This window comes from Trachemys scripta, chromosome 8 (genome assembly GCF_013100865.1).
Source record: "Trachemys scripta elegans isolate TJP31775 chromosome 8, CAS_Tse_1.0, whole genome shotgun sequence".
NCBI lineage: Eukaryota > Metazoa > Chordata > Testudines > Emydidae > Trachemys > Trachemys scripta.
The window spans coordinates 66,330,106-66,896,962 of record NC_048305.1 but is presented as its reverse complement, the minus strand read 5'-3'; the positions used below and the strand labels follow the sequence as shown (position 1 = coordinate 66,896,962).

The following is a 566,857-nucleotide window of genomic DNA, read 5'->3' as shown; positions in this document are numbered from 1 at the left end:
AAAAAAAAAAAAAGTTAAGTCTCCATTTTTAGTTTTAAGGAAGTTGCACTCAGTCTTGTTTTGTGATATGGAACGGTACTTAGTAATGTCACTATAACTCTGGCTGTCTAAATGTTTAGAGTTATTGCAAGCTATTGATTGTTTTAGTCATTTTAAAAGTATGCCTTGTTTTTTTATTACTTGTTTTTTCAGTCTCAGGATGCAGCTATACTAGATGTTTGTACTGTTGCAACCATACAATTACTATGGGAAAGCTGCAACATTGCACAGCATCCACACATTTTGTTTCACGTGCATGCAGTGAAGAGTGGTCCAGAAGAAAGGCATCCCTCTTCATGGCCTAACTAATTTCCCCATCTCCCTTCCTCTACCTATTGCAGTAGGGGCTACAGGGGCTAGTGAAACAGACCACACTGTGGGTGACAATACTATGCAGAAAGACATGGCTTTACTTGAGAGGATGGAGTAAGAAGAGGATGGCCTTGATGCTTACATGTTTAAAATCCACCCTGCTCTACTTTCTCTTTTTCAGAGCTCAGGAGAGTGGGAGATGCTAGTGACGCAGTGAATGGACACGTGGCAACCCTTAGTGAAGAAAGTATCAGAGGGGTAGCCGTGTTAGTCTGGATCTGTAAAAGCAGCAAAGAGTCCTGTGGCACCTTATAGACTAACAGAAGTATTGGAGCATGAGCTTTCATGGGTGAATACCCACTTCTTCGGATGCAAGTGGGTATTCACCCATGAAAGCTCATGCTCCAATACGTCTGTTAGTCTATAAGGTGCCACAGGACTCTTTGCTGCTTTTACAGATCCAGACTAACACGGCTACCCCTTTGATACTTTCTTCACTAAGGGTTGCCACGTGTCCATTCACTGCGTCACTAGCATCTCCCACTCTCCTGAGCTCTGAAAAAGAGAAAGTAGAGCAGGGTGGATTTTAAACATGTAAGCATCAAGGCCATCCTCTTCTTACTCCATCCTCTCAAGTAAAGCCATGTCTTTCTGCATAGTATTGTCACCCACAGTGTGGTCTGTTTCACTAGCCCCTGTAGCCCCTACTGCAATAGGTAGAGGAAGGGAGATGGGGAAATTAGTTAGGCCATGAAGAGGGATGCCTTTCTTCTGGACCACTCTTCACTGCATGCACGTGAAACAAAATGTGTGGATGCTGTGCAATGTTGCAGCTTTCCCATAGTAATTGTATGGTTGCAACAGTACAAACATCTAGTATAGCTGCATCCTGAGACTGAAAAAACAAGTAATAAAAAAACAAGGCATACTTTTAAAATGACTAAAACAATCAATAGCTTGCAATAACTCTAAACATTTAGACAGCCAGAGTTATAGTGACATTACTAAGTACCGTTCCATATCACAAAACAAGACTGAGTGCAACTTCCTTAAAACTAAAAATGGAGACTTAACTTTTTTTTTTTTTTTAATGGGGGTGGGGAGAGCAGAGGGCAGAAATTCTATTTAATCATGATGGTTCTTAAATAATGGTGAGATTACTCTGTGCCTAAGGATGGTTGTGGCAGTTATTCTAAAAGGTAGTGGTGGTGAGGTAATAGCTACACCTTTTTAATTTCCAAGGAACCTAGTATAAAGAAAAAATGCATAAGTAAGATATTGATTCAGATATTGAACTGATCTGAGGCTTTTATTTAAATGGATGTAGTTTAAAGAGTTTAGTTCTCGAGTCAGTTGATTGTAGAGTGTAGAATTTCAAGGTAACCCCCCCCCCATAACTTTATGTTCAGCTCATGACCTATTATTTTCTGTCAGTATTTGTATATGCAGAAGGTAATTTCTTGTCCTTTTGTCTCTTGAGCAGAATTCCCTTTCCGAAGAGATTCCTATAGCAAGGGTTCTCAAACAATTTGAATGGCAGGGTCCACGTTTTAGTACAGAGATACGATTGTGGATCTGTTTTTAATTGTGTGGGTCATCCCTCTTCTCACTCTATAGTCAGACAATATCCCTGTGGCAGCTACATCAATTTGCCTACATGGAAAAACATTAAATGTGTTTTGGGTTGTCTTCTATTGCTATTCACTGTCTGGAAATAAGGAAGATGCCAACACCAGTGACTGGCCAGCTTTCCAGAGACCACCAGCAAATGCTCCATGGAGCAACTACTGGCAAACTACCTCCACCCCAGAACACTAAATTAGTGCACCAAACATCCCACAACTAAGGGGTTATCTTGAGTAGTTTTTTTTTTTTTAACTTCATGTAAGCATGTTGTAAAGTTCTAGTATAAACAAGGCAAGCTGTACTAGGTCAGGGGTGGCCAAACTGTGGCTCATGAGCCGCATGTGGCTCTTTTACAGTTAAAGTGTGGCACACAGAACTCCCCATACCTACCGACTCTTCACCTATCAGACTGGGAGGGTGCTTGGGACTTCTGCCTGGCAGTGGGGTGGTGGGATAGGGCCTTCAACCACGCAGGGTGCGCCTGCCAGGGCTTGGGGTTTCAGCAGGAGCGAGTCTGAACCCCCGAGCCTTGGCAGGCACCTCCTGTTGGGGCTGAAGCTCCAAGCCCCAGCAGGTGCACCCTGGCTCTCGAACTTCTGAAGATTGTCGTATGCACCTCAGAGCGTCAGTAAGCTTGGCCACCCCTGTACTAGGTGGTCAAGTTGAAACTGATACTCCAATCAGGCTTCAACTCAGCCAGCTAGCATGTGCAAAGGTTTGCGTTGTTAAACAGTTTGCATTGTTAAAACTACAGTTTTACAACATGCTAGCTAACACATGAATTGCTGGGAGGGACTAGTCTAGTAAAGGGATGTGTGTGGAAAGGAAGGTTGAGGGACAGAGTTAAGGTGGTGTGTGGTCTGTGTTGTATAACACGTTCCTTACATTTTAAATTTCTTTGCATCTGTGGTTTTGTGTCAGATGTTCTGTGTAGCAGTCTTAACAGTTTCACAACAAACTTGTGTGTGTATTTAGTAGTAGTAAAAATCTGATCAGGAGTCTTCAGAAATCCCATTCACAGGAATGAACAAGTTGAGTTTTGATTGATTAGTATTTCTGGACGATAGTATTTCTGGTCTTGTTTTGTTCTTCTAATTTCTGTTTCCTCATAACAGTTTTCTGCAGCTTCACTGTTTGCAGACTGCAGCTAAAGTAAAGGAGATTCCAAACAGTGGAGAAAAAACGTTTTTTATTTTATTAGGGAAAATTCAAAAGAGAAGGTAAAAAAGGTCAAAGAAGATTTTAAAAACGAGTCAGATGAAATGAATTACTTTGAGTGACAAATGAGTGTGAGGTAGTTTTACAAATGAGAATTTATACAGAACAAAAATCTTTAGCAGAAAAGCAGGACCAGGGGAATAAGCAGAATAACAAAATGAAGCACTTGTGTGACTATTTCCACAAAAACGTCTTAAAGAGCATTATCCTGTTTAGCTGGAACAGAATGCCCTAGAATTACACAAATGAATGAAGCTTGTTCTCTCTTGGTCTCTACTGTTTCAATGCATCGTTTGTTATGCACTTGGTTAGTGAATAATGAAGTAATTCAAGTCAGACAATATAACAGACAGGAAGAATATGAAATTACTTGCTTGTAACTATTTAATTACTTCCTAAAAAATTGATAACCCAACCTCATTTTGTCTGCCTGCTTGCAATTTATCCATGTTAGCAGCAGCAATTTAAACCTGCTTTGAGAGCATTCCAAAAAAGGGGGATTTTTTTGAAACTGAGAATAGTGTGTGTTCAGTAGCTCAGGCTGTTCCTGTAACTAACTTTGAAGGTTATGTGTAATTCCTTTTTTAATTAGCAGCTTTTAGACCCAGAGCAGAAGTCTGTAAACAGCCTGCTTGTCCAAAACTACATTGGCAAAATCTGAGAGTTGGGTAACAGTCTATAATATGGTATGACTAAAAATATTGAAAAATTGGTCAGTGCAGGCATCTGCAATTAGTCTGTGACAGATATTTCCTTCTCTTCCTTCCTTTCGCACAATTAAGCTAGACTCCAAACTTGAAAGAAGTCAGTAAGAGAGTGATCCAAATGGAAAGTAGTTCTTAGATTTTTGGCATCCTCTGGTTCCTAAAAACAGGTTTTATAAATCAATAGACTCTTTATATAAGACTAATTCAGACTGGAAATAAGGTGCACATTTTTAACAGGGAGGGTAATTAACTATTGGAACAGTTTACCAAGAGTTGTGGTGGATTCTCTGTCACTGGTAATTTTTAAACCAAGATTGGAAGTTTTTTCTAAGAAGATATGCTCTACTTCTACCAGGAATTAATTCAGGGAAATCCTATCGCCTGCATTGTACAGGAGGTCAGACTCTATCTCAGTGACCCCTTCTGGCCTTATAATATATGAATCAATATAGCTGTGCTTGTGGTAGTATTTTTTTTAAAATCTTTACTTTCCTGTGGTTTTTCCCCTTTAATTGAAACTATTATTGTTCCCTATTCTCACTTACCATAACTAGGGCCTTACCAAATTCACCGCTATGAAAAACGCGTCACTGACCATGAAATCTGGTCTCCCTCTATGAAATCTGGTCTTTTGTGTGCTTTTACCCTATACTATACCTATTTCACGGGGGAGACCAGCGTTTCTCAAATTGGGGGGTCCTGATCCAAAAGGGAGTTGCAGGCTCTGAAGGCAATGCCCCGCTATTAGCAGCTCAGAAGTAAGGGTGGCAACGCCATACCATGCCACCCTTACTTGTGCGCTGCTGCCTTCAAAACTGGGCGGCCGGAGAGTGGTGGCTGCTGACTGAGGGCCCAGCTGTCCAGACAGCAGTGCAGAAATAAGGATGGCAATACCATACTGCTGCTGGCAGCGGCTTGGCCTTCAGAGCTGAGCTCCTGGCCAGCAGCCGCCACTCTCCAGCTGCCCAGCTCTGATGGTAGCGCGGCCGCCTGCAGCTGCGCAGACGTAAGGGTAGCAGTACCACAACCCCCCGTACAATAATCTTGCAACTTCCCCACAACTCCTTTTTGGGTCAGGACCCCTAAAATTACAACACTGTGAAATTTTACATTTAAATAGCTGAAATAATGAAATTTACCATTTTAAAAATCCTGTGACCATGAAATTGACCAAAATGGACTGTTAATTTGGTAAGATCCTAACCAAAACGGACAGAGCTGAACTGAAATCTTACACTAAAAATAATCTAGAATTTTTGTATTTCAGTAAGCTATTCAGTGCTCTTGAGTTTTGATGACCTTTAACCAAAGAGAAAACTTAAATATATGCCTCTACCCCGATATAACATGACCCAATATAACGCAAGTTCGGATATAAAGTGGTAAAGCAGTGCGCGGGGCTGCGCACTCCGGCAGATCAAAGCAAGTTCGATATAACGCGGTTTCACCTATAACACAGTAAGATTTTTTTGGCTCCTGAGGACAGCGTTATATCGGGGTAGAGGTATACTTCAGCATTTCTTATCTTTTGAATGGTAAGAATAATTCTTCGAGTGATTGCACATGTCCATTCCACTGTAGATGTGCGCATGCCCCGAGCAGTCGCCAGAAAATTTTCCCTTAGTGGTACCCTTTGGCTCAGCTCTGGCGCCCCATGGTGCTGTGTGCTCATAGTGACGGTATAAAGGGCCTGACCAACCCTGTGCCCCTCAGTTTCTTTCTTACCACCCATGACAGTTGCTGGAACTGCTCTCCTTGCTTCATCAAGCTGTTCTCAGTGGTCTTAGTGTTTTCTTCATATTGTGTATATATAGTTAACGTGTAAATAGTTCTTTGAGTGCTTGCACATGTCCATTCTATTGTAGGTGTTTGCACGCCCTGTGCACAGCTGCTGGAAATTTTTCCCCAGTGGTATCCATTGGGTTGGCTCCGGCACCCCCTGGTGCTGCACATGTGTAGTGCTGTGATAAGGGGTGGGACCATGCTGAGCCCACACTCCTCAGTTTCTTCTTACCGCCCACGATGGCTGTTAGAACTTCCCTCCTTGCTTCAGCAAGACTCTCTAGTAGTTGCTCTCTCTACCTAGTTGTATATAGTTAGTATTTATAAGTATAGAAATAGTTGTTTGTAGTTTTAATAGTTGTTAGATTGGTTTGGGGGATACCTCTCCATTGCTTTAGAGGCTACCCGGTACTGGGGCATGCCTTGGTCGCTAGGGTTTAAACTCTGCTCCTCCTGTGGTAAACCAGTGCCAACAAGTGACCCACACTTAAGATGTCCCAAGTGTTTGGGGGAAACCCACAAGAAGGACTGCTGTCAGATCTGCAGGGAGTTCAAACCTCACACTCAAACAGACGGCACAGTGAGATTGAAAGTCCTGATGGAGGCAGCATTCAGACCAGCCTTGGAGCCAGGATCTGAATCAACACCAAGTACATCTGCATTGGTGCGCAGCGCACCTCCAGCAGGTGGGGGGCTCAGTACCTCTCCACCGGTGCCCAAGGGGAGATGGGCAGAGACAAAAGGATGGATCGAGACCCGTGTTGGATCGCTCTCCCTCCCCAGCACCGCCTCAGTCAGCGGCCTCATCGGACCCATATACTCCACCTAGGGATGCGTCGCAGCCATCCGCTAGACAGCGCATGGAGAGCTTTGCAGTGCCATCCACACCAGAAGCTTATGCGGCGGCAAGAGATTAAATGATGCTTCTGGTACGAAGGTCTCTAGGGGATCAGAAGGTAGCACAGCCAGCAGACAAAGAGGTCCCTCTACAGTCAGACCAGCACTGAGGCCGGTTTCTAGGGGGAAACCCCCATTGGGCGCACCTTGCCTAGAGCTTCTCCATGACACCGCTCTCCAGCACCAGGTGGCTCGGCACCGCTATGATTGCCCCGTTCCTCTTCCACCTCCTCTTCGGAGTCAGAGGCGGAGTCCTGCTACTCTTGTCGTCGGAGCTGCTGAGAATGCCGGCACTGCTCTCCGCACCCACCCAGCTAACTGGAACAGCTACTGCCATGGTACCAGGGAGCCTGGTTGGTGGCACCATGGGGCGTTCTTCAGCCTGTGGGGATTCCCATCGGGACAAGGCTTTGGCTTGAGGTATTCATATTCTGTGGCCTTGGAGAGCTGAGCCCCTCAAGTACACAGGGCAGTCCTTGGGCATATGCAGAATACGCAGCTGCATAGGGCACCACGAAATTTGGGGCACCAAATTGCCCCAAATTTCATGGTGCCCTATGCAGCTGTGTGCTTCGTATGCGGCAGCGCTGGCGGCCAGCCCCATTCCCCAACTGGCCCCCCTGTGGGGTGCGCCCACTGCAAGGAGCAGGGACGTTCCTAGGAGGATGCGGGACCTGGGACAACTCCCTCCACCCCCATTTTCCACTCCTTCTCCCAAGCCCCCTCCCCCAGCAACGGACGCAACCCAGGGGATTAGCGGGCGGGGCTGGCACTGGCAGCAGGGGTCAAGCCTATCCCCGCACTCACCAGTAGTGGCAGGAAATAAAGCAACCCAGCCCAACCTGCTCCTCTTCACTGGCTCCCCGCTGTGTTGGTGAATGCAGGGGGAGGGGGGCGGACCCCTTCCATCAAGCCCCCTGCCCCGAGCGACATGGCTGGGGCGAGGGGAGCGAAGTGGACTGGGGCCGGGTCGTTTCACTTCCTGCTGCTGCTGCCAGGCCCCCCGCAAATCCCCAAAGCGCCCCCCACACAGCTCCTGCCACCACGGCCCCGCAGGCCTTGAGTGCAGCCCAGACCCTCTGCGGGGGGCTGGGGGGGGGGAGGGGGCGGGGAGCAGGTGCTTGGGCTGCATAGGGCACCATAATTGGTAGGGACGGGGCTGCAAGTACAGCATCGAGATACACTGGAACCCGGTACTGACTACATGGAGAAGCCCACTGGACAGCAAGAGTAGAGCCCTCTGGCAGAGGGAGGGGCGGACATTACGCCGGCACCGCGTGTTTCCTCCTCACCTGATGAAGCGCTGTTGGCGAAGGAGTTGTTCCCAGTATGGGATGATTATATGGCCCACCAGGACTTATTAAAGCAGGTGGCGTCCAACCTAAACATCCATGTGGAGGAAGTAAGGGAATCTACTGAAGGCTTCCTGAACATCTAAGGGATGGCAGGTCCCTCTAGGATGGCCCTTCCCGTACGTGATGTGATTATGAAGCCCATAAAATCTTTGTGGCTCCCTCCCTCTCATTGCCGAGTGGACTGAGCTAAAATATTTTGTACCAGCCAAGGGCTTTCTGTGAGTTCTTATTTTCTCACCCTACCACAGGGTGCCTCGTAGTGGTGGCTGCCAGAGGGAGAGACCGTCAAGACCAGGTAGGACCGACTCCTAAGCCAAAAGACCCTAAAAAATTAGATCTCCTGGGGAGAAAGGCCTATTCTATAGGAGGATTGTAGTTCCGAATAGTGAACGAGCAAGCCCTGTTGTCTTGCTACGATTTTAATATGTGGGGGGTTAATGGACAAATTCCCCCAGGACAATAGGGGTTCTTGGCCCTCGTGGAGGAGGGAAAGACAGTGGCGAGGACTTCATTGCAGGCCACCCTGGATTCTGCAGCCAGGTAAATGGCCACGGCTGTCACTATATGTTAGCTTTGTGGTTGCAACGGTCAGGTTTTCCTCAGGACGTGCAACAGACAATCCAAGACCTGGCCTCTGAGGGATTGTCTCTCTTTTCTGAACTAAAGGATGTGAGGCTACATGGCCTTAAAGATTTTAGGGCGCCACTGAAATTGCTGGGTCTGCATATGCCTGCCCAGTCAAGAAGGTCCTATAGACCTCAGCAGTATGGATGTTATTACTCCCAGCCACACAGGCAGGATCAGAGGAGGAGGAGAAATGGGGGGTTGGGCGCAGACCCCCTCTGCCCTCATCTTCTATGGGACCTTCTCAGGTTGCTCCGAGCCAATCCTGCACCTTGAGATACTTGTTTTGATGAGGCACTTGAAGACGGACTACTAACCCCCCTCCTACAGGATCCAGTCAACCCTATCTTTTCTAACTGCCTTTCCCGTTTCCTCCAAGCCTGGGAACACATCACTTTGGACCGCTGGGTCCTAAGCACTGTGGAATCTAGATACAGTAACTCCTCATTTAATGTTGTCCCACTTAATGTTGTTTCAGTGTTACGTCCCTGCTCAATTAGGGAACATGCTTGTTTAAAGTTGTGCAATGCTTCCTTATAACGTCGTTTGGCTGTCTGCTTGTAAGATTCTGTAGAAGAGCAGCGACTTTACAAGGGAGTATTGCACAAATTCCGCATCTCTGCCTCCTCCCCCTCCCTCCCAGCGCTTCCCCCATCACCAAACAGCTGTTTGGCGGCACTTAGGACTTTCTGGGAGAGAGGGGGAGGAGCGGAGACGCAGGGCTTCCCCGCTCCTGCCCCTCCCTCCCAGAAAGTTCTAAGTGCGAAGTGCTGGGAGGGAGGGGCAGGAGCGGGGAAGCGCCGTGTCTCTGATCCTCCCCCTCCCTCCCAGAAAGTCCTAAGTACCGCCAAACAGCTGTGGAGTGAAGCGGGGACAGGAAGAGGCGGGCCTGGAGTATTCCTGGCAAAATCCGAGCCTGTTCTCCGGGGAAGCTGCCACTGCTGCTGCAAAGGTGCTTCCTAGCATTCTTGCCTGGAGCGGGCTGTGCCTGTGTAGGGTAAGCCAGGGGCACTTTCCAACCACAGTAGAGTACTGTACAGTATAATGCCTTTTGTCTGCCCCCCAAAAATTTCCTTGGAACCTAACCCCCCCCGCATTTACATTAAATCTTATGGGACAACTGGAATGGTTTAACATTGTTTCACTTAAAGTTGCATTTTTCAGGAACATAACTACAACATTAAGTGAGGAGTTACTATACCCTCCAGTTTGTTTCTACCCCATTCCCCCCCCCCCTTCCCTATCCCTCTTCAGGGACTCTTCTCACGAGCTTTTTCTGTAACAAGAGGTTCAATCCCTCCTTCGGATGGGAGCTGTGGAAGAACTAAGGGGAAGAGGGTACTATCCCGATATTTTCTTATACCCAAGGCCAAGGCAGGGCTCAGGACCTTCCTAGACCTGCACGGTCTCAACCATTATCACAAGAAGTAGAACTTTCGCATGGTCTCCTTGGCCTCAATCATCCCGTCACTGGATCCAGGGATTGGTATGCTGCCCTCAACTTGAAAGATGCCTATTTCCATAAATTGATATTCCAGGGCCAAAGGAGGTACCTAAGGTTTGTGGTGAACCAGGCCTATTACCAGTTTGTGTCCCTGCCTTTTGGACTGTCCGTGGCCCCAAGAGTATTCATTAAATGAATGGCAGTGGTAGTGGTTTTCTGAGAAAGAAAGGGGTCCAAGTCTTCCTGTAACTTGACGACTGGCTGATCAAAGGTCAGTCCCAAGTGCAGGTGGAGCAGGACATTGCTCCGATACAAATAACCTTTCAGTCCTTGAGTCTACTAATAAACATCCAGAAGTCGACCCTCATACTGGTGCAATTTATAGGAGCAGTTCTCGACTCTCTACAAGCAAAAGCTCTTCTATCCAAGGACCACTTCTGAGAGATTTCGTCCAAAATAAGCTCCCTGCAGTCACAGCTGATTACGACAGTTCAAGTTTGTTTAAGCCTCCTCGGACACATGGCATCGTGCACCTATGTGGTTTGACATGCAAGTCTGAGACTTAGATCACCTCTCCAAGCTTGGTTAGCCACTCTCTATTCCCCCTCCAGGCACCACTTGGACAGGGTTCTCACGATACCTCCGCAAGTTTTGGACTCGGTGACGTGGTGGTTAGACCGCAGTATGGTCAGCATGGGGGTACTTTTCGCGAGGCACTGACCATCCGCACATCTGATCACTGATATCTCAGTGCTAGGATGTGGTCTGTGGTCTCGAGAGGAGTTCTTGCTCCATATCAATATCAGGAAACCGGGGCTGTCCGCCTGGCTTGCCAGGCATTCTTGCCTCACATCACAAACACAATTATCTCTGTTTTTACGGGAAATACCTTGGCCATGTTCTATATCAACAGACAGAGGTACTCTGTCAAGAGGTAGTCTGTCTCTGGGAATTCTGCATAGCAAATTCGATAGGCCTCGAAGTGTCTTGCATTCCAGGGGTGAAAAAGTCTTCTTGCAGATCGCCTGAGCAGGTCCTTCTCTGCTCACCATGAGTGCTATCTCCGCCTGGATGTCACCAGTGACATTTTCCGTAGGTGGGGAGTTCCCCACATAAACCTGTTTGCCATCCATATCAACAGGAAGTGTCAGCAATTCTGCTCCCTGAGGGTCTCTCATCAGCACTTTTCTCCTGTTATGGTCGAATCACCTACTGTACGCTTTTCCGCCCATCCTGTTGATTCACAAGGTTCTGATGAAGATCAAGCAGTACTGAGCTTGGGTCATCCTAATAGCTCCACCGGCGCCCAGGGAACATTGGTACTCCCCACTACTATGGCTGTCCGTGGAGCCTCTGAACAGTCTCTCGTTATTCCAATCCTGATCATGCAGGACTACGGGCCACTATAGGCGGCGAGTTGTATGGATCTGTGGTGCCCATGCTCCACCAATTTTCAGGAACGTGGGCCCGGCTCCACCGATGTTTGGGCTTGTAGTTTCAGAGCTGTCCCATCCATAGGACAGACCAGGGCAACCACCCTTGCCCCGTGCTTTTGGGGGGCACCGTGCTTCAGCGGGACGCGGGGTCCAGGGCAGCCTGGAGGGTTAGCAGGGGGCTCGGCCTTCCTGCCCCTGCTCCACCCCACCCCCACTCTATCCCTTCCCCCAAGCCCTCACCCCCGCTTCCTCCTCTTTCCCGCTTCCGCCTCCTCCCCAGAATGATGCCAGCGGAGCGGGGTGGGCTGGGGCCAGGTTGCTCGCTGCTGCCGGCGCCAGGCCCCCCCCCACTAGCTCCCCAGGCTGCCCTGGACCCCACGTCCCCCTGAAGCGCGGGGCCCTCCAAAGCATGGGGCCTGAGGCGGTTATCCCGGTCCGTCCTATCGACGGGATGGCTCTGCTTGGACCCGTTCTGGGCACCACCAAAAATTATACAAACCTGGCACCCATGTGGGCCACAGCTTCATTCAAACTTCAGCGCATTGCATCTGAAGGCCTGAAATCTTTATGACTAAACCCTGAGGAACTAACTTGCTCCGAGCAGGGGCATAAAGTTCTGCTGGGCAGCAGGAAGCCCTCCATGAGGGCAACTTACTGGGGAAAAATGGAAGCGATTTTCTGTGCAGTCATCACAGCAAGGAGTTCCACCGGAGTGCACATCCCTGCAAATTGTTTTGGATGACCTTTTATCCTTAAAACACCAAGGCCTTGCCCTTTCTTCAATCGAGATTCATCTGACGGCCATCTCCGTGTTCCATCCCAAAGTTGACAGTAAGTCCCTCTCTTCTCATGAGAAGGTAAGCTGTTTTCTGAAAGGCCTGGAGAAGGCATTTCCCCAAGTAAGGGCCCCAGTTTCTCCCTTGGATTTGAACTTTGTCATCTCAAAGCTGATAGACTCGCCCTTTGAGCCACTAGCAACATGCTCATTATTACACCTCTTTTGGGAGGTTGCCTTTCTGGTGGTCATTGTATTGGCCAGGAGAGTATCAGAGATTCGGGCCCTCACCGCAGAGCTTTCATACACAATTTTCTTTAAAAAGTAAGGTCAAGCTACAGCCACATCCAAAATTTCTTCCGAAAGTAGTGTCCCAGTTCCACTGTAACCAGCCAATCTTTCTCCCAGTCTTTTACCCCACAACGCATGTGAACAGAGAAGAGCGTGCCTGCATTCTTTGGACGTGAAGTAGGCTTTGGCATTCTACATTGAAAGGACTAAGCTATTCTGTAGATTGCCTCAACTCTTCATAGCAGTAGCCGAAAGGATGAAAGGCCTCCCTGAATCTGCACAGAGGATTTTGTCTTGGATCACATCATGATCCCAGAGTGTTATGACCTGTCGGGAACTTCCCCTCCACCAAACCTGACTGCTCATTACACAAGGTCTCAGGCCTGTTCCACAGCTTTTCTGGCCCAAGTTCCGATTCAAGACATCTGTAGAGCCACCCACCTGGTCTATGGTACACATGTTCTCGACACATTATGCCATCACTCAGCAGGCCAGAGATGATTCACACTTTGGCTGCGCAGTACTACAGTTGGCTTGTCCTTGATCGCCAAGCCCACCTCCAACGCAACTGCTTGTGAGTCACCTACAATGAAATGGACATGTGCAAACACTCCAACAAGAAAAAAACGGTTAACTAACATTTCCATAACTGTTCTTTGAGATGTGTTGCACATGTCCATTCCAAGACCCACCCGCTAGCCCTACTCTTGGAGTGGTCGGTAAGAAGAAAATGAGGAGTGCAGGGTCAGCATAGCCCCTTATGCTGGCGCTATGAACATGTGGCACCAGCGGGCTCCAGAGCCAACCCGACGGATACCACTGGGGGAAAAATTTCCGGCAGCTGTGCATGGGGTGCGCACACACCTACAACAGAATGAACATGTGCAACACATCTCGAAGAACAACACTTATGGAAAGGTTAGTAACAGTTTTTTAGTTTAGATACTGTAGTTGGCATTGCTCCATCAGTTAATGGAATTTCGTCGGTTCCTGGTGCCGAGGCATGCCTCGGTAACCAGGCTTCAAGCCCTGTGCCCCTTGCAACAAGGCTATGCCTTTGAGTGATCTGCGCTCTAGCTGTTTAAAGTGTTTTGGTGAGGCTCACATCAGGGATTGCTGTCAGATCTGCAGCAAGTTTAAATCTCATATGAAGAGAGACTGGGAGGCCAGGTTAAAGTTTTTATTGATGAAAACGGTGCTCAGACCTTCTTCTGAGCCAAGCTGGTTGGACTCAGCACCGAGCACATTAGCTTTGATGTAGAGCCCTCCTCCCGCTGTACAGGAGTCCCAGCACCATTCACCATCCTCAATGCCGAGAAAGAGATATAAGGAGCAGCTGACCGAGATGGGTCATTCTCCAACACTGAAGAAGTCCAAGCACGGGGAGCAGAGTGCAGTGCAACCTAAGTCAGGCCACGCCTCTGCCTCGGCATTGCAGGTGGCACCATTGACTCCAACCCCTATGCAGCCAGTGCTGAATCTGGTCCCGGATGAACCGTCTGCATCGCAGGGATAGTGTGACATCAGCAATGTCGTGGTTCCATCCACTCCAGAGGCATTCACTGTGGCCAGAGACCTGGTGGCCCTCTTGGTACTGCCATCGCTGGTGCTGGGGCCTGCGGGCAGGAGGGATCACGTAGCGCCCAGATGCCATCTGGTACTGGGTCGCATGGTACCGTCGAGAGCTGGCCCTGCTGCATGCCTCCCGCCCCAGGAGTAATCTCCAGCACCAGTGGGAGCCTCACTTCCATGGTCCCTGGAAGAAGGCTCGTTTTCAGAGTCGGAAATTGGGTTGTATTCTTCTCATCCGAGGAATAGATTCTGCCACTCCTCCACGCATCCCTACCCCGCCGTGGTCCCTGGCACAGGAGTACCATTGAGCACTTGGCCTAGTGGTCACTTTCCTATGCCAATGTAGTGGCCCTTTTGAAACCTGTGGAGATTCCCCCTGATGCCAAGACCCCATTCAAGATGCTCTTAGTCGGTGATGTCCAAGAGTAGGGTGCCAGAGCTGACTTAATGGTACCGCTGAGGGAAAAATTTCCAGCAACTGTACTCAGGGCACACATACATCTACAGTGGAATGGATATGTGCAAAACATCTCAAAGAACAATTGTTATGGAAAGGTTAATAACCGTTTTATCTTTCACTTGGTACATACTAAAAAAAGGTCAAAAGTTTGTATTTTGTTCCTTGATGAACTGATGTTTCATCAAACAATATTTTATTTGCTAAGGAACCTGTGTAGTGTAAAATTATTTGGATGCATGACAGCAGAGAAAAAATATTTTAAATGGTTTATTTCTGATTTATATCACTCTTTCTTAAATTATGTCCCTTGTATGCCTCAGGCCTCCTTGTGCCTTTTTCTGTGGTTTTAATGCATAGTTGCCAAGTATGTCATAATATCCAAGCGAAATGTTCATTTACTATGAAGGTAGTGATAGCTAGATTTCAGTTTATAGAATTGAAGTCAAGCAGTACACATAGCTTATTTCTCAAGAATATGAAACTCCAGTACAAAGACCATTGCAAACATTATAAGCTAAAAATCTAAAGAAACTTAGGTGATTGTGTGACATTCTAAGTCTTAGCATTGAGGAGCACCATATTTTCTACACGTCGAGTTAATTGGATGTGTCAGTTAACATGAGGTGCCCGGAGAGAACCTCTTGGGATAGGATTAGTTAAGATTACCCAATGAAGTGTGTTAAATCTTAAATCTTTTGTTGCTGATGGTATGACATACTGTACATAATCATTTCTGGCTTTTCCCAAACAACGTTGAACACATACACTGTGCAATAAAATGAAAGAAGATGGCTCTGTGTCGGAACAAATAGCAGTTCTTCAACTTCTCAAAACATAAAAGTACAGCATGTGTTATGGATATCCAGTCTGGAAAGTTGGGCCTGGGGAGAACTCCATGGTTGACACATCTTTTTTCTTCAGCATTTTTACTGGCTACCAGGCATACATTGTATTTAATTACAAAAGCTAAGTATGTCTATTATGTCACTCTGCTTAAGTTGTGGAATGTCAAAGACTACCAGGTACAGTACAATTTTGTTAACTCATTTTACTTATGGCCTACACTACTCTGGTTCTCCTGAAAAGCAATCCAGTGGAGCTTTCAAAAATACTTTGTTCCTGTTCAGGTTTTATAAAATGTTTTGTTACCTACTAACTCCTTAATCAATATTTCATAATATAAAAGTTACATAAAGTGTTCTTCAGCTCAGTGTTTTGCCTAGATATCTATCTGCACTTTAGTATTGCCAATGAAATAGCTGTTGGTGTTGGGGGATATTATTTTTAATTGCCAATGTTAGTGATTTTGCTTTTCAAGGAAAATATTGTTTTGACATTGTATTAATTCTCATTGTACTAGAGATTTGCTTGGCTGTTAAATGTTTTCTAAGTCACTAGGGTATGAGCATATAATAAACTGTACTAGCTGCTCTATGCAATTTCTATGCTTAAATTCTTCCACCCAACTTAGGCAAAATGTTATCTAATGTTTTTGAGCTTTTATGGTACTGTGTACTAATTTTCTCAGATCTAGTTTTGACGTTTAATTAGGTCAGTGTCCTACACAATAAAAACTTTCAATAATTCAGAGGCCAAAGAGTTTTCTGTTTAGCTTAGAAATGCATGATGTTGCTGTTGTGCAGAATAATATTAATAAAAAATAGATAACATCAGATGAAGAGTTACAACTAGTTGTCTTAGTGGTGGAAAGGAACACTAATCATGGAAAATGTTTTAATTGCATTTAAAATGTTATGCTGAGAATAAGCAGTTATTAGATTCTGAAAGATAGTTTTGGGGATGAAAGGCAGTTTGGTATTGAGTAGCTGTTGTATCTACTTTGTAAACCAAGTTAAAGAACAATTTTTAGAAGTTATGGGTATATTTTAGTGAGTGGTTTTCCAGAATAAGACTTCAGTTTCAGATTTTTTTTCCAAAGTATGGAATTCTATTTTATTTTTGGAATTTATTAGTATGCTATCTTTTTTAATGCTTATATAAATGTCTATACTTTTGAAAATAACGTGGTTATACTACTTTAGCTTGAGAATCCTGAACTTCTTGTTTAGTTATGGGTCTGTTGAGGAACACTAGAAAATGTTCATGTGTAATTACTAACAGTTCAACCGTATTACCTGTTTATAAGATTGAATGCACCTTTAACATAATAATAATGATAACTTAAATGCACAAGGAGGGCATTCTTGATTACTGCAGCTCTCCTAACAAAGCTGCTTTGTGCGTGGCCTAGGTTCAAAATGTACTTTAGTTGCAACTTTGCTTTGTAATTCTTTATAAATTGATAGCAATGTTATATTGTAAACAGTGCAGAAAATAGCTGTAACTATTCACATTCTTGGCTCACATTAGTGAAACATCTTCCAAGTATCTGATTGCTTCTTCTGAGTAAAACAACCTGAATTGAAATACATACTGTGGTTGTTGTCGTCTCAGTTTGTCGGGTAGTTGGTTCACTTCGTTCTTTACAGTGCCATTTAGTTTCCATAGAGGTGCATTCACATTACGAGGCCATCTAATGGCAAGTACCATTGACGTGAGTACAAAAATATTGTACCTAAAACTTTAGTAAAAGTAGCTAATGTATTTGTTCAATAGTTAATTTAAATGTTTCTCTGTTAGCTGTTTTTTAAAAAAAAATCATGACATTTTGCAGGCAATTATGGTATCTAACTTTAAAATTAAAAAATCATCTTTTTGGGAGGGAACCTCAGCTGGGGAAGTCAATGTAGTTCCACTGACTAACTACTAGCATACATCAGATGAGCACATATTAAACTGGATCCTTTTTCATTTCTTAGCTACTGTAAACCATAAATCTATTAAAATTGAAACCATCAGTTTATATTTTGTCCAAACCAAATGTCAGCTATTAATTTTGACAGTAGAATTTTTTAGCTCAACTAAATATTGAACCTTTATAACCTTTGTAAAGCATTTTAGAGTCCTTAAGGTTTTATATAAGGCCAAAATATCATAAATCTCTGGAAAATCAGTCTGTATAAAAAAAAGCCAACACTTCTTTAGTTCTTAACAGCACATTCTGCATGGTAGCAATATTGACGTGGATTTAAGTTTCAGTATAATCAGGATATTTTAAAAATCCTAATTCCATGTTGAACAAATCCATTTCTTCTCTTAACTTCAAATTGTTACATTTTCTAAGCAAACTTAGACTTCCGAGCTCTAAAGGGGGGCTTGTTTGTTTGTTTTTGTTTGTTTGTGCTATAGTAGTGGCAGGAGGCATAAATGAGAAGAGTGACTTTAAAGAAAAACACCCTGCTTCATCTATCGTATTCTTCTGAGAGAAATAGGACGTTTCATAGGAAAGATTTCAGTTTTGTTCTTGAATGCTGCATGGTTTCCTTGCTGGAATGACAATGAGACACGAAGAACAAGAATAGTGTTGAGAGAGAGTGCTCTTGAATGGGCTGAATTCTGATCTCCTTTGTTTTTTCTCAGTTGTTACTAAGGCAAAATCCCATTTGACCTTAATGAAAACTTTGCCTGGGTAAGACCTCAAGGTTTGATCCTGCAAATTTCAAAATTGTAGTAGTTGCTCAGACTACACTGTAGTGTTTTGGGAGTTTTGGTTTGGTTTATCTGCCAAAATCTGACACAATTTTTCCCAGTAATTGGCTGCAGGGCCATCCTTAGGCATACACAGCTGCGTAGGGCACCTGAAAATTTGGGGCACCACTGAGTCTTAGGCTATGGCTACACTGGCGCTTTATAGCGCTGCAACTTTCTCACTCGGGTGTGAAAAAACACACCCCTGAGCTCAGCAAGTTATAGCGCTGTAAAGCGCCAGTGTAAACAGTGCCCCAGCACTGGGAGGTGCACTCCCAGTGCTGTAAGCTAATCACCTTGTGGAGGTGGAGTACCTGCAGCGCTGGGAGACCAGACTCGCACTTCAAAGCACTGTCGCGGGAGCGCTCCCGTGGCAGCGCTTTGAAGTTTTGAGTGTAGCCACAGCCATAGCGTCCATCCTCCCAGCTCTTCCTTTCCCTGTTCTGACACTTCCTGCAGGCTCCCACAGCAGCCTGGTGACTTTGGGTAGGTCTATACTTACCTCTGGGTCCGGCAGTAAGCAATCGATCTTCTGGGATCGATTTATCGCGTCTAGACAAGACAAATCGATCCCGGAAGTGCTCGCTGTCGACGCCAGTATTCCTGCTTGGCGAGAGGAGTACGCGGCATCGACAGGGGAGCCTGCCTGCCGCGTCTGGACCCACGGTAAGTTCGAACTAAGGTACTTCAACTTCAGCTACGTTATTGACGTTGCTGAAGTTGCGTATCTTAGTTTGAAGTGGGGGGTTAGTGTGGACCAGGCCTCTTATTCTGGAGGGGATCTAGTAACTTAAAAGTAAAAAAGCCTTCCAGACCTATTAGCACAACACTTTGGTTTCAGAGTTACAGCCGTGTTAGTCTGTATCCGCAAAAAGAAGAACAGGAGTACTTGTGGCACCTTAGAGACTAACAAATTTATTAGAGCATAAGCTTTCGTGGACTACAGCCCACTTCTTCGGATGCATATAGCTATATATATATATATATATATATATATAGCTGTAGTCCACGAAAGCTTATGCTCTAATAAATTTGTTAGTCTCTAAGGTGCCACAAGTACTCCTGTTCTTCTTTTTGCGGATACAGACTAACACGGCTGTTACTCTGAAACTTGTCATTATGCAAGGCACTGCATTTAGCCGTATGGAATGGAACTCAATATATGTTCCATTCTATATGCATCCGAAGAAGTGGGCTGTAGTCCACGAAAGCTTATGCTCTAATAAATTTGTTAGTCTCTAAGGTGCCACAAGTACTCCTGTTCTTCTTTTAGCACAACACTGAAACTGTTAAAGAGCCACTCAAGTGGTAATGAAGCCATTTAACAGGCATTTGCCAACCCCCAGATATATACTGTCAGTTTCTGAATTTACTGACAAAAACAGTTGTGCATTATTATAATATTTATTCAGAACATGTTAGTCTACAGGACCTTAGTTAAAAATTTGCTTTAAAAATATTTCATTAGTGAATTGGTGAAGATTATAAAATCACATCTCTAAAAAATCCTTGCATAGATTTTTTTTGATGCACAATCATCTTTAGCCTTAAATGCTTGGCTCTTCAGACATGCAGTTTTTTAAATATGTCCTTCAAAAGACCACCCTTATCTAAAATACACATTTTAATTTTAATTACTATAGTAAAAAAAAACTTGCTTCCAAAGTCTTCCTGTCCTTTCTGTCCATCCTTTTCTCCCATTGAAGAGAGCCCTTAAAGGGACAACACCCCTTTCCTTCCAAATAGCTGGACAAAGAGTTTCCCTTTCTTTATTTCTGACTACGTGATGAACTAGTTTTAAGATAATCCTCCTGAAAAATCAGTACCTAGTAAGCTATAAAATCCTCTGTTATGCCTAAAATCTTTGAAAACATATTTTTTAAAGTTGGTGAAATTTCATAAACATGTCTCTTGTTATGGCGATCACACAAAGTAAATTAGTGTTCTCTTTTTCTAAAAGCAATGAACGTTGTTATGAACACATTACCTCTCTGACTGATTAATTTAAAATAATGTCTTTGTTTCAGTGAGTTAAATATGTAGTAATCTGGAATGATTTATGAAGGCTTAAGAATACATTTAAAATATAAAATCAGCTTAGAAATACTGATTAAGAAAATGTAAAATAGAAAAGAGCTGCATCATGTATTCCATAATATTTAATGTCGTATTCAGCAAGACAGCTGACTCGTCCTTACTACAAAGTTTTTGCAAATAAATCTCTGACAAACTTCAGGGCATATCAAAAAAACCTGTGACTGACATTTTTTATTCCCAAGTTTAGTGCTTGTAATGAGGTACCTTCTGCATGTCCAGTCTTCACCATCTGGTATGCAGTGGAAAACATGCTTCATTTTCTTTAGAAAGAAAGAAATTGTAGAAGTATTGTTTTTCAAATGTCATTTGCTTCATTTGGGTTCAGGAATTTGGCTGGAAGGGGGTGAGCAAGGTGGGGAAGGGAAGAGAGGAGGGAGACAGTGGGGAGAGGGCGGAGCCTGGGTGGAGTGGGGTGGGGTCTGGGACAGAGCAGGAGTGGAGTATGGGTGGGGCCACAGGCAGAAGAGGTGGGCTGGGGAGGTAGCATCCCCAAGTGGGAGCTTCACCCACGGCCCATGACAGCAGGTAAGAGCGGGTGGGTTCCTGCACACCTAGTGTGCACTGCAGCCTCCTTAGGCAGGGGCCGTATTCACAGAGCCGAATGCACCAGCGCCGCACATTCTGCGGGAGGGAGAGGGTACGGGGGTCTCGGCGGAGAACTGTGACTCTCCGCTGCCATGAGGCAGGCCGGGTATCTTGGTATCCTTTGCTGCCTTGTCCACCCTCCACCCTGGGTTGCAAGCCCGGGCTACCATTGGGCATAGGGGCACCAATTTAATAATACTGCGTAGGCACCCATAAATCCTAAGGACGGCCCTGATTGGCTGAGACATAGCCCAATATCCAAATTTTTGGTTTTAGATATTGAGAGAGGATTTTTTTCTTCTGACTTTGTGTAGAACATTCTATGTTCATTACCAGCACCAGTTTCTATAATGTAATAGTAGTAAACTTAATGCTTGCTTTGTGATAAGGTAACCTTGTTACAAACCAACGAGTTTTTAATGTGTATTTGTAGGTTTCTGGTATTCAGAGAAACTTCCTATGCATAAATGTGTTCAGAATTCAGGCTCTTATGGAAAGAACTATATTTAGACTGAATGTTATCTTTTTTTCCCCTCAAATTGTGCAGAATGGAAGCTTCCTGTCTGGAGCTGGCCTTGGAAGGCGAGCGATTGTGTAAAGCAGGAGATTGTCGAGCTGGCGTGTCTTTCTTTGAAGCTGCAGTTCAGGTTGGAACAGAAGATCTAAAAACACTTAGTGCTATTTACAGTCAGCTAGGCAATGCTTATTTCTACCTGCATGAATATGCAAAAGCCCTGGAATACCATCACCATGATTTAACGCTAGCAAGGTAATTTTGTATTCTTTTAGGTACATCCTCAATCTCAGTTCTGTTCTTGTGAAGATGAGCAATGGTTTGTTCAGTGAAACATTCATCGTTAATGCTTGTTAGAGACATTGATGTGCTAGTGATGGGAGATTGGGTGGTTTTTAGTATTCTGGCAAATAATTTGGCTATCCCTTTACTGGGGAGATCTAGGGTTGCCAGATTTGTGGATACATAGATAGCTTCCTCTTTAAATCTATCAGTTCTTCACCCTTTCCTGTTTCTAAAGCTAATGCTCCCTGGCTCCCCAAAAATTAAGCTGCCATTAATGTTTACTAGACATAACTCACTAGTATATTTCTCTTTAAAACTAATAATGTGATGTTGTGATTAAAATATACAAAGTATGTGCATTTCATGTGGTGTTTCTACAGCTATCTTTTAAAGATTTAAGGTTTTCATTACATACATTTGATTCTTTTTTCCAAGCCCTTCTAGTTTTCAGACTTTCATGTTTAAATTTTAAGTTTTCAGCAGTGTAATCTAAAGAAGCTATTCCTATACAACAATGAGAAAAAAATTATACCTCAAGTGCAGGAGGTCTGGATAATTATGTTTGACTGTTTAATTGGAAATTTTTCCTCTCTCATGAAGACAAATGTTCTAGTAGAGCTTAATTTAGGTTCTGGGGAAGGTGTGAACATAGTGCTATTGCACTTACTATTCATTGCCAACTTTGCATAATAACGGTATCTAGAATTGACACATTAATTTGTATTGATTTCATCCTTGTCCCCCCCCCAAGACAAATTACAGCAGTCAACAGTTGTAGATTCAAGCCAGAGATTTCAGATTTCCAGAAGAAAAATAGCTTCTTGCATTGACTTTTTTTCTCTTCCTTTGGAGTACTATCACAATTAGCTTCCAGGGGCTGGGTTTTTTGGTGTAACATACCATTAAGTAAGCTGCCATATGCAACTGGTTCCCCCCAGGGTGCCAACAGGAACCAGGGTACCACTGTGCCGCCCTGGCCCACAAGCCTGGGCTCCCTTTTACACTGTACTGCTGTGATAAGCTGCAAAGCCCTCTCTAGCCTGCACTTTCACCAGCATACATACACGAAGGAGCACATCCAGCTGCAGTTACATGCAGGCAGGCTCTCTGACCATCCCCTGCATGGGGAGGCTCCAGCTAGGGTACCTACCAGCTCCTCAGGCAGACACCTCCTCTGGAGTGTAAACCCAAAATTATTCTGTTTTGCGCTGCACAGGGAGCTGTACAGCGTAAGCTCATAAAATTCACCGCCTCCCACAGTGTGGAGAGGAATATGCAACAGCCTTTCTCCCCGAGTTATGATTCTCACACCCTGGATTAAATAAAGTAAAAACAAATTTATAACTACAGAAGAGAGATTTTAAGTGATTATAAGGGATAGTAAATAGATGAAAACAGAATACCTAGCAAATAAACAAAATACGCAAAATAAGCTTAATATACTAAATAGATGGGATATGAATAGCAGATTCTTACCCTAGGTGATGATACAAGCAGGCTGCAGATTCTTAAGAGGCAAGCTGCACTTTCTTACAGCTTGGAATCCCTAGGTGTTCCATTCACAGGCTAAAAATCTCTTTAGCCTAGGTCCAGCATTTCTGCAAGTTCAGTCTTTGTTTCTCAGGTGTTTCCAGGAGTCGTCTTGGGTGGGGAGTCAGTGAAGAACCTCCATGATGTCACTCCCCTGCCTTATATAGGTTTTAGATATGGTGGGAGCCCTTTATTTCAACGCTTTGTTCCCATGCCAAGATGGAGTCCAGCACCAGGTGATCCGATCACATGTTCCTGTAGAGTCCCAGCAGCCATCCCCCACTGTCTGTTTAGAGGGTTCACAGGACGGCTCACCAGGTGGGAGATAAGCTTCTCCTAAATCCTATTGTTTCTTCCTAATGGCTCATTAACCTGAATGGGCCTTTCCCAGCCAGCCATCTAGACTGAGCGCATTTTGCCTAGTGGGCGTTGTCCAGGAATTGCTACATATGAAATAGATACATAGTCAATATTCATAACTTTGGATACAAAAATGATACATGCATACAAATAGGATAATGATATTCAGCAAACCATAACCTTTCTTTCCAATGATACCACACATGCCTTATCTTGCATAAAATACATCATAATTATGCTATAATTATATCCTATTAATATCACTATGAAGAATATGGGGTGCAGTGTCACACCATATACAAAGGTAGTCAATAGCAGTTCTAATAACATTAAAATAAATGTCCCCCACAGTTTCTGCTAAGCTGAATTCTACAATTGAACTCTGTGTATGTGCATATAATTTATTTATAAAAGTAAAATAAACCTATAACCTCATAAATTGTGAACGAAATGTGCACTTTATACTAGTGTAGATCTTATGAAGAGACATATCTTCCATATAATTCTGTTTACAGTTCATTGAACATATTCCTATTGCAAATGTACAGGATTTACTGGATTGTTGTCTTCTTTTAATTTCAGGACCATTGGAGACCAACTAGGTGAAGCTAAAGCTAGTGGTAATTTGGGAAACACCTTAAAGGTACTTGGGAATTTTGAAGATGCTATTGTTTGCTGTCAAAGGCACCTAGATATTTCCAGAGAGCTTAATGACAAGGTAAGAATGGTGAACATTCAGTTACTGTCAATCTGGCTGTAATTTTATAGAACAATAATTATAGAAGTACTAACACATACTGATGAGCCTTTGTATAGTGGTCTTGAGTGGCTTGTCACATAACCACTTACATTATGAAGATACCTGCAAGTTTGAGTGTTCCTACTTACGAAATATTACAGGTGGAAGCACCAGAGGCACAGGCACAATTGCTTTGTTGGGATGCTCTGGGGGTGTAACTCTCCAAAATGATCACAGCTCCCCATTAATAGTCAAGAAACTTGCTTTCTCTGGCTGATGGTTCTAACAACACTGCTCTACAGCCAAAATGCTTTTGAAATAAATGTAGTCAAACTTTACTAATTCTGGGTCACTGAGAATGAAAATGATGCTTAAAATTGTTGATTGGCTCTAGTTTTCAAGATATGCTATTGGGTCAGTATATACGACCCTTGGCTTGGGAATGGCGGAGGATAAGTGAGTTATAAAGGGAAGGGATCTCAATTTAAACCAGAAATGACTAAAATACATCTTTGACTGGATCTATGAATAAATCTATGACTGGGTTTGGACAGTACTTGCTTTTTAGGCAAAACAAGGAATGATGCAATCTGAAGCTGGTATTGTGTCATACATGATATGAATTGCATCATGTTATTCCTAGAAGTCATGGATGATGCAATCATAACGAAGCTTACATCACTCTGCTGAACAAACTGCCCTAGATCAGCTCTAGAAATCATATAGTGTTGTGCTCTCTTATTTGTCAGTGTTTGATTTTTGCAAAGGGACACATTTCTGTTTGGCCAAAGTGAGCAGAGCCTCATACTTGTGTGAACAGTGCAGATAACTTCTGCTATGTTTGTGGTGAAGTGACTTTTGCATCACAAAAGCGCAGTATAACCACTATGGTTAAGAAAGCCTATCACCTTTATTTTGGCTGCAAAATTGGAGATCAGGACAAGAGGTGGGCTCCACACATATGCTGCAACACTTGTGCAACAAATCTTGGCCAGTGGTTGAACAGGAAAAGGAAATCTATGCCTTTTGCAGTGCCAATGATTTGGAGAGAGCCAACAATTACCAGCAATTGTTACTTCTGCATGGTGCCTCCAGTTGGGAAAGTTGTGTCAAAGAAGAAAAAGTGGACTGTGCATTATCCAAACATTCCACCAGCTATACGCCTAGTACCCCACGGAGAAGGACTGCCGGTTCCTGATGCACCAGAATCATTCTCACTTGAGTCAGACGAGGAAGAGGATGAAACTTCTGGTCCTGAACCATCAATGTCACAGGACCCACATTTTCTCCCATCCTCCTCCTCTGAACCACACCTCATAACACAAGGTGAACTGAATGAGCTTGTCAGGGATTTGGAACTACCCAAGAGTAAAGCAGAGCTGTTGGGCTCCAGACTACAGCAGTGGAATCTCCTGGCAGGTGATGTTAGGGTTTCCATGTTCTGTGACTGTCAAAAGGATCTTGTCCCATTCTTCTTCATGGAAGGTGATCTTGTAGCCTGCAACAACATCGATGGTGTGATGGCAGCCCTCAACATTGTTCACGATCCAGATGAGTGGAGACTGATTCATCGAAGTCGAGTCTTAAAGCTGTTTTACTGCATAATGGCAATGTTTTGCCATCAATTCCAGTTGGTCATGCAGTCCATATGAAGGAAACCTATGACAACATGAAACAACTTTTGAGGTGCATAAACTATGACCAACATCAGTGGCAGCTTTGTGGCGATTTGAAGGTTGTTGCTCTCTTGCTTGGTCTGCAGACTGGATACACAAAGTACTGCTGTTTTCTCTGCGAATGGGATAGTCGTGCAAGAGATTCCCACTACATCAAGAAAGATTGGCTACTCCAACAGTCATTGGAGCCTGGGAGGAAAAGTGTTCAGCGTCCACCACTTGTTGAATCAAGGAAGATTTTGTTACCACTCTTACACATCAAGCTGGGTCTGATGAAGAACTTTGTCAAGGCCATTGACAAAACACAAGCAGCTTTCAAGTACCTCCGTGGAAAATTTCCAACGTTAAGTGAAGCTAAGATAAAGGAAGGTGTCTTTGTTGGTCCTCAGATTCGTGAACTTCTTTGAGATGATGCATTTGACCATGCACTGAGTGGCAAGGAAAAGACAGCATGGAAAGCCTTCCAGTTAGTAGCAGTAAATTTTCTTGGAAACAACAAGGCAGACAACTACAGGTTGTTGGTGGAAAACCTCCTCAAGGCATACAAAAGCCTTGGTTGCAACATGTCACTAAAGATACATTTTTTGCACTCTCATCTAGATTTTTTTCCACCGAACTGCGGAGCAGTGAGCGACGAGCACGGCGAGCGATTTCACCAGGACATTGCAACAATGGAGAAACGTTATCAGGGCAAATGGAGCCCATCAATGCTTGCAGACTATTGCTGGACAGTGACAAGAGATGCTCCATTTAATGAATACAAGAGACAAACCAAGAAGCGCCGAGTAGACACTGAATAGGACTAAACTATGTACATAATAGTTTTTTGCCTTTTGTTTCATAATAAATTTTATTTATATAACCCTTTTGCTGATTTTTAAAGTGTTACATAAACAGGACAGGTGAAATATTATCATGTAAAGCAACCATAAACACATGAAAAGACCTAGGTTTACAATTTATGATTAAAACTCTACTATCTACACAATATACATAGACATAAAATGTAAAAACTTAAATATCTTAGAAACAGTAGCCAATCAGTTGTTTTAATTGTCATATTTGAATTCAGCACATCAAAATACATAATAAATAGCACATTTTATCTCTGAAGCAGACGACTTCTCAAAAATTGTAGACCAGTGTAATTGGTGCTGCACAGGATTTCGAAATCTTTCCAACAGATTGATATTGTGTTCTAGGTTGGAGAAGCAAGAGCACTTTATAATCTTGGAAATGTGTATCACTCCAAAGGAAAAAATGTAGCCTGTGCTGGGACTCATGATCCAGGGGAACTTCCAGATGAAGTAAAGGCTGCATTACAAAAAGCTGCAGATTATTATGAGTAAGTAACGATTTCAAAAGGCTGTGACTGAAAAGAGAAAAATCATTAGCTCAAGCAGCATATAAATAGTTTAAAATATTAAGAGACCTTTAGTGTTGTGAATTAAAGTATAGAGTAGCACCAGTTAATGGTACCAGCAGCAATATGTTGGCATTTGGGATAAGTTAATAAAGCATGAAAGGAGTAAAGAGTCATACCTGGGGATTTTTTTTAGGGTAGCTTTGATTTCATTCCTGCTATATGCTTCTCTGTAATACCACACAACTCTTATTTATCTCTATTTGTTATAAATTTCAGAGGGATAGCCGTGTTAGTCTGTATCAGTAAAAACAATGAGGAGTCCTTGTGGCACCTTACCAAGTGCCCCCTCTTGTCAACTTTTGGGAATGGGCTACATCCACCCTAATTGAATTGGCCTTGTTAGCACTGACCCCTCACTTGGTAGGGCAACTCCCATCTTTTCACGTGCTGTATATTTATACCTGCTTACTGTATTTTCCACTCCATGCATCTGATGAAGTGGGTTATATCCCACGAAAGCTTATGCCCAAATAAATTTGTTAGTCTCTAAGGCGCCACAACGATTCCTTGTTGTTTTTACCTGTTATAAGTCATTCCAACATCTTGGGACCCTGCCATCTGCTCAGGAACCAGAATAAGAGATGAAAAGTTAAGACCTGTGCACCAGCAGATCTGAGTTGACATTTGGTCTTTTTCCTTAAGTAACCTCTACCCACTTCGTGCTGGAAACACCACAACTGTCACAGGAGAATGGATGTATTTTGAGATGTACTTTGAGACTGGCTAGCAGGTTCTGAGCAGATGATCTTCCCCTGTTCCAAGAGCTGAGTACTCCAGCCTGCGGAGGATAAAACAGAGGCCTGGTCCCCACTAAGTCCCCACTTCGGACTAAGGTACGCAAATTAAGCTACGTTAATAACGTAGCTGAATTCGAAGTACCTTAGTCCGAACTTACCGCGGTCCAGACGCGGCAGGAAGGCTCCCCCGTCGATGCCGCATACTCCTCTCGGCGAGCTGGAGTACCGGCGCCGACTGCAAGCACTTCCGGGATTGATTTATCGCGTCTTAACCAGATGCGATAAATCGATCCCAGAACATCGATTGCGTGCCGCCGGACCCTCCGGTAAGTGAAGACAAGGCCAGAGTCTAGTATCTGCTGGTATCAGACTGGGTAATGCTTAGTGCTACCTCAAGGCCACTAAGTCAGGCAGTAAAGGGAAAATAATCTCTTCCTTTGTAGTAATGGGAAGACCAATTATTTTCTGGCTTGTAGTTTCCTATGGACAACCTATTAGGTCTCTTTTTTTGTTTTGTTTTTTTTCTTTCCCCCTCATCAGGGAAAACTTGACAATAGTGACAGAGTTGGGTGATAGAGCAGCCCAGGGACGTGCGTATGGAAATCTGGGGAATACACATTACCTTCTAGGCAACTTCAGGAATGCTGTTATAGCCCATGAACAGGTACAAGACTGTACTTCTATGGAATTTTGTTCATTTTAGCAGAACACTTTTCAGCTGCTGATTGATCCTCTGTATGCATGTATTGTCTCTGTAGGCTTTTTAAATGCTAACTTACCATACTTCACTGATACTTAATAGTACAGATTCAAGCGCTTATACAATCTTTTCAAGAGTTGTTTGCTTGAAGAGCAATCAAATGTTGATATGAAGTGGTAAAGCCCTATAAATGTTTTCTTGGAGATAAATTTGTGAAGTGCAATGACTGAGTACATCAGTAAAATTCTGTGTTTTTAAGCGTCTCCTAATTGCAAAAGAATTTGGTGATAGAGCTGCTGAAAGAAGAGCATACAGCAATCTTGGAAATGCCTACATATTCCTGGGCGAATTTGAAACAGCTTCTGAATACTACAAGTTAGTTAATTTATTTCTTATATATAAACATAGTACCAATTCTCTTTTACATAATCAAAGCAGGCAAGTTTTTACCTCTGTTAGTAATAATAATGCGTAGCATTTGATATATTGCTTTATAATCATCCTTACAACACAGATTGGGAGAGAATTAATTATGCAGTGCTTAACGGAATTTTTAAATTAATTTTCTAGTCATTTGACTGTTCAGCCTTTCCTAAAGTCTGGATTTTTGTATTATGTCTTCTCTACCTTTTCTAGTAAGAAGGAATATTTAAAGAGGCACTTCTTCATAGTACAGGTTATTGCTTTCTGTTAACATGCTTTTAGTAGCTTTCTCCTGTGTCCTAAGCATGTTGCCTTGATACCCACCAAATTCTAGGATGATGATCCACAGACTTTAAGTACTTGTATTGAGATTGGTAGTGCATTAAGAAATAACTGAAACATGCCAAAGGCAGTCTTGCATAGTGGGCTATATACTCATACTTTATTCACAAACATCCCTTCTTTATCTCCTAATCTTCTGCACAGCAAGGCAAATATAGTTGCTGCGCAGAGTTCAGTAAAATTAAATGTTAGGTACATGGGCTACATAGGAGTTCAGATTTCAGCTGTGAAGCCCAGGACTCCTCATGTTTTCAAAAGGGAGAAGAACTGACCTGAACATTTGTCAAACATCAGAGGGGTAGCCGTGTTAGTGTGGATCTGTAAAAAGTGACTGTGTGGCCTGTGGCACCTTATAGACTAGCAGACGTATTGGAGCATAAGCTTTCGTGTGACGAAAGTGGGTATTGACCCACGAAAGCTTATGCTCCAATACGTCTGTTAGTCTATAAGGTGCCACAGGACTCTGTCGCTTTTTATTGGTCAAACAGTTAACTAAGTCAGCAATCAAGTCTGCCTTGATAGCTACAGAAGTATCCTAACACTACCTACTCCTATTGATTTAAACATTTGCTGTGTCTGTTATTTTCTAAAGTTGGCATCATACTTTGTGTAAACTGCACTCTGGATTTTTTTATACAGTGAAGAAAATCAGCATAAATAATGCAGTAATGAAGCAGCTGGCTAAAGTTAGAATATGCAGTTTAAGGGCCCAGTCCTCCTCCCATTGAAAACAATTGGACTTTTTTTTTTCCATTTTAAGGTTAGAGTTAAATAGGAAGGGGAAAAACTGTAATTATTCTCTTGTGGGATGATTATTTGCAAAACAAGGTTGAATTTTACCATTTTATCCAGGCAACTGTATTGATTTTAGTGGGGTTGCACAGGTATAGATTGAGAACAGAATTTTTCCCGTAGTGATTTTTTGAGGCTAATAATCCATTCTCTTAGGAAGACACTACAACTGGCTCGACAGCTTAAAGACAGAGCTGTGGAAGCACAGGCTTGTTACAGTCTTGGAAATACATACACTTTGCTCCAAGACTATGAAAAAGCAATTGACTATCATCTGAAGCACCTTACAATCGCTCAGGAACTGAATGATAGGTAAGTCCTTTGGAGCCAATATTGTATATTTAACCTAGAGGGATAATAGGATTGACCCTTCGTCTCCTGTAATTGTTCTGTATATGGAACTTGCTTTGAAATCAATATGAGTTCCCGGCATGGATTGGCTCTAGGATTATACCCTTCATAGGAAAAAGTGGTAGTCTTAAAGATATCACATTAATGAATCGTGAGATGAAAGGTAGACTTTGTGCAGTTGTATTGAGATGAAGAGTATCCTGTGACTTATGGAATCACTGATACTGTTAGACTGACTTCCACCTGTCAGCTTTTTGGTTAATTGTTAAGGGAAGAGACAGCAGCTCTCAATCTTTACTTCGAAACAAATGATTGCTGTAATTTTGTAGCCTTCTCATACCAATAGATGCGGTTTTGTGCCTTCACTGGGGAGGAATGACGTGGAGAGAAAAGGACAAGTCCACTAAAATGATATAGTTTTTAAATGCAGATAATTTTTAAGCCCTGTATTTTAATATGCAGGGCAACTAAAATTGCTTTATAATTTTTAAATGTTATGCTTATTGATTTGTAGAGAAAGACTTGTTAAGAATGGGCCAGAGAATGCAATTCAAGCAAAAAATGCTTATGAACTGGATTACAAAATGTGGTCCCTATGCATTTTTAAACTCTTGGGTCCTTTGTATCATTATCAGCATCTTGTCATTTGAATCATAATGTTCACAAGACTGAAGGAGTGATTTGTCTGTTCTGTAAAGTAAAAATCAAAGATCTTACCTTCACAAAATTCCTAATTTAAGTAGCAAGTGTTTTAAATGAATGCTGAATAGATTGTTTAAATACTTGGTTAAATGTCTTTCATTACTGCCTATAATGTACTTAATATTTTGGTGCTTGAAATGGGAGTTTTCCTACGCTTACTGGGCCCAGCAACAGATTCTGTCCCAGAAGCTACAGCATGAAATTCTGACCACCTGGGATTACAACTGAATATTTGCTTCAATTGTGTTACAGAATTGGTGAAGGAAGAGCGTGCTGGAGTTTAGGAAATGCGTACACAGCATTAGGAAATCATGACCAAGCTATGCACTTTGCAGAAAAACATTTAGAAATTTCAAGAGAGGTATGACTTGCGCATTCTTCTGTTTTGGCTGTTGGCTTTTCCTCTTGAAGATCTTTCTAATGTCACACATCCAGACTGCATGACACATTGTGTTTGGAGGAAGAAAATAAAAAATCTGTCTCAACTTAGTGTCATCTGAGCTGGGTTAGTTTACAGTGGCCCCAGTAAATGTGTGTGAAGAGGAAAAATAGTTGGAATGAAAAGTTGTGGCTTTGCACCTAATGCATTAGTAAAAGGATTCAAGAAGAGTCTTTCTGTATGGAAATGTCACCACTGTAATGGTGTCAAGGCCATAGCCACAAAGTAATCGTGTAATATTCTTGGAAAGCAAAAGGTACAGCATTCGTAGATTTTTCTTAAATATCAACAAAAATTGGCAAAAATAGCAACATAAGTTGTCAGCAGACTAATTATTCACTTTCTATTTTCTGTCACCTTGTGAAATGCTGTTCACTTTCTCTGGTGCATCAGTCAACTTTGCCTAAATGCACACCAAATTTTAAGATGTTGAAATGAAACTTTAAATCCATAAGCAGCATGCTCTCATTCTGCAATTGTGGGCTGAGATGGATATATCTACCTCAGGCCACAATTGCAAAATGAGAGCACACACATGCGCAGATATGTGTTTGCTTGCTGTGTTTGATTTTGATTCATGGGATAGGTGCTCAGAGCATCTGACTGATACCAATAGTTACATTTTTAGAAATTTGAGGAAATAAATAATAACTGAATAAACATATTCAAATGTACTTGGTTGCAGGTAGGGGATAGAAGTGGAGAATTAACAGCTAGACTTAACCTCTCAGATCTTCAAATGGTGCTTGGTCTAAGCTACAGCACAAACAACTCCATGATGTCAGAAATCCATGCTGTAGATAATAGTTTGAATGGTAAGTGCTTCTTTCCAGCATATTTTTTTAGCTGAAGTTGAGAGGAAAAAATGATTGCTCCTTTTATTGTGTTCAGAGGCTTTTGCATTTGTGTTTCTCACTCTCCTATCTCCCTCCCTCCCCGCCCCCCAAATATCTGCTTGTTCCATTTGGAATATTGGGCCTTCTTTTTGATAAAGGGATCTTTTTATGTTTGGAAGACTTGCATCATGGAATCAGACAGACCTGCAACACAGGCTGTCCCGCTCCACAAGTTGAATGGTCTAAATCTGAATGTTCCCCAACCACTTCATTTAAGGGGAGAAGAGAGGCTGATGTTGCTATGCAGATCCTCCAAAAAAATGTCAGTCCTCTAATAAAGAGGGAAGTTGGAGGACCTGACTTTTTTCCAAATTAGAGGAAAGAATGCTTAAAACAATCCCATTTAAAAAAAAATAAAAAATTAAAGCCGCATCTTAATAGAGCTGGAAAGAATGCAAACAAAGTTCAATTTTTGCTTTATAGTCCATTGTTTACATTTTGTCTGTGGGTAATTTTTTTTTTTAAATGAGAGCAAATATGTAACAGCTTTTTTTTTTTTTTTTTTAGAAAAAATCTGAGATAAGACTGATTTTATGCACCAGATTACAGGTTTTGCCTTGCCTCCTTTCTCCATAGCATTCTTACTGGCATTGGGGAGCTTACAACAAAAATCGTGGGCTCATATGATGTCCCTCTTCCTCTGTCTAAACTTCCTAATCAAACCTTTCTCTCCCTGCTCCCCATCCACAGTTGTGTAGCCTCTTCAAAACTCGGTTGATCTTCTGTGACTTTGTAGTGTAATGCCGATTATTTTTAGAAAGTGCGTGGTATTTTGATGCAAGAGCATAGCATTCCTGGATCAAAGAATCTTATTGCAAGGAGACAGTCTATATTTGTGTTTTAAGGTAATTAGCCTTAAACTCTGAAGTGCAAAACCAAGTGTTTTCAACCTGGGTACTCTACAGATGTTTACTCCATGCTAATATTTTTTTACTACATCATTTTGGAACTTAAAATTACCACGTCTTAAACCTTAGATGGTATATACCACAACATAGCTTTGAAATGTAGAAAATGCATCTTTCCCCTTCATAGGCAACCAACTTATTTAGTCTTATTTCATCTCTTCCCAAAGGTGCAAGATCCAGAGTAGGACGCCGTCACAGTATGGAAAACATGGAACTTATGAAATTAACACCTGAAAAGGTTGGCACTTCCTTTCTTTTCTTTCTGTTCTGAGTAGTAGAATTGCAGTAATGTTTCATAGCTTTCAGTGCACCAGTGCTATGAAATGCCTAACGTGAATCATTCCATATAAATTCTTCATTCAAATGATAGGAGCATGGGTTTTAAGGCAAGATGATCAGAAATTGTATATACTAACAACTTTAGAAGTGGCTAGTAAAATCTTGATCAATGAAATGAAGTGTCAAGCAGATACAAATCTAGAGAAGTCAGAGACATGTTCAATAACTAGTTGTGGCAAAGAGTATTCATGATCAAAAGCACAATGGTAGCAAAGTCAGTCCTATGTAATGGTTTACTGGAGGATGTTCTCTCAGAAATGTAGAATTTATTTTCTGCAGTACACATCAGAAGTGTGTAGGGAGTGTGTATTTCCCCTAAGAGCTTCAGTTTATCTGGGTAGTCACGTGATTCAGAATAAAATGAAAGGGAAGCTGTCCATAGAACTTGGAGCAATCATTCCTCAGCTATGAAACAATTTCATATTTTTATTTATATATCAAATTTTTATAGTGTTTTGTTTGAGGTTCTCAGAACATTTTGCAAACAATTAAGCCTTTCAACATCCACGTTAAGTAGATATATTTTAGAAATGTAAAAGCTGAGGCACTGTAAGGTCACACAGGAAGTCTGTCAGAGCTGGGAATAGAACAGAGGTCTCCTGACTAGTAGTGATGTACCTTAACCTCAAGGCAAGAGTTATCTAAAATGAACCTGTTTGCCTCATGAGCCAAGTTGACAATTTTGTATAAATCCATGTTTCCCAAAGGATTTTAATGGGAGGTTGGAACTTCTACTTCAACCTCCATCCTGGGACACTATTCATCCCCATCTCCTCCAATAGTACAAACCTGTTCACTAGTTTTGCAGATAAGAGAGTTAAATCTCTTCCAGAACTGACATGTTGGGCAGCTGATGGTGCTGAAGTTTGTCACTTCTTGCACTCTGACCCCCTGCTGGGACTGATATACAAGATCCTAAGTTTGGCCTCCAACCTGCATCTCCCACAATGTACTGCTGAACATTCAGCTAGTTCCAGCTGAAGTTTTTTATCCTATACTGCTCTGATCACTTAAACTTTTGCTTAGGTGATACCTTTTAAAAATATGAGTCCTGTATGTGACAGTATAGGCTGGGGTACTGTGTAATGAGAGTTTTGCAAGATGCCTCTATAAGAACCCAAAACTAAATATAGCATCGCTGTAACAAAGGACTTCCTTTGAAATACTGCTCTTCTAAACTCAAGAGAAGGAGTTTAATTGAGGGTTGAGGTTCCAAAGACATAATGGGGGGAAAAGTCCAGCTTAGGAGCCTGATTTTAGGAGTTTAGATAAGGCCAAAAGCAGAGGCTCCGAAAGACCTTAAGATATGTCTAGAATATCCAACACTAAGAGACTGTACAAATAAGAAGGCGTTAGTGCCAGCCAATGAATGGTTTTGTCAGAACCAGAATATTTGTTTAGTCTTTATCAGCTTCTAATGCAGCTATACCTAATTATGTCAAGAGGGCAAAAAATACTGGTACAGTAATCTCTGAGTAGGAATCTGCCTTATAGCATTAACCAAGCTTAGGTCCCTGATATCCTTCTGTTTTGGCAGCCACCTCTGCTTTCAGAGCCATGCTGCTACTGTTGTCTGGCATCTGTGTAACAAGGGAGAAGTCTGATTTTAAAATTCAACTGCACAGTTTCCCTATGAAAAAGCTCTAAAAGGCTCCTATGTCATCACAATGTACAGTCAACCTGTGGAACTCTGCCAGGATGTTGTGAAGGCCAAGACTATAATAGGGTTAAACAAAGAACTAAATAATTTCATGGAGGATAGATCCATCAATGGCTATTAGCCAGGATGGGCAGGGATGCAAAACCATGTGCTGAAGTGTCCCCTAGCCTCTGTTTGCCAGAAGCAGGGAATGGGCAACACAGGGTGAATCACTTAATGATTACCTTTTCTATTTATTCCATCTGAAGCACCTGGCATTGGCCATGTTGGAAGGCAGGATACAGGGCTAGATGGACCATTGGTCTGACCCAGTATGTCCGTTATGTTTGTTATGTTAAGGGGTTTGACTTTCTGAGGAAAAGACAAGTTTACTTAAAAAATGCTCTAGCATTTTAATTTACAGCTTAAGTTACAGTTCTAAATTTCACTGACAATATTGAAAGATTTTAATTCTATTACTCTCTCTGAATGGAATGTTCTTTCTTTGATTCACTGACATTGAGCTCATTTCCTATTGTATGTTAGAGATAATAGAAGACTCCATAGTCACAGGTCAGGTGATGTAACCTAACAGTTAAATTTTGTTCATCCATCTACTGAAAAGGAAACACACACAATCTAGAGATTCGTCACTGATGGGGAGTGAAGCTAGTTAGATGATAGGCAGCAGCATATGTAAAGAAGGCTTGTTTCATCTGACTCTTGTTTTCTTAGATTCAGAACTGGAACAGTGACATTCTTGCTAAACAGAAACCCCTGGTTGCCAAACCTTCAGCAAAGCTGCACTTTGTAAATCGACTAAAAGGCAAAAAGTACAAAAATGGCAAATCCTCCAAAGTTCTGCAGGATGCTAGTAATTCTATTGATCATCGACTTCCAAGTTCTCAGAGGGTATGTTTGGAGAACTAAAGCCTAAACAGGTTTAATTGTTTGCTTGGTAAAAATTTCTAAGTTACAAATGAGTGCTCATTTCTGGAGTTGTGTTAATTTCAGTTCTTATTGTTCACTTGATCAGAAAAAAGTGATTTAAAGTATAGTAACTCCACGCTTAACGTTGTAGTTATGTTCCTGAAAAATGCTACTTTAAGCAAAAGGATGTTAAGCGAATCCAATTTCCCCATAAAAAACCAGGGAATTTTTTTTGCCAGACAAGACTCCTCTCTCTCTCTCTCTCACTCACTCACACACACTCTCACACTCACACACACACACACACACACAGTTTTAAACAAACAGTTTAATACTGTACACAGCAATGATGATTGTGAAGCTTGGTTGAGGTGCTGGGAAGAGGGTGGGATATTTCCCAGGGGATGCCTTACTGCAAAATGACGAACTAGCACTTGGCTGAGCCCTCAAGGGTTAACACGTTGTTAATGTAGCCTCATACTCTACAAGGCAGCATGAATGGAGGGAGGAGACACAGCATGAAGAGAAGAACAGGAGTACTTGTGGCACCTTAGAGACTAACAAATTTTGTTAAATTTGTTAGTCTCTAAGGTGCCACAAGTACTCCTGTTCTTCTTTTTGCGGATACAGACTAACACGGCTGCTACTCTGAAGCATGAAGAGAGAGACAGAGACTCACATTGTGTGTGTGACGCTCATTGCCCCTTTAAGTACGCTGAGCCCACTGTAAGTACACTGCCTTTTTAAATAGATCAGCAAGTTGAGACAGCAGCTGCCAGCAAGCTCTCTCCATGTCCGTCTGTCCCCCCGCTCTGAGGAGATGAGGTACAGGAGAGGAGGGAGACACCCTGACATAGCACCCCTCTTCTCCCTCCCCCGCCCTGCACAGCAAGCAGGCGGCTCCTGGGAGCAGCTCCAAGGCAGAGGGCAGGAGCAGCAACGAAACAACTTTAAGCGGGATGATGTTGAGTGAGGAGTTACTGTACAGAACTAGCTTTGTCACAAGATTAATAAATGTTCAATTTCATGTTAAATTTGAAAGAAGTGAAGTAATAAAAATTAAGTTAACTTGATCCAAGGTCAGAGGAGAGAATCTATTTGTGATAATGAGAACTAAAGCAGCAACTGGAAACATGTCTCTGGCTTATACCTGGCAGCTTTATTTTCCTTTTGACTACTAACTCTGCCATATAATGCTCACATTTCAATTGTTTTAAAAGATCTTCCACGAGTGGGCTTGTTTTGTTGACTTGATCACTTTCCATTGTAACATCGTGTTTAAACAATATCCAAATATCAAACATGACCGGATTAAACTGCCATAACTTCTGCATTACAGTTCAATAGGGGACAATCGTAACCCAAAGTTTCCCTGACACTCTTGCCTATCTTTTCAGAAAAACAGTCCTGATATGACTGGAGATGAAGGGTTCTTTGACTTGCTGAGCCGGTTTCAAAGCAACAGGATGGATGATCAGAGATGCTGTTTCCAGGAGAAGAGCAGAATGACAGCTGCAACATCATCCTCCACCCCACCTAAAACAATGAGAAAATGTACATTTTTTTGATTGATTGTTTGAAAAAAATCTACCCAAATCATGTGCCTCTGTCTTGGCTTGATGTCAGTCTTTTAAACTATTCTAACACTCAAGATTTACTGTTCCAAGGCACATTTCCAGACTAACTTGTTTGCTTTCTCCTTCCATCTTCAGCCTTTTCTACTTCCATGGTCTCACCGCACACTGATGAATTTTTAGATCTACTTGCAAGCTCACAGAGCCGCCGCCTAGATGATCAACGAGCCAGCTTTAGCAATTTACCTGGGCTTCGTCTCAATCAGCACAACAGTCAGTCAGTCCTTGGCCACCTAATGGCTAGCAACAACAGAGAATCAGATGATGACTTCTTTGATATCTTAATAAAATGTCAAGTAAGTCAATAAGAACGGTATGTGGACAAAACTGCTGCTCAGTTACATGGGATGGGGCTATTACATTACATTGAGGGTCAAAAGAACTGGGTGTTCATGTAATTTGCCCCCACGAGGTCTTATTTACCTCATCTCAAAAATGGGGATAATGACTATATCTGTAAGCACTTTGAAATTGATATATGAAAAGCATTCTAAAAGTGCTAGGTGCTATAATATGTGCAGAGTTGGAGAGAAAATTCAGTGAGGTTTTTTCTATGTTTTTAACTTATGTCACTGCAATCTTTACACTCAACATCAGTAAGACTCTTGATACTAGAAATATTAGGCTCTAAATTCAATCTGTGAATGACGCTTCCTATTGAATCTTTCAGAATATATTGAAATGAGGAGTACATTGAGGTTCTTTGACAGCTTGCTCATGTCAATTCCATGGTAGGTGTGCGCGCGCGCAACATGCACAGTTGCTGGATGTTTTTTCCTTAGTGGTAGCTGTAGGGGCTGGCCCTGTCGCCCCCGGGAGCCTGTGCTTATGCGATGCCAGTATAAGGGGCGCTGCTAGGCCCCCCCCCGTTCCTTCTTACCGCACAGGACGGTTGCTGGAGTGTTTCTTGCCTTGCAAGCTTTCCAGTGGGTTTTGGACTTTGTTGTTCTGTATATAGTTAAAAGTTTAGTTGATAGCTGTAGTTAGTTAAGGTAGATAGCAGTCCCGTATCGGGACGTTGTCATAAGAATGGGGCATGCCCTGGTCCCCGGGTTTCAAATAGTCTGTTGCCGGCGTTAAGTCCATGCCAGTGAAAGACCCCAATTCAAGCTGCTTAAAGTACCTTGGGGAAGCCCACATTAAGGACGGGTGCAAAATCTGCAGGGCTTCAGGATATGTGCACAAAAGGACAGGGACATTTGTTTGAAGACCCTGTTAATGGAAGCAGCACTTAGACTGACCTTGGAGTTGTGCCGCTCTGATTTTGCACTGAGCAATCAGCCTGGGTACGGAGCACTCCCCTCGCACCATTCACTGTTTTCGGTGCCAAGGAAGAGGCACAAGAAACTGGGCGCCAAAAGAGGGCACTCCCCAGTGCCAAAGAGGGATAGGTGGGGAGTGATTGATAAGGTGATACCCATGCCGGGCCTCTTGTCCTCCCCAGAGGTGCAGTCTGTGGTGGTGACTCCACCGAGGGCAACAAGCCCAGTCCAGGACTCAACACTGACTCCTGGGAGCCCCATCGACACCTGAAGCATTGCAGGCAGCAAGGGACCTAATGTCCCCCCAGTGCTGCCCATGCCCTGAGATCCCCAGTTGGCTTCCTCAGTCGTTGAAGGTGACCACCACCAGAGAAAGACCCTCCATGGGCCCACCACTGGTCTCCAGCTTCACAGCACTGATCCCCACTTCGTGACACATATCCACGATCCCATGTCAATGGTCACTGGCTCCACAGCACCAGTCTCCAGCTCCCCTGTCATCGCCGACAGGCGGACATGGCAATGGCTCCACCATGGTCTCCATGGGAGGAATTCACGTCGGAGGCCGGGGATGAATCCATTCTGAGGAGACACCAGCATCAGCCTTTGGCGCCACACCTTCTGCAGATGCTTGGCCACTGGGGCAGTGGTTGGTACAATGGCAACATTGGAACCTGTGGGGGTTCCCTCTGATGCCAGGTTCCTACTCCCAGCTGTCATCCTTGGTTGTATTCAAGAGACGAACCACTGTGCCGCCCCAGCTAGTGCTGGACTCAGACTGCAACCCAGTATCAGGACCCCGGTAGTGGTCCCCGTGGAGGCAACCCCAGGCAACCGTGGAGAAGGAACCAGCCCCTCCTATGGTTGTAGCCTCTTCCTCATCGTCCCTAGATGTGGAGGTCGCAGGTCCTGCCAACCCACTGCCACCATACGACTTCAGGGTTTATCAAGAGCTCCTTAAACAAGTCGCCACAAGCTGGAGGTGGAGGAGCGCAAGGAGCCCATGGACAGCCTGTTCGACATTTTAGCTGCAGCGGCCCCCTCCAAAGTGGCCCTACCAGTCCATGAAGGGGTGTTGAAGCTGGTGAGGGCGCTGTGGCAGATCCCATCTTCCCTGCCTCTGACCTTGAAAAGGACAGAGAAAAAATATGTCCTGGCTAAAGGGTTTGAATATATGTACTTGCACCCTCCCGTTTCCAGTTTTTATAGCAGTCTTTAACTTGATAAAGTAGGAACCTGCTTCTACATTACTGCATCCAGTTTAGTACAAAATTAGCGATTTTTAAAAGGAATGACTGAAGCATTTCACCCTGGACATCTCCAGACAGATTTAAACTTCTAGTTTCATTACATGTGCAAATGAGAGAGAAAATTAAAGCAATAACTAAAACAATCAAGAGTGCCAGTAATGCAAGATGGCTGATTGAAGCTGAAACAACATAATAGTAGCTGCAAGCCTCCATACAAGAAAAATATTCCCACTTAATGCACAATATATAGCTGAAAAGAAACGAGTTGGTTTCTAAGCAGCAGAAGATGCTGTTCAAGAACAAAGTATTACAAGGTCTCTGCCACTTGCTTAGATAGCAAATAATAAATGCAAACTTCTCTCCTGTAATCCTCCTTAACTTGGGATGTATGGTTGGGTGCATTATGCTATCTAAACCTAGATAAGAGGTAAAGTCCAGTACAGTCTCAAGGCACTCTGTGAAAGATGAAAAATTCTTCCACTGCTACCATCAGCCTTAAGCTTAATTGGTTAGGTGGCTGACTGAAAAAGAAGATTGATATCCCAGCTTCCCTGTAATATTCATTGGAACTCTGAGGAAGACTGCTTCTAGCTATCATAAGTTTGTGCTTAGTACAAGTAGGACTTTGATTAAAATATGGTATGTATTACTTGAAATTCTACAAACAACGACTAAATTTACAAAACCATTGAAGGAGGTGTTGAAGGATTTTAATGGATTACAGCTGTCAGTCTCAGTGGAAATCTGTCTTGATCTAGTAAACAAAACTGGAACCTCATAAGGACAAAACTTTTTAATGCAGAGAAGCTATGAAATATTTCTACTACTTCGTTAACATGAGTGATCCGAAATAAAGGTCAGGCTGGGTCCAGAACAGAAAGAGGATTAAATGGAATGTAAAAGTTAGTTCCTTTTCTTAACACTGAAGAGCTTGAATTCTACCCTAAATCTGTTGCAGTAGCCAGAGAAGTGCCACACTTTGCATCAGACTGATGGCAATTTGTGGAAATAAAGTTAGAGGATATTGTGTAGACTTCTATTCAGTTTTAAAAATAACTGCACACTTCTGTGCAGTCAGTACAGCATTAATAGTGTGTACTTCAGCACATTGCTGTAGTTAAACCATTGCAATAGGCTAGATGCTTTAAAATAAGTCGGTAAAAATGTGCCTGTATCCAAAGGAAGGAAGTAGTATAATAGGTAGAAAGTATCCTTGTGACTCCTACTGATGTTGTGTGTTTTGTAGAATCACCTGCTTTCCATTCTGTATAATGTGTACTTTCATGTTGGAATGGCAGATATATTTAGGGTGGTGCAGGTGTTTTTCTTATTAAGCCTTTGTGGAGTCTTACACTTAAGGAAAATGATTTGGGTTTTTCCAGTGTGAGGAAAATATTTACACCCCCTATTGGAGATAATAGGGGTTGCAGAGGATGAAGTCCACAGCAGAATTTAGCGCTAGGAAAATTACTATTTAGTCCAGCACTACTTGGACACATTTTAAATGTGTTGTTACTGCCAGAGAAGGAGGGATGTAAAAGAGTCTCCTCAGAAGCATAGAACCATAACGTTAGAAGGGATGGCAAGGGTCATATAGATGCAGGATTTGTTGCATTTAATCCATCCAAGACAGATGGCTATCTAGCCTCCTTTTGAAAATCTACAGTAACGGAGCTTCTACAGTAACAGAAAATCTACAGTAACGGACTCCCTAGGCAGTCTGTGGTAGAATGTGAAATCTGTTACGATGAGAAGATTGCTGCCATGCACTTTAGTAATTTCTTACAGCAGACAATACAGATATACTTACAGAAACTACTGTGAAGCCAGATAAGCTTTACCTCTTCAGTTTGCTCAATATGTTTTACTGGGCTTTTAAGTGAAAATAGCAAAACAAGAGAATCTGTAGCTAAAAAAAATTTAAACTAGAGGATTCCACCCACCTGTCCATTGCTAGCAGTGGAGTTGGATCAGAGCCAGAATTAACTGCTTCTTCATTTTTTATGTAAGATGCAACTGTACATAAATTAATCCTAGTTAAGGATTCTGCTACAGGTTGGTCTGTGGCATTTAATTTAATAATTTAAAATAAATGTCTTCTTCCATTCCCCTCCTGTTTGATTTTCCATTTTATTCCTGAGTTAAACACATAGCTGAAGCCTTTTGCAATTGTATTCTTCTTTATTAACTATAGGAGTGATGTCAGATACAGAAAATCAAATTGGGAATGGAAATTAACTCTTACATGCCCTCATGTAAGGGATGAATGGCACTAATAAGGTTGAGGGAGAGTCTAGTTTCCATATAGATAGAAAATAGGAATACAAAACCAAAATATTCCCCTGCAAAAATGTTATTCTTTTAATACTACTTAGAGAATTTTTCACTTGACCACAGCTCAAAGAGCCTACTCACACCTCAATGGACTCACCAGAAACTAAACTAAATCACATTGTTAACTTAGGCCTGGTCTACACTAACCCCCCAATTCGAACTAAGGTACGCAACTTCAGCTACGTGAAGTCGACATACCTTAGTTCGAACTTACTGTGGTCCAGACGCGGCAGGCAGGCTCCCCTGTCGACTCCGTGTACTCCTCTCGCCGAGCAGGATTACCGGAGTCGATGGCGAGCACTTCCGGGTTCGATTTATCACGTCCAGACAAGATGCGATAAATTGAACCCAGAAGTTCGATTGCCTGCCGCCGAACTAGCGCGTAAGTATAGACGTACCCTTAGTACACAAATCTAATACAGGATGTTTTTGATGAGACATCTTCAATGGGTATGTTAGAGTATTTCCCATCCAACTGCTAGAGGGGAGGGAGGAATTTGAGCTGCCCGCACACTGGGTAAGGCTATATACTCTCAGTATTAACTATGCCAGTATTCTAGATGCAATATTACTATAATTTTATTAAAATCCTGTTTTACTAATAAGACATCCTGATTGCTTTTAATGAATCTGTTCCTGTGCATAAAAATAAACGTTCTGCAGTGAGAAAATACAGAATATTAACAATGAAATAGTAAGTGTATCATTGTATGAGCTTCTGAAAGGCATTGGTTAAATTTCTCTTGTTAAATCTTTAGGGTTCCAGATTAGATGATCAAAGATGTGCTCCACCATCAACTGCTACAAAAGGACCAACTGTACCTGATGAAGATTTCTTCAGCCTTATTTTGAGATCACAGGCCAAGAGAATGGATGAACAGAGAGTCCCTTTACCTTCCAGTATAAAGAGACTAAATCCTAACGAAGACTTTTAGAAAGTGAAGCCTTGTTGGAATTTCAACTACAGCACAAAGATTAGGGGGTCGGCTTGTACTGTATTTTTTTAACAAAGAATCTGTCACTTTCCTTTGTTTGCAGGGAAAATGATAATATGCCTTTAAAGGAAAAGGGTTTTTTGTAGCCCTAATAATGTTTGGATATCCAGTTAAAAGTGTATTGTGTAAATAGTTTTACTTTTCAAAAATAGTGCTAGTAAATTGACAGTTGTACCTTCCTGTGATGAGTATTCTGCAAAAGGTATGGTCTACAGTTGCTACTACTGCTAGAGATTAACTGTATGTCAAAGCTTAAATGAGTCACTGAGTACTTTCTTTTAACTATCTAAAGTGGATAGCATTGTGATCAGTAAGATGTAGTGTTTAAGGTACTCTGCTTCATTGATTAAAACGCTACAAGTTTATGGCAGTTTAACAGTAATACAAATTTCATAGTTCTATATGTCCTTTTTAAAAAACTTTTTTTCCCAATTTGTATGTTTACCTTTCCTGGAACGAACATTTAGTCCCTGGACTTTTTTATACCAGTTTTTTTTTTTTTTTTTTTTAAACCCACAAACTGAGGAATAAATTACCTCTGACTGGTGTGTGTGTGCGCCTTCAAGCTACTGAAAACCTAATTGGGATTGGAAAAGTTGTTCTCTGCAGAACTCAGCTCATCATAACAAGACTTTTACTGACTCATCTTGATATCTGAAGTCAGAAAAAACAATTTCCAATTTGGCTTAGGACACAGTTTCTACTCTAAGTTATCTCCTAAAAACCACGATTGCTGGCTTCTCATAGCTTAAATTGAACATATCACATGCTGGCCACTTTTCTTAAAAAGTTACTTTATTTAAACGCAAAAATAAGCTCTTGCTTTACACGCAGGCTTGGTTTACTTTGAAATACATACATTTACCAGTTCTCCATCACAAGACTTTTATAAACATAGGGAGAGTGTTGATCCATAAGGAGCAAAAATCTGAAGGATGAGAATTTGCTAGGAATCCAGTCTTCTTCATTAAGGGGCAAGCCATAGCTAGTGTCTCACTTGCCAACTGGCATTGAAAGTGCAGCAATTAAAGAAATTTATCATCTACAGTGGGGTTCCACTGGATCAGGAAGATAAAATCAGGGAACTAAGGGGTTCCTGGAAGATCTTCAATAGTAGGCTGCTGACTTTGTTCCTGCAATGAGAAGGTTTAAATGTTTAATAAACTGCAGAATCCACTTGCTGTTTAACACATTCAACTCTCCTCCCCAAAATGATGTAATTATTCCAGTGAAGTGACCACCATCTCCACACAGGGCTCAAAAATGCATTATCCATGGGTCCCATGTTAGAAGGTGCATTTTATTTAAGTTTTGCAAAATAGAAATTGATGTACTGGGTTAGATCAGAGGCTCATCTCTCTAACAGCAGCCACTGCCAGATGCTTCACAAGGTGCAAAACAATCAACCCCCACTCAGACAGCTCAAGAATAACCTGCTCATCGCACAGTAGCTGGAATTATGCTCTGAAACAGTTTTTAAACATGTTGAATAACTGCTGGTGTCAATCTATAAAATCCTCTTGCTTCCTAATATCTGCAATTCACTGGCACTAGATTTGGTACAAAACCCATTCCCTGTTTATCACTGCAGTTAGTTTCATTGTGTCCCTTTAATATTACAGTAAAGGCCACAGTTATAGCTCCTGGCCCCCAAGAGCTAACTTTTGTATTGTAAGAGAGCAAACCACACATTTTTAGAAAGGGGGCATGGCAACACTCAGTCTCCCTTTCTAGTTGATTGTCTATAACAGTTTTAATCTTTAGACAATCTGGCCCCCATCTAATTCTGCTCTCTATTTCTAGATGAAGTGACCACACATGTATACAGTATTCTAAAGGATGTACCACTGGTTTTTAATATGTCATTGTATTGTTTCTTGAACATTATTTTTTTTTAAACGGAACTGCAAAACAGGCTAATTACACGCAACTCTTCTTGATAGCCGTGTATGAGGAGTTCAAATGATGCCTTTTAATGTGATAGATAAAACTGACAAATGTAAACTATTGTGCTACTACCCCTTTCCCTGAGTTTGTTAGGCAAACCCAGATGCCTCTGGAACCTAAATATTTTGTGGTATCTGCAGATTTTCTCTACTTAGTTACCCCCTTTTTCCATATGTTAAATACAAAGAGTAGTCGAGAAGCTTGCTGCACCCCATATAGGCTAATTTTCAGCATTGTTATCTTCCCATGACAAAGTTGCCGTAGTAACTTCCTGTAAAGGATTTTATCAAATGTTCTCTGAAAGTCAAAAAAAAAATCTCAAAGGTGGACAAGTTTAATCTAACCAATTTTGATCTTGTTTTGCACATGTAGTTTTAGTTATTTCCTATAGCTGGAGGTAGGCAAACTTTTTTTGCCTGAGGGCCACATCTGTGTATGGAAATTGTATGGCAGACCATGAATGCTGATGAAAATGGGGGTTGGGCTGTGGGAGGGGAAGCAGATGCGGGGGTGGAGCCAGAAATTAAGAGATCAGGGTGCGAAAGGGAGCTCTGGGGGACTAAGGGGGTTTGCAGGCTGGGGCGGGGAAGGAGGTCGGGGTGCAGGTTCCAGGCAGCGCTCACCTCAAGCAGCATGCAAAGGTGCGACCAGGCAGTTCTGCGCGCAGCCCGTCCGCAGGCACAACTCCCGCAGCTCCCAGTGATGAGGAACTGCAGAGCTGGGGCCACATGTGGAGCCCACTGGCTGTCCCTATGTGTAGGAGCCAGAGGGGAGACATGCCCACCGTGCCACTGCTGCTGGGAGCAATGTGGAGCTACAGCATGCGCGGAGTTGGGCAAGCCCCCCAACTCCGCTTCCCAGAAGGTGCTTAAGGGCCAGATTAAAAGGTTTTACACCCCTGCTGTAGATCCGCTTTAATCTACGTACTGCCTTTTCATATAGGAATTTGTCTCTGAACAGCAGGAGGGGGACAAAACAACACTGGTTTTTCAGATTAGAGCGAGCACTTAGGCCTGGTCTACACTAACCCCCCAATTCGACGCAACTTCAGCTACATGAATAACGTAGCTGAAGTCGACGTACCTTAGTTCGAACTTACCGCGGTCCAGACGCAGCAGGCAGGCTCCCCCGTCGACTCCGCGTACTCCTCCCGCCGAGCAGGATTACCGGAGTCGATGGAGAGCACTTCTGGGTTCGATTTATCGCGTCCAGACAAGATACAATAAATCGAACCCAGAAGTTCGATTGCCTGCCACCGAACCAGCGCATAAGTATAAACAAGCCCTTAGTTAAAGTGCACCACCTTTTTAACCATTAAATTTATAAAAACAAATCTGTACTGTTAAGTTAAATAAATAGTGAAAATTGTTCTAGGCTTAGCTCGAATAGCTATTAAAATGCACAATCATTAATATACACTGGAGGCTACCTTGTGATGCTCTTCTCTTTGTGCATCTGGTACATCACTGGCCGGCAGAACTTCAGGACTTCTGTAGCCATTTTGAAGTCGCATGTGATCATCGCTCTCTCTCAGAGCATCTCCTCTGTCATAAGGTCCTCCACTGAGGGGACCAACATTCCCTCTGTAATTGGCATCTGAATCACCTGCACTATAATTTATTTGTTGCCAGTGCTGTCTGTCACTTGGAAGAAATGAAGGAGATGGTTCCTGCTCAGGACTTTTAAAATCTCTTAATGTAGCAACCGATTTTCCTGCACCATAGCACAAACCCTAAAGAAAAGACACTGTCTCCTTAAGTATTAAGCGTTCACTTTTGCAGCTTGTAGTTCTTCTCTCTCTCTCGCTACAGAGATACATTTACATCTCTGCATTTCCACACAATAGTGTGTAAAGGGGAAATTTCAGTATATGATTTACCATTTTCTCAAGAGCATTCCTACTTCAGAAAATTACTCAAGTTGACGAAGTGGTTTTTAAAAAGTACACAATTTCATTACTTTGGAACAGAGTTTAGGAACAAACTTAAATTAATGTGTCTGAACAAATTTACCTATTTTTGTTACAACCCCTAAGATTACTGTAACAAAGATTATTGAAAAAAATATTTTCAGGTTTTTACTGTCCCATTTTTTTCAGTCAATGGGATTTCACAGTGTCCTGCTCTCCACTAGTCAGTTAGTATGGGTATGAGCTGGTCAGAGGATAGGTATGTTTTTTGGTGCAAGCCTCCACAACACTCCCTGCTAATTCTAGCTCAGTCCTCTCAAGTACAAAGTGCCACTTTCTGCAGAGCTCCAACCAGAGCTGGTGTGAAACTAAATCCATTTTCATTGTATTTTTAGTTATTTTCCTGAAGATTGATTTGCAATTACACTGACTCTCTAGTAAAACATGTTGATTTGCAACTAAATATAGCCTTTTGCAAGACAAGGCGTTAGTGTATCTATACACACAGTTAAGAACTATATAGCTGAAAGAAGAAATTACCTTGTGCAGTAACGATGGCTCTTCAAGATGTGTCCCCCGGTGGGTGCTCCATTCTAGGTGTTGGTGGTTCCCTGCGCCGGAGATTTCTCGCAGCAGTACTCGGTCAGGGGAAGGGCGCGCACAGGAGTCGTCTCATGCAGCCATTGGCACCTCCTGTAGCGCACGCTCCCCCAATCATCCCCTCCATTCCTTCTCTACCGCCAAGCATGGCAGTGTGAACTTCAAAGTAGAGTGGAGGAGGGTGGGTAGGGGAGCACCCACAGAGGGACACATCTCGAAGAACCATCGTTATTGCACAAGGTGAGTAACAACAACAACAACTTCGAGTGGTGTCCCTGTGGGTGCTTCACTCTAGGTGCTTGTAGAGCAGTACCCCACCAGGGGTGGTAGGGGTTCGGAGACAAGGCCTTGGGTTATAGCGTAATGCTTTGCAAAAGTGTGCTCTGATGTCCAGGTTGCAGCTCTACAAATATCTATTAAGGGGACATTGTTCAGGAATGCAATTGATGTCGCCATGGCTTACGTTGAGCGGGATCTGATGCCCACAGAGGGTTCTTTGTGATTCAGGTGGTAGCAACTTTGAATACAGGTAGACACCCATTTGGAGAGTCTGCTGTAGAGACAAATAGTCTTGGTGACTTGCGAAATGGTCTAGTTCTGTCCAAGTAGAAGGCTAAAGCCCGTCTGACAACTAGCATGTATAACGTTGCTTCTTGAGAGTCGTTATGTGGCTTGGGATAGAAGGCAGGTAAGCGTATGGTTTGGTTAATATGAAAATTTGTAGCCACTTTTGGGCAAGAATTTTGGGTGAGGACATAACATGGTTTTGTCTGTGGTAAATACAGTGTACGGGTGGTTCAGCCATCAATGCTCCTATTTCTCTGACACGTCTGGCAGACATGATTGCCACTAGGAACGCAACCTTTATTAACATATGAAGGAGTGAGCGGGTTGCGAGAGGTTCGAAGGGTGGTCTTGTGACCATCCTTAGATAAATGTCCATCAGGGATGGTCTAGACAGTATTTGGTCCTGCCATGCGGGCAGGGGACTGGACTCGATGACCTCTCGAAGTCCCTTCCAATTCTAGAATCTATGAATTTGCACACAAGATTGAAATCCCATGGTGGTATAGGTTGGCATACTGCTGGGTACATGTTCTGTATACCTGCGAGAAAGTGCCATGTAATCGGGCAAGGGAATATTGAAGCCCCTTCTGTTCATGGAGGACCGTAATGGCAGCAAGGTGTTCTTTAATAGAGCTTATGGCTAACCCTGTTTCCTTCAGTTCTAGTAGGTAGTCTAGGATCATAGATAGAGGTGCCTTGGTCGCATCCAGTTATTTTTGCTGACACCAAAGGGAGAATCTTCTCCACTTGTGGCGGTAAGTATTTCTAGTGGTAAGGTGACGGCTATTTAGTAATACCTGTTTTACTTTCTCCGAACAGTTCAATTCCCCCATGTTGGAACCAGAGAGGAGCCATGCTTTGAGATGGAGTTTCGTTGGGTCTGGATGGAGCATCAGGCCCTCGTTCTGGGACAGGAGGTCCATCCGTAAAGGCAGCGGTTGTGGGGCACAGACTGCTAGACATGAGCGGTACGGAAACCAAGTCTGTCTGGGCCATGTGGGGACAATGAGACTGATTAAGCTCTGTCGAGTCATATCTTGCAGATGACCCATGGGATCAGGGGTATCGGCAGGAAGGTGTACATAAGTGACGCGTTCCATGGGATGAGGAAGGTATCCCCTATCAATCCCGGTGCCAGGCCTGCCCTGGAGCAAAATAGTGGACATTTGTGATTTGTCGCTGAGGCGAAAAGGTCGATTACTGAGTGACCCCATTTTGGAATAGTGGGTCAAGAACATGGTTGTGGATTTCCCACTTGTGTTCCTGTGAGAAGTGTATGCTGAGGTTGTCGGCTATAGTGTTTTGGCACCCTGGTAGGTATGATGCTGTGATGTTTATATTGTTGCAGATGCAGAAGTTCCATAAATTCATGGCTTCTACGCATAGTGAGTGAGACCTCGCTCCTCCTTGGTGATTGATGTAAAACATGCATGCCACACTATCAGTGAGAATAGAGATTGAGGTTTCTCGTACGAGTGGTAAGAAGTGTCGGCATGCATTGTGTACCACGGGGAGTTCCAAAAGATTGATATGTAGTTGGATTTCCATCGCCGACCACTTGCCTTGTACATTTGGTGACCCAAGTGGGCACCTCAACCTATCAGGGAGGCATCTGTTGTAATAGTCACTGATGGGGGGTCTTGTTGAAAGAGAATCCCGGAGCATACATTCCCTGGCTGTGTCCACCACTGTAGGGAGAGAATAACCCATGGTGGTAATGTCACACATCTGTTGAGAGAGTGTTTGCTGGGTGCATAGACCGTGCTCAACCAGTGCTGCAGACAGCGCATATGGAGTCTGGCATACTTTACTACGAAAGTCGTCACTGCCATAAGTCCCAGATTCTGAAGGCATGTCCTCACTGAAGTTTGTGGGCTGATGGTCACCGTGGAAATAAGATTGGTCAATGTAGTGAATCTGTGGTTTGTCAATATTGCCTTGGCTTGTATGGAGTCTAGGTTGGCTCTGATAAACTCCAATCGCTTGGTTCATTCCAGGGTGGTTTTCTTTTCGTTTATCTGTAGACCTCGCTGGTGAAACAGGTCCATTGTGGTTTTCAGCATGCCTGCCATTTCTTGTCAGTTGGCACCCTTAAGAAGGCAATTGTCCAAATAGGGGAAGATTATGACTCCTTTCCATCGTAAATGTGCTGCTACTACCGTGAGTGTTTTTGAAAATACGTGGGGAGCAGTTGACAGTCCAAAGGGAAGGACTCTGTATGGGTGGTGGTTGGATCCTACTGTAAACCTCAGGAACTGTCTGAGGGCAGGATGTATTGTAATATGGAAGTAAGCATCTTGGAGGTTGAGGGCTGAAAACCAGTCCCCCCCCAGTCTAGCGCTATTGTGGCCAGAGTGACCATTTTGAACCTGTGGTTGAGTTTTCGGACATCTAAGATTGGTCTCCATCCCCTCCTTTCTTCTCTGTCAGGAAATATTTGGAATAAAAACCCCTCCCTTGGTATAAGTGTGGTACTAGTTCTACAACACCCAGCAGTAGGAGGTGGTCTACTTCCTGTTGTAGAAGGTGCTCGTGAGAGGGGTCCCTGAAGAGGGACAGGGAGGGGGAGGAGGGTAGAGGGGATGGCTGTGAAAGGAATGGTGTAGCCAGATTGTATGATCTCCAAAACCCATTGATCTGTGGTTATCACAGCCCAGGCATGGTAAAATAATTTGGGCATAGGCGGTGACCAAAATTGTGGGATGGGTTATCTGTTGGCGCTAGAGGTGTGAGGAGGTCATGCATACCCTCGACCATGACTTCAAAATTGTGGCTTAGATGTAGATGGACAAGGCCTGGTTCTGTGGAGCTCGTTGTCTCTGAGCCCATTGTTTGGGTCTGTTCTGAGTGAAGTATTGTGGTTGTTGACAGTTAGACGAGGTATCTTGTGACCTCTGGTATGGTGTAAAGCGAGAGTGTTTGTCAGGCGGTGGGTGTATGCCTAATGTACGCAGCGTCGCTTGGGAGGCCTTCATGGTATGGAGGACATCGATAGGGATAAATTATTCTCGTCTCAAACGAAGGGGAGATCCTCCACTTTTAGCTGTAGTTCTTTTGGAATTCCCAAAGCCTGCACCATGATACTCTTCTCATAACCACAGCTGTTGCGGTTGTTCGGACACCTGAGTCTACTACATCCATTGAGTCTTGCAGCGCTGTGTGGGCTATTAACTGACCCTCGTTGATAATGGCGTTGAGTTGAGGATGTTTATGCTCAGGGAGGTCTTCCACAAGCTCTTGTATTTTACTATAGTTAGAATAGTCGTAATTTGCTAGTAGAGCAGAATAGTTGGCACCTCTAAGCAGAAGGGTGGCTGATGAGTAAACTTTCTGCTCAAAGAGGTCCAGTCTCTTGTGTTCTTTATCTTGCAGTGAGGAGCGGAAATGAGGCTGTTTACTGTGCTGATTAGCAACCTCTACCACTAGAGAACAGGCTTGAGGGTGTGAAAACAAAAATTCCATGCCTTTGGCTGGAACGAAGTATTTTCTGTTGGCCCGTTTGTTAGTGGGTGGTGCCGATGCCGGTGTTTGCTATATTACCTCTGCAGGCTCCATTATAGCCTCATCCATGGGGAGAGCAATCTTGGTCGATGATGCTGGTTGTAAGATTTTTAACAACTTACCTTGTTTCTCCTGCACCTCATGTAAAGCAATTTTTTTGGGCTGTTTGCTACTCTTTTGAAGAGTTCTTGGAACTGTTTCAGGTAATCTGATGTCATAGGGGTAGATGGCGTCACCACTTCGTCTGGTGCAGAAGATAAGTGTGGGGCAGGTGGTGAATCATCCAGGTCTGCCTGAGATAGTATCTCTTCCTCTTCTATCTCTGTGTCAGGGGGGTCAGAGGTTTCTCTGTTTGGTAATGATGGGTGTGCTCTGGAACCGCTTGTTGCTGCAGAAGAGGGACCATAATAGGGGTTCTGGTATGTGGGCCAAGGACTCCATTGTGGCCATTGCACGGGGTAAGGTGGTAATGGGTAAGGCCAGTGCTGTGCATACCAGGGCTGTGAATGCTCGGAGGGACGAGGCTTAGGCTTCACAGGATTCCATGTGGTCTCATCTGTGATGGGGATGAATGTTGAGAGGAGAAGTGGATGTTCTGCATGTCCCCTTCCTCGTGACTATGCATGGAGAGTGGTGCAGGAGATGAAGGATGGTACCATGCTATGTAGCTCGGGAAGTGTTCGGTTCCGAGCAGTGGTGACTGCGGTGCCGAAGAAACTGCTATGTCAGCAGGACGCAGGAGTTGCGCTGGTCCCACCTTGGTGTTGCGGTCGACCACTGAAGCGCTGACCGGTGCTGCATTCGGCTTGTTAGGTGGCAGCAAGTCTTGGGTCGGTGCCGGCAGCATTGATCGCGGTGTAGTCGGTGCCGTGGAGGAGACTTGATGTCTCAACTCCAATGCCGCGTGTTGGGGCTCACTGAGGGACGGTGCCGGAGGAGCCCGGTGCTTTATAAGTGCTCACTCTGGATGAGTGGAGCACTGAGGGTAAAGACCTCACTGGAAAGCTCTTGTTTTCTGAGAGACCCTTGCTGGAGAGGTTTAGGCTCGCTTCCCGACAATTTTGGGAGTTGGAGCCTTATCAGAGCTCAGGGATCTCGGTTTATGAGACTCCCTGGAGGACGTCTCTTGCGGAGGTTGGAGGGATTTCTCCAGCAGAAGCATTTTCAAGCGGAGTTCCCTGTCACGTCTTGCCCTTGTTAAGTTAGTGCAATGTATGCATTTCTGGGAGATGTGAGTTTCTCCCAGACAGCGAATGCAGGCCATCAGAGACCTGCATCGGTTCATGGCAGGAGTCACACTTTTTAAATCCTGTTGAGTCCGGCATGACTGCAGGTAAGCCTCTCCCGCCTCTCGAGAGAGAAGGGTGGGAGTTAATTGTAATGGTAAACTGTAGAAACTGTTCCCAAACAGGGAGTTAAGGAGAGAAAAAGTCTTCTCTTTCTTCTTTTTTCTTTTTGAAGAAAAACCTCGAAGAGGAACTAGCGAAACTATGTATAGACTAAAAAGAAGTTCCTATGTAACTTGTAACTTACTTTCTGGAAGAAAAAAAAAAAGTATCAAAGAGAGCACTGCCGCAGAGCTCTGTCTGCAGCCGAGGACGGTTGAGAAGGAACTGAGGGGACAGTCGTGGGAGCACGCACTACAGGAGGTGCCAACGGCTGCACGAGACAACTCCTGTGCGCACCCTTCCCCCGACCGAGTACTGTTGCAAGAAATTTCCGGTGCAGGAATGCACCGACACCTAGAGTGTAGCACCCACAGGGACACCACTCGAAGAATTACATTTATTCAGAATCTTAATGTTTATATTTTATTATGTTAAATTTATTAATTTTTTTTTTACTTTATAGTAAGCTCTATTTGGATGGGGATTCAAATGCAATTAAATGCAGAAAAGCAGCATTTAAAAATTGTTTTAAATAGAACTACCTTAAATGTGCTAGCCTCCAATCTAGGTTACTGAAGCTCACTGTGGTAAACACATCCCTCAAATTATGCTATAGAATAAGTTAGATTTGAGCCTAAATCAAATCTGTGATACCAGCACAAAGTGGACCATTATCTCCTCCAGGTGGCCCTGAAGGGCTGGGTCACACATACAGCATTTCAGTGCTACCCTGGACAGGTTATGAGAGAACCACGTTTTATTTTGAAATTCTAGTTGAAACATTCTGGAACTTTAATTTTCAGGTTACGTATTTAATCTCTAGCTTCAGAACAAAAGTTAGCTTAAATTTGAGAGGGAGGGGGGCCAAAAGAGCATGAACTGCAAGCTAAATTTCACCTGTGTAAAAAATGTGCATAGTTTGTATTAATTCAGATCAAGTTCTTGGCCGTTTAAAAGACAGCATTAGGATTATTATCCTTATTTAACAGATGCAGAAACTTGGAGCACCTCCGAATCTGTAATGGTAACAGGTTCCACTATAAAAACAGCTCTGAGAAGAACACCTTGTCAGTACGCCCGGATATTATCAAATGGATTCTAAAAGCACGGGGGCCTCTGTCTAACAAAGTAGTATTTGGCTCAAAATGAGCTCACATCAACCATCTAGTTTGGTTTAGGAGGATTAGATTTATCGTCAGTAAATGTCAAACATCAATTTCACTACAAACGGATGAAAAAGTATTTCCATCAATAATTTAAATTTACACATAGGCAAAAGAAGAAAAATGCTGCTTGAGAACCTACACAAGGCTATTTATCTTGCATATTTTGACATAACTGTTTTAATGGTTATAAAACTAACTTTTTAAATCTCAAGGTCTGTCAATCAATAATTGTCTGACACGCCCATAACTTCCCACAACTGTGAAAATTTAAATTGATAATGAAAAAAGTTTAAAAATAATCAAATTCTGCCAAGACTACATCTAGTTCAGTGATTGTTTGTAACTAAAAATATGAACACAAAGGAAAAGCAAAAGCAAACACACATGAATCAAAGTTTAGACAAAACTTACAGTAGAGTTCAAAGATTCTTTAGTTTCCTCTGTGCCTTCCATTAATCGAGGTAAACTGCCCTTCTCCGTCTTTTCCTGATCTCCTGTTTTATCAATTGAGTTTTGCTTATTTGTTTTCTCCTTTTTTAAGCTACAACTTGCTTGAGGTTCACAATTCTTTTCAGACTCTTGTTCAACTCCAAGTGTGCACAGTTTCTGCTCTTCAGGTGCAATCTCTCTATCACGGTTTTCATCTACATTGGTTTTCACTCTAAAAATTGTTTGATCTTGAGACACAGGGTGCAATCTACACTGTAAAATAGATAATCTGTGTTATTCGGACAATTAATTGGGAATATTAAGTGATTTAACCTGAGCAGGCAGCCTAAGACCTGCTGGTATTTTATCCAGTGGTCTAAATTATCAGACTGAGAAGCATGGCTCCCCAAACCTAAGAAGAATATCATAATTTGCATTTTTTGAAGAGTGTAAATAAATCTCTAATTTCAGGAAACATTCATGAACTGAACTAGTTTCATGTACAATACATATTAAATATGACCTACAACTTAGACCAATCTGTAAATTCTTTTTTTCCAGTTCCTTTCATTGGCAATCATCATTCATAGGCTGACTTGGGAGTGAACTCAGAAACCACACATGAAGAGTTATTTAGATCTAGAGATACTCAAAACTTGCTAAGGTTTCAACATTTAAAAACTTTGAAGCCACTTCAGCTCACTATCATTAAATGAAGCTAACACTCCATGAATGCTATATATTACCAGAAATATTAATCCACATACCATCCTTTCATATAGGAATTTATTCTCTCTGAACATCTGTAGGGGAATGGAATTAAACTGGTTTTTCAGATCACCAGGTAACTGCTCTAGAGAGAGCACTTAGTTAAACTACACCACCTTTTTAAACATGAAAATTATAAAAAAAAATCTGTACAGTTAAATAGCAAAAACTAAATTATTCTAGGCTTAGCTTGAATAGCTATTAAAATGCTTAATTGTTAATGTACACTAGATGGTACCTTGTGATGCTCTTCTCTTCGTGCATTTGGTGTACCACCTGGCAGCAGAACTTCAGAGCTTCTGTTGCCATTTTGAAGTCTCATGTGATCATCTCCTCTGTCATGAGGTCCTCCACTGAGGGCACCAACATTCCTTCTGTAATTGGCATCTGAATCACCTGCACTATAATTTATTTGTTCCCAGTGTGGCCTGTCACTTGGAGGAAGTGAAGGAGGTGGTTTCCGCTCAGGACCTGTTAAATGTATTAGTGTAGCAACTGATCTTCCTGCACCATAGCAGAAACCCTAAAGAAAAGATACTGTCTCCTTCAGTATAACAGACATTCACTTTCGCAACTTGTACAGTTTTCTTCTTCTTTTTTTCTACAGAGATACTTTTACATCTCTACATTTCCACACAATAGTATTTGAAGGGAAAATTTCAGTATATGATTTACCATTTTCTCAAGAGCTTTCCTACTTCAGAAAATTACTCTTAAGTTGACAAAGTGTTTTTTAAAAAGTACACAATTTCATTACTTTGGAACAGAGTTTAGGAACAAACTTAAATTAATGTGTCTGAACAAATTTACCTACTTTTGTTACAACTCCTAAGACTACTGTAACTGAAAGATTATTGAAAAAAATATTCTCAGGTTTTTACTGTCTCATTTTTTAAAGTCAATGGGATTTCACAGTGTCCTGCTCTCCACTAGTCGGTCAGTATGGGTATGAGCTGGTCAGAGGATAGGTATGTTTTTTGGTGCAAGCCTCCACAACACTCCCTGCTAATTCTAGCTCAGTCCTCTCAAGTACAAAGTGCCACTTTCTGCAGAGGTTCTGTTATGTGGTCCAACCAGAGCTGGTGTGAAACTAAACCCATTTTCATTTATCATGCAGCCTGGGATTTTGAACTATTTTAATTCAAATAATTTTTGTGCTTATACCAGTTGAGAAATAATCTTTAAAAATATAACAACTCCCCCCCCCCCACTTTTATAGTTCACATATCTTGAATATGGAGAAAAATTCACATTGCTATGTTTTAAGTCAGGAGATCAACAAGTAAATCACAGAAAAAATAAAATATATCCAAGAAATAACTTTAAAATTTTAGCTTCAATGTTACCAAACTGTTATTCAGATCTATATACACTAATGCTTCTAAAATTTTAGATCAGTGGGTTTTTTTGTTTTTGTTTTTAGTAGTTTTGTCTGTCATGGATACTTGAACTATTCATTTTGTTTTAGGTCTCACTAATGTGATCAAGAACATACACTTACCAGAACAGCCACAGCTAGGATGATTAACACTGGAATCTGTAGCATCATTGGTATCTCCTTCATAAGGGCTTTAATAAATTCACCAATTCCTTGCCCTATATGTTTCAATGGTTCTGTTACAAAACTGGTAAATGTAACCGCCAATACCTAAAATAAGAAATAGTAACAAGATGTGAGGATTCTTCTTCTTCAGTTTCCAAATACAAAATAGAAGGGTGAATGGTTTCTTTAGGAACAGCATATACCTTTGTTGGGGGGACTAGCCAAATGGGATTTACTAGTATCGTTTCATAGTACTTCTGACAAGGATCATCCTGGAATGTCCATGAACTTCTAAACCATTCTACAGTTAAAAGAAAGCAAAAGTAAGACAAATATATACAAAAGTGGCAAATGTATTTTATAATGATGTAATTAAGCATTTACATTTTATATCCAATAGTCAGTTAATTTTAAGCCTTCCCCTTAGAAAAATTAACTGAAATTTTACATGCCTCATTTCAGCTCAGAAGTTAATTATATTTTTTAAAAAGTCATCAATCTGGTTGGAAATTAAAGTTATCCAAGCACAGAAGAGGGCTGGGGGAAGGAAAACTTTTCTTAACATTAAATCCTTCCTAGCACTCTCTTAGACTTCAACACTTGGCACTAAATAGTGCTGAATGAGGAAATGAGGTCTGCAATTTTTGCATTGTCTAAAGAGATGATGAAATATCTGGCACATGTTGCACACTGTCACTGGAGTTTGGGGCATTTTCAACGTTATTTCTTGCATATCTGTGATGAACTGGTATTTGTGAAGGGTGCTTTAAAATGTGGTTTGTACTTTTGTAATTATTAGAAGGTTTGCTGTGTCTTCAGACAGCTACTGGCTAAGGGTAATAGTGGAGGATCATAAGTGTACAGAAGGCAGTATTTGCCTAGTTCAGTACCTTAAAGCAGTGGTTCCCAAAGTTGGGTCCCTGTAGTCCTGTCAGTCCACCTTGGGTTCTGCAGAGGTCTGTCCCCCGAGTCAAAGCTGAAACTTGCTGGAATGGTGTTCCAGAACTTTTGCCACACAGAGGATGCCATTTTGTCCTCTGCTCACTGTGACCTCACACACACCATGCATAAGAGGTCATGCTGGACGGGGGAGTTCCCATGCTGGTGCAGGTGTTTCTGTAGTACCTAGTTCGCCTTTGTAGTCCTTTTTCAAACAGGACTGCACTTTAACACAAACTAGGCATCTTTTAGTTTGTGCCAGCAGTATCCACGCAGGGCAGTTAGCGCATAACTCTTTGATACGCTCTAAATTCTGACCCTTATAGTCTGTACTGTAGCACAGTATAGAATAGCCCTAGTCTCCGTATTAGTTTACTACATGTTTTCAGGTGCAATTCCAGGGCTTGATCATTATCTTTTAAACTTTAAATTATCAGCAACCCAATTTTCACCCTCACTCCACAATAACAATTCAGATCTCTTAGAGGCTCTTGATGTTAGTTACTGAACTCCCCAGGACCAGTGGCAAGGCTCTGGAGTGCATTTCCCTCCCCATCACTGCCATGCCTAGCAAGCTTCAGAGCTGAATGGACACAGTTTTATTCCTAACAAAAAGACATGGTTGCTAACATTTCTGTAGGCAGCAAAAGTAATTCTTTCATGCTATCCATCATGGATGGTTTTATAAAAGTGTATGCAGTATTTTAAACTTGGAAGGTTTCTAGCTGCTCTGGCAAGACGTGTGCTATATAAATAAGCTCAGCCATTTACTACGTAAAGTAACTGGATGCGTGCTGCAAAAATATCTAGTTACAGTTTGAAATAAAGAGAATATTTTTGTTTGAGTTTATTTGTGTTGGTGAATTACTGCAGCCCATGTATTCAAATAGAGTGAAATAACTGGAGGATAGAAAAGTGGAATTCAAGCCAAGAGGATTTTCCTTTCCTTAGTTTAAGATACTGTGTACTGAACTGTACAAGACAGCTGGGGAATATTCATGGGATAGAGAGAGATATTTCAGATACAGATTCTACTAGTCAGTGCAAGGAGAAGTTTAAGCCCAGGAGAAGGTGACATACCATAATATATCTTATGATAAGCCTGTATCTAATAATTTTAGAGACCAAATACAATAGCATGCTAAAGAACGGTTACTTACCTTCTGTAACTGTTGTTCTTCGAGTTGTGTTGTTCCCGTCCATTACACATTAGGTGTACGCGCGCCGCGTGCACGGACGTCGGAAACTTTTTCCCTTAGCGGCTCCCGTCGGGCCGGCAGGGCCCCCTCCTTCCCGCCAGAGCGGCGCCCCGCTCCAGGGTATATATATCCCTGCCGACCCCACCCCTCCGGTTCCTTCTTGCCGGAGACTCCGACAGAGGGGAAGGAGGGTGGGAAGTGTAATGGACCTGAACAACACATCTCGAAGAACAACAGTTACAGAAGGTAAGTAACCGTTCTTTCTTCTTCGAATGATTGTTCACGTCCATTACACATTAGGTGATTCCCAAGCTTACCATTGGAGGTGGGTAGGAGTCAAGGTACAACTGACTGTAGCACAGCCCGACCGACCATCGCGTCCTCTCTGGTCTGATGATGGATCGCGTAGTGGGCTGTGAACGTATGTACGGACGACCAGGTGGCTGCCTTACAGATCTCCTGGATAGGGACCTGTGCCAAGAAGGCCGTTGAGGACGCTTGAGCTCTAGTCGAGTGGGCCCGGATCTCCGGGGCCGGAACATTGGCGAGCTCATAACAAGTGCGTATACAATGCACAATCCATGCCGACAAGCGCTGTGTCGAGATAGGCAAGCCTTTCATACGTTCCGCAATAACAATGAACAGCTGGGGTGTTCTGCGGAACGACCTGGTCCGTTCCAGGTAAAATGCCAACGCCCTTCGGACATCCAGGGTATGTAGGCTGCGGTGGTGAGGGTCCGTATGGGGTTTAGGAAAAAAACACTGGTAGGCAAATATCCTGCCCCATGTGAAACTGTGATACCACCTTTGGGAGGAATTTGGGGTGCGGCCTCAGTTGCACCTTATCCTTATGGAACACTGTATAGGGTGGTTCCGAAGAGAGGGTCCTCAATTCCGATACCCTTCTGGCCGACGTGATGGCCACGAGAAACGCCACCTTCCACGAGAGGTGCGTGAGGGAGCAAGTGGCTAGGGGCTCAAAGGGAGGACTCATGAGTCTTGTTAGGACTAGGTTCAGACTCCACGCCGGAACAGGCGGGCGCGAGTAGGGAAACACCCTTTCCAGCCCCTTGAGGAATCAGGCCACTGTGGGGTTGGAGAACACTGACACTCCCAACTCTCCCGGATGGAAAGCCGAAATAGCGGCTAAGTGAACCCTAATTGAGGCGGGCGCAAGCCCTTGATTCTTGAGGTGCAGTAGGTAGTCCAAGATCAACGGAACTGAGGCTTGTAAAGGCTGTATGCGTTGAGGCTCACATCAGTGGGAGAACCTTTTCCATTTTGCCAGGTAGGTTGCTCTTGTAGAGGGCTTCCTACTATTAAGGAGGATTGCTGAACTTGGTGAGAGCACCTGTGTTCTGCATCATTCAGCCAGAGAGATACCACCCCGTGAGATGTAGCGAAGACAGGTTCGGATGGAGTAGGCGACCTTTGTCTTGCGTGACTAGGTCGCGATGGAGGGGGAGGGTGATTGGATCGGCTATGGACAGTTCCAGCAGGGACGTGAACCAATGTTGGCGTGGCCAGGCCGGGGCGATAAGTATGATCGTCGCCCTGTCCCTGCGGGTCTTGAGGAGAACCTTGTGTATGAGTGGGAACGGAGGGAAGGCATATCTTAGGCTCCCTCCCCATGGGATCATGAAAGCATCTGCTAATGATCCCCGGCTGAGGTTCTGGAACGAGCAGAACTGAGGGCATTGGCTGTTGTCCCTGGTGGCGAATAGATCCACCCGGGGAAAGCCCCACTTCCGGAAGATCGAATGCAGGACGTCTCGCCTCAACGTCCATTCGTGCATTCGGTAGGATCGGCTGAGGCGGTCTGCTAAGCCATTTTGAATCCCCGGAAGATACGTTGCGATGAGGTGTATCGCATGGGCTATACAGAAGTTCCATAATTGGAGTGCCTTGTGACAGAGGGGAGAAGACCGGGACCCGCCCTGCTTGTTTATATAGAACATGGCGGTAGTGTTGTCCGTCAGGACTGCCACGCTGTGACCTTTTATGGTGGCGCGGAAGGTCTGACAGGCGAGGCGAACCGCTCTTAGCTCCTTCAGATTGATGTGAAGCAGCTTGTCTTCTCTGGACCACAGCCCTTGGGTCCGTAGTTCCCCCAGGTGCGCCCCCCTAACCCAGGTCCGATGCATCTGTTACCAACGTCAGAGTGGGCTGTGGGGCAGCGAAGGGGATCCCTTCGCATACCTGTTGGCGATCGAGCCACCAGCGTAGCGAGCTGAGCACCTGGTTTGGGATCGTGACTACTTGATCCAATGGGTCTCTGTTGGGGCGATGCGTGTGGGCGAACCACAACTGTAAAGGCCGGAGCCTCAGGCGTGTATGTCTGACCACGTGTGTGCAAGCTGCCATATGCCCCAGAAGCTGCATGCAACACCTTGCCGTTGTCGTGGGGAATTTTTGGACCGAGCTTACGGCTCTGTGAATTGACATGAACTGTGCCTCTGGTAGGCTCGCTTGCGCGGTTACCGAGTCCAGGGTTGCACCTATGAAGTCCAGCCTCTGTGTGGGGACTAACGTGGATTTGGGCACATTGACCCGGGGGCCGAGCTTGTCGAACGTCTGCAAGGCCAGCGTCACGTGAGATCGGACCTCGGCCTCCGACCTGCCCGCGAGTAGCCAATCGTCCAGGTACGGGAACACACGCATCCTTCTTTTTCGAAGGAAGGCTGCTACCACGGACATGCACTTCGTAAATACCCGTGGTGCTGACGCCAGGCCGAAGGGCAGGACCGTAAATTGGAAATGGCGCTGGTCGACAACGAAGCGCAGAAACCGTCTGTGGGCCGGATTGATTGCGATGTGAAAATAGGCATCTTTCATATCGAGGGCAGCATACCAAACCCCCGGATCCAGGGATGGGATAATAGTTCCAAGGGAGACCATACGGAAGCGCGCTTTGATCAGAAACTTGTTTAGATCGCGCAGGTCCAAAATAGGACGGAGGCCCCCTTTCGCCTTGGGGATCAGGAAGTATCTGGAATAGAATCCTTTTCCCCTTAGGTCTAGAGGGACCTCTTCTACTGCTCCTGCAGTGAGAAGGGTCTGTACCTCCTGTATGAGGAGTTGCTCGTGAGAAGGGTCCCTGAAGAGGGACGGGGAAGGGGGATGGCAGGGAGGGGGCGAGGAAAACTGGAGGGTATAGCCCGCCTTCACTGTGCGCAGGACCCAGCGGTCCGATGTTATGCGCAACCAGGCCCGGTAGAAATGGGACAGACGGTCCTTGAAACCCAGAGGAGGATCCGGTATATGAAGTGGTACGCTGTCCTCGGGCGTAGCTTCAAAAGCCTGGTTTATTTCCCGGCTGCGGCTTGCCCTGGCCATGACTCTGGCCTTGATTAGGCGTATTGTTACGTCTCCACCTGTTATCCCTGCCTCGACGGCGGTAAGGCTCGTGCCGGGGGCGAGGGTGGTATTGCCTCTGTGGTGGCTGGGGCTTAAAGGGTTTACGCTGCGTTACCGGCGTGTGCATACCCAATGACTTAAGGGTCGCACGCGAGTCCTTAAGGCTATGCAGCCTGGCGTCCGTTTGGTCGGAGAACAAGCCCGAACCTTCAAACGGGAGGTCCTGCAGTGTGGTTTGCACCTCTGGCGGGAGACCTGAAGCCTGCAACCACGCCGAACGCCTCATCACGACTCCCGACGCAATTGTTCTAGCCGCAGCGTCGGCTGAGTCTAGTGCGGCCTTGTAATGAGGTCTTGGCCACTGCCATTCCCTCATCCACCAGGGCCGTAAACTCCTGATGCGCGTCAGGTGGGAGGGAGTCCTTAAACTTGGCAACTGATGTCCAGGAGTTAAAATTGTGCCTGTTTAGAATCGCCTGCTGATTGGCGATCCTCAGCTGAAGGCCCCCAGATGAATAGACTTTCCTCCCAAATAAGTCCAATCTCTTAGCCTCCTTGCCCTTGGGGGCAGGAGCTTGCTGGCCATGTAGCTCTTTTTCGTTGACCGCCGAGACCACCAGCGAACAGGGGGACGGGTGTAGAAAGAGGAAGTCAAACCCTCCAGATGGGGCGAAGTATTTCCTCTCCACGCCTTTTGCAGTTGGCGCACTGGAGGCCGGTGTTTGCCACACCGTCTTATAGTTGGACTGTACTGTCCGTATAATCGGGAGAGCGACTCTGGAGGGGCCCTCTGGGCTCAGGATATCGACCATGGGGTCGTCCTGCTCTACAGTCTCCTCCGCTTGCAAGCCCAGATTGAGGGCTACCCGGCGAAGCAGGTCTTGGTGTGCCCGATGGTCAATCGGGGGAGGGCCGGACACCAGTGTGCCCGCTACCGCCTCGTCTGGCGAGGAGGAAGAGGTCAGGGCCTTCTGCCCATCCTCATTGTCCTGCAATCCGGCATCAGCCAGTTGTTCCTCTGCGGCCTGACCCGCAGCGTGGGATTGGGACGGCACCGTACTCGGTGCCGAGTCCACTCCTTCCCGCTCCGGTGGTCTAGAGACCGTTGCCTCCCTATACGATGGCGGCCGGTGCCGCGGGGAGCGGGATCGGTACCCGGATGGCCCGGATCTCGAGGCCCTCGATGGGGGCCCTTGCTGGTGGTAGGCCCAGGGTGTCCAGAATGGCCATTGGCTCGGTTGGCCCCATTGGGACTGACCGTAGTCCCTGCTGGCCTGTGACCTATGGGCATACCCGCCGTACCGGTCTGAGTCAGTTCCCGAGACCACGGACGGTGACCTGGAAGGCCACGGCGGAGCCGTAGGATGGTGCCGGTCCAGTTTTGGGAAGTAGCGCCTCCGCAACCAGGACCTGGAATAGCGCCTCGCCGACCTGGAACGGTACCGGTGATCGCAGGACCGGGAACGGCTACGGCTGGTCGGCCTCGGGTAACGAACCGCCGACGTTTTGCGGTGCCGACTCGTGCTCGGTTGCTGAGTCGGTGCCGACCACTTGTTGAAGCCCGACTGCTGCGGTGCTTCCTGCGCCGAGGGCAACCGGGAGTCCACCGAGGCGGAGCTCGACCGGGACCGGTTCCTGGAGCGGTGCCGAGACGGCGACCATGATGGGCGCACCATCGCCGGCTTGCCTCTGTGCGGCAGCATCGGCGGAGCGCCCTCAGCGCGTGCCGGGGCCTCGACGGACAAAGCAATGAGGTCCTTAGCTGCCTCAAACGTGTCCGGAGTGGAGGGCTATTCCACGAGCTCCTCCAGCCCTTCATCCTCACTCGACGCGCCCATCCCGGGGCTCGACGGGACTTTCGGCGCCGGAGCCACTACCGGGGTCCGTGTTGGGGCCGTATTGGCCTTAGGGGCACTCAAGGTCTTTACCGGTGCCGCCCTCTTGTGCGGGGAGCATCCTCGGGCCTTAGGCTGGCCCTTCGCTTTCGCCGGCGAAGACGATCGGCATCGTGTTTTTCCCCGCTGGGTTGGTGCCGCGGGCTTCGGGTGACCCGCCGGCGCCGGTTCCCGCACCGATGCCGGGGCGCTCCGCACGGAGGCAGACGGTGCCGTCGAAGTGGAGGGCTGTAACGCCGTCTCCATGAGCAGCTGCTTAAGGCGAAAGTCCCTCTCTTTTTTAGTTCTGGGCTTAAAGGCCTTGCAGGTCTTGCAGCGCTCTTTCTGGTGAGCCTCCCCCAGGCAACGGAGACACGAGGCGTGGGGGTCGCTCAATGGCATAGGCCTGTGGCACGTGGCACAAGCCTTGAAGCCTTGGGCGTGTGGCATACCCCGCCGCCCAGGGCCGGTGCCGGGGCTGAACAAACAACCACGGCAGGAACTTTAAGTATCCTAATGAGCTGTTAACTACTGGCTCAACACTACTACAAACTAACTGATAACTGCTAGATAACACTAATGACTATTGCTAAGGGACACTCTCAGACGAGAGACAGAGTTGTTCCAACGCCGCCACGGACGGTAAGAAGGAACTGGAGGGGTCGGGTCGGCAGGGATATATATACCCTGGAGCGGGGCGCTGCTCTGGCAGGAAGGAGGGGGCCCTGCCGGCCCGACAGGAGCTGCTAAGGAAAAAAGTTTCCGACGTCCGTGCACGCGGCGCGCGTACACCTAATGTGTAATGGACGTGAACAATCACTCGAAGAAGAATTATGTGTTAGATAAATTAGTAGTTGGCTTACCCAGTTATATGATTAGAGAATTTTAAATGCAAGATTAGAAAAAAAAAATTAAATAAAATCAAAAAGCTACTTCTTGGGTGATGCCAGCATTGACTTGTGTCTCATTTTATCGTGGTTTGCCAGTTTTTCTTTACATAAAAAGTATTAGAAAGAACATAACTACAAATACCTCACCAAAAAGACTCTCACTCCAGTCTATCTTCTTATCACATACTGTGTCATAATTTCCCATTTTGGCCACTTCAGCTTGATGCTGTGCAAAGGCTATCTGCAACAGAACCAGAATTAACCTTGGTAAAAGTGGTTTACACTGAATAAAAAAAACCCATTATTTTCACTTTCTGCCATCAACCAAAAAGTGGTCTAAAATGTATTAAAAATAAAAGAATCTGCAAAAGCAAAACACCACAGCAAATCAAATTCAGCCAAAACCTATGATCCCTGAATAGGGAGAATAATAATTATTTTTAGCTAGTCAAAAGGCACTGACTGCTTCCTTCACAATAAGGAAGTGTTAGTTAAATATAACACAATTTCTGGAATTGGGCCAAACCCTCACCACCCACACAAGTATTACTGAATTAAAAGGCAGGTACATAAAGAACTGAAAAACCAAGAACTTCTTACCATTTTCAGAAACAAAACCAGGCACATTTCTATTGTTTCCTGATCAGTTTTTAAAATTATTTTCAAATTTTAGATGTTAACACTGTTCAGATAATTATAGTTAGTTACAGTAAATGAACTGTAACTCTGAAAGAAATCCCTCACAAGCTACTGCATAAAGCAATGGGTTACCATACTGAGATTGCAACACCAAGGTTGGTGAAACTGCATTTTGGGGTTTCTGGAGCGTTTTGCAGAATGTACGCGTCCATTAAAAAAGTTTCTAGCTACTCTGGCTGCAAAAAATCCTTCTGAGTGGAAATAACTTTATTCTGGATGAAAGATACAGACACTGAATGCAAACTCCTATTTGTGATAATATGAATGAATTTTACAAAAACATTAATTTTGTACTACAACATTGGGGGGTTGGTTAAGATAGCACAAAGGATTCTGAGACAACAGTATCACAGAAAGAAGGTTGCAGAAGAAAAAAAGGTTAAGAACCCATGTTCTACTACATCTGGCTACACATGAGAAAACAAGTTATAAAATAGCTTAAGCTCCCAATTGTATCCAACATGAAATACTGTTCTAGCAGAAAGATTTGTCAATGCATGTAGCATTCAGTTGGCTCAGTTCAAAATAAGCGGAATCCTAACTGAGGCAGCTATTTGACAAATCTTCAAAAAGACATCACCCCAACAATATTTCTGGACGAAAGTGTACTAATCACACTCATGCTTATTTTCATCTCAGTTTTAATCTGCAACAATCCATACAATTTTTCAATAAACACAGTCAATTTTGACATCTACCCTTTGCTGCTACATGTGATCAAATACAAGATTTTCAAAGTGTTATACTTGAAATAATGGATACAGTGCATAATTTCTTTTAAGAGAGATCAACGAAAGATTATTGAACATTGGTAGGAAGTGGACTGTGTTTTTCACTATAGAAATAAACTAGTAATAAATAATAATTGTAGTACCCACTAAGTACTGGGCACTATTAGGGAATAAAAAAATATATTTTCTCTTTACTTCCACTCTCCTTTGGATCTGTGGAAGGCCCCTCTACTGGTCAATTATCTGCAGCATAGATTATACAGAAAATGTGGAGACCTGTAACACACATGAAAGAGCCACTGAAACATTTCTTTGGAGAGGAGTCTGTAGCAAGCAGTTAACCTATTCATTTAATGTGCTTTTCAAAGTATCCTTATAGCAAATTTGTTCCTTTAACAGGTCAACTTAAATGGACAAGTAGTTTATTTTCTTAACTGTCTTCAGTTCAAAGAGCTTCATTACATTATTTTTTAACTCTAGATTGGCGTAAAGAATTTTATTAGACATATTCATTTAAAGGGATAGTTTAAAAGAAAGTGAAAAAACAGTCTCAACTGCCCTGACTACCCCTGCCAATTTTTGTGGTCTTACAACCATATTTTCCAATTTTAAAAATGTTTTTCTTCCCCTGTTGATGTGTAAAAGAAGACCTCATAAAATCCCAGAGAAATTGACTATATAGGGAAACAGCAAAACTGACTAGGCATAAAATGAACAAACTGGACAATGGGAGAATTTCCCTCTCCCTAAAATCTCTATTATAATAAATGTAGACTTAATTTGTAACAACAGTAGGTAAAAATCTTTTGAATAAAGTGTAATTTTTAAATTGATGGGGTCCCTGTAAAATGCACATCTGCGTGAGACTCTTCTTGACCAAAGATGCCAAAGCACATCAGAGATCTATTTTGTTTTAAATTGACCTAGCGATAAACTAAACTCTCAATTTCAAATTAAGGACCAAAGCCTCATACCTGGGCAAAGCAAATGTGCTTTGTGCAGGGATTTTTAGGTAGGAGCTGAAGAAATAGAATCCTTACCCTAACAACCCAAGGTACAATCAGCTGCTCTGTGATCATTACTGAAGCTCTGGGTTTTAGTAGCAGCTGCTGTATAGTATACACCCACTATATAGGGTTTTAGCCAGTGAATCAATGTAGTACACAGATCAATTATCCACTTCCTAAATCACTCCCACCATGGTGCTTTGGAGAGTCACATACAGTCTTCAAACCCTCTGTAGTGGAATTATGATGGCTCCACTGCCTTTTGAACTCTGTGCTCCACTGCAGCGAGGAGAAGCAGGGATTTTAATCTAAATTAATAATTTGTGCAATCTGAAGTCTCCATTACAGTATTCACTTTGGCAATCAATAACTGTATTTTATAATGTAACAAAAATAATCCCCAAACTCTCTGGATTATCATGGTTTAAAAATTTACTATTAAAAAACAGAGCCAGGATTTCTGATTAATTTACCTTATATAAGTAGATCCAGTTCCATCCACAACTGATGAGAAAACTGATGAATAAAATGCGTTTTACTTGAGTACACCAACCAATGTGTGTCCATAGCTCAGTAGCTACAGTTACTGTAATGCACACCAAACACAAGAGTACCTGAAAAGGAAATGAGGGAGGAAAGTCATGAACCAGATTTGGAGTTTTTCAAGCCTATTGCTAGTAAAATGAGAGAATTACAAACAACTCTTTTTCAGCTTCATTTACCCAACTAGCTTCAAGACTGAGCTCGATGTGTGTATGGAGGGGATGGTATGATGAGATTGCCTACAATGGCATGTAGCTAATTTGCATCTGCTAGCAGCAAATATCTCCAACGGCCAGTGATGGGACACTAGATGGGGAGGGCTCTGAGTTACTATAGAGCATTCTTTCCCAGGTATCTGGCTGGTGGGTCTTGCCCACATGCTCAGTGTACAACTGATCACCATATTTGGGACCAGGAAGGAATTTTCCCCCTGGTCAGATTGGCAGAGACCATGGGGATTTTTTGCAGGTTTTAAATAGTGTGAATAGCAGATTCTCTGTAACCCAAAGTCTTTAAATTATGATTTGAGGACATCAGTAATTTAGCCAGATGTTAAGGGTCTATTACAGGAGTGGGTGGGTTAGATTCTGTGGCCTGCAATGTGCAGGAGGTCAGACTAGATGATGAGATGGTCTCTTTTGACTTTAAAGTCTACGTGTTTATGAGTTTAAAAACAAACAAACAAAAAAAGATGAGCAGAACAGCATTTTGAAAAGCCAGATCTCACAGGAGAGGATACGAGCTTTCAGAGACCGATATGGAATTTGCTAAAATGAAACTGCTGGATCTGGATGCTGCAGTCAATTTATATTGTAAAGGGAAAAGTAATGAGATGACGACGACAGGAATGAATGAGGAAAAGAAAAATGTACAGATGCCTTATGGGACTGAACAAAAAGGTAGGACCATCAGAAGGAACAGAAACAGTGAGAAATAAGGAAACAGATTCAATTAATCCAAATACATTCAGGTTATGAGATTGTGGGAAAAGGAAATTTTTTCCTGACTTTAATTGTTATTCCATCATATCTTCACAAGATCTTCTATACTGGCACAAAATCTCTCACTATTTTCAATTACATCTAAAACATTTTCAGTGTGATGGAATTGTTACAATGGCAAAGTACAAGAGTTAAAAACAAAATGCCTGGCGATTATTAACAGAATCACCATTCCAGCATCTGCAGCAGGGCAGTGAGGCAAACCTATTCTTGTCAGTGGTTTAAGCAGAATAAGAAAGCAGCAGCAAGACTCCTCTGTGGGACCTTGGGGGGGGCGGGAGGGGAGGGGAGGGGGAGAAAAGAGAGGCAGCACAGGAAAAGACCATTGAAGAGGGAGGTTAAAGCACCACCGGGACATGAGTGGGATAAAGAATAATTAACGATCCAATACATGGATTTTTATTTTGAATCAAATACACAGGCACATTTTGAATTATAAAGAGCTTTAAACTTATGATTTATGAATTCACCACAGACCTTCAGTGGAATTATACCTCTCTATTCATGAGAAACTCAAAAACTACATTTTAACATTTCATATATTATTAAATCTAAAGACACAGAACTATTAAAAGCTGCAACATTTAAACTAATCTTTCTCCTCTCTCACCAGAAGCAAGTACATTATACAGATCAATCCCAAGTGCTGCATCAACAGAGTCCAAACTACTGCCCCTAAGGGTGTCTCTGAAACCCTATACCTTAAGATCCAATATCTGGACCTGAATATCTAGGACTAAGAAAGATGCACAACTCAATGGGCCACTCCACACTGAGATCCAAAAGGTGGAGAAGAAAGAGAAATAACTGTGAGGCCAGGTGATAATTTCAAGCAGAAAAAAGTTATAAGAAAAAGGTAGGAGGAAAAACAAAGTTAAAATGCCTAATTTGGGCAAATAGGTCATCTTCACCTGCTGGGATGGAAGAAGTGAGGAATTCTCAGCCAGCAATTTATGAGGGGAAGAGCATCAAAAGTTTTATTTATTTTGATCCCCATCTACTGGTAGAAGGATATACTCAGTGACTGGGCTGGCCTATTAAAGAACACTGGAGAATACAAAAGTACAGAGAATCTCTTCTTTCTTACCATAAGCAAATTATATGGATCAACTCCAAAAGTGTCCTCAAACCTCCATTTCCAAGCTTCATAATCATGATGTTTAAAATTAATCAGAATATCACTAACTGCCTCATCCAAAGCGCCTGATTTCCAGTCCTCCTCATTGAGAAATCTGTTGATCTCCAAAAGAGCCTGACTTGTAAGGATGATCTCGGCATCATAATGCACATCACCAATGTTTTCATCAGGCTAATTGAAAGTAATACAAAACAATGGTTAAACATTTTACATGCAATAGGAAATCAGAAAGACAAATAAAAGTATGAAGAATTACCTGAACTTTCCTCAAACCTGCAGTATATCTCATCTATGCAAAGAGACCCATATTACCATATGGAGTCCTAAGGATGAGTCGTAATTATGCATGGTCATAAGTATCTTTCTGTATGGGTCAATCTGCAAGATCAGAGTCACATTTGGTATCTGGGGTTTCTATAGACTTTTTATTCACTCTTCTGTACCAATGAAACTGCTAATTCACAGACCTGTGAAGTTCATGTGTCATAACTTTATTAAAATATTTATGGAAAAAGAAGTAGAACCTCATGTTAAATGTTTTATTAGGATTTCAAAACACCTCTTCACTTGCAGATATTAACAGCTAATCTATTCTCAAACAGACTGGAATATCCAATTTGTAGCTGGAAGGATTGAGAGAGAAAAATGGCATTGTTCATTGGTGAATACTTTACTACAAAAAGGAAGAAGGGCTCCTTAAAAGAAATGTTATCATGTGCTTCTTTCTTGTAATGCTGTTAACTGATTGTTTTGCTTATATTTAAGAAAAAATTCTCCCTCTGCCTCAGGATAGGGAAAAAGTTACATCCAAAGACATCAAAATGAAATCAGTAATTGAGTGATCTTGCTTTATGCAAGCTCCTGTAAACAAGTGAATTAATGACCTGGAATTGTCAAACGACAAAAAGACTGAACAGAACTTGTCTCTTAAAGTGCAGGTAGCATGCGCATTGTCTCAGAAGTGGCTGCATCATAAGAGTGGACTAATACATAAGTATTCTGAACGTCAATTATCTCCTTTTGAATACTTTATAAATTATGTCAGCTATATTCTCTTCTCTATATGGCAAATCTTGCTCACATCTCCATAGATGTAGAGGGCTCTCTGGAAGCAGAACTGGAGCCTTCCAATGAACAAACAGGAGGGCAGCACTTAGGAAGGCTGCATGGGGAGTGCACACCTTCATGCAGAGTGCAGCCCAGCTTCATGTGGGCTCCCTCTGCAGCTGTGGACACACTAGGCACAAGAGGGCTAGGGTTGCAGGTGCATTATTTTACTGTATGTATTTAAATTATGCTGCATTAAATTCAATCTGTAAAATGTCTTTTCACTATGATTCCTTTTATCTTGTGTGTCTTAGTTTGGAGTAACTGGAATACTTAAATCACTATGTTGTTTTGATTTGTAATAACGAAAAATATATAAAGTAGCAGTTAAAATTGTACCATATTTTCATTAACATTTGAATACTCACAAGGCCAAGTCTTCCAGCTTCAATTAAAATCTTATTCAAGTATCTCCTAAAAACATAAATGCTATGGCTTTCACTTAACTTGGTCTTCTCTTTCTTCTCATACTCTTCAATCTGGAGCAATAAAGCAAATTCTAAGTTACAATCTTACACTAATGACACATTAATTAAGCAAAGGATGAATAAAGTTTCCAGTGAATGAAACAAGTTCCTATACCCTAATATAAACGTATTGCAGCTAATGTATCACATAAAATCATAGTAATGTACTTAAGAACAACAGTTGGCACACTATTTTCCATGGTACTTGTTTCAAAGTCATAAATGTTGTGGACTTTTAACCCTCTGATGATGTGGCTGACTCTTAACCTCAGTATATCCCTTGGACTAGAAAAACTAAAGATTTGTTCATCTCTCAATAGTTTGAAGTTTAGATCAGAAGAAAATCTTCAGTTTAATTATAAAAATCAGTTATGTATTAAGTGAGATCTAAAAGGGCACAGCACAGAACTCTCAACCTGATGGGTCAGGGAAGCATCCACATGGTCAAGGTGGCTTTAAGCCATATTTGCAATCCCTGATCCTGGGCTACTCTGGGGGATGGAAAGGCTCCCCGCATAATTCAGACAGCCCTGCGAGCTAGTCTAAGTTACAGCAGTATTTTAGGGCTGCAACGTTGCCTAGAATCTCCGCAAGCCTACGTGTTGTGGCCCTGCTCCTGACAAACCACTCACACCACTAGCCCTCCCCCCATTCTTCATATTACACACACACACACACACACACACACACAGTGAAAGAGAAGTAGGTCAATTTTCCTTGTTTCTAGTCAGTTTAACTTTTTAGTGCCCATGACTAACACAATGCTCCAACAGTTTAGTTGCCTGCACTGAAGGGAAGAAGATTTAATTCCAACCAAAAATCTATTCTTCCATTGAAGTGTAAAATTGTCAAAGTGTGTGCATATTCTGGGGTTTGTTTTGTTTTTTTAAAAACAAAGCATACATTTTGAGTGTTGCCTTCCTGTCAATACCTTTCTAAAATAAGCCAAAAATACGACAGTACATAGATATCCGCAGACTTGGCATATTAATCACATTAAAAGGCTGAAATATCAAGTACTACAAAAAATAAATTGCATGGCTTTAATCAGCAGCACGACCCCCCCCCCCCAAAAACTGACCGATCCTCTAGTAATTCACCTGTTCCAAGCCAACATTTCTGATGATTATAGAAAAATATGTAAATGATGTAAAAAGATGGAAAATACTTTAGATTTCCTGATAGTGTTCTGAATGAATATAAAGCTATAAGCAAACCTTCTGAATTAAGGATTCTAATTTCCTATGGCACTCTGATACTGCTGCAGGGTTTGGCAAGTTCACAACGGCATCTGGTGCCTCCCTATTCTCAGAGTCATCATAATTTACCTGCCGATAGAGTAAAGAAAAAATTACTCATATTATAGTTTTAGGCAAGATTTTGGTTAATGCAGGCGAATGTTATCTTTTAATCAATCAATCAATCAGGTCATCTTATCCAATACAACAAAATGTGAAAAGAAAAGAAGCCTAACTGAAGAGCTGAAACCAACTGAATTTTAGTCCACACAGCCTCCCTACAAATCCCCTCAAACAAGAGCAGCAGAGACATGCTGAAAAAAGAGCAGATGGATGTGGGTCTCAGGATAATCCTCTTTGATGTGTTCTGGCTCCCATTGAAGTCAATAGCAAAACTGCCACTGACTTTAATACAAGTAGGAGCTCAGATTCTCCAATGCTTGACACACTTGCCAATATTACTTTCATGAAAAGGAATTTCACTCTAAACATTTAAAGGCAAAGTGGCAAATATCCCCAAGATGTATATTCAGAACTAATAGCATCTTTGATTAAATACCAGTATTAGCTTACTAACAGCAGTTTGTATAAATATTTTCCAAAGTATTCTGATTACATTATACACTTTATAACATGAAGCTTCCCCAAACATAATTTTTCATGCCCAAAGGAATCTCTCATTTCTCAGTGTAAAGTAGCAGCAAAACATATTGCTGTTTAGTGTAAATCCAATTTCCTTGTTTGGAAACAGACTTGCCCCCTCCAGTGGAAAAACATGGAGATCAGGAGGAGGAAAACTTTGCGGAGACTTGCTGAGATTATTCTATCATAAGTAACAGAGATGAAACAGACAAGGCTGTTTGGCCCCACCAAAACCCAGAGATCCCACTCCTCACTGGCCCCCTCCAACTCTTCTGTTCCTTCCTATAAACTTGGTTCCAATGAAGTGTCTTCCTCAGACTGAGTTTTTTGGGAAATTTCAACTAAAACAGTTGCCCCATTTCTGGGAATGAGGCTAGGGAAAAATATGTTGTTTTACCCATGTTAAATCCTGACATCCTGTTCTTTGAGATCCTCTAGTGGCCCCATGCTCTGGAGCAGGGATTTGAAATTTGGCAGGGAGTGGTCCTTTGTGTCTGGGAAGTGCCTTTTGTTGTCCCCATGAAAATCCACCCCAATTTAGCCAAGTTATAAGATGTTGAAAAATTACAGTTAGCACATACTCAGCAGACTTGCTAGAGGTTGGCAGCTAAATCCCCCAAAGATTCCTTTCTCAGTGGGCATGCTCCAGCCAAGGCATTTGCAACAGTCAGCTGTTGCAGGCTGGGCTGGGTAACAGAACTGAGAATAACAGTCCTGTGGAAAAAACAGTATGTAATCATGAGCATAATGCATACTCATAAGGGTGCTGAATTAATCATGTTCTTTTGACATAAGAATATATGTGTAATATACAGAGACACAGACACTTTTTTTAACCTTGCCAGGTCTTCTCATTGTTCCTGAAGCTGCATCATAATTGAGCATATCTGTGGGGTCAATCCATTCATCACCTTGAATTTCACCACTTCCTATCATGAGAGTTGCACACAGTACCAAGGGAACCAGCATCCTGAGTACAACAGAATCCACAAATATAATTAAAACTGTGGTTAGAAGTCTCATAACATTATACAACATCAACCTTTTCCCAACTTGTTTCCTATAAAACAGATTTGTCTAAATAACTGTTTTGGCCAAAAGAAAATTACGAATACTGAGGACTCAACAGTGTTAGCTCACCACACTGTTCTAACAGGCAAGAATTACTGGCTAAGAACACAGAGATTAGCATATGTAAAAGTCCAAATTTGACAGATACAAGCAAGTAGTGTTTAAAAAAAAATCAACACAGTTTACTTAATTTACGGACTACAAAACTCCCTTTGATTTCAATGGGAGCAGGATTCGGACCATTATCAGTAAGCAAATATATGGATGAAGCCACAATAACTGACAAAGGACTAAGATTCTACTAGAGTCAAGCTCAAAATACCTGAGTTTAAATCCAGGTGTCTCCTTATTTGTTAAAACATGGATTCAGCTCTATCACTAAGTTTTGTCTGATCCTGCAAACTCCAACTTCACTCACTCAAGAAGCCTTGTTTTCAACAAGCCTATTGCTATTGAATCCCAATTTTGCCTAGTTTTTCCCTTAATTATATGGCTTTCAATGATTATGACCTGAAGAATATTTTCACCTCACCAACTACATGGATTTAACAAGATTTTTGGTTTTAAAGTAAAAGTGTTTCATTCAAGTGAATGAAAAAGATCCAACTTTCATCATTTCCTTTTGTAAATATTAGTATTTCTAATAATCTAAAATCTTAATAAATTGCACCTTATACAGTATGTATAACATTGTAAATTTTGCATTAAACATGCATAAAAAGGTAACAGGATATCTTACATAACCTCCTACATAAGAAAGCACTCTGAAGATTAAATAGATGTAAGTCCATAAATGCTGATTTATGGTCAGATCTTTATTTACTGAACAATGGCACAATATAGATCCTGGAGACCTGAAAGTGGATCCATAGGGCTCCATATGCTTGGATAAAATTGCAGGATTGGAACAACTATTTTTTAAAGTAAATTATCAAAAGGATTAAAGTATTACAAATCATATTGAACAGAATAATACTAGAAAGTTTCATAACTACTCATTTTGAACAGTATCCATATTATATTTTCCTTTTCCAAATTCCAACCATGATAAGCATATCAAAGTGAGAAGTCAAGTAGTGAGAGTGGGACTTTTATAAATATACATGTGTAAAATAACTGGTTATGGATAAATATTGGTTGTTATCCATATAGTGTCTTTGTGTGCCAATTTCTATCTACATTTGCTACCAGTAATTAAGAAAACCTATTACTGAACAACAGACAAAGAACAAAACAGGAATGACACTTATAACTGTTAAAATTTGGAAGGCAATAAAGCCTCCCCCATTAGTGTTTTGATGAATCCAGCCACATTCTGCAATCAAGCTAAAGCCTGGGACTTGAGTTGTGCTACGTCCAGCTACCCTCTCATGCACGCTACAAACTGTAACTGTGTTGTAACACAGCCACCACCACCTCACTAACCTAGTGGGTTAGTTTCCTGCACTGCCACGGCCTTCAGGGAATCCACCACAACCCCTCCACTCAGAGAGCGGCCTCCAAATCCCACAACCCCCAAGCAGGGAGCCGCCCTCCACAACCCCCGGCCAGAGCACCATCCCCCTGACTCCGAGTCTCACTAGCCAGAGACCCGCCCCAGCAAACCCGCCCCAACATAGGAGCCGCCCCCCAAATCCCGGAACCCCCGCGAGGGAGCCGCAACCGCCCTCCACAACCCCAGGAGCCAGGCCCCTGCCAGGGAGCCAGGGCCCCCGACTCCCGCCCCCCAGCGTGGGAACCGCTCTCCGAATCCCACAACCCCCCGCGAGGGAGCCCCCCCCCATACGCCCCAACCCCCTAAAATCCTCCCCAAATCCGGCGGCGCAGAAGCCGCCAGCCCGCCCAGCGAGCGCCCCAGCACACCTGCCCGCTCCCCCGGCCCCGCTCCGGCAGCCTCGAGCCAGGCCCAGCTCCGCTCAGAGCCTTCCCTCCCCAGCCCCTCTGCCAGCGCAGAGTGAAGCGGGCGGGTCAGTGTATCCGCACAGAGAAGACGGGATCCCAATCCATGCGCTCGGCGCTCCTCTCCATCCGGGACAGAAGCGAGGCCGGCGGCGACGGAAAACAAGCTATACAGATCGTGTGTTGATAAGGAGCAGTCCGTTCAAAACGGCGCACCGCGGGCGGGCAATGTAGGACACGTCTCAACGCTGACCTGAAAATGCCATTTGCTTCCCTGCTGAAGCTAAGAGCAATGCCATTACAGTGGGTTGCAGCATAGCTACTGTTAGCTGGACTGAGAGCAGACAAATTTTACAAAGACCCCAGAACAAACAGCTGAATGTTTCTACTAATCTCAGGTGGATTTTAAAATCAGTAAAGGTGAAAGGTTGTGTAACTAGTCCTGGAGTGATCTAATTCTCTTCCTCCACACCTTCCCGCCTACTGTGACATGTTATGCTGCGGGTTTTTGTATGGTTTATCTTGTATCTAAATAACTGATTAGAATGTTTTACCTTTTTTAATAATTTGGCAAGTACTTTATGGCAGATGGTGTTAAAACTTGTCTATTTTCTCTCATATTACATTGTGCTTTATGCATGCTCTGACCATTAAACAGGTCCTGGTAAAATAAACAAATCTCTTTTTGTCATATAAAGTTTTTCTTTCAAATAATAAAGTACCATATAAAGTCATACATTTGTATGATACAACAATGCAAGAGACAAAGTTGAGCTGAGTCTAGAATGAAGTACGCAGGTGAAAGATCTTCATCTCAAATAAAAGTTACTACATTTGGATGTTGGACTCTTGCTGACCGGTGAGAAACAGCACTAAACTCTTGAAGTAGTAAGAATAAAGCTGATCAGAAGAGTCAAAGCAAAACAAATAATATCAAGTTACATTTTCCAAATGATAATGGAGCTGTGAATAAGGCCTCACCAAACAGCAACACACAGTCATCATATCAAAGGGAGCAATAGCACACCTACAGGATAGATGGTGCTATGGCAATTTACCAGCTGAGGTTTCAGAGTAACAGCCGTGTTAGTCTGTATCCGCAAAAAGAAGAACAGGAGTACTTGTGGCACCTTAGAGACTAACTTAGAGAAAAACTTCAAAAACAGACTCCAAAGAGAGACTGCAGAGCTAGAATTGATATGCAAACTAGACACAATCAACTCCGGTTTGAATAAGGACTGGGAATGGCTGAGCCATTACAGACATTGACTATCTCCCCTTGTAAGTACTCTCACACCTATTATCAAACTGTCTGTACTGGCCTAGCTTGATTATCACTTCAAAAGTTTTTTTCTCTTAATTAATTGGCCTCTCAGAGTTGGTAAGACAACTCCCACCTGTTTATGCTCTCTGTATGTGTGTATATATATATATCTCATCAATATATGTTCCATTCTATATGCATCCGAAGAAGTGGGCTGTAGTCCACGAAAGCTTATGCTCTAATAAATTTGTTAGTCTCTAAGGTGCCACAAGTACTCCTGTTCTTCTTTTTACCAGCTGAGGATCTCCTCACATTTTCTACCTCTTTGATGGGTGTATTCCAAATTATTTTCCTCACACTCAGTGCTTTAAAGGTGCTGTGTGAACCTGCGGACAAGACACCATTTTTGGGGAAAATTTCCCCTATATGTTGTTTGGGTATTCTCAGATGCATGGTTAGGTGGTCTGAAGAGCACAAAGAGGATAACCTTGGAATCTCTCAAGTGTTAAAAATCAGAATTTGTATAGCTGCATGTTAACACAAATCACAACAGGGAAGCAGTGATTAGGACACAGAAATGAAAAATGGAAGAGAAACCGAAGTTTTGTGGTAGTCAGGAATTCAGTTGAAATAAGGCTCAAATTTTGAATAAGATCTAGCAATTTCCCTGCAATAGAATTAACATGCAATCAGTGTGTAACAATATTGTGTGTCTGAGACCATAGATCAACCAGCTATATGTATGGAAACAAGACAGGACAGAAGAACTAAAACTCAGACTTAACTTCAAAATTGCACTGGGGGTCTATATGTAGAACAAGAACAGGCTTCTATAATACCGTAGCTCTGCTAAATCAGCTACTAAAGAGGATATGGACGGTATAAAGTCTTCATCATCTTTTAATAACATGTAAACCTAGAGTTGAAACGTGGAGATTTATAAAAGTAGTATAAAAGAGACAGACTAAGAGATCGTGAAATAAGTAGTAGTTGTGCTTTCAGGTGTCAGAGGTCTTTATTGAGATTATAGCAGAGATACACTTCCATAATAATCTTTTCACTTTTATACAATTAGTTAAAAAATGCTTGCTACAGTGAACCGATAATTTAATTATTAAAACCAAATAACTGCATTTCAAATAAATAAATAACCTAAAATTTAAAGTTTTAATTTAAAAGGAACTGTACAATATGAAAATATAACAATACTTAAACATTAGAATCTAAAGTTTCATAGAAATAAAACTGCAATTCTGCATTACATAAACAGTGCAAGAAAGAAAAATCCAAAAATGCTTCTAGACTGGGAAGTTAAATGATTTAATTTTTTAAATTATCATGCAGACAGCATTTTAAGCCATGCTGTTGTCTATAAGTGTTAATGGTACCATTTTTCTTTGAGAGAACAGCTACCCATTTAGCTCACTGTGATAACTGCTGCCAATCCACACTCTTTTCTACAGTACATTATACACAGAGGTATTATGTTGCATTCAGAATGAAACATTACATGGTTTCTGGAGCAAACCCAACATTTTACTTTTTGTTTTCAACATCAGCCTGTTGAAAACAATATCATGTAGTAAAAACAGCAACATTTCCCCCGGTTTAGGTGAAAAGCAAAACACGCTATATAGTGGACTATCATCAAGAAGCAGTTACTGCCTAGTCACCTTTAAAATTTTACAATTATACGTACTAAAAAAAAAAAAAAAATGTTGAAAGTGTGGAAAGGGAAAAAAAAGTCTGACCTCTGGTTGACAAGTGATGCATACAACAGAAGTGTGAAACAGCAGAAGTACATTTTTATCTTCTACATTTATGTGGAACTAGTTACTGAGTTGTTTAAAAGTGTAATTCGGTTTAAGTTTCTATATAAAATTGTCATTGAGGCAAAGACCAAGGAATGCAATTAATACTAAACTGTAAACACATCATTAATCTTACTTTGAGTGCACATTGACAACATAAGAGCTCTTCCAACAGACTTTGGCAACAAGACTACAATAGGTCACAGCAGCAAGAGTTCACATGGAAGACTGAAAGCACTGCGAAATAATACTAACACACCAAGACCTCCTAGCAATCAGAAAAATCTGTGACAAGTGCCTCTTCTTGCTAAGACACTTTCCTGGTCAGATGCTGCTCTTTGAATCCCTAAATTATTATTTTTACAGTCCAGTAGTCTTATTTCTCTGTGCTTTATCTGCATACGTTGCCTTAGTTGCACTCTAACCATTGTAGGTCCAAAGTGTTACAGTTCTGTCTGCAGAAGATGACAAGAAGGATAGATCTTGCGTATGCCACCTACACTGAATCACTTTGTCCTTATGTTCCCCTACCACCATAATAGGAAGTTGCTTAGTAAGGTCCCCTAGGAGAGAGGAATAGAAATAATTACTTGTTTTGTGAACACTTAAAATAATTTTCTTGAATAAACTCTACATATCTATTTCACTTGCTAAATAACAAATTACTTCATTAGATGATAACTTAAAGGTACCTAAAGAATATTGTTACAGGAAGAATGCACACAAACCCTTTCATTCACATTAAAGGGGAAAAAGTCTATTTTGGAAGGCCCATGACAGTCTTCCTTTCAAATTCTATAAGGAATGTAATTGACTGCTATAAAGAATTATTTAACATTTATACTGTAGCAGTGCCTAGAGGCCAACCAGGTTGGGACTCCATTGTGTTAGGTACCATACAACTGTTTGCAACACTGGTATTCATAAACTAAAGTTTAAATACAAATTAACGGTCCATAAAAATCAGGTTGATTGGAGGACTTGTTCAATTTCTTCCTTTTGACTAATCCCTCCCTCCCCCAGAAAAGGTAAGCCAAGCATACATTTTTCTTTGTGGGTTTGAGTTTTCTGCACACCACCTCAAAGCAGAAGTCCAGTCATTAAACAGCTGCAAGTTGTTTCCCATACTGCAATTATATTCCTTAATCATATTTATATGTCAGACTAGAGTCTTGACTATAATAAGAGCAATCTATTGTGAGCTGACAAGAACCATAGTCATGTGTATTCTAAGCCTTTTAAATTTCACTTTATAGCCTTAATAGATTTCAGATTTCTACATTTTCAGAAATGAATCTCTTTTGATCCAAACTTTCTTACAACCTCTGATATTAACAAAACACACTTCACTGCTCAGTTTTGCTTAATACACTTCACATCAGATGAATTACCTTGCAAGTCTGTCACCTTTATTTTCATATCATAAGATCCTGTGAGCAAGTAGTGAGCCCCAGGAGAAAAGCGAACAGAACGAACATCACTGGAATGAGGATGATAGCTCTGTACCATTCGTCCGCCTCGAATATCATACAACATGCAACTGGAGTCTTCTTGCCCTGTAGCTAGTAGGCGACCACTAGGATCAACTGCAACAGATGCCACAGCACTACCTATAAGAAGAAAATGCCGTCCATAAACTAATATAGACTTATAGATAAGTTCTGCATTCTTTTGAATATAGAAAGGTTTGAGAGATGTTTGTAGAACCGTTAATATTAAAAAGGTAAAGAACATATCTAGCCAAGTTAAATGTACTTCAACTCATTTTGTCTATATTAAAAGACAAGTCTTATGTCATATTGCCCCCATTTTATAATTTGCCTTGTAGCATATGCTGATTTCTAATCATGGAGTGGTAGCAAAGTCACAGTTAAACTGCATCAGAGAATTGTGTTTAACAGTGGAAAGAGATTAGGAGTATCTGTTCAATGTTTCATCACAGAAAAAGGGAATATCCAAGAGTGTTGGCGGGCTTTTAATTTTCTGCATAGTTAGAATTCATAGCAGAATAATGGATTTATAAATATATTGGCAATAAAGAGATTGTTTTGAAAACAAGTTCTGTACCTGACTCACTTTTTTCAAAATACTTCTTGTGTAGAATACTATACATCTGTAGTTTAGACAAACACCATCCTTTGTGCATTTGCATTTTGGAGTTTGAGAAAACATGTTTTTATTTTCTGACTTGAGCTGCATCAGTTTGGAAGGGTTTCATTAACTATATGAGGACATCACTTGCTAGGTAGTGTCCTATGTCGTTTACACAACAGCTTTGCCAAATTCCAACAGACATATTTAACTCCAAGGTTGATGTTTTTAACAGCCTAATATTCCTTATAGCCACCATGTTTACATTTGTTATCAATAAAAAAAAAAATCACTGTTACAAAGAGTGTCATTCTTTATAAGGCAGTTTGTCAGTCTAAAGTGTTGATTTTTTTGGGTAAGGTTGTACATTCTCTGTTTTAGAGCATCATGTACGCTTATGGTGCTATATAAATAGCTATTAACATCAAAAGGTCACAAAGCAAAGAACTAACTAGCTTTTGAATGGATATACCAAATTTTTGTTATTTTTTTAAAATGAGCAACTGGGGATTGTTTTGAACAAGCCAGAAGTCTTCATTTTACAATGCAAGATCCCTGTTCTCAACAAACCAATGACAAGAACAATCTTTAAAATATGTAATTGTGCAAGAAGTTTTTTATTCGGTGCGAAAAGAGCAATAGTGTTACCAGTTCCATGAAATGTTGTTCCAACTACACGAACACAACTCGGTACTCTAAGATCCCAGAATCTTACAGTCTTGTCTTGGGAACCAGATGCAATCATCCACCCACTCCATGTATAAAGTGCTAAAATATGACCTGTAGATAAGAACATGTTTTACTTTACTAGTATTACTCATTCTTTAAAGATCACTACTGAATTCTCTGCATATTATTGTTCTGAATATGCACTTACACATTAAGTAGGATCATCATCAGCATACAATTAGTAGATTAAATGTTATATTTTGGTTTGAAGAAAGTAGTCTTGGATAGATCAGAGGGTTGGAGGTAATCAACTTGCTCTCTTCAGAGAGCCTTTGTTAGCCGATTTCTGTAGGTCTCAATTTATTATCTGTTATTCCACATATACGCATCTCTTGGGAAAGGTTGCAATGTGGCATGGACTGAAGAAGTGCCACCAGTACAATGGCAACACCCTGCTCTACATCTTCCCTGGCATTTGCAGGGAGACAAAGGGCTTAAAATATGTAATGGGCTAGATTAATGAAATAAAATCTCTCCTGAGCTCACTGTTGATAGGACAGAGGTGCTGTCCATAAGAAGAGCATGATTTGGTCACTGTTGTTACCAGTGCATAGAACAGATTGTTACTGTTGCATTTTTATAAACATACCAGTATGGCCACTCAGAGCATGCAGGCCTTGACCTCGCTGGCAGTCTGTTGTATAAATATTACAGTCTCCTGCTCCAGCGCTAATTAAAATAGCGCCACCACTTTCTGGGCCTTCCATAAAAGCAAGATCTCTAATTGTCCCATCATGCATACTGAACTCCAAGTCTGGTCCTGAAAAAATGTAAAATAAACCAAGAACAAAGTGAGATATACTTTGTTTAGTATAAATTAATTATGTAATCATTTAAGCAGTAATTGTAACAGTGCATTAGTATTAATTAAAAAGCTTGAGTTTGATACATGTAACAATTTCAAGGTGGAGAATATAACTTCATAAACATAGGATAAAATTTCACACTTAACGGGCAAACTGACAGATTTCTGTGTATCAGAGTATATTAACTTTCTGTTTCTTCAGTATTAGTTAATCCCTCTGTGAGAGGTTCACATCTTAACTGAAATAAAATACCATGAGCAAACATATTGAAGTCTAGCTCTAGAATTGAGACTCAACTATTGGTTGAACATCAAGGGTATGTCTACACAGCAAAGAAAAACCCGTGCCTGGCCTGTGCCAGCTGACTTGGGCTCGCAGGTCGGCTGCAGGGCTATCTCCATTGCTGTGTAGACTTCTGGGCTTGGGCTGTAGTCCGAGTTCTGGGACCCTCCCACCTCGCAGGGTCCTAGGGCTCGAGCCTGGAAGTCTACAGAGCAATGCAATAGCCCTGCAGCCCGAGCCCCTTGAATCAGAGTCAGCTGGCACAGGCCATCGGTTTTTCTTTGCTGTGTAGACATACCCTTGATGTTCAACCAATAGTTGATTCTCAATTCTAGAGTTAGATTTCAATATGTTTGTTCATGGTATTTTATTTCAGTTAACAAAAAAATCCCACAGTTATCTAACTGAAATAATATTGTCAATATTAAACCAGTGATATCAAAATAAGAAGCATATTTATGCATGTGCTGAAAGACCAAGTCCCATAAGATTATCTGTACTTCTGTGACTGGATTACCCTGGAATATATTTATCAAAGTTAAAAATAGGCTAATTATCTTGAAATTCCTGACCAAAACCTTCTGTCAGATTCTGCTTATTTATTAATATTTTTCTTAAAGAAACCAAAAAAGTATGCCAGGCACCTCAGAATAAACTCTTTTTGATCTCATCTGCATATTAGTCATTAATCTGTTGCTGCGGAGTATCTTCTAGCATTTCAAACTTCCAAGCAGGATTTCCCTTCCCCCCAAAACATGAGTAAGTGCAAATCAGGTACTCAAAGTTTCTGATCTGGAGCCCAGGTTTGGCAGCATTGTAACCCAGTGGTCTCCAAACTTTTTTGATCGTGCACCACTATCAGAAAATTTTTTTTGAGTATGCACCCCCTGCCGTGCCTGAGCAAAAAAAAAAAAAAAAAAAAAGCGCTCCTCCTGCCGCGCACCCCCAAGGATCCTCTTATGCACCCCCTGGGGAGCGCGCACCCCATTTTGGAGATCACTGTTCTAACCTACCATTGGTTCAGGACTAAGTGTGATAATCTAAGGGTATGTCTATACTGACCATGTTACAATGTGGCAGTGCTGTGACATGGGCTGTGTAGACATGCTTTATCGCTGGGGTGAGAGCTCTCCCGGCGATGATAAAAAAAAAACCCTCCCCAAAAAACACCCTGAACGAGGGATGGTAGCTTTATTGCCGGGAGCGCTGTCTATACTGGTGCTTTTCAGCGCTAAAACTTTTGTCACTCAGGGGTGTGTTTTTTCACACCCCTGAATGACTAAAGTTTTAGTGCTGAAAGCGGTAGTGTAGACACAGCCGAATACACTTCGTTGCCATAATATGACAGATATAACTCAAGTTGCTTTGCCATTTGTCACTAACATGACCATCCCAAATAAATGATAACATGTTATAGCAGTATATAGATACACCCTACCTGTTGCATTACAAGTTTCTGCATTAAAAGGTAGTACTTTAACATATTTATCATTAGAACCAGTAGCCAACAACTGTCCACAAGGACTCCATGCCACACAGTAGATTGACCCTTTGTGATGTTTGTTCCTTTTGAAACGAATATCTGGTTGTTTAGGAGTGTTATAAGCACTGGAAGAAAAAAAAAAAAAGAGATAACTATTTCTTTTATATGTAATCTAAAATGTAAGTCAATTGTATTATTTACTGTAATAAAAAATCCAAAGTAGGCAAGCAAGTTAATTTCTACTTATTTTGTTTTCTCATGGTAGGCAATAAAAGTTAAACTAAATGTGAAAGTATAGTGTTTTGCTGCCACACAGGAACTATATTCCCCAAGCAAATTTTAGCTTCCATGCATTATGAAAACATCTTTCATACCACACTTATCGTGGTCTGATTCCTTGCAAGCATAAGCAAGTGCTCTTAAGGGCAATGAAAATGGACACGTGTGGGTGGCAATTTAAACTTTTGCTTTAAAAAAAAGTGTTAGTTTTAATGCTGGAAGGCAACTAGGGTAGAATATTAGGATAACAGAACCACAAAGAAAGCTCCTCCTTGTTCTCCAATATTTCACTACAGAAACATTCCAAGTGTGACCTGAAACAGATTTCTACAACACACAGTAAATTATGCGTGTTCTTGATGGGGGGAAAAAACCCAGCAATCTTGAAACAAAATTCAGAAATGTCTGCCAGAGGTACTTGGTTTGACACAGATAACACTTAGCTATTATTAAAAAGGCATTGTCTTTAAAAAAAAAAAAAAAAAAAAAAAACTAACAACTAAACAAAAAAACCCCAAATACCTTATTTTCAGAGTCCAAAACAAGTGAAAACCAGAGAGAAATTTTTTTTTTTGTATCCAACACTTGATGCATGTGCTTGACTTCAATGGACTACTTTCGTACTTAAAGTTAAGCATTTATGTAAGTGTTTGCAGAGGCCTAGGAAGGAAGTAAGCCTTGGTTTTCTTAGGTCACCTCAAAGCCCTACTCAGACCAACATACCACTCTACCTCCATGTATTGGACATTAAAAGTAAGGAAGAGGAGCAATATGACACTAAGAACATTTCACCAATTAACAAGAAAGGAGACTGAATGAGGCAGTCTGTGGAAAAAGCACAGCTAGTTTTGCTCCTCTCTAATGCACTCTCTCAAAACTCATTCAATTATACATTATAGTCATAACCTTCCTGGCATTATTTCTTAACATCCTAAACCAGCCTTTACTTACATCTGGCTATGGGGAAATTCCTAATTCCCTTTCTCCGATTTCTATGGGTTATTTAGACATGAGTAAATAAAACGCTTGTAGGAAATTAGTGGGAAGCTACAAAGTATTTAAGATGCAATTCAGCATCGAGAATAAAAGCTCATTCTAATAAAGGCAAGAAGCTAACAGGGCAACAGAAACTAAGTATCTTTGACTGCTAATAGGCCATTTAAAAAATTTGCCACAGAAACTGGAAAATGAGGATGACTGAAGAATGATAAGAGGGAAAAAAGCACAAAAAATGACAAGATCTCAAAGGATTTTAAATAGATATGCAACAGGGAAAGCAAATAATCTGGCCACTTTAAAGTTATAGAAGACAGCTCATAAAAGGAAATAAAGTTACTAGTTACTCTGTTGCCATCTTTACAGAGGAAGAAAGTGAAGATCTGCCTAGGTCAGGTATCAGTTTTCGAGGGACGACAGACGAGGAACTGCATAACATAAACAAACAATTACCAAAAGGCTAAATGCACTTAAACTAGACAGAGTACTAGGTGTACTAGGGCTTTTTAAAAGTGAGAAAGCAAATCTTAACTTTTAATGGGCCATTTTAGAATTTCATTAGATGCAATAGATATTTCTCAAGATTAAGAATATGAACAATCTTTCACCATGTTTACAGCCTGACAAGACAGTGGGTAAGGAGATGTACAGACAGACCTCAGGAAGAGGTGTGGAAAGCTCAGAACATTCCCTTTAGTTTCTTGCTGTGCTGTAATTTTCTATCTTATCAAGTCAATAGTCACATCAAGTTCACCAAATCAAACTACACACACTAACTAGGGTGTTAAAAGCTAGAGGGATAATCTGTTTATAAATAAAAAACAACAACAGATTTTTCTAATTTCCAGCATAACAAGCCAAACCAATAAATGAGCCAGGGGTGGGGGGAGTGGGAGAGGAGGACCCAGAACACACTCCACATCTCCCCAAACCATGTTCTTTCTGCTTCATACATCAACATCAAACATTTTGGAATAAGAACTTCACTGGCTCCTTTGTTTATTACCTTTGAGGGAAAACAGAATGCATACCACTCTTATTAGGCAAGGATATTAGAGGCTAACGCATGCTTTTTAGCCAAACCGGGACGATGTCCCAGACTCATCAGGAGCAGATACACACAATAAGAATGCCATTTTAGAGTAATTTTTCTGAAAACTCTCCAACTTTTAAAAAAGTAATGGAATTGAAGCAATGACTAGAAAGTGAGTTTGAGACCAAGATTTATTTCTAAAGAAAGAAGGAAATAATGGATATGAAAATTCAGGAAGGTGGAATTAAGACAAAAGTAGAATAGGTCAGAAGTATTCTGCCATAACGTCTTTTTCTGTTCCTGAAATGTATATTTTAAACAAAAGTTTCTTTTACAATGCCATTGCGTCCAAGACTCTAGGGGAAGATTACTACCAAAAGGAAAAGTTGTAGTACTGATGTCAAAACAGCTTGGCAGTAGGGGAAAAAAACTAGTCAAACTAGTCACAAACACAAAAATACTGCAACTGGTCTTTTTATTCTGTCTTGGTAGTTACTATGTTCTCAAAGCAATATTGTAACAGTGCATTGTTGACAGGTTTCAACTAACAAAATGAAAGGGGTCAAAGACAAGAACAGACTAGAAATATCTACAGACAGCTTTGGATATCCAGTGATAGGTAGTGGAACAGAAATGATTATGGTAGGACTGTATGTTCATTTATTTTCCTTCTTACCTTGGGTTAATTACTTCTGGATAGGCACACACCCTCAAAGTTTTAGAATTTGAGCCAACAGCATACAAACTCCCACTCGGATGAAAAGCCACAGCTCTGACAGCTTGTGTATCTTCTAGAGTATTAATACAAATGAATTGCTTTTTTGATTTATCATCCTGTTGTGTAAAAGTGTGACAGTCACAATAGGTTCACAAACATAACTACATTTTTAATCGCTTACACACATGTTCAAGACTGAGAGAAGTTAAAATCTATCCCCATTAAAAAAAATAATGTATTCAAATGTAAAGCTTACAGGGGAAAGACTGGGAGGACCAGCCCTTCACTGTTTGTGATACGGAGAGTAAAGATATCATAACATCTTGATCTTAATAAAATCATGTAAGGAAGAGTTTTTCAAAGGTTCTTCTAAAAGACCTACAAGAATGCTTACACAAAACCAAATTAAAACAAAGATGGCATGACCTCACATTTTTCTGAGCAAAGAACTTGAAAAACTTTTAATATTTTAACAACTAAAATATTAAAAGTTTTTCAAGTGGTGTTCTTTGCAAGAGCTTGTTCCTATTTCTTCTACTTCCAAATTAGGGAACCAATAAAATGCTTCTCTTTCCTTCCTCAAAGCCATCCAATTATTGTAGTTTTTTAAAATTCAGCTTAATATTTTACATACAGCTGTTAAATAACCAATTAAGATGGAAGACTCGTGGGTTAAGGGAAAGCCACATAATACTGAACAGGTGAAGTGATATTTCACAACCTCTGGTGCTATTTGTACTAGACTAAGAAGAAACTAAAATACACAGTAAAATATATTACAGTATAATGTTACATGTTACAAGCATACAATATTTTCACCAGAATACTTTAAATTGTACCAATTTATTTTCTGATTTAAATATATAGGAAAATGAGAACTAAACAGAAAGACTTCAAGACTCTTGAGTAGCAGATGGATAAAACTTTTAAGTTATAAATTATGCAGTATTTGGTAGCATATACAAGCTGCAAATAGTTTACTTTTTGTATTTTTATTTCTTTATGAAAATTAAAAATTAATCACAAAAAATTACAAGTTACATTTTGAAGAGTCCTGTAACTCAACCTGCTTTCACAACTTACTTTAAATTAAAAATAAAATCAAAAACCAAATCCCCAAACACCTTCTCCAAAATAACCTTCCAACCAAAACCCCTCTTTGCAATGACATTAAGTACAAAAATTTTCAGACAAAAGATAGTTTATGGTGAAAGTTAGAAGGGATTCAAAATTGTGCTTATAACGGAACCAGGTCAAGCGTCTCCTATAATCCATAATATGGGGCTGTACCTCTTAAGTCACTGGTAAATGTGAGCACCTTTAAGATTAATTTTTCCATCAAAGACCAAGTTTGGCCATTAAAATTAGTGGACACTGGAAAATTTGGACCTTAATGTTTATAATGGTAATGACTTCCATTATATATCCTCCCATATGCTATCAGGAATCTCCAACACCATTTCTCTACTGTTTTGAATATGTGTGGTAAAGCAGATGTTTTTGAAAAAACGGTTACTCACCTTCTCGTAACTGTTGTTCTCCAGATGTGTTGTTCATGTCCATTCCAATCAGGTGTGGGCGTACACGCGTGCACGGCAGCTGGAAGATTTTTCCCCTAGCAGCATCCGTCAGGTTGGTCTGGGCACCCCCTGGAGTGGCGCCTTCATGGCACTCACTATAGAGCCCTAACGACCCACCACCCCCTCAGTTCCTTCTTGCCAGCTGCTCCGACAGGGGGGTAGTTGGGTGGGTATTGGAATGGGCATGAACACCACATCTTGAAGAACAACAGTTACGAGAAGGTGAGTAACCATTTTTTCTTCTTCGAGTGCTTGTTCATGTCAATTCCAATCAGGTGATTCCCATACCTAAGCTCCAGAGGTGGGGTTGGAGTTCAGATGTCCACTGACTGGAGCACTGCTTCACCAAAGGCCGCGTCGTCTCTAGCCTGCTAGGTGCTAGCATAATGTGATGTGAAAGTATGTATTGAGGACCACGTCGCCGCTCTGCATATTTCCTGGGTGGGAACATGTGCCTGGAAGGCTGTTGAAGAAGCCTGCGCCCTGGTGGAGTGCACTGTGAGCAAGGGTGGGATGTGGACCAGACACCTCTGCCAGGTTATAGCAATCATGGATGCAGGACGTGATGTGATCCATGACAAAATTTGTTGAGAGGAGACTGGAAGACCTTTCATCCTGTCTGCCACAGCCACAAACAGTTGAATGGACTTCCAGAATGAGGTTTCGTTCTTCCAATGTAAAAGGCTAGCGCTCTGCAGATGTCCATCGAGTGAAGCTTCTGCTCTCTGCCGCTTGCGTGGAGCTTAGGATAGAACACTGGGAGGAAGATGTCCTGGTTGATGTGAAATTGGGAGACAACCTTCGGGAGGAAAGCTGGATGTGGCCTGAACTGAACTTTGTCCTTATAGAACACGGTGTAAGGGGGCTTGTTGTTAGGGCCTTGAGTTCAAACACCCTCTTGGCTGAGGTTATCACTACCAGAAATGCCACCTTGTACTAGAGGTAGAGCAGGGAACAAGTCACCAGCAGTTCGAAGGGTGGACCCATCAATTTGGAAAGGATCAGATTGAGGTCTCAGGTCGGGACTGGTTGTCAGACGTGCAGATATAGCTTGTCAAGACCTCTCAGGAAATGGCTGACCATAGGGTTGGCAAAGACCGACCGGCCCTCTGCGCCTCGATGGAAGGCAGAGATGGCAGCCAACCCTTATTGATGACATGGACAGTCCCTGCTGCTTAAGCTGGAGAAAATACCCCTTATACTGGACTATAGACACAAGCATCGGAGATGGACAGCGTTGCACCGACCAGATCGAAAACCTCTTCCATTTGGCTAGGTAGGTAGCCCTGGTGGAGGGTTTCCTACTGCCAAAGAGGACTTTTTTGACCAGGTCAGAACAGGAGAGCTTCCATGCTGTGAGATGCAACGACTTGAGGTTCGGGTGCTGGAGATGGACGTGATCCGGAGTTAAGTCTGGGAAGAGCGGCAAGGTGACTGGGGTTTCCACGGACATTTCCAGGAGTGATGTGTATCAATATTGGTGGGGCCAGGCTGGAGCTATCACTGAAGCTTGTTCCCTCCGAATCTTGAGGAGCACCTTGTGAATAAGAGGGATAGGTGGAAGAGTGTATAGGAGATGGCCTCCCCATGCGAGGAGGAACGCATCTGCAATGGAGCCCAGGCTGTGATTCAGGAAGAAGCAAAACCGCTGCCACTTCCTGTTGCATTGCATAGCAAAGAGGTCTATTTGAGGAAAATCCCACCATTGGAAGATGTAGTTTGTGACATCCGGGCATAGGGAGCACTCATGGCCATGGAAGGACCCTGCTGAGATAGTTCGCCAACTTGTTCTGCACTCCAGGGAGGTACGATGCTTGTAGGTGTATTGAATGTTCTACACAAAAAGGTCCCACAGCCTGAGGGCTTCCTGAAACAGGGGAGAGGAGGATGCACCCCCATTTGTTGATATAAAACATCACCGTGGTGTTGTCTGTAATAACTGATACACTTCTCCTGGTCAAGTGGGCTCAGAAGTCTTGCATGCAAGGAAGGGATGATGGATGCGAAGGAGATCATGCAGAACTTGAGTTTCTTCATGAACTTGTTGAGCTCTTGCAGGTCTAGGATGGGCCTGAGCCTGTCTTTGGCTTTCGGTATTAGGAAATACCGGGAATAGAAGCCCTTGCTCTTCAGCTCCTGAGGAGCCTCTTCCACTGCTCCCATCGGTAGGAGTTGATCATGAGAAGGGTCCCTGAAGAGGGACTGGGAAGGGGGTTAGAAAGGTGGGAGGGCCAAAAATTGGAGGGAGTATTCCCTTTCTACCATGTGGCGCACCCAACAGTCCAATGTGAAACAGGACCAACCAGGGTAGAAAGGGGATAGTTGGGACGAGAATGTAAGGCGTTTTGGATCCAGTTCGTTCATTGGTGCACCATCCTCATGCACACCTTCAAAAGGCGTGTTTCTGGCCCGAAGGTGGCTTGGATTGGCCAGAGCCCTGGCTTGAGGATGGATGTGGTCTCTTTCTGCCGCTCCTATTCCTCCTCGGGAATCATCTTGACGGTTCTGTTGAAAAAAAACAGAGGAGGTTGCGGCCTGAAGTGCTTCCGCTGCGTGGTATGAGTGTGGACTTGAGGGTGGCTCTCAAGTCCTTTAGGTTATGTAGCCTTTTATACGTCTTTTCAGAGAAGAGAGCCAAACCCTCAAAGGGGAGGTCCTGAAGAGTTTGCTGGACTTCGTACGGCAGGCCCAAGACCTGTAGCCAGGAACCCCTTCTCATGGCTATCCCTGTAGCCATAACCCGAATAGCCACATCAGCTCTGTCCAGTGTGGCCCACAGTGGAGCTCGGGAAATGAGCTTGCCCTCCTCCACCAGGGCCGAAAACTCAGTGTGGGAGTCCTCCGGCAGCAGCTCTGCAAATTTCGCTATTTCCCTGCACGTATTATAGCAGTACCTGCTGACAATGGCCTGCTGATTAGAAATGCCGAGCTGCAAGCCGCTAGTGCAGCAGACTTTTCTCCTGAAAAGGTCGAGTCATTTTGCCTCCCAATTCTTTGAGGAGGGGCCTTGGTAGCTGAGGTACCGATGAGGAGGTATTCGGTGCAGGGTCCACCGACCCAGGGTCGGAGTGTCACTTCCATTAGTAGGATCTTCAGGCACTCATCCCTACCTTTTAATGACCTGGGGCAAACCCCCCTGCAGATCCTACAGCGATCCTTTTGAAGGCTCTCCCACAAATACTTCACACACAAAGTCTAAGGATCGCTTCTGGGCATACACTTGCCACAGACTTCACAGGCTTTGAAGCCTGGAGACCACAGCATGCCCCAGCGCCTGGATAGCGCTGGAGGGAAACACCCCCCCCCCAAAGGAAGCTTAAGAACTAACTTTAAGTACCAACTAACTACTTAACACTAACTACAAAAACTAATGAATAACTATATACAGACTGCCAAATGCACTTGTCACGACAAGAGCAAGGGGAAGTTCCAGCTAACTGTCACTGACGGTAAGAAGGAACTGAGGGGGTGGTGGGTCAGTAGGGCCCTATATTGAGCGCCATGAAGATGCCACTCCAGGGGGGTGCCCGGACCAACCTGACGGATACTGCTATGGGAAAAATCTTTTGGCTGCCATGTGCATGCACACGTCTCCCCCGCCCCCGATTGGAACTGACATGAACAACCACCTGCAAAAATATGTCACTCAGTGTGGCAACAGCAGCTCCTTTCATGGGTGTATTTGCCTCAGTACTGTATGATGTGGTCAGTGCTCTACTCCCTCTGATTGTTCTTGGGCCAACAAGCATTTTGGAGCCACCTGGCATTCTCCCTTCCCTTTCTCCTACAATCCAGAAAAGAGGCAGAAACCTTGAAGATCCCTACTACTATACAAGAGATTTTTTGGACTGTAAGTGAGTGGATGGGAGTGTGGTGAGAAACGGGCTACTCCACAAAGCCCTCTTATAACAGAGAAAGAAAATGGTCTAGTTCCCTTCTTAGAATCAGAATATGCAAAGAATTAATATCTGGTCATTTGATACATTTATCATCATGGTATGTGTCCCCCACATTATACCAAACCCTCCATTTTGTAAGGAAGATAGTTATGTGCTGCCTGACTCCATTCAGAATACTCCAAATATTACTTTATGAAGGTAATAGACAAAGTCCCATAAGCAGTATTTTGGGGGCCAGCATAGGAGAGCACTGATGGTAAGGACTTAAAAGAGCAAGTTGCAGTCTGAGACGATTTTCATGGAGTAGGAATTGTTTTGGGGTCGATATGAGGGGAGCCTGAAATTTTGCTGCACCCAGCCCCCTCGTACCCCCATTTAGTCTTAACCCTCATCTACATTTTCTTCATTTTGAAACTTGCCATGTATTAGAAAATCATTACAAATACTGTTGCTCTTAACATCTAATATTATTAAGATATTATATAGTCAGATTCAAAAGCTGTGTCCTGTAAGGATAATATAAATACCCTTTAAAAAAGTCTCACCTCATCACCTCTTGTCCTAGTTAGATTCCCTGAAGAATCTTCAAGTTGTGGCTGAATGATAGTGTGTTCTGGCATACTGTTTGGTTTTTAAAAATAAAAAAAAAATTCAATGCAATACACAAGATAAGCAGATCTTTCTCATTTCTAATTTGTCTGTTCGATGAATATATTCTGACTAGAACAACAATATCCAACCAGGCACTCAGAATTAACTCATTAATTTATAGGAGCAACAGTAGCACTTATGTCTGACACATTAACAATAAGCCATCATTTTACAGAATTTTTTAAAATATTTTTGCAAAGTAAAATAAAATGTTAAATATATAACTAAAAAGCGACATTGTCATCTTGAAAATTAACTTGTCTGGGAGTGTTGTATTTACTATTACTACAAGCAACATCTAAAAAAAGGAAAGAGTAAGTCTCCCTCTTCCTGTCCCATTACTTTCTGCATTATACAGAAGGTGTATAGTCAGTTTTATGGTTTCCCTGTGTAGGCAGTCACTCAGTAAAATGGAAAATAACTGGCAAGACTTATACAAATAGGGGGCAAAAAAAAAACAACAAAAAAACAGGATATATTGTTTACAGGGTGATCTATCAAAACCAGAAATCTAAAGTGAACTGAAAAAAACCTGAGTTTACATTGACCATTTAGCAAGAACTGTGTATCACTGAAGGTCTGCTAGCGCCTGATTTTTTCAACCCAAGCCCACCAGACCTGACCTTGTGAGAGTTCAGTCATTTTATGGCCCAGCCCGGCCCCTTCTCCTCAAACCTGATACTGCCTGCTGCTGCTGGAGTGGGCTCCCCTCCTCCCGCTCATGGTGTCATGGTGGCAGCCCCATGTGGTGGTGGCTGTGTGCGCTACTCCTGTCATTCACCACCCCAAGCTGCACTGTATGTGCTATAGGCTTGGTCTACACTACGAGTTTAGGTTGACTTTAGCAGCGTTAAATCGAATTAAGCCTGGACATGTTCACACGACGAAGCCCTTTCTTTCGACTTAAAGGGCCCTTTAAACCGGTTTCTTTACTCAACATCCAACGAGGGGATTAGTGATAAAATCGGCCTTAGCGGGTCGGAATTGGGGTAGTGTGGACGGAATTCGACGTTATTGGCCTCCGGGAGCTATCCCACAGTGCTTCATTGTGACCGCTCTGGACAGCGCTCTCAACTCAGATGCACTGACCAGGTAGACAGGAAAAGCCCCGCGAATGTTTGAATTTCATTTCCTGTTTGCCCAGCGTGGAGAGCACAGGTGACCACGCAGAGCTCATCAGCACAGGTAACCGTGACGGAGTCCCAGGATCGCAAAAGAGCTCCATCATGGACCAAATGGGAGGTACAGGATCTGCTCGCCATATGGGGAGATGAATCAGTGCTAGCTGAACTCCGTAGCAGTAAACGAAATGGCAAAATATTAGAAAAGGTCTCCAAGGCCATGAAGGACAGAGGCCATAACAGGGACGCACAGCAGTGCCGCGTGAAAATTAAGGAGCTAAGGCAAACCTACCACAAAGCCAGAGAGGCAAACGGAAGTTCCGTGACAGAGCCACAAACATGCCGCTTCTACACGGAGCTGCATGCCATGCTAGGGGGTGCAGCCACCACTACCCCAACCGTGTGCTATGACTCCGTCACTGGAGAAACACACAGGGAAGCGGGTTCGGGGTATGAGGAAGATGAGGATGAAGATAATGTAGATAGCTCACAGCAGCAAGGAAGCGGAGAAACCAGTTTCCCCAACAGCCAGGATATGTTTATCACCCTGGACCTGGAGCCAGTAACCCCCAAACTCACCCAAGGCGTGCTCCCAGACCCTGAGGGCACACAGGGGACCTCTGGTGAGTGTACCTTTGTAAACATTACACATGGTTTAAAAGCAAGCGTGTTTAATGATTAATTTGCCCTGGCAATCGCGGCCAGTACAGCTACTGGAAAAGTCTGTTAACGTGTATGGGGATGGAGTGGAAATCCTCCAGAAAGCTCTCCTTCATGTACTCCCAAAGCCTGCAAAAGGTTTCTGGGGAGGGCTGCCTTATCCCATCCGCCATGGTAGGACACTTTACCACGCTAGGCCAGTAGCGCGTAGTCTGGAATCATTGCATAACAAAGCATGGCAGCGTATGGTCCCGGTGTTTGCTGGCATGCAGACAACATCCATTCCTTATCGCTCTTTGTTATCCTCAGGAGAGTGATATCATTCATGGTCACCTGGTTGAAATGGGGTGATTTTATTAAGGGGACATTCAGAGGTGCCCCTTCCTGCTCTGCTGAACAGAAATGTTCCCCGCTGTTAGCCACGCGGTGGGGGGAGGGGTGAAGTGATCATCCCCGATAATTGTGGGGGGGGAGAAGGGGGGTTAGTTGGGTTTGTGCTGCATGTTAACCCGGAAACCGCAGCCCCTCCTTTTATTTTGCAAACCCATTTTAAATGGCTAACCCAACGGGTGCTTGGTATGGGAAATGAGGGCACTACAGTTTGAAACCATTCCCACATGTTAAGAAGGTTAAAAAAGCCAAAAGACTGTGGCTTACCATGGCTGCCTGCAAGGCGAAATCTAGTTGCCTGGCACTGTGTGAGTGATCTCTCACACCAAACCGGCAGGCCCCCAATATAAGAGGAAAAATGCGACCTTGTAACGAAAGCACATGTGCTGTGTAATGTGAAGAGCAAAATTTAATGTGAAAGAGTGTACCCATTGTTCTCTAAAATGTGTCTTTTTTAACCACCTCTCCCTTCTCCTCCACCAGCTGCAAATGTTTCTCCTTCACAGAGGCTAGTGAAGATTAGAAGGAGAAAACGGCAGACTCGGGATGACATGTTCACGGAGCTCCAGATGTCCTCCCACGCTGAAAGAGCACAGCAGAATGCGTGGAGGCAGTCAATGTCAGACTACAGAAAAGCACAATATGAACAAGAGGAGAGGTGGCAGGCTGAATCGCGGGATGAACAGAGCAAGTGACTGGCTGAAGATGATAGGTGGCGTCGGCTTGCAGACAGAAGGCAAGAGTTGATGCTCCGGCTGCTGGAGCATCAAACTGATATGCTCCTGCCTATGGTTGAGCTGCAGGAAAGGCAGCAGGAGCAGAGACCGCCGCTACAGCCCCTGTGTAACCAACAGCCCTCCTCCCCAAGTTCCATAGCCTCCTCACCCAGACGCCCAAGAACACGGTGGGGGGGCCTCCGGCCACCCAGTCACTCCACCCCAGATGATTGCCTGAGCATCAGAAGGCTGGCCTTCAATAAGAGTTAAAGTTTTAAACTGCAGTGTGTCCTTTTCCTTCCCTCCTCCCCCACCCATCCTGGGCTACCTTGGCAATTATCCCCCTACTTGTGTGAGGAATTAATAAAGAATGCATGAATGTGAAGTAACAATGACTTTATTGCCTCTGCAAGCGGTGCTCAAAGAGGGGAGGGGAGGCTGGGGTGGTTAGCTTACAGGGAAGTAGAGTGAACCGGGTGGGGGGTGTTCATCAAGGAGAAACAAAACACAAGTTTCACACTGTAGCCTGGCCAGTCACAAAACTAGTTTTCAAAGCTTCTCTGATGGGCACCGCACCCTGCTGTGCTCTTCTAACCGCCCTGGTGTCTGGCTGTGCGTAATCAGCCGCCAGGCGATTTGCCTCAACCTGCCACCCCGCCATAAATGTCTCCCCCTTACTCTCACAGATATCGTGGAGCGCACAGCAAGCAGCAATAACAATGGGGATATTCTTTTTGCTGAGGTCTGAGCGAGTCAGTAAGCTGCGCCAGCGCGCTTTTAAACGTCCAAATGCACATTCCACCACCATTCGGCACTTGCTCAGCCTGTAGTTGAATAGGTCCTGACTACTGTCCAGGCTGCCTGTGTATGGCTTCATGAGCCATGGCATTAAGGGGTAGGCTGGGTCCCCAAGGATCACGATAGGCATTTCAACATCCCCAACGGTTATTTTCTGGTCCGGGAAGAAAGTTCCTTCCTCCAGCTTTCGAAACAGACCAGAGTGCCTGAAGACACGAGCATCACGTACCTTTCCCGGGCATCCCACGTTGATGTTGGTGAAACTTCCCTTGTGATCCACCAGGGCTTGCAGCAGCATTGAAAAGTACCCCTTGTGGTTTATGTACTCGGTGGTTTGGTGCTCCGGTGCCAAGATAGGGATATGGGTTCCGTCTATCGCCCCACCACAGTTTGGGAATCCCATTGCAGCAAAGCCATCCACTATGGCCTGCACGTTTCCCAGAGTCACTACCCTTGATATCACCAGGTCTTTGATTGCCCTGGCAACTTGGATCACAGCAGCCCCCACAGTAGATTTGCCCACACCAAATTGATTCCCGACTGACTGGTAGCTGTCTGGCGTTGCAAGCTTCCGCAGGGCTATCACCACTCGCTTCTCAACTGTGAGGGCTGCTCTCATCCTGGTATTCTGGCGCTTCAGGGCAGGGGAAAGCAAGTCACAAAGTTCCACGAAAGTGCCCTTACGCATGCGAAAGTTTCGCAGCCACTGGGAATCGTCCCACACCTGCAGTACGATGCGGTCCCACCAGTCTGTTCTTGTTTCCCAGGCCCAGAATCGGCGTTCCACGGCATGAACCTGCCCCAGTAACACCATGATTTGCACATTGCTGGGACCTGTGCCTTGTGAGAGGTCTATGTCCATGTCAATTTCCTCATCACTCTTGTCGCCGTGCTGCAATCGCCTCCTCGGCTGGTCCTGATTTTGCTTTGGCATGTCCTGGGTCTGCATATACTCCAGGACAATGCGCGTGGTGTTCATAGTGCTCATAATTGCCGCGGTGATCTGAGCAGGCTCCATGATCCCAGAGCTATGGCGTCTGGTCTGAAAAAAGGCGCGAAACTAGTATCTGATGGACAGAGGGAGGGGTGAGTGACGACATGGCGTACAAGTACAGGGAATTAAAATCAAGAAAGGTGGCTGTGCATCAGGGAGAAACACAAACAACTGTCGCACAGAATGCCCCCCCCCCAAAGATTGAACTCAAAACCCTGGGTTTAGCAGGCCGTTGATTTCACGGAGGGAGGGGGAAGCAAATGAATACAGAACAAATCTATTTTTTACATCTTAAGCTGGCAGACGACGGTGCAGCATGACTGATAGCCCTCGGCATCTTCTGGATGCTTGGCAGAAAATACTAGGCGCTTGGCAGAAAATAGCATACTACGACTGATAGCCATCATCGTCGAGACTGTTCGATAGGACTGAGCATGTCTGCCCAGGTGCCCATGATTGACAGCCACTGCAGTACAACGATGACGGATATCAGTCGTAATATACCATCTTCTACCAAAAGGCAAGGGGCTGCTGCTGTGTGCAATGCAGCCCCACGTCTGCCAGCACCCAGATCGCCGATGAAGGCTACCAATCATACTGCACCGTCTACTGCCAAAAGGCAATTAGCTGCTGCTGTGTAGCAATGCAGTACCACGTCTGCCAGCACCCAGATGACATATGGTGACGGTGAGCTGAGCTGAGCGGGCTCCATGCTTGGCGTGGTATGTTGTCTGCACAGGTAACCCAGGTAAAAAGGCGCGAATCGATTGTCTGCCGTTGCTCTGACGGAGGGGGAGGTACCTGACGACATGTACCCAGAACCCCCCGCGACACTGTTTTGCATCATTCAGGCATTGGGATCTCAACCCAGAATTCCAATGGGCAGCGGAGACTGCGGGAACTGTGGAATAGCTACCCGCAGTGCAACGCTCCGGAAGTCGACGCTAGCCTTGGTACTGTGGACGCGGTCCGCCAACTTAATGCACTTAGAGCATTTTATGTGGGGACACACACAATCGGCTGTATACAACCAATTTCTATAAAACCGGCTTCTATAAATTTGACCTAATTTCGTAGTGTAGACATACCCATAGAGTGAGGCCTTGTCTAAACTACCAGGGTAAGTCGACCTAAGTTATGCTACGCCAGATACGTGAATAAAATAGCTCAAGTTGATGTAGCTTAGGTCAACTTACCGCGGTGTCTACACCACGCTGCATTGATGGGACACACTCTCCCGTCGACTTACCTTACTCCTTTTGTTCTGGTGGAGTACCGGAGTCGACCAGAGAGCCCTCTGCTGTCGATTTAGTGGACCCCAGCTGCTGCATCGATCGCAGCAGCATTGATCCCCAGGAAGCATAGACATGGCCTGAGAGGGCTACAACTCCTCGGCACATTCACTTTGTAGCATGCACAGTGCAGCAAGGGTGGCAGAAGACAACAGGAGCGGGGCACACTGCCTCCACTTCAATGACTCCACAGCAGGAGAAGAGTCAACCTAACCCACCTGTTTTCCCACCTGATCTGGACCCAACACTTTTAGTCAGGTCCCATCGGATTCAGGTCGGGTCATAGGGTTCCATACATCACCACAAATAAATGAATTTTCTAGTTTTCAAAATACAGTACCCATGCTAATCTTCAGTTAATACTATGAATAACATTTCCAGCTCTGAACAATCTCTAGTGCTTACGTTTTACTCCCATGGACTGGCGATTCTTCAAGAAAGGGTATCTGATTTGTTGATCCACGCTTTTGAGGAGTGCTCGTATTAACAATTTGGTTATCAGTACCTATTCTCTGACTAACATCTGGAGGTGGTGATACAAAGCTAGTTGCTGGTGTGTTAGATGCATGCCCTTTGCTCCCATTACATTGCTGGCTGAGCGTCTGCACATCATTTTCAAGAGTGTCTATACCTATGTTTAGCTCTCCCAACTTTTGAATAGACCTGCAGAGGGTTGATGAAAACAGACAATAAAAGTTAAAGAAACAGTTTATAATATGGGAACTTGAAAAGTGAAGTTGTACCCATGTTGCCCAGTAGCATGATAGGTATAATAATTCATCTATGAAAAGATTATATTTAATTACAGTGGTGTTTAACCCAAAGATTTTTAGCAGCCCATTTACTTAAAGAGTGATAATATTTTTGACATGCTTTAACCCCACCCTGCCAAAATGAAAGGAAGAGTATTTTCATATGAACAAACTGACAAGATGTCAAAGTAAAAAATAAGTTTTCCTTTACATTTAATATCTATTTCTCCCATCATAAAATAATCATAAAAATACTTCTTTACACTTTGTCACCAAAGTGACAACCTAATATCACACTCATAAGAGAACCATAGAAAGTAATGAAGATAACTAGAATCAAACATTGAGCACCTTATTTTAGGTTATGTATTTACTACATAACTGAAATAATTACATTTTGGGGATTTCAAGCTCATGAGGTTTCTAGAGTGAATCTATTATGTGACAAAGTCAGACCAGACAACTGTAAGAGAGTGGTCTTGTTGAGGTCCAGGAAGTGGGCTGGCAGGAGCCCACCCATGGCAAAAGGCCCCTCCCCCAGCCTAAGGGGAGGAGCCACTGATCACAGGACTCAAATACAGGGGACAACAGAAGAAAAAACAAGGACAGGTGTGAGGGCAAAGGGTCAAAAGCAGGGAACCTGAAGGGAACACTGAGCAGAGAACCCCAGACAGTGCCCACTGCTCCTCAAAGCTGTCAAGGGAGCCAGCGGACACAGCCCAAAGGAACTCTGCTCATATACGTGACCAGAGAGAGGAACGGAAATAGGCCCCACAGTCGCAGAGCTGCCTCTCGGCCAACATCCTCTCCCTGGTGTTATAGATGACCACTTTGGCCATTGCTAGGAGGCAGCTGATGAGGAGCTCTCGCTCAGCCCTGCAATGTTAAAGGTCCTCCCCCATGAACTGAAAAGAGGTTACCTCAGGCCAATGAGGGAGACTTGAGTTCAATTAAGGGCTGCCTGTGACCTTTAAAAAACCCTCCCTCTCTCTCTCACCAGAAAAGGAGATAAGCTGCAGCAGGGCTAGTGACCACAGGGAAAAAGGCTTCTCCTGAGTGGAGGGCTGCACTCCTCCCTATACGGAAAGTAACTATGCAAATGGACTGTTTGGGGAAGTACTGGCACCCAGAGGTGAGCATAATGAGGCAACACTGCAGAGATGGGGAAGAGAAAAAAGTATTCCCTCTTTTATGTTATTACCTTGTTTCTTTTTTGTTTGGCTAAAAGGTACTCCTGCTTAGGCCTACCCTGAGGTCCACACTGGGACTGATTAATTCCAGGTCCCCACTGCCAGAGGGGGAAACGCTGCGCCCAGAAAGATAAAGGAGGTGCCTTGCCACAATTGTTTTATGACAGAATTGTGTGTTTGATAACAGTTCATACATGGGGCAGGTTATTTAGCACAGACCTAACAAACATTAAGAGTTTTTGGTTTTTTTAAGGGCTAAATTCTGTCCATTTGAATTTTCATGGGTTTCTGAATATTGGGCTATACACTAGACACGTACAAAGGATTTCCATTAATATCAACAGGAATCCTTCATAAAAAGACAAAAACACTTGGCCCAAAATACTAGAACTAGGTAATAATACTTAATAGACTTAGTTGATGAATTTTGCCTCTGAACTGAATTTCCTCTCTTTGCTACCAGAGTTCATATAGTATTCACACATTCCTTCAAATAAGTTTTGGTCTTATGAACTAACAAAAATAAAAATATTCCAATTACACAAGTGTGATATTCCCTATTATGACATGAATTTAAAAAAGAAAAGTTTATTTTACGTGGCCAGAAAACAAATCTATAAAAATTTCACTCTTCTCCAGGAGGGCTAAAATTTAGATATGAGACAGTTTAACATGAAGAGCCTGATTTAGTAATACTTCCCATATGAAAAGCACAGCCAATTAATATAAATATTTCAAGGATATATGTAGAATATTTTATTTGCCTGATGGCCATATTCCAGTCTAGTTTAAAATTCCCAAATGCTAAGTTATCAGTAGTTTAAATTACTAGGGTCTATAATTTTATTCCTTAAATTGAATAATCCTTGAGCTTGGTCAAATCATTTAGAGCAAAGCAAGGTGGGTTTATGCAACAGAACTGTGTACACAGCAGACTTGGTCAAAATATATCACAAGAAGTTAAACATTTTCCCCCGCTAAAGAATTCATTATAAAAATGGCTGTACAGTAAGTTTCCTTAAAACTTTCCTCAAATATATCCAGTTTTTCAGGTTCTAGAAAAACAGAGGCCCTGGTCCAAAGTACAGCACCTAGACCCATGCTTAAACTTTACATTCTTGAATTTAGGTGTGCTCAAGTGCCATGCTGGAAAAAGTCAGATTATAATCAGTAGTCAGCAGACATCAAAAAGTTAGTAAAACCCTTTTTGAGTGGAGGTGTGGGGGGAGGGGAGGAAAAAGGGAGGGGGGGAGTGCCAAGCTTTTCTTTGCAAAACTTATGTCTATTTATTCAAATTTTGACCATTAGAGGATACTGTATTTGAAGAGGGATTTGTAGCTTTAGAATACCAACACAATGACAACTGTCATTATTTTTAGACCAAAATACCCAAAGCCAGCTTTTCAGTTGCTGCTTGGTTTGAATTAAGTTCATTATATTATAAAACCGAGGAAAAATAAAAAGTGAGTCAGTTGCCTATTTGAACTTCCAAAGAATATGACTAATTAAAGCAGATTTGTTCTTGTTAGAAGTTAGTTGGCTTTCCTCATGATTTTCATATCAATACCCCAAATCTTAGTAATGAATTGTCTAAATATAAGCCAATATGGAGAAAAGCTCTCCCAATTACAGGGTTATCTTAGTATAAAACATTTAAAGAGAGACCACAAACAACTTCAAATATCTGTATACAAAGTTCATTGTTATTTCACTAAATTGTTTAGTGAGTTATTTTTCATTCTTGTTCATCACAGAGGAGTTTATACTTCAGATAAATTTATTGGCAAACATAATTTTAGCCCAGAAAGTTATTTTTGGGTACATCTGCAAAAAGAGTAATTCCATATTTGGCATTCTGAATATCTAAGCAGATTAGGATCTAGGGGGCAATTTAGTACTAAAGAGCATAAAATGACATATCAGTGGAACAGTCAACTAAAGCCAACCTGTTAAGAAACTGTTCAGTAAGATTCTGTTGCTGGTCTGTGCCATCTTCCTGGTTTACTCCTCCTTCAAGCAACATTTGCTGATACAGTTGTCGTTGTTGCTCTTTCTGTTCTAAATGCTGTTGGTAACGTAATCTTTGTCTATAATATTCTTGAAACTGCTCTGTTGAATCACGAAGCTTAACGAAATAAGGATTATTTGGGTTAGACACAATTAGGCTTAAAAAAGTTAGAATTTTAATAGTAAATGTTGGTAAAGGTCCATTTCATTGTACACACACAAATCAACCATTTTTTTTAATCAATAACAATCAAAATGTAAAAATAGACAAAGTAAGAAAATGCTCCTTGAGAACAGTTTGATTTAAGGATGTTTGTCAACAGCACATGTCAAAATATACAAAGCAGTTTGTGCTTTAATGGTTATAAAGCTTTAATTTTTTGAATCTGGCTTTGCAGGACTGAAGAATGAAAGTGGTTTTGTCACTATAGTAAGCAAGTAAAACTGAATACACATAAGAAATTTATCTACTGCTTAAAGATGCCATTTCTGCTATCAGTTTTTAGAGCAGATTTTTACTTTAGTAATACAAGCAAAAAGCTATAGCAATCCTTCAGGACAAAATTTAAACACTGGAATACCACAATTTAAGGTAAAAAAAATTACTCAGCAGCAGAAAAAAAGATTATTTCATTCTCTTTTTTTCAGAAGCATTAAAAGTAGGACTTCTTTTGTCAACTAATATGTACACTTACATGAAACCCAAGGCAAAACACCCTCATAACCCTTGAAACTGTAGATTAGAAGGAGCTGTTTCAGGACAACTAGACAAGCTGGTGGATCTTCTATTGATACAGTAGGAACAGAAATCAGTACCTTGTACAATTAGTGTCAAGGAACACAGAATCATACTGCAAAGTCTAAACCTTGTTTTCTTTTTAAAAAAAGTTTCTAATAGTTGTGAGTAAAACACTGTTGTATGCAACAATGCAAGGGTGTCATCACAAAACTACAGACAGCTTAAAATAAAAGCTTTGAAAGATGTGAACTATCCCCACTCACCTCATCAAGAGGTTAACTGTGATGTATGAGTTAAGTACAAATGGAAACAATGTTGTCTATCACCACCTGACCCAATCACCCTTTCTAGACAGATCCCAGTCAACTGTGATTTTGATTCAACGGCTGAATCCCATGTGCTTCTAAGCCCCCTGGGTGTGGGCAATAACTGATCACTGTTCCTAGTTTTGGGTCTCTCAGGCACATTTACAGATGCAGATCCCATCTCTGGCATCCTTCTTGAGCACTGGTACCCTGCAATCTGTCTGCCTAGACCCAGAACCAGTGTTATAGCCCTCTTGAGCCCCCATTTGGTAAGGGATTTCTCCCGAATCCACCGAGTTGTGGGAACTGTGATTTCTAGATTAACCACTTCAGGGAAACTGAGCAGTAAAGTTAGGAACACAGGCTTAGCAAAGGAATTCCTTGTGTTTTTTTTTTTTAAACCAAAAAAAAAAAAAAACCCGCAACCATTTTACTTTTTTAAAAAAAGCTGAATAAGTTTTCCATAAATCTGTAACAGTCCTCAACGCAACCTTCCCTTCTGATCTCATCTTGCCTGCAAGTCCTGGTTTTGGTTAGCATCGTTACGTGAGGCAGAGTTTCTTCTGCCTGTTTTGCTTACACAATGAGGAAGAAGTGGCCCTTTGCTGAGAAAAGAGCCTCCTTTTAAAGTCTCTGTCCATATGCCCAGCTCCAACCCCTCCACTACATCATTCTAGTAGGGAAGAGTCATTCAATGCTGATGGCTCCTGATAGCTTAGCCTTCTTTAAGGTGTCCCACACCCTAGCATGTGCACATAATGTCTCAAGTAGATTAACCTTGTCAAGATTAGACTGGTTTTCAACACTACCTGATTATATTTTCATCCAACTTGAAGGTTACAATACAGAGTTACGGTCAAAGTGAAAGTTACAATCACCAAGTGGTGTTCTCAGAACAAAATGGGGTTCACAATTTGACCCAGATATGTCCCCGATCTGTCACTATTTCAGTACCAATAATTGTAACACAAATATCCAGCAAACACTGCAATCCATTGTTGTTGAATAAAGAGGTCGATATTTGGGTGGTGGAAAGTGAAGGCAACTCTGTTCAGTGGAAAGCACTAAAGCCAACAACTCTCATTTCACTTCACTCTGCTGCTGCTGCTTGGAGAAGCCTTGGTGAAAAGCCCATGAACCTCCCTTCTGATCCTGCTTAACACTTCCAGGTTCTGACTGCTAGGTTTAGTTCCCTGGCCATCTGATAAGTTTTTCAAGCCCTACAGTACCTTCCCGAAAGCTTACTGAAACAAAAAAGTTGGGCAACTTAAATCTGATTTACTTTCTAACAAATACAATTAACAAGGCTTCCGTTATTCATCATGAGTATATCTTTATATTCTAAATTGAATAGTCCACTCAATAGGGTGTACATAATTTTAATTTCTTAGTTGTCACAGGCAGGACATATACAAAATGTTAACACTACATCCCACAAAACAACTAGCGGCAGGTAAGTTCTATATTGGATTCCTTATTTACCAAACAGAAAAGTAAATTACAAAAATGGTTCATTCTTAGATCAGAATATTCTAACCATTATGCTAACTTCATATACTGCACAATACTTTAAAATATACAGTAGTTTTTGTTACATTTGAGTTAAGAGCACAATCACCTGCTGCATCATCCAGTTGTATGACAGCAAAAGTTTGTCTAATGGAAAGACAATTAGATATATTATATCTTATGTTGCAAGTATATTACTTAGAGCAAAACAAGATTCAAAAGCATCTGTATTATATACGTGGATGAAGTTCCCATCATAGCAGGCAAATTGTTATGCAATTTATCAGAGCAGGAAGCTCAAAAGGCCTTTTTATATGGAAATAATCAAATGTTACCTCATTTTTTTCTGGTTTGGCTGGTCCTTGATTCTGCGCTCCATTTACTGGCTCATTTTCTGGAACTGAACTCTGGCAAATGGTCTCACTGCCAATGGAATGCTGTGGCTCCACAGGAGTATCACTTCTTTCAGTGATATGAAAAACAGAAGAAAAGGTTTATTTGTGAAATCTGACTAATAGAAAATCCTCTAATAAGTAAAGAAAAATATATTTATAGAATAAATCTGAAATAATTATGTACAAAGCACCCCATTATATGAAGCCCAAAGATATTACTGGCAGAGCAGACAAAAATATCCCATTTTAACCTGTTACACTAACAGTTGCTAGCCCTAAAAATAGACGTAATGTACTTTGTTCTCAGATTTTTCCAAAAGCCTTATATTTTGGAAGTCCCATTATGCTTCTATTTTCTATTTTTATGCCTTCCATGAAAGGCTGTCCATTCCTTCAACAATCTAAAACACCATCAACAAATTACTCAAGCTCTTTGTTAAATTTTTAGATCTCTCCCACTTTTGAGGAACACTAATTACATCTGTTGGCTTCTCCCACTGTTCCCTAAAATTCTGGGAGGGGAAGAAGCCTACATTAATCACAAGCCACCTCCGCAACTGCCTCCCATTCTGTACAGGATAATATTTCTTTAAACTACATTTAAATGACATTCAACATTGGGAAGCTAGAAAATTCTGGTATTAGCTATATAGGAAAAAGAGTGCAACTAAAATCTGTTCTCACTTAAGGTGCTTTATAGGGACTTACAAAATTAGGGTAAGAAGTATTTCCACATGGAATTATTTTAGAAAACAGTTCAATAGCCAGTAAATATGCAGAATACATTAGAAAATGTTGGACTCTTTAAAGAGTACTCTAACCTGACAAAATTGCAAATACTTAATGGTTTGGAGCAGCGATTTGTTGAAATTATTTTTGAGTTACTGGTGTATGTGTGCATTAGCAAAAACAATTTAATCTGATTAATAGACATTTAAGGATCTCCCTTATTTCTTCTTGTGTTCAGTAGACAAATCTCCTTTACAGGTTAGGAGAGAGAAGTAAAATAAGGGGTGCTGAGCTCTTGTGAAAAATGCCAAGAGCTCCCACTCTTGAAAATCTGGTCAGTTAATTTAGGTACCTAAATGGAAGCTGAACTCTTTTGAAAAATCTAACCTCAATTGGGGGTTGTGAGCATTTTTGAAAGTCTGGTCCTCAGCCTACTTCCAGCTTTCATGAGATATGAGAACTATATTTAATAAAAAATACAAGGTTTTCATATTAGTTATCTGTTACATTTTACATCAAATCAAAAGCCTGATCCTGTAAATCCCTGTACAAAGCGTTTGCAAAATAGTGTAAAGATTGCAATAATTAGCATGAGCTATCTATTGCCTTGAAGTATATAATTCACGTAATACATTCATTATGTATAGAACCAATGACAGCAGCATATTAAAATAGAAAAATAAAAAGTTATTCAAGTATGAAATCCTTAGTAAAATATTTCACATTCTAGAACCAGTTTTAAAACATAGGGATATGGCAGATACCCAAATGCAAAGCTTTGGGTATATAGGTGACCATATTCGGAAAAGTATTCAAATTTTGCTAAGGTTACTTCTACACTACACACTGCTGGTGGTGGCAGGTAGGCTATATGTACACATCAGTGGCAGTGGAGAGGCAGTGGGGAGACGTTTCAGCAGCTCCCTGATGGCAAGCATTTCACTGAGTCCAGGAAAAGCTCTGGCAGGGATTGGCAGCGGTGAAAGGTTCAGCCTTTCCCCACTGCCGGAGCCTTTCCCTATCGCAGGGGAAGGCTCCAGCAGTGGGGAGGGAGCAGAGCCTTCCCCTGCTCTACTCGCCTAAGCCATACCTCACCATCTACACTGCTATTTATCCCCATGCTAGAGGAGCGATCAGAGTATGTACTCTGCATGCTGATGAAAGAAGTGTGCAGTGTAGACATACTCTAAACATCTTAAACAGGTCTACTGTGCAAGTTTTAAGAGCACTATGGATATAAATTTAGAGTTCATAAGCCATAAAGCCCTGATTTTAATAAGGATTAGAAAGGAAAAAGTTTCATATCATGAAGGTATGGGGGGAGCAAGTTTCCATAAGAATTTTAATTCTTAAAATGAGAAAAATCAGTTTTGCATACTACTGTGTACTAACACAAAGTATTAACTAATTCCTATAGCCATCATAACCTGATTAGCTGGAATTTAAATAGAAATATAGGGAAGCAAATCCGAAAGTCTTGCTGAGATTATGTTTGAAGATCAATTAGGTACAATATATCTAAGTGCAACTGTGGTTATAGTTGCACAAGTCTCCAATATTGGTGAATTTTTTTAAGGCTCTGCTCCTGCAGATTTACATATGGGCACAGTTCTGCTGACTAAATATGAAGTTTAACATTTACTTAATTCTTTGCAGGATCAGGACCTAAATTTGCAATGATAGTTGGTGTGGCATACTGCCATCCTGTGGACATTCCATTTATCTACAAGGAAGTGTGGAGACAGGGATATTACATAGGTGAGAGAAAAGAAAGAAACAGAGTTTAGGAATTCTCTAAGACAGACACTGCATCTAGTTTCATTTGCTACATTGCTGATGTAATAATTTAAAAAAATTCACAGAAACCTCAGAATTTCTGCTTTTTCAAGAATACAAAGAGTTGGAATGCTGTTATTTACAGTTCAATAAATGGCATTCAGAATATTTTAAATCAACCATTGAAATATTTTACACTTCCAATGCATGCTACTATATACCTACATACATAGTAAGTTCCAATAAGAACTTCAGTAACTAGAATCTAGTATCAAGTATCAGAGGGGTAGCCGTGTTAGTCTGAATCTGTAAAAAGCAACAGAGGGTCCTGTGGCACCTTTAAGACTAACAGAAGTATTGGAGCATAAGCTTTCGTGGGTGAATGCCCACTTCATCAGATGGCATTCACCCACAAAAGCTAATGCTCCAATACTTCTGTTAGTCTTAAAGATGCCACAGGACCCTCTGTTGCTTTTTATAGAATCTAGCGTATATCCGGTCTTAGTTTTAAGCCAGAACTTCATCTTTCTGCTATATTTTGGGTAAACTATAGATGGGCTTGAATAAAAGCTTCAGATTTGAACATCCCTGAACTTTGGGGAAGACTGAATTAAAATCTTGTCAGGCTCATACCCATTTTTAATTTAAAAGTCAAATTTCTTAGGGGCTTAAGGAGAGAAAAAAGAAACAGTTTGAACTGCAATAGGATTTACACATCCAACTTTAATTACCATTAATGGTAAGTCACAAGTGCACCTGGATGAACATAACCTTACATGTTTAACATGGTCAGTTACACTTCAGTATTAATAACTCTCTCTTTTAAAAAAAAATGTGGAGTTAAATGAAACTTACCGCTCAGGTGACTCTTCATAAATGCTATGGCAATCTGTATTTTCAAGCATGAGACTTCTGCTAAGATTCTGCACTCCTGGGTAATGGAAATTGGCAAAGGAGTGTGACATTGGAGAGGTTTTATTTCCAAGGTCTGTGACTCGCTTATCATGATTCGTTAATCCACATGACAGCCCATCTAAGGCAGGGTTTAAGGAACGAGTCATGTAAGCATCAGCTGACTGAGGCCGTCTCATTGGGGATGATGGGTAAGGAGAAAGTTTGCTGATAAGAGGTGTCAAAAGATCAGCATATGCAGCTTTTGTGGGCTTCAAGAGTTTATCAACATGAATATTAAGCATCTTTTGTTCAAAAGCACAAGAGAAAACAGAAGCTGGCAGATTCTGAAGCCATGACAATAAGCTCAGGTCCAAGTCATCACACCCATTACCACACAAAAGATCAATGCCAAGCAATACTTCACTCTCTGTAATTTCTTCTCCTGTTGCTTTACTCTGACAGAATTCCACACAACATTCATAAAGCAATCCCTTCATTACGAGCTGAAATAAACGATTATTACTTGCTTTGAAACCAGCCTCACTCAGTTTCCTGTCGGCAGGAATAAACTCTGCAACCATGATGCAAGCTTCTTCGAAGCAGTGAACTCGTGCAGTACTAGGGTTCCAGTCTTTGAATTCTGCATGGTTGGTCAGACGGGGCAATGTAAGTAACAAACACAGTTTACTATAGTCTTCTTTAGAAGGACAATATTCTTCCAGGGCATGTAGGCACTGTACAGCTTCTTGCATTGTAAACTCCAGCTATAGAAGAAATATTAAATACCAACAGGACACGGTTGACTTTAAAGTTACCAATTTATTCTTCTACTACAAGGACAGTTAGCTGCAGAAGGATAACATGCATTAGGATTTCCCTCATTTTTCCTTTGCTGTTACTATAGTTTTCATTTTAATTAAGTTAGCGTATATGGAGTCTGCAACAGATTTCACGTCAGCAGTTTTAAGACCAAATTCTTCTTAAGGGACTCCAATTTTCAAATCACTTGATCAATAAAATGAAGGTCATGCTGATGTGGCTGTTTTCCTAGAAGCCACTATATGTTTTAAGCTCTCAGAATTTTAATATCTGTAGTTAAACAAATTTGCTACAACTGTAGGTTGAGAAGGCATTTCCAGTTTAGGAGTTGAATTCTCTTTTCAGAGCCATAAAGAGGAGAAACTCCATTTAAGTTAGAATATCAAACTGGTGTAAGAGAATCAAGTCCTAAGTTTCTGTAATTTTCAGTCACTGGAAACTCTGAGAAAGTTACTTTTTGTGTTGAAGTTTTTCATGCTTATTCTCAGACTATACGTAATCTGTGTGTGTAAAAACAAGCGATGAAAATCTCCACAGCTCTTTGCAGATCACATATTCAAATACACACAGATGTGTTTGATTAATTTTTAACAAATTCTAAAACAGAAGGCAAGCTTAAATGCAACACTAAAACTGAAATGTTAGCTGCAGAAAATGGAACTTTTAGCTAAACAAATGACTACCATAAGCCTTCAGGAACAACAATATGGTACTATAGACTTCCATAGTGTCTAATCAATAAGAGGATCTTAAAGCATTTCATTAATGTAACCAAGTATAAAAACTTACGTGCTGAGGCTCATCTTCTGCTGACATTGCATTGTTCACACATAAGGCTTCTAAAAATTTCTGTTTCAGTATAATATAGCGAAACCTGCACATAGGAAGTGAAGTATAAGACACTAAAGATCTTAAAGCAGTAACTAAGTAGTACATTCCACAGATAACTGCAGCTGCAAAGCTTTTGCTCTCAAAATGTAACAAGCCAAGCAATAAAAGAATTGGTTCTTTGCAGAAAAGATGTCTTTTTCCAATGATTTACTTCCAGAAATATTACATGTTAAAATAATTGCTGGTTCATAAGAGAAAGATCCACAGCCAGTCTCCTCCTTTCTTGAATACCTGAGTTACTTTGATGTGATCTCAAAGAAAATACATTTTTTTTAAATTGAGCACAATTCTTAAAGTATAAAGCATTTTAACCAGGCCAAGACATGTTATAGAATACTTTAAAGTCTGCAGTAAGTTTTAACACACTTTCAAATAATTTTATACTGGATGTATAGATTGAAAAAAATCTATAAAGCCATACAACTGAAATTGTAAACTATTGTTCTCAAATTCAGTAGTTACAGTTTATTTTTCTAAAGACTTGGAAAAGTCTTATTCCAGAGATTTTCCACCTCACCATATGACTTACGATGCTACTACCTCAGAGTTCATAATTTTACCTTTTCTTGTCAAATTTTTCCATACACTCAAGAGGCTGAATGAACTGAAGAACCTCATCCCACTGTCCATCAAGGATCAACTGTCTATACAAAAAGAAAGTCACTCATTTAATTTAGCTGGACATTTTTTACTTAACATTTTTACAAATGTAATTTACATACAGCTTGATGTACAGCTGACCAGCAAGCTTTGTAAAGTTAATGCTTTGCAAAGCAGATAAGATCAGATTTAAACAGAGATAAACGTATAACCTAAATCTTTTCTCAATACTGCCTTTGTAGCTACATACTCTAACACCAAGAGGACAAATGGTAGATATTTATGTATTTGTAAAGAGGTACAAGAGTATCTCTTCAGGTATCTGCTGCTTTTTATGTTTTTAGGGATTTCTTCCAAGATGCTTCATTCTTTCTCCACAAGTGAGATTTTAAAAAGTCACAATACAAAACATGACTGAAGACATCCTGAAAAATACTGGAAATAAGCCTAAGAGTATTAACTGCCTAGAGCGGTTGTGTGTAAACAGAGCAGTTGTGCAGCAGGGCTCCGCATCTGTTTACATTATTTATAGTATAGCACAACCAACTGTTCTATTGGCCCTGTACAAACACAAAGTGGACACAATCCCTATGCTAGGGAGCATTGTGTAAGGAGAGCATTTGTGGATCCAGGGGCTCAAAACTCCCAGGCAAGCAGAAAAGCCACTTCCAGTAAGCTGGAATAGCAGGCAGGGCTGCATTTCAGCCTCATCCCCCGTTGGGTGGGTAAATACCATTTCTTCATGCCCTCACAGTGTTTTCCTCAGAAAGCCTATTAACTTTGGTAGGGAGAGGAAAACTTCACCTTAGATGAATACTCCTGCTATCACTAAGAATACAGCCAAATTAAGGATGAAGAAACTCAACCCAGAATTTATCAATGTACGTACCTATTTTTCATTATGCTTACTCAGTTTTAGCAGTATGTGCCAAAAACCCACAAGAGCATCGTAATTGGGGCTAGGCAGGAAATGTTGTTAAGGAGATTTTACAGATCATGTTTAATGTTATTTAAACATAGATGTATAAATACTTTCCTATGCTTCCGGTAAGCTGTAAAATCCCTTAGCATGTATATTATAAACCTCATTTGTGCTTAATGGTTTCATCATGCAAATACCTATTTAATAAATGTGAGATATTAAAAGTCTATTTATTGTGCCTCTACAGTAGTCACTTTTCCAACTGGAGGGTAATACTATGGGAATGGTGACAGCCTTAAAAGTAGTCCTAGAAGTATAACCACAATACTGGTGAGGGCTGGTCTACACTAGGAAGTTTTACCAGAAAAACTTGCCTTTTTGTCAGCACAGCAAAAATCCCAACTTAATCATCACAAATGTTAGGTCCATATTAAAACTGGTAGTCAGCCCTATGTTAAGTTTTAGCCTGAGGGAAACTGCTCAAGAACAAAGCTGGAATATCTGTTCAGCTACAGATGAACAAAAGAGCCTTGTTGGTCCAAGTCCAAGCTACCAACATCCCCAACCTCACCCTCTCCTTCCCCCTCACCAACCAAAACAAACAGAAACTCCTCCCTGTATGAACTTATTCCTACATTTGTGGTAAGGTTTAGTAAGCTATCTTCATACTTGTAGTCACCCAGGTCCTTTCAGTAAACATTTTGCTGTACAACATATGCCATGAACCCTGTTTTGATAAGTAGGGTCCACTTCCACAGTTTGATGTTAGAGAAAATCTGAGCATCTTTTTGAAAGGCAGATTACATCTTCTGGAAAACATTTGATTTAGAGAGCATGTCAATCACACAATTAGAAGGGACCTCAAAGGTCATCTGGTCTAACTCCCTGCTAAGATGCAGGATTTGTTGCGTCTAAACCATCCAAGATAGATGGCTCATCAGACATAGTTACCAGAATATTTTATCAAAATATTTTGTTGACATTTTTCATGAGTGTCTCAGGATGTTTTAAAAGCCCATGGACATCCTAAGTGCTTAAATGCTACACATAGGACAATTTACAATGGAGAAGCAATACTTGAGGAGAGAAAATATTTATGGCAAAAATGACTCAATGCTTTTCATGGCAGTCAGCAGTCAATTAGTTTGGCTAGTGAACATATGGCCAGCAGATATTAAGTTAGTTTCTATTGTACTAATTTATATAATAATTTCTACCTCAGAAAAAGCATGTCATCTGAGAACAGGCCATTAATGACTCCACTTTCTTTCTCAAGAGCCAGCATACTGATATGAAGTTTCTTCGAGTTCAGGAAATCTAAGATTAGTTTTATTATTTCAACTTCTTTTACATTCACTGTTTCTTCAGCAGTCATGATGGTAGCCTAGAGAGGAAAAAAACAAAGTAATACGGTCCATATTTTGTCTTATGCCTTGTCATCAAATGCTGTTGACCAGAAATCGCAAATAAATGTTTGTTTTGACAGTACTGAATATTGTAGTATTCCAAAATTGGTTAGTGGGATTTAGGAAATCAATCTCATGCATTTGAGCATGCAGCCATAACTCTGACTTGATCCTGAAGCTGTGACCACCCAGTTGTACCCTGAGTTCATTAAATGGCCCACTGAAATGAACTGATCAAGAAGTTTTCAACTATATTTTTACCCTGGAATAACATTTCCATTTGCAAGACTGCAGTCCCTTTCTCTCAGAAAAGGAAATGCAAGATAACAGAATAGTATTTGAGTATTTAAGGTATGCAGAGATACTTGTAAGATTTTATAATTATACAGAAGATACACGAAGAACAGTTTTATGATATATAAAAAGCATTATCTTGATTTTTTTTGCCATTCTGAAACAGTACATGGTAAGTAAGCCAGGACTTCCCATCCTTACTTTGTAAGGAGGCCTATTTCCATTGCAATGTTTTATGGGGAATCTAAATGTCAACATATTTTATTGGGTTTTCCTCCAATGTCAAGACCTCTCCACAGAAGTATGGGCAAGCAATGACATACATCTCTATTTGGAAATCTGTGATAACCTTCTAGTTCACTGGCTAATTCCTGCAAGATGTTAAATGCCTCAGCTCTCTTTGATATCAGTTAGGGGTGAGGGTGCTCAACATCTTGGAAACTACTCTAGAACGCTGGCTCCCACACGATGTCCCACTGGACACTTGCTGGTGGTCTGTAGAAAGCTTGCAGATCACACAGTACCATCTTTTCAGGAGCTCTTCATTACAAAGAGGAGCCTGGAGCGAGCTGTAAGGGTATATCTACATTGCAGTGGCAACGAGCCCTTCCAGCCTGTGGGGCTCGAGCTAGAGCACTAAAAATAGCAATGTCCACATTGCACCTCAGGCACACAAGCCCACATGACCCCCTGGATCTCTGTCGAGTCTCTGCAAAAGCCTCAAAATCCAGACTACTATTTTCAGTGTGCCAGCTTAAGTCCCACTAGCACAACTCTATCTAATCAGGCTTGGAGGCTCACTCCCAAGTGCAGTATAGACCAGGAGTTCTCAATGGGGTTGCCAAGGCTGGTGTTAGGCTTGCTGGGGCCCAGGGCAGAAGCCCAAGCCCCAGTGCCCGGGGCTGAAGCTGAAACCTGAGCCCCACCACCCAGAGGTAAGATTACATGCCACCTGCTCAGGACAGAAGCCCTTGGGCTTCAGCTTTGGCCCCTCCGGGCGGGGTGGTGGAGCTCAGGCGGCAGGGCTTGGTCTTTGGTCCCCCATCCTGGGGTTGTGTAGTAATTTTTGTTGTCAGAAGGGGGTCACGATGCAATGAAGTTTCAGAACCACTGGTATAGACATACCCTAAAAGCAGCTGGCAACAAGAGAGGAAAGTGAAGCTACTCTCAAGGACTGGAGCCATCAGTAGGAAAGAATGTCCAGGAAAACGGGACAAGAGAGCCAGGTGGCTAGTCTGCAGAGGACAAGGGGGTGATGAAGAGGAACAGAAATATGAGTAAGGAAAAGAAACAATCACAGAGCAAGATGAAAAGTGTTGTCTGAAGTAGGGTCTGAAAAGTCTACTTTTTTCTCATCATTTCAAGAATGACAAAAAATTAATTAGACATATCTAAAGTATATACTTTTCTAATATTACTTTTCTACATAAGTAAGTAATTGCAACAGGATGTTAAATGACTGCTAACAGGAAAGGATGTGGTTCCCAAGTCAAATTCAAGATGTGGTGTATACTCTAGAGCAGTGGTCTCCAAAGTGGGGTGCGCGTAGGAGGATCCTTGGGGGTGCACGGCAGGAGGAGCGGTTTTTTTTTTTTTGCTTCGTCAGTTTGGGCGGGAGTCCGAGTGGCTTTTTTTTTTTTTTTTTTTTTTTTGCTTCAGCAAAAATGGTAGAGCCGGCACAGCAGTGGGTGTGTGCTCAAAATTTTTTTACTGATAGGGGTGCGCGATCAAAAAAGTTTGGAGACCACTGCTCTAGAGGTCCTCCATTTAGGAGCAGGTAATTACTAATCTACTTCCAATTTGGAAAGTACTGAAAATAGTAATCAAAAAGCAAAAGATAGAAATAAAAAGAAGTTTGCCATATCAAAGTTTAAATAATCAGTTTAGCTTGATTTTCCAAGTAAAATGTGTTACGAGGGATTAGTGAACAGATGAACTGTTTACCAGGCACAGTCAAGAGGAAAAATGAAAGAATAAATACCTGAATCTGAAAGTTCTCATTGCTCACAGTAACCTTATGCTGCTGAATTCTAACAGATATGAGAACTCAGACTTTTTTTTAAATATATCAGTTAAATCATAGCATTTTCCATATTCCTCCTTTAGCTGTTTGCCAGTTTTCTTTGTTTTTTCCCCCCCAGAACACTTGACTGGAAAATTATTTAGTTAGAGCAGCCTCGTTTATTTTGGAGCAGTGTACATTTGGCTGTGCCAGCTAGAATAGCCTGCCTTCTGTTAATATGACTAGTTTTAATTCATGTTTTAGTCACAGAAGGCTCTAGTCATCATTAAATATTCTAGTGGCTCCAATGGCAGGCACAACCATTATTTGGGCCTATGCTCTCAGCTAGCAATTTTTTCTTCTATTTAAGAGTCAGCTGGCTCATAGAACATTATATGTAAATAATTACTCCTGGGAGAATTCTGCATCACTGTACGTGCACAGAATTCATGTCCCCCACATATTTCTTTGCTTCCCCGCAGAAAAATGACTTCTGATGGGGGAGCAAAGGAAAACCACACAGGCACACTCCCCTCCCTGGCAGCACAGGCAGGTTGGTTTGGGAACCCGGAGAAGCCAATAGAGACATAAATAACCACTGCGGGTGTGTGAAGGGGTGGGCAGTCATGCGTGAGAGAGAGAGAGAGACAGACAGACAGACTCCGTCCCTCTCGCTCACTATTCCCGGCATGCTCAGCATGGAGGGGAAGGGCTTCAGGGTGTGTCTGAGGAGGTAGGCATGGCATAGGCTGTCCCCTCAGGCAGAGCAAATCATAGCAGCCTGCCCGCTTAGTGAATTGTTCCCATTGTCTTTGTGAATTCCCCCAGAAGTATAAAACAGATGTAAAATTTTCAAGGCTCCTTTACATGGCAAAAGTGGTGTAAAGGACAGTATGGCCTTATAAATGCTTATAGTGCTTTAGTGATTAGAACTGGTCTGAATTTTTGGACTGAAAAAATTTCTTGTCAAAATTTGCTCCATGAACTGTTTGTTACTGAGCTTTCTGGCAAGGGTCAGTACCCAATATAAATTATGAGTTTGGTTCCCCAGCCCTCACTTGCTCCTCAGTTGCCTATGATGTAACACTGAGCATATGGCTGCGTATATCTGTTGACTAATAACTACATTACTACCAGGCAAGGCGGTTTGGGGATTTCCTCCAATGCTCCTCACTCCCATTCTCTATCCATTGTATTGTAGTTTAAATTACCTAATTAATTGAAACCACAATGATTATATTGTGTTATTTTGACATAAAATATGCAGAATCTTAAAATATTGTGTGCATAATTTTTATATTTTTGGCACAGCATTTCCCCAGGAGTAGAATAATGAAAAGAAACAGAGTTACATAGTTTTGTGTTTGCTTCAAAAAGCTATTGGATGGTGAGATGTCATTCCCTCCCTAATGCCAACAGATGCTCTTCTTTCATCATTTTTCTAATTCTCTTTCTACAACTGGGGAAGGGTTTTTTTGATCCTAGAAGATAATCCAGTCATATCTTTTAGAGGGAAGGAGAAAACTAACAACCGTATCAGAACATATACTGTAATATTGAAGTGTCAACACCTTAATCCCCAACCTCATCTTCTGAAGTAGGTCTCTAGACTTCAGATTTGCCTTTTATTATGTTTTATGATATTATGGTTTTTATTGAACCTCAAATAATTTCCTAGCAGACAGGTAAAACTACTACTCCACCTTAAAATGAGTCTCTTCAGTAGGATATTACTAGTACAGTTCATGCAGAATAAGACCTCCAATTGAGCAATGGAACATTTAGTTTGGACTTTTGTTTGGATTGGATGGCACCACAGATAAAAGCTAAATAGAAGTACAGGCTCTACATGCCTTCCACGATAGCATTAAAGTTAAATATTTACACACCTTACTGATGCAGAAACCAATGTGATATACAATACCATTCTTGGAAGTACAATTACATTAAGTGAAAGATCTAACAGCTGTGACATAAAAGAAATTATCAGCACAAAAAACAACCACCACGTCTGTAAACCAGGAACAGTCCTGCTTCCGCAAAGTTATTCTAGGAGAATTCTATGGCACTGCAACATGTAAAAGCACCACTCATCTTCCACACAGATAACTTGGATCTTTGAATGCAGATGTAAAGTTCTACAGCTATACAATTTTTTTAGATCAGTACTACAGAAGAGTATTCATCCTGTATACCAGTGGTTCAAACTTTTTTACTGGTGACCCCTTTCACATAGCAAGCCTCTGAGTGCAATCCCCCTTATAAATTAAAAAAAAAAAAAAAAAAAAAACTTTTCTATATCTTTAACACCATTATAAATGCTGAAGGCAAAGCGGGGTGGGGATGGAGGCTGACAGCTCACGACCCCCTCATGTAGTAACTTTTCAACCCCCTGAGGGGTCCCAACCTCCAGTTTGAGAACCCCTGCTGTATACCTTTAGAGATAAGAGAACTAACAATTTCAGTGGACCAACAACAGGTGAGCCCCATTTTGCAAACAAAATTGTCACTGACAACAAAAACAAAAAAGCCACCACATCATAATAAACTAAGCTACTGCATGAGAAATTTACATCTTACTACAAAAGAGAAAATCTGAGGTTTCATATAATCCTAGTCAGTACTTTAAAGTGTCAATGGTTTGGTAAGCATTTGACACCAAAATGCTTTTATAACTAAAATAAATCAGTCGTATCTGGAACTAAAATGAGAAGCTCAGAGGGTCTTCCTTTTGATCTAGATTCCATTGAAACCAAGACAAATTTTGCCAGTGACTTCAGTAGAAGCAGGATTAGGCCCAAAACTGTCCAGTCCTGCAAGATGACAAGTATCATCTGTTTCCAGATTCCATGGTACTTTCTGCAAGAGTCGGTCTGTGCTCATTTAGAGTTCTTGCCAAATTCCAACACGGATAATTACATTTTGACTACTTACATTCTGCTTGCAATTGAAATAAAGGGCTCAATACAATCCAGGAGATCATGTACATCTTGCAGGAGACCTAAAGATTGTTTATTGATTCATTATCAGTTATGGCAACATTTTTTGGGCCCCATTTAAAAAAAAATGGTGGTAGGACATTGAATTTCTGAGGAAAAGATGCAACATACTGAGAATTCATTAACATGACTCTGAAGGGACTGACTGAAAATGCAGATGAGAGGGATACTTCACAATTGCTAGTCTAATGGCAATGAGCCAGAAATAAATCGGCGGTCTACTACAGAAAATTTTTCATTTAATTGAAGGTTTTTAAGGGTAACAAGAAAAAAACCTCAGATTTAATACACTTATATGCATTACACAGTCAAGTTAACCTAAGATGCACTGGAATAATGAGCTGTAAAGTATGCAATGTGAAAAATCTAGAAGTTTGCACACAGGATCTTGTGAAATGTGTGTTTATATATCAATTTTTTAAAAACATTATAGGTATTAAACACCGAGCAGCAGAAAAACTGATGGTTAGAGCTCAAGCTGCATCTTCAAACCATCCCACTGTGACTCCGTATTGTCAGCACATATGGCACATAACGTCACCAATGATCTGATCAAGCACTAATACTCAAGAATGACTGAGCGGCAGTGTTAAAGGTTTAAAATTCCTTTCTTTGCATTTATATCCTAAGCTTTCAGATTTCTGTGCTAGTTTTCCTTTAAAAAATGTAAAACCAAAAACCAAAACCAGAGTATTATAAGTATTGGAAGGTCAACAGAATCAGGAAACATCTATTCTTGGGGGCATAATTTAAGCTTAACATCCTACACAGGGTGTTTGCCGATAAATGGAATGGTAACTCCAATTGTGCAAACTTGTATCTATGGCTTTTTAGTAGAAGTTACATAAAGAACTTTGTAAGGGAGTTTAAAAAAAACCCAGTTTTGTTCATATTTTAGATAGCAATGCATTTCTAAAATAAAATGTTAGTGCCCTTAGATAATGATCAATGACTGAGGGGCAGTCATACTGGGAATTCATTTAGACTTTTGAAAGTCTAAACTAATGGATGTTTGTACTAGTTCTAAAAAAAACAGTTATTAAGGGATGAAATAGACAATTAAAGAGAACATATTCTTAATTTTTTTTTAAAGACACAATATTCACCCCTTAATTTCTGCAAGAAGTTTTAATTTCTGGCATCAAAAGATCTCCAATATACTCCTTTTATATTTTTTCATCATATTACAAATATTCCCAGAGTCATAAGAACATAAGAATGGCCATACTGGGTCAGACCAAAGGTCCGTTCAGCCCAGTATCCTGTCTACCGATAATGACCAATGCCAGGTGTCCCAGAGGGAGTGAACCTAACAGGTAATGATCAAGTGATCTCTCTCCTGTCATCCATCTCCACCCTCTGACAAACAGAGGCTAGGGAAAATGGCTAATAGCCATTAATGGACTTAACCGCCATGAATTTATCTAGCTCTCTTTTAAACCTTGTTATAGTCCTAGCCTTCACAACCTCCTCAGGCAAGGAGTTCCAAAGATTGACTGTGTGAGGAAGAACTTCATTTTATTTGTTTTAAACCTGCTGTCCATTAATTTCATTTGGTGGCCCCTAGTTCTTATATTATGTGAACAAGTAAATAAACTTTTCCTTATTCACTTTCTCCACACCACTCATGATTTTATATACCTCTATCATATCCCCCCTTAGTCTCCTCTTTTCCAAGCTGAAAAGTCCTAGCCTCTTTAATCTCTCCTTATATGGGACCCATTCCAAACCCCTAATCATTTTAGTTGCCCTTCTCTGAACCTTTTCTAATGCCAGTATATTTTTTTGAGATTAGGAGACCACATCTGTACGCAGTATTCAAGATGTGGGTGTACCATAGATTTATATAAGGGCAATAAGATATTGTCCATCTTATTCTCTATCCCTTTTTGAATGATTCCTAACATCCTGTTTGCTTTTTTGACTGCAGCTGCACACCGCGTGGATGTCTGCAGAGAACTATCCACGATGACTCCAAGATCTCTTCCCTGATTAGTTGTAGCTAAATTAGCCCCCATCATACTGTATGTATAGCTGGGGTTATTTTTTCCAATGTGCATTACTTTACATTTATCCACATTAAATGTCATTTGCCATTTTGTTGCCCAATCACTTAGTTTTGTGAGATCTTTTTGAAGTTCTTCACAGTCTGCTTTGGTCTTAACTATCTTGAGCAATTTAGTATCATCTGCAAACTTTGCCACCTCACTGTTTACCCCTTTCTCCAGATCATTTATGAACAAGTTGAATAGGATTGGTCCTAGGACTGACCCTTGGGGATCACCACTAGTTAGCCCTTTCCATTCTGAAAATTTACCATTTATTCCTACCCTCTGTTCCCTATCTTTTAACCAGTTCTCAATCCATGAAAGGACCTTCCCTCTTATCCCATGACAACTTAATTTACGTAAGAGCCTTTGGTGAGGGACCTTGTCAAAGGCTTTCTGGAAATCTAAGTACACTATGTCCACTGGATCCCCCTTGTCCACATGCTTGTTGTCCCCATCAAAGAACTCTAATAGATTAGTAAGACATGATTTCCCTTTACAGAAACTATGTTGACTTTTGCCCAACAATTTATGTTCTTCTATGTGTCTGACAATTTTATTCTTTACTATTGTTTCAACTAATTTGCCCGGTACTGATGTTAGACTTACCGGTCTGTAATTGCCAGGATCACCTCTAGAGCCCTTTTTAAATATTGGTATTACATTAGTTATCTTCCAGTCATTGGGTACAGAAACTGATTTAAAGGACAGGTTACAAACCAGTTAATAGTTCAGCAATTTCACAGTTGAGTGCTTTCAGAACTCTTGGGTGAATGCCACCTGGTCCCGGTGACTTGTTACTGTGAAGTTTATCAATTAATTCCAAAACCTCCTCTAACGACACTTCAATCTGTGACAATTCCTCAGATTTGTCATCTACAAAGGACAGCTCAGGTTTGGGAATCTCCCTAACACCCTGAGCCGTGAAGACTGAAGCAAAGAATTCATTTAGTTTTTCCGCAATGACTTTATTGTCTTTAAGTGCTCCTTTTGTATCTCGATCGTCCAGGGGCCCCACTGGTTGTTTAGCAGGCTTCCTGCTTCTGATGTACTTAAAAAACATCTCTACAGCTATCATTGTACACAGAAGAGCAAAATGCATTCAAAAGTCTAGTTTTCCTAACAGGTGTAAATAACAAGCTGTAAACCATAAGCCTTTTAAAATGCAGACACTTCTGAAGAGACTCTCTCACAATAATAACCGTTGCAGCAAAAACAACTTCACAGAAAAGAGCTCCGTAAGTAGTATTAAGGGAAAAAAGAAAAAAACATTTAAAATAAAAAATTATAATTAAAATGTTCACTTCTTGGTGTGAAATATTAGACACATTTTTATTCATTCATTTTAGCATAACCTAGCCCCTGATTCTGCAATGATATCTCCATGTGAGCACAGGAGTCTGTCCATGCAGAGAGTTCATTGCAGGATCTGGGCCCAAGTCATTAACTTGCGGCTCCATTTTCACTCTGTCCTCAATAATTCTCAGATGCCCTAAATAAAAGAGGAAATATTTAAAAATTACATTCTATGGGCCAAGTTTTTATCTGAATTAATTCCCATGAAATAGGGATATATAGGGTGGAAATCACTGGAGATCACTTAGCCCTTAGGAACAAGGTAATATAAAAATTCATATAAACTACATTACAATACAGGTACTCTGATTTTAATTAAAAAGACAAACCTGTGTATAAGGACGAATTATACAATGCATTTTCCCATGCCTGGCCCCCAAATGAACAGCGTTAACTCAATGGCTCAACTTTTTTCCATTCCACTGATCAGTTGTCAAAATAAAGATTCTATCATGCACCACCCTCTCTCTCCACACCTCCACTACTTAGCATCCAAGTGTTTCATATTGGAGCACCTCCTTGTGGTCTGCAAGGCCCAGTTTAGAGAGAGACAATATTACATACTTCATTAAGGTTTGACCTACTATATTTGATAACTGACTGGCAAATTTCCTTGCTTTTATCAGTTTCTTTTACAACCTGAATGCTCTTTGTCTAGATTATAAATGCACATCATGCAGAGAAGTGTATGATGGACGCCGAAAAAAAAAAAAAAAGAAAAAAAAAAAAGAAAGGTGAAATTAAGAATACTTGTATGTTGTGATAAAGAGGAAAAAGGAAACAACTTTTACTAAAAATTTTTTTTGACAATCTAGCAACTAGCTAATGTGTTTTGACTAAGTAGTCGCTGGTACGCCACTTTTGTATTGGCATACTTCATTCGTTTTATCTCATGTGTATTTAAGAGTATTTTCTCCTTTTTGCTACTCAAAACCCTGAAACAATAACATACTTAATGATATCCAGTATCAGGGGGTAGCCGTGTTAGTCTGTATCTACAAAAACAACAAGGAGTCTGGTGGCACCTTAAAGACTAACAGATTTATTTGGCCATGAGCTTGCGTGAGTAAAAACCTCACTTCTTCGGATGCATCCGAAGAAGTGAGGTTTTTACTCACGAAAGCTTATACTTAATGATACAGTATCAAGATACAGAAAATATTTCCAGAATGTTTACTCAAAAGAACTAAGAACATGTAGGACTTCAGTGAGATTACTGTACTTAAATATTAAGGTTTAATGCATCATATTTATACATCCCATTTGTCAGCAATAAAGGCAAAAAGGAAACCGCATCTTGTTCACGCAAACACAAGCATGCTAAGAGTCGACGCATTTTTATGTCCAAGACACCTAATTATAGAGGACTTGCCCTGTAAACGCTACAACAAAGGGAAATCAGTACTTAGATGCCGGGATCACAACAGAGGAATCAGGCTAGAACCACACTGTCCCCTTGCTCTTCACGGGGGGAATGAACCGGGGCTGCAGGCCACAGAACAGGAACACGCACCACATTTAGACTGGAGGATACCGGGGTCTGGGGCGGGGTAGGAGAGAATGCCAAGATGAATGGGTTTTCGCCAAACCAGCACCAAAGCAGCCAGGCTGTTGTCTCGCCTGGTCCCTTCAGCACCACCCTCCGCTCCACTGTCTGGCAGGCGACCTCCTCCCCATGACAGGGGACCCTGCCATCCCCTAGGACTTCCCCCCTTCAGAGCTCCCGCTGTCACCCCACCCGCCCGAGACTCTCTTCTACCCCCACTTCCCTGACAGGCCCGCCGCCTCCCCACCCCCAGCTCCTGCTCCCACTCCCCCCCTCCGGTTTGCTCCCTCCCAGACACTCCCCCCCCCATTGCCTTCTATCACCCTCTCTCGGGAGGTGCCAGCCTGGCCCCCGCAGACAGGGGTCCCCAGCAGGCCGGGACTCTCCCCAGGCAGCCCGAGCCCGGGGCTGCTCCCCACGACGATGACGACGCGGACCTACCTGAGGGGAGTCCGGGGGGCCCGGACGCACAGATACACACGGAGCGGATGGGAGGAACGCAAAATGGCGGCGGGTCCCTGGCCCAGGAATAAGGGGGTCCAGTTCGGCGTCTGCCCCGACCCTACGGCTCCGCTTCTGGCTGCTCCGGCTCCCTGACTGCGGTTGTCAAGCGGCTCCGCCAATCGCGGCCCGGCAGCGCCGCTCCTCAGGCCCCTCCCCGCGCCGGGGCGGGGTGACCGCGCAGCCGCCGGAATGGAAACGGGAGACGGGGAGGGGCAGGGGCGGCTGCTCTGTGGGCAGCCGGGTGTGTTGGTTGCCCCCTGCCCTAGGGAGCTCTGAGGCGGGGTTGTGGCGGCTGGGCGTCCGCCTGGGGCCGTGACAGGAGCGTTGGGCGGGCCCCGGGACCTCCTGGCACCCGCTGCTGGTCCGGACAGAACCGATGGGCAAGGCGAAAAGAAGCGAGAAGGAGGCGAAGCGGGCCCCGTTGCAGGCGGCTGCGCTGGGGAAGAGGCGTTATCTGCACCCGCCAGCCCCCAGGAGTACGGACGTTGCGGGTGGAAACATAAGCTCGCCTTGAAGGCAGCTGCGAAAACGGTTTACGTTTTAGGACAACGCAGAAGGGAAAGTTCTCCTCAAGTGGCCACTCGGCTTGGAACGGGGAGAGATCTGAGAGCTGTGCAGCCACAGAAACTAACCCTGGCTAGCAGGGACTTATACATGTTAATGAAGGAAACTCTGCCGGGTAAATTACTTAATGTGTCTGCCTACGCTTCACCATCTAGTCAAAGATGGTTCATGTTCCGAAATGGTTTGTGCCACCTTGGCTCTGCCTGGATTCTGCGCTGCTGCACAGTTCACCTGCCCCTGGCACAAGTCAGAGCATCTCCGTAGCACTGATTATCACCTTGAACATTTCCCATCCCTTACATTAGTCTGTGTGCACCTACCGAGCAGGTTTAGTTGAGCCCAAACTTGTAGGTAAGATTCCAAGACTTTAGTGTATCAGAAGGAGAGGCAGGTCTGCAGAGAAGGTTTTGTGGCAAAGGTACTGGACAAGGACTTAAGAAGTCTGGATTTTGGTTTCAACTCTGCTATAGCTAGTAAGGTGTAGCTTTGGGCAAGTCAATCTGTCTGTGCCTCACTTTCCCATCTGTAAAATGGTGATTTAAAAGAGTTTCCTGCCTCAGTGGGTGTTGTATGGATATCTTCATTCATGTTTACGAGGTGCTCAGGTATGTGGTGAGTCTCATGGAAAAGTATATAAATAACCTAGCAGCCAAGAACAAAAGATTCCTCCCATGTCATACCCACTGCAATCAGCAAAGGGCAGGCAGACCACAAATAATGAGATAGCTTGCTCATAATTACAAGTTGCTGGTACATGCATTTGTTATGATAGTCTTTGTAAAGTTTCTTGTTATAAGACAAAGACCCGGAAAGTGTCAAAAGGAGGGTATGATCAAAGTACAAGGCCTCTTAGCTAACTGTCCTTACATATTCAATGAGTTGCCCACCAGTCAGTCTGTGGGTGTAAATTGTTAGCAAAGCAGAGCAATTTCTATGTAGAATACTTTGTTTTTTTTAATGTGTTGGCCTGGAGGCAGTGAACATCGGTAAAAATGAGGGCAGGGCCCATGGCATAAGCAAACTGCAATAAGGGTTTGACAAGGAAGCTAGAACAGGAAACCTCAACATTATTAGACTATTTTATTTATTTCTGTGCTGCATATCACCAAAGTATTCTTTTTCACTGTCCATATATATAGAATAAATCTATATACATCGATAGCATGTGTATGCCTCCAAATACACAATATGAAAATCTAGTCTTTACTAGTTTTGAATGTATTTGTGTTGGGGATGAGTAAAATATTGCCAGCTGCATGGTGAGTTCCTGGACCTCCCTGCCATCACAGTAAGAGGTGGGGAATCACTTGGCTTTTCCAGAAAAGAACAGTGCTGCCAACTAAAATATGCATATGTAGGGTTGGGAACCCTAGCTGGCAGACCACATGCCTTTAAAGCTGTGGGGCACTGGTGGACAGGTTATCCATTTCACCGCCTTTGCACTTGCTGTTGTATAAGAAGAAGAAGAATGGCTGCATGCGTGTGCAGGGGATGTGGGAATTAAGATGCACTCTGTGTGCCCTCTTTTTTTCCACACACACCCAGATAATAGCTCCATAAAAATGTGCCGTGAGACCTTTGTTTTATTAGTATATAGCTCCTTAATCTTTTTGTGGTTTGGCTATATTACTATAACACTGTTTGAGAGCTATTTAAGCAAGTATTCTACAAACTACTGAAAAATCACCTACAATTAATATAGAACAGGTGCACTTGTTTCCTTTGGGATAACGCATTATAAACACTGTGATGGGTGTTCTTACAACCATATTTCCCTTGCTAATGCAGTGGAGACTTATGGGTTGTTGGCAATATATTTAATTACTAGATGTGAGCCTCCAGGTTAGCCTTGGAATTTTGTTCTACTGTCTTCTCACATTTTCCTGTGTGCTACAGCAAATCTGTTTTGCCTTATTTAATTATGGTAACTATGCTTTAAAATGTTGAACTGAGGTAGACCACTTCATTCTTGAGACCGTTTTAATTGGATGAAATAAATATGTCCATTTATTAGATATTTTCATTTTTCAGTGCCTGTGTGTGTGTGTGTGTGTGTGTGTGTGTGTGTATATATATATATATATATATATATATATATATAAAATAAGGCAAAACAGATTTGCTGTAGCACACAGGAAAATGTGAGAAGACAGTAGAACAAAATTCCACATATATATTTATATATGTGTGTATAATATATATATGTATGTATGTATATATATATAAAATAAATTTCTTAGTATTAAATGAATCAGTCACATGAGATGGGGTGCAGAAGGGAGTGCTTTAGAATATTCAGTGCAGCATTTGAAAAACCAAAAACACAAAATGTACGAACGCCACATTGACAGTAATAGATATTTCTCACTTCTAACCTTTACACAACAGACATGTATATAAACTCTGTGGTGAAGAGAGTAGAAGAATGGAAAAATATGACCATCTAAGAGTTCCATTGGAGTATTGAAAGGATTACCATGGGTTTCAGTATAGTAGGATTGGGAACTTCCTAGGGCCCTGATTCTATGAGGTATTCAATTCTGCACAGAGTTGCACCCCGAAGAAACAAGTTATTTCTGTTTTATCTTGAAACAGCCAAAATGTGCAAGAAAAAATATTAAGTCTTTCAACCCTCTTATCCTGTTCTCTTTTTCTAGAAAGGAATATGTAAAAGGATGCCAAACTCTTTATCCTGTGAAGAGTGATGCAGACAAAGTGCCAGCTATTCAGCAGTGACTCTGCAATTAAAGGGCTATGAATACACGACTTTCAGGTCCTGGAAAGAAGCCCTTCTGCATGATTACAGTTCTGATATCACATTGCATGTAACTTGACTCTCAGGTAAGACAATGAATGCCCCCATTTACCTGTAAAAATATCACTCAGGTTCAGAGCTCTCTCATTGGAGTGAATGGGCAGTGTAGGTGTTTATTAATGTAATGATTTTTAAAAGAATTAAATGCACCATTTAAAAGAAATGTACATATTCTGCAATACATCAGCAACCTGATGGTGCATAAGGAAATGAAAGTGACTATAAACAAATGGGAACTGGACCTGTTTAGTTTCACTGGCCAAGCTGAGAAAAATGCAAAAAGCGACCTATCGGCATAAATTTTGAAAAGTACATTAGATTTTAAATGTTATTTCAGTTTTAATCAGTCAAAGCATTAGCAGAAACACATATATAAATTAAAAGAAAAGTCTATCATGTTGTTTTATTGTGGCTAATCCATTAATATGTTGTTGGAGTATATGGAGGCACAGGTCCTTAGTGCAGATGATTTGTCTCTAGTGGAACACCTGAGACTCAGTGTTTTGTATTGGGAGTAAGCCTCCCCACCCCCCAACACACAGACAGGATGATGAAAAAGAAGAAGAAATTCTGAGTTCAAAGTGTTTACGCTTCCATGTGTGAGAATTACCTCTATGTAGGGAACACAGGGTTCTTAGTGAGGATAGACAAATCCCTGCAGACATCTGTCCTCAGAGAAGGTGCAGTTAGCTCCCTTTTGAGAGTTCCGCCTGGGAGAACAACAGAGCCTGTATTTGCAGTGTTGTTGTAGCTGCATTGGTCCCAGGATATTAGAGAGACAAGGTGGGTGAGGTGATTGGACCCACAGAAGTTGGTCCAATAAAAGACATTATCATTTATCTTGTCTAAGATTTCCACAAAGGAGCTAGAATTGCTTATAGAGCCTTCACTGAAACTAGACAACCTTTAGTTCATCTTTGCATTAACAATTCCAGTTTCGAGGTAGATCAAACAACAAAAAATATTGAGCCAACAAAAGATAATCTGCATCCAGATCATTTTAATAAGTGTTGACTTGTGTGCTCTTGTCAGGTCTTGTTTTACCAGGAGTTAGGTCTGTGATGTTGTGGGAAGGATGAGGCAAACGCTGTTTAATGCAAAGCTCAGTACTTTATTAGCTCTTAATCTTTATGAAAGACTCCATTAGCAGATTAGCACTGACATAAAAACATAGGTAACTATTACTTCTTATGTTTGCCAGACTATGTATACATAAAGCTCATGTACCATAGACATAGTACTTTGTGATGCATCTTATGTGGGTCACAGAAATTCCTTTCAGGATATTTACTTGGATCTGCAAAAAGGCAGCAATGACAATTTAAGGCTTGTCTACATGGGAAGTCATTCCAGAATAGCTATTCCTGGTCAACTCTATGGCCTGGTCTACGCTACGAGTTTGTCGAATTTAGCAGCGTTAAATCGAATTAACCATGCACCCATCCACACAACGAAGCCATTTACTTAGACATAAAGGGCTCTTAAAATCGATTTCTGTACTTCTCCCCGACAAGGGGATTAGCGCTGAAATCGATATCGCCAGTTCGAATTAGGGTTAGTGTGGACGCAATTTGATGGTATTGGCGTCCGGGAGCTATCCCACAGTGCACCATTGTGACCGCTCTGGACAGCACTTTCAACTCAGATGCACTGGCCAGGTGTACAGGAAAAGCCCCGTGAACTTTTCAATGTCATTTCCTGTTTGGCCAGTCGAGCTCATCAGCACAGGTGACCATGCAGAGCTCATAAGCACAGGTAACCATGCAGTCCGAGAATCGAAAAAGAACTCTAGCCTGGACCGTACGGGAGGTACTGGATCTGATCGCTGTATGGGGAGACGATTCCGTGCTATCAGATCTATGTTCCAAAAGACGAAATGCCAATACATTTGAAAAAATCTCCAAGGGCATGATGGAGAGAGGCCACAACAGGGACTCAACACAGTGCCGCGTGAAAGTTAAGGAGCTCAGACAAGCATATCAGAAAACCAAAGAATCAAACGGATGCTCTGGGGCAGAGCCGCAGACATGCCGCTTCTATGCTGAGCTGCATGCAATTCTAGGGGGGGCGCCACCATTACTGCACCCCTGACCGTGGATTCCGAGGAGGGGGTACTCTCAGCCATGCCTGAGGATTTTGCGGACGGGGAAGATGAGGAGGAGGATGAGCTTGAGGAGAGCACACAGCACACCGTTCTCCCCAACAGCCAGGATCTTTTTCTCACCATGACTGAAATACCCTCCCGGACCATGAAGCTGTAGAAGGGACCTCTGGTGAGTGTACCTTTGTTATATAAAACATGGTTTAAAAGCAAGCGTTTTTTAATGATTAATTTGCCCTGAGGACTTGGGATGCATTCGCGGCCAGTACAGCTACTGGAAAAGTCTGTTAACGTGTCTGGGGATGGAGCGGAAATCCTCCAGGGACATCTCCGTGAAGCTCTCCTGGAGGTATTCCAAAAGCCTTCGCAGAAGGTTTCTGGGGAGAGCAGCCTTATTCCGTTCTCCATGGTAGGACACTTTACCACGCCATGCTAGTAGCAAGTAATCTGGTATCATTGCATGACAAAGCCTGGCAGCATATGGTCCCGGTGTTTGCTGGCAGTCAGGCAACATCCGTTCTTTATTTCTGTGTTATCCTCAGGAGAGTGATATCGTTCATGGTAACCTGGTTGAAATACGGGAATTTTAATTAAGGGGACATTCAGAGGTGGCCGTTCCTACTGGGCTGTTTGCCTGTGGCTGAAAAGAAATCCTTCTCGTAGTTAGCAAAGCAGTGGCGGGTGGGAGGGTGCATTGGCGCTGAGCTGTTCGCATTTGGCTAGCAGGGATCTTCCCTGATACCAGCCACGCGGTGGGGGGAGGGGTAAAGCGATCATCCCAGAGAATTGGATGGGGGAGGGGAGGGTTCGTTTTGGTTTCTGCTGTTGCACGTTAACACGAAAACCTCAGCACTCAATGGGTTTTGCTTGGTATGGGAAAGGAGGGCACTGCTTTTATGAAGGTTGCAGAAACCGAAAGACTATGGCTTACCATGGCTGCCTGCAAGCCGAATTCTGTTGCCCAGCCCTGCGTCTGTGATCTCTAACACCAAAGCGCAGGCACTCAATATAAGATGCAAAATGTGACCTTGTACTGAAATCACATGTGCTATGTAATGTGAATAGTGTTGTTCACTGTGAAAGAGTATACATTTTACAGAATAATGGGTATCTTTTTAAATACTTTTTTCCCTCCCGCAGCTGCACATTTTTCAAGCCTCCCTCCTCCGTCCTGAAGGCTATCTCAGATAAGGCGGTGAAAAAAACGCACGCGTGATGAAATGTTTTCTGAGATCACGCTGTCGACCTGCAATGAAAGAGCTCATCTGAATGTGTGGAAGGACGCAGTATCACAGTACAGGAAAGCGGCCAATGAACGTGAGGACAGGAGGGATGATAGAGATGAGAGGTGGCGGCAGGAAGATCAGAGGAGGCAGGATGCAACGCTGGGGCTACTGCGGGATCAAACGGACATGCACCGGCGTCTGGTGGAGCTTCAGGAATGGCAGCAGAATCACAGAGTGCTGCTGCAGCTCCTGTTTAACTGCTCTCCCCAAGTTCCATAGCCTCCTCACCCAGACGCTCAAGAAAGTGTGGGGGGAGGCTCCGGGCACCCAACCACTCCACCCCAGTGGACAGCCCAAACAACAGAAGGCTGTCATTCAACAAGTTTTGAAGTGGCCTTTTCCTTCCCTCTTCCTCTCCTCCCACACCCCACCCGGGCTACCTTGTCAGTTATCTCCCTATTTTTATAATCAATTAATAAAAAATACATGGTTTTTAAATGATAGTGACTTTATTTCCTTTGCAAGCAAGCTGTGATTGATGGGGGGAGGGTGGGTGGCTTACAGGAAATGAATCAACCAAGGGGGTGGGTTTTCGTCAAGGAGAAACAAACAGAACTGTCACACCGTAGCCTGGCCAGTCATTAAACTGGTTTTCAAAGCTTCTGTGATGCGCAGCGCTTCCTGGTGTGCTCTTCTAATTGCCCTGGTGTCTGGCTGCACGTAATCAGTGGCCAGGCGATTTGCCTCAACCTCCTACCCCGCCATAAACGTCTCCCACTTACTCTCACAGAGATTGTGGAGCACACAGCAAGCAGCAATAACAATGGGAATATTGGTTTCGCTGAGGTCTGAGCGAGTCAGTAAAGTGTGCCAGCGACCCTTTAAACGTCCAAATGCACATTCTACCACCATTCTGCACATGCTCAGCCTATAGTTGAACAGCTCCTGACTACTGTCCAGGCTGCCTGTGTATGGCTTCATGAGCCATGGCATTAAGGGGTAGGCTGGGTCTCCAAGGATAACTATAGGCATTTCGACATCCCCAACAGTTATTTTCTGGTCCGGGAAGTAAATCCCTTGCTGCAGCCATTTAAACAGACTAGTGTTCCTGAAGATGCTAGCGTCATGAACCCTTCCCGGCCATCCCACGTTGATGTTGGTGAAACGTCTCTTGTGATCCGCCAGTGCTTGCAGCACCATTGAAAAGTACCCCTTGCGGTTTATGGACTGGCTGCCCTGGTGCTCCGGTGCCAAGATAGGGATATGGGTTCCATTTATCGCCCCACCACAGTTAGGGAATCCCATTGCAGCAAAGCCATATACTATGACCTGCACATTTCTTAGTCACTACCTTTGGTAGCAGCAGCTCAGTGATTGCTTTGGCTACTTGCATCACAGCAGCCCCCACAGTAGATTTGCCCACTCCAAATTGATTCCCGACCAAACGGTAGCTATCTGGCGTTGCAAGCTTCCACAGGGCTATTGCCACTCGCTTCTCAACTGTGAGGGCTGCTCTCATCTTGGTATTCTTGCGCTTCAGGGCAGGGGAAAGCAAGTCACAAAGTTCCATGAAAGTGCCCTTATGCATGCGAAAGTTTCGCAGCCACTGGGAATCATCCCACACCTGCAACACTGTGCAGTCCCACCGGTCTGTGCTTGTTTCCCAGAATCGGCGTTCCACGGCATGAACCTGCCCCATTAACACCATGATCTCCAAAGTGCCAGGGCCTGCGCTTTGAGAGAATTCTGTGTCGCCGTCGCCTCCTCCTCACCTGGTTTTTCAAGTTCTGATTCTGCATAAACTGCAAGATAATGCATGAGGTGTTTACAATGTTCATGACTGCTGCGTTGAGATGAGCGGACTCCATGCTTGCCGTGGTATGGCGTCTGCACTGAAAAAAGGCGCGAAACAATTGTCTTCCATTGCTCTGACGGAGGGAGGGGCAATTGACGACATTGCTTACAGGGAATTAAAATCAACAAAGGGGGTGGCTTTGCATCAAGGAGAAACACAAACAACTGTCACACAGAATGGCCCCCTCAAGGATTGAACTCAAAACCCTGGGTTTAGCAGGCCATTGATTTCACAGAGGGGGGGGGGAGCAACTGAATACAAAACAAATCTGGTCTATTTCTTGTTTTAATCCACTCCATCTATCTTATACATCTTAGGCTGGCAGCAGACAGTGCAGTTCGATTGCTAGCCATCGTCATCTCCTGGTTGCTCAGCAGAAGATGCTGCATTATGACTGCTAGCCACCGTCCTCTCCTGGCTGCTCGCTAGAAGATGGGCATGACCTGGCTGAGTCACTTCCATGTCTGCCCAGGTGCCCCTGATCGACCTCACCGAGGTTGGCTAAAAGAGCATCCAGGAGTATGACGATGATGGCTACCAGGTGTAATGCACCGTCTGCTACCAAAAGGCAATGAGCTGCTGCTGTGTAGCAATGCAGTCCCATGTCTGCCAGCACCCAGGAGATATACGGTGATGGTCAGCTGAGCGGGCTCCATGCTTGCCGTGGTATGGCGTCTGCACAGGTAACCCACGAAAAAAGGCGTGAAACTATTGTCTGCCATTGCTTTCATGGAGGGAGGGAGGGAGAGGGGGGGCCTGACGACATGTACCCAGAACCACCCGCGACAATGTTTTTTGCCTCATCAGACACTGGGAATCTCAACCCAGAATTCCAGTGGGCGGAGGAGACTGTGGGTACCATGGGATAGCTACCCACAGTGCATGCTCCGGAAGTCGACGCTGGCCTCGGTACTATGGACGCACACCGCTGAATTAATGTGCTTAGTGTGGACGCATGCACTCGACTTTATACAATCTGTTGCCAAAAATCAAATTCTGTAAAATCGGAGTAATTTCATAGTGTAGACATACCCTATTCGTGGATGCTCTTATTCTAGAATAAGGTGTGTTATTCTGAATTAGCTTAATCCACAGTAGATAAAGCACTCTTATTCCAGAATAAGAATGTCTACGGTTGGAGTTAATCAGGAATAGCTGATGTACTTTAAATTCACACCCTAACTTATTCCAGATTAATTTTCATGTGTGGATGATATATTTCATGTATAAATATATACCGCATCCACACGTTTAGTGAGTTTTGGGAAGAGCTTGGAGGGACTTATTTTTGTAAAATTTTGTAGAACTGTTAATTCTATTTTCCACTTTTCTGCCCTCTATCTCAAAGTCCCATAGCTTGAGCAGTCTTTCTGGCCAATGGGACAGCTCCCTCCAGGGATCCTAGAAATCCATTTGCCACAGAAGAATGCAGAATTTGTGTCTTTACAGAGAAACTTTAGTTTTTACATTTTGTGAAAAAATAAAAACATATATTAACTAAATTTTACTGAAAGTACCAATGTCTGTTATTGAATGCACGCAACCTCCCTCTCTTGTGGTTGATTTTTGAATGTGCTTTAAATTTACATAGCTAAACATATGCCAATAAACTGCTTCTGGTATATACAGCTTAGTGTTTTAATGCATCTCAAATTTCACTTCAGCTGCTACATGTAAGTTAATTAAAGTTATGAAAAGATGCTGAAAACTATAAAAATTATCCCTAAAGACAGTGTCATTGAGTTTGGCAAGGGCAAATTTCACGTTGCTGTTAATGTGCTGTTCTGTACCGTATGCAGCAGTGCTGTAAATTACGTTAGAAAGCAAACAGTTGTGGAACACATGGAAAGTGCTAAACAAACTGAATGAAAAGAAATGAAAACAAGAGGCTGAAACAGCAGGGCTATTGACAATGGTAAAGAAATAATACACTGTGACTAGAATACACTCCAGCATTTAAAAAAAATAATTTTCTGAAAATGGAGAACAGACATAGAAGTATTTGTTATATGTAAGATATACACATTGCAATTCTATTAATTTTATTATAATGATTGATGGCACTGATAGGCTTTGAACTTGCTTGAAAATTGTAAATATAGCAATAAGACATTGTGTTCAACTGATATATAGGTATGTATGTTGTGGCTAGGGAAACTAAAGTTCAGTGTTTAATTTTAATCATGCAAAAACACAGATTTTTATGTTGTTTTTTTTAATCAGAGAATTTTGGTTTCTATATCATGGAACACTAGGATCCCTGAATATTGCTCTTCAGTTAGCCATGGGAGTCACTAAAGAGTAAGGTCTGAAGAACTCCCTCTCCTAAAAAACAATCAAGAGTTGAATGCTTTGGATCCAGTGTTCCTAAATCTTGCTGATCAGTTAGGACTGACCTAGAATCTCAAGGCCAAATTGAAGGTGAGTCGTCTTCTGGCCCTTTCATTGTTTTTGTATGGCTTCCTTGGCTTACTTAGCTCTCTTAGATTCACACTTATTGTCAACATGTAACTTACACAGCCCAATGAGACTGACTGTGAGGGAATCTTAGCTGGTGTAACTTATAAGAAGATAAGAATGTAGTTGCTTTTCTTTCTAGCAGGAAGGTGTAAGTTTAAAGCAGCCCCATCACTAATTGTAACTTACCCCTTCTTCTGGCTCCTCTACATGTAAGATGCACTCTGTAGACTCCCTTTTACATCAGTAAGTGTAGGTGAGCAGGTCTCAGAGTCTACATGTACCTCACTTTAGACATCAGCTTTGATTCCACAATAATAATGTGTTGATCTTTTCCTAGACTTGCTGTGTTGGCTATAGAAAAATTAAATTGTGATTTCTTTATAAGAAAAGAGAGAGAAGCTGTGGAGGTATAGAATGTTTTCTTTTAAATTGTTGGACTTCTATCAAGTCCAAATTTAGAATAAGATAATTTGAAGTCTTGTTTAAAATGGAGGATACTTGAATGTCACCATTTGAAAAGATTAGCTAACTAAACGTAAGTTGACAGTACACTTGGAAGGGGTTACGGATCTCCAGGTCACACTTTGGCCACACTTCTTTAAGGACTGCTTGCTCAGCTCTCGAAAACACCAGAAGGTGGCAAATAAATGCTGTTTTAGTATCAGAGATTACACAACTAGATAGCTCTGCAAGGGCTAAGGTTTTAGCATCTTTATTAAAAATAATAGAGGAACTGGAAAAAGATATCTGCAGATAGCTAGGGCTAGATCCTCATCTACAGGCAAGATAGGCTCTGCACAGCTGTGGGTGGGGAAATAAAGGTAGTTCTAAATCACCATTGTGTTTTTCTTGATCCCAGGGCTGATCCTCTCCCTATTATAACTTAGAACTGAGCCACAGTGGTGCTCTAAGTTACACTTAGCTGCCTATCGACCAAAAGGGTCATTCTGTCTGCTGAGGATCACTGAGGTGTAGAAATATTCTGCCCCTTTCTCGCAGGAATGCCCCCTGCTCCAGGAAATGGTGTTAGCGAGTGGCATAACCTCTGTGAAGCTGGTGCGTATGACAGCCGCCCTTCATACAGGATAAATGCAAGAAGCAGTTAAGCTCCTTTTTGGAGTAGGATAGCTGAAAAAATAAGAGCCATCCCCAAGACACATGCCTCATGCAAGACTGGTCAGAAACTGAACTATGGGAGCAGAAGGGTTTTGCTGAGCATTGTTTGATGAAAGTGTTTCTGGGAACAGGATTGCATCAAAGTAGTATCGGTTGTATTCATCAATTTCTCCTCCTAACAGAAACAACCCCTAAGATCCTGAATATTGGGAACTGTTGGCTAACTGCTCAGGCCACAAGAGGCAACATCCCCTACCTAAAGGGACTATTTAGGAAGCCAGATAAGATGGCTTCCTGGCTACTTAGTGTTACTTGAGTGGAGCTAAGAATCAGGCTCATAGAATCTCTCTGTATTTAACCAAATTGTGAGGAGAGTAAGAAATTTTAACAGTGTAAGTGCACTCTGAGAGCTACCAAGCATCCCATTTGCCCTTTGTAGCCAATGAGATTTTCAGCTGCTCAACATCTATGAAATTCAGGTCTTTATAGTAGTTCTGCCAAATTAAAGGAAAAAAATTGACTTCAAAATTTTTGGAACAGTGATGTTCTTATTAAAATAACTTTATAGTGTTTGTCTTCATTTTTTATATTCTCAGATTTAGAGAACTATCCAAATTGTATTAATAGAGTTTCATGGTGGAATTAGAATTCCTATGAAACATGTTGAAATACATGAATGCTTTAAATAGCTTAAATAAAAATGTGAGTATTTTAGAATTCATGTTTTTATGTGGGAATATTCTCCGAATTCTAAATTACAAAATTTTCAGTCACGAGAAATAAAAATTGTTTTTCAATTCCTTTGAAAGTCATTGACAGATTTTGTCTGCTGGTAGTTAGCTAACAATTTGTTCCCCAAATTTGCAGATATGGTGGAGAACAAAAATATCTCAGGACCCATTTGTCTCTTCTACAGATTATTCCTTTGTATAAGAGGAAATTCTTGGGTTTGCACTCAGTAGGCTTTTTTTCCTCACTGTTGTGTTTAGAGAGTGGAGTATGCTATCTTGCAGAATGAGTAGAAACCTCAGGCCAAGGAACCAGAATATTTCCTGTTTTTCCAGGATCATCATGCAGAGGTGATTTTGCTCTTTTTTGTAAAGATAATGGTTCTTGAAGAAAGGTTTTTATAGTGCATATTTATAGAAACAACTTCCGACAGACCAAAGATTAAATATACATTTCAATTTAGAATGTAAAAGGTCTATCATGGGCTGTGTGATTAAAATTGTAATTGTGTTGGAAAGGAAGTTTCTGATTCTTTGGTTACATGGTCAGTCATGCTGACAATTATTGTATGCAGTATGTCAGTATAGATATAAATTTACTACTATCTCAGGTGAAATAATGTGATTTTTACCTTACTTTCATCTGCTGTAGTGAGAAGAAAATTATAAATGAAGAAAATGATACAAGCACTGTAAACAAAAGAATCCCTAAACCAAATTCTAAAAGAAGTGCATTTAAATATTCTGGAGATGATTTGGCCATCGTTGTCATCATGTTAGGGTTTAATGAGCCTGGACAAGGAATCTACTGGGCAATAGGTTTAACAGTTGTCTTTCTGATTCAATAGCTGTGACATTACTTCCCATGGAATTGAACTTGAATATTCTAGAATATAATAAGCACTTCTGCTTATTTTAAAGTCTTGTTTGAATGAGGCCAAGCATCACCTTTTAACTTTGTGTGGTGGGCCTCAGATCTGGAAAAAGGGGATGTGTTTGTGTCCCTTTATTCCAGTTCCTTATCTTCTTGCAGAATTCACTCTTTAGTCCATTAGATTGGTAAAAAGATGCTGTCCTATGGTGGTGAACCAGCAGGCTCTTTCTGCCATGACCAGATTATCTGGCATATTTTGTTGGAATGTCTCTGGTGTCTATTTCTCCAAGAATAAGATTAGATCATATTTGTTTTTGTCTGCAATGCAAGTATTTGAATGTAATCCTGCACCTGGTTTTCAAGTTGTAATCAGTTGTAATTGTAATCAAAGTTAAGTAATTTATTTCATTTACTGTTTTAACATACTTTTCTTCTGTTTATAGCTTTGTCATCTTGAAGCACTGCCTGATCAAGGTGGTTTAGGTACCCTTCTTACAACATTCATGCAGGAGCTTCAGCCCTGATTCAGTGATGGACAAGTACATTTTTAAGTGCTTTTCTGAACCAGTGCCTTATTTTCCAATGTCTTATCTAGTATTGTAACAGACATTAGATTTCCTGGCTCCTCATATTTTTAGCAGCTCCATAAGCAAAGTTTCCTCTTGCTTTTTATTAACAGGTGACCTAAGGTATGATATCTTGGTCAACAGGAGAGAGTTGAAACCTCAGTTAAGTCTCTAAACCTGGCTGGAAAAATCCATCAGTGAGTTTTAAATTTTATATATTTGGCAGCCACTGGAATTACAGAAAAGTATGCAGAACAAAGACCATAAAGCTAAAAAACAAATGCAAAAGTCCATCAAATGGGCATAGGTTAGCTCAAAATATTTAAATTGCTAATTTACATATATGGAAAAAGATAACTTAACTTAATTTTTGGAAACTTCTTCTGACCAAGATATACACGACAGTTGGGAAGTACAAGTGATTTCACAAAAAGCTGACAACTAAGAAGCCTTAGTTCATTCAAAAGGCAGCAGCCCTTCTGTGTTCCAACACAGGATAACCGGGAACACTTCACCTCATGTTCTGCCTTTTGTACCATTTCCCCTTTAAACAGCACTCAAGTACAAGGCTTCATTTTATATTGAAAAACCCTCCACAGGCTGAACCAAAGCTATTGACATGAACACATTATGCTGAATGATAACCTCCTAAAATCAAACCAATCCTTTGAAACAGTGAAAGTTAACCATAAGATTGGGACTAGTGTGCGTGGGAGACAAAATTTTCTTGGCAACTGGCCTGCAACTGTGAACCTTTTTTGGAAGAGATTAGGATTACATTTCATTCTTGAAGGCAAAGAGTTGTTAAATCCAATTCTTCAACAGCTTTCTTGTGATAATAGAACACTGAGTTACATGTTAAATAAAATAAACATAAAATAGGGGATGAGGAGAAAATAGAAATCTGTATGCATTTTTTTCTAAAATTTGTAAGGTGTTCAGCTACCAGGATGAGCATGCTTTGAACAGATAGGTAAATTGATTAATCACACTTTGTTTATATTTAAACATAATACGAGAGCGCGTGAGAAAATGTATGATTTTTGGTGCCATGCTTTTATTTAACTGAAAGGAAAAACTACACTGTACCACATAAGTAGCAATATGACAATATTTTACATCACACTATTTGAAAAAATATGGAAGCAATGATCCACAGAAGTGGACAAGTAAGCACACAATACACTGTACATTTCTCAACAGTGCCCATTAAATCATAATTAAATAGCTGTTTTTGGCTTTAAACAGCCAAACAGTAAAAACGAACAGTCATACTAAAATTTAAAAAATGGTTTCAGTAGCAATTATGACTGTTAAAATTTGAAGTTTTGCTCTGAAAATTAAGATGAGTGTTTGGCAAATTCAGTCATAGCAACAATAATAATAATACCCCTGATGAAAGCACCAGTGTGTTCTGAAAAGATCAGTGATAAATGCTGGCCTTATGAAAAGCTTTTTTCCTTTTTTATTTTTTTAAACATGACCCCAACCAAAGATACAGTGTAATTAGAAAATTTTGCAGGCTTAAAAAAGAAAAAGCGTCCGTCTTCACTTTTCCTGTATTAAGAAAAATTTAGACTGAGCAATGAACTTTTCAACTGCATTATTCACATTCTACCTTTAGACACTGCACATTTTTTTAACCTGTAGACAAATATGAACATAATACATTCAGTCATATTTTAAATGAGTCAAAGAATCCCTGTGGCATGTATTTTAACTCACTTTGTTTAGATGGACGTGCATGTACTAGTGAGTATTGCAAGTGTTCAGTCAAATCCTAGGTCAGTTTTAGAAAGAAAAAGGCGTCCCATGATAAACCTTTATAAACATATTCATCATATCCACATCTATTAATTCCATCTACCCGCACCCTCCTCCAGCACTGACTTTTCTTGAACTAATTTTTACTATACAAAGTTCATCTAACAGTAGTTGTAAGAGCTAACAGGCAGAATGTGCAAACCCTCTTTCACCTCTATATTTTTATATAATATATACATAATATGTATACACTTGAAATATAAGAGTTACATATCCTGATCATATACATGCAAACAGTAGGAATCAGCTAGCCACAAGTAGTTTTGAGCCACATACATCTTAAATATGTATTTTAAAGTGTTTTTTCTTTTTTTTACAGTTTTAACAAATATACATAAATATAAGAACATAAATTATAGTAAAATATTGACAGCATTTGAGAAAATGTTGATAAACAACCCAATGCATTTATGCCTAAGGCCTTATAATAATTAAAAAAGTACTGTTCTAAACTCTTTAAGGACATCTCATTTCTGAGAATCTTTTATATAAGTAAAAGAGTACATCATAGTAATGAGGCATTATTTCTCCCTAAGCAGTTCAATGAGAGAAATGTACATAATTTTAGTCTCTACTCCCCATGAAACAGAATGAACTACATAGTTATAGCATAATACTGTCTTTATATTTACACAGTTGTCACAACACAAACAAAACAGGATCATAAATCATTCAAATCTTTTCCTGAGAATGAGTTCGCCCCCCTCCCACCAACTAATCGTCTGGTACACGTTGCCAAAAAAACCACAGATTTGGGGGAGGTTTCAAGTTTGTAGTTTTTTCAGAACAGTGCTACAGTGAAAATAATTATACAAAAGAAAAACACTAAGCACAATAGTGACTTGTGCAAAATAATGAAACAGTTATGAAATCAAAATGCAGCCCTTTGTAAATAATACTGAAATATGTTCCAATGGCTATTTTCAAAAATGTTTATATTTGTTATAAAGATTGAAATATCAACCAGGTTCTTTGCCATACTTATTTTAAATGGATAAGAGATTCTCAAAATGTCATTTGTCAGAGTATGTAAAAAAAGTGATTTACTTTTTCAAAAGCTGGACAGACGGAAACCCATATCAGATGTCTATCCACAGTAACATTTGTTTAAGGCTGAATTGGGTAGAACTGAGGTGAAAAAAGCAGAGCTAGTTAGTGAATACTGTGACTCTCCTGAATACTGTGACTCTCCTGAATACTGTGACTCTCCTGAATATTTTAGTTGCTAAATTAATTTAATCTGAAGGAAACCTCCCTTTAAGCAGCTCAAAGAATTTCCTTAATATTTAATTTAAAAAAAAATAGACAAACCAGTATTACAATGTTGAAATGGAACTGGAAATACTCAGTGCGATGGGTCTTTCAGTAATGATTAGAACATACAATGAGGGTCTTTCAGAACAAGACCAGGATGTCTTAGAATAACTATAGAGTGTTCTGTACCTCATAACAGACCACGTTTTTGTTTGTGTTTCATGATGGGATTCATTAGGTAAAATTCAGTGACACTGAAAATAATAAGAAAAGTGAAGGAAAAAACAGCAAGAAAATTAAATTTCAAGACAAGCACAAACACAAAAGCATAAGGCAAGAAATGTAAAAAATGTAATTGCAGTCACTGCAGATGAACAACATTCAGTGCTTACGTATCTAATCAAAATATAGAGTAAATGTACCCTATAGTCTCTATTAGCACATACACATCTCCACACATGAATCAGACATTTCCATTATCACTTGTAGTTGTATCACCTAAGTGACAATCTTCTGTACTCCTAAATACTGTGTTTACATTCCAGTTGTGGATGATAAAAGAGCTTGTCCAATTTCAAGTTCTGTAAGTCTTGTTGGCAACTAGAAGCCTATTTTCTATAGGCAGTAAAGATGAAGTGCAAGTTTACCACAATGTCTGAAGCAAATATTTTCCCCACTATGCCTTGGTAGGTAAGAGTTTTTTAGGAGTTACTGGTCTCTTGCTTTGCCACAAATGGCTGTGAATGGTAATTGCATCAACACTGGCAGACATAGTTTTAGCAGGTATGTGGCTAAATTGCTTCCTGTCAGAGTTGTATTTATATAGCCCCTCTATCATTTTCTTTGTGATTGATTTGGGGCCTATCCCAGTCAGCTTATTTATTTCTTCAGTGTCAGGGCAGTATGTATACAAAGATCTGAACTGGCAGCCAGAATCCCGGAATAGGATTAAGAAGTTATTGGCATCAGATTTCTCCATTTCCTTTAAAAGAAAAAGAAAAAACGTGTTTACAATGTGAAATTTATATTACATGTAGGAAACCCTCAACTCTAAGTTGTAGGGGGTTTTATTTTAAACACATTATAGGCTGAACTATAGTTCAAGTTGTAGAATACTTTCCATAAGACCCTGTTTTCAGTTGATTAAAGTTTTCCCAAGCTGAATTTTTGCATGCTGGATGTCTGCCTCAGGAAGAATTTTCATTTTTTATTAAAAAAAAAAAAAAGCTATAACTGTGCAGTTGTTCCTAAGATGGAGGTAAGGAGAAAATTATTTTTTTTGCCCAGGTTAAAAATTATTACAACTGTTTAACTGAGCTCTAGCACCTCCATACTTGGGAGCAGGGGTTTGCATTTACAAGGGAGGTTGCCCTAGTACTAAAGATATGCTTGTTGCTATTCCCTAAAAATCCACCCCAATTTGGCCAATCTATAAGTTTCTGAAAAATTGCAGTTAGCACATGGCCAGTAGAGGCTTGTTAGAGGCTGTAAGCCTTATGGTCTAAAGATCCCAGTTGCACGGATCATGATCCATCTGAAACAGCTCCTACTTGCTGACTAGACTGAGCCTGCTCAATTCTAGGGCTGCAGGAGTGGAGCATGACCTTCTCTGCAATTGCTCCTTTATACTGCTGGGAGCTGTTATGGTGCCAGGCACCAACACTGCCAGCAGAGAGACGGTTTTTCCTGTGCTCGTGCTCCCCCTCTGCTTTCACCCAGATAGTATAGAGGAGAAGGAAGCATTCTGACATGAATACAGAGGGGTGAGGAGTAGAGGGAGGGGATGGGACAGAAGGTCTTATCTACTAGAGCACACATCCCTTCAGAATCTGGAATTGAACCCAGGACTCTTAAATCTTGACATTGCTCTGCTCTCAGCAAATAGCTATAAACCCACTGGCAAAGTGTGTGTCTCATACCACTCTGGTGGCTAGTGTACATTGAGGATAACAGTACTGTTACTACCAGTTACTCCATTAGGTTAAATAGTAGAGATCTGTGTTATGGATCTAAAGATCCCAATTCTGCTGATGACCCATATAGGTTTCACAAAATGGAATGGCTTTTTTTCAGTTTGCTTTAAAAAAAAAAAAAAAAACATAGAAAATCATTTTTAAAAAATCCCCAAACCTGTTTTTAAAAAAAAAAAAAAAAAAAGTTAGGTTGCTAAATCAAGCATTTAAAAGTTGCAAATGCCAGAATTAAGATTGCCTGTGCATATAAGTAATTCAGTCTCCTTCAGCATAAGCATTATGATACTCTTTAATTACATGATCCTATAGAATTGTTTCCATAATTCCGCTTGCTCTTTTGGTCCTTTACTCACAGAGGGGACAGGCTCGGGATCACTGAGACTACTCTAGCCATCCACAAAGCATTTACACAGCCTTGGGAGGAAGATTCCTTTCCACTCTTCCCTCCGCCCTGGTATGTCTCCCTAATGTCCAAAGGTGGCTGGATTTAATCCTTTTTTTAATCATCAGAAGGAAAATCTCCTTACCTCCAATATTTTTTTCTTCTGACCTTCATTTACTTTTCCAGCCAAGCAACAATGAGCCAGAGCATTCTGAATAATATGCTTATTGGATTTTGCACTGGGTTCTTTGTAGAGCTTTGGTCCTATGAAACAGAATTGACAAATCAGCTAAGTGATTCAGTAAGCTATACAGAAAGCAGTCTTGAGCACCATGAGACACTTTTTCCATGTATCATTTGTGTATGTAACAATATAATCCTAGCACCCACAAAAGAAATAAGTAGAGATCAGACCTGTTACACACATGCATTGATTGACTGCTATTCTTCTGTTACTGTATCACAGTATATATGAATATAATGTGGTACAACTGTCAAAACTGAAAAAAGATGTTTTTTTTAAAAAATATTACTAGATTCACTCAATGATATGTCCTTCAGCATTAGATCATGATAGGGGCATTTTAGGGAACTATCTTGAATATGCCTCATAAAAACTGTTCACATGATAATCTACTAATGATCAAATACTTTGTATTTAAAAAAAAAAATCCTTCAACCAACTAGGAGGAGTAGTAGTTTCATTTCTTCCTCTGCCCCTAGTTTTGAAGCATGAAACAGATAACAGTGAGTTGCTGCAGTGTTTAGAGTTACTGGTCTCCTGCCTTCTGGGATTTGAGTCTTGTGGAACCCCAACTGTGACTTGCCCATAATGAAGGCGGAAGGTCTTGGTGCTGATTCTGACAGGTCATTCAAGGCAGCCTGAAGGGCTTGTTCCATCTGGAATGACTAGAAACTGTCTCTGCTTTGGTTTCTGACAGGTGTGCAGTGTAGGGTTGTGAGCTGTAGAGAGGTTGATAGTATCCCCCTTTTGCTGACTTTAATTGGTGACCCAGTCCTATGGAAAAGCCATAAATTGGAAGAAAATTTTACTGCAAAAAGTTTAAGCACAAACCAGTTCCCCCAGATGAAAACTGTATCAAGTATATTTTTGTATAAACTGTTCTTTGGGGTGGGGATGTAACCTATTGGCATCAAAGCAACATGTGAAGCCTAAGAACCAGAGGCCCTCTAGAAGATGTTTGGCTCTTCACCCTAACAATAATTTTGAGGGATTGGTCAATGGAGAATAGATTCAGCAATTTATCTTCCTATTTGAGTCAAGACACTTTGAAAGGAGGCATAGTTATGAAGACAAAAAGCAACATAATCTTAAAGGCCACCAATGATTTAAAATCAATATTAACTTTCACTGTCTCAGACTAACTAACTGACTGTTTGGAGGGAAGAACAGAATCAATGGGAAAAGATGTAAGAAATCCGATTTATAAACCACAGAGTATTCAGAATTATGTGGCAAAAGACCCTGATTGAGTTTCTTAAAAAAATCATGCTGCATTTAAAAACAAAGTCTGAAAAGTTAAAAAAACAAAACAAAAACAAAAACCCAACCTTTAGGCAATGGGTCTTAATTGAGAGAACTAAAGGAGACAACCTAAGTCCAGTGTTAGTACCTGTATTAGACTTAATCCTGAGGAGATGCGAGGAAGCGATTAAATTGGTTGAAAGTGCTCTCAAAGATTGGTAGATAAGTACTGTGCAGTATCCAGATTGTAAATTTGGCCTCTTCTGTAGTTATTGCAGTAGTGTTGAAGAGGAAAATAGTTTATTTTCAGAACATACAAATTTCTCAGCATAGCTAGAGCTGCACAGCCTCATAGATCAAAATTAACCTCCTTAAAAGCTTGTTTATCTAGAATACCTGTTGATACTTCAGAGTTATTCTTTGCCAGACTGAGTGATATTACATGGACAAAAACACAGATTTTATTATTATAACAATACAAGACATTTTGTAATATCACATGCTACACACACGGAAAAAGAGGATGACGATGATGTCACTACTGTTAGACTCATAGGGCACTGAAATATTAGAAGCAAGGCAGTAGAAAGTTTGTAATATGTCTTAGTTTTTAAAGAGGGGTCTGTTTTGAAACAAGATGTAAACTATGGTGTATGGTTGGCTTTCAAACAATTCTTCAGTTCTTTTATATTTAAATTTATATTACTGAATAGATTTTTTCTCCTATGGTAATTATATTTTTCTCTTTGAAGCTTTTGGTTACAACTGATCTCATATTTTCTACACTTTCCTCCCCTTGCTATAGAAACAATTTTAATAGGACCTGCATAAAGTTACTTAGGTGAGTGTTTGCAGGATTTGTCCTAAATTTGTAGTTTAGTCTGTTTATTTAATACACCACATTTCCTATTGTATCAATATTTTTTATTTTATATATTAAATTACGCCATTTTTAGACAGTCTAGACATTTGCTTCTTTATTATAGAAGATTAATTTCAAGAATTTAAGGAAGAGTCACGTTGTAGGAATGGCAAATAAAGGAGAACCAAAACTCCCCATACACAGACCCTTCTTTATACCCAAACATTTCCCTAAGAACATTACCAACACTGACCTGTGTATTCTGTAGCAGAGGCCACTGAAGAAGTTGTAGATGCATTTTCCCAATCTTTTTCCCCATTGCGATTACCACAACGACTTGGAGATAAGAATCCTTCCACAGACTCAGACCTAAAAATGTACAAAAATATGTTTTCCTTTCAGAACTGAGTAGAACATATCTATGAAAAAGTCTCCTTATTTTCAGCAGAATGGCCTTTTAAGATCAAAAGAAAACTTAGAATCAGATGTACCAACCCCGGAGGGGGGGGGGGGGGGCGGAAATAGGGTTGGTTTTTTTTTTTTAATTGGCTTCGGAGTTGTTTTTTGGTTGGTTTTTGGCTTGTAAACTGGTCGGGAACCGGGGGGGCAAGCAGGGGGAGGGTCAGGGTCACACAGCAGGCCCACGACAGTCCCAGACTGCATGCTGGGGGGATCTAGTCACATAGAGTGTTGTGGTTCTTAGGGATTGGCTTGTTTTGAAATGGGATTAGCTTGATTTTTGGCTTGCTGTGAAAGTTGGGGTGCTTATTTACCATGTGAAAGTTGGCAACTGTGCTTAGAATATATTACTATGATAGAAGACAGCAGGATATGAAATGTAGACTAAAAGCCAAAAGCCGTAATGCTACCAGAAGAATTAGAGGAGCAACTCTGTATGTTTACCTTCTGTCACATGTATTATTTAAGGTGTTCCAAAAAAGTATTACTAAGAGTAATAGTAGTATGAAATTGTAGACTATACATCAAGGAAAGAGTTCTAACAAAATCTATTAGACTGTAGAACAGTCGTACTGAATTTTGCTTGACTCATTTAAAACTACACTGAGCAAAACATTTGAGAATTTTCCATAGGGAAAAAGCCTGCTCTTGACAGGATGATTAATTAGAAGTACAAGGTTTGTTTTCCCATTTCTACTGATGATGACATTATTATAGCAGCTGCCAGTAAGGACTGCTATAGTTAAGGCTGCAAAACAGTTTCCATTATAACCTTTTGTTTAACACTAACCATTGGGGATGAAATAATCAATGCTTTGTCCTTAAATCAGGGGAGTCATTTGCTATGGGGCAAGGAAGGGAGTTCTCCCCCTTGACCTTTATTTGCTCCCCCTGACTTTTCATAAGCTTATAAGTCTTCCACTTTTTGCCCTCCCCCAGACTTTGCAGGATATAATGTAATTACATATAATGTTCTATATGCTGACACCACCTTATCCTCCCCTTCAGCCTCCCCTGAATTTTTATGAAATGACACTCCGCTCCAAATGTGAATATTTGTATGTGTGGAAAGTGTGAGCAAAATCCCTTCATTTTTTTTCAGTTAAATTCTAAATTTCTTTGAATGGGACTACTACAAAAATTGGTCAAGTTTGAAACTTGGCAGGGATGTGGTCCTGAACAAGAGAAAGGCCTTGCTTGAAGAAATTAAGAAAAAAAAGTGATTTTTAAAAACATTTTCTGACCACATTCAATTGACATCTGGTAGAATCTTAGCAGCTAATTATGCTTCATTTCACTTGTAATATCACTGTACTTTCACTCTACTCAGCCTGTGCATGAGGGAGACTGCAAAATGTCTTTATGAAATTCACACAGTACAATCCTCAAAAAAAAAAAAAAACAAAAAACCTTTAACTCTCTGACATGAGGAAAAAGGAGAAAATTATGGCAATTCCCCCCCCTTCCCTACCCCAACCAAAAATAAAATAAAATCAATTATCCTGAAAATTCCATGCCTCTCATCAATTTTTACTGGATTCTACAACATTCTGAAACTCAAGCTCTGAATCACATCTGAAGCCACAGTAAGATGCATGGGTACCAGTCATTGTTACTTCAGTGCAGCAGATCTGCACTAAGGTTTTGCACAAGTACAGGTAAATCCATGTGGCTAACCTGGTGTAAATAAACCCATTGTAGACAAGCCTTTATTTTTTTCTGTAGAATAGCTAAATATAGTTACAGTACACCTCCTCTCAAATAAAACCAATAGTTTCAAGAGATGTCAAATACACAATACATTTAATTAAAAGAATTTATGCACTACTGTGACAAGCAATGAGCCAGTGCTCAAAGCATGAAGAAAAGTGAGGCAGCAGCTCATTAAAGCTACAGGGCTGGTCACAGTTGAGAAGTAAAGCACGGTGGCAGTAAATAGAGGATAGAGTTGGGTTAAGTCTTATCTGAGCCTCGGAATAACTACCTTTCCTTTTTTTTCTTCTCCTCTCTTCTTGAATGTAATTGTATGAACTTCTGTTTATTTAATTCAATCTTTCATTATATCATTTTCAAGTGAAAACACCACACTGGCTTTTAACTCACAATAAATTCTGGTATTCAGCCTAGGCTGGTGAAAAAAATATCAGTTAAATTCTGGTGAGCTCCTGACTACAAAGGACAAGAAAACAAAGAACACAACTCTATCAAATCAGCAAAAAAGTACTATGGCATATAAACTGACAACATGTGAACAAAGAATCTATAGGTTGAGTCCAAATCTCAAGGAGGTGAATTAAAGAGATAGCACTGATAGCACATCCACTGGATTTTACTTTTGCACTCATTCACAGCTGCACAATCAGCAGCACTTGTGAAAATTAACACACATAACTCAGTTCTTCATCAGCCGACAGCGTGAAGGATCAGTGTTTCAGATCAAGAAAGAGTATCAGTTGTCAGAATATAAAATATGCAACTTGGGTACTTTAAGCATTTTAGTATGTATGCCAGTTTTCTGAAGATAAACACCAATTTATATTAAATAAAGGTGTTATTGCAGCTTTACCTTGGTGTTCTCTTGCCTGACTGCACGCTGTCATTGTCTCCTGTGTTCAGTGATGCCAATGAGAGGCTAGATACTGAAAAAACACGATAAAGTTGTGAACCTGGATAAAAACAAAGTTAAAATTCATGAAAAAGCAGGCAAATAGTAAAGAGTCTGTTCATTAGACACAACACCAGCAGAGGGAAATTGATAAGTGTTCTTATTTCTATATACAGTATGCCTGCATGCATATGTCGCACAGTTAATCCATGTATTTACAGACACAATACCAATGGAACTTATTTGAATCTGGAGTTTTCTGAGGCTAAGCATAAATGTGAAATATAGAGCTGAAATATGGGATTAAAGTTGCAAAATCAGCAAAGCAGGTCTAGTTACAATGGAATTAATTTCCCATTATAAACTAGAAATTTGAATGGATTGTTATGGAGCGTTTTGAATTGCACTGAAATAAGGTGGAGGGTAACAACCAGCCAGGACACAGACACATGGGATGACAGCGAAGGATATGGAAACCTTACTGCTAAAAACACAAATGAGGACATTGCACTTTCCTCTATCTGTAAATTGTTAATATTTTCTTTGAAATCATTATTCTAAATTATTAAATAATTAATGACATGCTACACTTTTCCATAGGACTGTTCTCACAGGGATCACAACTACACATGCACTAAGTCAGGCAAGTAGGTGAAGTAGTCATAATAAAAACACACCAGAACATAAAGGTAACTTTTCAGATGTACTTTAGTTTCTGTCTATGATGAAGCAGCAGTTTAAGGACTCTTACCTTATAGTCACCATTTTATTTATTAATCTCACATCTCCCAAATGTTCTACTCGTTTTTAGCTCTACAGGTGCAAGGAAGAGGTTAGTGGCTGGAAAGAATACATGAGCGTGCACAAAATCATGCCAGACATTAGTGCTTTTGCTGGTGTTCATCTAGCAAACCTTTGTGTTTTCTTCTTATATGCATGCATGCATAATATATCAGCAACATTTGTCATCATTAGCTTCCATCTGTAAATTCTACTTTTTCCAATTCAGTCACATGCAGCTTCAAAAATTGTACATCAGTTTAGCATGAGGCTAATCTATGCATATTTTAGTTAGTACCACAATTCAAGCTGGTGTTTTAGCATGAACAGACTCTTTTTCTACACCGATATTTGTTACCTGGTGGACCTTTAACTGGAGTTTTGGGTGATTCAATATGATCTCTATGAATAGATTTTGGACGTGGCTTTTTTTGTTTGGATGAGTGTGGGCGTGGCTTTATTACAGTATCCATTTCTTCCATGAGCTTCAGCTGTTTCCGTCTCATATATTCTTGCTTAATAAATTCTCTACGTGCTCTTTCATCTTCTTTCTTTTGACGTTCTTCCTCTGACTTGCGCCTAAGAAATCATGAAATAAAGTTTTAGTAGAAAACTTTCCCTTGTAAAAAGACTAGCAGTTGTAACCACCATAATACTAGTGACAGGGAAAAAAATGGCTATTCCAGAATCTTTGAGTTCTCGTATACAAGTAAGATGAACTGGTCTATTCTCAGTTTTCAAACAGTTTAAAAACTTAACACACTTGAATGTTGTTATTGGAAAAATTAAGGCCATACTTCAGATTGTGGAATTTTTGGATTTAATTGTTTTAAAAAAAGTTTTCCATTATAAATAAATAAAGATATTCCATTTCCTAGAACTGGAAGGGACCTTGAAAGGTCATTGAGTCCAGCCCCCTGCCTTCACTAGCAGGACCAAGTACTGATTTTGCCCCAGATCCCCAAGTGGCTCCCTCAAGGATTGAACTCACAACCCTGGATTTAGCAGGCCAATGCTCAAACCACTGAGCTATCCCTCCCCACATTTATTTATTGAGATCTTGTCTTTCTTTTCACCATAGATTTTGGACGTGTTTTAAATTGTATCAGGGAAATCAGAAGATTTGAGTCCAGATCTTCAGCTGATATAAATTTGCCAGTTTACATCAACAGAGGATCAACTTCTCATCCCCACTGTAGATGTAAATAACGGGATGAAAAAGGTTATCTACTTGTATAGTATGGTTCAAACCCTACCCTCAAATACATATGAAAAATTATTCTTTCATTCAAGTGGAATTGTGAATAGATAAGACAGAATATCCTCTTAGTCTTTAACTCAGTTTGCCAGTACCAGAACTCCCTGAAATCAATTGGTTTAAATAAAGTATTGGGCTCACAATGGAAAAAGGATTTGTTGTGGAAAACAAAGAAGGGAGACCTCATTGCATTATGATTACAATTTTTGCCATAGCAAAGATTCTCATGTATATTATTATTGCTTATGTTGCAATTAGAATATGCAATTAGCTTTACCTTGTCTCTTCCTTCTTATGTTCTAGCTCTGCTTCTAGCTGCTGCTTTCGAAGTAGAGTCTCTCTTTCCCTTCTCAACCGTTTCTCCAGTAATGCTGCCCGTTTCACTGCCATATCATTTTCTGCCTTTTGATCATCCTAGTAGCAACAATATTTAGGAAGAAATAGATTAGGAGATTTTAAGATAATTTGATTCTGCATATGGTATACTTCAGGTCTACATTTTTTAGATTGTGTTGATATAATCTATTAAATATCCTTATTGAAAAATCTTCCAATATCTTTCCCCTACCCTATGGAAAACCAAACCAAACCTCCAAAACCAACCCCCAAACCCGTACCAGTACACACTTGGAGATTATTTAGTTATGTCAAAGAAGTATTTATACTTCACTTATATCAACAATGGAGATAATGACTAAAGTGATGAAACCTATACAGATCTAACTATCAAACCATAGCAGGAGGAAACGTCCACTTGAGGAGTAGCACATGGAGACACGAACAGCTGCCTCCAACTTAAGTCACTGGGACCTGTTTATGAGGGCACCCCCCAGCTAGATCAGCAGCACATCTCTCTGCCCTTGAAGACAAAAAAGCTTCAGATCTCATTCCATTCCAAAACAAAAGGGGAAAAGAGCAACCAGGGGTTGATTGGGGGGGCATTATGAAGTTTATCCCAACATTAATTCAAAAAATGTGTTACCGCCATTTATATCACATATCCTTACTAGAAAGCTAGTTAAGAAATGTTATTAATGTTTATATAATGCATTGAACTTGTCAAGTGCTGCACAGCTAAAGTTACAGTCTTGGTTATTTTTATGATGTATTGGTGCTTTAGGAACTTCTTTCATCATATTTCAGATGTCCCAGATTTTCAGTTCATCTATGTGAAAGGGGCTGTCTACTCAAAATTCACTGAAAGCTGCTCTGAGGTTTTGAATGTAAGCAAAGATGGTCAACAGGCAGAATGCAGGTGAGGATGACTAAAGCATAAAATAAGGCACCAATCCTGAAAACGTGCTTATCTTAAGTTTATGCACTGAGTAGTCATACTAAACTCAGGAGTCTGGATCCAAAGCCCTTTGAAGTCAATGGGAGTATTTTCATTAATTTCAATGGGTTGTAAATCAGGTCCTCAGTGCCTGTTTGCAGAATTGAGGCCCAACTGATTTATTTCTATAATAACAAAAATCTAAACATTTGCAGAAGAATACCACAAAAAGGAAATAAGAAATAACTCAGTATTTACTTTTTCTGACATACTACAGGGGGTTTATATTTGTTAAATTAAATTAAAGGCCATCTCACATTATCTCCTGCAGTTACATAATCCTATTCAGATCCAACGGCACAAACACTTGCAGAGTCCCATTAGCTTCAATGAGATTCCACATGAGTGGAGGTGTCCATATTAGTGGACCTTAGTGCAGGACTGGGGTCTTACATTGCACTCTACACACTCACAAACTCTTAAAAAAAAAAACACAACCACCAAAAACAGAACAGAATTTGTAATGGGAAAGATCTTGAAGAATGTGCACAAATTGCTGCTCATCAGATGAATACAAATAATTCTAATTTCTTTCCAAATGGTGAATTCAGGGCATATTAAAACAGGAGATACTAAGGTTTGCCATTATTACTCTAAGTTAGCTTGTATAGTTGTACTATAACAGGAACCAAGGCACTATCGTATGAAACTCAAGGGGTGCAGGAATGAACACAGGAGTTTCACTTTCAGTTAACTGTAGGCTGTGCATGTGGAGACGATGACAGTTTTCCAGGAGGAGCATATGACTATGCAATACATAAAGCAATCTCTGCTGGCCAATTCAGTATCTTTTGTTAGCACCATGGATTGGTTTGCAGAGGGAGCTAGGGCATGCATATTGTGGATGGAGCAGTTTCAGTGATGAATGGAAAAGGGAATAAAATATGCTAAAACTGTGCTCCTGGGCCATGAGAGGGCAGTCTCAATTCGGTATTACTTTAAATATATGATATTCAAACAGTGCAATGCAAGATTTTGTGCAATGCAAGAAAAATTTTGAAGCCTACATTCAAAACAGTAGTGGCTTTCGGCATCCAAACTGCCTTTTTAAAATGCACATTTTGATTAAAAGATTCTGCCTACACATAAGTATTTTAGTATACAACATGTTCATTTTTTTAACTACACATATAAAATGTGACACTTTTAAAATACACAGAGTACTCTAAGGAGAAGAAATTTCCAAAATCTTATAGAACTGTTTGTCAGGAGATAAAGGACATGAAAGAAATTTGTTTATGTGTGGACACTAAAGCTTGTGTTAAAAGAAAAAAAGTGTGCCTATATTCAATATGCTCCCCTCCTCCGAAAATCCCCAAATATCTTTTAAACTTTATGAATTGAAAGAGGTGGTGAAAATTGCTGGCAGATTTTGACAGTCCCTGTGATCCCAAATCAATCAGGAGTCACAAAGGCTGAGACACACTTTTAATCACTACATGCAGTTGGCCTCAGTGGAAAGTAGTTATTGAAAAGTCATCTATGAAATAAAAGACTCCCTTTGAAAAAATAAAGTGTTTCCAATAGATAGGGTTACCATATTTCAACAATCAAAAAAGAGGACGGTGGGAGCCCCGCCCCCTGACTGCCCCCCTCAGAACTCCTAACCCCCCTGCTCCTTGTCCCCTGACTGCCCCCTCCTGGGACCCCTGCCCCTAACTGCCCCCCAGGACCCCACCCCCTACCTAAGCCTCCCTGCTCCTTGTCCCCTGACTGCCCCCTCCTGAGACCCCCCCATCCTAACTGCCCCTAGGACCCTATCCCCTACCTGTCCCCTGACTGCCCAAAACCTTATCCACACCCCCACCCCGACAGACCCCCGGGACTCCCACACCCCATCCAACCACTCCCCTCCCTCTGACAGACCCCTTCCCCAGCACTCCCGACCCATCTAAACCCCCCTGCTCCCTGACCGCTCTGATCCCTCTACCCACCCCTTCCCCCCTGATAGCCCCCCCCAGAACTCCCAACCCCCCTGCTCCTTGTCCCCTGACTGCCCCCTCCTGAGACTCCCCATCCTAACTGCCCCCTTAGGACCGTACCCACTACCTGACCCCTGACTTCCCAAAACCTTATTCACACCCCCACTCCCTGACAGCCCCACCCCCAGAACTCCTGACCCATCCAACCCTCTCCCTGTCTCTTGACTGCCCTCTCCAGAACCCCCCTGCCCCTTCTCCGACCCCCTGACCCCCTTACTGTGCCGCTCAGAACAGCGTGTCGGGCTCCACGCAGAGCCTGCCGCACTCCCCCACAGAGCGCATGGCCGGGTTCCTGCCCTTGCAGAGTGCTGCTGAGCGGCACGCTGGGCAGCAGGGGAGGGGAGCAGGGGGAGGAGCTCCAGACTGCTAAAGACCCGATGTGAACGGCCAGCGATCTGCGAATGCGGGGGGGGCGGGGGGGGAAGAGAGAGAGAGAGGAGGGGAGTGATCTGAAGCTGCAGGGGAAAGGAGGGGGAAGCGGAGGAAGGGCTCTGGCTGCCGGAACCCCGTGCTAGTGGCTTGATCCGGCTGGCTGCCCTGTCAGCCGTGCCGCGCTCTGCATGGGGGGGTGGGGGGGAAATCCGGACATTTACAAATTCCCCCCAGATGCTATTTTTAAACTCAAAAAGCCGGACATGTCCGGGAGAATCCGGACAAATGGTAACCCTACAATAGACTCATGCATTGTTCTAGTTCACCTACCTTAAAAAAGAATCCACAACACACTTTTTGGTCATCCTCGAATTGTTCTCTATCACTCTCACCTTCATATTTCTCAACAGATACTTCAGCCTTTTCAGGTGGTTTCAAATCTGAGAGGGAAACTTCAATTAGGTTAGCTGTTTTAGGAATTGGTGTTGGCAAAACAGGTTGGCTTAGCTGATCTTCATTTGGGGTGAGGCAGACAGTTTCTGTGATGGGCTGAGATAATACTTCAGAAACCTTAGATTCAAAAGGCTTAATCTCCTTTTCCTTCACTTTTTGTTCACATTCTTCCAAAGTACCTTTTTGTTGTTGTTGTTCTTTTGCTCCATCCTCTGTAGTTTTGACTTCTTTCAAAAGATTTCTTTTTAATTGAGGTTCAGAGATACGTTCTCCATCATCTCCAAAACATACAAATGATCTAGTCTGAATGGGAACCTGACTTGGAGAAAATCTTCTCAAACGAGGAAGACTATCCACAGACCGTGGAGCAGTTAAGGTGCGATTAAAAGGTATTATTTTCAGTTCATTTGGCCTAGGAGTCCTTTGCATTTTAACGGGGAGAGAGGCATTCTTCCTATTAGAAGACTGTGGTGATTGATAAGTAGGGCGAGGAGGTTCCAAAGCAAATGGTGCAATAGAAGATGACAGTCCTGTTTGCCTCATTGAAGACTTAAGCTCTCGGATTTGTTTCTGAGGTGAAGGCTGAGGAGGTGAAATAACCCAGGCCTGCTGCTCCCTCATTTGCATCAACATCTCTTGCTGAAGGGATAGGCGTTGCATTTCCTGCTGTAGGACATGTAGAGAAGCATTTAGCTTTTCAATAGATTTTGTATATTCTAAAATATCCCCTTCATTTAAGGTTTCTTCTGCGGGGCTCACTAAGTTCCATTGCTTTTCAGCATCCATAGGTGTATTAGGGGACTTTAACCACTTGGCCTGAGAATTTTCAGCACTTTCCTTTATTACCTCTGCAGTCTTATTAATTTGTTCAACTGGTTTTTGTGTGTCTTTTTCATTCAATCTATTACTATCAGTGAATACTTTTTCATCTTCGGCTCCAGCTGCTTCTTCTCGAAGAGGTGATATTCCATCACCTTTCTTTTTCACTACATTAAGAAATGCTGTCCTTCCCATTTTCTGTCTCTGCTTAGTAAAAGCAGCTTCTACTTTCTTCTTCTGTGCTTCTATGGCTCGCCTCTTTTCCTCCAGCTTCATCCTAAGATGGACCATTTCTGAAGCAAGCAACTGTGTAGTGTCTCTTCCTTGAGGGACAGGTGTTTCCTCAGGTATATGAGTCCAAGCAACAATATGAGGAATATTCAACTCAGAGCCTTCTGGGGTAGTTTTCTGAGAACTGCTTCCACTACTTCTGCTATCTGTGTGATTCAGTTTCCTGAATTTCTGCTCTGCAAAGCTGGTCATTTTGACTCCCGAGCTTGAAGAAGCACTGCTGCCAGCTTGCGATTTGGTACTTATTGAGCTTGGACAGGGACTTAATAGCTCTCTGTGGTTGCTAGCTCGTATATCATAATCCTGAAGACATTTAGGTGGGTCTTCCATGTCAGAATCCATGCTTACAGTATAATCTCTCAAAGAAGAATCCTCATCCATAGTTTCTGGAATATCTTCTGAAGGAACATGTATTCCAGTATCCACTTCAGTATTGTCAGTCACAGGACTTAGGGCAACTTTTGTGTCTGTAATGATATCAGGATTAGGCTGATTTAGTTTAATATTTGAATTTAAGATGCTAATTTCCTGGTTATGAAGAAAGAACCCATTTGTAATTTGGTCTGGCTGGATAACAATGGGGGATTTTTCAGTATCATGAATTATCTGCAAAGCCTCTTCAATGCTTGGAGTCTCAATCTGATTGCCAAAATCATCCATAACTACCCTGTTTTGCGGAGCTCCATTTGGAAGCTTGTATTGGCTGTTTTCATTGGCATTCCTTTCATTTGTGTTAAGAGATGCTGCATTTGGGTCGATATGAGATACTATGTCCTTTTCTTCTTCAATATCTTGAGTTTCCTCTTCTCCATTTACTGGCTTGAAGGACAGATTTTTCCTAATATGTTTGGGCATGCGGTTGATATTTAGCATAAGGCCTTCATTACTAACAGATCTAGTAATTCCTCTGTTTGGAGTAGATGTCTGAATACTGTTTTCGTTATCAAAAGAAATGTCAAATGAAACTCCATGCATCGAAGATCTAAATGGGATTAAAATAAAGAAAGCTGTTAAACAACTCATATTTAATACAATGAACAAACATATATTAATGTGAAAAAAACAATCTAAAATTGTAGGGCTACGTGTACTAATGAGATATGATTAGCTTCATTTGCTAGCATTATGAAAATACAAAATTAAATTGAATATAACATTTTATTCAGGCTCATGCTTTTATTGTTTGTTCTAATTGCTTGTATTAAATTATAACCACATGTATGCTTTGTGACAAAGTTCCTCCTCTGTCTTGGTGGGTCCTGCGCTTATAGGCGGATTTTCTTGCCTCAGAGATTCACCATGTGGGTTGGGGAACAGCCCAGAGACCTTCCCCTCTGGGAGAACCCACAGTCGAGGTCAATTGGGAGGTTTGGGGGGAACCCAGGCCCGCCCTCTACTCCGGGTTCCAGCCCAGGGCCCTATGGACTGCAGCTGTCTATAGTGGCTCCTGTAACAGCTGCATGACAGCTACAACTCCCTGGGCTACTTCCCCATGGCCTCATCCAAACAGCTTTCTTATTCTCACCACAGGACCTTCCTCCGGGTGTCTGATAACGCTTGTGCTCCTCAGGCTACATCTACACTACGGGGTTGGGGGGTCGATTTAAGATACGCAAATTCAGCTACGCGAATAGCGTAGCTGAATTCGACGTATCGCAGCCGACTTACCACGCTGTAGGGACGGCGGCAAAATCAACCTCTGCGGCTTCCCATCAACGGCGCTTACTCCCACCTCCGCTGGTGGAGTAAGAGTGTCGATTCGGGGATCGATTGTCGCATCCCGATGGGACGCGATAAATCGATCCCCGAGAGGTCGATTTCTACCCGCCGATTCAGGCGGGTAGTGTAGACCCAGCCTCAGTCCTCCAGCAGCACACCCTCTCACTCTCAGCTCCTTGCGCCTCTCACTCTCAGCTCCCCACACTTGCACCACAAACTGAAGTGAGCTCCTTTTTAAAACCCAGGGGCCCTGATTAGCCTGCCTTAATTGATTCTAGCAGCTTCTTCTTAATTGGCTCCAGGTGTCCTAATTAGCCTGCCTGCCTTAACTGGTTCTAGCAGGTTCCTGATTACTCTAGTGCAGCCCCTGCTCTGATCACTCAGGGAACAGAAAAATACTCATCCAGTGACCAGTATATTTGCCCTCTACCAGACTCCTGTACCCCACTGGTCTGGGTCTGTCACAACTTGTATTTTCATATGAAAAATATGCTTATTCATTTTGGGTAACTTCAGAGGGAAAATAATAATATTCCTGCCAATCTTGTAATACAATTAAGGAATTTTAGGAATACAGGAACTGGTCATACTGAATCACATTAGTGGTCCATGTAATCCAGCATCCTTCCTTTCTCACAACAGCCAGTACCAGATACATCAAAGGAAAGTACAAGAAGCCATACAGTGATGGTTTATACCTACAACGTAAGAGTTTATATCGTCTCTATTTTGTTCTAAAATCCTCTCTCATCAGCCTATTCTCATTATCCATAGAAAAGTACCTTTAAAAAAAAAATCCTACTCAGCTCCTGATCTCAGTGACTTCTATTGGCACTTCAAGTATATTGTGTGCAGACAAATATATTTAACATATATTTAACATCACCAGTTATAATATGAAATATTGGAGCACCCCAATGTTAACCTTTCACCAGGTTGAAAAATTGACCAATTATTCCTATGTTTTCTTTTCTATTAGCTAGTTTCTACTCAATGATATTGCTTTACCTCTTACTCTGTGATGACTTGGGTTTACTTAAAAGCCTCCTGTCAAAGGCTTTCTGAAAGTCCAAATTATGTTAAATATAGTTCAGTATTGTTTAGTGGCTGATCCATAGTTACTTCTTAAACCAGCTTCTACGTAATGACGACTTACCTTTTCTCTTTGGGCCAAGTCCCTACATATCCATCCACATAAGACATAGATGTGGATCTTCTAATGACTCCTAATTGGAATTAAAATAGAATATAATGTAACTAAGTTACAACTTATGGAAATACTTGGAAAATCATTTTAAAATAAACAAGTTAGTTCAGCAAATCAGTTGCTTTCATTGTTTTGAATATTTCAATGGTAAATTATCAAATTTTTGGAGGTTTTTTGTTTTTATGTAAAATGATCTTTATTTTCATGTAAACAAGAGTATGGCAATCATATACATGAATTATATCATATGCACACAGTACCCATCACTCAGTAAAGAGATAAAGGTAAATTTATTATTGAATACAATATTAATTATGTTATAAATAACTTGAAAGCCATAATCCACTTAGAGTGGAAACCAAACTTCATAAAACGTATACAGCCAGTAAGTCTTTACAAAAAACACTGTCTTGAGTTATAGACCCAACCTTGTAAGCTATCCATGTGTAGATCTCCCACGGAAGTCAGTGGGAGTTCTGCAACAAGATATCCGTCAAGAGTATCAACAAAACAAGATAGATAATATTTTATCCAAAAAACCCAGTGCTATGCTGTTACCTGGAGCAGCTGAATAAGGCTGATGGTGTGTATGCCTAACAGGCACAAGTTGATGAGATGGTGTAAAAGTTGGACCCTCCACACTGTAAAGCAAAACAAAGTAATAGACAGAGGCCACATTAGAAGAATACAGCCAAACTTTGTATATTAAGACAGTACAAGAAGTAATTTATTTTTTGTGTGAAGGAATACAGCTGAATGTAAATTTGCTTTTGAAATATTATTAATTTATTAAAAAAAAAGTACAAGCATATTAATTACCACCACTAGAGCCAAAAGAAACCTGCACAGAATTTAAAATAGAAAGCTTTTCTGTAGTTTTCAGAAATGTCTACTGAAAATGTTTGTTTTACCAACAAACATCTGTCTTTTCACTTATTCCATGCTAATGTTCTTCACATGAAGGTCACTTCTTTAGGTTTGATCTTGGCAACACACACTACAGCACATAATGTAAAGATAGAGGTTTCCTGATGTCCACAGCATACAGTGGCCTGGTCTACACTACAAACTTAGGCAAACGTAAACTGCATTAAGTTGATCTAGTAATCATAGAATCATAGAATATCAGGGTTGGAAGGGACCTCAGGAGGTCATCTAGTCCAACCCCCTGCTCAAAGCAGGACCTAATCCCAACTAAATTATCACAGCCAGGGCTTTGTCAAGCCTGACCTTAAAAACCTCTAAGGAAGGAGATTCCACCACCTCCTAGGTAACCCATTCCAATGTATGTGTCTACACTACCGAGTCCCTTCTGCCAACCTAAGTGGCCTATAAAGTCGACTTCTGTACTCCACCTCCGCAAGAGATGTAGCACTTGATTTCACATCCACAGGTTGACATGGGGATAGTGTAGACATTGCATTGTGTAATTTGAATGAATTGGCCTCCAGGAGGTGTCCCACAGTGCTCTGCTCTGAGCATTCTGGAGAGCACTTTCAATTTCACTGCACATCAGCCAGTTACACAGGAAAGAGCTGCTCCCCTGTTAAAGCCCCTGGAACGTTTGAATTTTCATTTCCTATTTGATCAGCATGGAGAGCTTGCCAGAACTGCTGAACATGGAGACTCAAGGCTGCAAACGCGCTCCAGTATGGAGTACATAGGGGGTGGTGGATCTAATTGCTGTGTGGGGAGAAGAGTCTGTGCAGGCAGAGCTCTGATTCAGCAGAAGAAATGCTGATATCTATGCCAAGACTGTGGAGGGCATGGGGGAGAAAGGCTACACTAGGGACACACAGCAGTGCTGCATGAAAATAAAGGAGCTTTGGCAAGCGGACCAGAAGACAAGGGAGGCCCCACAGACATGCCGCTTGTATGAGGAGCTGCATGTAATTCTCGGTGGTGACCCTGCCACTACCCCAAAACGCTCTGTGGATACTTCCCAGGCGCCCTGGGTGGCATGTCTGTGGAGCAACAATGAGGAGGACATTGTTGAGGAGGAGGAGAAGAATGTTAAGCAGGCAAGCGGAGGATCCATCTCCCCGACAGCCAAGAACTGTTTTTAACTCTGGAGCCCATCCTCTTACAGGACCAGTTGATGGTGGAGTGTGATGCCGGGGAAGCACCTCTGGTGAGTACACATTCCCAATCAAACTGTAAGGGTTACATGCTACTATTTTTTGTGTTTAATCTGAACAAAAAAGCATACTTCAAAACATTTTTTTATTGTGTTGTGTCAGTTCAATAGAGCTGACATGTAATCTAATTTATTTATATAATGCCTTATTTCAGCCTCCTACATACTATAGTGATAAGCTCTTTACAAATACCTCAATAGATTTTTGCAACTTGCTTTTTTAATGTAATGCGATACAACAAAAGTTACAACCACTTTTTCATTATTTAATTAAAAAAACACATGACTAGCAGTAAGACAAAGACAACCCAGCACCACAGGCACAATCTGCAGCTCTCATGTGATTTTTGCCTAATGTGTAGTGTATACTGGCATCTAAATAACCTTCATGAGAAGGACATTACTGTGAGATAATGGAAAATATGGATGAATAAATAAAGCATTTTCCATGGGTACATAAGAAAATTGAATAAAAATTCCTATTGATTATTTCTGCAGATTTCTCTAAGCAGTGGATAACTGGCATAGAGGTTTTTACCCTTATTTTAGATTTCAGTTAAAAAATGCCTATTCCATACTCCAGTGCCTGTATATTATTTAAAAAAAAATTCATTGGGAAAAGATCTGTAAAACATTCTGTCCATCAGAAAGAAAATCCATCTGCTTAAATCCCAATCACATCATCCACTCAGGAAAAGCCTGATGTTGGCACGCGCTATTAATTTTCTAGCATTATAAGCCTAACTCCTTGGGGAGAGGCCATCTATTTATTTACTATGAAGTGCTGTGCACTATTATCATACCAAAGTACTGCATTTGATGATAAAAACAAGAGACCCTACAATTAGATAATCAATTAGGCTTGGTCTACACTACCCCCCTAATTCGAACTAAGGTACGCAATTTCAGCTACGTGAATAACGTAGCTGAAGTTCGAAGTACCTTAGTTCGAATTAGTTCGAACTTACCTTGGTCCACACGCGGCAGGCAGGCTCCCCCGTCGACTCCGCGGTACTCCTCTCGGCGAGCTGGAGTACCGCAGTCGACGGCGAGCACTTCCGGGTTCGACTTATCGCGTCCAGACTAGACGCGATAAGTCGAACCCAGAAGTTCGATTTCCAGCCGTCGAACTAGCGGGTAAGTGTAGCCAAGGCCTTAGTGGGCTCATAATATTCCAACACAAAAACTATACTTGATCTTTACAGAGACAATAAAACTATTGTTGCAATGATGAACTAGAACAATATGCTACCCCATTATATACAATGTTGATGATGGTTTGTACTACAGCTCTGAACAGGTCTCAAGAAACAGATCCTACTACAAGTTCAGCATGTGTGTCAAGGCACCTATCTGGGGCAGCTTACAGGCAATACTTAACTCTGAAGTCCTAATGATAGTAATAAAAGTAAAGCCCTTTAAGATCTGAGATCTCTAGGGGCCTTCTACAAATGGAATTCAAATGTCTATCTTAGAGATTCCAATCTATCCTCTTCACTCTGGAAGCCAAAATCATCTACACAGACAGATTCTCTTCTTATCCAATGTGGGGAATTCTGTTTGGTGTAACAAAGGTGCTTATGTCATCGAAGAACTCTGTCAGAGTGGAGATAAATCCCTTATGAAGGGCTTCAACTCTTGTTTTTTTATAACTGCAAGCTATATACTTCCTTCTCTTTGCTATTGATTCAGTTTTAAGCTAACATTTTCTTTAAAATATAATGTAAATAAAGTTGCCTCCATATTACTATACAGTAGCACAAAGCTCAATATTTTAAGTATAAGTGAAGCCATTTGCTGTCTTTTATGGAATTTATAAAGGACATCCCTGACCAGGGCTCCAATTCTTATCTCACTTATACTGGATATACACTGGTGTAGCCCCATTGTCTTTAGGGGAATAGCTCCTGATTTACATCAGTGTAAGTGAGAGGAGAATCAGGCCCTACCACCTAATGGGTAGTAGGAATATCATTCCTTGCTTGACAGGTTTCTCTATTCTATCTCTCAGAAGAGACTGAACATGATTAACCAGGTTAGCTAAATAAAAAGAATATACCAAAGAGCCAATTAAAATGCTCATTTTATCCTCCTTCTGTGCTCCAAAGTCATAATCAATAAACCCATATTGAAATGTGACTGTCATACAACACATATTCCACTTCTGTTCAACTGAAGGTCTTCTCTGGCTCTATCAAACGAAAGATTAAGCAGGGATAAGGTAAACTTCTCCACAATATCTATTGTACTGTAGCAAGAGAACAAAATGAAAAGAAGACATACACTGATTCCACAAATGTAACTCAACTTAACTGGGAGACTAAAGTCAAAATAAATTTAAAGTTTTTAATTAGGGCTGTCAAACGATTAAAAAAATTTATTGCGATTAATCGCACTGTTAAACAACAATGGAATACCATTTATTTTATATATTTTTGGATGTTTACTACATTTTCAAATATATTAATTTCAATTACAACACAGAATACAAAGTGTATAGTGCTCACTTTATATTTATTTTTGATTACAAAATTTGCACTGTAAAAAACAAAAAAAATTTATTTTTCAATTCACCTCATACAAGTATTGTAGTGCAATCTCTTTATCATGAAAGTTGAACTTACAAATGTAGAATTTTGTAAAAAAAAAAACTGCATTCAAAAATAAAACAATGTAAAATTTTAGAGCCTACAAGTCCATGCAGTTCTACTTCTTGGTCAGCCAGTCACTCAGACAAACAAGTTTGGTTACAATTTGCAGGAGATAATGCTGTTTGCTTCTTGTTTACAATGTCACCTGAAAGTGAGAACAGGTGTTCATATGGCACTGTTGTAGCTGGCGTTGCAAGATATTTATGTGCCAGATGCGCTAAAGATTCATATGTCCCTTCATGCTTCAACCACCATTCCAGAGGACATGCTTCCATGCTGATGATAGGTTCTGCTTGATAACGATCCAAAGCAGTGTGGACTGATGCATGTTCATTTTCATCATCTGAGTTAGATGCCACCAGCAGAATGTTCATTTTCTTTTTTGGTGGTTTGGGTTCTGTAGTTTCCACATCAGAGTGTTGCTCTTTTAAGACTGCTGAAAGCATGTTCCAACATCGTCCCTCTCAGATTTTGGACAGCACTTCAGATTCTTAAACCTTGGGTCGAGTGCTTTTGTAGCTATTTTTAGAAATCTCACATCGGTACCTTCTTTGCATTTTGTCGAATCTGCTGTCAAAAATGTTCTTAAAACGAACATGTGCTGGGTCTTCAGCCAAGACTGCATAACATGAAATATATGTAGAATGCGGGTAAAACAGAACAGGAGACATACAGTTCTCCCCCCAAGGAGTACAGTCACAAATTTAATTGACACATTTTTTTTTTAACGAGCATCATCAGCATGGAAGCATGTCCTCTGGAATGGTGGCCAAAGCATGGAAGGGGCATACGAATGCTTAGTATATCTGGCATGTAAATACCTTGCAACGCTGGCTACAAAAGTGCCATATGAACGCCTGTTCTCACTTTCAGGTGACATTGTAAATAAGAAGCAGGCAGCTGTATCTCCCATCAATGTAAACAAACTTGTTTGTCTTAGCGATTGGCAGAATAAATCGTAGGACTGAGTGGACTTGTAGGCTCTAAAGTTTTACACTGTTTTGTTTTTGAGTGCAGTTATGTAACCAAAAAAAAAAATCTGCATTTGTAAGTTACACTTACACGATAGAGATTGCACTTCAGTACTTGTAAGGGGTTAATTAAAAAAATACTATTGATTTTGTTTATCATTTTTACAGTGCATATATTTGTAATAAAAAATAATAATATAAAGTGAGCACTGTGCACTTTGTATTCTGTGTTGTAATTTAAATCAATATTGAAAATGTAGAAAAACATCCAAAAATATTTAATAAATTTCAATTGGTATTCTATTGTTATAAGTGCAATTAATAGCGATTAATTTTTTAATCATGACTCATTTTTTTTAGTTAATCGTGTGAGTTAACTGAAATTGACAGCCCTATTTTTAATATAAACAAAACCAAAACATATTTAAGTGTATTCGCTACTCTGGACTCCCACTGGTTTCCCACAGGATTTCCTCATAATAAACTATGCCACATTTTGATTTTTCCCTCAGTTAAGATTTCATGACTCTAAGAGCTAGTATAAAGATGTGCCACTGAGAGATCAGCATTTGGTCTTTTCTGTATTTTTCCTTTCACTTCACTTTCTTTATAAACTTTAGAAATAGTCACTCTGGATTTCAGGAAAACAAGCTCTTTTCTTGGCCTCACATATGCTGAACAAAGTTTAACATAGTTCAACAATGGCTGCCAGCCAGAAAAAGTCATGCCTGGGATTTTCTCCCAATTTCTTCAGTCATCGTAATTTCTGTGTGTGATATTAAGAGTCTAAATCCCCTTCTGCTATAATTAATCTACCTAACACCAGAGGAAGCATTATAAATGGTTTTTTAAAGGCACCCATCACCACAATATCTAGGTGCACTACCAGTATGATAAAGAAAAGATTTTATTCTTTTTCCATCTCCAAGAATGTGATCTCTAGTACTTCAAGAGGCTCTTCCATCGAGGCATTCATTCCTCTGCTTTGAATAGCTAGTTCTAAGTAACTATTTTAAGTGCAGATATTGCAAGAATACTAAAAAGCAACAAAACAAATAACTGATTATTTTACATAGCAGCTTAAATAGGATTACTGGGACAGGCTGTGAAGCCTGATAACACAGATTCAAGTTTTGGGGCTGCTGGAGGTGAAAACACTGACTGGTTTGAATGTTGAATCTCCAGATTCAAGGGTTTCTTGTGGTGCAGTATGTTAGTGCACTGGTGACAGAATTCAAATCCTCTATATTGTAGATCACAAGCAAATCAGAGTTTATTATTTCCATTCTAGTCTCCACTGTACAGATGGTGATAAATTGCAATCTCTCTGAATGGGTCAATCCTGTGAGGTGCTAAGTAGATTCAGTTCTCTCTGACTTAAATGAGAGTTGAGTGCCTTCATGACTTGCAGGACTGAGAGATTGTGAGAAAGTGAAGCCCAGAACTGGAAATGCAGATAATGAATCCCATTGCTAAGGCACATTGTCAGAGCTATGTGGGGCAGGCTTCCATATTACAAGCAATTCTGGTTCTAGCCAGAACTATCAGTCTTGCACTTTCATAACTAAATTTATTTTCAGAATTTAACAAGGTTTCTCAATCTTTTCATATGTATTCTTATACAGAATGAAAAGGAATCAATGGGACCAGGTTCAGAAAATTCTATAATAGTTGTTAGCAGTCTCTTGCTTTATGTTTATGGAATCATGTATGAGAAATATGGCTTCCCCTATTATTTGGTAGTACACCCTCTGGACATTTCTAGAAAGGGCATCAGAAAATATACAAATATTTGTGCTTGATTTGAGTGGAATGGGGGAGAAATGTAAAACGGTACTAAAGAGACTGATATTACCTGGCTATAAAGTCAGAACCACATGAACTATCCATATAATTTCTTCTATTAGCATTCAAAATAGGAACAGAAGATGCATCTTTCACAGGTTCAGCTGCAATAGAAAACAAAACCTCCACATTAGTTTAGTTTATCATGCAGTTCAAAACCTTATCAACAAAGCTGGTTGAAATATTTTGAAGTAATTTTTATTCCATAAGCTTACACAACCAATATTTTTTTAAATTTTTCAATGGAAAGTGTTCATTATTTTCTTATCCCCTCTTCTGTCCCCTTTTCCCCATTTTGCCACTGAACAGAGGGAAAGGAAGAATAAGAGGAACAAAGAAAGGCTGATAAATCAAAAAAAAAAATAAAAAATGAAAAAGCCACCAAGTATTTTGTTTTCTGAGGAAAATTTCAAGAGGAAAAAATGATTTTTGCAAGTTTCTCATTTTGAAATATTTCGGCTACATCTTAACTTATTTAGCACCATTTTAAATTATTTTTTTTTCTAGATGTTTTATTATACAATATGTGCATGAAAAAATCTTAAGGCAGTAAAAGCCTACACAACAGAACTGTGATCCCAGGTGTCAGTGCTGAGACCATGGTACTATAGCACATAATTCTTGCCCTGCCTCCACAGCCTCTAAAAGGTCTGCCTGAGAGGCAGATTTATCAATCTGAAAAATTGCTGAAGAAAGATTGTGCCTGAAATTAGGGTTACCATACGTCCGGATTTTCCCGGACATGTCCGGCTTTTTGGGCTCCAAATCCCCGTCCGGGGGGGAAATCCCAAAAAGCCGGACATGTCCAGGAAAATCGGGACATGCGGGGCCGGCGGTGCTGGGCCAGGGCTGGGGCCGGGCCGTCGGTCGGCAGTGCCGAGCCAGGGGCCGGTGGTGCCGAGCCGGCGGTGCCAAGCCAGGGACCGGGACGGCGGTGCCGAGCCAGAGACCGGCGGTGCCGAGCCGGGGGCCGGGCCGGCGGTGCGGTGCCAAGCCGGGGGTCGGGCCGGCAGTGCTGAGCCGGGGGCCAGAGGTGCTGAGCTGGGGGCCGGGCCGGGGACCGGCAGTGCTGGGCGGGCTGGGGGTCCAGGCCAGGGACCGGCAGTGCTGGGTGGGCCGGAGGTGCTCGGCCGGGGGCCCAGGGGCCGGGCCAGGGACCGGCAGTGCTGGGCGGGCCAGGGGTGCTCGGCCGGGGGCCGGGCCCGGGCCCGGCACTCCAGGGCCCAAGCCGACCCAGGCTGGAGACGCCGGGGAGGCCAGACTGGGCCGCGCCTCCTCCCCCCACCCCAACCTTACCTGCTTCAGGCTTACCGCGAATCAAATGTTCGCGGGAAGCAGGGGAGAGGGCGGAGTTGGGGCGGGGACTTTGGGAAAGGGGTGGAGTTGGGGCCTCCTTTTGGACACTCAAAATATGGTAACCCTACTGAAATTATTTTTGCTATGCAGGTGCACAGTTTTGTCATCCTTCCCTGTAGTTGTTTGGTCTGTTCACCATCCTGCCTTGAGTTCTTTCACTTTTGTGTCTCATTCTCACCAATAAAATTTTATATTGGTCAAAATTCTGCCCTCAGGTATGACTACAAAAATCCCACTGCCTTTACAGGGTTTTCACAGATATAAGTGAGTGGAATTTAAGGCTTATCTAGATTATACCAATGTAGTTACAGCTAGGCAAATCTTCCTAGTCTAGAAAAGACTTTAATCAACATGTCTGCTGATGATGTATGAGAAGGAAGAGGAATCTGCCTCTCAGCTTTGTTGATTCCTGAAAAATGCATTCAAATTTCATACAAGGAAGGTTTCCTGTTTACATGGTCACTTTCCAGCTCTTTAAGGGGCTGGTCTGTAGCCAAGCTCTGTGAATTGAATTGTAGATTAAATCTGTTTACACTATAGAAACCTGAACTCTATGGGACTTGTACAGCACTAGTTAACATGAAATCAAAAACAAAGACTTTGTTACCTTGGGGATTAATGACAACACGAGGCTGTACAAATGATGGCTTCACCACTTCAAACCACCAGAAAAGTTCTGCCATGAACACCAAATAATTACTCTACAAGAAATCAAGGAAATTTAGGTAAAGATAAAACCATACAAATCTTAACCCTAAATAAAATAATCATATAACATTCAGAAGAGGTATCCATATTTTGTCCAGTCTTCATTTCCAAATCTGTTAAACTACTTAGATGGTCAGATTAGCAGTGTGTATATATATATGTATCATAGGCTGGCAGCACAACCTATTATTAAGGTTGCCTGACACTTCCCATTATAAGACTCTACTTATAACTTTACCAGACTCGGTTTCGATTGAATTTTTCCATGCTGTGTGTTTGCCTCAGGCTGAATTTTACTGGAAAGTTTCAGCCAAAACAGTTCTCAGCCATTTCTGAGAATGAGACTATTGAAAAATATTTTGTTTTGCCCATGTTAAAAAATTCTGGTGACCTTTTATTTGGACCTCTCTAGTGCCTTCGTTCCTGAAGCAAGGACTTGAAAATTGGCAGGTGGTGGTCTTTGTGTCAGGGATGTGCCTTTTGGTTTCTCCATGAAATTCCACTCAATTTTGGCCAAGTTACAGGCTTTTTGAAAAATCACAGTTAGCACATGCTGATTAGAGACTTGCTAGAGTTTTGCAGCTAAAAACTCTGAAGATTCCATGTACACTGGGGAATGCTGAAGTTTAGGGATGAGCAGAATATTCCCTGCAACTGCAGATTGGGCCTGCTGCAAGCATGTACTTGGACTGGGCACTGGAACATTGAGCAGAGAGCTTGTCAATTTTGTGCTTTCAATGACACCCCTCTCCCCCGCCCCCCGTTGCTGGAGCATAGAAGAGGATATTGTCTGAATCGAATATGGAGGGGACAAGAGCCACCCTGGAGAGAGCAGTGGAGGAGTTAGATTGGGACAAGGAAGGACACATGGCTGGTGTGGTGGAGAGACTGGGACTGGCTAGGGAAGGAGACTGGGCTTGGGAGATGGAGGGGCAGAAAATTAATAGATTTCAAGGCCAGAAGTCACCGTTAAATAATCTAGTCTGATCTCAGAGGAGACTGGGAACCCAGGAGGGAAATGGAGGTGGAGGTTCTGGGAGCCAGAGATGAGTGGGTGAGATTGAGATTGGATGAGTAGCTGGTGGGAAAGGCTGGGAACCAGTGGGGCAAAAGGAAGGAAGCAGAAAGGGAGAGGGACAACTGAGTCTGAGATTGGGACAAAGAGCTGGGGGAAAGAAGATTGGATGAGGAGCCCAGGGTGGGAGACTGGGAGCCAGTTCGGACAGGGAATGTACCTGGCAGGCAGGCGAAGAGAAACAGATTGGACAAGGAACTGGGATGGGGGCAAACTAGGACTGATAGACAAGGAGACTGGGGACAAAGAGCTGGGGAGAGGAGAAATGAAACTGGGAATAGCTAGACAAAAAGCTCAAGAGTTGGAATTGCGGGTGGAGGGCAGTCAAGCTTGGCAAGGGGAGAGGGAACAAGCAGAAGAGTCTCCTCCAGAGTCTGGAATGGAATCCATGATTTCTGAGTCTGACCATTCCTCTGCTACCAGCGAAACATGAAACACACTGGCAAAGTATCTCATCTTACCCTCCCCCAATGCTGCTCTACGCAGATAATGACAACCTACTATTGCTGTAAGTCACTCCATTAGTGGCAGATGTCTGCGCAGTGAATCTAAAGGTTTCAACCTGATGACCCACCTGGGTGTCAACATGATGGCACCTGCTGGAATCTGTTTTCAGTTTGCTTTGTTAAAAAGCTAGGAAATCACACAGACACAGCTCTATGTTAAAAGAAATTAAGGTTGTGAAGTCAAGCACTCAAAAGTCAGGAAATGCCAGAACTAAGATTATAGAGAAAATAATTTTAAAATAGTTAAAATTTCCATATTTTCCTTTTAATTGGAGTGGTAGGATTGTTAATTATAATTTTACAAATGAAATTAAAAAGCACCAGGACCACTCACTGTATGAAATAATAAAAGTGCGACATCTATTAATGAGTTCAACATTTTACCATAAACATAATGCCACTTCACACACACACCACATAAATGTAATAAGTTTTCAGAGCTTAAAAGGATGCTTTGGGTGTAAATCAGTAAAATCATTTTTTTGAAAATTCTCTTTTGTAAACATTTACATTGTTTTATCTACAGGCAACTTTCAGATAGTTTGTACAAATAAATTTATAGAGCATACTTTGCAAAAAGACTTAGCAAATGTCAATTCATGCATTGCTTTTCTTTTTTCACCATCAATTAATCCATCCATCATACATACATATATATCTGTCATCATATAAACAGACCACAAAAGGTCAGTGTAGGGGAAAAGTGAAGCCATCTTAGTATTTGGGTGCTATGTGAATCTGTAATTTAGGATGATTATTCTTATGTTCTTTTGGTATTAATTTCTGAGAAGCATCATAGCGCACTGGTTACAACCCTGTTAGCATGTCACATGATAGTGTACCTAATTTCTTCTTTGGGTTTTTTTTGCGGGGTTTTTGGTTAATACCTACTGCAGAGTGAAGATAAAGAGGAGCGCTACTTTCTTGGTTGATAACTTTCAGATACGACGCTGGATTATTATTTTTAACTATTATAGCTAAAAGGAATTGTGTGCCCAAATGTTCAATCCAGCACCACTGGAGTCAATGGGAGTTCACTGCCAGGAGTATTTTAATTTATTATTATTAACAGCACCAAGTTCTCCCTTTTTTGGGTCTCAAATCCTCAATTCTCTAGAACACTTTTCAATCTAGTTTCATCCTTTCATTTTTGCTACCGCTCCAACTTTTTGAGTCAGGCACATAACCCTAGTCTGCTGATTCCCAAGCCCTTGACAGAAACATTTTACAGATCACAGTGCGAGTTCCACTACAATAAATTGTACTTTGGGGAATATAATTGTAGCATCAGACACTATGAGTAACTATTTCTACCATGTCTTTTGTAGAACTACCACATTCCACAGACAGTACTTTTACCATGGCTGGCTGTTTGTATGTAAGTAAACCAAAGGTTAAGATAGGTTCAAGAGCAAGATTTTCTTTACAGGTAACGTCTAGCCTATAAATCCTGGGTAAAATTTTCAAAAGTGCCTAAGAGAATATCTTAGACATGAGAATATCGTAAAGAAAACAATTCAAATACAAAAGCATCTAACAGCATATGGGACAGCCTATCTCACCACCTGGCAGTTGAATTTAAAAGGACTGGTAGCTTGATTTTTCAATTTTGAATACCCTTGGCTTCATGGTTTTGGGGATCAATGTGAAAATCTCATGCGGTGACCCCATGGCTTCTTTAACTTGGGTTGTGGTAAAGTGAACGAGAAGGAGAACATCACGAGTGATCTGGTGTGGCATATAGAAGAATGCACATATTGATATTTGAGATCCTTCTCTGAGAGTTCCAGGTATTAAGACAGCCTGACAACAAATCAAGCTTAATAAACAGTCCATTTTTTGTACAGTATATTAACAAAACTGAAGGTAGTCTGTTAGTATAGAACTACATCAGGAAAATATGAAATTATAGCTGCTGCCTTAGCTTCCAGCACCTGGGACAAAATATGACTTCTGATGCTTATTAACATAAAAATAAGCAGCATCCTCATACTCTCCCAGATACAGTTTAATAGCTGCAGTTGAAAGTTGACACATCATTCAAACCATATGGAGAAAGACATGTTAACTTAATAGTACATTCAAACTGTTTAAAGTTGTTTCAGGATATATTTTTACTGCAGAATTAACGTGGGTTCTTATTTGGGTGTTGTCCCTAACTTTGCTCCCACCCACACATAAAAACCTCTGTCCTGAGTTTGGGCGTGATTTTAATCCAGACTAACCATCTTATCTGGGGCTATAGGCTAAAGCCCAAGTGCTGCTTTCACTCGAACTAGTAACCTGCACACTTTGCAGCGAGGATGCAGGCTAAATCACTTGAATGTTGACAGTCCTCCGATGCATCCTACAATTCCCCCCATGAATGCAGAAGGACAGACAAGTTATCCCACTATTTATCAGAAATAAATTATACAGTGACGCACCTTACTAAAAACCACTGGATATATCCAGCAGTCCTAGCAACAAACACAAGTAAGTGCATCTATTAATAGTAAGGACAGAGTAACTAGTGGCTGCTCACAACCCGGGGTAGGAAAACCCAATGCTCAGATTTGGGAGCTGATCACATGTGCTTAAACTGAAAGCTGTTCATACACCTCACAGAATAAAAAGGTTTAGTGGCCAACAGCTGATCCAGATGCTGTCATAGTTATGGAATACAAACTACAAATATTATTAGAAAAAAAGCCCTGCCTTTCCATTCAGCATGATAATTAAATGAGGGAAAAATTATCCATTGAAGAAAAGTGTTCTATTCAGCAATTCTGGTTTAGTATAGGGTATCTTTTGGACTATAACACATACTAGAGGAAAAAATCAGACCTAAGTTTCAAAATAAATATGATTTTCTTACTGGGATAATTTCTATACCAGGGATAAAACCCCAACTCCTATCTTGCAGATACACATTTTTACTATAAACTAAAATGTCAGTTACTCTACTAGTGATAGTTTTGCCCTCATTTGGAAGAGCCCTATAAGTTAAGTACTTTTCATTTTTATATACTGAAATATTGTATGAACATATTGTGACGAACTCAAATGTTATAAGTCTGTAAATATTTTCTACCTCATCCTTGGCTGATAAAATATGGTGTTTTTCAAAAGTGCTGGGCAACCAGCAGCTCTCATTGACATAAATAGGGAAAATGAATATAGATGACATAGCATAAGAAGTTATAGAACAATCTAAGTACCAAACATTATTAAAAGAGCTGACCAAAATTTTTTGATGGAACAGTTTTCTGTCAGAAAATGCTGTTTCATTGAAATCAAAACGTTTCATGTGAACATGTGATTTTGATTGAAATTTTTCTATTGAAAATTTAAAGTGATTTGAAATAAACATGGAATATTTTGTTTTGATTTTCTCATTTTGTGTCATCTTGATTTTTATATTATATTATATTTAATATTTTATGTATATTTTATATTACATCATTATGTTTCAATATGGTCATTTCAATGTTCCCAAATCAATTTTTTTTCAGAATTTCCATTCTGCAAAAATTCTACTTTTCCTCCCAATTTAGGAGGAAATCAAATTTCAAAATATTGGAATTTCCTACAGTGGAAATTCCATTTTCGGATCAGCTCTAGTTATTAAATAATGTATCAGTAACTGATCCACTAGTATTTATACTCACATAAAAATTAATTTGTATTCTTAGGAAAAAACATACAAACACCACAGCAGCTATTTCTCACATTCCAAATGAATATAAAAAGACTTGTTTTGAAAAACTCGATGTTGCAGGTCCACAATTATGTGCCTTAGTAGGTACCATTGCACCTTTTTATGGATGCTAATGCTGTCTTTGGGGGCAAATCCTGAACCCCTTTGTGGTACAGCAGAAATGGTACAGTTCTGCTGCACCAGGATGTTAAGCCATGGAACCCAGTTCTATGGGAGTCCCTCTGCCTCTTTTAAGGTCATGGCAGAATTGTGTTGGGGAGTTGGGGGGGCTGCAGGGATGACTGCAGCTTCAGAACTACAGCAACAGGTATTGAGTGGCTGGGCTCGGCTCCACACTTTGGGGAAAGAGGGAGCATTCCTTTCTTGTAGCCCATGTGGAACTCCTGCATACAGCTAGGTGAAGTTTTTCAAACCATCGGTTTATTTGCTGAAAAATGCAGTTTCAATCAACCCAAAACTATTTGTAAATTTGACCCAATTAGTGTCTTATGGGAAAAAGTTTTTCAGGGCCAGCTGCAGGACAGCAGCAATATGTGCTAGAGACAGTGAGACCTTTAGGCCAGTGATTAGGACACTTACCTGGGATGTGGGAAACCCACATTTAAATCCCCCCTCTGGAGCAGGGGTTTAGACTCAGATCTCCTCCCTCCTAGGTGAGTATCCTAACCAAGAGGCTACCGGCTATTATGGGGTGGGTTGCTCTCCATCTCTCCTGTTGAAGCTGTTCCACTCAGTATAAATACTTAAATATTCATTGGATCAGAGACTTGAGACTCAGGGTATATCTACACTAGGAAATTAGGTCAAATTTATAGAAGTCGATTTTTTAGAAATCGATTTTATACAGTCGATTGTATGTCCCCCCACTTAAGACCATTAACCCAGCGGCGTGCGTGCACAGTGCCAAGGCTAGAGTTGACTTCAGGAGCGTAGCACTGTGGGTAGCTATCCCACAGTTCCCGCAGTCTCCGCCGCCCATTGGAATTCTGGGTTGAGATCCCAATGCCCGATGGGGCAAAAACATTGTCGCGGGTGGTTCTGGGTAAGTCGTCAGGCCCCCCCTCTCTCCCTCCCTCCATGAAAGCAACGGCAGACAATCATTTCAAGCCTTTTTTCCCTGGGTTACCTGTGCAGATGCCATACCACGGCAAGCATGGAGCTCGCTCAGCTCACCAGACGTCTCCTGGGTGCTGGCAGACGTGAGACTGCATTGCTACACAGCAGCAGCTCATTGCCTTCTGGTAGCAGACGGTGCATTACACCTGGTAGCCATCGTCGTCGTACTCCTGGGTGCTCTTTTAGCCGACCTCGGTGAGGTCTGTCAGGGTTGCCTGGACATAAATGGGAGTGACTCCAGGTCATTCTCTTTTTAAGTTTTGTCTCATAGAGATTCAGTCCTGCCTGCAGTCATACTGCACCGTCTTCTGGAGAGCACCCAGGAGACGACGATGGCTAGCAGTCATACCGCACCGGCTGCTGCCAGCCTAAGATGTATAAGAGAAATGGAGTGGATCAAAACAAGAAAGAGACCAGATTTGTTTTGTATTCATTTGCTCCCCCCACCCTCCCTCTGTAAATAGTGGGGGGAGAGATAGCTCAGTGGTTTGAGCATTGGCCTGCTAAACCCAGGGTTTTGAGTTCAATTCTTGAGAGGGCCATTGTGTGTACTTCTCCTTGATGCAAACCCACCCCCTTTGTTGATTTTAATTCCCTGTAAGCCATGTTGTCAGTCACCCCTCCCTCCGTCAGAGCAATGGCAGACAATCGTTTCGTGCCTTTTTTCAGCGCAGACGCCATAGCACGGCAAGCATGGAGCCCGCTCAAATCACCGCGGCAATTATGAGCACTGTAAACACCACGCGCAGTATATGCAGAACCAGAACCAGGCGAGGAGGCGACGGCAGCACAGTGACAAGAGTGATGAGGACATGGACACAGACTTCTCCCAAAGTACAGCGCCCTACAATGTGGATATCATGGTGTTAATGGGGCAGGTTCATGCCATGGAACGCCAATTTTGGGCCCAGGAAACAAGCACAGACTGGTGGGACCGCATACTGTTGCATGTCTGAGACAATTCCCAGTGGCTGCGAAACTTTCGCATGCGTAAGGGCACTTTCATGGAACTTTGTGACTTGCTTTCCCCTGCCCTGAAGCGCAAGAATACCAAGATTAGAGCAGCCCTCACAGTTGAGAAGCGAGTGGCGAAAGCCCTGTGGAGGCTTGCAACGCCAACAGCTACCGGTCAGTCGGGCATCAATTTGGAGTGGGCAAATCTACTGTGGGGGCTGCTGTGATCCAAATAGCCAACGCAATCAAAGAGCTGCTGCTATCAAGGGTAGTGACCCTGAGAAATGTGCAGGTCATCGTGGATGGCTTTGCTGCAATGGGATTCCCTAACTGTGGTGGGGCGATAGACAGAACCCATATCCCTATCTTGGCACCGGAACACCGAGTACATAAACCGAAAGGGGTAATTTACAATGGTGCTGCAAGCACTGGTGGATCACAAGGGACGTTTCACCAACATCAGTGTGGGATGGCTGGGAAAGGTACATGACACTTTCATCTTCAGGACTCTGGTCTGTTTCAAAAGCTGCAGCAAGGGACTTTCTTCCCAGACCAGAAAATAACTGTTCTTCTTCGAGTGCTTGCTCATATCCATTCCATTAGGTGTGTGCGCGCCGCGTGCACGATCGTCGGAAGATTTTCTACCCTAGCAACACCGGCGGGTCGGCTGTGGAGCCCCCTAGAGTGGCGCCTTCATGGCGCTGAATATATACCCCAGCCGACCCGGCGCCCCCTCAGTTCCTTCTTACCGCCCCTGACGGTCGTTGGAACTGTGGAGCGCGGCATAGCTGATCTCCACTCTCCCTAGCTTCATTTGTTATAGCAGTTAGATAGTTTTAGTGTTTATAGTTAAATAGTTAATAGTTAAATAGTTAATAGTTGTAAAGTTGTTATATTAGTTCAGGGGATTAAGGGGGTCTCTCCCCCCTTTTTCTCCCCCGGCACCGGGACCGGGCTCATGCCCAACGCTCCCGGCTTCAAGCAGTGCGCCTCCTGCGCAAAGCCTATGCCCACGAGTGACCCGCACGACTCCTGTCTGAAGTGCCTGGGAGAGTCCCATCAAACAGATAAGTGTAAGATCTGTAAGGCCTTCAGACCTAGGACCAAGAAGGAGCGGGACTTTCGGCTCCGGCAACTCTTAATGGAGGCGGCACTGAGTCCATCCACTACTCAGGCCCCGGCACCTAGCGCCTCGGTGCGCAGTGCCCCGGCGGCGCCGGCAGCGACGACCACGCGAGAGGCGTCGGACAAGCCTCCCCGGCACCGGACCTCGTCGGCACCGCAGGTACAGCAAGTGCCTCGGCGCCGTTCGTTATCCCCAGGGCATAAAAAAGCCCATAAAACGGGGACCACCGTGCCGAAGACGCCGGCTCCCCCAGTGCCGGGGGTAGAGCCGCGTCCGCCGGTGGAGCACCGGAAACAGGTGCCTCCAGCACCGTCGACTCCGGCGCCGAAGCCGTTGAGTCCGGTACGGACAACGTCTCCACCGAGACCGGCGGTGATTCAGTGCCTCCCGTCGACTCCTGAGGCCTTCGAGGCGGCGAGAGACTTGATAGCTCTCACGGAGCCGGCACCGCCCCAACCACCGGCACCGACGGCACCGACGGCACCGTTGACCTGCCCGATCCAGTCGAGGGGGAAACCTGCCTTGTTGCGCCCTCCATCGCAAGGGCTGGAACCTCGGCACCGATCCAGGTCCCGAAGCAGGTCCCCACGCCGCTCGCAGTCCCGGCGCCGAATATCACCTCGGCACCGGTCGTACTCGCGGCCAAGATCATCTTCGCGGCACCGCTCGACGTCTCGGCACCGGTATGATCGTCGGCACCGATCAACGTCGAGACGCAGTTCTCGGCACCGCTACGGTCGACGTTCGACGTCGAGAGGCCGCTCCCGGCACCGGGCATACTCCAGGTCCTCGTCGAGGTCCAGATCCGACTCCCGGCACCGACGAGGTCATCGGCACCGGTCACGGTCCCGGCACCGGTCGCCGGCACCGCGTGGAGATAGAAGATCTCCGGACCGGCACCGTGCGGCACCGCAGCCCACGGGATTGGTCCCGACTCTCTCGGCACCGCCATGGCCATCGAGATCGGTGTCTCGCTCATCAGAGGACCTGTCGAGATCGGCATACCCTCCTCAGGGGCAAGCCGAGGAACAGGACTTGGGCCATTGGCAGGGGATGCCGGAGGACCATTCCCATGGCCCATCTCACTGGTCGTTTTGGACCCCGTGGGCGTACCACCAGGAGCAAGGGGCTCCAATTCCCTCGACCTCTCGCTCGGGTCACTCCGTGAGAAGGGCCCCGGAGTCCACCATCTCTCGGCCTCCGCCAGGGGACACGGAGGCTTCCGTGTCCGTCGCACCTGACGCCCTGGACCCAGACGCGGGTGATGCTCCAGCCCGGGAACAGGGAGACCAGGACCGGCCCTTGGATCCGGTTCCACCGGAGGCATCTTCCTCTTCTTCGCCAGACGAGGCAGTGGCGGGCACATCCTGCACAGGCCCTCCTCCGATAGATCTTCGGGCTCACCAGGATCTTCTGCGCAGGATGGCCCGTAATATGGACCTGCAAGCGGAGGAGGTAGTGGAGGTACACGACCCGATCGTGAACATCCTTGGAGCGGATGCCCCATCGAGGGTAGCGTTACCCCTGATCCGCACGATACAATCAAATGCGGATACGATATGGCAAACCCCTGCCTCTATTCCACCCACAGCGAGAGGGGTGGAAAGAAAGTACTTTGTCCCGTCAAAGGACTACGGGTACTTGTACACCCACCCACAACCGTGTTCACTGGTGGTAGCATCGGTGAACGCACGGGAGCGCCACGGACAGCAGGCGGCAGCGCCTAAATCAAAAGAGGCCAAGCGCCTTGATTTGTTTGGCCGTAAGATTTACTCAGCCGGTGGGCTGCAACTCAGAGCGGCAAATCAACAGGCGCTCCTGAGCCGTTACAATTTTAACTCCTGGAACTCTATGGGGAAGTTCAAGGAGTTGATTCCCCAAGAGTCCAGGGAAGAGTTTGGGGCCATGGTAGAGGAGGGTAAGAAGGTGGCTCGGACCTCCCTACAGGCCTCCTTGGACATAGCGGACTCGGCTGCGAGGACCATGGCCTCGGGTATCGCTATGCGGAGGATCTCCTGGCTTCAGGTTTCGGGTTTGCCTCCGGAGCTGCAGCAAACCCTACAGGATCTCCCCTTCGAAGGGCATGGATTGTTCTCGGACAAGACGGACTCTCGCCTACAGAGCCTCAAGGACTCGAGAACAATCATGCGCTCCCTCGGGATGCATGTTGTGGGCCCTCAGCGCAGGCCATTTAGGCCGCAGCCTCAGCGCTTCTACCCCCCCCCGCCTCGACAGAGACAAGACTCGGCCCGGAGGCGAGGACGAGGTGGTAGGAGAAGGTGGACCGGCCCTCAACCTGGTCAGAACCAAGGGCCACCAAGACCACCTTCAGGTCCTAGACAGAACTTTTGAAGGTGCGGTCGAGGACGGCGCCCCAGTCATTCCCCAGGATCCAACCCCCTCCTTTCGGGATCGTCTCTCCCACTTCCACCGTGCTTGGTCCCTTATAACTTCGGACCGTTGGGTCCTCCGCACGGTGGGGAGGGGATACGCTATCCAGTTTTCTTCTATCCCCCCCTCCTCCCCCCCTTCCCCGTCCCTCTTCAGGGACCCTTCTCACGAGCAACTTCTTATACAGGAGGTTTCTACGCTCCTGGCCATGGGGGCCATAGAGGAGGTTCCGATAGAGTTAAGGGGCAGGGGATTTTATTCCCGTTACTTCCTGATCCCCAAGTCCAAAGGAGGTCTGCGACCCATCTTGGACTTGCGCGGACTCAACAAATTCGTAGTAAAGTTGAAGTTCCGCATGGTCTCTTTGGGGGCCATTATCCCTTCCCTCGATCCTGGAGACTGGTTCGCCGCCCTCGACATGAAAGACGCATACTTTCACGTTGCAATCTACCCGCCTCACAGACGCTTCCTGCGATTCGTGGTAAACACGGTGCACTACCAATTTGCAGTCCTTCCCTTCGGCCTATCCTCGGCCCCAAGGGTGTTCACGAAATGTATGGCGGTCGTGGCAGCGTACCTTCGTCGGCAAGGGATACAGGTGTTCCCGTACCTAGACGACTGGCTGGTGCGCGGTCGCACCAAGGAGCAAGTTCAAGCTCACGTCCACAGAATAGTGCACACATTCCACGAGTTGGGCATCCTACTCAACAAGGACAAATCCACTCTAGAACCTACCCAGAGAATAGAATTCATCGGCGCAGTTCTAGACTCCAGACGTGCACAAGCCATCCTGCCAGACAACCGCTTTGGCACCATCACGAACCTCATTCAAGGGCTCAAGGCCTTCCCAACTACCACGGTGAGGTCGTGCCTTACCCTGCTGGGTCACATGGCTTCCTGCACGTACGTAACCAGGCATGCCAGACTTCGGCTTCGCCCACTTCAAACCTGGGTGTCATCAATATACCGTCCACATCGGGACAGCCTGAACATGGTAGTCACGGTCCCGAACTCGGTCCTGGCCTCCCTCACCTGGTGGCTAGATCACAATGTGGTCTGCGAGGGGATGCCATTTCACGCCCCACAACCCTCTCTGCACCTGGTCACAGACGCGTCATCTCTGGGTTGGGGCGCCCATCTCAACGAACACCATACCCAGGGGCTGTGGAGTACACCCCAGCTAGCCCTGCATATCAATGTTCGGGAACTGATGGCGGTACGCCTGGCGTGCCAGGCATTCCTCAATCTCCTACGTGGCCGCTGTGTGCTGGTTCTCATCGACAACACCACGGCCATGTTTTACATCAACAAGCAAGGAGGAGCACGTTCGTCAATTCTATGCCAAGAGGCCATTCGCCTGTGGGACTTCTGCATCGCCCACTCGATCCATCTCACGGCATCGTTCCTCCCTGGAGTCCAGAACACTCTAGCGGACCGACTCAGCAGGTCCTTCCAAACGCACGAGTGGTCTATCCGTCCGGACATCATACATTCCATCTTCCAGAGGTGGGGGTTTCCCCAGATAGACCTGTTTGCATCCCGAGACAACAGGAAGTGCCACATGTTCTGCTCCCTACAAGGTCGAGCTCCGGGCTCCCTCTCGGATGCGTTTCTCCTTCCCTGGAAAGATCACCTGTTTTATGCCTTCCCTCCGTTTCCTCTGGTCCACAAGGTACTGCTCAAATTACGCAGAGACCAGGCACAGGTAATTCTGATCGCTCCAGCGTGGCCGAGACAACATTGGTACACCACACTGTTGGAGCTCTCGGTTCAGACACCGATCACACTTCCATTATGTCCGGATCTCATATCTCAGGACCACGGTCGGCTGCGTCACCCCGACCTGCAATCACTCCACCTCACGGCGTGGCTGCTCCATGGTTCACCCAGGCAGAGCAGCAATGCTCACACTCTGTCCAACAGATCCTGCTGAGCAGTAGGAAACCCTCAACACGGACCACGTACCTGGCCAAGTGGAAACGGTTCTCCTGTTGGTGCGAACAACGAGCCACGTCCCCGTTGCAGGCACCCATTCCTCTCATATTGGAATATCTCCTCTCCCTAAAACAACAAGGGTTGGCGATATCTTCAATTAGAGTTCACCTGGCCGCTATATCGGCCTTTCACCCAGGGGAACTCGCGTCCTCGGTATTCTCTAACCCGATGGTTGTTAGATTCCTCAAGGGCTTAGACCGGACGTACCCGCAACAGCGTCATCCCGTCCCGACGTGGGATCTCAATCTGGTTCTCTCCAAACTCACAGGTCCTCCATTCGAACCACTAGCCACCTGCTCACTTTTGTACCTATCCTGGAAGACAGCCTTCCTCGTAGCCATCACCTCAGCAAGGCGCGTTTCTGAGCTCAGGGCGCTTACATCTGAGCCCCCTTACACAGTCTTCCATAAGGATAAAGTGCAGCTTCGCCCACATCCTGCCTTTCTCCCTAAGGTGGTTTCTACATTTCATATTAACCAGGACATCTTTCTCCCGGTCTTTTACCCCAAACCACATGCCACTCGCCAGGATCAACGTTTGCATTCCCTGGACGTACGAAGGGCCCTGGCCTTCTATATTGACCGCACAAAGCACTTTAGAAAGACGACGCAACTCTTCGTTGCAGTAGCCGACCGAATGAAAGGCTCACCGGTCTCCTCACAACGCCTATCCTCCTGGATTACGTCTTGCATCCGGACTTGCTATGACCTGGCAGGTGTCTCAGCACCGCACCTCACCGCTCACTCCACGAGGGCCCAAGCTTCCTCGACTGCTTTCCTGGCACATGTTCCGATACAGGACATCTGTAGAGCGGCGGTTTGGTCATCAGTCCACACGTTTACAGCTCACTATGCACTAGTGCAGCAGTCCAGGGACGATGCTGCATTCGGGTCAGCGGTTTTGCACACAGCAATGTCTCACTCCGACCCCACCACCTAAGTTGGGCTTGGGAGTCACCTAATGGAATGGATATGAGCAAGCACTCGAAGAAGAAAAGACGGTTACTCACCGTTGTAACTGTTGTTCTTCGAGATGTGTTGCTCATATCCATTCCAAACCCGCCCCCCGTCCCCACTGTCGGAGTAGCCGGCAAGAAGGAACTGAGGGGGCGCCGGGTCGGCTGGGGTATATATTCAGCGCCATGAAGGCGCCACTCTAGGGGGCTCCACAGCCGACCCGCCGGTGTTGCTAGGGTAGAAAATCTTCCGACGATCGTGCACGCGGCGCGCACACACCTAATGGAATGGATATGAGCAACACATCTCGAAGAACAACAGTTACAACGGTGAGTAACCGTCTTTTGAGGATGTTGACATGCCTATAGTTATCTTTGGGGACCCAGCCTACCCCTTAATGCCATGGCTCCTGAAGCCGGACACAGGCAGCCTGGATAGTAGTCAGGAGCTGTTCAACTATAGGCTGAGTAAGTGCAGAATGGTGGTAGAATGTGCATTTTGACGTTTAAAAGCTCGCTGGCGCAGTTTACTGACTCGGATAGACTTCAGAGAAACCAATATTTCCATTGTTATTACTGCTTGCTGTGCGCTCCATAATATCTGTGAGAGTAAGGGGGAGATGTTTATGGCAGGGTGGGAGGTTGAGGCAAATTGCCTGGCCACTGATTACGCGCAGCCAGACACCTGGGCGATTAGCAGAGTACAGGAGGGTGCGGTACGAATCAGAGAAGCTTTGAAAACCAGTTTCATGACTGGCCAGGCTACGGTGTGAAAGTTCTCTTTGTTTCTCCTTGATGAACCCCCACCCCTTGGTTCACTCTACTTCCCTGTAAGCTAACCACCCTTCCATCCCCCTCTTCAATCACCACTTGCAGAGGCAATAAAGTCGTTGTTGATTCACATTCATGCATTCTTTATTAATTCATCACACAAATAGGGGGATAACTGCCAAGGTAGTCTGGGAGGGGTGGGGGAGGAGGGAAGCACCGGGTGGGGTGGGGGACGAGGGAAGGATAAGGCCACAATGCACTTTAAAACTTATTGAATGCCAACTTTCTTTTGCTTGGGCAGTCCTCTGGGGTGGATTGGTTGGGAGCCCGGAGGCCCCCCCCACCGCGTTCTTGGGCATCTGGGTGAGGAGGCTATGGAACTTGGGGAGGAGGGCGGTTGGTTACACAGGGGCTGTAGCGGTGGTCTGTGCTCATTCTGCCTTTCCTGAACCTCAACCATACGCTGGAGCATATCAGTTTGTTCCTCCAGTAGCCTCACCATTGCCTCTTGCCTTCTGTCAGCAAGCTGATGCCACCTATCATCTTCAGCCCGCCACTTATTATCTTCAGCCCGCCACCTGTCCTTGCATTCATATTGTGCTTTCCTGGACTCTGACACTGTCGCCTCCATGCATTCTGCTGTGCTCTTTCAGTGTGGGAAGACTGCATGAGCTCAGAGAACATTTCATTGCGAGTGCGTTTTTTTCGCCTCCTAATCTTCGCTAGCCTCTGGGAAGGAGAAGATTGTGTGGGCGTTGAAACATTTGCAGCTGGTGGAGGAAAAAAAAAGGGAGAGTGGTAGTCAAAAAGACACATTTTAGAGAACAATGGGTAGATTCTTTCACGATAAACCTTGCTGTTAACATTACATAGCACTTGTGCTTTTGGTACAAAGTCGCATTTTGCCTCTTATTGAGGGTATGTTGGTTTGGTGTGAGAGATCACTCACGCAGGGCCGGGCAACAGAATTCGGCTTGCAGGCAGCCACGGTAAGACACAATCTTTTGGCTTCTTTAACCTTCATAACATGTGGGAATGGTTTCAAACAGCAGCGCACTCATTTCCCATACCAAGCAGCCATTGGGTTGGCCATTTAAAATGGGATGGCAATTTAAAAGAAGGGGCTGCGGTTTTCGGGTTAATGTGCAGCACAAACCCAACTAACCCCACCCCCCCAATTCTCTGGGATGATCGCTTCACCCCTCCCCCCACCACGTGGCTAACAGTGGGGAACATTTCTGTTCAGCCACAGGCAAACAGCCCAGCAGGAACGGGCACCTCTGAATGTCCCCTTAATAAAATCAACCTATTTCAACCAGGTGACCATGAATGATATCACTCTCCTGAGGATAACACAGAGAGATAAAGAACGGATGTTGTTTGAATGCCAGCAAACACCGGGACCATACGCTGTGTTATGCAATGATTCCAGACTACGTGCTACTGGCCTGGTGTGGTAAAGTGTCCTACCATGGCGGACGGGATAAGGCAGCCCTCCCCAGAAACCTTTTGCAAAGGCTTTGGGAGTACATCCAGGAGAGCTTTATGGAGATGTCCCTGAAGGATTTCCGCTCCATCCCCAGACACGTTAATAGACTTTTCCAGTAGCTGTACTGGCCGCAAATGCCAGGGCAAATTAATCATTAAACATGCTTGCTTTTAAACCATGTATACTATTTACAAAGGTACACTCACCAGAGGTCCCTTCTCCGCCTGGCAGGGTCCGGGAGGCAGCCTTAGGGTGGGTTCGGGGGGTACTGGCTCCAGGTCCAGGGTGAGAAATAGTTCCTGGCTGTCAGGGAAAACAGTTTCTCCGCTTGCTTGCGGTGAGCTATCTTCAACCTCCTCATCATCATCTTCCTCGTCCTCAAAACCCGCATCCCTGTTGCATGCTACTCCATTCGACGGAGTCAAAGCCGAGGGTTGGGGTAGTGGTGGCTGCACCTCCTAGAATGGCATGCAGCTCATCATAGAAGCGGCATGTCTGGGGCTCTGACCTGGAGTGGCTGTTTGCCTCTCTGTTTTTTTGGTAGGCTTGCCTCAGCTCCTTAAGTTTCACGCGGCACTGCTGCCGGTCCCTGTTATAGCCTCTGTCCTTCATGGCCTTGGAGATTTTTTCAAATGTTTGGGCATTTCATCTTTTGGAACGGAGTTCTGGTAGCACGGATTCGTCTCCCCATACAGTGATCAGATCCCGTACCTCCCGTTCAGTCCATGCTGGAGATCTTTTGCGATTCTGGGACTCCATCGTGGTCACCTCTGCTGATGAGATCTGCACTCACCTGCAGATTGCCATGCTGGCCAAACAGGAAATGAGATTCAAAAGTTCACAGGCCTTTTCCTGTCTACCTGGCCAGTGCATCTGAGTTGAGAGCGCTGTCCAGAGCGGTCACAATAGAGCACTCTGGGATAACTCCCACAGGCCAATACTGTCGAATTGTGACCACACTACCCCAAATTTGACCCGGCAAGGTTGATTTCAGCGATTTCGTTGGGGGAGGATACAGAAATCGATTTTAAGAGCCCTTTAAGTCGAAAAAATGGCTTCATTGTGTGGACGGGTGCAGGGTTAAATCGATGTAACACTGCTAAATTCGACCTAAACTCGTAGTGTAGACCAGGGCTCAGATATCCCTCGTGCCAGGTCAGCATCCTAATCACCTGGTTATAGGCTAGTCTTTCAGTCTCTCCTGTTAAATCTGTTCTACTTTGTATAAATACATACTTTGTATAAATTGAGCCAGGGAGAGAGAATGACGTCAACTGGTGATTAAGGCACTCACCTGGAGGTAGGATACATGGATTAAAATCCCTTCTCTAATTCAGGCAGAGAAAGTCCCTTCTCTAGAGGAGAGTCAAACCTAGATCTCCCACATCCCAAGCAAGTGCTGTAACCACTGCCTACAAGTTATAAGGGGCAGACAAATGCACACACAGTCATATGACTGAAAACACTTCTCTGATTTCCTGACAAATTCTGAACATTTTCAGAATCTAACTGAATATTTTTTCTAATTTTTCAGTTTGCTGGCTGAACTGATAATCAGTTATTCATCGAGCTCTACTCCTGTACCAAACGCTTCTATCCAAGCTTAGAGGACAGGAGTTATCCCTTTGAACATTTTGCCTTGATTATCCCAGTGACACTGGCAGAACAGGCACCAGATCATGCCAGGGTCCACATGTCTTAGCTGGACAGTGACAGATACATGGCAGGACTCTGTCTGGCTCACTTGTGGGTTAACATTGATAAAATAAGTATTAGAATTATCAGAAAGTGTTTAGTCTCTATTGAATGCTTGTGAGTTGCTGCATGCAGTAATCTTACTTGTAATATTGGTGTTCCATAGTGTAATATTATGTTTGAGTGGTTGTATTGTGACCCCCTGTGACTGTAATGTCCAATACAGAAGAGGGCCATTAATTAGCGTGAAGAGCTGCTCTTCTACAGAAATTGTTACATTTCTGTAGAAGAGGAGACCCATCTATAACAGGCAGTCTTGGGGTAGGGCCCTACCAAATTCATGATCCATTTTGGTCAATTTCATGGTCATAGGATTTTAAAAATAATACATTTCATTATTTCAGCTATTTAAATGTGAAATTTCAGTGTTGTAATCATAGGGGTCCTGACCCAAAAAGGAGTTGTGTGTGGTGGGGAGGAGAGGTCACAAGGTTATTGTTGGGGGGGGGTTTGCAGTACTGCTACCCTTACTTCTGCACTGCTGTGGGTGGCGGCACTGCCTTCAGAGCTGGGCAGCTGGAGAGCAGCAGCTGCTGGCCAGCAGCCCAGTTCTAAACGCAGAGCCACCGCCAGCAGAAGCGAGAATGGCATGGTATGGTATTGCCACCCTTACTTCTGTGCTGCTGCTGGTGGGGTGCCGCCTTCAGAGCTGGGTTCCCGGCCACCAGCCGCTGCTCTCCAGCTGCCCAGATCTTTAGGCAGTGCAGAAGTAAGGGTGGCAATACCGCGGCCCCCCTAAAATAACCTTGTGATCCCCCCTCTGCAATTCTCTTTTGGGTCAGGATCCCCAATTTGAGAAATACTAGTCTCCCCCGTGAAATCTGTATAGTATAAGGTAAAAGCACACAAAAGGCCGGATTTCACAGGGGGAGACCAGATTTCACGGTCCATGATGTATTTTTCATGGCCGTGAATTTGGTAGGGCCTTAGCTATGGGTGAATCTTACAACTGGGAAATCCAGACATCTGCATTGAGGAATCATCAACAAAAGGACTCAAGACTCTTAGTGTTGTTCTGCTTTCTACTCCATGAAGATGAGTCATGCAAATGGATTCCTCCCATCAGCTGAGTTTGCAGCTCAGAGCACATGGCAGGAGGGGGATAAAAACCTCAACCAAAACATAGGTATCTCTATGTTGCTTGGACTCTCGGGGGGGAAGGGACGTGGAGGAGGGGGCCAAGGTTTTCTTAGGCAGAAGCAAGATATCCTCAGCTGCTAAGCCTGTGTTAACCCTAAAGGCCAAATAGAGTTTGCTGATTTATAGAAGCCTATATTACCTTTTGAAACCCAAGACTAAAGCCTGGTCTACACTATATGGTTAGATGACCGAACTGTGGAAGCGTCTTCCCTTAAATTTGGCTCCCACCAACGTAAGTGCCTCTCTATGCTGATTTAGTAACACCATCTCCTTGAGCAGCATAAAGTCACAGTCGACATAATTAGGTCGACAGAGTGTCAGTGTGGACACTAGGGTTGCCAACCTTCCCAGATTGGCATCGATCTCCCGGTAGCTCCTGAAACCAATACGGGAGATTTTAATAGGCCGCTAAAAGTAGGCTCCCTACCTGCCCTGGTTCTGCGCAGTTCCCAGAAGCAACCAGCATGTCCAGCTCCTAGGTGCAGGGGCAGCCAGGGGGTCTCTGCGCGCTGCCCCTGCCCCGTGTGCCGACTTCGCAGCTCCCACTGGCTGGGAACCACGGCCAATGAAAGCTGCGTGGGTGGTGCCTGCAGGCAGGGGCAGCGCACAGAGCCTGCACCCCTCACCCCCTCCCACATCCCAACCCCCTGCCCCAGTCTCCTCCCTCACCCAAACTCCCTCCCAGAGCCCACACCCCCTCCTGGACCCCAACCCCAGCTCCAGGCTCAGCCCAGAGTCCCTTCCCTCACTCCGAACCCCTCAGCCCCACCCCCCAGCCCAAAGCCCGCATTCCCACCCCCCACCACAGCCCTGTGAAAATGAGCGAGTGAGTGAGGGTGGGAGAGAGTGAGCGACAGAGGGAGGGGGGATGGAGGGAGCAGGTCCTCAGGGAAGGGACAGGACAAGAATGTTTGGGTTTCTGCGATTAGACAGCTGGCAACCCTAGTGGACACTGCATTGCTTACATCGACTGTTACTAGCCTCCAGGAACAATCCCCCAATCCTCCACACTGACAATACGAATCGATACAAGCGCTCCTGGTGAGAACGTGCACCACCGACACAAGGAGCCAAATGTGCACACACGAACACTTTAATAACTATGGTGACTGTATGCAATGTAAGTTAGGTCAACATAATTTAGTAGAGTAGACATGGCCTAACTCATTTGTTTGTCTGTCTGCTTGCTTTAACCTTGTAAATAACTCTCTATTAATAAGTCTTCATATAGTTTACTGGATTGGCTACAAGCAGTGGCTTTGGTGTGAGACCTAAAGTGCAATTGACCTGGGGTAAGTGACTGTCCTTTGGGATCAGGAATAACCTGAATATTGGTGTGATTCTTGGTGTAAGGGACCATCTATCAAAGAGATAAGCTCATGTGGGTGGCAACACTCACCCGAGTACCCAAGGGGCTGTCTTTGACTCTGTGTGAAGGCTGTTATAGTGCCTGAGGAGTTTGCATTTGGTGCAGTTGGTGGACAAAATCTAAGTTTAGAACTCACAACCAATTAGGGATTTGTACCCTGGTTTCTAACAGTCTGCCCTGAGGTTGTCACTCATGCTCTTGCGTCACTGCTGGGAGCATTACTCTCCCAACCAAGCTTTTGGCTGGTTTTTGATATATCATCTGCATACTAATCTACAGTTAGTGCAGAAGCATGACATCATCTTAATGATGATAATTCATAACTGTGCTCTGAACACATTTTAGACTGGTTCAAAAATTACTCAACACTAGATGGCAGACTTGCAGCTGTAAACATTCGGGTTTATAGCTCTACTCTCTCATTTTCTAAACGATTCTGACCTTAGTTACGTCTTTCCCCTTCTTGACATTTCATGCCTACCTAAAAGCTATTAATTAACTTGATAGAAAAATTAGTTTACTCATGACTTTTAATGGAGTACAATGAAATAATCCTACTGTTCAGATATAGTTGTCAGAGTAAATGAATACAAGTTTCTATACAAAAATGTACTAATTGCATTTCTTGTTTCTGTATAAAAGGCAAACAATGTAAGGGTGGTTTTTATGGTTCAGCAAAATTTACATAAATGATCTTTTAAGTTTTCTTCAGAATCTCTTTATTTCCCCACACACAGTTTTAGAATTAAGATTAATTTGAAAGAATCCATATACTTAAGGCATTACATGTCAGAAAATTTCACAGATCGTCCAGAAATAGTTAATCTTAATGTTTATAGAGCATTTTTGCTGTCTTAATATTTATTAATTTTGGAATTGCAGATTTAAAAATTAAAGCTTAATTAATAGCATAACATAATTAAAAAATCCACAATTCTTTTATAACCAAACTTCAATCAACTTGTGTTCCGGAGGGGAAGTAGCCGGATGCAAACATAATCAGTCTTTCAAAAACTATTCATGTAAAAATACATATTAATGAGCTGCCTCAAATTTGAGTCGATAGTTAATATAAATATTCAACAGAGAGATCAGAAGACAGAGTGAAAGGCCAGAGAGTTGAGATGTTTCAAACATTCTGTGGAGAAGGCCAAATTACATTTTTAAATTATGGACTGTGGGCTTGGACTACAATGTTAGGCCCAGTATATCACCTAGATCAACAGTAGTTCTCCCACTGACATCAGAAGGAGATAAAACGTGGCCCTTATGTAGCAACACAACCATTAGGATTCATCTATACTGCAAACTTCTAAAGTATGAACATGATTTTGAGCCACTGCGGGCATGTCCACATGGAAACGTAGCGCATGGCAAACCAGAGCATGACTCTACAAGGCATTAGCTTGCTGCACGGTATGTCACAGCAGGGTCCTCACGGCGATTTAGCATGCAGCAAGCTAGTGCGTGATAGATTTACATTCATGTGCCACATACTATGTCTCTGTATGGACAAGCCCTGAGTTAGATGACATGATGCTGAACATGTTTTTTTTTACTGGTTAGCAAATCAGTCAGCATTATGTCAGCAAACTGCTGTTCAAAACTGTATTCAAATACAAATGAGCCCTTAGATACTGTTACTGTTGCATTTAACATTGCTTAGTGGGAAAAACTGATTCCACCACCGCTATTTCTGCCCTTCGCTTATCTGGCCTTTTGTGCACGCAATTACACACTTTGCATGCTTAATTTAGTAATTACATACAGAAATAAGGCATCCATTTCATGTGTGCGACTTCACAACTAAATTATTTGAAGATCTGGTCCATATTAGATTTCAGACTTAACACCCTGCTTAGATGACTGTGGGGAGTTCAGACCTTCCATAACTGTTTCAGACAAAAACAATGTTAAATCCGATCACATACAGAAGTTTGACTTCATAACATAAAGCTTCCATTCTGTTGGATCTGAACAAGTCAAGCAGGTCAGATACATTTAAGATTCCTGACTTAAGAAAAATATTCTCTAAGGCCTGGTCTACACTAGGAAATTAGGTTAATATAACTAAATTGCTCAAGGGTGTGAAAAATCCACACTCCTGAACGACCCAGTTAAACTGACCTAATCTCTAGTGTAGACAGCACTATGTAGACAAGTGAATTCTCCCATCGCCCTAGCTACTGCCTCTTGGGGAGGTGGATTACTGGCGCTGACAGGAAAAGCCCTCCTGTTGGTATGGGTAGTGTCTTCACTGAAGTGCTACAGCGGTGCAGCTGCATCACTGCAGTGCTTTAAGTGTAGACAAGCCCTAAAACACTACTAGAAGGAACAATAGTAGTAAGGGAAATAGGCTACATATAATGCCAAAAACGAGACTAGCTGACCCAAAATGTCTTTTGCACTCATACTATGTACATATATGATTCTTTTAGCAATGATGGGCGATCACTCATTACCGAGTATGATCATCTTCCATGGGAGTTATGGGTCCTCAGGTGGCTAATAAGGCCAATCCTTGAACCACAAGTTCTATTACAATGAGGGCAGATGTTTTCAGGCTCAGCAGGAAGCTGTTGACCATGACTGGAGAACAGTCTCTCCTTCCTCCTGTACCTCTTGTCCTCTTTGGCTTGTCGGAGAGCAAGTTCAAAATGCAGGGGACCATCATGTAGGACTTCACTCCATTTTAAGCGATGCTGGGCAAGGGTCTCCCAGGTATTAATGTCAATATTACATTTTTTTAGGTTGTCCTTCAGCAAGTCCTTATAACGCTTCCGTTGTCCACCCACATTACGGTTCCCGTCTTTCAGCTGAGAGAACAGGACCCGTTTTGGGAGGCGATGGTCTGGCATCCATGACCAGTCCAGCGGAATTGCTGATGGATGATCACTGCCTCGATACTGGTGGACTTTGCCTCTTCCAGAACACTAATATTGGTGCACCTGTCTTCCCATTTGATCTTCAGAATCTTACAAAGGCAACGTTGATGGTGCCTCTCAAGGGCTTTCAAGTGGTGTCTATAGGTTGTCCAAGTTTCAGACCAATACAACAGTGTTGGGAGAATAACGGCTTGATAAACAAGAAGCTTGGTGTCTGTTCGAATGTCGTAATCTTCAAAGACCCTGTGCCATAAATGAAAAAAAGCTACACTGGCACAGCTCAGACGATGTTGAATTTCTGCATGAATATCTGCCTTGGATGAAAGATGACTTCCAAGGTAGAGGAAATGATCGACATTCTCCAGTGCCACTCCATTGATTTTGATAGATGGGGCATGTAATACCTCATTTGGAGAGGGCTGATAGAGCACTTTAGGCTTCTTGATATTAAGAGTGAGACCAAGACATGCGTAGGCATCAGCAAACACATTCAAGATAGTTTGAAGATCTCTCTCAGAGTGGGCAAAGATTGTGTTGTCATCAGCATACTGAAGTTCCACAATAGATGTTGTTACTCTTACTCTTGGCTTTCAGCCTGCTAAGCCTGAAAAGCTTTCCATCCATTCTGTAAGTGATTTCAATGCCAGCTGTAAACTTCCCAGCAATTAGGTAAAGAATGACAGCAATAAAAAACGCAAATATGGTTGGAGCAATACCTTTAACATGTCTCACCTGTCAGATGGAGCATGTGATCTTTCATAAGCGATCAAACATGTCTCCTCTGATACACTCTTAGTGTTAATTAGGCTAGGAAGTGCAAATTCTAGGATGCCTTAAACTCAAATTGACAACAATACATGGCAAGTAAAGAGATTTTTCTGTGACAGTTTAAGCTTTACCTGTAAAGATTTTCTGCAAATTTTCACACCTGCATGGACTCATTCTTCCACCAGGTGGAACATGTGTCTGTGAGAAGACATAATGAGAGCTCCCCCTTGTTGCCTCTTTTCCAGATCAAAGTGATTTCCCAGATACGTGTAAAGAAAAATATGAGAAAACCATCACAGGAGAAAACAGCTTGTAGGAGGTGGGGGGGAAGAGAAAGGGCAAAGGGAAAAAAGGGCAACCTGACACAACCAAACTTTGCTAAGAATAAAAGAGACCCAAACTTCTATTCTTTTTTGTTTCTTGTTTGATGGAAGGGTTGATCCTGACTAGGATAGGAATTTTTAGAAAAGAAATTTCTGTAATACTTATTCCACTATCTGATTATTTTTTATTCCTCACCATTTCATCAGATTTTACCTATTATCTTTGTGTCTCAAAGTAAATAAGCCAATACCTACTAATCCACTGTGTAGTGCCTCAAACATCCATGGAACATATTCAGATATCTTCTGCAACATCACTAGCCGTTACCTTAGGGAGTATGCTGTGATGATCTTTTGGAATGGGGAGGGAAAAGGGTGTCTTTTTTCTTGGCTTCATATGCTTCTTAATTAATCCATCTGGAAATGGTGTCTTTAGAAGCCAACGTGCCTTTTATACTGTAAGTAAGCTAAACAAATAACTATCTGTTGAATCACTTGAAAGGCAGTACAATATGTACACACCATAAAACACTTTGGATGATTAATGACTGAAGCCTATTTGTTTGACTTAGTTTCTATGATTGTTGATATCGGACAGAAACAGTCATTACCTTCTTGGTTAAGTCAAACTCAGAATTCTTATTTCACACATATTCATGAACTACCTTGTCTTTGTGTAACTGGAGGATGCAATGAGCACATTAATGTAACCCAAAATACACAGTTTTGACCTGACATGCTTCAAGAGAAATAGGGCATAATCTACTCCCTGTGCTCCTTTATTTATTTTAAATCAGAGACCATTTTCTATTGTTCTCAGCCAACCAGCTAGAGGAACTGAAGTCTTCTGGGACAGGAACTTGATGACGGTGACTCTGATGCCCCTTAGGTCAGCAGTGAATTATCTGAGAACTGTTTGGGCAGACTGTAAGTCTGGCATGTGTTAGAAGTGGGTGGTGGGAATCTCTGAAATCATTTAACTCTCAGGATATGTCTACACTGCAGTATAAGTCCAGGGTTAGTAGGACTTTAGTCAGCTGACCTGTGTTAGAGAACCCTGGACTTGAGCATCTACATTGTATTTTAACCCTATGTTAAGACTCTTCTAATCCTTGCTTGAACTTAGGGCTCTAGTGTCCACACTGCAATGAGCAGACCAAGCCAAACTAATCTTATCCCAGAATCCCTAGCGCTCACCCCCAACCCCAAAATGTGGCCACTCTAGCCTAAGACCGTGGTGCACTGTGGGAAAACTTTACTGCCTGTCCTGTACCTTGCCAAGAAGCAGCTCGCTTTGCAAAAGGCTTGATCAATTTGCTCTCCGTTGCAAATCCAGGAGGCTGTCTGATAGTGTGCTTGCAGATCTTTGATCAGAAGAGAATGGGTTAACGCTGATCTGAGCTGCTGCCATTTGCCAAGAGGAGGGGGAATGGCTTCTGTTTTCATTAGAGTGGACTGAAGATTGTTGAGATAGTGAGAACTAAGGAAGTTGTCCCAGGGAATTGTGGAATACTCCCAAGTGACTCGCGGGACCTCAGGCAAGCGGGCCTGCATCTCTTCTGCAAAGCAATAGGGCTTGAATCCTGACTCTTGGATTAACTCGAGCTCGGATGCTCCAGCCCTGCAGGGCCCTGGGACCCTGGATTGGCGCAATTGCAGTGTAGACACAAGGGGAGTTAGGCTTGAGCCCAGGCTCAAGCATAGGCTCACACTGCAGTGTAGACATATCTTCAATGACTGAACATGACACACTTCTGAGTCCTCAGGCTTCATGGGGTATCGCAGAAAAAGTCAGACACGAGGGAGAACTGTTCTGGCGTCCAAAATGTAAATTGAGCACAAGGCTATTCTACTTAGTTCTTCTCCAGATTTAGGCCAGATCTACACTAAAAAGTTAGGTCAAGCCAGCTACATTGCCCAGGAGTATGCAAAATCCACACACCTGAGCAACATAGTGAAGATGATCTAAGCTCTGGGGTAGATAGTGCTAGATCATGCAAGAATTTTTGCATCAACCTTGCTACTGCCTCTTGGGGAGGTGGATTAACTACAGCAACAGAATAACCCCTCCGTCGCTGTAGTGCAGTGCTCCCCAACCTTTTCGCGGCCCCCAACCTCTTTGTGGCCAGTAGAACATTCATGTTTTCAGAAGAGTGTGGCGGGCGCCAACAATTTTTCAAGGCTTATTTTGTATTTGTACATTAAATAATACGAAAAACATCATATTTAATATTACATAATATATGAATCCAGAAAGAAGCCGGAGAGAAGCCATGAGGACAGAGAACACCGGCGCCTGCAGCCCCGGAGTACTCTGTCCCCAGCAGGCGCGGGGCCCCGGCTTCTCTCCCCTGCTGGGCACTAGGCGGGCCCCGCGCTTGCCTGGGACTGAGAACACCAGGGCCCGCAGCCTGCAGCCCCGGAGTTCTCTGTCCCCGTTAGGCGCGGGGCCGCGGCTTCTCTCCCCTGGTGGGCATTAGGCGGGTGCACATAAATGCCCCGGCGGGCGCCACTGCTGTAGTGAGTGTCTACATGGAAGTGCTACAGGGGCGCAGCACTGTGTTTTAAGTGTGGATATAGCCTTACGGACTGGAATCTTGTTGATCAGACCTGGCAACATCCTATACGCATGCTATATTTTTAAAGTATATGTCCTAGCTTTAAAGGGAGGTAGCCTTTGTAGGACACTGAAGCAATATTCCCTGAATCTCCTGTTTAACTGTGAAGCCTCAGACCATAACAAGATGGTTTGGAAAGATGGATATATTTAATCACAACAGAACACAGGAAGTCAGAGTAGAGTACCTTGCTTCCTTTCAAGGGCTGCACTAGAAACTCCATGTCCATCCTGGAGGCTCAACTGTGATTTGTGCCACTGCTTTCCCCTAAAATGCACTTTCTGCTGGCAGTTTGCTTCTTTTTGTTACTTATGGCAACAATATCAGAGATTAACTGATTTTTTATAAGATAATATCACTACCTACTGTGCAGTCTTATTCACTTGACAAGTTGCAACAGCTAGGCCATACACATTGAGGCCAGGAAATGTACTGAAACTTCTGCCCAACCTTCTGCCCTTTCACAAAGAAAGGTGTAAGCATGTTAGAAATCCTAATTTACTGTATTAATGATTGTTACTAAGCCCAAGGAGTGAAGTTCAACAAGTACAAGGAAATTGTTTGCTGCTTCTGCAACTGGTGGAAGATGAAATTGGGAGGAAGCAGACTGCTGGATTGCATTAAGTCTTCTGAAGATATGTACATTACATATATTTATGTTATACTTCATCTGTTAGCAAATTTTAAAATAACTATTCTAAAATGTATTATATTGAAGCATTTAATCCTGCCCTTAACATATATAATTTGTTTTTAAATCACTTTGCTTCTTATACAGAAAAGGGATCAAAACTACGAGCTAAAAGATAATCAATTTATGATAGTTTCCCTGAGGTACAAAGGAATCACACTGCATTTTATAAGCTGGAGACAGAAATATGTCAGCCTGGTGATCTGCAGGCTATGTATACTGCAGAAATGATGCAAACCATCCCCCTGCTGGCAAGTGGCAGTGCATTACTCAAAGGAAACAGCATATTCCATTATACTCTTCTAGTCAAAGAGATTCAATAAGGAAAACAAGCTGTATGAGCAGGACAGGGGCTAGGATACATTGATAAAATCAGAGCAAAAAGCTGCAAAAGCAGGCTATTGTTTTAAACTTATACAATAATATATACTATCATGTGGCAGTTAAATTTAAAAACTACTTTTTTCCATGAAAATTCTCTTTGGAAGAATCAGCATATAGAAAATAATTTTATAGATTTGCATCACACACTGATATCATTCCTAGTCAGTTTCTAGAATGAGAAAACAATTTGCTGTACTATACAGCATTTTAATATGTTGTGCGATATTTAAGGTTTCTGCTCACAACACGAGCTTTTTCAAAGGGATTCGTCAAGGGAGCATATATTCTTATTAGAAGTTACTCCCAATGGATATCCTGGGAAACTTGGAAAGCCCTCGTCTTAACTGTGAATTTATTTTTAAATCAGATGTCTTTTCCACACATGCAGAACAGAGCTTACAGCACCAGCTAGTGTTTCCCTGCCAAGACCTAGGAGGAAAACTTGGCAGCTTTTCTGTGTACCATTCTGTGTACCATTTACATCTAAATAGGTATCCGTACCACAAGAAACTTGTGAAAGCATGGCCACAATGAGCTTTTTCAATTTACAAATGTCCTAAATCTATGAAAGACCTAAATCCACTCTAAAGAAATTATTCAGATGCAGGAAAATTACTTAGTCTGTAGCATTTTTAAAGTGTATAATATAAGAAATTAATTTATAAAGAAAATATTTATATTCAAATATTTGTTCTCAAAGCTTTATATTGGATACTTATTTGAATCATTATACACTATGCACCTCCTGTACAAAAATAGCATTACTCATTGTCATGGATTAGCTTAACACAGCAGTAAGGAGTCATGGATTCCATATATTCCAGATAGCCAGGGCTGGGGGAAAGAGATCAAAATGCATGGAAGAAGTTCAACTCAAGATGGGATGAGCAGAAATTTGACATAGTGGGCAAGCCTGTTGTCCACTTTCTTTTGTCTGCTCCCACAATACAAGCAAATAGATATTCTAAGCAATAAGAGATAACAGTAGAACAAGCATGTCGATAGAGAGCAGTCTGTGATGTGGAAATTTGAAAATGCCAAAAGCTGACTCAAGTAGATGAAACTGGCTGCCTCTAGTAGCAACTAATGAAGTTTCAATATGTGAAGTAACAGAATAATCAGCAAGAGATGACCATACTTATACATTAGGGGACTGATTCTGCAGCTCTTACTGTGACAGGCAGTCCCATTAAAGTCAGTGTGACTACCCATATGAGTAGGGTTCCAGCAGAACAATATGCAGGCTTCCAGCCTTTCGACTCAGCTTGAGAAACTGCTGGAGATCATAAGAGCAGCAGTGAAGATGACTCAGTTATGCAGAAAACTGATTACATCCCATCTGCAATGGCTATGCTGATGTCACAAAAAGAATGTTTAATTCTTTGAAGACATTCAAAGAAGAATCTTAAGCAAAAAAGGGAAATATTTTAAATAGAGTCTTTAAAAAAAGAACAAAACACAAAAAGGAGAGTTACTTTTAGGGAAGAAACCATTTCAGCAGTTGTCTCCAATTCTCTAAACTGACCTTAAAGAAGATACCTGACTAGCAAAATGAGGCACATTTTTTTCTTACTCTCTTCTTTCGAGAAGAGGAGAGTTCATTATAAGAAAGCAGAGGTACCAAAAGAGTACCCAAAGCTCTGCTCAGTCTCTGTGAGATACCTCAGTATGTTCAAAGGATAAGCCTGAAAATATCTATTATAGAATCATACTGGTCACACTATCGTTACAGTCACGACAGAATTTCCATTGTAAGTCTCTGTTTTAAGCATATAACTTTCTGAAAAAAGACATGTTTTGCCCTGATATGCGTTTTCATTTTATAACTTGAAGAAAATCTATTCAGCTATTTTAATCACCCAAGCACAGAGAAAATGTTTTACAATCCCAGAAAATATTGCTGAGATACTTTTTGGCACTTGTAAACTAAAGAACAGTTTCATATTAAAAATTCAAACTTGGCATCTATGTAGTCCTGAAAGAATTAGAGTTTTGCCAAGTTAAGAGGAAGCTGTTAAGAAATAAATCTATAAAATGAATAAAAACAGTACTGTGTATGCACATATCTATTTTCCTTAGTGCAATGGTTTAGCTAAATCAGTTTAGTTAGGCCAGTGCAATCCCCTATATTGATATTCTAAGGGCAGAGAGAGGTAGTAGCTATGTAGCTCTCCCGTCAACAAAGCGCTGTCTACGGGGGGGGGGGGGGGGCTAAGGTTGGTATAACTACGTTGCTCCGGGGTGTGGATTTCTCACACCCCTGAGCAACGCAGTTATACCAAACTAAGAGTGTAGTGGAGACCTGGCCTAAGGCAACTATGTCATGCTGGCATAAAACTGTAGAGTACACCTCTACCCCAATATAACGCGGTCCTCGGGAGCCAAAAATCCCGTTATAGATGAAACCCCGTTATATTGGGGTAGCGGTGGCAGGGCTCCAGTGGTGATTTAAAAAGCCCGGGGCTCCCCACAGTGGCCAGAGCTCTGAGCCCTTTAAAGCGCTGCCAGAACCCCACTGCCAGAGCCCCGGGGTAGTGGCAGCAGGGCTCCAGCGGTGATTTATAGGGCCTGGGGCTCCCCGCAGCAGCCAGAGCCCCGGGCCCTTTAAAGCGCCACCCGAGCCCCGCTGCCAGAGCCCCGGGGTTACAGCACTATATATGAGCCCGCGTTATATCGGGCTGTGTTATATCGGGGTAGAGGTGTAGATGCAGCCTACCTGACAGAAGGTGTGTTTCTGTTGGCGTATGAAGACCATCCTCCTAAGCAAAGTTAGCTATGTCGACAGAAGCACATTTCCATCGACACAACTGGGTACACTGGGGATTAGGTCAGGATAGCTATGTAGGTCAGGGTGTTGTTTTTTTCACATCTCTGACTAACACGGCTATGTCAACCTAACTTTTAAGTGTAGACCAAGTCTTATTTTGATTTAAGAGTAGTTTATTTCAATTTAGCTTAAATCTGTTTTTAATTAAGTTAAACCGAAATAACCCTGGGTTTAAACCAAAATAAGAGTGTCCACACAGCGTTTTGAACTGGCTTAACTGAAAAGGTTTAAAATCACACCTTAAGTTAAACTGGTATAATGCTGCATGTAAACAAGCCCTTAGTGACTAAGGCGTGGTCCAGTCACAGATTTTGTGGTAATATGTCAACTAGGGATGTGATGTTTTAGCATTACAGTTATATCAGTATGACCCCTATTGTGAACACAGCTATATTGGTACAAAGGTGCCCTATAGCTGTATAGTTTATTCCCCTTCCCCAATGGAACAAGCTATACCTATTAAAAGCACATTTATGCCAATATCAGTGCATCCACAATCGGGGGCATGGGGAAGGCACTGCCTCATGTTAACTACAATGTGTGTATGCAGATGAGGGCTGAAGTACACAGCAACAGCTCAAATCTGGAAGATGCTAAGTGCTCCTGTGAACTGCTAAACACCTTCATCTGGGTGAAGTTAGTGGCAGCTGAAGGTGCTCTGCACTTAGCAGAAATGAGCCCTAAATGCAGTTATTCAGATAACACCACACACATTAATTACAATTATATGTAGAATTCTGTATACCTATGAAAAGACTCAAACACTTACTTGAATCTCATACCATACTTTATAATGAACATACATGCTGTGAAATTCAATACAGTTTTCTGTTTTAAGGTAAGGAAATGAAATATACACAACTACAAATGATGTGCATAAGTGTTAGATTTTTAAATTAAATTAATTCAGGAAATTCAAAGTTATGGTCTGCAGAGCAACCATAGCCTATCAAATAAAGATAGCACATACACATGTAAAACACAGAACTTAACACTGTACACCTCTACCCTGATATAACACGAATTCGGATATAACGCGGTAAAGCAGTGCTCCGGGGGGGGGGGGGGGCTGCGCACTCCAGTGGATCAAAGCAAGTTCAATATAACGCCCATAACGCGGTAAGATTTTTTGGCTCCCGAGGACAGCATTCTATCAAGGCGGAGGTGTATATGTATTTTATATTTCTGTACAGATGGACAAAGGGAGATGAGTTAGTTATTTTAGAAACTATAACTTTAAATTTTCCTAAGTTTTTCAAACTATAGTGTGTCACAGCCATCATAACTCTCAATTACATGTTTAAAGAAATATTGCAGATTGTGTGTTTTTAATTAAGAGAGAACAAAGTTATGACAGTCTGCCCAAAATTAAAGTTTTACCTGTTCTCCTTTTAAAGATATATTTACATTTCAAGGTCAATAATAACCATCAAAAATAAGGTGATATGTGCAGCTCAAACATGCATTTATATGCACATTATAATGTAATCACCATGTCCCAACAAATGCAGTATCCTTTTTCGCTGAACCACATAGCAATAGACCTAAAAGCAGTTAAAATAACATTACTAAAGCAGATCAGAAGAAATCTCATGTTCAAAAAAAAAAAATTTTTTTTTTTTACCTTTACTGAAGCAGCAGCATAGAGCATATCTTCAAGAGTGAAATGGCAACACTGGTTCAAATATTCCTGACAAAATTCTTGTATGAGCTGTAGATTATATAAGCTATCAGCCAATGACATGGTCTCCTTCAAACAAACATCTAAAATGAAAGCAGAAACAGAAAAAGTTAAGCATAGCTACAGATCTGAAAATAAAAGCCTTACATATAATAAGTGCTACGCATTTTGGAGGTAGATTCAAAAATGAAAAATATTTGTCAAAAGGAATTTTTGAAAAATCAAGTTTTGAATTAGATTTTAATTTCAGAATCTTGAGTTATGTCATCTTACATTTTATTCCATTGCATTTTTATAGGTTTGTTTTTATGCTATCGAAGTAGATTAACATCTTGAATACTTTCTAAAACACGCTATGATTGGTTTTTTTGGGGAAATTATAATTATAAATTATGATTTTTAATGACCCTTGCTGAAAATAAGTTATGATCTAACTCAACCCATTTATTATTTTGAGACCATCACAAACATAACTGTATAATTTAAATATATTGTACTGATTACAGTATCCCTCTTGCATAGGTTTTAAATGCTCAGATACTAGTAGTAAGGTAAATGGAATTACACATCTGTTACTGGAGTTCTCCAAGCATATTTATTTCTTATCACTGAACAGCCACTCTTGAGAGAATGTGCCTCAACATCACAAACTCTGGCTTCACCTATAAAAGCAATATCAGTTTGGGCACCATATACTCTCTTTTTTGGAGCCAATTGTTCAAAATGAGTTTAATACAAGGAATTGCAGGCCCTGATGCCCTCATTTCCTTTTACTATTCAAAATACCATTTATAGTCACAGAAGTGGTAATGGGTAGATCAGTGTGGTTCTGACACTGCAATATACTCTACATACCATGTACAGCTGAGTAACTTTCCTTTCTCCTTCAATAATTGTCTTTTAAGAGATAGACTAACAGTAATAACTCCCTAGAGAAGTTCTTAAAGAATGAGGTCCTGAAGGAAATAAAAAGGAAAGAATATAAGCATCAGACTTTATTACTAAATTGAGGGAGTATAGCTAAGTGAAGATGTGAACCAAGTTTTATGTGGTAATGTGATGGGGTGGACTAGGTCCTGATGTCCCCTGCTGGAGGCCTCGTGGCCCTGCCACACCCCGCCCCAGAAAAGGGCAGGAGAGGGTCCTCTGAGCTGCCTAGAGCGGCTGTGTGGGAAGCAGCCAATCAGGGCCCAGCAGGTCAGTATAGGAAGAGCTGCAGGACCAGAGTGAGTTCAGTTCCTTGCTACAGCTGGAGGAGAGTAGATGGTGGTCCAGGCTGGCTGCTGGGACTCCACAAGGACAAGACCCTGAGATAAGGGTGAAGAATATGCAGGAGCCATGGGGAAGGGGCCAGGGAATTATAGCAGCAACACAGTTTATTTAAAAGGACATCGTGGACAGCTGCTATCTACAGGGTCCCTGGACTGGGACCCGGAGTAAAAGGCAGACCCAGCTCCCCTCTACCAGCCACTGGAAAAGGGGCCTGGACTTTGATACACCCAGAAGGGGAACTAAACTCTTTTAATGGCCCACGTGAAGAGCTGGGGTCAGAAAGGCCCTGAGAGGGCAAAGACATTGCCTCCAGGGAAGGAGCCCTGGGGCACTAAGAGAGGCCCCTGGTGGACTCGTACTCTGAAAGGGGTTTGTGGTGCTTTTATCTCACAGACAGATTGTATATGACTTGGCTGGAGGGCCGAGTCACCAAAGACCAACCACCAACAGAGAGAGAAAGAGAGAGAGAGTGAGTGTAGGCACACGCACTCAGTCAGGGGGTGCTCGCGAGAGGTGAGTGACCCTGTTACAGGCAGCTTTACAAATTTCAGGGTGGAGACATTTCTCCAGCATTCCGTGGAAGCTGTCTTACAACTATTAGGATGGGCTACCTGGTAGAGGGACTTATGTTGTTCATAGATAGACATTAATCATTTAGATAAATCTTTCAACTGATCTTTCAACTGAAACTGATACCAACTTGAATATGGCCGCAAATGCAAAAAAATCTTGAAACCAACAAAAAAAATTCTTTCTTCATCAGGCAACAAATCACTTTTAAACTGAAAATATTCAGGTTTAATTTCTTCTGTTACATTTGGTTTGGGATAAAGACCACAAGGGACCAACTAACTAAGATGGAATTTAGGATGTGGAGATAGCATCTACTTGACCTTACAGAACAAGATGAAAGGAGGATCTGGCATAAGCAGCCTCACTCAGCCTGTTTGTTGATCTAATAGCTACTGAGAATGCAGCTTTCAGCGACAGGGGAATAAAAGTGGTCTTGTCAGGACTGAGTTCTAATCTCAGGAAGGTAAAGCCTCACACTAGAAGATATACAAAAATAATGCCCTATTGATAGTCAGATGAAGAAAAACTATTGTTCCCTGGAGTGGAATCATAGAATCATAGAATATCAGAGTTGGAAGGGACCTCAAGAGGTCATCTAGTCCAACCCCCTGCTCAAAGCAGGACCAATTCCCAGCTAAATCATCCCAGCCAGGGCTTTGTCAAGCCGGGCCTTAAAAACCTCCAAGGAAGGAGACTCCACCACCTCCCTAGGTAACGCATTCCAGTGTTTCACCACCCTCCTAATGAAATAGTTTTTCCTGATATCCAACCTGGACCTCCCCCACTGCAACTTGAGACCATTGCTCCTTGTTCTGTCATCTGCCACCACTGAGAACAGCCGAGCTCCATCCTCTTTGGAACCCCCCTTCAGGTAGTTGAAGGCTGCTATCAAATCCCCCCTCATTCTTCTCTTCTGGAGACTAAACAATCCCAGTTCCCTCAGCCTCTCCTCATAAGTCATGTGCTCCAGACCCCTAATCATTTTTGTTGCCCTCCGCTGGACTCTTTCCAATGTTTCCACATCCTTCTTGTAGTGTGGGGACCAAAACTGGACACAGTATTCCAGATGAGGCCTCACCAATGTCGAATAAAGGGGAACGATCACGTTCCTCGATCTGCTGGCAATGCCCCTACTTATACAGCCCAAAATGCCGTTAGCCTTCTTGGCAACAAGAGCACACTGTTGACTCATATCCAGCTTCTCGTCCACTGTGACCCCTAGGTCCTTTTCTGCAGAACTGCTACCTAGCCATTCGGTCCCTAGTCTGTAGCAGTGCATGGGATTCTTCCGTCCTAAGTGCAGGACTCTGCACTTGTCCTTGTTGAACCTCATCAGGTTTTTTTCGGCCCAATCCTCTAATTTGTCTAGGTCCCTCTGTATCCAATCCCTACCCTCTAGTGTATCTACCACGCCTCCTAGTTTAGTGTCATCTGCAAACTTGCTGAGAGTGCAGTCCACACCATCCTCCAGATCATTAATAAAGATATTAAACAAAACCGGCCCCAGGACCGACCCTTGGGGCACTCCGCTTGAAACCGGCTGCCAACTAGACATGGAGCCATTGATCACTACCCGTTGAGCCCGACGATTTAGCCAGCTTTCTATCCACCTTACAGTCCATTCATCCAGCCCATACTTCTTTAACTTGGCGGCAAGAATACTGTGGGAGACCGTATCAAAAGCTTTGCTAAAGTCAAGGAATAACGCATCCACTGCTTTCCCCTCATCCACAGAGCCAGTTATCTCATCATAGAAGGCAATTAGGCTAGTCAGGCACGACTTCCCCTTCGTGAATCCATGCTGACTGTTCCTGATCACTTTCCTCTCCTCTAAATGTTTCATAATTGATTCCTTGAGGACCTGCTCCATGATTTTTCCAGGGACTGAGGTGAGGCTGACTGGCCTGTAGTTCCCCGGATCCTCCTTCTTCCCTTTTTTAAAGATGGGCACTACATTAGCCTTTTTCCAGTCATCTGGGACCTCCCCCGATCGCCATGAGTTTTCAAAAATAATGGCTAATGGCTCTGCAATCTCACCCGCCAACTCCTTTAGCACCCTCGGATGCAGCGCATCCGGCCCCATGGACTTGTGCAAGATTATGATAAATTGCTAAAAGCAGCCAGGTACGTTTTTTTTTTTTTTTTTAATTAAAAGAAAGCAAGTAGTCCAGAATACAACAAATGAGAAGACATTGGGTCTATGTTTCTGCTTTTTCCCTATTTATTAAAGCTTCTCCATTTTAGTGCATACCCTTCTGGTAGCTGGTATCCTTAATTCCAAAATGGTGCTTCCCATGTGAACATTCAAATCTAATAAGTGTCAAGAATAATAGAGTTAGATAGAGTATGCCTCAATAAAAACTTTATATTTTTAATGTTTTCTATGGTTCTCACAGTAGGACCTGATCACCTCTGACTTTATTTTCGAGACAAAAGGGGAGACTTCACATGCATATTTTAAAAGGGTAAATGGAATATTATGGCTAGGAGATCCAAACAATAAAACTGGTGATATTAAGCTAGGGATTTGAGGATGACATGAGCCCTGTCTTGCTTCACTGTTCTGAAAAACAGAGAGTTGAGGAATCTGTGGGAAGGCATACATGAGATTCCAACTCCAGGCCTAAAAAATGCATCAGTCAGAAATTCTGAATCTCTACCTGTTTTCAAACAGTAAGTGGGCAAGGTGTTAGCACTGGAAGCAAAGACCCAAAGAGTTAGCATCCATGGCAGTTCTGGTTTCAACCCTTCTCTGGTCAGACACACTAGACAATAACCGCACGTGCCTGGATTTGACACTTACATAACTTGAAAGCCAACTTTTTCCATCTCATAAACCAAGAGCGACTGGAATTTTTCTTTCTTAATCTGGAGGCCTGTAGTACTGAAGGCATTCTTTGGAATGGTTTTGCATAGGGATTTCACACTTCAGATCTGAGCAAACCTGAGATCCATGTGCATGATCCCAACAAGGCTGAAGCTTTCATGGGGAGAACAGAAGGTTAGAGAATGACCAAGGAGGACTGGATGCCAAGACACTTTAGGCACCGAAGGATGTGCTCTCAAGAGTGAGGAATCTGCCAAAACAGTTCCTTACGGAATTATCTTTACAAACTTATATTTGCTTGGTGATTTATAGATAGTAATGGTAAACATAATATTGGGAGATACCACGGTAAGTAGTGCTTTCTCTTTAAAAACTGAAATTTTATGCACGAGTCAGAGCTTTTAAGAAACTCTCAAATTTTACCTCTTCTGTATCTATGCTATTCAATGCCACCATTCTAATGTATACTGAAGAAAAAGCCATTTTAACTTGCATCACCATCTTTTTAATGGCAGAGAATCATCTAACATACACACTCACCCTCCAGTTTGACAATATCAGGACAGTAGAAGTGGATCAGAGCAGCTAAAGCACAACCATCTGTACCATCCTTCAGCAGATTTTCTACCAATGGAATGCAAGGCAGCTGCTTAAGCAGTGTTTGCTCCTTCCTGTAACGAGCCTACCATGTAGAAAGAGGAGATTAAAATAGACATATGCTCAGAAACATATGTGAAAACAGATTTGTACTGTAGATTCTGTGTTCCATTAGTGAAAAGGCATTAAGTAATATCAAGTGAGTCACCATTTTGTCAGTGGTTACTTTCTGTAGATTAATATTTATGCTAAACAAATAGGCAAAATGTAGATAGATTTAAAAGGAAATAAGCCCATATGATAATATTGCAACTTTCATTCAAAACTACTGTGCTACCAAGGTTTGATCAAATACATACAATATTCTAATTCACTCTGAAATCAGATAATTCATTTATCACTATTAGGAGAATAACCTACAAATAGTGGAATTCAATTTCATAAGCATTCAAAAATTACTTATTTGTCTAACATAACGGGCCAAATCCTCAGCTGGTGTAACTCTGCATTGCTCCTTGAAAGTGAACTGAGCTATGCAATATGCACCACATGAGGATCTGGGCCAATACGTGCTTCAGTTATAACAGACCTGCTGCCAAGTTCAAAAGTAGAGAAATCTGGATTTGATCAGCTCCATTTTAATTTTACTCTGTGTCATACAGACAACAGTGCATTTAGGAAAGGATTTATGGTCAAGATTACTAGGGTAAAAGAACATTACAAAAGGAAAACATTTAGAAAAGAAACTTTTTTTTTGCTCTAATTTCATATTGGTCATTCTTAGTGTGTCTTCTCACATCCTCTGGGGTGGCAGATTAAAAAAAAAAAAGAACGTATAAGATGATGTATTTACTAACTTGTTGATATGACTTACTGAGTAACTGACCTTTTAATTTTCAGATACTACAGAAAGTTTACAATCTGTCCTCATACCTAAGTGCTTATTATGATGCTAATTATGATGTCAAGAATATCTCTGAGCTAACTAATTTTATGTTTAAGTTATGTATATATTTAGATGGAATCCAAGGGCTCTCTTTTGAGGTTCTGAGAATTCACTCACTCTAACCCTGAAAATTATTCTTTTGGTGAGAACTGGATGGGATTCCATTCGGTGCATTTCCGTGTCTCTCTTAAATTGGCCAAAATGGGGGATTATTGAGCGATGTAGAATTCCCAAACTGTATTACCTTGTGGAGAGATACCAGTACTCTGAACTGAAGACAAGTCTTTATTATAGCACACCAGAATGGCCCAGATAACTTTTAACCAGTTAGTATTTTAATATTTAAAGAGTAAGTTTTAAAGCTTTACTTCAAGCTTGAAATGTGGTGACACTATTGCATGAAGTATGTTGTATGAAGATACAAATGGCAGAAGACAGTTTCCCCTTGCTATGGCAGACTTCTGAAAATGCTAAACAAAATGTGTTTATCTTTCATGTATTATAAATATGCATATGTTAGTAACACTTTAAATTACCTATATTTAAGCAAGACATTTTTCTTACTGTCAGAGCTTTTTCCTCCCCCTCCAACTTGCAATTCTTCACTCATGACAATCTAATCCACTGTCATGGAAATCACTATAATGTCACAAATATAGAATTATGCTTTTCCTCCATGGAAATGGTTTAGAAATGAAGTGTAAGGAGAAATGTTTTACATAGATTTGATTTTATTATTAGACAACAATAGCAAAGAAGATACAGTAACAAAAAATATACAGACTGGCTCAAAAAATATACAGACTGGCTCAAAAATCATAATTAAAAATTTCTCCCAAGAATTTAATATATTGTTTTAAAAACAAAGTCTCTCAATTTTGTTTAAAGAACATTTTAAAGTTGTTTTAAATATAGAGTACAATGCCTGGTTTAGCAGCATATCACGATATGCCACCACACAATGACTTTCTGGGAGAAAGCTTCCTGTCACTTAAATGATGATTCAGGTTGCCTTAGAAACATTGTCTATAGACTTCTCTTGGAAACTATGTCAAACCTTTAAGGTAGACCTGGAAGAAGATGGTTGTTTGAGAGAGTAGAAATACCCAACTTCAGGAAAAATAAGTTAAAATATAGTCAAATCTACTACATTGCTCAAGGTATATTTTGTATCATGTTTTAATAGGAATTTATTCAGCATTTGATAAAGAAGGCAACAGATGTTATGCTACTTCAAGTTACTGTGTAGCCACCAGTGACTGTTTTTTTACTTTTAATTTGGAAGAAAATCTCTTTTAATCATTTAGAAAGCGTGATGATAAACATGGTCATAACAAAATATAACACCTCAACATGCTAGTACCATATTTATCAAAAGATGGGTACAGGACTGCTTTTAATAACTGCACGGCAAATATATATGATGTTTCTAATATACTGCTGGGGAACTATCGGTAAACTAATACCTTATGCAAAAACAGCAATAACAAAAGGTTTATTCTGAAACAGCTCTTCACTAGCATTCTGGTTTAATGGAAATATTGTATGTCAGATTATGATGTGAGATGTAGTTTATTTTCTAGGTCTGTAATGACCATACAGAGCCCACTTGTGGCTTTACTCCTCTATGTTAGTTATGTTGTTGTCCTTTCATTCCTGAAATAAGAACATTTAAATGGTATTATGTAGTCCAAAACTGAATATTCTCTTTAAATATATGTAGATAGCAATGCAGAGCGGAAAAAAGACAACACTTCAGAGGAATTACTTTTATACTACAGACTCTTATGAATTTGGGTTCAATCAGCTAGAAATAGAACAGCTGTAGTCACTATTACAAACTGTTTTTTAATGCTGTTCTTTAGGCAATGGCCAAACTTTATTTACAGTAAGCAGTTGCCTAAGCACATTTTTCTCTCTTTGCAATATATAAACCATCTCTTATTAGTTAAAACAAAACTATCTGAGGGCCTGCCCAAGTGCTACATGTGTGATTTGATTGAAAGATCAAAAGTACATTTTTGGACAACAGAACAAAATGCAGTACAGCATTTACTTGAACATCTACAGACTAACTAAATCTCAAAGCAGCTCCATACCTATAGTATGGATTTATTGATGACAGAGAAAAGAGCATATTATCCTTATTGTTGAAGTGTAGCAAGGGGATATGTTAATTAAACTGCATACAATTTTAGTGCAAATTACAATACGATAAAGGAAAATGATCATCCCCAGAAGAGAGAGTATCAAGGAAATACATTTAGTTTGTTATTAATGAAGCACAGACTTACATTATTATGCTTTTATAATTTTAACAATAGGGGGACAACCAATGTTTTGCTCCCCTAAATACACATCACTAATTGAAAAGAGAGAAACTAGGATAAATGGTGTGTGTGATACACACTTTTAATAAGTGTCTAAAAACTTCAAATGCCACAAAGGTTGGCTTCTGTGGATCAACTTTCTTAATAAAGTACACAAGCAGCTCTGATTCACACTGAATAGGAGTTTGCATATGAACCAAGCAAAGAACCTTACTAGAGAGAGTACAGAGAGGGTATTTTATATTCTGAGGTGAGGTAAGAGAAGGAAACACACTGCACTATAAAAAGTAAAATATCATAACCACTACAGATGCATGTCAACTGTTCTTAAAGCAACTTGTGATCCAATATCATACCTTAAATTTTAATTTTCCCCAGATTATCTTGAAAGACTGGATTCTAAATTAGGTGAACCCTATGGACAGCAATCTACTATACTATAATCTAATCTATCTGAGATAAATGAAATGAATGAGTACACCAGCATGACATGGACAAACCCATTCTCATATAAAGCTATTAGATCAAAGGTGAAGCAGTTAGGCAAACTTACAGGAACCAGTTTCCAAAACCATTTGGTAGGAGACTTCAGAGGAAGCAGTAGAAAAAAGAAAAAACAAAAAGCAAAAGGAATTTTTTTTATCAGATTTTATAGTTTAACCTTACATAGCAATTTTGCTATAAACTCTCAGTTTCGTACAATGGTGTATTATAATTTCATAATAAATGCTATTGGCACTGTAACCTTCATACATGATGAAATGAAATTCTTTAATAGTAAAACTAATAATGGAATGATAGTTTTCAGTCTCTGTCAACAGAATAATTTTCCCACACTAAAAAGACACAGATTTTTAAATCATTATTATTTTATTTGATGTCCTCACACATCTAATTGCACTCAGGATATGCAATCAATTTTACCAAATGAGGAATTCATCTGAGACTATGATCAAAATGAAGTGACTCAGAACATAGAATATGCAAGCAAGCAAAAAAGGTAACGCAATGTATAGTAACGGGTCTAAACATGCTTGTATAGCAACATTACAAATGCCAGTGAGGTTTTTAACCATTAATTCCAATGCCAACAAGTAACATTTCATACAAGTTTAAAAATATTTTGTAAATATAGTCGTATGACAATGAGGGGTGCGGGCAATCATGTATTTGCAATTACAAGTCACATTAGCATCAGCTACATGATGGGCAATGACCTGAATGTACAACCTAGTTTTCAGGTGTGTAGTTTTCTTTCAGCTACTTCTAGGGAAGGTGGGGGGGGGAGGGATCAGAACTGGTGGATTTAATCATAATCAAATAGTCTATAAAATATATATGATAAAAGAGAGACCAAGTGACTAGATTTGCAAAGAATCAAAGTAAACTCACTCTAAATGCTTAATCCCAAACCCATTGAAAAAAAACAGTGGAAATTATTTCATTAATTTCAAAGGGTTTTAGATTAGTCCCTAATTGTGCTTATAGGTTTCAGAAAAATATTTATTACAAAAAAAAACAGTTACCTACCCGTACTGTAACTGTTGATTTTTTGAGATGTGGGTGCAGATGTGTATTCCACTCAGGTGCGCGAGCACCCAATGCATCAACACTGGAAACTTTTCCTAGCAGTACCAGTAGGGATGACGCTCATGCCCTCTGGCCCTTAATCCCTTCCCTGGCTATTTAATGGAAGTGCCACCCCAACCCCTCTCAGTTCCTTTGCTCCAAATGTCAAGACAAGACACTCCGATGCAGAGGGGCTGGAGGTTGGGTTGTGTCTCCACTCACATCTAGAAGAACAACAGTTATAGTACAAGTAACCATTTTTCCTTTGAGTGGTTGTAGATGTGTATTCCATTCAGTTGACTCACAAGCCATACTTTCAGGTGGTGGGACATGGAGTCTACTTCAACAACAACTGAAAAACTGCCTTTCCAAAGTTTGCATCTGACCTAGATGCAGAGCTAACAGTATAGTGCTTGATAAAAGTATATACCGAAGACTGGGCGGCAGCCTTGCCAATGTCCAGTATCAAAACAGCACTTAGGAACACTATCGATGTTGGTTGGGCCCTTATCAAATAAGTCCATAATCTCTGAGGAAGCATGGTTTGAGGAACAGCTACTTTATATGCTATTGTAATGCAGGAAGTTATCCACCTGGAAATCTGCCTAGAGTCTGCCTGACCCTTCCTTTGATCTGCATAGGAGACAAAAAATGAGGTGATGAATGAAAAAGCGTAGTCCTCTCTAGGTAAAACGCCAAGCATCATCTCATATCCAATGAATGAAGTTGCTGTTCATATGTATTTGAGTGTGGTTTAGAAAAGAATAGCAAAAATATTACTTGGTTAAGATGAAATTGGGAAACCACTTCCAACAAAAATTTTGGATGTGGCCATAGGGCCACTTTGTCTTTGAAAAACTGCATAAACTGCATATGTCATTATGGCCTGCAGTTCACTTACTCTCCTTGCAGTTTTTATAGCAAGAAGAAAGGCTGTCTTCTGGCACAGGAGGGACAGAGAACAGGTTGCCAGGGGCTCAAGTGAAGGCTCGATAACAGCAGTTAACATAGTATTAAGGTCTCACAAGGGAACCGGCTCTTTCACTGCCAGGTGGAGACTAATGACTTCTCCTAGAAATCTTGCTACCATGGTATTAGAGAAAATTGACTTCACTTGGATCAGAGGATGAAACGCCAAGATCACCTGTTACTGGACCTTCAAGGAGCTGAGAGACAGATCAGAAGACTGAAGGTGTAGCAGATACTTCAAAATGTCCCAAATGCAGGCTAGCCTTTGTCGAATCCCCGGGCTAGCGATCACATCAAAAGCCACTTCCACTTGGTCGAATAGGTAGCTCTTGTGGACGGTTTTCTATTACTGAATAGCACTAGCTTAACAGCTTCCAAACAGCATTCCTCCTCCTCCTCATCTAACCATGCAGCATCCATACCATGAGGTGTAGACTTCTGAACACTGGATGAAAAACTCAACTGTGGTGCTGAGTCATTAGATTATGATAAAGAGGAAGAGCGATGGGAGATCAAACCAACAGATTGAGTAGGTCAGAGAATCAACATTGCCTTGGCCAACCTGATGCAATAAGAATTAGTTTGGCATGATCCAACTTCAGATTAAGAATAATGAGGAATGAGTGGTACCGGGGAAAGGCATACATCAGTGTTGATCCCCAATTCAGATGGAAGGCATCTGTTAAGGAGCCTGGACTGAGACCTACTTGAGAGCAAAAAACTGATGGCACTTCTAGTTGTCTCTTGTTGCAAACTGGTCTATAATCAGGATGTCCCTTGTAAGAAGATGGAGCTCAGCACATCACTTGTGATTCTGGGAGAAATTCCTGCTGAGATGATTGGAGTAGTGATTCTGGACCCCAGTTAAATGAGCAGCTGCGGGAATTATACTTTCCTTGATGCAGAACTGCCAACATTTTATTGTATCCTAAGCTCATAATACATTGTGGTATTGTTGTTGGTGAGTATATGAACTGCTGCACCCCAATGTGATTCTGAAAGGCTGAGTAGGCATTTGTAAATGACTTGAAGCTCCAGGATGTTGATATGAAAGGAAGCCTCCTTTTCGACCACAAGCCCTGAATTTTCAGTGTTTCTAGATGAACTCCCCAACCTATTGAGGAGGCATTGGTGACTATAATCCTGGTTGTTGGAAAACAACTGAAGGGAATTCCCTGGCACATATTGCTCCCAACTATCCATCACTGTAAGAAGTCCAGGATCACTGGAGGCACTTGGACAAGCTTGTCCAACAACTGAAAACTCGGGCAATAAATCAACTTCATCCACGTTTGAAGAGGATGAAGGCACAATCTCACAGGCTGGACTACGTAAGTGCATGCAGCCATATGGTGTAGAACTTCAGGCATATATGGACTGTAGTTGAAGGTTAGGATTGAAGTGCCAGACACAGGTGACAAATTGCTTGAAACTGTTTGGCAGAATCACTCTCAACTTTATTAGTCTAGTAGGGACCTAATTCATCAGTTTGTTCAGTTAGCATTAATGTCAACATTCCTTTGTTCAAAATCAGACCCAGATGATCAAAGAGACAGTGTGAATTGATATTACAGAGGACTTGTTTTTTGGACTTGCCTCTCACTAACCAATTGTCCAGGTTTGGGCAGACAAGAATTCCTCTTTTTCTGAGATATGCTGCTACCAGAGTGAATCATTTGGTAAATACCCATGCCGTGGAGAAAAAGCCAAAGGGAAGCACAGTGTACTGATAAGGCTGACCTCCACTACAAATCTCATAAACCTCCTGTGACTTGGGAAGATCACCATATGGAAGTAAGCATCCTGAAGATTGAGGGCTGCAAACCGGCTGTTGTGATTCAAAGCGGGAGAATAGTCCCTAGGGTATCCATGCACAGTCTCATGTATTCAATGTACTTGTTGAACCCACAGAGACTGAGGCTAGGTCTCATCCCTCACTTGGACTTGGGGATCAGGAAGTACTACGAGTAGAAACCCTTTCCCTGATTTTGAAGTGGAAACTCCTCTATGGCCCCCAAAACCTGGAGAGTCTGCACATGTTGAAGGAGAAGAAATTAGTGAGAGGGGTCCCTGAAAAGGGAAAGCGTAGTTGACTGGGAAGGGTGAACAGACTGGAACTGAACGGCATAACCCAGTCCCAATGCTTAGTGCCCACTCGTCCATAGTTATTGACTCCCAAACCCTGTAGAAAAGGGATAGCCTATTTCCAAACGAAAGGGAAATGGCATGAAGCTTGAGAACTGGAATGCCAACCTTGGGGAGAGTGTTGAGTAGGCTGCTTTCCCAAAACAGATAAAGAACAGGCTGATGGGTTAAAATTGGGACCAGAAGACCTACTTCTATGAGACTTCTGCCCCTTTCTGGAGAAGTTCTGCTGTCTAGCAGGATAATTTGAACTAAAAAACTGCTGAGGGTTATATTGCTGCTATTGTTGTTGTTCTGGGAAGTGACGCATCTTTACCACTGAGGTAAAAACCCCCAACAAACACAACATAACGTGAGTCTTTAAGGGAATGGAATGTTTCATCAGTTTTCTCTGAAAATAAAAATTGACTTCAAAGGGTAGGTTCTCAATTGTTTGTTGGACCTCAGGAGTGATACCAGAGTTCTGCAACCAGGAAGTCCTTCTCATTGTTACAGCAGAGGCCATAACTCTAGAAGAAGCAACAGCGATATCTCAAACTAACCATAGTGATGTTTTTTCCACTCGATGGTCTTCTGCAATGAAAGCCTTAATCTCTTCGCTACAGGATTCTGGGCAACTTACCTGTTAATTTTGCCATTGCTTCCCAATTTACAAAAGTCATACTTTGATAAAAGTGCCTGCTGATTGGCAACATGCATTTGTAAGGAAGAGGTAGAATACATTTTCCTCCCAAACACATCCAATCTTTTAAAATCCTTGTTCTTTGGGTGTTAATTTATATCTCCCCGTCTTAACCTCTCATTAGCTGCCATTACAGGAAGAAATTTAAGTACTGGATGCAAATAGATGCACTCAAAACCATGCATAGGCATGTTACATCTTTTATCTGTACGCTTCATTGTGGGTGGTAAGGAAGCTGGAGTGTTTCATAGAGTTCTTGCTGGTTCCAAGATCACTTCATTTATGGGGAGAGCCACTTTCCCTGGAGCTGAGGACAGGAGAATATACAGTAACTTATGGATGTTCTCCTGAATACCAAAGGCTGAAAGCATGAGCCTCAGGAGGCCCTGACATTATTTAAAATCCTCGGATACAGGGGAGGAATATTCTGGCATTACAGAGTCATCTAGCAATGAAGAAGAGGAAGGAAGCAAAGCCAGCGGAATCTCCTGTGATGCCCGTAACAACAATTCAGACTGAACCAATTCCACTGGAGCAACTCCCATTTGCCCCATAGAGGCTCAGGAGGAAAGGCTCCCAGCAGAATAGGAGACCTTGTTCTGCACCCTGGATCAGAGCCTCACTGACTGTGGAACATTCCAGGGATTCCAACAAGGCCATAGTGGGTAGGGATATGGCCAGTAGGAACTGGGCCAAGAAGTCCTCTCTCAGCTATGAAAGCATTCACAATATCAGTACCAATGGTAATCCCCAGGAAGTCTCAGTGTCTTTCAAAAGCGATACTTAGAAGGCAACAGAGAGGAGGAGGATGTCTCCAAACCTGAGGAATCTTCCAAGTTGTCAACAGAAGCAACAGAATAGCCATCCCTGGTGTCCTTCCAGGTACAAGAAACACCATGTGTTGGGGTCACTAGTGGGGATAGCCACCCGCCACCACAGATCATGTTTAAATCCTAGTGAGGGCATCACCCAGGATAACGGTCTATCCTAACTATTACAAACTAAACCTATGGGTACTACTTAACTATAGTAATTAGTCAGTAACTAGAGACGATAAAATCCCAGAAAGACAGAGAGAGACGCATGAGGTAAAATAAGACACTGAATACTCTGACTCCAGCCATGGGTGGTAATAAGGAACTAAGGGGGGTGGAGAAGGGGGTCAGGGCAGTGCTACCTTTAAAATAGCCAGAGGGCCAGAAGACTCTAACACTGTGCTTTTGGGTACTGCAAGAGAAAGTTGTCCAGCTTTGGTACGCTGGGCACACACGTACCTGAGTGGAATACATGTCTGCAAACACTCGAAGAAGAACCATTGATACTGTAGTATAGCAAATACACAGAGCAAGTTCTACGAAAGGGTAAATTAACTTGATTGTGCAAATGAAAAATTTTAAGGAATGGTTATTTATAAGTGCAGATGAAGCTAATTTTCATGTTTTATATTGAAGCAGAAAATATATTGCAAAGGAAGTATATATTTTGTATGTTTATGTAGTTTTTAAAAAGATCTAGACATGCTGCATTATTACAAAAGGTTTATTCACTGAAAGACTGTAAAAAAGTCAAAATATGTTAAAGCTCTGTTATTTTACATAGTTGTTTGCTGTACGGAATATTGTCTTTACTACATACTTTTTAAACTGTGGAAAGTAACTGTAGCAAGGAAACAGATTTAATTTAGTCTGAATATGAAATAATTTTTTACTTGAGAAAGGCTGTGTACGAGGCGTGGGAGAACTCAGTGTATTTCCTCTGCAAAGCCACTGTGTAAGATTGGACTTCTGTATTTGGAGAATCCCACAACCATTTAGAAGTGGTTAAGTTTTAGGTAATACATGCACAACCACCCCTGGATCTGAACATTCCAACCATTCTTATTAAAACACCCCCTTCCAACTGGGTCCAGTTCCTCCCCACCTCACTGAAATCTAATAAAACCCAAAGAAGAAGGAAAATGCATATGGATTTGCAAATGCATTCCATTCAAAGAACTCCCAGTTATATGGGATGCTTCCTGTTGGGTTTGTCTAGATTGGGGAATGAGGCGGAAGTTAGGTCTGGGCTATCTAATATGTTAGCTAATCCAGACAATCGAATTATTAATTCATAATAAATAATCATTTTAATGTTCTTTTCAACAAAACACTAATTTAGTTGTTTTCTCTCTTTATTGTAGCATTTCTAAATAAACTAAAGTAAAACTGTCTGGCAGGCTTTGAGGGTTATGAGTTCAGTTTTCTACTGTTCCTGGCAAGAGTGAAATTTATCAAAGTAGGAAATAGAAGAGAATTATAAAGTATACTGAATAATTTTGCCTGTTTCTAGCATAAGCAATCTTGCTTCTGTTTGGTCAGAAACTAAAATGAAAAATAGGTCTTCAGGTCCTTGAAATCTATTAAATTTCTACTAGATGTATATGAAATCTTTATACAGATCTTTTCTTCCCAGGCCTACTTGGCTATTTGTGCTTATTGGGGAGATAGAAACTCGCTCCCTGATCCTTTTCCAGTTCAAGCTCCAGAGTGAGAGAAAAACAGCTTTCCAAGATCATGCCCATCCCTGAGAGCTACAGCTTAAAAAACCTCAGGAAATTAGAAGTCTCAGCAGTATATGGGCTGCCATACAAACAGGAAGAACCTTCAACGACGCTTAAAGCTATAGAACAAGGTACTTTTGAACTTCAAACTACGCCAGCCATATGGAGAACCCACATTACAGCAGAGGGCCTCAGTCTGGAAAGGGTGATGGAAAGAAGCAGAAGAGGCACAATGGAACTATCAACCCCCTGATTTATTAGGTTTTCAAGTCCTAATGGAAGCAACATGCTGAAGAATATAAGAAGCATCAAGGAAGGAGAGTAGTGATGGGCTCCAGATGTAAACATAGAGCTAGAACTGCATGTGAACACTAAAGCTACGGCTAACATTTTCAAAATGTAGGTGCTTAAATTAAGGTAACCGAATAAGTGGCCTCATTTTCAAAGTGGTGACAATCCTGAGCTCTCAATCCAATAGAGTCTGGGTTGTCAGCATTCCTGAAAATCATACCACTTCCACTTAGGTGCCTAACTTCAGTGTAAATGTGGAGTTCTTTTTATTTTTTGTTTTGTTTGTTTAAATATTTGGAACAATGCTTATTTAGAAAGGGTATGTAATGTATTTGAATAATCTAAAAAGTGTAATTACATTGCTTTGGATATTACAACAGGAGAATTCAATGTTGGGTGTTTGACCTAATTACAAAGCCTACTGATACCAGTAACTTAGTTCCCAGGCAGGGAATGAAAATGACAGAAAAAAGTAACATCACACAGAGTATTTAGTAGTAACAGCTGCAATTGTATGTCAGCAGCAGTAGAATAGTGGCCCAGGAGCATAACTGAGTCTATTGCACAGCTGTCAGTATTAGATGTTGGGGGTCAACGAAGATATATACTGTAAATGACATCTCACTGCCACTGAGCTGTGAAAAAAGAAATGGAGTACAGGGATGACAAGTCAGAGCCTGGAAACGGAGAAACAGTATGCTGCACCAAAGTGTGTGTATGAATACTGAAAGACGTTTGATAGTGGCAGCATTATACTGAACAATTAAGCTGATCATAGCACCTTAATAGAAAGCTGTTGATGGAAATTCCAGTCAACTTGGTTAAAAGAGTGGCTTGAGTTACAATTAAAAAAAAAAAACACTTTAGTGTTCTGTAGAGTGGTTCAATATGTTCCATGTGACGAAAATATAATTTCTACCTGAGATTGAGTTTCAAAATCTCAGCAGCAGTGTCTACGTGTGAGAGCTATTAACTTTAGTAATAAGTGATAGTCAAAGTACAGTATGTGAGACACACTGTACTTAAGGAGTGTGTTTCTAGCAGAAATGGGATGTAACAGGAGTAATGAATGGCAGAGACTCAACTGTGGCAGGTTGGCCACTGGTCTAGAAGACCAGTGAGAGTTTAGGAGGTGGCGATATTTAAGTAACAAGCAATGAGTTTCGATAACTTGGGTAAAATGTGATACAAATGAGTACAAAATATACTATACTTTATCTTTCTGCATTTAACATAAAAAATAACCTTTAGATACTGCACATAGAGTTGGCTAAATGCCATTTTTTTCAAATAAATTATTCAATTTTTTTATTATTTGCCCAGATTTATACATAAATGAAGCTAGCAGACTCTTATATATTATAAAACTCAGGAAATACTTCAGGTGAATATAAATACAGTTTAAAATGCTTTTACATGAAAATGTTTAGGTACAAGCAATATTATAAAGCTCTGAACCTCACTATTACAAGCACGATTAAAAGATACGGCATGCCAAAGCACTTCTATAAAGTGTGAAAAAGCTTCAGTTCTTCCATAAAGGGATTTATGGGTCTCATGCAACACATTTGGAAGATCATGCATTTAAACCTTTATGAAAATCTAATTTGTGAGGTTTGTTTGTGAATCTGTGTTAGTGTTCAAGCAATGTATTGTGGGTAGATTTATCTGTGTAATCTGTGCTAAAACTCTCATATTTAGGTGCAAGATTTATTTTTCCAGAAGCTGATTTAATTTTTCATAACAAATTGAAGCTTTAATATGCAATTTCATAGTCTTTAAATAGTTAACAATAACAAAACATATTTCTCCTGGTAAGACAAATTTCTGTTTCTATACATCTTTTAGTCCGTTCATTATTTAAAAAATCTCAACCACATTGGCGCCCCTTCAGTATTTCAAGAAAGCCTAAAGTCATGCAGTCCCTTCCTGCTATTTAATTTCCTTTTTGTGACTCTAATGGAAGACAACAATATATCCAAATATTTAGCTTGTTTTAACCCAATCTGATGAGTGAGCTTTTCTATGGCAAAGACATCCCCTACTGTACAGCACTATGCAAAGAAAACAGGGGGATAATTTTTTTCCTCCATATTACTGAGTCAAGATCAGATGGGCTACCAGGCTACTTTTACTGTTGTAAGAGATCTCTCCATTGTAAGAGGTCTCTTTTTCAGGGAGGCCTTATATCATTGTTAAGTCATATTATTTTTAGTAAGTAGCCTTAATTGTTCTCTAATTTTGGACCAGAGGCTATGAATAAGGGCACAATGATTATATGTTGATAAAAAGTTCCTTTTACTCCATATTCCCTCCAGCATGCTGTTCCTACTTTGAAAATATTGCATTTCAGTTAGCTAACAGCATACCATTGGTAAAGAGTCTTAAGCAGTTTTCCATATTGGTAATACAAATATGAGATGACTGACCTTTCTACTACATTTTCAGCGATTTTTCCTATTAAAACCTTTAATCCATCTGCTCAGAAAACTTACTACATTACTGCATGTCAATTTCAATCAGTATTTTGTAGGTGTCAGAAATTAATCCTTTATTATTTCACTGTTTCATTGCTATTGCTATAAATTTAAGCTGTTCTTGGGATAGGGCCTTATTTGCAGATATTGATAAAACGTAAGTGAGGGGGCAGTTACAATTATTTTGACCTCATCAACAAGACCACCTTTTAAAGTATGAAAAAGTCAAAGAATTTCTCTATTTGGCATATCTTACATTACTTGAATTAAAGAACAAACAAGAGCCCTTCTTTCATATGTCAGAAACTTTTCTGTGCTAAACTCTAATTTAAATTTACAATTTTTAAAAGAACCATTTTCAGTTTTTTTAAAACCAAATAATTCACACAGCTAGGCATCCTTATGGCTCCTTCAAAACAGGATGGAAGGAAAATTACTCCTTACATTAAAAGAGAATGGGGACTAAAGTAGGGTTGGAGTTGTATGGTAACTATACTAGCTTCTTTTACGTCAATACCAAAGCAAGTCTAGAGATAAAATGAATCCTTCCCCTCAATAATAAGCATTTCTCCACAGGGTGAATTGTGTCATTCAGAAGCAAGCTCCTAAACCAGCTTCCATAGTCTGGAATCCCACATAATCCTTCCTTTGTATCACGAGTTTGACTAAGATGCTTTTTAACTGAGTTAGTGCCAGGAACATCAGGGAAAAACTCCTGACAGAAAAAAGTATAGAATGCCATGTATTTGACTGTATTCATGTTTAGGCTAGTAACCAACCATTATTATGGACTGTAACTAAAATGATGCTTCTTGCTATTCTACACTATTAGAATCTTTCAAAAAAAGCTATGTAATAGAAGGGAGATATCTAAAAGCTATGCCAAAAAGAACTTCTAAAAATGTATGTTGCTTTTTAAGAGTTAGATCTGTCTGTAGCCTCTCTTTTTTTAAAGTAGTATTTATTATATACTGTTCTTAGGACAAATGTGTCTTATGTATATTGCCACAAAGATCTTTCCACATTGTCAAACTTTGCTTTGGCAAAGAGGACAACAGGGAACACAAAGTATGAAACTATTTTAAAAATGATTTAATTGAAGAAGTGAAACTTTGATAGCTTGTTGCAATTTTGAACTAAAAGCCTTCTCTCTTACTTTAACATACTGTACACCTTGCTCTCAGCAGACCTATCAGGACTACAGCAGTGTTCATATGTGCTTGTTTTGGCTTGTTAAAAAGCAAAATGCTCCTAAGATTACCAGGAATCCCCAGAAACATTTGGTGTTGGGTACTGAGCACCACTAGAGTGCTCAATTCCACTGTAGTGTTGGCTAGATTTAATAAAGAATTTACAATGTAACTTTACATGTTGTACAAAAGTAAGTCTTGTTTACATATGTATGCGCATCCTCACAGTTAAATATTTAAACTTGTACACCTACCTTTTGACCTCCTGGAGTTTCTACACTCTGATGCTCTTTTAGTTTTTGTTCCTGTTCCATAATGTCTTTCAAATGTTCATTTACCTAAAGAGACAAATTTTTCAAATGACCTATTCTGTTTTTAAAAGAAGCAGTCCTCTGACTGGGTTTACAACTGAAACATGATAGTCAATATGATCAGGGTCTGTTGAAACCAACCTAGGGCCCAAATCAAAGACATGAAATTGGACCCCTGGCTGCAAGGCTCAAGATTCAGGGTGTAACATTATCCAACCCTACCTCCCCCCAACCTTATCTACCCCAAACACCTAAGATGGTGGTGCTTTGTCCTAGAATCAGTGAATGTTATGGAGAGAGTTAGGGCTCTGTTCCCCAACTGGTGGGTCCCATCCACCACTGAGTCAAGGGAAGGTTCTCAGGGGGTTGTGGACCCGGTGTAGAGGGGAGGCCCCAAAGGGCATCTGTGCACATGTGCACGTGCTGGAGAGTGAGCCTGCCCCACACTCACCCTGCAGTTCCACTGGACTGGGCCTGACTTTCTGTGCTCCAAATATTACAATCTGGCAGAGGAGCAGCTGGGCCCAAACCCACAGAACAGTACCTGCCGCATCAGCGTGAGTGTAAGGCAGGCTCATTTTCCATTCATCCCTGGGCCCCCTTCTCCCCCCGTCTCCCTGCTGCAGCGGGCTGGCATTAGGGTCGCAGTGCCAGGGTGGAGGGCACTGCTGTAGTTGGTCTGTGCCCCCTCAGTGAGGCAAGGAGAAGGATGCTGGCCTATGATTTTGGGCTTTCCCACAATTTTGGTTCCTGGGTGGGTTGCAGAAAAAGACAAAATGCAGTTGGTGGGTCTCCTTAGTAAAAAGTTTGGGAATCCCTGATTTAGGGAATGCTGGATTGAGGTTGCCAGTTAAACATGTTGAGAAGGAACCTGTGATATGCCCCAGCTATGACCAATATAAAAGGGAGAAATAACAATTTTTCAGGGACCACTAAATTATCACCATCATAGGACTCACTGAACACATGAAGCAATGTTTACTTCACATCAGACAGAACTGAAACAAAAATCTGGGGCCATCTGCACCAGCAGATTTGGCAGCGGCGTGTGATCTGTTTCTGAATATGCTGGCTGCTGACAGGTACATTTTATTACAATAGGCTACTATTATATCTGAAAATTTTGTTTATTATGTAGTAAGTAATCAGGTTGAAAACCTCATACTCAATATATGTTTAGGTACAACAGAGACCCCAGTTTCAAACTGGGTTCCTTTACACTAGAGAAAGCCAAGGATATCTATAGGTTCTGCTAAATGATTTATCAACAACTTTATCATGTCATCAAAATTCATCAGTAACTGGTCAGGTTTCATCTCTCTCTTACATTCTTTTCTTTTCTTCATACTCTACACTGCAGTCAAAAAAATTTATTTCAATAATGTTTTAATTGATTATGAAAACTTACCTTTTTCTTATCCTTGCTGAAAGTGAACAATGAACATCCTATATTAGATGAAGTCTGGAATATATATAAATTCCATTCATGGCTGCAGAATCATGTTGATTGTCTTTTCAATCTAAGCATATGTTTGCTTTGTTCTTACCTTATTTATCCAGTACATGACAGCATCCTCAATGTCATAGGGCAGGTCTGTGGCTTGGAAGAAGGCTGAATACTGCTGAGCACATGCAATCACTTTTTCAACACTGACCATCTCTACTGTATATGCCATCATCAGGGTATCAATCATGGCCAAATGAGCACTCTGCAAGAAAGAAGTTATTTTATAAGAGACCATTTGTTTATTTTACAAAATTAAATACTCTATTCTTTCTCTATTTTTCATTAAATTTCTACTAGATGTATATGAACCTACAAAACCACCAAAAAAACCTAACCTCCACAAGACGTCTGATAAGTGACTGCCAGCTTTAGGCCAAAGGATAATGCTGGAAACATACATAACAGTTTCAACAAGGACAACACAAAGCACAAGGACATGCGCTTGAAAAAAATGTGTTTTTGAAAAGTAAATGATCTGTACAGCCAGATAATGAACATAGCAACAACAACAACAACAAAAACCTGTGAATGTGAGGTCACATGTAAAAGCAATGAAAAGAATGTAGGAATACTCACTAAGTTTTAATGTCACCACTAAGATACATGCAATCATTTTAAAGTTTGTTATATCCTTAATAAAATAAATATCCATATGTAAAAAATCTGTTAAACAATTTTATCTGTACTGGAAAAGGGTAGAGCTGGACAGTAAACTCACTTTGATTACCTCCAAGATACTGAATTTAGAAATGGAAATTCTATTTTTGTATGATGTTAAAATTTATTTAAAATATCAAAGCTACACAATTAAAATAAATCTTTCACTGTAACCTAGTGTATTGTGAGAGAAAAGATTCAAGATGTCAGAAGAAAATTATAGTTGAAATATCATTACATAGGTTACAATTAGGCTTAAACTAGAACATATGTGGACATAAACTAAAAAATAGCCTTCTGTATTAATATGGACGGGATCAATTTCTCTTCATTTTATGGGCTACAGATTGAGAGTGGCAGTTTCATTATCAGTAACTATTAAAAAAAACAAAAAACAAACACGCAAACAAACAAGAAAACTGCAGAGATTTTCATCCGACTCTTGATTAATGTGGGAGTTCTGGGAGTTGGTGGCAGCAGCGCTCATAATAAAACAGATTAATTTATGCCTTTTGTTGTAAAAAGACAGTAATCATTTTCTAGAATTAGGATTGACATTTCTCACAAACTAGAATAATTTCCAAATGATAATCTTTTTGCAGTATGGCCCATTACGGTATGTTAGATTTTGTATGATATATGTTAAATTTTATTAAAAATACCATTGGGGTCTGAAGCCCACACCCCTCCTGAGGCTTCCAAGTCAGAGCTTCAGCCCATGCTGCAACTACAAAGTGCTGTTTACACAGCTATTTTTAGAGTGCTAGCATGAGCCCTGATAGACCAGGTCTGTAGACCAGGTCTGGGAGGCTTGCTACTGAGACCTTTCCTCGATGGGCAGGGGTGACAGACAACAGAGAGTCCTCTTCTTGAGGGAAGACCAGCAGGACGGTGCTAAGAATTACTGACCCAGGCCCAACTGAGCAACACCTAGTTCTTGGGTCACATTTCCAGCTGGAGGGTATAAAGCAAGGCCCCAACTCCATAAGGGGGCCGGGAACCAGGAGCGCACTGAAAAATTACTCTTTTGTGGCTGCAGTTGAAGGCTGCAAGAGGGCAAGCAGGCCCTTCAGACCACTCCTCCCCCCTGGTAGGCTGCGGAGGTCCAGAGCCTTCAGTTACCAGAAGTGACCCCACAAACTCAGTCAAGAACAGGGCTGATACTTTTGTTTTGTGCTGGAGAATAAACAGAGCCCTGGGAAGGGGCTACAAATGAAATTGGGTGTGTCCCAAGCTGGGGAGCTGATCCACCAGTTTACAACTGTATTTTAAAGTAATATCTCAGGATGAAAATGAAGATTCTGAGCACTCTGTAGTGTTACCAATGTAACTGAATTCTATAGTGCAGCATTCATACAAACATTTCATGAAGCACAGCAGCTAATATCTTGGCAACACTGATGAATAACAAGCCACAGAGAAAGATACTATGTAATATTTAAGAGCTATAGTTAGGGTAGCATAGGTACATCAAATTCCACATCTTATTACCATCTGTAGTATGAGAATGATGAATACGTTTGCATTGTGCTGTCCCCTCCTCTTGTACTTACTGCCTACCTCCTCAGATGAACATTTATATTATTTCCACACCAAAAGCGTTATGCGTTTACAGTTATAGTGGCAGAAGAATATTTATTTTCAATGCAAACACTACAAACCTAGAAATTCATGTAATTAAAATATTAAAATCCAGACCAACTACAGTCACATGCTTTATCCCTCAAAAGTCATAGCTAGGGCCCTACCAAATTCAGTCCATTTTGGTAAATTTCACAGTCATAGGATTTTAAAAGTTCTCAATTTCATTATTTCAGATATTTAAATGTGAAATTTCAGTGTTGTAATTGTAGGGGTCCTGACCCAAAAAGGAGATGTGGGGGGATTGCAAGGTTATTGTGTGGGGGGGTGTTGAGGTACTGCTACCTTTACTTCTGCGTTGCTGCTGGCAGTGGTGCTACCTTCAGAGCTGGGCGGCCAGAGAGCAGCAGCTGCTGGCTGGGAGTCCAGTTATGTAGGCAGAGCCGCTGCCTGCAGCAGCACAGATGTAAGGATGACATGGTATGGTATTGCCAGCCTTACTTCTGTGCTGCTGCCTGCAGAGCTGCGCCCTTGGTCAACAGCCACCACTCTCCAGCTGCCCAGTTCTGAAGGCAGCACAGAAGTAAGGCTGGCAATACCACGATCCCCCTAAAATAACCTTGTGACCCCCACCCCCACAACTCCCTTTTGGGTCAGGACCCCCAGTTTGAGAAACTCTGGTCTCCCCCGTGAAATCTGTGTAGTATAGGGTAAAAGCACATGAAAGACCAGATTTCACAGGGGAAGACCAGATTTCACGGTCCGTGACGCATTCTTCATGGCCGTGAATTTGGTAGAGCCGTAATCATGGCCGAGAGACATATTCATTTCTCACATCCAAAATGCACATCACCTACAACCACCAACAATGTACATGCCCAGCAGCTCAAAATCATACCCAAACACACACCCATAACCCCAACCGTAGCAAGATGAATTTATATTACTGACAGTCTTGTGCTGGAAAAGTCTGTTATTACTAATCACTGGTGAGTGGGGCTTCACTGGGCTCTGCCTATAAAAGGCTGAACTTATGCCCTGCTGGGTCAGTGTGCCAGCTTGGCTTAGGTTTCAACAGTGGGGGAAAGACAGCAGCTCTACTTCTGAATATATTGTTCCAGCTCTGGGACTTAGGGGAATGGTGGACAGTGGCTCCTTCTTGATGTCTCCTCCAAGACTGGAGGCAGGAGGAGTGTCCATCAGCCCCACCAACCCCAAAGACTTGAAAATTACACTGAGGTAGAACACAGTCTTAAGGAGTCATGTTAAATAAGATATTAAAACACAACTTTACCTTCAGTATAGGCAGGGATTATTCATATTTAACATCACATCAGCCAGTCACAGGAAAGCCTTGGGTCTAATCGGGTTCACCCATGACCAGCTGACAAGATGCACAAACATATAATGTGACAGTCCCTGATGCAAAGGTTTCTAAAGTGTTTGCCTAGGGGATGGAGGGGCAGGGGTCAGCTGAGAGCCAGAGCTGAGGGTCAACATGCGCTACAGGGAGGAAAGGGATCCAAGCAAAGAACCAAGAATCTGATGAGCTCTGCAGGGAGCAGAAGCTGTTTTACTGTTGTTAAGGCTATGATTTTGTCATGTATTTTCAGTAAAAGTCAAGGACAGGTCACAGGCAATAAACAAAAAATCACAGAAGCGGTGACTGTCCCTGACTTTTACTAAAAACATCTCTTACAAAATGGGGAGGTAGGAGGGTCCAGCAATAGGGTCCAGCTGGGAGCTGCAGGGACCCTATTGCCCAGTGGGTGCGAGGGGTCCCCCTGCCGCCCTGCGTAGCTGGAAGCTGCAGGAGGGTCTGCCTCCACCTGTAGTGGCAGGGTATCTGCAGGGGGACCCCAGCCAGCGGCAGAAGCTGGGGAGCAGCTCCAGGGTCCCTCTGCCACCACTGGCAGCTGGGAGCTGCAGGGGGGCCCCGGCTGCTTGCGGCGGCTGAGCCACTGCCAGCAGTGGTGGCTGGGCAGCTCAGGGGTCGCCGCCACTGGTGGCACCCACCACCTGCACCTACTCACAGAGGCTGGGCTGCTCCGGAGTCCCCCGTTGCAGAGAGCGGCTGGTCAGCTGCGGGGGCCCCCAATGTCATGGAAGTCACGGAAGTCACGGATTCCATGACTTCCGCAACCTCCGTGACATAATCTTAGCCTTAACTATTGTTCTTTTAATAGACCTGCTATGACTCCCAAGAAATCATCTTGCTACTGCAGCTGGGCATTTTTCCTGTAAAACCTAGTTGTTCCCTACCTCCTCAGACTGGCTGTTGTGTGAAAAGCTGGAGACTCACTAGACCCAGTAGGAGGAATGCCAGCTTCAGCATACTCTGTGTTCAACACTTGGCCCTGGTCTACGCTACGAGTTTAGGTCGAATTTAACAGTGTTACATCGATTTAACCCTGCACCCGTCCACACGACCAAGCCTGTTTTGTTGACTTAAAGGGCTCTTAAAATCTATTTCTGTACTCCTCCCCAGCGAGGGGTTTAGCGCTAAAATCGACCTCGCTGGGTTGAATTTGGGGTAGTGTGGACGCAATTCAACGGTATTGGCCTCCGGGAGCTATCCCAGAGTGCTCCATTGTGACCGCTCTGGACAGCACTCTCAACTCAGATGCACTGGCCAGGTAGATAGGAAAAGCCCCAGGAACTTTTGAATTTCATTTCCTGTTCGGCCAGCGTGGTGCGCTGATCAGCACAGGTGACCATACAGAGCTCATCAGCATAGATGACCATGGAGGCCCAGAATCGCAAAAGAGCTCCAGCATGGACCGAATGGGAGGTACTGGGTCTGATCACTGTATGGGGAGAAGAATCCATGCAGGCAGAACTCCGTTCCAAAAGACGAAATGTCAATATATTTGCCAAAATCTCCAAGGGCATGATGGACAGAGGCTACAACAGAAGCCGAAACACTTTGCCTTACCATGGCTGCCTGCAAGCCGAATTCTGTTGCCCAGCCGAGCATGTGATGTCTCACACCAAACCAACAAGCACTCAATATAAGAGGCAAAATGCGACCTTGTACCAAAAGCACAGGTGTTATATAATGTGAATCGCTTGATTCAGTGTGAAAGAATCTTCCCTTTGTTCTCTAAAATGTATCTTTTTGAATACTACTCTCCCTTTTTTTCCTCCCACAGCTGCAAATGCTTTTACGCTCCCCCTATCATCTCCGTCCCAGAGGCTAGCGCAGATTGGAAGGTGAAAAAAACGCACTCACGACGACATGTTCTCAGAGCTCATGCAGTCCTCCCGCACTGTGTGGAGACAAACAATGGCAGAGTCCAGGAAAGCGTTAAATGAACACGATGAGAGGAGGGAAGGGCACGCTGAGACGAGGCAGGATGCAATGCTGAGGTTAATGGGGGAGCAAACTGACATGCTCAGGCGTCTGGTGGAGCTGGAGGAAAGGCAGCAGGAGCACAGACCGCCGCTGCAGCCCCTGTATAACCGCCTGCCCTCCTCCCCAAGTTCCATATCCTCCTCACCCAGATGCCCAAGAACAGGGGGCGGGGGCAGGAAGCTACTGGCACCCAGCCACTCCACCCCAGAGGATTGCCCAAGCAACAGAAGGCTGGCATTCAATAAGTTTTGAACTGTAGTGTGGCCTTGTCCTTCCCTCCTCCACCACCCCACCCGGTGCTTCCCTCCTCACCCACCCCTCCCAGGCTACCTTGTGAGTTTTCCCCATATTTGTGTGATGAATTAATGCCTTTATTACCTCTGAAACCAGTGATCGAAGGGGGGAGGTCGGTTGGCTTACAGGGAAGTAGAGTCAACCAAGGGGGCGGGTTTTCATCAAGGAAAAACAAACAGAACTGTCAGACCATTGCCTGGCCAGTCATGAAACTGGTTTTCAAAGCTTCTCTGATGTGCAGGGCACCCAGCTGTGCTCTTCTAATCACCCTGGTGTCTGGCTGCGTGTAATCAACCGCCAGGCGATTTGCCTCAACCTCCCACCCCGCCATAAACGTCTCCCCCTGACTCTTACAGATATTGTGGAGCACACAGCAAGCAGCAATAACAATGGGAATATTGGTTTCGCTGAGGCCTAACCCAGTCAGTAAACTATGACAGCGAGCTTTTAGACATCCAAATGCATTCTACCACCATTCTGCACTTGCTCAGCCTATAGTTGAACTGCTCCTTACTACTGTCCAGGGTGCCTGTGTATGGCTTCATGAGCCATGGCATTAAGGGGTCGGATGGGTCCCCAAGGATAACTGTAGGCATTTCAACATCCCCAATGGTAATTTTCTGGTCTGGGAAGTAAGTTCCTTCCTGCAGCTGTTCAAGCAGACCAGAGTTCCTGAAGATGCGAGCATCATGCACCTTTCCTGGCCATCCCACGTTGATGTCGGTGAAACGTCCCTTGTGATCCATCAGTGCTTGCAGCACCACTGAAAAGTACCCCTTGCGGTTTATGTACTGGCTGCCAAGGCACTCCGGTCCCAAGATAGGGATATGCGTGCTGTCTATCGCTCCACCACAGTTAGGGAAACCCATTGCAGCAAAGCCCTCCACTATGACCTGCACATTTCCCAGAGTCACTACCCTTGATAGCAGCAGCTCAGTGATTGCTTTGGCTACTTGGATCACAGCAGCCCCCACAGTAGATTTGCCCACTCCAAACTGATTCCCGCCTGACAGATAGTTGTCTGGCGTTGCAACCTTTCAGAGGGTTATCGCCACTTACTTCTCAACTGTGAAGGCTGCTCTCATTTTGGTATTCTTACGCTTCAGAGCAGGGGAAAGCAAGTCACAAAGTTCCATGAAAGGGCCCTTACGCATGCAAAAGTTTCGCAGCCACTGGGAATCATCCCAGACCTGCAACACTATGTGGTCCCACCGGTCTATGCTTGTTTCCCGGGCCCAGAATTGGAGTTCCACGGTATGAACCTGCCCCATTATCACCATGATGTCCAAATTGCCAGGGCCCGTGCTTTGAGAGAAGTCTGTGTCCATGTCCTCATTACTATCGTGATCGCACTGTCGTCGTCTCCTCTCCTGCTTTTGCAGGTTCTGCACATACTGCAGGATAATACGCAAGGTGTTTACAAAGCTCACAGCAGCAGCGGTGAGCTGAGTGGGCTCCATGCTTGCCGTGGTATGGCGTCTGCAGGAGAGCAGAGTTGCAGCGGAAGCGGTGGAGGACAACAGTTAGCACCGCGCGCATTTCCCGAGGAAGAACACACGTACCCGGGGGCCCATGACAGACAACATGGAGAAATTCACTATTGAGACAATAGCAGCAGAGCAGAGTTGCAGCGGAAGCGGTGTATGATGACGGTTGGCAGTCCTACTGCACCATCTGCTGCCAGCAGCACCCAGGACACAACAGCGCTGGTGTCAGTGAGCTGAGCTGAGTAGGCTGCACGCTTGCCATGGTATGGCATCTGTGCGGAAAAAAAGGCGCGAAACGATTGTCTGCTGTAGCTTTCACGGATGGAGAAGCAACATGTACCCAAAACCACCCGTGACAATGTTTTTGCCCCATCAGGCATTGGGAGCTTAACCCAGAATTCCAATGGGTGGCGGAGATTGCGGGAACTGTGGGATAGCTACCCACAGTGCACCGCTCCGTAAGTCGATGCTAGCCATGGTAGTGAGGACGCACTTCGCCGATTTAATGCACTTAGTGTGGACATACGCAATCTACTGTATAAAATTGATTTCTAAAAATTGACTTCTATAAAATCGACCTAATTTCGTAGTGTAGACATACCCTAGGACAAGTCAAAGCAGGTCCATCAGCTGGAGAAGGAGGGAAGCACTAATGTTTCCCAGCCCTTTCCTATCTGCGGTTTTCAGCTGCTCATAAGCACCCTCCCTGCCTATTCTGCTCCGTGCAGTTTAGCAAAATGCAGCAAAATTAAATAAAATGCCATGACTATTTTGATAATTTATTCATTTTTAACTGCACAAAATTACCATCACTAATAAATGTAGGCTTCTAATCAGTTACTTTTCATGTATAGTTTTAAGAAACACATGCACACAGATTTAATTCAGGTTGTTTTCTGACCTGTAATCTGGTTGAGTTCTCAACATAAATTTACAGTTCCCTCAATTAAAATTATTTATCTGTGTCACATATTTTCAGTGTTTCTAATAAATTAGGCAATTGACAGTTCATTAATAAACAAATTAAGGGGAACAGACATAGAAGGGTTAATCTACAGAGAATACCCATGCAATACCAAGTCCAGGTTTAATAACACCCTTTACCTACAGTGACAACAATCCATGTTGCAAAATTCTTCTGCTACATCAATTATCAAATACAAATATATTCAATTTCTTGAAAGCGAACTGCAAATGTTCTTTTCTTTTTTAACCTCAAACCGGGATTCCCAAAAAGGTTAACTGCTTAACAAAAAATAACCACCAGCATATCCTTAAGATCCTGAGAAACCAAGTCTATCAACTTCTCAGTTTCCTACAAGAGTGAGGTTGGTCTACACTACTAAGTTTTGTTGACTTAAACCAACCTGTTTTGACGTAGCCCTGGTCTACACTACAGAGTTAGGTCAACATAAGGTAGCTCACATTGACCTAACTCTGTAAATGTCTACAGTAAAATGCAGCTTCCATTAATGTTACTCGCCCACTACATCAACTTAATAACTCCACCTCCGCGAGAGGCGTAGCGCTTAAGCAGATATACTTAGGTTGATGCAGTATCAGTGTAGACACTGCATTGCTTACTTAAACCATGTCTACACTAGTGAGTTTATAGCATCACAGCTGTGCTGATACACAAGTAGCTCAGGTTAATGTATAGATTGATTTATTCCCTATAAGCATGATTGTTTCCCTTTTTAGTGCCTGAATCCTCTCCTTCTCCCCCAACCTTTCTTCCCTATTTAAAAATGGCACCCATGCTTAGAGAACAAAGAAATGGACTTCTAATTCCTCAGTTTACTTTTAAAGTCAGCACTGGGAATACAATTAAAATTGTGTATTCTGCATTAGCAATGATAATAAGAATTGTACTAAGCCATGCAGGATCCATGCTTCTGCCAGAGAGATGTTGGCTTCTGAAAAGCAGTGTGCAGGACTGTGGTGAATTTTTAAAATTACATTAAAATTATGGAGTGGAATAAGTACTATGGGAACTCAACACTTAGTTCTCAGAAATCCCTAGGCAAATTACTGGTATCCTACAAAAAAACTTTTCAAAAATGTCCCACAAGGGCTTTGCATTGGACAGCAGTGTGGGGCACACTGCGATATCTTCCCATGCTACACCGCATTTTCTAATCAATGCAACAACTTGTGGTGAGGACATGCAGCACCAACTCAAATACCAAAGTGTGCATGCACCTGAGTGACATACAAAAGTCCATGGCTGTAAGCCAACATAAGTTAAATTGACCAAATTTTGTATTGTAGACACAGTGAAAACAACTTTGCTACAAGGAGTCATTTTTGGGTTGATAAAAAGCATAGCAATTTTCACCCATAAGGATAATTTTCAAAAAATTGCAAGTAACCAAAACCAGGTGTGTAATTTAGATTTTATGTAATCCTAGAGGATTCACTACATCCAAAAATTGCTGCTTATAAACAAACAAAAAAAATATCAACATTTTTGTTGTATCCTTAAAATTAATCCTGGGATTATAAAGTCAAACTATATTCTTTCCTTTTCATGCATCAGCACCAGTAATAAAAGCTCTTTAGGTTAAATTAGGCCTTCAGTTACATCTGTGCCAATCTATTGCTACTGGGTTTACTAGCATAACAAATTGCAATTTATTAAACAGTTCTGTTGATGCACAAGACTGAACAGAATCAATGTCCATCTCTCCCTGGTGTGTAGGCTCTGCAGAGCTAACAGGAGGAAAAAATGGGGGGAAGAATCAGTTTTGTCATGTAAATCACCAGCTATGACTGAATATGCACAGAGAAGCATCTCTGATGAGTCAGAAGGTACCATTTTTACCTAGTAATTTTTAGCAACTGAATTGTTCTTTCTCTGAAGAATCAGCAGAAAATGGAAACTGATGAGATTCCTAATCTACAGATGCTGTACAAAGCAGGAATCTTATAACACTTAAATCCATAACAGCTCACTAGAATTAGTTGACAAAAGAACCAAGGAATGAATTGGACGATTAGGCCCTTAGTTTGTTTTGAAAGCTTTTTCCTGGAAAAAAAAATTATTTTAATCTTTGAAAATGAAACACTGTTAATGTTCCACACTATTTTAAACTTACTATAAACAGAAATAAGATAGAACACAATTTTTTGGTGCTTCACCTCAGCCTAATGTCTCAAAGCACTTAAGACTTGCATCATTGTCCAGACATTTCAGAAGAAAGACAGGAGGTAATGGATGTGGTTTAATTAGGCTGCAACTTTATTCACTTAAAATATCTGGGAGTGCCTGGCAATAAATTGTACAGCGCAGGTCATCACAATTCCTTAATTATTTCCACATAATCCCCAGCCTGGTCACAGCCACCTCAGTGTTAGGACTCTGCTGCCCTCCCCTTGTATGAGGATTTAACAGGGCTAAAAAGGAAGGAGGTCAACTTCCCACTACTATTCCAGATGTAGGAGTTCCAAGGCCCTTTCCTCCGCTCCCTTAAGGGAGGGGCGCTAGAAAAAGGAGAGGGGTTGGCTTTTTGGTGTCCCAGACATAGGAGTCCTGAACCCCATTTCCTCAGCTCCCTTAAGGGATACTTTCCTTCAAATCCTTTCACAATCCATTTTATCCAATAACTATATGCTTTCCATAACAAGTACCTGCACTGGCCATCTGCCACAAATTATACATAGTAAGCTATCTCCCATGCTCCACTCTACCGGATCTCAAATCTGCTGTGGAGAAGGCAGAAAACACCCACCCTATCTCAGCCAATAAGGTTATGAGAGACAATTTTTTCCCCAGCCCCCAAGGAAAAAGCATGACAAGCATGATGCCCACAGAGGATTATGAATGGATCTAGCCCTTTTTTGGATCCTGTGGGTGGGTGTTACCAACACAATCCAGATAAAAGAGGGCTTCTCTGGCACTACACAGAGTATAAATACCCTACCACTCTTCTAGTCAGTTGGAAGGGCAGTGCACTCTCCTCTTTCCTAGTCCAGCTGCTTCCTGCTCATCTCTGGCTGTCAGGGTAAACGTTCCTTCTGCTACCAGTTACACAGGGAGCCATTAAAGGGGCAATAATCCCTTTTCTTCTGGCCAGGCAGCCAGAGACCAACCACATACAGTTAAGACCATAAGAAGGGACATGCCAGATCATATCAATGGCCCATCGAGCCCAATATCCTGTCTCCAAGACTGGCCAGTACCAGAGCTTCAGGAGGAGCATACAGAACAGGGCAGCTGGAGTGATCCACTCCATCTTCCCCTTCTGGCTTCTGGCAGTCAGAGGTTTAGAGTCACCTCAATCATGGGTTACATCCCTGACCGTCGTGGCTAATAGTCATTGATGAACCTATCCTCCATGAACTTATCTAGTTCTTTTTTGAACCTCATTATACTTTTGGACCCCACAACATCCTGTGGCAATGAGTTCCACAAGTTAACTGTGCATTGTGTGAAAAAATATTTCCTTTTGTTTGTATTAAACCTGCTGCCAACTAATTTCACTGGGTGACCCCTGGTTTTGTACTGTGTATTTTCTATTCAATTTTCCCACTCCATTCATGATTTTATAGACCTCTCTCATATTCCCCCCTTAGCTCTCTTTTTTCTAAGCTTAATAGCCTACTCTTTTTAGTGTCTCTAGGTATGGAAGCTGTTTCATACCCATGATCATCTTTGTTGCCCTTCTCTGAAGTTTTCTAGTACACTACAGTAGTTACTCACATTGTAAAACGCGGTCTGTTGTGTAGATTTAAGTTTAGGTACTTTATAAAAAATGTACATTTATGAACTGACCACCTTAACACCTACTGTTTATAATGTAAAATCTAACTATGCATAAAAATTTATGAAGTGCTTATCACTGTAGTAGCTAAGTGCTAGCAAAACATAACAGATGAGAGTTATACTGACTGAGATCAATGCGTCGTCTAGTTCAATATTCTTTTTCTGACAGTGGCAAATAACAGATGCTTCATATGAAGATGCAAGAAACCCCATTATAGATTATTATGTAAAAATAGAAAAGGAAAATTTCTTCCTAACATGAGACATCCAGTGGTTGGCTTATACCTGGAAGCCTAAGATTTTAAAATGCCTCTTTATGATAATTTATATAGCTGCAAATTTTCTCCTAATCATAGAAATGCACAATCCTTTTTATTTTAATCAAGCACTTTGCCTCAGTCATATCTTATGGCAAGGAGTTCCACACATTAAATTATGCATTGTATAAAAATGTATTTCCTTTTATCATTATACATATTTTGTGTTTCCTTGTTATTCGCTGTTCTCTCATCCTTATGTTATCAGAAAGGGTAAACAGGAGCCCAGATTGACCTTTACTATACCATTTATTATTTGAATCTCTCAAGTCCCACTTTACTCACCTATGTCACACATACTGTAGTACACATGCTATCAAGAGTAAATAACATTAAAATATTTCTTCAGAAAACAGATTATTCACATGTGCTGTTGTCATTCTTAAAACAAAAGTGATAAGAATATATCATGGACTAATTATTTGAATAATGTAAATGTTTCTAAATATCAAGATTTTTCAGTTGTTAGAAGTACAAAACAAACAGACCAGTTCTTTTTGTTAATATTTTGAACTTTTCCCCTTAAGAAACAGCTGAATGTCTTAAGGCCAAGCCAGCATTCCCTGTCTTAAAAGCCCTTATAAAACAGAATTTGGCTTGTCAGTAATTGCATTCCTGGCTGGAACCTGACAACAAATGTTCCCTTTTTGCTACAGCTGAAAGTACCCGCCAGGTTTCTCCTGCAGGGATTTTCAAACACTCTTATCTAACTTTTTAGTAGTACATACATTTATAAAGCATCCAGCAACGTAGTACCTGGATGCAGTTAACATAATTTGGTTCAAGAGAAATATTTCCTGTCAACTAGGAGCACATACATCACATGCTATAGTAGCTGAATGAACTAGCTATGCTGAATAGATCAGAAGCAGGAGGATTACAGCCAGGAGACTGAATTGCTAAACAGATTCCAATACCTACCACTGGTAGAATGAATGTCATTAGATTATTTTTCAACAAGCCCAAAAGGTAGCCAGGTTCAACTGAACACTGGTTCGAAAAGAGGGTATTGATAAAAACGGACAATTCTGTAGGATTTGTCCTGATCATCAAGGAAGCAGACACCAGGGAAGACATCCTTAGGATAGGTTTCAGAGTGGTAGCCGTGTTAGTCTGTACCAGCAAAAACAATGAGGAGTCCTTGTCCAAGGAGTCCAAGGAATCCTTAGGATAAGTTCTATTCCTTTTGAGCTGGTTGAAACTACACCTACTAGACCTCAAAGCAGTCCCACAGCAGGAAAAACAACTGTTCTAGTTGAGGGACTAAAAAGTGCTACATCAACTGCTGACTGAAAAGTGCGTTGTTATATATATGGATTTTTTGGCACGGTCAGATATGTCAGAATAGGTTTTAGTTTATTTTCCCTGGGTACCAGCTGAAGTTACTGAAGAATCTAGATGGGTAAAACAATTACCTTATCTGCAACTTAGCCAGGCCACTGGAGATAACAACCCAAAATTCTGCAAGAGTTCCATGAGATTACACACACATTTCTGCAGGACAGAGGTCACCAAAAACGTCTTCACTATTGTAGTGGGGCATTGCTAAAACACTGACTAATGCAAAAACTGGTAAAAAAGTAAATTAATTTCAGGCTTCTAAGATGGTACTAGGAAATATGGAATGTAAAAACTATAAATTAGCTGACAATATTCACAGAAGTACAGGAGTATCAGGCAAAAGTAGGGAAATTCAGTAAAATCCAGTAAAACCAAAATTTAATGTTAATTTTCTATATACTTTAAGCTAAATTATTTATATGACCTTCATCACCATCATATCTGAGCACTTCGCAATCTTTTAAGGGATTTATCCTCAGCACCCCTGTGAGATACGGAAGTACTATCATCCCCATTTTACAGATGGGAAACCGAGGCACAGAGTGACTAAGTGACTTGCTCATGGTCACACAGGAGATCTGTGGCAGAGTAGGGACTTGAAACCAGGTCTCCAAAGTTCTAGGTTAGTGCCTTAATCACTAGATTACTTTTCCTACTTCAGTTAAAGCAAAACGACAGTGGTCTAACATCAATATGTCAGACCTCCAAGCAACTCTCTTCTGTAATATTATCAAGTATACATAGTATGACGCTCCATTACCAATGCCTCACCACAGAACTTCTTCCAACACAAAAAACTTAGTGATGGGAAGAAAGAGTTATCAATCAGGTTCAACTTCAAACCCATTGCCTGTTTCTATCAAGACCATACTGTTAAGCAATGACACTTCTTATTTTATACAGCGAGGAAGGGATTTTTCATCTTTTTCGTCGGAAAGGTGAAACAGCCATATGAAGCCATTTGTTTTCATTTTCTTCATACAAGAAACAGTTTTCTTCCCCACCTCCCCGCCCCAAAGGGAGAGAGATGCAGCCTTAGAATCAGTTTTTGCTTTCATTCTCCATTGTAATTCTGTAATAACTCACCTGATTTAGTTACTCTTGATGTACACCAATATGGCAAAGCAGAATTTGGGCTTATTGCATTTTCATGCAGAACCAGGAACTCTGGCAACTTACTTGTTCAGCAAGAATGCATGTTACTGAGTCATTCCAAACACACCATAACCGTTACTACAGCTAAGGCTACGTTTTAGACACAGGTATTTTTATTAAGTCATGGACAGGTCATGGGCAGTAAACAAAAATTCACGGCCTGTGACCTGTCCATGACTTGTACTAAATACTCCTAAATCTTGGGTGCTCGGGGGGGGGGGGAGGGCACCGCAGGTGCTGCGGGGGGACACACACCGTGGGTGCTCTATGGGGAGCAGCCTGGGACCCCTGCTGGTGCTCCGGGGGAAGTGGGTTGGTGGGGCTGGCAGGCTCCTTATCTGGCTCTGCATGGCTCCCTGGAAGTGGTGATATGTCCCTCCCTTGGCTCCTAGGCAGTGGCGCAGCCAGGGGGGCTCTGCACGCTGCCTCCCCCTGAGCACTGGCTCTGCAGCTCCCATTGGCCAGGAACTGCAGCCAATGGGAGCTGTGGGGGCAGTGCCTGTGGCAGAGACAGTACATGGAGCTGCCTGGCTGTGCCTCCATCTAGAAGCTGAGGGAGGGACATGTCGCCACTTCTGGGGAGTCCCCTCAAGGTAAGTACTGCCCAGAGCCCTCACCCCCTCCTACGCCCCAACCCACTGCCCTGAGCCCCCTCCCACACCCAAACTCCTGCTGCTGCTGCTGCGGGAGGGGTGTGGTGGTCCAAGACTGCCCCAGCAGCAGACGGTATGGCTGGCCATAAGGCTGCCCAAGCTGCTCAGGTGGCCCCTGGGCCAACTGCACCAGCCACTGCAGAAGTCACGGAGGTCCCAGAAAGTCATGTAATCCATGACTTCCATGACAAACTCACAGGCTTAACTATAACACAAAAAGTTTGCTTCTGCTATTTAGTAAAGATTTTTTAAAATTCAGTAATTGGTTATTGATTACATTACTATGGAAAACATTAACATTTGATTTATTTCCCATCTCAAGCAGAACTATAGCTCAGGGATCGGCAACCTTTGGCACACAGCTCGCCAGGGTAAGCACCCTGGCGGGCCAGGCTGATTTGTTTACCTGCTGCGTCGGCAGATTCGGCCGATCATGGCTCCCACTGGCCGCGGTTCGCTGCTCCAGGCCAATGGGAGCTGCTGGAAGTGGTGGCCAGCACATCCCTTGGCCCACGGCGCTTCCCGCAGCCCCCATTAATCTGAAGCAGTGAACCACGGCCAGTGGGAGCTGCGAGTGGCTGAACCTGCAGACGTGGCAGGTAAACAAGCTGGCCCGGCCCGCCAGGGTAAGCACCCTGCGAGCCGCGTGCCAAAGGTTGCCGATCCCTGCTATAGCTCATTTTAAAAAGTGAATTTGCTAAATATATTTGCTTGCTGTGATAAGCTCTTTAATATCATTTGTCCGTTCCCTTATCCCAGGTTTTGTCATGCTTTTCTTGAGCACATTAAAATGTTATATTAGATTTTTTTTCAGTTTGCTAAATAATTTAATACTTTGAACTATCTGCTTAAATTATTTTACAATCGAGTAAGTAGCAAATACTAGTCTCAAAGAAATTTGGGAATCTCTTTCATGAACCACATAACCTAGTGAGATTTGGGGAGGATATTTTACCGCTAGTAAGTATCTTCTTAGTGGAAACAGATTTCATCACACACACACACACACACACACACACACACACACACACACACACACACACACGCTAGGAATCCATGGCCTCTCCGATATTTTTACAGTAGAACCTTAGAGTTAGAAACACCTCGGGAATGGAGATTGTTTGTAACTCTGAACAAAATGTTATGGTTGTTCTTTCAAAAGTTTACAACTGAACATTGACTTAATACAGCTTTGAAACTTTACTATACCAAAGAAAAAGGTTGCTTTTAACCATCTTAACCCCACCCTGCTCATCTAAAAACTTTAGTGAGAGGGACTTCAGTTTTTCCCCTCCTAACATCATGGCTATCAGCATGCCAAGCAGATACCAATAGTTTTTCCTCTTTCTTTCCCTCGCTACATTGTTTTAGTAAAAATTGTTACATTGCTGCTTTCCAGTAGTGTGGAAAGGGAAAAAGACTCAGATTTGGATTTGTCAGAGATGAACACATCCGTGGGATTTGTGATGTCATTTAACAGAAAACAAGGTTACACGAGTTGCTGGTGACAAAACAACATGTCCAAGGCTAGGTCTACACTACCCGGGGCGGGGGGGGGAGAAGAGTCGACCTAAGATATGCAACTTCAGCTACGCGAATAGCGTAGCTGAAGTTGCGTATTTTAGGTCAACTTATCTGGCTGTGTGGACGGCGGCGAGTCGACCGCTGCCGCTCCCCTGTCGACTCCGCTTCCGCCTCTTGCTGCGGTGGAGTTCCGGAGTCAACAGCGGAGCAATCAGGGATCGATTTTATTGCGTCTACACTAGATGCGATAAATCGATCCCCAATAGATCGATCGCTACCCGCCAATCCGGCGGGTAGTGAAGAAGTGCCCCAAGAGACAAACCACAAGAAGGTTCATTTATTTCTAAAATTAGGACAATTTAAAAACATGTGAATATGAATGCTATTTAATTTTTTTTAAGCTAAAAAGCTTTGCAAGTCACTTTTAAACAGTAACCATAAATAGGGCTGTTTAAATGTAACAAGCAAAATTATCCTTAATAATAAAAAAGTATGCTAATGTGCTGTGCTGTTCTTGGGGTGCCAAGAACTGAGAGTCACCTTGTTACCGCACTGCCTCCAGCCTGAGGGATACTTGCTTGTGTTTAACTGTGTGTCAGCTCCATGACACAACCAACCTGTTAGCCACCCAAAAATCCTTCTCTGGAGTATGCCAGCTTACTTTGCTTTGCATGTTAATAATATGCAAGTCCCCTTGAAGTGTCCCCCTGCAGCATCCAGCCCCCTATCCACTGAACACTCACAGAAATGTCTGCTGTCCCCAAGGGAAGAATTTACACACCAGCTTGTATGATTCAACTCAGGACCAGCACCTCACTTAACACCACAGCACTGAGATATATTTATAGTGAAAACAACAATATGTTTATTATCAAAGATTCAAGAGATAGTGAGGAAGGATAAGGGAAAGAAAAAGGCTATATATAAAACAAAATCCTAACATGCTTTCCAGAGACTAAACTTAACAGGCTAACCTCCTGAAAAAAAAAAGTCTTATATTACCCATAATCTTTTGCAAGATAGGCAGAGATCCTGTTTTCAAGAATGTAAATGCGCTGTCCATTTACTTTCTAAGCACAGGATAAAGGAGTGTTTTTGCCTTCTACTTATATCCCCAAAGTTCATTGGCTGTACTGAGTCAAGATAACCTCCGCTGTTTATTTTCCTGTTTGCGACTGCTTTGTTGATTTCACATCCACTGTGTTAGCTTACAATGCTTAATTTACATGCTGACAGAAAGAAAGGTGAATAAACACCTTTTGTCTGACAGAAATCCTGTTTGTCAACTCTGCCTTGAAACAAACTTTAAAATACATTTTCAGTATACATACATAACTCCTTACATAGCATCTCTATGTTCATTTCACCAGTGTGACCCTGGCTTTCATTTAAGACCTCACATGACATTATTTGATGAACCACAATGTACATACCAAGATCAGGATAATCTTGGCAGTGAGGGGTTTTTGAGTCACATATGCTCACTAAAGTGGCCCAATGCGTAAGATACTAAAATTCAGGCTGGGTGGATAGATCTTTTTGTTTCAACAAATAAGTAGGAGTCTCAGAATGCAGTAAGTTTTTGAACTTCATATTGTTTTCTATAGGGATAAATTTTAGTGGCAGGAGTTTCCACAAGGAGAGGAGAAATACTGATCTGGCACAGTTCTGATTCTTGGAACAACTCTTTCTATGTCCCAAACTAAACTGGAATGAATGTTGTTTAGCAGTAACTACAGACAACAGTTACAAGCTAATTTCTCTCTCTAGACATTGATATATAGTTTGTTGGCTCTGTAATCAAGACTAGAAATATTGGATACATAGGTTGGAGGATGGGAAAAGAAATCACCTCTAAGTAGTACCATTGTCAAAATAAATTAAACCATTTGCTGTGGGGGACAACTGGATACAACAGTAGAATATGACAAAAAACTCCTTTGTTTAATTAATATGGTTGGATTGCTTATATTTAAACTCCTAACTCTGACTTTTAATATTCCAACAGCATATCAAAGATCAGTCACTAACATTTTCAGCAAATATTGCTGAGTGCTCTTAAAGCCATTATTTCAATGTTGGCAGGTTTCCTTCTCACCTCCAAAGCCCATCTCCATGGAAACTAAATAATTCTATGATGTGTTTATAACATCAGACAGCATAGCTGTCATTCCCTACCATAGAGGACTACATGTATTGAGCCTTCACTTTTATTACCATTCACATCATAGGATTTTATCTCAGCCATATTAAGCTTAAAATAGCTAATAACACAAGGTACTTAAGAAGAAGATTCACCTTTCCACAAATAACTGATTGAATTGTTTTCACACCATGCCAGGTTTTAAAATGCTGCTCAATATTAATCAAGTTTTTGATCATTTCAGAATTTATTTAATTCTAAACTCACAGAAAAAGCGTACTGTTAAAAGGTAAAACAGTAGACTCCCTAACAGAGAAGTCTACTTTTGAAAAACAGGAAATCTATATTCCTGCAGCTCCAAAACTTTAGGCTGTGATCTCATCAGCTCTCCAAGTAAAATGTATCGAGTTAAGGTCAGTGCTTAAATATGAAACTTACAAGAAAAATCTAGTATGCTGCTAATATTCCTCTGATAGTGTCCGGACCCCAGCATGGTGTAAAGGTGTACTGTGCTGCTTGCAAAGTCCTGCTCTCTGCTACAGTGCAATTCCAGAGAGTGCGTCCAATGAAGATAGGAGTAAATACAACAGAATTTGTTCCACTATAATTCAGTTGTCATATAAAACTGAGATTCTACCAACCTGTGGCCAAAGATCATCTAATACTATTGAAAAGTGGGGATATCAAAATCTGATGACCTGTCTCAGCGCCTCTGGAGTTTTGCTATTAACTTTAATGGTAATAGGATCAGGCCCTAAATTCCAATTTGGGTAATTACTTTCTGCTAGACTAAATTCCCCCTGCAATTTTAATTGGATATAGTACTTTTCCACTCCCTCTCTTAAGTGATTGTGTTCCGTTGCCATGCGCTGTTAAGCAGCTGCTGTGTTCCACATATTTTTCACAGACACTCATTTTGGGATCAAAGGGAATTTATAAATATTTTGTAGAACTCAAAATTTTATTGTAAACTTGCTTTTGAAGATTTGAAACAGTATAACCAATGCTCCATAGGGCACAATGAATGTGTAGAACAAAATACATATATACAGGTCCAGAGCAATTATTAGTCACAAAATTGGAATGAAAAGCTGATGTACTTGGGAAAAAAGAATTTGCTTTCTTTACTTTTTCTATTATATATACACACCATTTTAAACATGTTTAATTTACTAATGTTATGGTGAGCTGGCAGTGTCTCCACAGCTCTGTAACAAGCTTTCCATGGAAAGATTTTTAACAACTGTATTCCACCCAACTTCCTCAGGAAACTTGCCTCTAATTGAAAATTTTCTCCTCTTGCCAAAGGAGAATATTGGAGAGAAGGTTCAGGTTAATCAGGCAAGGCAGTTTAAAAATGAGAATTTGAAACATAAGTGGATTTTATTTTTGCAAAAGTCATCTTATTTTTTTGGAGGATCATGTCCAAACCCCCTGGAATAACTTCAGATTAGAGTTATTAATTTGGGCTCAGTGAGCATTTATGTCTTTTAATTGATAGAGAGCTTTAGTTTTAGAGTTACTGGCCTCAAAAATTTGAGCATCTGAGAACTATGAAGGACATCATTCCTTTATATACTACCTAGGTAAAAATTTCAAAAAGCTGCTGTTCAAGGTTATATGAAGAGTTATATTCATTTTTGTTTAACTGTTGATTCAGGAACTACTACTCTTAGGACAGGAAGACCAGAATCTCTTTTTAGGTTTAGCTTTCTTTGTTGCTCTAGGAAAATATTAGCTAAAGGAATTCAGAGTATATCTTTTCTAATTATTCCAAGGTACTGTCTTTAAAAAGGAGGAAAACTACCTTGAAGTAGTTTTCCTCCAAATTTTCAAATGAATCGACTCCTTACAATTTCCTTATTTGCTCTTTTTAACACCATGCACAGAAAAATGAAAAAAAGAAAAAAAAATCCATTCATCAATGCAATGGCAGTCATGTAAGCCATTATGATTATTTGGTTTTCTATATTTTTGGAGGGACAGAACCACACAGCATCATATAGCACTAGGAAGGGACGACAGGGAGACTGAATCTCCTCAAAGACAGTTTCCTTTTGTAATGTTCTTTTCAGGAAACATTTCCCGGCCTCCTACTTAAAGGAAATGTATCAGTAGCATGAGAAAAATGAAAATGGACACACAAAATTATACCAATCACAATAAGCTTGTTTCCCTTTTGTCATTACAGTAATAAAAACCTTGGAAGTGATAAGCTGCTGACTAAGAGAATTACTAAATCAGACAGCTGCCCTATTCATTTCCATCTAGGAAATAAAGGACTGTGACAGGCCAGCCAGAACAGAGGATGTTAGACAAAAGGAAACACTCTAAGACTGGGATACAATTCAAGTAGTGGGGGTGGAGTTGGTCTGTTTTATAAATATATTAAAATGTCTTCCCCCTTTCTGGCCCATTAGTCCAAACCTCCTAAGTAAAAAGCTTTTCTCAGCGAGACCAAATGTCAAACATAAATAAAATAGGCTTTCCTCAGCTATAATAATCCTCAAAGAGCAAGATATAACAGTTTGTGAGCCTCTAGACTTCATGTGCACCTCCCCCATTCCTCCCCCTTCCCCTCGAAAAATAAACTCCCTTCATGCTCTAGTAGTGTATAGTCTGTGTTGAAGGAAGAGGGACTTAGATTCCTCCATGGAGATCCTGCTGTGCCACTAACCCATTTTAATAAGAGTACAGGCACCCAGGGGCTCAGTTTCATTTGCAAACATGCAGCGTCTCTGCTTATATGGGACAAAGTGTTAACCCCATCTCTGCAAATTCCTATTTGAAGTCTGTTCACCTCATCACAGGAACATTTACATTACTAGAGATTGCTCAAACCTGTCAACAACATTTATGAAAATCTGGAATGCTATCTAAAAGAGTAACTTAACAGTATTCACAAATTCCAATGCCAGACTGCAGTAGGTGTAAGAGCCAATGGACATATAAGAAAAATATATTAAGATCTTTTCCATGATTATAGACTTGATAAACAGTTTCCAAGAAAACAAAATTTAGCTGGTCTCAATACTCTGCTTTCCTATGATGTAGAGTTCAATTTATGCAGTGGATGAGGGCAAACTAATTAAGCAATCAAAAATAATCGAGGGATTTTTGCTTGTTTATTTTTAAACAAAATTATTACGTAGATTTATGTTCACAAGAGTCTCCCCCCCCTTTTTTTATTATGCTGAAATGCATACAATTTATCCTTCTGTCACTGATGGAATCTTATTCTGATAAATAATTTTTTCACAAAACTGATAACTTCCAAAAAAGTTTAACATCAAATTCTAGTTTTTTTTTTAATTATTTTAATAAAGGCATTAAATTCTGAAGTGATTAATTCATGTAATACCATCTTCAGTAAGCACATTTTTTCCCAGAAGCCTTTCTTTGTTGAAAATGAAGGGGATAATTAGTTTGGGCCCACATGCTGTTTCTTTTAAATGATATTTTAAACAACTAGAAGGGCTTTCTATTTTCCACGTAAGCAAAACAGAATTGAAGGAGATCTTAAGAAGTGGAGAAGGCTTCTTAATTAATTGGCCAACAAGGTGAAGCAGATGCCAGAGATCACACACTGTCAATAGGAAGGGTATGTAAAGTCTGTTTCTAAACAGATACTTTTTTGGCATCAGAATGAATCTGAAGAATCTATTTTTTCTTCTCTCTTCAGTAGGTGATATAATTGCCAATCTACCTAAGACATGTATTTTCAAGATGAAAACATTAAAAAATAAAAATGAAGTCTTCCAGCCCCTTAAGATGCATGTTATTCCTATGAGAGATATTGTATGGAAAAAAAAACATAAAATCACCATTGATAAAGTTTGCCCCATGAAAAAAACAAAATAATCACTGATAAATATGGTAAAGGACACAAAAATTATGGAAGTAGTAAAAATGAAGCGGACAGGTCAATGATACAGAACAATCTGGATGGCTTGGTAAGCTGGGTGCAAGCAAACAATAGTTGTTTTAATATGATTAAATGTAAATGTATGCACGTAAGAACAAAGAATGTAGGCCACACTTACAGGATGAAGGACTCTATCCTGGCAAGCAGTGACTAAAAAAAGATTTGGGGGTCACAGTGGGTAGTCAGCTGAACAGGAGATCCCAATTTTACACTGTGGTCAAAAAGACTAAGATGATACGTGGATGCATAAACAGGGGAATCTCAAGTAGGTGTAGGAAGGTGATTTTATCTCTGTATTTAGCAGTCGTGACTGCTGCTGGAATACTGTGTCCAATTCCAATGTCCACAATTCAAGAAAGATTTTGTTAAATTGGAAAGGGTTCAGAGAAGAGCCACACAATGACTAAAGGATTAGAAAACGTGCCTTATAATGATAGACTCAGGGAGCTCAATCTATTTAGCTTAATAAACTGCAGGTTAAGGGGTGACTTTATTACAGTCTTAAGTAACTACATGTGGAGGAATAAATATTTGATAATGGATTCTTCAATCTAGCAGAGAAAGGTATAACACACTCCAACCACTGGAAGTTGAAGCTAGACAAATTCGGACCAGAAATAAGGCATATATTTTTAACAGTGAAAGTAATTAACCATTGGAACAATTTACCATTCTCCAACACTGGCAATTTTTAAATCACAAATGGATGTTTTTCTAACATATGCTTTAGGAATAATTTTGGGAAAGTTCTATGGCCTGTGTTATACAGGAAGTCAGATTAGATGATCACTGTGATGCTAGCAGACCAGGTGTCAGGTCACGCCAAGGCCCCTGCCTCACTGCACACGGACAAATGCATAGCTGGAAACCAGTCTGGCTTATCTGGGGGTTAGAATAGTTAAAACAGGTATTAGTGATATAAGAATGTTTGGTGGGGTGGCTGCCCACTGCACACAGGCAGGAGAAGGGTTAAGACAGCCTAGGAGAGGCTGCGCAGAACCCAGTCAATCAGGAAAGGGTTTATTGGGAGACCCAATCAGGAGAAGGGTTGCTGGAGCAGCCCGTATATAAAGGGCTGCTCAGCAGAGCAAGGGGCAGGGTTTTTTTTGTTTTTTTTTGTTTTTTTTTGAGGGCAAAGGGGAAGAACTGTCTGCTGAAGAGCACTGGAGATACTGCAGTGCTGGGCAGGGTAGTGGAGCAATAGGGGAGCTCTTGGCTGACCATGGCCAGACTAAAGCCCTGAAGCAAGGGCAAGGAAGGTGCTAGGGCTATGGGGGAAGTGGCCCAGGGAAAGGAGGCAGCAGGAATAGGAGGGGCAATAAGTGCCTGCCAGCTATAGGATCCCTGGGCTGGGACCCAGAGTAGCGGACTAGAGACTGCAGTTGGCCAGTAAAAGGCACCCTGGTGGTCCAAGAGAGCTAATTCTCAGCACGACCAGCAGGAGGCACTGTGGCGATGGGTCTGCTTATAGGATGCTGCATGTATTAATCCTACTTATAATATCTGTATCCCATGTTATAAAGTAATGTTTAAATGTTTCCTAAGACTGTAAATCTTCCACAGCTGGGGAAAAGCATTACAAAAGCTCACCACAAGGGGTGTTATCTCCTGCCCATCAGGAAGGGCTACTGAATCTGAATAGGCCATTGTGGAGCAAAGACTTGGTGGATTGCTTCCCCCGTAGCCCTGAAGAGGGTATGTACCCAAGCCCTTGTCCCATCACAGCTTGAACGCTGGGGGAAGGGAATTTAAATGCCTGTTAAGGAGAACTTATTGTTCCTTTGCTGCTTGAACTCTGGAGGTGGAGGGGTGAGGATTTCTAAGCATAAGCAAGGAATCCCCAACCATTTAGCTTGGGTTAGCCCTAAAGGATATACAGAGTCTGCTTACCATAGAAGCTGCTATTATCTTTTGAAGCCTGATTGTAATTCATTTGTGTGTGTATGCTTACCTGCTTTAACCTTGTAAATAACTCTTATTTCTTTTTCCTAGTTAATAAATCTTTGGTTAGTTTACTATAGGATGGGCTACAAGCCAATGTCTTTGATGTGAGATCTAAGGTGCAAACTGACCTGGGGTAAGTGACTGGTCCTTTGGGATTGGGAGTAACCTGAATATTTTGTGGTCTTTGGTGTAAAATGACCACCTATTCCAGAGTCAAGCTTGCCTGGGTGGCAAGATAGATCAGAATACTTAAAGGGAACGTCTGTGACTCCACTTTAAGGCTCTATAGTGCCTGAGGCGTTTATACTTGTTACTTGGTTGGTGAAATCTAAGTATAGAACTCACAACCAGTTTGGGGTTTGTGCCCTGCTTCTTCACAGTACCCTGAGGTTGGTACTCATGCTTGTGAACCACTCCAGACAGTGTGTTAATCACAATGGTCCCTCATGGTCCCTAAAATTTCAGTGTTCTCCCAAGTCACACAGTTTCCAATGCAAGTAATTATATGGTGTTTATATGTGTTATACTGTATTATCTCAATGCTCCTAGGATTACAGGAGTCTTTTGAAACACAAGCTTTTGCAAATGTTCAAATTCTTCCTTTCTATATCAGCTGCTGAATATTTATTCCAAACAGAATAAGATACTGTACTTTAACAGCTTTCAATTCATTTTTAGGCTTATCTCTTGGCTGCATCAAATTTAAATAGCTACTCATAGCAATTGCTTCCTTACCCAGTTATCTGCAGTAATTTCTAGAAATATCTTGCCATGCCATAGGGAAAGCTACTGTCATAGGCTACTGATACCTTCCATTGCCTCAAAGATACTTCATCCTCTGCTTCTGCAAAAAGGTTGATTGGAAGTAATGCAGCATCATAGAAAAAGTTGATTCTCACCAGATTTTTCTCAATATCCCATCCCTAGTCAGAGTTTGGGATGACAATATATACCTGGCAGATATTAATACTGATAAGACAACCCTATTTTTCTGCATGAGTTCCAATAAGATATTTTCCACCTTAATACTTAGCATTTGCTATGCTTATTTGACAACAGACAACAATATCCTCTAAGTGGCTAGCTACAAAAACTAACATAAAATTACTATCACTGCTTAATACCATTAAGTGAAGACCAGCTCTGCATACCATCTACCTGGTTGAAACACATCTTTCTTGCAGTAGTTTAACTCTTTTCCTCATCATACAAAGAACCTGTTCAGAATCTGGCAATATTATCTCAGTGCATGAAGTCCTGAGATCTGTCCAACTGTCTTTTCTCACACATTATCTAGTCACATATTATCCAGTAACTAAGTCTACATTATTTGAAAGGGACAAGACCGGGGGATTACATTATTTCTCACATTTTGTTACAACTCTATCTTTCATCTTGCACCTATACAAGGACTACATTATCAGATTTTCACATTTTTAACACAGGTTTAATAAATGAGCTTTTTATCTTTGAGTAACATTAAATGGATATTATATAGAAAAGGCATCACACTTTTTTTACTGAGTTTAGGAATATTCATCATTGGTGTAACTACTGAAATCAATGGAACTGCATCATGACTGAATTTCTCTCTTAGTGCTCGCTACTCAAATCATTACTTCTTATGTGGACATTGATTTCATTTTATTTTATTCATGCTCTTAAGTGCAGACAAGGCACTATTTTGAGAAATATACTGCTTGAAAATTCTGATATATAGCTTTCTCTAGAATTACATTTTGAATTAATATATACATAGTTGGCTCTAAGAATAGGCAAAGAGGACTTAATAAACAACTAAGCAGACTAAACAAGAGCCAAGTTTACCAGAGAAAGTGTGAAAAGTATTTGTTTCCTCTTTCAGAATAGAGGAGCTTCCATTCTACATATTTCTTACGGGGAAAATAGGTAACTTGGAATATATCTCAATCTGCTAGAACTGAATTACTCCTCTACAGCAATGTTTCATTATTATATGGTAGACTCAAGAGGAAGTAGTTTCAGGAGTGAGAATGTGCAACTCCCTAGAAAAGAGGAAGAGATTAATAGCTTTTTCAGGTCAATTTCTAATCAAACCAGTCTACAAAACCACAGAGATGAATTGGTAGAGTTAAGCTCTTATCCTAGAGGAGCAACTCCTGATCCTTTTAAATATACATCCTTCTTTTCTAGTGCACAGGAACAATGATGTAGGGCATGCAGGGAAACACAAATTACTACACCAGGAAAATACTCAGACCCATTTTCTATCAATATCTTGGTCACTGGTTCAAACAGCTCAGGACCCCGGGGCAAAGTCATAGTCCAACAACTGTTTAGTGACCCAGGCAAAATGAATTGGTCATCTCAGTATATTTCCTAGTGAATGGATATCCACTTCATAAAAACCGCCACTACAATTCCCTTCTTGAAAATCGAAGCCAAATGGCCAATGACTGAATGGGCACAGAAAGCAGATTACTTTGCTAGCTAAGTCAGGGTTGAGGTACATTGGCAGGGCAGTGTGAGGAAACTGTTACTGACTATGCTGTATTGGTTTTGTGAATAAACAGAAAACTTCCACTTCCAGCAGTTTCATATGCACTAAATTCATACCCTTTTTTAAAATAAGTCATATAGTTGAACATACTGAGGCAAAGAATTTAACTATGTTCAGGTATACCACCTGCTGTATCCCATTTTAAACACTCAGTATAACTCATTCCCTTCTTCTGAATAAGTGTTCAAACAAACTGGAGTTCTAAAAAAAATAAGGTTTTAAAATAGAATAAATCTAGTTAAATTCTGAATGCCAGGTACGGTACCTACATCTTTTATTGGCAACAGGAAGGCGCACTGCTACTAGTACAATTTTGCAGGCCTGCTACGCATCTGTTTAATTTTCTTTGCACTTGGATGTGAAATACATACTGAACGTCAAAACTTACGTCTGGTGTAATAATTACTGTATAATCCAGAAAGAGCAAAAGAACACTATTATTCCTGTAAAATTCATCCCTCTTTTGCTATTTAAAAGTTCTCATCTGTAAGAGGCTAAAGTTCTCAAGCCATTTCCCCAGTCAGCAACTTCTACTTCCAGGGCCTGGGGAGCTCTGAGTTGCAGACCTGGTCTTTCAAAAAGTGCAGCCCTGCATTGAGCAGGGATCCTCCCTTTTAAGTATCCACCCATCTCCAGGCTCAACAAGCCCCACAGGTGCACCAGACTCAGGCTGTCTGTGCCCAGAGGAGCTCTTTATTCATTGGGGTGGGATCTACACCTCTACACAGCCTCCTTTTCAAGATGGAATTCAGGATTTCATCATCCAAGCCTGACTCAGCCACTTCCTGCTAAAAGAAGTCTGCATTGCTGTATTTCTTTCCTCTATAATGTTGCACTCTAAAACTGTAGGGTTGGAGAGACACGCATCATTGCATGATGCATGGCTTTGATTCCATCATTGTATTTAGCCACTGGAGTGGGGTGTGATCCGTAACAAAAGAGAAAGTATTACCTAGTAAATAGCAACTAAGGGCTTCTATATGTCTCTTTTGATTGTACTTCCTTTCCAGTCATGGAATAGGTCTCTTCCCTGGGGTACAGCTTTCGACTTAGGTACAAGTCTGGGTGCTCCTCACCATTCACCTCTTGTGAAAGTACTTCCTACATCAGAGGTGTCTGTCTGTAAAAAAAAAACTCTTCTGAATTTCTGTTTTTTTTTTTCAGTTTACTTTTTTAAAAACCTAGGAAACTACACATAAAAAACTAGAATAAAGACCTACTAAGGTAAGATTGCCACTCTTAGCAACAATGTCAGTCCCATGTCCAGATAAAAGAGGACCATTTGTGGCCCACTCAAGTTAAACTTTACTGCAATAGGAAGAGTTCGGTTAAACCAAAACTCGAGCATGGTAGGTGCAGATGGAGCTCAAAACCCAACATCTCAATGAAAGCTGAAAGGAAGCTCAGATCTCGAGACATCAAATCCTGACGACCAAATGTGTAACAAAAGTAGGCATGTGGAATGTGTGTACTTTGTATAGAATGGGAAAGCCGGCACAAATTACATGAGAAATGAAAAAAAATAACTACTGAACATACTTGGTATTAGTGAGATAAGATGGGTGGGAGTGGCAAGATGGTGTCTGATGATGCTACACTCTTATATTCAGAAGGAGGAACATATAAAAGAGGTGTAGGAATCAGGCTGGATAACAACCAGCGAAGACCGTCCCGGCTTTGGAGCCAGTGAGCGATGGAACAACCATGAGACTGCAAATAATATATCAAATATATAATAATCCAAGTATATGCAACAAAATACAGCTGATGACAGAGAAAAGGATACATTCTATGAGCATGGGCAGCAAGTATTGGATTATGTACCTAACGATGACATCAAGTTGATGATAGGTGACTTCAATGTACAAATTGGCAAGAACTCTACTGGGCTGGGAAGAAATCATTGGCACAACAGTGGAAGGCATCTGAATTGGTAATGGCGAACAGCTCTTGAATCCTATTCTTTAGGGTGTTTATACTACAGAGAGACAGTCTCTTCTAGCACAAAAGGATTTGCAAGCTTACATGGAAATCACCAGACAGAAATCACTAGGTCAACTAGAGAGACCATGTGTGTGTATATCAAATAGATGGGCATCTTCGAGTGATGGTAGAGGAGCAATCTTGGCTTAGAGCATTATCTTTTAGTGGTCATGTTCAACTTCAACTCAAAAATATCACAAAGACAGACAAAAAGAGTGTTATATAGCAATAGAGAAGCTCAAGGACAAAGAAACATAGATCAGATTCCACATTTCACTTAGCAACCATTCCAGTGTTTTACAGCAGGGGTTCTCAACCTTTTTCTTTCTGAGGCCCCCACACCACATGATATAAAAACTCCACAGCACACTTGTGCCACAACAACTGTTTTTCTCCATATAAAAGCAAGGGCTGGCATTAAGGGGTAGGAAGCAGGGAAACTGCCTGGGCCCCCCCCATGCCACAGGAGGCACTGGGAAGCTAAGTTGCTCAGGCTTCAGCTTCAGCCCCAGGTGTTGGGGCTCAGGGCCCTAGACTGCAGTCCTGTATGGCAGGGCTTCAGCTTTCTGCCCTGGGCCCAAGCAAGTCTAATGCTGACAATGCTAGGCAGACCCCCTGAAACCTGCTCACAGCCCCCCCAGGGGGCCCCAGACTCCTCATTGAGAATCACTGTTTTACAGGACCAGACTGATGAAAGTCAGGAAGATAGATGGTTAAACTGGTGGAAAACAGTAGTCAAGACAGAAGAGGAAGCAGTGGGCCTCTGAAGAGGGTTGAAGAAAGATGCACAGATTATATCTGGAACACAGGCATCAACAGATTAATCAAAAGCTCTGAAGGCCAAAAAGGAACAGTGCAAGACACAGGAAGAACAGAGAAAAAGAAAGAAGTAAAGATGAGATACGGGCAAGACAGAAATATCTGAGTTCAGGAGAAGGCTGCAGAGGCAGAAGCAGCTGCAGAAGAGAGACTTCAAGCAGCTCTACAGAATAGTGAAAGACCTCTCAGAAAGAACTAGACCATCACAGGTGATGCTGATCAGGGATTTTCATGGACAAATGTTGAAAACTCATTAACAACATGCCAGATGATGGCAAAAAACATTTCCATTCCATATCAAACTGACCAGAGCCGATGATCACGAACTAGTTCAAGAGAAATCATTTTATCTAAAGATAGTTTTAAGATACATTATAGCTCAGAGATATCTCATCATGGAATAGGGATTATAAATTCTAATTCTATAGTATGAGACAATATATTCATGTAATGTTTAAGAAAAGTTCTGTTAATGAGTTCCAATAGTTCATGGACTAGGGATCCACTTTGATGGGGTTCCAGGAGCTTCTGTATAGATTATTTAGGTTAATCTTTCTATCTACCCACTGGAACTCAGTGCTCAGTTTAGAAGATACCATCATAGATGCTTAGTTTTGCAGTTCTCAAACTGTGGATTTGTCTCTCCACAGATAACATGCTTGTTAACAGTAAAAAATGTTTTTAAATAAATAAATAATATATACAGATGAGAAATAGTTAAATAAAACAATTTAAATGTCTGTCTGGTGATGTTCTCCTCCCAATACAGCATGGCAAGAAAATTCTCCAAATATTAATGATTAACCTGTTGAATTTGAGATAGTTCATCTCCCAATGACTTCATAAATATCTGCTTCAATTGCCTTTGGTAAATGAAATAACCAAACAATCATTCATTTTCTGATACAGCTGTAAAACTAATCTGAAAATTTTTCAAAATAAATCACTTTAAAAATGTATAGTGTGTATCTTCTAAAAATGAAACCTACATCTAACTCTGAGTTGTGAAGAATATGTATTAAGGTTATAAAACCAAACAAGAATGCACTTTTATGTAGAAATCCATGATTAACTCGAGTCTTCCTGACTAGTGATTTAAAGCATGATTTAATCAAATCCACCCTGATAAAAGGTACTAAAGGTGGAAAGTGAAATTCTGATTGAGCAACTAACAAAATTCTATAATGAAATATGGGTGAAAGACCAAGTGCTACAAGGCTGAAAAGATGGCATCATTGTGGCCTTGTCAAAAAATGGTGATCTTACTCTGTGCATCAACTGGAGAGGTATTGTATTACTATCACTCCGGAGCAAAGTATTGGTTACCATTATGCTCAACAGAATGAAAAAGGTAGGGGTATGGAATATTACGAGAACAAGAAGTTGGGTTCTTTCCAGGTGGATCATACTATCAACAGATATTCACTCTTTGACAGATCATTGAAAAAGCTACTGGTTGGCAAAAACTCTTTCTAACATTAACAACTTCAAGAGCATATTCTATAGTGTCCACAAACAGACCCTGTGGAATTTGGCTGGAAGCTATGGGATGAATTGCGCAACAAGAGACAGAGTGGATGGTGTAAAATGGGTTAGTGGAGATGAGTTGCATGACCTCATCAATGCTTTACTACATATGACATGGAATAGAATGATTGCCTTTACATCAGAGGTAGAACAGTAAGCAGCAAAAACTGGACTGAAAGTAAATGCAGATAAAACCAAGATTATGAAAGTAGAAAAATGGATAACAGATACAAAGGTGTATGTGGATGGGAAAGAAATTGAATGGGAAGAAAAGTTCTGCTATCTGGGAAGGGATATTACTTTGAAGATGGCTGCTATTAAGATACTCATACACAATTGGGAAAAGCAAATACCACTTCTGGAAGGATGAACAACATCTGGTCAAACAGAGGTCTCCACATAGTGGCACTGGAACTAGGGGGGCCATACCCCTCCCACTTTTTGAAAGTGGATGTGCCTGGTCTGCTCCCTTCCCCTCCTCTTCCCCCGAGTCCACCCCCCGCCCCCGCACCTGGCCAGATGAGCATGGAGCCAGGGCACTTGTGGGAGCCTCACAGACCCTCCACCTGCCTGTGGTGCACCTCCTGGGCTCAATGCCTAGCCCAGGGCAGGTGGAGGGTCCGCGACTCTGTGCTGGCTCACCACAGCTCCTTGTGCAGCTCTCCCCAACCCGGCTCTGGCCAGCCAGAGGAGGGGGCTTGGAGCTGTGACCCAGACATAGTAAGAGCCACATGGACAGCTGTGGGGAGCCGCGGACCCTCCACCTACCCTGGGCAGGGAGCCTGGGGGGCGAGGACATGGGCTGGGTGCTGCTCTCGGCAGCCCTCTGCATCGCAGATGGGTGGAGGGTCCACCACAGTTCCCCACAACTGCTCATGCGGTTCTTAAATGGCCAGGCTGCAACTCCAAGGCCCCAGCCAGAGCTGGGTCAGGGAGAGCTGCCTGCGTAGCTGTGGTGAGTCTGGGTCCCTCCACCTGCCCTGGCCAGGGGGCTTGGGCGGTGGGGACACAAGCAGGAGGCTGCTTTTAGGCTCCCTGGCCCCTCCAGCCTCTGGCTTGGCTGGGGGCGGGGCCTTGGGGAAAGGGGAGGGCCCCTGGGGGAAGGGAAGGAGTCTTAGGAGGCAGGGCTTCAGGGGACCCTGGCCCCCCCACTTTTGGGAAGTCTCCACACCAAATTAAAGGTCAGATTATACCATCCAATTGTGCTGAATGTGCTACTGTACAGAGCAGAGACTTGGCCAAGAATAGGGGCTAATAAAAAGAGATTGGAGGCTGCTCATTACATATGGCTGAAGAAGATATTACACAGTTCATGGAAAGACAAAATAACAAATGTGAGAGTAAGGGAGCTGACAGAGCAGGATATGTTAGAAAATATCATTGAAGCAAGAAGGCTAAGAGATTGGGGCATGTACACTGTATAGAAGATGGGAGGCATGCTAAGCAAGCATTGACTTGGGTACCCCAAGGAAGAAAATGAAAACAAGAAAGGCCAAGGAAGAACTGGCAGAAGACAATAACAGAGGATATTGAATGTGCTGGAAACACCTGGGAAGAAGCACCACAACTAGCAAGCGATCTTAATCAGTGGAGGAACTGGACTGCCCAATGTGTCAATGGCACAGGACGAACTAAGGTCTTAGGTGAGGTTGTAAAGTCAAGCTAGATGGGCCCCTGCCTGGAGTAGACAGGAAGTATTAGATCTCCTAAACCTGTGGGGAGAAGAAGAGGCCATGCAAGCACAGCTATAGACAAACCACAGAAACATGCACATCTATGAACACATTGCACTTGCTTATCTCTGCATCTTTCAAGCAGGGACCCTTCCTTTTCTATGCTACCCTGAAATACCAGATAAGAGCACCTCCTTGCACTTTTTGTATTGATCATTATGGTGACATGATTCATTATGTCTGAAAAGGGACTACTTCAATTCTGAATGTCATGTGCAATTTGATACACAGTTCCAATGTGCCATTTATGAGCTTTTACAAATTAAAAAAAAAAAAAGTTAAAAGGAAAACATGTCTAATCTTTTAATCTACAAGTTAAATGAGCGACACACATACATACAACATACCAAACCTGAAGAGATGTAATGGTATTTGCTTTAACCATTATGTCCTTCAACTATGAAATTATTGCAAGAAATGACACCACAGTTCTCTCTATTTCCTGGTATAAAACAAATGTAATTAGCTCACAAACTGGAAAATAAATCAAACCAAACATTATCCTCTTATCCCAATTTGGTCTTTAAATTTTACATCTATACTTAACACTGCAGCTAAATACATTCATCTGGACTGTGTAAGGCAGCACTACTTTAAATGCCAGCTATGGCATACAATTAAATTTACAGCATAGTAATTATCAGTAAAACTATTTAAAACGCTAATTTTTCAAATAGTATCTCAACCTATCCTTTAATTTTCTATGCACAAGAATTTCCATGTTTAAATTGCTTATGCAAATTCAGCAGACAGCAGCCTTGGAAAAGTATGAATTACTACATAAGCAAAAGGTTGCAAAAATGCTTCAGCAGACAGATACCATAGTAGTCTATGCCTGGGTAGAGTCTACTGTGATATCATTTTTCATTGCAGCAAGTATAAGACAAAACTCCTGGTGACCGTCTTTCTACTCTAGAAAAAATGCATTTGAAATAAAATATTAACAGTGCTATCTCAAAAACAAACATATTTTGCGTAATGAGTTCAATTAAAAAATACTAAACCACAATCAAATACAACAAATAAATATAGTAGAAGATGACCAGCAAATCTTTGTCCTCACTGCCTAGCTTAGTATTGCTTAACCCTCTTTGTCCTAATTTACTCCCTAAGCTAGAAAGAAGCTACATACTGAGATAAATGTATTGGAAGCCAGGAACATTATGCTGCAACTAAAATGAGGTAGAATAACAAATGTGTTTCACCTTTAAACAAACAAGTTAAAACACAAAGAACATAGGATCTACTTTTTCATGATACAATACTAAAATAAAACTATTTAGATCACTCTATTAGCAAACAATTATAGCAGTATTTGAATTGTGCCAAGTTCAAAACTTTTTTTTAATAGGCATTTCTGCATGTATATGGTGTTTTCATTTGTTTTGAGAAATCAATCCTGAAGTCAGTAATGAGGAATGAAGCTGAAGGCTCAGGTTAAAGCTACTCCAAACCACCAAAGAAACAATACAGCAATATAGAAAATCTAAACCCCATTCTTTCTACTCATAGGAGAGTTTTGATTTAAACTGGAGAGAAAAAAAGTAGTCCAAAGAAAATAGTCATTTTTATAACAAAATTATTCCACTGCAGTATTTGGATTTCAGACACTGTACAACTATGAACCTGAAAGAATAAAGAAAAATGAAATCAACTTCATTGAGTACAAAGCAACAATTTGTCTCAACCTGCCTCTTCCTGGGCACATAGCTTGTTCAACACCTTATCTCTGAGTCACTACTATGGTTCTTTACTCCTCTAAGCTTCCTCTCAGGACATTTGCCTGTGAACATCTGATGATCCTGGTTACTTTTCCTAACTCTATTTTGGAGGTTCTTCAGATTTCTTCATTTTACTACATATCCAAATTCAGGGGTTGAAAAAACCACTAAATTTTTGGTGACCAGAGTGAAAATTAAAGCCTTCAGCAACCCTTCTACTTATAAGGCTTTTCCTCAGGGAGTAATCGTATAAAGCCCAGCAGTGTTGTGCCAGCTATGTATGCAACTCATGTATTGCACGCCAAGAATTCACAAAAAATGTTGTATCCTACAAAAATTTAGAAGTCCTACATGTAATCAATCTGTTCACATTGGCTATCTTCTTGTTTTGCTGGAAAAGCGTGCAATGCTCCAAGTTGCATCAGGTTGCCTATGCAACAAGAATCTGCAGGCAGTTGATTTCCTGACTGGCTGTGTGTTGGAAAAAGAAGCTAAGACATGCAAGTGTAGATTTGAACTGTCTGATAGAACAGCTCTAGCGGCACAAATTCTTCATGAGGATGGAAAGTTTAGTGCAAAATTTGTTCACTAATTCATGTAGTGCAACAGACTAGGCAATAAAAAACAGAAATAAGAAATTGAAGGCCAAAACCAAAACTGTAATTAGTGAGTACTTACAGAGAAGCAGGAGAAGAGTTGAAATGAGATATACAAATGTGAATGGATCTATGGGGGTATGGAAACAAGCAAGCTATATTGCTGGCTCTGTCTACTATTCGTCAATGAAAAGAATATGTGGAATAAAGCAGGATACAATGACCTAAATAACCTACACAATTCCTGCCTATGTCAGAAAACTGGCCAACAACATCTAACAGCCTGTATGAAGTTACAAAGTTTTGGGCAAGATCCTATTTATCTTCAGTTAGGTGAGCAATGGAGAACTGCTGTGAAAACACAATGAAAAAGTTTGCCAGAATCTGGTTATTTTGCAAAGACTAATTTGTGTTTTCTCTCATCTCTGAGAACAAGAGCTGGTATTTCATAGGCATAACAAATCAGATGATGTTCTGAATCAGGGCAATTATATAGAAACCTTAGGATTAGTCAGAGAGTTCGATCCTTTATTCAAGCAGCATTTGGAAATCTCTACTCTTTTTTCTGGAACAGCTAGCAAAATTCAGAATGACCTCATTGAAGCAGTAAGTAATGCCCAACTTAATGGCATTGCCAAAGAAGTTGAGGAAACACCCTTTGTTGCTATTTTATTTGACAAAACCTCAGATATTGCCAAAAGTCTCAGCTTTCAATTGTACTGCGTTATATGATCAAGAATGGTAATGTTGCTGAACACTTTGCTAGTTTTACTGAGGTTAGTAACAATCTAACAACATCATCCTTTACCAGCATGTTGAAACAGTGTACCCGAAGTTTAAATTAAGTGGCAAGTTGGCAGCTGAGACATATGATGGTACAGCAGTAATGACAGATGATGTAAGTGGGCTTCGGAAACGTGCTCATTAAAAGTTCCCTGTGCACTTTTAGTTCATTGCTACGCTTACGTTTTAAATCTTGTCCTCGGTTCTGCAGCAAACTATTAGAGATTTTCTTCAAAATTTAGAAGGAATATCTGCATTTTTCTCTCAATCTCCAAAGTGGGCTGAACTTCTTCAAAACATAGTTAAACAGACTGCCTTCTCTTCGTGCCACAAGGGGGAATTTTCATTCAAGGCTTGTACAAGCTGTGAAGCAGAGCAGAGAAGTTCTGATTGCACTCTTCACAGTGTGCAAAACCCAGTGTGGTGCAAAATCCAGCAGACGGTGACACTCAGGCTTTTTCCTCAGCTCAGGGTTTTCTGATTATACTTGATGATTTTCAGTTTCTATTTCTCCTTTGCCTCTACAGCAACACATCTGAAGTAACAGACGTGTTGTTTGACATTCTTCAAAGATGTATAATACTAGTTTTTGAATTCAGCAGATTTGAGACGCAATAGAGCAAATTTGCTGAAAACAACCTATTTTTGATGCGTTTTGGAAAGAGGTGTTCTGAGCTAGGTTACAGGACCTTGGGGGGGGGGGGGGAAATCAAGAGAAAGCCAATCAACATAAGTGACTCTTCTTTGAGGTTATCGACAATGTCAGCAAACAGCTATTAGTATGCTTTGAAGGTATGAACTTGAATTTGTCCAGATGCTGAATCCAAAAAGATTCAAGGAGTTCCAGACACATTTTTGGTTGATGCTCTTGAATATCTGGAAGCATCTTAGCTGAATAATTTTGACATTTGTTGCTTTCTGAACTGGTGTGCTGTGTACAACTGAGAACATTTGCAAAGGGAAGGTGCATTTCAGGTTGTGAGCTGAAACAGCAAAGCAATGTGAGGCACCAACGCTACCCCTCAGTGGTCTGGATTGAAACGGAATATTAATGATCAGTGAGTTATTATTTTTCAAATGATACCTCACAAAGCATATTTTGTACAAAGATTATTACAATATTGTGTACATAGGTGCTTAGTCTCTCACACTTATTTGTATATTCTCAGCTTTCATTATATTTGACTAGCATTTGCCAAAAAATGTATTTTTTTTTCTGTCATCTAAAAAGTCATTGCATGCCTTACTAAAAATGCCACATCACACCACTGCCACAGGTTGGCCGCCCCCCAGCGCCACAGGGCGAAGCAGCCCGAGCTGTCCAGGGACTGTGGCAGGGTGGCCAGAAGCAGCAGCAGCGGGGCCATAGAGGGCGGGGCGCTGCCATGTGGGGCCCACGTCCCACTCTCCAGGGCTCCGCTCCCTCTGGGGCTACCCTGCCCCGGCTCCTGAGCCCCCTGCCAGGTCAGTCCCCTGGCTCTGCCCTCCAGGGTCCTGGCCGGTCCCGGAGGCGGGAGCCCTGGCTGGAGAGACCCTGGGCTGAGGCGCGGCCTGGGAGCCCCACTGCTTACCCTGACCCTGCCAGTGCCGGACCGGCTGAAGGTGAGGGGAGAGTGGATGGAGTCAGCACTGTTGGGGGGGAGCCCAGGGCTGGGGCGGCAGGGTTGTGGGGGGGGGGGAGAGAGCCCAGGGCTAGGGCGGCAGGAGGTGCAGGGGGCGGGGAAGAGAGCTCAGGGCTGAGGTGGCAGGGGGTTTGGGTGGTGGCGGGGGAGACAGCCCAGGGCTGGGGTGGGGGGCAGCCAAAAATTTTTTTGCTTGGGGCGGCAGAAAACCTAGAGCCAGCCCTGTTGAACAAATAAAGTGCTACGCAAGTGCATACTATATAATCTAGACTAATGTATTTAACAAGTGACATGCAGTGGAAGAAGTAGAATAAGCATATATGCATCAGCTTTCATTTGTTTTGTATATGAAAAGATACCTATTTCAGTTCTGTTGTCCCTTTAGATACTTGGATGTATTCCTTTCTAGGCAGGGCCATGCAAGCAGCTCCCTTGGGACTAGAGACAGCTCAGCTCAGCTCAGCATAGGAACACTTGGACTACTGCTACTTGCTGACCCTAACCCTGAGTGAGTTTGTTGGACGAGTGAGGTAGTGATATCAAAGGACCATTACCTGTGGGACATTGTCCTGGCAGGTAGGAAGGGAATTAGATGGACTACTGCCAAAGTTAGTGGGAGGGGAGAAGTATTTTATTCTTTATTTGCATATACATTCTGTTGTGTTTTCCTTAGTTTATGACTGTGCTTCCATTCCCCAAATTTCCTTGCTTCTATTTTGCAGTGTTGTAGCAGTTCAATATATTTGGTCGCAGGCTATTAGAGAGACAAGGTGAGGTAATATTTTACAGTCTAAGAGCACTTCCAGGGGAGAAAGTTCTGCCTATTAAGGACACTCAAAATGTTTCATTTTCCTAGGTTTCCAGGTGGGAGCTCCAGCTTGTTTAGTTACTTTTTAAGAAGGACCTTAAATATATGGAACCTGACCCATTTTGTTGCCCAAAAGATTACATAAAAACAGATCTATTTTGCCTGTGTGAGGATATATTTCATATTTATACAGTGCCATGTGTATACAGGACATAGTCCCTGCCCTAAAACATCTTACGCTCGGTGCTTAATTTGTGCTGGGGCTTAGCCCCGGCATCTCTAGGCTTGGCAGATGATAGCCCTGACACCTCTGGGCAGCGCTTAATTTGTTCCAGCACTTTCCAGGGCTGAGCCCCAGCATTTCTGGGCTTGCCGTTTCAGTTACTGGTCCCAGCCCAGGCAGCTCATGCTATCCACAGAGTGCCCTTTCTCTGCTGGGGTTCCAGCTGCTTCACCCGCAGGTTCCAGCACTGCTGCCTGACCCACACCCCTGCACAAGGCCAGCAGCATGCTAAGCCTGCCCGACGCCCAGTGGGTGTACCTGCAGCTAAATCGGTGCAAGCTGAGCTCCTGCACCCTGGGCAACAAGTCCTTCCTCCAGCGGCCCTAGGAGGCCCAAGAGAGACAGAGACTCCCCCCTGCTGGCAGTCAGGAGAGAGGTACAGTGTCAGGGACTGGAGAGGTGACTGTGCAGCTGGGGCACAGTGCAGGGCAGGAAGAGCTAGTCACCAGGGCAGGAGGGAGGGCTACCCTGGGAGAAGGTGAAAGCTGGTCCTGATTCTGGACCCCCTTGCACAAAGGGTGGGGTGCTTTCCCCCCCGAAGGTGATTCCAGCCGAGCACATGCCCTGATCCAGACTAAGAGCAGAGTGATCTGCGTTCAGGTGGTGGGGCCCGCAGCCGCTTTGTACAGGAGCGATGGATCGGGCAGCTTGGAAAATTAACACCCTGCTCCAGGAATTAAGAGAGTAATGGGGATGAGGGTGGTTGGTGGGGGTAGCGCTGCTCTCCCACATCCTCATTTGGAAACCAAAGCACCCTGCCCAACAGTGCAGAGTGTGGGGGTATGTTTGGCATGGGTGTTTGTGATGGGGTGTAGGTTGCGGGGTGCATGGAAGATAGGTGAGGCTGGAGGTGCGTGTGGGACGGGGGTGCATGCAGGGTGTCTGGGATGGGGGGGTGCATGGGGGATAGATAGGGTTGGGTGTATATAGTATGTGCGATAGGGGGTACATCAGAGTTTAATTTGTGCTGGGGCTCGCCAGAGCTGAGCCCCGGCACCTCTTTCTTTACAAATTAAGTACTGCTTAAAACTGTATCCCGCTTCTGGGGACAATGACAAAATGCCCTCTTTTAATTTACAAAATTTAGCTGAACAGAAGAAATAGCCAACAAAAAGTGGGTGAGGGACAGGTTGGACCAGGGTTATGATAAATAAAAGATGGCATGATTAGTATTGCTATGTTGTATAAACCTAGTAATTTCAGATCGATCATGCATCCACAGGAGCTGTGCTATGTCCCAACTCTTAAACAGTCTCTTGGAGGAACCCCTTCTGTATGGCAGACCCCCCACAGGTACTACTTTTCCTTCAGGGTAGGTCACGCTGCCTCTGAAACTGAGCCTGTGGGCATTAGCACTCCTGCTGCACGCTGAGCTCTTCCCAGCAAGTCCAAGTGAGATAGACTCGTGGTCAGAGACGTGTACACTCTTCAGGGAGCCATGCAGCTCATTCAAGTATATGTAGTGCCACCTGGCAGTCTTTTCAAAATAGACAAGGGTTTATTAGTCAACTGGAACACAGCATCAGAAGACCTTAGCTTAGCATAGAGAAATAAAGATTAAGACTTAGTGCAGCGGTTCTCAAACTGTGGGTCGGGACCCGAAAGTGGATTACAACCCCATTTTAATGGGGTCACCAGGACTGGCTTAGATCTGCTGGGGCCCAGGGCCAAAGCCCAAGGGCTTCAACCCTGGACAGGAGAGCTCAGGGTGGTGAGGCTTGGGTGGGCTCAGGCTTTGATCCTCTCTCCTTGGATGGTGTAGTAATTTTTGTTGTCAGAAGGAGGTCATACGCAAGGAAGTTTGAGAACCGCGACTTAGTCTATCTGGCCATGCCAATGCCATTTGCTAGCCCCAGCTGCTATGAATTCAATTTCCAGCTCTCTCCCGCTTTCTCAGTCCCAGGTGAGAGCTGTTGAGTCCCTCCCAAAAGCCTACTCTTAACCCCTTCCTCTCTGTCCTTTATCTTCAGGCAGAGCCTTGCAGAGTTCACATAACAGCAAGAAGCTCCAGCAGGTGGCTAAGTGTGGATTGTTCAGTGGTTGAGGCTTCCATTGTCTTCTCAGATGCTCTGTTGATTTGGATCCCTTTCAACCAGTTCTTTAAGGACCCATTCATTCCACCCCAGACAATTAGGTAACGTACAATTGTTCTGTTCTGGTGTCTCCTGTTCTGCCTCAAAGCAGTTTTATCCTCTCTGCACCCACTGGGTAGCAATGAAAGGTAGAGAGAGAAATTGAGACGTGCATAAGAATCAAAACTATTACAAAAAACCACTACTTCATCACAAGTTTTTCTTAAATTAAGATAAGGGTAGAGAAAGATAGGAGGAGCAGAAGCACTGGAACAAAGACTAACAGTGGAAAGCTAAACTAAAGTGAGAGTTTTTATGAGGGTTTGAAGAAGAGTGTGGCAGGTTATTGTACTGGGACAAGTTAGAGGTTATTCCAGGTGTTATTGGCAGCAAGGAGGAGAGAGAACAAAAACACAAAGGTGCAGTTTGGAGAAAGACAAAAGGAGTAAAAACGTTTAAAAAAAAAAAAAAGGGAGCATCAATCTTTTTAAAACAGTATGAAACCACTGCTGCATTGTTTGGATATTCTGTCAACCTGCACACAGGAATTGCAGTTGAGTACTGTTTAAAAGATGATCATCCAACCAGGAATGATTTATGGGACAGGGAGTGATGTGAATGACACAAGTGCTAGTTACAATTGGTGTCATTTAAAAAAAAATCATTCAATACTCCTCGGTGATAACTGACAGAAGTTGTTGTGTATCAGTTAATATTTACAAAAGTGATAAGTGATTCAGGTTGACACGGTTTCTGGTGGCCAAATGGTGCTTACAAGAACTTAATTGTTACAGGACACACGTTCAGCACTTTCTGAATAAACAAGCTCCTTTAAGGTGTCAAGCTGGGCACAAGTGACTACTTTTGCTCCCCAAAACCACTACTGACTTTTCAAAATCTAGTCCATATATCTGACTGACACACAAGAAACAAAATTTCAGTCAGCTGTTACCCAGAAAAACCACATCTGAAAATATTGCCCAAAGTCAGTGTTATCTGACAAGAAGTTCATCTATTAAGAGTGTCCAGGGATAGGAACCATTCCTTTCTCCCCCCGCCCCCCGCACCAATTAATTATATTAAGAGAAGCCACTTTGGCAAACTTTCCCTAAAAAACTGTGTGTAATACTTTTTAAAAAAATCCTTAATTATAGTAGAGTTCATTATGCTAAACACTTCCCAAACACAAGTGGACAACAGATTTTGCTCTGATGAACTCAATCCAAAAACAAAAAATAAACTGACAAATAGATCAAGGTTAGAGGAAGGGGAGCAAGAGCGGGCCTGAGTCAATCCATTTCAATGTAGGGGGTATGGCAGAAATGGGTCTTTAGAAGGACTTAATATGGACAGGGAAGGAACCATGTGGACGAGGTCAGAGATGATACCCTGTATAAGAATGGAGTTGCAGGATTGTATGGAAAATCATGGAGATAATTGTGTGAGACGCTGACAAGTGGGCAGATCAGACAGGGAACATTGGTGGAACAAACTAGATGGGGCCAACAGAAAGCTTGACCAGGGAGGGTGCAGGGAAGGAAGAGTTATATTGAGCTTTGAACAAGGTAACAGGAGCTTAAATTTGATTTGACAGCAGACGGGAGGCCAGTGAAGGGACCTGAGGAAGGGAGTAATATGATCAAATAGACTGTATTTTGTACAAATTGAGGAGGGGGTGGAGTGGGAAATGTATGTATTAGGGAAGCTACAGATTGTGAGGTTACAGTAGTGATGGTAGTGTTGTTCTTCCACATTCAGACTTAGAGGTCCCTATACTTTTATGGGTGAAGAACCTACTCCTTATATGAGTTTATGACCTGCTTTGGCATCCTTCTGGTTGAAAAGCATTGCACAATGGTAAGCTTTTTTTAAAAATTGAAAGATATTAATGTGTGATGGGAGAATGCAGAGTTGAATAATTTCACATAGTCGCATTCCACTGGAGGAAATTAGGCACTAGAAGTTTACCTGCTTTTAAGTCGCTTAACTTTACCTGTAGACATTTCTTAGAAAAAAGTCAATTGACTTTTTAAAGAGAGATTAAACTAACTTCATCAATGAAATTCAAATTTAAACTATAGTTGAGATTAGAGTTACTGAAAATGTTTAAAAAAATATTTAAACCATGGCATAATCCCACTTCAAGGTTAAAAGTTAATTAATTATTCTTCTCTGTTCCATTTGCTAAATCAAGTGAACTCCTTACTTATTTCCCCCTTCTCACACTGATGCACTGTTGCTTGCCAGTATCATAAAACACAACACAATTTTTAAATCTTATTTTACTACACCACCATTTTAAATTGGCAATTCACAATTTCAATCAATTACTGTATGTGACATTAAGATAGCAAGATTTATCCTTCCTAAAAATAAAACTAATAATTTTATGTTGCTGTTTTTTGGATGAAAATTTAACATTGTGATAGCTTAATTGCTAGAATGGAAGGGTTCTAAAGATCCATTTTCTTTCTGTAGTTCCTTTTTCAAAGAGAAAAATATAGAAGAATGCTAAAATTTGGGATAGCAGAAATAAAGACTAGGCTAAATATCTCTGCCTGTTTCATGAAGACCCTACATTTTTAGTCTCTGATGCTCAATTGTGTGAGGAAAGAAAGCAGCATTGTATGGGAGTTTCTCAGTGAGTCAGAAGTAAACATGCCAAAACAGACTAAGTTCTGTAAGGTGGAATTTTAAGAGGATGGTGCGTCAGACCATTCTATATATATATCACAGAGGTTTGTAACACTGTGTAGAGAGGAATGAATTATATTTTTAATTGCATCAATCCACAATGGCTTTCCCACTGTGACGTTCCCCTCTGGTGTTATCTGGACCGGTGATCTGCTAGGTCACTCCAATCCTTGACTCTGGGAGCCAGCCAGCCTTACGTACAGCCTCTGGCATGTAAGCTGCTCCTTGGATTGTGCAACCGAACGACACTAGCCTAGGAACCTCTGTCTTACAGTGTCCAGTTATGCCCACTGGATGCTGCAAATTTATACGAGTTTGTCAATTTAACAAAGAAATTGATATGTACCAGGCTTGTTATCTCAAGGGGAGTCTCTGCCATGCTTCAAACCAAACGTACTGCTTCAGGTAGAATGAACAAACAGATTTATTAACTTATTAATAAAGATAGATTTTACGTGATTATAAGTCAAAGCATAACAAATGAAATAAAAGCAAAACGCATTCTAAGCTGATCTTAACACTTTCAATGTCCTTACAAACTTAGATGCTTCTCATCACAGGCTGGCTGGCTGCTCTTCAGCCAGGCTCTCCCCTTTGATCAGGGCTTCAGTCACTTGATGTGTCTGTAGATGTAGGTGGAAGAGAGAGGAAGAGCATGGCAAACATTTCTCCCTTTTATCATGTTCTTTCTTCCCTCTTGGCTTTGCCCCCCCTTCAAAGTCATCACAGTCCCAAACTGACCAAAGGATGGGGGGCAACTCACTTGAGAGTCCAACAGATCCTTTTGTTGCTGCCTAGGCCAGGGTCCTTTGTTCCTTTGAGGCTGGGCTGGGATTGTCCCATACATGCCCTGATGAAGTGTGAACTGCCCCTCTGTTCCTGGAGAACTTTTGCCTGGGCTTATTTTAAGCCATGAAGTCACATTTTCAGCCTCATAACTATATACATGAAATTATAAGCTACAACATTACTGTAACAACAACAATTATTATAACATCACTATAATAACAATGCTCAGTGCATCATGAGCCTTCTGAAGGCACTCGACATGACAAATTTTGCATTGAATACCACACAATCATTTTATAAGGATGAACAAAGGGGTGTAAGGTGTTCCCACGAGGTACAGACGACTACACTCACCAACTATAATGGGAGGTTTGCACAAAGATTGAGGATAGATTAAGGCAACTAGATAACTAAATTTACTGTTGAATCAAGCACCACTCGGGGTAGGTAGTCAGCAAGACATTTGCCTTTTTAGGTACTTTTATGGTCCCTTTCACGACAGTGAAATCTTAATCAATTTTTCCTCAAAACATGCCTGCAAGCCAGGGAAGTATTGTTATTCCATTTTCCATTCAGGCACAAAGAGATTAATGATGGTCTCAGAGAAACATGTGACAGAACCAGGAACTGAACCCAGATCTGAATCCTGTGTTTACAGCACAAAAGCCACCTTTCCTCTCTCAAGAAATATGGCAAAGCCAATGCAGACAATGGGAAGAGGAGAGGGCTTTTAGACCAAAGCTGTTTTTTCCCTTGGTCTGGCCATTTGTGCTTGCAACTTGCCACACCTACAGTAGTAGCATGTTTAAAATATGTGCATAAGGATAAACCTAAAATTTTAAATCTGCCTATTGAAAGGTGTCTTCATTTTGGCTAAGAATAAACACTTCATTGAGATGAATGGGGCAGTTCACATCTCTAGTCTCTAAGCTATATCAAGCTGTCTAAAACAAAGCTACATAGTGTTTCCAACTTCTGTGATTTTATCCTAAGTACCGTGATTTTCCCCCCTTAAAATTCCATCCCCTCATGGTTGCAGAGAACTCTAAAGACTCAGAAAACAGAAAGTAACAGAACAAGGATGTAGGCACTAGTGGTGAGAGTGCTAGCCTGGAATACAATACCTTTTTCTGCCACTGGCTTCCTGTACTAAGTCACAATGGTCATGTCTACACTAGTGAGCTTACAGTGGCACATCTGTACCAATGCAGCTGTGCCACTTTAAGACTGCTCATGTAGCCACTTTATGCAGATGGGAGAGAGCTCTCCCATTGACATAATAAAACCACCTCAATGAGCAGCAATAACTATATCAGAAGGAGAAGCTCTCCCAGCAACATAGTGCTCTGCATATTAACTCCAGAACAGTGCGCGAGAGGCTGCGGGAGTGGCTGGCCTACAAGAAGCCCCCGGCAGACAGGGATGCAGCCCGGCCCTGCAAGGTGCTTATCCTGGGCTCAGGAGGCCTCTCCATAGGGCAGGTCGGGGAGTTCGACTACTCCGGCTTGCAGGTGAGTCCTCTGGGTGCTCCCAGCCCCTGGGTCACAGACTCGCTTGGGCCCTGGGTGCTGAGAGGTGGTGCAGGGACAGTGAGGCTGCAGAGGGATATGAGAGTAGAGGGGTTAGTGCAAAGGGGGCAGGAGGTGGGGGGACTGACACACCTCCCAGGTTACAAGCTAGACTGTGGAGCTGCTGTCCCCTTAACCCTCTAGCCCAGGCTGGCTCCAGCACGGCTCTGCTAATGATGAGCCATCCGCATGTAGAGGCTCCCCAGCGAAGTGCCACTCATGACCTGTATCCATGGAGACACCCACAAACCCCCCAGCCTTGCACCCCAGAAATGTGTATCTCACACGCCTCAATGTGGGCTCATTAGTCTGTCACTCTGCCAAAGGGCAATGGATATTCCCCTGCTCATGCTGTTTTAGATCAAACGTTGAACCAAGTGTATGAACGAGGGCCCGAGCGCGGTGAAGTGATTATAAGCAGTATGGGCCTAGAAGGTCGGAAGTAATTACAACAGAAATAAAAGATAGATCTGCGATCTAAATTCTTACACTTTGCCAAGGCTAGTCATTAGAAAAGCAGAACAAGCTGCTTTCTCCGTACGCTGCAATACATTTCACAGGCTGTCTCCTTTCAGCCCAAGACCCCTCTCCCCAGTTCAGCATTAGCTCTTTGCCTTTCAGGGGGTCACGGGGCCTGGGCAGAGGTTGATTTTCCCCCTGGTTTATACTCTGACCCTTTGTCCTGGAAAAGTCTCTGCTAGGTCATAGGGCCAGGCAGTCCCGTGGCCTGTGAGAGCTGCCAAGTGTCCTTCAGGGGAACTGTCAATTTCTTGTTTACAACTCCCCTGCTAGTGACTCTCTGATTAAGCAGTTCACAGTTTCTCAACACCTGTGCTCAGTCCCTTTGTTGTTTGTGAGGGACTACTCAGCGTCCCTTCCCCAGACTCACAACATGGTTCAGTGACAGAGCAGATTTTCACAACTTCATAGAGGATGCTGATCCTGCCGCGTCACAGTGGGTGAGTGGGGAGTATTGACCTGGGAATGTTGCAGGGGAGTTTTACTGGGACTGTGTGTGGGATGGGAGACTTTCCTTGAGGGAAGATACCTGTTCATGAGAGCCCAGGAGGGAGTTTGGGGGCAGGTGACACCTTCTGCCCGGGAAACTGGACAAAGGCTGGAGGAGGAACTAGGGGGAGGGGGTGTGAGATGGCTGGAGGGGGTTTCAGTTTGGAGCTGGCTGGGGAAACGAAGGGAGCCCCAGGACTGGGCTCTAAGTTCCCTGCCTCCCAGAAGGACTTGACTGAAGGGTGCTGGTTGTACCTAGAGGCTCTGTTTGAGACTGTGTTCCTGTCATCCAATAAACCTTCCATTTTACTGGCTGGCTGAGAGTCACGGTGAATCACAGGAAGTGGGGTGCAGGGCCTTGACTCCCCCACACTCCATGACACCCATGTATTAGCAGGACAATGACGCTCAACAGATCAGGATTTCTCAAATGATACCTCACGAGGCAGACTTTGTACAACACATAACTATATACAAGTGGTGAACATGGGAGTTAGAGGATGTTATTTTGAGGTACGGTGTGTCAGAGTTAGTGCAAATGGAGGAGAGGGGATAGGTGCGAAGGGGCAGTGGGTGGCTGAGGGATATGGGGACAGAAGGATTTGGGCGAAGGGGCAGAAGGTGGTGGAGGGATATGGGGGTGGGAGGGTTGGGGCAAAGGGGAGAGGGTGGAGGAGGGATACAGGTGGAGGGTTGGAAGGGGCAGAGGATGGCGGAGGGATACAGGTTGTGGGGAAGGGGCAGAAGATGGTAGAGGGATACGAGGGCAGGAGGGTTGGGGCCGAAGGGGATACGGCGGAAGAGAATGGAGGAGAGATACGAGGGTAAGAGGATTAGGGGAAGGGGCAGAGGATATGGGCGGAAGGTTGGGGGAAGGGGCGGAAGGTAGCGGAGAGATGTTGGTGGGAAAGGGGCAGAGGGTGGTGGAGGGATACGAGGATAGGAGGGTTGGGGGAAGGGGCAGAGGGTGGCGGAGGGTTCTGGGGGCAGGAGGATTGGCGTGAAGGGGCAGAGGGTGGCAGAGAGATATGGGGGCTGGAGGGTTGGTAGGAAGGGGCAGAGAGTGGCAGAGGGATACAATGTGGACACAAGAACAAATGGATATAAACTGGCCATCAGGAAGTTTAGACTTGAAATTAGACGAAGGTTTCTAACCATCAGAGGAACAGCTTTCCAAGGGGAGCAGTGGGGGCAAAAGACATATCTGGCTTCAAGACTAAGCTTGATAAGTTTATAGAGGGGATGGTATGATGGGATAGCCTAATTTTGGCAATTAATTGATCTTTGACTATTAGCGGTAAATATGCCCAATGGCCTGTGATGGGATGGGATCTGAGTTACTACAGAGAATTCTTTCCTGGGTGTCTGGCTGGTGAGTCTTACCCACATGCTCAGGGTTTAGCGGATCGCCATATTTGGGGTCGGGAAGGAATTTTCTTCCAGGGCAGATTGGCAGAGGCCCTGGGGGGTTTTCGCCTTCCTTTGCAGCTTGGGGCACGGGGCACTTGCTGGAGGATTCTCTGCACCTTGAAGTCTTTAAAACCAGGATTTCAGGACTTCAATGGCTCAGACATAGGTTAGGGGATTGTTGAGGGAGTGGGTGGGTGAGATTCTGTGGCCTGTGTTGTGCAGGAGGTCAGACTAGACGATCATATTGGTCCCTTCTGACCTTAAAGTCTATGACTCTATGACTTATGCTGACAAAACTTATGCCGTCCAGGGCTTTGTTTTTTCACACCCCTGAGCGACTTAAGTTTTGCTGACATAAGTGGTAGTGTAGACATGGCTTTACACTCCGTACTTTAGTTCCTCAGGATGTTGTGAGGATAAGTCCATTACAGACTGTGAATCACTCACATACCATGCCAATGGGGGTCATATAGGTATCATAGCTGCCAACAGCAAGAGCCATGGCAAATACCAGAGCAGACACATGGAGTCCAGCGTAGACTATGGAAAATACATTTCCAAAAGGCCAGCAAGGTCCACAATATCCTAGGGGAAATTACAATAGTTGATAAGTAGTCAATTTCTATTGTGGAGTATTTGGGCTTTAATACATTAAAGAGACTTAGGACCTTAGCACTAACTCTCCTGTAAGTTCCCCCCGATAGAGTCAGATATCTATTATGATTTTGCGCGCGCACACACACACACACACACACACACACACACACACACGAGTTCACCTGCAAGCTGTACTAGAATGCAAGAGATTGAGCTGTTGCTCATTCACAGCAGACACGTGGATTCAGACCACGATCACAAAGTCTTTCCTTAGCCTCACAGACCCCTGAATCACAGAAGATTTTAACAGAAAAATGAGTGGATCTGTATTATAAGACATGAGACCAAAGGCACATAGTTCCCATCATACTGACTTGGGTATCTGGGCAGGATTAATAAGTGACAGATTTCCAAGTGAATGGCACAATAATTGTGAAAAGTTATTTAATTAAATAGCAATATTTCAGGTGGCTCTCTCTCATCCTGCAACTTTCTACTAAGGATACATTATTAAAAGAAGTTTTAGTGAGACATGCTTATGGTCATCCAGAAGCAACCATTAAAAAAGTATTTTGGTCTTGTTTGCAAACTACACAGGAACTAGAAATAGACCTTGCCATTAAACAGCTACTTCAATACATAGCCACAAGATGGAACTCTATATACAACGATGAAAAGTGTGGTGGAGAACAAATGGGCTCTGATAGTTGCCCGCACAAGGTGAAAACAGAGACAATGAAATATTGCAAAAATAATCTTCCACGTTTGAGCCCTCTGAGGACTTAAATGGCCAGCTAAGCTCTTTAAATGTTTGCATATCTGTGTTGGTGCCAGCAATCAGGACTAACATAGTCTGCCTCAGCACAGAAGTACCAAGTGATGACATCACAGTCAGAAAACAGAAATGTTAATGTCTGCAAATGAGCACTTCCTTGAGAAAGTGAGGAAGCATACAGAGCAATTTGTGTATTGATACCCCTTTATATCTCTTACACATCAACAAAGAATTTTCACCTGAACTGTGCTGAACCCATAACACACGTGCTGGATGAAAAAAATATAAAAAGAAAAAGACATTAAATACTGGAGAAGACCAACAAAGAAAGAAAACATTAACCCTATCTCCGTTAAAGAAAGCCAGTGACTGACTCCCAAAATGACAATACTGGAGAAACTCAGGTTGTGCTGTAATGGAAATCTCACTGAAATACAAGTACAAGAGATGCTATTGATTGTGGTTAGTTGTATTAACCAGATTCATTTTTGGAATCCCACAAAGCCATCCAACCATAAAAGTAGTTAGTATCTGATGGTTTCCTTCCCCCACTAAATAATAAATAAAAAATTCGTCACATAGTTAATACAGACAAGAAATTCACAAAAATGTTTTCAGAGTTATGAGTTTGGAAAACTACTGCTAAATTCACCATAACATTTACTTTTGTAATCTGAATATGAAAGGCTAAAGGTTATAGTTCTTGGTAAACAAACTGAAATTATATATAGATTTTACACACACACACACACACACACACACACACACCACTTTCAGAAAGAAACAATAAAAACATTAAAAAGTTTTAGGCCTTGCATTTAACGTACATTGCTAGCTATGTTTTTGGATGACACTTGTTTTAACGATTTCATCCTTTTTCAAAATAGGTCTTAACTATGAAACTCAACTTTAAAAAAACCACAAAAATTAAATACAAAATAATTACAGCAAATACTGTACACTGGAAAACAGAAATAATCTTAAAAGAAGCGTGATATTTTCATTTATCTTTTCTTTTTTAAATATTGGGACTACCAACAAGTCTTCTGTAATTCATTCATTATTTTTATAGATTCAGTTGATGGTTTGGGAAAGGTTAAGAGTTGTTTGAAGGAAATTATCTAAAATATGTATTATTTTCCACACTAAGACCCTGTGTACAATACAAGCATAACTGAGTTTATTTAAGTCATCTGAAGTGGTTACAACAAACTTGGTTGAGTTCTGTCCACACAAGATTTTTCCCTCCATACAACAGACATGTGTCAATTATGTATAGCCATACCTCCCATGACACCTAACTGTATTTAGGTATCAGTAAATTCTGGGCAAATCTGGGCAGCTATCCCATAGTGCCTCAGCAGGGATAGAGCAACTAGAGGATATGCACAGAGTACCACCAGCGACAATGGTTCCTCCCCCCTCCGCCCCCAATAGTGAACATTTGCCAAATGTATAAATTTCCTGGCTTAGAGAATTCAGGTTTCACAGCTCTGACCAACAATAAGAAAACACTGGGGAGCAACCAGAGACAAGTTGAACTGTTTGGCAGCTACTGGGAATGCTCAATTAGTCTGAGGCCTTCCACTGACTGATGCAGTTACTAACTAGAGACTGCCCAAGCAATACTTGCTAGTTTTAATATAGTTTTCAGTAACCGGACTTAGCAGGCAACGGTTGTATCATGTGAACACTGGGATTTCCCACTCTCTCAAATTTCTTTTTTGTTGGTCTCTCCCCATCTCTCTCCTTTCTTTCCCTTTTCCTTCAATTTTTCTTTTTCTTTCATTATCATGTCCTTTTCCATACTTTTTAATTTGTTTCCTCTCCATTAGCCTACTTTTAGCTTATAGAGACATCAATTCCAAGGCCAGAAAGGACCATTGTGATCATATAGTCTGACCTCCTGTATAAACACAGGCCACAAAATTTCCCCACCATACTTACTAGAGCATATCTTTTAGAAAAGCATCCAATCTTGATTTAAAAATTGCCTGTGATCAAAATTCCTCCCTGACCCTTGGTAAATTGTTCCAATTGTTAATTACTTTCACCATTAAAAATATATATGCCTTATCTTCAGTCTGAACGTATCTAGCTTCAGTTTCCAGCCACTGGACTCATACCTTTCTCGGCTAGACTGAAAATCCCATTAGCAAATATCTGTCCTCAGTGTAGGTACTTATAGACTAATCATAAAACTTGTTGGGTCCTGGAATCTCATTATGTTTCTTTACACATGAAGTAAAGTGGCAGAGGACTAATTTTATTCAATTACTCACATCAGCAGCAGCTCAAAGTCAGCCACCTGTTGCACATCTTTTGCCCCTAGCCCTTCCATTTAAACTCATGCACAAGCTGAGCAGATTTTGTTAATCTCAATTTGCTATTCCTGCTCCCACAAGGAGCTACGTTACTAAACAAAATGCTAGTATGGCATGGGGACTCACTTCAACCTCTAGTTTTTCCACTCTGTTTATACAGGCTCGCTTTCCACTTCTTTATCACAAACATATATATTTAAAGGGACACTGGCCCCACCTTTGAAAAAAGGATTTAAGTTCTGTTTTGTTTACAAAATCTGCTAGAAATTGTAAAAATAGCATTTCTTTCCCAAATAATTTTGTCCTTTATATGTAGGAATTGGATATTTTCCCTTCTGTGTCTATTAAATAAAACCCTATATGGTCCTGCACTCCATTTGTTAATCTCTGTTTGCCCAAACCATCCAGTATGTGTCAGTCCTAGAAACTTTTGTTGGTTAATTGAGCTGCTTCTGTAAGCGGGTTATTTTCTCGAACAACACCACTACAGAAGTGTGCTATAAGAATTGCTGTTTACAGAAATGTAATTTCTCTGTGAGAGTGGGGGAACTCTAAAAGTATTTATTATATTTTAGGACCCATAAAATATGCCCAATCTAAGATTTTTCTAACGTGGATATAATTGTGTCTAAGAACTGCATTTTGGGATCGAAAACTATCAGATTAGGGTAATTTTGAGGAACCATTTGAGCTAAACTGTCTTTACAGGTCCGAGAGAAAAGCAAGTCACTAGAGAAAACAAGAATGGAAAAGCACAAACTAATCAAAATACCATAAACTGAAGTTTTAATTCTTTCAGAAAGGAATAAATCAAAGTATCTAAAGAGATGACAGAACTCAAGTTTTTTGATATACAAAACAAATGAAAGCTGATGCATGTATGCATGCAAATACTTCTACTGCACGTCAGTTGTTAGTGACATCAGTCCAAGTGACACAATATGAATGTATTCAACACAGTGGCTTCTTGTAAGTTTCCAGGTGGCATTGAAGAAGTTCCTTTTAACCTTTAAAGTTCTAAATGGTTTGGGAGCTGCTCACCCAATGGACTGAATCTCTCCCCATGCCACACTGCTTGATGGAGGGTTCAAGATTCAGCACCCGCATTTTAAAAGAGATGGAGCTACTGGCAGGATATTTTCCACAAGACGTGCTGCACTGTTTGGTCCAACTGTACTCAGATATGTTAAGTGACCAGGAACATTTTTTTCTGTCTTCATCAGTCCAGGAGGTTGCAAACATTTCTTTCAGATACAGACCTTGCTACCATATCTTTATCAGGCTTTTGAGGAAGACAGGAGTGTACTGAGGACTGAAATGTGTGCGCCAGGGCTGGGAATTGCAGTTGGAGTGATTCTCATCTTGATTTTGGGAAGTCTGGTGGTCTTAATTATTTTTGTACAAATACAAGTGGATTGTTAATACACACAAAAGGTGCAGAGAGCCCTAGCTTTTTCCACCTACCCAATTGAAACACACACACACACACTTGTTTTTGTAAGTAAGTTATATATTTTTTAAACTAAGACAAGTTGATTATTTAACATTTAGTTTATTCACATAAGGAACTTAAGATTGTTGTTTTACTGTTTGAATGTAAAGAGAGAACTGCCTCTCCACCAATCAGAATGCTAAAATTACAGTATTTTTATATTTGGAGAACAAACCCAACAGTTTTCACAGAACGGCATTTTGGGCTGTATAAGTAGGGGCATTGCCAGCAGATCGAGGAACGTGATTGTTCCCCTTTATTCGACATTGGTGAGGCCTCATCTGGAGTACTGTGTCCAGTTTTGGGCCCCACACTACAAGAAGGATGTGGAAATATTGGAAAGAGCCCAGCGGAGGGCAACAAAAGTGATTAGGGGTCTGGAGCACATGACATATGAGGAGAGGCTGAGGGAACTGGGATTGTTTAGTCTCCAGAAGAGAAGAATGAGGGGGGATTTGATAGCTGCTTTCAACTACCTTGAACGGGGGTTCCAAAGAGGATGGAGCTCGGCTGTTCTCAGTGGTGGCAGATGACAGAACAAGGAGTAATGGTCTCAAGTTGCAGTGGGGGAGGTCTAGGTTGGATATTAGGAAACACTATTTCACTAGGAGGGTGGTGAAGCACTGGAATGCCTTACCTAGGGAGGTGGTGGAATCTCCTTCCTTGGAGGTTTTTAAGGCCCGGCTTGACAAAGCCCTGGCTGGGATGATTTAGTTGGGAATTGGTCCTGCTTTGAGCAGGGGGTTGGACTAGATGACCTCCTGAGGTCCCTTCCAACCCTGATATTCTATGATTCTATGAACAGTAATATAACAAATTGCCAATAATTTTCAGGAAACAAATTTCAAGAGACCAGTACTCCTACCTGCTACCACTTATTTGTATAGCAGCTCTATTTAGACTGTATGCTTCCTTTCAGTGCTATAGTGGAATGTCCCAAAACGATGCTGACAAACAAATGGAGACAGAGTACCTTATCTCAGTTTTATACACCTTTCAAAACTTCAAACTTCTTAACCAATCTTCATTTGGAATGAATACAAATGGAAGCGCCAATTGACCATCAAGCATTGCAAGAGACATTAAAGTACTTCTCTTTAGGTCTGTAACAATTAAGTTAATACAAACAGAGGAAGAGAGAAAGCCATATGGTCAAAATGGAGGAATCAGATATATGAGAAAGCAACTTTATTTTAAAAGTCTTCTAATATAAACTCATGCACATTTTCATCAATGATCTGTATGTAACTCAGAAGAGAATCCTTCTCTGTCAGAGGAAAGATTGCTACACTCAAATCACTATTTAAATGATTATTTTAAATCATTTAACAACTGTGGGTAATACAAAAGTCATGAATGTATCATTTTATGCATAGAAAAGACAAACATGCTACTACTGTGTTTGATTTTGAGGTAACTTACAGATCTCTTTACTACTATATTTTTAAAAGATTGTCAAGGATGCCCAAAGAGTTGGAAGTATGCCCTTCTATTGCATAGTAGTACAAATTCAAATAAAACACTGATTAAAACTTCACTAGCTCACATCAGTGACTGGGAAGCCCATTGCAATTTACTGCATTTTGTTAACTACCGAACAACGGAGCAAACAAAACACATTTCACAAAATTTACTCTAAAAAAAAGCTGTTTTAATTACTTATTGAACTATCTGCAACAGAGTTTGAAAAAAAAAAAAAAGTTACTTTTATGAGATCTCATTAGAACGCTCTGGGCTATCACAGTAAACCTTTGCTGACAGGTGAGGACAGACTGCCAGGTTTGTGTTTGCAGATTAGCAATATTCCATTGTGCAACTAATAAAGCAGCTGCTCCAGCCTAGATGGTATGTATTGTATTCCTTAAGCATTCAATATGGTTTTGACCCCTTACTGCTATGTGTACACATTACACAAAGCTGGAAATGAAGCTCTGAACGTTTATATTATAGTTCCATACCTCTTGCTAAATACAATTCATGATTTCCCATAATAGGAAGAAACCACTGCTCTTTTAACAAAGTCACTGCCTGCTACAAACATCCAGGATTTTTAATTTATTGATATACATCAAAATTGCATAAAGAAGGGTTTCTGCCAGAATTTTAGGAAAGAATAGCACACCAGTGTGAATACTGAAGGCACAAAGTAATATTGAAAAGGTCTTTTTACATATGGTACAGGACAACCCAGGAATTTTTCCTTTTAGAACAGCTATCATCCCTATACCCAAAAATATTTTAGAGGTGTTGAGAGGATTAATGTTTGTACAACATTTTGAAAATGTAAAGCTGAATATACTGTCAGTAATAAGTATTATCAAGGTTGCACATACTATGTATTTATGCAGCCAAAGACAAGGGGAGTAAGAGACTTAGATTATATTACTGTGTATATTTTTCAATGCTGCAGCTTCCCTGTGTGTGCTGAGTATATGAGTGTCCGCAGAGTTTGGAGAGAAGAGGAAGTTAGGCAGCATCTGAGGAAGCAGAAGTAAATACAACAAGCTGAGGGAGGTTTTTGGAGGATGCGCTTACCTTCGAGAGCTCTACTGAAGTACAGCCCTTGCTGCAGCAGAGTTTAGGAACCTGATAGGACAAGCAGATTTTCTACTTGTGGAGTTCCTACATGATACAGCAGTGGCTCTCAACTAGGGGTCCAGGGTCCCCTGGGGTGTTGCCAAGCAAGGCCGGCATTAGACTCGCTGGGGCCCAGGGCAGAAAGCTGAACCTCCGCCGTGCAGGGCTGAAGCCTGGGGCCCCACTACCTGGGGCTGAAGCCAAAGCCTGAGCAACTTAGCTTAACAAGGCCTCCCTGTGGCATAGGGCCCCAAGCAATTGCCCTGCTTGCTGCCTCTTAATGGCAGACCTGGCTTTTATATGCAAAAAACAGCAGTTATTGTGGCACAGGTGGGTCATGGAGTTTTTATAGCATGTTGGGGGTGCCTTAGAAAGAAAAAGGTTGGGAACTCCCTGCTCTCCTGGAAAGGGGCTCTATTCCATGAACCATAAGAACTCTACTAGAGACAAGTCAAAATGGGCAGTCAGGTCTCTCTTCAGCACATCTTCATTACTCTATGCTGAAGATGTGCTTGTCCTGTAGAAATCCTTTGTTGCTTAGGTGCTCAGCAGGCAAGCATATCCTTTCGCAAATCTTCCCAACTGATTAGTTTTAACAGGTCCTTGGCTGCAGCTCTCAAGACTCTTGTATCTTACCCCCACCTCAGGGGATCAGTCTCCCTATTGGCTGCTCCTATATTTTCTCAGGGGAGAAAGGACACTTCAGAAGACATGTGGTGGCAGGTTAGGTTAGAGTCTAGTGGTGAATAGTGGCTTTCTTAGCTGCATTACTGAAAGGAGATTTCTAATAGCCAACTGACACTGGAAGATTTACCACACTGCTGGGCCTTGCTGGTAAACCCAGGGACCCTGTTCTCTATATATGAGCTTCTTGACACAATCTCCAGTGCACTACGTTACTTATTATTAAGGCCCTCCTTAATTCGCGATATTGCGGATCCTACAGTATTAGGCATCCACCGCTATTTTGACAGCGGGGGATCCCACTGCCAGACCTGGGCGTCCGACAGCAAGAGCCCCAAGTGACCAGGGGCAGAGGCTCCCGCTGTCAGCCTCTCCAAAATTGCCACAAATAATTAAGATCCATTATTACATTTTCATGATTTTCCATGTCTTGTCCGCAACTCAGTCACAATTATTTGACAATCATTACACGATTCAAGTAGGGCCTTACTTATTATCCTTTTTTCACCATTTCTCTCTCTGCTCTACCCAATCTTTTTCTCCTTTTATTCCACCATTTTGACAGTCACTTTTGTCTCCTCCCTCACCCCCTGTCATTTATGCTCTTGTGATCCATCTTATTTTTGGTTCTTTGCAAAGTTTTGCAGCAGTTCTTTGCACGTGGAAGCATGCAAAGAGAAAGTGACTAAATTAGGATTCATCTGCAACTCTTCCATATGCAAAACACTGCTATGTTTGATGCAGAGGGAAACTGACTTTCCCTGGCTAGACTAGTCTGTTTACTCTGTAATGGCAACAGTTGGTAAATGCGCTACATAATTCATTGGTCTTCCATACTAATAATATGTCCATACCATTTTGGCAGAGGTATTTTAAAATATTTTACGTTAGTATTCCAGTAAATACACTTTCGTGCAACCAGTTCCCTGCACCCCCTCTTGCATGCTACAGTTCGGGCACAGTGAAGAATCGTGACCAAATTACTGAAAGGCACAGCAGGCCTTCTGGAATCATTTAGCTCACCCTTGTAAAATTCTAACAGATTTATCTAAGTTTTTTTTTTTCCAGCACACGAATAAAAGTAATCATCTCCCTTTCACTCCCCTCCCCTATCATCATCATCATCATCATGGTAAAAGGCAACAGAGTAGATTTTTGAGCCTGGTCTGATAAAGTTGGTAACACTTTAGCTCATGCAGCTGTACATCACCGGTTTGTACATGTTGCCCACTTCAAGTTGTAAATTTTTTTTAGCCTTCATTTAATTTTATGGCTGGCTGATGGGTGTAGTAATTCTCAAAATGCTACTATAAGGGTAACAAGTTTGAAGACAATATGGAAAATTCTCTATATACTGCTAAGACAGTTCTTCAAAACAATTTTTTTTATTTGTATGATGTTTCTTAGTCTTCATTCACTTTCAATTTTACCATCTTCTGCTCATGTTAGTCTTAAAGTACTCAATCTACTATCTGTTACTTATATTGTACCTTACACAGTTAACCTTGTTTGGACGTTTTTAAAGTTTCCAAGTTTTTTACTTTTGCTGAACATTGATGCTAATTACTAAACTGTCAGCCAATATATCCCAAACAATTTATACAATACTTCAAGTGGTATGGGAGATTGGAACAGTTGTTTCATTTTATATTATATGGAAAGAACCTCAATATTTCTTTCCAAGATATTTTACGACAAACACTATAACACTCTTTAGTAAGATTTTTCTAAAATGGTTTCCTATGTTCCTATTATTAAGGGTCATAAATGTAGTCTCTAAGGGTATGTCTACACTACGAGAGTAGTTCGATTTTACTTAAATCGAATATGTGGAATCGATATTACAAAGTCGAACGTGCGTATCCACACTAAGGACAGTAATTCGACTGTGTGAGTCCACACTAACGGGGCAAGCGTCGACACTGGAAGCAGTGCACTGTGGGCAGCTATCCCACAGTTCCCGTAGTCCCCGTTGCCCATTGGAATTCTCGGTCGAGCCCCCAATGCCTGCTGGGGAAAAAAAAATGTGTCGAGGGTGGTTTTGGGTAATTGTCGTCATCCAACCGTCACTCCCGCCCTCCCTCCCTGAAAGCGCTGGCGGGCAATCAGTTTGTGCACTTTTCTGGCGAGTGACAGCGCGAATGCCACAGCACTGCGAGCATGGAGCCAACTGCGACCATCGCTGCAGTTATGGCCGTTGTCAACACCTCGCACCTTATCATCCACCTTTTCCAGAGGCAGATGCTGAGAAATCGGGCGAGGAGGCTACGGCAGCGTGGTGAGGACATTAAGTCTGAGAGTGGCACAGACCTGTCACAAAGCACGGGACCCTGCGCCGTGGACATCATGATGGCAATGGGTCATGTTGATGCAGTTGGAACAGCGATTCTGGGCCCGGGAAACAAGCATGGACTGGTGGGACCGCATAGTGCTGCAGTTCTGGGATGAATCACAGTGGCTGCCAAACTTTCGCATGCAGAAGGGAACTTTCCTGGAACTTTGTGAGTTGCTGTCCCCTGCCCTGAAGCGCAAGGACACCCGGATGCGAGCAGCCCTGACTGTCCAGAAGCGAGTGGCCATAGCCCTCTGGAAGCTTGCAACACCAGACAGCTACCGGTCAGTCGCGAACCACTTTGGCGTGGGCAAATCTACCGTGGGAGTGGTTGTGATGCAAGTAGCCAACGCAATCGTTGAGGTACTGCTGTCAAAGGTAGTGACCCTTGGAAACATGGAGGTCATCATAGATGGCTTCACCGCGATGGGATTCCCAAACTGCGGTGGGGCTATAGATGGAACTCACATCCCTATCCTGGGACCGGACCACCAGGCCAGCCAGTACATTAACCGAAAGGGCTACTTTTCAATGATGCTGCAAGCACTGGTGGACCATAGGGGACGTTCTACAAACATCAACGTCGGATGGCCGGGCAAGGTTCATGACGCTCGCGTTTTCAGGAACTCTGGTCTGTTTAGATGGCTGCAGGAAGGTATTTACTTCCCGGACCACAAAATAACTGTTGGGGATGTGGAGATGCCTATAGTGATCCTCGGGGACCCAGCCTACCCGCTAATGCCGTGGCTCATGAAGCCCTATACACGTGCCCTGGACAGCGAAAAAGAACTCTTCAACTACCGTCTGAGCAAGTGCAGAATGGTGGTGGAGTGTGCTTTTGGACATCTCAAAGGGAGATGGAGAAGCTTACTGACTCGCTCTGATCTCAGCGAAACCAATATCCCCATTGTTATTGCAGCTTGCTGTGTGCTCCACAATCTCTGTGAGAGCAAGTGGGAGACCTTTATGGCGGGGTGGGAGGTTGAGGCGAATAGCCTGGCTGCTGATTACGCCCAGCCAGACAGCCGGGCGATTAGAAGAGCCCAGGGGGAGGCGCTGTGCATCCGGGAGGCTTTGAAAGCTAGGTTCCTGAGTGAACAGGGTAACCTGTGACTATTATGTTTGTTTATAGAGAAGCTGAACCTGCCCCCGTTTCTTTACCCAGTGAATGTTCACTATCCTCTCCAGTTTCATACCCCGTTCACCCCCTTCCAACACACGTTTAAAAATAAAATCACTGGAAATTTGTTAATGAACACCATTTTCTTTATTACTGTTTTCGCGGTAAAGTGTTGAAACTGGGACACAGACTGTGGTGGGGAGCGGGTGTAGTGTAGTGATGCAAAGGACGCTTCTAAACTCAAGGAATGACATGCTCCTGCTTCTAGAGTGGTCCGCACTGGTGGACTGGTTGTTACAAGGGAGCCTGCCACCCCTCCTGTTCAGGACTCTGTGTGTGGGGGCTACGTGACTTTCTGGCAGGGGGTTACAGATCCCCTGCTGCGTGGCTCTGTGATCCAGGATAAGGACCGCTGCATAAGATCTCTAACCGCCCTCCCCCACCACAAAGTCACATAGGCCCCCCCCCACAGAAAATGAAAACCACCTCCCAGACTGACCAGGGTGCCTAGTGACTGCAATGTGTGTGTGAACTGCTGCTGAACCTGCCCCCGTGTCTGTACCCTAGTAAAGGTGACTGTCCTGTTCAATTACCAACTCCTTCCCCCCTTCAAACAGACTGTCCTCTAAAAAAACATGATTTTTTATTAAGAACTATACTGTTAGGGGATGAAACTGGGATGGGGGCTTGGGTGAGGCAGGAAGGAAAGGACTTATCAAATTTTGGGGAATGACAGCCTTCTGGTATTTGAGCAGTCTGCAGGGGTGGAGTGACAGTTTTCATGGACTCTGCCGCTCCTCCTTCTTGGGACTTTGGGTGAGGGGGGGGTATGGGACTTTGTGGCGGGGGAGGGTGGTTACAGATAGACTGCAGCGGGGCTCTGTCCTCCTGCCTCTGGTCCTGCAGAACATCCACAAGGCGCCGGAGCGTGTCCGTTTACTCCCTCATTAGTCCAAGCAGCGTTTGAGTTGCCTGCTGGTCTTCCTCCCGCCACCTCTCCTCCCGTTCGCTGTGTGCTCGCTGGTATTGCGACATGTTCTCCCTCCACTGGGTCTGCTGGGTTGCCTCGGCTCGGGAGCAGCCCATAAGTTCTGAGAACATGTCGTCCCGTGTCCTATTCTTTCTATGCCTAACCTGCGCCAGCCTCTGGGAGTGTGATGCCAGGGTAGGTCGGGAGACAGTCACAGCTGTGGGATGGGAAAAAGGGAGTGAATTCCTCAGAAAGAATTTTTTTTGGTGAACAAAGAACATAGTCTTTCTCTGTGAACAAGACCATGCACAGCACCTATCACATGCGCACTCAGGACAAGGTCAGATTTTCGGCCTTCGCGTTCAGTGCCTGGGGTCTTGCAGTGCAGATCAGACAAGCGCGGCCAGACAGCGGAATTTGGGTAGCAGGTTGACATGGTAAGCAGTAGACTTGTGGCAGCTTAAAACTTTAATAATAGCACTGCCCTACTTTCACGTTCAAAGCAATGCTCCTAGCGTTGGCCAGTTCCTGCTGCCAGCAATCCGGCAAGCACGAACTCTGCCCTTGTCCCACCCTCTCGCGGCTGTCCCTGGGAAAGATCCCTGTATGCTGCCCCCCTCCCGCCTCCACCGCATGGCTGTAAACCGCCGGTTACAGTTCTGTAAAGGAACAGGCAAGCAGTCCCAATACTAACATTCCCCTAATTCAAAGCAGGTCACCGTGAGCGACATCACTCTGATGAGGATTTCAGAGAGCGACAAGGAACGCATGCTTTGTGAAAGCCTGCAAAGACCAGGGCCGTATGCCGCCATGCTCTACAAGGCAATGATCCCAGAGTACTTGCTGCTAGCCTGGCGCGGGAACGTTTCCTACTACGGAGGACACAACAAGGCCACTCTCCCAAGGAACCTCATGCAAAGGCTTTCCAATTACCCCCAGGAGAGCTTCATGGAGATGTCCCATGAGGATTTCAGCTCTATCCCTGGACATATAGACCAAATTTTACTGTAGCTGCACTGGCAAGGAATAAACAGTAGAGCGCCCAGGGCAAACCAATCATGATAAACCGGACATTGTTAGATTGTTTGGCAGTAGTTGCACTGCCAAAGACTAAAACTTTAAGCGCCTAGGGCAAAGTAATTATGAAAAACCCACTGTTAATATTAATGTTCTGTTCAAAATAAATCTTTACACGTTTATAACACTTACCGACTGATCCTTCCCCTGATTCTGGGTCTGGGTTAACGCCTGGGGATGGTTGGTAGGGGATCTCGGTGAGGGTGATGAAGAGATCCTGGCTGTCTGGGAAATCAGCGTTGTAAGCGCTGTTGACTGCCTCGTCCTCCTCATCTCCTTCCTCATCTTCCCCGTCTGCTAACATCTCCGAGGAAGCGGGCGTCGACAATATCCCATCCTCAGAGTCCACGGTCAGTGGTGGGGTAGTGGTGGCGGCCGCACCTATGATGGAATGCAGTGCCTCGTAGAAACGGCATGTGTGGGGCTGGGATCCGGAGCGTCCATTTGCCTCTTTGGACTTCTGGTACCCTTGTCTCAGCTCCTTGATTTTCACACGGCACTGCGTTGCATCCTGGCTGTATCCTCTCTCTGTCACGGCTTTTGAGATCTTCTCGTAGATCTTTGCATTCCTTTTGCAGTCTTTTTGATCGCAGCTCCGAAAGCACAGACTCATCGCCCCACACAGCGATCAGATCCAAGACTTCCCGATCAGTCCATGCTGGGGCCCTCTTTCTATTCTGAGATTGCATGGTCATCTCTGCTGGAGAGCTCTGCATCGTTGCCAGTGTTGCTGAGCTTGCCACGATGTCCAAACAGGAAATGAGATTCAAACTGCCCAGACAGGAAAAGGAATTCAAATTTTCCTGGGGCTTTTCCTGTGTGGCTGGTCAGAGCATCCGAGCTTGGACTGCTGTCCAGAGCATCAACAGAGTGGTGCACTGTGGGATAGCTCCCGGAGCTATTAGCGTCGATTTCCATCCACACCTACCCTAATTCGACATGGCCATGTCGAATTTAGCGCTACTCCCCTCGTTGGGGAGGAGTACAGAAGTCGAATTTAAGAGACCTCTATGTCGAACTAAATAGCTTTGTTGTGTGGACGGGTGCAGAGTTAATTCGATTTAACGCTGCTAAATTCGACATAACCTCCTAGTGTAGACTAGGCCTAAGAGGGTCACTTTTTAAAATCTGCAATACTTTAGTCTAATAGTTTTTCTTGTACTTACCAAGTGATTAGTAAATTAGACTAGCAACATATTTCAGTATAGATCTGGGTAAGTCATTTAACTAGAGTGAACAAAGGGATACATTTCAATGTTAAAGTAGCCAAGATTTAAATCATATTGATATACAATGTACTAGTACTCATTTCTCTGCTTCTCCAACAGAAGTCTTAGACATCCCTCAGATTTGATTAGTGTAGACAATGTGTTCATTGCTCTGGAACGTTTGCATAATAAGGCACTTTACAGTGGTTTTACAATACTCATGTTGCATTTTCTTTGAAAAGCGTTTAAATACAGGAAACAGTTCCCGCTCCCGTCATAAAGGCAATCTAAATGGAGAAGGATTTAAATAGGTTTGTACCATGAAAAACAAATATGGCACTTTACTAATGCAGGAGCTTCAACTCCTAGGTGGGAGCCTAGGATTCAGCTCTACCAGCTAAATCAAGTAGCAACACAACTTGCCCTGGTGACATTAGGGTTTTAAAAATGTATTAGTTAAAAACTTGTATCCAACAAATTTAAATTGCTCCAGCACAACTCAAGTTTTGTCCTCTTCTAGACAAAGCCTTATGCTGTTTTATTAGATGTTGGACTGTATTAACGAATATCCTAGTTTAGAGACAAGGCAGGGTAGACTAATATATGCTGACCTGGTTAAGTTAATGCCTGTCATGAGTTAGTTTTCACTTTCTGGTTTAATACTACTTTGCTTGCCCATTTAAAACAAGGTTAGAAAAATAACTAAATTAAAAATAAACTATTTTCATTGAAATTTTAATTTTCTTTTTATATGAAGTTTTATAAAATCCTTTAAATTGATTTCAGGCTTAGACACGTGGCTTAATCTGAAATAGGAAAGTACTACAGTACTGCAAACTATGTCTGCAAACTATTCGCAAATATCTACAACTGAATTTCAAAGCCAATTTCTTCAAGCAAGGCTCATTCACAATTTATATAAATTTCAAATTCAAGCCCACAAGCTTACTGAGTTCTCACACAAACCAGGCTACAGGGGGCTCTGAATACATAAAAAATAGTTAATTGTTTTATAATATAATCTTCTGTGAAACTCTGACTAGTTTACCAAAGAATGCATCATTCTGTGGCATCACTGCTGCTACCATTACTCCCATGCAACCCTGAATTAAACTGATTCCAAAATTTATACTCCAACACAAAAGTCTACTGTCCAGGAGAGAACTTTGGAATAAATGAGAAATAGTTTGTTATGAGCGACTACAAAGAGAAAATATTGCAATTTCTCCGGTAAGTGATTTCATAGCAGACTTTCTGGAGACACAACATATTACATATAAATTAAATTACTTTCTAACAGTTTCATTGTAAAGCTATATTTTCATTTGAGTTTGTTTGTTTTCCCTTCAAAGTAGGCTGTCAGAAACACAAAAAAAGCTTCTTTATTTAATAACTTCTACATGGCAGTATTTACAGTGCAAAAAAAATTAAGTTTAATCAACTTTTGTTCAGCAAGTATACAATACATAACTTCAGCCAAAAACAGACCAAGAATATTATGCTTTTCAAGTCCTTCCTCAGCATAATAGAAACTTCAATATCCAAACTAATCTGTTTGACCGTTCATTTGAATATATATTAGATGTGAATTCTAATAAGATATTACTGCAACATTCATCCTAAATCAAGTACTCACATTTACACATGACAGAAAAAGGCAACACATTTTCTATACAAGAAATGGACACATTCAGAATCATGCCGCAATGTCACATGGTACAACAGATTCCCCAGGTTATAGGTCAACATGTATGCTACACGGAGAGCGGTAACAGCAGATGGAATTATCATCAGTTGTTAAGGTGATGGATTAAACTCTGGAGAATCTAGCACAGGGATGGGCAAACTACAGGCTGCGGGCTGGATCCAGCCTGTCAGGGCTTTGGATCCGGCCGGCAGGATTGCCACCCTGGTGGCGCCGCGGGCCCTGTGCCGCTCCCAGAAGCATGCGGCACCCACATTTACACGACAGAAAAAGGTAACACATTCTCTATATAAGAAGCAGGGGAACTGCGGCCAATGGGAGCTTTGGGGGAGGTACCCACAGGCGAGGGCAGCGTGTGGTGCCCTCTGCCCCCCAGGGGCCGCAGGGACATAGTGCTGGCTGCTTCCGGGAGTGGAGCAGAGCGGCGTGGGGACAGGGTAGGCAGGGAGCCCCCTGCTGCACCCCGCACCCCAATCCTCTGCCCTGAGCCCCCTTGTACATCTGCACCCCTCCTGCACCCCAACCCCCTGCCCTGAGCCCCCCTGTACACCTGCACCCCTTGCCCTGAGCCCCCTTGTACACCCCATGCCTAAACCCCTTGCCCTGAGCCCCTTCCTGCACACCGCACCTCCTCCCATACCCTGCACTCCCTCCCACACCCCAACCCCCTGCCCCAGACCTACATTGATGGCCCTGCATGCCATTTCCCCACCCAGATGTGGTCCTCAGGCCAAAATGTTTGCCTACCCTTGTTGTAAGCTCTTCAGGACAGGAACCATGCCTTATTTTTCATTTTGTCAAGTATCTGTTATGCTTTTTGATGCTGTAAAAATTAATTCAACAGCAATTTACACTGTTACATGAAACTCCAGGATCTGCAGCATGTAGTTGCAAACTTTCTGGGTGAGGGGAAAATATAACCTCTAGAGTCCTTCCCCAGGGTATGAGATACAGATTCCTCTGATGAGATGGAGAAAAGGGATGTCATTTCAAATGGAAACATTCTGTGAAGAGACCAAAATCTGCACTGGGCATACATTTTCTTATTGGATTACAGAGAGCTATAGACCTGGGCTACAGATATCAATACTGGCACATTCAAAGTTCCATTCCAGTTGGTAAACAAATATGTAATAATGACCACTGGAGACTTCAACATAGAAGTTAACATTTTAGCATACCAAGAGATATTCTTAAATAAATCTAGATAGACTGTGTTGGGAGAATGATTTTAAGCAGTTTTCTTCACAGAATGCACTTTTGAAAAAGGGTATTAAAAGAAGGTAAGCTGCAACTAAATGGAGGATAAATATTAGAATGGTTGTTACAAAGCCTTTTTTTTTTAATTTAAAATCAAGCCTTGATAAAACCCAGCATCATGGTATAGAAATACTTTTTGTGTGTGTAAGTGTTATTAACATCTTGCTTGGAGCCTCAAAAGTATGCTAGTTCAGAGAGAACCTTAACCTTTTCCTAGCTATTAAAATACATTAAACATGTAAAAATGATGGTTCTGTCTATTGTAGACAGAAACAACCAATTAAAAAACAAAGGAAACAGTATGTTTACAGGTTTTTGAATTGTTTTAATAGTAATAATAGTATACAACCACTTACAAAATATAAAAATAAGATTTAGTTCAAAATTTATCATGAAAGGCAGTGTAGAAGAACACTGGAAATCAGGGAGCCCTGAGTTCTCATCCCAAGGCTTCCGCTCACTTGCTGTTGGTAACTTATTTGATTCATTTAACCTCTGTTTAGTTTATACAACTGCAAAAATGGGAGAATAATACTTGACTGCCTTTATAAACGAGTGTAGTGAGGATTAATGTTTGCAGAAGTGTTTACAGTTTTAAGTTAAAATATTTTATAAATCACTGTGCATGTGTGAAAATTTAAGATTATTGTTAGAGTAAATAAAGGGTTGAGTAATTGAGCAGTATCTTCTCAGATAAAAGTTCAAAATTTAGCAGACCTTATAAATACATTTATTAGATGATACTTAGGACATGAAGAACATACGTCACTCCCATCTTCCTATATTTGAATGACTATACATGGAAACCAAAGACAGGGTAGGCCCACTGCTTAGTGAAGAGGGAGAAACAGTAACAGGAAACTTGGAAATGGCAGAGATGCTTAATGACTTCTTTGTTTCGGTCTTCACCGAGAAGTCTGAAGGAATGCCTAACATAGTGAATACTAATGGGAAGGGGGTAGGTTTAGCGGATAAAATAAAAAAAGAACAAGTTAAAATTCACTTAGAAAAGTTAGATGCCTGCAAGTCACCCGGGCCTGATGAAATGCATCCTAGAATACTCAAGGAGCTAATAGAGGAGGTATCTGAGCCTCTAGCTATTATCTTTGGAAAGTCATGGGAGGCGGGAGAGATTCCAGAAGACTGGAAAAGGGCAAATATAGTGCCCATCTATAAAAAGGGAAATAAAAACAACCCAGGTAACTACAGACCAGTTAGTTTAACTTCTGTGCCAGGGAAGATAATGGAGCAAGTAATTAAGGAAATCATCTGCCAACACTTGGAAGGTGGTAAGGTGATAGGGAATAGCCAGCATGGATTTGTGAAGAACAAATCATGTCAAACCAATCTGATAGCTTTCTTTGATAGGATAACGAGCCTTGTGGATAAGGGTGAAGCGGTGGATGTGGTATACCTAGACTTTAGTAAGGCATTTGATATGGTCTCGCATGATATTCTTATCGATAAACTAGGCAAATACAAATTAGATGGGGCTACTATAAGGTGGGTGCATAACTGGCTGGATAACCGTACTCAGAGAGTTGTTATTAATGGTTCCCAATCCTGCTGGAAAGGCGTAACGAGTGGGGTACCACAGGGGTCTGTTTTGAGACCGGCTCTGTTCAATATCTTCATCAACGACTTAGATATTGGCATAGAAAGTACGCTTATTAAGTTTGCGGATGATACCAAACTGGGAGGGATTGCAACTACTTTGGAGGACAGGGTCATAATTCAAAATGATCTGGACAAATTGGAGAAATGGTCTGAGTTAAACAGGATGAAGTTTAACAAAGACAAATGCAAAGTGCTACACTTAGGAAGGAAAAATCAATTTCACACATACAGAATGGGAAAAGACTGTCTAGGAAGGAGTACGGCAGAAAGGGATCTAGGGGTTATAGTGGACCACAAGCTAAATATGAGTCAACAGTGTGATGCTGTTGCAAAAAAAGCAAACATGATTCTGGGATGCATTAACAGGTGTGTTGTGAGCAAGACACGAGAAGTCATTCTTCCGCTCTACTCTGCTCTGGTTAGGCCTCAGCTGGAGTATTGTGTCCAGTTCTGGGCGCCGCATTTCAAAAAAGATGTGGAGAAATTGGAAAGGGTCCAAAGAAGAGCAACAAGAATGATTAAAGGTCTTGAGAACATGACCTATGAAGGAAGGCTGAAAGAACTGGGTTTGTTTAGTTTGGAAAAGAGAAGACGGAGAGGGGACATGATAGCAGTTTTCAGGTATATAAAAGGGTGTCATAAGGAGGAGGGAGAGAACTTGTTCACCTTAGCCTCTAAGGATAGAACCAGAAACAATGGGTTTAAACTGCAGCAAGGGAGGTCTAGGTTGGACATTAGGAAAAAGTTCCTAACTGTCAGGGTGGTTAAACACTGGAACAAATTGCCTAGGGAGGTTGTGGAATCTCCGTCTCTGGAGATATTTAAGAGTAGGTTAGATAAATGTCTATTAGGGATGGTCTAGGCAGTATTTGGTCCTGCCATGCGGGCAGGGGACTGGACTCGATGACCTCTCGAGGTCCCTTCCAGTCCTATAATCTATGAATCTATAAAACATTTTGAGACACGGCTCATTTTTCTAAAGATAGGTGAAGTTAGATGCAGAGTATGCTCTGTTTGCAATTTTCTAGACTCCAGAATTTATTTTGAAGCCAAATTGTCTACATTTCAGTATGCAGGAGGAAGACAGGTGGGAGGTGTTTCCAGATGATCCACTGTGTGGATCCTTGGCTCCCTCTCCCCAAAATGCCAGGCCTGCAGTAGGGGCACTCTGGGCTTTTTAACCTTCCACAAAACGTGTGCAGGTTTGTCTCCCCTCTCTCCAGTGCATCTCCCCTGCACCTGGATGGACAGTTTAAGAATTTTTCTCTAACCAGATACATGGGCAGATTCATATGAAAATGTTACAATTTATAAGTATTTGAAAACTCTCTCTATTTACCTGAGGAGAAACACTGTCATTTGACAGAATTTCAGAAAGCTACTAAGTCACATCAGGATGATTTATTGTTATACTGCATTATCACATAATTGTGTTGTCAGAAAAATGGCATCATATAATGATGCCACATCATGCTATAATATCCTTTTCACATCTCTAGAACTCCTTCCTGGATGCAGAGAGCAAAAGAAGGGATCCTTACTATCCCTTCTCAATCCCTTCTCCCCTGAAGGAGAAAGATTAGTCAACAAATGAATCCAAATGGTTCCCATGCTACAATTCTGCTTTCTCACATGGCTCATTTTGCTCAAAACATGTAAACTGGATAATTTAGAGATTGCTCATGTCTGGGATCAGACAGAGCAAGCAGAAGACCAGTCAAATGTGTGACCCTGTAAAAGGACTGCCCTGAGGTTTTTCTCCCAGATGATGGGAGAACCTGACCACAACCCAGTTACTTGCACTGGGTGGCTCCACCTGGTTCCTTAGAGTTAGAAGGGACTGCAGGGGTCATCTAGTCCAATCCCCTGCCAAGATGCAGAATTTGTTGTGGCTAAGCAATCCAAGAGAGATGACTACCCAACCTCCTTTTGAGAGCCTCCAGTGAAGGAGCTTCCACAACCTCCCTAGGCAACCTGTTCCATTGTTCTCAGAGTTAGAAAGTTTTTCCTGAGATTTAATCTACATCTGCTATAATTCAGTTTGAACCCATTGCCCTTTATCCTGCCCTCTGTGGCAAGAGAAAACAACTTTTCCATCTTTTGTATGGCAGCCTTTCAAGTATTTGAAGACAACTCTCATGTCGCTCCTTAATCTCCTCTTTTCCAAACTAAATATACCCAGTTCCTTCAGCCTTTGCTCATATGGCTTGCATTCCATCCCCTTGATAATCTTTGTTGCTTGCCTCTGGATCCTTTCCAGTTTCTCTACATCCTTTCCATACATTGGTGACACTATAGCCCAGCTGAGGCCTAACCAGCGGCAAGCAGAGCAGTACTATCACCTCCAGTGACCTGCATGCTATGCCTAAGTAAATGCAACTTAAAATTGCATTTGCTTTTTTTGCAATAGCATCCCCCTGCTGACTCATATTGAGGTTGCGATCCACCACTACTCCCAGATACTTCTCAGCAGTGCTGCTGCCAAGACAGTTATCCCCCATTCTGTATTTATGCATTGGTTTTTCTTCCCAAAGTGTAGCACCTTACATTTGTCTTTGCTGAATTTCATTTTGTCGTCTATAGCCCAGTTCTCCAGTTTATCAAGAACCCTCTGAATTTTAGCTCTATCCTCCAGCACACTCTCTATTCTTAAATCCAAGTAATTAATAAAGATGTTAAACACTGGACCCAGAACAGATCCCCGTGGAACCCTATTTGAGACCTCCCTCCAATCTGATATCATTCCATTAATAGTTACTCTGTGTTTGTGGTTGTTTAACCAATTATGTATCCACTTAATGGTAGTTCCACTGAGCCCCCATTTCTTTCAGCTTACTTATCAAAAGATCATGTGGGCCTGTGTCAAAACCCTTGCTGAAGTTCAGGTATATCATGCCTGCCTCTTGCGAGCATTCTTAAGTCTCTCCCTGGGAGTTTGCTGCACTCCCCATAGGGTCAGGATGAAGATCTCCTGCATGGAAGTTCCTCCTATGGCTCCAGGAGTAGCTTCAGCAGTCTCCTGCTTAGGCATCCTGCTCCTCCGCTGCCCCCGCTGACTGCAGTTTCCTCCCTTTTAAAGGCCTATCATTAAGGCTGCGATTTAGTCACGGAGGTCACGGAATCTGTGACTTCCAAAGACCTCCATGACTTCAGCCAGCACCAGCTGGGAGCTACAGCACCTACTTGCCACTACTCCCAGCCTCTGCAGGCGGTGGCGGGGACCCCCATGGGCAGCAGGGGGATCCCCATTGCTCTCATCCACCATGGACGGTAGGGGGGACCCCCTCTGCTCCCAGGCCACCACGGGTGGCAGGGGGACCCCCTACGCTTCCAAGCCGCTGTGGTCAGCAGGGGGGACCCCAGCAGCTCCCAGCTGTTGTGGGCAGCAGGGGGGGATCCCAGGAGCTTGGACCCCCCCTCCCATTTTATCATGGGTATTTTTAGTAAAAGTCAAGGACATGTCAAAAGCTTCTGTGAATTCTTCATTATTGCCCATGACCTGTCCATGACTTTTACTGAAAATATCCAACCAAAACAGCCTTAGCCATCATCCATGATTGACATTGCCAGAGACACCTCCCTCATCAGTGTGGGGTCTATACACCACACCAAGGGACCCCATGAAAAGAAGAGTTTATGTAGATTTTGATCAACTCTACAACAAAAGAGTATCCCTCCAACTCACAGGACACGGATAAACTGACCTACATACATAACGGAGCACTTTATGTTAAAAGTGCTAGTAAGTTGATTGGGCTTGCAATAATAAATACTTTTATATAGATAATTCAGTACTAATATAAAACATGAAATTCTCTATTCCTCCAAATATGGCTCTGGCCCACTGTTAGAGTGGATATATTTTCACATAAAATTACTCAAAATAGTGGGAGTATACAAGAACTAAGTCCACCTTTCCTGCTAATTTCAGTATTCTATTATTATCTGATTTTTAAAGGCCAAAACCTAAAATATTTTAAATGGCAATTTTGCATGTGAAAGTTTTTAAATATTTTTTTTCTTTTTTGAAAGTACAACCAATATGGGACTATGAAAATTAAGATCAGTTCACATACTGATCTATGTACATTGTGTCTTAAATGATTACCGTATATACGCGTTTATTAGCCTGATAGTTTATAAGCCGACCCCGACCCCTTTCCCCCCCCAAGATGGTTAGGTAAAAATATGACCCTTTCATAAGCGGACCCTATATTTCAGGGGTTGGCAAACTTTGGCTCCTGGCCATCAGGGTAAGCCGCTGGTGGGTTGGGACATTTTGTTAGCTGGAGCGTGTGGCCACAGGGAGCTGAGGGGCTCCATGCCTGCAGACGCTCCAGGTAAACAAAACGACTATGTATTAGATGTTCAAGGATTCCATATATTTTAAAATCAAATTTTGGTGTAGACCCATTTATAAGCCGACCCCGCTCTTTGACGCGTCACTTTTTTACCAAAAATATTTGGCTTATGAACGAATATTTATGGGAATTTTTAAATAAATCTATTTCACTATTTTACCTAGTAAACCTGAACTCTTAAATAACCAAATATAAAAATAATTTGTCCTGTTGTAATAACTGTATTATGCAGGGGGGGAAAAATGCACTGTTGTCCATCTTTAAAACTATCCTGGCACTGGCAGGCTATTACAAATGAAATTTGCCCACTTAAGACAGGCAATTCTGCATCTTAACTGATCACCTTGAAAGTCTTTATGCTCTTTAGCAGTATAATTTTTTTTAAAGTTTCTTTTCTGAAAAAAAAAAAATAATTTTTTTTTTTTTTAAAAGTTGATTCTCTTCCCCAATTCTGGATTCTACATTTTATCCTTTATTGTTTGGTGAGAACAGAGTTAGAGTAATTTAAGTATGAACAACCTTTTTTCATCAAAGAGAAAGCTTTGGGATTTGCTGTGGAGAGGCATGGTAATATGAAGAATTACTGTGGGTGTCCCTGGAAGCCCTTGTTAAAATTCTACCTGTAAGTGTGAATTAGGGTTGGAATTTACTTTTCCTGCTCTCAGAGTCCATCCCATTGGGGCTCATACAAATACTTAAGATCATCAATGAGTTTGCTTTTATAATAAGCCAGGCCATAGTGCTGGTCCTGGGGTTTATATCAGATTAAAGGTAAACAACTGAGAAGCCCTTTCTTAGAACAATGGCAACATTGGTGAGCCAAATGCAGCTCAATAAAGTTGTAGCCTACTACAGTACGAGAAGATATGTAGCTATTGTACAGCAAAAACATAACTAGAAAAAAATTGTATAACAAAGTTCCAATTGTCTACAATAATTATGACATGTTATGTGACACGCTTTCTGAAACCAGAAGAAAAAAAAAAATCACTTTAGTTTAATATTACACAGTTCCTCAAACAAAACAAAAATATACACCTGACATGATATCTCTGTGGAATAAAAAAAAAAAAAAATCCCTTTACAAGTACTGTATTAATATAGACCTGAAGAATACTTTGTTTTTCCTAGGGAAAAAATAAAGGCAAATACTATACATGTAAATAAACCAAATCATTAAAGCAGGGATCTCAAACTCAAATCACCATGAGGGCCACGTGAGGACTAGTACATTGGCCCGAGGATCAAAACTAGAGGAAAGTCATGCTTCTTAAGACTTTTTTGCATAAGGCATTAAAAACAAAATGTCAAACATTTTATGCAATTTGGTTCAACCAGTGGTTCTGCTTCCTGCTTTTAGTTCAACTGGTGGAAGATAGTCTCATAAATTAAAAAAAACCCTCCACTACATACAACAGATGGCTCAGTTGTGTTTTAACTTCTTCCCTTTCTGCAGCTGTTCCCCAATTAATTCTTTCTACAGTTGAAAACTGAACCAGGTCTAGCCTATTCTAACATATCTTCTGACTCAAATACAGAAGAGCAACCACCACATGATGATTTCAAACACTTTTTGCACTAGAGCCCCTCTATCCTGGTGGAGTTGCATCGCAGAAAACTGTTAAGAGATAGGCGTTCTGAATTAAAGTCCAAGTTTATGGTGAGAGGTGAGGATGTTAAGGAGGGAAGTTATAGGTAACAAGGAGAAAAGAAAAGAAAAAAAAGATTCCCATGCTCTCTTAAGCCTCACACAGTTGAATTAATCTACTGCTCTAAGCACACACAGCTGAACATCTACCACTTTATACATTTCCTAGACACAAGCCCATCCCTACTTTTCATGGACATGAAGGCCTTATACCTGTTTGGGACTTCAAAACAAAACCGTTAAAGCCTCTAAGTACTGATGGGATTTTTTTTTCTAAGATTTGAAGAATCCAGGTAGATGACCTGTCCTCCAGGCTCCAATCACTAAGTCTGTAAACTGAACATTTATGGTGCTGAAATTACATTGAATGGGAGGGAGAGGATAGGAAGCACCATTCATGTAGAATGAACAAAGGCCACTGACAATTAGTTTAAACACAGATGTGTGTAAGCTCCCTCGAGACTGTTAAGAGAGCCATCTTTGGCTACTGGAGTGGTTCTCAGAGGCTCTATCAAGCTTTGGACATTACAAATGTCTTGAATCATGTCACTTGCATGGCAGGGTTTGTTCTTTATTAGTTAGTTTACTATATGGGGGTGTTTTTCACTCTCCTTTTGTCCAGAATACTGGATGTGTCTGAAATAACTATCTTTGGACTATGTGGGAGCTCCAGAATTCTATGACATGATCTTCCCTTGCTACTATCAGTGCATTGTTCAAAACAGTATGTTACCAGTTGTCTTAAACCACATAGCTCACTCCTTACTACGGAGGAAGTTATTCTCTTTCTGCTCAGGGTGTCAGAACTATTTTCTCCCATACTATTAAAAGGTTGGGGATGATTCCTTTAATTCATGTTTGCAAAAAGGACAGTTGAGTTATTTGTTTTCAGGTCTCCATTAGATAGTAATTTTTATATTGGCTAGTTACCTTTTTCGATTTCTGAGAGAAGGTGGTGAAGAGAAAGGTTTCAGGTATCTTGTCGGTATCTATGGCTATTTTATTTGTGTACTGATTTTTACAAATGCATCTGCCACACTTTTACATAATTTTAGAAACAATACAAAATATGATGATGAATCTCCAAATATAATAAACCCAAGCCATAGAGCCCCGCAAATTTGCGGGTAGCTGCTTTATATCTGTGGGCCATTTTTGCGGATAGCAGGACGGATGCGGATACAAATTTTGTATCCGCGCAGGGCTCTGACAGTAAGAGCCAGGTGAGCAGCTATGAGAAACCACAACATGGACCCTCCACCTGCCCTGGGCAGGGAGCTTGGGGGACAAGGACGTGGGCTGGGGGCTGCTCAGGTCCCCTGACCAGGACAAGTGGAGGGTCCACCATGCAGCTCCCCACAGCTGTCTGCCCAGCTGTTCCTGTGGCTGGACTGTGGCTCCAAGCCTCACCCCCCCGCTGGAGCCAGAGAGCTGCGCTGGCAGCTGAGGTCCCTCCACCTGCCCTGGGCGTGGGGCCTGAGCAGCTCCAGCCCATATCCCTGTCTCCCAAGAATGCAGAATTTTGAGCACAGATGTTGCGTGTTTGTTGTGATCCAGGTCACTGAGAAAGCAGACAGCAGGCTTCTACAATACAGTCTCTAGGTCAAGGGTTCTCAAACTGGGGGGTTGCGAGGTTATTACATGGGGAGGAGGGGCCGCAAGCTGTCAGCCTCCACCTCAAGTCCTGCTTTGCCTCCAGCATTTATAATGGTGTTAAATATATACAAAAAAAGTTTTTAATTTATAAGGGGCGAAAATCATACTCAGAGGCTTGCTAGATGAAAGGGTCACCAGTAAAAAAAAGTTTGAGAGCCACTGCTCTAGGTTGCTTTCACAGTAATATAGAACATGAAGTGAAGAAAACAACTCAATTGGCTAAATCCTTATCTTACTACAACCTTTGGAACACTGGTGTCTTCAAAATAGAGTACTCTACAAGAATGAAGGGAGTTATCCATTTAAAAAACAAAAAAAAAAACAAAAAAAGACACCTGAAGCCGCTTTAAGAAATTTAGTTCTGTGAATTTTTTAAAACAACAAAGTAATAGGCCTAAATATTTCCTAGCAATGTAAACATGATGCAGATTAAGTCATGTTAACTGCTTGCTAATAATCTCACACTTTAGAAACCTGAGTTGCTAAGTTTTGTTTTTTGTTTTTGTTTTTTTTTTTCATTCTAATGAATTTATTGTATAGAGATATTTGTATTCCCAGACCAATACTGCAGAAGTGCTCGGACCATGAAAACTACCAAATGTAGTGGTGAGCAGATTTCAGAAAGTAGATTCCAAGTGAAAGAGATCCAGGGAAAATTGAAGCTGTAGGTTCAGCTATTGGGCTGATGACTTTTATCAAGTCATTCCTCCCCCCCCCCCCCACACACACTATGTATCTAGAAATAGGAATTATGAAAAACAAAAAAAAGAGATGGTTCCTCATAGCCAATCTGCTCTTTAAGTAGAGGGAGAGAAACAGAAATAACCTGTAGATTATCTTCACCAGATCTAGGGGCCCGGGACGAAAGCCTAGTCCCAATGAAGTTAAGGGGAGTTTTGCAATGGACTTCACAGAGGCCAGGATTTTATTTAGGGAGTCCACAAATCCTACAAAGCATGGGCTGTGTTTACTCATTTATATAACTTCTAGCACTTTGATTGGAGTATGGTCACTAGTGGAATACAAATAAAATAAGATGTCTCCAGCAGCTCGACTTTATGTATTGAAGTCACATTGTGATTATTTCTTTAATAGAGTTGCTTCTAAATTATCTTTTGTAGTGAACGGACAGCCATGCTACATCTCTCATTACTATATTTTTAATATGCTGCATGACCAACCAACCAACAGCAACCCCTTTTTCTCAATCACATGTAAACAAACCCAGTGACAGAATAAAGTTTTAATTATACTGCTATTAGGAGCACCAAGAAAAAAAAATACAAAAGCCACACTCACCATCTGAATGGGTTTCTTGTGCAGATCTCTTTCGGTTACCAACTTCTCTTGATCAGTGACATAAAGACCTTTCTGTGCCAAGGCCTGGATAACAGCATCATGACCCAAAAGTGGTTTTGCAGCATCACTCTTGAGAATAAGACTTCCAGCACGACAGTAGAGTTCAGCAGATAGTAGCAAATTAACAACAGGTGGTTTAATGTGTTCCTGGTCATACTGGTCTGTGTAAAATGGTTCTCGCAATTCCTCTGGAACATTTTCTATAAGAACCAAAAGATATAATCAGATAAACACTTCACAGTACTAGGAAAGGTACCTAATCTATACACACTTTAAATAATCAAAGTTGTTAGCAGCTAGAAAATATCCCTTTTTATATAATTATTTCTATATTATTTTAACACAAATCTATGGGGGACTCCATTACAGAATAAGAACTGAACAAAACAGTTAGCAAAACTTACTTATAAATATAATATTGTTAATCAAAATTAGGCCACAGATATTAGCTTGGGGAGAAAACCCTGAGGTTTTACATTGCAAAGCACAACATGGCCAAGATGTGGTTTTAAAGCAGCATTAATTCAAAATGTCTTGGTTCATGGCCAAACCTTCCTCCTTTTAATGTCATATATCATAGCTCAAGCCACAAAGTCAAAAAGATGTCAGACAGCTGTGATTCAACACAACAAGCTGTCTGTCTCACTCGAGAATTTTATGGAAATAGAACAATAATACGTTCGAGTGTACATAATACTTCCGGAGAAAAAAAGAAAGCCACACCCATTTGCTGAAATATGTAAACGCTGTCTCTGGAACTGTGTGTAACTGACTTCCTTTTAACAGAGTGCATTTCTCATTCAAATGAATGGCTGCAGAGCCAACAAAAAACTACACAAGAGTTTGTCAAATTATGCTGAGATTTTCACCCAAAATTGGCACAATGCTGTCTATTACAAGCTTTACAGGAAAAGCCATGACAACTTTTCCAAGTACCATATGCCAGTTATTACAGATGCATCATTCATGAAAGACATAAGATGTTTGAATCAAATAATAATATCCCATTTACAAGTATACCTCAACAGCTATAAAAGAATTCAAAATGTCATTACATCAAATCAAGTAATATTGGCATTAATATCAGATAGGACTTAGATCTTGCCTCAGGATTTCCATTCCCATATGTAAAAACGAAAGCATTACAATGGCATTTGGTGATGGTCTACTCCAGAGGTTGGCAATGTTTGGCACGCAGCTCACCAGGGTAAGCACCCTAGTGGGCCGGGCCAGTTTATTTACCTGCTGACGCGGCAGGTTCGGCTGATTGCGGCCCCCACTGGCCGCGGTTCGCCGTCCCGGGCCAACGGGGGCAGCGGGAAGCCACGGCCAGCACATCCCTTGCCCACGCCGCTTCCTGCCACCCCCATTGGCCCGGGACGGTGAACAGTGGCGAGTGGGGGTCCACGATCAGCCGAACCTGCCGCGTCAGCAGATAAATAAACTGGCTCGGCCCGCTAGGGTGCTTACCCTGGCGAGCCACATGCCAAACGTTGCCAACCCCTGGTCTACTCATAGAAGTGCAATCTCAGTCACCCCAAAGCATGCTAGACTGGTATCATTTGTGGGACAAGGGACCATATGTCCAGTCTTTGGACTGGAGTTTAAGTACCCATTCACTTGTGACAGGGAAGGGAGAAACAAGAGCTGGGAAGGGAGAAACAAGAGCCAAGAAGTCAAGGGCCAAGAAGAAACAGCAAAGAAAACTGCAGGCTTTTTCCAGCTTATGTGATGTGATAAGAAATACATGACTGGGAATCTGAACCACTTGGTATTGCCCACTGTCGGAAGATAGGATAATGGTCTGGATGGACCACTGTTCTGACCCAATATGGCCATACTTATATTCTTAATCCACACGGGGGGTGGGAGGGAGTGGGAACAATAGAATATCATGGGGATTATCTTTTCATTTATAACACCAAGTCAAATTTATTCTATTATATAGTCAAAGTGCTTCCTTAATTAGCTTTTAAAGAACTACCTTTCTTTTATCAGTTGGTTACTGGAAGAGATAAGGGTTATAGAAGCCCGATGTTTTTCTAGATTTTAAACAAAAAGTGTACTTCTTAAATGCCTCCCTCAGTCCCCCACCATGATAAAGGTAATGTTGGATGAGATGTTGCTACTGATTTGCAGATTCTATATATCAAGAGGAAAGAGAAACTGTTTCTAATTTAATAAACAGAACAAAAAGTTACCATTAGCTGAAGTTTGGCTAGGAGTTTAACATTTTAGGCTTAAAATGCAGATCATAGTTTTGCAGACAAATCATTAATTGATGCCCTTTAATAACATTTTAAGTCCACTGGCAAACAAAAGTTATCTCTTCACAATTAAACAATTATCTGCTGGCTCTCCCATTTTAATCTAACTACTACCTTGCACACAAAAAAAAAAAACAAAACCAAAACAAAACAAGGGGGTAAAGTTCTTTATGCCTTCGGTGACAAAGTTCCTCCTCTATCTTGGTGGGTCCTGCGCTTATTGGCGGATTTTCTTGCCGCAGAGATTCACCATGTGGGTTGGGGAACAGCCCAGAGACCTTCCCCTCTGGAAGAACCCACAGTCCAGGTCAATTGGGAGGTTTGGGGGGAACCCGGGCCTGCCCTCTACTCCGGGTTCCAGCCCAGGGCCCTGTGGACTGCAGCTGTCTATAGTGCCTCCTGTAACAGCTGCATGACAGCTACAACTCCCTGGGCTACTTCCCCATGGCCTCCTCCAAACACCTTCCTTATTCTCAACACAGGACCTTCCTCCTGGTGTCTGATAATGCTTGGGCTCCTCAGTCCTCCAGCAGCACACCCTCTCACTCTCAGGGCTTGTCTATACTTATGCGCCGGTTCAGCGGCAGGCAATCGAACCCAGAAGTGCTCCCCGTCAACTCCAGTAATCCTGCTCGGCGCGAGGAGTACGCGGAGTCGACGGGGGAGCCTGCCTGCTGGGTCTGGACCGTGGTAAGTTCGAACTAAGGTACGTCGACTTCAGCTACGTTATTCACGAATTGGGGGGTTAGTGTAGACCAGGCCTCAGCTCCTTGCACCTCTTGCTCCCAGTTCCTCACACTCGCACCACAAACTGAAGTGAGCGCCTTTTTAAAACCCAGGTGCCCTAATTAGCCTGCCTTAATTGATTCTAGCAGCTTCTTGTTAATTGACTCCAGGTGTCCTAATTAGCCTGCCTGCCTTAACTGGTTCTAGCAGGTTCCTGATTACTCTAGTGCAGCCCCTGCTCTGGTCACTCAGGGAACAGAAAACTACTCATCCAGTGACCAGTATATTTGCCCTCTACCAGACTCCTGTACCCCACTGATCTGGGTCTGTCACACTTCCTTAAAAGATAGTAAGTCTCAGATCTACATTTATATAAATGATTTTGTACAATACTGATGTCTGAACATTTTATATATAGCACAATGAATCCTATTTGACTGAAGCTTCAGTTTAACTGTATACATTTGTTTAGTGTATTTTGAGTCATAATAGTTTCAAAAATGAAACAATATAAAAAAAGGGTCCTTACCACTGTGCTGTGATTAGTTTGATGTGTTAGCAGCACTGTTCGCTGCTCCAGGCTAATGGGGGCTGCGGGAAACAGCACGGGCTGAGGGATGTGCTGGCCGCCACTTCCCGCAGCCCTCATTGGCCTGGAACGGCGAACCGTGGCCAGTGGGAGCTGCGATCAGCCGAACCTGTGGACGTGGCAGGTAAGCAAACTGGCCCGGCCTGCCAGGTGGCTTACCCTAGCAGGCCGTGGGCCAAAGGCTGCCGATCCCTGTAATATAGGATGCCATATTCATTTCTAGTTGTTTTGCTATTCTTTTTATCATTTCTAATGATTATTCTCTGCCCTAAAATGCATCATCTTAATAAATATATTTAAGCTGTCAAGGAACTTATCACCTTTACAAAATACCAAATGAACTGTAAACTTTTACAGTTACTCTGATTGACACAATCACAAAATAATCCTCCTTCCTTAAACACAAAAATTAGGACATGACATCCTGCAGAACCTTTCATCTGAAGGCCATTTCTCAAAGACACCACACATGTTGCTTTCCCCATATGCAGCAATGTCCTCATGCTTTATAGCTTATTAGATTTATCTGAGATTTGCCCATGGAACCAGTGATTTCTTTAGCTGGGGGGGAAGGGATAGCTCAGGGGTTTGAACATTGGCCTGCTAAACCCAGGGTTGTGAGTTCAATCCTTGAGGGGGCCACCTAGGGATCTAGGGCAAAAAAATCAGTTCTTGGTCCTCCTACTGAAGGCAGGGGGCTGGACTCAATGACCCTTCGGGGTCCCTTCCAGTTCTATGAGAGAGGTATATCGCCATAAAATTATGCTGGCTAAATTAAATTATTTTCTTTTTTAGTACCAATTTAAGATTGAAAACACATTATAAGCTAGAACATTAATGAGTAGTACACAATCAATTGAAAGAAAACCAATTTTCAAAGCAAGCCACTACAGGTGTACACACATAACAAAAAGTCCAGACTGCATGCAGACCATAGAAGCTCAGAATAAGCTCCCGTTCTGGATAGCATATATGGCAAGATTTAATCCCATTTCCATAGATAACTGGCTTCAAGTCAAGTGGACACTTTTTGAAGGTACAAAGCAACTAAAATAAATGCTCCAAATAAAGTAGAAACCAGATAAATTTGTTTACTGCAATACCATCAGAACAAGTATAATCACAGACACATACAAATTTACAAGAACACTGGGAAACTATAGAAAGAAGGAATTAACTGTTAAAACAGGATGAAAAGTGTGCCACTAAATCCAAGGATGGTTTTTGAGGAAACCCCCACTGAATAGGATTCTACTTCTCACTGACAGAAATGTATAAATCTTTTTTCTGGTGCAACGTATGTATTATAAGAAAACAGAAATCAGAACTAGTCTTGATAACAGATCAATGGATTTCAAGAGTTTTGCAGTTTGCCACTGATTAAGAACTGTGTTATAGACTTTAAGCTAGATATAACAATTTCTTTCATTGCATCTGAAGAAGTGAGGTTCTTACCCACGAAAGCTTATGCTCCCAATCCTTCTGTTAGTCTTAAAGGTGCCACAGGACCCTCTGTTGCTTATTTCTTTCATTGCTTTCCTAAGACCATGGTCTTACAATGGAGCTGTGTGCAGGTGGATTTATGGTCTGTGTAGAGCCTTGAAGTCAATGGGGCTCCACACAGGCATAGCGGGCCATGTTTACATGGAGCGCCAAGTAGGACTGGAGTTTGTCTGTAAAACTGAAGTCCTACTAGATGTAGTAGGAATCTGATGCTAATTTTAGTAAATTAATACCTTTGCTTCCCCACACCTTGCCTCCACAAGGATCTCAAGGTCAAACTTTGAAGTAAATGAGTAGTTTCAAAAAAAGATGTGTGGTTATGCTCTGCTGCCCAAAAATACAGTTGTTCTTGAAACCAACACTGAAATATGCAGGACCTGTCCATTACATTGGGCTGGATTGACATATTGTCAGTAGGACACAGGTTTCATTTTTGGAAAGCACAAACCACACGGAGAATTCCAATCTTGAACTTGGGTTTAGAGATTTCATCGGTCCTGGGCTACCAGGAGACCAGTCAAAACAAATACACAAGCTCAACATACAATATTTTGTTTTTTGTGTTTTCCTTTCTGTACTACTGCCCCAAAATGAAATTAACTGGCTTATTTCACTTCATTTACTTGGGTCCAATACTTTGATGATAGTGCCGTGTGTCATTCTATTCTATAATTTGTAATGGACTGAGGGAATGATCCTGCACACATTTATGCACATGCTTAACTTCACACACTGCAAGTAGTCCTATTATTTCAATAGGATTACTCACAGCAGCGAAAGATAAGCACACATATATTGTGTACAGGGGATCCAGGCCTGAAAGATGTGTCTCTCTCATAAGACATGAAGATTTTAGTTAACCAAAATTTTTAATAGTTTAATCACGCTTTCCATTTTTAACCCACACATTCTCTTATTAGAGAGTACCTCCAGAACTTAAGATAATACCAAAATGAACATTTCAGTTACAGGTTCACACATAGAGATTACTCAATAGTTTCCTTCCCGCTTCACAAACTTTTGGAGGAATACCCACTAATAACTTTTTTAAAGAAGTAAAATAAAAACAAGCTAACATTTTGGAATATAAATGTAATTTAAAGGGAAAGCGGTAGATAGATTCAGTGTGGGAAAGATTATCTAGTGTGGGAAAGATTTAATCATTGGAAAAAAAATGACCTGCATTGCTGTGAAGAGAGTAAGCTTTCTTTAAAAAGTCAAGCTTGTTTTCCAAAGAGTTTCCAGGCATCTAACTGGATGACACTACACCTTTAAGTTATACAGTTTAATATTATAAATCAGCCAGTTTAGATCTGGGAATGTTTTAAATTAATAAGTACACAACTATTCAGAAGGAGGAGGATGGGAGCAGTCAATAAATATAGTCTTCAGCTATTTTCTTGAGGGTATCATTTAAAAAGAAGGTAGTTCACATTACTAGAAATCAAGCATAAAATGTCCTCATTTTAAGGCTTAACCTATTCCTATAATCTTGACTGTGGAGACCTCTCTTCATTGTAGGTTTCTTATCAGCAAGGAGATTGATGGAACATGTTTATGGAGAGTGTTCACTGTTATAATAATTGGCCCTACAAATTTACCCTAGTTGTGAGCTCAACTGTAAAAAGTTTATAAAGTGACAATATCCTATAACTAAGGCTACGTTTTAGTCACAGGTATTTTTACTACAAGTCATGGACAGGACACAGTCAGGAAACAAAAATTCATGGCCCATGACCTGTCCATGACTTTTACTATATACCCCTGACTAAAACTTCGGGGGTGGCTTCCTGGGGGCACCACGGGTGCTGGGGTAGGGTGACCTGGGTTCTGGGGTGGGTGGGGGAGGAGGGGCGTGGAGACACGTGGCCCAAGACCCTCGCTGGTGCTGAAGAGGAACAGGGGGCAGTGCACAGCCCAGGACCCCTGCTGGTCCTGGAGTGGAGATTAGTAGGGCCAACAGGCTCCCTACCTGGCTCTGTGCCTCCCTCCCCCAGCAGCAGCAGACTTTGGGTATGGGAGGGAGCAGGGGCACGGGACAGGGTGAGGCAGGCTCTGGGCAGCACTTACCTGGGGGGCTCCCCAGAAGCGGCAACATCCCCCTCACTCAGGCCCTAGGCAAAGGCATGGCCAAGCAGCTCTGCATACCTTCACAGCTCCCATTGGCCAGGAACCGTGGCCAATGGAAACTGCAGGGATAGTGCCTGCAGGCAGAGGCAGTGTGCAGAGCTGCCTGGCCACGCCTCCACCTAGGACCTGAGTGAGGGGGATGTCCCTGCTTCCGGGGAGCCCCCCAGGTAAGCATTGCTCAGAGCCTGCCTCACCAACCACCACACCACACCATCCCCTGGCATAAGAGCAGTGTCTTGACCCAAAGACCCGTTCAAAATATTGGTTGGTTTAGTGCTCGCTCATTTGCTTTCCACAACAAAACGTTGAAAAGTTTTCCCCATCTACTTTACTGGAAAGGTTGACTGGATCAGACTTTCATTCAGAGCCATGAGTTCACTATCAGATAAAGAGGTAGGAATCTATCGAGTTCTCTGGTGGAATTTCATCCATTGAGACCTTCAGCGTCTTAGGTCTTTGGGGAATTGCAGTAAGATATTTGTGAACTGGACCCTTATTATTCACGGCATGAGAAGCCCATTATTGACAGTGTTTGAGTGTACTTCTTTTCCAAGTCCAGATACCAGTCACATAGTAACATGGCCACTTACTGTTACCCTCACCAGTTATTGCTACCAACCTAAGGAAGGTTACTGAAAGAGTGAAGTTAAAAAAGGCTGTACTCACATGTCACCTCACATCAATCCAGTTTCAAGCAAGGGCATCATACAGAGGAAAAAAAAAAAGAAGATTCTATGAACTCTTTTTAATGACTGTGTCCTTGTTGATTACTAGACAAGCAGTCTTCAGTAGAAATGACCATCATCTTGCTTGTGGCCTTTTGTGATAGTGGCCTTTAGTAAGTCAATCCTTTCTAAGAGAAATCCTAAACCTTTACATGACCTTGAAGTAGAAAAGCATGTATTGGTTTTTACAGGCCTCTATGCTTTCCCTATTGCTGTTCAGGTGTATAATTACTTCTGCCAGGAAAGACTATGAAATGTTGTGACCTTCATCATCACCAATTTATAAATGACTCAGATTTTTAGCTCCCTTTTGTCAGACTTATATGGCAATTTCTGCACCTTCCAGAATTAATAAAGGTGAGAAAGTGGATGGAGGGAAACTGGCTCAGACAGAAGTGAAACAATAGAGGGAAGCATCTGGAGGAGTGGGCCAGGCTGGCAAGTTTACTTTCCCAAAACATTTGTAGTCTCAAGCTCATTCTGGATCCACTGTCTTTTATTTATGGTTGGTCAAAAGGCTAAGATCATTGTCTCTGATAAGAACTTCTAAATAGTGAGCCATGACTTTGTAACCTAAAGGCTGAATTGATGCAATACTGTACACTCAAAAGAGGTTAGCTTTTAAAGAGTACCCTGAAGCTGCAGCTAGTGCAAACCAGACTGGTGCAAGTTACTATATGTCCATAATATCAATATTCTGTACTCTGCATGGCTTCTTATTCAACTCTGAGGGCAATTCAATATATTGATTACAATCTTGAAGCCCTGAATGGCCTGGGAGCCAGTTATCTGAGAGATCAACTCCTGTGTCTTGATGCAGAAGCTACTTGTCCGTGTCCACTAGGATCAATCTCACCATTCATTCTTTCGGTTAAACTTTAAGGCTGGGGGCAAAGAATTTTCAGTAAGGACCTCTCTGGAATTTATCCAATCCACAATATATACATTTAACTTGCAAACTGAGCAGGCTCTACCCGCTTTCCCAACTTTGTATGGAAGTCAAATGTATTTGGTTTAATGCACTCCTAAACTGTACCACACTAGTGGTTTTTGGGTTGAGGAACCTGTAAGCTGCACTGAAGCTGGCAGATGTTCAAAATTTACACACTTGAACTCAGAGCCTAGTAGATGCAGACCTTGGTGCACCTTACAAACTCCATTACATCAAGAGCTCCAGTTCAAGTGTCAATGTGTTTCACATTAGTTCTTCTAAACCGTCTTACAGACAACACTTTAGAAAAAAATTACCACCACAGAAACTAGGGATTAGAAGACTAGGAGAATCTAAATTAACATTACATTTAAATTTACAGAATTATCTCCATACCTGCAAGTGGGGTATTTTAGCCCAAACAACTTCAATTCTATAACCATAATGCCTCATAACTTCTACTCATATTTATGAGAAACTTTACACCAAGATACCTCACATCATCTTCTGAGCTGACAATAAAGCCTCATACCATACCTACTCTTAACAGAAGTGTACCTGCTACACATCTGGTACATATGTGCAAATCGGTACTCTTATACATTGTGTCAGTTTTGTGTGGTTTCTTCACCTAAACCAATGGCTCTCAAACTGGGGTTTGTGAACCCCTTGGAGTTTACAAAATGTTACAGGGGGTTCTCGGGAAAAAATTCCCTAATGGCAGACAGGGACCTGGGGCCACAGGAGGCCAGCAGCCCGGAGCCCCTGGACTTCCAAGAGCTAAGCAGATCAAAGCAAGCATATCTCTCACACTGAGGAGATTTAAACTTCACGACTCCTTATAAGAAATGGAAAGAGAGGTGGATATTTTTTGCTGTTTTTAAAATTAAATAGGTAGCTAGTATTGTTTTTAAAATTATTATGACGAACAAGTTTAAGCTTTGTTGTAACATGCGTTGTTTGCCTGGACTGCTCAACACCTGAATGCTTGTGTAGGAGGAACTCTGAGTTGGCTTCTTAAATACCTTCAAGCTGTTTCATATCTGATACTCCTTGATGAAACATAGGAGCCTTGTCTTATAACAGGCTTATTCAATGTGATACAAGCTACAAAAGTGAGATCTTGGAAAAGTGTTGCCATTTTCATAATGTAATAAAAATACTGTAATGATAAATAATAGTTAATAATAAATACACCCCTACCTCGATATAACGCTGTCCTTGGGAGCCAAAAAAAAAACAACAACCCACTTACCATGTTATAGGTGAAACCGCGTTATATGACTTGCTTTGCTCCACTGGATTGCACAGCCACGCCCACCCAGAGCACTGCTTTACCGCGTTATATCGGGTCACGTTATATCGGGGTAGAGGTGTAATGTGTAATAAGCATGTCATAAAAACAATTTTTATATTTCCAAGATCACTGCTTTTATAATTTATGCTCAGGTAAAGGAGACAATCCCTGGAAATATTCATTTTCAGGAGGGGGTTTACGAGACACGACATTTTAGTGAAAGGGATTGATAGGTTGTTAAAGTTTGGGAACCACTGACCTAAACCAAAGCTTTCAGTTATTTTACTGTAATAACTTTAACCCTTTTAAAATGTCTTCCATAAGAATAGGACATTCTAGAATCTCCTACAAAGACCCAGACTGTTTATATTGGCTCCCACTACTCATCAGGAGAGCATCTGCAGCATAATTCTGAGAAAGTGAATTATCAGGTAAAAACTTTTCAGAATTCCTGCTTAATGCAAGCTCAAAAAAAAAGTACTTTGTAGTCTGTTACTTCAATATTATTACAGCATGAATGAATTTGGCCCAAAATTTTATATTGAATCTAATTTGTTTTTACAACTTAAATGCTTCTATGCAGGAACTTTAAAAAAAAATAATCAGTCTGATTCCTCTTAATTGTAAAAAGGATTTCCCCCCCTATCTATACCATGTAGACCTGTTTTCACTATAGAGTTACTTTTTAAAATTCTCTTAGAATACAGTTCATTCTCTAATGTGACTATGGTTCTACGAGAGAAAGAATACAAACTCTTGAGGAGATGTCTTCAAAAGACTGGCAAAGACCTCAAGGGCATAAGTCTCTTGTATACTGTTACAATGTATTTTAATTATTTTCACTAGTCAGGCCTATCCTCCTGTAAGGTACATGAGGAATATAATATCAGCAGATTTCAGTCATTTGGTATGGAAAGTAGATTTTCTAAACTAAAGGCAAGTTATTGTTTTCTTCCAAACCGCTAATCTCATGAGTAGTCTGTTGAATTCAATAGACTTTACCATATACGGTAATTGTTTGTGGATTTAAATCCAAATGTTCTCCCCTTTGAAATACTAGAAGAATAAAGCTACTTCTACATCTCAAATTGTTTGACAGTTAAAATACCTCTGCATCCCAGCACCTTGAAGCTTCTTAAAAAGTTCCTTTCATTATGTTAAATGAAAATGCATCTCTAATGCAGATACTCTCCAAAAGAATGCCATTTCATAAAAGGTCTCTCTTGGGAAAGGCAGTTTTAAGTGCAAACATAATGCAACAAATCAAAATCTTAATATTTCCAATCAAAGCTCTGGAGCTGTGCTCCAGCTCCAGGCAAAAACCTGCAGCTCCACTGCTCCGGAGCTGCTCCGGTCCAAAGCCCTTCTCTAAAACAAACACAAAAAGAAATCAAGCTCTCACTGCACTATGCTTATGTTAGGAAAGAAATTGAGCTAAATATGTTAAACAAAATGCATTAAGTTGATTTGACCAACACATACTGACCACTAGATTCGAACCATATTAAATCCTGAATAATCACTGTAAATATGGCTCATAAAAATAAGAAAAATCTATAATCTCATAGACCGTTGTCTGGGACATCCAGTTTCTCTATTTATGAATCAACTGTGATATTACCTGAACTCTGCAACAGTGTCAAAATTTTAAGAACCAAAATAAATCATGTACAGTTATTTGTTGTTAAATAAATATTTTTTCCATTGTCTGAGTCTTGTTACATTGTACCTGTACTTGCAGTAAAACAGTAGCCAGAAGCGAAAAGAATAGTTTGTTTCTTTCATATTTAAAAAATGAATGTAATCTTGAACTTAAATCTCTCAAGTACCATCAGGGCAACATAGGCTCCTGACTTATCTGCTTGCACGTTAGGTATCATTGCTTGATATCGAGTTATGTTGAATTAAGTCTATGAACTGATGTAGCCAGTTAAATTTCAGCTATAGTTTGTAGGACAAGGTTGTGTTTCTTCCTAACTCTGAAAGAATTGAAAATGGATGCCAAAGGAAATGGAATAAGACTGAAAGGAAGTATGAATATAAAAATAATGCTAGGAATTCAAAGTCATTTTACTCTCATTCATTTTTCATACATGATGTTTTTACATCACTATTTCCCACATACATCTTCTGTTCTTGTGCTGTATGTTTGGCTCATACCAAATGCAAATACAGGTTAAACAAAGTCTACTCTTATCCCTGCACAACATGACATTGCACAGATGTAACAGAGCTGAATCTGGGACTGTATGTTTGTTTGTTATCAGTCCCATAGACATCACTCCAACAAGGATAGCATTGACTCGATTTCGGTAAAGCATAACTGCGCCCCTATGCATCCGAAGAAGTGAGGTTTTTACTCACGAAAGCTTATGCCCAAATAAATCTGTTAGTCTTTAAGGTGCCACCAGACTCCTTGTTGTTTTTGTAGATACAGACTAACACGGCTGCGCCCCACAGAATACTTCAGAAGTCCTCTTAGAGAGGACATGCTTCTCTAATATAGCACAACCAAGTTGTTCTTAAGAGTCACTCACATTTTTGTTTGTGTTGCACCATGCATTTAAAACAAAGCATATCTATCAGACCCCAAATGTACATTTTTACATATTGCATGTGTACACACTATGTCTAAAGAAGAAACTGAAGATGCTTTTTTATACCACAAAAGAAACAATGTGAACGTCCCCAGAATAGAAGTGGGTGGAGGAATAGGATTTTTATCCAAGAGAAGGAATTATCTGGTGGAGAAAGCACTATTTTAACTAGGGAAAGCAGAATGAATAGAGACGTGCAAGATAGTTATTGCTCAGTATTTTCTGTGAATTTAGGACAAAGTTTTGAAACCACTTATTTCATTACTGATTACTTCAAATTCTGCCACTTCAAGATATATATGGGGAATGAGACATTCACACAAACCCTATTCATCCTTTGTAGTTCCTTTGGGTAAACATATGACAGAAGATAGTAGAAATATGTCTTGCTGTGCAGAAAAAGTTGTAATCTATTCCAGGGAAAGCTTTAAAAAAAAATATGAAAAGGAGATGGTCAATCCTCCAGTTCTGCATCTGTTTCATATGTAAAGGTATGTTTGAAATATATACACATTACAAGTTTTATGTATACTTCCACGCTCTCACCCTCAAATTCTACTTTGCAACTCCAGGAACTACTACCACGCAGAACACTGACTTGAAACTAGTCACAAAATTATGACCTGGAACACTTTAATGCTGTATACAGTTCTATTTGACATTATTTCCATTAGTTGCATTAAGTGGGTCAGATACTAGCATCAGAGAATTTAAAAGGCAAAAGCAGAGAATATCTGCTCTTAACTGATTATTTGTTGAATTTTCTTGTGTATCTTTCAGAATGAAAACCATGGGGAGGGACAAGGAAAGTAAAGGAATTTGGTTTGGACCAGACTTTTATAGAAAGCTAAGTAAAAAGAACCCCACAGGTGGCTTTACACATCCAATCCAAACTCAGCTAATAGAAACCAAAATATCTCAATCTCCTGAAGATAAAGAATTTGCAAAGCCACATCAGAATAAAACTCCGTCATATTTGAATCTGCAGACACAGTGCATATTTTACACCTGATATCATTTTGGGTTAACAAAAAATAAAATGATGTGTTTAGTTCATATACATGCAAGCCTACAGAACTGAATCACCTAAGGACATTAAATTACATCACCTCTGAAAACCCCCAAAGAAAATTATTCCAAGAATTTTCACTACCTTAGCATTTTAGTGTTCAAATTTGCATTGATTAAAAAGAGATCATGAATCTGAGCCCTACAAAATATAAAAGTAAAGTATTTTTAAAAATAAATTGTCATGCAATAACCAGAAATGGTTATTACATACAGAAACTGCTAATATATAGCACTTTCAGCAGTCATGGAAACTTTTTTTTTTTTTTTTTAAATATAAAGAGAAAGGTTGTTGTCAGGTATTACCAGCTCCTAATGGCATCATAAAGATGTATGTCTTTTAGCCATGTTACAATATGCAACAGTACTCTGGCTACATATGCAACTGTTACAGAATTCCAAAAGGAGAAACCTTTTCCTGTTATTCTACAGAGAACAGGGGTGAAATGATTGATTGTTCCTGCACACTCCCTCTTTCAAAAATACCAACAACACTGTTTTATAAATTGAAAATTAAATAAATCACACATTTTTGTATTTTTGAAATGTTTGCCCTCAAAAGATATATTAGAAATATTACTGAGAATAATAAGCATAGTATTCCTGAAGGCCCTGGTTTTTAGAAATATAGAACTAATACTTTTCAGAAGCATTAAAATAAATTAATGTTATACATTCAGACGGAAAGAATTCTATACACTGTTGGGTGACAATTGGCATTAAATGCTCTTTCTCCTAGAATCCAGGTTATTGTTTAATCTTTACCTATCTGAATGACTGAAGGCTTATACCATCATACATATCAAAACTAACAGTGCACATCCATCTCCCTGACTACCTCCCAGCTCTTAAATGGAAAACACTATTTTTGTATTACAACAAAAAATGTGCATGGAAAAACAATACACGCAGTTTTGGAAGGCTGAATACCCCCAAATAAATGCAATTAGACACAAAAACATGACAATTACTCATTGACGGAAATAGCATTGACACACCTAAGAAAAAAAAGCAGATATTCGAAAATAAAAACCACATGATCAAGCAATAGATCAAGACTATTTTCTCCCGTTCAATTCCCTTGGGAATGGCTCACGTCCGCAGTAATGAAGCAACCAGGCAGGAACCAGCATCAAAGAAAGGGAAGAAGAAGAAGACGCCACCTACCTGTCCCAAAGGCTTTGGCCACCAGCCAAGCTACATTACAGGCGATTTTAGCCCTGGTGAAATCATAATGGTCAAAAGGTTTGACTGCAGGAACAATAAACGTCTTTCTCATTTCCTTGAGGTCTGCAGCATCCCCCATCTTTTTACAGCACCTTCTCTTTTATTTACATGATTCTTCTTCCCAAGGCCCCCCCCCCCCCACAAACCTATAAAAAATAGCCGCGGCGGCGGCAGCAGCGGCAGCAGCAGCAGCTGATGGTGATGATGAACTCAGCTGTCCATATGGGGTGATGCCTCCTCCGCACAGGAACGTAGCGGAGCCTCTTCTTTCTCCTTCCCTCGCTCTTTGTCTCAAGTCACACAGACAAAGCCCCCGCCCCCCAAAATGACAAGTTTGTGACCCCCCCTCCCTTTTCTAGGGAAATACCCCCCAGCAAGGGCTGATCCCGCGGGGATCCCCCCGCAGCCCGGCCTCCCGGCTCCGCAGGCAGGGACGGAGCCCCCGCGGGAGCTGGCAGTGATTTCCCCGCAGCGGCAGGAAGCTGGGACCTGGCCCTTCCCGGCCGCCGCTGAGACACAAGAGATGTCAAAATTCCCAGCGCAGGCTCCGGGCGCGGCGCAGCCCCCGCGCCTTCGCCTCTCCTCAGCGGAGACCCCCGGGCGGTGGGGGAGGGGGCAGTTGCTACTGCCCCGGCTAGCGCCCCGGCTCCCTTGGGGCTGCCGCTAATTAACGCGTCTCGGCTCCTGTCCTGTCCCGCCCAGCCGCTGCGGCTTTCCCCGGCCGCTGCCGCACTGGATGGGAGAGCAGCTCCGCGCACGGCGCATGCGCCCCTCGCCCCCTCCTCAGCGTGAGGCGGCCCTGGGCTGGGCGGGGCTCACCGGCTGGCTAGGGGCGGGGCCTCCGCAGGCCTGGCGGTGAATGGCGTCACGTGGCCGGCCGGACAATGGGGCATTCTTGACGCCAGGCCAAGGCCGGGCGGCTCCCGGGCGCAGCCAGCCCTCTGGGGCCCCAGTGCCAGGGGAGCGCGGGCGCTTCCCGCCGGGGGGAGGAAAGGAGGAGCGTGCGGTGCTCCATGGACGTACCGAGAGAGACTGGACAGGGGCTCGGGAAAGGAGCAGCAGCGCCACGAACCCTCCCACTGCATAGGCCAGTAGCCAAGTGGGACCTTCTACAGGGGACACTAGAAAATCCGCACGCTTATCGACCCTGGATGTTAACGTTTCTAGGGCACTTCCTGTCGTAGTGGGTTTGGCCCAGGATCCTTGGCTAAAATCATTCCTCCCTATTATATTAGTAGCATTGAAGTGGTGCCTAAGAACCCCGTTCATGGACTAGTACCAAAGTGTGCTAGGTGCTGTACAGACACGTCAAAAAGATGGTCACTGCCTCAAAGAGTCTGCAATTCATGTAAGTTTACAACTCTTTTCGTTAGTGGGTGATTGTTCTCAAGGAGGCTGCATTTGGGTAGGGTTGACTGGCTGTAATTTGTCAAATGTTTTTGGATTAAAAGTATCAGGAGGTAGCCGTGTTAGTCTGTATCTACAAAAACAACAAGGAGTCTGGTGGCACTTTAAAGACTAACAGATTTATTTGGGCATAAGCTTTTGTGGGTAAAAACCTCACTTCTTCAGATGCATAGAGTGAAAGTTACAGATGCAGGCATTATATACTGACACATGGAGAGCAGGGAGGTACTTCGCAAGTGGAGAACCAGTGTTGACAGGGCCAATTCAATCAGGGTGGATGTAATCCACTCCCAATAATAGATGAGGAGGTGTCAATTCCAAGAGAGGAAAAGCTGCTTCTGTAATGAGCCAGCCACTCCCAATCCCTATTCAAGTCCAGATTAATGGTGTTGAATTTGCAAATGAATTTTAGTTCTGCTATTTCTCTTTGAAATCTGTTTCCTAAGTTTTTTTGTTCAATTATAGAGACTTTTAAATCTGTAATAGAATGACCAGGGAGATGAAGTGTTCATGTACTGGCTTTTGTATGTTACCATTCCTGATGTCCGATTTGTGTCCATTTAGTCTTTTGTGGAGGAACTGTCTGGTTTGGCCAATGTACATGGCAGAGGGGCATTGCTGGTACATGATGGCATATATAACATTAGTGGATGTGCAGGTGAATGAGCCCTTGATGGTGTGGCTGATGTGGTTGGGTCCTCTGATGGTGTTGCCAGAGTAGATATGGGGACAGAGTAGGCAATAAGGCTTGCTACAGGGATTGGTTCCTGGGTTGGTATTTCTGTGGTGTGGTGTGTAGTTGCTGGTGAGTATTTGCTTCAGGTTGGGGGTTGTCTGTAAGCGAGGACTGGCCTGCCTCCCAAGGTCTGTGAGAGTGAGGGATCATTTTCCAGGATAGGTTGTAGATCGTGGATAATGCCATCCACAGCCTCAGAAACAACTCTGACATTATCATCAAAGGGGCTGACAAAGGAGGTGCTGTAGTCCATAATGAACAGGTCGGATTATGAACAGGAGGCTGCCCGGCAACTCTCCAAGACTTCAGTTTCCCTGGTCATTCTATTACAGATTTAAAAGTCACTATTATTGAACAAAAAAACTTCAGAAACAGACTTCAAAGAGAAACAGCAGAACTAAAATTCATTTGCAAATTTAACACCATTAATCTGGGCTTGAATAGGGACTGGGAGTGGCTTTCTCATTACAGAAGCAGCTTTTCCTCTCCTGGAATTGACACCTCCTCATCTATTATTGGGAGTGGATTACATCCACCCTGATTGAATTGGCCCTGTCAACACTGGTTCTCCACTTGCGAAGTACCTCCCTTCTCTCCATGTATCAGTATATAATACCTGCATCTGTAACTTTCACTCTATGCATCTGAAGAAGTGAGGTTTTTACCCACAAAAGTTTATGCCCAAATAAATCTGTTAGTCTTTAAGGTGCCACCAGACTCCTTGGGATTAAAAGGGATTATGATGGAGAAAATCTTATGCCAGGGAGTCTATAGCTTTTATTAGTGTGTAGATTACATTTTAATTAAGAGATTTTCATAGCCCATCTCCTGTCCAACTCATAAATGCATGGACCACCTTCCCTCATGACTGCATGAAATCTTTGGGACAATTTGCTTACTTGGAAAAGTAGTACCAGTAATATTATTGTATTATTAAAATAAAATACATTATTGCATGTCTTTTCATATGAATTATCAGATGGAAACAAGAAGGAGCAAACACTATTAGCCAGCTTCAGGTACAATAATGGCAAAAGATCTGTAGATCAACACAATGTACACAATTTGAGAACTGTATTATGCAATAAAAAATATTACATTTGTATATATTTAAAGAAGCAAGTGAGGACTCTATAACCAACAATATATGTGTGTGTATAGGCATACAATTTTTAATATTGTCTGTGCTGCATTCTGTCAAAATATTTTTTATTCTTCTCCATTGGACCTTTTTAACATTTAAATGCCAACTAACTGAAGAAGGCAAGAACTAGTTTATATATATATGTATATATATATATAATGTGTTCCATAAAATAGATAGAATTCCATACAAAAACATGCTGCACCTGCATTGTTTAACATCTAGAAGTCAGAAAATGCTATAGTTAAGGCTGCACACTAGCTGGGATAGGGATTATTGATGAGAAAGTAAAACACAAAAAGTACTTGCTTTTAAATAAATAAAATCTGTCATTCCAATTTTAAATATAACAGTTTTGATGTAATTCAAGATTTGTGACATATACTTGATAATGTCCCTTTATTGACCTACTGTTCCCTAGGCTTGGAATAGCATCCTATCTCCATCCACCAATCATTTTATCTTAATTCCTCTTTAAAATCAACTTATTCTTTAAATTCTTCCTCACTAATATTAGGTCCACACACTCTACCTGAACTACTGTCTTCCATTTCTTTTTATGCGTGAGTTAGATTCTAATACTGTTTTGGACTGGAACTGAATATTTTTTCATTATTTGTCCTGTGAGGCACCCTGTATATATGATGGCATGGTGAAGTTTAAATTTTTATTGACATGAGTTTGGCATTATTAGTAAGTGAGTGGAGAAGCCCTGAGTGAGTTATATAGCCTATCCAAAACAAATAGCAAGAGAACATCACTTCCTTTGTTTACATACCATTCCTAACATAGTGGGTCCTGGATCCTGATTTCTGCTATATGAATTATAATTATTAGTAATAGTGCCAAACCAACACAGAGACCCTGACTCAGGAGAGCAATCCCTATTCAGGAAGGCTTCTTAAGCACAAGCTTAACTTTAAGATTTACTGAACAGAGATTATTATTTTTAGGTTTTCTTTATTATTTGTATTATTGTAGTGCCTAGGAGCCCTTATGACGTAAGCAGTGAGTTAATATTCAGGGTCTGATGGCTTGTTTCTGTTAGGGAAAGAAGTTGGGGATGGAGCTATGTATTTCTTTAATGCAGTCCTGCTTATTAACAAATAATGTACATAAAGTCCTATTTCCCTGAACACAGCAGGGCTCAAACAGTAGGAGACAGTTGCTTTGCTTATGATTCTAAAGCCACTTTCCATCCAGGACTCTACCCAAAAACTCACTCTCTGAGCTTTTTCTCAGAAATCACACTACCCATGCTTCTCTGACTGTCTCTGAGACTTCCTTGCTCCGTTCTGTGTGTGCTTCTCTGGTGTTTCTGATCACTCTCTCACACACGCTGCTCAATCAAACAATACCCAGCACCCTGTGTTTGCATTCCGACCCCAGGGAAATCCCCTCAAACTTCATAGTTCAACCCTTATTCCAGCTTTCCACAATGGCCTGTGTTTTGTTTCAACTGTTTATTCCATAAAGGAGCCCAATGGTTTTTTATGTTGTTGACTAATATATGATGGCTAGCATATATAATCTGCACTACACACACACACACACACACACACACACACACACACACACACACACACTAAGTATTAAGCACAAATATTGTAACTATGATATAGCCCAACTGACCTATACCATAATCCTTTTCACTTATGCTAAGTATCCCATAACTCCTTGCATTTGCTGAAGTAAGCATTTGTCATAAGCAGATAGAACAAATGTATCTTGATTCTGACAAGTCTCCTGTGTCATAGTACAAGCTAGGGAAGTACCTTCACAGACCAGTACCTAGAATGCGAGTATCCTAACAAAGATAAGGAAGAAACAGAACAAGAAATTAGGGAACTGGAATATACTGATGCTGGAAAAATTTGTATAGTGTGGGTGCCAAATTGTAAACCCTGTTTATGATGGAAACCACTTCAAGCCAGGGGGTGCAGCAGCACTCATAGTTCCAGCAGCACTCATAGTTCCAGCACCTCTAATGATGGGTTGGTTTTAATGATGTTTAAAGAGTTGTGTAACTTGTAAAATCATCATATAAGTTATAGCAGCTGAAATGTGTAACTTTGGGAGCACACCTGCAAAAGGTGAATGTAACATAGATTCATAGATTCTAGGACTGGAAGGGACCTCAAGAGGTCATCAGGTCCAGTCCCCTGCCCGCAGGGCAGGACCAAATACTGTCTAGACCATCCCTGATAGACATTTATCTAACCTACTCTTAAATATCTCCAGAGATGGAGATTCCACAACCTCCCTAGGCAATTTATTCCAGTGTTTAACCACCCTGACAGTTAGGAACTTTTTCCTAATGTCCACCCTAAACCTCCCTTGCTGCAGTTTAAGCCCATTGCTTCTTGTTCTATCCTTAGAGGCTAAGGTGAACAAGTTTTCTCCCTCCCCCTTTTAAATACCTGAAAACTGCTATCATGTCCCGTTTCAGTCTTCTCTTTTCCAAACTAAACAAACCCAATTATTTCAGCCTTCCTTCATAGGTCATGTTCTCAAGACCTTTAATCATTCTTGTTGCTCTTCTCTGGACCCTCTCCAATTTCTCCACATCTTTCTTGAAATGCGGTGCCCAGAACTGGACACAATACTCCAGCTGAGGCCTAGCCAGAGCAGAGTAGAGCGGAAGAATGACTTCTCATGTCTTGCTCACAACACACCTGTTAATACATCCCAGAATCATGTTTGCTTTTTTTGCAACAGCATCACACTGTTGACTCATATTTAGCTTGTGGTCCACTATAACCCCTAGATCCCTTTCTGACGTACTCCTTCCTAGACAGTCTCTTCCCATTCTGTATGTGTGATACTGATTTTTTCTTCCTAAGTGGAGCACTTTGCATTTGTCTTTGTTAAACTTCATCCTGTTTAACTCAGACCATTTCTCCAATTTGTCCAGATCATTTTGAATTGTGACTCTGTCCTCCAAAGCAGTTGCAATCCCTCCCAGTTTGGTATCATCTGCAAACTTAATAAGTGTACTTTCTATGCCAATATCTAAGTCGTTAATGAAGATATTGAACAGAGCCGGTCCCAAAACAGACCCCTGCGGAACCCCACTTGTTATGCCTTTCCAGCAGGATTGGGAACCATTAATAACAACTCTCTGAGTAGAGTTATCCAGCCAGTTATGCACCCACCTCATAGTAGCCCCATCTAAATTGTATTTGCCTAGTTTATCGATAAGAATATCATGCGAGACGTATCAAATGCCTTACTAAAGTCTAGGTATACCACATCCACAGCTTCTCCCTTATCCACAAGACTCGTTATCCTATCAAAGAAAGCTATCAGATTGGTTTGACATGATTTGTTCTTTACAAATCCATGCTGGCTATTCCCTATCACCTTACCACCTTCCAAGTGTTTGCAGATGATTTCCTTAATTACTTGCTCCATTATCTTCCCTGGCCCAGAAGTTAAACTAACTGGTCTGTAGTTTCCTGGGTTGTTTTTATTTCCCTTTTTATAGATGGGCACTATATTTGCCCTTTTCCAGTCTTCTGGAATCTCTCCCGTCTCCCACGATTTTCCAAAGATAATAGCTAGAGGCTCAGATACCTCCTCTATTAGCTCCTTAAGTATTCTAGGATGCCTTTCATCAGGCCCTGGTGACTTGCAGGCATCTAACTTTTCTAAGTGATTTTTAACTTGTTCTTTTTTTATTTTATTTGCTAAACCTACCTCCTTCCCATTAGCATTCACTATGTTAGGCATTCCTTCAGACTTCTCGGTGAAGACCGAAACAAAGAAGTCATTAAGCATCTCTGCCATTTCCAAGTTTCCTGTTACTGTTTCTCTCTCTTCACTGAGCAGTGGGCCTACCCTGTCTCTGGTCTTCTTCTTGCTTCTAATGTATTGATAAAAAGTCTTCTTGTTTCCCTTTATTCCCGTAGCTAGTTTGAGCTCATTTTGTGCCTTTGCCTTTCTAATCTTGCCCCTGCATTCTTGTGTTGTTTGCCTATATTCATCCTTTGTAATCTGTCCTAGTTTCTATTTTTTAGATCATGCAGGTTAAGCCAAGGTGGTCTTTTGCCACATTTTCTGTCTTTCCTAACCAGCGAAATAGCTTGCTTTTGGGCCCTCAGTTGTTTTTCCCCTCAGTCTTGATTCCCATGGGACCTTACCTATCAGCTCTCTGAGCTTACCAAAATCCGCCTTCCTGAAATCCATTGTCTCTATTTTGCTGTTCTCCCTTCTACCCTTCCTTAGAATTGCAAACTCTGATTTCATGATCACTTTTACCCAAGCTGCCTTCTACTTTCAAATTCTCAACGAGTTCCTCCCTATTTGTTAAAAATCAAGTCTAGAACAGCTTCCCCCCTAGTAGCTTTTTCAACCTTCTGAAATAAAAAGTTGTCTGCAATGCAGTCCAAGAATTTGTTGGATAGTCTGTGTGCCGCTGTGTTATTTTCCCAACATATATTTGGATAGTTGGGGTCCCCCATCACCACCAAATCTTGGGCTTTGGATGATTTTGTCAGTTGTTTAAAAAAAGCCTCATCCGCCTCTTCCACCTGGTTAGGTGGCCTGTAGTAGACTCCTAGCATGACATCACCCTTGTTTTTTACCCCTTTTAGCTTAACCCAGAGACTCTCAACACTTCCATCTCCTATGTCCATCTCCACCTCAGTCCAAGTGTGTACATTTTTAATATATAAGGCAACACCTCCTCCCTTTTTCCCCTGTCTATCCTTCCTGAGCAAGCTGTACCCATCCACACCAACATTCCAATCATGTGTATTATCCCACCAAGTTTCAGTGATGCCAACAATGTCATAGTTGTATTTATTTATTAGCACTTCCAGTTCTTCCTGCTTATTACCCATACTTCTCGCATTTGTAGATAGGCATCTAAGATACTGGTTTGATCTTGCCTCCCAGTTTTGTCGTGACCCTCCTTTCTCTCTCCCAATATAGCCCACATTCCCTCTCATTTCCGACCCATCTCCCAGGTCTCCATGTTCCCCACTTACCTGTGGGCTTTGCTCACCTGTCCCCGTCGAACCTAGTTTAAAGCCCTCCTCACTAGGTTAGCCAGTCTGTGTCCAAATAGGGTCTTTCCCCACCTCGAAAGGTGAATGCCATCTCTGCCTAGCAGTCTTTCCTCGAATAGCATCCCATGGTCAAGGAAGCCCAAGCTCTCCTGGTGACACCATCTTCGCAGCCAGGCATTCACCTCCATGATGCATCTGTCTCTGCCCGGGCCCCTACCTTTGACAGGAAGAATCACTGCATGAGATGGCTTCTCGGAGACTGGTATCATATAGAATCTTGTTCCTGTACTATATTAATAAACCTGACTGACATTGATTATTTTGCTCTCTTGAGTATATTTTATATACCAAAGTGTGGTCAAGCAATTGACTATACAATTTGTCAACATTTATCCTGAAAGAAGGGCAGCAGTTAAACCAACAACTTCAATGAGATTTCATCTGACCTCTAGCCTACCACCTACATACATCATCTGAAATGAGCAGAGCAACAAAATGTACATCAGCTGAGTATATACTATGGCACATAATTTTCTTGTGCTACATACTGCAGTTATTAATCAAGCAAAACTCCTGCTTAAGTTGATGGTGACTTCAATGAGAGTTTTGTTTAATTAAGGATGGCAGAATTTAGCTCTTTGTCCAGTATATTACTGTCAGTAATTATGCTTATCTACCTGACATTCTTTATCATTCCAGTAAGTTAGGAGTAAATAAGTCTGCTTGAAATCAGCTATTGTTACTGCACCTGTACTTGTGTTAATTTATTAAAGTTATAAAAAGAGCCCATCTGTTGGCAACTTTTGGTAAAGACAGACTTAATACCCTGGATTATAAATTTAGAAAACATTTAATACTTTATCCCTAATAAACATAGGTATCCCTATTATTACTTGTTATTTTTCCATGAACTTTTTCATCCCTTCCCCGAAGTAACTGATTACTGCTTTATGGCCAAATTGTGGCTTGGTTTGTCAATGTGTGCAAGGGTATGTGAGAGCATAAGAAACCTCCTCTCCTATCCCCAATTGTGTTCCTGTGCAGGGGCTTAGAATCCAGAAAACATTAGAAAGGGGTTCCCAGACGTGTTTGGCTCTTTTTTTTTTTTTTTTTAACACTTTACAAATTACCCCTGTCAAACGACACAGGCTTTCACCTACCCACGTAATATTATATAGCACTTTTTGTCCTATGGCTTCAAGGCATTTTACAAAGGTGGTTAAAGATTAGTATTTCCATTTAATATATGAGGAAATTTAGTCAGAGAGAGCGTAAGGCTATTTTTTTCACTGACTTCAACTAGAGTTGTGTGTGTAAAGCACCTTTTAAAAATCTTGAGTTGAGCACTCATGAGCTAAGGCACACAAAATTAGTGGGCACATCTGAAAATTTGGACCTAAATGACTTGCCCAAGGTCACATAGTAAATCAGTTGCAAAGTGGGAATAGAAACTGGGTCGTCTGTCTATTAATGTCCTGCTCTAACCATGACACCACACTGTGTAATAGGGTACACGTGTAGTACTATTCTTTTTCTTTACTGAGAGGGAAACCTCTGAAATATTTATTTCAGAAGACCTATTTCATATTTTATTCCTAACAAAGTGCCTTCTGCTCTGTTTCTAGCTATACTGCATCTTGCTATGTTAGGTGTGATCAGATTGTATATTTCATTTAGATGTCTGACTCAGGGTACGTCTACAGTACGAAATTAATTCAAAATTATTCTATTTGAATTGTCAGAAGCGATTTTATACATTCGGTGTTGTGTGTCCCCACTAAAGCACGTGAATTTGGAGGAGTGTGTCCATGGTACCAAGGTTAGCATCGAATGTCGGAGCGGTAGCTATCCCACAGTTCCCGCAATCCCCGCCACCCATTGGAATTCTGGGTTAAGCTCCCAGTGCATGATGGGGCAAAAACATTCTTGCGGGTGTTTCTGGGTGTGTGTTGTCACTCGCTTCTCCCTCCGTGAAAGTTACAGCAGACGCCATATTGCCACCGCCTGTCTCCTGGTACTATGAATCCACCTCGCAAGTCCTCTCATCTTTCTATCTATTCTTTTATCTAACCATTTCCCGCCTTTTTTTGGCCACCATGAACTGAACAGCACAGCTTCCGCCGCAAACTCTGCTCTCCTGCTCTTGCAGCGCTAGCTAATTTCTCCATGTTGTCTGTCCTGGGCTCCCGTGGAAGCTACAGAAGGCAACAATTCCCTGCCGTTTTTCGGCCATCGTGAACTGAACTTCCGCCGCAAACTCTGCTCTCCCGCTCTTGCAGCTTTAGCGAGCTTCCCGCCTCCATGAAACCTACAGAAGACAACCATTTACCACCTTTTATTGGCCATCTTGAACCGAACAGCTCTCCTACATTTCACGCTCTTTTTCCAGGATTACCCGTGCAGGCGCCATAGAGCCCGCTCAGATCTCCGCTGCAGTTTTGACCATTGTAAATACCTCATACATTATCCAGCAGTGTGTGCAGTACCTGCAAAAACGGGTGAGGAAGCGACAACAGCGTGATTACTATACTGATGAGGACATGGACACAGACGTTCCTAGAAGCACGGCATGTGGCAATTGGGAGATCGTGATGGCATTGGGCCAGGTTCATGCCGTGGAATGCCAATTCTGGGCCCGGGAAACAAGCACAGACTGGTGGGACCGCATAGTGTTGCAGGTCTGGGATGATTCCCAGTGGCTGCGAAACTTTCGTATGTGCAGGGTCACTTTCATGGAACTTTGTGACTTGCTGTCCCCTGCCCTGAAGTGCAAAGACACCAAAATGAGAGCAGCTCTCACAGTTGAGAAGCAAGTGGCCATAGCACTGTGGAAGCTTGGAATGCCCGACAGCTACCGGTCAGTCGGGAATCAGTTTGGAGTGGGCAAATCTACTGTGGGGGCTGCTGTGATCCAAGTAGCCAAAGCAATCATTGACCAGCTGCTATCAAGGATAGTGACTTTGGGAAATGTGCAGACCATTGTGGATGGCTTTAATGCGCTGGGGTTCCCTAACTGCGGCGGGACAATAGACGGAACGCATATCCCTATCTTGGCCCTGGCACACTGGGGTGGCCAGTATGTAAACCGCAAGGGGTACTTTTCCATGGTGCTGCAAGCACTGGTGGATCACAAGGGATGTTTCACCAACATCAAGGTGGGATGGCCGGGAAAGGTGCATGACGCTCGCGTCTTCAGGAACACTGGTCTGTTTGAACAGCTGCAGGAAGGGACTTACTTCCCAGACCAGAAAATTACTGTTGGGGATGTTGAAGTGCCTACAGTTATCCTCGGGGACCCAGCCTACCCCTTAATGTCATGGCTTATGAAGCTGTTCACATGCACCCTGGACAGTAGTAAGGAGCAGTTCAACTATAGGCTGAGCAAGTGCAGAATGGTGGTAGAATGTGCTTTTGGACGTTTGAAAGGGCACTGGCGCAGTTTACTGATTTGGTTAGATCTCAGCACAACCAATATTCCAATTGTAATTGCTGCTTGTTGTGTGCTCCACAATATCTGTGAGAGTAAGGGGGAGATGTTTATGGTGGGATGGGAGATTGAGGCAACTCGCCTGGTGGCCAATTTCGCACAGCTAGACAACAGGGCGATTAGAAGAGCGCAGCAGGGCGTGCTGCGCATCAGAGAAGCTTTGAAAGCCAGTTTCATGACCGGCCAGGGTACGGTGTGACAGTTGTGTTTGTTTCTCTTGAAGTTACCCGCCCCCTGAAGGCACAATTGTTTAAAAACCCTTCTTTATTATTTGTTGCACAACACATTTAGAGGAATCAGAAGGTAGACTGGGGGGGAGGGGAGTAATTGGGTTAGGGGGGTGGAGGAGGAGGGAAGGACAAGTCCAGAAACCAAATCAAAAGTTCGCATATGCCAACTTTCTGGTGCTTGGGCGATCCTCTGGGGTTGTGTGTGTGGGTCCCTGTAGCCTCCCCACTCGTGTTCTTGGGCGTCTGGGTGAGGAGGCTATGGAACTTGGGAAGGAGGGAGGGCGGTTATACAGGGGCTGCAGTGGCAGTCTGTGGTCTTGCTGCCTTTCCCACATTAGATCCACCATACAGCGCAGCATGTCAGTTTGCTCCCCCATGAGCTTGACCAAAGCATCCTGCCTGCTCTCATTGCGTGCGTCCCTCTTCTCTTCATGTTCCTGTAATGCTTTATGGGACTCCGCAATTGTTTGCCTCCACGCATTCATCTGAGCCCTATCAGTGTGGGAGGACTGCATGAGCTCGGTGAACATGTCCTGAGTTCGTTTTTTCCGCCTTCTAATCTGGACCAGCCTCTGGGACGGAGTAGATAGGGGCCACGTTGAAACATTTGCACCTGTGGGAGGAGAAAAAGGGCAGTATCATAGCCAATGAAGTTAATCTGAGGTGTGATTATTGCTAGTTGAAAACTGTTAAAAAATACATTTCAGAGAACAAAGGGGACACTCTTTCTCAGTGAAACAGGCAATTCATAATAAACAGCACATGTTCTTTCTGTACAGCTTAGCATTTTGCCTCTTGTACTGAAGTGCCTGCTACTTTGGTTTGAGTAAGCCATCACACACGGCCGGGCAATAGAATTTAGCTTGCAGGCAGCCTAGGGGCACATGGGGTTTTGCTTCTTCCACATTCATTTTAATGCTTTCAAACTGCTGGGCCCCCTTTCCCATAGCAAGCAATGCCTGGTGGGTTTGCCATATAAAAGGAGGGCCTGCAGGCTCTCTGGGATGATCGCTTCACACAACACCCCCCACCCCACCCCCTGCACCCACCGTGTGGCTCTGAGCAGGGATGAGCCCTTTAAACTAAACGTGAATAGCCCAGCTCTCACTCACCAGAAGTACCTTCTCCAGGGTCATGGTCCAGGAGCCCACCTTGGGTGTGGGGGGATGTTATTGGCTCCAGCGTTAAGAATAGTTCCTGGCTTGGGGGGGAAATGGATTCCCTACTTGCCGCCTGTGCACTGTCGTCCTCCTCCTCCAATAACTCATCCTCCTCACTCTGTGCAACTCCCCCCTTGCAGGTGTACACGGACAGTGGTGGGGTAGGGGTGGCGTCACCCCTCATAATTGCATGCAGCTCACAGTAGAAGTGGAATGTGTGGGGCTGTGACCCAGAGCGCCCATTTACCTCCCTGGCTTTTTGGTACGCTTGTCTGAGCTCCTTGATTTTTGTACGACACTGCTCTGTGTCCCTAGAGTAGCCTCTTTCTGTCATGGCCCTGGAGACTTTAGCATACGTATTTGCATTCCTTTTTTTGGAATGTAGTTCTGCCATAACAGATTCGTCTCCCCAACAAGCGATGAGATCCAGTACCTCCCGTTTGGACCATACTGGAGCTCGTCTGCGAATCCAGGACTGCGTGATCTCTTGTGATGTTGGACTCTGCATGGTCACCTGTGATGGTGGACTGTGCTGATGGTCACTTATGCTGATGGTGACCAAACAGGAAATGAAATTCAAAAGTTCCCCAGGGCTTTTCCTGCCCACCTGGCTAGTGCATTGGAGTTGAAGTGTTGTCCAGAGCGGTCACAAGGGAGCATTCTGGGATAGCTCCCGGAAGCCAATAACGTCATATTGCGTCCACAATACCTTTTAACCCGGGATTGCGATCTCGATTTAAGTGCTACTTCACTTGCCAAGGTGGAGTACAGAAATCGGATTAAAGAGCCCTTTAAATTGAAAAAAATGGTTTGGTCTTGTGGACGCAATCTTTTTTTTTTTTTAATTAACTCGGCTAATTCCGAAATAACTGACTAGTGTAAACCAGGCTTCAGAGGAGTGTTGGGACAGTGGAATAGCAGCAGCAAGCAGCAATGGATCCCTCTTTTGCTAGGGGTGCATGAGTAGGGATTGAAGAAGGAAAAAAAAAAAAGTAGTGATACTTTCCTAAGCATCAAGTTCCATCTTCTTCAGAAGGCAACATGAGATTCCACTCATAGTAAATTTTCATAACAGAAAACTCTTTTCTTGTGTGTTTTGATGAACAGTGAAACAGTTAATGACATTTAACTTATCATTAGACTTCAGAACTAACAACCTCTTGATATTAATAGGGCAGTGGGCAGCTTGCAACTCTCTCGGAGTTGTTTTCAGTCTGGCATCACTGCATTACAATCTGTTCACATTTCCTTCTCAACCATATTTGTTTTAAATGATAGCTTAAATTCTGGAGCACAAGATGGCAGCCTCCAGAATATAATATATGTTCACCAAATCACTATGAAGTGACCCTGTCCACAAGCTTTTGAACTGGAAGGGAAAGAGACTTGTAGATAAAGTATGAAATGCATTCGTGGTAAATGTAACTGAACATGCATCCGATGAAGTGGGTTTTAGCCCATGAAAGCTTACGCCCAAATACATTTATTAGCCTCTAAGGTGGCACAAGTACTCCTCGTTCTTTTTGCTGTTACATACTAACACAGCTACCACTCTGAAACCTGAACTACTATTAGTAGTAAAATAGCAAGAAGAAAGCCTGAATGACATGATGGCTTTCAGCCTTTTTAAAACAGAAGGTCAATAGAGGAAGGAGGGAAAAGGCATTCTAAGAAGCAAGATGAGAGGTGCTCAAATGGTACAGGATAGATAGTTTTGTTTGATAACATAACCATTGGGAGATTGCTCCTCTAGGCACAGGACATTGATGGAATTGTGTAGTGTGTAATGCATGGTGTCATTACTGCCAGCCAGCATTATCTGCCAGAATCAGGAGTGCAAGTAGACCCTGGCTCAGAGACTGTAAAAACAAGCTAAGAGGGCAGCTGGGGTCATGCTGACTCAATTAGAGAAAAAGCTCTGTAACCAAGGCAGAAGGCTTATACCAAATTCTCCACCCCTTTGCACTAGAGACTTCAATTTGGTTGCATGGATGTGACTGAGAGGAGAATTTGACTGCCTGGAACCAGGAGATAAAGGAGGGAGCGGGACACTTGACAGAAAACAAATAAGCAGTAAGGATGTAGAGTATTTATTCATTTGTTTGTATTGTGGTAGCACCTAGAGGTCCCAGTCACATATCAGGGTCCCACTGTGGTAAGCACTGTGCAGACACATACAGAGTCACAATGGCAGTGCTATGACATTGTACTGCTAGGCAAGTAGTTATAAGCAAGATTCTGATTCCATTACTTGCTCTCATTCCATTTCTTAAAAAGGAGGGCCCAGTCACCATCTTGGAACAGACCTTCACACCTTGCAGATCCTGAGGCATCAGCAGAAGGTCAGGGTTGTCTGCAGGGTTGTCTCCAGCCTCTATGCTGCTGTTGCATCTTTGGTAACCCTCCTTGCTCCAGTGGACCCATCCTGTCACAGCTTCCAACATGCACCCTACTTAGAGGAAGAAGGCTCAGTGGCAGAGCAGGGAGCAGCAGAAATGTAGTTCAGCTTCTCACTGCATTACATTTGTGCCCTGAGCTCTATTGGTTGGTAGGGGGCTGAAGTGTGTTCCGCTTAGTCCCACTACTGACTAGCCCACTCTTTCTCCAGCCCACTCACTGCCTGCCTTCTCCCTCCATACTGATCTAGAGGAAGGGGGGAAATAGTGCTGCAGAGGTGGTTAAAACCCCTTTTCTGCTTGGGAAGTAGAGAGACATGAGAGGAGAGCCTCTTATTCACAGATCATGGGGAAGAGCTGGATCCAAGCTGTGTAAGGGTGATGATGATGTTAAGAGGCTCCTGACAATTATATGGGAGTTGCAAGGGATTAGTCAGTAAGCAGCTAGCGGAAAAGAAAATGAAGAATATTTGTAAGAGTTAAGAAAAAAAGAGGAGGCTGTTATAAAAAGCAAGACAAATTAAGGTGCATCAACATAATTACTGTGATGCAGAAAAACTCCCAGAACACAGATTAAAAATTAATCTTATTTTAGGGTGGGGGAAACTGACAAACCCCATGCATCCGAAGAAGTGGATATTCACCCATGAAAGCTCATGCTCCAATACGTCTGTTAGTCTGTAAGGTGCCACAGGACTCTTTGCTTCTTTGACAAACCCCAGTAATCCCAGACATTACCAGATAAGGTCTGGAGCAACATGAGAGGATTCTGAACAGAAGTCATGGGAACCTGTCAGGATCCTGCCGGACATGAGAGTGATCTACAGTCGGAAAAAAACAGTCACACTGGGCAAAGCTAGCCAAGATGAGGACCATGGGATAGATTAGTAGATGGAGTACCATCTGATCAAGAACAGCAAGTACATGAGGCAGACAACTTGTAAATTGCACAGGAGAATTATTCATAGGCAGAGTGGTAATACATTTAGCCCAGAGGTGGGCAAACTACGGTTCGGCATGGCCCCGCTCCATCGCTCCAGCCAGGGAGCAGGGTCAGGGGCAGCTCCACACAACTCCCAGAAGTAGCGGCATGGTCCCCCTCTGGCTCCTATGTGTAGGGACAGCCAGGGGGCTCTGCTCTGCATGCTGCCACCACCCCAAGCACCGCCCCTGCAGCTCCCATTGGCCAGGAACCGCAGCCACTGGGAGCTGCAGGGGTGGCGCCTGCAGATGGGGCAGTGTGCAGAGCCGCCTGGCCGCGCCTCCGCGTAGGAACTGGAGAAGGGACATGCTGCTGCTTTCGAGAGTCGCTTGAGCCTCCCCCTGCACCCCAACCCTTTGCCCCAGCCCTGATCCCCCTCCTGCCCTCCGAACCCCTCAATCCCAGCCTGGAGCACCCTCCTGCACCCCTAACTCTTCATCCCCAGCCCCACCCCAGAGATTGCACTCCCAGCTGGAGCCTGTACCCCTTCCTGCACCCCAACCTCCTGCCCCAGCCCCTGATTCCCCTTCTGCCCTCCAAACCCCTTGGCCCCAACCCAGACCACCCTCCTACACCCCAAACACCTCATCTCCAGCCCCATCCCAGAGACCCCTCCCCCCCGCAACCCACTCCCCTGTCCAGAGCCCCCTCTTGCACCACAACCCCAATTTTGTGAGCATTCGTGGCCTGCCATTCAATTTCTATTCCCAGATGTGGCCCTGGGGCCAAAAAGTTTGCCCACCTCTGATTTAGCCCCTTCATTGTTGTGTTTCACAGCAGCTTCTGTGCTGCTTAGAACAGCCAGCGATTTGCACTGGAGAATTCCCTCAGTGTACACGGAAACTCTAGCAATTAAAGCTGGCTTCTACACCACTTCCTCCTACACCACCACCTGTGTTACCTCCTGTGTTGGAAACCGAACTCCAGAATAATAGAAGATAGTAGGTAGGGAATGGTCCTGGCAGGGCGTGTAGAGGAGTAAGGTCTTAATATGGCCAGACCTTAGACCAGTGGTGTAAAATTAAAGCTCTTCCCCTGCAGCTTCAACTTACTTTGGAACCATCAGAGAACCAGGGAGCTACAATTGGTTCCTTGTCAACTTCCCCCTCCAGTTCATCCAAGCTCTGCTTGAGCACAGTGCAGAATCAAGCCAGTAATGTTTTAGCATGGGCTCTTTTGGGTAGTATGCAAGCAATTTAAGAGTACCAGTGATTATTGTAGGCATTACAGACAGTTCAGAGCTTATTTCATTTGTGTTGAATTGTAAGTTATTTAGAGTTCTTTGATGGGAAATGCGCACATGTTAAAACCAGCAGGGAAAAAAAAGCAGGTTAAGCAATAATGGGGGTGTACAGACGTCTCATCCACTCTGATCCACTGCATTTTGTAGAACTGCTCCCTACAGCATTCCCTTTAATGTGATAATAGTCTGTTCTGAATACTTCCAGTGACGGCATTTCAAGAGTTTCTCTTGTCTGTTTCAGCGTTGAATTGCTCAAGTATGTTTCTCCAGATTCATTTTGAATCCACAGATGACTTCTAAGGGACTATTCATGTAAGAAAAGCTGTACATATAGCTAAATGTTTTAAGGATCAGGGTCCTAAATTCAGAAGTGACTCAACAATAGAGGGCCATTTTAAAAAAAGGGAGGGGAATGGGAGGGAGAGAGGTAGGATAGTTATATAGTAAGGCATATAGTGTACAGGTGTGATCACCCTATTACTAGAGCCCTGCATGGATACAAAATTTGTATCTGCGTCTCATCCACGATCTGCAAACACGGTCTGCAGACATCTTCATCCATGGGCAGATATCCACAGATTTGCAGGGCTCTACTTATTACATTCAATTTAAAATATATATTAATTCACCTTTCCCTTTTTTATGAGCTAATGGAACAGCATAGTTTCAACTGATGATTAGCCTATGACAGAGTTGCAATATGTGTACTGTAGTGCACAGTCAATTTAAAGCTGTGCTGGAGAAAGCACTCTAGATAGAATACACTGCAGGGAACAATATTGCCTTGGGAAAGAGCTTTACAAGGTGACTCCAGACCTAACAGGTCTTTCCCATCTGTGTTTTCTGTGAGATCCCATCAACTGTTAGTGCTGTTCACAGCCTCAATCAACTTTGTTTAGACAAAGGAATGTGCATAGAAAATGAACTATATGATAAACTAGGGGTGGGCAAACTTTTTGGCCCGAGGGCCATATTTGGGTATGGAAATTGTATGGTGGGCCATGAATGCTCACAGAATTGGGGATTGGGGCATGGGGGGGGGTGAGGGCTCCAGCTGGGGGTGCGGGCTCTGAGGTGGGGCCAGAAATGAGGAGTTCAGGTGCGGGAGGGGGCTCTGGGCTGGGGTAGGAGTGCAGGTGAGGGCTCAGGCTAGGGGTGCGGGCTCTAGGGTGCAGGAGGGTGGGACCAAGGGGTTTGGAGGGTGGGAAGGGGATCAGGGCTGGGGCAAGAGGTTGGGGCACAGGAGGGTGTTGGGGTGCAGGCTCCGGGCGGCGCTTACCTCAAGCAGCTCCCGGAAGCAGAGGCATGTCCCCCCTCTGACTCCTATGCAGAGGCATGGCCAGGTGGCTCTGTGCGCTGCCCCATCCACAGGTGCTGCTCTTGCAACTCCCATTGGCCCCATTTGCTGGCCAGTGGAAGCCCCATTTGCTGGCCAATGGGAGCTGTGGCGGTGGCGCTTGGGGCGGGGGCATCGTGTGGAGCCCCCTGGCTGCCCCTACGCGTAGGAGCCGGAGTGGGGATATGCCGCTGCTTCTGGGAGCCATGCAAAGCAAGCCCCCGACCCCACTCCCCAGCAGGGCTCAAGGGCTGGATTAAAAATTTGCCCACCCCTATGATTAGCTGAAACAGTTTTGAATTAGAGTTAGGCCCTGTTGCTGTAGACATGACAGCTTGAAGCATGCCTCACAGCCAGTGTAGACAGACTTGCTCTAGCAGGGCTTGAGTTAGTGTGCTAAAAATAGTAGTGTGGACATTGTGGCATGGGGGGCAGCACAGGCTAGCCACCTGAGTATGGACCCAGGGAGCTGGGCAGTCTTGTATTCAGGTGGGCTAACCTTGCTGTAACATTCACACTGCTATTTTTAGTATGCTAGCTTGAGCAGAGTTAGTGTGAGTCTGTCTATTTGAGCTGGGAGGCTCTACCCAGCTGCAGTGTAGATGTACCCTTATGCATATGCTTAACTTTATGCATGTGAGTACTCCCACTGACTTCACTAGGACTACTCACATGTAAATTAAAGCATGTGTTTGCAAGAAACAATGCCTAAATTTGTAAAAACAGTTGGCAACATTTATCTTTGTTGTAGCTTTACTCAAATCAGTGGAGTTATACCAGGACTAGATTTAGTTCACTGACTTGTTTTAATGTGTGGTGTCTTCTGAGCTGTTCATACTTTATAAAAAAAATTCTCATGAAAATGTGTGGGTTGGTGGGGGGAGGAATCCTGTGCTGTGCATACACAACACTCTCCTTTCAATCTTTAATACTTTAGGCCTTTTTAATCCCAAAGGGATTAGATGCCATTTATAATGGGATAATGGAATACAAAATTATTTTATCAAAGTTGTTTTAAAGTGACATAACCACAAAAGACGATCTAAAACTGGCAAACATTTTACACTTATTTAACCCAAACATATATAATCTGTTTTAAATTCAGCAAAGAAAAATACTTTTGGTTTGGCGTTCTTAGAGTCAAGTTTGATCACAAAGCAAATTTTTGCAGCTGAGTTACAAATCGCTGCAAACCTCCCAGTGCTTGTCAGGCTCCTGTTCTTTAGCAACACAAACAAAACTGCGGTAACAAGTACCCCTGAGGGCATTCTGCACCAAAAAATTAAAAATTCTGCACACAATATTTTAAAATTATGCAAAATTATGCACATTTTATTTGTTAAATAAAGAATGGCATTGGGGAGCACAGGCCATTGGCTGCACAGAGTTGGGAGATCACTGGGCAGCTTCTGCCCCCCCCCCCCCCCCCCCCCACAGTGCAAGGACCAGACCTGCCCCAGAAACACCCCAGGGCCCTTGTGGTGTTTATTGGTTTTAAAGATTATTGGTGTTAAATAATAAAGAGCATACAAAGCAGAAAATTAGCAGAGAATTGCTTTACTTTACATAGCACATACTTGTATAGTAAAAAAAGGGAGTTAAAGGGCCATGGTCCTCCTAAATATACTCTCATACTGAGCTGCACAAATACCCATGCCATCCAATCATGAGAAAAAACATAGCAATCATTATTTGGTATGATGAGCTCTACTAACTGGCTATCAAGAAGCTGTGAATACTGTGTTAGGAAAAGGAAGAGCATAGTACTACTACATATACTGCAACATTTATAAATAAGGCCAATTCTGCATTGCTGGCCAGACCTCTGCATGGGTATGGTTACCCTTATACTTTGAGAATATAATGAAATAGCACCAGCGATGAATGTTGTAAAAATACTACAGTGATGAGCATTATTAAAATGCTTAAGATTATGGAGAGAGTGAGATATCTCTTCATAGCTTTGGTTGAAGCAAACCTCCAATTGTAAAGCAGATTTTAATCTTTCCACTCCCCAACTTGATAGAAACAAAAATAAACCACATGAAATATTTCAGACTATGAGAGAGAAACTTTTCATGAGCTTTTGGGTAAATCAGAAATTTAAATATGTTCCAACTTAGTTTGGTTTGCTGTGTTTATGCCTTCCCCTGCAAACTCCAGAATATTCTTATTCTCTTTAGGTGAGATCAGGGCCATCCCTAGGGAGGTGTGGGGCCTCGGACATAGGCACTGTGTTTCTATCTGCTGGAGGGTGCTCCCTGCCAGCTCCGCCCAGGCCCTGCCCCCACTCCACCCCTTCCCCTAAGGCCCCATCCCTCCTCTTCCCACCCCCGCTCCGCCCACCTCTTCCCCGCCCAGTTCTGCCCCTTTCCCCGGGTGCGCTGTGTCCTCGCTCCTCTCCTCTCCCCACCAGCGCTCCCAGATGCTGCAAAACAGCTGATTGGCAGTAGGCACTGGGAGGGAGGAGGAGATCGGTAGGGGGGCTCCTCCTTGCCCCACCCACCTGCCTCACCTCCCCGCCTGCCTCCTCACAAAGCACAAGGCCCCCCAAAGTGTGGGGCCCGGGTGGTCGCCCCGATTAGCCGTACCCTAGGGACGGTTCTCGGTGAGATTCATCCCTGCACAGATGACCTAGACAAGCCTGTGTCCCACTTAAACCCTCAAAAGAGAGCGTAAGTTAAAAACTCACAGCTTACTCTTGCCAGTGACTTGGGCTCACGGGGCTCAGGCTGCAGGGCTGTTTCACTGCAGTGTAGACGTTTTTGCTAAGGCTACAGCCCAAGCTCTGGGACCTCTCACCTCGCAGGACCTAAGGCCCAGGCTTCAGCCCAAACCCAAGCATCTACAGTTAAACAGCCCCTTAACCAGAGCCCTGCAGGGATCAGTTCTTAGCCCTACAGTATTTAACATTTTTATCAAGGAAGAAAACAAAATCGCTGATAAACTTTGCAGATGACAAAGAGATTGGGGGAATAGTAAATAATGGAGAGGACAGGTCACTGAGAGAGTGATCTGGGTCACTGGGTAAGATGGGAATAAGCAAACAATATCCATTTTAATATGACTAAATGTAAAGTCATATGTCTAGAAACAAAGAATGTAGACCATACTTACAGGATGGGTGACTCTACAGGGAAAGCAGTGACTGAAAAAGATTTGAGAGGTCATGGTGGATAATTAAGTGAACATGAGCACCCTTTGTGATGGTATGGCTGAAAGGGCTAATGCACTTGTTGGATTATAAATGGGAATCTTGAGTAGGAGTAGATAAGATCTGTTTGTGTAACATCAACTAGAGTCATCTCTTGAGGAACCATATGATGATCTATTACGGATATCTGTAGCACTAATGGTGGGGGGGAGCAATAATTTGTCACAGAGGTAATGAAAGTAACAGTAAAACAGATAAATCTATTTTGAAAACAGAAGGCAATAAGCATCTGAACTGAAATTTATAGTACTCCTGGTAGCTGATAAAACCTTGTCCTAACTTTATGTAGGTATTCCATATTAATGGAGCCTGAACAGAAATGGAACAACAATGGATTCAAGTATCCGTATCAGACAAATGGATATTATGTAGCCTATTTTGATTTCTCAGATGCATTGTGTGAATCTGTTCTATACACCAGGCACAGCTACTCTTAAGTCTGTAAAGGTTCTCTTATGAAAACATCAAATAGATTTTTAATAGGAATGAAACCAACAGGTTTCTATAAAAAAGACTTCTTAATATTGTGTAAAATTTAGTAGGGAATTATCTCTGTTCAGGTTTATATCCCCTCCATACATAGAAGTGGAAGGGATTAATTGTTTCTTTATTTTTCCTGGGTAGAATGTATAGCACCAGATATATATTTGCCCTGATTCATCCCACACTTTTTATATCACAACCCCTTTTTTGTAGGCTGCATGTCTTTTGCAGATCTTGGACCAAAGCAATTCCTGCTGAAACTCAATTCACATCAGTGAAATTGCATTAGAGATAATTTGGCCCTTTCAGCATAAGATCATTTTTGTGTTGGAGGCTGATATGGCACCATGCCAAATAAGAGATTTTATCTTGTGTGTAGATTCTGGTGTCAGGGTTTGAAAAAGTAGCTACACCCTTCAGCACACAAGCCATGTGAGCATATGGCCCTATGGGATGACTTTGTAATTATATGACAATATAAATACATTGAGCCAGCTTCTTACATAATCCTTTGGAAAGAACTTTGGTTGAAATTAAGTTATATGGGTATGCTGTTAAGGGCAAAAATTTTCTCTTATCTTTATCTTTATTCCATATTCACACCACATGAAGAACTCTCATTAATGTGAGTGGGAGTTCTTCACATTAAATTAATGCAGAATATGCAATAGATATCCAAAGTGAAGATGAGAGATCCATATTGTAACTCCGTGGAAATAATTTTGTGCTGAAGGAGATTATTTTGGAAAACTCTATTACAAGGTTTTACACTGAACAGTCTACATACCAGCTGGTCTTGCTCCCAACACAAAAAGGAGAATTACATAGCAGCTGCTATGACTTCTCTGTGCCACACCAGGACTATTTTATGCAGGGGTAGATTGGCCACACACAATAGTTCTAAATCTGCCCTGAGTAGTGCAAATCAGCCTGAACTCAGGGCAGGATCTGACCTGTAGATTGGTATCAGGGAAGAATTTGGCACCATGATTCTTAAGGAGTCAAGCGTAGGACACCTTCCAGCACATTTCTCCCAGATCAAACCACTCATTGAGTTTAAAGCCAGAAGGGACTACTAGATCATCTAGTCTGACCTAAGTACTGTGGTTTTCTGCCATTGCTGTTACAGGAAAAAAAATGTATCCATCCACTTCAAAGGTGTGCAATGTAAATCTTTTATTTGTCTGTCACACCAATAAATCATAACTCTGAGCTGCTTCTACCAGTCTCCATCTAATGCAGCTGAGATGGAGCCAATCATGAACTGCTAAATTAAATATGTTCATTGACTAATTAGAAATATTTTGCTCTCCTAAACACCAATATGATTGGAAAGAGAGAGAAGCTTATGCGGGGGGAGGGGGGATCACAAATCAAGTAAAGAGGTAATCTGCCACACTAGCACTAGTAATTGCTACTCTCTCATTTTTTCCTTCTGCTGTCCTAGTCTTAAGTGGAAAAATTTAACAAGTAAGAAATATATAAGAAATCTAATTTTTGAAAAAGAAAATAATTTCAGTAAGTGTCATTTTGGAATGTGTCATTCTTGTTTATGCCTCCAAATCAATTACACAGGCTATTGAGCTTGAATCTAAATGGCAAACTAGTGTGAAGCATTTGAATGTAATGTACTTTATACATTTCCAGTGAAAAGAATAAGGCAACATGGAGATTTTGGATTCCATTCATTACAAAATATCCACTACTTGCTGTTAAATATGAACCCACAGACTTGCATGATTGTTCTAATGATAACATGAAAAACAAGAATAAGATCTGTTTATGTAACATCAACTAGAGTAATCTCTTGATGAACCATATGATGATCTATTATTGATATCTGTAGCACTGATGGAAAAAAGTAATAGTTTGTCACAGAAGAAATATAGCCACGATTATGGGGCTGATAGATCTTGAAGCATTACATGAGCATTTAACACTATATGCAGTAAAAGAAAAATCCTACAACTTGGTAACAGTCAAAAATAGCATGAGTAGGTGTTGGCCAATACCTTTACTGTGCAGGTCATTGGCTCTATGCACTGCCTGTAGGTGTCGCCTCTGCAGCTCCCATTGGCCACGGTTCCCGGCCAACAGGAGCTGCGGAGCTGGTGCTTGGGGTGGGGCCAGCGTGCGGAGCCTCCCTGTGCCTAGGAGTGGACATGCCAGCTGCTTCCAGGAGCCACACGGAGCCAGGGCAGGCAGGGAGCCTGCCTTATCCACACTGTGCTGCCAACCAGACTTTTAATGGGGCTGACCGGAGCCAGCAGGGTCCCTTTTCGACCAGGAGTGGGGCGGGGCCAGGGCAGGCAGGGAGCCTGCCTTAGCCCCGCTGTGATCTGCTGCCACCCTGGAGCCGCTCAACGTAAGCGGCGCCGGGATGGAGCCCAAACCCCTCCTGCACGCCACAACGCAACCCTCTGCCCTGAGCCCCCTAACTTGAGCCCCCAGACGCACCCTAACCCCCTGTCCTGAGCCCCCAACCCCCTGACCTGAGCCCCCAGCGCACCCCTCTTGTACCCCAACCCTTTGCCCTGAGCCCCCTCCTGCACCACACACCCCTCCTGCACCCCAACCCCCTGCCCCTGAGCTCCCCCCTGAACCCTAAGCCCTTGCCCTGAGCCCCTTCCTGCACACTGCACCCCTCCCATACCCCGCACTCCCACCCCAACCCCCGCCACAGCCCTACATTCATGGCTCTGCATACAATTTCCCTACCCAGATGTGGCCCTCGGGCCAAAAAGTTTGCCCACCCCTGCATTAAACATTAGAAAGGCTGGAGGAATCCAGTTAATTATCTGCTGCTATGTAACAATTGCTCATTCATTATCACCTGAACCAGTTTCTATCACGCAGTCAATCTTACATTTGCCTCAATCCCACAATCCTTTGGCCCCGATCTTGCAATCTATAAAGTGTGAGTGTAACCCACACACTGGGTGTGGTATTCTGTCCCATTTAGTGGCACCGAGACCACTGAGAGAGCAATTAATGAGTCTGCTCTACCGCCTTAGCTAACAGCCAGTTGGCTTTTAGCTTATGTGGTAGAGGCTCATGCATTAAGCTCAAGGGTGCTTCTTGGCCATGCAGAAGTGGCCCAGGGAAATGCAGTGACAGTAGAGGCAAAGGAAAGGAAGTGACTGTGGTTCGGAGGGTCCCTCTTGACAGTCTCTACCCTAGCCTGGTTCCCGGGCATGCCTTTTCTATCCTGCCTTTTCCTAAGCGGGAAATGTCTTTTTATATGGCCCACCTCATGGCATTGAAAGCAACCTTTTTGCCTCCCTTTGGCCATAGGCCACCCATTGTCCTCCTTTGCTCAGCCCCTTTATCTGGGCTAGCCTTGACTCTACAGCTCATGTACGGGCACTCCCGCTGCAGGTGCCCCTGTTGCTCACAGGCCCAACATGCCCATCCCTTCCCTGTTTCCTCAAATGTGGGACTCTCCTGGGCTCTTTCTTCCTCCCATTCTCTGCGTGAGGCTTCTGACCCGCATCCCGGTAGGAGCTTTCTCCCTTCCAGTGTCCTTGTCACCACAGGCATAACACAGCCCTGTCCCAACCATCGGCCTGATGCCGTGCTTCCCACTCACACTCTGGCCGCTAGTGACCTCTTCCCACAGGAGCCTGAATATATACAGCTGTTGCTCAGCTAGCTGGGCCATAGAGGCCTGCAAGTACTCCTGTGCCTCCCACTATCTGCGGGTTTTAAGTACCTGCCGCAGAATTTTTGGTGCAGAATTCCCCCAGGAGTAATAATAAACTGCAAGTAGAGGAAATTAAGAAGCAGTACTGATGATTAAAAGTGCAGTTTGTGTGTACTTAAACTTAATGAGTCTGATACTCTTTTCACTTCTGCTGGTTTTGCCCTGGGATAACTCTATTTTAATAGAGTAACTCCTGATGTACTCAATGTGAGGGGAATTTAAACCTTAAATTTTCTTACTGTAATTTCTGAAAGAGATGTATTAATAACTTAAAAGTATTGAAGGGAACAAAAAGAGAGAACTTCTGTATACGCATTTTATTTATTATTATACTGGCAAAGTAAAACCTTCAAAATTTTCAAGTATGCCATAATATAGAGCAGGGCTGAGTTGATTGATCCTCTTTTGAGGCTTTGAGAATTTCTTAGCTCTAAGAATTAAAGGTCATTTTGAATAGTTCTTTAATTCAATGGTTTATGCTGTTTCATAAGCAGGAACAGTAAGTAGCAGGTGTTAAGTATCAGGGGGTAGCCGTGTTAGTCTGTATCTACAAAAACAACAAGGAGTCTGGTGGCACCTTAAAGACTAACAGATTTATTTAGGCATAAGCTTTCGTGGGTAAAAACCTCACTTCTTCAGATGCATAGAGTGAAAGTTACAGATGCAGGCATTATATACTGACACATGAAGAGCAGGGAGTTACTTTGGAAGAGTAACTCCCTGCTCTTCATGTGTCAGTATATAATGTCTGCATAAAGTAACTCCCTGCTCTTCATGTGTCAGTATATAATGCCTGCATCTGTAACTTTCACTCTATGCATCTGAAGAAGTGAGGTTTTTACCCACAAAAGCTTATGCCCAAATAAATCTGTTAGTCTTTAAGGTGCCACCAGACTCCTTGTTGTTTTAGCTGGTGTTGTGAAATGTTCTGAGACTGCATATTTGCTGTAGATAGAAAAGCTTTGCTGGATATAGATTATAAGGAAACACTTAAGAGATTTGTTACCAGTTCACTGCTTCATTAAGTGGATGAAAATCCATAACCATTAACAATGGACGTGTGCTCACTTATGCCAATAGTAAATTGGGTCTTCACATTTTAAATTGGTATCTCATACAGTGGCAGTTTTCTCAACACTAGATTTTGGATTTGTTGTACTTAAACAAAAATAATATAGGCATTGAAACTCTCTTAAAGGGTAAAATCCTGATTGACTTTCCCCATTTTTCCTTTCTTTAGCTGCACCCATTGGGTTTCGTTTGAAGAAGGACCCCAGGTTTTGGCCAGAAGTTAAATTTTGGCCCTGTTCTTCTGTATGTAGAGTATGTATTTCATTATAAACACATATGGTGCTCATAATTTACACATAGTGAAATGCATGCAAAGTGCTATCCTCCAAAATGTAATAAGTGCTTTTAAGTAAATTTGCAGGATTATCTCATGTTCTGTGTAATTTGTGCAAATACGAGAGACTTGCAGTTTTCCAGTGAACTGGATGACTTGTGAAAGCCAATAGTATGCAGTTTGTGTCTGTGATATTTTTTGAAGCTACTTGAGGTATAAATATTAGCTGCCTTAGGAATAAGTTATTTATGCAACTGCACAGAGCCTTATGCTTCCAGGGGCTCTCCTTGATCTGCAATCAAGAGACAGCAGCATCCCTAACTCTCCAGCTGCAGTACCATCTGACCCTGGTGTCAGCAAGCCATGACAGAATCAATCTCTTAACTTCCCTCCCTCGCTTGGACAATTGCACTTCAGCTCTACATCCTGGCTTCCTGAGCTATGTAAAGGGAGTAGGTGTCACAAGAGGACATGGGGCATTGCAAACAGACAAGAGGGGTTTGTCACTACTTGAAGATGGTTGGAGCAGGAAGGAAATTGTGTGTTGTGAGTGTGCAGAAGTGGAGTGGCCTGGTCTCAAGAAGCTGGAAGGAGCGTCATAATTAAAGAATTGTAGAACTGTAAGACTGAAGGGAATTTGAGAGGCCATCTAGTCTAGCCCCTGCACTTAGACCATCCTTGACAGGTGTTTATCTAATCTATTCTTAAAAACCTTCGATGATGGAAATTCCACAACCTCCCTTGGAAACCTGTTCCAGAGCTTAATTAGCCTTATAGTAGAAAGGTTTTCCTAACATCTAACCTAAATCTCCTTTGCTGCTGATTGAGCCAGATACACCTCTACCCCAATATAACGCGACCCAATATAACACGAATTCGGATATAACACGGTAAAGCAGCGCTCCGGGCAAGCGGGGCTGTGCACTCCGGCGGATCAAAGCAAGTTCGATATAATGCGGTTTCATCTATAACACGGTAAGATTTTTTGGCTCCCGAGGACAGCGTTATATCGGGGTAAAGGTGTACTTCTTGTCCTACCTTCAGTGGACATGGAGATCAATTGATCACCTTTCTCTTTATAACATCCCTTAATGTAATTGAAGACAAGGCCGCCCGGGGGTGGAGGGGGGGCAAGTGGGGCAATTTGCCCCGGGCCCCACAGGGGCCCCCATGAGAATATAGTATTCTATGGTATTGCAACTTTTTTTTATAGAAGGGCCCCCAAAATTGCTTTGCCCCAGGCCCCCTGAATCCTCTGGGCTGCCCTGATTGAAGACTGTTATCAGGTGCCCCACTCAGTCTTTTTTTCTCAAAACTAAACATACACAGGATTTTTAACCTTTTCTCATAGGTCAGGTTTTCTAAACCTCTTATCATTTTTGTTGCTCTCCTCTGGATTCTCTCCAATTTATCTACATCTTACTTAAAGCGTGACATCCAAAACTGGACATAGTAGCCCAGCTAAGGCTTTACCAGTGCTAAGTACAGCGGGACCGTTACGTCCCGTGTGATACATATGACACTCTGCCCCAAAATGATATTAGCCTTGTTTGCATCACATTGTTGACTTATGTTCAATTTGTGATCCACTATGACTCCCAGATCCTCTTTTGTAGTAGTACCACCTAGCCCATTATTTCCCATTTTGTATTTTTTGCCTTTATTTTTTTCCTTACTAACTGTAGCACTTCATGCTTGTCTTTATTGAATTTCATCTTGCTGATTTCAGACCAATTTTCAAAATTTTCTATTTATCATTTTGAATTCTAATCCTGGCCTTCAAAGTGCTTGCAACCCTTTCCATCTTGGTGTTATCTGCAAATTTTATAAGCATAAGCACTCCATTATCCAAGACATTAATGAAATATTTAATAGTATCAGACCCAGGACAGACCCTGTGGGTCCCCACCAGATTCATCCTCCCAGTTTGAGAGCAAACCAATGATAATTACTTTTTTAATATGTTTTTTCAACCATTTGTGCACCCATCTTACAGTAATTTCACCTAGCCCACATTTCTGTAGTTTGCTTGGGAGGATGTCATAGAGGACTCTGTCAAAAGAGTTACTAAAATCAAGATATATCTGCTACTTTCACTCTACTCCACTAGGCCAGTAACCTTGTCATAAAAAGAAATTAGGTGGTCTAGCATGATTTGTTCTTGACAGATTCATGTTGGATATTACTTTATAACCCTATTATCTTCTAGGTGCTTACAAATTGATTGCTTAATAATGTGTTCCAGTATCTTTCCAGGTGTTGCAGTTAGGCTAACTGATATGTAATTCCCCAGGTTCTCTTAGTATCTATGTGTAAAAAGGGGACCAATGTTTGCTCTTCTCCTGTCCTCTGGGATCTCACCCATCCTCCATGAATTCCCAAAGATAATTGCTAATCATAGAATCATAGAATATCAGGGTTGGAAGGGACCTCAGGAGGTCATCTAGTCCAACCCCCTGCTCAAAGCAGGACCAATCCCCAGACAGATTTTTGTCCCAGTTCCCTAAATGGCCCCCGATATGCTTCTGATAGTGCTGCAGCTAGTTTCTCAAGTACCCTAGGGTGAATTTCATCAGGACTTGATGACATGAATGCATCCAACTTATCTTATTCTTTAACCTGTTCTCTCTCTGCTCTAATTTATGTTCCTTCCCCCTTGTTAATATTAATTGTGTTAAGTATCTGGTCCCAGTTAATCTTTTTAGTGAAGACTGAAGCAAAATAGGCCTTAAGCACCTTAGCCTTCTTGATGTTGTCTGTTATTAGCGATCCTTCTTGACTAAGTAATGGTTCCACATATTCCTGTAACTTTCTCTTGCTCCGAATGTATTTACAGAACAACTTCTTACTGCCTTTTATGTCCAATGCTAGGTGTAAATCATTTTGTGCCTTACCCTTTCTGATTTTTTTCCATACTTGTTTATCAGTTTGTCCATGTTTCCACTTTTTCTAGGATTCCTTTTTGATTTTCACTAAAGAGAGTGGCCTCTTACCTTTCTTCCTATCTTTCCTTTATGCTGGGCTAGTTTGCTATTGTGCCTTCAATGTTGTCTCTTTGAGAAACTGCCACCTTTCCTGGGCAAATTTTTCCCTTAGATTTTCTTACCAGGGGATCCTACCTCCAGTTCTCTGATTTATTAACGTTTCTTTTCTTCTTTGAGTGATTGCTCATGTGTATTCTACAATAAGTGTGCGTGCTCGCCACGTGCACCGGCGCCGGAAGTTTTTCCCCTAGCAGTACCCATAGGAGACCGCCCCAGCGACCCCTGGAGTGGTGCCTCCATGGTGTGGTATAAGGGGCGCTGCACGCTCCCCCCACCCTCAGTTTCTTCTTGCCGCCAGTGAAGGTGCTTCAGAACTGCTCTGCTCCAGTTTGTCTGCAGATTTCCTCCAGAACTCTTGTTCAGTGTAGTATTACCTGTAGTTGAAGTAGTTAGATTAGTTAGTTTAGTTTAGTGCGCCCGGGTTGGGGCATGCCCTATGCCCCGGGTTTTAAGTCATGTGACACTTGTAGGTGGCCAGTGCCAGTGAGTGATCCACACGTGGACTGTTTACGCTGTTTGGGTAAAACCCATTTCAGCAATCGCTGCAAGATTTGCAGGTCTTTCAAGCCATGGACCAAGAGAGAAAGAGACCTTCGGCTCCGGGCTATCCTGATGCAGTCGGCGTTGTTCCCGACTCCAGTGCGCCACTCTGAGTCGGCACCCGGTACTGTGGCATCGGTGCACGGTGACCCCTCGGTGCCATCTACCAGTCGGCACCGCTCCTCATCCGTGGGACATGCCAAGAAGGCTAAGAAGAGGGCTTCTCCGCAGTGGCACTGGAGCAAAACCGAGGGAAAGGCTAGACCCATGTTGGGCAGTCCTCAGTCCCCATCAGCCTCTAGGCCTCCGACTCAGGTCGAGCGGAGTAGCCCGGCCCATTCGGAGCAGGCTTCCCCGGATGTCCGGATGCCCTCCACACCAGAGGCCCTGCAAGCGGCCCGGGACGTTATGTCCATGCCAGTACCAGGGGCACCACCAATGCTGGCTCCATGGTCCAGAGGCAAGCCACCGCTGGGATCTCCGCAGTTGTCGCCGGCTCGGTACCATTTGTGGTCGAGGTAATGTTCCTGATGCCGTTCGCTGTTCAGTGACCATCCCGTGCATAGTCCATGCCAGTCACCGTCGACCCCCACCAGGTTGTGTGTCTGGGTTCCGACTGACAGGGGCTCCAGGCACTGCTCCGCCTCGAGAAGCAGGCCCCGTTGAGACCGAGACAGATGACACTGAAGGTCTTCGTCTCTGGGGGGCAACTGTAGCCAGTCACGACACTAATGTCTACACCGTTCCTGTTCGTTGTCTCGCTCCAGGACTTTGCTATGGCACCCCTTCCACAGTCCCAGGCATTGATTGCCGGTGCCTCGCTGTCACGGATCCACCTGCTGGAGCTGATTGCGGAGCAGCTGCTACCGGCAGTACCATTCCTCCACGTCGGGATCGTGGTCTCGTGATTGGCACCGTTCCCGACACCACCGCTCCTCCCGGTCCAGGGACAGCGGCAGGTCGTACGCCAGCCTGGCCTCCCTTCATAGTCATCGATCGATGAGACAGGCCAGTCAGGCTGAACAGCCGCCTCCCCCGGTGCCACAACAGGTGCAGTGGCACTGGACTCCGTGGCCAGTGCCGTGGTACCAATGGGCCCCGTGGCCACCAACACAGCCCCCAGTGGGGGCTCGCTCAGTGGCCGGAGCCTCAGAGCAGCCGTCAGCCTCCCTGTCCCAGCCTCCGAGAAAGGAGTTGGTGGGACGTGCATCATTGGTGCCATGCCCGGAGGGCCACCAAGTGGTGAGTCCTCCGGTACCGGTGGACACGCAAAGTACCGCGCCTGCCTCCTCACCTTCTCCTGATGAGGCGATTACAGCCCCTCCCCACTCTGTTCCGCAGGAGGACTCTAAAGCCCACCATGAACTGTTGAAAAGGGTGGCATCAAGCCTCAACCTTCAGGCTGAGGAGATGAAGGAGCCCTCGGTCTTCCTCTTCAACGTCCTATCCACCTCAGTACCAGGCAGGGTGGCCCTTCCACTCCACGAAGGGGTGGCAAAAATTTCAAATGCCTTGTGGCAAACCCCGGCTTCCTTGCCCCCCATCTCTAAGAGAGCGGAATGCAAGTACTTTTTGCCCGCCAAGGGGCATGAAATCTGTACACCCACCCTGCCCCCAACTCCATGGTAGTCAAGTCAGTCAACCAGCCCCTACTCAGAAAAATAAAGACTCAAGGAGGCTGGACTTATTTGAGAGGAAAATTTATTCGTCCTCGAGTTTCCAGTTACGAGTGGCAAGCCATCAGGCTCTCCTGGGTTGCTTTGAGTTCAATTTATGGGGCTCTCTGCCCAAATTTGAGGATTCCCTCCAGAAGCGTGACAGGAAGGCGTTCAAGGCTCTGGTGGAGGAGCGTACAGCGGTTGCCAGGGCAACCCTGCAGGCAGCGTCGGATGCAGCAGATACGGCTGCATGATCCATGGCCTCCGCGGTGTCCATGAGGAGAGCATCATGGTTCCTGCTGTCTGGGCTGTCCAGTGAGGTGCAGAACTACTTGCAGGACCTTCCATTTGATGGCAAGGCCCTGTTTGCGGAACAGACGGATGTGAAGCTGCACGACCTGAAAGATTCCCGCACTATGCTTAAGACAGTGGGCCTCTATGTTCCGGCTCCAGTTAGACCTAAATTTAAGCCGCAGCAGGCTCCCACCGGGGCCACCCATTCTAAATACGAGCCCCCTTACAAAAAGTCATGGGATTATAAAAAACACCCACAGAGGCAGTCCCGGTCTGCCCCCTAGCCTGGGTACTCCAAGGGCAAACAGGCAGGGAAACGGCAGTTTTGACAGGACACCTGGGGGGGACCTACCAGTTCATGCCAGGGATCCACCAGCAATAAAGCTTCCCTTCTCCAACCAGTTGTGTGCTTCTCTCCTGGAGTGGTTGCGGCTGACTTCGGACCGTTGGGTCCTCAACACTGTCTCCCGGGGCTACACCATCCAGTTTACCTCTACCCCGCCCAACCACCCTCTGTCCCCGTCCCTCCTGGGGGACCCCTCTCAGGAGGCCCTGCTCGAGCAGGAGGTGTGGGGGTTCCTTGGCTTAGGAGTGGTGGAAGTGGTGTCAGCGGAGTTCAAACACAAGAGGAACTACTCCTGCTATTTCCTTCTCCTGAAGGCCGAAGGGAGGCTCAGGCCCATCTTGGACCTGCGAGGCCTGAACCAGTACATGGTAAAGCTCAAGTTTTACATGGTCTCTCTGGCCTCCATCATCCCATCCCTGGATCCCGTGGACTGGTACTGTCACAACCCAATGGCCCCCTCCCGTTAGGAAGTCCCCTGGGAAGGCAGATCAGCACTGTATATTGCTAATGCAAAGCATTTTGGGGAGGGTCAAAAGTGTGCGAGTGGGGAATGGAAGTTTTCTTTACAGGGTACGAGAGGCTGAGGGGGGGGGGAAGAAAGAAGAAAGCAAAGAATGGGTTAACTCAACACTGCAGCTAGCAAGCTCAGTCCGAAGATAAGACACTAACTCCAGCCAGTTCAAGGCCACAGCACACATCTGACTCTCGGCTGCTGGCCAAGAAAGTGGGGGGCCCGGAATCCACAGACCAACCATGAGAAAGGAAGATTCAGCTGAACAAACACAGACCTGCCGAGCCAGCCCATAACAAGCGAGGCAAGCGAAGGCCAGCACAAAGGAAAACAGAGGACAACAGAGTCTAGCCGGTGTGTTTTGGAAAAGCTGAAGAAACCATGGTAGGCCGGTTTGGACTGGCACAGATGGCACCAGGACCAGAGGTCCCCGAACGGGGTACTCTTCTCCCCCCCCCTTGTGAGGAGCCAGGACTTAAAACCCTCCTGAGAGCTGGAGCAATTCGGAGAACGCAGCAACACAGCAGATTCTTGGACGACCTGGGCCCAGGACAGCACTCCCGTCCACCCTTTTGCCCCCCCCCTTCTTCTTCTCACGTTACACCCAGGCCTGGATGGCTTTGGGTCAGACGTATGTGAGTATGAAAGTGGGTTAGGGCTTGGGGCATTAATGCTTTCTTTCTTCCCCTGAGTGACATGGGAGAGTTTCCCAGCACTCTCTGCTGTTATTTTATTATTTTATCAATAAAGCTTAAAATTTAGACACTTGGTGTGCCTCGTCATCTCCTCCCCAAAAAGATCCTGTGACCCAACCTGATCAACTATGGCCCAGACAGATTGGTAATGAAAATCTGTCATAGTACGCTGCCCTCGATCTGCAGGATGCCTACTTCCACATTCATATATTCAAGGGGCACAGGCGCTTCCTCCATTTCATGGTTGGGCAAGAGCACTACCAATTTACAGTCCTCCCGTTTGGCCTGTCCACTGCTCCCAGGGTATTCACAAAGTGTAAGACGGTGTGGCCGCTCAATGGTTAGACCAGGAGGAAAGGACGTGCTTGGAAGGGGTTCAGCACGTCCTCTTTGAAAGCAGGCAACCCTCCATGAGCCGAGCCTACTTGATAAAGTGGTCTCGGTTTTCCCGGTGGGCGGCTGAGTGGGGCGTTTCCCCCGTGGCTGCCCCAATCCAGCCAATTTTGGACTACCTCCTTCACCTTAGAGCCCAAGTCCTGGCGCCCTCGTCTGTCAGGGTGCACTTGGCGGCCATATCAGCCTTCCACCCACCAGTGCAGGGGCACATGGTATTCTCCCATGCTATGATTGGCTGATCCCTTAAAGGGTTGGATCGTCTCTTCCCGTACGTTAGGCCCCCAGTTCCGCAGTGGGACATCAACTTGGTGCCGGCCCAGTTGATGGGTCCCCCCTTTGATCCGCTACCTACTTGCTCCTGGTCGCACCTCTCATGGAAGGTAGCCTTCCTGGTGGTGATCACATCAGCTAGACGGGTCTCAGAACTCAGGGCTCTGACCTCCGAGCCCCCATACATGGTATTCCATAAAGATAAGGTCCAGCTCCGCCCACATCCTTTGTTCCTCCCAAAGGTGGTCTCTGCCTATCACATGGGTCAGGACATTTTCCTGCTGGTCCTGTGCCCCAAGCCACATGCATCCAGTGAGGAGCGCCATCTCCACACGCTGGATGTGAGGCAGGCTCTGGCCTTTTACCCAGACCGGACTAAGTCATTCAGGAAGTCTTCGCAGCTGTTCATCGCCTCGGCTGAATGCATGAGGGGTCGGCCAATCTCCACTCAGTGGCTTTCCAACTGGATCACCTCGTGCATCCGTACCTGTTATGATCTGGCGGGAATCCCTCCGCCATCAATTGTGAGGGCACACTCGACTAGAGTGCAAGCCTTGTCAGCTGCCTTTTTAGCCCATGTCCCCATTCAGGACATTTGCAGGGCTGCCACATGGTCTTCAGTTCACACGTTCACCTCGTATTATGCGATTGTCTCCCAGACCAGGGAAGATGCCGGGTTCGGCAGGGCTGTGCTCCGTCCCGAGAATTTGTGAACTCCTACCCACCTCCAACAGATATAGCTTGGAATCACCTATTGTGGAATACACATGAGCAATCACTCGAAGAAGAAAAGACAGTTGCCTTTTCCATAACTGGTGTTCTTTGAGATGTGTTGCCCATGTCTGTTCCACATCCCGCCCTCCTTCCCCTCTGTTGGAGTTGTCTGGCAAGAAGGAACTGAGGGTGGGGGGAGCACGCAGTGCCCCTTATACCGTGCCATGGAGGCACCACTCCAGAGGTCACTAGAGGCACTCCCCTACGGGTACTGCTAGGGGAAAAACTTCCAGCACCAGTGCACGTGGTGAGCACACACACCTATTGTGGAATAGACATGAGCAACACATCTCGAAGAACACCAGTTACGGAAAAGGTAACTGTCTTTTTTTTTTTTTTTACTAGTTGTCTTTACTCTGCTGCTCTCTGTGCTTCCTTTCTTTAGAATACATTTCATGATCACTGTTATGCAAATTGCTTTCTACCTATGGATTCACCACCAATTCCTCTTTATTGGTCAGAATAAAGTTTAAAATGGCTGTGGCCTAGTTACTTTCTCCACCTTGTGAAAGAACAAATGGTCCCCAACACATTCAAAGAATTTATTTGAGATTTTTACTTCCTTATTTCCCATAGAGTTTTGCCAAATTTGGAGCTACCCAAGCACAAAACAATCCAATATAATCTCCCAGCCTTCTATAGTAGAATTTTTAATAGAGTGAAATTTTACCATAGCAAGGATTTCACTGTTTTCATATTGTTAGAACTTGTGCATTGGAAAGTATCTGAATTTATTCCAAACTGGATCAATAAAAAATGGTGATACAATTAGGTAGGGGACAATTCCCTGAATTAGTATAATTTCCACATGAATTCACTCAAATTTGACTGCTGCCTCTCTTTGTACACATGCAATTTGAATATTGGATAACAAAAACAACAAGATATCAGATACTGTAGTTACATATGTGATTAAAACACATAAAAGCAAACAGATCATATCTAAAAAAATAGAATGCCATAATATATTTGAAAATATCCAGCTATCCATTTTTTGTGAGATACTCCTACTGTCCTCTTCATACTCTCCCCTTGTCCAAATGTTTTAATTGAGATATGAAGGCTGGGGCTTTACTAAGAAGAGAAGCAATTCTGTACTGTATTAGCCCAGCAAGAAGGGAAAACCCAGCTAACTCAAAATGCCAACATGGAGCCCACAACTCACTCCCTTCTCCCCTCAATAGAATTTTTAATGTGATGGAAATGCAGTTGAGGGGTTCCTGTTCTCCATCTGTTATTGGGGATATTTGGTGGAGGAGCGCCATTGATTGTTCCCAAAAGATTAGCAGTTCTGCACTGTGTAGTTCTTGGCATGGTGAACGCAGCTGTAGGATCTTATACTCTCTCTCCCAACACCTCTGTTTCTGTAGACGGAAAAGCAGAGGGAGCAGCAGCTAGCGGTGTTATCATAGTGTGGAAAAGAGAGCCTTCAGTGTGACTTGTTATAGATTTAATCCTTCAAAATGGAGATTAGCATTTTACCTGGATGATTCTTTATGAGAATCTGGGGTCTGAGCCAAAGCTCATGGAAGTCAATGGAAAGACCTTTGATAGGCTTCTGATCAGGTCCTTATTCAGTGAAATTTTAAGTAGCTGAAGAGACTAGTAGATCTTTGTAGGTTGGTTAAGATGTCTTCCTTGTTGAATTGTGGAAGACAACATCATGCTTTGCATGATGTACCATGTTAATGTAAGTTATTGGTAGTTATAGTAAGATCTTAACATGTTGCTATTAGACAGAAAAAAAGCAGCTATAATTCAGTATCCACTGTTTCTCAAAAAGTAGATCTGCCACATTCTTAGATTCTATATTCCTAGATATACTGTCTTTATAATTTGGGTACAAAGTAATATCTGCAGTTATCTAATGTCAATGGAGTAGTAGCCGTTAAGGCCAGAACCACAGGATAAGGCTGATGTTTGCCCTTTTTGGAGCTCACAACCTCTGTATAATATAGACAAATTCATTAAATGCTTGGAATTAATTATTTTTGTTTGCAAAAAAGATATGGCCACTTTTTTATATCTATGAATGCTTCTGTCATGGGGTAGGTACACTCCGTCACAGGGTGTCAGATTGTGGGGTTATCAAAATGGCTATTTGGTGGCCCAGATGGCCTGGAACTAGGTGACAGCCCTGTAGCTCAGGGCAGTATGTTCCAATGGCCAGTCAGTAAGACTGTCCTTCTGCTCAGAGTTCACCCCTCAGGGTGTCAGTTGCCCCCAGTGGCAGGGCAGCTGGGGTAGGGGGACCAAGGCCCATCCTTCTCTCCCAACCCAGGGCCGTAGGGAACCGGGACTTCTGTAATCTGTCTCAGTCACCCATTACTAGAGTTCCAGTCCCTCGGAACTCTAGTTCCTACCCTTCCTTCCGATGCTGGTAGTCTCATGGCCTTCGCTCTCTCTCCTCTGTCAGCATCAGTAGTCGGCTGGGGGTCCACTGGAGTCTCAACCTGGCTGGCTTCAATGTTCTGGTAGCTTCAGTGTTCAGCTCTGGTAGCTTCCTGGCAGAAGCCTGCAACATACATCTGCTCTTATTGGTAATCAGCCCAGATTGAGCTGAGCGACTCCCTTTTATACTCTGATTCCAGTTGGAGCATGCCCAGCAGGGTGAGGAGTGTGGCTTCCTTTGCCCACAGTGTGCAGTTAACCCCTGCTGAACAGGATAGATACATCCTGTCACAGCTTCCTAAAAAGGACATACGTAGGTCAATCTCCCAGTTTCTCAGAACTGTACAAAACAAAAGGGTAATACACTACAGAGTGAGTTTCCACAAAACATACAGTACTGTGATCCATTAGTGCGCAGGTCAGCAACCTATGGCATGCGTGCCAAAGGTGGCACGCGAGCTGATTTTCAGTGGCACTCTGCTGCCGGCTTGGGGTTCCATCCGCCGGCCCCCTGTCAGCCGGGATCCTGGCCGCTGGCCCCGCTCAGCCCGCTGCTGGCCTGGGGTCCCAGCCACCAGCCAGGGGCTCTGCTCCTGGCCTCGGCCTGGGTCTGCAGCCGCCCCCAGCTGTGGCCCACTGGCCCCAGCCTGGGGCAGTGAGAGGTGCAGACAGGGACAAGAGGGGGCGCAGCTCAACACCCCCACCTTAAAAATTGTTCCAGTGCCACTGGGATATTTTTAAGTCCTGATTTGCTGCTTATACCACGCCACGTGGAACAGCACACTGCGTTTGACATGCTTGCCGTCTGTTGTGATTTATTTTTCCCCGCTGTGAGTTGAGGGGTACATTTGACAAAATGTCAGCTCCTAAGAAAGCAAAGTTAAATGTCTGTTCATTTCAGCCTTCTTGGACAGACACATTTGGATTTATTCAAAAGAAGGAGCATGCTGTTCATGCTTTCTGTTGTGAAAGTGTTGTTTGTCACACATCAAGTGTTCGACGACATTTTGAAACGAAGCACGAGTAAACCTTTCTTGACGAAGCAGACAAGACTGAATTGATCAAAAAGACAGTAGCAGGATATGAGAAGCAAAGCAGTATTTTTAAATGCTTAAGTGTAATTAAAAATCAAGCTACAGAAGGAAGGGTACAAGATTGCACAGTGCATTGCAAAAAAAAAGGAAAGCCGTTTACAGACGGGGAAATATATAAAAGAAGTTCTTCTCAGCAGTTCGGAGGTTTCGTTCAATGATTTGCCAAATAAAAATATGATCGTACCTAGAATAAAAGAACTGCCTGTCTTTGCCAGAACAGTTGAGAGATGCATAAGCAAAATGGCAGAAAACATTAATGAAAAGCAGAAGACTGCATTAAAAGACACAGCAATGTTTAGCGTTGCAGTTGATGACAGCGTGGATATAAACGACGTTCCACATTTGGCATGTTGCAAGATATTGTGCTTCCGATGAAATCCAAGAGGAACTTTGTTGCCTGAAACCCCTGCATGGCACAACAAAGTGGGAAGATATAGTGGAAAGTTTTGTAAACCATTTTGAAGAACAACGAGTTGACATCAGAAAAATATTTTGTGTGACAACAGATGATGCTCCTCCCAGAAGGGATTTGTAAAGTTACTGGAACATCAAATTGGCCGCCTGATAGTCAATATTCACTGTATCATCGATCAAGAAAACCTGTATGCTAAAATTTCTAATTCAGAGCTTACTAATGTGATTAATACAGTGGTGCGAATTGTGAATTTCCTTGTTGCTCGATCTGCTTTGACTCACAGACAGTTTCAAGCACTGCTAGAAGAGATGGACAGTGCTTATAACGACATTCCGCTTCACAGCAACATTCGGTGGCTAAGTAGTGGCAAGGTTTTGGTGTGCTTTGTAAACTGTTTTGATGCAATCAAGGCCTTTTTGTTGGAAAAAGCACAAAACTACCCTGAACTGGATGATGACAAATGGGTGTGTAAACTCATGTTTCTAACTGACATCAATGCTCACCTAAACGAACTCAACCTCTGTCTCCAGGGTGCAGGGCAAATGGTTCTGGACCCTTATGAAGCCTGGAAGGCATTTGTTGTAAAACTAGCAGTTTTTTCTTGGGATATTCAAACTTTGACTTTCCGCTACTTCCAAACATAAAAGAGCTATCGACACATTGCACTGTCAGTGTCGATGAGATTGGAATTTACATGCAAGAACTGGAATCAGAATTTTCTGACAGATTGCAAGATTTCCAGTGATTTTGTCCAATGCTTTCTTTTCTAATTAAACCTGAAAAGTTCAACGAAAGCGACTTGGATTTGTCTGTATTTCAGTGGATGGGTGTTGAAGATTTCGAAATGCAGCTCATTCAGTTAAAAAGCTCAGAATTGTGGGCATCAAAGTTTGGAGATCTGCGGAGTGCACTTGAAGATACTGAGAGAGATCCTGGGGCCTCTATTCTGACCTGCTGGACGTCCCTGCCAGTGAAATTTAACTGTTTTGAAGAAAATTGTGTTTGCAATGCTTTCAGCATTTGGATCCACTTACCTGTGTGAACAGGTATTTTCACACATGAAATCTGTCCTCTGTCCCTCTCGGAGCCAGTTAGCAACTGATCGCTCAGAAGCCTGTGTGCAGCTTAAAATATCCAAATACGTGCCAGACATTGGAAAACTCAGCAAGGAAAAGCAAGGGGAAGGATCACACTAAACTGATAAGATCTGCATTTTAATTTAATTTTAAATGAAGCTTCTTAAACATTTTAAAAACCTTATTTACTTTACATACAACAATAGTTTAGCTATATAATATAGACTTATATAGAGAGACCTTCTAAAAATGTTTAAATGTATTACTGGCACGTGAAACCTTGAATTACAGTGAATAAATGAAGACTTGGCACACCACTTCTGAAAGGTTGCCGACCCCTGCATTAGTGGGTCACAGCTTGTTTGTGATAGTAGGGTATCAGACATGATAAAGGTGGCCCTGGTAAGGTTAAAAAAACGACCACCAGGTGAGGTTGACAGTCTTTCCACCTGCTGTTCTGTATTGAGCTCCTTTTTGGGGGGAAAGATTATTGAGAACGTGGTAGAAAAACACCATTGTCCCATGCTACTGGGAGTTTCTAATAGATGCTTTTAGTTTTACATTTACATCTGATCTTGCTTTACTCTGAATCCTTTATTATTCATAACAGGAGGAATTGGTTCATACTTTTGAAAAATGATTGTGGAAGTTATGGACTTCATGGGAAAGGAGGAACTAATTTATTATTTAAAAGAGATCCAAGGAGCCAAATTCATCCCCTATGTCACTACATCGAAGTCACATATTGAGTGAATCCTGCACAAGATCTCTAACAAGAAGTGGCTCCTGCTACTCCATTTTTTTTCTGACTCTCTCAAATTGACAATGTGGATAATTCTAAATTTGTGGCTGAATGCATTTGTCTTCATTTTATTTACTTGTAATTGTTATCTTTTTTTAATGTAGAGGTAACCACTTATTTATATTTGCAATTATAATGAGAGCTCATCACCGTCTTCCCTTTAATTGTTATTTAAGACAAATCTCTTCCAGCTAACACTTAGGGTACGTCTACAGTATGAAATTAATTTGAAGTTATTTTATTTGAATTTCCAGAATCGAGTTCATATATTCGATGTTATGTGTCCCCACTAAAGTGTGTGAATTCGGCGGAATGCGTCTACAGTACCAAGGCTAGCATCAAATGTCGGAGCAGTGCACTGTGGTAGCTATCCCACAGTTCCCGCAGTCTCTGCCGCCCATTGGAATTGTGGGTTAAGCTCCCAGTGCATGATGGGGCAAAAACATTATCGCGGGTTTTTCTGGGTGTGTGCCATCACTCGCACTTCCCTCTGTGAAAGCTACGGCAGACGCCATGCTGCCAGCAGACGGTGCAACACGGTGCATCGCCTGTCTCCTGGTATGTTGAATCCACTTTGAATGTCCTCGGCCATCGTGAACAAAGCTGCACAGCTTCTGCTGCTTTCTTAAGATTGTCTGTGCTCAGCTCCCGTGGAAGCTACAGAAGGCAATAGTTCCCTGCCATTTTTCGGCCATCATAAACAGAGCCACACAGCTTCCGCTGCTTTTTCCATATTGTCTTTCCTGGGCTCCCATGGAAGCTACAGAAGGCACAATTCCCCGCCGTTTCTCGGCCATCATGAACAGAGCTGCATAGCTTCTGCCGCTTTTTCCATATTGTGTGTCCTGGGCTCCCATGGAAGCTACAGAAGACAACAATTCCCCGCCGTTTCTCGGCCATCGTGAATAGAGCCACACAGCTTCCGCCACAAACTCTGCTAATGCTTTCGCCGCAAACTCTGCTCTCACCGCTTTTTCCATGTTGTCAGTCCTGGGTTCCCGTGGAAGCTACAGAAGGCAATACTTCCCTGCTGTTTCTCGCCCATCATGAACAGAGCTGCATAGACAATCTGGAGAAAGCGGCGTAAGCTGTCCAGGGCTCCCGTGGAAGCTACAGAAGACAACCATTTACCACCTTTTATCAGCCACCTTGAACTGAACAGCTCATTTCATGCCCTTTTTCAAGGATTAGCCGTGAAAGTGCCATTGTGCGGCAAACATGGAGCCCACTCAGATCTCTGCTGCAGTTTTGACCATTGTAAATACCTCGCGCATTATCCAGCAGTATGTTCAGTACCTGCAAAACCGGGCGAGGAAGCGACGACATGGTACGTAAATAGCATAATGGCCAACAAGGGTCAGGCTAGAGACTCTTGCCTACATGCTCGGGGTATTACTGATCGCCATATTTGGGGTCGGGAAGGAATTTTTCTCCAGGGTAGATTGGCTGAGCCTCTGGAGGTTTTTCGCCTTCCTCCGCAGCATGGGGCAGGGATCACTAGCAGGAGGGTCTCTGCCGATTGAAGTCACTAAAACACAGGATTGGGGACTTCAACGGCAGAGTCCAGGGAAGGGTCTTGTGGCCTGCAGCATGCAGGGGGTCAGACCAGATGATCATAATGGTCCCTTCTGACCTTAAAGTCTATGAGTCTGAGACAGCGCGATTACTATACTGATGAGGACATGGACACAGACATTCCTAGATGTACGGCTTGTGGTGATTGGGAGATCATGGTGGCATTGGGCCAGGTTCATGCCATGGAACGCCGATTCTGGGCCTGGGAAACAACCACAGACTGGTGGGATCGCATAGTGTTGCAGGTCTGGGATGATTCCCAGTGGCTGTGAAACTTTCGTATGCATAGAGCCACTTTCATGGAACTTTGTGACTTGCTATCCCCTGCCCTGAAGTGCAAAGACACCAAAATGAGAGCAGCTCTCACTGCTGAGAAGCAAGTGGCCATAGCACTGTGGAAGCTTGCAACGCCCGACAGCTACCGGTCAGTCGGGAATCAGTTTGGAGTGGGCAGATCTACTGTACGGGCTGCTGTGCTGCAAGTAGCCAATGCAATCATTGACCAGCTACTATCAAGAGTAGTGACTTTGGGAAATGTGCAGACCACTGTGGATGGCTTCAATGTGCTGGGGTTTCCTAACTGCAGCGGGGCAATAGATGGAATGCATATCCCCATCTTGGCCCCGGCAGACCGTGGCGGCCAGTACATAAACCGCAAGGGGTACTTTTCCATGGTGCTGCAAGCCCTGGTGGATCACAAGGGACGTTTCACCGACATCAAGGTGGGATGGCCGGGAAAGGTACATGATGCTCGCATCTTCAGGAACACTGGTCTGTTTGAACAGCTGCAGGAAGGGACTTACTTCCCAGACCAGAAAATTACTGTTGGGGATGTTGAAATGCCTATAGCTATCCTCGGGGACCCAGCCTACCCCTTAATGCCATGGCTCATGAAGCCGTACACAAGCACCCTGGACAGTAGTAAGGAGCAGTTCAACTATAGGCTGAGCAAGTGCAGAATGGTGGTAGAATGTGCTTTTGGACATTTGAAAGGGCACTGGCAGTTTACTGACTCGGTTAGATCTCAGCACAACCAATATTTCAATTGTAATTGCTGTTTGTTGTGTGCTCCACAATATCTGTGAGAGTAAGGGGGAGACTTTTATGGCTGGGTGGGAGGTTGTGGCAACTCACCTGGCTGCCAATTTTGCACAGCTAGACAACAGGGCAATTAGAAGAGCGCAGCAGGGTGCACTGCGCATCAGAGAAGCTTTGAAAGCCAGTTTCATGACTGGCCAGGGTACGGTGTGACAGTTGTGTTTGTTTCTCTTGAAGTTACCCGCATCCTATATATATGAAAAGAAATAAAGTCAAACTTGTTTAAAAACTGTTCTTTATTATTTGATGCACCATGCATTGAGAGAAGTTAGAAGGTAGACTCGGGGGGTGGGTTAGGGGGGTGGAGGAGGGAAGGACAAGTCCAGAAACCAAATCAAAAGTTCGCATATGCCAGCTTTCTGGTGCTTGGGCGATCCTCTGGGGTTGAGTGTGTGGGTCCCCGTAGCCTCCCCCCTCGTGTTCTTGGGCGTCTGGGTGAGGAGGCTATGGAACTTGGGGAGAAGGGAGTTTGATTATACAGGGGCTGCAGTGGAAGTCTGTGGTCTTGCTGCCTTTCCCGCATTAGATCTGCCATACAGTGGAGCATGTCAGTTTGCTCCCCCATGAGCTTGACCATAGCATCCTGCCTGCTCTCAATGCGCGCCTCTCTCCTCTCTTCGTGTTCCTGTAATGCTTTATGGGACTCCGCAATTGTTTGCCTCCATGCATTCAGCTGGGCCCTATCAGTGCGGGAGGACTGCATGAGCTCGGCGAACATGTCGTCCCGAATTAGTTTTTTCCGCTTTCTAATCTGGACCAGCCTCGGGGACGGAGTAGATAGGGGCTGCGTTGAAACATTTGCACCTGCGGGAGGAGAAAAAGGGAGAATAGTATTTTAAAAAATACATTGCAGAGAACAAAGGGGGCACTTTGGTATGAGTAAGACATCACACACGGCCGGGCAACAGAATTCATCTTGCAGGCAGCCCCTAGGGGCACATGGGGTTCTGTTTCTTCTACATTCATTTCAATGCTTTCAAACTGCTGGGTCCCCTTTCCCACAGCAAGCAATGCCTGGTGGGTTTGCCATATAAAAGGAGGGCCTGCAAGCTCTCTGGGATGATCACTGCACACAACCACCATCACCCCTCTGCCCCCCACCATGTGGCTCCGATCAGGCTCAGAGCAGGGATGAGCTGAGCCATTTACTCTAAATGCAAACAACCCAGATTCCCCACTTGCCGCTTGTGCACTGTCCTCTCCTCCTCCTCCTCTTCATCCTCCAGTGTCTCTTCCTCCTCGCTCTGTGCAACTCCCCCCTTGCAGGTGTCCACAGACAGTGGTGGGGTAGTGGTGGCATCACCCCCCATAATTGCATGCAGCTCACGGTAAAAGGGGAATGTATGGGGCTGTGACCCAGAGCGCCCGTTTGCCTCCATGGCTTTTTGGTATGCTTGTCTGAGCTCCTTGATTTTTTGTACGACACTGCTCTGTGTCCCTGGAGTAGCTTCTTTCCGTCATGGCCCTGGAGACTTTAGCGTAGGTATATGCGTTCCTTTTTTGGAACGTAGTTCTGCCATAACAGACTTGTCTCCCCACCATGGGATGAAATCCAGTACCTCCCGTTCAGACCATGCTGGAGCTCGTCTGCGAATCCAGGACTGCGTGATCTCCTGTGATGGTGGACTCTGCATGGTCGCCTGTGATGATGGACTGTGCTGATGGTCACCTGTGCTGCTGGTGACCAAACAGGAAATGAAATTCAGAAGTTCCCGGGGCTTTTCCTGCCCACCTGGCTAGTACATTGGAGTTGAGAGTGTTGCCCAGCATGGTCACAAGGGAGCAGCCTGGGATAGCTCCCGGAGGGCAATAACATCGAATTGCATCCACAATACCTTTAACCCGGGATTGCGATCTCAATTTAAGCGCTACTCCACTTGCCGAGGTGGAGTACAGAAATCGGATTAAAGAGCCCTTTAAATCGAAAAAAAAAAATGTTTCGTCATGTGGACGGAATCATTTTTTTTCCGAAATAACTCAGCTAATTCCGAAATAACTGGCTAGTGTAGACCAGGCCTTAGCTAACTCAAATTCAATTGTAAAACAATATATTCTGTTTTTTTTTATGTGCTCTTTCATTTTTGTTGACATACCTTTTGTTTTAGTAACTTCTCTGAAATGGCAAATAGTACGAAAATGAAGCAGATGTTGTATTTGTTAAATTCAGTGTTGACTTATTGAACAATAAAGAATAATTTCCTTAGCAACATTATACCATAATAGACAGGATAGGCTATCACACTCATTCCACAGATTAGACAAGAACAACTTTACATCCTACATTATATTTCTTGATTTTTTTTAATCAAATAAAGAAAACAAAGGGAGGGGAATTGGGATATGTGAAATATGGGAAACAGCTTTTGAGATAACCGGGAAACCTTACCAATGTCCCACTCTATTCCCCACTTTCAGGTAAAAAGGTCATATTTAATTCAAAAGACTGTCCATTCACTTTATCAAGTCTTTAAACCAACTTCACAACCAGCCAGTGTTTGAATTAATTCGTTTTCAAGAGGTAGAATGCTGGGCTAACGCCCCTGCAGGATGTCTAAGAGCATTGTTCCCTAGGCACATTTTGGATAATCTGATGCATTCTAAAGGCACAAAACTTGCTGTTAAAAAATCTGTTTAGGAGCCTGAGATAAAAGTAATTCCTGGCAGATTTGGTTTGGCAGCATCAAGAAATGGGGAGGAGGAGAATTAAATCCACCAGAACTAACTATCCATTTTTCTCCCATATATTTTAACATCCTGACACAATTGATTTTCCTAAGCATCATAGACTATGCCTACATTACAGACCTTATAGTGGCACCGCTGTACCGCTGCAGCTGCACTTCTGTAAGGTCTCCTGTGTAGCTACTCTATGCCGACAGGAGACAGCTCTCCCACCGGCATAATTAAACCACCCCCAATGAGTGGTGGTAGCTATGTTGGCGGGAGAGGTTGGACAATACCTGCTTTGGTATTTCAAGAGGGCCAAATCTGCTTTTGGGCTGAGTCCAAACCCTCCCAAATCTCAGTGCTCTCTAGGGAAATATGGTTCTTTCTCTCTGTGACTAAATCAATTAAAGGGACAGAAAATGTTCCCTTATCAGCACAACAAATCATACTCACATTCATCTCTCTTTTGTGCTAAGTTTTTAACTGATGGACATGTATTGTCTGCACTGCTCCCCTCCCATGGGGCTTCAGTACATTGTAAGTGACCTCATTCACTCTTTTTATCACTCCAAAAAGTTCCTCCCAATTGTCTTGCATCTTGTTTTTCTTTACTGGAATCAACACTAGCACCAAGTCACCTGTATCAAAAGATCTTTCTCCAGCATGCCTGTCCTATCATGTTTTCTGAGATTTCGGACCCTTTTAAAGGTTCTGATGCATTAAGTCCATCATTGCCTTTACATCCGCTTTAAAATGAGTGACATGTTCCCTGACAGACTGGTTCTTCGGTACTACCCTCTGTGGCAAACCCAGGACAAACAGCTACAAAAGGGCGGGGGAGGTAGTAATCAGTCCCAGGGGGTTAAAAAGGCCTCTCCCAAGCCACTGAGGAGAGAGAACCATGGGGAAATAAGATTCAGCTGGGCAAGGGGTTACCAGGGAACTAATTAGGTTCAGCTGACTCCAACTGCTTGGGACCTTTTTAAACCCTCCCCGGCGTGGAAGGGAGGGGGGAGAGAGAGCGAGAGAAGCAGGGAAGCTGCCAGTAAGCTAGGAGCAGCAAGACTCTGAACCCTTCCTGCAAGGAAGGCCGCACTCTGTCCCCAGAAGGGAAGATAAACAAGCACAAGGGACTGACTGAGGGAAGGAATAGCCAGACCCTGTGCTACCTATAAGGATTTGCTTTGCCCAAGCCTGTGTCTCCAAGGCTAAAAAGGACTGAGCCTGCCGAGGAGAAGGTACTCTGCCACACGTGATGTCAGGAGTGGGATGTAGTGAGGCTCTGTGGCAAGCCATCTCAGGGCAAGGTAAATCACACACACAAAAAATGGAGGACGTAGTGAAGACGTTGATTCAGGCCACTGTAGCCCAACAAGAGGCTACCAGAGTACAGATGGCGGCCCAGCAAGAGTCAGTATGTGTCCAACAGGAGACAAACCAATTGCTGATGAACCAGGCGGCCCAAGATCGAGCCACCCTGAATGAAGTAGTGAACCAGTTGAAAGCCCTTGACCACGCTGACGCACGGGCTCCAGGGGACCAGGTCGCTACGCGCAAGCAGCTATTTACAGAAGATGACAACGGATGACAATATAGAGGCGTATCTCTTTGCATTCGAGAAGACAGCACTGCGGGAGGCCTGGCCCCAAGACCAGTGGGCAGGCATCCTGGCTCCATTTCTGTGTGGGGAGGCTCAGAAGGCCTATTTCGATATGACCACAGAACCAGCTATGGATTACCCCCAGCTGAAGGTGGAAATCCTGGCGAGGTCAGGGGTGACGCCGGCCATAAAGGCCCATTACTTCCACGAGTGGAAGTACCGAGACGACAAAGCGCCGAGGTCCCAGCTATTTGACTTGATCCACCTCGCCTGGAAGTGGCTCCGCCCTGAGACCCATGGGCCGGAGAAGGTAGTGGAAATCCTGGTGTTGGACAGGTATATGAGGGGGTTGCCGCCGGGTGTACAAGGGTGGGTCCGCCAAAATGATCCCTCCTCGTATGATGAACTAGTTGCCCTCGTAGAGAGACACTTAGCAGCCCAAGAACTTTCTCGGACCACCGGGGAAGGAAGGCATCAGAATCAGAGACCAGTCTCTGTACCGAGGCCCCGGTTTGCCCTAGCGCCAGGCCGGACAATGGAGGGGAGGAAGGAGGCGGAAGAGCAGCCAGCGGTCCTGGAGAGACTTGAGGACTGGGGGAGAGAGACTCGAGAGATAAAGCCCAGCAGCCTGAAAAATAGGGGGCTGCCTCAAGCGGGGTACCGATGTTATGCCTGTGGCGAATTGGGGCATATCGCTGCCCAATGCCCGAATCTAGAGAGCCTATGCAATGCGAACTGGGAGATATAGGGGGACCATGTGATCTAATAAGTCTAGTCGGGGTTGCCATGGTCCCTTAAAGATACACTAGGCCAGTTAAGATGAATGGTATAAAGACCACAGCCTTAGTAGACTTGGGAAGTGCAATCACGTTAGTTTCGGGGAAGCTGGTCGAGCAGGACCAACTATCCCGGGCCAAACGCTCGGGAATATCCTGTGTGCATGGGGATGTCAACTGTTATCCAACCATCCCCGTAAAAATAGAAGTTCTCGGAAATCCCAGTAGGTTGACGGTGCGAGTAGTTCCAAAACTCCCCTACCCTGTCCTTATCAGACGAGACTTCCCGGAATTTGATAGCCTACTCCCTGGGGAGGAGGTAGAAGAAAATAATGACCCTGGGACCCGGGGTGTGGCCCAGATGGTTAACCCTCCCCCGGCCTTCCAGGAATGTAGCCAGGATTTGTTCTCCCTGCCGGGGAAGTCCAGGAAGACTAGGAGGGAACGGAGGGCGGATAAAAGGAGAGGGATGAGGGTCGTGACCCAGTGCCAGAAGTCTACGCTTGTAGGGGAAAGAAGGGGCTTGACTGACAGTGGGACTGGGTCGGCGATCAACAACCCTATCGCCGGACCTGGTTCCCCAGGGGCTTTCCCCGAGGGGGAGATGGAGGTAGACCTCCCCCCGAGTTTGGAAAAATGGGGACTGCATGCGGGAATTTTGGTCAGGATCAGGCCAATGATCCCATATACCACAATATTCTCAAAGAAGTAGTCGAGGTAAATGGGGTCCCCATGGAAGGGAGAGTTAAGGGCCCGGGGCCATATTATATGATTAAGAACGACCTGCTATACAGAGAAGTCCGGGTCCAAGAGCAAGTCATACAACAACTCTTGGTCCCACGGAAGCATCAAAGAGCCGTAATGGATCTGGCCCACAGCCATCTGTTCAGGGGCCATGTAGGGGTAGATAAGACCCTGGATCAAATTCTACAGAGATTTTTTGGCCTGGCATTTATGCAGCGGTCCGGCGATATTGCACGTCCTGTCCGGAATGCCAGATACATGGGCCCTGACCATACTTAAGGGCCCCTCTGGTACCTCTGCCAATTATCAAGGTCCCATTTGAGCATATTGCTATGGACATAGTAGGGCCATTGGAAAAGTCAGCCCGGGGCCATCAATACATTCTGGTAGTACTAGATTATGCCACCCGATACCGTACCCCTACGGAATACCACGTCTAAGACCATAGCCAAAGAATTAGTCCAGATTTTTTCCAGAGTAGGAATACCTAAGGAGATCCTGATGGACCAAGGGACCCCCTTTGTGTCTAAGCTGATGAAGGACCTATGTACAATGCTCCACATACGGACCCTTAGAACATCGGTCTACCATCCCCAGACCAATGGCCTGGTCGAACGCTTTAATAGGACATTGAAGAACCTGTTACGGAAAGTGATTAGTCGTGACGGGAAAGACTGGGACGCCCTGCTGCCTTACTTGATGTTTGCCGTACGGGAGGTTCCTCAGGCTTCCACTGGATTCTCCCCCTTCGAGCTGTTATATGGTCGCCATCCCAGGGGCATACTGGACCTGGCTAAAGAAGACTGGGAAGAACAGCCGAACCCTGGGAGAAACGTTGTTGAACATGTGCTGCAGATGAAAGACAGAAGAGCCCAAGTCGCCCCCCTTGTGCACGAACACATGGAGAAGGCCCAAGGGGCACAACGGACAAACTACAATCGCCAGACAATGACCTGGAAGTTCCAGGTGGGGGACTGGGTGATGGTGCTCATACCCACGGCTCAGAGCAAGCTCCTGGCCAGGTGGCAGGGGCCGTACGAGGTAATAGAAGCGGTAGGAGAAGTTGACTATAAGGTCTGACAGCCGGGTCGCCGGAAGCTGGAGCAGATCTACCATATAAATCTGCTGAAACCTTGGCAGGATAGAGAAGCTCCGGTGGTTGCGCTGGGGGCGCCATTCCCTAAAAGCAACCAGCCCGACCTGGTGGGGATATCCCCGGAGTTGACTCTGGAACAATGATCAGAAGTGATCAGCCTGATCAAACGCAACCAGGATGTGTTCTCCGAAAAGCCAGGCAGGACTATGGAGATTCACCATCACATCCTCACGGCGCCTGGAATGAAGGTGAACGTTAAGCCATACCGCATCCCAGAGGCCAAGAGAGAAGAGATTAGGACAGAGGTCAGGAAAATGCTGGCCTTAGAAGTCATTGAAGAATCTCATAGCCAATGGTCCAGTCCCGTGGTTTTAGTGCCTAAGCCGGATGGCAGTATGAGGTTCTGCAATGACTTCTGCAAGCTCAATGAGGTGTCCCAATTTGATGCCTATCCTATACTCAGGATAGATGAGCTGATTGACAGATTGGGAAAGGCACGGTTTATGTCTACCCTTGACCTTACCAAGGACTATGGGCAGATCCCCCTGGCCAAGGCCGACAAGGAGAAGACAGCCTTTGCAACTCCAGAAGGACTATATCAGTACAGTGTTCTCCCCTTTGGGTTGCATGGGGCCCCGCTACTTTCCAACGGCTAATGGACAAACTGTTGCGACCCCATGGAAAGTACACGGCAGCCTATCTCGATGACGTCATCCTATATAGCCCCGACTGGGAGACGCACGTGGAGAAGGTGGAGGCGGTCCTGGACACCCTGAGGAAGGCAGGGCTGACTGCCAATCCCGCCAAATGTTCGATCGGGTTAGCTGAGGCCAAGTACCTTGGGTATATGGGGGGAGGGGCATGGTGAAGCCCCAGCTCAACAAGTTAGAAGCTATAGAGAAGTGGCCCCGACCACTCCGGAAGAAACAGGTCAGAGCATTCCTGGGACTAGTGGGGTACTATAGGCGGTTTATTCCCCGCTTCGCCACCAGGGCATGCCCATTAACAGACCTAACAAAAGCTCGGGGCCCTGACATAGTAAAATTGTCTGCTGCAGCCAAAGGCGCTTTTGCGGATCTGAGGACGGCCCTCTGCACAGACCCCGTACTAGTAGCCCCAGACTGGGGGAAGGAGTATATCCTACAAACAGACGCCTCTGAAGTAGGGCTGGAAGCTGTGCTTTCCCAAATGGTTGGAGATGATGAACACCCCGTCCTCTTCCTCAGTAGGAAGCTCCTACCTAGGGAATGGAAATACGCCATGGTGGAGAAGGAATGCCTGGCTGTGAAATGGGCCATAGAAAGCCTCCGCTACTATCTACTTGGACGGAGGTTTACCCTTGTCACGGACCATGCCCCTTTGCAGTGGATGCACCAAAACAAGGACAAAAACGCAAGAGTAACAAGATGGTTCCTGTCGCTTCAAACCTTCCACTTCACAGTACGACATAGGTCTAGAACCCAACATGGCAATGCGGATGGCCTGTCGAGAGTGCACTGCTTTCCGATCCAAGTAGCCCAACCCCGTAGTGTTGAGCGGGGGGAGGGATATGTGGTAAATCCAGGACAAACAGCTACAAAAGAGGGGTAGTAATCAGTCCCAGGGGGTTAAAAAGGCCTCTCTCAAGCCACTGAGGAGAGAGAATCATGGGGAAATAAGGTTCAGCTGGGCAAGGGGTTACCAGGGAACTAATTAGGTTCAGCTGGCTCCAACTGCTTAGGACCTTTGTAAACCCTCCCTGGCGTGGAAGGGAGGGGGGAGAGAGAGCGAGAGAAGCAGGGAAGCTGCCAGTAAGCTAGGAGCAGCAAGGCTCTGAACCCTTCCTGCAAGGAAGGCCGCACTCTGTCCCCAAAAGGGAAGATAAACAAGCACAAGGGACTGACTGAGGGAAGGAATAGCCAGACCCTGCGCTACCTACAAGGATTTGCTTTGCCCAAGCCTGTGTCTCCAAGGCTAAAAAGGACTGAGCCTGCAGAGGAGAAGAAGGTACTCTGCCACACCTCCCATGAGTCTCAAATTAAATCTAGGGGTTCCTTTACCTGTCTCCTGTAAAGGAGGTCAAAGAGGGCAAACCCCATAGACTCTTGGAGTATGCTCATGTAAGAAAATAACAAATAAAGGAGTAACACATCCAAATCATGGTCTTGACAAGTAACATACATTCTCAACATAGATTTCAGTGTTCTAGTGAATTTTTCTACCAGCCCCTTGGTCTCAGTCTCTGGATGATAAGGGGTGGCTTTTATATGCCACATTCCACACAACTCCCATAACTTTTTGGAAAATACAGACATTAAAGCTGCTCTGACAGGATTTTCCTGGGAAAACCTACCCTGCTAAAAAATGGTAATTAGGGCAGTAGCCATGGTTTCAGCTTCTATGTTAGATAGAGCTGTAACTTCAGGGTAGCTGGTGGCAGTATATATTTCTTTCCATTTCTGGAAGGTCTGGTTAGGAGTCCCACAATATCTACAGAAACTCTGGCAAACACCTCCTTAATGATGGGCAAAGGCCACAAAGGTGCCTTGGAGGGTCCCTTTAATCTTTTACACTTTTGAGATAAAACACAGTAATCTTTCACCATCTCAGACATGTGAGGCCAACAGAAATTCTGTATGAGCCTATCACATGTTCTTGCCACACCTAACTGTCCAGCAAAAGGACAGTCATGAGATACCTGCAGCACCTCTGTCCTGTACTTAACAGGCACAAGCACCTGTTTGCAGATATCACCAGGGTGCCTCTTTTTTGCTATAGGATTCTCCCTGTTCAACAAACCTCCTTTTAGAAAAAAATCTACCCTTTTCTTCCCCAGCTGGGGCTTTCTGAGCTGCATCCCTCTCCTTGTCCAGAGAAGGATTAGCCTGGTTTGCCTCAATAAATTGCTTTTGAGTGTCACTTAAGAGCAGATTCTGGCAAAATGACGGAATCCCAAATCCCTCCTCTGGGAACAAACTGTTACTTTCATCTGACAAAGGACTGACTGATGGAATTTTCTTTTGCTACCTTCACAGCCCTCCCTGCTGTCCACAGACAAGCCAAGTGAGGCTGATCCATACTCTTTCTGGCTGCAAATTATATTAACCTGCTCAGACATGGCTAATATATCATTTCCAATTAAAACATCAATGGGAAGTAGATTTCTGATACTCGCAGCAGCTGCTTTAAAATTCTTGCATTCTACATAGACCTTGGCCAAAGGTACAGTTACAGAGAATTCGGCCAAAACTAATATATTTAACCTTTTGCTAGGAAGTCTGTCTTCCTTCCTTACCAAACTTTTCCTGACCAAAGTGACTTGGGATGCAGTGTCCCTCCAGCCTTTACAATCTATGCCATTTACCTTAGCATTTTTAATTAATTCTTCACTGCGCTCCCAGGACTTAGGACGTAGTCCTAATAGTTCACTAGGATATTGTTTTGCTCCACCGCTGCCTCTGAAGCAATGGTAGAGGCATTCACTGGAGAAGATGGGAGTGTGGATCATAAGGTTACTTTGAGCCTTTCACAATTTGGTTTTATATGGCTAGGAGCCCCACAATTATAGCAGATTAATTGCTTTCCCTTTTGATATGAGGTTTTAAACCCAGGGCTCCCCTGGGTTATTTTTTTTTAATCACAGTTGGGGTTAGGTTTATTTCCAATCCCCTCTTCCTACTTAACTTAGGTGACATGGGGATTTTCCTTCCCCTGGGATCTGTGCTCCCTGAAGGCCCTTGAGTCTATATATTCATTAGCAAATCTGCAGTTTCTAAAACCGTGGGTAGTATTCTGTCTTTACCTCATCTGTAACTACCTATAACAATTGCTCCTGGGCCAACAGATCAAATAGTTTTCTATAATCACCTTCAGCCCCCTCCCCATTACCTATTTTATGTACTTATTCAACATGAGTGATATTGTCAAACATTTTGAGATTTCTATACATCAATTGATAGATCTCAGGGATAATCTTCAATCTTTTTCAATACATTTTTTTTTTAATTTCTCATGCACCTTAGCATCACCCTCCTCCATATCATTAAAAACTTGTCTCATTTTCCCAGCTAATCTGGTTAAGAGGACAGGCATCTGTTTATTCTCTGGAATATTGTGCATCCCACATGGCCTCTCAAAGGTAGACAGGTACTCTTCTATATAATCTTTATAAATTGGTCAGACTTTTTCCCTCACCATTTTGTTGTAGCAGATGTACTCACTGGATGGGGAAGCTCCTTTTGTTGCTCCACTGTTTTGAGCTGCATTGTTTGAGCTTCTGTCAGCCTCCTGTGTGCCTACTCCTCAGCTTCTGCATTGGCCTTTGCTGCATTGCGTGTGTTTTTGGTGGGCTTTTTCCTTAACTTCTTTGTTAGTCTTGACTGTGTCCTGGGCTGCTTTGGTCTTCCTGATCTGCAATTCACCATCAGTCTCTAGTGGTAGCATTCTTCCTTGGCTCTCAGGTACTGCAATCAGGCCAATTCCACTGAAGTGGTCACCTCGGTTGGATCTTGGTCAGAATGGTTCTCACCCTCTGGATCAGACTCCATCTCATCTTTTTTCCTTTGCACCTGATCACAATTTGTGATTTAGGCATTCATCCACCCATCTTCCTCCAATTTATGAATCACCTGGGGCTTAGGTGGGAGATAAGCACCCAGATGTCTAGAGGGAGGCTGCAGTGAGCATGCCCCAGGATATAAAACTTAGGGGCTAAGGGATCTTCTACAGTTGAAGGTAAGGTGCTGAGTGAGTGTAGGCACCTACAGGGTAGGTGGAAGCCAAGTGGAGTTTCGTGGATTGCAGTGGTGCTGCGTACGGTGACTTAGGCACTGAACTCTGGAGTTTGGACGCCTAAGTTGCTTTGTGGATGGCACCCAAGCTGCCTAACACTGACAGGTAATGAGAGGTAATTGGAGATAATACATTTTTTCTTAATATATAGACTATCAAAACTTAGTCAGTCACCACATGAATCCCTTTATCTGTATGTTTTCTCCTTTCTCCTGCCCATTGTCTGTATTAGACTATGTGCTTTCTGGGAAGAGATCATGCCTTCTCCTGTGTTGGTACAGTGCCTAGCATATTGTGGTCACTAGTGAAAACAAATTATAAAATAGTAATAGGGCAAAAAAAGTGTTTTTTCCCTCCCTCCTAATGCTTTCATGTTCATCCTAAGTGTAAATGTGATCTATCTCCAGTTCTGTGTGAATACTGCTATGCTTCATTTTACCCTACAAATTCTAGTTAGAAATTATATAGTTAATTAGCTCTGGTATAGACACAGAGGAAACAATTAGGCATATGTGTTTATGGTTTCTCATCTTCCTTCTATTCTTGGCTGTATTAACCTCTTCAGGCAGTAAAAAAGTTTTCACCTCAGGAAAGATTAACAATTTATGACTTCATAATCAAATCTAACATTCTAATATTGAACAATTTAAAACAGGTTTCTAGACAGTTAAGCATGCTATGAGAGCTAGTGGTATTTTACAGTTCCTTTTCGGATTAGTAAAATAATCCCCCAGATTGCTCCCTGAATACTCAGTTTCTTTTAGTCTCTAACTAGATTGAATAATTATATCTCTAGCAAAGCTTATTAAAATGTTTAGATTTCAAATATTTCTGTGACCTGCTTTTATCTCTTGATGCAGTAGATCACTGTGATGGAAAAGTATGAGCTCATCTACTAATTCATTAAACACTGAAGAAAAGAAAGCTGCTAAGTGGATATATAGTTGTAGGCAGGATTTCTGATGGAGGAATCTCAGTGTGTGCTATTATGTTGCATTTATAACTAACAAATAATAATCAAAAATGTCAAATCTAATCAAAGGACACTCATATTACAAATGCATTAGTGTTCTCCTGGACCAGCATACAATACAGAGTCAAAAACTGAAAGGCATGCAACCAAAAATGAATCATTGCATAATATGAGAAGAATAGAAATACCACTGATTACAGTATTCTATGGAAAGAATAATTTACTTTGCAGCTCAGAACAGCAAGATCATGCTGTGTGACAACAAAAACATGTAATTTCTTTATCCTGTAGACCAATGGTCACCAACCAGTAGATCGCGATCTCCAGCCGCTAATCTGGTGATGCAGTGGGGCTAAACAGGCTCCCTGCCTGGCCTGGCAATGCGCCGCTCCCGGAAGAGGCCAGCACACCTCGAGGCCCCTGGAGGTGGAGGGGCAGGGGTCTCCGTGCACTGCTCCTGCCTGCAAGCACTGCCCCTGTAGCTCCCATTGGCCTGGAACAGGAAACTGTGGCCAATGGGAGCTGCAGAAGTGCTGCCTGCAGAGAAGGGCAGCCTGCGGAGCCACATGCCCCCCCTCACCCCAGGGCCGCAGGGGCATGATGGCTGCTTCCAGGAGTGGCGTGGGGCCAGGACAGGCAGGGAGCCTCCCTTAGCCCTGCTGCACTGCCGACCGGGAGCTGCCTGACGGAAGTGCCACCCGGCAGGAGCCTGCACCCCAGCGCTGAGCCCCCTCCCATAGCCAGCACTCAGTACCCCCTCCTATGCCCCAAACCCCCGGCCCCAGCCCTGAGCCTCCTCTGAGAGATTGCACCCTGTACCCCCTCTTACACCCCAAACCCCCTGCTCCTGCCCTGAACCCCCTTCTGGAACCAGTACACTATATCCCCTCCTGCACCCCAACACTCTGCCCCAGTCCAGAGCCCCCTCCTGCACCCAAACTCCCTCCCAGAGCTTGCACCCCCAACCCCTCCTGCAGCCCCACCCCCTGCCCCAGGCTCAGCCCAGAGCCCTCTTCCACACTCTGAACCCCTCAGCCCTAGCCCAGAGCCTGCATCCCCTTTCATACCCTAACCCCCTGCCCCAGCCTGGTGAAAGTGAGTGAGGAAGAGCGAGCGACAGAGAGGGGAAGGGGATGATGTGAGTGGGGCAGGGCCTCAAGAGTGGGGCGGGGTAGATCCTAGGTTGCACTTAAATTCAAAAAGTGATCTTGTGCTTAAAAAGGTTGGAGACCACTGCTATAGACAGTATTATTCAAGTTTCGGAGTTTGAACCTAAAACATCGTTAATGTCCAAAGATTCAACAACACATTAGAGAATGCTGCTGCTGTTATATTGGATTTGTTCAAAGCTCAGTTTTCTGTAAAACAGAGTTATCAAACTCAGGCCTATGAGATTATGATATTTGGCAATGTTCATGTTAGGTGCAGTAGTACATATTTTACTCTAGAGTAGGAGCCATTATAATTGTTATCATGCCCTTCCTTTCCCTTGAGTGTTGATTACTGTTTTGACACAGATACAGTGATCAAAGATCACCCATTTGTCTCCCATTAGGATCTACAAGCATGATTCTCAGTCCTAATGAATTTGACAGATGCACAACTTTTCTATTTCAGTGCCCCAAACTCTGTCTGTGTTCTGGAAATGTGCATTCCTCAGCATTACAGGACAACTGTAGAGATCCTAGAATTCTGAAAAGTGAAATATTTGAAAATCCTATGAAACAGTAAACATTTTAAGTAAATCCTGTAAGAAACAAGAAACTTGAATTTTGTTCATGAAGCATAATTTTGGACTCTAAATAGTTTGAATAAAAAAATATACTGAGCCATTACATTTTCAAGTCTGAAGTTCTGCCAAGATATTCAATTACAGAATATTTTTGTGGTCTTCCATACCATCATATGCACAGTTTGAGTGGATTGTCCTACTTTTACAGTCATAAGGTTCTTAGCTATGAACATTATCTATTGTAGTACATATGATTTCTAGTCTACATTTAATTTTTCAGTCATTTTATTATGTTCATTATACAGTAGTATTTGGTATCTTTGAAAATATGTTTAAACAAAAAAACACGGGTGTGTTGCGTCCAAATAAGTGAAATCTGAGCTAAGGGCATGTGCATCAGTTAAAAAACATAATACATACACATCATGGTTATCCCACGTTGTTACATTTTGTATTCCAAGTCTTAGTCATCTTAAAGTTAAAGTTGTTATGGCTATATAACACACAAATTCAACAATTCTTGTATTAATGAGTTCATCCTGGATATACTGTAGGCAGCATATTCCCTCATTCTTCCCTCCAAGTATAACAATCAACAAAATAGCCTTCTGAATATGCAGGTCACTGGTCATTTCAGCATGATCTCCCAGCTGCCAAGAGTTGCTGGATCACCAGAAAATTAGTAGAAATAGGAAATGGCCAGCATCTCCAATTACTTTGGTGAATTTCTGAGGTTAGCAGCAATAGGTACCAGGAACTGCTGTCCAGTGAAACTGATTGTAGACAGGGCCGGGATTAACCTTTTGTGGGCCCGGCGCCAAACATATGTGTGGGCCTCCATGGTGGGAATGGAGCATGGTGCAGGGTGGGGGGGGTTGGTCCCGGGAGTGTGGGGCCGGCCAGGGGCATGGCATGGCAGGGGCGGCCCCGCTCTGCCCAGCCCAGTGCGAGGGCACTATTTACAAACCAGCACACTGTGCCTCCTCCCCCCACAACTGGCCGAGACTGGCCAGGCTTTTAAATCAGTCCCAGGCGGTTCAGCTCCAGGGAGACAGGTGGGCCCCACAGGTGGTGGGAAGCAGAGACTACCTGGAGCCAGAGGTGCACTGGGGTCCGGCCAGGAGGCAGAGAGAAGCCGGCTGGTGGGGCCGGGGGGGGGAGAGGTGTATTGAATGTGGCAACAATGGTAGCATAGTAGCCTTGCCTGTTGCAATAAAGATATACACCTCTACCCCGATATAATGCGACCTGATATAACACGAATTCGGATATAACGCGGTAAAGCAGTGCTCCGGGGGGGCGGGGCTGCGCACTCCGGCGGATCAAAGCAATTTCGATATAATGCAGTTTTACCTATAACGCAGTAAGATTTTTTGGCTCCCGAGGACAGCGTTATATCGGGGTAGAGGTGTATATCTTGTGACAAAGTTCCTCCTCTACCTTGGTGGGTCCTGCGCTTATTGGCGGATTTGCTCGCTTCACAGATTCACCCTGTGGGTCAGGAAACAGTCCAGGCCTTCCCCTCTGGTAGAAACTATAGTCCAAGTCAGTTCCTCCTGTGTTTGATCAGGAGTTGAGAGGTATGGGGGGAACCCGGGCCCTCCCTCTACTCCAGGTTCCAGCCCAGGGCCCTGTGGACTGCAGCTGTTTAGAGTGCCTCCTGGTACAGTTGCACAACACCTACAACTCCCTGGGCTACTTTCCCATGGCCTCCTCCCAACACCTTCTTTGTCCTCACCACCAGACCTTCCTCCTGATGTCTGATAACGCTCGTACTTCTCAGTCCTCCAGTAGTACGCCTACTCACTCTCAGCTTCTTGCACACCTCTTGCTCCCAGTTCCTCTCTCTCTCTCTCTCTCTCTCTCTCTCTCTCACTCACTCTCCTCTGGCTCCCTAGCTCCCCCTGGCTTGACTGGAGTGAGCCCTTTTATAGCATCAGAGGGGCCTTAATTTGAGTCAGGTGCTTAATTGCCTCACCTGACTCTTAGCAGGTTAATTGGAGTCAGGTGGTCTATTAGCCTGGCGCAGCCCCTGCTCTGGTCACTCAGGGAACAGAAAACTACTTATCCAGTGGCCAGTATACTCTGCTGTTCCCAACTGGTCTGGGTCTATCACAATCTGTATATGCAAATTTCTGTAGAAAATGGGGAAGCGGTTGTAGCAGATCTTAACCCGTTTTTTCTTAACTCGTGTATGTTTCTGATTTGTTTCTTCTAATATTATATCCTCTTGGATTAAAATGAAACTCCCAAATTTGAGGGAGAATTTTTATGAATGGATACTAAGAGAATTTAATCATCTCCAATTTTGCAGTGCTCTGTTAACATATAAAGCTGGAATACTGTATAACAGGCTTAGGCAGTTCCTGACCCCTTTAACAGAATGTCACTGCACCAGGCTGTTCTAGCATGGAATCAAAACTTGGCTACTGCATCTTCGGGCTCATCTACACTGGGGGGGGAATCGCTCTAAGATATGCAACTTCAGCTACGCTATTCGCGTAGCTGAAGTTGAAGTATCTAAGATCGAATTACCTGGGGTCCACATGGCGCGGGATCGACAGCCGCGGCTCCCCCGTCGACTGTGCTACCGCCGCTTGCTCTGGTGGAGTTCCGGAGTCGATGGTGAGCGCGCTCGGGGATCGATATAGCGCGTCTTATCGATCCCGGATAAATCGATTGCTACCCGCCTCAGGACCACAAGGATCTGCTAGATCCAATTAATGAAAGAGGAAAAGCTTTTCTTGGGAGAATTTATATTCTGAAACTCTAATATAATTAAACATGCATGGATTGGACTACTGCATTCAGTGCACTGCAGAAAAGGGTGCAGAATTGCTGCAACTAGATTGCAAGAAATGGTACAGAGGTTTTGATATTAATTCATAAGAACAGCCATTCTGGGTCAGACCAATAGTCCATTTAGCCCAGTATGCTGTCTTCCAGTAGTGGCCAATGCCAGGTGCTTCAGAGGGAATGAATAGAACAGGCAATCATTGAGTGATCCATCTCCTGTCATCCACTCACAGTTTCTGGTAATCAGAGACTAGGGATTCTCCGTGGCAAATAGCCACTGATGGACCAATGGTCCATGAACTTATCTAATTGTTTCTTAAACCCCGTTATAGGTTTGGCCTTCATAGACTGACTGTGTTGTGTGAAGTACTTCTCTTTGTTTTAAACCTGATACCTATTAATTTAATTGGGTGCTCCTGGTTCTTGTTATGTGAAGGGGTAAATAACACTTCCTTATTCACTTTTTCCACACCATTCACAATTTTATAGACCTCTCTCATATCTCCTCTTAGTCATCTCTTTTCCAAGCTGAAAACTGATAGAAAATACCATATTGTGTATATACTTTGTGTCACTTAGGTACACACTCATTATATTTATCCAGTGAGAAACTCACTTGGGAGCATACAGCTACCTGGTTAGCCAGACACCATTATTTCCCCATTCCATTCTTTTCCCCTCACCCAAGGCATGCGTTTCTTACTGAGGAGTGCATGCACATGCCATGTGTGAAATCTTAGTCACATTTAAACTATTCCAGAGCAAAAAAAAAAAAAAAGGCACCCACCCACTCTTCTTTTGCAAGCCTGCAAAACAATAATTCCGCATCAGGGAAATGTTGTAGAAAAGATGGAGACCAAGGAGAAAGTTCAGGCACAAGATGCTTTTCTTCAGAAAGTTAGGGACGGCGAAGAAGGGCTGAGCCTGCGGGAGCTGCCTCCTCCGCTGTAACTACTGCTCTGCTGCACAGCCGCCACCTGCCCGTCCACTCTCTTTTCCCCTCCTGCCTCGTGTGCTGCAATTGAGCCCGCTGTCTGTTTAATCGCCTTGCTTTGGGGGGGAGCGGGGGTGACCTCGGCGTTGGGCGTCGCCGTGTCCCGTTCCCTAAGCGCTCTGCTTTTTGACATTTGATTCTTGCATTTCCCGTCGGGGGCAGAAACGCCCCCCGCGCATTGTCCCCTCTTGGCTTTGCTGCCTGTTCCACCCAGACTCGCCCCCCTTCGCCGCCACCCTCTGTCCTCAGGCCCTGTCAGGATGTCCCTCTTCTCCCCCCGTCCTATTCGATCTCGTCCCTCTCCATCCCCAGGCTCTCCTTTCCCGCCCACGTCAGCCCACTCCTCCCCCCGCGCCCCCGCCCTCTGTGATTCGCTGCTCCAGCGCGTGCACTCTGGTTCGCGTCGCCGCCCGCGCTGCCGGCCTAGCCTGGTTGCTCGCTGTCTCGGCACTCGATTTTCTCGCTGCTTGTGGTGTCGCCATTTTCTAAGGGAAGTTCGGGCCGGTGACAAGGCGCATGGCGGGGAGGTACCGGTAAGTTACGTTACCCAACAACTCCTCGCCCCGGGAGCGCGCTAGCTCCAAAGCAGCGGCGCCGGCGGGGCTGTGGGTCCTGTCTGCGGCGAGGCAGGCGGCGGGGAGCTGCGCAGCGCCGGGGGCTCCTTGTTGGGGGATGGGCGGGTGAGTGTCTGCACCGGGCTGCCCAAGCCCTGCAGTGCGGGGTCCCCCGGGCGGGGCCCGCATCCACCTTGCCGTGCAGAGCGGTATGGACGAGACCCTGCGCCGGTTGACCCCGGAGAGGCGGGGTGGTGGCGCGCACTCAAATCCTTCCTGTGTCTCCGGGGAGAACGTAGGGCTGGGCTGAGGCCTTGTCCACACTAGCCGGGGTTTGCCCCATGGCTACACGGCAAACGAGCGCTTCTGCCAGACTGGTTTCGCTCCCTGGCCAGAGTAGCTTTTCGGCAGGCGGCTTCTTTGCCATTGTCACGCCACCTGCACTAGGGCTTTTGCCAGTATAGAAATGTCGCAAAAAGAAAATCCCACCCCATAAGTGGTGTTATCTAGGTAGGCGAGTTACTAGTGTAGATCAAGCCCGAGCTTCTAAGGGTATGTCTATACTTGCCTCCGGGTTTGGTGGTAAGCAATCCATCTTCTGGGATCGATTCATCGCGTCTTGTCTAGACACGATAAATTGATCCCGGAAGTGCTCGCCCTCGACACCGATACCCCTGCTCCGTGAGGCTAGGTCTACACTACCCGCCTGAATCGGCGGGTAGAAATCGACCTCTCGGGGATCGATTTATCGCATCCTGTTGGGACGCGACAATCGATCCCCGAATCGGCGCTCTTACTCCACCAGCGGAGGTGGGAGTAAGCGCCGCCGACAGAAAGCCGCAGAAGTCGATTTTGCCACCGTCCTCACAGCGGGATAAATCGTCTGCGATACGTCGAATTCAGCTACGCTATTCACGTAGCTGAATTTGCGTATCTTAAATCGACTCCCCCCTGTAGTGTAGATGTACCCACAGAGGAGTATGCAGAGTCGACGGGGGAGCCTGCCTGCCGCGTGTGGACCCGCGGTAAGTACCTTGTAGTTCGAACTAAGATACTTCGACTTCAGCTATGTTATTCACGTAGCTGAAGTTGCGTATCTTAGTTTGAACTGGGGGGTTAGTGTGGACCAGCCCTAACTGCACTGCCCCACCATTTCTGTGTCCAGAATCGTGTCTCCATGGCAGACTGCTTCTGTTGGCATAGCTAGGCCAGGGGTGTGATCCCTGATTGACATAGGTATGCTGGTATAAGCTCCACGGTAGGTTCATTTTGGAGCGTGTGGGCTCTGGGATGGTTGGCAAAAGCTCAGTTTTGCAAGTTTAAGTTGTCTGTGATAGAAGCACTTTGTCATTATAGTTTAGGACCCTTCCAAATTCACTGTCCATTTTGGTCAATTTCACTGCCAGGGATTTTTAAAATTAGTCAATTTCATGTTTTCAGATATTTACATCTGAAATTTCAGTGTTGTAACTATAGGGGTCCTGACCTAAAAGGCTTCAGGATGGAATGGTTGCAAGGCTATTGTGTGTGTGGTGTCATGGGATTGGGCGGGTGTCATGGGGTTGCTCCCCTTACTTCTGCCCTGCTGTTGACAAGGGTGCTGCCTTCAGTGCTGGGCAGCCAGAGAGGAAGGCTGCTGGCCAGGCACCCAGCTCTAAAGCTAGTTCCTCCACCAGCAGCAGTGCAGAAGTGAGGGTCGCAGGGTACGGAGTGTGTGTATGGGTTTTCCTGGAAGTCTGCTGCCTAAGAGGGAGGCTGAGAGCTAGAGGTGCGGCCTCTGTGCGCTGGAAGGTGTATGTGACAGCTGGAGCTGTGGCCTCTCCACAGGGTGATGTGTGTGTGTGTGCGTGAGACAGCTGGAGCGGCAGCTGGGAGATGCACTTTGAGTGGGGAGCCCAGGCCTTAGAGGAGAATGGAGAGCTGAGGAAACTGAACTACAGGTCCCATGAGGCACCACAGCAAGAGATCCAAATCAAAATATTTGGATTTTTTTGTATATATGTTTTGTTGACAAAAAAGCGAAAGTTTCTACAGAAAGCAGACACTTCCTGAATAATGTCATTAGGTTGAAAATCCAACTTTAGACTGAAAAACAATTGTGACAGAAAAATGTTGACCAGTCCTATATGCCATTATTAACTACTGAAAATATCAATGCACTCCTTGGATAATATCGTAATGCTGTTCTAAAGGAATCTTACAGTTTACATTCTAGCTCACCAGAAGAATGTCATGTTATGTCTCTAATAAAATCCTGTATCACTCTGATCATCAATATTATTGTGAAATGTATGTACAGAAACTATGTAAGGAGTTATGTGTATATATACTGAAGTTCTTAATGTCTCTATCTATGAACTGGTCACCAGCAAAGGTGAAAAATGGATTTTCTGTCAGATAAACATTTCTTGTCTATCTGGCTGCTTAAAATGTACATTAAGTATTGTACAGTTCATAAGGAGTTGCCACTTACCAGTCAGAACCAATGCAAATGAAATATTATGGGAACTTCAAAGAAAGAAACCAACAGGATGGAAAAAAAAAGTGAGGGTGGGAGGAGGACGGCGATCCCTATCTTGAAGTGCACATCATGGTTTGCTCTATTTGGGGGACAAAGAAGACAGCCTATCACCCTTCATTGGGGAAGAAAATGGACAGCGAGTTTGCTTCATGACAAAGCATTCTCAACCGGTCTTGATTGAAAATGCTGGATGAATGAGAGAAACTTTCAGTAAGAGAAACTTCTTTAGACCAGAGGTTACACTTTCTAGAAACCAAACTTAACCAACAGGTTATTATGATTTTGTTTTACATTTAACCATTTGTTTCTAATATTTTTATTCACTATCAGTTGAATCGCTATTCTTTGATAAGAAATGTATCTTTGTTTTCACTGTAATTATACCTAAGTGCTGTGGTGGCAAGCAAAGTGGTGGTCCTGAGCTGAATCTTACAAGCTGTTGTATACGGTTCCTTTTGGAACAACAGGTCTGGTATTTCTGGGAGTGTTCAGTGAATAAGGAACTGGCTGCTACAGGGAATGCTTGTGGGCTCGGGTTGGTTTGTATTTATCACTAACCTGTAGAGTGGGGAGTGGGGCCTAGAAAGTAGTGTTTGTGTTGTTAGAGGCTGGTGGCTTCATGGCACAGTAGGCCCAGACAAGACTGCTGTACGTAGGGTGTGGTGTGATGTCTCACAACCCTTGGTGCTCCTCAAGAGGATCACAGAGATAAACTGAATATATAATCAGACTACCTTAAGCACCTTGCCAGAGATCAGTCTGGGTGGCACTCGATTTGCAAGGAGTCTATGTTTCTTTTGGAATTTGCCATCCTGATGATGATGATTTTCCATAGACACTGGACTGGACAACTGTGTTAAAGTTAAACCTGGGTGATGTCTCATTTCCAGTTAAGTTATTTTTTTAGTTATTAATATAATATTCACAAAATTGTCTCAATTTGACCAACAGTGTATCTGTGCTACTGTATAACAAACTATTTTGTAGCCCAGAAAAATACTTTCACTTATGCAGCACTCAAAGTATACTAGGCGCTTTACAGATGCATAAGAAACAGTTCTTTCTCCAGGAAACTTGCAATCTGAGCCCTGTGTCCTGCAAAGGAATCTAGTTGATGTCACTTGGACTTCAGGGCGGTGAGGTGGTGGGTAAGGGTCTGGTCAATCAGATGTATATGCAGGATTGGAGCTAAGCACAGCACAAGTTGGAAGGCAAGAAATAGTTGGGTGGGGAAGGTCAGGGAAGGTAGGATGAGGTTAACCACAACTTACTGTATTATTTTGTTGGTCTGCACGTGAATCTCAAAGATTGTGAGATACTTTTTATTTAATTTTTTTACACACATTAAGAGCTAAAATTAGTAAATGATTTCAAAGGATTATGTGGGCTATCTAGGAAGGCTGAAGGGGGCTGGCGAGAGAGTATAAAGAGGTGATGGGAAGAAAATGAGATAAAAGATGGAAACATGAGATAGAGATGGAAGGGGAGAATATTAGGATGAAGGTGACAAATGAGATGAAAAGTGTGAGATTCACGGTGGGCATCTCAACCAACGTTCCCTCTAATTTTTTATATCCATATGTGGAATGAATTTTGTTATGTGCACCAATATGGAGGTGGGGTGTCGTGGGGGTGGGGCTGAGGGGTTCAGAGTGTGTAGGGGGCTCAGAGCTAGGGCAGAGGGTTGGTGTGTGTGTGGGGGGGATGAGCGCTCTGGTTGGGGCTGGGGACGAGGGGTTTGGGTTGTAGATGAGGGGTTTGGAGTGCGGGAGGAGGCTCAGGGCTAGGGCAGAGGGTTAGGGTTTGGGGGGGGGGTGAGGGCTCTGGCTGGGCATGCAGGCTTTGGAGTGGGGCTGAGGATGAGAGGGTTGGGGTGCAGGCTTCCCCGGGGCTGCGGCGGGCAGAGAGGACTCCCTCCAGCCCTCTCTTGCCGCAGCAGCCCAGGGCCAGCGGAGAATGCCTCTCCCTGCCCTGGCAGCTCCGGGGCTGGGACTGGGGGAAAAGCACCTCTCCCTGTCTGCATGGCCCTTGATACCCTGCTGCATGGCTGCACAACTTAGAGGGAACTTAGACCTAGATGACGTCTGGATGAGCATAAACATTTTCAATATTGTTTAGAGAAAGGGAAGATGTGGTCATTGTGTGAGGGTCCCAAAGGCCTTGAGGTGTGCTCTGAGCCAAAACAACTGTTAATTAACTACTAGGTACTTATCAATGTTGATTCAGTCTCTTGCCTTGAAAACACATTTTACTGATTGTAATGTTTCATGGTAAAAATAAACCACGATGATTATTATTAATCATGTTTATTATAGTGGAGCCTAAGGGCCAACCAAGAGTGGGGTCCCATTGTACTATACAAAGTCTCCATTCTGAAGAGTCTACAATCTAAATAGACAAGACAAACCCTAAATAGACAAAGATGGGGGAAGAGGTATAATAAACAAACGGTATGAACTGTGTGTGTATGTTTGTGTGTGTATACACACATCTTTTGAGTGCATTTAATTAGGAGGAGATAAGCTAAATGGAAAGAAAAGGAAAGTGGTAGACAGGACAGGGGTCAAGAGGGTCAGAAGCCCAGGTGTGGAGTGAAACTGAGGTGACGAAACTAGGAAGGAAGGTGACAGAGAGGGTTGGAGCAAACAGTCAATCAGCACAGGGCAGAGAAAGTCCAGTCAAAACTGCAGAAAATTCTCTGAATGTCTAGTTTCAGAGTAGCAGCCGTGTTAGTCTGTATCCGCAAAAAGAACAGGAGTACTTGTGGCACCTTAGAGACTAACAAATTTATTAGGCCAATTAAGTAAGAGGGGGGGGAAATTTAGTTTGCATACTAGACACAATCAACTCAGGATTGAATAAGGACTGGGAATGGTTGAGCCATTACAAACATTGAATCTATCTCCCCTTGTAAGTATTCTCACACTTCTTATCAAACTGTCTGTAGTGGGCTATCTTGATTATCACTTCAAAAGTTTTTTTTTTTTTCCTCCTTCTTACTTAATTGGCCTCTCAGAGTTGGTAAGACAACTCCCACCTGTTTATGCTCTCTGTATGTGTGTATATATATCTCCTCAATATTTATTCCACTCTGTATGCATCCGAAGAAGTGGGCTGTAGTCCACGAAAGCTTATGCTCTAATAAATTTGTTAGTCTCTAAGGTGCCACAAGTACTCCTGTTCTTTTTTCTGAATGTCTAGAAGTCCATGCTTGGGCTTGACTTCTCCTACTAGCTGGAATCTTGGGCTGGCTGCTCTCTGTATTTTTTCTCCAAGGCCACATGGTGGGGGAAGGCACATGTGGGCCCTAACACCCCCGGAGTTGGGGTCAGGGGTCTCCCCTCCACGTTTCTGTGTACCCAGGGAGGGGTGACCCTGGCTGGACCCTATTTTACCCCATGCTTCCCTGATGCAGTGTAGCAGTCCCTGCTTTGGCTACCAGCTGGAGTATCTGACTAGCTCCTCTCTGCAACTTTTCCCCCAGACAATATTAAAATACCTTTTAATAATTGTAATTATTTTCTTCACAGAATATTGAAGCATGTTTGTTCCAAGGTCTCTTAAAGTCAAGAGGAATGCTGATGATGACCTAAGCTGTACAGCAAAAATAAAAAAGTTGTCTTCTGGAGAACCCTTATTAGTGGAGGTCACAGACTTAAGAGATGTTAAGCCAACTATAAAAGATGCGTCTGCTTCAGGATGTAATTTATATAAAGCAGTACAAGAATGCACAGAGCTACAAACTTTTCCAGATTCAGACTTCCCCTTTGCTGATGAATCTTTGGGAAGTGACAACCAAAATGTTGATGAAGACCGCTCCTCTGTAGAACCCATTAAATCTTTCAGCAAATCCCAGCGCTGGGCAGAACCTGGAGAACCTATATGTGTTGTTTGTGGTCGTTATGGTGAATATATTTGTGATAAAACAGATGAAGATGTTTGTAGTTTGGAATGTAAAGCCAAACATCTTTTACAAGCTCAAGAAAAAGAAGGGTTAAACTCTGACAGCTTTGTGAAAGTAGAATCAAAAGCAGAAACTCTTTTGCCTGTCACCCTTTATACCTATAAAGAACATTCCTTTATTTTAAGCCTGCAAGATGACCAGATCAAGAACCTTAAATTGCAGTTAGGTATTGTTGTCCAGGGCAAAGGAGTTACAAGACCTATTATAGAGTTTGAACACTGTGGTTTTCCTGAAACTTTAAACTATAATTTAAAGAATTCAGGCTATGAAGTTCCAACCCCTATCCAGATGCAGATGATTCCTGTTGGACTTTTGGGAAGGGATATCGTGGCCAGTGCAGACACAGGCTCAGGAAAAACTGCAGCCTTCCTGCTTCCAGTTATTATTAAAGCCTTGGAAGAGGTAATTAAAGTTTATGTATATATTCAGAAAGAGGTGAGACGCTTAATGATTTCAGAGTTCTCAATGTAATTAAAAATGGCAGTTATTGTATTGAAGCTCAGTAGTTTACTTTATTTCTTTTAAAGAGATTTCCCCCTTAATATTGTAAATATTTTTCTAGTTGGGTGGGCAGGAAATATAGTCTGTTCATTGACATTAATGTACTTGCAGTTTACTTTTGTTCACAAAAAGTAACCTATTGAAAGGACACTTTTTTGGTGTTTTTTCTCCCAATAATTATGTAGTACTCCCAGTAACTTAGGAGTTAGTTGCTAATATCCCAGCATGCATCATTCTGTGACATCACAAATACTATGAGGGCTGTAAAGACATTCCTGGTATTCATGTGATTTCACAGATGAATTCAGGCTGCAATGTCTTCAGCCAACCAGCAAATATCCAGAGGAATTCAGAGGGTAAAATAATTTTTAAAGGTTAGGTAAAACTTATTTCTTTGCTGACTGCTCCCCTCAACCTCATCAAAAGGGGCCCATCAGTGCATACTTGAATACTTAACTCAGTTTTCATTTTTGCTTTGTAGTTTATCTTAATCTTTGACAATACCATCTGAAGTAAGGGAAAAGAGACTAACATGAATGCTTATATTTCATATGGAAAGTTTTCAAGCTATGGGTGATCTTGCATACTACACCTCTACCTCGATATAACATGACCCAATATAACACGAATTCGGATATAACATGGTAAAGCAGTGCTCCGGGGGGACGGGGCTGCGCACTCCGGTGGATCAAAGCAAGTTCAATATAACGCGGTTTCCCCTATAATGCGGTAAGATTTTTTGGCTCCTGAGGACAGCGTTGTATCGAGGTAGAGGTGTATTCTGTGCTTCAGTTTCAGGATACAGTGTGGTGACTTTTCAGTCCAGATTCTCATTTGAACGTTGAATATTTTTTTTTTGGTGGGTTTAAATCAAAGTGTCTCTATAACTTAGGAGGTTTTCTTTTTTTTCCCCTTTAATACACAATGGCTTATTTATATCCTGGTGATTTTGCTTGTGACATCTGAAAAACTTTAGTTTGTCTCTATAACTTGTTAATTTTTAGGATAATAATTATTGTCTGTTATGGGTGGGAGGGAAATGGCTTTACTTTTTCAAGTAATTGGTGGCAGGTTAGGGTTGGATGATCCAAAGTGCAGCAGAATCACTATAGTTCTTCGAGTAGTATCCCTATGGGTGCTCCACTTCAGCAGCGCATGTGCCTCTCAAGCAGAGATTTTCAGTTAGTAATGTGCTTTCAGCCTGGACATGTGCCTTATGCCTTCTTATGCTGGACACCAAGTCCATACAGGTGAGTACGAGCAAACTGCCTTCAGTTCCTTCTCAACTGCTTCGAGCATGCTTCATCTTTTCTCTTTTTCTATAGTTGATTGATTAATTAGTATAGTTATAGTTAGCTAAATAAGAAGTGAGAGGATTGTTTTCTCCTCTCCCCCCTTCTGACAGTCACAGGGAACATTCTTCTCATTATCAAGGGTGATGGAACCAACCCTGCATGCCACTCCAACTTCCATATGGGCCCCCCTAGCAGCCACACTGGGACCCCTGGGATGCTTATTGGCAGCAATTTGTCGGACCACCTATACTGTCTCATAGGGAGGCTAGAGTTGCACAGCTCTCCTCCCCAATGAGGCGTCCCCCGCCCCCCCAAGAGACATTTGAAGACCAGGAATCCAGGGCAGATAAAGAGAACACCCCTCAAACACTTATTTCATCCTCTTCTCTGGATGAGATGGTTATACCTCCACCACCATCCATTGCCAGAGATTTTCAGCAATTTCAAAAAGTCATAAATTTCTAGTTAGCAAATTTCTCTTGAAGTCAAGGATTCACAGCACAAATTGCTGGATATCCTTTCGTCCACACAAACTCCAGGGTGGTGTTACCCATTAACGAGATACTCCTAGATCCATCTAAGACTGTATGACAGACATCTGCCACTGTTCTGACCACATGTAAACAGGCAGATAAGAAGTATTATGTTCTCCTTAAGGATTCTGACCTTTTGTTCTCCGATACTCCCACCTAACTCCCCGGTGGTGATGTGCAGGGAGTAAATGAGCATGATAGACAGTACTTCTCTAAATCTACCCTGTAAGACAAAGACCAGAAAGCACTGGATCTCTTTGGACAGAAGAGCAGTGGCGACTTACCCCTGACAAGAAGCGATTATAGTTTTCCCATACCTTGATGACTGATTACTCAAGGACAGCTCCTACGAAGCAGTGCTGTCTTCCACTCAGACAGCCCTTGCTCTGTCCCATGTTAACCCCTGCAGTTTAGCCTGAAACGGAATGTAAAAAAATCCACTTTAACCCCTGTACAGAAGATCCAGTTTATAGAGGTGTATTTGGACTTGTTGGCAGCCAGGGACTACCTTCCCTTAGACAGATTTGTAACTTTGGCAGTTCTGGTATGCAGCCCTCAGACTACAATAAGGATCTGTCTTCAGCTCCTGGGGCACGTGAAAACTTGTACCTTTGACCAATCATGCAGGCTACACCTCCACTGCTTCCTGGGTTGGCTCAGAATGATCCATTTCCCAGTCAGATACGTTGGACAGACAGGGGAGGAAGTCCCTACACTGGTGGAAGGATCAATCAGTGTCTTTTCAGGGATCCCTTTCTGTTGCTAAGCTCCATTGTGACTTTAACAGATTGATCACTGTTGGGATGGGGAGCCCACCTCAATATTCTCACAGCTCAGGGAAGATGGGCAACTCAAGAAACCAGTCTCCACATCAATCTGTTGGTGCTTAGGGCTGTCAGGAACGCTTGTCTTCATTTCCTACCCCATTGGGGTTGTCAGGGTTCCCTCCCTACTCTGAACTCTGGGGTACAGATGTGGGGACCTGCATGAAAGCCCCCCATAGCTTATATTCCACCAGCTTAGGTTAAAAACTTCCCCAAGGCACAAATGCTTTTCCTTGTCCTTGGACAGTATTGCTGCCACCACCAAGTGATAAACAAACATTCAGGGAGGGGCCACTTGGAGCCTTATCTGCCCCAAAATATCCCCCCAAGCCCCTTCACCCCCTTTACGGGGTGGGAGGGCTAGAAAATAATATAACAACCGATAGGTTAACAAAGTGAGCACAGGCCAAATCCCTGGTTTTTAGGGGATTTGAAATCAAACAGGTTCTTAAAAGAAGAATTTTATTTAAAAAAAAAAAAAAAGTAAAAGAATCACACCTGCAAAATCAGGATGGAAGATAACTTTACAGGGTAAATAAAAAGATTTAAAACACAGAGGATTCCCGTCTAGGCTCAACTTCAAAGTTAGAAAAACAGGAATAAACCTCCCTCTAAGCATAGGGACAATTCACAAGCTAAACCAAAAGATAATCTAACGCATTTCCTTGCTATTACTTACAATTTCTGTAATTTTTAGATGCATCAGGTCAGGATCTTTTTAGGAGCTGAGTTACCTGCTTGGTCTCGCTCTTTGTCCCGAGAGAGCACACACAAAGAGAGCACAAACAATACCTTCCCCACCCCAGATTTGAAAGTATCTTCTTTCCCCAGTCATCCTTCTGGTCAGGTGCCAACTAGGTTAATCAGGGTCATGACAGACAACATATCCTGCATGTTCTGTTTCAATGAACAGGAAGGAACAGGATCCTCCTCCTGTGTGCCAAGGCCATGAAACTATGGAACTGGTGCATAGCTCATCAGACCCAAATTTCAGCAGTCTATTTCCTAGGTATTCAGAACAACACAGCTGATCATGTTGGTACTGCTCTCAAGACTATGAATGGGAACTAAATGCACAAGTTGTCCAAAACATATTCCAAAAATGGGGACTGCTTGGGATCTCTTCGCCAGCTCCAGAAACAGGAAGGGTGCCTTCTTCTCTGCTCAAGAGGAGGTCTGGGCCATCAATCTTTGGGGGACACCTCTTTTCTGTCTTGTAAGAAGGCTCTGTTCTATGCCTTTTCCACAACACTGCTGATACTAAGGGTGATGAGCAAAATCAGACAGGAGAGGGCTAAAGTTATCCATATAATGCTGACATGGCTGAGCCAGGCTTGGTACTCTTACCTGCTTCATCTGTGTCCAAATGCAGCTTAAGCTTCTGTCCACTCCTCATCTCCTCTCATTGAGTGTAGGCCATGTGCTTCATCCTAACCTAGCAATTCTCTGCCTCAGGGTGTGGTTCCTCAATGGTTCACAGAGTTAGAATCCTTCTGGTCTATGGAAATACAACAGGAACAAGAGGTATAACAGATGTTACGGAATAGTAGAAAGAGGTCAACTTGTACTACTTACCTGCAGAAATGGAAGAGTTTCTTCCATTGGTGGTGATGTGGCTGCTTCCTACCAGAATCTGTGCCATCCTGCATTATCTGTTGCATCTGAAGAAATAGGGGTTATCAGTTAGTTTGATTAAGGTCCAAGTATCAGCCTTTCATCCTTTGTTAAAAGTATTCTCCATTTTTGCTCCCTTGATATTGACTAGGTTTATTAAGGTTTTGGGGAATCTCTACCCTCAAATTAGAGACCCCACCCCAACCTGGAACCTCAACTTGGTACTTGGTTACCTTATGAGACTTCTATCTGAACCTATGGCAACCGGCTCTCTACTCCATTTATCTATGAAGACAGTCTTTTTTTACTAGCCATCATGGTCAGTCCATAGGGTTGGGGAGATTGGCATCTTGATGGCAGATCCCCCTCCTTCCCCCATATATCTTTAAGGACAAAGTGTCTTTAAGTCCACACACTAAATTCTTACCTAAGATTCCATCTGAATTCCACCTTCACCAATCCAGTCACCTAACTGATTTTTTTCCAGTCTCGTAGCTCTCTGTTTTTATACCTTGGATGTTCAAAGGGCATTGGCTTTCTATTTAGATAGGACTTAAGCAATTTTGAAAGTCACCTAGACACTTCATCTCCTCCATGGATAGATCCCAGGCATCCACAATCTCTGCTTAGAGTTTATTGAGATGGATATTTGGATTTAATCATTACTTATTATGCTGCTGCAGGCGTTCATCTCTCCCCCCCTCCCAAGAGTGATAGCACATTCGACCAGATCACAAGCAACATCTACAGCATTACTTAAGAATGTGCCAGTATCTGAGATATGTAGGGTCACTATATGGGCCCCAGTACAAACGTTTTTGAAACATTATGCTTTAATCGATGCCAGCAGATCTGATGAAGCACTTGATACTGCAGTACTATCTTCAGTTCTAGACTCAATTCCAAAGCTTCTTTTTCCTTCTAGGAATACTGCTCAGAAGTCATCTGAAGTGGAGTACCCATAGGGACGTCACTTGAAGAAGAGGTTATTCACTTTGTGCCTTAACTGCGGTTCTTCGACTTGTGTCCCCCTATGGTTGCTCCACAACCCACCCTCTCTTTCCATCTGCTTCAGGCTGTTCTCTATGGGACATCTGGGTGGAAAAGGAGCTGAGGATGGTTCACCCGCACACTCCTATGTTGCTTTGGTGTCTGACCTGAGTAGGCATAGTGCATGCATTGTGCAAAAGGACACTACAAACTGAAAATTTCAGATGGAGGGTTTGAGAGGTGCATGTACACCTGAAGTGGAGAACCCATAGGGGGTCACATCTTGAAGAACTGCAGTTACTGCACAAAGTGAGTAACCTTTTTTGCTGCTGTTCAGAAGGGACAAGATGCTGAGAATCTGCACAGTAGGTTTGCACAGCTGTGGAAATTCTTTTTGTGGCTGCCAAGGGGCAGAATTGAGCCTGATAATTCAGTGACTGTACAAGTTAAGTGGTTTTTTTTCCCCAGTTACTCCATAGAGAGGGGTAGCCCAGCACACACACTAACTACTGTAGCCCAGAGAGTAGTCCAGGCCATGGAATGGCTCCACGTCTGATCTGTCTGTCTTGCGGGGAAGGCAGGGAAGGGATGGATGATCCCTGTACCCTATGTGTAGATAAAACCAGAAATGTTAACTAATTACATCTGAGCCCTGCTGCTCACTTATAATTCTGGGCTTCAGGGCTTGTCTACATGGCGCGTTAGTCCACACCAATGAGGGTATAAATTTAGTGTTGTGCACTGACTGGCCTGTGTGGATCCTGCTGGTGCTACAAGTTCCCTCGTGCATGTTAATGTAAAAACGGGAATGTTTTTGAAATGGGACTACATTAGTACATAGTAGGGAACTTTTAGTGCGTGCCAGCATGGTCCCGTTAATGCGCTATTCATTAGTGGGGATGTATGCACCATATAGACAAAGCCCTATGATTGTAGTAGTGTTAACAGAGTATTTTTTTAACTTATTTATTGAATGTGTCGATATATACAGGCTTTTGGATTCTAGAATTAAGTAGGGCAATATAGTCTTCCAAGGATTTGTAAATCCACTCTTCTTCTTTATCTTTTTTTAAATGAGTAACAACCGTTTGAATAAACAATAGTCTACGAAAAGAGAAATCTATTTTCTTGGTAAATAAGTCCTTGTTATTGTAATGTTGGGGAAAACAAGCTAGATACATATTATTTTCAGGCCTAGACAGTTGTGATCTTTCTAGTTTCACAGCTGTATAGATGTATTATTTATACAGTAGACTAAATTAAATTACAGTTTCAGCATATTATAATGTATATACAAATTATGATCAAGTTAATTCTATTTCTTGGTTAATTCCCGATTAATGCTGACAGGGGAATAATGATACATCTAAGAGAATTTTCTATTTTCCCGTTTTAAGGCTTAGCCTGCATCCTGTCTTTAGTATCCAGTTCAGTATTGAGAAAAGTAGTTAAAGGATTCTTTGATTCAGAAAACAGATAGAAGTGATGCATTTGTTACCTGACAAAAATAAATAAAAGGCATTATAAATCACATAGGTTGTCTGCCTGTTTTAGTATTTTCTTTATAAAAATAAAATGCACTGAATTGCTTTGAAAATTTAGTGTCTGATTCTCATTGACACTAAAGGTCTACTTAGCAAAGAAAAACCCATGGCTGGCCCATGCCAGCCGACTCAGGCTTGTGGGGCTGTTTCATTGCTGTGTAGACTTCCAGGCTGGAGCCCGAGCTCTGGGACTTCCCGTTCCACACACACACTTTGCTCCAGCCCAAACCCAGAAGTCTACACAGCCATGAAACAACCCTGAAGCCTGAATCCCTCAAGCTTGACTTGGCTGGCATGGACCAGCCGGAGGTTATTCTTTGCTGAGTAGACATACCCTAAAGGCCCTTTACACTGCTCTGGCACGTAAAGGAGCTTTGAAGTTGGTATACATTACATTGCACTCACTGCCAGAGCAGCGTAAAGGGACCTAAATGTCAATTAGAATTATCTATCTTTCAGCTGAATATTAGAGTTGGCTTCCTGATTTTAGTAGGCTGTTTACTAGCTAATTAGATCAAAATGACTGCACTACATAACTATGTCACTATAGAAAGATTTATGTTAGGTTTTCACCTAAGAATGAAAATTCTATGGTGGAGAGAAGTTTTTTTTTTTTTCCTTTTTAGACTAAAACTCCATCTGCACTTATTCTGACACCAACGAGAGAGTTAGCAATTCAGATAGAGAGACAATCTAAAGAGCTGATGATTGGTCTGCCAAACATGAGAACAGTTCTTCTTGTAGGAGGTTTACCACTGCCACCCCAACTTCATCGTCTGAAACAAACTGTTAAGGTAAGAAGTATTGTGTGAAAGAGAGTCCCTTGAAGAAAGATGTTTTTATGGTATGTGTAGAAAATAAAAAATGATGACTTACATACACATTCAAGTCAAAGGTTTTTACATCATTACACAGGAGGGCCATATAAATCTAAGCCACAACCTTGTGTGGGCCAAACAGATTCTACATATTTTAATCAGATTTATAGTCACCTGTATTGATTTATATTTTAAGTTCAGCTGGTTTTGTATGTATTTAGATGGGTTGTTTCTATGTACAGTATTGTCTATTTAAAAACAAAGAAATCAGTGTATAAAAATGTATCAGAATTACAGAAAATGGTAAAACAAACAAAAAAAAACAGTAAAGAACACAAAACACTAATGAATCGACCGTTAGTATATTGTGTTGAAGCAGGCTGTGGGCCTTATGAAATGCTCTGGTGTGCTGTAGGTTGGGCACCCTATCTCTACAGAGTGAATCTAGACCCTTAGCAGTAAAGATTAGCTCCTGAATTTTTATAGTAACTTGGGCTGTCAATTAATCGCAGTTAACTCACACTATTAACTCAAAAAAATTAACTGCGATTAAAAAAATTGCGATTAATCACACTGTTAATAGAATACCAATTGAAATGTATTAAATATTTTTGGATGTTTTTCTACATTTTCAAATATATTGATTTCTATTACAACACAGAATACAAATCGTAAAGTGCTCACTTTATATTATTATTTTGATTACAAATATTTGCACTGTAAAATGATAAAATCAATAGTATTTTTTCAATTCACCTCATACAAGTACTGTAGCGCAGTCTTTATCATGAAAGTGTAATTTACAAATAGATTTTTTTTTGTTAAATAACTGCACTCAAAAACAAAACAATGTAAAACTTTACACCCTACAAGTACACTCAGTCTTACTTCTTGTTTAGCCAATTGCTAAGACAAACAAGTTTGTTTACGTTTACAGGAGATACTGCTGACTGCTTCTTATTTACAATGTCACCTGAAAGTGAGAGCAGGCATTCGCATGGCACTTTTGTAGCTGGCATTGCAAGGTATTTACATGCCAGATATACTAAACAGTCATATGTCCCTTCATGCTTCAGCCACCATTCCAGAGGACATGCTTCCATGCTGATGATGCTCATTAAAACAATAATGCATTAATTACATTTGTGACTGAACTCCTTGGGGGAGAAGAGTATGTCTCCTTTTCTGTTTTACCCACATTCTGCCATATATTTCATGTCATAGCAGTCTCGGATGATGACCAAGCATGTTCGTTTTAAGAACACACTCGCAGCAGAGTTGACAAAACTCAAGGAAGGTACCAATGTGAGATTTATAAGGATAGATATAGCACTCGACGCAAAGTTTAAGAATCTGAAGTGCCTTCCAAAATCTGAGAGGGACGAGGTGAGGAGAATGCTTTTAGATGTCTTAAAAGAGCAACACTCAGATGTAGAAACTACAGAACCCGAACTACCAAAAAAAGAAAATCAACCTTCTGTTGGTGGCATCTGACTCATGATGATGAAAATGAACATGTGTCGGTCCACTCTGCTTTGGATCGTTATCAAGCAGACCCCGTGATCAGCATGGATGCATGTCTTCTGGAATGGTGGTTGAAGCATGAAGGGACATATGAATTTTTAGCACACCTGGCGCGTAAATATCTTGCGATACCAGATACATCAGTGCTATGCGAACGCCTGTTCTCACTTTCAGGTGACATTGTAAGCAAGATGTGGGCAGCATTATCTCCTGAAAATTGTAACCAAACTTGTTTGTCTGAGTGTTTGGCTGAAGTAGGACTGAGTGGACTTGTAGGTTCTAAAGTTTTACATTAACTGCATTCAAAAATAAAACATTTTTTTGTACATAATTCTACATTTGTAAGTTCAACTTTCATTATAAAGAGATTGCACTACAGTACTTGTATTAGGTGAATTGAAATATATTTTTTATTTTTTACAGTGCAAATATTTGTAATAAAAATAAATATAAAGTGAGCACTGTATACTTAGTATTTTGTGTTGTAATTGAAATTAATATATTTGAAAATGTAGAAAACATCCAAAATATTTAAATAAATGGTATTCTGTTATTGTAACAGTGCGAGTAATTACGATTAATTTTTTTAATCGCTTGACAGCCCTAATAGTAATATAATTTTTTTTACAGATATGAAACATTTATATGTATCCTTCTGAATTTTACATATAAAGAATAAGATTTCAAAATGATTTCTCGTCTTTATATTTTTGCTGCTTTCAAAGGGTACAATTTGCCACTTACTTAGGTGGGGAATTATAATTTACAACAGGAAACACATTAGTTCCTTGACTTTAGGATTTAGATTTTTCTGGCACGGAACATACTGCAGACATTCATAAATTCCAGGTATCTTCAGAGGGCTAATTTGTTCCACTTGTTTTCAGATACACATAACTTTGGAGAATCACGTACAGGAATTTCAAGTCTCTTTGCATCTGAGCTTGAATAATTTACACAAATATAGATAATTAGTACAAATGTGCTCTAACTGTAACTTACCCGTGATAGTCACCCACTGTTTTCTGTCTCTACTAAAAATAAAAAACGAAAGCTTGTCCTCCAATGCTTGCAAGTGCTAATGTCAAACATATTATTTTTCAAGGACTGAATATAGTTTTCATATAGCTTTAACTCATATTAGCTTGCTTTTCTAATGTTTTGATTTTTTTCTGATAGGTTATAATAGCAACACCCGGAAGACTCTTAGATATTTTAAAACAAAGCTCTGTTCAGCTCCATGATATTAAAATTGTAGTCGTGGATGAAGTAAGTTAATATAAAGTTAAATACTGCAATTAGAAATGAGTGTTATCTAAATATAATGATAATGGCCACTGTTAGAGCTCTCATATTTCTGACTGTTAAATAACAAGAGGCTGCCTAATATAGGTTCTGCTCTAGCAAAGCACTTATGCAAGTGCTTAACTTTAAGTTTGTGTGTAGTCCCACTGACTTCCTCAGAATTTTGCATATGCTTTAAAGTTAAGCACGTGATTGAGTGCTTTACTTGATTAGGGCCATAGTGTCTAATAAATGGTTTAATTGGCGTCCCAGGCGAGGTGGTGGATCGTCAACTAAACACACAATGTTCATTAAAATATAGTTTATACTTCTGAGGGTTAAAAAGTGAATGTAGTGTTATGTAAAAGATGCTTGAGTGGCTGTAGTCATCTGTCAGTTTACATGACTGATAGGAGCGCAAGCTCCGCCACAATGACCCACGAGTGTTAACAGAATAAGTGTCTATTCCTCTTCATAGCTTTTCTTCTGACTACCCAAATCAGAACTGATTTTAATGTGGTGACAATGTTGCCACACTAGTGTTGATTGTCAATTAAAGAATAGTGCATGATCGTCAGAGCTTTCCTGTGTCTTTTTGTATGCTATACTTAAAATTATTAGGAAAAAAAATACTGTTTTAAATTAATATTTTCATTTAGGCTGATACCATGTTAAAGATGGGCTTCCAGCAACAAGTGCTGGATATTTTGGAAAACACCTCCAGTGATCGTCAGACCATATTGGTTTCAGCCACAATACCAGTTGGCATTGAGCAGCTGGCAAATCAACTTCTGCAGAATCCTGTGAGAATAACGATTGGAGAAAAGAATCTGCCATGTTCCAATGTTCGCCAGATTATCTTGTGGGTAGAAGAACCATCTAAAAAGAAAAAACTCTTTGAAATATTAAATGTTAGTATAGTGTGTTATTTAGCAAATTATGTCTATGCTTGTAGTGAATAAAGTTTAATTAATTGAGTTTAATTTAGCTCTTGCCTATCTAGTTCAAATATGTGTGAGGAAAGCAAGAGCAGTCATGGAAAGTAAGTTTATCTACCCCACCATGTTCAAGAATGTCTCCTTGGGGGTTCCCTAATAAAACAAAAAGACATGAGGGTTCTTTGTCATTTAAAATGCCATTAAAAAGATTGATGAGTGGGCTAGATTATTCCTTTTGAACTAACTCTGCTGAAACTTCCCCAAAAAATAATAAATAAAACACTCCCCTCTCCCCCCCTCCCCTCCAAAAAAACTTAATCCTCACAGTAATTCTAGGCTTATTTTATGAGCGTTCTGAAGTAATCTTAGCTGCAGTTGTGTAAGAGATTGATATATGCATTTAAGTGAACCTCAGATCTATTTCACATTTTAAAAAGTCACCATTTTTGTATTTAAAACACAACTTCAAAAAGATTATTTTTGAAGTTGTGTCAAGGCAAACTAGGGACCTGATTTTACAAACCCATATGCAGGTGTTTAATTTGACTCATGAGTAAAATTACACACGTGTGCAAGTATTTTCAGAATTAGGGCTTAAATCTTGTCCTTTTTTATTAGGAGTTTGGGAGGATTTTTTTTTAATAAATATGCTTGTTTCAATCTAATGTATAAAATCTACTGAAGAGAAAATGAGCAACTGTAAATTAACAGCTGTGGTTGACCAGCAATAAACTATGCTGATACAGTAGGTTTTACACAACTATTTTAATTTTACAGGATAAGAAACTCTTCAAACCTCCAGTGTTGGTATTTGTGGACTGCAAGCTAGGAGCAGATCTTCTGAGTGATGCTGTTCATAAAATCACAGGATTACAATGCATATCCATGCATTCTGATAAATCACAATCTGAAAGAACAAATATATTGCAGGTTTGTACTTACTAAAATAGAGATCTCCATGTCACTATGAAACATTCCATCTTATTTTTAAAAAGATAATTTAGTTTTAATGAGTTAGTAAAGTAGGCATCTTGTCGTGGTCTATCACTTATATAAAAGCTTCTGACTAATGCAATTCCAGATGCCACTGGATTTAATGTTTGTTTTTTATTAAACTCCAGGCAGAATATTGTTCTTTGGGGTGAAGGAAATGCATAATGATAGTACTTACATCTGTCTTGTATTACTGAGTTTTCACAGTGAATGCTTGAGTTTATGGAAAATTGAAATGAAAGCACAGATTGTATTTCTACTAATACTTCAAGAAAGCGGCTATTTTAAATACTCTAGATTACTTTATAGATTATTTATTTTAAATGGGAATTGACTTGAACATTAGTCTGTGACTGCTTTTGTGCCTTGCTGAAGTGCTGTTTTTATCATTTTAAGTAGGACTTAGTGAATCACAAAATTTTATTTCTGTGTGTGCTACATAAATCAAGAGTACAGTAGGGCAGTGGTTCTCAAACTTGGGCCGCCGCTTGTTCAGGGAAAGCCTCTGGCAGGCCGAGCTGGTTTGTTGACCTGCCAATGGGGGCTGCAGGAAGGGCGGCCAGCACATCCCTCGGCCCGCGCCACTTCCTGCAGCCCCCATTGGCCTGGAGCAGCGAACCGCGGCCAGTGGGAGCTGCGATCGGCCGAACCTGCGGACGTGGCTGGTAAACAAACCAGCTCGGACCGCCAGGGGCTTTCCCTGAACAAGCGGCGGCCCAAGTTTGAGAATCACTGCAGTAAGGCACTATTTTTCTTCTTTTTTCAGCAGCAGAATAGACTGTTATGCAAATTATGACACTGCCCTTTATTTGAACCAACTGTATCTTGCCCTTCTACAGCAGGTCTCAAAAAGGGAATTGCAAAGGAAAAAAGCATACATAGAAAGTAATTATAATTTATTTTGTTTCTGACCCCTCAGGGATTATTTCAGGAAAAATATGAAGTCGTAGTAAGCACTGGAGTCCTTGGGCGAGGGCTTGATCTTGTCAATGTCAAACTGGTAGTAAATTTTGATATGCCCTCAAGCATGGATGAATACGTACATCAGGTAAAGAGATATGTGTATCTTAAACACTACATGAGCTATTTGCTAAAACGTTGGAAAAACAAAACAAGACCATGCATGATCTGAATTGAAAGATGCACGCATAGGGATGGATGTACCTCCGGAAAAGTTCCCTTTAGGAGGGGAGGAAGAAGGGAATCCTGAAGAAACTCTTCTCCATCCTATGCAAGAAACACCAAACCTTCAGTCTGAATTAATAGAGAAACGCTAAAAAATAATGCCTCTTTGCCAGTGGTGTTTGTATAGCTCTCCCTCTCCACCTCAGTGTGAAGGAGTATGTCTGTTCCTATACCTTTTTGAAGCATATATGTATATTAAACATCTCCTTTCATTTTTTGTTGGAAAAAACTGAAATGTCAATGAAATAATGAATGGGAACTCCGCTTATCGGTATAGCAATATTTGATGTTTTGCTTAGTTCCTACCTATTAGACTTCACTATTCTAAAGGAACAACTGAGAACTAGTAGAGCATTCAGAGTACTGACTTGCCTATGACAGTACTATATATTAGGGCTGTCAATTAATTGCAGTTAATTCATGTGATTAACTCAAAAAAACTAATCGCGATTAATCAAACTGTTCAAAAATATTGAAGTTGGTATTTTATTGTTTGTTTTTCTACATTTTCAAATATATCTATTTCAGTTACAACACAGAATACAAAGCGTACAGTGCTCACTTTATATTATCTTTATTACAAATATTTGCATTGCAAAAATTATAAAAATTTTCAGTTCACCTCATACAAGGACTGTAGTGCAATCTCTTTATCATGAACGTGCAAATTACAAATGTAGGTGTTTGTTACATAACTACTCAAAAACAAAACAATGTAAAACTTTAGAGTCTACAAGTCCACTCAGTCCTACTTCTTGTTCAACCAATTGCTAAGAGAAATGTTTGTTTACATTTATGGGAAATAGTGCTGCCCACTTCTTAATTACAATGTCACCTGAAAGTGAGACCAGGCATTCACATGGCACTGTTGTAGCTGGTGTCGCAAGATATTTATGTGCCAGATGCGTTAAAGATTCATATCCCTCTTCATGCTTCGACCATCTTTCCAGAGGACATGCTTCCACGCTGATGATGCTCATTAAAAAAATAATGCATTAATTAAATTTGTGACTGAACTCCTTGTGGCAGAATTGTATGTTTCCTGCTGTTTTACCCGAATTCTGCCATATATTTCATGTTATAGCAGTCTCGGATGATGACCCAGTACATGTTGTTTGTTTTAAGAACGCTTTCCCTGCAAACTTGACAAAATACAAAGATACCAATGTGAAATTTCTAAAGATAGCTACAGCACTCGACCCAAGATTTAAGAATCTGAAATGCCTTCCAAAATCTGAGAGGGATGAGGTGTGGAGCATGCTTTCAGAAGTCTTAAAAGAGCAACACTCTGATGCGGAAACTACAGAACCCAAACCACCAACAAAATCAACCTTCTGCTGGTGGCATCTGACTCGCGATGATGAAAATGAATACGCGTTGATCTACACTGCTTTGGATGGTTATCAAGCAGAACCTGTCATCAGCATGGAGGCATGTCCCATGGAATGGTGGTTGAAGCATGAAAGGACATACAAATCTTTAGTGCCTCTGGCATGTAAATACCTTGCGACACTAGCTACAATAGTGCCATGCAAATGCATGTTCTCACTTTCAGGTGAAATTGTAATCAAGAAGCTGGGAGCATTATCTTCTACAAATGTAAACAAACATGTTTGAGCAATTGGCTGAACAAGAAGTAGGACTGATTGGACTTGTAGGCTCTAAAGTTTTACATTGTTTGTTTTATTTTTGAATGCAGGGTTTTTTGTACATAATTCTACATTTGTAAGTTCAACTTTCATCATAGAAATTGCACAACAGTACTTGTATTAAATGAATTTAAAAATACTATTTCTTTTGTTTTTTACAGTGCAAATATTTGTAATCAAAAATAAAGTGAGCACTCTGCACTTTGTATTCTGTGTTGTAATTGAAATCAATATATTTGAAAATGTAGAAAATGTCCAAAAATATTTAAATAGATGGTATTCTGTTTAACAGTGCAATTAATCGTGCGATTAATCGTGATTAAATTTTTTAATCACTTGACAGCCCTACTATATATCCAGTTTCAAATAAGAACACCCAATATACAGTATTGCTGCAGCAAAAAATAGATTTTTAAACTATCGCACAATGGAGTTTAAGCAGGCTTCTTTTATTTTGAAGGGGGAGAGATTACTAATGCTAATTTAAAATAAACTTTGTTTTCATTTGCAGGTTGGAAGAGCAGGGAGGCTGGGTCACAATGGAACTGCGATTACTTTTATCAATAACAACAGCAAGAAGCTTTTTTGGGATGTTGTAAAGAGAGTAAAACCAACAGGCACGATTCTTCCTCCACAGTTGCTAAACTCCCCTTATCTTCATGACCAAAAGAGAAAAGAACAACAGAAAGTTAAACAATCACAGAATAGTCTTGTAACAGGTGATAATCTTATGGACATTATTAGAAAACATGACAAAAGTAATTCTCAGAAGTGATTAATGGTATTATTTATAAATGTGTAAATATAATGAAAGCACTGTATTTCAGTAATAATTAAACATGAATTTATATCATTGGTATAAGATCTGTCAGTTATTTTTGAAAACGGGTAAGCTTTTTTTCTGGAGAAATCCTGAGTCTGATTTTCATCTCCATCCCCAAATAGTGCGGATCTAAAAGGACATTCTAAATTTAAAAATTGCACTTCATTCTAAAAGTACAGTAACATCTAAAAGCATTTTTTCAGTTTGTTTACTTTGTGTGGGTGACATCTTCTATATAGTTATTTTCACTGTTTCCATTAAATATATAGTCTTCTTTCCTTGTTATTTCTGTGGGGCTTTTGCATCGCAGTGGAAAGAGAGGAATATTTTTAAAACAGGAAAAGTTGATTATAAAACTAAAAAAATTGGCATGGACATGTTTACTATCTGCAAATATTTTTAACTCTTGTTAAATGAACCATGTTTTAAGTTAAGAATCTCCCTTTAGTCCTCAAATCAATATAATTGTCCTCAATACTAGGCACCTACACAGTTTTCATTTGTGTCGCAATGAATTATTAAAAATTATTGCTTTCTTCTTGCCATTTCATGTCTGAAACAGTAAAAAATCCTGCTCCAGTACTCTACACATAAACAAGATTTATTCCCTGCTGTCATTTGGGCTAGCAAGGACTGTGGTTTCTTCAACTTCATAGTAGAGAAATGAGGAAAATTAGATCTAGTAATTAAAACATGAAATTGTGATCTCATTCTGTTAATGGGAACATGATTGGGCTGCTAGGGTGGAATGTTATACTATTAAAAAAAAAATAGGGCTGTCGATTTAACGCAGTTAACTGACATGATTAACTCAAAAAAATTAATCGCGATTAATCGCAGTTTTAATTGCACTGTTAAACAATAAAATACCAATTGACATTTATTTACTATTTTGGATGTTTTTCTACATTTTCATATATATTGTATTCTGTGTTGTAATTGAAATCAAAGTGTATATTTTTATTACAAATATTTGCACTGTAAAAATGATAAAAGAAATGGTAGTTTTCAATTCACCTCATACAAGTACTATAGTGCAATCTCTGTCGTGAAAGTGCAATTTAAACAAATGTAGATTTTTTTGTTTTTGTTTTTGAGTACAGATATGTAACAATGTAAAACTTCAGCGCCTACAAGTCCACTCAGTCCTACTTCTTGTTCAACCAATTGCTAAGACAAATAAGTTTGTTTACATTTACAGGAGATAATGCTGCCCTCTTCTTATTAACAATGTCACCAGAAAGTAAGAACAGGCATTTGCATGGCACTTTTGTAGCTGGCATTGCAATGTATTTACATGCCAGATACGGTAAACATTCGTATGCCTCTTCATGCTTCGGCCACCATTCCAGAGGACATGCTTCCATGCTGATGACACTCGTTTAAAAAAATGCGTTAATTAAATCTGTGACTGAACTCCCTGGGGGAGAAATGTATGTACCCTGCTGTTTTACCCACATTCTGCCATATATTTCATGTTATAGTAGTCTCTGATGATGACCTAGCACATGTTAATTTTAAGAACACTTTCACTGCTGATCTGACAAAATGCAAAGAAAGTACCAATGTGGGATTTCTAAAGATAGCTATGGCACTCGACCCAAGTTTTAAGAATCTGAAGTGCCTTCCGAAATCTGAGAGGGACGGGGTGTGCAGCATGCTTTCATGTGTCTTAAAAGAGCAATACTCAGATGCGGAAACTACAGAGCTTGAACCACCAAAAAAAGAAAATCAACCTTCTGCTGGTGGCATCTGACTCAGAGGATGAAAATGAAGATGCGTTGGTCCACACTGCTTTGGATTGTTATCCAGCAGAACCTGTCATCAGCACGGACATGTCCCCTGAAATGGTGGTTGAAGCATATAGGAACATATGAATCTTTGGCGCATCTGGCACATAAATATCTTGCGATGCCAGCTACAACAGTGCCATGACAATGCCTGTTCTCACTTTCAGGTGACATTGTAAACAATAAGTGGGCAGCATTATCTCCTGCAAATGTAAACAAACTTGTTTGCGCGATTGGCTGAACAAGAAGTAGGACTGAGTGTACTTGTAGGTTCTAAAGTTTTACATTTTTATTTTTGAATGCATTTTTTTTGTACATAATTCTACACTTGTAAGTTCAACGTTCATGATAAAGAGATTGCACTACAGTACTTTGGTGAATTGAAAAATACTATTGTTTTTTACAGTGCAAATATTTGTAATCAAAAAAATATAAAGTGAGCAGTGTACACTTTGTATTCTGTTTTGTACTTGAAGTCAATATATTTGGAAATGAAGAAAACATTGAAAATATTTAAATAAATGGTATTCTATTATTGTTTAACAGTGTGATTAATCGTGATTAATTTTTTTAAATGCTTGAAAGCCCTAAAAACACACACACACACACACACACACAAGAATCAGATAGATCATGGAAGGAAGCAGTTTTCAAATGCTCTCAATCTCAACAGGATTGAATCTGGTGCTCTAGGCTCTGATCCTGCATACTCTTAAAGAAATGCTTACATTTAAGCACAGTATTCTCATTGGCCAAATCCTTAATTTGTGTAAATTTTTGTAGATGTATTAAAGCAATGGAGTTTGACAGTTTACACCAGCTGGGGATGTTGACTTCAAGAGCACTACATATGTACTTAAAATTTAGCATGTGCATAACTGTTTGACGGCTTGGGGTCCCATATGCTAAAACTATTTCTAGACATTCTATCAACAAAGCCTTTTAATTCCCTTCACTAAAAACCCTATCAATTTAACATTTTAAATTTATGTTGTGTATATTGCCGAAGCCCTGCAGTGTCTTTTTAAAAACTAAGCTCATTACAGAATAAAGTACCATCTTCCCATCATTAATGAAATTTCAGGAGAGAAGAGTCCATTTTTATCCATTCTATTTTATAAAAACACAACTCTTATCCAACTCAGGCATTTTTTCTGAGTGAGTCAGACAACAGAATGAATGTTGAATTAGAAAAGGAAAATTGAAGTCTTATGTAAACTTGTATTGGCATGTGGATGGGTGTGGAATTATACAGTACATAAAAACAGAGGTTTATGGAAATATGCCTTTTTCCTCTACAAAGACAACACATTTGCTCCGTAGGCAAATCTTTATTTAGAAGCTGCATTCCTACAAAAATAACCCACTGGTAGAAAAGTAAAATGTAAGTTGTTTTGTGTTTTTATATATAATATATATATTATTGGTTTGCAAGTGTTATGCAGACAAAACTGCACATCGTTTCAGGGGGTAAGACAAAGATGCCACATTTATTATGATAACACAATTTGATTTATGACTAATACCTACACACACACACCCATCAGTTGTTCTGCAGCTGCTGTATAGTTACCAGTCCTGAACACAGCTTGAGTCCATGGCTTGATGTTGCAGCTTGGGTTCGTAGCTTGTGGAGGCTAACTGGCCAGGAAAGCCGGGCACAAGGAAGGGCTGGGTCTGCCCTTCCATTGTTGGCAGCAAAACATTACCCTCCCAAAGTCTTCCATCTCACCCATCTTTTTTGTAGGTTTAGTTTGAATCCAGAGTCTATAGGTCTTGCTGTGTCACGCTGCCTCTGGGTTCGGTATGATTGATCACCCGTCAATTGCAGACATGACTTTCAGCCTCCGACCTGGCTTTGATCTTCCTTCTATTGTACCTTTGTTCTTTTCTCTTTAGGTTGGGCTCTTCTTACTTTGTTAGGGCTGTTGTCTGCATCTTCAGCTGTTGGTGTTTGAACTCTATTTCATTAGGACAGGCTGGGGCTGGAGGTTGATTCCATCATCCATACATACCTCGGACACACATCTAAACTAATAAGATTTATCAGGGTTTTGCAAAAATGAAGGTTGCAGCAAGCTTTTACAAAATGGAGTAAGCATTTTAAAATGGAGTTTGAATTACAATATGGCAAACAGTGAACAGAAGTTACAATACTGAAACAGTGCAAGTCTGAGTGATTTAAGCAGGAATTGGATTGACAGTAAAACTTACAAGGGCAACTGGCTGAACAGCTATGGCTCTTAACAAGCATCTTAATTGTCAATTAGCCAGTTAGTGGGGTAACGGGTTTTATGAATGAACGTTGTTTCATTCATAAAACTTTACTTATGAAGTTACATTTATAAAGTGAACAATTAAAAACCATTTCTTTCATCAGTTCTACACAAGCCTCTGGACACATGTAAAACACAATTAAAAATAAAGTTAATAAAAGCAAAAAACAAACATACATAAAACCTGTTTCACACTGACCACAACTCACTCCATGTCATCCCATCAGCCCAAGACCGGAATAAATAGAACTTTGTACTATACCCTGAATCTCAAAAGATGGGCTTTTTCAGACCTATCCTGGAAACAAATTTAGATATAGCCTTCCCTCCAGGCCACTGCAATTCAAATCTAAGATCTGTTAGCAGAAAGTGCTCCCACTGATCTTAATTGAGATGATAAAGAGGGGGAGAGTGATCTCAGAAATTACCAGCAGCTACATTATATAGTGCTTTATTGAGAACACAGCACCTTAAATTGCAGCTGGAGACTAACTGGAAGCCATGTTCCATGTCCATCCTAACACAGCTATCTAAAACTTCTGGATGGTCTTCAAGGAAATCCCAGACAATAATCCAATATGGAATTCAAAAAGGCATGGGTTCCTTTTTATGTGGTAGGCAAAAAAACAGAGGAACATGTCTTCCTCACTCCTGTATCCCCTGAAATACTGTAAAGAACCTTTTCTTAGTGGACCTCTAAAACAGGAGTTACAGAGCAGCATAATGGAGGTAAAGGGTTATTGTCCACATGTTTCACCAGCTGGCCATCTTGACCTGCTATAGATGTTGCTCCTAAGCACTGCTTCTGTGTTATTTATTCCTACTCATATATCAGTAGTTCTCTGATTTATAGTATGACTCGCTTCTTAACATAAGTTGTCTTGCGGACAGTCTCCCATTCATAACATAACATCCCTGTGGCAACAAGAGCATCATTAGGAAATAATCATTTATCTCTCTTTAGTGCATTAAATGTTTTGTCCTTTTTGAAGAAAGTTGTCATTCTCTGTTTCTGCTCTATTTCATCTCCCCCACTAATCTATTCCATTCGTCCCATCTCAAAACAAAAACAGCTGTTATATGATCACCAGTGGTCCATGGACCAAGTTTAGGAAATTCAGAAACAGTGCCCTCTTCAGGTTAACAGCCAGAATACCAATATATTACACTGGTCTACAATTTTTGAGAGGTCGTCTGCTTCAGAGATAAAATGTGCTATTTATTATGTATTTTGATGTGCTGAATTCAAATATGACAATTAAAACAACTGATTAGCTACTGTTTCTAAGATATTTAAGTTTTTACATTTTATGTCTATGTATATTGTGTAGATAGTAGAGTTTTAATGATAAATTGTAAACCTAGATGTTTTCATGTGTTTATGGTTGCTTTACATGATATTTCACCTGTCCTGTTTATGTAACACTTTAAAAATCAGCAAAAGGGTTATATAAATAAAATTTATTATGAAACAAAAGGCAAAAAACTATTATGTACATAGTTTAGTCCTATTCAGTGTCTACTCAGCGCTTCTTGGCTTGTCTCTTGTATTCATTAAATGGAGCATCTCTTGTCACTGTCCAGCAATAGTCTGCAAGCACTGATAGGCTCCATTTGCCCTGATAGCGTTTCTCCATTGTTGCAATGTCCTGGTGAAATCGCTCGCCGTGCTCGTCCCTCACTGCGCCGCAGTTCGGTGGAAAAAAATCTAGATGAGAGTGCAAAAAATGTATCTTTAGTGACATGTTGCAACCCAGGCTTTTGTATGCCTTGAGGAGGTTTTCCACCAACAACCTGTAGTTGTCTGCCTTATTGTTTCCAAGAAAATGTATTGCCACTAACTGGAAGGCTTTCCATGCCATCTTTTCCTTGCCACGCAGTGCATGGTCAAATGCATCATCTCGAAGAAGTTCACGAATCTGAGGACCAACAAAGACACCTTCCTTTATCTTACCTTCACTTAACCTTGGAAATTTTCCACAGAGGTACTTGACAAAACACAAGCAGCTTTCAGTGGCCTTGACAAAGTTCTTCATCAGACCCAGCTTGATGTGTAAGGGTGGTAACAAAATCTTCCTTGATTCAACAAGTGGTGGATGCTGAACACTTTTCCTCCCAGGCTCCAATGACTGTCGGAGTGGCCAATCTTTCTTGATATAGTGGGAATCTCTTGCATGACTATCCCATGCGCAGAGAAAACAGCAGTACTTTGTGTATCCAGTCTGCAGACCAAGCAAGAGAGCAACAACCTTCAAATTGCCACAAAGCTGTCACTGATGTTGGTCATAGTTTGTGCACCTCAAAAGTTGTTTCATGTTGTCATAGGTTTCCGTCATATGGACTGCATGACCAACTGGAATTGATGGCAAAACATTGCCATTATGCAGTAAAACAGCTTTAAGACTGGTCTTCGATGAATCAATGAACAGTCTCCACTCATCTGGATCGTGAACGATGTTGAGGGCTGCCATCACACCATCGATGTTGTTGCAGGCTACAAGATCACCTTCCATGAAGAAGAATGGGACAAGATCCTTTTGACAGTCACGGAACATGGAAACCCTAACATCACCTGCCAGGAGATTCCACTGCTGTAGTCTGGAGCCCAACGGCTCTGCCTTACTCTTGGGTAGTTCCAAATCCCTGACAAGGTCATTCAGTTCACTTTGTGTTATGAGGTGTGGTTCAGAGGAGGAGGATGGGAGAAAATGTGGGTCCTGTGACATTGATGGTTCAGGACCAGAAGTTTCATCCTCTTCCTCGTTGACTCAAGTGAGAATGATTCTGGTGCATCAGGAACCAGCAGTCCTTCTCCATACTGGCCGTATAGCTGATGGAATGTTTGGATAATGCACAGTCCACTTTTTCTTCTTTGACACGCCTTTCCCAACTGGAGGCACTATGCAGAAGTAACAATTGCTGGTATGAACTGTTGGCTCTCTCCAAATCATTGGCACTGCAAAAGGCATAGTTTTCCTTTTCCTGTTCAACCACTGGCAAAGATTTGTTGCACAAGTATTGCAGCATATGTGTGGGGCCCACCTCTTGTCCTGATCTCCAATTTTGCAGCCAAAATAAAGGAGATAGGCTTTCTTAACCATAGTGGTTATACTGCCTTTTGTGATGCAAAAGTCACTTCACCACAAACATAGCAGAAGTTATCTGTATTTTAGTCATTTCTGGTTTAAATTGAGATCCCTTCCCTTTATAACTCACTTATCCTCCGCCATTCCCAAGTCAAGGGTCGTATATACTGACCCAATAGCATATCTTGAAAACTAGAGCCAATCAACAATTTTAAGCATCATTTTCGTTCTCAGTGACCCAGAATTAGTAAAGTTTGACTACATTTATTTCAGAAGCATTTTGGCTGTAGAGCAGTGTTATCAGTACTGCTTTTGTCTTGTATGAGGTTGTTTATATGAGGACATTAAGTAATCCAGGAAAATTAATCCAAATTAACTAAAGGTGTGAATTTGAAGTGGATTACTGAAACCACATTAACCCAGTATTAACATCCTCATTCAGAATTAAAGTGACCTTAATTCAATTTCAGAGTCAATTAAACTAAACCAAATTAAGCCCACTAATTCTGAACAACGGGGATTTAATGTAGTTTAATTAACCCATTTCAAATTCACATCTTTAGTTAATTCAAATTAACTTTCCTGGATGTTCTCATGTAGACAAGATCTTTGTGAATGTGCATATGCACGTACTGGAAATGACACAGCACTCTCTGCACTTAGCAGAATTTACCCTTCCAAGTTTGAATGCTATATTTACATTTTAAATTATTTTCCATTTAATCAGTGCCAAATGCTAATATTTATGCTAAAATATTGTATTTAATATTTCATCCTGATTTGTACTATGTTCCAGATACTGCTGGCATTCCTTTGTTAACATAATTTGATTAAGATGAGGAAAACAGTCATGTCTTGTTTTACTTTGCTGCTGCTTCTGAACTGTATCTTTCCTTTTGTCTCCCTCTGCTGGAATATTTTTACCTTTGCTCATATTTTAGTTTGGCTGATGTACAATATTTCTGAATACCAGCTGTTTTGTTTTACCTGCCCTGTAACAGAGCTGAATGCTTTAAGACCCGCTGGAAAACTACTGAGAACATATAAGATTATGAGACTGATGGATATTCTGATAACCTAAACAGCTAACAGTATTTTTCCAGTAAAGAATATGAGGTGGGGTAGGGTACTGTACTTGCATGTAGCATGTGTAGAACACAGCTTTACTATCCTGTTTTTAGGGTTATTTTCTGTGGAAAATTTTTGTGAAAATAATTGATAATTTTGCTCAATATAAAGCAATAACTAAATTAAAAAAAAACCCTGGATTATAATGTTTTCTTAATGTAGAGAAAGAGCAGAGTAGGGGAAGGGTTATTAATCTTAACTGAGATAAATGATATGATTTGTTTTGTCCCCCAATTGTTGGCCAGACATCAGATCAGACAAACACAATTAGACAAGCGCCGTACCCGATCTGGTGGCTTATCCTAAAGCCACGTATTAAACGAAGATCCTTGTGGTCTGAAGGAAGCAGCTCTATTTATCTGAGCCAAAAGAAATCTTTGGACAGTTGATTCAGTTTGAGCTGAACTAGATTTGCCTCAGCTGGAAGTTGCCTCTTCATCTCTTATGGGAAGTAACTGATATATGACAGGTATCAGAGGGGTAGCCGTGTTAGTCTGAATCTGTAAAAAGCAACAGAGGGTCCTGTGGCACCTTTGAGACTAAAGCTTATGCTCCCAATACTTTTGTTAGTCTCAAAGGTGCCACAGGACCCTCTGTTGCTTGATGTATGACAATGACTTTATATTGTCAAAATGATTTCACTGGAGCTCTCTGAAGAACATGTTATGTAGTCCATCAAGCCTGGCAAAGACTCTCAGTTTGAATTGTATGGCATTTAAGAAAAGGGAATTTGCAAACAGTAATAGGATTATTGATTAACTGATCAATAGGATTATTTCCCAGATATGGGAAATAGCAAAAACACACCACTGAGTTCACTTGGAAGGGAAGGATAGAATCTTTCAACAGAGAAGTTATCAGTTAAATTAGTACACTATATACTATATTAAATGTTAAGGCTCTGACATTAACTCAGAAAGTCCTTCCTTTTGTGGATGAATATCTTATCCATAATTTCAATGTATATATTTAATTATTTTGGTTTTTTTAAAGTATAAGATTCAAATCTGACCACTTTTTATCTTATAGGTAGTGCAAAATCTTAGTAATGTTTATGATATTTTTCTTAAAATCAGCTGGAAGGTAGCAGAAGTAATCTTTGACCACTCAGAAATGATCTATTGCCTAAAAAAATAACAAGGAGTCCAGTGGCACCTGAAAGACTAACAGATTTATTTGGGCATAAGCTTTTGTGGGTAAAAAGCCTTACTTCTTCTTCTGATGTATTGCCTAACCATTTGTACATGCTCTGAATGCTCTTGGCCACTGGTTTTAAGGTCTCAGCCATTTCCAATTTTTTTACACCCATGGCTTTATGAATCACAGTGGTGCAACAGCACAGGCATTCAGTGGCTAGTTATAAATGAAGTATCAACTATCTTAATCAGCAACTCAACCTAGCAACTAGTAACTGATTTCTTACAGGCTTTGTAGCACAGTGAGGTCCTAAGGACAGATCTGAAAGAGAAGGTTCTGGCCTTAGGGGGCCAGCTCAGAGAGGGTATTTAATGTGTACAGGGCAGTACGGAAGAAGGTGCCAACATTTTGTGAGTAGCTGAAAATGGTGCTGCGCAGGGTAGATGGGAGAGGTGATAAGAGCCAAGTAAGGCAAGGACACGTTCAGGAGGGGAACCTTCTCCCAGCTTCCACATGGCTCGTTGGGAAAAAAAGTGAGAACAAATATTCAAAGCAAAATCTTAGCAGTTGCTTGAGGGTGCCCTGCCTCTCTTGCGTAAACCTTGCAGGATGCGAAGGAGGGTTTCACCTGCATTCCCTCGGGAGGCCAGTTGCTTCCGCGCGCGAGGTCATTTTATCACGATGTCAGGGTCTCCCCTTGGGAAGAGCAGGAAATTCGGGCAGGGGCATTCCCTGGGGACAGGCTTTGGCGCGCTCGGAAACCTGCCTCACTGGGGCCCGGCAATGATCTCCCCGCTTCTCAGACGGGAGGATAAGCGACCAGGCCGCTGGTGCAGGGAAGACTGTTCCCCAGACACTCCTAGGGCCCGCCCCGGCCGTGCTGCGTGTGACGCGACCAGCGCTGTAGCCAATCGTGGGCGGCGCGGCGCATTCGAACAGGGCGCTGGAGAGCGGCGGGCGCTGGTGTGTTTGCCTGGGGGCAGGTAAGTGAGGCCGCTGTGCGGAGCCCGGGGACGGGCTAGTTCCCCAGTAGAAATACTCTGCTCTCGTTCTCCCCTCCCCCCGCGTTAGCCCCCGGAGATGGGGTACCCCGGGGGCTGTTCGTCCTCCCTCCACCCTCCCAAGCCGGGGCCCTTCTCCGGTGATGAGGGGGCTACGAGGGTGTTAGTGGAATAGACTCCCCCTGTTGATCTGGGAAAGTACGGTCATTCGTGCCTGCTTTTAATGCCTCGGGGCCCTCCTGACTGCCCCGACACACCCGGCCAGGTGCAGGGCAACGGCCTCGAGGTCCTAGTGGGGCCCTGCTTTGTCAAGCCCGCGCTCAGTGCACAGGACACCCCGTTAGCCCCCTGCAGCCGCAGCATCTACAAGTAGCTGGGGTCAGCCCTGAGCTGTTGCCTTGGGACTGCCCTTCTAGGGAGCTCTGCCTTCTGAAAGAGGGCTCCAAACGGACCCACCTGAGATCTCGCCGTGCCTCTCAATACAGCTGGCTAATGGGTTACCCTACCTGGAGAAAACAGGAGTGTAAGAAAGTTGTTTTTCTATGGGTGAGACGCTGTTGACTCCATTGAGACAGCTGTGAAGGGAGAAAGGGGTTGTTGCCTTGCCTTCCCAAGCTAAGTGCACTCAGCCAGCAGAGTATTACATCTGTTGCCAGTATTGGGATCTTTATTTTGTTAAAATTACATTTGGGGAAATATGGTAGTTTTGACATGTCCTGGCCAAACGTATCTTGACAAAATGAGTACTAATACTGGGGATAGTTCATAGACTTGCACCACTGCACTTGTGCAGGGTTGGGGATGTAGTTGCATTTGGGGTATAAAAGTAAAAGTTTGTGACTTTAAAAAAAATTGTAACAAATTATCTGACAGGCTTTTTCTGAAGAGAATGGATTTGGTGGGTATAGTAATAGCTCATTGATCTCTTTAAGCTTTAACCTAATTTTGAACGCTTGGATTTTATATCTAAACAAATAGTTAAGTTATAAATGTATATTTTCTTTATTACTTAACTTTCAAAAATTCATAAAATGAAGGCAGCTATAAACTGAGAGATTCATCTTGCTGCAGAAGTAATATTCCTTAAGTAGTTACATTATCTTTCTTGTTCCTATATAGTTGTAATTTGTATCTTCAATCTTAAGCATTTTTAAAGCCAAACCAAAATGAGATAAGGATAATTTAGAGACCATAGTAGTAAATGACCCAAAAGCATGTAACATAAATCATTGCTCAAAGGGAACACTCCTGAATCTCTTTGTTGTGCAAACTCCAAATAATGTAGAAGTAGTTTTTTACATCAAGCTGATGGCTGGCTAATAGGTTTTGTTTTGGCATTTTACTCTTTTTCCAGCATTTGAGCTATATAAACTCTGCCCTGTAATTATGAAAAGTGCAGAACTGGAGAGAGAAATTAACTATAGGAAGAAAATTAAGGTTTTTCTCACTATCAAATCCAAAAACAAAAAACATAGTTAAAAACTGATAGACTTTAAACTTTTTAGTCTAAACTAACACATGGCTCCCTGCTGTCATGTCAACCTTATGCACTCTCTGTATGCAGCCCATCCATCTCAAAGATATATTAGCAATATATTTAGATACCCTTTGGCCTGTGTTGCTATGTAAAATGTCTGCAATTTTCAAAGGGACCTAAGGGAGTTAGGCATCCAGCTCATATTGACTTTTAATGGCAGTTGGGCACCTAAGATTGTTGGGCCTTTTTGAAATTCCAGGTAATACATCTGGATGATCGAAGGCACTGTATACTCATATCACACCTAAAATGTTGCATAGTCGGGAGTGATACACATCTGAGTGTGTCTGATCTGTCAAATCTATGTGGGAACTTCTATCATGGACCCCAACACTATAGTGCTTGAGTGCCTCCTGAGTCTTAAAAAATAGAAAGCACAAGAAATGTCTCCCTTTGGTATCCTAGGAGAAATAGCTTGATTAGTTGAAGGTGGGTTTTTTTCTTCTCTGTTGTGTATGTGTGTGGGACATAGGGAGGGGGAAATAAACTATATAGATGAGTTCTGCATTTGATTCTGAACATAGTGTAGTTACTAGTGATTCTTAATTTTTCTGGTTGTGAATTTCAGTCTAGGTATAGTTCCTGTAAAAGATCTGCTTCCTACATTCACAGGCTTCCTCCTTTTGATTGATACTTTCATGGTTCCAGTGGAATTTAGATGTGGGAAATCATCATGATAGTGGGAGAGACAGTTTCTTAGGTAGCTAGAGGTAATTCCATGGAGGACTTTGAATATCAGGAGAAGAGCCCTTGAATTGGATTTTCTTCAACTGGGAACTGGTGTAGAGAGTAGAGCAATGGGGTGACATGCCCATGGTGACCAATGTTACTAAGTTGGACTACTGCATTTTGTACCATCTGGAGCTTCTTTGGGATCTGTGCTTAATTTTTAGAATACATCTACACTACTGTTAGAGGTGTGATTGTAGCTCATGTAGTCGTACCCACAGTAGCTTTAATTTAGCTAACATGGCTAAGAACAGCTGTGAAGAAGTATGCCATGGGCTTCATAAGAAATGGTGCCCTGGGTACCTACTCATGTTCCTAGCCTGCACTGAAGCCTGCATCACTGCATCTTCCCTGCTATTTTTAGTGAACTAGCTAGTAGCTCTCATCCTTTCCAGACAACTGTACCACTTTCAGGCATCTGATTTGTTACACCTCACTTAAAACCTACTTGCTTACAAAATCAGACATAAAAATACGAAGTGTCATAGCACACGATTACTGAAAAATTGCTTACTTTCTCCTTTTTACCATATAATTATAAAATAAATAATTTGGAATATAAATATTGTACTTACATTTCAGTGTATAGTATATAGAGCAGTAGAAACAAGTCATTGTATGAAAGTGTAGTTTGTACCGACTTTGCTAGTGGTTTTTTGTAGCGTGTTGTAAAACTAGGCAAATATCTAGATGAGTTGATGTACCCCTTGGAAGACCTCTGCATACCCCCAGGGGTACATGTACCCCTGGCTGAGAACCACTGAGCTAGATTAAAGCTGATACAGGAATGCCTACAAAATCATAACTCCGACTGCAGTGTAGACATTCTCTTACACATGAATTGCAAAAATCACAATTGGTCATGAATGTGTGATTCACTGTGGCCAAACCTGCATCCAATAGGGTGAGGTGCAATGTTGTGGCCAGTAGCATTTTAATCAAATGTGTGTTTTGTGTGTGAGGTAGAAGGGGGATATCATTTACTTTAAACATCAGACTGAATATATATTACCCCAGACAGGACTTAAATACATTGTAGTAAAAATAACTTGCATTCTTCAGGATAAAAATGAATGTTTGCTTTACTTTTACAGATTCCATGTAAAAGCTGGATGGTGGCTCACTCGATTGTAGAGAAGATAAAATTAAAAAATCAAGTTAATCTCTCAGGAGAAGCTTGGGTTGTATATTTTAAATCCTAAAATTAAAACGTGCTTGAAGCCAAAATGCCCATATACACAGTTCCTACTAGAAACCACAGTGGTGTGCTTGGTGTTTCTTCTTTCCAAAAAAATCCTCCACAAAATACCTTTCCTAAAAGCAACAGGTTTGGACAGCAGCTTAAATCACAGGTACCAGAAAATGAAAAAGATAATTCACTGTCTCATTCTCTGACTAAGACCAAAGAAATAAATAAGACCTATGTGATTTCTGCCTGTAAAAATGCAGGTGATACTTCAGTTACGTTTAAACCCGAAGGTAGGTTAACTCTCCAGAGAAGAACTGGAGCAAGCAAAAATATCCCTTCTATTGATAAACAGTTGGAGGAGAACACAGCACAGGACATTGAAAATACCCAAACAGATGGAAGACTGACCCTGAAGCGACGTTTGGGGACTGGATCAATAGAGAAACATAAAACAAATAAGAACAGTGAACCTGGGATAGAAAATAGTGATTCTGTTGTTGCACAGACAAACAACAACAATGTATTTCCACCAGGCATTAGTACTAATAATACCCATTACATTACATCTAGTACTCAGTTAGTTGAAGGTCAGATGAATGAAAAGAGATGCTCTGATCTGAAAAATAAAGATTCCCTTGCTAATCTTAATGGTTCAAGTGGAAATGGGAATAGTAAATGTTTGAAATATAGGACAACTATTGCTGATGCCAAAATTCAAAATGACATTCCTAGATCAGCACATTTAATAGCAACAAAATTTGTTAACAGGACCCCAGGGGTAAAGCTGAATGAAAAAGATAATTTTAATGAACTGACTGGAAAGGAAAGGATACAAAATTCAGTTGCTAAATATGGCAGTTTGGAAAGACAAAGAACACCTAGGAAAGGTGGTACAACAGAAGGAATAAAGGCTACACCAAGGCGTGGCACTCTTCAGGATGCCAAAAGTCCAGCTACGTCTACTCTTAAGAACAGGACACCTTGTCTTCAAGTTATACAGAAAAAGAACACCAGTGCATCCAACTCTTTATCCATAAGTAGAAGTGCCAGGGCAGAAGGGAGTCAAATATTTATGCCACCTGCTGCACTTAAAGTAGAAACTGTAGCTCAGAACACTTGCACAGAGGAAAATCCTCTCAAAGTAGAAAACAGTAAAGTGACTGTGGCTGTGCGAGTAAGGCCCTTCAGTGACAGGTTAGTAATCAACTGTTTTCAGAGATTGATTTAAACAGTTTAAAATATTTTCTACGGTATATGTTCAATAGAATCGTTATTATCTTGGTAGAAGCAATGTAATATAATTTTTAATTTGTTAGTAATGTTTAATTGCTAATGTTTCCTGGATCATTTCAGTTGGTCATCTAGGCAAAGAGTTACAGTGCATGATTAGAAAGGATGTAGCAAGTATTTTATTTGACCATATTAAAAATCTTCAGCTTTATTTTAAAGTCAACCTTTCATTTTGGTGTAGGTCTATTTTATACACTGAGCTGAATTAAATGTATGGTATCATAAACATTTTTATACATATCAAGTAGGCAGCATGGTCTTTCTATTAAAGATGTTCATTCTCTTGACATATAATGTATGTGAAAAGATCTGATTTCTTTTGAAATAAAGAAAAAAGCTTTAAGAAGCACGTTGATGTAGTTAAGGCTAGGATGGGAAACCACTGGTAGAAAATGTTATAGGTCACTGCTCCGTGTAAAAGACTTAGGTTTATTTTTTTCTGCAAAATTAAGCTGTTCTTTATTAGATGATGTTCTACATAAATGTAAAACACCTTGGCTCTTAAGAAAATAATTGATCACAAAATGTGATTGAGTTGACCACCATAACATAACTTTGCTTTTAATGTTACATTTATCTGTAAAGTTTGTTTTTGTGTCTTATTCAGAGAGAGAAAAGAAAAAGCATTCCAGGTGGTCTCCATGAGTGGCCTGGAGACAGTTGTGCGACATCCAGAAACAAAACAAATGTACGACTTCATTTATGACTTTTCATTCTGGTCTTTTGACCACTGTCATCCTAACTTTGCTAGCCAGGAGACAATATATAAGGCATTGGCAGTACCGCTCCTAGAAAGAGCCTTTGAGGGATACAACACCTGTCTTTTTGCTTATGGACAGACTGGTTCTGGAAAATCATATACGTAAGTTTAATTGTAAATGTTATAATTTGGAAACGTTTCTATTGAACTGAATTTATAAGTCACCTGGATTTGCTAAAAGAGACGTAATTTAAATTGTCTTGTAAATGATTGACTTGTTAAACTTTTGAAAATCTGCTTTAAATGTAACACTTTTAATAGAAATTAAGATAATCAGAGCTGGACAAATACTATTAATTTAATACATTATTATGCTATTATCAAGAGCTATGCTACTTCCATTGTTTGATCTAATGAATTCAAGTCTGAGCCACTGGCTTCAGCTAAAGTAGAATTAACATTGTTTGGCTTGGCAATATTGAGAAAGCCTACTAAAAAAATGTTATCTTAAAAGCAGTAACAAATGTTTGCCAGACGCTGGGAATGAGCGATGGGATGGATCACTTGATGATTACCTGTTCTGTTCATTCCCTCTGGGGCACTTGGCACTGGCTACTGTCGGAAGACAGGATACTGGGCTAGATAAACCTTTGGTCTCACACAGGAGGGCCATACTTATGTTCTTAAATGTATGTCTTCTAAGGATCTTTGATTTGAATTCCAGTGTTGTATATGTGTAATAAAATCAAATACGTATCAATGTGCCTAGAGGATATTAATAGCACTTGGCAGGCAGCTTTATCAAACCCACATAGGTTTTTGTCCAGAAATGCCTCGAACCCTAAAAGATTCTTCTTTACATAATAACTTGGCTCCTAGTGAAGTTAATGGGAACTTTTAGATTAAGGTTAAGGCTGAGTGCTTCCGAAAGTCCCACCCTTTTTGTTTATCGTAGTTTGTCAATTTTTGGTGAAATTGACATAGTGAGTATGGTGCTTATTAAAAAAGCCCTATAAGCAGAAATAGTTATGGCTATAGTTTCTCAGGAATGAAAGGAAGGAATATTTTAAGGTGATCTTAGTCTTTTTAAAAAACAATCCCCCTTCCCCCCCAAAAAATATTTAATCTAAAGAAAATCAGTGGGAATTCTATTTTAAAAAGACATTTTCAACTTGAAATCTAGTCAATTAAAAAAAAAAAAAAAGTTTCACAAATGTATCTCCCACTGACTTCCTCGGCCCATTTTTTGTGGTTTTACAGTCAAATGTTAAGCTGTCTTCACTAGAAATGCTGCAACTGCACCACTATAGTCCTTCAGTGTGGACACTTGCTACAGTGACGGGAGGGGTTCTCCTGTCACTGCAGTTAATCGACCTCCCCAAGAGATGCTAGCTTGGTGAACAGAAGAATTCTTCTGTTGACCTAGCACTGTCTATAGTGGGGGTTAGGTCACCTTAACTTTTAGTGTAGTCCTGGTCTTAGTCTATGCAAAGTTTTGGCAACATAGTTATATTGGCTAGGGACTGTTTTTTGTTTTTCTACACTCTTAGCAAAACCCCTGGTGTAGATGCAACTCAGTGTAGATGCAAAAAAATTACTACTGTTGGCACATGCTGCATCTACAGTAGAGGCTCTGCTGAGATAGCTATGCCAGTATAGCTAGATCTGCAAAGCATTTGTAGTGTAGACAAGCCTCAAGTTTGCCTAACTTTTTTTCTTTTTTTGGAAAGTATTTTTACTGTCTTTAACAACCAATTCTTCTCCCAACACCCACACATCAATCAAGGGAAATGGACTACAAGGAAAGAGTAAAAGTGACTATATGCAAAGTACACCTCTACCCCGATAGAATACGACCCGATATAACACGAATTTGGATATAACGCGGTAAAGCAGCGGGGAGCCCTGAGCCCTGCTGCCAGAGCTCCGGCGGTGATTTAAAGGGCCCGGGGCTCCCAGCAGCAGCTGGAACACTGGGCCCTTTAAATCCCCACCCGGGCTCTGGCAGCCGGGCTCAGGCGGTGATTTAAAGGGCCAGAGGCTCCAGCCACTGCAGGGAGCCCCGGGCCCTTTAAATCCCCGCTCGAACCCCACTCCCAGCAGCGGCTGGAGCCCTGGGCCCTTTAAATCACTGCCGGGGAAGCCGGTCCAGTCCGGCACAGCGTACCGGCTCTTGCCGGTATGCCATATCGGACCGAACCCAATATAGCACGGTCTCACCTATAAGGAGGTGAGATTTTTTGGCTCCCGAGGACCGCGTTATATCAGGGTAGAGGTGAACTGCCAAATGCACAAAGTAAACAAATGGGGGGGAAAGATAATTTTTCCTCTAAACTTTTCCTGTTATAATTATCTTGAGCTGTTATTTGCAAAAGTTGTAACTGAAAATATTTAGACAGAAGTGTATTTTTTTAAATTTTTGTCTTTCTTTTGAAATCCTAATTTTGACATGCAGTATTTAGTAAAGGTGGACTAAAACACACATTCAATACTTTCTATAGTATAAAATTGTCATATTTGTAGCATCCTTCTTAAAAGCTTTAAAATGACTTGTTCTCTCTCAACTTTGTCATTTTTCTCTCTGGCAAACATTGATTTGTACCTCTCTGTTCTCGGCTTCACAGTTCTCAGACGTTGGCACAACACTTGTGCAGGGCTTTGATTAATTTATGATTCCTCTATTGCATAGCTCTTTACTAGAAGTACACAAGACGCTGTACTTTCTACTTGAACAATGGCTATTCTATGTGATTATTATTATATTTTTTTTTAAAACAAGTTTTTCAGTAGCTGTGTAGGGGAGGAGAATGAAGAGGACAGTACTCATTTCATATTAAACTAGGTCACATTTTACAGCATTTTAATGTGTGACATAAACTAGTACTGTGTTGGGATTATAGTTTCAGCACAGATTTCTTTATACTACTGCAGCTATTAATGTAAACATTTACCAGCTGAGTTAATGTCTATTTTTTTCAAATTGAAACTGAAATTAAATTGAACTAAAGATGCAAAACTCAAATCAAGAGCGGTTCGAACTGGAGATAATGGGGTGATTAGTATAGGAACAATTATGCCAGATTTATTTTTGAACAAACTGGTGATTTTCAAGTGAATTGGCCTCTATGCATTGATTTTTTTTTAATACATTTTGGTATACTTTGAAATGTGTTAAGTATGACTTTTTCATAAAATTAGTAGTAATGAGTTCAAGAAGTTGGACTGGCAGACAGGACTTGAAAGGGAGGCCCACAAACATCAATTTGGAATCTGGGGATAAATTGGTTTGTATACACCAGATCATGTGAAAGGTCAGGTATTGATAACTTTTTTTTTCTGATCCTTAAATGTCTCTGATTTATTTCTATAATTAAGCATTTGTATAATTTAGAAATGCATTTGGGATTTGAACTGTAATATGGTCTTAACTACAACATGATTAATATTTACATTAGGCAGATAAATGTAAACACCTTCTAAAAAACTACAAGTGTGTGTGTACACATTCTTTTGTAATTACAGGATGATGGGATTTGGTGAAGAACTAGGAATAATCCCAAGATTTTGTGAAGATCTTTTTACTCGGATAGCACAAATGGACACACAGCAGGTATTGTGTCAGAAAGCTTATTTCTATTGTGGCTGTATTGAATTAGAGTATATTGTTATCAAGGATTTTGATGTTTATTCCTGTCATTCTACTCTTTAGGGCTATTTTACTTCCTCCTAGTTTCTGTACTCTGCTGCTGCTTTAAATTTTATTTTTGCTAAAACTGACAACCAATGTTCTCTAGACAATCCAAATCATATATTGTGCTATAGTCCCATATCAGGAATAATACAAATAGAAATATGTACATACTGTTGGTGCTGTACCAAAAGGCTATGTGGTTTTTTTATATATACTTTTTGTATTTAAAAGATAAAAATTTACAGAAAGAAGGGTAAATAAAAATCCTAGCACATCTGGTGGTGGTGTATACAAATGAAACTCAATAATTAAATAAAACCTGCCTAATGGTAGCTATTTTTACTCTATTTAAAAACAAACACTCTTCCTCTCAACTTTTCTGATTCTAAAATTTTGAGAGATTTAAGAGATCCCCAGTGTAAATGGCAGTGGTTATTCTGGGTTTCCCTCTCGCTAGTCTTGGCAATGTCTTACTATTGGACAAGTCTGCACTGTATAGCGGCCTTTTTGTTTACTCAGAGCACCGCTTATTTAATGTCAAGACCTCAGTTTTCTTGTTATGGTATGTGCAATCCTTTCCTAACTTAATAAATGTAAGCCCTTCTGCATTAAAATTATTACAACAATTACTTTTGGGATAAACATGGGTGAGTATAATATGAAAAAAAGGAAACCATGAAAAAGAACCAAAGTTTGAACAATTAGATGAACTGTCTCTGGTTATATTAAAATTATTGTGAAGTCATCTTTTAGTTCACATAAAGTTCCATGATTACTTAAGAACAATCTTTTAGGCCTGATCTCTACACGATTTTTGTATCAGTGTATGTGACTCTTTTACAAAAATAGTTATACTGACACAACCCCTAGAGTGGATGCAGTTATATCAGTGTAAAGGTGTCTCATACTGGAATATAGCTTATTCCCCTTCCCACATGGGGGTAGCTGAATGATATAATTGCATCCTCACTAATGGGGTTGTGCCACTTTAGCTATTTGTATTATCATAGTGCCTAGGGGCCCTAGTTATGGAGCATTGAGCTAGGGCCTGTGCAAATGCAAAACATAAAGACCGAGAGCTTGCAACCTAAATATAAGACATCCAACGGATATAGACATACTAGCAGAGGAGTACAAGGAAACAGTGAGACAAGACTGGTCAGAATGATAGGCTGTGGTCTTGGTACACCAGCATCTTAACTATTGTCAAAATTTGTGTAGGTATCAAGACAAAAGAGCATTTAAATGCGGTATTTCCAGGAGGATAATTAAGTAGCTTTGTGGATGGGGGTGGGTTGGTTGTGAAGAGTCTTCAAAGTGAAAACAAGTAGCTTGTGTTTGATGTGATAGAGGAGAAGGGAAGACAGTGGAGGGGTGTAAAAAGAGAGGTGACCGCATCAAAGTGCTGAGCTAGGATAGTGATATTTGCAGCAGAATTCTAAATGGATATCAGTGGGGCAAGATTGCATTTGTCATATCCAGAGAAAAGGATGTTGTACTAATTGAGATGTGAGATGACAGCCTGGATGAGAGTTTTAGCATTGTGGATAGATGAGAGGCTATACCTTAGAGATGTTATGCAGAAAGAATTGGCAAGATTGAGACGTAGCCTGGTTGTGAAGACCTGAAAGAGGTCCAAGACGAAGATGACACCCAGGGCATGGGCCTGATTGATAGGACAGGCAGGATGGTGGTGGTGTCTACAGTGATTGAGAATAAGAGCTTTGTTTAGCCATGTTGAACTTGATCTGACAGCTGGATATCCATGAGGAGATATCCGAGACAGGCCAAGATTTTAGTTTTGACAGAAGGAGACAGGCCTGTGGTTGAGAGACCTGAGGGTCATCAGCACAAAGATGCTGGTAGAGCTTGTATTTACAGATGAGATTATCCAAAGAAAAGGTGTAGATGGAGCAAAGGGGCCGAAGTACAGAGTCCTGTGGGAACACAGAAAGTTGGAAGCGGGGGATGAGGGGCATCCTTCAAAGAACACACAGAAGGAGCAAATAGAGAGGTAGGAGAATAACAGGGAGAGTAAAGTTTCATAGAAGCCAATGCAGGACAAGACTTGAAGAAGAGCCTGGTTGACTATGTCAAAGACAGCTGACAGGTCAAGGAGAATGAGGATGGTGTACTGGTTCTGAGATTTGGCTAAGAAGAGGTAACTGGAGACTTTAGCGAGAGCAAGGTCAGCAGAGTATAGAAGGCAGAAGCCAGATTGAAGGTGGTATAGGATGGAATTGGAGAAGAGGAACTCTAGGCAGTGATTGTAGACAGTGTGTTAAATGAATTTACAGATGAAAGGAATGGTAGTTGGAAAGACAAGTGGGATTAAAGGTGTTTGGTTTTTTTAAGAAGGGAAAGACTAAAGCATGCTTGTATTGTGTAACTTTTGTGTTCAGACAAGCACTTACTTTTAGTTGATCTACTGAATCCACAGTTGGAAGAACATTCCATAAAGTCTCTAGGCCCTCAAGCCTGGATTCATTATCCAAAGGAAAAGTGGCAAAAAGTAGGGTCCCAAAGCACAGATAGAAACTTGGAGGACAAAGATAAAACGCAAGCTTTGTCCCAAAGTTTCTCTCAATACTTAGGTACATCAAATATGTTTTGGTACAGTAACTTGCATGGTTAAATGGAGACAGCCTTTCAGTTGTTTGAACTTCAGCGCCGCAAATCTGTCTTATACAGTTTATATGGGTGATATCATCATTCAGTATAATAACCTTCTCGATTTCTCAGGACAACAAATGGTGGTTTGTTTTTTATTCCTCTGTGATACCTTGTTTGATTCTTTCAGGAAAGGATCAATTATAATTTAGTAGAAAGTTCTTTAAATATTTCATATTGGAGCCTATGTTATAAACCCTAGAAGGCAACATTGTTACATCTGTTGCACTGGTGCTATGTAGAGTAACATATCAGGGGGGAGCTGTGTTAGGGTATGTCTATACTTACCTCCGGGTTCAGCGGTAAGCAATTGATCTTCCGGGATCGATTTATCGCGTCTTGTCTAGACGCGATAAATCGATCCCGGAAGTGCTCGCCATCGACACCGGTACTCCTGCTCCGCGAGAGGAGTACACAGAGTCGACGGGGGAGCCTGCCTGCCGCGTGTGGACCCGCGGTAAGTACCTTGTAGTTTGAACTAAGATACTTCGACTTCAGCTACCTTATTCACATAGCTGAAAGTTGCATATCTTAGTTCGAACTGGGGGGTTAGTGTGGATCAGCCCTTAATCTTTAAGGTGCCACTGGACTCCTCACTGTTTTCGTGGATACAGACTAACAGATTTATTTGGGCATAAGCTTTCATGGGTAAAAATCCCACTTCTTCAGATGCACGGAGTGAAAATTACAGATATTATTATACATTTGTAAGGTAACTCCCTTCTCTTCATGTATAATAATGCCTGCATCTGTAATTTTCACTCCATGCATCTGAAGAAGTGGGTTTTTTACCCATGAAAGCTTATGCCCAAATAAATCTGTTAGTCTTTAAGGTGCTACCAGACTCCTCATTGTTTTTCTAGAGTAACCGTAGGTCATGCCAGCTGAAGAAAGCAGTTGCATATGCTGGAGTTTGTGGAAGAGCAAGACGGTCCCATTACTCTAAGTTAGCATTGGAAAGGATGCTGAAACTGAATTGTTTAGTGAGCCAAAAAGCATTTCAAGGAGAAAAACTGTGGTGTTCATGTGGAGAGGAACATTTATCAGATGGAGAGATCAACAAACAAGATATGATCCAAACTGAAGAATCTGCAATTAGTTGGAAACAAGTATTACAGCTTCTATAATTTTGCTTTGGAATCTTTGTGAGGAAGTCTAGCAGAAGGGTCACCAGGGCTGTTGAGCAGGTTAAGACGCATTCAGACAATGGCTAATCTGTATGTGGTGCTGCATGGTAATTTGGTATGTATATATTGTGTATACCTATGCTATCTAGAGAGAAGGATGGATTGGGGTTTTATGGTGTGATTATTATCACTATCCTCCAGAGATGTGCTTTTCTTGTTTCTATGGTTACTGGGATTCAGGTTTTGCTAAGAGTGAATTCCTAATAATTTGGTAGAGAGCACTGTTTTTTGGTATTGTACTTCTTTTTTACCAAGTCCAGAGAGCTTGAGAGAGGACTGAGACAGCTAAATCTCACCTTGCTACAAATACAAGATGCAGTCCTCGGTAAGAATGGTATGGATGCTCCCTAGAAAGAATGTTTTGAATCTTTTCTTTAATTTATAAATCTGATTTTTTTATGAGATTATTGAAGGAGATATTAAATGTAAAACAGATGGACATCTGCCTTATTTTTACATCTTATTTGATGCTATTGTCCACATATGTAAAGATAAACTAGAGATCAAGAACATATAATTGCTTTCTTATAGGAAAGAAAAGGCTGCATACAAGTGTTTAGTGACTAAATGTTGCTGACTATAAAATAGTGAATGTAATTTTGAGTGAAGTTTATACAAAAAGGTTTCTTTGTTTACCTTGCTTAGAATTTCTTTATCTATTGCCAAAGTATTATTCAGCACATCAGCATACATAAATATATTGGTATTCACAGCTACGAAGCTTATAAATCATTTTGCTTTACTGTGAGGCGCAGAAATTATAAAAGGTTTGTTGGGCATTGAGGAATCTAAGTAGTATATTACTCTTTATTGCTAAAGTCAGCATCAAATTATAGTTTCTTTTGAATGCCAATGAGAGTGGATTTAAGTGACTGTCTATGCTTATGTGCTGTGAATAAGTGATTCTGTTGCAATAAATCATCCAAGTTCTATTTTTATCTGCATTGTCAGTTTTTTTTTCTTCATCTTCTTTGCTCCTTAGACAACACATTTTAATTTTATAAATACTATCGGAGTTTAAGTGAAGGGGTGAATACTTTCATGGAAAATCCTCATTCAATAAATTAAGATAATTGTGGATACTAGTTATAACAATGCATGTCCCTTTTCTGAGACATGGTATAAAATCACCAAAGTGTGCCAGCTCCACCAGTCAGAATCTTTATTTCATGTATTGTATGTATCATACTGTGGAAACTTAGTCCATAAAAGAATATGGGACTCCTGCAGGAGTGAATAAAACATTTTTTTTTTATGTATTAAAAGCACAATGTTGACATTTCTGAGGGTTTTTTTTTTAAACATGACATTTCACAGCTGCGGAAAGCAGTGGATAGAATTGTAATAAGTTTGTATACTTAAGATTTCTTGTCTAGGATCTTGCTGTTGGAAGATGACTTCAAAATGAAAGCTTGCAACGGTGGTGTAGAATACCTGCAGCTTCCATTAAATTTGGTGACTGGAAATGACAAAAAAAAAAGTCTGGTAGAATATCTGACTCATATAATTTTTTTTAAATTAGATTTTGTACCATCTTGAAATGAGCTATTTTGAAGTCTACAATGAGAAAATTCATGATTTGCTCATCTTTAAAGCTGAAAATGGACAAAAGAAACAACCTGTAAGTTACTACTCATAATATACACTCTTAATATACACCGCTACCTCGATATAACGTGACCTGATATAACACGAATTCAGATATAATGCGGTAAAGCAGTGCTCTGGGGTGGGTGTGGCTGCTCACTCCGGTGGATCAAAGCAAGTTCAATATACCGCGTTTTCACCTATAACGCGGTAAGACTTTTTTGGCTCCTGAGGACAGCATTATATCGAGGTAGAGGTGTATCTGTCAATATACAAGATGTAGTGGCACCTGCCTTCTAACTGGAAGGATATGGTAAGTTTCCTGTCGGACGAGCTCGGAAGTAGTTGTATAGGTAGATCACATAGCAACGTTGTTTTGTGATGTGCTCATTGCTTTCTTCTTGCTTGCTCATCTCCTAATATTTTACCTTATTATAAATGTTCCTACTAAATGAGTTACAGAGAAGATGGTACACACGTTGGACTGCTGTGAAGCATCTTTAGCTATGTACTCAGTGCCTAGAACTTATACTGGTATGAATTTTAAAAATACATTGATATGCCAGTTTCAATAAAATACTGTCAAATTTTAAGATAGTTTTTAGATTCAAGGTTGTTAAATATTAACTGAGTAATATTTTGCAGACTAGATTTTATTTTTCTCCACTACTGCATGACCAAAACGTTTTCAGTGATAAAAAGAACAAATATACACTGATTTTGGGAGTCTCTATTCTCCCAAATGCTGTTACTAATCTGTCTACCTTTCTGCTACTGATATTGATGATGCATAGAAGAAGTTAAAAACAGAACCAAGGTTATTTCTAATTAAAGTAACATTGTGAAAAAGCTGGAATCTGCAGCTCGGGCTTTAATTTAATTTTGCCCATCAGTCTTCCAAGTGGAGGAATTTACTTTTTTGAGGATTGCTCTCTGAATATCTTCTTTGTAGGGAGGGTTGCCATCCCTCTAGGATTAATTCCTGGAGACTCCAGGACAAAGATTAATCTTTAGTTAAAGACTGTCATGTGATGAAACCTCCAGGAATACGTCCAACCAAAACTGGCAACCCTACTTCATACCAAATTAGTTGAAGCTGATAGCTAGTTAGACAGCATCTGAAAGAAACACACATTTAATCCCTTCCCCAAAATTGTGATTTGATACTTCGATTTTTCAATCTATCATTTCCCTATTCTAGGGGGAAAAAAATCCCTCTCTTTTTTTGTCATCTTCTGCATTTACATTTTGGGGTTTCTCATGTATTCCCCACCTACCACCGGTTTGGAGGAGCAGAGCAGAAGTCTCTGCTTGACACAGGCTTCAGCCTGTCCATTCAGCCCTAAATTCTTGTTTTAAGTAGGATTTAAAGGTGTGACGTTAGATCGAGTAGCTAATTAATTCCTTTTGAAACTCTACTGGAGGCAAGGCAAGTTTCTAAATTACTAAATTGTGTTAAAGAACAACTTGTCCTAGAAGGTATTCGTTAGATTGGTTTAGCTAATATGATCTAATAACACACCTTTACATCCTAGTGTAATAAACTCTAAGGCTTTGTCTTAACTAAAAAAAAAAAGTTTTTTACATTGAGAGAGATCTTGGTGTAAAATCCTAGTGGGGACAAGATACAGGTAATTTTCACCTTGATGTAGCTGGTCAAGATCAATCTTATTTTTCCCTTACCTAGAATTGACTTTGACTAGCTACACTGACTTAAAAACTACTGTGCCTTGCTTCCACTAGAATTTTACATCAAGATAGTTACCTTGATGTAAAAACACACCTCTTTGCAGTGAAGATGTAGCACTATGGAGTGGGGTTGGGGAAATCAGAACAGTGAAAGAACGTTTAGAAGGAAGCATTGGACAAACTGAGATCAAAGGGGAAAAACAAACAAGAGGACAATGCAAGATCTTGTGCTGCCTGTAAAAGCAGAAGATCATAAACAGATATAAGAAAGAGAGTAAATTTAATGACAGGAGTGGGGGGAAAAAACAAAATGAAGAGGAGAGGGAGATTACTAAACCAAGAAATGCTGAAGAGACTAAAACACCCCCCCCCTTCACCCCACAATACACAGCATTTATTAGTGAAATGCATTCATTTATATTTAGCACTTTTTTTTTTATTCTAGTTCTCTGCAGAGCACCCTACAGCTCTATTAAATTGGGAGGGTTAGGTTGGACAGTGATTTTCGGAGAATATGTTTGCTGATGGACTCTGACTAAATTTCTGTTGAGTCTTGGGCATGTAACTGAGTGTGTTGCAGGTATTTTTAAAACTTCAGTGTCAAAGCAGTAAAGAGCATTTATAGCAAATCCCAGTTATGAATTTTCCTCAATTTTGTTTTGTTTACACATTGTTACATCTTCAGTTCTATTTGGTAAGTAAGAGTATATTCCAGTTTGTGACCTATTTTGGCCTGGTTATTTTTGTATTTGAGAATTCATTTTCAGTTATCATCCTGGTAAAATAAAGGTTTTATTATTATTCTTGTAATGATGTTATTCTGGAGCATGCATTGAATTTTTTCGTAAGACCTTCATCCCCCCTACCCCCCTCCCCAAACCCTTCATACCATGACATGTAGAAAAATAATTTTTCACTTCTATTTTCATTAGGTTTTTTTACTTCTAAGAGATTGTTGCATAATTGTTATGACAAATTCATATATTTGAATAGCTTTTTCTTTTACAATTATTCTCAACAGCTCCGTGTAAGAGAACATCCAGTATTGGGACCATATGTGGAAGACTTGACAGCGTAAGCCTTAACTATTGTCATTCTAGTAAATACATTGGCCTGATACGGCAATATGCTAGTTATTGTTCTTATGCCCTTGTGCAGTCCCATTGACTTAATAAAGGCTCTGCAGATGTAAAGGTCAACCCTAGCAGGATTGGGCAGGACCCTTTATTCTGCAAAGACGTGCGCACGTGCTTAACTTTATGAACTGTAAATAATCTCAATGAGGCCAGTGGAACTGCTCACAGTGAGTAAAGTTAAGCACATGTGCAAATCTTTGCAAAATCAAGGCCTGAGACCCTGCCCAATCTTGCTGGGGTAGACCCTTAGGCTTGCATGGTGCCTTGATGAAGTTAGGCTTTAGTGTATATATTCGTCTATAACTCGGTTTAATTTTTGAAAAAATTTACTACTACTGACTTTTGTAGAAACAAAATGAACTGGTTTGAACTAGAACTATTTATTTGTTTTATAGGAACATGGTCAGTTCTTATTCTGATATCCAGGTAAGATGATGATGATGAAGCTTTTAAGTAATAAAAATCAGTCTTCTAATAGCTGTAAGTAAAAATCTTTCTTTTGCCTCATGACTGCTCCTTTCTTTACTCCTGAATACGTGTTTTCAGTGATGATAAACATGAGCTTACAAAGCCTAGTCCATTAGCCTATTACATCTTATCTGACTATGTGTGGGCAGACCCTTGTGCCCATGTAAAGTTACTTGCAGGATCGGGGCCTAAACTCATTTTAATTTCTCTTTTAAGCTTAGACAAAAGTAGTAGTGGTTCCATTTTTCCTTTTGCTAGCACCAGGGTCTCAAAAAGTTTGCTCCATTTTGGCCCCTGTGATTAGAGGTGGGAAAAAAAATTATCAATAATGATCAAAACATTGATTAATGTTGGCATCCTACATAACTTACATCCCAAAAGTATTTTGTAGGCTACCAAAATTTTCTTTTTAGTAGCCCACACTACTGCGAATACCAGCATGTAGATACAGTATATTCATTTTTGCGGAGCTCTTTAAACTTTTGTTAGCTGTTCACAGAATCCTTTCACTTAATATCCTGTCTCTTATCTCTATTATCAGAGTTGGCTTGAGCTAGGAAATAAACAGAGAGCAACTGCTGCCACAGGCATGAATGACAAGAGCTCTAGATCTCATTCTGTCTTCACCCTCGTGATGACACAGACAAAGGTATAGTGTGACTTTTTTTCTTTTTAATTATTGGAATAATGTAGTGGTGAAAAATTCAATTATCGTGTGCTGCCTAGAAAAGAATGAAGTAGGGGAGGGTTGTGTTAAATATACTGGGCTGAATAAAGAAGTAGTAGTCTTGCTTTCTAAGTAGCCAGGTCTGGTTTATTTTCTATACTCACAGTACTACTGTTTTTTTAAAAAGCACATTGTAAACATGTCTGAGTCATACTGTAAACTTTTCAGGACACTGCTTTTCTAATGTTTCTGCACTATATATACTTATTGCTCTATAGAAATATGTTCATGGTTCAGTTCTAGCAAGGGGAGAAAATCCTATAATACACAGTTTTTAATGTTTATGTCCCAGTGATGTCTGCCACTTACCTGACCTGGGTCAGAGATAGGATAATGCAAAGTGTTCCAGGCACTGTTAAACGAGAAGCTACCGAAACACACCTGTGCACTCAGGTCAGTGGCACCTATCCCCAGCAGACATGAGCTCAGCTCTTCCCCCTATAATTTTGTACGTAGGAGACAGGCACCCTCCACAGAGAGACGAGGGTGGAGAAGGAGGCAAAGTAGATAGAGCTCTTCCCAAGTCTATGGGCCTCCAATTTTTATCTCCCACAGATTTTTTTTTCCTGATTTTCCTCAGTTGCTGCCATCACCATACTTTGCCCTGTCTTTCCCCATCAGGGCATGTCGGTCAGTGTCCTTTTCACTCACCAGTGGTTTAGTCTTGCACCAATGGAAGTCAGACAACTTCTAGTGATTTCAATGGGTGCTGGATTGAAGCCCAAGTGAGTAGTAGTCCTGATATGCTCCCGAACTAAGGTAGCAAAATGTACTGCTAGGCTGCGTTTGACTTTTTACAAATTCTACTTATGCTTATGCAGGTGTGCTACCGGAAATCCTCAGGTGTTTGTCTCTGGATGCTATTTACTATCCTCGCCTTACTCTTTTTCTTGTTGCAAGTTATTCTATGGTTAAATGACACTATTATTAAAAAAGTAAAATGAGAAAATGTTTAACGTATTGTTTAAAAGTGAATAGCATGGTAGATCTGACTCTTCATGGGGTTTTTATTTTGGTGATGAGTCATAGTCTGCAAAATTAAATGTTTTTTCTAAGTGCAGTAATTTCTTTTCTCTAGACAGAGTTTGTGGAAGAAGAAGGGCATGATCATAGGATTACCAGTCGCATAAATCTAATAGATCTAGCAGGCAGCGAACGCTGCTCTCCAACTCAGACCAGTGAAGAGAGGCTGAAGGTAAACTGCATTTACAGTTTTGTGACATATAGTTTGTCTCAAAGAGTACAGTATTGTGAGGCCATGAAATGAAAATGCTTTAGGTCTGCACTTGTAAGAGAAGACCTATTGGTCTCCATGTTGAATGAATCTTGATGTAACGGTGTCGTTTGTATTGCTGCTCTGGTCTTTTCACAAGACAGGAAAAAAGTAATGCATGTAGTGTCTGCTGAATATTCTGTACTATTCATAGAGTTAAATTTAACTTGCTTTAATTGTTTAACAGTTTCATTGGTTTAAAATGTATATGTATATAAATTACTATTGATCTGAGTCTCACATCACAGGTTCAGTATAAATACTGAATCAATGTGGAAAACATCACATCTGCTTTATCTTGACTTGATTATACCTAAATAAAAATAAGCATTTAAAAAAAAAAAAAGACAGGAAAAAATGGTTTTCTTTGGTGGTTTTTGTATAAGAGGCTTGGACATCTGTGGTTTGTATTCTAGTTCTCTTCCAAAAGGCTAGATATTAAATGCTTCCTTTAGCTTTTATCCCGTATGTCACACATTTGTTGTAACTTTACAAAGCTGAATATTCTTTTATGCCTAAAACAGGGGAGAAAGCACTTGCTTAACTCTGTTTTCATAATGCAAAGAAGCTAAAAAGAATGGGGGGAGGGGGAGTGCTCTATATGTGTAAGTACCTTTCCTAACCTGCTCTAAAACAATCTATACACTGTGCAGAGTCAGAACTCACCCCTTCCTGGGGTTTGGCTTTATTAACAAAAAATAGTTTACAATAAGATAAAATATATCCCCAGTCTTCTCCAGTGTTGCTCCTTGGAACTGCTTAGTCCAAAACGTAGGTCGTCTTTACATCAGATTAAAGATCCTTCTGGGCTGCTCTCGTCTCCATTATATCAGTGGTGGGTTTAATACACTACATCTGCATCAGAGAGTCAGCATGATTCACTTAGCATCTCCCGATAGGACCAACAACACATGTTAACAGGATGGGTTCACAGGAGAATGCTGCTAGCCTGTTAGGCTCTGTTTTAGCAATTTGCCCATTAAAAAAAAAAAATTGAAGTAGTAGTGTTTTATATTCAGAATGAGACTGTGCATTTATTTTTATTTCTCCTTTATATAGGAGGGTGTGAGTATTAATAAATCACTGCTGACTCTGGGGAAAGTTATTTCTGCGCTTTCTGAGCAATCTCAGAACAGAAAGAGAGCTTTCATTCCTTATCGGGAATCTGTCCTTACGTGGTATGTATATTTCATGAAGAGCTACTATAAAGTAATCTCAGTTCTATGGAAAACAAAAAGATTAGACTCTTATCAGACGGTAGATTCATGGATCTGTAAACTCTCACTTCCACAAATTGTATGAAATAACTATTAGATGAAGTAAAGTAAACTTGAAAAATATTTTTATTTTCATGTTCTGCTAATTGTGGGTACATTTGAGGACTGGCATATTCTTCCTCAGTGTTCTGTACTGTAGATGAAGAAATGTGCTTCTGATGCCTTTTCTTCTCTTAACAGTGCCCTCATCTCTCTGCTGTTCCCTTTTTCTCCTGGCATAGAAGAGACTGCTTTCACATTTTTAGCATCTGTTGAACACTAAAATTCCCTCCCACAAGAGAGGAAACAATCTCCTATTCCCTGCCTATGTTCTATTATTTGCTGGCCTTGCCTTTTTGAATCCATGATGGTTCTTTCTCTCCTAAAAACAGATTTGTCAGCAGGTTGCTGGCCTGATCGAACAAGTGATAGGGGTGGGCATGTCACATTAGGCACACAGGTATGGGTGGGACTTTATGGACTTGATCCCATCCCTGCCTCCCAGCAGCCAGAATCCTTCCTCTCTCCTTGGCACAACACTCTCTTAACCTTCATCACTGGCACTGAACTAGATCCACAGTGTCATGCACCTGGGAATCGGCTAATTTTTTAAAGATTAAGGACAAACCCTAAAACTATGAATTGCTGGTCAGCTGAGTAGTTCTTATAATACCATTCATCTGTCTCCTATAGATCAGCTGGTAGAGGCAAGTGGCCTGGGGCTTATGCATGCCTGACACCTGAGTTTATTTTAGTCAGAATAGGGCTTTCTGTAAATAAAGGACTTTAGTTTCCATTTCTTCATTCTGGCAACTGTCATAAATACTAAATCTGGAGTGGGAAGAAAAAAAAACGCACAGGCAGAGAAGCTTCTTTTAATTCAGGAGTGGAAAAGAACTTGGGCAAAGTAAAAACTATTCGTCCTTCTGCATTCCTCTCTTTATCCACTCTGTAGCAAGGTGTACTGTCTTGCAAATTGCTCGAAGAGCTAGAAATCGTTGCCAAATTTAGATGAGACGGCAACAAGGATTGTGTAATTTGGTATGAGATAGAAAGTTATTGCTATTAGAATTTGCTGGGGAATATCATCTGAATTATAGACTATTTTAATCTATTTTAATGCAGTTTTGTCACTAAGAAATGAAAGCAGTTGTCATGTTGATTGCACCAAAAATTGATTTATGACCTATTCCCATAACCCTTAAGACATTTTCATCTGAAATCTTCCATGGTGTTGGTGCACCAGTGAAAATATAAACAAAGGCAGGCATGTTTTTTCTGCTATATTTAGGCATTTGGGATCAACGTTTTCCAAAAAGAGGAGAGCATAAATGGAAAACAAAGAAATGCTTGTGTGTAATAGTTTCTATGGTGTGTAAGAGTCTTAAAGTATAATAGGGTGAAATTATTTAGGTGTATAAGTTGTTGATTGAATTTTCTCTAAGCATAAAAAAAACTTGTGTATCTGTAAGCAGGAACAGGCTCATGTTCTGGATTTGGTTATCTGGTTGAAAATCATCTTGAAATATATAGTAAATCACACAGGTTTTTTTGTATTTAATTCCTTATGAACTCTGAGAAGTTAATTTGGTTTCAATGGTGGGAATAATTGTTGTTTCATTTTCTTGTCAATGAAGGTTATTAAAGGAAAGTCTTGGTGGAAATTCAAAAACGACCATGATTGCCACAATAAGCCCTGCTGCCAGCAATGTAGAGGAAACCCTTAGCACTCTTCGATATGCTAAACAAGCTCGATTGATAATCAATATTGCCAAAGTAAATGAAGATGTGAATGCTAAATTAATTAGAGGTAAGGTGGGATTTTTTTTATTTGCAAGCATTTTTAAATTAATTGTCCATGATAGATGTTGATATTAATACTCTTGTAATGATTGACAGCATATTTGAGGTTTATTCATTTTAACATTAAGATTTTTCTAAATAACTGGCTTTAAACAGTTTACAGGCCTACTAATACTTTAAAACTGGAGATACTCTTTTCTTTGATACAGTTTCACAAACTTACATCTCAGTATTTTTTATAGGTTACATTTTGTTTTTGAGCTTGAACCTCTAGACCCTGTTTGCACTAATTAGGTACTGTATATATGTTTGAATGTACACACTTGTATAGATATCACAGCATCCAGTTAAATGTGTTCATTTCAGTTGTGCATTCAAGCAAACCTAAGTTTTCCTTCCGTTTATTTTTGTTTATGAAACAAGGAAATGAATCTTAGTTTTTTTACATGTAATTCAACATTATGGTTGAGATTTTAAATAAGAGTCAGGAAATTCAGTACGATTCCCACAGTGATACACAAAATACTACATGAGTGAAAGGTGGTTAAATTAAAGTTGGATTTCCTAAGGTCTGTACACTTAAAAATCTCAGCTATTATGTTGCTTTTATGTAAAGTCCGATTGTGATATAATCACACATGATAAAGAGCACTGTCCTGCACTAGTAGTCATTGAAATCAGTGGTACTACTAAATTGCTATGCAGTGTGAACAAGGAGATCAAATTCTGGCCCTTAATTCTCCACAGAAAATAGTTTTACTGTTCCCTCTGAGTGGGGTCAGTAGCAACCTGCTTAGACACATGCTATTGCACTCTTATTTAGGACATTGTTGTATTTTGTAGACTGTAAGTGTTCATTCCACCCGAAGTTTCCCTTTTGAAGAGAAAATAACTTCTTGGTATTTAGTCATATAGTGCTTACTGAAAATGGAGGAGGAAAGTCTTTTATTGCAGAAAAGTGGAGTCAGACAGACTTATTATTATGATCTTCTCCAGTCAGTCTGAATTATGAAATAATTTACAGCTGCATATATAATCATTGTATTACCTGTGGGGAACATTAGTATTGCAGCCAACAGGCAAGTGCAGACTAACTTGCAGTGGTACTAGAGATGAGTACTAGGAGTAGTCTTGTGTTAACTGGGGTGTAAAAACTGGCATTGCCCTCATATTGCTACTCTGTCCCCTTCTTGTTAGGTTTACTGAGGGGATTGGGTTACTACCACCTCCAGTGGTGCTTGGTATTCATGCTGATGTGGTTTTATGTGGAGATACAATGGGATTGATTCACAAAGTAGGATTTTATTTTACTTGGTAAATTTTAATACTTGTTTATTTTGTTTACATTTAAAAATAAAAACAAAAATATTTGAGAGAACTCAGCAGGTGTTGCACAGAGGAAATAAAATAAATGAAAAAGTGTTTAGGTGGAATGGCAAACAAAAAGAACCAGGATGTAATATGAGAGAGAAAACCAGTTGTTGTGTTTTCTAAATTAGCAGTTTCTTGAAAAACATTGTATGCAGATTGAAAACCTGGCAGTACTTAACTGGAATCTGTGTGCTCTGAAATCAGATGTATATTGTAATAAGCTATCGTCCGCACTCTAGTTGATCAGTTAATTTAGCTAATGCTTCCTTGGGGGACATATCTTCAATTGGTATGACCTGTGTGTTTCAGAGAATAGCATGATATAAAAGTGACCTCTAGACCTTAAACAAAAACAATCGGTTTGCCATATGTAAAGGCACTATTCAGTGTGCAGTTTAGCAGATTATTTAATGTCTCACATTTCAGGAGTAGTGACATAAAATTATTTTCTCTCTATTCTTTTGTAGCTAAATGGGCATGTTAAAGCTTAGATGGGATACTTTCTATTTAACATAAATTCCACTGGATATTGCCAAAGTGAGGATAAAATCCTCAGACTTACTGTTCAAAAATAATGAGGTTTGTTTATGTATTAAACACCTGCTTAATGTAGGATCCTAGGTTTACTGTAAAAGCTGAGTTATGTTTTTATTTTTCAAATGTAGAACTGAAAGCAGAAATTGAGAAACTGAAAGCAGCTCGCAAAAATACTCTAAATAGAGATCCTGAGAAATATAGACTGTATCTGCAAGAAATAACATCCCTAAGAGTAAAACTACACCAACAGGAGAGGGATATGGCAGAGATGCAAAGGTGGGGTAGTCATTAATGTCTTCTCATTAGTAAGTAGTAGTCTCATAAATATTGGAATAAAACATCCCTGAAGTAATTATTTTGATTTATTTTTCCTTATATGCTAAGGGCCTGGAAAGAAAAATTTGAACAAGCAGAACAGAGGAAATTTGAAGAAACAAAGGAGTTACAGGTACCCTTTATTCACAAGAATTAAAGTAGTATAGAAAATGCTTAATACCAATAAATCCATTAATGCACAGAATTGGGGTTGTCCTAAGAATCCTCTTTCCTAGTCTACATTCCTCTTTTGCAAGAAGCAGTTAATATTGTTCATTCTCTTCAGGTCAGTGCTTTCAAATAAACTTTTTAGCAACCCATGGACTCCCATTTTTATTTTAAATTTTTCGTGGACCCTCAAATTCCCCACTCCCACTCCACCCTGCCCCTCCTCTCCTCTTCCCCATCTCTTTCTGCCCCCTCCCCTAAGTGCGCCCCATCCCTGCTCCTCTCCCAGTGGCTCATGCACGCCGGAGAACAGCTGTTCCGCAGCAATTGCAGGGCTGGCCTTAGGGAAAATGGCACCCTGGGCACACTTTCATTTTGGTGTTCCTGGCCCCGTGAGTGTGGTGCACCCTCCGCCCCATTAACCCTGTCCACCATAGGCTCCCCACCCTCACTTCAGCCTTAACCCCTATTCTGTGCCCCTTCACACCAATCCCTGCACCCCCTTCACGCCTACCCCTGCACCTCCCTCCTGCACTCCAACCCCTGCAGTGTGCCCCCTTCACCCCAAACCCTGACCCACTCCTGTGCCCCTAACCTCTGCATTCCCCTCTTGCACCCACATGGGAAAACTGACCTGGATGCAGTGACAGAGCAGCTGGCATTGCTGCTTGCTCCCCCACTGGACTGATGCTCCTTTGACCCAAGCACCCGCTAGGGGGCTGTGAGGGGCGAGCAAGGAGCGACGTCAGGGCTCCCTACATCCATGTCACCTTCCCCACCTGGGCTGCGTAAGGAGAGGGCAGGAGAGCAGAAGCTCCTTCTGCTCACCTCACAGCACAGCCCAGGTATGTGTTGGGCGGACTGTGTGAGGGAGACATGTGTGTGCGTGCACGCCTGAGAGAGTGTTGAGCGCACTCTCTTTAGTAAAGCATTCAGGGTAAGGGGCCTGAAGGCTTGTTCAGACACAAGTAGCTGCCAGCAGCTTCTGACCCAGAGAGGCAGATTTCGCCCTGACCTGTCACCCCCAGCTTAGTGGAGACCGGGTACATGGGTGGGGGACACCCAACATGTGCCGTGCCGTGCCCGCACCCCCCACGCCACTCCCCGCACAGCAGACAGGAGGGCACTCCCAGTCCAGAGTGGGCGGGGGGCTAGAAGCAGAGGTGGCTGAACACGGCAATGGAGCAGGGGGCAGGATGGGCACCCTTGCTCCAGAGAAGAGACCTGGCTCAGCTTTTTGTTCAACTGTCTGCCGCCTCCGCCAGCCCAACTGGCTCTTGTCAGGTCAGGTAGGAATCAGGCAAACCTTATGCACAGTGCTCCCTTTGGCAAGCCACCCTGGGCCGCCGCCTGTACCACCCACCCAGTGGCATGGGGGAGGAATTGTAGGAGGGAGGGAGAGAAATTGATAAGTGGGGCCCGCGGACCTCCTGAAGTACACTTGTGGAACCCCAGTGGTCCACGGACCCCAGTTTGAGAAATGCTGACTTATGGTACAGTCGGCAGACTTTGATGTATTTTTGGTAAATACATACAAATAAATCACTAATGTTTTCTTTCTGAATCAATCACCTAGAAAGCAGGAATTACATTCAAGATGGACAATCGTTTGCCAAACCTTGTCAATCTCAATGAAGATCCCCAGCTCTCTGAGATGCTTCTGTATATGATAAAAGAAGGACAAACTACAGTTGGAAAGTACAAACCAAATTCTCATCATGATATCCAGCTCTCTGGAGTGCTAATTGCTGATGATCACTGGTATGTGATACCCTAAAATGAAAGATCCTTCATGTGGCTATGTGAGAATGGGCAACCACTGCTCTCTCTCTCTTCTCCCTTTCTTCCTCCCCCCCCCCCCCCACTCCCCCCGCAGCAAGTGTCTCTTCTAGGTATGTCTTCACTGTAGAGTTAACCTGGGTTAGCTTAGCATAGCTGGAGTGTCTTAGCTCTTTGCACTGGGGACGCTTCAGCTATGCTATCTGTGCCAGATCCATGTAACAAACAGAAATTTCCTGTTAGGAAATAGGAAGTTCAAAATTAAAATACAGTAATAACTCAAATGAAAGATATTAAATTAGTTTTACACAGAAAAAAATCTGCTAAATTCTTAAAAGCAGAATGAAATATATGCTGTCATGTCAGTTTCAGAATTCCATTCACTGGTGTGCTGTTTGCATGTAATAATGTAATTTCTGTTTCAAAACACTTGTTTTTTGTCTGTATACATCAGATATGCAGTACTTCAGAGAATCTGAACAATGAAAGATTGTAGATGAGTGGCTGCCTCCTGATGCCCCCTAGTGGCCTTGGGCAGACCTGCATGTAGCCCCTCACCTCAGTTTCCCTTTTTGGATCCCCAAATAAACTCCACACATGGTTTTTCCAGTCATAAGATCATAGAATCATAAGGTTAGAAGCGACTGCAAGGGTCAGCTAGTCTAATCCCCTGCCAAGATGCAAGATTTTTTGCATCTAAACTATCCAAGACTAATGGCTATCCAGCCTCCTTTTGAAAACCTCCAGTGAAGGACCTTACATAACCTCCCTAGGCAGTCTGTTCCATTGTCCTACTGTTCTTGCAGTTAAGACGTTTTTCCTGAGATTTCATTTAAATCTGCTCTGCTGTATCTTGAACCTATTGTCTCTTGTCCTGCCCTCTGTGGCAAGAGAGAACAGCTTTTCTCCATCTTTTTAATGACAGCCTTCAAGTATTTGAAAACAGTTATCATGTTCCCGTTAATCTCCTCTTTTCTAAACTAAACATGCCCAGTTCTTCTTCTTTGAGTGCTTGCTCATGTCAATTCCATTCTAGGTGTGTGCATGCCCCCGTTCACAGTTGTCGGAGACTTTTGCTTTAGCGATATCTGTAGGGTCGGCTGTGGCGTCCTCTGCAGTGCCGCACCCATGCATCGGAATATCAGGTGCTGCTGGTCATACACCCTCTCAGTTCCTTCTTACTGCCTGTGGTGGTTGGTTCCCGGAGCACCTCTCTTCCTTGCCTCACAAGTGGTCAGTGGTTTCTTTCCCTTTTGACTTCGTATTCCAGCTGTAAATAGTTTTGTTTATTGTAGATTAGTTAGTAAGTAGCTATTATGTACTATAATCAGTCAGTTAGGGTCCCGGTGGGGACTTTGTGTCAGGCAAGGCATGCCCTGGTCACTAGGTTTTAAGCCCTGTGCTGACTGTAATACGCCTATGCCTGTTAGTGACCCACACGGCAGCTGTCTGAAGTGCTTGGGGGAATCCCACATCAAAGTAAGTGTCACATCTGTAAGAACTTTCGTCCCAGGACACAGGATGCGACATTTGTTTGAGGGCCTTCCTCATGGAGGCTGCTCTCCACCCAGCTTCAGAGCTGGCCTGGCCAGATGCAACACCCAGCACTTTGGCCTCGGTGCATAGCACACCCCAGGCACTGGGCTCTACCCAGGACTGATCTCCTTCGCCGATGCCCAAGAAGAAGTCTAAGAAGTGGGACCCCGTAGTGAGCAAGACAGACCAAGGGTCATTGGGTCCCTGTTCAGGTCACTGCCCAAGCTGGAGCTGCAAGGAGACTTCCTACCCCACTAAAGGATCTGCCACCGACTTTGTCTGAGTTTTAGGGGACTCAGACTGATGGTGGAGTCAACGCCTTCCCGGCGCCCAAAGCGCAGAGGACTCTCCCACCACAGGGACATTCTCCAACATGGTGCTGCTCCCCCTACTCGTGGCACCGGTCTGACTACTCGAGGCACCCACAGTGATGGTTAACCGCAGGACTCGGACGTCGACGGCCCAACCTGGTCACCAGAGGAGGATTCCTCCTGCATGGAGAGGAAGTTCAGCCCCTCGCCGAGACAGCACCGTTGTGACTGGGCTCCTGAGGTTGTGTCCACCTCAGCGATGCCGTCCTGGCAGCAGGGCCAGTGGCCAGCACAATGGCCTTACTGGAATGCCTGGGGCGTGCCAGTTATGCCAATCCCCCATCTCACCAGTCATTGGTCACCGCGTCGGACAAGCATCAAATGGCACCAGACTCGTTGTGCGAAGCAGATGCTGAGGTGGAGGGCCAGATGCCCACCCCGAGACCTCCTTCCTCCACGGGGGATGATGCTCCAGACCCTGCCCCGGTGGTTCAGTCATCCTCATCCTTCGAGGGGTGGCCAGTAACCTATGCCAAGAGGTAGAAAAGATGGCAGAGCAATCAGACGCTTTATTTAATGTGCTCTCCACATCCACCCCCACACATGTTGCGCACTCAGTGCACAAAGGGGTCCTAAAGATTGTCACAACCCTCTGGCAAGCCCCATCCTCAATCCTGCCCACTTCCAAGAGGGCTGAGAAAAAGTATTTTGTTCCAGCCAAGGGGTTCGAATACTTACAAACTTACATACTCACCCACCCCCAGGGTCGTTGGTTGTTTTGGCGGCCAACGAAAAGGACAAGCAAGGGCACTCTAGTTCCACACCCAAAAATAAGATTGGCCGAGAGACTGGACCTTTTTGGGAGGAAAATGTATTCCACACCCAGTCTCCAGTTCCTAGTCACGAACCACTAGGCTCTTTTGGGGCAATGTAACTTTAAGCCGTGTGACTCCCTCCATAAGTTTAAGGACTCCATGCCCCAGGAGGTGGCCCAAGAGTTCGGGGCCCTGGTTGAGGAGTGTACAGCAGCGGCTAGGTGTTCCCTCTAGATGGCCTGGGATGCGGCCGATTTGGCCGCCAGGGTAGTCACCTCGGTGGTGGTCATGAGGTGCAGTTCCTGGCTTCAGACCATAGACCTGTTCCAGGAGATGCAGGCCTTGATACAAGATCTCCCATTTGATGGAGTTGGGTTCTTTGCAGAACAGACATGAGACTGCATGGTCTGAAGGACACTCGAGCCACCCTCCGCTCCCTGGGGTTCCGTGTGCCTCAGTTGGCGAGGAAGCAATTCCGGCCGCCCCTGCCACCAAGGCCTTGGCAGCCTCGGCAGGGATCTACAAGGGACACTAGCTTTAGTCTCCATTGCCCTTCCTCCTCCCGTTCACCTACGCAACCTGGCCCAGCGAAGCACCACAGGGGCCAGAAGCTTGCATTTCGAGGGTGCGCTAGAGAGCAACATCCCAGTCAATTCCCTGGTTCCATCCCATCTTTTCCTCAACTGTCTCCGTCCTTACCGTTGGCCTGGTCGCAGGTTACCTCAGTCCACTGAGTGCTAGAGATTGTCACTGGGCTACTTTCTCCAGCTTTTGGCCACCTTCCCACCCTACCTACCTTCTTCCCCTCCCTCTTCAGGGACCCTTCTCACTAGCAACTCCTCATTCAGGAGGTAGACAACCTCCTACAACTGGGGGCAGTGGAAGAGGTCCCTCAGGAAATGAGGGGGAAAGGTTTCTACTCCCGCTATTTCTTGAGCCCAAAAGCAAAAGGGGGCCTACAACCCATTCTGGACCTGCAACGACTCAGCAGATACCTCAAGAAGTTGAAGTTTCGCATGGTTTTACTGGCCTCCATCGTCCCCTACCTGGATCCGGGAGACTGGTACGCCACTCTTGACTTGAAAGATGCTTATTTCCATATCTCTGTCTTCCAAGGACACCACTGTTCCTCCGTTTTATGGTGGGCCAGCGCCATTTCCAATTCACAGCACTTCCCTTTGGCCTCTCCTCAGCTCCGTACACAAGGCTGCTGGTCAGGGGTTGACCCCGTGGGTATTTACAAAATGCATGGCCTCAGTAGCCACTTACTTAAGGCATCAGGGGGCGGGGAGATCCAGGTTTATCCTTAACTCGAAAATTGGCTTATCAAGGGCAAGTCATAGGATCAAATGCAGAACAGTCTCTGTCTGGTCTGGTCCAGTCCACCTGTCACGAGCTGGGCCTGTTAGTGAACAAAAAGAAATCGACCTTCATCCCAGTGCACCGAATAGTTTATTTGAGCAGTTCTCAACTCCATGCGTGCGAGAACCTTCTTTCCGGAGGCCTGTTTCCGAGCCATGTTAGGGGGCTCCTATGTAAGGGACCACCTGCTCACCACTGCCCGGGCTTGCTTAAGGTTTCTAGGCCACATGGCTGCCGGTACTTACATGGTCCGGCGTGCCCAGCTCCACCTTCAGCTGCTGCAGGCGTGGTTGGTGTCGGTCTACATCCCCAACAGATATGGCCTGGACCCAGGAGTCAAGGTGCTGGACCACATCTGGTCATCACTGGCTTAGTGATTGGACCACTCATTAGTGTTGCAGGGAGTTTCCTTCGTGGCCCCCACCCCATCACTAACTCTGGTTTCTGATGCCTCAGACCTGGGCTGGGGAGCCCACCTGGGTGAGCTCCGTACACAAGGCTGCTGGTCGGGGGTTGACCACTCTCTCCGCATAAATGTCAGAGAGCTCAGGATGGTTCTCTTGGCCTGTCAGGTTTTTCGGCCCCACTTACAAGGTAAGGTGGTTAAAGTCCGATGGACAACACCGCCATGATGTTTTATATCAACAAGCAAGGCGGCTCTGGACTTCTGTGTGCAGCATGCCATTCATCTCATGGCAGCGCATTTCCCCAGTACCAGGAACATGTTAGCCAATCACCTCAGCTGAGCCTTCTTGTCTCACCACGAATGGTCACTCCACCCTGAGGTGGTCAACAGGATCTTCTGAAAATGGGGATCTCCCCAGGTGGACTTGTTTGCGACTTGCCAGAACAGGAAATGTCACCTTTTCTGCTTATTTTGGGGATCAACTGAGGCTACTTGTCAGACACCTTCCTACCCCTGTGGGCTCTGATGTGCACTTTCCCACCAGTGCCATTGCTGCACAGAGTCCTCACGAAGGTCAAGCAGGACAAGGTTATCCTGATAGCCCCGACTTGGCCTCGCCAACACTGGTTCGACATGCTGATGGGCCTATTGGTAACAACCCCGATGCAGCTGCCTCTCTGGCCAAATTTCCTCTCCCAGGAATCATGGCAGGCTCCTGCACCCGAATCTAGCAGCTTGGTTGCTGCATGGTTAACTGCTGAAGAGCAGGAGTGCTCGGCCCATGTCCAGCAGGTCCTATTGGATCATAGAAAGCCCTCCACTAGAGCAACCTACCTGGCCAAATGGAAACGATTCAGGTGCTGGGTCTTGGCCCAAAGGGTTAGGCCTGAGTAGGCCGCGCTGTAGTCAGTCCTGGACTTCCTTATGCATCTCAAGCTCTAGGGCTTGCCCCTTTCATCAGTTAAGGTCCACTTGGCTGCCATGTCAACCTTTCACCCTCCGTTCCAGGTCAGGTCAGTCATTGCTCATAACATGACGGTCCAGTTCTTTAAAAGGTCTGGAATGGCTCTACCTCCAACTCTGGGACCCAGTTCCTCCCTGGCACCTGAATCTGGTGCTTGCGCGGCTCATGAATGCCCCATTCGAGCCCTTGGCGTCCTGTTCCCTTTTTCTGCTCTCCTGGAAAGTGTCATTCCTGGTGGTGGTGACTTCTATCCGAAGGGTCTCTGAGATTAAGGCACTTACATCGGAGCTGCCCTATATGATGTTCTTCAAGGACAAGGTCCAGCTGTGGCCGCATCTGGCTTTCCTGCCCAAGGTGACTTCACAATTTCACATGACCCAGGACATATTCTTGCTAGTCTTCTTCCAAAGCCTCATAAGTCTGAGGAGGAACGTAGGTTGTACTCCTTGGATGTCAGGAGAGCACTAGCCTTGTACATCGAGAGGACCAAGCCATTTTGCAAGTCAACGTAGGTCGTCGCTGTAGCAGATAGGATCAAAGGTCGTACAGTTTCCACCCAGAGGATCTCATCTTGGATCACCTCCTGCATCCGATTTTGCTATGATCAGGTGAAGGTACCTCCACCGGCAATTGTAACTGCCCACTCAACTAGAGCATAAGCCTTGGCAACGGCCTTCCTGGCCCATGTGCCAGTTCCAGATATCTGCAGGGCCATTACCTGGTCATCCATTCACATGTTCACGTCTCACTATGCGCTTACCCAGCAAGCCTGAGACAATGCTGACTTCGGTATAGCAGTATTACAAGCCGCACGTCTGTGAACTGAGCCCACCTCCAGGCATACTGCTTGTGAGTCATTTAGAATGGCATTGACATGAGCAAGCATTCAAAGAAGTAAAAACAGTTACCTATCTTTTGTAACTGTTGTTCTTAGAGATGTGTTGCTCATGTCCATTCCATTAGCTGACCTCCTGCCCCTCTATTGGAGTTGCTGGCAAGAAGGAACTGAGAGGGTGTAGGGCTGGCGGTGCCTGATATACTGAGGGTGCCTGATATACTCCAGAGGGTACCACAGCCAACCCTACGGATACTGCTAAGGCAAAAGTCTTCGACAACTGTGCAAGTGGGCGCGCACACACCTAAAATTGAATGGACATGAGCAACACATCTTGAAGAACAACAGTTACGAAAGGTAGGTAATTGTTTTTTCCTTCAGCCTTTGCTCATATGGTTTGCATTCCATCACTTTGATAATCTTTGTGCACCTCTGGATCCTTTCTAACTGGACACAGTATGCCAGTTGAGGCCTAATCAGCGCTGAGTAGAGCGGTAGTATCACCTCCCCTGACTTGCATGTGATGCCTCTGTTAATGCAATCTAAAATTGCGTTTGCTTTTTTTTTTTTTTTTTTACCCCTGCAACAGCATTGCTTTGCTGATTCATCTTGAGGTTGTGATCTACCACTACTTCCAGATCCTTCTCAGCGGTGCTGTTGCCAACCCACTTATCCCCCATTCTGTATTTGTGTATTTGGGTTTTCTTCCCTAAGTGTAGCATCTTACATTTGTCTTTGTTGAATTTCATTTTGTTGTCTATAGCCCAGTTCTCCAATTAATCAATTCCTAAATCCAAGTAATTAATAACGAACCCAGAACAGATCCCTATGGAACACCACCTTTGAGACCTTCCTCCACTCTGACATTATTCCATTAATAGTTACTCTTTTGTTTGTAGTTGTTTAACCAATTATGTATCCAGTTAATGGTAGTTCCACCGAGCCTGCATTTCTCCAGTTTAATTATCAGAATGTCATGTGGGACTGTATCAAAAGCCTTGCTGAAGTCCAGGTATATTAAGTTCACTGAATTTCCCCCATCCACCAAACCAGTTATCCTGTCAAAGAAGGAAATCAAGTTGGTTTGGCATGATTTGTTCTTAGTAAATTCATGCTGGCTGCTAGTGATTACCCTTTCATCCTCCAGGTATTCGCAAATTGCATGTTTTATACATTGCTCTAGTAGCTTTCCAGGTATCGAAGACTAGTCTATAGTTCCTCAGCTCATCCTTTCTCCTCTTTTTAAAGATGGGCACTACATTAGCCCTTCTCCAATCTTCTGGGACCTCTCCTGTCATCTATGATTTTTGCAAATATTATTGCCAGTGGCTCTGAGATTTCTTTGGCTAATTCCTTCAGCATCCTGGGGTGAATAGCATCAGGCCCCGTTGACTTGAATTAATTCAAATTTGTCAGAAGAGTTCTTTACTTATCCCAAGCTGTCTCCCTTCCCCTTTATTGTCTATGGTAGCTTCGCTAATTGTCTGGTCACATATATATAATTTTTTTTAGAAGACTGAAGCAAAGTATGCATTGAGCAGCTCTGCCTTCCTATCCTCTTCTGTTACCAGCTCGCCTTCTCCATTGAGCAGCAGACCCACACCATCCCTGATCTTTCTTTTTTGTCTGACATATTTGAAGAACCCCTTCTTGTTGTCTCTAGTATTCCTTGCCAGCTGTAACTCGTTCTTTGCCTTGGCTTTCCTGATTTTTGTTCCTACACACTTGCGCTATTCCCACATATACTTTCTTCGTGACATTCCCTGTATGTATCCCTTTAGCTTTTTAGGTAGCTAAAAAGCTCCTTGTACAACCACATTGGCCTCCTGAGACTGTTCCTCTCTTACCTCTGCTCATCAATCCAATCACAACAGCCCTTCTTATGGTCTGATTTATTAACTTAAAGTTCAAAACTAAACATAAAGCCTTCCCTTCAGCCAGGTGCAGCCCAAACGCTCCTGGTCTGGTCAGAGTCCTTCCTGCCTTAGCAGGCTACTCCCTGCCCTTCTTAGCTGCAGCAATTCCCCTTTACCTGAGGGTCTTCCCTGCAGGAGCCTCTCTCAATCTCTGTAGTCTCACTGCAGCCACCTTCTGCTCTTTATAGATTAATAGATTCCAAGGCCAAAAGAGACCACGGTGATAATCTAGTCCAACCTTCTGTGTGACACAGGCCACAGAACTTCCTCAAACTAATTCCTAGACCATATCTTAAAAAAAAAAAAAAAAAAAAAAAATCCAATCTTGATTTAACATCGTCCGTGATGGAGATTCCACCATGACCCTTAGTAAATTGTTCCAATGGTTAATTACTCTCACAGTTAAAAAATGTACACCTTATTTCCAGCCTGAATTTGTCTAATTCAACTTCCAGCCATTGGATCATGTTATATCTTTCTTTGCTAGACTGAAGAGCCTATTTATTAAATATGTTCCCCATGTAGATACTGATACTATAATCAAGTTACCCCCTAACCTTCTCTTTGTTCAGCTAAATAGATTGGGGTCCTTGAGTCTATCACTATAAGGCAGGTTTTCTAATCCTTTAATCTTTCTTGTGGCTCTTTCCGGAACCCTCTTCAATTTATCAACATCCTTCTTCCATAGGAAATTGCCTGATTCCCCTCAGGTGGGGCTCATTCTGTAATCAGGACTGGCTTGGCCCCGGCTCTCCAGCCCTAGGACAAGCTGTCCTGTTACAAAGATAAAGGAGATACTGAGTGGCAAGTCTTCATGATCTACCAATTCCTCAGTCATTAGTCATCATAAAGAAAAGTGGTGATTTAGCTGAGATGAAAAAGATGACATTGCTATATATATTTAACTATTAAATCTAGCTTGCCTTACCAAACCAAAAGCATCTGATTGGATTTGTTCTGTTGAAGAGAAAATATAAAGCAGAATTCACTGTATAGTAAAATATATACGCTCATTAGTAAATCTTTCATGAAACTTTCCATGCCTGGAGAAATTTGCATGAACTGAGAAACACACTGGTAGCCCTTATTAAAATTTTTATTTTTATTTTTATTTTTTTTTTTGGTGGCGATGATTTTGTGTAAACTTTAATATTACCTTCCGTTTATGAATAATCTGACACCTGACAAATGTATTTTGTTTGTTTGAGGAGGAGAGGGTTGACAGAGGAGACTAACACCTGGGGCGAGCTTTAACTATTAAAAAAAAAAAAAAAAAATTCAATTTTGACTAGACATATATATCTTCCAATATATGTAGAAAAATTTGCCTTTTAATATAAGAATATCAGGAGATATATTTGCAGTTTATTTTTAGCTAACAGGTTTCAATCTCTCCTCTCCTGAGGTATGAATTCTATTGGTTAAAACTACCTAGATGAAATAAAATTTATCTCTGAGATGGAGTTGTACCTTGACCAAATTATAGAAATGTATAATGTGCAGCTCTCATTCTGTCTAGAACCACTTATGTAATACAAGAAATTTAAACATTACTACTTTAAAAAAAAATTGAAGAAATCTGGGATAGGGTGAAGTTTTCTTTAATAAAGTTTTTTCCATAACCTCAAGTACCTGATTCAGCATTTCAGATAGCAGTAAATTACACGAAGTATTTTAGCAGCAGGTGTGTTTAGACCCAAACTTATCTTGTTCCAAAATGAGGATTGACTCTTAGAAAGCAATATAGTTGAGGTGTATGGTGTAATAACAGAATAGCATGAACTATATAGTCAATATTTGGGGGAGCGGGGGAAGAGATTCAAAGTCACATTATCTAAATCATGAATTTCATGGATAGCCAGAGTTAAGTTACATAACTTGTTTTTTTTGTTCATGATTAGCTATTGCTGTCATATCTGATGTTTCTCACTTTCAGTGTTATCAAAAATGTTGATGGTAGAGTGAGTATTACGCCATTGGGAGAAGCAAAGACATATGTTAATGGGAAACACATTTCAGAGCCAACAGTTATGCATCACGTAAGTTATCCATCACTGGTACAGAAATAAATATATTTATGCATGGCTTTGAAAACACCTGGCATGAATGGTAAATTATCTGTTGACTGCAGTTTTTGAGAAGGCTCTTGAATTGTTCATCATGACAGATTACTGGATATTTTTATTTTTCTAATTTTGATGTATTATATATATTTGATTGTAAGATTATAGTCTAATAGTGTGTCTGTATTTTGCAGGGTGATCGTGTGATTCTCGGTGGAGACCATTATTTCAGGTTTAATCATCCAGTAGAGGTTCAGAAAGTAAAAAGGCTATCTTGTGGGACTACCCTTTCATGTGATGGGCCAAAAGATTTTGAATTTGCAAAAAATGAACTGTTGGTTGCACAGAGGTCACAGTAAGTATTGTGGAACCTTCCCGGTTAAAAATAAACTGCTCATCTGCTAATGCAGCATGCTCTCTTCTGGAAATATACAGGCATATAAACTGCATAAGAATAAGTGAAAGTTAAAAAACAAACAAACAAAAAGTCACTCTTTACTTCTCGTAAAATCCAAAATTTAAATAAAGTTGAATACACATAATATTGCAGTGTTTTTATAACCATTAAACATTTATTTTTGTAATCTCTAGTTGTCCACTCTTTTGATTAACTGTTTGGAATTCTAATACATAATTCTTATTATGACACATTTCCATGATAAGCCTGAATTCTACTAAAATTGTCTTCTCACATAGAGTCTTCTTGCTTGCCAAAAGATTAAATTGAGAATTTATTCCACTACAAAAATCAGACTTTCATAGAGGGTTATTCCAAATACAGATTATGATATGTTTAATGCAATGCAAAATGCGTGAGTGTGAAGCTGAGGGACAGCCTCTTTAATTTCAGCATAGGAAGATTGGTAGTGGCCTTCTCTTAATACTTTTAGTCCTGGGCGAATTCTGTGCCAAAAAATAAAAATTCTGCACACAATATTTTAAAATTCTGCATATTTTATTTGTCAAAATAACACAATATAATCACACCAGTTTAAATTATTTTAGTAACTTATTTCAAAATACCTGTCAGCAAGTATGTCGGTAACAATACAGACAACAAAAAAGATTCAGGAAATTTTTTTTGACAAATAGATTCCTTTCTAGGCATATTAATACAGAACTCTGAGTAATAATTCATTTAAACTACAGTATAGAGCCATATTTCCCGCACACCTCAGAAGGAGTGCAAAGGCTTGGGGGAGTCGGGGGTAATGGAGAAGCTGAGGGAAGTAATTGCTGGGAAGGAGCTTGTGTATAAATTTGAAGGGTTGTTGGGTATGGATGGGAAAAGTATAGAACAGAGGTTTTTTTTGGAGGGAGGGCGGGAAGGCATTGTTAGGGAGTGTCGCCTATGCAGACCCTGCTTGACCCCTAGCCTCTCTCATTCAGTCAGACACATCTGTCCCCATGTGGCCCTGCCCCCCCTGCCCCCATGTGTCTGTGCCCCCACTCAGCCACCCCCATCCCCATGTGGCCCTGCATCCCCTCAGCCAGCCCCCTCCCCTCCTCTCCATGTGTGTCTACACCCTCTGTCCCTACGTCTTTCTGTGCCCCCACTCAGTCCTCCGCCTGCCCCCTGTAGCTCTGCACCCCCTTCCCCCTGACCATGTGGCCCTGCACCACCTCTCCCATTCATAGAATCATAGGGTTGGAAGGGACCTCAGGAGGTCATCTAGTCCAACCCCCTGCTCAAAGCAGGACCTAATCCCCAACTAAATTATCACAGCTAGGGCTTTTTCAAGCCTGACCTTAAAAACCTCTAAGGAAGGAGATTCCACCACTTCCCTAGGTAACCCATTCCAGTGCTTCACCACCCTCCTAGTGTAAAAGTTTTTTTCTTAATATCCAACCTAAACCTCCCCCACTGCAACTTGAGACCATTACTCCTTGTTCAGTCATCTGGTACCACTGAGAACAGTCTAGATCCATCCTCTTTGGAACTCCCTCTCAGGTAATTGAAAGCAGCTATCAAATCCTCCCTCATTCTTCTCTTCTGCAGACTCAATAATCCCAGTTCCTTCAGCGTCTCCTCATAAATCATGTGCTCCAGCCCCCTAATCATTTTTGTTGCCCTCTGCTGCACACTTTCCAATTTTTCCACATACTTCTTGTAGTGTGAGGCCAAAACTGGACACAGTACTCCAGATGAGGCCTCACCAATGCCAAATAGAGGGGAATGATTACGTCCCTCGATCTGCTGGCAATGCTCCTACTTATACAGCCCAAAATGCCGTTAGCCTTCTTGGCAACAAGGGCACACTGTTGACTCATATCCAGCTTCTCGTCCACTGTAACCCGGAGATCCTTTTCTGCAGAACTGCTGCCTAGCCACTCGGTCCCTAGTCTGTAGCAGTGCATGGGATTCTTCCTTCCTAAGTGCAGGACTCTGCACTTGTCCTTGTTGAACCTCATCAGATTTCTTTTGGCCCAATCCTCTAATTTGTCTAGGTCCCTCTGTATCCGATCCCTACCCTCTAGTGTATCTACCACGCCTCCTAGTTTAGTGTCATCTGCAAACTTCAGCCCCTGCTCTAGTCGGTTATCGCCAAATAGCCCTTATGAGCCCGTCTGACTCTCTCCTCCCCCCCCCCCCCCCAGCAACCCCACACTGTCTATCTCCCCATGTCTTATGACATGGCCTGACAGGTGCTGTGAAGAAGGCAGTCTTTCTCTTCCCTATCCTAGCTGGGGCTGGCCAGGAGCAGCTGCTGTGTTCTAGTGCCACAGCACCCTCTGGTGGGCAAAAGGCAGCACTGCAACAACTTTTCAGCAGAAGCTATTTTCTGGGGGGGGAAAAAATTAAAAATATATGTGGCACATGAAATATGCATGCAGAGTGGCGCAGAATTTCCACAAGAGTAATACTTTTCTCTGCCTGGGCTCTGTCACGGGAAGCACACAGATGAGGAACAGTGGTGGCTCTTCCAGAATCTGCAGCTAGAGAGGAAGGATGCAGGGTAGCTATTCTAAAGGCTCCCTCTACCTAACCGCCAATATAGTTTTAGCTGCAGGCTTTCTCTTCCCACTCTGATTAGATCAGTGTAAGAGCACAGAGTACCTTACCTTTTATAGAGCAGCAACAATACAAAGAGGATGGTGAACAACATTTGTATCCAGCTGTAAGTGGTAGTATGAGGTGCTAAGGTGGGCTTAGTGTGTGTGTGTGATGTGGCACCCTGTTGGCCCACAGAAAGCATGCTATCAGCCCACTAGCTCCACCCGTGGCACTTGGAAATCTGCATTCCTCATTGATTTAAAGTTTGGCTCTTCTAATCCATGTGACTGTAGCTATGTGAGTTTCTACAGCAGATACTATTTGTGAAAGATTCTCAATAAAACAGTTCTTGAAACCAAATGCAGTAAAATAGACATAAAGAACATAACATAAGAACAGCCATACTGGATCAGACCAAAGGTCCATCAAGCCCAGTATCCTGTCCTCTGACAGTGGCCAATGGCAGGTGCCCCAAAGGGAATGAACAGACAGGTTATCATCAAGTGATCCATGCCCTGTCACCCAATCCCAGCTTCTGGCAAACAGAGGCTAGGGACACCATTCCTGGCTAATAGGTCCATCAATGGCTATCTTCCATGAATCTATCTAGCTCCCTTTTTGAACCCCGTTATAGTATTGGCCTTTACAACACCCTCTGGAAAGGAGTTCCAGAGGTTGATAGTGCGTTGTGTGAAAAAATACTTTCTTGTGTTTGTTTTAAACCTGCTATCTATTAATTTCATTTGGTAGCCCCTTGCTCTTGTATTATGAGAACGAGTATATAACACTTCCTTATTTACTTTCTCTATACCACTCATGATTTTATAGACCTCTATCATATCCCCCCCAGGCGCCTCTTTTCCAAGCTGAAAAGTCAGTCTTATTAATCTCGCCTCATACGGAAGCCGTTCTATACCCCTAATCATTTTTGTTGCCCTTTTCTGAACCTTTTCCAATTCCAATATATCTTTTTTTTTAGATGTGGGGCGACCACATCTGCACGCAGTGTTCAAGGTGTGGGTGTACCATGGATTTATATAGAGGCAATATGATATTTTCTGTCTTATCTATCCCTTTCTTGATGATTCCCAACATTCTGTTTGTTGTTTTGACTGCCGCTGCACATTGAGTGGATGATTTCAGAGAACGATCCACAATGACTCCAAGACCTCTTTCTTGAGTGGTAACAGCTAATTTAGACCCCATCATTGTATATGTATAGTTAGGATTATGTTTTCCAATGTGCATTACTTTGCGTTTATCAAGATTAAATTTCATCTGCCATTTTGTTGCCCAATCACCCAGTTTCGTGAGATCCTTTTGTAGCTCTTTGCAGCCTGCCTGGGACTTAACTCTCTTGTAGTTTTGTATCATCCACAAATTTTGCCACCTCACCATTTACCCCTTTTTCCAGATTGTTTATGAATATGTTAAATATGACTGGGCCCAGTACAATTCCCTGGTGGACCCCACTCTTTACCTTTCTCCTTTATAGACCTATGATAGAGGTCTATAAAATAAAGAGACCATTTATTCCTACCCTTTGTTTCCTATCTTTTAACCAGTTACCAATCCATGAGAGAACCTTCCCTCTTATCCCATGACTGCTTATTTTGCTTAAGAGCCTTTGGTGAGGGACCTTGTCAGAAGCTTTCTGAAAAACTAAATACACTATATCCACTGGATCTCCTTTGTCTGCATGCTTGTTGACCCCCTTAAAGAATTCTAGTAGATTGGTGAGGCATGATTTCCCTTTACAAAAACCATGTTTACTATTTGCCAACAAATTATGTTCATCTATGTGTTTGACACTTTTGTTCTTTATGATAATTTCAACCGATTTGCCTGATACTGAAGTGAGGCTTACTGGCCTGTAGTTGCCAGGGTCACCTCTGGAGCCCTTTTTAAAACTTGTCATCACATTCGCTATCCTCCAGTCATTTGGTACAGAAGCTGATTTAAATGATAGGTTCTTCTTCGAGTGCTTGCTCATATCCATTCCATTAGGTGTGCGCGCGCCGCGTGCACGATCGTCGGAAGATTTTCTACCCTAGCAACACCGGCGGGTCGGCTGTGGAGCCCCCTAGAGTGGCGCCTTCATGGCGCTGAATATATACCCCAGCCGACCCGGCGCCCCCTCAGTTCCTTCTTACCGCCCCTGACGGTCGTTGGAACTGTGGAGCGCGGCATAGCTGTCCTCCACTCTCCCTAGCTTTGTTCTTGTTCATAGTTGTAGTTATAGTTATAGTTATAGTTCTAAAGTTGTAGTTAAATAGTTAGTAGTTTCAAGTTGTTTTAGTTGTTATAATAGTCCAGGGGACTAAGGGGGTCGTCTCCCCCTTTCTCCCCCGGCCGCGGGCTCGGGCTCATGCCCAAAGCTCCCGGCTTCAAGCAGTGCGCCTCCTGCGCTAAACCTATGCCCACGAGCGACCCGCACGACTCCTGTCTGAAGTGCCTGGGAGAGTCCCATCAAACAGATAAGTGCAAGATCTGTAAGGCCTTCAGACCCAGGACCAAGAAGGAGCGGGACTTTTGGCTCCGGCAACTCTTGATGGAAGCGGCACTTAGTCCAGACGCTCCATCTACAAGTCAGGCCCCGGCACCCAGCGCCTCGGTGCGCAGTGCTCCGGCGGCACCGGCCACGACGACCACGCGAGTGGTGTCGGACAAGCCGCCCCGGCACCGGACCTCGTCGGCACCGCAAGCGCAGCAAGTGCCTCGACGCCGGTCATTATCCCCGGGGCATAAAAAAGCCCATAAGACGGGGACCTCCGCGCCGAAGACGCCGGCTCCCCCAGTGCCGGGGGTAGAGCCGCGTCCGCCGGTGGAGCACCGGAAACAGGTGCCTCCAGCACCGTCGACTCCGGCACCGAGGCCGTCGAGTCCGGTGCAGATAGCGTCTCCACCGAGGCCGGCGGTGATACAATGCCTCCCGTCGACTCCAGAGACCTTCACGGCGGCGAGAGACTTAATAGCTCTCACGGAGCCGGCACCGCCTCAACCACCGGCACCGACGGCACCGTTAACTCGCCCGGTCCAGTCGAGAGGGAAACCTGCACTAATCCGTCCTCCATCACAAGGGCTGGAACCTCGGCACCGATCCAGGTCCCGAAGCAGGTCCCCACGCCGCTCGCAGTCCCGGCACCGAATATCGCCTCGGCACCGGTCGTACTCGCGGCCAAGATCTTCTTCGAGACAACGCTCTACGTCTCGGCGCCGCTATGATCGTCGGCACCGATCGACGTCGAGACGTAGTTCTCGGCACCGCTATGGCCGACGCTCGACGTCGAGAGGCCGCTCCCGGCACCGGGCATACTCCAGGTCCTCGTCGAGGTCCAGATCTGACTCCCGGCACCGACGAGGTCATCGGCACCGATCGCGGTCCCGGCACCGATCGCCGGCACCGCGTAGAGATAGATCTCCGGACCGGCACCGTGCGGCACCGCAGACCGCGGGAATCGCCTCGACGCTCTCGGCACCGCCGTGGCCATCGAGATCGGTATCCCACTCATCGGAGGACCTCTCGAGATCGGCATATCCCCCTCAAGGGCAAGCCGAGGAACAGGACTTGGGCCATTGGCGGGAGATGGCAGAGGACCATTCTCATGGCCCATCTCATTGGTCATTCTGGACCCCGTGGGCGTACCATCAGGAGCAAGGGGCTCCAATACCCTCGACCTCTCGCTCGGGTCATTCCGTTAGAAGGGCCCCGGAGTCCACAATCTCTCGGCCTCCGCCAGGGGACATGGAGGCTTCCGTGTCCGTACCGCCTGACGCCCTGGACCCAGGCGCAGGTGACGCTCCGGCCCAGGAACAGGAAGACCAGGACCAGCCCTTGGATCCCGTTCCACCGGAGGCATCTTCCTCTTCTTCGCCGGACGAGGCAGTGGCGGGCACATCGTGCACGGGCCCACCTCCAATAGATCTTCGGGCTCACCAGGATCTTCTGCGCAGGATGGCCCGTAATATGGACCTGCAGGCAGAGGAGGTAGTGGAGGTGCACGACCCGATAGTGAATATCCTCGGAGCGGATGCCCCATCGAGGGTAGCGTTACCCCTGATCCGCACGATACAAAACAATGCGGATACGATATGGCAAACTCCTGCCTCTATCCCACCCACAGCGAGAGGGGTGGAACGGAAATACTTTGTCCCGTCGAAGGACTACGGGTACTTGTATACCCACCCACAACCGTGTTCACTGGTGGTGGCATCAGTGAACGCACGAGAGCGCCACGGCCAGCAGGCTGCAGCGCCAAAATCAAAAGAGGCCAAACGGCTCGATTTGTTTGGCCGTAAGGTTTATTCAGCCGGAGGGCTGCAACTTAGAGCGGCAAACCAACAGGCACTGCTGAGCCGCTACAATTTTAACTCCTGGAACTACATGGGGAAGTTTAAGGAGTTGATTCCCCAGGAGTCCAGGGAAGAGTTTGGAGCCATGGTAGAGGAGGGTAAGAAGGTGGCTCGAACCTCCTTGCAGGCCTCCTTGGACATAGCAGACTCGGCTGCGAGGACCATGGCTTCGGGTATCGCTATGCGGAGGATCTCCTGGCTTCAAGTTTCGGGTTTGCCTCCGGAGCTGCAGCAAACCCTACAAGATTTGCCCTTTGAGGGACATGGTTTGTTCTCAGACAAGACGGACTCTCGCCTGCAGAGCCTCAAGGACTCGAGAACAATCATGCGCTCCCTGGGGATGCATGTTGTGGGCCCTCAGCGCAGACCATTTAGGCCGCAGCCTCAGCGCTTCTACCCCCCCCGCCTCGTCAGAGACAAGACTCGGTCCGGAGGCGAGGGCGAGGTGGTAGGAGACGGTGGACTGGCCCTCAACCCGGCCAGAACCAGGGGCCACCTAGACCACCTTCAGGCCCCAGACAAAACTTTTGAAGGTGCGGTCGAGGACGGTGCACCAGTCATCCCCCAGGATTCAGCCCCCTCCTTTCGGGATCGTCTCTCCCACTTCCACCATGCTTGGTCCCTTATAACTTCGGACCGTTGGGTCCTCCGCACGGTGGAAGAGGGATACGCTATCCAGTTTTCTTCTATCCCCCCCCTCCCACCCCCCCTCCCCGTCCCTCTTCAGGGACCCTTCTCACGAGCAACTTCTTATACAGGAGGTCTCTACGCTCCTGGCCATGGGGGCCATAGAGGAGGTTCCGATAGAGTTAAAGGGCAGGGGATTTTACTCCCGTTATTTCCTGATCCCCAAGTCCAAAGGAGGTCTACGGCCCATCTTGGACTTGCGCGGACTCAACAAATTCGTAGTAAAGTTGAAGTTCCGCATGGTCTCTTTGGGGGCCATTATCCCTTCCCTCGATCCTGGAGACTGGTTCGCCGCCCTCGACATGAAAGACGCATACTTTCACATCTCAATTTACCCACCTCACAGATGCTTCCTGCGATTCGTGGTAAACACGGTGCACTACCAATTTGCAGTCCTTCCCTTCGGCCTATCCTCGGCCCCAAGAGTGTTCACGAAATGTATGGCTGTCGTGGCAGCGTACCTTCGTCGGCAAGGGATACAGGTGTTCCCGTACCTAGACGACTGGCTGGTGCGCGGTCGCACCAAGGAGCAAGTTCAAGCTCACGTCCACAGAATAGTGCACACATTCAACGAGTTGGGCATCCTACTCAACAAAGACAAATCCACTCTAGAACCTACCCAGAGAATAGAATTCATCGGCGCAGTTCTAGACTCCAGACGTGCACAAGCCATCCTGCCAGACAACCGCTTTGGCACCATCACGAACCTCATTCAAGGGCTCAAGGCCTTCCCAACTACCACGGTGAGGTCGTGCCTTACCCTGCTGGGTCACATGGCTTCATGCACGCACGTAACCAGGCATGCCAGACTTCGGCTTCGCCCACTTCAAACCTGGGTGTCATCAATATACCGTCCACATCGGGACACCCTGAACATGGTGGTCACGGTCCCGAACTCGATCCTGGCCTCCCTCACCTGGTGGCTAGATCACAATGTGGTCTGCGAGGGGATGCCATTTCACGCCCCACAACCCTCTCTGCACCTGGTCACAGACGCGTCATCTCTGGGTTGGGGCGCCCATCTCAACGAACACCATACCCAAGGCCTGTGGACTGCATCCCAGTTAGCCCTGCACATCAATGTTCGGGAACTGATGGCGGTGCGCCTGGCGTGCCAGGCATTCCTCAATCTCCTACGTGGCCGCTGTGTGTTAGTTCTCATCGACAACACCACGGCCATGTTTTACATCAACAAGCAAGGAGGAGCACGTTCGTCAATTCTATGCCAAGAGGCCATTCGCCTGTGGGACTTCTGCATCGCCCACTCAATCCATCTCACGGCATCGTTCCTCCCTGGAGTCCAGAACACTCTAGCGGACCGACTCAGCAGGTCCTTCCAGACGCACGAGTGGTCTATCCGTCCGGACATCATACATTCCATCTTCCAGAGGTGGGGGTTTCCCCAGATAGACCTGTTTGCATCTCGAGACAACAGAAAGTGCCACGTGTTCTGCTCCCTACAAGGTCGAGCTCCGGGCTCCCTCTCGGATGCGTTTCTCCTTCCCTGGAAAGACCACCTGTTTTATGCCTTCCCTCCGTTTCCTCTGGTCCACAAGGTACTGCTCAAATTGCGCAGAGACCAGGCACAGGTAATTCTGATCGCTCCAGCGTGGCCGAGACAACATTGGTACACCACACTGTTGGAACTCTCGGTTCAGACACCGATCCCGCTTCCATTATGTCCGGATCTCATATCTCAGGACCACGGTCGGCTGCGTCACCCCGACCTGCAATCACTCCACCTCACGGCGTGGCTGCTCCATGGTTCACCCAGGCAGAGCAGCAATGCTCGCACTCTGTCCAACAGATTCTGCTGAGCAGTAGGAAGCCCTCAACACGCTCCACGTACCTGGCCAAGTGGAAGCGGTTCTCCTGTTGGTGCGAACAACGAGCCACGTCCCCGTTGCAGGCACCCATTCCTCTCATATTGGAATATCTCCTCTCCCTAAAACTGCAAGGGTTGGCGATATCTTCAATCAGAGTTCACCTGGCTGCTATATCAGCCTTTCACCCCGGGGAACTCGCGTCCTCGGTATTCTCTAACCCGATGGTCGTTAGATTCCTCAAGGGCTTAGACCGGACGTACCCACAACAGCGTCAGCCCGTCCCGACGTGGGACCTTAATCTGGTCCTCTCCAAACTCACAGGTCCTCCATTCGAACCACTAGCCACCTGTTCACTTTTGTACCTGTCCTGGAAGACAGCCTTCCTCGTAGCCATCACCTCAGCAAGGCGAGTTTCTGAACTCAGGGCACTTACATCCGAGCCCCCTTATACAGTTTTCCATAAGGATAAAGTGCAGCTTCGTCCACATCCTGCCTTTCTCCCTAAGGTGGTTTCTCCATTTCATATCAACCAGGACATATTTCTCCCGGTCTTTTATCCCAAACCACATGCCACTCGCCAGGATCAACGTTTGCATTCCCTGGACGTAAGAAGGGCCCTGGCCTTCTATATTGACCGCACAAAGCACTTTAGAAAGACGACGCAACTCTTCGTTGCAGTGGCCGACCGAATGAAAGGCTCACCGGTCTCCTCACAACGCCTATCCTCCTGGATTACGCCTTGCATCCGGACTTGCTATGACCTGGCAGGTGTCTCAGCACCGCACCTCACCGCTCACTCCACGAGGGCCCAAGCCTCCTCGACTGCTTTCCTGGCACATGTTCCGATCCAGGACATTTGTAGAGCGGCGGTTTGGTCATCAGTCCACACGTTTACAGCTCACTATGCACTAGTGCAGCAGTCCAGGGACGATGCTGCCTTCGGATCAGCGGTTTTGCACACAGCAATGTCTCACTCCGACCCCACCACCTAAGTTGGGCTTGGGAGTCACCTAATGGAATGGATATGAGCAAGCACTCGAAGAAGAAAAGACGGTTACTCACCGTTGTAACTGTTGTTCTTCGAGATGTGTTGCTCATATCCATTCCAAACCCGCCCCCCGTCCCCACTGTCGGAGTAGCCGGCAAGAAGGAACTGAGGGGGCGCCGGGTCGGCTGGGGTATATATTCAGCGCCATGAAGGCGCCACTCTAGGGGGCTCCACAGCCGACCCGCCGGTGTTGCTAGGGTAGAAAATCTTCCGACGATCGTGCACGCGGCGCGCGCACACCTAATGGAATGGATATGAGCAACACATCTCGAAGAACAACAGTTACAACGGTGAGTAACCGTCTTTTACAGATGACAGTTAGTAGTACTGCAATTTCACATTTGAGTTCCTTCAGAACTCTTGGGTGAACATCATCAGATGCTGGAAACTTATTACTGTTTAGTTTATCAATTTGTTCCAAAATGTCCTCTAATGACACCTCAATTTGGGACAGCTCCTCAGATCTGTCACCCCAAAAAAATGGCTCAGGTTTGGGAATCTCCCTCACATCCTCAACAGTGAAGACCGATGCAAAGAATTCATTTAGTTTGTCCGCAATGGCCTTATCATCTTTGAGTGGTCCTTTAGCATCTCGATCGTCCAGTGGCCCCACTAGTTGTTTAGCAGGCTTTCTGCTTCTGATGTATTTAAAAAAATTTTTTACTGTTCCTTTTTGAATCTTTGGCTAGCTGTTCAAATTTTTTTTTTGGTCTTTCTAATTATATTTTTACACTTCATTTGTGTGAGTTTATGCTCTTTTCTATTTTCCTCATTAGGATTGTGATCACAGAACCCCCCTTGGGAGCTGCCACCCCATGTGCCAAGGCTACTTCTACCCCTGCCTTTCCTGCCAGCTCGGGGCCCCAGCACCCTGTCTTGCTGAGCCAGACACTCCCGTCTGCTCCAACACAGGCACACGGTCTGAATTACTTGCCCCAAAGCTGCAGGTTTACCTGAAAGCAGCTAACAGAAGTGTTCCTGTTTTTAACACTCAGATGCCCAACTCCCAATGGGGTCTAAACCCAAATAAATCCGTTTTACCCTGTATAAAGCGTATACAAGGTAAACTCATAAATTGTTCGCCCTTTATAACATTGATAGAGAGAGATGCACAGTTGTTTGCTCCCCCAGGTATTAATACATACTCTAAGTTAATTAATAACTGCTTCTTTTACTTTGTTATTTAGCCACGGTGGCTCTTCTTTGGTTCTCTTACTGTGTTGTTTAAATTGGGGTATACATTTAAGTTGAGCCTTTATTATGGTGTCTTTAAAAAGTTTCCACGCAGCTTGCAGGGATTTTACTTTTGGTACTGTACCTTTTTAATTTCTGTTTCACTTACCTCCTCATTTTTGTGTAGTTCCCCTTTCTGAAATTAAATGCTATAGTGTTGGGCCTCTGTGGAGTTTTCCCTGCCACAGGGATGTTAAATTTAATTATATTATGGTCACTATTACCAAGCGGTCCAGCTATATTCACCTCTTGGACCTGATCCTGTGCTCCACTTAGGACTAAATCAAGAATTGCCTCTCCTCTTGTGGGTTCCAGGACTAGCTGCTCCAAGAAGCAGTCATTTAAGGTGTCAAGAAACTTAATCTCAGCATCCCTTCCTGAGGTGATATGTACCCAGTCAATATGGGGATAGTTGAAATTCCCCATTATTATTATTGAGTTTTTTTATATTAATAGCCTCTCTAATCTCCCTGAGCATTTCAGAGTCACTAACACCATTCTGGTCAGGTGGTCTGTAATATAGCCCTACTGCTATAATTCTTATTTTTCAAGCATGGAATTATTATCCATAGAGATTCTATAGTACAATTTAGTTCATTTAAGATTTTTACTTCATTTGATTCTACGCTTTCTTTCACATATAGTGCCACTCCCCCACCAGCATGGCCTTTTCTGTCCTTCTGATCTATTTTGTACCCTGGTATTACTGTGTCCCATTGATTATCCTCATTCCACCAGGTTCTGTGATGTCTATTATATCAATATCCTCATTTAATATTAGGCACTTTAGTTCACCCATCTTACTATTTAAACTTCTAGCATTGGTATATAAGCATTTTAAAAACTTTTCATTTTTTGGCTGTCCCCTATTACATGATGTAATTGAATGGGACTTTTTTTCATTTGACGGTTTCTCATCAGATCCTCCCTGTATTTCATCATTTTCCATCCTCTCCTCCTTATTATGACATAGGGAAACTCCATTTATAGATCCTCCCCTAAGACATGTCCACACCACATGCTCCTCCATACCTGTAGGCTTTCCCCCAGCCCTTAATTTAAAAACTGTTCTACGCTTTTTTTAATTTTAAGCTTCAGCAATCTGGTTCTGTTTTGGTTTAAGTGGAGCCCATCCTTCCTGTATAGGCTCCCCCTCTCCCAAAAGCTTCCTCAGTTCCTAATAAATCTAAACTCCTTCTTCCTACGCCATCGTCTCATCCACTCATTGAGACCCTGCAGTTCTCCCTGTCTAACTGGCCCTGCGCGTGGAACTGGAAGCATTTCTGAGAATGCTACCATGGAGTTCCTGGACTTCAATCTCTTATCTGGAAGCCAAAATTTGGCCTCCAGGACCTCTCTCCTATCCTTCCCCATGTTGTTGGTATCTACATGTACCACGACCACCAGCTCCTCCCCAGCTCTACACATAAGCCTATCTAGATGTCTCGAGAGATCCGCAACCTTCACACCAGGCAAGCAAGTCACCATGCGGTTCTCCTGATCATCGCAAACCCAGCTATCTATGTTTCTAATGATCGAATTGCCCAAAATGTAGCAGCTGTGGCTAAAGTCTTTTTCCTTCTTGTGTGTGATTTTTCTCCCTGGGGGAGGTGAGAACAGATAATCAATAAACTACAAAAACTTAGCACACCCACCACAATTAAAATGAGAGGTTTTTAGACCTAAATTTCACATTTGACCGAAGCAATAAAGTAATGAATATAGCATTTGTTACTCTTTTTAACTCATATGCAACATACTAAAAAAGGTTAAAAGCTAACATTTTAATTTAAGTTGCTCACTACTTCCAGACTTGAATCAGAAATTGAAGAGGCACGACTGAAAGCCAAGGAAGAAATGATGCAAGGTATCCAGGTTGCAAAAGAGATGGCTCAACAAGAACTTATTTCTCAACAAAAAGTTTACGAAAGCAAGATAAAATCACTAGAAGCAGAACTGGTAAATTGCTTTGCATAATTAAACAAAAAGGTGGATTGTGTAGCCTTTCATGCTGTCTCGCATGCCTGAACAGCTGTATCCCTGGCTCGCTCTCTCCTCTTCTTTGAAACACTTATAAAAGGCCACCTATTGCACAAAGTATTTCAGCTATAATGCACTCTTTTTGCACGGGGTTTTCATTCTTTCTTGTATTTGCTGTTCTGCTAGTTTGCATGTGCCTTGGGGCAAGGACTATTACAAGCAGGATACAATTTTCAGGGTATGCTGGCTTGATATAATTAATAGAGAATAATATATGGTGGCAAAGTGATAAATTTATGATACTTTACTTCTCAGCAAATGTACTATAGCAGGGGTGGGCAAACTTATTGGCCTGAGGGCCACATTAGGATTCCGAAACTGTATGGAGCGCCGGGTGGGGAAGGCTGTGCCTCCCCAAACAGCCTAGCTCCTGCCGCTTCCCACTTTCTGCCCCCCTCAGAAGCCCCAACCCATCCAACCCCCCCTGCTCCTTGTCCCCTGACTGCCCCCTCCTGGGACCCCCACCCCAACCACCCCCCAGTACCCCACCCACTATCCAACCCCCCTGCTCACTGACCCCTGACTGCCCCCACCCCTATTCACACCCCTGCCAGGCCCTTTGGGACTCCCACGCCTATCCAACTGCCTGCTGCTCCCTGTCCCCTGATTGCCCCCTGGGACTCCCTGCCCCTTATCGAATCACCGCGCCCCCTTACCATACCGCTCAGAGCACCAGGACTGGCAGCCACACTGCCGCACAGTCTAGAGCACCGGGGCAGGCCAGCGGCGCTCGCAGCCATGTTGCCCGGCAGGAGCTTGCAGTCCCACCGTCCAGAGCGCTGGCAGCACAGCGAGCTGAGGCTGCGGGGGAGAGGGGACAGCAGGGGAGGGCCTGGGGGCTAGCCTCCCCGGCCGGGAGGTTAAGGTCCAGGCAGGATGGTCCCGCGGGCCGTAGTTTGCCCACCTCTGTACTATAGGGTATAACAGTTGATGTTCATTGACTGGGATATAACCTCCCATTGCTGAGAAAGTGAATTTATCTCTCTAATGTATAGAGGCCATAAATCTTTCATGGACTGAAAGGAGAACAGACTCTAATATCCATCTTTAGCGAATGGGTTGGATGAGCTGAAGCATGTGATTTTTCCATACCCCATTCATTCTGTCCTTTTATTTTTTTTAGAGAGAAGAATCTCATAAGAAACAAATTCAGGAAATGAATAACCAGCAGACTGCTAATAAAATACAAGAACTGGAAAAAGCAAAGCAACATCTTGAGTTAGAAGTACATTTCAGCAAGAAGCGTCTGGAAATGGAGACATTAGCCACCAGACAGGTAATTTTAAAACATGCATCTTGTCTGATCACTCGTATATTTAAATAAACCATTATAATAGTATTTAACTTTATTGGCTCTCTTAAAAATAGTCCTTTCCAAAATGATTTTAAGACGGACGTGTCTCATTTACTGCCCTCTTATTAAATCAGCTGCTATTTGGGGAATCAGAAATAACAAGGTCAGCTATAATTTTATGTAATGGGGGCTGGGTAGCTGATATTCCAAACTTAGGGGAATGTTGAGCTCACCAAAAATGATGGACTCAGGCATAAGTGCAAGCAATGTCTAGAATGTTAAGCATTTGGGGAAATATCTGAAGGAGCCAGAATACTTTCAAAACTTGTTTCCTCAGATTAAAAACATGAAAGGAGACTTGACGGCACCCCTGAAAATGAGGAATTATTCCTAAATCATATTAATAAATGTAATACCTTACATTTTGACCCAGGTTAGGTTTCTACATTTGCTGACTGCAGTAGACACCAAAACTTCATTATTTTCCATGACTGCTAGTGCACATTTTCTTTCATCTTTAAACTTCTATGATAGATTTTTTCTTTTTAAAATAATTGATACATTATTCTGTTCCCTTTTTCTTGAATTCAGTAGTCCCATTTAAATAAAAATGCTCTAACATATACATGTCAGAATTTAAGCAAGCAATGAAAATTGGTAGAATTTGTGTTGTCTTAACTGATGTAGTAGAGGGATTGGATCAAAGTTTATTGTAAAGCATGCAGTCTCAAAAGATAAAATAACCTCTCACCCCATTTTATCCTTTGCTTCTTGTAAAAACATTGTCATGGATGGATCTATATGTCTTTTCTTTAGGCTTTAGAAGATCATACTATTCATCATGCAAAGATTCTTGAAGCTCTGGAGGCTGAGAAGCAGAAAATTGCTAAAGAAATAGAAACTCTCCAGCAGAATCGTGGAAATGGAAATAAAACTATAACTAGTATGTGTGTGTTGGGGGTGGGGGAGGAGAGAGAGAGATTGTGTACAGCAGGGGTGGCCAACCTGTGGCTCCAAAGCCACATGCGGCTCTTCAGGGGTTAATATGCAGCTCCTTAAGTAGGCATTGATTCCGGGGCTGGAGCCTTGCATGCCTGAGCCTTGCATGCCCTCGCTCCCCCACCCCCCCCATAGCTTCCTGCACAGGTGAAACAGCTGATTGTGGTGGGAGGGGGGAGTAGGCGCTGATTGGTGGGGGCTGCTGGCAGGCGGCAGGCAGGAGGCACTGGGGGCTGGGGAGCAGGTAGGGGGCTACTGACATATTACTGTAGCTCTTTGGCAATGTATATTGGTAAATTCTGACCCCTTCTCAGGCTCAGGTTGGCCACCCCTGGTGTACAGTGTAACTTTCAATTCATTATTATTTCCTCTGCTGTCTGGCAATGGAGAGAGAGGCTTTCTCCTCTTCTCTTCCCGCTTGCTGGGAGGTTTACTTTCTGGCAGAGAGACCTCTTTAGTCTCTGTTTTCACTATCCTTCTTGTGAGAAAATTGCTGCATTTCTGGTTGAGATGGGATCCTAGTAGCTTAATCTGTTATCTCAATGGTATTGAAGTTATAAGATCTTCATCTTTATTGTTGGGATGCGATCCTTGCCCTTCTTGAGACATGCACATCAGGCAGCGCTAGAGTGATACTTTGTTCATATTTAGTTGGGCTGGGTGAACAAACAGAAACATGTAGATTAGCGTACTTCCTCAGCAGACCAAAGGTTCTCCCGTCATCAGACGGTCTAGGCTTTGTGGGAAAGAGCAGGAAACACAGTTGTGGAGGCTGGAGGACCAGAGCAGAAAGGTAAAATGTATTTGTTTCTAAAACCATGCAAATATGATGCCTACAGTGATTTAAATGGCATTCCAGTTTTGACATATCCTTTGAAAGTGTGAACTGTCTTTTAGTGTTTTCAGTAAATTGGAAGTCCGTGAGACTGCCTTGTCCACCGAACTCCTTTAAAGGTCTCCTTTTTTGGTCTGGAATCATTTCATTATGTTTGATCCAGTCGACCATAATCTTATGTGTTTTTTATTTAGTTAAGCCTAACTGGAATTCTATGAAACTCTCTCTGATGATCCAGGAGGCCAATACCATTAGTAGCAAATTAGGAAAGCACACAGTCTTTGGCAGGTGAGTTACCTAATTTACACACTAGGCATGTGTTTTAAAAAACAAACAAACAAAAAAAACCCTAAATTTGGTGTTGGATGTGGAATGAGCGTATCTTTTTCTTAGAAGACTTTTGCTTAATACTCTTAACTCAAACCTGTTGGTTTGCAAGTTATTTTGAGTAAACTGATTTATAATAAATACACGACAAAGAAACTTCTATTTAAGGCTTCTCAAGAGCCATGATCTTGTATACTATTTTGGTATTTCTCCTTTGAATCTGACTGTATTACAAGAAAATTTTATAGAACCAACCTGATTACAACACTCCTAATACAGGAGTAAGCAAGACATGAGAAGTAATCCTTCAACTATACTCCACGCTGATTAGGCCTCAATTGGAGTATTGTGTCTAGTTCTGGGTGCCACATTTCAGGAAGGATGTGGACAAATTGGAGAGAGTCCAGAGAAGAGTGACAAAAATGATTAAAGGTCTAGAAAACATGACCTATCAGGGAAGATGGAAAAAATTGGGTTTGTTTAGTCTGGAAAAGAGAAGACTGAGAGGGGACATAACCTTTTACATATTTGAAAACTGTTGTTACAAGGAAGAGGAAGAAAAATTGTTTTTCTTAACCTCCTGAGGCTAGGACAGGAAGCAATGGGGTTAAATTGCAGCAAGGGAGGTTTAGGGTGGACATTAGGAAGAACTTCCTAACTGTTAGCGTGGTTAAGCACTGGAATAAATTGCCTAGGGAGGTTGTGGAATCTCTCTCATTGGAGATTTTTAAGAGCAGGTTAGACAAACACCTCTCAGGAATGGCCTAGATAATATTTAGTCCTGCCATCTAGTGCAGGGGACTGGACTAGATGACCTCTAGAGGTTCCTTCCAGTTCTATGATTCTATTATTTTAATTAGCCCCTTGATATTATTTGTTACTTGAGCAAGCCAAATTTTTCAAAAAGTAATCTTTGCCTATTGGCAAACTATTAGCCTCATAGTGTTCCCCTAGTCCACTCTTTTGTTAATTTTGGTGATCATGGCTTTTGTATTTTTCTTTTTTTTTTTTTTAATTAGACATGATATATCAGAACAAGGAGATGGCACTGGACCTTCTGTTAAAGTGCTGGTTCGTAACCTCAAGCTGGGAATTGCAACTTTCTGGAGCCCGGAGAAGTTTGAATATAAGCTAGCAGCAATGAAAGAACTCTATGAGGTCTGTAAAAACTGAAGAAAAACTTCACTAATTGTAAACATTTAATTTAAGATATTGATGAAATCAATTAAAGTTAGATTCAGAATTTGTCAGATTTTAATGAACTAAACATCTGTGCTTTTTATGTAGAGTAGGGGAAATCCTAGTTTTTACTCGGTTTTATGCGTTTTAGTTTTTACTCCATCCTTCCTTAGCTAAAGCTCTCATTTACTTAGTAAAAACTGAGTAATGACTTCTGGACTTGGACCCATGTTTGTAACTATTGTATGTGCGCGCGTGCTCATACATTCTGAGAAAATATCAATTGTAAAAGGTCTTATGGATTTTTTTTTTCTTCAAATTTTCACTAGTTTTTGGATCTGGTAAAGTGTAATAAAAGCCCTTGGCATTCATTTTCTCAGTGTTTCTGGGAATACCCTTTTCAGTTTCATAGATTGATCTGGGATCTTTCTTTTGCTGTTTCCGGAGAGAACTGTTGACAGCAGGGAGATATGTCCCTGACTAGAGGGCAGGAAACAAATTTGATTAGACCAGTTGTGACTTCCTTTTTATTTGTTACTATAAAATGTATTACACACAAATAGATTGCTAATGAACTTCCACCTTTAGGTTTCTGGAAAACAGCTCACTCTAATACTTGGAAGATGCAGGGACCTTTGGTCTTAAAAAGTGAAACATCAGACTCATAAATTTGGGGGAAGTGCAGTGGTCCATTTATGAAATTTCTTAAAAACATGATTCAAAAAATCCTTCTGAGACTGTATTTTAATGCTGAGATCCCAATAGCCTTACTATAGAAATAGAAAGTAAAACAAAGACGTTCTTGATCCAGGTCAATTAGAGCGGTGGTTGTCAATGTTTCCAGACTACTGTACCTCCTTCAGGAGGCTGATTTGTCTTGAGTACCCCTCACTTAAAAACTACTTGCTTACAAAATCAGACATAAAAATACAAGTATTACAGCACAGTATTACTGAAAAGTTGCTTATTTTCTCATTTTTACCATATAAATTATCAAATAAATCACGACTCACAGATTGAGAAACACTGGTATAGTATATAGAGCAGTATTAACAAGTCACTGTCTGTATGAAATTTTAGTTTGTATTGACTTCACTGGTGCATTTTATGTAGCATGTTGTAAAACTAGGCAACTATCTAAATGAGTTGATATACCCCCTGGAAGACCTTTGCATACCCCTGGTTCAGAACCACTGAATTAGAGAAATTTTGCATCATGACATAGATCTATTGAAGTAAATGGACTTATGCCAATTTACACAAGCCAAAGATCTGGCCCTATTTCTTTAACATTTTAGGTGGAATAATTTGTTTTAATTTGTAATATTTATAATCTTGCTATAAAGGAACCAAATTTAAGTTTTAGGTACTTCTCAGTCACATCCTTTCCTCAGACCTCATCTCCCACACAGGCAAGCTTACTCAGTTTCTCCATCTGCAGACGGAGATAACAATACATGCATCACAAGAGTGTAGTAAGGCATAGTTGTGAACCCCTTATTCACACTGGTGAGCGGGTACTTATGGGAGTAATTGGTTCACAATCTGGCCCTTAATGGTTGTAAGTTACTTTAATTTCCTCATGTGAAAGGTGCTGCAGAAATGGAAAGTATTATTTATTTCAATAGCAGCTAAATTAATTTACATTATTCATGTGAAAATATTTAAGTTATAGATATTTTTCTCAGAATCCCCAATTATAAGTGTGTGGGAGGGGAGGATTCCAGTCCAAAAACGTGTGGCTCCTTTTAAATCTCAGCTTTTATACTTTGTTACATGAGATCAGTCGTACATGTAAAAAGACACATGAACATGGTTTGTTGCATCAGTGAAAAGTTAAAGATCAAATACTTTTTTCATATCCGCTCTCTCATACTGATTTCAGCTCTGAGCATCTAATCAAATGCTAAGTACCTGTGCCTACGATGATTAGTTTGGTAAGGCCTTCTATATCAAAGTTACACACATTTTTACACAATATCAGGCAAACCAGCTTGGATCTCTCACTATTCATGTCTCTGTACTAATTGTGCTCTGCATCATTTCACAAAAAAGTTATTAACTGAGCTTGAAATTTGTCATTATACTGAGATTTCTAAAAATACCCTTCTAGAAAAACGTCCATTTGGCTTGCCAGTAAAGAAAAGGACTTGTATAGCTTGTTTGTTTGAACTTCGAGGCCCCTACAGTCCTTGAAATGACACTCCCTTGGTTAGTGTTGTGCCCCATTTCTCACAGTACTCATGATGGGTTGGATTGTCACAGCCCAGCTCAGCCACACAAGGGAGTAAATATTATCTTTTCCAAGTAAACCCTGCTGATATGGGGATGCCCCTTTAAAGGAAGGCCCCGGGACAGGTATGGACAGAGTCCCTCCAGTGGAGGGAGAGGTGAGTGTCAGAGGTAGGGTTACCATATGTCTGGATTTTCCCAGACATATCCGGCTTTTTGGTCCTCAAATCCCCGTCCGGGAGGAATTTCCAAAAAGCCGAACATGTCCGGTGAAAATAGGGAGGCATGATAAGGGGACCGCCTCCTCCCTGGGCTCCAACTTTCGCAGCTCCCGCCGCTCTCCACCGCAGTGGGGGCCGAAGCAACCTCCCCAGCGCAGCAGCAGCCGTGGGGCGGGAGGGAGGAGGGGGAATGTGGGGTGCTCAGGGGAGGGGGCGGAGTTGGGGCCGGGGGCGGGGAAGGGGAGGAGTTGGGGCGGGGCCGAGGCCCTGTGGAGTGTCCTCTTTTTGCATTATTGAAATATGGTAAGCCTAGAATAGACGGTGTTAATGTTAATGCTTTGTACATAAGAGGAGCATGTGCAAAGGAAGAGGGGGAGGGGGCAGGAAAAAAGAAGAAAGGTATCTGTATTTGACTCCACAGTTGTACATATTAAAAAAAACTTTTAGAATTTGAAATTTCATGAAGGCAGACAACACCTTCACAATTATATTGCCCTTTTTATTTAGTCTTGTCTGTATCCAACTTCTTTTCCCATTGCATATCAAAGTTAAAATGGTCGGCCTTGGTCTGTGGGGGAGGAAAATGTGTCAGAGTAAATAAACCCATCTTTGTACAATTGTTTATAAACATACAAGCACAGTGCAAATTGCCCATGTTCTAGGTCAATATGTCCTAAAGAGCACCATGGATTTATACATTGTGTAAAGTTTTAGAATGGGTAGCTTAGAAAGTTTAGTAAAAAAAAATCCACCCAACCTGCTGGGCCTCTTCAGGTTCTTTCCATTTTTAGGAGGGCAACAAAAGGGGCACAGAGTGTGGTGTTTCTGCTGCATTCCAGTTCATTTCAGGAACTTTGCAGAGTGTAGTATTGTGCAGTGGCAGTATCATAGCCAATGAGGTTAATCTGAGGTGTGATTATTGCTAGTTGAATCTTTTCTTCAGCGTGTGCAGTAGGTAAGGGTGTAATCTAATTGCATACTAAGACAAACATAGTAGATGGTATTCAGAGGTGAGAGCTGGCTGCAGTGCAGGAAGGGTCCAAAGCTATCAAGTGGGACCATAAAACAGTTTGTCTTAGTTTATACATGCTTCAGTGTGTGATGCTCTGGATATATGCACACTTGTTCTTTTTTCTTTCAGCATTTATTTTGTGCACAGCCTCATGCATTGTTGACAAATTAGTAGAAAACAATGTGCTATGTCAAGTTTATAATCAAATATTTTGATTTTTGCTGTTTCTAAATGAAATTTCTTCAAACATTTCAAAAACACTAATTCTGATGGAGCATTCAGGCCAGGTCTACACTACAAAGCTTTGCTGACTCAGCATACAGCCACTACGGTTAGTATATCTCTTGTGTATGTGCATACTTGGTTCCTTGTGTCAGTACTGTGTGTACTCACCAGGAGTGTTTGTGTCAATGTGCAGTGCACTATAGGGAGGTATCCCAAAGTGCAACACTCAGTGTGCTCTCTTTGGGTAGTTTTGGCAAAGCAAGGTGGGGCAGAAACAGCTAGTGCAGAAGTGACTGAGAGCAAAGGGTCAACTTCCTATAATGCAGTGTACTCCATCCCATAATATCTATATCCCATAATTTTTATTGCCCATTTTCAATTTCCATGAACGTGTGTGAGACTTGTCGCTGTCTGTCATCTCTGAGCGAGCATGGGGCTTGCACAGCTCTGCACTGTTGTCCTGGGTGTTGAAAGCACAGGATGCACGATTCTCCAGTATTTGCAGAGCTGCAAAGAAGAACCGTGGGGATGATTTCCTGGCAGTCACTTTGGTGTGGGACATAGCATGAACCAATTCAAGGTTGTTGGTAGCATTCACAGAACCACTGCTAATGGTGGAGTGCCACTACTGGGACCAAGAAATGAGCACTGAGTGGTGGAATTGTTTCATAATGCAGATTTGGGATGATGAGCAGTGGCTGCAGAACTTTTGGATGTACAAGGCCACATTCCTGGATCTGTGTGCTGAGCTCACCCAAGCCATCCAGTGCAGGGGCACCAAACTGAGAGCTGAACTGACAGTGGAGAAGCAAGTGGTGATCGCACTGTGGAAATTTGCAATGCTGGATTGCTACTAGTCAGTAGGAAAATCGACTGTGGAGGGCCATTGTCATGCAAAAGTGCAGGGCCATTAATCATTTCCTGCTGTGTAGGACTGTGATTCTCTGCTATGTGCAGGATATAGTGGATGGCTTTTCAGTTAAGGGGTTCCCAAACTGCGGTGGAGCAATAGACAGCATGCACATTCCTGCTTTGGCCCTAGTTCACCTTACTACAGAGTACATCAACATAAAGGGTAACTACTTCTTTTAGTGCTTGCTTATGTCCATTCCATATTAGGTGTGTGTGCTTGCCATATGCCTGAAGTTTTTCTTAGCATTATCTGCGGCGGACCGGCTCTGGCACCCTCTGGAGTGGCGCCCGCATGGCGCAGTATAAGGGGGGTGCCACTGACTCCCCCCCGCCACCTATTATAGAATGGGTCTAAGCAACACATCTCAAAGAACACCAGTTATGGAAAAGGTAACTGTCTTTTTTCCACGCTTATGCAAGTGTTGGTGGATCACTGGGGATGCATCAATGTTGGCTGGTCAGGGAAGGTGCATGACACTTTAAGAACACAGGACTGTTCAGAAAGCTACAAGTATGGACCGTCCTTCCCAACTGGCAGATTACCATTGACAATATTAAATTTAAATTAATGGAGATATCCCATATCCTAGAACTGGAAGGGACCTTGAAAGATCATCGAGTCCAGCCCCCTGCCTTCACTAGCAGGACCAAATACTGATTTTGCCCCAGATCCCTAAGTGGCCCCCTCAAGGATTGAACTCACAACCCTGGGTTTAGCAGGCCATTGCTCAAACCACTGAGCTATCCCTCCCCCATTGAAATGCTAGAAGCTGTACACCAGTAATCTTGACAGCACCAAGGAAAGAGTCAACTACAGCAGTGCAGAATGACAGTTGAATGTGCTTTTGGTAGATTGAAAGGGCGCTGGGATTGTCAACTCACCAGATTGGATGTCAGTGCAAAAAATATCCCAATGGTTATAGCTGCCTGTTGTCCTGCATAATAATTGTGAAGCAAAGTGGGAAAACTTGCTGCAGGGGTGGTGGTGAAGTGGCTGTCGTCTGAGTTTGAACAGCTAGACTCAAGGGCTTTCAGATGAGCTCAACGAGGAGCTATATGTCTTAGGGAGCTTTGAAAGAGCATTTTAACAGCAAGCCACAGCAATGTGCTGTCGTGTACTGTACTCAACTTGGCACTGCAGTTTGGAGGCCTGTTAGGAATTGTGTGGTGTTTGCTGTACTTCTGTGCATGTATCACTGTAACAAGTCCACTGCCCTGCCCCTCTTCCTGGGCCCGCTAGCTATCCCAATAAAGTGCAGAGAGGCCTCCAGTTATGCAGCACCCATGGCTTTATTTACACACACAGTTCTCCCACCACCAGTGTTGAGCTATATACAAGGCATGAAGGGTTAGTTCTCCCTTTTCTTACAGTCAGCCCGCAGCTAGGAGACTTGACCTTTCCCTGGCTGGCCTTTCTGCTGGCTCCCAGCCCTTATAACTGCTGGCTTGTCAGGCCCCCAGGTGGAGCCAATCTGCAGGCCAGGCATCAGGTCTGTTTCACCAGCCCCAATCTATTTCTCTTGATTGGAGCAGGCTGAGCAGGGGTAATTAGGTGCTTTTGCACCAGCACCCTGCTACAATCACCTGTTAATGTTGGTGTGCTTGATGTACACTTATTACGACTACTCTGACACTGATCCTATAGGTTGCGAGTGTATGAGACCACTACTTTCACTGCCAGCAGGCATTACACAACGTGTGTTAACTAATAAAGATGAACAACTTTCAAAACAAAGGAGTTTTATTCATTTACAAAAACAGCCTCATGTACATAAACAAACTGCTCCACATGGCCCCCCTAACTCTACAGGGGAATGAATAGCAGATAGCAGCTCTACCTCTTGTAGTACAAGTAAATTAATGCAAAATGGATAGCTGTGTCCTGCTGTTAGGGATGCCCTCACAGTAATGAGAAATTTATTTACATTCTTACCTGAGGTTCCTTCCCCTACGTCAGGTTTGCCTATGCTCAACTGCAGAGACTGGCTGAACTGCAGTGGAGTCAAAAACAGGTTCTGGCTTGCAACACAGCTGGACCCTCCTGGTCACCTGTCCCCATATGCCACCACCCCTTCCTTGTCGTTGTCATCATCCTCCTCACTGTTCATGGCAGGGGCCTGTGACTCAGGCTCCTCAGAGGTATCTAAGGTGGTGTGCTGGGTGGTGGTGGGGTTTAAGCAGGAGGTCTATGACTCGGCACCAGATGGATTGTTACCCTCCCTGGCCTTCTGATTGGCCTGCCACAATTCCTTGGCTTTCATATGACACTGCTGCTGGTCCTTGTCATACCCTCTTCTCTTGCATCCCCTTAACAGTCTGTTCATAGATGTTGACCCTTCTACAGCTGGTTCAGAGCTGTGCCTGCACAGTCCTTCTCCCCGCAGTCCCAGGAAATCAAATAGCTCCTCTCTACTCCAGGCAGGAGTGCATCTGGAGTGTGTAGCTGACATAGTCAGCTGGGAAGTTGCATACAACAAGGGAGAGCAGATAGAGGTATGCTCACCCAGCTGAACAACTAGGAAAAGGCATTTCAAAATACATGAGGGGTTTTAAAGGTGGGGGGCTTCTGGCATGCATGACCCCTGGAGTTAACAATTGTGACCAGAGCAGTCAGTGTCGGGCATTGTGGGGCAGCTGCTGGAGGACTTTTTGGGTCGACATGGGTAATTCCATGCTATACTTGAGTTGTGTTGATTTCTGCACATTGACCATAGCACAATGCTGCTCAGGGAGCTGGTGTTTCTATGTTAGTGTAATGGGGCACATACATCAGTGGAAGAGACATTTAAGTGTTGACACGTCAACCTAACTTTGAAGTGTAGAGCAGGCCTAACTCAGTGGCAAGCTTGGAATTTGAAAAAAACTATTTGTGCTACTAGAGCCCCAAAAATACCATCAGAAAATTTTCTCAGAAAAAATACTGGCTTTTCATGTTTGGAAAATGTTGTTCTGTAACTTTTATTAAACTTTCAAACAAAATTGCCCCTCAAATGGTGAAACCTGAAACCCTTTCATTTGAAAGGGTAATTTCTTCAGACACATGTAGGTTTCTGAAATCAGAAATTTAAGAAGAAAGCTCCAGAATTCTTCCTTCAGTATTATCTAGTTCAAATTTTGTAAATGGAAGTGTGGGGACGGAGTTGGGGGAAATTCTGTTTCTATGTATGTGTATCAAATAACAAAACTCTGTTTAGATATATTTATTGTTAGGAACTGCTTTGGTCTTGGCAATACTAGAGAACAGGTGCTATTACATATGGGAAAAATATGGCTAGAATGTATTTCTAAATGTTATAATAATGCAAGAAACTTTAGTGAAATCTAAATGCATTGAGTCTTTATGCTTCTGGCTTAGGGAGTGAACTGTAAAGTAGTTTTGTCCTTGGCTCTCCCAAATCCTGGATGCTGGATAACATTGTCTTTCCTAAACTTTTATCTTGTTTGTAAAGACTAGTGTGGACACTCCATAAAAGTTTGTAGCCTGGAACAAATCTGTGGAGACCTTTCTGCATTAGCATTTACAAATATGTTAAGTACTTCAAGTTAATTGCAATCAGTTTACATTAAACCTTTGTGTCTCAAGTTGACATAACCTTAAGCAAGCAAACAAACATTTATTTCAAAAGGCAAATGCTAATATTAAAGACCATCCTACTTTCTTTACAAATGAATTGTAAACTTTTATTATACCATTCCTCTCTTTAACATAGCTAAAAGAACTAGATTTTCTTCTCCTTTCAGAGTAACGGTAGTAACAAAGCTGATGATGTATTTTATGATCCTGCTGATGAGTGGGAACCTGACCTTACAACTACATCTGTTTCTTCCTTTTCCAAAAGGAGGTAAATAATTTATTATTCTAATTTTTTATATTTAAAAATTACATTTTCAGAAACTTGTTGATTGGTATAATTAAATGTCTGAATAAATCTGCATTATTGATTTTGTTTGCCTTATTATGGTGCTGACACTTACACGTTAAAAATTATTTCCCATTCAACTTGTGTATTTGCGAGGAGGGTGGAATTGCACGGATATAATCTTAGCAAGCTCTGAGGCTCTTTTGGACACATTATGCCAATAGTGATAAAATAAATATAATTTCATGTATTTTTGGAATGGCAGAAGTATGCTCTTCATGCATATTAATGACTTTCCTATTGTGAATGTGATGCACTTAGCAGTGACTTTTTTGTATCTTTTTAAAAAAAGTAACCTTAAAAAAAAAAAAAAAAATATGGATGACTCCCCATCTTGTTACTTTATGATGTACCTAGGAGGCCTGAAAGATGTGGGTTTTTTCTAATGCTTTTTTTCCTTATGTTTTCCCTTGGAGATATCAACAATGTTGAGTCTTGCATTACTTTTGCTGGAGGTCTATTTTAAGGCCTGTCTGCACTAAAGTTTTTACCTAATTGGTTGACAATTAGCTTAAGATACTTTGGGGAGTGTCCAGATTTTACCTTTACAAAGTAGCTATCAATTTAATTCCTGAGATTGAATGTTTGTCTAGAGGTGTGGTGGGTTTTTTTTTTTCTTTTTTTTTTTTTTTTTTTTAGAGGAACCAGTCACATGGACTTGACCATGTCTATACTAGGAGTGGTTTGCCATTATATCTATTAAATGTGCAAAAACAACTCCACCCCCAAACTTTAATGCAGAGTTAAGGTTGCCTGGTGATAACGCCCTACCAGAATATTGAGTTCAGCAAAGCTCAAACTTGTGAAAACCAGGAAATACAGAGTTACAGTAAATGTCTGTGCAGTCTTAAATCTGCCCCAATAAGCCCCTAACAGATACTCTCACTTGCCTTTGCTATGTATTGCACAGGCGCTCCCTATACTTTCATACTTAGCTTATTCCACAGAAAAAACTCCACATATACTAAATTTTACACCCGTTCAATCCCTTTCACAACCTTAGGCACGCTATACCACCAAACATTATCCTTTCACTTACCCTTCCTTAAAAATCACAGACCACGCTAATTTCTCACCTAACTGCTGACAATCCCCATGGCAAGAAGATCCCAGGCCCTGCTAGTGACTGCCTACATAGCGCAGTGATGAAATGAAGCATACTGGGTCTGACAAGGGACACAGGCACCCCTTTTTTTTCCCTTTCTTGCACCTCTTTCATGTGATTACACACACGGGTCAGGGAGAGGGGCTCACACCACCCCCAGAGGGCCGCAGTCTCCCAGGACACCTTGTATCACAATCACAGCTCTTCCAAGCTATTACAGCTTCCTCTGCCATTCAGTACAGTTATACTTAATACAGTGAATAAAGCTGGAGTACATACAGATAATTCCCAATGGCTATTGCCAGCTCTGAGGGGCAGAGTTAAGGTTGTGGGGGCATGAATTCGCACCTGAACTTTAACCCCCCCCCATTCCCCCCAGCCTCAGGCCACATTCATGTATCATGGAAAAAATAAAAAAGGGTACCTTTTAAAGGCAGACTTAGTGTATATAGGTACAATATATTTTTTATGACTTTTTGAGTGGGCATTGTAAAGCTATAATACCTTCAACATTGTGGACTATCAAGTAAGCAGTAAATCTAACTAAAGAGAATAGTTATCTTTCATGCACAGCAGTTACTTTATAATCCTAAATTAGGGCTGTCGATTAATCGCAGTTAACTCACGCAATTCACTCAAAAAATAAATCACTATTAAAAAAATTAATCGCACTGTTAAGCAATAGAATACCAATTGAAATTTATTCAATATTTTTGGATGTTTTTCTTCATTTTAAATGTATCTATTTCAATTACAACACGGAATACAAAGTGTACAGTGATCACTTTATTATTTTTATTAAATATTTGCACTGTAAAAATGATAAACGAAACTATTTTTTCAGTGTACCTCATACAGGTACTGTAGTGCAATCTCTTTATCATGAAAGTGGAACTTACAGATGTAGGGGGTTTTTGTTACATAACTGCACTCAAACATAACAATGTAAAACTTTAGAGCCTATAAGTCCATTCAGTCTTACTTCTTGTTCAGCCAATCACCAAGAGAAACCAGTTTGTTTACATTTGTGGGAGATAATGCTGCCCACTTCTTAGTTACAATGTCACCTGAAACTGAGAACATGCATTCGGAGGTACTCTTGTAGCTGGTATCGCAAGATATTTATGTGCCACATGCACTAAAGATTCATATGCCTCTTCATGCTTCGGCCATCGTTCCAGAGAACATGCTTCCATGCTGATGATGCTCATTTAAAAAAAATGCATTAATTAAATTAGTGACTGAACTCCTTGGGGAAGAATTGTATGTCTCCTGCTCTGTTTTACCAGCATTCTAACATATATTTCTTGCTATAGCAGTCTTGAATGATGACCCAGCACATCTTGTTTGTTTTAAGACCACTTTCACTGCAAGATAGTTACAGCAGTTGGCCCAAGATTTAAGAATCTGAAGTGTCTTCCAAAGTTTGAGGGATGAGGCATGGAGCATGCTTTCAGAAGTCTTAGAAGAGCAACACTTTGATACGGAAACTATAGAATCCAAACCACCATAAAAGAAAAGCAACCTTCTGCTGGTGGCATCTGACTCAGATGTTGAAAATGAACATGCATCGGTCCACGCTGCTTTGGATTGTTATTGAGCAGAACCCATCATCAGCATGGACGCTTGTCCTCTGGAATGGTGGTTAAAGCATCAAAGAACATATGAATCTTTAGCGCATCTGGCATGTAAATATCTTGCGATGCCGGCTACAAGAGTGCCATGCAAATGCCTGTTCTCACTTTCAGGTGACATTATAATTAAGAAGTGGGCAGCATTATCTCCTGTAAATGTAAACAAACTTGTTTTTCTTAGTGTTTGGCTGAACAAGAAGTAGGACTGAGTGAACTTGTAGGCTCTGAAGTTTTACATTGTTTTATTTTTTGAATGCAGGTTTTAACTCAACAGCATTCTGTGTTGTAATTGAAATCAATATATTTGAAAATATAGAAAACATCAAAAAAAGTAAATAAATTATATTCTATTATTGTTTAATAACGCAATTAATCATGATTCATTTTTTTAATTGTTTGATAGCCCTATCCTAAATCTTGAAACTGTGTGGGGGTTTTTTTTGGGAAAGGTGAAAAATACCAAAAATATGTTATGTTTTAAAACAATTTTTCCCCCCAAATGTTTTTAGCTATCGGAAGTACAAAATAGCGTCTGGTTCCGAAGGTTTTATTTACACTTCTATAATTTAAAAGCATCATATTTAAAAAAGTAAATTGCAGCTGAGCCAAGACCTTGTACATGAAGTTTTAGCCTTGTAACCGTGTTTACGACTGAATTGCAAACTCCTGCAAATAGTAGCTTATAATGGAAATGCTGACAGATCCTTAATTATGGCTTTGCTACTGGGCACAGATATGATACTGTTATTCTGCAGTAAAGCAGTTTAGTTCAGCTGATTGTAAATCTTTATATGCGTTGTTGACAGCCCAAAGTAAATTCTACCCTGGGGTTAAATAAAAGTTCTTTAAAAGGAATCTGACAGGCAGTTTCTTTATTTCTAGTCTAAATATTGGTTTAACAATAGAATAAAGTTGGAACGGCAACAGCTTTCCTGGTCTGTTGCTTGCTGGGCAGTAATTGAATGCTATTCCTGTGCAATGTCAGAGTCTCAGTTGTGTATTTAATCTGCCTATTTTAAACAATATCCTGTATAAAAGTGAATTGAAAGAAAAAGATTTTGAATTGTCAACACCTGAGTTCAAGGTTCTGTTTTTTTTCTGTAACACTTGGTGACATCACTAATGGTGAAGGAAATTGAATTCAATATGCTATGTAGGAGTTTGTGATGTTGCTGATTATAGCAGGGGGGAAAGAAAATACTGAACCTCATGGCATGGAGAGCGAGTAAGAATTCATTAAAAAATATGCGGATTTGGGTAATTAGCAGTTTCTGTTTTTGAAAAAGCATTCTGTGTCCTTTGATGCCACCCCTGACATGGAGTGTTAAGTTTGTTAAACGAGCAAATAGACACAGAGAAAAGCAAAGTTATTGTCACTTATTCCCTTAAAAAGGAAGGTGGGTGGCTGACTGAAGTTATTTTCTTCTGACAGGGTCCAAAAATCAGCCTCTTCTCTAAAGGGGCAGGCCCAGATTTCATGTTGCTAAGCCCTATGAACCAGGGAGGAAGAAGCAGTCCTTTGTTTTCTCCAAGCTTTAGAAAGGAAGGATAGTCCAAGGATTAGGACACTAGCCTAGTACTGGGGAGACCTGGGTTGAAGTCCCTGCTCTGCCACAGACCTCTTGTGTGACCTTGGGCAGGTCACAGTCTCTGTGCCTCAGTTCCCCATCTGTAAAATATGGATAATAGTACTACCCTACCTCACAGAAGTGTTGAGAGGATAAATACATTAAAGACTGTTAGATGCTCAGATAGTAAAGTAATGGGGGCCTTATAAGTTATTAAAATTGAGCCTCACTTAGTCTAGTTTCTGCTCAAACAAGAGAGATCAGTCCAGCTCAGTCAGCAGCTTCTACAGAGGAAGAGCTCGGAGTCTGACGACAATTCATCCAGGTATAGCTACTGGGCTTCGTTCTGTTGCAAATCCCCTTAAGTTGAGATTTTCAGGTACTGTCTATATCTCAAGTTGACTTAATTGAATTTGCCCCAATCTAAGGTCAGCTAAGATGACCGCCTCCAAGGTATGCAGGTGTTTCCTCATAAACTCTGATAACACTATGGTGTTAGTATATTTGATCTGTCTGGATAGCACCAGGAACCTCACGTAGCTAAGGGGGGGCATACTGCTGTTTATATGAATGTAAGGACACCTGCTATCAAGAAGTCTGACGCATCTGGAGCCACCTACATTGCTAAGCAGAATGTTTATGATGGGGGGAGTGTTTACTTAGTCAGCAGGGACTCTGACCAAATGAGCATGGTGCTTAGAGTTGCCCTCCCTTAGGGAGCCATGTGGTAGAGGGATAAGTAGAAGAACATGGCATTCCATTTGTGTCCATGCCCCTATGGTCCTAAATCTTTTCAGGGTATGCCAACTGTAGGTAAGAAGGTTGGAGGTTTTTTACTGCGTGTTAGCTAGCAGGTAGTCTAAGGTTTATCTTGCCCAGCAAATGGATGTGAAAATTGGCGCTAGGATTTTGCCACATGGTAGATACCATGTGTTAGCTAATATATGGTTTTTAAGGAAAACATTTTATTTATTTATTTATTTTTTTAGAGAAGACAAGATCTCCATGGTTAGTCTAGCCTCTTCCCTGGATGCCTGCTGAGGTACTATGTTCAGAACACAAGGTCTGTGCTCTGCAGGCACATAAAGAGAAGTTCTATTCCCATTTTCTGTGGCTGAGTCAAGATAGCCACCCTCTCCTAGAATTCTAGGATTGAGGGTGAGACTTGTAGATAGGGTGGTGTGTAGGGTAATGCAGGGGTTCTCAACCTTTTTCTTTCTGAGGCCCCCCCCCCCAACATGTGATTTTAAAAACTCCATGGCCCACCTGTGCCACAAGAACTTATTTTCTGCATATAAAAGCCAGGGCCAGCATTAAGGAGTAGCAAGCAGGGCAATTATCCGGGGGTCCACACGACAGGGAGCCTTGTGAAGCTAAGTTGCTCAGACTTCTGCTTCAGCCCTGTGTGGTGGGGCCCATGGCCCTGGGATTCAGCCCTGCACAGCAGGGCTTAGGCTTTCTGCCCTGGGCCCCAGTGAGTCCAACACTGGTCCTGCTTGACGGACACCCTGAAACCTGGTGGAGATCCACTGGGCTAATGCACTGTTCATTCATATTGGAAGGAACTGAACTTGGAGAAAGCAGGCTCTTGAGGAGGTAAATTCTGTTATTTTAATTGATCATCATTCCTGCTTATATAATCAAATTGAAGAGGGTCCAGTGTAATAAGAGTGAGTCACACAGGAGTTCTAGTTGGAGAGTAGGGGCAGATAGTCAGCTCAGTTAAATTGTCATAATTCCATTGACTCAAATGGCAGTATGACACTTTACATTAACTGAGGATCAACCCTGATCTTTATTTCCTGGCTCATATGTAAGGGGACAGTGATGACTGGTACACCTTATAGTCTGTGCTGTTTTGATCCGGTCACTGAAAGATAAATGGGATTCTCACTGATCTTTCTGAGGGCAAATGTCTGCAATTTTTCACTGACCTTCTGGAATAAATCTAAATAAAGACCTGTCTCTCTTGTGTTTCCCCTCCATGCCCTCATATTCTAGGAGCAGAAGTTTCATGAGGAACAGGAGAATTTCTGGATGTTTGTCTGATATAAAATTGCAGCCAATCCAGACTCTACACACATCGCACTTATCAGGTGCTCTTTTTTTTGTATGGCAGATTACCTTTTATTTCATACTGAGAAGCTGGAAACGTATAGCTTATTATTATTAATAGTAATTTATGCCTGTGTAATAATTTGATAATTGATTGTAAAGAAAATGAGAAGCCTGACATTTTACAAGTAAAATATTCATATTTGTAGTGGGTGTTCCTGTGCCCGCCTGTAGACCTTACAGCATTTCTTTGCCTAAATCTTTGTCTCATCCTTCTTGAGGGTAAAACCCTCGTGAGCAAGGCTCCTGCCTATCATGCTGAGAGTTTTGGCTGGAAACTCGCTACACTTAGCCATTGAAGGTTAACTAGGATGATGCTGTCACCTAGCGCCTAGTGTTGGCTGTACCAGAGACTATTAATTCCAGTACAGTCACTGAGTGAGTCTTTGCTTGAGATGTTGCTAGTTACTCAACTTCTCTGACATTGTCTCTGGTTTGTTGGTTACAAATTTCAGACATTAAAATTGTAAAACATATGTTTTTCAGATATAAGTTACCTGAGTCTCCCAAGTATTTATACTTGTATGTATTCACTCATTTTAGATCAGCTGTGCTTTTCTTTTATCATAGCTACTGATAAGTAGCTATAAGAATAGGTTTGTGATAGCGTATATTACTATCTATTTCACTTTAAAATACGCTTATTTTCTTTCCATGCTTTTTTCGTTTAATAGAAACTTTTATGGGATTAAATTTTCTCAACAGAAGTATGTCTAATTTATTTTTCATAATTATTTTCATCCTTCAGGTTAGATAGTAGAGAGAAGGAACCAACATGAAACTATCATAAGAGGATACATTTGTCTAACAAACCCACTACTTTTGTAAGGAACTTTTAATTCATGTTGTTCTTCTATTAATACAGGTTCAGTCAATAAATCCAGCAGCATATGTTCAAGTTCTTCTGAATCATTTCTACCTGGAATTTGCAAAGAATTAATTGGTTCAGCTTTGGATTTACTAGGACAGAATCATGAAGAAGAAATGAATATAGCAGATAGTCTCCTAACTAATTTGCTTACTATTTATACTGGAGTAACTGGCATTTCAAATGCCTATGAACAACAAGATGAAGAAAGTCAAGATAATTGTAAGCTTAATTCTTACTAACATAAACAAAATATTCTACACTGATATTTTGTCATGTCTTACACATAAGTATAAATGTTCTTGCTTTCATTTGCAGACCTGAGATTCTGATTAATCTTCTTTTTTTTTTTTTTTTTGTAGTTTTCTTTCTTGATCGTGCTACTCAGTCCTGCAGCATCAGAATTACCTCTGCTTTTGAACAACTTGTGGTTCTAACTGAGCATTGGCTTAATAGTTTCCAAAAGTGCACTGATTCCCTAAAAATTGATGAATTGAGACAGGGTGTAAAAAACTTGGGAGGTTATTTACAATTACTGTTGCAGGTAAATTATATCCACTATATTTTCATATAAATAATTGAAAGAAAAATAATTAAAACTATATATAGAGCTGTGTAATGTATATACTCTTATTATATTATTGGCCATAGACTTTGTAACAACAATCTGGCACACAATGCATATAATCACAAGGTGACTTGGTAAAAGATATGATAAAGATGCCTACAGCCAGTTTTAAATTAATCATCTTCTCCATGAATGCTTTGCTGGATGAATAAGTATACAGCACTTTCCACAAGTATGCTCGCTTATTATTCTTTTCTTTTAAATGATTGTCTGTTTAGCTATTTTTTAATTTGATAGACTTGTCATTGTCTGTTCAGTGCCATTCTATATAAAGTTATGGATTATGGGTTTTTTAAACCCATTTATTATTTCTTCTATTCTATTCTAACATGTATTTGCAGTCATGATTTTTAATCCTGCAGTGTAATTGTAATAACTTTTCTGTATGTGGTCGCGAGGTTCATTCCATTTTTATTTGAGACAATGACTGAGCCACTTAGTAGTAATATAAGGATATGATATTGTTAATGCTTCAGGATAGTTTAAACACTGTTTTCAATTGCACATATAAAACATTGACACTTTTATTGCAGAAGTTTTCTAACTAAATTATTATTTTCATTTCTCAGGGTTGTTGTTCAGATATATCCTCAATGGTAACAGAAGCACACAACAAAATAATCCAAATAGTGAAACAAGCAGGAAAACATGTAGGACACTTGACAGCACTTATAGGATCTGACCTACACCTTTCTGAAGAGATCAAAGAAGATGCAACCATCTCACAGGTAAAAAACAAAATTTTGTTGGATACAACACCTTTCAAGATTAATATCAGAATTTTTTATGGACTGTGACTACTCCACTGGATCAAAATAAAGGTCGCTTCTGAATACTATAGAAAGTATATTCTTCACAGTAGTAGTGTGAAGGCAAGATTTAAAATAATTTAAATGTCTACACTCAGATTTTCATAGTTGCACATTTAGTACACTAACACAGTGTATTGTCACATAAATGTAATATCTATAGCATAAAATTTGGTCTTACATAGCACCTTTGGAATGCAACAGAGCATTTTTTAAAGTTAATGACTTAAACCCTGTTTATAACCCTAAATCATTTAAGTGTACTGATATAGTTAAAATGGAACAACCTCCCTAGTGTGGCTGAAATTATACTGATATAAGGCATCTTTATATTTGTATAACTTATTGCCATATGGGACGAGGAATAAACTGTCCCAGTATAAGGCACCTTTATATTGATACAACCCTAATGTGGATAATTATAACTATAGTGGTAAAAATCTTACCTCTAATGAAAATAGATGTACTAATACAAAATGTGTGCATAGACCAGGCCTCAATGCAGTGATATAGCAGCTTTTATGTGTTCACACTGAGTCCTGGATATTAAAAATTGTTTTACCATGGGAAGGATAAAACAGGTCAATAGATCTAAGTTTAAAAAAAAAAAAAAATCCTGTGCTGACAGCCTGTATGCAGAGTTTGAAATTAAAATAATTTGTTTTGTGTGTGTTTTTTGCCACTAATATTCTCATTGTAAAAGTCTGTTCAAAAAAGAATTCTCAGAAATCTGAATAAGAGCTGAAGATGCAGATTTCTCAAAGGAAAAGCATTATCAGAACCCTATTGACAACATTAGGTCTAAGTTGGGCATAAGAGTTGGTCTGTCTGTGTTGGTCAATTTGCCTAATATAACAAAATGTTACAAATACATTGATGCAAATGTCCGTTTTTTAAACCATTTATTGAATATTAAATATTTTGAATATTTTTAGGAAGATTTTATACTTGCCATTTATGATGGAGTAGGCTCAGGACTCAAGAGTCTCATGGATTCTGTACAGAAAAAAACAAGAGAGATGCAAAAAGAACTTTTGAAACAGTATCCACAAAATGAGGTGAGAGAGAAAGTTTGTGGCTTGAAGGTCACAGTTTTTAGTGACAGCATAAAAGTATTAGCAGATATAACACATATGGGTTGGAAACTTATACCTTGATTTGTGAAATCCTGGCGTTCATACAATAATAGTGTAGACTGTATATGCATCTGTATTTATTATAGATAAAATCTCTGCAAGGTGTATCTTTGTTACTATAATTGGACCCTTTAAAGATACAATATCAACTTAAAATCTTGTCTGAAAATGTTTTGCCTACTATTATTATGAACAAAACTTAAAATTACTGTTAACTTGACACAACGGAGGGGAAAAAATATTGACGTAATCCTTCAATCAGTTCTCCACAGTTGGTCCCTTTTGCTCACATGGATTCCACTGAAGTATTCAGTGTATTTTCAGTGTTTACTTTGCGCATTTGACAGTGCTATTTGTCTGTAGTCTTACTGTATCCCCTGAGTATCCACTCAGCTTCCCTTGTTGTTTGTGGGGTCTTTCACACACCAAGAAGGGAGGGAGAAACTTAGTGGAAGGAGAAGGGAAAATATCACAAGACTTCAAAAATTGGCAGGGACATTCAATAGGGAAACTATTTTTAACTTCTTTTTTGAAATTGACTACATTTCATAATACTAATAGCAAGCACATATCTGCTATTACCGCACTTGCTGTTAGTGTTACAAAATTCTGTCTCTAGGCATCTTTAGAAGGTTAACATGACAGTATTTCCTACATTCTGGTGTTATAAGTTTAGCTCCTTTCAGCATGTTATTTAAGCTTGTACCTAAAACTGAGTAAGTTTAGTATAGTCCCAGACTACTCACATGTTTAAAGTTAGGCATGCACTTAAGCACTATGCTGAATTGGGGCCTCTAAAAGGATAGTGACTTATTCCAAGCAAGCATCTAACAGCATGAATGGTAGAAATGTTGTTCATTTTCATGGTAGCAACTGGAATCAGGAATAACCTTCAAAAGTTTTCTGGGTTGCTAAGCAGCATTGGTATTTCCATTTTAGCAGCTGCTTTATTAAGTTATAGGATAAATACAGCAAATATATTTGACATTTTAATGAGTTGACTCTGCCACCTCCCCAGACACACTGTAATGTAAAAAGAAGTGACACCAGTGTTCTGTTTAACTTTACAGAAGACCTCTGAATTTAATTATTCTTTATAATATAAGAGGGAATATTCATATTCACTTAGAGCAATAAAGGTAGTATTTTTTTTTCTGGTGGCAACTGATATTTTAATTATACATTAGGCATTAAAAGTTTTGCACGAAAGCATACGTAACAGTATTCACACACTTTTTTTCAGAGCAATGTTAAAAAGTTGGGGTTTGTGTGTGTGTGTGTGTGTATGTGTGTGTATGTATATATATATATATATATATATATATATATATATAATTTTTTTTTTAAATGCAGGCTTTTTGGTTAAGATTTGTAGCGGAAAATCATAGCCTGACAATTTTAATTTATGATAGACACGGTTGTCTGGGAAATGGTAGAAACAGTATTTTGTCACTTCAGTTAAAATAGTTCAAGCCCTTCTTGCATGCAGAGATTCTTTTTTAAAGCAAATTGAAGAGAGCCCACCTAACAAGTTGCTTTAAAATAAGGTGCACAGTCTTGGTATTCCCCTATTTTATATATATATATTTGTTAGGTAACTCTAATAAGGAGATACATGGTAGGGAGAGTTACATAAAAAGGAAGATAGAAACAAAGACTATACTCTGCAGCTAAATTTTTTCCATGAAATATGTACTCAGAAAAGAGTTTGAAAATTCAGGAATGCAAGTTACAGTAGTCCTGGGAAAGATACCTCTTACACAGTGGGTAATTCATGTTGACAGTGAGTCTGGCAGCCTTACAAGTAATGTTTTAAAAGGATGAAAAGTTCTTTTAAAAAAAAGTATTAGGCTGCACATAGTGTACATATCTCTTTTCAGCTTCGGGTACACATGCATTCTTGTTCCACCTCTTTTCACCTTCTGTGAATAAAAACTTGTATCTTGGACAGATAGTGTGCAAGGCAAATCCTACTCTTCACTTGTGTTTGAAGCTCTCTTGTCTTCTATTTACTTTGTATGGGTCTTTCCAGAGTACGACAGAGCTTGAATAACCTACTTGCTAGTGGAAAGTAAGAGAACTTCCTTGGCAAGTGGGGGACATCTAGAGCATACAATTCTGCAAAACTTAAGTTTCCATTTTAAACAAAATGAACTATTCCTTATGCCCATGCAGTAAACCTTCCAAATGTGACCCAGAGCAGTGCTCAATGGCTTCTTGAGCCACAAGAGAAAGCTCTTGGCTCTTATTATTTCCACTGTTGCTGTCCTTAACTCTCTGAGCAGCAGTGAAACTGGACCAGTGTCTTTTCAGTTTCATCGTTGTTGCTTGAGAAATGTGAGAGGAATGGTAAAAGTAGCCATTGGAGCTATTCCCAGTGAAGGAGAAATCAAAAATGAAGACTAAGGTTGAGAAGTCAAGAAACACACCCTCGTTCACCTAGGACCAACTCCCAACATCTCATCAACAACATTCTCTCCCCTTATTCTTTCCTCTTTTTTCACTACTTTCCTGTAACCAATCCCTTTGTCTTCATGTGCTCTACATTCTTTACCCTGCCCTTCTCCTCCTCAAAATTTCACTCATCCATAATCCTCTTCCTAGCTTTACATCCTCTTTCTGAGTGCAGATGGCACACTCAAGGCACAAGAGGGAATGAAGTGGGGGCCAAGCCTCTGTTATGCCATAGGGCAGGGGTGGGCAAACTACAACTTGGGGGCCACATCCGGCCCTTCAGATGTTTTAATCCGGCCCTCAAGCTCCCGCCAGGGAGCAGGGTCTGGGGCTCAGGGCTTGCCCCGCTCCAGCCGGGGTGCAGGATTAGGGGCTTGCCCCCCTGCCTCCTAGATATAGGGGCAGCCAGGGGGTTCTGCACGCTGCCCCTGCCCCAAGCGCCGCTCCTGCAGCTCCCATTGGCTAGGAAATGCGGCCAATGGGCACTGCAGGGGTGGCGCCTGAGGACCAGGCAGCGTGCAGAGGCGCCTGGCTGAGCCTCTGCCTAGGAGCCGGAGGGGGACATGCCGCTGCTTCCAGGAGCTGCTTGAAGTAAGTGCCACCTGGACCCCTGACCCCCTCCTATGCCCCAACCCCCTGCACCAGCCCTGATCCCCGCCTCCTGCCCTCTGAACCCCTTGGTCCCAGCACAGAGCACCCTCCTGCACCCCCAACCCCTCATTCCCAGCCCCACCCCAGAGCTTGCACCCCCAGCCGGGCCCCCACCCCCACACACACTCTAACCCTCTGCCCCAGCCCGGAGCTCCCTCCTGTACCTTAAACTCCCCATTTCTGGCCCCACCCTAGAACCTGCACCCCCAGCGGGAGCCCTCACCCCCTCCCACACTCCAGCCCCCAATTTCATTCGTGACCATTTCATTTGTGAGCATTCGTGGCCCACCATACAGTTTCCATACCCAGGTTTGGCCCTTGGACCAAAAAGTTTGCACACCCCTGCCATAGGGAGTCAGTGGCCATGGGTCCAGGGCTGTAATGAGTGCTATACAGCAGACCACACCTGGAGTTAGGGATGCATTTTGAAAACTTCTGTGGTAGCTTTTGTTGAGGGAGCACGGCTATATCGATAAGGAATTGGAAAGTGAAATTGTTTAGCCCATGGCATAACTGGGGCTTGAAAACAAACCGTTTGCACAAAATATTCAAATACTTACAATAATTGAATCTATTTTTACACTAATTGGTGCAATCATGCCTGTGTTTTCCCTCACAACAAGCCACGCTCCCAGAGAGAAAGATTCATTCTGCCTGCCTCCCTCTCCACAACCCAGTGTTACACTGGACCTCCCACAACTGGCCCTGTTCCCAGGGAACTCAAATCTCCCTATTCACAGCAAATTAAATTTGAATTTTTAGTTTTTTGCCCAGGGTGGGGATTGAACAGCCAACCTGCTAAATGCTATTGTCTTTGCTTGTAGCAGAGACCTATGGAACCATAAAGGTCTTAGTTTCACTGGAGGGCAGTGCATATAACATGAAGCATCAGAGAGAAGCCAAATGGCACTGCCAAAATCCTACCACTGAGAGTTATGATGATGGTGATACAATTAAAGTGGTCACTTCCTTTAGAAAAAGTTTAAAGAATAGTGTCTGCTCACTTGCTCCTAGAATAAAGTCTACTGTAGACTTATTCAAATTTTTGCATATGCAATATGAACACTATACAGTGTTAACTTTTTTATGGAATGGGTTGAGAATTATGATAGAAAATTCACTCTCCGACCATTGCTTGTGTTGTAATTCTCTTCTGAACACTTTCCTCCATAATCACATGTGCTCATTGTCCTGTCTCTGGGATATAGGTTTACACATTTTTTTTCTCAATGCTTTGAATAATGCATGCAAAATAATAATTAAAATTCCCTTTTTATAGGTTCAAAATCAAATAAAGAATAATGCAGTGTCTTTCGCCAGATCCCTTGAAAATACTATATCTGACTGCAAAAAGGTAAGGGAACCCATTCACAAAATTACATTGTTTAAATGTTAACTTCAAAGGGTTTCTTGTTTAAAAGTTTAACAAGAAAGAGGAATAAAAATTACTACCTGTATGCATTGTTGAACAAGTTAATCTTGCTGTAAGAACTTTACATTTTGCATTTCTTTACTTAATTATCTTAACTATCTTATGGCTGTATAAATATAATTTTTGTGTTTTATTAGAACAGAATTTGGTTCATTCTTCTGCTTTACAATTTTTAAAGTAACCCTCCATGCTACTTGAATTCTTTGTGTGTGTCAACAAAATGGTGAGGAACAAGATATAATTTATTCAGACTTTTTAAAAGCCTTGACAAGGTCCCTAAGAAGAAACTAGGTGGGTGTGTGGTCAGAAATAAAGTATTATCATGGCTTAGAAGCTGGTTCAATGACAAAAGAAAACTAGGAATAAATTGTCACTTTTCAAAATGGCAAAATTAAGTGAGGTGACCTACGGTTCTTGGGTTGCCTGTTAATAATCTGATAAAATGGATGATGTAGAGGTGGCGGAATTTGTTGTTGGCAGAATTTTTGAGGCTATTTCCGACTAGAAATGAATGAGCATCTCCAGAGGGACTTAGTTTTCACTGTTTGAGTATTGTGTTGTGGATTGAAATTCAGTGTTGACAAATGAAAGATAATATACATTAGATGGAATAACTTGAATTGCTCATAGATGGTTTTTGAGTTATAAATTGACTGTAATGACTCAAGGAAAACACCTGAGGAGACTTTCGAAGGGCAGATAGGCGCCTAACTAGTGTATGTGCCTTTGAAAATCACCCCCTCCCCCTATTGCACTCTGGATAGCCCAATGAATGCATCTGCTTGTTCTGGTCGTCTCATCTCTGAAATCATACAACAGAAATACAAGTGATTCAGAGACTGACAAAACACTGTCAATTATAAATTAAAGATGATATTCCTTTTATTTTCTATTTGGTCTATCTGAAATCATTGATTTACATACAATTTAACTTGTCAAACACATTTTTATTTATTTCAAAGTATTGTGTTAGATACTAGTAGTACATTCACTGTGTAGGCAATAGCTTACAACCTTGACTATTAGCACCATGATTTACTTTGAATCAAGAATGGAATATTGACCAAGTTATCGGAGTTATCTATCCCTTGAATGTCAAAAAATGTTCTAGGATCTTACAGTTCCAGCTGGTGATTTTAAGACTGGCAGAAATTGCAACTCTTGCCAAAATTGTATTTTGAAACTTCTTCAACAACCCAACATTCCCATAATACATTGCAACAGTGAAGTGCAAAACTATGAACGCTGATGTGAAATTTGAACCCATGACCACATTTGCTATCAGAATGCTAACCACTAAGCATTACAGATGTATCTTATAGCTTTCAAATAAATTGCTCTTTATTAATACAGAGAGAAATGGGAACTCAATTAACAAAAGAAGAATCTGCCCACCAGGGACTAAAGAAGGCAACTAATCTTGCTTCTGAATACTTGGAATTAGAGCAGTGCATAGATAAAGTCTGTCAGATCATTACTACTTCATTGCAAGGTATGTGTCTGAGCTGCTGTGTGTGTTGTACCAGAAAATTTTGCACTAAAGGAGACCTGTGAAGTGAGAGGTTTGTGCTCTTATTTGCTTCTTTATTTGGTGTATGTTGGAGGACAGAAAGAGTGGTGGTTATTTTTAATCTGCTTGGTTTTTTTAGGTGGTTCTTCGAGTAGATGTAGACATGTATTCCACTTAGGTGTGTGCGTGCCCAACGCACCAGAGCTGGAGAAATTTTGCCTAGCAGCATCCATAGAGGGTTGGCGTTTGTGCCTCGTGGCCATAGCCGCTCCCCTGGCTACATGAGGCAATGCTGCCCCGACCATCCCACTGTTCCGTCTTCCCGCCTCTACCTGGAGTCATAACTCTGTGTGATCTTAACTTCACAACCTCTCAACTAGTTTTGTTTTTCCCCTTGAATATAGTTAGTAGTACCATTAGTGTTAGAGTAGTGTTCATTGTAGTAGTTTTTCCCCTCGGTGTTGTCCTCCCTGGGGTTTAAACATTATCCTTCCTGTGGGGGGTGATCCCCACCTGTGTTTCTTCCTCTGCCTTGGCATTGCATGACTTGCAGATCGTTTAAGAAATGCACTCAAGTGGGTCATGACTTTCGTCTGAAGCAGCACCTGCTCAAACAGGCCATATGTCTGCTTCAGTATCGAGGTCTTCATTGGGTCGGAGATCACCTTCAGGTTCCAAGAGTGCTGCTGCTTCACATTTCAGGGCAGGCTCTTCTTCAGAGACACAGATGAGCCATTCCCTGTTGACTGCCCTGAGGAAAAGTTTGCCTAAGACCAATCGAAACCACTCCAGGTCTCCGGATGACTCTTCTGCTTCCCCCAGGAAAAGTGTGGCCCGACATGGAGTTGTTGCTGGTGCATGGGATGGAGCAGATACCTCTAATCCTTCCCCGGTACCAAACAGGAAGGTTGGAAGCCATGTACTGTTGACTCCGGTTCTGGCCTCTGGGCATCCATTGAGTACAGTACCAAAGAGGCAGATGCCAGTACTGACTGTTTCCATGTTGGCAGTGTACCAGGCAGTTACCGATTTCCTCCATCTTTTGGTTCCGATCTCTCCTTTGGTCCAGGACTTTGCCAGAACTGTCATCTATAGCTCTGTTGATTGAATGAGCCACTGAACCCTCTGGTCTGTCTGCACTGCACCCCAATGTTCACCTTTCACAGTATCAGAGGGGTAGCCGTGTTAGTCTGAATCTGTAAAAAGCAACAGAGGGTCCTGTGGCACCTTTGAGACTAACAGAAGTACTGGGAGCATAAGCTTTCGTGGGTAAGAACCTCACTTCTTCAGATGCAAGTAATGGAAATCTCTGGAGGCAGGTATAAATCAGTGTGGAGATAACGAGGTTAGTTCAATCAGGGAGGGTGAGGTGCTCTGCTAGCAGTTGAGGTGTGAACACCAAGGGAGGAGAAACTGTTTCTGTAGTTGGATAGCCATTCACAGTCTTTGTTTAATCCTGATCTGATGGTGTCAAATTTGCAAATGAACTGGAGCTCAGCAGTTTCTCTTTGGAGTCTGGTCCTGAAGTTTTTTTGCTGTAAGATGGCAACCTTTACATCTGCTATTGTGTGGCCAGGGAGGTTGAAGTGTTCTCCTACAGGTTTTTGTATATTGCCATTCCTGATATCTGACTTGTGTCCATTTATCCTCTTGCGTAGTGACTGTCCAGTTTGGCCAACGTACATAGCAGAGGGGCATTGCTGGCATATGATGGCATATAAAACATTGGTGGACGTGCAGGTGAAAGAGCCGGTGATGTTGTAGCAGATCTGCCCTCAACATCAGTACTGTCAGACACTCAGTACTGCTGCTTGCTTCCAGCACTGGCATGCTTGGTATTGATGGCACCACTTCTGTTGGCACTGCCACTCTCTGCCTCATTCTGGGCAATGAACAAATCAGACCAGATACTTGCGCCCTCTGGTCTCACTCCGCCTTGATCTCAAGGCTCCTCTGCATCTGAGTTGGGATTGTTATCCTCCTGCTCTCCATCACCTGACCAGCATTGGGGGTCGTTGATGGACCGTTATGGGTACCAAGATTGGCGTACGTCCTGTGGTTGGGACGGAGGCATATGGCCCAGCGTCTACTGGCCACCAATGCCTTATCCATGTCAGTGGCCTCCATGGAATCTGTGGGATGCCCCTCAGTTGTGGAGGTCCTGCTCTTTGCCTTGATTAAAGGTGAGATTGCTGGCCAGGTCTGTGGTGGTGACCGTTGATCCGCCACAGGCCCAGGCATTGGCGGTCCTTCTCCCTGTGGACCCTCCAGAGTTGTCCCATCCAGGGCCTCATCTTCATCTCCGGACAATTCTGTGCTGCCCAGCTCATCCTTCCCTTCAGTACACTGCAGTCCTTGGGGCTGGCCATGCCAGTGGTAGCAGCAGCAGTATCGTCCATGGCGTACATTTGGCCAGGCTTTCCCTCCTTTGAGGTACCAGCACTACCCCAGAAAGAGGGACAGGAGAAAGCAGTCAGGCTTGGGGTTCAGCCAGTCCACATGCCCTCCTGCCAGTGCTCTCCAAGTACCCATTTTATCTCCTTGGTGCAGAGCTCTGTTCCTGTTGTTGCCCCTACCTCCTCATACAGGCTGGCCTGCTTTCACAATGCTTGGGGCTTGACAGAGCCAGCTCTAGGTCTTTTGCTGTCCCAAGCCAAAAAAAAACAAAAAAACAAAACAAAAAAACCCACTCCTGGAATGTCGCCCCTGGAATTGTGCTGCCCCAAGCACATGCTTGGTTTGCTGGTGCCTACAGCCGGTCCTGGGGCTCAATCACCACTGACAGCTGAGTCCTAAGCACACTCAGATCAGGTTATGCCATCCAGTTCCTTTCCACACTTCCACCTCACCCACCCTCCCCGTCCCTCTTCAGGGTCCCCCTCGCAAGATAGTGCTCCTTGAGCAGGTCTGCTCTCTACTGGCTTTGGGAGTGGTGGAAGAGGTTCAGCCGGAACACCAGCGTCATGGCTTCTACTCCTGGTACTTTCTGGTACCCAAATTCAAGGGAGAGGTAAGACCCAATCTTGACCTTTATGGCCTCAACAAATATATCAGGTATATGAGGTTCTGAATGTCACTCTTATTGATTATTCTCCCTGTGTAGTCTCAGAATGACTGGTGTGCTGCTCTGGACCTTCAAGATGCCTACTTTCATGTGGCAGTTTTGCCAACCACAGAAAGTTCCTTCAATTTATCGTGGTAGAAGGCCATTGTCACTACACAGTGCTTTCATTTGAGCTCTCTTCTGTACGCCAGGTTTTTACCTAGTGCATGGTCATTGTTACAGCATATTTCAGGAAGAAGGGAATTCACATCTTCCCATATGTGAACAACTGTTACTGAGGTGCAGATCCAGAGAGGAAGTTCTTGCTCACATCAGCACCACATTATGGTTGCTCGACTGTCTGGGTTTCATACTAAACATCTGGAAGTCAACCTTTGTTCTCATTCAGAAAACAAAGTTCATTGGGGCCCTGTTAGATTCTGTGATGTTGAAAGCATTTCTACTGATGACCGTTTTCAGACAGTTTGCTATCTTTGCCTCAGTCTGCAGTCTCAGCCTTCCATGATGATTCAGATGTGTCTGAGGCTTTTGGGCCATATTTCCACTTGCACACAAGTGGTCCAGTTTGCAAGGCTGTGCCTTCACTCCCCTTCAATTGTGGCTAAGAGTGATTTACTGTCCTAATCTTCAACCTCTAGACAGACTGGTCAGTCTTCCTTTATGGTCCTAGACTCCTTGCAGTGGTGGATGTGTCCAGAGAATATTTGCCAAGGTGTTCCCTTTGTCTGGTCCTTGCCAACCGGATCGGTTGTTGCTAAGACCTCCCTCCTGAGTTGAGTGGTGCACTTGGGGGGTCCCTGAGAGTGTAGGGGCTATGGTCGGAGCAGGAGGCCTCACTCCATAGCAACTTGCTGGAGCTTCAGGCCATCTACAATTTATGTCACGCTTTGTGAGACTATATTAGAGACTTAGTGTTCATATTTACATCGCGATGCTATTGTCTTTACTATGTGCTGCAAGCAAGGGAGAGCACGATGCAGGTTGCTCTGCCTAGAGGCAATCAGGCTGTGACTGTTCTGCATCAAGGAGAACATTGCTTCGATAGCTGTTCACTTGCTTGGGGTTCAGAATTATCTTGCAGACCATCTCAGCAGGTATTTTTCCCTGAATCACAACTGGTCCCTGAAAACACATCCTGGGTTATCTTCATAGCTTGGGACATTCCAATAATTGACCAGTTCGCTACACGGGACAATAAGAAACATCGTCTGTTCTGCTCTCTAGAGGGTGTCAGTCCAAGCTCCCTTCCAATGCTTTCCACCTCATCTGGCAATTGGCCCGCTTGTAGGCTTTTCTCCTGGTCATCCTTCAGGTCTGCTCAAGATCAGGCCAGGCTCATTCTCAATGCCCCAGCATGCTACCAATGCTGGTTCTTCTTCGAGTGCTTACTCATGTCGATTCCAATTAGGTGTGTGCGTGCCACGTGCACAGAAGTGGAAGGTTTTTCCCCTAACAGTACCCGTTGTGTCGGTTCAGGCACCCCCTGGAGTCACACCTCCATGGCGCCATATATAGGGTCCTGTCAACTGGCCGCCACTTCAGTTCCTTCTTACCTCCTATGAGGGTTAGCCGGAACACTCATTTTCTCTTGGTTCGGCAAGCTTTCTCCCTAGTGGTCCTCAATTGTTCTCTGCAAATAGTTAAATTAGTAGTTTTAGTTAGTTTAGTCATAGTATAACACTAGTTCTCCACTTGCGAGATACTCCCTTCTCTTCATGTGTCATTATATAATGCCTGCATCTGTAACTTTCACTCCATGCTTCTGAAGAAGTGAGGTTTTTTTTACCCACGAAAGCTTATGCCCAAATAAATCTGTTAGTCTTTAAGGTGCCACCGGACTCCTTTTGTGGATACAGACTAACACGGCTACCCCCGATACTAGTCATAGTATAGTTAGAATTCCAGTAAGGAATTGTTCTGGCGGTTACCCCCTTTTTTCCCTACCCTCCCCGACCGCCGTTCCCTGGGGTTTAAACCCTGCGTAGCTTGTAACAAGCCTATGCCCAGGAGTAACCCTCACACTTCCTGCTTGAAGTGTCTGGGGGAATTGCATCAGAAGGACCATTTGCAAGATCTGTAGGGGATTCTGCCCCAGGACTCAAAAAGAAAAAGACCAATGGTTATAAATCCTTCTGATGGAGGCCGCCCTCCATCCTCACTCAGAGCAGAGTTTGGCCGAACCTCAACATTGATGCGCAGTGCCCCGGCATCAACATGGGAGACTTCGGCGCCAAGAAAGGACTCGGATAGAGACGCTCAGCACCAGCAGGGATCCCTGCAAAGGGGTTCCATACATGGTAGTGCATGGCACCACTTCCTGTCCCCAGTGCTCTGCAAGAAGATGAAGCAGGACAGGGGGCATTCACCCACGCCGAGACCGGGACAGAAAGACTCAAGCGCAGTGAGACCCGCGTTGGGCCTGTGGAAGCAGAGAAAGAACTGACAGGAAGGGGATTGCAATGCATGACAGTTTGTAAGCAAGAGTCAGGCTAACTTAACCCTAATAACGCAAGATTTCTAGAAGTTCTTTCCCACTTGCCTCACACATTCCTCGTAATGTGTAGATAATATGGAATGTAGACTAAAAGTCTACATTAGTGAGAAAAACAAGATATCAGAATGACCTATGTATAAACAAAATGCAGCTGTTGCTTTTCATTGTCTGTAACAAAAGGTATAAATGCTTGCTGTAATTGTTTACCTGTGGAGAGACCTGTTTAGCTCTCTCCCTCTACGCAATTGCTTGAGAAAATAAAGTATCTGACTTGCTGTACCCAAACAAAAAGTGAGAACTCTGTTATTCTCCGACAGGCCACACCACCTAATGCAGCACCACCTAGCCCAGCATCATTGACTGCTGTCCCAACATGGGGTCAGTCGAGTTCAGCTCCACAGGACTCCCCTCCCGGGAGAGTCGTGGAGAGGCTTTGGAGGTGCCCTCCATGCCGGAGACCTTTGAGGCAGCGAGAGAGCTCATTGCCTTCACGGCACCACCTTCCACACCCAGGCGAGACTGAGCTCAAAAGCAACAGCACCCCTGAGACCTTCAGTGCCATCCCGAGGCAAACCATATTGGTCACCATCACCTTAGCACTGATCCCCTGGTACTTGTGGCAGCAGACTGGCAGTGGAACCATACCAGTGTCCTGGCACTGCTTCCCTGTGGTCCTCTCAGAGCGAGTCCTTCCAATCAGAGGTGGAGTCCTTTTTGTGTCCGGGTGGAGCCAGCACAAATCAGAGTGCAGATGCTCGAGGTCGGACAGGGAGTGACAGCAATTTCCCCCGATGCCGTGGCTCACTCAATGGCAGGCTCCAGCCCATTGGCCATTTTGGACCCCCTGGCCATTCTATCAAAGCCAAGGGTCCTATTCCAGGAGTTCAGTGTCGGTGGCTTCGGAAACCCATGCATCTTCTCCACTTCCCTCGGTGCAGGACTAGCCGCCCCATGGCACACTGGAAGATCTGGCACCGCGTGATCCCCTTGGCACTGTAGGCCAGGAGAAAGAGCCGGTCCCGGTTAGAGCCTCATCATCGCCAGACAAAGTAGTGTCTGGAACCTCCACGGCTCCTGTACTCAAGGACGGTAGGATCCACCAACAGCTCCTGAAGAGAGTGGCCCAGAACCTGAGGCTTCAAGTTGAGGATGGGTATGAGTCCTTGGACCACATGGTAGACATCCTGGCCCTCTGGAGACCCTCCCGAGTTGCCCTGCCGCTCATAAGACCATACAGGATACCACCAAAATGTTGTGGCAGACCCTCACCTCCCTGCTCCCAACAGTGAAAAGGACAGAGAGAAAGTACTTTGTACCCTCTAAAGAGTTTGAACATTTTTATTCACACCCACCACTGCACTCCTTAGTGGTGGCAGCAGCAGCAAACAAATGCAAACGTCAAGGGCACCAAGGACCCTCACCTAAAGCCCGAGACATGAAGAAACGGGATCTTTTTGGGAGGCAAGTCTATTCTACCGGGAGGCATCAGCTTCAGATTTCAAACCACCAGGCGATCCTTAGCAGATATAGCTTCTGCTATAGTTCATGAAGAAGCTGAAGTTCCACATGGTTTCTTTGGCCTCCATTATCCCTTCTCTGGATCTGGGGGATTGGTATGCAGCCCTCAACTTGAAGGACGCATACTTTCATATATCCCTAACCCTGTCTCCCAGAAGGTTTCTCGGATTTGTGGTGAACCAGAATCACTATCCGTTCACGGTCCTCCCCTTCAGTCTGTCAGCAGCAACTTGGGTGTTGCCCCCGTGCATGGCAGTCGTCGCCACTTTCTTGCGGAAGCGCCAGGTGCAGATGTTTCCATACCTCAATGACTGGCTGATCAAGGGCCACTCCACAACACAAGTGGAGGTGCATGTAACCCAATAAGATCAACTTTCAACGAGCTTGGCCTACTATGGAATGTGCAGAAGTCAACCCTGTCCTCCACACAGAGGATAGAGTTCATAGATGCAGTGTTGGATTCAAGACAGGTGAGAGCGTTCCTACTGGAATAACGGTTTCAGACCCTGTGCAACATCTTACAAGACCTCAGTTTCCTACCACCACAGCAAGGAATTGCCTGAAGCTCCTCAGTCACATGGCCACCTGTACTTCTGTAGTGTAGCATGCCAGACAGAGACTCCAATCCCTTCAGGTGTGGCTAGCCATCGGGGTATTGACTAAACCGGGACAGTCTAGACAAGGTAGTCACCCTTTCTGGGCCAGTTCTCAAGTCTCTCCTATGGTGGCTCAACCCGCAAGTTCTGTGTGCGGGGATTCCCTTCTGCAGACCTCAACCATCACTTTCCCTGGTCACAAATGTGACAGTGCATCTCGGGGAGTTCAGGACTCAGGGCCTCTGGTCCTAAGCAGAGCTCTCACTTGACAGCAATGTCAGAGAGCTGAGGGCAAGCCGTCTGGCCTGCCAGACCTTCCAAGCAGGCATCTTCGGCAGCATTCCTGGCCCAGGTTCTGACCCAGGAAATCTGTAGGGCTGCAACATGGTCCTCAATCCACACTTTTACCTCTCACTATGCCATTACCCAGTAGACTAGGGACAATGCAGCCTTCAGCAGAGCGATGCTTCAATCAGTGAACCGATGAGCTCTGACACCGCCTCCAAGTTCCTGATTGGGAGTCACCTAATTGGAATCAACATGACCAAGCACTTGAAGAAGAAAAACAGTTACCTACCTTTCGTAACTGACATTCCAAGACTCATTCACCTACCCCTCTGTCGGAGCAAAAAGGAACTGAAGAGGCAGCAGGTCGGCAGGACCCCATATATGGTGCCATGGAAGTGCAACTCCAGGGGGCACCTGAACCAACCCCACAGGTACCACTAGGGGAAAAACCTTCTGGTTATTGTGCATGTGGCACGCACACACCTAATTGGAATGGACATGAGCAACGTGTCTCGAAGAACAACAGTTTCAAAAGGTAGGTAACCATTTTTTCTCTGGCCTTCTTGCACTGTCTATTCAGTCTCCCTTACTGCTTCTTCTCCATCCCAACTTACTCAAAACCAAGGCTGTGCCTTGCATCCTGCACTCGGCTCCCTGCATCACGTGGCATGGCGGAATGAGGAGGAAGAGCAGTGTTAGATGGGTGTTCAAAAGTTGTCCTCAACTGTAGAAAACCCTCCACCAGGATGGCCGATTCACCGAAAATCACTTCCATTTCACTGTGGTCACTAGCCTGAGGATTGCTTGGATTCTATCCAGGACATTTTGGAGTACCTGCTGCACCTTCAGTTGTTGGGGCTTGTGTTTAGTTCATTGAAAGCTCATCTGGTAGCAATTATTGGCATTAGAAGATCAATGCCATGGTATCAAAATTCTTAAAAGGGCTCCTTCATCTACATCCCTATGGCCTGGGAACCAGTTCCTCTGTGGGACCTTAACTCAATCCTTGCAGCCCTAATGGGATCTCCATTTGACCCTCTGGCATCGTGTCCCTTTTTGCTGTTGTGTTAGAAAACTGCATTCCTGGTAGCAGTAACATCCACATGGAGAGTGAGAGAGTTGCAGGCTCGGAGAGTGAGAGAGTCGCAGGCTCGGAGAGCAGAGCCTCCTTATACACAGTTCTCCAAAGACAGTGATTTTACAGCCACTTCCAAAATCTTTGTCTAAAGTGGTTTCTCAGTTTCATTTGAACCAGGTGGTCTATTTACCAGTATTCTTTCCTAAACCTCATTCATCTATAGATAAGCAGCATCTACACACCTTAGATGTCAGGCAATGTCTAGCCTTCTATCTGGACAGGACTAAACCCTTTTGTGCCTTGCCTCATTTGTTTGCGTCATATGTAGATCACATGAAGGGTTAAACAATATCTTCACAGATGACGTCCAAATGGGTAATATCCTGTATCAGGACTGCATATGAAATAGCTTAGTTTATGCCCCCACAGCAGGTGCAAGCAATGCCCATAGCATTCCTCAGTGACGTTTCCATATTGGACTCAGGGCTGCTATGTAGTTGTTACGTTCATGAACCATTATGCCACAACCGCATCTTCCAGAGCGGATGCAGGCTTTGGTAAGGTGGTCCTTCAGTCCTTATTTAGGTAGACTCTGAGCCCTACTTCCAGGGCAGTGGGAGGTGTACTGCTTGTGAGTCACCTAAGTAGAATGCATGTCTGCATCTACTCAAAGAAGAAACAGTTACTTACCATAACTGGTTCTTTGAGATGTGATGCAGACCTGTATTCCTCAACCCATCCTCCATCCCCACTGCATTGGAATCTTGTTTCTGGGCATTCGGTGCAAAGGAACTGAGGGAGGGTCGGGACAGTGCTGCTTCATGTAGCTGGGGTGGGAGGGGTGCGCTATGGCCATGAAGCATAAGCGCTTCCCCTTTATGGGTGCTGCTAGGCAAACTCCAGCTCCAGTGACCAGGGTGTGCACACACTTAAGTAGAATACATGTCTGAATCACAGTTACAGTAAGGAACCATTTCCTGTGGCTATCAGTATCTTCCTTGTTTCTCGTGTCTTCTGCAAGTGGTTTGCGGTCTTTCTCAGCCCTTACCTGAAGGAACAGTGTTGAATCTTTAATGAAATCTTCTCTTTCCACTGTTTGTTAGGCATTCAAGTTAAATAAGTTTTAACAATAACAATATTTTAAACAGTCTGATTAATATCCCTCCCTCCCACTCTTGGGAACAACATTTTTCTTTTAATAACGAGGATGTCCTAAATGTACTAGTTCTCCAGTCACCGATATATTTTTTAGGAAAAGGGTAAACTAGAGCTGAATTTCTAAGGTGATGACAAGCAAGAGAAAACCTTTTTGTTGGAAAAAACACTTTCAGGCATAAAGAAGCAAGTCACCTTTAACAGAATTTAAAGTATTTTTTCCATCACTTCACCATTAATAAGAAAGAGAATTTACAAGTTTTAAGTCATTTACAACCTCTGACATAGTTAATTACTGTGTTTCCACTTCCTGGTTTCAAGTGACCTGATTATCTTAAGGTAACTTTCCTTTGCATCCAGCCTTCCTTATCTTTAATTTTCTGTTATATAAGTTACAGGGACCAGGCACAAATAAGCAAATTAAAACCCTTGTTCCCATGATAATCTAGGTTGATCTGGTTGACTATATCAGCATTTGTTTGGTGGCTCTTGAAGAATTTAAAGACTCGTATGAAAAAAAATTAGTTGAGGAAAGAACTTTCCAAATAGTGAACCAATAGGATGCTATCCTGCTGAGTCTACAGACAGACTAAAGCAATATCTTTATTCCATTCATATCAATTCATTGTTGATTCTGAAGCCTAATTTAAAAAAAAAGTCAAATTTTAACCATTTCACTGCTGATCATGTTCTAGAAAACTCCAACTAGCTTTTTTTGGATAGTAGGTATACCTTGTGATTGTGTCAGCCTGGGACTATAGGCAAAGTCTTGAGACTTCTTTCACCAACTGATTCCTCATGTTAACGTCATAGTCTCACTATAGATTTACTAACATACTTTCAAAATACAGTATTGTTTCTAACAGAAATGAAAGCAAAGATGTGCATGGAAGTAACATGCTGCTTAGCAAAGTAGTAGAATTGGTTCTTTTTGCTTGTGTACTCCACAGGATCATACAGAAATACAACTCAACTCAGAAGCTATACGGAAAAGATTTGCATCTTAGCTGGGCATTTTAATAATTACTGCACTTTATTTAGCTTGCCTTCTGCTTCAGCAAACAGTCCTACTTGCAGAACAACCACGTCTTTTATGGTCACTTCTGAATTGGATTCTCTAGCCAAGTCACTCATTATAAGTTTTGAACTTGTTCAAGGACATAATTCATTGGTATCTCAGACCATTTGTATGCAAAATACCAAGACTGAAGAAAAACAGCTTGAAACTGGTGAATCTACTTGGAAACGGAAAGGAGTTCCAAAACGTGAATATAAACTTCAGCCTTCAGCTACAAGTTCAGGGAAACTTTCACCCAGTGGGATACAGTGGGTATAAAATTAAGGCATTAAATATAGTAGACTCCTGAATGTAGGAAAAAGTAAATATTATGGGCTATTTTTTTTAATGAAAGAGAGACAAGGAGGGCATGTCAGTCTTTTTTATTTTTAAAAAGAAAAATAATATATTGCAGAAGGTTGAAATGTGTTGGTAATTTTATCATGAGCATGGACAGTGTTGTGTGAAAGTAAAGGACTTGAGGTACAAGAAGATATGGTACACTGAATTGCACAGGAACAAATGTAAATCCAGAAGACTTTACATGAGACCTACACTTAAGAAAATTATAAACGCGTGAGTATTTTTATTCAAAACTATATCTAACTGTAGTAAATTATAGAGCAACATACAAGAAGTAACCAGACAGTGAGTTAAAATCTAGTTCAAGAATAATATATAAATACAAAAAATTATTGAGAAAAGCTAGGAAATTCAGTGTTAAAAATGGGCACTTTATCCTCCATTCATAATATAGCCTCACTTTAATGCATGATGATTTATTAAGGGTGCAGTGTCATCCTTACCACTATGTTTCCTAGCTTTTTTATTTTTGGTTTGCCAGCTTTAATATTTTTGGGAGAGGTATTTGGTATCTGTTATCTTACGAAAGAATTGAAAGGCTACAAAAATTATTGGGTAAACACACATTTAAGGGGATAATTTGTATAGGTTTATAATCCCTTGGAGTAAGCGGGGGGATTACAGACCTAAGATAACATTAATGCAGATTGACTATAATGATTCATGTTGCAAATTTTATATAGCAAAAACCAATTTTCCTTGATTTTAAATAATTTTTAGTGCTATGCATAGAAGTTTAGAGGCATAACACTTTTTTAAAATATACAAATAAGTCACCATGTGAGGCACTTAAGAATTATGTTGACATGCAGCCTACACTTAATAAGTTCGTACGGAAATCTTAAGGCCAGGTTGAGCCTAGCCCTTTGCAGGTGTACAAAGGAAAGGGAAGGATACAAGGCATCTTTCCCAGAACCTCATGCTCCTGCGTAGGTACAGAGCAAAATTTGAGATCTCAGGGAAAGCAAGGACTCTGGGTGACATCCTGGTTCCATTGACTTCAATGGGGCCAGGGTCTTTCCCTCTCAGTCCAATGCTGGCAATGGGCTTACTAAATTGGGTGAGGACATGGCCATCTTCTCCTCTACACCAGTCACTAGACAAGCCCACTGCATCCCAAGTGATATTGGCTGTTTCTGGGAGCTTTGGCTAGCCACAGTCTGGCCCCAGTTGTACTAATGTTGAAAGATTTATAAGAATATCTTGGTGACTGGTTTACAGAACACTTATTATAATATTTACTTCTGTGTTCCGTTGTGAAATACACTCAGCTGTGATTCACTACAAGGATAAAAGCAGATACCTTTGAGACTATTTCATTTTTTCTCTTCCTGTATAATAGCTAGAGTAATAGAAGCAAACATGTGGACCAAATCTAGGCTACAATGTGTCAAATTGATAAGCAGCTTTTCCCCTTTCCACACCCCTTTTGAGTTGGCTGTAGTTTAAAAAGGCTACAATACTTCTAGGTAGAGCTAATGATTGTTGTGAAAATCAAGAATAATGGTGCATTTGAGAAGTTTGTTCTTGAACACTGGGAACTGAGAGATCATAACACAACATGTTCTAATCAGAGCACCTGATTTGCTCAGTGGTGTTGTCCATCCTAGTAATGAGTGACATTTAGTGCCTATTATCAAACCTTTCAACCAAGTATTCAGGGATAGCATGTTTCTTGATAGTGGTTTTGTCCCCTACCCCCCCCCCCCCCCCCCCGACCCCTTTTGGAATGTAAAACTTCCTTTCAAAGATAAAGTTACCTCTCTCGATTAAATTCAGTCACCAGATCAATGCCAATTTTGTTTTGTTCCTTTCTCAGCATTTCACTTGGTCTTGTTAGTTAAGTAATAAAGTCTGAGTACACCAGAAATGATCCCCATTGAAGTGATATAAGTGAACAAAAGGAGACAATAACAATATAAAAATTTTCTCCTGTGACTTCAGTAATTGGATGTTAAGAATTATTATAGGATGAGGTTTTTGTAGTTGGGAAGCTGTAGTTATATAATAAGCAAGCAAATATACAATATGCCAAAGACTATTTATTCCAGTAAAAGGAAAAAATACAGTCCTTTTGCAGTCATTTCTTGAAGTCCTCTTGAATGCAGTAAAAGATCTGCAAAATGTGATTTGTACTGTATACTACAGCAACTAGAACACTAAGTGACCTGGAAAATTGGCTGTAAGTAAAGTGAGTAGAAAATCAATCACCTGTTTTGTTAACTAGAAATTGTTTTCCACAAACATATTAAATATTGTCCAAATATTTTGTGAACAGTAATTCAGTGATTTTGGCAAATACTGTATAAACTATATTTCTCTAGTCTTTGCTATTGGGGAAATAAAAGCTTTGCTTCAGTTTGTAATGCACATACAGTACTCTCCTTAAAATTAATATAATTTAATATCTTTTCCAGAAATGTTTTGCAGTGCAGTTATGTTTTGTCAATGTGTTTTTCAGAAATGCTGACAGAATATTTTTATTGCTAGTAGCATTTGTCATTGTATCACATAAAATGTGATATTGACTGAGTTAATCACTTTCCATTTTCATTGAGAAGAAATGTAAAAGTTTATTCATAGCTTGACATCATAATCTACTGTTAGGAACTTTTGTGTGGCTTTTAAAAATAATTAAAAAGTGGAATCCAACATATGTTTACATGTTCTGAAAAAGTGCTATTTTGTATTTGACTGAACTTTAAAAAATGTAATTTGCTGTTCAGAATCATGTACTGTGTATATAACTATTGTAAAGAGTAGAATCAGATTGTGTAACTGAGATAAAAATTGCCATAATTTAAGACACTTGTAAACATTGTATTAGTTTCCATTTTTATGGTTGCTTTGAGACCTACCTATGGTACACCTGCTGAGAACATAATAGTGTGTTACAAAAATCTGATAAAATATTTCACAGAAAGCTAAACAAATGTGTGTGGTGTTTTTTGGGGGTTGAGGGAGAGGGTCTTTCACACTGAAACAAGTTTCTTTAGTTTTGTCTCTGTTAACACACAGTATTGTTACACAGATGCGGGTTGGGGAGACAGAGTTCGAAGTAATACTGTAAGTTAGTATATGATGAAATCAGATCTCAGTTCAATGTAACAATACACAAGCTTTCTACTTCCTGAGCCGAGATTGGTGGCTTTACTGTAGTCTCAAGTTCACATGGCAAAACCTTCCTGGAAGGTTTTCTATGGCACGTCTGGGAAGCTAATTAAATCCTTGTTTGTTTGATATCTCGATAATAGACTCCTTTATCCAGGAAAAGTTTCTTATCTTGTAAGAAATTCTATAGCTAGGACATGGCATGATGAGCACCCACAATTCCCACTAAAGTCAAGGGGAGCTACAAGTGCTTAGCATCTCTGAAAATCAGATCCAGTATATCTGTACTGGAGTTATCCTTTTGCAGACCTAATATGCATCATTACTAAAATGCAGCCACCAATGGTATGAGAGGGCAGCAGCTATGTAGACAACTGACACAGCAAACTTTGCTATGGAGGGAAAAGTGAAACTTTGGCCAATATGCTGATACCAGGCCAAAAAAAAAAGTACATTAGTGCTGTGTTCAGTTTTAGCCCATTATCTTAACTAAATCTCTTGTTACAGTTATACATCACCAAAGTGCTTTACTTTTAGGGTATATACTGCAATTATACTGTATGTCATCAGGGTGAACTAGCGTTCTCAGGACCTATTGCATGTATACATCAACAAGCTAGCTGTGACTCTAGTAATGTATTGGTGTAATATATCATCAGGGAGAGGGGTTTATGGTCAATCTATGGATGTTGAGGAGTTTGGATCCTGGCAGGCAGATTATGGGATGTACTGATATAGTTATCAATGGTGTCTTATTAAACGGCAGTAAACCTGGGGGTGGGTAAGGTTCAGGTCAAGAGAGATGTCGACATGGTGGATATGGGTATAGCCTGCCTGATATATCGCAGGAATGAAGTAGAGACTGATATTTTCTCCTTGGTTTCTGTGGTGCAGAAGGTAACCTAATGTTACAAAGGCCTGGTGCATCAGCTACATGTAAAGCAAAATAGGCATAGTTAGTCTTGCTTTTGTGATGTGCTGTACTGAGAGATCCCTGGCTGGGTTGGGCCTTGAATCTACCTGGCTAATCTTCTGTTTTTCTCTCTCAGATCTGGGGGAGAAGGCAGAGGGACAGGGTAGTATATGAGAGAGAGTAAAATGAACAACTGTATCAGCTGGGAATATTGTTTGCAGTCTAGTGATATGCCTGCTTACATCTGCATCCTTATTGTCTTAACGTTCCCTGCTGGATGCATGTAGATCACAAAACCACCATACAGTTTAATGGAGTTGCTTTTCTCTAGGTAGGCTCAATACTATGGGTGATGCAGATGAAGACAAAGAGGCACTATCAGAGCTGTGTGAGCAATCCTGCACCATGCTAATAGCCTAGTTCTAATGTGTACTGGTAGGTTCTCATTTTAAATATCACCAAATCCACATAAGCATGGGTGAGGTTGACCACTCTGCAGTAGGCCCCTACAGGGCCCTGTGCATCACTTTTAAGGGTGTGTAGCATAAGTGGTGTATAAGGCCTTGTGTAGGCTGTTTGCTCAAGGGTGAATTTCACCCTTAATTTTTTTTTTTTTTTTTAAATTATACATGCCTATAGTACCCGGCCTAGCTGCAGATTATAAGACAATTGTTAATCAAGACCCACTCCTCCTCCACCAAACACTATACGATTATGAAGGGCTTACTAGACTCACCCACATGACACTGCACAGGGTATAATCGGGGAACTTAGTATCTCCTATGTCCATGCATTAATAGTTTGAGTCCCTTGTGGCAGAAAATGTGGCTGTAATGAAAACAAAGATTATTTATTCCTGGTCCTATAGTTCTCCTTTAGGTTTGGAAATACAAAAGCAAAGTCTGTGCTGCCACATATTGGCACATACAGTGCCTTTCTAAATCATGGCCCGCACTCCACAGTCAGGGAAGACACTGCTATGTTCCTTGGATGCTAGCTAAAGAACCGCTACTATAAACAAAGGGGAGTTTTGTTTGTTTTTTGAATTTTGCACAGAAATGAGAAGTGGAGTGTTATTTTTGCAGGATTGTTTAGATTGCAATTTCTCTCCATTTGAGACTGTAACTCTGCTCTTTTTATAATTCCGCTAATGATAGTACTAGTACTTTCCCTTTAACTGCAAGAAAACCTTATTAAAATTACAGACCCTGACATCTTCGCTGGCAATAACATGACCCGAGCTGAGCTACAGCAAAAAGACATCAAGGGACAAGTTCATCTCTAGTGTAACTTCAAAGAAATCAGGGGAGTTAAACCAATCATTATGGCCTACTGTACCTGAAAAGTCCACTTAAAATGTTTTGACACGTGGACTGTATTTCTGAAGTAGAGTGTTGTGATCTCTCAGATGATTCATTTTAGCTGGAAGAGAAATCAGAGCATGAACATCAGATTGGTTTCAAGTGCCTCAGTATTGTAAAATATTTTGCCTTTTCTCTGTAAAAGTACAACACGCAAACACATTTATAAAAAGACAGGTTATAATCACACCTTTTAAAGGACACTCAGCAAAGTTTTCAAATTAGGGCAAACTATTAATGCACTCAGAATATTGAAGATGAGGTGAATCAGCAAGTTGCAGCTTTACTTTCCTTTGGTTCAGTAATGGCACCCACAGGTAACAGAGGAGATTACAGCTACTTCATCTCACCAAATACAACAGTAAGCTTTTGTGGACTGGGCTCTGCCTCTTTTTCACTTCATAATATACTGTAAATAGAAATGGTCTATTACTTTTAAAGGCTTTTTCTGTCTTTCTTTCTTTTTCAGCAATTCATTGTACCAGCAGCTTCCAGTAAGGGCTGTAAGATTATGATGCTAGGAGTAGTTGTGTGTGGATTTTTTAAACAATAGATTGTTCCTGTCACAATGTGTTTGGCACAAAAGGTACATACTGTGTGCAGTCTCTCTTGTTTCTGTTATTTTTAGCCTTGTCCTCAGAATCAATTCAGTTTTGTTGTTGTTACTGTCAGCCATTTTTAGAAAATGTTATTCTGCGCTGTGTTATACATATTCTCACGAGAGTATTGGAAGCTAGAATGGGAAATGGCATAAAATCTAGTCCACGTTCATGTCAATTTGATTGTTGCAATGAAAAGAGAAGAAAGCCAAAAAGGTGTCCATTCTCCTGAGAGGCTGGCATTTAATGAGCAGAGAGTACCATAGAAAGTGAATCCATTCCTGTGACAAGATAAAGATTGAAATATCACAAATATCTTTGAATGTGATGCATTTATTCTGAATTACCTGTAATGATTAGATAAGCCCAATCAGACTGGTGCGCAGGTAGAGGGGAAGAGGTGAAATGGGGAACATCTGAAAAAAGAAATATTGCTTTTAGAGGGCATTATGAATTTTGTGGCATTTACCTGTAATAAGAAAAGTATTTTATATTGTTTTGCAGTATAGTGTGTCCCTTCCAAATATCTCAAGCATGTCAAAAATATTACCTATGAATCTTTATATGGCTTCTGTGAGGTATAAATGGTAGGCAACCATTGTGAGTAAATTGAGTTTAATTCTAATATATCGGGGTGGCCAAACTTACTGACCCTCTGAACTGCACACAACAATTTTCAGAAGTTTGAGAGCTGGGGCACACCTGCCAGGGCTTGGGGCTTCAGCCCCCCTCCTCCTGAAGCCCCAAGCCCCGGCAGGTGCACCCCGCAGAAGCCCAGGGACCTTCCTCCCCGCTGGGCAGAATCCCCTACCCCACCACCTTGCTGCAAGGCAGAGGTCCTGAGCTCCCCCCACCCAATCTGGTAGGTGGACAATGAGGCGGGTTGTGGGGGGGCTCCATGAGCTGTACTTTAATGGTAAAAGAGCCCCATGTGGCTCGGGAGTCAGTTTGGCCACCCCTGTAATGTATAATGTATGGATACCATGTTAAGAAGAAGTGAATTGGACTTGTAAGACCCATTTTAAAAATGACAGGTATTTAGGATCCTAAGGGCTTGTCTACACAAGGAAATTGTGCTGCTTCCAATTATGCCGGTACTGTTAGTGGTACAATCCCTCCCCCTCCCCCCCGTGTTGACATTGTTGTAGTAGTATAAAGCTGCTTTATATTGATATGATTATCCCTGTACGAGAAGGGGAGTAAGTTATATCAGTGTAAAGCACCCTTGTACCATTATTATTGTGCCCACAATAGGGGTTAGAGTGAAATATCCGTATTGTTAAATAAATCACTCCTATTAGACCCAGTTATACTAGTATTAAATCTGTGTAGACCAGGACTAAATTTGACAAACTAAATCAATTTAAGCCAGGTTTAAACTGAATTGGAGTGTTCACACACAAAGTTGCCGGAGTTCCATGAATTTAGTTTAACATCACACCTTTACTTAAATTGGTGCAACTTTGTGCGTAGACCAGGACATAGTTATAAAGTAGAATTTCTTTTGCTTCCTTAAAGCTCAAGAAATATTCTGCCTCGTCCTTTGGACCTCCTAAAAAGAAATGCAGTAACAACAAATGTATCAAACATCTCTGACATTCATGTTCTTGTATCTTCAAATCAGCTAGTCCGTTACTGTTATGTACCAGGCCTATGGGACAGATTTGGCTTGCTGTAAGGTATTTGCCCACTATCTGGGATGGGTTCTACAGAATGAAGATTCCATTAAAAAAAATACATTTTTCCCACTAAGCTCTGTTCAGTTTTTAGCCTGATCTGTTTCCCCCCACACACACACACACACACCTTCTTATCTACCTGTCATGTCCTAAGACCTAGGCTGTAAAACTCCCTGGGCAGGAACAGTTTCTTTTATTTGTCTGTATGCTGCCTAGCACAATGGGAGTTTGATCCTTGTTTAGGGATCCTACCTGCTACAATAACAGCCCTGAAGTCAGTAAAGAAGTGAGAGTAGCAATCCTGCCACCCCCCCTAAACAGCTTTACGACCCCCTTTTGGTTTGGGACCACCACAGTTACAACACTGTGAACTTTCAGATCTAAACATCTGAAAAGGTTAAACTGACCAATTTTAAAACCCCCTGGCTGTGAAATTGATAAAAATGGACCGTGAATTTGGTAGGGCCCCATATATACAATAAATGATGCGAAGATGAAATGTGAGGCTGTGAGACTACAACCACATAGGGGTTTTGACTCCAACCACAGGTGGTGAGAACAGAGGGGGTTGGGGTAGTGCTGCCTCATATAGCCAAGGAAGGGGCCACAGCCACAAGGCACGAGCACTGCCCCTCTACAGATACCGCTAGGCAAAAGTGTATGGCTCTAGTGCTCTGGGTGTGCACACACCCAAGTGCAATACACCTCTGCATCACTTCTCAAAGAACCACAGTTAGAGTAAGTAACCTTTTCTTCATAGTGCTTAAGACCCTGTACTGTAATGAGATTGGCCAGAGTGAAATCCAGAATGGACTTTAGGGAGCCTCTGGCTCTTTTCCCATACAAGGTTAAAGAAAGCTCTGCTGGGTAGGCTAGGGTTTTTTGGGAGGGCCGAGGAAGGGTGGCTGCTGATGTGGCTATTCATGTTATGGTTGTGGTGGTGGAAAAGCTTGATCAAATAGCAAACACTCTAGTAAGTCAATATGATGGACTGAAATCTTGGCCATCTGTACCCAATCAATTTCAATAGTGTGTAGTTTTCATATTAGCCACTAGATGGAAGTGTTTCACAATTCTATGCTAATTACAAGGCCTTTAAGAAGTGTCTGTATTAACCTCACTCATGGAAGGGAATCTAACCACAACTAAAACTTAACATTTGTAACATACCTGAAAGCAGCTTCTGTAAAATCCTGTATTTTTTGTATTTTATTAGGACGGGTCCTTTTCTGTATATAGTTTTCCAAGCAATTACATGTAACACATAATAGTAATTACATGGAATAGCAAGATATACATGCAACAGTCATAACTATTAGATGGAAAAATATACTGTATATATTTACAAACTCTGACTGCAACAATATGAAAAAAATCCTAGTGCTATTGTTTTCTATTTTGTTTGTGATCTAACATAGACTATGTATGTCTAATAATTATAAGAAAAGACTGTTCACCAATATCACATCTTTTATCAGATGATTTCAAAATATTAAGCCTTACTAAACATACAGCCTTAAGTAATGACTTTCCTTGTGATACTTACATAGTCAGTGTGGTAGGAAAATAGTATTACTAGTTCTGTTTTACAGTTGGGGAAAGTGAACCATGGAGAGAGATAATACTCAGTTCAGTAAATTATTTAAGCACATGCTTAGCTTTAAGCTCTTGCTTAAGTCATCCCTATTCAATAAAGTGCTTAAATATGTCCTTCAATAGTTTGCTGTACTGGGGGTCTACGTTTTACCTGCTCACACAGTAAATCAGTGACAGCTGGGAATAAAACCCATGAATTCTGATGACAAATCCCTGTTCTAACCATTAGATAACATCCCCCCTGTTAAGAAATAATGTAGAGGAGTTTGTGTACTGTCTTGAACACTACTGTAAACAAATAACTTGTTCTAAATGTGTTTTTCCTGGTGAAATAAACATTTATAAATGATTGAGTAACACACGAGTATTATGAGCAGAGACAACTGCGTATACGTCTCACAAGGAAGATTACATAGATCTGTATCTTTAGTAACCTTTCCTTTATTCTCTACTTAAACATAAATTAAGACATCCGTTAATTTAACTTTGCATCATAATTAAATAGTGTATCCTTTGGAGCTACAAAGGTTTGAAATAAGCTGTATGGATCTCTTCCCAGCCTCAGCTATTCTCCTCAGGAGACTGAGACTATAAACCAGAGGCAGTCTGCGTAGTTGAAGAGAGCGAGATTCCTCGATTAGTGAGCAATCTGCATTTATCCACATCCTGCCCCTTGAATAAAATTGGGCCAGAAGTAATCCAACCTGTCAATTACTATGCTTGCAAAAATGTAGACCAGAGGTTCAGAACCTGATTTGTTAATTGTATTGTGCTAGTATGGGGTTGTTCAAGTATTGTTTTGTCTGCATTTAACATCAGTCCTATGAGATGAAAAGGTTAACCAAAGACACAGAAATGAAATGACATGGACATTAGAAGGTGAACGGTGGTGTGGAATTTTTCTTCTTGAAGGGTCCATTTGCCACTTAATTTGCAGAGTATGTTTTGCAGACAGATCAGTAACAGTGCACAAGTAGATACACGTTTGCACGTCTGGCCCACAAGAACTTTGTCCTGTATTTGTCAGCAAATCAAGAGCAGGCACGCTTTTTGGTGCTGATGGTGTAGGGAGAGAATTTCCCACAACTTTTACAGATTATCAATATACTCTGGTCATTCTTCTCAACAGACAGAATGACCTAACCATACTTGAAGTGGTGAGGGCAGTTGTCCGGCTTGTAGGAAAAGAACCCCCCCGCCCCCCTCCTTAAGAGCTAGATGGCCAGAGAGTGCCTTGCTGAAGTGACTTCAGACCAGGTGAGCGGGGGGATGCTGACCCATCTTCCTCCTGGAAGAAAGTGGAGACTATTTAGGTCCACGCTGGCCCTGGAAAAGCCCTCTTTTACCTGGACCAGGCAGAGCAGCACCCACCTCCCACTCATGGGTGTAGTTAAATACTGTACCAGGTTTTGTCATGATCTGCTGGTTGTTACCCTAGTTTCTCCTTAGGGGTCTGGGAAGGACTTTTCCCATCATTGACAGACTGGCCAAGGTGAAATTTTCTGCCTTCCCCACAAAGAGTTAGAGGCTTAGTTGTGGCAGACATGAAACAGGGTTTAGGCTATGATTGTCACAACTCTGTGTAAATGTGGGGCAGATGTCCAGTTCAGGTACACTGTAGGGAAGGAATATGTGATCAGATAAAATGGATTGGCAAAGGATTTAAAGAAGGTATTCTTTAAAGTAGTGGAAATGGGGTGGGGGGAGGGCTTGGGGCTACTGTAACTGGTTTGGCAGTATAAAGCCCCCTTAACCTTCATTTAAGGGGGAGTGAGGTCCCAGCAGTTGGTTGGCTGGGGATGAGGATGGGTAAAGGGCAGCAGCCTCCCCATTCTTGCTGTATGTACATGATTATGAAATTACCTGTGCTGTACGCTTTTTTTCTGCTGGGTACTCCTAGACATTTAGGAATAAGGTTGCGGCCTAATTAAACCACATCTAGTGTCTCCGGTCCTCCTTCCAGCATAACCAGACAACGCTCCAATTTTGTGTCCCTGAGTCAGCATCAGGCAGTCTCCCTTTCTCCACATCAGGGCGGGAAATTGCTACAGTGGGAATCAGACCGGAAAAAAAAAAAAGCGTGTAGCATTTTTCATCTGTAGATCTCAAAGTGCTATGCAAAGGTGTGTAAATATCATTATCTCCATTTTATAGATGGAGACACTGAGACAGAGAAGTTAACTGACTTGTGCACAGTTACACAGTGAATCAGTGGAAGAACTGGGAATAGAATCCAAGTCTAATGACATCTTTATGCACAGCCCCTGCTACAGGCACAGGTTCTTTAGTTCACTTTAACTCTACAATGTGTTCTGATCTTCACTAGGACAATTGCCTTATGTTGTATTTACTCATAAGGCTGGTCTACATGTGGTTTTTGTACCAATTTAACAACATCCATTAAGAAACTGATATAAGTTAAACTATTGCATCCCCCTTGTTTAGACACGATTATATTGGTACAATGGTACTTAAATCAGTATAGCTTATTTCCAGAAACTGTGTATAGAACAGCCCTTAGATACTATGGTGATGGGTGAAGTAGAAATTATTATTGTATATTACCAGATGCCTATGAATCCTGCACATAGATTAGCCCTGCAGTTTAGTTGGAGAGCAGTCTAGTAGCAAGAACAGCACTGTTCCTGGAATTCTGCTATTACAGTACCAGGAACCCCAACAGACACTATTGTCAACTTTTTCTTTTTGATGGCCCTTTTTTCACTGTATCTGAGACTAGACTTTATTCCATACTATTAGCTTACGGCAATGGTCCAGGAAAGATGAGACTTCAGTGAGATATACAATACATAAAACACATTTATGACACATTGCAGTGGCAATACTGTGTTGGTAGGTTATGATGTCCAGAGAATAAAGATAGTTCTGTGCTACGTGCTATAGGCAACAAATGCTGTGTCCTCAAGGAGCATCTACGTCCACAGGAGCCATCCACATCCAGAAGTCTAGACATCAATGATCCACTTTTCTCAAATGCGCACAAACGTATGCAAAACAGAGCTCTTTAGAATGCTTTTCTTCTTCCTTCTAATTTCTTTGCAGTCAGATAACTGAGGATTTCAGAGGGAAAAATCCTCTGGCCTTTTAATATTCATAAAGAAATCCTTAAACATTTTATATTGTTCTCATTAAGGTAAAATGTATTAGCAGACAATAATGAAAGCTCACAGCATTGGATAAGTATTAAATAATATTAAAATAGTTGCTTGGGGGACAGGATCTTGTAGATACACTAAATAACAAAGGGAGTTGGTTAGGACATCAGGGAATAATGTGATTTTTTTTTTCTTTTGAAAGGCTTCTCTTGTGTCTAGGCTACTGGATATGAAACCTATGTAATACCAGTATGCTGGTAGTTGGTACTGTAACACAATAATGACCCTAAGTATGGATAACAGAAATTCCCCTGTCGTGGAAGGTCTGCATTTTCTTTTATCTGTTGGGGGAAGGACTCAGTTGCAAGTAATATTCAATGGGAACTTAACAATTTTGTTGATGACGCACGAGTCAGATAAGAATCCATTGCTTTCCCATAGCTGCATTGGCTCTGCAGTCACAGCAGGAGTAAGAAGTAGTAAAACTTATTTTTGCCACTAAAAATGCAAGATAGACTGAATACGAACAGGGAGCTGACGTGTTGAGTAAAAGTGCCATTTTTACAGTCACTTTTCTGTTCATAACAGCACTTGAACAGGTCTGCGTTTCTGTAAATCAAAATGTATCAACGTTTCCCTTGGGAGCATAGTGCTGTTCTTTTTATAGCCAAAAATGAGGTCAATAAAAGCCATATTCATACTGCATAGTAGTTTATGACTGAGTTATTAGACTCTTGTTAGATTCATCCAATCCTGGAATGCAATGGATCCCCAGTGGCATTGTTTCTTTGTAAATAAAAAGTAAAAAGCATATATTCTTTTGTGTGTTTGTGTGTGCGCGCACATTTGTACATCTGATCTCCTTTCTATTACTTCTATATTTCCAAATGTCGCAATGTTCAGAGCATATTGTTGTACACTATATTCCCAAGAAGCAAATATCTAGATTCACATTATCTCTTGTTTTTAGTCTGTGGTTCGTCTGCTGGAAGCAATATTCTTTGATTTTTTTTTCATTTTTTTTAATATCATAAATGTATAACAATTCCTATTTTAGCCAAAAAGCAAGATCAGCTCTTATATTTGGGTCGGGAGGAGGTGTCCTTTAGTGTGCTAAGGAATGTCACATGCCACTGCGACAGCTGTGTTAACACAATTCCTTCAGTCTAAGGATTTTTTTATTTATTATTTAAATTGCATTAGTGCCCACTGTGTGCTATGTATTTTCCAAATACAGAGGAAGATTTCATCTCTGCCTTAGAGTGCACAAATTTAAAAAAATGGGAAAGTGTTGTTAGAGCAGAGTTGAAACTCCTTGGCTTTTCTTCCTGATCTGCTTCTGATATTTCATTCCTAGAAATACCAGCCTCAGGAATGATGATAATCTGAATCGCACCAGCTACCAGTTTGGAGGTGGGTCAAGGAGGCAAAACCTCCCAAATAGTTTGCAGTTTGCTTCTGGAAAGTTACTTGCCTATCTGCTCACCACAGCGGTTCATTTCATTTTTAACTTCTTTTTCAGAATCTTCAGACACCATATTATTATCATTTGTTGTTTTTATTATGGTAGCACCCAGAGGCCTCAACTGAGATCAGGGCCCTATTGTACTAGTTGGTGTGTGCCCATAGTAAAAGATAGTCCCTGGTCCAAAGAATTTATAATCTAAGTAGACTGAGGAGGAGGAGGAAATGGAAGTATTATTATCCCCATTTTACAGAGCGGGAACTGAGGCACAGTTTTGCCTCCTTGACCCACCTCCAAACTGGTAGCTGGTGCGATTCAGGTTATCATCATGATTTCAGGTTTCCTGATCCAAGTGCAGTGCCTTAATTTCAAGATCATCTTTCCTCTTCGTATTGCTATGACAACGTTTCCTAGGTAGTCAGATGGAGATGTAGAAATTACTCCTCATTCAAAATTTATAGCTAAAGAGGTTGCCTAAAATTTATTGTACTCATCGTTAGCCCAACTCTTCACCTCCCCTCTGTAACACGTACTTTCTAGACCCTTGTCAGCAATTACTCTGAGATATTCATAAGCGTAATTCTCTTCAAAGATATTGGTTAAATGCCAAAATTGAGATCAGATACTTGAGTGCATCTTGAGAACAGTAATACTATTTAAAGAGTGCCAGAAGCGTGCTGTACATGACATGGAAGAAGACACAAAGGGATAAATGCATTAGACAGAAAGATACTTAAAGTTGCACCCATGGCTTATTACAACACATACCCAATTCTATTTTTAGTTTGAATATAGGGGTGCAACTCCGATTCTGGGCTCTGTCTTAAGCAACTGGGTCTGAATAGATGGCTGCAGCTCTCACCTTGGCTAGGAGAGGAAACTAGTGAGTTAGAGGTGATCACTGGTTGTTCCTGGTCACCCTTGCCATCATACATATGCTCTCTAATGGTTCCTCTCTCTGTGCTTTAAGTGCTTCACAGCAGGGAGAGGAAGATGCAATCTCAGTTCCTGCCCCAAAAACTGCCATTCTAACCAGAGCACAGAGGTAAAGCAAGTCATGACAGAGGTGGCTTTTAACACGATAAACTTGAAACGGAGATAGTCTGCAAAGATGCCAGATGGAAGGAGCAGAGCCGCCATCCATACTCCGGAGACAGACACTAAAGGGAGGAAGAAAGTGTATTGTCTACTTCCGACCCCAAGTGGATGAGCAGAACAGGCCATAGAGCTGAGAGCATGACAAAAGGTAAGGCGGTACCAATGCTTTTTGTGGTGATGGTTGTGCTACCTGATGAGTCTTCAACAGGACCCATAGAAGCGCCTGCAAATATTATACTGTGTATTTGAGTAGATCCCAAACTCTGAAATTTGGGGGTTCTCCTTGTAATATGTACCATGTAATGTGTATCTTCACAATGCAAAAGCACAAACTGTGTGTGCCTCTGATATATTTTTTGCCACTCTTGTTGTTGTGATAAATCAACATTGCATATTGAGATGACCTCACATATTGCATGTTGGATCTTGTGGAGTTTTGCCTGGTTGGAGAGAGAATTTAAGATTAGCCTGAAAATTGGATCTGTTCTGAGGTCCCGATAATTTGAGACATTCGTATTAATAAAAACAAAAAACAACCTAAAATTCACCAGGATGCATACACAACTCCCTAGTGCCTAGCTCTTATATGGAGTATTGATCCTGTGTAAATGGTACAAATGTTGCTGACCCTGATCTGTGCTATTTTACAGTAATTATTTCACCATCTTCAATTTGCTGATGTATCAGTACACGCTGTATACAGTGCTAGTGTTGATGCTATGAATAATAGGAATTATCAGCTAAAGCATGTGTTGAAGTCCTATAAATTGCACGAATATTAGAAAGTACCCATGCAATTCTGTGGAAACTAGAGCAATCCTCCAAATATTGCCACAGGACTCTAGCACCATTACAACATATGTACTTGTTTACTCAAATAAGGAATGATAGCTGAATAAAGGAGGACATGGTAAGTTACAGACTTACTATAGATGGGGGGGATTTTTAAAAGTAGCAAAGGTATTTAGGACCACAAGTCACATCAAAAGTTAACAGGACATGTGCTTCAAAATCCCTTTTACGCTTTTGGAAAATCTCCCTCTGTGTTATAAACATAACACTTCAGAGATATTCATAAAGGGCATTTAATCCTTCCACGTGTGGTCTCAAGCATCTAGGCTTCTGCCTAAGGGCTTTCCTTGATTCTCGGCATCAAGCTTGTCAACCCAGGGCTGAAATCTGCTCCATGCAGCACAGCAGCAGAGGGCATGGGGGCCCAGAGTTTAGAACAGTCTCTATTCCTTACTCTGAGTTCTGAGCCCATTCTGACTCTTATTAAAGATCATGGAAGTCTTTACTTTATTGTCCTTGAACTACGTGTAGAACTTACGTGCTCATTGCATCAGTGTATGGTCCAATGGTTGCAAGAGAGAAATACGTATACAATTATTTTCTTTTGGGTCTCTGATTTATAACATTAGAACCTCATTAAGGTCCTGATCCTGCAATTGGCCTGGTGTGGGCGGACCCAGGTTCAGCACAGGAAGGGCCTAAATCACATTAATGATGGGGAAATTAGGGAGCAAGCAAACAAAAGATGGGGCTGTTTGCATGAGTGGTACTTAAAGTGAACAAGTGTGACATAATTGGGTACTGAGTAAATATCAGGCGGTCAGTTCAAAACCTGTTTATGAATCAGTGTTGAGCCTAGTATGTGTATGGTCACTGGGGACGGGTGTCCTTTTAAATCCTTGGTGCAGAACGTAACTCCCGTTCATATCAGCATTAACATTAATGGGATGTGTACACACATGTTAAGGAGTAAACAGAGCCACCATTATCTAACACATTGTTATAATTTGGTTGATATTATTTGGTAGGTAATTCTGTATATTTTGTGGCATAATTTTCATAGCAAAATTCTAGTGTGTTAATGTTTACGTAGTTCTAGGACGATGGATTTTTTTCAATGACACTGTCAGACCTTAACCATTGCATTGGCTACACTAAAGGTTAGCTTGCATTTCAATAGCAATAAACAGATGGGAATTTTGGTTGTCTAAAATGAGTATCTGTAGCATGGCCTACAACAGAAGGCAGAGGTAGAATGTGATCCTTTCATTTAGAATGATACAACGTATTTTAGTAAGTGAAATTTTGATGGAAAATAAGATATCCAAGAAGAAAAGCCTGTGCCTGTTTTAACTGTTGCTTCTGTTATTTTTACATTCCCAAACTAATTTTAATTTTAATAAAGTAAACAACACACTGTCCCTCTGCCATTTTCCTCAGATGAACAATTTTTCAAGAGGATTACAAGGCTGAGTAGTCAGTTTTTGAGAGGTGGAGTGTGGTTTAGTTGGTGGGCCTGCTGTGATTGGAATTGATTAATGGGTGTTGTGATAAGCATGGAAACAGATCAGTGGCAGCTTATCCTGCTTTCAGCTGTCACAGCTGTGCCTCTTCACTCTTCTTCTAGCCCTATAACACTGCCTGGCAGCCTTTAAAGTACCTCCTTCCCTGTGGAATTTCTGCAAATCATTTACTCAGATGCCAAGATACCACAGAAGCAGCTGGTTCTGAGAAAAATGTGTTCAGGCTTACATATTTGTTGTGGATAAGAATATTACTTAGGAGAATCTCTTCCAATGGAAATAGAAAACATGAAGTGTTATACCCTTCAGAGCAGGTCAAACTATATTTCTAGCGGGCTGATGCACTCCTAGTCCAAAAATTTTCAACCTTGCCACACTGAGTTTACAAGCAAGTCGACCAAATAATGTCATTGTTCCTGCTTGACAGGCATTGTAAAAAATCACCAAAAGTTAATTTTACTACTAATGGCTTGATAGAAATAACATTACAACCTTATTAAATCCTTCTAGCTGCCACTTCTAAAGCAATGTTCAGTAAGTTTTATAACTTATTCATAAATTCACATTTCGAATGTAGTGGGAAAATATTTGCTTGATTTATTTGTTGTGAACTTTGGCCAGTGAAACCATCATATCAGCTCCGGTAGATGGCTAAGTTTATTGCGGCTTAAGAAAAAGGCAGAATTAGGTGAGTGAGAGCTACAAATCAGGATAAGAACCTTAGTCTGCCAATATGCAAATACTTATCTTTACTCATGTGAGAAGTCCCATTGACTTCACTGGGACTACTTAGGTGACTAAAGCATGCATAAGAGGTGTTTGCAGGAATGGGGCCTAAGAGTCTCAGTGAGCCTTTCTTATATATCTTACAAATACCCCCAAAATGAGTGAGGAGCATAAATCAAATATGTAACTGAATAAGCATAAAATATGAGAGTAATAGTAGCATTGTTCTGTATTTCTTACACTTAAGCCTTGTTAGTATTTACATAATACATACTAAATAGTTTGCATGTGAAATACTTGGGAGTGATGCAATAACTTGATTTAATATTTTAAATTGCTGAGCTCTTGTGATCCTTCCCTTGTGGATTCAACGTTACCAAGAAACACGAACTTTTTATAAAGGAATGCTTTTGCATAAATCTGGGTAGGTTGAAATTTGATTTAAAAGCAAATGATGCAAAATAAAAAGGCCCTAATGTTTGAATGAATAGATTTTGATATCCAGTCTGTAACTAATTTATCTACTAAGAGTTTGGGATAGTCATGTACATAAGTATATATAAGGAACTTCTTGCAAATCTATTTATTTCAGAGAGATTTGTTAATTTTCCATTGCATGTGCATGTTCTGGTTGTACTTGGATTGGTTGTTTATAAATGACCAAGACACATTTAGTGGAAAACTATTTCTCCAACAAATACATTTTGTTAACTTTTTCATTTAAAAAAATTACTGAGGGGAACATATTTAAGGATCTTTTATTTTAAAATCATGCTATTTATTTATTCTGCAATTTTACCGTGTGTTAGCTATATCTTGTAATGCCTTGTGTCATATAAAAGCAAACAAAGTCATGTTACATTAATGACTTGTCTGAGATCATATGACTGACTGGCTATAATTCCATGCCCCTTTGCTATAAAAAACATGACCCTGAATCTTAAACAGCTTTTGAATAAAAGCACCTACAATTATGATATGGTAACAAAGTTCACAGTATTTATAAATTTGCTGTTTCAGATATTTTCTTTTATTGTTTTGAACTTCAATTGTCATTTGAATTTTACTTGACTCTTTTTTTAATACACAGTTAAAGTCACACACCATTTTTTTTCGGAGTTTACACATAATTAAAATAGCAGACAGAATGATTTTTGTAGCTTAAATATAAACAGCAATAATTTATTTCACCGTAAAAGCAATTAAATATTTGTAAAGAATTGCTCAATTTATTAGGTACTCAATTTCAGGTCCATTCAGGAACACCTTGTTTGCACGACAACTTAGTGTTACTAAAGAATGTGTTAAATAAAGATTTTAGTCAAAATGTGACACAAATGATAGTGAATTTGATCAAATATTATTCACATGAAATGTGGATGTGTGGTTTTCTACATTTTGATCCCTTGATGGGGGACAGGTTCTTCATGGCTTCAGCATGCACTTTTGTCCTTCCTGTGATTTCTTATTTCAGGCTTGATAGAGAGAGCCTCCACTGTTGTATCATTTCCTTCAGTGCTAACAGCTTTTATTCTCTTCAGCAAGTGTTTACAGAAAAGTGTTGATGCTTATTAATCTGTTTCTTGTCTTACAAATGTGCTTATGCATGATTTGTTGTAAAATTGGCATTTCTGACAGCTCTCAATGTAATCTGCATAGCACTACAAGATTGTTACATTGAACAGATGTGGCTTCGAGTTGTTGTTCTTTGTAATTACCATCATTAAGTGAAAGCATGTGCCAATCAACTTTGTACTTTAAACACACCAAGCATTTGCAAGAGTCTTGCATCTTATTTCAAATATAAATATAAAATATTTGTTCTGAGGTATTTTATTTTCTGTTGGTTTTAATTTTAATGCTATTGTATTAAACATACAAATACTCCAAAGAATGCTACAGTAACAAATCAACAGGTTCAATAAAAGGTCTCATCTTGGGGTAATTTGATTCTCATTGTTATATAGAAATGTCCTCCCTTTGCTGCAGTAGAAGTGGGTATTTGCATCTAATTTTAACTGCTGCTGTTTACTCTCTGCTACATATCCTCAAATTTACTATGCTTTTCCAACTATAGAATTTGACTGCTCTTTTTTTTTTCAGGGTCCTCTAAGTGAGTCTCTCACCCAATATCTTCTAGATTTTTTTTCCCCAAAGTCTGATTGGGGGTGGGAGGAGAAGTAGTAGTATCAGTAGATTAAGATACTGTATTTTGGGCACTAATGCCTGATTCATTACAGTTGCTCAGTGCCCTCTCTCAGCTTTTTAGGTGCGATCTTTCTCCCACTGAACTTAATAGGAAAGCCTTGTTTGTAAGCCGGATCAAGGCATGAAACTACAAATTGAGTGGGCTGAAAGCAAACATATCTTTTATCGTGATGACACAACAAATGACATTAAAGGTTTGACTTAAACTCACAAAAGCAAAGAGTTTTAAGATTTTCTCTTGTCCTTTTCCCTTACCACATTCTACCCACTATATGTATGGCCAGGGCCTGAGCTCAGTACATAATGGTATCCACCATGGCCTTATCCTGTGGTGAGCACTTTCAGCTCAGGACCAAGCAGCATCAAGATATAGCTTAACATGAAGTGGGATTGTGCTAAATTTGTAAGGGACACTTTAGCCTGTAGGCTACTAATAGAGTAGTTATTCTGCATTTGTATTTTAATGATATCACTCAAAATACTGATTTCATTAATGTATGTTCCATATACTGTAAGGTATAAAATAACATAACACATTACATAACATCTTACAGCAGAGTATGTAACCCAGTATGGAACTTTAATTTTATTACCAGTATTTATTTGTTGAAAAGTTATCCTGTTGCAGAAAGAAAGAAGACTAATACTGTACGAAGGCAAACAGCTTTTCTTTCATCTCCGAGAGAGAGATCAATAACCTTTCAATAGAGAGAGAATATACTGTGGCTCTGCAAAGGAGGATATATCCACAGGATAAAAGGTATCCTACAGTGACTGGTCCATAGTAGGCTGAAATTCAAGGGATATAATAGCTAAGCCAAAGAAGTTTAGTCATTGGTGAATTGTGGACAAAATATTCTGTATGAATAGATTTTTAAGGTCATAAGAGACCATTATGATCAGCCAGTCTGACTTTCTGCTTAACACAGGCCATAACTTCTGCTTGAATTAGAGCATATCTTTTAAAAAAGACATCTAATTTTGATTTAAAGACTTCAAGTGAGAGAGAATCTCACTAACGGATATGGTGGTTGTTCTAGTGATTAACTCCCCTTACAGTTAAAACTTTGAGTTTTATTTCCAGTTTGAAGTTGTCTAGTATCAGCTTTTGCCCCTTAGATCTTGTTATGCCTTTATCTGCTAGGTTAAAGAGCCCTCTAGTATCAGCCCTTCTCTGCTTTATCTGTATCTGTCTTATTACAACTGTTGAACATTATGTAACTTCTGTCTTGGGTCCTTCAGTGAATAATGTTACATATGTTTAGCCATTAGGAGTCTGGAATTTCATCTGAACATTGATTGTTCATTGGATATTGATATTCTAAATCTTAGGGAGTGAAGAGCCAGGGCCGTTGCAGCTGAAATCATTGATTAGGAAGTCCATTCAGAATATGAAAGCTAGAATGAGGCACATTGGAAGAACAAATCTCAAGAGCTAGAAAATGACTATTTGGTTTCTCAAGGAAAACCTGCCCTTCGCTCAATCTACTGGCACAAACTCTCTAAGAAGCAGTCAGAAAACCCCAGAGCTGACCTATGGAGAAAGTACTAACCTATGTGAAAGTACTGACGTGTGTGGCTGCAGGCTTCCTGATTTGGTGGACATAGAAATGTATGCACTAGCCACAGCTATCCCTCCTTCTGATGGAGAAAGCCTAAAACAAATTGAACGATAGATTCTGAATGATTCCTGCTGGGATGCATAAAAGCCATATCCAAAGGTCATTTGATCTTCATTCCAGATCAATTTGTGGTTGTGGGGGAGCAATGGTAGTAGGGCCGTGGAGCGCTTTCAGCCAGCTACTGACTGACTGAGCCAGGCCTTCTGCTTAGCAGACACTGTGATCTCTGATCCTTAGGATGGGCATCGTAACAGAGGTGAACATGGACTGAGTAGAGGGCTCCTGTGTCCTAATTCTGGCTCTGACCTCCTCAGTGACTTGAAATTTAACCTTGCTGCCTTAATTTCCCCATCTGGTGAATGGGGATAATACTTATCTGCCTCACTTGGGGGTTATGACAGTGTTTGAAAAGTGCCTTCGAGGTGCTGAAATTCACCAAAATGCACATTACAACTTTGGTGACAGGGGACCTAGCAGCCCTAATGTATGTGGTTTATTTGGATAACTGTCCCTCGCACAAGCTATTTTTCAACTCTGAACAGACCCCAGCATGAACAGCTAGGCTCCCTTTCTTCTGCAGTGAAGGACAGTGAGGGGAGGTGGTGGTAGGAGTAAAGTTTGGCTGTACCCCCAATGAATTATCTTCCTAAACCATCCCCAAATTCTATGGCCAGCTCATCACATAGTGGTGTGATCATGGTGCAGAATAAATGGTTATGTTGATAAGTGAATTTTTTTTCCAGCAGCCAACCCTAAAGTTCTAACACGAACACCAAATACTGCCCTCGTGCCAAATGGATATCTGAAGAATTTAACTGCTAGGTATTAAGTTATATCTAATGAGCAAACGGCAATGGTACACATTAGGGACATGCACATTCACATTTTAAAACTGAAGCTGCTTTTTCACTTTTTGAGCTATGCCAGGGCTGAATTTGGTCCTGTTTTAAATTAATTTAAATCCGATTTAGTGAAAATTCTCCTTCATTCTTGAACTCAGACCATCTTCTGGCTGCATTTTAAGTCCTTGTAAGCAAGCTTCTTTAGTGGAAATGCTGGTGACGCTTTAACCATAGAGGAAACAGTACAGTAGCTGGTGTAAGTAGGGAAAGGAACTCTTCTCTTCCCCCCCGCCCCCACAAACTGCACACAAATTGGGATGTGGAGATGTCCAACTTGTAGAATCAGTGTGTCACTTCATTTGATACTTTAAAATTTTCCAACATCAGTATCTAATTGGGATGAAGTACAGCAAGAAAAAATGTCATTCCTAAATTGCTTTATATAGTGCCATAGAAATTGGAATCTGAAAACACCTATTGAGCTAGATTTTCTAAGCAGGGTACACCTGTTGGGCCTACAAAACCCTAAAAAACAAAAATCACTTAGATGTGTGAAAAGGTTCTTGCCCAAGCAGCTTGGATACTTGGGCTCATTGTTATTTATTTATTAGTATTGTAGTAGTGCTTAGGAAGCCCAGTCAATGGCCAGGGACTCCATTGTGTTAGGTGCACAGATCAAAAAAAAATCCCTGCTCCAAAGCGCTTATAAGCTAAGTACCAGTTTGGCAGGCAGGCAGACATGCCTGCCTGGACATTTGCATTTTTGTAGTGGCCTGCTTTGAGAAGGTAGCCCATTTATCTATCATACCCATTCCAAGGAGGCTAGTTTCAGATGTGTTTTTAACTAGTCCAGTTTTAAGTGATATAGATATGGGGTTTCCAGTCTGTAAGAGATTACAAATAGGGAGCGGTATGATTGAATGAGTTGGGCACCAGTCCTGTGCTTGCAAGACCTGGATTCTATTCCTGCACTTGCATTGACTTGTTTTGTTGTATTAAGCAAATCATTTCAAGTATGCCGTGCCTCAGTTTCCCCATATGTAAGATGTGAATAATGAGTTATCCATTTTTCTCTCAAGTTCTTTGTGATCTACAGATGAAAAGTGCTATTTAAATTTAAAGTGCCTATTTATTGATTTATTTATTACTCTCCAGTAAGGAAATCTCATTTAACTTTCAAAAGTTTCTAAACATGTACTATTCCAAATCAGTAACTTTTTTATTTATTTTAGCAGGAAGATAAGTTTTTAAAAATTTGGGGGATTTGAATATTTCTTAAATGCATTTTTGTAAACTCTTTTGTTGAATTAGTTTGGTGGTTTTTTTTGTTTTTTTAGAGCTGCTACAATAAATACCCTATAAACAAAGCCCCGATCCTGCAATGAACAGAATGTGGGCAAGGAGCTGTGCCCACATGGAGCTATTCCTGATGCCAATATGGCTCCAGGCAGGCCCAGCTGTCCACCCACATGTAATCAATTTTAGTATTGGGGCCTTAAAAATTTCAACATCTGGTCTCTTGTAAGGGAGATGGTAACTTCATGTTAGTCATTTCTAGTCAGTGCTTTCTAGCAAGAGACACTGAGTCCTCTGTCTGTGTTATTTGAGAACTTTATAAAAGTTGCTGAATGTAAATGGAAATGATGCTTAGCTTTGAGCAGTAGTACCCATACAAGTACATTGGTTATTTTTTGTTTTGATGGTGTATGTGTTCTCAGAAGTTGGTTTACTTTGTTTTAGATTCTGCTTTATATTTGGATGTCTTGCTTTTTAAAACTGTTATTAAAACTGCAAAAAAATTGAACAGAAGTTTTTCTTTTGAAAGTAACCCTATTTTCAAATTGCTGAATCTGAAGGATCGACCGAAGAAAAGAAATTGAGTTACATGCTAATACAGCAGATGACTGTTTTTAATATACAATATTACTTTTTTTAATGTTGGAGACTTTGACAACATTAAAGAACATGTTATTTCCTAAAATGCCTGAAATAAAATACTAAATTTATTTTCATGTAGAAGAAGGCAGGTAAATTGCTGACCATTTGGTCACTGAGTCCCTTTTGAAGCAGCAGCATGGAAAAGCCTTTTCTTTTTACAAATGTTCCAAAAATTAAAAGACCTACAAACCTATATTGTTGATGGTTGCTTAAATCAAGCAGAGGGCCAGTTTAAAAGAGACTGAAAACAAGGTGGCTTTTAGTTCATAAGAAGTGATGTAACACAAAGCTTTATTTGACAATGATTTATATCTTGTTAAACTTTGTAAATTGCCTTGAGATATGGAAAGGACGTGTATCATTAACTTGGGCTTGACAAGTTAGAACTCATGGGAGTGAGTTTGGAAGGGAAAAAGAGATGCATACTCCTTCCTTGAGTTTGCATAGACCAGAGGAATAATATGATCATTCCACACTGATTATTTGCAGTTTTCCTGGGAGAGAGTCCTAATAGATTCCATAGTAAAGGTTTTGGTTTCATGTGCTTCTCCTCATTTTGCATTCATGGTATTCCTTCCGGAATGCAAGTGAAAATATTGTTTTCAAAGACCTCATACAGAAGCTTTTTTAAATATATATAAATACAATTAGGGTAATTTATTGAACTCCTCCACCTCCACGGGAAGTGATTTAAAAAAAAAAAAGTTGTGGACACTTGGGGTTTTTTTGTTTTTATTTTGCTTTTCAAAAATATTTGGGAGTCCCCAAGGTTAGCAACACTTCAGCTTTGCTATATAAGAAAGTGATGCCATTTAACTTCTTTTCAATAAAACACAAAGGTAATTGACAGATTGAAAGGAAATGATTTACTCTGCTCCCCTTCCCAAATATGTACATTTATTCTACTCCAGTGTAAGAAAACGTTGTTAGTAAAAGATGTTGCTGTTCTCTATTCTTTTGTATTCAAAGATGGGATGATGTGTGGCATCACTTTTTCTTGTACACATTTAATTTATTCTATTTTTAATGTAGAACCACAGACAAATTTAGCTACAACCATATAGAACTGTTGTATGCCCTAAAAAAGGGTGTGCTGGAATTGTGGACCAGGAGAGTGTTTATGTTGTAAAAATCAACACGGGGGCATTTTCTCCTCCTGAGGTACATATATAACTTCCATTAACATTAATGAGAATTATGGAAATGTAGCTAAAGAAGGCTATGGCCCAATGTATATACTGCATGCAGGATATTAACATCCCTTAGGACCTATGCACATTAGAGTCCAGAGATGCACAAAAGACTATCCAGGACCATGACATTTCTTTTGTTAAATCTGACAGAACTCTCCTTCAACTGTACTTAGATTCTTTTGACAAGCCAGTCTTTGTGCCCTTGTTGTCCCTTAGATGCTTGTTGATAGGAGTACATATAATCCGCCATAATTGCTAATCATTAATTGAAAGTTTAAAAAAATTGTTTCTTGATGTAATGTTTTACCTTCTATGTTAAATTTAATATTAGCAAGTATTTTAACTTTGGGGTGGAATTTCCTTTTTTATGTTTTTCCAGGATCTGAATTTTAGCCTCATTTTGCTTGTACGCTGAAATTATCTTCAGCAAATCAATTGAGTGCTCTGAATTCTTTATTCGGAGCTATCACTTAGACAGCTACTTTGTTTAAGATATATTCCAAAACGTGAAGGAAGTATTTTAGCTGGAGATAATGATACTTGACAATATCTGTGCTGCAGGAGGAGATGAAATCACTATATTTACAAAATAATATTTTTGCTACATATTCAGGTTAAATGTGTGCACATCCTGGTAGCTGGAACATCTGTTTCTATAGCTTGTTGTTCCTCTTGGCTGCTTTTCAATTGGATTTCCTCAAGCAGGTCCAAAGCTTGTCACTTTAGCCAGGGTCTGTTAACTATCACCACTGGCCCCACATTAAGTAGGAGGTTCAGGGCTAAGCTAATAACTCTCCTGCCTTTCTGACTGATCACAGTGATTCTCACTGTGGCTACTTATCATGCTGGGCTCCTTTGGGAGGGTTATCTTCTTTGTCTATACTTCTGGGTGGAATTATTTTTGTTTTCCCTCATTCCTAGGGTTACATATGAAAATATTGAGAGCATTGTTGCTTTTATGAAGCAGCTGTTTGATCGTTGTCCATTGTTTTCCCCATCACGAGGATGTAAAATAACACTATATTTTACATCTACATTGCTTATTTCTTTTTCTCCTGGGCACAGGTATAGCTGTTTATTCCCAGAGGAGAGACTGTAACCAGAAGCAGATTGCAGGGTGGCATCATGAGCGTACTTTGTAACTCTCATTTCATAGAAACCCTGACTCCAATTTCATGGTAAGTTTACAGGTGAACTGACTCTGATGGTCTTGGCTTAAGTAGACAGTGGCACACATTATTTTAATAAGTCTTGCATAATTTGGCGGGCTTGACTTTGTCAGTGCTCCCTGTTTAACTAGTTAACAGAGCTCAAATCTGGAGGTGGAGGAAGGAAAACTGATGCATGAAAAAATCGAGACTTTTCACCAATGTGTGAAGGAAGATCATCATTCAGGTGCCCTGGTCCCTCCAAGCTATAGGCCTGATCCAAAGACCATTGAAGTCAATGGAACAACTCCATTGGAACAGGTCCAAAGTGAATAGGTTACTCTTGTTGTTCCCTAAGTGACTTTTCAGAAGCTGCTCTTTCCACTATTGCAGCACTGCTCTGTGGAGCGACCGGTCCTGGTGGTGCTGGTTAGTCCATGCGTCTTCTAGAGCAGATGTGCATCATCAGGAAAGAACAAAACACACGAGGAACAAATCTTATGTAGTTCCTCTCTCTGTCTTGTTTGTTTATTTTTTGTTAAGACTTATCCATATGTCTGAAAATACTGATCATATATGTTGGGGTAGGGACTTGTCTTTTTTTTTTTTAATGTGTTTGCAAAGTGCTATGCACACCTATGGCACCAGAGAAATAATAAATCTAACATTCACCCAGACAAGAGTAGACTATGTCAATTAGCGAGTTTTCAAATAGAATAAACAAAGACTTTTTTTTTAAATCCCAGATCCCACAAAACTGGTTTCTGCTTAAAGATTATAACAAGTTACAAACAAAAGAGCTAATTAGTGTTGTGGTCTGTCAAGCAATTTGTTGACTATATTACTCATTTTGGTAACACTGCCTTGTGTTAATTTACAATGTTAATTATATCCCTCCATCTTATGAGTTTGGTAGAGAAGTAGTTCTACCAGAGGGGTTGAAGGGTACTGTGCATCGGCTTGCAGCAGATTGTAACTTGTGTTTGAAGGTAGTGAGTGTTCCATCTCACTGTTATCAGCTTCAAGGGGAGGAGATTCTGTGTCTGAGCAGGGCAAATGAAACAGGCTTTTATGTCAATGTTCAGAGTGAAGTGGAAAATATCCTAATGTGAAATTGCTCTGGAGAAGATTGGGTGTATGAGGGAAGAAATGTGGGAGACATTAATTTGATGCTACAGTTGAAGGTTTGAGGTCTGCAACAGAAGCATGCTGGGTTATGAATTGAGCTGTGCGGAGGACAGAAGTTCTGTTTTGCAAAAGATTTCAAAATGTGGCTTAGTTCTGAATTGCAATGAAAACTGAACGTTTTTAAATTCTCCATTGTTTCAGGTTGGTTGAACATTTCGTTTTGATTTTGACTGTATCTTGTATTATAATACAAAATTTAAAAATTCAAAATGACAAGTCATTTCAAAACAAAAACTCAAAACGTTTTGTTCCAAAAATATTGAAATGGACATTTTGACATTTTCAGAACTTTTACCCAGTTTTCTTCAAAAATGAAATTCTGGAAAAATCTGCCTAATTTCACAATGTGTTTAGATTTCAATGGAACTGCACATTCTGATGGAATTTATTCCGTTGAAGTTTCTCCAATCAGAACATTACAATTGCAATCAGTGTCTCTAAACATATTTGGGGTTTATTGCACTAAGAGCTGTAGGAAGACATGGTCCCGGCCCCAATCCTGCAACCACTTAAGCATATGTGTAACTTCCCACATGAGAGTAGGCCCGTTGACTTCAATAGGAGATGAGATAGCATCTTCCACATGTTTGTACAGCCCTTGGCACAATGGAACTACTTCCTAGAGTAATGTTGCTCACAGGCTTAAGTATTTACAGGACTGGGGCCTAAGAAATGCAGTAGTGCCCATGAGAGTCTACAGAAGCACTTTTCTCCCCCTCTTCTTTCAGTTTTACTCTCCTAACATGTCACTTTGGGATGAGGCCCTAAATGTAACCCAAAACTCAGTATAAACAATGACACTGAAATGTGGCAGCTAAGTGGATAGTGCTAGGGCTCAGTCCAGCCTGCTGCTGAGTGCCTCCTATCTCTCTCCAATAGGCCTCAGCATTGAGGAATTTTGTGCTCTGAGGGCTTCTGTAATATTTAAAGCTGGGAGCATTACCATCTCCTAAGTGACAATCACAACTTTGGACCAAGAAACCAACCCTGCTGACTTCCCTCAACTCCCATTGGCTTCAATAAGAGGCAAAGTTGTTTGGCACCTTGCAGGATTGTTTCCCTGGTGCACAGCTATGGGGAGAATGGAAATTTTGGCCAAGGACTCTGGGGCAAACCCAGCTTCTGAACAAAATACCCTGGGATATTTAATGTATGTGCAAAGGAGACAGGCCCACAGTATTTTGAGGATTTCTCTGAGAGCCACCCATAGAAAACTCAGTTTATCTGTCTTGGGGAAACAAAAAGCTGAGGGGACCTTCTGGGGTTTGACCTCTGGCTCTTGGGCACGCACTCCCAACCCGTAGGGCACACCTGCTTCTCTGTGCCGTCTCAAGCCCTGTGTCCTCTCCCCTCCACTACATGGTGCTATGTGGCACAGCTCCCTGAACACACTATGGCTATTTCCGGGAAGGAGAGGTACAAGAGGCTGTACAGCAGCTTACCAGAAGCTGGGAATGAGCAACAGGGGATGGATCACTTGATCATTACCTGTTCTGTTCATTCCCTCTGGATCACCTGGCATTGGCCACTGTTGGAAGACAAGATGCTGAGCTAGATGGACCTTTGGTCTGACCCACTATGGCCATTCTTATGTAACAGCTATGCCTCTAAAAGGGGAGCTGCAGGAGAGAAGAGCATCCCCATTGGAGTGGGTGGATGTTGATGGGGACAATAGCCAAATTCTGAGTGCGGGAGTGGCCCGGCAAAGAAATATCTCTGAAGCCAGGAGCTGTGTGTGTGTGTTTGGGGGGGGATACAGCAGGGGCAATAGTAGATAGCTAGGACAGCACTGGACATTGAGTGAGAGAAGGGGCGGGAATAATGGAGAGAAGAGTGCTCAGGGGAAGAGACTATTGGAGAGAAAGCAAGAATAGAATACGGAGAGCAACATTCGATAAATGAGACGGGTAGAAAGAAAAATGAGCGCGGGGGGAAAAAACTGTGGAAAAAATGGGGTAGGCGGTGGGGAAGAGGGAAATCCTATTTAATTTTTTCCTTTTAAATTAGAAGACTAAAAATGAAGAAATATTATGCAGAGTATAAAAACTTCCAACCCATATCGGGGAAAAAAAACCCAGTTCTATTTTAACTCCCTCTGAGCCTGATCTGAATCCTTTTGAATCAGCACAACAATCTATTTGGATCAGGCCCTTTAAGCACTGCACAGAAATTGAATTGTTTTGTTTTTTTCTTTTAGAAACTTGCTGGAGAGTTGGGGCCAAACTCAGACTTGGTATAATGGGTGCATCTCCATTTAAATCACTGGGATTTCACCCTCTAATACTGGGTTTGGATTTGGATGTTTGAGGCTGGGAAGCTTATATTTCTTTTGCATTCTCTTAGGTGATCTATGGACTTAAAATAAATCCAGTTTAGTGGGCTGGATAGTACATTTAAAAACTAATAATAATGAAAACTAAGTTAGGGTGACCAGATGTCCCGATTTTATAGGGACAGTCCCAATATTTGGGGCTTTTTCTTATGTAGGCTCCTATTACCCCCCACCCTCTGTCCCGATTTTTCACACTTGCTATCTGGTCACCCTAAACTAAGTGAATGGAATATGCTCTCTTACTGATGCTATTTCCTCTGTGCAATTGTTTGTCTTTTAGTTTAAACATACAAAATGCTGAAAATATGTTCAGAATAAAATAGTAGGTTTATTTGTACCTACTCTATAGATGTCTATGCATTTATTTGCCTCTGATCATGTAGAGGAAAGAAAGGAAGGGGAATAGGGATGAAAAGAAAAAAGAGAGAAGGAGAAAAGTTATTAATAGGTCTGTAATGGTATGAAGTTTATTCTAGGGGTGAGGTAAAACTTAATGGTTCATAAATAGCAAATTCATTATGTTTTTAATACTCAGGTTATATTAACACCATATAACATCTTTATGGTACCATTAGTACCGTTTAATCCCAACCTCAATTTGGAAATAAACATTTCCAAATCTTTTTCATGGAACAATTGGCCAAATAAATATTTTTTTAAAAATATTATTTGATTAGTTCATGGCTGGTTAGATCATAAACAGACTTATAAATGTTTTATGTCAGCTGTTACACAGAGTTCTTAAATGTTAACAAATTAATTTATTTTAAAGGCCATATCAAGGTGAAAACACCCAGGGCCCTAGGCAGCAGGACAATACATCACACAGCCATTTCTCATTCAGTCACAGTAATGGCAGAGGATATGTTAAGACATAAAACGTGATATGGTTTGTTAAATATTCATTTATAATTTGCATTCATTATTAAATCATGTGTTAGAACTAATCTTTAATCTTAAATACATAATATGTCGTAAAGCTTATTTGAAAACATAACTATAAATATTTAATGTTGTTCGTGTTGCTTTTTAAAGGTTGACTAGAATACACCAAAATACTTGTTTGTTAATGCTATTTAATTATTCCAAAGAGATTTGATCTGCATTGATGTTGATTTCAATAATTCATTTCTGCCTTTAGGTCAATATAAAATAAATACCTGTTTGGGGAGACGGCCTATTCTATGATTAATGGTAATTTAGCTTCCCAAACACTCCATAGCAATACTGTCACTCATGCAGTACGCTGAGAAGGCTTCAGACGATATCTCCAAGGCTCGTTTCATACTGGTCTATAATAGTTTGCATGATGACAACAAGCAAGCGTGCATTTCTAAACATATTGTTGCGTTACTTGTGGATGTTGGAGGTTTTCAGTTTAAATTGTTAGAATTGTGCAGTTGAGATGGGATGGATTATAAAGTCATTTTCCATCTTAGGAAGTATACCTCCTGTGTAACCTAATACTTGCTGAGGTCTCATAGAACTGCTATTCAATTTGCATTTTGTAAACTGAAAAGTAAAGGCTGCATGAAAAAACTGACTGTGAAGGAGGAGTGATTTGTATTATAGGAGATTGGGAGCTACCCAATGAACCATGTAAAAACAGTTCATTAAAATGTTTATGTGCTTGGCTGGTTAATGCAAAGAAAGCTTTATTGCAGTCTTATACAACCTTGGTAACTTCAGATTGAAGTCAGATCAATGTATTTGTAATAATTCAGACACATGCTCAATCCAGGGTAAGAATTTTTGAGAAAGGTACAAGAGACCGTGCATCATCTTTGCTTTATGTCATTTTTCTTTTATCAAATTAAAATGCACAAGTATTTTGTTTCTCACAAATAGCTGTTTTCAGCTCTTCACCAGAGCTTCAAATTCTGATGAACAAGCCCCCGAAGCTCACTGTTGTTTGTCCAACAGGTCGATCCCAAAGAGTGAGTTGAAAGTCACATCAATGAGCTATTCAACCAACTGAAAGTATCATACCTGCTTCTGGCAAAGGAGCTGCTAAAACCATAAGATAACCTCACCCCTACCCTACAATTTATTTATTGTGACAACAGGTTCAAATCCAACAGGGAAAAGGAACAACAGCACAGCATGGTTACATTCTGCCAAAATAAGCTAAATAGAAACTGCAGCAATCCATCCCGGATTACAAAGGCACCAGCCATGCAAAAATGTCAAATGCCCAGTTCCAGAATGGATCATATTAACTCTACTGCCCAAATTACAGTACACAAACAAAAGTCAGGCCTGGGATTTCAAATACAATAGTAAGAGAGGTTTCTAGCTTGCAGTCAAAACTATTCTGGTGAAGGAAGGTGGGGGTCTGATTTCAGTGCTGGCCCCCAAAATTTGACACTTGGGCTGATTTCTACAATTTGTGATCATTTGCTATGCGGCATGAGCTAAAATTGAGGTTGCATGGAATAGAGGAAATAGGACATCCTCTCTGAAATACCTCAGCAAAATAGCAGTGAAATTTAAATTTATCAGTAATCTCCAAGGAATTTGGTATAATAAGTGAGAAAAGAGACCTCTAAAAAGGTCTTTGGTTAGCAAAAACATAGTTTCTAACTGGCCACAATCTCTCCTCATCATTCTGAAGAACATGGACTATCAATTTCCCTATAAGATGAAGGGGATGTAAAGAAGTGGTTTAGCATCCTATACATTATCTCATTTTTATGATTACAAATAGAGCACTTATGTGTATTGACCCGTATCTCATACCAGCCATCAGTAGCCAGATCCAGACTTAGCCCATTGTTCCAGCATTGGATTAGGCCCTAAAGTGAGATCAGGACCAAATTTATCTAACATGATCACTTGATTGTGACATTTTTGTTATTGGCACTTGTATGTATGCACGGGCAAGGCTTGAATATCTGAGAGTGGGAGACAACAGTGGAGTATCTTGGAGCCTCAATGCTTTTTCATAAGTGTCAGCTGAGGGAACTCTCTCTATTTAATTTAATTAAGTCTCCCCTTTGCTTGCAAGCTTTAAAAAAAAAACACTAGTTTGCTCCCCATATGGGTTTCCCCAACTTTCAGCTATAATTGTTAAGTTTAAATGACCCTCAGTTCTGCAGCATATCAACTTGATGTGTATAATTGATAGCCAAACATTTTTTACTGCCTGTTAAATGGTGAGGCTAAAATATAATATATATAATGTTGATTAAAGTGCTTTTGTACAAAGGGGTCAGAGACATTAGCTAGTTAAAAGAAAGTGTGAGCTCTGTTGTTGTACTTTTAACCTGTATGCTTTTAGTTTCCATAATTGATACCACATGTCCACTCTAAGCACTTCTTGTCAAGTTTCAGGCTGCAAATGTTAAATACATTTGGAATACAAAACACTTATGGTGAGGACACTATGCAGCGTGCTCAGCAATGTAGATTGCTGGTATTATAATAGCAGTGACTATGAAAAAATAATTTAAATGACCACAGTAGTTTGTAATTGTATGGTAAAATATAAAAATTTTAGGTGTAAAACAGTGCAGAGTAACAGCAAATCTGAAATGGATTAAAACAGACATTCAAATTATAATTGCCATGTAATTTTGTTTTGGTTATAATTTGTGGTGTTATTTTTATAACTGACATGATACATAATATGTTTTTCAGGGTTCTGCGATAGCTAACCAACAAATGGAATCTGTCACAAAGTATTTGCAACTCCCCTTAGTGAAGAAGATTGTAATGTTGTTAAAGTACAAGCACAGACTGAAAAATTTTCAGCATATACATTGATGAAATATTTTCCTAACAATGTAATGACTATGGACATCTGCAGTATAACAACTTCTTTTGCCCTCTTCTAAAAAAAAAAAAAAAAATCCTTTTGTTCTCATAACTAGTGTATGTTTTTTAATGTGCTGAAAAGTGCTAAAGGCTCTTTTTTTTTTTTTTTTTTTTTTTAATCTATAGAACTCATACAACATGGGCTCTAACAGTGCCAGCTTTCCCATGGTACCCTGTCAATGTAACTCAGCCCTAACCTAGAGGGGCCAACTAAAATAATAGTTAAGTCATTGGTCTTCCTGGGTCCAGTTAATGCCAGTTAAGAAGGATGGTTACTGTGATGTGTAAACATGTCTGTAGGGAACTGGACATAGACCAACAAATTATTTAATGTAGACTACTGAAGAGCCATCAGATTAGTAACAACTTTCAGTCACTGCCCGTCTGGACTGAATTTGAAATAGTGGTGTAGGGGTGAAAAGGTCCATATTTCATTTACCAATTCCCTGATGCATCCAGTTCCTCTGTTAGACCACTCAAGAGTAAGAATCCCAAACAGAAAAGCTTTAAGACCTTGAATGCCAGGATAAGAGTATACTAGTTTATATAGCAGCATTATTGTGTTGGGTCGCTAAAAATGCATTGTCTCTTAAAGCCTATTTTTCCTTTAAAATTGCACATTTGCTTACGATTTTTTTTAATTGGAGAAATACTGATTCAATTTATATTTCCATGTACCTATACAATTTTGAGTACAGATTTTTTTTATTTCCATATGTAAATTGTTGTAAACAGGATTAGAATATTTTTGGTGAGAGGAGTTTTGTGATTAGTATGACTGGTTGGCCATTTTTTAATTGATAAAGTCATCGAACAAAGATATATACCTTGGACCTAATATCACATATTTAGATAGTCAATACTAGATTAGGACTATTGATTTGAAACTTTAACAGGAAAGATTTAAGTTCACTTTTGTAAAGCTAGATAACTTATTTTTCATGTAGAGGAAATTAAAACTCATATTACTTAATGTGGTTCCAGTGTTTTCTCCCCATATCTGCACCTTTAGCACAGTATGGAAAACAATTTTTATAGATAGATAAACTGGTGTAATTCAAAATAAAACATTCACTATTCATCTATTAATTACTATAGAGAGAGTGCCATAGGTGTGCCTGGCACTTTACAGATGTATAAAAAGGAAAAATTAGATAAATAACCCAGCAAATAATTCCCATTGTGATAAGAATATGGCAGGAAGTCTGACAACAGTAAATGGTAGTGACTACTTCTCTTGGAGGGGTGTCTTTTTTTATTTTTTATTTTTTTTTAATTTCACAGAAAACTGATCATATAGGTCCCAGATCACTTTTCTCCTTTGTTTATTCTGTGTTATTTTGCCACTCCCACTCACTGTCTGAATAATTTTCAACTCAGAAGCTTATTAACTTAGAAATGTTTCTGAGAGAAGTTTTATTTAAGAAGGCACAACAACGCTGAAGTTAGAAATGGTTTGTGTCTTTTTTTCTCTTCATGACTAGCCCATGTCTATTCTCTATGAAATTGATGTCAAAAAAGTATTATATATTTTCAGTGGGAAATAGAAGGCTGCCCTCTACTATCCTTGTCAGGACGTCGTATCCCTTTAATCATACTTTTCATTTCAGTACATTGAAATTTCCGTTACCAAGGACAACATCATAAATAAAAGTGTTTGTGAAATTTTTACCTGCAGCTTCCTAACTTTGTGCATTAAGCATGAGACTAGCAGAGAGGTGGTCAAATGTGAAAATTTATAATCATTTATTACATACGGCTGAAGCGAGAAGGGAATAAAAGCGTGAAGGCATACATCTATAAACTGGAGCAGAAAAGCTTAAATGAAAAGTAAAGTGAATTTCTGTGTCTTGTCATAAAGTAATGAGAAGCTAGAGCTTTTATTCATAGCAACCCAAGATGCATTTACTCTCAATCTAGCTTTAGCAGTAAATGCTTCCCTGATGTATTGCTTTGGATTTACAAAGAAATATTTGTGCTCTACATAATAGTATAGTTAGGAGAATTACTGCATGGTTGAGAAGATTCTATAAAGGTTTATAGCTGGTGGTGTTACTGTAATTTAATCACAATGTAGCTAATGTAGTACTTTAATATCACAGGTTACTTTTTTATTTACCATTTATTAGTTACTGACAGAGTCAATCATCACAACATCATAAACAAATCACAGAGAATTCCATAGGACCTCTAAAATTCCAGAACAGATGTATTGTAGCTCTTTTATACAACATGTCCCATAATGAGTTAGCCATCAAATTATTATTTAACTGGGTAATCATACAAGTCAGGGTTCTTGTTCTCAGTCCATCAGCCAAAGAAGATGCTGTGGACATTTCATGTCATGAATACAATTAGTGTTGCATACTTTGTACACATACAAGAAATAAGTCATCAATCCATTACCAGTAATACTGGGAGATGAGTTCCCAAAAATATTCAGAGCACTCAGGTAAAGATTGCTATGTACACTACAATCCCACTGTATCCTATTTACCTATACAGACAATAATTATGCTTCCTCACTCCCAGCCTACTTTCTTTCAACACTACGCTGGGTTTATATCTCAAGGAGGGTAAATGTAGCTATAAATACACAGCATCCATCTTTGATGTTCCAAAGGGAATATAATTTTGTGCCTGCAAATGCTAGAATTTGGATATCTAATAATAAAATGCTGCATATACCCAAAGATCAGGCAATTAAATGTCTAAATTCAAATTTAGGCAGAAATGATGGGTCACATATTGTATCTACAGTTGATCAGGGATCCAAAACTAGAAGCTTGTTTGAAGACCCTTTAAAAATGTTGCCCTTTTTGTGTAAATATTGCATGAGAAAGGAAGGATTGCGACTCTATCACAACCCCAAAAGGTTAAATTTTATTCCTCTCAGACAATCGGATTATTTAATTTTAAATTGTTTTCATTAGCTTTTCAATACTTTCTAGCTGTAGCAGAATGACTAATGACCACCACCAGAATGCCTTACTGCTTAACATACAGTAGCAGTAAGCCACACAAAGACTTACAGGTTGTTGGCATATATCCTGGCTTCATTGTCAAGAAAAAACCAAGTGGCTTCAACTGCCTGAAAGGTTTACCAATACGTCTATTGGTACACACCCTGGGCTAATATATCTAATAATTGCTATTAGAATATGTCTCTTCAAATTAAAATTTCATGCAGTGTACCCTTCCACTATGAAAAATAGTTCATAGAAGAAAGATTAGAGAAAATAGTAGTGGAAAGGATATGAACACTATTTGCCTATTGTTTTGAATATATATTTTTCTCTAACCACTCTTTTTTTAGAGGTTCTCTGGCCTACTTGGACCCTTTTTTGATTAAATCAAATTTGGCCTTAAAGGGATACTGTTAACTTTTTTTTTAATTGACTAGTTTTAAAAAAAAAATCCAGTTTTAGATAGAGGACCTTTTAGATGCTATTCCCGAAAACTATTTTTAAAAAAATACCCTACTTTAAAAACGCATAAGGGTTTTTCTGCTTCCTTGATGTTTGTAGGGGCCTGTCAGCATGAGAGAACTGGAATCACTAATATTTGGATCCTGTACCTTCTCCTCCGGTGCCCATGTGGATCCCAATGGGAAAAGGGCTAGAGATACTTTAAAATACAGTAACAAGTAATAACTTGAATTATGATACTGAAAGAAGTCAGTGGGAAACAATATTTGTCTTTTTTAGTTTTACTTTGTACATTTCACAACGCTTAGTGTATAGTCAGTTTCAGTGTTCCCCTCAATAGTCAGCTAAGCCCCAGTCCTGCAAGTCATACCGCATGGGTTGACTTCTATGCCTGTGTGGAGCTCCACTTACTTTTAGACAGAAGTGTGATTTCTTTTTTCAAGCTGTCTTTGCCCTTTTAACGTATATTTTTCTCTTTTAGTTCGGCTAACAATGGCAGAGCTGCAATCACAAACCACTACCTCAAGCTGGGGGTTTAATATTTACCACATGAAGTCAACTGATACCTTACTTGTTCAAATTTCCTATTGATAGCTAATACTTCCTCTTGGACAGTGTAGAATCATTTTCTTTTCATGATCAGCCTTTTAACATTCATCTTGTTGTCTAGGTCTAAGACTGATAACATTTCTGACATCTTAACCCAGCTGTGATCTATCCCTTTTATACTGCGCCCATCTGAGCACCCTGATGTAGTCCCCTACTTCACCACCATCACCTTTCTTCCCCTCTTGTTGTCTGACCATCTTCTTTCCCTTTGTCTCCTCCTTTCTCCTTCCATCTTCTGAGCTCTCCCTTGTACTCCTTAGTATATGAGGTCTCTTAATGTTGCCCCCGCTATAAGGCACCCATGATTATTTTTCCCTCTTGCTAACAGTGAGCAGACTATTTTCGGTGGTGTCCTTGTACCAGGGGATGGGATAGACTTTTGGAAACAATGTTCCATGACTGTTGTCCAGGGATCAGGATATTTAGTTGTGGTGATAACAGGCCAACAGGGAGAAGAAAAATAGAGGATCCCAGCAGAGAAATAGGCAGAATGTGAAAACCACTGAACTCCAGCTTTCTCTCTCTCATTCTGCACTGAGCATGACATGCTACCCGACTTGTCTGTTTTTTAAATATAAAAAGAGTAATGAGGTCTCCAACTTGTACTTTTTAAAATCTCCAGATAATTTTGGTACCTTTCTTCAGCATCCAAATGCAGCAGATTCCTGTCCACTTTCATGCATGGGACCAACATAAGGATTTTCAGGAGAGTGAGTGAGATGATTCTTTAGCATATACCTGAAACTTAGCTGACAGATTTTACATAAAAAACATGGTGGATCAGGGGAGTTTTAGGTCTCTTCTACCCCCAATCCCACAACTTTCTGCTATGCTGGCACTTATAAGAACTTTATTTGTAAACTGAATACATTTGTATGGAAGAGACTTTGAGAACATAAACACAGAACCCCAGAAAAGCATTTTCAGATTAGAATCTCATTTTAAGACTAAAGTGAACACATCAAATATCTGTTTAAGAACTTTGTAGTGTACATTTTATCCTTAGAGAAAGCTTTGGGATCATCACAGTTCTTTCATGTGCTACTGGAATTGTTGTCCTTTACAAAATATAAATGCCAAGTCTCTACAGAAGTGTAATATTGGGGATTGTACCTCTGACTTTACAGTAGTTATGAAAAATAGGGCCCAGTCTTGTAAGGAGAATTCTGTTCACACTGCCGGTCACAGTTGCAAGTGGCGAGTACAGCTTTTCAAAGCTCAGGCTCCTTAAAACACACTTTCAGTCGATGATGGTCAATGAGAGACTGACATCATTTGTTATTTTATTGCTTGAAAATGCCATTGGCCAGTCTTTGGCTCTCTCTTCAGGGAGATTGCTCATATCAGTAAGTGTTGGAGAACTGGCCCAATAATGTAATGGAAGAAAGTTACTGAAAAGTTTTTAGGGATTTGATGAAAATAGTATACCAATGTAGGCCTGCCAAACATTAGGAAAAATGTCCTTCAGCTCTGCATCATGAATGAACTGGAGCACTTGGAGTGGAGAGTCCTTCCCATGTTGCAAAATGTGATGGATGTTGTCCAATTCGATGCAGAGGTCTTTATCATTGATGTCCAAACATTCCCCATGAGTCAGTGTCTGGTGAAGGTCCATACAATTATTCAAGAGTGTTTTCCTGTCTGCTGGCAGCTTACTAAAGTCATACAAAAAAAAAACCCATTTTTTTTCATGCTGCTTCATTTGTCCAAACCTTTCTTCGATGGACACTCGAGTACAGTGTCAACGAGCAAGCAAAAAAACTCCCTCTTGAATTTTTCTTCTGAGCTTCCCATCACCTCATCTCTGCCCTTGAAACCAAACTCTCTCTTCTACCGATGCATGTGAGTTTTCTTGAAGACAGGCTCAACTCCTAAGTTTTCCAGCATTTCTTTGGCAGCAGTGATGGCATCGTCAAATCTTTGTCTCTGGAGGCCACAGTGAAATCAAGGCATCTTCTCATCAGGTAGTAGTGGTCGCAATGTCCATCAACTGAATGTGCAATGCCTTGATTACAATGTTTACTTGGAACAGGATATTGTGCCAAACCATAACTGAGACCAGAAATTTGAAGTCAGTGATCTGGTTTGCCAGGCTTTGCGACTTGTGTAGGATTCTGGCCTCAGCTTTACTTGATTGTGCCAGTTCCATCGGAGTGTCGTAAACCTCAGTCACTTGGTACCTCACTGGCCTTTTGCTGTCAATGCAGATCTCCCAGTGAGTGTCACTTAGCGGCTTCATGGTCAGATTTGTAACACTGTTCGTGAGGATCTTCCATCTGATAGTTGATGCTAAAAACAGGACTTACATCCTTTCCCATACTCCGAAGAGATACTGAATCTAAAGAAGATGATGCTGTATCTGACACAATGAGGTTGAGAGAATGGCAGCCAAAAGGCACGAAAAAAGCTCTTGGATTCAGTGCAAGGATTCTTGCCTGGATGCCACTGTTTCAACGTTTATGCCATTGTTGTCCCTTGGCCGTCCTGAAGCTTGATTTTATTCTCATTCAAAACTTCATAAAGAGTTCTGTTCGGCCTTTTCCAGTAGAGTTATTCACAGACAGGAAACAGATAAAGTGTTCCTTTACTTGGATACAGCCATCTTCGTTGTCAACAAATCTTACTGTAAATGACATCTTTTCACTGTGACAAATGTTGGGAGTGCAGTCCATTATTACGGTGTAGTACTTCACTTTTCCAAGCCGCATCAATATATTATCAAGCACCTTCCTTGCCATAAAGTCTATCAATTTGTTTTGAATTGTTTTGCTGCAGTAACGGTCCATAGCTTCTTTACGAACTACTCGATGTAGGTGCTAACACATGATATTGTCTGTTTCCCAAGGAGCTCTACCAAACCAAGGAAAGTACAGTTATGTTGAGTGAACGACTTATCCTACGAGACCTGGGAAGCCAAATCGTTTGCAAGGAAGAGGGTAATTGAGATCAGACGCTTGAGCACATTCTTCCAATGCTGGGTTTCTACATTAATAATGTGCTGGTTTTCTACATTAATAATGTGCTGGTTTTCTGCATCTATGCATTTGTTCATCTTGAGCCTGGACTCAACCTCATCCATTTGGAGTAGGCCATAAAATGGCTGGGTGACTTTTCATGTTGCTTCAGAGCATCAGCTAAGTTATGCCAGTAACTGTACCCAGAAAGCGCAAGCAACGATTTGGCATCCTTGTTAAATATTTTGAAACAAAAACAGAACACTTTGTCACTTAATTTCAAGGAAACTAGCCACCACCAAGTCAGTTTCTCACCATTCTTGAGCACTCTTTCACAGCGTGACTTTGAAAAGTGTCGCTTCAGCTTATTTACTGGAAAGTCATATCCCTGATTTTCCCCAGCCTGTTCAAAATTATACTATCCATATCAGCAGAGTTTAGGACTGCCCGCCATAAAGCAGGATTCGATGTATCGATTTGTGATATGTAATTTTTTTCACTGCTGTTTCTGTCATCATGCAAGGCTGATTCTTCTTTATCATTTCTCTCCTTTTCATGTAAACCAGATTTTTCTTTGTTACTCTCCTTTTCATGTGAGCCACATTCTTCTTTATCATCACTATCCTTTACGCTGCCAGGAAAACTGGACAATTCTCCCTCACTTTCCTCCACTTTCCATTCCTTATGTTCAGGTAAGTCTGCTAATTCCTCAGTAGGATGTCCATCATTTACACTTCACTCCTCAATTTCTTCTGCACTGGGACAATTGCAACTGCCTGAAGCCCAGTCTGTTTTTCTGTTTCAGATATTTTCCCATCAAATTTGCCTCTTCCTTCAACCTAGATTGCAATTGAGCTTTTGACTTCCTATACTGAGGTCCTGAAGGGTTCTTTGGGGGCATCTTTTGTTTTCTAAGGGGGAAAACAAACAGTAATAGGAAGAGCAAAAGTGTATGTTTTGCAGTCTTAGGAAGTCATCAAATATTACGTGTTAAGCCTGGGAAAAAAAGCAACAATATAAAAGAGATAGTTACATAAATAGGCATTCGATAGATATCTTTGGTGTCTCATTAAATATGTCCGTTATTAGTTGCCACTTACACCCTTCAAGTCTTAAAACACAAGTACACTTTCACAATTACACAATAAAACAAAGGTTCACAATATCCTAGCTGGGCTCTCACTTCACTTCATTCTTGTATCTCACTGACTGGCAATGCCCTGCCCCTTGTATACCTGCAAGGGCATGGCTGACAACATTCTAGGAAGTTCAAGGCAAATGTGATTCCCAGAAAGTCTGGAAGGTTCCATGAGATTCTAAAAAGGTCCAGAACATTCTAGAAGGTTAGCGAAAAATGCATCCACATATGGAATATTGGAAACATTTTACTGCACACATTCTATTTTCCCTTTTGTTGCTAACAACAAAAACAGCACCCTGAGCCTGGGGCCCACCCCCAAGCCTGCTAGCCCAGACAGTCTTCTGGGTCGCCTGCCCCTAAATCCAGTGCTGACTGCTTCTAATCCAAAGAGAGTTGGTCTGATTTGTGAAAAATGAGGGAAAGAATGTGGCAGAACTGTTGAATCACATGACATTAGCCCTACAGGAAACATCTAGCATGAATTCAATGACTGGGTAGAATTTAGATGGAAAGCTTTCATAAGTTATATCTATACCTCACTAATGAAACATAAGATGGATAACACTGTCTGATTTGTTAGAAAGTAAATTCATATTTCTCAATCTTCAAGGGATGTTTTAAATTGGTCTGAATTCTGACAAAAATCACTAAATTATATTTCAGACCATGTAGCTATACAATTTGCACTAGATCCAATTCACTATCTTATCAGTACTCTAACCCTTTAAATTAGTCTTTGTAACATTTTTGTTATAGTAGAATTAAAGTTATATTAAATTAGTTTAATCCAACTTTTAGAGATTAAGGACCAAATCCAAAAAACATTCAAATCAATGGAAAAACTCCCATTGACTTGACTTGGCCCAGGATCAAGCCCTAAATTATTAGGCAACAAAAGGAAGGGCAATATGATACATAAAACTACACTAAAGATCATGGTAAATGTACACAGAGACATTTTGAAATGGCTGCTACACCTTGATATATTGTCAGAACCTTTTGCAGAAAATAAACTTATCTGTAGATCCAAGGTAAACGAATACCTGAAAATGTAGAATTGTACCTGACAAACACTTGGATCACATTTTGATTGCATCCCTGTTTACAATATTACATCCGTATCTCTAGGTAATAATTGTAAACCTTCCATTTCCCATGAGCCAAAGTTTGTCTCCCTTACTTACATTAAGCAGTACCTTACTCCATGAATTGTCTCATTGAAATTAATGGCATTAATTGTGCTGTAAGGTACTACTAACATGAGCAAGGATAGCAGAATTTGGCTGTATGTGGTATTTATGTTAATAGCTTGGCAAAGGTGCTTACCCCTCATTTATAAATATCTCATTTATTTCTACTGGAATTTCCATGAAGCCTCTTAGCAGCACTTTTTCCTGAGGAAGATGTTTGCTACAGCTGTCTAGATAATTGTTTTTGTTTAACTTTGTGAGGTATAATAGTAGATCACTCCCTTGGTTATAACTCATGTCTTCAACAGTTGCTACCTCTTTTCCTTTGGATGGGTTCAATCAACCTTTAGTGAATAGTCATGGACTGAAGTTGTCCTCTGATGTAGGAAATGCTATTTAAAGTTATTTGTTCTGCTTTAGATCTTCTTGAGTACCAGGTAGATTGGTCCCCTCAGCAATATGCATAGGACAGAGTTTGGGGGAAAAAGTGGCCTTGCAGTGGGAGAATGAGCCAGAATGCCATTTTACCATTCCTATGTATGTGTGAGGTGCTAACTTTGAAGCTTTTTAATGTAATTTTAAATGGCAACATGGTTCTGTCAAAACAAATACTTTGGGCAAGCTAATGGAAGTACTTCTTTAATTTGAGTGATAAAAGCCTGTACTTTTGGAGTTGAGGGTACTTAGTTCTTTCCCTGATGATGCAAGGCCACGCACAAGTTGGTGACTATGAAGCCTGGCCCTGGAATGGTAAAAATTTTCTATATCCTTGTCCAGGACAAGGGTTGATGTAATTCATCTATGATTTTAAGGAGATTGCTCAGTCTCACCATGTAATTTTTGCAATCCATACATGCCTACTGCCACAAAACATGCACCCATTTCTTACACATGGAATAAATAAGCATAATTTAATTCAGTGTGTCTGCAGGTGAAGTGTTCTCTTTGTTTCCTCACTGTATGTATATTACAGAATGTATTTTACAACACAGAGACTTATTTCTGTAAAGAAAGGTTTTAATAAGTTAATACTAGATGCATGTGTTAAAATATTTGGTCATGTCAGGAATTTACATAGTAAAACTACAATTCAGATATTTTAATTCCTTTACATTGCATCAAAGTGATAAACTTAGATTTACAATTTATTTTCTAATATATTTAATTGATCCACTGAAGTATCTCAGGCTGTGTTTTTAGTATTTGGGAATTGTTAGTTCATTTTTATTTTTTTGTTAAGCAAATGAAAGTGCAAGAGCCTCAAAAATGTAACTATTAAAGGTAAACAGGGTTAAATAATGCCATACACTCTGAAGGATGATATGATCCAAAAAGAAAAGTCCTGATGCAGGGAATATTTAAAACAATGTTGACATAAACATACTTTATATTCATTTTTTGATGTTCTGCAATGTTTAACAGATGTTGACACATTGCATATTTTACGTCTTTCAAATCTTACAAATATATTGTCAATAAAAAAAGCTTTTAGCAAATTTCAAATAGCAGCAGATTGAAGGAATAAATGATAAATCATGCAGTGAATGTTCTGATAAAAGAACTGGGCCTCAGGACTTTCTTGCTCTACATCCAAATGGACTTTTAATACAGTCAACTGTTACTAACCAAGGTAGAACAGATTTTGAGGAATAGTTAAAGGTTAAAACTGTCTATGGACTATCTTATCAAAGGTAGGAAGGACAATTTTGATGAGAACAGTTGAAGTTTAAAGATGAACAACTGATTTACACCCAAGAGAGAGCCCCAGTTAAAGAGGTTTTCTGAGTAAATACTAGAGCAACAATGGTTGTGTTTTTTTTCAAAGCCCAAAAAGCAGAGTAGTAGACCCTAGCTGATCTGAAGGACTGGTGGGAACTTCTAAGTAAAACAACAGAGGAGAGGTGTCAAACGTTTCTGTTGAACTCTTGGAAAATGAGACTCAACTCTGCTTGTATGTTCTATCCCACGGGTCGGCAACCTTTCAGGAGTGGTGTGCCAAGTCTTCATTTATTCACTCTAATTTAAGGTTTCGCGTGCCAGGAATACATTTTAACGTTTTTAGAAGGTCTCTTTCTATAGGTCTATAATATACAACGAACTTATTATTGTATGCAAAGTAAATAACGTTTAGAAATGTTTAAGATGCTACATTTTAATTAAATTAAAATGCAGAGCCCCTGGACCGGTGGCTAGGACCCGGGCAGTATGAGTGCCACTGAAAATCAGCTCGCGTGCCACCTTCAGCACTCGTGCCATAGGTTGCCTACCCCTGTTCTATCCTTTCCCCTACCCTTTGTCTGTCTTGTCCATTTAGATTGTAAACTTTTCAAGGCAGGAACTCTTATTCTGTATTTGTACCATACTTAGCACAATGGGATCCCAACCTCACTTGGGGTCATTAGGTGCTATTGTAATACAAATAATAAAATAAGTGTCTTCTATGCCTATTAGTGAAGGGATTTTTTAGATCAGAGTATCTGCACTGAGAGGCACAATTCCTTCCCTGCTCCCATAGAGTAGTAATCTATTTGTTCTTACCAATAACAGCTTACTGCTTCCCTTGTGTCAACTCATCTTTCCTGCCCCTCCCCACTCACTCGCTGTCTACCTATGCAGAAAGAGAAGTACCAAGAGTTCAGCTCCTGCTTTTACACTTGCAACAGAGATGTGAGGAGTCCATACAGATGTGTATCTTACTCCTCCTCTTAGTCCTGTGCAGCTGCATATGTTCGGTTCATGTGTGGCCATTAAATAGTCATCAAATAATTTAAATGTATAACTATTGCAGAGATAGGCAACCTATGGCACTTGTGCCGAAGGCGGCACGTGAGCTGATTTTCAGCGACACTCTCACTGCCCGGGTCCTGGCCACCGCTCTGGGGGGTTCTGCATTTTAATTTAATTTTAAATGAAGCTTCTTAAGCATTTTAAAAACCTTATTTATTTTACACACAACAATAGTTTAGTTATATATTATAGACTTATAGAAAGAGACCTTCTAAAAACGTTAAAATGTATTCCTGGCATGCGAAACCTTAAATCAGAGTGAATAATTGAAGACTCAGCACACCACTTCTGAAAGGTTGCCAACTCCTGAACTATTATCTTAATGTTAATTGTCAATGACAGTCTTCAGTACTAATTGGCATGAGCTTGATTGACCTTCGGGTCTGTATAAAGGATCCATGTTTATACAATAAATATCTGTGCAGAATATTAGAAAAAAGTTATAGTATTTCAGCTTTGTAATAACAATTGTGATACTGCTTCGATTACTGTGTATCACCTTAACTTCATTTAATTATTGGTTAGTCAAGTTTGAACATTCAATTTAAATTTCATACATTATTATTTTTTGTTACGACCTATCATACCACCATAATTATTTAATTTTTCTATCTATATTTCATTCATCTTTGAATTTTATTTCAGTTAATGAAATATGTAAATTCAGGCTAATCTACTCCTTTAGTCTAAGCAACATGGATTTCAAATTCTTCTCTGAGAGAAGCCAGTGGTATACTAAAATTTATTAATCCTTGTGTTTTACACTATATGTTCCACATAAGGAAGTTTATGCTCACCCTCATTTGAAAGCAAAATTAGGACCCAATTTTGCAAACACTTATGCTTGTAAGTAACTTCACTTACACGAATTGCTGTGTTTGCAGAATCTGGCGCTTATTTTGCAAACAAGAAGCACAATATAAAAGTGCAGAATGTTCAATACTGAGTGTACAGAACCAGGTGTCTGTCCTTTGTATCAGTCTATATGTATCATTAAATAAACTGCTTTCATCATGATAAGAAACACTCCAGAAAGGTGTACTTGAGTTTAATATTTCCTTAATTATTTATTTTATTGTAAATTAATTAAGCAATCTTATTCTCCCCCTCAAGAGTTTAACTTCCATGCTGTGTAACCTGGGGAAATACTAAATGTGCATAATCTCCCTTATAGTTCAATATCTCTTGATACAGTAATTCTGATGATGTAGCAACTTCAGAAATACTCTAGCTGTGTTTAAATAATTTTTATATAGAACTTAAAACTGGTAACTTCTTTTGTTACCTTATCTTCTATTCTGCTTCAGAAAACCTCATGTGTAATAGTGTTACAGGCAGCTTGTATATGCCAATGGAAAAAACAAAACAAAGTTCTTATTATAACGTAGGGTAGGCCCACATATGAATTCAAAATTCTGTTGTGCAAATATGAGACTCCCTTTTTATTTCTTCAGGGTAATTATACCAGAAATGTTGAACTCAAGTTACTGAAAAGTTTCCCTAAGAAAGTACTTCTACAACTTTAAAACATTTTTCTGATTTACTATGTTCCTAATTGATGTATTTTGCTCATATTTTGAAGGATTTTGCCTGTGGTTAGTCTTTGGAAGAATTAACAGTATATTAACTCAGCCCCTGATCTTGCAAATAGATCCCTGTGAAAAGACCACACAGAGCCTCACAGAAGTCCAAAATGTCTTTTTGCTTGTTTGTCTGATGCTAGTCAGATTTGAAGACGCTCATAAAATATATTGGTTTTGATAAATCATGATTAGTATCTACTGTTCTGTAATATTTTGTATTGTCTAAGTCTGCCTTGAGAGTTCACTACTTCCTACTGTTGAGACAGAGATCTCTGATTAATGAAATATTGAACAATTTAGCTATTTCATTTAATTTTTGTTACCTTTCTCTATACTTTTCCTATAATGGTACATCTCTCATTTTATTGCTATTTTAGTTTCATTTTAAAAGTTGAATATTTGTGTTTTTAGGTGTGTATGTACCTATATATCAAACACAAACAAGTGTATGCATGCATACATATATTTTTATTATGGAACATGGTAATAAACTATAATAAAGTTTTCACTGATTGCATTTTAAAAGATGTTTAGAAATATAAATATTTGCTCTTTTCTTAGTTTGTTTTAATTGCATTTTTGATGTTTTTTTATTTCATGTTCAAGAGACCATTCAGATGTGACATAATTTTTTTAATTAACATTTTAGATTCTTTGGTCCTGAATATTCTATTGCCAAACAGTTGAATAGCACAAATATTGTAAGCAATGTACTCCCACGTTATCAAATAAATGCTCAAGGTACAGCTTATAATGTTGAAAAATAGAAAAATAAATTGACCTTGATGAAGTGTGTCTTCTTTTGTCTGTTCCCAGGAAAGTTTATTTCAGGTATTTCTACTGCTGAAATGATTAGAGTTAACAGCTTTTTCCCTCCATTTTATTTTACAGGGTCTCTTCATCTTCCTGATATATGGGGTGTACAACACAGAGGTAAGTCTGCTTGGAGTATCTCAAGGCTGACAGAGTGAATGAGAGAAATGACAGGTTTCTTATCTTGATAACTGAGGGACAAAGTTGGCTTTCCATATGAGTGTCCTACTGCCCTTCATGCTTGGACTAGCTTATATGCATCCCATCTTACCATTAAACATAGACACCCTGAATAAAGGGACAGACTCATTTCTCATAGGCATTGACTAATATTTTACTGCTGCTTTAAGTTTTTGAATTCCTAGTCTTTCTTTTAACACTTAGCTACACTTGACCGTCTTAAACTTTCACAATTCTAGTTGGTTTTTATATATAACTAAGTTTTTTAGTTGGCATGCAGTTTAAATGGAACTGCATTTATAGTTACATGAAATGTAGCAAGAACTAGTCTTTTTTAATAACTGACTTTAGAATTCTGTAGGGTATAGAAACTTCTTATATCCTAGGTTTAATATTTACATCTTATACATATTTTGGAAGACTTTTAAAATCTACTGCAAGGCTTTCTAATAGCTGCAAACAGGCCTATGGAAATTAGTTGATGGTCTTTATAGGTGATAGATATAGCAAATGGAATGTAAACAAATCATAATTTTGTTATCATAGCTTGTGCCCTTACAGTTCCATTCATGATAAAAAAAAAAGTTTTAATCAGTTCAGTAAGCAGTTACTAATACACCTGGGTGCATATTATATTTGGGATGCCATATTCAAAACCCATAGAAATAAAGAAAAAGCTTTGGGAATCAACTGTTGGAAATTAAACAGAATTTTATTCAAAAGTTATTAGTAGTCAAGGCTGCATATCTAGTTTAACAACACTAGTGAAAATGAAGAAAATGTCAGCTGCAATCTTTCATGGAGAGGTTATTTTTTTAATTAAAGTGGTCTGATTGTGAATGTGTCTCTGGAGTTGCATCAGTCCATTATAATTACATTTAGAAGGATTAGATTTTTACCAGTAAATGTCAGTCAACGTTGATTTCACCAAATACACACAAACTGACAAAAAAAATCTCCATCCATAATAATAGAAATTTACAGATAGGCAAGGAGAAATGCTGCTTGACAACTTATTAGAGTTTAGTTTATTGATATTTACTTTGTAGATGCTGACGTGACGTTGACAATTTGTGTTTTAATAGTTATAAGGCTTTAACTTTTTATACCTGTGTCTACTGTCATTAAGTAATGGTCAAACTCCCCCAACCCCTTAATTTTCTGCAACTGTGAAAATTTAAATATTTAAATAGACAAAAATTGAAAAAATGCTTAAAATATATATTTATAGCTGTCAAAATAACAAAACCAAAAAGTCAAAATCAAATTCTGCTAAGCCTAATAATAGTGAAGGGATTTTCATATATGCAACTAAAATGGCAAGCAGCACCATTAATCAGGCATGTGCATATTTGTTACAACTGTGTTTCAATTGGGCTGTACTGATATGAGAGTAATTATGTAGCAGTCTTCAGGTACATTAATTGTACATTTAGAGAATTGATAGTTAATTTGCTTGCACAGTTTTCTTTAACTGAGGTGTCTTTTACTCTATGCTATTTTTTTTTCGGAAGAAAGGATGAACTATCTGGATGTGCTTTCCAATTTGCACCTCTCACAAATTTCAGATGAAGTGCTCACAAGCAAATATGCATATGTTATGAATGTATACATATATACAATCAACAGGCCAAATTTGGATAGCCTTACTCTTAAGTAATGTTTCAGGAATGGGTTCCATTAATGTCAATGAAGCTAGTGCAATAAATTGCTAACTCAATAAGGGTATCAGAATCGGGCTGCATATAAATACATAAAATATTAATTTTTTGTGTGTAGATGGGGCTTAATAAATGTATGTGTGTCAAAGTAATTATTTTTGAGTCTAGCAACAAAAACAACATATAGATTTATTTATATATCTCTAATCTCCTAATCCTGCAGGAGTGAAGATGCACACATGCTTTTACGTGTTAGGCCCAGTCTTGGGGGTGGAGAGACCGAAACGGTATGTTTTTTTTCCCCCCTAACCTTTATATTAGTTCATTTATATTTTCATGCTTGAAAAGCCGTTACCCTGCAGGCTAAAGAGAGAGACCTGTAACAACCATCCCCAAGGGCGTTATGCTAACAGGTCTGAAACACCGTTAGGCTGTGTTGTACCCTGGGCTAATTAACAGGGCACTTAGGCCACAACCCACCGCGCTAACGTCACACATGCTCGCCTGTGTCTTTACGGGGCTTTTCTATCCGGCTCTGTTAACCAAACTGCGCTTAGAGGTTGCGAAACGCAGCCTGAGTGCTGGTGCTAGGACTAGTGCCTGAGGCGCTGCAAAGGGCTGTGACAACGCGCTGTGGCTCTGGTGCGCGCACAGTCCGTTACACAGCCTGGATGCAGAGCAACCCCTGCCCCTCTGTGTCACGCAGGGAGGGCAGCTGCACCTGGGTCTCCTCCAGGAATAAGGTGCACTCCCCTCCCCTCCCCTTCGGCCTCTGGCCCCGGGCGCAGCCCAGGCGGCAGCGTGAGTGGCTGCAGGGCAGAGATGGCTGATGGCTGAGAAGGGGGGGGTTCTGTTACGCCTGCGCGCTGCTTGCCGAGCGCTGCCCGCCCAGCGCGGCCCTCCTGGCTGGGTCGTTCCCAGCATGCCGCGCGCCGCGCATGTGCAGTGCCGCGCTCGGGGGCTGCTAATTCCATTGTGGAGCGGACGCGGCGTTATTTTTGACTGGAGGCGGCGGCGGGAGCCGTAAGTGCAGCCAGGGCCGGGTGCTGCCCGACGGCGCGGGTGGGGCGGTGACGATGCGCCCGGGCGGGGCCGGCTCGGTGAACGGGCGCTGAGCGGCACCCTGAGCGAGTGGCGGGTCCCGCAGCCCCTCTGGGCCGCGCCTCCTCCCCGGCCCGGCTTCCTGGGGGATGAAACTCGGCAGCGGCTTCCTCGGCGGCGGCGGCGGCAGCAAGAGGGCGGCGGCCATGGAGCCCACCTTCCCCCCCAGCATGGTCATGTTCAACCACCGCCTCCCGCCGGTCACCAGCTTCACTCGGGCGGCCGCGCCCCCGCCGGCGGCCCAGCACCCCTCGCAGTGCGTCTTGCCGCCGCCCCCCTCCGCCGCCGCCTCTTCCTCGTCTGCGGCGGCCGAGACTCCCGCGCCGCCCCCCCCTCAGGACGTGACTTTCAAGAAGGAGCCGGCTGGGGCTTTCCCTTCCTCTTCCTCGCAAAGGAGCCCCTGGGGCTTCCTCCAGTCGCTGGTGAGCATCAAGCAGGAGAAACCCAGCGAGGAGGAACAGCAGCAGCACTATGGGGGGTTATTCGGAGGGACTGGGGAGGAGAGGCACCCAGCCCTGGGCAGTGGCAGTGGGGAAGGAGCCAGCCAGAGTGTGATTCAGGATCTCAGCCTTCTCCACCACCTCCACCACCATCCCCACCGGGACCTGTTACTGAGCGGCAGGAGTGATGGCACCCCTGGGGGCTCCGATGAGCCAAAGCACGACGCCCACGGCAAGAAGGCGAAGAGGCCAAAGCCAGAATCTCAGGGAATCAAAGCCAAGCGCAAGCAGAGCGCCTCATCCAAACCCCCGCTGGTGGGAGATACAGAAGCTGCCATCTTGTCCTCGAGTCAGAAACCTCATGTCTGTGAACACTGCAGCGCTGCCTTCAGGAGCTCCTATCACTTGCGCAGACATGTGCTCATTCACACTGGGGAAAGGCCTTTCCAGTGCAGCCAGTGCAGCATGGGTTTCATCCAGAAGTACTTGCTCCAGAGACATGAGAAGATCCACAGTAGGGAGAAGCCATTTGGATGTGACCAGTGCAGCATGAAATTCATCCAGAAGTACCATATGGAGAGACACAAGAGAACACATAGTGGAGAAAAGCCATACAAATGTGACACTTGTCAGCAGTATTTTTCAAGGACTGATAGACTGTTGAAGCACAGACGAACATGCGGTGAAGCCATAGGTAAAGCAGGTGCAGGAATGGAACCTGGATCATCAAATCACAACATAGGGAGCCTGGCTGTGTTGTCTCAGGGAAATACAAGTTCTTCAAGGAGAAAAAGTAAAACAAAAAGTATATCCATTGAAAACAAAGGACATAAGTCTAATAATAAAGTAACTGAATCACAAGTTCCAAGTAATATGACCATGCAGAATTATGCAGTAGAAATTCCTGTTGTGTCTTCCAGTGGTGGCTTAGTTGGTGCTGGCATGGAAGAATTACAAAAAAAGGTGCCAAAGTTGGTCTTCAAAAAAGGAAACAGAAAAAATGCAGACAAAAGTTACCTTAATTTTGTGTCACCGTTACCAGATATTATTGGGCAAAAACCATTGCCTGGGAAACAAAGTGGCTCTCTTGGTATAGTAACCAATACTGGTGTAGAAGCTATTGGCCTTCTCCAAAATGCAGGTGGAAAACCAGGTCAAATAAGTAGCAATTATGATGATGCCATGCAGTTTTCAAAGAAAAGAAGATATTTGCAAACTGCCAGCAGTAACAGTGCCTTTTCTATAAATGTTGGACATATGGCCTCCCAACAGTCTGTCATCCAGTCTGCAGGTGTCAGTGTTATGGATAATGAAGCCCCATTATCTCTTATTGATTCAACATCTCTAAATACTGAAATGAAGTCTTGCCATGACAAGTCTGGAATTCCTGATGAAGTCTTGCAGAGTCTCTTGGACCAGTACTCTCACAAATCAGAAGGCCAGAAGGAAGATCCTTTCAGTATAACTGAACAACGTGTAGACTTGCACGCCTCGGGAGAACATTCAGAGATGGTTCAAGAAGAAAATTTGAGCCCAAACTCTCAAACAGCTTCAAATGATAAGGCAAGCATGTTGCAAGAATACTCTAAATACCTCCAACAGGCTTTTGAAAGAACGACCAATAGCACTGGTTTTGCTTTTGGACCCAGTTTCCAATTTGTTAGTTTGTCTTCAACTCTCCATAACCACAGTTTGTTTCAAGACAAACAGATATACACTACATCTCCTCTTGAGTGTGGCTTCAGCCAGTCTGTTACCTCAGTGTTGCCAACTGCATTGCCAAAGCCTCCTTTTGGGATGTTGCTTGGATCTCAACCAGGTTTTTATTTATCTGCTTTGGAGGCTACACATCAACAGTTGACTCCTTCTCAAGAGCTGGATGATCTGATAGATTCACAGAAAAATTTAGAGACTTCATCAAACTACCAGTCTACATCTCAGAAATTGAGTAGCCAGAAGGAACAGAAAAATTTAGAATCTTCAACAAGCTTTCAGATTCCACCTCAGGAGTTAGCTAGCCAGATAGATCCCCAGAAGGATGTAGAGCCTAGAGCAACATACCAGATTGAGAACTTTGCACAAGCGTTTGGTTCTCAATTTAAGTTGGGCAGCAGGGTGCCAATGACTTTTATCACTAACTCTAATGGAGAAGTGGACCATAGAATAAGGACTTCAGTGTCAGATTTCTCAGGGTATACAAATATGATGTCTGATGTAAATGAGCCATGTAGTACAAGAGTAAAGACCCCTACCAGCCAAAGTTACAGGTAAGGTCCCAAGTGTGACCAGGCTGTGGGGTCTTTTTAATGGAATTTTGTTTTATTTTCATAACACTGCCATTGGAATGTTTCTACATGGTCCTGTTAAGAATAATGTAACATGCCCTTTCAATGCAACTTTTCATATTTAGTTTATTTTGTTAGTGTGATTTTTTTTTTTAGGTCTGTTTATTATGGGTTTTAATAAAAAATCAATAGATTAAAATAGTTTTTTGTTCAAATGACAATGTTTAGCAATCAAATTTACATATATAGAGTGTCAGGGAATAGCCCAAAAGTTTAAAATGCAAAAAATTAACTTTGTTCCTAGGATTAAGGTTTATTCTAATTGCTTTACTCTCAGGAAAGTGTAACGAAGCATGGAAATTCTATGCACCATTTGTGTACCGGAACTTCCAATTTACAGATAGTGGCAAATATATTTCACCATTTAAGGAAGGGATCTAAAACATTTTCAGACTGCTGTCTTTTATATCTAGGATGATCCAAAATTCTGAGAATTTCGCTACCTACATCTTGCTGTAGCTTTTAATGTACTCCTCTTCTTCCAGGTGACTCATTCCAGATTGGTGGGGCAAATATTCTTGGATCCATGGTAAATGCCTAGAATGGTAGCTTTAATATAAACAATAATGTCCCCTGAACTCCTGTACAAGGCTGTAATTCCATAAAGAGATTCTAGTGACATAAGCCCTGAGAACAAAACTTAAGTGGCTCGTTCATGTCATTAGAACCCCAACTTGAAGCTACAGTCATAACTTATATACCCTTTTGGGATACATTATTTATTATACATGGTTTAAAATAAATCAGTGTTTTCCCTTCTCCTCCATCCCTTCCTGTTAGTATGCTAGGTCCCCTTTCTGCATATTTTGTTGTCCTCCCTGGTTCAATCCTACCTGGTTTGTGGTCCTTCCCTGGTTACTTCACATCTTAACAGTTGGAATTTGAAAAGATTTACATTCCGGAAAGTGCATAATTTATTATGTACTTACTGGTGTCATCTTATGACATCAAGTACAGAAAAATAAAAATGTAAACACCCATGTATTTTATAATTCTATTAAGGTTTCCATGTACAATAAGAAATAATATACTCCCAATTGTACATAGTAAGGCCCTGATGCTGCCTTGGGATTTGCTAACATGGACATCTGTGTCCAACAGATCCCAGTAACTTCAGTGGGTCTCCATATAGGTGCCCTGGTCCACAACATATCTCACTGCAGGCTTGGGGCCTAAGGCTGCAATTCCATCAAAGGTTTCTGGTGATGACATACATCACAAGGGTGGAGCTTGAGTGGTGTGTTAATGTCACCATAACCCCTTAATGGAATTATTGCCATACTTTATGTATATTTTGTGGTACATTATTTATTATATGTGAATCCTGATTAATGCCTGTGGAGCCACAGAAACCCAGAATTGCTAGTGGCCATTTGAAGCTGCTGAAAGGCAGCGGCACTGCTCTAAACCACTTTTTTGAAAATGTTTTTTTCTGCTTAGTTTTTTTATGTAATTTTTGGTGATGTTTATGCTGATGGTTTTTTATGTACTCTTGGTGATGTTTCAGTCTTACGTACTTTTCTGGTGTCAGAAAAGTACCAGTGGTGGTTTGCAGTCTTCTTGTGTAATCAGCCTATTACAGGCTTCCATGTATAATAAAGTAATTAACATTGTGCAAGTGTAAAACACTTCTGATATGAAAGTGGTGTTTTGAAAACTATGGAATTATTAAACAAATTGTTACAAAAAATTGGGTAATTTATCTCCCATTATCCTCCACCCTCCCCAAAAAAACAAACCTAAACCCTATTTCTCTAAGTGAACTATCACCTTTTTACTATTAGTAGGCCTGCTTCCACAGAATTAATCGAATCTCATTAACTTTTTCTCTAAACTTGATTATGTATTTCATCCTTATTTCGATTTAGTGAGGTAAGCTTCCTCTGATCGCCAGACACGGAGCCCAATCTGTCATCAAGGGATGGAGTAGACCATAACTTTTGTAGGCCTCATGCTTTTTATCATCTCTTGTTTTGCAGAGGTTATGATTTACTTTCTTTATATTGTGTGTACTGGATATTGCATATGTATTCTGATTGTTTGCTTTAGCTTAATAATAAAAACCTATTATTCACAAAATCATAAAGAACGAAGATATCACTTATATTATCCAGTCACACTTCTGAGACATTTTTATTAAGAAAATTCCATAAAATGTTTTAAATAGCATCGCAGAAGCAACATTATAGCTTGATGGCATGTTTTAAGGTATTTTTATTGTAAATTTTTGTTTTTTTAGATGATCAATAAAAATACTCTTGGTATTTTAAGCATGCAGACTTAAATACTTTAATGCTTTTAGATTCTTTTTTGGTTTGGAAATTATTTGAATATGCTGTTAAAAAAATTGAGCCGCATCATACCATTAATATTTAGCTTTCCATTGAGATTAGTTAGATTTTGCTTAAACTAGTTGACCAACATGATCCTCTGTGTTGCATATGGCTTTGTACAGTAGTAGTGCACATACTATAATTTGAATGTTTTGTAATTTGTTAAAAGTTGAGAGCTAGAATTTCTGTAGATATTATGCAGAGATAATTTTGTTCTAAGATTTTAAACAAAACATTTTCTGTTAACTGTTTTTTGCTTTGAACCCATTGCTTTTTTTTTTTTTTTCCTTTAAAGAACGACCTACCAAAAGTAAGGTTGTATCAATACCATTATTCAAACAAGCAGTAGGTAGCATAAAGGTATGTCTACACTTAACTCCCACAACGGCACAGCTGCGCCGCTGTAGCGCCTCAGTGTAGACACTCCCAATGCTGATGGGAGGGGTTCTCCTGTCAGCGAAGGTAATCCGTCTCTCAGGGAGGTGGTAGCTTTTTTTTCCATTGACCTAATGCTGTCTACACTTGGGGTTAGGTTGGCATAGCTACCTCTCTCTGGGGTGTGGATTTTTCACACTCTGGAGAGACATAGCTATGCCGATTTAAGTTCCTAGTGTAGACCAGCCCTAAGTATATGTTCTGTGCTTCCTTAATAGGTTTATCTTCCGTTTCGTAAACTTGTTTGTAGAAAATAAATGCAATAGTACTAAAATCCCCAAAACAGTTTGAAAAGGGAAGTAGGGAAGTTGAGTAGATTTAAGCACAGAATATAGTTCCATTTGCCATGAAGTTACCTGAAACTCAAGGAAGAAGATATCTGTCTTCCAGAAAGAAACAGACTGGTAACTATGGGCAAAAACCAAACAATTACATTAATACTAAGTACGTAAGCAAGTAATATAGGTAGTATCCAGGGGGAAGTGACAGGAACCCATGTGGAGGATTGGGAGATGCAAACTGTTACACTTCACACTCTGGTAATTGTGCAATCAATTGAAAATGTGTTTCTAAGTAGAACACAGATATTTTTTTCCAGCTAACCACTGAGTTCAAATCATTTGTATCCAGGACAGTACTCAGTGTGCCACATCTACTTGTTTTGGGTGCTTAATGTTGAGCACTGGTAAATATAGGAAGCTGGTCTTTCTGCTAGCTGCTGGAAAGAACTACATACTGCAAATATAGATTTTCCTTAATGTGTGTGAAGCAGTAGTATAAATATAGCAAACTAACAATCCTATGGGTGATTTGGGGATATAGGGAGGGAAAGGAACATAGTT

At 42.1% G+C, this 566,857-nt stretch overlaps 7 protein-coding genes, 1 long non-coding RNA gene and 1 other non-coding gene across 33 annotated transcripts; 6 read left to right on the top strand and 3 right to left on the bottom strand.

Annotated features, from left to right (window-relative positions):
- Positions 1–21,236: 21,236 nt before the first annotated feature.
- GPSM2 (G protein signaling modulator 2) lies at positions 21,237–44,881 on the top strand. Its single transcript, XM_034778824.1, has 13 exons — positions 21,237–21,577; positions 24,080–24,215; positions 27,115–27,257; positions 28,616–28,739; positions 29,035–29,150; positions 30,489–30,644; positions 31,638–31,746; positions 32,510–32,639; positions 33,796–33,866; positions 36,342–36,518; positions 37,934–38,090; positions 38,249–38,466; positions 43,775–44,881. Exons 1-13 carry the CDS (start codon positions 21,324–21,326, stop codon positions 43,949–43,951), a joined length of 1,968 nt encoding a protein of 655 aa, XP_034634715.1. The 5' UTR covers positions 21,237–21,323; the 3' UTR covers positions 43,952–44,881.
- Positions 44,882–45,041: 160 nt separating this feature from the next.
- CLCC1 (chloride channel CLIC like 1) lies at positions 45,042–77,726 on the bottom strand. Of its 6 annotated transcripts, none has more exons than XM_034778818.1 (13): positions 77,596–77,726; positions 75,487–75,631; positions 73,999–74,109; positions 72,683–72,793; positions 71,157–71,378; positions 68,999–69,139; positions 66,236–66,329; positions 58,033–58,130; positions 57,788–57,934; positions 56,525–56,809; positions 55,501–55,791; positions 47,388–47,690; positions 45,042–45,144 (listed from the first exon to the last, which is right to left on the bottom strand). In XM_034778818.1, the coding sequence occupies exons 2-13, from the start codon at positions 75,628–75,630 to the stop codon at positions 45,097–45,099; spliced, it is 1,995 nt and encodes a 664-aa protein (XP_034634709.1). In that variant the 5' UTR covers position 75,631; positions 77,596–77,726; the 3' UTR covers positions 45,042–45,096. The 6 variants fall into 6 exon arrangements, with proteins under 6 accessions (XP_034634709.1, XP_034634711.1, XP_034634710.1 ...); XM_034778820.1 differs by lacking the exon at positions 77,596–77,726 and adding an exon at positions 77,158–77,297; XM_034778819.1 differs by lacking the exon at positions 77,596–77,726 and adding an exon at positions 76,055–76,417.
- A 2,173-nt stretch (positions 77,727–79,899) lies between these two features.
- Positions 79,900–126,975, bottom strand: WDR47 (WD repeat domain 47). Of its 4 annotated transcripts, none has more exons than XM_034778813.1 (16): positions 126,845–126,975; positions 115,970–116,136; positions 113,791–113,874; positions 113,129–113,213; positions 111,482–112,284; positions 108,062–108,188; positions 105,113–105,291; positions 101,630–101,887; positions 95,148–95,223; positions 89,082–89,239; positions 87,720–87,800; positions 86,053–86,222; positions 84,116–84,286; positions 83,446–83,577; positions 82,098–82,316; positions 79,900–81,269 (listed from the first exon to the last, which is right to left on the bottom strand). In XM_034778813.1, the coding sequence occupies exons 2-16, from the start codon at positions 116,125–116,127 to the stop codon at positions 81,127–81,129; spliced, it is 2,844 nt and encodes a 947-aa protein (XP_034634704.1). In that variant the 5' UTR covers positions 116,128–116,136; positions 126,845–126,975; the 3' UTR covers positions 79,900–81,126. The 4 variants fall into 4 exon arrangements, with proteins under 4 accessions (XP_034634704.1, XP_034634705.1, XP_034634706.1 ...); XM_034778814.1 differs by having other exon boundaries at positions 108,062–108,185; XM_034778815.1 differs by lacking the exon at positions 87,720–87,800.
- Positions 126,976–127,080: 105 nt separating this feature from the next.
- On the top strand, positions 127,081–176,737 carry LOC117881486. Of its 7 annotated transcripts, XR_004646818.1 has the most exons (8): positions 127,391–128,076; positions 130,129–130,312; positions 137,692–137,889; positions 140,034–140,123; positions 141,090–141,409; positions 148,937–148,972; positions 155,239–155,350; positions 174,849–176,737. It is a non-coding gene; the product is annotated as an uncharacterized LOC117881486 (long non-coding RNA). The 7 variants fall into 7 exon arrangements; XR_004646817.1 differs by lacking the exon at positions 174,849–176,737 and having other exon boundaries at positions 155,239–156,685; XR_004646819.1 differs by lacking the exons at positions 148,937–148,972; positions 174,849–176,737 and having other exon boundaries at positions 155,239–156,685.
- On the bottom strand, positions 142,253–319,751 carry CAMSAP2 (calmodulin regulated spectrin associated protein family member 2). 8 transcript variants are annotated; one of them, XM_034778810.1, is made up of 19 exons: positions 319,542–319,751; positions 304,482–304,741; positions 226,724–226,885; positions 225,120–225,203; positions 213,557–213,589; positions 209,671–209,812; positions 204,402–204,541; positions 171,839–171,932; positions 169,886–169,979; positions 162,830–162,912; positions 162,221–162,290; positions 158,415–160,327; positions 158,113–158,222; positions 154,373–154,509; positions 153,196–153,416; positions 152,019–152,118; positions 149,247–149,362; positions 146,791–146,909; positions 142,253–145,272 (listed from the first exon to the last, which is right to left on the bottom strand). In XM_034778810.1, the coding sequence occupies exons 1-19, from the start codon at positions 319,678–319,680 to the stop codon at positions 144,967–144,969; spliced, it is 4,323 nt and encodes a 1,440-aa protein (XP_034634701.1). In that variant the 5' UTR covers positions 319,681–319,751; the 3' UTR covers positions 142,253–144,966. The 8 variants fall into 8 exon arrangements, 7 of the variants coding, with proteins under 7 accessions (XP_034634701.1, XP_034634697.1, XP_034634698.1 ...); XM_034778806.1 differs by having other exon boundaries at positions 158,113–160,327; XM_034778807.1 differs by having other exon boundaries at positions 152,019–152,091; positions 158,113–160,327.
- A 720-nt stretch (positions 319,752–320,471) lies between these two features.
- Positions 320,472–406,993, top strand: DDX59 (DEAD-box helicase 59). Of its 4 annotated transcripts, none has more exons than XM_034778826.1 (8): positions 320,472–320,949; positions 389,212–390,047; positions 397,573–397,740; positions 400,468–400,557; positions 401,232–401,483; positions 402,288–402,440; positions 403,423–403,551; positions 405,849–406,989. In XM_034778826.1, the coding sequence occupies exons 2-8, from the start codon at positions 389,223–389,225 to the stop codon at positions 406,110–406,112; spliced, it is 1,881 nt and encodes a 626-aa protein (XP_034634717.1). In that variant the 5' UTR covers positions 320,472–320,949; positions 389,212–389,222; the 3' UTR covers positions 406,113–406,989. The 4 variants fall into 4 exon arrangements, with proteins under 4 accessions (XP_034634717.1, XP_034634720.1, XP_034634719.1 ...); XM_034778825.1 differs by lacking the exon at positions 320,472–320,949 and adding an exon at positions 383,014–383,139; XM_034778829.1 differs by lacking the exons at positions 320,472–320,949; positions 403,423–403,551 and adding an exon at positions 383,010–383,139 and having other exon boundaries at positions 405,849–406,993.
- Positions 406,994–419,709: 12,716 nt separating this feature from the next.
- KIF14 (kinesin family member 14) lies at positions 419,710–510,459 on the top strand. The gene is made up of 29 exons (XM_034780050.1): positions 419,710–421,227; positions 421,931–422,185; positions 425,546–425,633; positions 431,094–431,192; positions 433,869–433,921; positions 434,379–434,409; positions 434,993–435,100; positions 436,257–436,373; positions 437,511–437,629; positions 439,345–439,517; positions 441,547–441,694; positions 441,803–441,866; positions 443,478–443,662; positions 453,762–453,864; positions 454,083–454,243; positions 467,842–467,989; positions 469,194–469,346; positions 470,181–470,307; positions 471,393–471,486; positions 472,545–472,683; positions 481,048–481,148; positions 487,535–487,629; positions 488,514–488,738; positions 488,879–489,060; positions 489,714–489,872; positions 490,889–491,011; positions 495,474–495,548; positions 496,980–497,118; positions 508,280–510,459. The coding sequence occupies exons 1-29, from the start codon at positions 420,071–420,073 to the stop codon at positions 508,663–508,665; spliced, it is 5,007 nt and encodes a 1,668-aa protein (XP_034635941.1). The 5' UTR covers positions 419,710–420,070; the 3' UTR covers positions 508,666–510,459.
- LOC117882312 lies at positions 476,023–476,158 on the top strand. Its single transcript, XR_004646972.1, has one exon. It is a non-coding gene; the product is annotated as a U4 spliceosomal RNA (small nuclear RNA).
- Positions 510,460–560,290: 49,831 nt separating the features above from the next.
- ZNF281 (zinc finger protein 281) lies at positions 560,291–565,449 on the top strand. Its single transcript, XM_034779718.1, has one exon. It carries the CDS (start codon positions 560,552–560,554, stop codon positions 563,171–563,173), a length of 2,622 nt encoding a protein of 873 aa, XP_034635609.1. The 5' UTR covers positions 560,291–560,551; the 3' UTR covers positions 563,174–565,449.
- The last annotated feature ends 1,408 nt before the right edge of the window (positions 565,450–566,857 follow it).

What these genes read in the sequence shown, in the direction of transcription:
- GPSM2 (XM_034778824.1), top strand. Translation starts at nt 21,324, where the DNA reads ATGTTATCTTTTTTTCCCCTCAAATTGTGCAGAATGGAAGCTTCCTGT. An exon ending in CATGATTTAACGCTAGCAAG is followed by an intron (nt 21,578 to 24,079) that starts GTAATTTTGTAT and finishes TTTTAATTTCAG; the next exon opens with GACCATTGGAGACCAACTAG. An exon ending in ACCTAAAACAATGAGAAAAT is followed by an intron (nt 38,091 to 38,248) that starts GTACATTTTTTT and finishes TTCCATCTTCAG; the next exon opens with CCTTTTCTACTTCCATGGTC.
- CLCC1 (XM_034778818.1), bottom strand. Translation starts at nt 75,630, where the DNA reads ATGCTGGTTCCCTTGGTACTGTGTGCAACTCTCATGATAGGAAGTGGT. An exon ending in GGCTAGTCCCCCCAACAAAG is followed by an intron (nt 57,935 to 58,032) that starts GTATATGCTGTT and finishes TTCTTATTTTAG; the next exon opens with GTATTGGCGGTTACATTTAC. An exon ending in AAAGAGAAGAGCATCACAAG is followed by an intron (nt 45,145 to 47,387) that starts GTAGCCTCCAGT and finishes TTCTCATTGCAG; the next exon opens with GAACAAAGTCAGCAGCCTAC.
- WDR47 (XM_034778813.1), bottom strand. Translation starts at nt 116,127, where the DNA reads ATGACTGCTGAAGAAACAGTGAATGTAAAAGAAGTTGAAATAATAAAA. An exon ending in GATGACATGCTTTTTCTGAG is followed by an intron (nt 113,875 to 115,969) that starts GTAGAAATTATT and finishes CTTTTTGTATAG; the next exon opens with ACAGTTGATCCTTGATGGAC. An exon ending in CCAGTCCATGGGAGTAAAAC is followed by an intron (nt 95,224 to 101,629) that starts GTAAGCACTAGA and finishes AAAACCAAACAG; the next exon opens with TATGCCAGAACACACTATCA.
- CAMSAP2 (XM_034778806.1), bottom strand. Translation starts at nt 319,680, where the DNA reads ATGGGGGATGCTGCAGACCTCAAGGAAATGAGAAAGACGTTTATTGTT. An exon ending in TGATATTGTCAAACTGGAGG is followed by an intron (nt 204,542 to 209,670) that starts GTGAGTGTGTAT and finishes CTTTCATTTTAG; the next exon opens with ATGTTTGTTTGAAGGAGACC. An exon ending in CATAAGAAGGAAGAGACAAG is followed by an intron (nt 153,417 to 154,372) that starts GTAAAGCTAATT and finishes ATGATTTCTTAG; the next exon opens with GCGCAAGTCAGAGGAAGAAC.
- DDX59 (XM_034778826.1), top strand. Translation starts at nt 389,223, where the DNA reads ATGTTTGTTCCAAGGTCTCTTAAAGTCAAGAGGAATGCTGATGATGAC. An exon ending in AAAGAACAAATATATTGCAG is followed by an intron (nt 402,441 to 403,422) that starts GTTTGTACTTAC and finishes CTGACCCCTCAG; the next exon opens with GGATTATTTCAGGAAAAATA. An exon ending in TGGATGAATACGTACATCAG is followed by an intron (nt 403,552 to 405,848) that starts GTAAAGAGATAT and finishes TTTCATTTGCAG; the next exon opens with GTTGGAAGAGCAGGGAGGCT.
- KIF14 (XM_034780050.1), top strand. Translation starts at nt 420,071, where the DNA reads ATGCCCATATACACAGTTCCTACTAGAAACCACAGTGGTGTGCTTGGT. An exon ending in TATGTGGAAGACTTGACAGC is followed by an intron (nt 433,922 to 434,378) that starts GTAAGCCTTAAC and finishes TTTGTTTTATAG; the next exon opens with GAACATGGTCAGTTCTTATT. An exon ending in TCGTGATGACACAGACAAAG is followed by an intron (nt 435,101 to 436,256) that starts GTATAGTGTGAC and finishes TCTTTTCTCTAG; the next exon opens with ACAGAGTTTGTGGAAGAAGA.
- ZNF281 (XM_034779718.1), top strand. Translation starts at nt 560,552, where the DNA reads ATGAAACTCGGCAGCGGCTTCCTCGGCGGCGGCGGCGGCAGCAAGAGG.